The sequence below is a fragment of the Mastigoproctus giganteus genome, chromosome 2 (genome assembly GCF_048544385.1).
Source record: "Mastigoproctus giganteus isolate SK-2022 chromosome 2, ASM4854438v1, whole genome shotgun sequence".
Taxonomy (NCBI): Eukaryota; Metazoa; Arthropoda; class Arachnida; order Uropygi; family Thelyphonidae; genus Mastigoproctus; species Mastigoproctus giganteus.
In genome coordinates, this window is record NC_143576.1 from 144,251,147 (window position 1) to 144,670,032 (window position 418,886).

The 418,886-nt window shown below is 38.2% G+C and overlaps 3 protein-coding genes across 5 annotated transcripts; 2 read left to right on the plus strand and 1 right to left on the minus strand.

The window, feature by feature from the left end:
• Positions 1-19,619: 19,619 nt before the first annotated feature.
• Positions 19,620-324,707, minus strand: nst (phosphoglucomutase 3-like protein nst). 3 transcript variants are annotated; one of them, XM_090368701.1, is made up of 17 exons: positions 324,646-324,707; positions 198,611-198,681; positions 179,081-179,210; positions 160,402-160,497; positions 157,955-158,028; positions 129,578-129,705; positions 125,261-125,413; positions 117,043-117,085; positions 111,165-111,289; positions 98,845-98,958; positions 87,605-87,706; positions 59,325-59,380; positions 52,134-52,197; positions 50,601-50,723; positions 44,542-44,663; positions 28,500-28,551; positions 19,620-19,827 (listed from the first exon to the last, which is right to left on the minus strand). In XM_090368701.1, the coding sequence occupies exons 2-17, from the start codon at positions 198,657-198,659 to the stop codon at positions 19,738-19,740; spliced, it is 1,521 nt and encodes a 506-aa protein (XP_090224827.1). In that variant the 5' UTR covers positions 198,660-198,681; positions 324,646-324,707; the 3' UTR covers positions 19,620-19,737. The 3 variants fall into 3 exon arrangements, 2 of the variants coding, with proteins under 2 accessions (XP_090224827.1, XP_090224826.1); XM_090368700.1 differs by lacking the exon at positions 324,646-324,707 and adding an exon at positions 199,508-199,655; XR_016546677.1 differs by lacking the exon at positions 324,646-324,707 and adding an exon at positions 199,508-199,655 and having other exon boundaries at positions 19,756-19,827; positions 50,601-50,719.
• LOC150089634 (mesotocin-neurophysin MT-like) lies at positions 205,720-248,380 on the plus strand. Its single transcript, XM_090390059.1, has 4 exons — positions 205,720-205,762; positions 221,084-221,211; positions 228,408-228,615; positions 248,241-248,380. The coding sequence occupies exons 1-4, from the start codon at positions 205,720-205,722 to the stop codon at positions 248,378-248,380; spliced, it is 519 nt and encodes a 172-aa protein (XP_090246185.1).
• Positions 319,063-403,745, plus strand: LOC150089635 (ionotropic receptor coreceptor Ir25a-like). The gene is made up of 15 exons (XM_090390060.1): positions 319,063-319,138; positions 324,326-324,469; positions 325,502-325,804; positions 343,352-343,527; positions 346,383-346,436; positions 347,251-347,370; positions 357,030-357,152; positions 361,856-362,050; positions 370,094-370,293; positions 375,856-375,995; positions 379,390-379,639; positions 381,645-381,844; positions 385,608-385,740; positions 397,811-397,938; positions 403,618-403,745. Exons 1-15 carry the CDS (start codon positions 319,063-319,065, stop codon positions 403,743-403,745), a joined length of 2,370 nt encoding a protein of 789 aa, XP_090246186.1.
• The last annotated feature ends 15,141 nt before the right edge of the window (positions 403,746-418,886 follow it).

Sequence of the window (418,886 nt, forward strand, 5' to 3'; positions counted from 1 at the left end):
TTGTTGTTTTGTGAGTGCATTTCAAACTTTCCAATTGTTGTCTGCACCAGAACAGCAACTTTCATCCATTTGTATTTGCCCATATGCCACCTAAATGAAAATTAAATAATCCATAGGATTGTAGGCTTTCAAATTACATATACAGGTCATTATCTGCAATGTGAACCTTAATTGTTTTCGTGTGGGGGAGAGTAATGAGATTGGCCTAAAATCTTTTACAGAACTAACAAGCCATATACCAAAAACTGATCTGACTTTTCCTTTGTGTGATGCCAAACATAGGTTTTAATGTGAAAACTGGAGGGCATACCATATATTTCAGCATTTAAATTTAACTCCTTTTTGCCTTGAAAATTCATGCTTAGTCATATATTTGCCATATACGTAGCTTCCTCCCCTTTGGTCATCTTTCCAGTATTGTTTGTTTGTTGGTTATTTGGTTTTTAGGAGCATTAGCAACGAAGGCCATATTGCTCTGGGAATATGCGGTGGTCATTCCCTTACCTTTCCACATCCTCCATATTTGGTGGTGACAGGCTCGAACCCCGGTCTAATCAAGAAGCGTGTGTGCTATGCACTGCTGCTCCTTCCCACCTGGCTACGGAGGCACCTTCCAGTATTGTGTATTAGCATCATTGTGCAAGGTGAAAATCTGTCTAGTTTTAAAATTTGCATTGTGACATTTTATCGCGCTACACAGTAAATAAAGCAGCATATACAATACTCCCTTACATAACAGTTCACAAAACCAAACCTACAGGTTTGGTTTTGGCATCAAAACCAAACATGGCATCACTTATTGATGTTACAAGCATATATGGTGGGCTCTGATTATGTAACTAAGCCATTCCTTGTTGCCTGTTCAGTACTGAACTGAAAATCAGTTTCTCTAAAATTTAGAGTAAAAATAAACCCAAAAACATAACTACTGATGAGTTCCACAAGTAGTTTATATCTGACAAAGGAGATCAATTCTTTGGTTTTAAAAGGTGAGCAACAATGTAGATATAAATTGTAACTATACTTGTATTAATTCATATCTTTCTAACCCTAAGCAAGTACCTTCAATTCGGGGTTAAAATTTTATACTCAGCCTTAAAATTTTAAATGATTTTTTTTGTGCTTCAAATATCATCCTATACTCTAGAACATATTATTCAGAAAGTAGAAATTCTTAAACCTATTTCCCAACATTAGGTGTTCGATATACTAAATAATTTTGCTTGGCAAACTTGAAATAGATCATCCACCATCGCATCTTGTTTTGATAAGGTGGATCCAAAACTTTGACATGAGTGCAATATTATTTAGTACATATACCAAATGTGCCTATTAGTAAGGTATAAGTTTAAGATTTTCTACTTCTGGAACTCAATAAATCATTTTAATTGCATAAAAAAATGTGGAGTTGAGTGTAAATTTATAATTTTTTTAATAAACTATGTTATCGACCATTTGCAGGAGACTGATATTTTAAAATATTTAAGATGGAAGAGCGTGACAGCCTCCTCATGAAAGAATGAAGGACAGCATTGGTTGCAATTTCAAAGTCTAGAAACAACTTGCTTGTCTTGATAAGACAAGCAAGTTGATAGTGACAAACAGAAATTTCAGAGAAAACATTGAATATATATACAGTATTTATTTGCTGGTGCAGAAAGTCAGTTTCCTTTCATCATTTGGACTTAGAATAGTAATATTAACTACCTGCATGCATTATTATTATTAGCCATATGGTGCAAGGAAGCCTGAGGCTTATGCTGCACCAGCCAAAAAAAATTCCCGAGTTACCACGAGAGAGAAAGTAGAAAGGAATTACCAAGAAAGAGAAGAATCGTGACATCCAGCTCAGGACCCTGGGTGTGCCAAGCCCATACTCACCAGAGTGAGCCCCTGGGGTGAATTTAATGGATTATTACAAATTGGATCCCTTTATATTATTTCCTGATTTTTAAAAAATAAAGTGTCTATATCCTGGTTTAACATTTTTTATTTGCAGACCACATAACAGTATCTGTGATTTTGCTAAATTTCCATTCACCTATTTTATCTTCATAGCATAACTACTTCAGTAAGAAGTGTATCATTACTTTTCACTCTTTTTTTTATTATGTTTTTATAGATAATCTTAGAATGATTTATACTAGAATGATATATAGGAATTTTTCTAGCAGGGAAAAGGAGGTGATTCTCCCTCTGTATAAGGCAATGGTCAGGCCATGCCTTGAGTACTGCATACAGGTCTGGAGGCCTCATTTTAGGAAGGATGTAGATTTACTTGAGCGTGTACAGAGAAGGGCAACAAGATTGGTGAGGGGAATGAAGGGATCCTCTTACCAAGAGAGGCTTAAGTTCTACAAATTGCAGTGGCTGGAGATTAGGCACCTGCGCGGTGATCTGATTGAGGTATATAAGGCCTTGAATGGGTTGAGCACGCTGAATTCTGATGGGATCCTTCCACTTGTTCAGATTACGAACCTAAGGGGGCATAAATTCAAATTAAGAAAGGACAGATGTAGAATAGATGTGCGGAAATTTGCCTTTAGCCATCATCATCATCAGCCATTTTCAATCCACTGCAGGATGAAGGCCTCTCCAGCAACTTTCCAGTTCCTTCTGTTTTGAGCACCGGCCGTCCATTTACTACCCAAAAACTCATGAATTTCATCTATCCATCTCCGCCTTTGTCTTCCAGGTTTTCTTCTAGCTCCTCTTGGGTACCATTCTGTTATTTTCTTAGTCCATCTGTCATCCGATTCTTCATTTTCTTCAATGCATTTTGTACCTCATCAGGAAGAATATCGGGTATGTCGTATGTGTTGCTACTTTGCAATCCACCTTCCCCACTGCTGGTATCATTCCCTCGCTTTTTGTATAATTCTCTATAGTAGTCTTCTGCTATTTGAATTATGCCTTCTCTGCTGTTTATAAGTACACCATTGCTATTCTTCAGTTTCAGTATCATTTGTCTTTCTGTATTACTGCTCATGGCTGCTGATTTAAATCCTTTGTTTTTCTTTAATGCTTGTTCTACTTTCCTTGTGTTAAATCTTCTTATGTCCTCTCTGAGTGTCTTTCTAATGGCTTTGCATAACTCAGTATACTCAATTTTCTCCCTGTCAGTGTTTTTCTTGCTTTTCATTTGTCGTCTTCGGTTCATCATGACAAGTGTTTCTTGACTAATTTTTTCTTCTTTGGATTTCTGTTTCCCTATAGGTTTCTTGAGCTTTATCACTTTCAGAAAGTTGTAATATTCCTCGATATCTTGGTCCTCAACAGTCTGCAGAAGCTCAAACTTGTTCTTAAGTTCCAGTACATACTGCTTTTTCTCCTCCTCTGTTATCTCAGACCTTTGTATTATTTACTCGAGTCAGTTTTTTCCTTTCCTACATCTATATCAAGTGTACATCTTACCATTCTGTGATCACTTCCAACATTTACCTTATTCAGGACGGTAACATCATTCACAATATATCTTCTGTTAGTGAGGATGAAGTCGATTTCATTAGATGTTAATCCATTTGGACTCTTCCACTTTCTGTTCAACCTTTTCTTGAAAAAAGTGTTCATTACTGACAGTCCTTGAGATTCTGCAAATTCCACAAGTCTTTCACCTCTTATTTCTTTCACCAATTCCAAAATTTCCTATAGTTCCTCTTTCTGCGCTGTTTTGCCTTTTTCATTAGCATTGAAGTCCCCCATAATAAGTCCCCACCTTAGCACTGAAGTCCCCCATAATAATAGTGTAGTGGGTTTTCTGCTCATCTAGAAGATTCTCAATTTCGGTGTACATTTCTTCAACCTCTTCATCATCATAGCTTGATGTTGGTGCATAAATCATTATAATCTTTAGCTTGTACCTCTTAGAAATCTTGAGTATTAGTCTTCACACCCTTGGTGATGTACTTTTGAATTCCAAAATGTTGTTTTTAAAATCTTTATGGACCAGAAACCCAACTCCACCTTCACTCCTTTCACTGTTTCCATTGGTATACAGCAGATTTCCACTTGATAAACTTATAAGTGAGCCTTTAGCCAGCGGGTGATTAATTGTTGGAACAAACTTCCATCTGTCGTGGAAGTTGATAGGTTGAATAAATTTAAGGAGGAACTGGACAGGCATTTGGAGGGAATGGTGTGATTTTTTTTTTTTTTTTTTTGTTGGCTGATGCTGCATAAGCTCATACATTTGCTTTCTTGCATCACATGCTACTACTACTACTATACTTTATTATATTTATATACAGTAAAATCCTGTCACAACAAACACAATATCAATCAAATTTTCACTATAACAAAAATATTTCTAGGTCCTGGCCCACTTCCCTTATGCTTTGCAAATCATGTCCAAAGAATTAGTTTTGTTAATAGTAATAGTATACTCCATATAGTGCAAGGAAGCCACAGGGTTTTACAGCACTGAAAAAAAAAATAAATAAAATAAATAAAAAAACAAATTATATGCTTCCCTCCTCACACAGGTAAGAATCCAGTTGACCTTTGAATTTATTCAAACTGTCAGCCTCAACTATCTGCGAAAGCAAGCAACTTGTCCCACTATTGGCATTAGCAGAAGTATATGATGCAAGAAAGCAAGCTTATATAGCATCAGCCAAAAAAAAAATAACTTTCCCATTTCACCCATCCATTCAGTCCAAATGTTTGTCTACTTCTGCCTTGAACTTATTCTGCCTAGTCTCAGAAGCTGCAATTTGCAAAACTTAAGCCTTTCTTCGTAACACCAGCCCTTTGTTCCACTCACCAATCTCGTTGCCCTTCTCTGTACTCGTTCCAGCAGCTCTACATCTTTCCTAAAATGAGGCCTCCAGACCGGTATACAGTACTCGAGGTGTGGCCTGACCATTCCCTTATAAAGGGGACAATCCCTTATCCATGCTAGAAAAATTCCTGTATATCATTAACGAAATACCATGAGCTACTCTTGTAGCCTGTCATCTCCACTGCTCAGAAAACTTTATATCTGACTGCACAATTACCCCCAGGTGCTTTTCATTCTCCACTATCCTGAGTGCAATACCACCCAGTTGATACGTTACTCTGGGGTTACTGCTATCCATATGCAGTACTTTACATTGTCAATGTTAATTCAACGACTATCGAAGTAACTTGCTATCGATGACTTGCTGGCTAAGAAAAAACTTCCTACAATCTAATCCAAACCTCAAGCCTGTAATTTGAATTTATGACCTCCAGTTCTGGAATTCTTATCTAATCCAAATCCAATCCAAACCTCAAGCCTGTAATTTGAATTTATGACCTCCAGTTCTGGAATTCTTAGAACAGTGAGAATCCCCCACCTTCATTCATTTTACTAATCCCTCTCAGAGCCTTATAAACCTCAATCAGGTCACGTCTAAGGTGCCTGGTTGCCAAGCTCTGTAGCCCACATAATTGGAGTCTTTCCTTATATGGTTATCCTTCTGCTGATCTCACCATTTGAGTTGTCCGTCTTTGGACCCTTTCAAGAAACTCGGTCTTTTTTCAGAAGACTTGAATACAGTATTCCAAATTAAGAAATTCAGTACAACAAATTATTTTCAAAGTCCACCTATGCCTAAATTGTATTAGATTATAATAAAAGATAAAATTTATTGGATAATTATGAATATTACTGTAGGCACACATTGCAAATTTAGTTATGGAAGTATTCGTTTGAAATAAAAAAAAAAAAATGGAAGTTTTAAAAGATGCAGCAGAAGAATTCATTATCACACCTTATGTTCTTCACCTTGTTGAATGATTATGCTTATTTTGTTAACTCCCTGCAGCACACATTTTTGATCGCACTGAAGCTGAAAACAAAACTGGCATTAATTTGTGAAAAGTGTAACAAGTTATCTACTGTGCACTGCACTACTGAATGTGTGGTATTTCTTATAATAATATTATGCTCTCAAAACAATACCTAGTTTTCTATACCTCTCATTCCCCACAAATATGAACACTCTGAACAATTTTTTTTACTTTTGTAGAACACATTTCATCGTTTTATGTATTTATTATTGATTTTAAAGTCAATATTTAATATAAAAGATCAGATGCTAATTCTGTTTATTAGAAAAGTGAAGCACAATTTATTTATACAAATGATGATTCTTTTAAAATGATATTAAGTAATATTTGCATACATTATAACAAAATTTTGGCATAACAAAATGATCTGTGCATCCCTGAGAAGTTTACTGTAATAAAAATTTATTACAATGATCTTATGTATGAATGTCGTAATAATTTGATAAATGTTGTTCAGTGGTTCCTAACTACATACGTACAATATTTTTTAAACCTTAGACTGAATTCATACAATGTTTCTTTTTTGTTTTCTACAAATTGCAACTAAACTATAATATATTATTTTATACATACAAGTAATGCACATTTTCTATGTTCATATGTATTATAAATAAATGTTTGAATAAATAAATTCAATGGTCAACTGGAACAGTACCTGCACAAGGTCTGAAACACAATCTCTTTTTTTTTTTTTTTTTTTCTTTCCTTACATTGTGTAGCCCGTTGTACAATCACTCAAAAGTTATCTAGCCCAGTAATAAAGAAATAACAGGAATGGAAATATACAAAATCCACAGTGGGTTTAGGGGTGATGATTGGCTACTTATGATGCAGTACCAAATGAAAAGTATGCAAATAATTATTTTGAGATCATATATTTAGATTTCAGTAAAACTTTTGCCACTCTTCCACACGAAAGACTGCTATACAAATTTGAGCAGTGTGACATTAAGGAATATTACAGATAAAGGAATGCCTGAGTGGCAAAAGACAGATAGTAGTTATAAATGGGCCTTGCTCCTGTTGGACTGGTTATTAGGAGTCCCTTTGAGTTCAGTGCTTGGAACCTTACTGTTTACAAAATTTACTAACAATACTGATGAAGGCATATCAAGCTAACTGTTTAAATTTGCAATGATACAAAGGTTGGCAGGGTTGTTAATGTCAAGAATCAGGGCATATTATTGCAGAAAGACCTAGAAAAATTTGGCAGTTGGGCTGAATTTAAGTTTAACATTGGTAAATGCAAGGTACTGCATATAGACAGCAGTACCACCCTCAAGGGAGTGGAGAATAAAGGAGGCCTAGGGGTAGTTGTACTGTCCAACATGAAGTTCTCTGAGTTGTGTACACAGGCTGCAAGAACAGCTCACAGGGTTCTGTCAATGATATACAGGAACTCTGCCAGCAGGGAAAAAAAAAAAAAAAAGTATCCCACTATATAAGGCTATGGTTAGGCCTCATCTAGTACAGATTATGAGCCTGGAAGCTTCATTTAATATTTCTTGGAACGGGTGCAGAAAAGAACAACCAGCTTAGTCAAAAACATAAAAATATGTTCTTATAACAGAAGACTTTGATCCTGCAAATTGCTGCAGTTGGAAGCTAGGCACTTGCAAGGAAACTTAATTGAAGTGTCTAAGGCTTTAAATAGAGTGAGATAAATTTAATGATGCTGGTAGTCTGACTCTCTCAGAAAACACACACAAGAGGACAAACTTAAATTAAAAACAGAGGATGGTTGTAGGAGGGATGTGTGAAAATTTGATTTCTGCCAGAGTAACTGATTGTTGGAAGAAACTACCATCTGGTGGTGTGGAAGTAGGTAGTTTGAAGAAAAATAAAGAATTAAACATTATTAGAGGGGGGATTGGGGGGGATAGATGAGGCACATAGTGGGTTCCTTTCTTTTTTTTTTTTTGTCAGTTCAAATAATGTCAGTATCATTTGTCAGTACAAATAATAATATATAATAAATTGCCATTTACAGCTTCCTTGTGTTTATAACACTTGAAAACTGAAGCCCACAAAGGTGTTTCTTTAGAGGAAATAATCATTGAGGATCATGATTATTTCCTCTAAATAATCATGATAGGGCAGGTGCTTAACTGCTGGAATCTGCTGTATCTCAGAGCAGCAATTGCTTTATGGGACTTATATACAGGAGCATAGTCATGAAGAATCAAGACACTTTGTGCCAATATTCTATCATCATCTTCTTAAATACCTGAGAACAGTAGCACACATGACATGTAGTTATTACCTGCATTGTTTCTGAAGAGGTGTAAGTATTAATGGTACCCAGTAAGAACTGACATGGCCTTCTGAAATGCTGATGGAAGATGTCAGTACCAACTCCTCAAAAATACTACTTCTCTGGCAATCACAGACACTTTAATATGCCTTTCCTGCATAACCAGGTCTTCAGTTTTCTGGCATTTGTGGAGTTGTCACTTCCATTGGCCATTTTGTTAGTTCTCAAACCCATTTAAAATTACTCACACTAAAATGTTATCAGGTATTCATGTGCAGCACCACCATATACAGCTTTCACACATTGATGAATAAATTTTGGTCCATTCCTTTCTTATGCTAAAAATCTGATGATGGCACAATGCTCCAATTTCATGACACAGGTTTCCTTTAAGGTGTCTACTTCAAATCTCTTCTGTTCTTTCATACTTCATGGTATTAAGCTGGATCTGTCCAATAAGATGCAGACATTTATTAGAGCATAATAAACCAAAGTTATATATACAAATCATACTTGTATCCAAGTTAGATAAATTACTGAATACCCCTCGAAATACTAACTTAAAGTTTGGTTTGGTTTGGTTTGGATTTTTTTATTGGCACATCTATTTCGGCTATAATGCGCCATCTATTAAGGCTATAATGCGCCAAGACCAGATAATATATAAAAATTTAAGCTTTCAGTGACCTAATTAGTTAGGTCACCCTGTCAAGATATATAATAACAAATGAATAAAAGATAAATCAATAAACAAATAATAATAACATGTAAATTTTAAATACACGTAAAAACGTTTATTGATTTTAAATAGCTAAAAACAGCAGACACGTTGTCATTGTCGGATAAAATCTGACTGAGTGTATAGGGCTCAGTCAGATGATTAAAAGCGGTAAAACGGGTATTGCTAAAATCTGGACAGTCAATTAAAATGTGTCTGATTGATAAAATTGTGTAACAAGACTCATACATAGGAGGATCATCAGCCCTCAGCAAATACGAATGTGTCAAATGACTATGGGGGTCCGGGGAAGAACAACTTCCTCCTTACGATTCCTGCACAGACTAGACTAACTTATAGTAGCACTTCATTTGCTCTTGCAATAGATATGCCGAAATACATCCATGATATTGTACGGGAAATAATAAAGGAGTTTGGAAACTTCTATCAAAACCAAAAATTAATTTTTCCATTATACTCCAGAACAGTCCCATAAGGTCTGAGTTTGCAAAGTAGAAATACATAACGATAGTCGAATAAATAAAAAAATGTCGTTTGTAGGGAAGTCTAAATCTTCCGTCTTTATATGAAGGGTAGTAGAGTAGAATTATCAATAAATTCACTTATAAAATGTTAACACAAAAAACTTTTTTCACTTACTATTAAAAAAAAAAACAAATTACAGTTGTGTGGGAAAGCAAATGAGTTTAAAAACCGCCAAAACAACACATAATAATAACGAAAATCAGTCAATACAATATTTAAATAACATAACCCATCTTTACGTTCAGGCAAATATAATTAAAATCATATTTTTCCCTCCCTACTACCACAAGCATAACACTTGTAACTCCCGCCACGATTGCTTATCAGTTTATGAAAAATACTAGCTCCCTCTGCATATAAGGAACTAAACTGCATAAAAATAGCACCGAAATCTGGCGCTAACAGCCCAGGTAACAACGGACAGAGTGAATTTCGGAGAACCTTGGTTTGATTTATTATTATTATTATTATTATTATTAGCCGTAAGGTGCAAGAAAGCCTGAGGCTTATGCTGCACCAGCCAAAAAAAAAAAAAAAAAAAAAAAAATTCCCAAGTCACCCTGAGAGAGGAATCACCAACAAAGAGAAGAATCTCATGATATCCAGCTCAGGATCTTGGGTGTGCTAAGCCCATACTCACCAGACATGAGCCCCAGGGGTTCCCTTCACCGGCCAAAGTTTAGACATACTTCCTCAACAATAAATTATTTTATTAGCTTTTTTTTTTTTTTTTTGGCTGATGCTTTGTAAGCTTACTTTCTTGCATCATTTGCCATTATTAATAATAATACAGGGTGTTCCTTTTGAATGGCCGTCATTTTCAATGTTAGTTAAAATTAATGAGTTGTACTTATGGCAAAATAGTGACACAAGGGCAGCTAAGGCCTAAATTTGTCTTTCGATTTACTTGCCTAAAGGATGATCAGCTGCTTATTGATGTTAATTAGATGCAGTGATTAAGATTGATCTGCCTGAGGAAGATAAACAGTTTTGCAAGAATTCCTGCTTTCCCGAGATGTTGTGTTGGAGTGTCCTGTTGATTTGTAAGGGTCTGTATTATGCAAGACCTCACAGGGACAGTCAATTAAGATTTGACCCACAATGAGCTGGGTTTTACATGAAACATGAGAAACACTTCCACCTATAAACAAATGGACATGGGTATGGAAAGTGTGCCCAATTTCCTCTCGTCTGTTGTGGCTGGACTAACAATCCATCTTTCCGTTTAATCTGACATTCAGCTTTAAGTTACAGGAAGTTTGTTATAATTCTGTTCTATTTATATGTGTGCTCATTCCAGATTGCACGATTTTTTGTTTATCCTCTTAAAACCCATGTAGGGAAATAGAGAAGGAGATTGCGGCCATTTCATTTAGCAGCTTGATTTGCTCTTTCATATCTCCGAATACCAGCGTGTCCTGGTATCCAGCAGAGCGTTATTGCTTTATCCTGTTCTTCACAGCATTAGAGACAACTTTTGAAGTATTTGAGCACTGGATGGGAAGAGGGAACTTCATATCCAATAAACGATAATGAGCTTAGAGACTATATGAATTAAGGATAACCATAAGGAAAGGCTAGTTAAATTGCATATAGCTAAGACGTGGGTACGGTACATTACGGGAGTAGTGAAAAATTGAATCTAAAGGAAGGAAAAACAGCGACTGCACAAATATGGATATGAGATTTTGCACCATTAGTGTGCAAAATTTCCGCCCGTCTATCGTACAACTCTGTTTCAATTTGTGCCCTCTCAGGCGATTATTCTGAGGAAGAGGAACAGTCCCATTAGCATTGAGCATGCTCAAACCATTCAAGAACTTATTGCTTGTTCCTCAGTCAAAGGACAGGGATTGTTCCTCAATCGGATCACCTCGAAGGTGGATAGTTTCCAGACATTGTAATTTTCGAAACTTGAGCTTTCTTCGTAAGAGCAACCCTTTGTTCAATTCACGAATCTTGTTGCTCTTACCTGCACTCGTTCCAACAGTTATACGTCCTTCTTGAAATCAGGCCTCGAGGCCAGTATACAGTATTCAAGGTGTGGCCTGACCATTTCCTTATACAAGGGGATAATCACCTCCTTATCGCTGCTAGATAAATTCCTGTATATCATTGACAAGTCACCATGAGCTACTCTTGCAGAACGTCTGCACGGATCAGAAAACGTCACATCTGAATGGACAATTAGCGCCAGGTCCTTTTCGTTCTCTACATCCAACAGTGTAGTACCACACAGTTGTTACGTTACTCTAGGGTTACTGCTTCCCATAGGCAGTACTTTACATTTGTCAGCAATGTTAAACTTCAGGTGCCACCCCTCAGCCCATCTGCTCAACTTTTCTAGACCCTGTTGCAGTAGTGTACTATCATCAGTGTTATTAGCAACCCTGCCAACCATCTATAGTTTGCAAACTTAGACATTAAGCCTGATATACCATCACCAATATCATTAATAAATACAGAAAACAATAAGGAACCCAACACTGAACCCTGGGGAACTCCACTAATCACATTACTCCACGAAGAGCAGTGTCCATTGATCACCACTCTCTTTTCCCTACTCAACCACCCCTTTGTCCATAGCAGCAATTTGCCTCCAATGCCACATTGCTCCAATTTGTGCAGCAGTGGTCCATGTGAAACATTATCAAAAGCATTTCTAAGTTCCAAATGGACTGAGTGATCAGTTCATTATGACCATCTACCTAATACTTCGTAGGTCCTCCTTTTGCCCGCACAGCAGCTATGCGACATAGAATTGAATCGGAAGCGTTCGGGAGGTATGGTCAACCAATCTGTGTGTAATACAGTCAGCAATGCAGGTATGGAGGTGATTGATGTATCCAGATGCCTGATATACCTTTCCATAGTGTCCCACAAGTGCTCTATGGGATTGATATTGAGGAGTTTGAAGGCCAATCGACGTGCTGGAAGTTAGAACCGTGTTCCTCAAACCATTCCAGCACAACAAGTGCCCAACGGCTCAGCACATTGTCATCTTGGAAGACACCATCGCCATTCGGGAGAAAGTGTAACATATTGGAGTGTACACAGTCAGCAAGCAGTTGACAATGGCGTTGATGACTGATACGTTGTTCCACATGGACCAGGGATCCAAGTTCCTACCAGTGAAACATGCCTCACACCATACAACCACCTCTGCTGGCCTACACTTTTGATAACAGACATGATGGATCAAGAGCCTCATGTTGTTGACGCCAAATCCGTACATGACTATCCAAGGTTTAGAGTAAATAACGTGACTCATCCGACCAGCACACCTTCTTCCAGTCTTCTCACATCCAACTTGCACGCTATTCGCAACAGGCGAGTCTTTTATGTCGATGAACCTTGGTTAGATGATGCCGTAGGGGTCGTCTTCTGATGTAGCCCATACGTGCGAAGCATGGTCATAACAGATAGTGTTCCAGGCTGCCGATGTTGCATTGGGTAGTCCACTCTTCAACAGTGCTGCACCTGTACCCCTGAATGAGTCGTCGGACCTGGCGCTCACCTCTAACATCAACCTTTCACTGACTTTTGCAGTTTTCTGTCGGGTCATTCACCATTACCATTTTGATTCCAGTCCTGGTAAACTTTAACCATGGTGGCTCTCACCCCACCACTTCAGCCATTTGGGAAATCAAGGCACCAACTCGTCAAGTGCCCACAATCTGTCATTTTATCAAAGTCCGATAAATCCTTATTTTTACCAATCACACTCAGAAATTTATTACCTACAGAACCACTGACACCTTATCTGTGCTACGTAGGTCGACTATCTCGGCACTCTTGTACCTCACATAGTCAACATGGCACATTCAGTTTTGAAAGGTGTAGTCATAATTCATTGATTACTCAGTGTATATGATATCAAAATTATTCTTTGTATACAGTTCTTTTGTGACCACATCATAGTATCCAATCAATTTGGTCAGACAAGACTTCCCTTAACAAACCCATGCTGTGTCTGAGCTATAACTGAAGTCTTGTCTAGATGATCCTGCAGTGCTTCTTTAACCAGTGCCTCCATTAATTTCCCTGCAAGAGAAGTTAAACTAACAGGTCTGTAATTACTTGTGTCGCCCTTTGACCCTATTTTGTGAATTGGTGTCTCATTTGCACATCTCTGGTCCATGGATACCTCCACTGAGTCCATGGAAGCTCTGATAATTATGGCTAAGGGTCTGTGTACTTCATTTGCTGGCTCTTTTAATATTACTGGATAGATCCCATCCACTCCAGGTGCCTTTCTTACGTTAACCTTCATCAATTTCTCCTAGACATTGCTGTTATTACAAAATCATCAAGCTCATTGCCAGAGTTTAATACACTTCTAGCCTTCCCCTCACTGAATAACTCGTGTGTGTGTGTGTGTGTGTGTGTGTGGATGCAAAATACCCATTTAATTCTTTAGCTAACTGAGCAGGATCATCAACAGTTGAACCACCAATATCAAGTAGACCAATCTGATTCATTCCCTTCATTCCAGAGTTTACATAAGTAAAGAACTCTTTGCATTCTTTGTCAAAGTCAGCAGCAGATTTCTAGTAATCTGCCGTTGCATGCCTAACTTCCTTTGTGACTTAGTTACAGACCAGCTTATATCTATGATACACTTACGTGTCACCTGTTACTTTATACGTATATCATGCATTTTTTTTCTCTCCCACATGTCTCTTTAGTTCATGTGACATCCATTTAGGCCTAAACCTTGAACAATATTTCTTAGTTGGTATGAAAAGCTTAGTAGCTTCCAAGGTTAATTCTTTGAATGCTTCTCATTTTGAATTTGCAGTTGGTAACAATCAGTTGGTCCCACAATATGGAAGTTAAAAACTGTCTCAGACCACCATTGTCACCTTTACGAAAGCAAAAACTTTCCCTCTAGCTTTAGCAAGGGCACATGATGCAAGAAACCAAGCTAATATAGCATCAACCAAAAAAAAAAACACACACACACACCCTTTTCATTTAACCCATCCAGTCACTCCAAATGTTTGTCTAGCTCTGCCTTGAATCTATTTAAGCTATCCAATGACAGATGTAAGTGTTCCAAAAATCAACCACCCACTGGCTAAAGGCGACCTTCTGAACATCTATCCTACAACTGTCTTTCCTCAATTTGAATTTATGCCCTCTTAGCCATTTATTCTGAGCAAAAGGAAGATGCAAAATATTCATTTAGTTTGTTAGCAACCTGAGCAGGATCATCAACAGTTGAACCAGATCAAGTGGACGAATCTGATTCATCCCCTTCCTTTTAGAGTCTACATAAGTAAAGAACTCTTTGCTGTTTTTGTTTGCATCTTTTGCCAAAGATTTCTCGTAATCTGCCTTTGCCTGCCTAACCTCCTTTGTGACTTGGTTACATATCAGTTTATATCTATCATAGGCTTCCGTGTCACCTGTTAATTTATACGTATCTCATACATTTTTCTTCTCTGCCATGTCTCTTTAGTTTATCTGACATCCATTTAGGCATAAATCTTGAACAATATTTCTTAGTTGGTATAAAAAGACTAGTAGCTTCCAAGATTAATTCTTTGAATGGTTTCCATTTTGAATTTGCTGTTGGTAGCATCATCAGTTGGTCCCACCATATAGAATTTAAATACTGTCTCAGATCTTTGTAGTCACCTTTACGAAAGCAAAAACCCTTCCTTTACCCTTGATGATAGTTACCTCTTTGAGTAAATCCCACTTCAGCACACTGCGTTCACTGCCACTTAGTGGTTCCTCTATCTGCAGATTCTTAATGCATGAAGAATCACTACTGATAACCAGATCGAGAGCCCTGTAATTGCCTCCCGAACATGCTGCTTTAGAAAACAATCATCCAATAAATCCACAAAGCCTTGCTAATGTCTGAGTGAGTGACCAAACCACAAATCCTAGTCAATCTCTGGGAAATTAAAATTCCCCATTATAAGCACTCTGATTTACTGACCCACTCTATTTCTCTGCATAATTGCTCATTATACTCATCAGACCTATAACACACACCTACTCTCATTTTTTTCTTTCCCAGTGCTTATGTCACACCAAACAGACTCAACATTCCATTGTGCACCAACATCAATTGGATGCACTTCCTTAGATTTTGTTTCTTAACTAACAGCATAACCACTCTTCCCTTCCTGTTCTGTGTATCCTTTCTGTACACATTGTACTCCCCAAATTCCAATTCTGCACTGCTTGCGTCTGTGTAACACCACGTCTCTGATATCCCAATAATTCTGCCTTTGATGTCTTGACTAGCAGTCCAAGCTCATAAAATTTATTTATACTCCTAGCATATGTGTACATGCAAGTATACATGCACCTGTTTCTACTCTTAGTTACCCTAACAGCCTATTTTTTTTTTAGCATTAGCAAGGGCACATGATGCAAGAAAGCAAGCTTATATATCAGCCAAAAAAAAAAAAAAAAAAAACCTCCCTCATTTCACACATCCACTTGCTCCAAATGTTTATCAAGTTCTGCCTTGAATCTATTTAAGCTATCAACTTCTACGACAGATGGAAATTTGTTCCAGCAATCAACCACCCACTGGCTAAAGGCAAACTTCTGCACATCTATTCTACAACCATCTTTCCTAAATTTGAATTTATGCCCTCTCAGGCGATTATTCTGAACAAGAGGAAGAATCTCATCAGCATTGAGCATGCTCAAACCATTCAAGGCTTTATACACTTCAATAATAACATTAGTCCACGATGAGCAGTGTTCACTGATTACCACTCTGTCTTCTCCTCCTCAACCACCCCTTTATCCATAGCAGCAATTCGCCTCCAATGCCACATTGCTCCAATTTGTGCAGCAGTCTTCCATGTGCAACAGTATCAAAAGCCTTTCTAAGATCGAAATATATAATATCAAAGTTATTCCCTGCATCCAGTTCTTTTGTGACTGCATCATAGTATCCAATCAAATTGGATACTATGATGGATATCATAGTATTGGATATCTTAACTAATAGCATAACCCCCTCCTCCCTTCCTATCCTGTCTCTCCTTCATTTTCACATTGTGCAATAGCTAGCAGTTTTCCAACCCACCTAACACTGCCTTGATAGCATTAGCAAATATTCTTGCACCCTTTCTATTTAAATATATCCCATTCCTGTAGAAATACTCTCCTGTTAATAAGCACAGACCAGGGTGAGAAAAATTCTATCTTTTGATCCTTGCACAATCTCTGCAGGGCCGAATTGATCGACAAGGCTCTCATCATATATTTCTTCCTATCGTGTCTGGGCAGAATTGCAGACACTTTCAAATTCAACCCTAACTCACGGCTTTTTTTCAACATTGACCTGTACTTAAGTAATTCTGGCAGTCTCCTACTCTTAATATCATTAGTGCCAACATGTACCAGTGTGAAGAAGGCCAACGTATGGCCTTCTTCAGACACTTGGAAATTCTATCCTTAGTTTTGCTGATAGCACACTAAATTCCACCTTCCAATCTGAGAAATGTCACTATTCACCGAGTGTTAACTTCTCAGTTAGTCACCTCTCTAAATTGATCTTCACGTTATTCTATAGTGGGGCAAAGCAAACAGTTAACTTTAATCCTTCTAAAACTCAGCCATATCTTATTTTACAAAAATGAATTACTTGCTCCTATGTTCATGAGTTTTCTAAATAAGATTACATATTTTTAATTGAAAATTATCCCGAGTTTAACCTTTCTTATCAATAAGCATATCACATCATAAATATCGCTTTTTGTGAATTAAAAAAAGTTTCTCTTTTGTTCTTTGCGTAAATTTTCTTCAAAATAGCAAGTGATTCAGTTGACATCTCAAATATGCTCTTCCATGGAATGTTGTTCCCATATCTGGGCTTGTTCCTCCCAAATCTCTCTTAAACTCCTAGTTTCTATCCAAAACAGGACACAGCTCAGTTAATGACTTGTCTCTTACACAGACAGTAATTTTCTGCTGTGCATATTTTCTACAGATATTGGACACTGTTCTTGTGAACTAGCATCTGTAATTTCATCTGTTCCTTCCAAACCAGACCAGTCTGAACACATCTCAATTGGCCAACAGCTATTCATTATTCACCTACGCTACCTTATATAGTAATTAGTACTACTCAATCATGGTAATAAGTATTATAGGTTCTAATACAATTTGTGTTGATAGCTTAAATAAATTCAAGGAAGGACTAGACAAACTTTTGGAGTGAATGGATGGATGACATGGGAGAGGAGCTAAAGTGCTTCCATTAAAAAATGTATCTTACAATAATACACTTTGATCACTGCTTGCCAATGGTTTATTTGAATATTCCGAACATCTAAATGGATGAATACTGCATCTAACATACAAAAATGATTCATAAATTGTACTATGATTACCTGCAAGAGTAACATACAAAAAAAAAAAAAAAACAGCACGTGAATAAGCAATAAGGACATGACTCACACGGGAACTGCTGCAGCAGTTGCAGTCTGAGGCATGACTGAACACATACCATGATATTTTTGTTTTTTTTAATTATAGTTACATAGTAAATTCTTATTACAATGAAATTTTTCTTAAAATTTCATTATGATGAAAATATTTTAAAGGCGCCTCCGTAGCACATGCTTCTCTATTAGACTGGGGTTCAAGCTCGTGACCACCAAATACGGAAGGTCAGGGAATGACCACTGTATATCCCCGGAGCAATATGGCCTTAGTTGCTAATGCTCCAAAAAACAAACAACAACAACTATGTCTAAAATGTAATGGCTTACAAAGAAAGAGAAATTTGATTCAAAAATTATAAACAGAACTGTATGGCTCATATTGTAAATATGCTATCACACCCTTTACTATTATGTTTCCACCCTTCTGCAAAATTATGTTTTTACTTTTATTCCTACAGCATCCATATTTTTGATTGCACTTTGGTTGAAGTTTCTTTTTATTGAGAAAAAAAAGTTAAACAAAACTGGTGTATTAATATGTGAAAATTAACAATACGGTGTATGTACTGTGTTTCTGAATATTCTATATTTCTTAAAAATAAAATATGCTTTCAAAACACTAAAAAAATATTTTTACTTTTGTAGTATATGTATTTTGTCATTTCATTAATTTATTATTAGGTTAACATTGAATTAAAATAAATAAGAACTTACTACCTTATATATCAGAAAAGTGCAGAATTTGTTTATAAAATAAAATAATTTTTTTGAAATTATTTTCAGTGATAATCATTAGAATAAAATTTCAGTAAAAAAAAAACTATTTGTGTACATCCCACCCTGAGAAGGTTGTTATGATGGGATTTTACTGTATATATGAAATATTCATGGAAAAAATTTATGAAATGATGTAGAATTTTTCTATTTTATTTTTTCTTTTAATTAAAAATTAAGGTGTTAAGATTTGGTGTTGTAAATTCCTTGTAAATGTCATGGTATGCAGGAAAATATTTTTCAGGGTTGTCCTGAGCAAGAGAATTTTTTTAATTGTAAATAGCATTTATAATTCGAACAGTTGGTGTTGCCACTACAGATAAATACTGAAAAAATTTAGGTGGATCTCAGTTAAGTTTGCAGAAGCCCCAGAGTCACATATAAGCTAGGGGAGAGGAGCCAAAAGTGCCTCAAAACAAAAAAAACAACAACAAAAAAAAATTTAGGTGTTAAATTTTCCATGCAACATAAACAGGTGCTAGAAATGCATTCATCATTCAAGGAAAGTTTGTTCTTTCCAAATGGATGAGACAAAAACCAGGGGACACATATATAAAATCTCAAATCTCATGAAGCTTACCTATGGGCAGCAGGTTGTCAAACAATAGAATACATTACCTCCCAATGTGGCAAACTTAGACAGTGAGTCCGACTAAGTTTAAAGCACTTGAAGGATTACTTTGTGGGAATGAGAATAGTATGAATAGTCTGTTTTATTTGAATTTTTATTTTATTTATTTTTAGCTGATATAGAAAAAGTTAGCTGACATAGAAAAGGTTTACATTATTCGGTTTTACTAATGCTAAGTTCCTGAGATCCACTTACATTTTTTAGTTTTCTGAAAAAAAAAAAAAAAAAAAAAATTTAATATATGGTAACATCCAGTAAAAAGAAAATTGACAGTTTTATCAAGTTTTATGTCCAAATCTTGGATAAAAAGTGATGAATAAGACAAAAAGCATGGTGAAAAGAATTAAACATTTTATTTACAAGATTTTCATAACAAAAAGTTAATATATTACAGTTAAAACTTAACAATATTTGAATTAAAAACAATTAGAAAGATCTAAAATAAGGAATGTTCAAGTGAGTACATGGCATTAATCCACTACTGCTGCACAAATTTTTAACTGCACACTGTTTAAGACATTGAAAGCAGTGTACCATATATTAAATTACTGCAACATCATAATTAAAAAAAATCTTATTTTGGATGTTCAGGCTTCGGACCTACGCCACCAGCTAATTCAAAAATTTTTAAACTAACCTCATGTGCTAAGGAATCTGCTGCTTTCTGAAATGATAATTACCAGTTATAATATGAAGGAGTTTGTTTTTACTGCCATTCAGTTCATTAACTTATTCAAAGTTTCAAGAAATACAGTGACAAACTATACAAATGTTCAATATACAATACATATTACTATTAAATGAATCCACTTTTTAGTAACTCAATCTAGACAAACAAAAAATTTTTAATTTGCACTGCTATGTTTCTGCAGAGTTGTTTTAATTGCAGGAAAAAATGTTTAGTGTTGCTGACTGAATAACAAATATGCATTAATGTTTTTATATTAAGCTAAGGCAATTTTTAAAGTGATGGCTTTTAGTTCACATGAAAGATAATCAATAACAGAAATTGAATTAAAAATTAAAATCTGAAAACTGAAAGATATCTCCATGTGACAAAAGTCGTAAAACTTTTTTTCTCCATATTAGTCAAATTCAAAAGTATTTGACTTAATAATAGTAAAAGTAATTTAAATTAAAAGTAAAGGAAAGCAAAAAATCAGGCTGCATAGTTTAAAGTTTTGTGAACAAAGATGTCCCCATGTGCAATTTTTCCAATATGGGATGTCTTTTTGTTTTCTACTCTTAATTTTTAGTTTCATTTCACTGAGATGTCTTTCTACACTCATCAATATGATTTGGAAAAATCAGAGCCAGTACAGTGATTTTCAGCTCCAGATAAATTTAAGATTTTGCCAAATTTTGTGGTATTTTTTTTTTTTAATTGTGTTCTAAATTTTAATTCATCATATAGTTTTAATTTTTGATTTAACTATTCAAGTGGAAATATATGTCATTCACTGAAAAAAAACACAGTCCTCAAGTTTTTCTTCACTTACAAATGCAAGGCATTCAGTTTTACAAAATTAGGTTACTAGTCATGAAACTATTGATTTAATTGGCATATATAGGATACTTCTCTCTAAATTTGGCTTTGATGTTCACATAAAATTTTGAATAGAAATATTGTTTGACTATAAAAAACAGTGTAGAATAAGTAGCGACCTGGAGCGAGGGGTGTTGGGGGTTTCAGGGATGGATGGCAGTCATCGTGAAATAGGTGGGTATATGGGATGTGTTAGGGTAACTAGGAATAGGTGCATGAATACCAATGCTAGAAGTATAGTAAATAAATTTGATGAATTTGAAGTGTTGGTCAAGACATCAAAAGTAGATATTGTTGGGATAGCAGAGACGTGGTGTCACCCAGATATAAGGAATGCAGAACTGGAATTTGGGAAGTACAACGTGTACAGAAAGGACAGACAGGATAGGAAGGGAGGAGGTGTTATGCTGTTAATTAAGAAAAATATAAAATCAAAAGAAGTGCACCCAGTTGATATAGATGAACAGTGCACTGTTGAGTCAGTTTGGTGTGACATAAGCACTGCGAAAGCAAAAATAAGAATAGGAGTGTGTTATAGGCCTAATGACTCGAATGAGTACAATGAACAATTTTACAGAGAAATAGAGTAGGCTAGTAAATCAGAATGTCTTATAATGGGGGATTTTAACTTCCCAGATATTGACTGGAACTTGTGGGTTGGTTGGTCACACACTAGTCACACTTTTGTGGATTTATTGGATGATTGTTTTCTGCAGCAGCATGTTCGAGAGGCAACCAGGAGTAATACTCTTGATCTGGTTATCAGCAGTGATCATTCGTGTATTAAGAATTTGCAGATAAAGGAACCACTAGGTGGCAGTGATCACAGTGTACTGATGTAGGATTTACTTAAAGATTTAATTACCATCAGGGGTAAAGGAAAGGGTTTTTGCTTCCGTAAAGGTGAGTACAGTGGTCTCAGACAGTTATTAAATTCTGTACAGTGGGATCAACTGACGATGTTAACAACAGTAAATTCTAAGTGGAAAGCATTCAAGGAATTAATCGTGGATGCTACTAAAAGTTTTATACGTATTAAGAAATATTGTTCACGGTTGAGGCCTAAATGGTTATGTAACAGAGAAGAAAAATGCACAGGATGCATATAAATTATCAAGTGACTCAGAAGCCTATGGCAGATATAAGCTAGTCTGTAATCAGGTCACAAAGGAGGTTAGGCAGGTGAAGGCAGATTATGAGAAATACTTGGCAAAAGATGCTAAGAAAAACAGCAAGGATTTCTTTACTTATAGAAACTCTAAAAGGAAGGGGATGAATCTGATTGGTGCACTTTACATCGATGGTTCGACTGTTGATGATCCTGCTCAGGTACAAACAAACTGAATGAGTATTTTGCATCTACATTCACACATGAGGAATTAAGGTTTGAAAATGGCAGAAGGTTATCAAATTGTAGCAGAGTACTTAATGATTTTGTAATAACTGAGAGCAAAGTGGAGAAGAAATTGTTGAAGTTAAACATAAGAAAAGCACCTGGGGTGGATGGGATCTATCCAGTTATATTAAGGGAGGTGGCAAAGCAACTAAGCAAACCCTTAGCCATAATTATGAGAGAATCCGTGGACTCTCTCATAATTATGGCTAAGGGGAGGCTCCCACGGACTGGAGATGTGCAAATGTATCCCAATTCACAAAAGGGGATTGAAGGGTGACACGAGTAATTACAGACCAGTTAGTTTAACTTCTGTTCCGGGTAAAATAATGGAGTCACTGGTTAAAGATGCATTGCAGGATCATCTAGACAAGACTACAGCAATAATTCAGACACAGCATGGGTTTGTTAAGGGAAAGTCTTGTCTGACAAATTTCATGTGGTTACAAAGGAACTGGATGCAAAAAATAATTTTGATATCATATATTTGGATTTCAGGAAAGCTTTTGACACTGTTGCACATGGAAGACTATTGTACAAATTGGAGCAGAATGGTATTAAGGGTAAGTTGCTACAATGGATAAAAGGATGGTTATATGGGAGAAGACAGAGGGTGGTAATCAATGGGTGCTGCTCTTCGTGGACTAATGTTATTAGTGTTGGGTCCATTGTTGTTTGTATATTTATCAATGATATTGATGAAGGTATATCCCGCTTAGTGTCGAAGTTTGCAGATGATACAAAGGCTTACAGGGTTGTTAATGACAGTAATGGCAGTGTGCTACTGCAACAGGATCTAGATAATTTGGGCAGATGGGCTAAGAAGTGGCAACTGAAGTTTAACCTTGACAAATGCAAAGTACTGCATATGGGTAGAAGTAACCCGAGAGAAAAGTACCAACTGTGTGGTACTACACTTAAGGTGGTAGAAAATGAAAAAGAACTGGGAGTAATTGTGCAGTCAGATATGAAGTTTTCTGAGAAATGCAGACAGGCTGCCAGGGCAGGTCATAGGGTTTTGTCAATGATATATAGGAATTTTGCTAGTAGGGAAAAGGAGGTGATTGTCCCTCTGTATAAGGCAACGGTCAGGCCACGCCTTGAGTACTGCGTACAGGTGAGGGGAATGAAGGGATCCCCTAACCTGTACGCAGTACATCCCCTCACATATGGGTGAGGGGAGTGAAGGGATCCTCTTACCAAGAGAGGCTTAAGTTTTACAAATTGCAGTGGCTGGAGACTAGGCACCTGTGCAGTGATCCAATTGAGGTGTATAAGGCCTTGAATGGGTTGAGCACAGTGAATTCTGATGGGATCCTTCCACTTGTTCAGATTACGAACCTAAGGGGGCATAAATTCAAATTAAGAAAAGACAGAGGCAGAATAGATGTGCAGAAATTTTCCTTTAGCCATCGAATGGTTAATTGCTGGAACAAACTTCCATCTGTCGTAGAAGTTGATAGGTTGAATAAATTTCAGGAGAAACTGGACAGGCATTTGGAGGGAATGGTGTGATTTTTTTTTTTTTTTTGGCTGATGCTGCATAAGCTCATACACTTGCTTTCTTGCATCACATGCCACTACTACTACTACATTCAGATAGAATACATGTCAACAGTGGCTTTGTTACAAAAACACAAACAAAGTGGAGATATACAGTATTATCAGTTTTGTAACAATTTCATGTAATTACCGAAATAAGAAAAATTAGCTATCATTTCGGGTTGCATGAATTTTGAGCTACCCTGTATTATGAATTATGGCAAGGTGAATGAGTGGTTCAGAATCTTAAAAAAAAAAAAAAAAAAAAAAAAAAACACTGCCTTAGCAGCTGTTTTGAGACTTAATGGCCTGTCATCAGATGACGAATGGCCTGAAATGAGTTGGGCCACCTCTTGTACAATCATTGTATAACTTTTTAAAATTAAGCTAAAAGTATTCAATAGTGCAGTAATGGATGTGCATTTGAATAGATTATAGTTCAAGCCTGTGTGCTGCTAAATATAGTAATGATTGTATTAACTGCCAAAATAATTACTTGTAAACTCGTCTGATCAGTGGTGATGCTGGAATACAAATAAGAACATTTTAAATTTCCAAACAAAAAATAATAATAAAATAAAATAATTTTTACAAAATATAAGACGGTCACTACTAATTACAAGTTAAAAGACATTCAGTTCAGAATTAATTGTGGTAACTATTTTGAGGTTATGATGAACATCATGGCGAGATCCAATCTTCCTTACTTTTCAGGGGTACAGCTCTAAAACGGTGTTCACAGGCCGGCTGCTAGTTAGTACACCAGTTCGAACCTATTGGTAACTCTTTAGGAGGCTTCTGGGTCAGCTAGTGTATAATCTTGGTACCTCTACTCTGCCAGATAGTGACTGGAGGGATTCCAAGTAGTGTGTATGCAGGGGGCATTGTCGAGGCCACGTTATGTCAAGGATCTGGGTTTATTCTTACCATGTGTACACCATACTAAAAATTTCATTATTCATACAGCATGCCCCCCCACTTTTTCTTACTATTGAATACACCATGAACTGTCAAACCAATAAAGTAAGCTTATCTGCAAAAAGATCTAAACCTCCCCAAACACTTCCTAGTTCATTTAACAAATATATGTGGTCTCAATTCTAATCTCAACGATTTCCATTTCCACTTGCAGTCTGCCAAACCCCATGTACTTTTTTCTGACAAAATCTCAGTTATCGGTTGATTCAAATACGCTCATCTCAGATGCCCAAATTATTCGCTGTATGATTCCTTTCATCTTAAAGGTGGTACTTGTGCATGTCCATTCCAATATTCCCTGAGAGAGACTTGGCAATTTGGAATCTACTCTTTTCGATCTTCTCTGCCTTAAAATCTCTACCTCACTCTGTCAAATTCATCTGTTGTCTTTACTGTTCTCCTACTCCACTAATCACTTGGAGCACTTTGACTTCCTCTCTTTGCAACTTGACTTTCTCCAGTCCAACTTTCCTAACAGTGAGGTAATTTTCCTTGGTGATTTTAATGTTCACAACTCCAGCTGGCTTCTGTTTTCTAGTCACACCGACCCAGCTGGTTGAGATGCTGAGGCTTTTGCAATTTCTAATGCCTTTGCACAGATGGTTCATTTACCTTTACCTACAAGAATACCGGACAATCCTCACCATACAGCCAAAACGCTTGATCTTTTCCTAACAAACAACTGGTCTAAGTACATGGTTGAAGTGAGTGGTCCTTTAGGCACCTCAGATCACAACTTGGTGATTGTCTCTTCTCCAATGGAGCCTTTATCTCATGGCTATTATCAACGTCGTATTGTTTGGCATTACAAGAATGCAAAATGGGATGACCTGCAAATTTTCTTTTCTTCTTTTCCTTGGTCGGACTACTGTTTCAAAACTTCTGATGTCAACGTTTCCTCTGATTGTGTCAGTGAAATTTTTCTTGTAGGAATGGAATCCTTTATTTCAAACTCCACTATAAAATCTCGTCCTTTATCTAAAACTTTGTTTTCAATAAATGTGCTAAGGCTCTTCAAGAGAAGAATGTAGCATATTGTAATTGGCTTGTTTCCAATTCTTCAGTTTCATTTTCTGCCTACACCAAAGATTGCAACAATTGTAAAGCAGTCATTAATCAGTCTAAACTAGATTTTGAACAGGATAAGAGAAGAAAACTTGCTTCTTGACTTAATGGTAGCCAAGCATTCTTGTCTCTTGCCAAAGCTACTGGCCACAACTTTTGCCCATCTCTGCTCTCACCTCTGTCAAAACCAGATGGTTCTGTTGTTGTGACTTCAGCCAAGGATAAAGCTGACCTGCTAGAATCCCATTTTTCTTCCAACTCATGTATTAAAGATCTTGGTAAAACACCTCAAACCATTCCCAACATGCTCCATTCAATGCCTCCTGTGGTCTTCATCAAAAGGATGTCAGAAGGATTTTGACGAATCTCGATGCTAAGAAAGCTCCAGGTCCTGATGGTATTTCTCCACTTGTTCTCAAAACCTCTGTTCCTGAACTTACTCCTGTTCTTTGCCACCTTTTTTCACTTTCTTATCCCAAAGGTGTTTTTAATTCTGCTTGGAAATTTGCTTATATCCAGCCAGTTCCTAAAAAGGGTGACAAGTCCCTCCCATCCAATTATCGTCACATTGCAATTACTTCTACTCTTTCTAAAGTAATGGAGAAATCAATTAACTGCCAACTCTTAAACTACCCAGAAACCTTCCGTCTGATCAACGATCGCCAGTATGGATTCCACAGTGTCGATCCACTGGTGATATTCTGGCTTATGTTGCCCATTTATGGACAAATTAAATGGAAACGTTTGGTGAAGCAACCAGTTGCTCTTGACATCTCAAAAGGTTTCAATCGTATTTGGCATAAAGGTCTTCTAAACAAGCTTCCATCTTACAGTTTGCGAACTGTTTTTTGTAATTGGTTATCCAGTTTTCTCTCTGATCGCTCACGGAGGGTGATGGTAGATGGCTCTCTGTCTTCTAACTTCTCCACTAATGCTGGTGTGTCCCAAGGTTCAGTTCTTTCCCCTCACTCTTTTCCTCTTTTATATTAATGATCTTCTTCCACTTACTGGAAATCCTATCCATAGTTTTGCCAATGATAGCACATTGCATTCCACTTTCCATTTTGAAAAACCTTTCCCTGCTCAATCAGCTTCAACTTCTCAAATATCCGCCACCAATTCCTTAAATGCTGATCTCCAGTGGAACAAAGACAACTTAGTTGATTTAATCCTTCTAAAACTCAGTCTTGTCTTATATCTTGCAAAAAGGATTCTTCTGCTCCTATGCTTATCTTTTGTGACACTCCGATTTCTAAGCAAAATAATATATCTCTTTTGGGTATTACCCTGACTTCTAATCTCTCTTGGCGCAAGCACATTACAAATATTGCTTCCTCTACATCTAAAAAACTTGGTTTTCTCTTTCGCTCTTGGCGTTACTTTTCTTCCAAACAGCTGTTCACTCTGTACAAATCGCAAATCCGCCCTAACATGGAATATTGTTCCCACATCTGTGGTGGTGTCCCCAAAACCTCTCAGGCTTCTTGATTCCATTCAGAAGAGGGCAGGTAGGTTAATTAATGATTCACCTCTAACAGAGTCTCTCCACTTGCTGCCTCATAGACATACTGTTTTCTACTGCATGCCTTTTCTATAGATATTTCCATGGGCACTGTTCTTTTGAATTGGCTTCTATAATTCCCGCTCTCTCTTTCAAAACAGTCCGAACACATGCTGCCACCAGCCAACATCCATTTACTGTCCAACTTCAAACTCACAGAACCTACTTTTCATCTTCCTCGTTTATTCATTCAACTGCCATTTCCTGGAACAACCTTCCTTTATACGTACTTCCTGAAAATTACAGTCTACAGAAATTCAAGTCCAGTGTCAACAAATATCTTCTTTCGTCTTCTCAACCTCCAACCCAAGCACAGTACTAAGTACTATATGTTCTAATACCTCTTGTGTTTGGGGTATTCATAAAAAAAAAAAAAAACCAATTCTGACATATGCATCTGAAACATGCACTATGAGGAAAAAAGATGAAAGCAGAATTCAGGGGGCAGAAATGAGATTTGTAAGGAGCATAGCGGAAAGACAAGACTCGACAAAATCACGAATGATGTGATTAGGGAGAGAATTCAATTTGAACAACTACAGGACAGGATTGAAAGGTTCTGTTTGAAATGGTTCGGACATGTAAAGAGGATGAACAAGAGGCGTTTGCCAAGAAGGTTTGATTTAAAATTAAGGGACAAAAGACCAAGAATGAGATGACAAGACATGATAAAGACCGATGTCATTAAGACAGGAGAAACTGGAGTGAAATCAATGACGGAGAGAAGTACACGGAGAGGGCATGGTCGTGAGGCTTCATACGTTGACCAGCAGAATTATGAAACGATGACAGATGATGGTCCTGAGCTTTAGACAAACAGCTGTTTTGAGACTAACTAGTCTCTCACCAGATGATGAGGAGCCTCAAATTGTGTGGGGAAGGGGGTGGGAAAGAGAGTAATTTTAGCTTAAATATAAAAGCATCATAACTTTCAAATTACTCTTTAAACTAAAATTCTGCATTGCATTTTTAAATTCCCAAACAAAAAAGTTATCTAAAATATATTTAATGTGTGTGTGTTTGCACATGCATGCATGTGCAAACACACGCATGCACAACCCCTCTGATAAGTGATGATGCTGGAATATAAGTAAGAACATTTATATTCCATGCATGCATATACATGCCTAAATGACACCAAAATACACTAAAAAACAAACAATTTTATAATAATAATATACTTTATTACTATTATTATTGTAATAATGATGAAACTCAACTATTAAAGGTTTTGCTTTTTTTTTTTTTTACCTGAGAATCTGCTTCTGCATATACACGAACAATATCCTCAGTTCCTGAAGGCCTACAATAAAAAAAATAAATTAAAAAAACAATGAGGGTTAATGAATAACTGATAAATTATAATGCCAAGTGGAGAGCAGATCCAAATAATGTTCTCCTTGATGTCATTAATAGCCAATCTGACAGAGAAAGGTAGTTCAGGGATGGGCTTAATCTCTATTTTGATCTTAATCAAAATCTAGAAATGATTGGCCTCTCAGAACTTTTGAGAGTGCCTACATAATATTATCTTCTAATATTTACATATTTTTACCTGTTAGCTAAAAAAATGTCAAACCGTAAAATATTAATAATTCCAACTATCCCATAACTGGTGTGTTGATTTGTTCAGAGTAAAACTACAAAAACCATTTTCTCAATTGCAGACTTAATGATTTAGCATATCACTCATGTTAGGAAACTTTCCCCTTGTAAGTTGGCAAGGGAATGAGTTTATAAGATACAGTTTCAGCAAATAAAAAAACATATGTTCTTTATATACTCTGACATGATAACATAGAGTCAGAGGTGTTTGTAATTAGTTATTTTAGTCATATTGATGACTAGTCATTTGTATCACATGACTGCTAAAAACCACAATCAACTCAAATGTATGTATTATTGCAATCTTGCATTGACCACTTGAAGATAACCATCATTGGCGATTAGGAGCAAATAACAAAAAGCCCATCATGGAGGATGGTTGACTGAGTGTGTGCATATGTATAATGGAAAACTGGTAAATTATATCTTATCAGTAATTCGATATACTATATAAATCTGACATCCTTCAATCTAAAGTGATTGTTACAATTTTAATAAATAATTACTCATATGATTAATTGTATTAATACAACAGCCTTTATAACAAGCTTTTTATTCTTTCTTTTTTTGTTTAGAATGTGATGCTCAGCTCAGGATGGTTTCCAAAGTAACAGATATGCTATAATTGCCCATATTTGCCATAATGACAATGATTGGTCCTTGAGGTTATCACAGACATTCTCTCAGATATGCCAGACAAGCTGTACTTGCTACCTGGGAGTCTAAAATGCTGATGGAACTGATAATCGGGTGACACTCAAGTCAAGTAGACCCAATTTCGGCAAATTCTGGACGGTCTGTGACAGCCAAATCCTCTGCTTGCACTTTCACGATGGTGGGACTATTAGTAATCCTGGGTATAACCTCCATGCACAAGTACATGGTGGGTGACCGCACAGGTATGAACCAACGTAAAGCAGGGGTCGAGGTGTGGCACCCACACCACATGGAGAAATGGCAACCCTCTATGTTACCAGGTGGTACTAGGTGGTAGATGACTCTCATCAACTGGTGAAATACCACCACTTTGCTTATTGGAGGCTTGAAGTGGTGGAACCCATGTTTAGTCTCTAGGGCTAAGTTTGTTTGTTTGTTTGTTATTTGGTTTTTAGGAGTAGGGCTAAGTTCTGGTTACCCCTTCCCCATCTTTTCCATCATGCAATATGACTGATGACTTTTGAGGTTATGATGGACATCTTGGCAAGATCCATTATTTCTTACATTTCGAGGGTACATCTCTAAAACGGTGTTCGCAGGCAGGCCTCTAGTTAGTACACTGGACCGAACCTATTGGTAACTCTCTCTAGGAGGTCTATAATTCTGGTCTCTTGCCAAAGTGGAAGAGTAGAGGTAATCTTGCTACCTCTACTCTTCCAGATAGTGAATGGAGGGAATCTGAGTAGTGTGTGTGTGTGTGGGGGGGGAGCATTGTTGAGGCCACGTTATGTCAAGGATCTGGGTATATTCTTACCATGTGTACGCCATATCCAAAAATTTCTTTACTTCATACAGCATGTCCCATCCACTTTTTCTTACTATTGAATACACCATGAATTGTCAAACTAATAGAGCAAGCTTATCTGCAAAAAGATCTAAACCTCCCAAACACTTCCTAATTCATTTCACAAATATACTTGTTCTCAATTCTAATCTCAATGATGTCCATTTCCACTTGGAGTCTGACAAACCTCATGTACTTTTTCTGACAGAATCTCAGTTATCGGTTGATTCAACTACTGCTCACCTCAGATGCCCAAATTATTCGCTGTATGATTCCTTTCACCTCAAAGGTGGTACTTGTGCATATGTCCGTTCTGATATTCCCTGTCAGAGACTTGTAATTTGGAATCTCCTCTGGCTTAAAATCTTTCTACCTCATTGTGTCAAATTAATCTGTTGTCTCTACCGTTCTCCCAACTCCACTAATCACTTGGAGCTCTTTGACTTCCTCTCTTTACAACTTGACTCTCTCCAGTCCAACTTTCCTAACAGTGAGGTAATATTCCTTGGTGATTTTAATGTTCACAACTCCAGCTGGTTTCCGTTTTCTAGTTACACCGACCCAGCTGGTTGAGATGCTGATGCTTTTGCAATTACTAATGACTTTGCACAGATTGTTCATTTACCTACAAGAATACCGGACAATCCTAATCATACAGCCAACATGCTTGATCTTTTTCTCACAAACAACCCTTCTAAGTACATGGTCGAAGTGAGAGGTCCTTTAGGCACTTCAGATCACAACTTGGTGATTGTCTCTTCTCCAATGGAGCCTTTATCTTATGGCTATTATCAACGTCGTATTGTTTGGCATTACAAGAATGCAAAATGGGATGACCTGCAAGTTTTCTTTTCTTCTTTTCCTTGGTCGGACTACTGTTTCAAAACTTCTGATGTCAAAGTTTGCTGAGATCGTGTCAGTGAAATTATTCTTGCAGGAATGGAATCCTTTATCCCACACTCCACTTTAAAACCTCATCCTTTATCTAAACCTTGGTTTTCTAATAAATTTGCTAAGGCTGTTCAAGAGAAGAATGTTGCATTGCCCTTCTGAGTACACGGTCGAAGTGAGTGGTCCTTTAGGCATCTCAGATCACAACTTGGTGATTGTCTCTTCTCCAATGGAGCCTTTATCTCATGGCTATTCCCAACCTTGTGTTGTTTGGCATTACAAGAATACAAAATGGGATGACCTGCGAGTTTTCTTTTCTTCTTTTCCTTGGTCGGACTACTGTTTAAAAACTTCTGATGTCAAAGTTTGCTGAGATCGTGTCAGTGAAATTATTCTTGCAGAAATGGAATCCTTTATCCCACACTCCACTTTAAAACCTTGTCCTTTATCCAAATCTTGGTTTTCAAATAAATATGATAAGGCTTTTTCAAGAGAAGAATGTTGCATATCATAATTGGCTTGTTTCTAATTCTTCGGCTTTATTTTCTGCCTACACCAAAGCTCAACAATTGTAAAGCAGGTATTAATCAGTCCAAACTAGAGTTTGAACAGGTTAAGAGTAGAAAACTTGATACTTGCCCTATGGTAGCCGAGCATTCTGGTCTCTTGCCAAAGCTATTGGCCGCAACTTTTGCCCATCTCTGCTCCCACCTCTTTCCAAACCAGACGTTTCTTTTGTAACTTCAGCCAAGGATAAAGCTGACCTGCTAGCATCCCATTTTTCTTCCAACTCGTGTATTAATGATCTTGGTAAAACACCCCCCCCCCTCCATTCCCAACACACTCCATTCAATGCCTCCTGTGGCCTACCTTGAAAAGGATTTTGACGAATCTTGATGCTAAGAAAGCTCCAGGTCCTGATATTTCTCCACTTGTTCTCAAAATCTGTGCTCCTGAACTTAGTCCTATTCTTTGCCACCATTTTTCACTTTCTTATTCCAAAGGTGATTTTTCTTTTGTTTGGAAATTTGCTCATATCCAGCCAGTTCCTAAAAAGGGTGACAAGTCTCTCCCATCCAATTATCGTCCCATTTCAATTACTTCTACTCTTTCTAAAGTAATGGAGAAATCCATTAACTGCCAACTCTTAAACTACCCAGAAACTTTCCGTCTGATCAACGATCGCCAGTATGGATTCCATCAGTGTCAATCCACTGGTGATATTCTGGATTATGTTACCCATTTATGGACTAATTCAACGGAAAGGTTCGGTGAAACACAAGTAGTTGCTCTTGACATCTCAAAGGCTTTTGATCATGTTTGCCATAAGGGGCTTCTAAACAAACTTTCATCTTATGGTTTGCCATCTGTTTTTTGTAATTGGTTATCCAGTTTTCTCTCTGATCGCTCACGGAGGGTGATGGTAGATGGCTCTCTGTCTTCTAACTTCTCCACTAATGCCAGTGTCTCCCAAGGTTCAGTTCTTTCCCCCACTCTTTTCCTCTTGCATATTAATGACTTTCTTCCATTGACTGGAAATCGTATCCATAGTTTTGCCAATGATAGCACATTGCATTCCACTTTCCATTTTGAGAAACCTTGCCCTGCTCAATCAGCTTCAACTTCTCGAAAATCTGCTACCAATTCCTTAAATGCGGATCTTCAGGTAATTCTCCAGTGGAGCAAAGACAACTCTCTGTCTTCTAACTTCTCCACTAATGCCAGTGTCTCCCAAGGTTCAGTTCTTTCCCCCACTCTTTTCCTCTTGCATATTAATGACTTTCTTCCATTGACTGGAAATCGTATCCATAGTTTTGCCAATGATAGCACATTGCATTCCACTTTCCATTTTGAGAAACCTTGCCCTGCTCAATCAGCTTCAACTTCTCGAAAATCTGCTACCAATTCCTTAAATGCGGATCTTCAGGTAATTCTCCAGTGGAGCAAAGACAACTTAGTTGATTTTAATCCTTCTAAAACTGAGTCTTGTCTTATATCTCGCAAAAAGGATTCTTCTGCTCCTATGCTTATCTTGTGACACTCCGATTTCTAGGCAAAATGATATATCTCTTTTGCGTATTATCCTGACTTCTAATCTCTCTTGGCACAAGCACATTACAAATATTGCTTCCTTTACATCTAAAAAACTTGGTTTTCTCTTTCGCTCTTGGCATTACTTTTCTTCCAAACAGCTGTTCACTCTGTACAAATCGCAAATCCACCCTACCATGGAATATTGTTCCCACATCTGTGGTGGTGCCCCCAAAACCTCTCAGGCTTCTTGATTCCATTCAGAAGAGGGCAGGTAGGTTAATTAATGATTCATCTCTAACAGAGTCTCTCCACTCGCTGCCTCATAGACATACTGTTTTCTGCTGCATGCCTTTTCTATAGATATTTCAATGGGCACTGTTCTTCTGAATTGGCTTGTATAATTCCCACTCTCTCTTTCAAACCAGTCCGAACACATGCTGCCACCAGCCAACATCCATTTACTGTCCAACTTCAAACTCACAGAACCTACTTTTCATCTTCCTCGTTTATTCATTCAACTGCCATTTCCTGGAACAACCTTCCTTTATACGTACTTCCTGAAAATTACAGTCTACAGAAATTCAAGTCCAATGTCAACAAATATCTTCTTCTTTCGTCTTCTCAACCTCCAGCCCAAGCATGGTACTAAGTACTATAGGTTCTAATACCTCTCGTGTTTGGGGTTTACATAAAAAATAAAATAAAATAAAAAGATTCTTGTTCCCTACCTGCCAAAACACTGTACAATTTTTCTATTATTTTATGATTTGTGCATTTATAACTAGTCGAGCTATACAGTACTGGTTTAAAAAATCTTGTACAAATAAGTCCAAATGCTACTAGATTTATAAAATTCCCCTGTATTATAAGAAGATATCATTTTATAATAATGAGGAAGTATGCAAACTACAACGCATGTGATTTAATTATAATTATATGTTATTTTGGTTATTTTTATTGCTGAAACAATGTTAGCAAGTGAATCTACAATGCTGTAATGCTTTATAGATATGTGGGCAAGGGTGACTGCTGCAGAGATTACAAATATACACACATTCCAACACTGTAAATAGTGACATGAAAAGAATGTGAAGGTTTTAAAATTAAAAAAATAAAATAATAAAGGTTTGTAAAATATTCTAAATAAATAATAAAGGTTTGTAAAATATTCTAAATAAATAATACAGGTTGATAGAATATTCTAACGTTGGCAGAATATTCTATTGAAAAGCCAAATTTAATAAAATCTGATAAATCAAAATGTCAATCAAATTCCATAAAATAATTAATATAACATACAGCATGATCTTCTCACTGCAGAGCTCAGAATTTTGTTAATCTCTTTTATTAATGCATGAAATGACATGAAAATTATCAGCAACACACCTGAGGTTATATCAGTATTAGCTATATAGTGAAAGGAAGCTTTTGCTGCACTGTGCCCTTCACATTTTGCTGCACTTTACCCATTATTAAGCAACAATTTCTTGCTCACTGTTTTTCCCACATAATTATATTTTCTGTCCCCCCCCATTTAGAACAGTAGAATGTCAAGGCAATCTTTTGTTTTGGTTTGTTTTAAAATTTTAATGGCGCATTAGCAGCAGTGGCTATTATGCACCAAGAAAAGCAATCTTTTGTGAAAGTGCTTATAATCCTTAATAAAAATGACAGTTTAAAAGGCTAGTTTAATTATAGATGCTTCCATAACTTTCAAAGAAAGGAAATCATCTACAGTGACAGCCTAATTACTTTAATAAAAGTACAGCATATGAACTGATCCCTCAGCTACTTTTCTGAATTATAGGCAACTTGATACAACTTGCAAACTAAACTTCCATACAATACACTGCAAAGTGTGTCGGTTGGCACTGCAAAACTTGGTAACATTAAAGACCATGCCTTCCAGTGAATAATGAAATGTTATAGCAGCTTACTACAGCATTATGTATAATGATAAACACTTCAGAGAACTGCACAGAACTGTGAAGCACTATATGTTGATTGGTTGGTTGGTTGTTTAAGGATTTTATGGCGCATTAGCATTTAAGGCTATAATGCACCAAGTCAAAAAGGTGTAGAATGTAAAAGTATAATATAATTGTTTATATATTATTGTGAAAGAGTATACAATATAAAAAGTTTATAAAGCATAAAACAATAAAACATTCTAGATAAAATTATATAAATTGATAAGTTGTAAAAACTTAAATATAGCTGACACGTTGTCATTGTCCAATAAAATCTGTCTGAGCATATGACATAAGGCTCAGACAGATAGGTAAAACACAAACGATGATTATTAGAAAAACACGGACATTTGATTAAAATATGACAGACTGTTAAAATGGTGTCACAATTTCTACACATAGGGCGATCGTCTGCCCTCAGCAGATAAAAATGCAAGTGTTAAGTGACAATGTCACTATGCAGAGCAGAGACAGAACTTCCTCTTTACAGTTCCTGCAGAGACTAGACTGCCAATGTTCCATTACAGGCTTTGTCTGGTATAACTTGTTTGCAGCCTGCTCATGCCATGAGTGTTGCCATTGGGAGACCAATTTCTTTCATATTAATTGCCTGTAGGCTGTAAAGGGGACTAACAGGCAAGAGTTAAAGAGTCACTGATTTGGCTGCACTGTCTGCCAAATCATTTCCTAAGATCCCAATGCGGCCGGGTATCGAGCAGAAACGAATATCAAATTTAGAGTGAGAAATAATATCCAGTTTCTGCTGTATCTGGGACAGGACTGGGTGAGGATTGAATCTCATCGATACTAAGGCCTGTAATGAACTGAGAGAATCGGTATATATAATACATTTTTTGTGGTGGATGGTTTCTGTATGATCCAAGGCTAGCTCAACCGCATGCAGCTCTGCAGTGAATACATTGCATTCCTGGGAAATCTGCTCAGATATCGTGGTGTCTGGGAAGACAGCTGCAGATCCCAGACTTCTGACTTCAAGCCATCTGTGTAGACTGGCAAGAGGTCATAGTGTTCAGATCGGTGGGCTGAAAAGTGCTGCAGATAGATAGCAGATGGAGTACTGTCCTTTCTACAGTTGTTAAGAGAGAAGTTACAAGCTGGGACAGGAGCATGCCAGAATGGAGAAGATTGTCCTGGTGATGGGGAAACATTGTCTAATGTGATATCCAGATCTCTGAGCAGCCTTTGGATATAAATACTGAATGGATGATTGGGAGTCTGGAGATTGTTGTATAGATTTTGCTAATGTGGCTTGAAAATGGGTGTCCACGTGGGATGGTCTGGCAGGGATTTCAGTTTCAAAGCATACTGTAGAGACAACTGTTTCCAATGAAGCGATAAAGATGGCTCATTCGCTTCGACATAGAGGCTCCGAACAGGAGATGTTCGAAATGCTCCAGTGGCAATACGAATTGTCTAATGGTGGATGGGATCCAGCCATTGGAGTATGCCAAGTCTAGCAGATGTGTATACTTGGCACCCATAATCTAATTTGGAATGCACAAGTGCATGATAGACACACAATAAAGTGTGTCGGTTGGCACTCCAGCAGTTAGAAGAAATTGCGTGCAGGATATTCAGAGCTTTCATGCACTTCATACGTAGTTGATGGATGTGTTGTAAGAATGTCAAGTTTTCATCAAACACAAGCACAAAATATCTAGTCTCTAATGGAATAGCATTCTATCCACGTCTTAATTCAGGTTCAGGGTGAAGGTAGCACTTGTGGCAAAAATGCACATATATAGTCTTTTCTGAGGAGAACCTGAAGCCATTATTCACTGAACATGAGTTCAGATGATCAATGGCACGTTGCAGTTGTCTCTCAATAATCCTCATGTTGCATGATTGAGAAAATATGCTGAAATCATCAACATAGAGGGCACAGCTTACAGCTGGAAGAAGTTGTTCTACAACGGAATTCACCATAATGGCAAAATGCATAACACTTAAAACTGATCCCTGGGGTACTCCCTCCTCTTGGCAAAAGGGCCAAGAGAGTGTAGATCAGACACTAATTCGTGTCTGATCTACACTCTTTTGGCCCTCTGATCTTTCCCAAGCCAAGATGTCTGATCTTGGCTTAGGAAAGGCAAACATGATTGCCTTATGCCAGGATATTTTATTTTTTTTTTTTTTTGGTTTTTCAGGAGCATTAGCAACTAAGGCCATATTGCTCCGGGATATGCGGTGGTCATTCCCTGACCTTTCCGCATCCTCCGTATTTGGTGGTGACGGGCTCGAACCCCGGTCTAATCAAGAAGCGTGTGCTACGCACTGCTGCTCCTTCCCACCTGGCTACGGAGGCGCCTTACTCCTTATGCCAGGAATCCAGAAACTTCTCTTCTATAAAGATTCGATTGTATAGAGAGAGGAGCTGGTCCACGGATTTTGCTGATAGGTGTTTTATTATATCATAATGGATGAGATCTGGTCCAGCAGCACTTTCCCTGTTAACAGTTACAGCTGTTTTTAATTATTCTGTTTTTTCTGTAGCTGTTTTTAATTATTCATCTTTATAATGGGGCATTTGCCCCATTATAAAGATGAGAATTTTTCGATCTGAAGTTAATTGGCTGCTTTTTCTGTTTTTCTTTCAGCACCAGGAACTCAGGGGAGTACGAAGATGTTGATGAGATAGTTGAAAAGGTTTCCCCAAAAGTATTTGCGATTGCAGATTGATCTGCAATAACACATTCATTATGTTCCAGGAATGATGAAGGGTGCGATGTACATTTCCCCTTCATTTTCCGGATTTTGTCCCACACAGCTTTAGTGCTGGTCGATTGAGTAATAGTGGATGTAAAGTGGATCCATGAATGCCTTTTGGCTCTGACAACAACTATAGCGTGCTTTTGCATGTGCATGTTTGAAGGTTGAGATTGGCCATGGTTGGATATCGTCAAAATATCCCTCAAGTTTTGTTTTGTGCCTTTTTTGCTGCTGTGCATTCAATGTTCCACCAAGATTTCAGAAATAGTGGAAACTGGGTAGATGTTTTCGGAATTGTAGTTGCAACTGCATGGACAATGCTTTCTGTGATGTATGCCACTGCATCATTGATAGGCTCCTGGTTGACTGTACTGATGTCTAAGTCTACCAGATGTTGAAAGGCATTCCAGTCAGCCTGATCTACCTTCCACCGTGGTAACCTAAAAGGCAGCCCGTTAATTAGGCTGGTTATCACAGGGAAGTGATCACTTCCATGGAGGTTCTCCTCTACCTCCCAAGTGAGTGAAGGATGGAGTGAGTGGGAGCATAAAGTGAGATCAAGGGCAGAATATATGGGTAGGCATGTGGAAAAGGTATTAGTTCCCACATTTAAAAGGGAAAGGTCATTGTCAGTGAGCATATGCTCTATGACAAGTCCCCTTCCATTAACATCAGCACTACCCCCACAGGGTATTATGTCCACTGAAATCGCCCAGGAGTAAGACAGCTGCACAATGAGATCAATAAGATCTTTCTGGGAGATGTCAGCTACTGCTTCTATGTTGTGGAGAGTGGAATAGGTTGAAATGGGATGTGGTGCCCAGAGCAACACATCCCTGAACAGGTCCATCCCCAGTTCTGTCCTTTCGAACGATAGTAGTATTATGAAGGGTTTTCATTTGCGTGTAAGCAAAAGCAAACTGGCTCATGCTTTTGCAGGAGGCCTTTGATGTCATCATTGTTTTGCCAGAATCAGTTCCATTGTAGAAATTTAGCCATTATTTTGGCTTGATGGGTCCATCAGGCAGCTTCCAAGGACTTACTTTTGTCAGTCTTGAATTTATCTTTCCTGGGGAAGTATGGATGCTGTCCTGTGTCCATTTCCTCCTCAGCAAAGAGTTCCAGGTCATCTTGTACCTCCTGCTCCTCGACATCCATGTTTTCCTGGGTACAGAGGGTACTTCAATTTTCTTGGTCTTTTCTTTGGCAATTGCTTTTGTTACTTGTGGAGCATTAAGAGGTACTGATATGGGAGTAGCAGCTGATTGATCTTTCTGTGCAGGTTTTTGAGAGGTAATGTGCGATTGGATTGGATGACTTTTTTTTGGAGGAATGGTCATGTCCGTCTGAGTTCCGATGGAACATCTCCCTGCTCTCATCTGGGCATAGGTGGTTGTGTTGATATTTATAGGTTTAACCATTTTCCTTGCCTCCTAATATGATATGTTCAGCTCTGCCTTCAGCTGCTGAATTTCTTTTTCTTCTTTCCACCTCTGGCATGCTCATGAGTAGACTAGATGTTCTCCCTGGCAGTTAATGCAGGTGGGTTTTGTGGCTGAATACGATGTTGTTTCATGGTTCTTTGCACCACATTGAGTGCATGCAAGGACTCCATGGCAGGCCATTTGAGAATGCCCATATTTCTGGCACCTAAAAAAAGTAAAGGATTGGGAACATATGGATGCACTGGACAGTTGATGTAGTAGTAGTGGTGGTATTAGTAGTAGTGGCAGTGGCATGTGATGCAAGAAAGCAAGTGTATGAGCTTATGCAGCATCAGCCAACAAAATGGAAAAAAAAAAAAAAAAAAAAAACACACCATTCCCTCCAAATGCCTGTCCAGTTCCTCCTTAAATTTATTCAATCTATCAACTTCCACGACAGATGGAAGTTTGTTCCAGCAATTAACCACCTGCTGGCTAAAGGCAAATTTCCGCACAATCTATTCTACATCTGTCTTTTCTTAATTTGAATTTATGCCCCCTTAGGTTCGTAATCTGAACAAGTGGAAGGATCCCATCAGAATTCAGCGTGCTCAACCCATTCAAGGCCTTATATACCTCAATCAGATCACCGCACAGGTGCCTAGTCTCCAGCCACTGCAATTTGCAGAACTTAAGCCTCTCTTGGTAAGAGGATCCCTTCATTCCCCTCACCAATCTTGTTGCCCTTCTCTGTACACGTTCAAGTAAATCTACATCCTTCCTAAAATGAGGCCTCCAGACCTGTATGCAGTACTCAAGGCGTGGCCTGACCATTGCCTTATACAAAGGGATAATCACCTCCTTTTCCCTGCTAGCAAAATTCCTATATATCATTGACAAAACCCCATGACCTGCCCTGGTAGCCTGTCTGCATTGCTCAGAAAACTTCATATCTGACTGCACAATTACTCCCAGGTCTTTTTCATTTTCTACCACCTTAAGTGTATTACCACACAGTTAGTACGTTTCTCTGGGGTTACTTCTACCCATATGCAGTACTTTGCATTTGTCAAGGTTGAACTTCAGTTGCCACTTCTTAGCCCATCTGCCCAAATTATCTAGATCCTGTTGCAGTAGCACACTGCCATTACTGTCATTAACAACCCTGCCAACCTTTGTATCATCTGCAAACTTCGACATTAAGCCTGATATACCTTCATCAATATCATTGATAAATATACAAAACAACAGTGGACCTAACACTGAACCCTGTGGGACTCCACTAATAACATTAGTCCAAGAAGAGCAGCACCCATTGATTACCACCCTCTGTCTTCTCCCACTTAACCATCCTTTTATCCATTGTAGCAACTTACCCTTAATACCATTCTGCTCCAATTTGTACAATAGTCTTCCATGCGCAACAGTGTCAAAAGCTTTCCTGAAATCCAAATATATGACAACAAAATTATTTTTTGCATCCAGTTCCTTTGTAACCACATCATAATATCCTATCAAATTTGTCAGACAAGACTTTCCCTTAACAAACCCATGCTGTGTCTGAATTATTGCTGCAGTCTTGTCTAGATGATCCTGCAATGCATCTTTAACCAGCGACTCCATTATTTTACCCGAAACAGAAGTTAAACTAACTGGTCTGTAATTACTCGTGTCACCCTTCGATCCCCCTTTGTGAATTGGGGATACATTTGCACATCTCCAGTCCGTGGGACCCTCCCCTGAGTCCAAGGATGCTCTCATAATTATGGCTAAGGGTTTGCTTAGTTGCTTTGCCACCTCCTTTAATATAACTGGATAGATCACATCCACCACAAGTGCTTTTCTTATGTTTATCTTCAACAATTTCTCCTCCACTTTGCTCTCAGTTATTAAAAAATCATTACGTATCCTGCTACAATTTGATAACCTTCTGCCATTTTCAAACCTTAATAATTCCTCATGTGTGAATGTAGATGCAAAATACTCGTTCAGTTTGTTTGCTATCTGAGCAGGATCGTCAACAGTCGAACCATCGATGTCAAGTGGATCAATCAGATTCATCCCCTTCCTTTTAGAGTTTATATAAGTAAAGAAATCCTTGCTGTTTTTCTTAGCATCTTTTGCCAAGGATTTCTCGTAATCTGCCTTCGCCTGCCTAACCTCCTTTGTCACCTGATTACAGACTAGCTTATATCTGCCATAGGCTTCTGAGTCACTTGATAACTTATATGCATCCCATGCATTTTTCTTCTCTATTACGAGTCTCATTAATTCATTAGATAACCATTTAGGCTTAAACCTTGAACAATATTTCTTAATAGGTATGAAACTTTTAGTAGCTTCCACAATTAATTCCTTGAATGCTTCCCACTTAGAATTTACTGTTGGTAACATTGTCAGTTTATCCCACTGTACAAAATTTAAAAACTGTTGGAGACCACTGTACTCACCTTTACAGAAGCAAAAACCCTTTCCTTTACTCCTGATGGTAATTAAATCTTTAAGTAAATCCCACATCAGTACACTGTGATCGCTGCCACCTAGTGGTTCCTTTATCTGCAAATTCTTAATACACGAATGATCACTGCTGATAACCAGATCAAGAGTATTACTTTCTCTGGTTGCCTCTCGAACATGCTGCTGCAGAAAACAATCATCCAATAAATCCACAAAAGTCTGACTAGTGAGTGACCAACCCACAAGTTCCAGTCAATATCTGGAAAGTTAAAATCCCCCATGTAGCCAGCTTTAATCTTATTAGGAGACATTGGTGAGTTAATAGTCAGGATGATGTTCCTGGTGGGAACAAGTTTCCCAACCCTTCGTGCATTAATTCTCTTAATGGCAATTATACTCCATGTGGTTTCAGTTCATAGCAGATTTCCTCCTCAGTAATCTCGAGAAGGTCCCACTCTGAAATGACATCTCTTGGTGAGTTGAGTGTTTTAAGTGGTGTCACATTTATGAGTATTCCTCCAAATGATGTTGCTCGGAATGTCTATCATTTTTTGTTTCAATTAAGCAGTCTCCAGAACAGAGCCTAAAGGAGAACTAAACCTTTTTGTATAATAAAGGGCAACATTTTCCCAATAGGTTTCTTGCTGGTAGAGTGGATAATTATAAACCTTGGGACAGGCCCTCATGGTAGTTCCGTTCATTGTCTTTTTGCAGCAATAGTGCTCTCTGTCTCTCAGTCTGTATTTCCAGATAGGAACTGCATTGCGGCCCCTGAAGAATTAAGTTTATCAGGATTCATGAATTTTTTGTTTGTCTTGGTACCCAGGCTCCCCACCCACCATGGAACCCAAAGGGAAGCCCACAACGCAGTAAGCAATAAATGTACTCGAGAGTAGGATGTCAAGGCTACCCAGATGCCATATCCGCAATTCTGCCAGCCTGAATCCTGTCCCTCGGACCATGAGGGTAGGGGAATGGCACTGACACAGTTGACCCTTGCAGGTGAATCCACTAGTTGATTGATCCCAGCCAGGCCATCCAGGATCACCCATCTTGTCGAAGCAGGGGCCAAAGTGGTGTGCCAAAGCTGGGCCCCTCAACCACCAGGATCCCCCCTTTCCGAATTTCCACAGGTCACAGTACATGGCAAACAAGCCAGATTCCACTGATGTTAGCCTGAAACCTAGGCTGTGGGTATTGGATCCCAGTGATGCTAATCTGGAGGACTCAGCATCACTGGGAGGGGCCCTCCAGACATGGGCACCTATACGTGGTGCCCACGTCAGGGGGGGCACTATATTTATTTAAGCAAATAGGAACTTAACAAAACAGGCAAACTTATCACTCTAAAAACAGCTTGGTTCATTCTCTACGTATGAAGATAAAACTATTGCTACCAATTGTTAATCAATGGAAACATCATTTATTTACATAGATTCATTGCCACTTAAGTGCTAAGAGGCTAATCAATAAGCATGAACACAAATTGTGAAATTTGTGAAACAAAAACAGCTGAAAATGACTGACCTGTGAAAATAATAAGATGCATCATTTTACTGAAACAAAATGTATATTAAAATAAAGGAATACAGTCAATTCTGGTTATTTGGGACACATCGGGACTAGTGCATTTTGGCCCGATTAAGCGGCTGCCCCAATTATCCGAAGTTTCACATAAACAGTTAAAAATACAATTTATCCCCCCCTTTACAATTAGTTCACTGTACAATCAAATCACATTACGACGAACTCACCACAGTAAAGTACCGTTCACTATATGATGTGTAGTAAGTGCTGGTCATTGTGATCACGTTCGTGAATTGAATTTTAATTCTATTAAACAGCGATTCTAATTAGCGAAAATAGGAGGAATATTATCCACAGTCTATAAAAGTAAAGATGTATTAAGCATAAATTTACTCTTTATTACCTTACTAATTAAAAAATTAAATGATACGTGAAAATCGGAAGAATATACGTGATAATCGGAATAATTAATACGTACTGTAATATGTACATACTAACTAGTTGACATTTCTGTTCACTGGCATTTGTGGGTGGGGGTTAAAATTTAAAACAGTAAAAAGATAAGCAATCAATAACAAAGAACACGGCGCACACAAATTGCAAGTAACACAACACGTGCAAGTGAGAACGGAGTAACAAATTACGAAGCTTTAAAAATAGGAATGAAGAGAAGATTCTGAAAATTATTTTTTTTTGTATGATTGAAGATTCCATGGAAGTGTAAACACATTTTACCATAATAATCCACAGAATTCCAGCTGTCGGTATTACCGCAAATTCAATAAGATCAAGTTTACTGTCCGTTTATGATAGATTGCACTAACAGAAAAGCCCAATAAACAGGTGACTGCTAATTGTTTTATGGTTGTGACCTCCAGAAATCCGACAGAATTACGTGGTACGGTCGGAGACAATCATAGGGTAATTTCCAGTGCCGAGGTCTCCTGCCCCGATTAAACAGCATTTTGTCCCAAATAAGCGAAGTAAACCCTGGCTATTTTCTCGATTGGTTTTTGTTTTTTAAGATTAGCCCCATATAAATGGCTCCCCCGATTAACCGGTGGCCCAAATAACCGGAATCCACTGTATATGGTTGGAAAACTAAACAAATATATTCTTTGTGGAAGATATATATTAAACAGCTAAATACTAACCTAGCAAAAGCTCGTCCATTGTGGTAATTCTTTATGAGATCATCAATACCATCTTGAAGACCAGGTGGATTAACACAAATCCTTTCGGCATTAGTTGTAGTGATAACATTCCTATCTGCAACCTGAAAATTAAGACAATAATTTTACAAGTTAAAATCACTGGAAATATTATAAGCAATTAGTCTGATACTATCTCATTCCATATGTCATTTTTTGTCTAGTGTCTGACTAATATCAGCTGGAATATCCCCCCCCCCCCCGTAGACCTCAGTGATTATTTTTTTTTAATAATGGAACATTTACTACAAAGTAATAATTTAATTTTTATCCTTTTGACAATGCTATCTTAAGCTCCCAGAATAAGCAAGAATTTTGAATGTCTTTCCCAAAGTGAATTAAAACTCATTTAATTAAACTAACTTAATTTTTGTTTTAAAAAAACAAAAAAAATGTGCATTTGTGTCTCGTTTCATGCATTTAATAAAATGCAAGAATTTATTAGATGGCACAGAGCAGACTATATATATGATAATCGTGGTGATGACTATCATCTATATTCATTAGGTTTGGAATCTACAGTGGCATATAGGAATAGAATGATTGGAAATAAATGCATGGAGGCAAAGCGTTCTTATTCCAATATATCAAAGAGTAGGGGGGGGTGGATAACCAAAACTGTGCAAATTACTGGGGAAAAACACTGACATGCCATACTGTGAAAATACAGGAAGGGTCACTGAGCAAAGGTTAAGGGAGGAGGTAAAAATCTCAAGGAACCAGCTTGGATTTATGCCAACCATGGAACCAATATTTTGTATGAAATAACTGATGGAAAAGTACAGAGAGAAAAGAAAGGATTTGTATTTAGTTTTTACTGACTTGGAAAGGGCTATTATAGGTTCAAAGAGATGTTATGGGGAGTAGTATGGAAAAAGTTAGTACCTTGGGGTTATATCAAAATTATTCAAGATTTGTATAAGGGAGTAGTTACTATAGTAAGGAGTGTTTGTGGAGGGACCGATAAATTTTTAGGGAGGGTAGGTTTATGTCAAGGTTTTGCTAATTTTCTCTTTGCGGTGATTTTAGATGAATTGATAGGTAACTTTCAGTGGATATACCATGGCATATGTTTGCTGATGACGATTCAGTACTGATTGATCAATCAAATGTAGGGATGAATGAAAGAATGGACTGAGGATTAGTAGAGCAAAAACAGAACACCTGAAATGCAATTTTGGAGATGAAAATAGATAGGAAGATGTAGTAAGCACAGGAGATAGATGGCATAGCAGGGAAATTTATTTAAATATCTGGGTGATTCAGCAATGCAACAAGGATGGAGATATTGATGAGAACATCACCAATAGAATTTGTGGTAGCTGTTTGAAGTAGATATAGGAAAATGGGGTATTGTGTGACCAAAGAGTTCCAATTAGGCTGAGGAACAAGTTTTATAAATCAATGGAGAGGTTTGTTATATGGGTCAGAGTGCTGGGAATTAAAAAGGAGACAAGAAGAAAGTTGCATGTGGCAGAAATGTGAATGTTAAGATGATTTTTTTTTTTTTTTTTTTTTTTTTTTGATTTGGTAGTTGTTGGCGCATCGGCTTCTGTGGCCATATTGCACCTCCCAAGGTTTTTGCAGTACTTTGATCCAAGCCCGAGGCGGGAATCGAACCTGCGACCTTTGGGTTGCCGGGCAGGTACTTTACCCACTCGGCTAGCCCGGTCGGCTGTGTTAAGATGAATGAGTGGAATTACCAGAAAGGATAAAGTGAAAAATGAATACATTAGAGGAAACCTTAGGGTTCTCCCAACTGGGGATAAAATAAAACAGGGGAGACTGAGATGGTCCAGACACGTAAAGAGAAAGGAGTCAGGATGAACCTATAAATAGGATCCTGGATTTGTGGATTGAGGTTAAGCAAGGGTAGAAACAACCTAAGAGGATATAGATGGAGGTTGTGAAAGGAGGCAAGGAGTCTTGACCTAAGGTAGAAAGGAATGGCATAGAAGGACTCAAAAAAACTGACCCCAAATAGATCAGATTAAGCTATGGAAGAAGATATGTAATTAAAAACAAATAAGAGAAGATGGCAGTTGGTGTACAATATTTAATGTATAAGTTACCGGACATAGGGAAAGGAAGGAAGGAATATAAGGAAAGTGAAAAAAGTTTAAAGATAAGATAATTAAAGAAATTAGATATGTCAATTATTTTTAATTATTTATATTGCAGTGATTTGTAATGATGGAATGTAGTAAATATGTAAGGCTTAATAATGCAGGAAGGAATACAGAAAACCAAGTTACAGTAAAAGAAAGAGAAAAACAGAAGCAGATATCTGCAAAAAATAATCACAGTAGGCAGTAAGAAACCTACTACTTAAAAGTGGCTTATACACTGCTTGACAAAATTAACAGAACAATGTTTTTCATGAATATTTGATTGTGAACAGTGTTGCCAAAAGTGAATATTTGATATAATATGCATCCTGGCATGCAAATTCCAAGTATCCAATAAAAATCAATCTACCACCTTACAGAGCTGCACATTATGCAAATTATTCATGCCTATAAAAACATGGGTTTAAACCACATCACTTTGTACCTGTTTTCTCTGGCTTGCTCAGGTATAGTCAACATCTCCAGTACTCAGGATGGCAAAGCATCATTGTTCAGATGATTCTTTGAGATGGTGGGCTGCCGGACAACTTGGCAGAGGTGGCATGTTGGCTTAATGTGTTATGCAGTGTCATCTTGGCACTATGAAAACAGTTTCAGGAGACAGTAACCATTACAAGAAGAGTTGGCCAAGGTCACCCAAGGGTTATGTCAACCAGAACAGACCACTATCTGGCTCTAACAGAAAGACAGAATCTCATGATGTCCTGTCATCAACTCTTGAGGTTGCTGCTGCCACAGGTGAAAATATTTCCAACCAGTGTTAGGAATGCTCAATTCAAGTGGACTCTACTCAAGGAAGCCAGTGGTTTGTATCCCATTAACCCCAAACTGCTGCAGAGCTTGTTGAAACTGGTACCATGAATGTGTGACTTGAAGCCCTGACAAATGGGGTATAGTTCTGCTCTCTGAGTCCTGTTTTAGCCTGCAAACAGATTCTAGACATTACTTCATCTGGAGACAACAAGGAATACAGTACCATCCCTCCAACATCAGAGACAGGGACAATTACAGTGGAGGTGGTGTTCTTGTGTGGGGAGAAATAATGATCAACAATCCTTACCTTTCTTCATGTTTTTGATAGGTTGGTTGGTTTGGTTTTGTTTTTTATGGTGCATTGGCAGCTGAGGATATAATGCACTGTTTTTGATAGGAGTACTGTAACTGCACAGAGATACCAAGAACAGATCCTCAAACCCTTTGTGTGACTTTTTAGGGGTGTGTTTGGCCCAGATTTTCTTTTCATACACAACGAGACTGCACACAGAGCTTGAGTGGTGGAATCTTGAAACTGAAGATGTCCAACGATTTCCATGGCCAAAATGATCACAAGACTTAAATTCAATTGAACATATGTGGAATGCCCTTTGCACACCAACAGCCAATTTCTCGGTCACTTGGTGAGCTAAGGTCTACGCTGGTGGAAGAATAGGATTTGTTGCCACAGAATCTTATAGATACCCTTATATTGAGCATGGTTCACCACTGTCAGGACTGTTTAGCCGCTGGAGGGGATCATATACCGTACTGATGTCATGTGGCCATATTTTAAAGTGTCTTGTATCAACTTCTGTAATGTGATCTTTTTGGTAATTCTTATACAACCCCTATAAATGTCCCTTATACCTACCTTTTCTTTCTTTTTTAGTTGTTGGTGCATCAGCTTCTATGGCCATATTGCACCTCCCAAAGTTTTTGCATTTTACTGTGATCCAAGCCCGAGGCAGGAATCGAACCCGCGACCTTTGGGTTGCCAGGCAGGCACTTTACCTACCTGGCTAGCCCAGTCGGCTTATACCTACCTGTCTGAAGTTTCTAGCTGTCTCCTCATTTCATTGTTTTTCTATGGTATACCATGATACCAAATTTTGTCTCACTTCATTGCAAGCTGCATGAGTTACACCAAGTTTTATATGTGTTCTGTTAATTTTGCCAAGCAGTGTACTTGAAGTAGCTAAGTCATAATACCGATCTCTAAACTGAGATCCCTGACTATAGATAAAATTTGTTAAGTAGAAAAAGGACGTAATTAATGAAGTTTAGGTATTTCTCAACTAGCGGTGGCCATACTTCCTAGGGTATACAAGAAAAGTGTAGATTGTATGTTAGGTTAAACAAAATTTCAGTCGAAATTTTGCTTCACCTAGAATTAAAAACAAAATTAAGAAATTGTTTTTCTTCAGATAATGATTTAATTGTGCAGTTTGAAACCCAAGTTTGAAAATTTGATGTCATCTAAATAAGCTTAAATTTGTCATTAATTTAATTATAATTTTCCTTGTAATTTTATCAATCATTGTTGTTCATTGTATGAAGGTATGAATACATGAAACTATGAAGGTACAAGGTATGAATAAAAAAAATTATGTTCATACAATTTTTTTGTATATCCAATTTGCACAATTATAAGTAAATGGCAAGATTATTTATTGCCTGTAAGGAAGTTTTTCTGACTTGCCAGTTATAATTAAGTTATGTAAAGTTTAAACAAACTTTGTACACTTAAGTTTGCGAAATATGGATTTGCAACAACTGAGGAAATAATTTGGAACATGACACAGGAACTACTAGCAATTCCAAAGGAAACTTATCAGGAATGTTTCAATATTTTTGGTAGGTGGGTCAAGGAGACTAATTTGAAGGAGATCTGAATAACTTATAAGAGTTATTTCCCAAATTCCTAAAATTTTGGTCACACAGAGAGAGAGAGAGAGAGAGAGAGAGAGAGAGAGAGAGAGAGAGAGAGAGAGAGAGAGAGAGAGAGAGAGAGAGCCTGTTCCTTCCCATTAGACCACCTCAACGATGACTTCATCCATAGCATCTGCCACTACTATGTAGCACACTATCTTTATATAAGGAAAAAGAGCCTAGCACTACACGATTCAGAACATCAGTGTTCCAAAGGAATGGGGCTGCAATGACTACTGAGGGTAGATTAGTTGGGAGGAGTATGTTGAACATGACCCGTTTCATCTGATGTGCCTAATACATCAATGTTTTGTGTGCATCAAGAATGAACCAACCATGGAAGAACTACCAGCCAGGCATACATGCCAGCCATGTGTTGTTGACCAAAATGGTCAGAAGAATCCTTCCTATTAATAAAGTGGAAAAGCCAAGTTTCGCTGACTGAAAACCAGGCTTTCCTGACCAAAAATAACTTACTCTTTATGGTTAGAAACCCTTGTGTAATGCAAGCCATCAAAATATGACAATTTTGATTTCTCATGTTTTGCTATTGTTATTTGTTATTTGGTTTTTTTTAGGAGCATTAGCAACTAAGGCCATATTGCTCCGGGGATATGCGGTGGTCATTCCCTGACCTTTCAGCATCCTCCGTATTTGGTCACGGGTTCGAACCCCGGCTCATGTTTTGCAATGTTAGCAGTGATATGATATCAATTAGTTGTTGCTATCTCACATCTTGCAGTTTCAGACCTGTAGAGTATTTTCAGGTGCTCATCCACAAAGGAGATGGCAAAAACAACTGACTTGGCCACTTGGATAGTGGCACTGCATTACAGCACACCACCAATATATACAATAAGGACTGCAATAAATACACAAAATTACTATGGCATAAGCCAATCTAGGCTTGTGTCAAAGTGATATATGCGTAAGTCTAATAAAGTCCAGTAAAGGAAGCACTTGTGATAAATTATTTTTTGATAGTGCCCTTGCTTAGAAATTCCGACTATAAAATTAGAATCAATATAATAGATATCATATTACCAGTGAAAGATGATAATAATAATAATAAATGGTTTATGAGAAGAATAGTCAAATTATACAATGAGCAATAATATGCTAATGTAATTGACACCTACACAGAATGCATTTAAGTCATGAAAATATTTAAAAAATTGAATTAATTACCTTAACTTTGAGCTGACGATTTGGAAGATCTTTATATAATGCATCCCAATCTTGAATAGTCCAATTTTTAGCATGAAGAATAGTTTCAACAAGTAACAAATCTGAAATAGCATCTCCAACTGTCTAATACAAATGATCAAAAAAAAAAAAATTATAATTGGCTAAGTACTAGTTTTGACAAAGAGACAGAGAGAGAGATTCAGTTAAAAATTCACCATGCAAATTTTACATACCACAGCTGAATTTGTTAAAAATATTTGAAAAATCCTTTGCATACAAGTTCATTTGTTATTATTTTGACTTGGCTACCCAACATTAGAGTGAAATTGCTGTCAAAAATGTCAGAATTGAAAAAAAAAAAAAAAAAAATTTAATTCCAAAAAAACATAAAAATAAAAAAATTTGTAAAACACTCAACTGTTACTTATTTGCTGATTTTTGTTATATTAGTCAATTTTATCAACTTCCAGATCTGAATTCCGGAGAATTTTGGCTTTTGTAAGACAAAAATGGCTGACAGAAACAACATCTTTTCCTTTTTAAAAGCCATTTTTGTTCTACTATCTCTTATAAACCAATTACTTGGTAAAATAGATAAGAGCCACCAGATGGCTTATTGGAAGGTTTCAAGATAATTCATACATAAATGGTTGCATTATTTGAAGCACACTTGAGACAACCCTGAAAAATGTATATATGAGGTGTGGCAACAAAGTTCTCAAAATGTGAAGAAGCTGAACAATAGTTTTATTTTTATTCAAAGTAATCATCACCTGATTGAATGCACTTATGACAGCATTCTAAAAGTTTCTGAAAAACAGTCAGTGAAGGCACCCAAAGATGCTATATGTTCAGTTCAGCAGTTATGTTTTTCTTTATATCCTCAACATCCTGAAACCTCTTTCCTTTGAGGGCAGTTTTCACTTGGGAAAGAGGAAGAAGTCCACTAGTAGTAGATTAAAACTTTGGTCAATCTGTATAACGCCAAACTGTCTTCACAACAAGTGCAGAATGGGCAAGGGCATTTTCACGCAACAAGAACCAGTTGCCTTTCTCTCAAAATTGCAGCCTTGCCAGGAAATGCACTTCAATAGTTTTTGAAGCACTTGTACACAGAATGCAGCTTTGAGTCTCTCCGCTTCAGGTAAAAATTACTTGTGCATTGCACCCTGCTTGTCTAAAAACAATCAGCATCATCTTAATCCTGGACTTCTGTAAACAAAACTTTTTGGGCTTGGTGATGATTTTGAAGTCCACTGGAAGCTTTAATGCTTCGTTTCTGTGCCACACCCAGCACTCATCTACAGTGACAATACAGTGGAGAAAATTAAGACTGTCTTGATAAGTATGGATGAAATCTTTACATGGCGATGAGCACAACCTCATGGATTCATGATACTGTAATCATCATCATTTCCACTTATATGGTAGTACATAATTTCCAACTACCCAACAGTCTAAATCCCACAAATTTTAATACCAACTGAAAAATAAAACTGCATCTTAAAAATTCAAAGTTAATGAAAATAATACCTGATTGATAACATTTATAATACTTCGAAGTTTCTGTAATGCTTGCTTCTTTTCTGAAGAAACACTAAAAAAAAAATTCAGACATTGAATATTATAATAAAAAATAACATGAAAAGTTATATTTTTAATAATTAAAACTGAAATCATTGCTTTCATGAAATTATTTTAGTTTTTTTTATTTATTAAACTTTATTTTAAAAAATAGAAATTCTAGTTTGTGTACAAATACTAGAGCAAACAGAATATTAAAAAGAGCATCAAGAATAACAGGAAAATGACATGAATAGAAGTGAATTAAAAATATAAATAGCAAGCCTATTTGACAATTAGTAGAGTGCAAGCAATATGTACAGGGACAACTCAAACTCACTTGAAGAAATATCTGGACACTGTTGCTAAACCAGAGACTTCCATATAATTTAGATTTTGAAGAATCTGGTAATCACTAAAGAGCCCAAATGGACAGTCCAAGCACTAGAGAGTAACTGTGTGCACATAATTTGGGAGAGATGTGTGCACATAATTTGGGAGAGATGTGTGCACTGCTACTTTTAAACTCTACATGCATCAATATGCTAGTTAATACCAGAGGAAGCATATATAGGAAAAATGAGCAATAACATAAGGGAATGCTATAATAAAATTACATGATTATAAGTAAAACTGAAAAAAAAAAAAAAAAAAATTTTTAATGAAAAACAAGCAAAATGCTTGTTTGTGCTGTTTGGCATTACAAAATGCAAAATTGGATGATCTGTGAGACAGTCTTTTCCCTCAGTGGGATTACTGTTTGAAATCTTCTGTTAACCCCAGGGGTTCACATCTGGTGAGTATGGGCTTGGCACACCCAGGGTCCTGAGCTGGATATCATCATTCTTCTCTTTCTTTCTTTCTTGGTGATTCCTTTCTGCTTCTGTCTCTGACTCTCTCTCTCTCGGGGTAATTCAGAATTTTTTTTTTTTGGCTGGTGCAGCATAAGCCTCAGGCTTCCGTGCACCATATAGCTAATAACAACAATAAAACAATCTCAATGTTTGCTCAGATTGTGTCAAAAATATTGGGAATGAAATTTGTTATTCCACATTCCACCTTAAAACATCATCCTTTATCTAAACCTTAGTTTTCCTATAAATGCACTAAGGCTGTTCAAGATAAGAACGTTGCATATCACAATGTTTGCATCCAAATCTCAAGCTTGATTTTCTGTTTACACTAAAGCTCATGACAATTGTAAAACAGTTATTAATCAATCCAAACTTGATTCTAACCATACTAAGAGTAGAAAACTTGCTTCTTGCCCAAATGGTAGTTCAGCATTCTGGTCTCTTGCCAAAGCTACTGGCTGCAACTTCTGCCTATCAGTATTCCCACCTCAGTTACATGATGATTCTATTGCATCCACAGCTAAAAATAAAGAAATCTTACTGTCATCCTACCCTTCTCCTAACTCTTTTCTTGATAACCTTGAGAAACCTCCTCCTACTATATCCAGAGCACTCCACTCAATGTCTCCTGTGGCCTTCCAACAGATGGATGTTAGAAGAATTCTGAACAATACTGATACAACAAAAGCACCTTTCAGAGCACAATGAACAGATAGAAAATGAGTTTTCTACATTGGATTTTCAAATATTGGCATATTGTTTAAAAGAAACAAGCAAAATGTTTATTCATGCTAGAAGAGAGAAATGTGAACAGACTTTCTGCACAGTAAGGATAACATGCTTAGAATCTCCTAAACAGGCCAGTATTTTCATTAGAAGTTTGCAATTCAAAAGTTTTTTTCTTCAGTTCATCAACTGTCTTCTTTCAAAACTTTTAGATCATTAACTGGATTTGAATATGAACCAATATCACTCACTACTGATTGTTTTACTTTTCAATTTGGTAACTCTGAAAAACGTTTGTATAGCTTTCTTAATTGCTTCTATCCTCTTCAGTAAATAGAAGGTTTCTACTGTTGATTGACAAAAGTTGCCACTATTTCAACTATATTTATAGCCAAAAAATATTGGACACATGCTTTTCTTAAAATCTTTTTTCTTCAGTGGCATGCATCACTTTAAATTGTTTAAATCTATTTTTCTTTTGAGAACTTCTTTTTTGATAGTAGTAAATGTACAGGAAACATTCATTCACTTTCACAGGAAGGCATGCAGCTCCCTTTTCAGTACCCAAATTAAAAATCAAATTAAAAAAAGCAATAAATTAAACAGAGGAGAATTAAGCACCTGGTGTTATCACCAAATGCTCAATTTCCTCTTTTAATACCCTTACCACATCAGTTTTTATAATAACTGGAAAAGCAAGGCACAGGACAAACACATTTACCAACATTAAATGTCAGAAACTTTTTGGAAGCAATCCCACATGCTTTCAGGTTGTTCAGAAGAATAAGATGCCCAGCATTGTATCCTGTAGAGTCACTTCCGGGTACTGATGGTGAGTGCAAATTGCTTTCAATTTAATGATTTATTTATATTTATTTTTTTTTTTTTTGTGAAAGGTCACCACAGTGGGATATAATTTGGAATCACTCTTACTGAGTGATTACTGCCATCTGAAGCAAATGAAAACAACCCATTCTCATTATTTCACTACTGGAAAATATATTTCTAAATAATTGCACAATCATCACAACTCAGAGGAAGATTATGTTCTAGGACAGAGGGAAGCAAATAAACATTCAGCACATATGGCATCATTGTCTTTATACTTATTTGTTTGAAAATGTCCGATTACGTTATGCTTTCTGTCACTTGAAATAGAAAAATGCCAAAATTTGTCAATGTTAAACCTCAAATGCCAATGGGCAGAGAAATGGTAATTGAGATTTAACACTGACAAATGCAAAGTACTGCATAAGGGTAGCAGAAATCCCAGATTAACATACTAACTGTATGATACTACACTCAGGGTAGTACCATACAGTTAGTATGGTACGGTACTAGACTCAGGGTAGTAGAGAATGAAAAGACATGGAGGTAATTGTGCAGTCAGTTAGATATGAAGTTCTCTGGGAAGTGCAGACAGGCTGCCAGGGCAGGTCATGGGGTTTTGTCAATGATATACAGAAATTTTGCTAGCAGAGATAAGGAGGTGATTATCCCTTTGTATAAGGCAATGGTCAGGCTACACCTTGAGTACTACACAGGTCCAGGTGGTCTGGAGGCCTCATTTTAGGATGTAGATCTGCTTGAATGAATAATGAGAAGGGCAATTTCCTCCAGTTATATTAAAGGAGGCAGTAAAGCAAACCCTTAACCATAATTATGAGAGCTTCCTTGGAGTCATGGGAGGTACCCATGGACTGGAGATGTGCAAATGTGACCCCAATCCACAAGAGGATCAGAGGGAGACAGGTAATTACAGACCTGTTAGTTTAACTTCTGTTCAGGGAAATTAATGGAGACACTGGTTAAAGAAGCACTGCAGAATCATCTAGACAAGACTTCAATTATAGCTTGGACACAGCATGGGTTTGTTAATGTCTTTATACTTATACCTTTGTTAAGGGGAAACCTTGTCTGACCAATTGGAGTGGATACTATGATGTGGTCACAAAGGAACTGGATGCAAAGAATAATTTTGATATCGGATCTTAGAACGGCTTTTAATACTGTTACACATGGAAGACTGATGCACAAATTGGAGCAGTGTGGCATTGGAGGCAAATTGCTGCTATGGATAAAGGGATGGTTGAGTGGGAGAAAACAGAGAGTGGTAATCAATGGACTTCTGTATTTATTAATGATATTGATGTTGTTTTCTGTATTTATTAATGATATTGATGATGGTATATCAGGCTTAATGTCCAAGTTTGCAGACGATAAGAAGGTCAGCAGGGTTGTTAATGATACTAATGACAGTACACTGCTGCAACAGGATCTAGAAAAGTTGAGCAGGTGAGTTGCGAGGTGACAACTGAAGTTTAACATTGACAAATGCAAGTACTGCATAGGGGAAGCAGTAACCACAGAGTAACATATCAACTGTGTTGTACTACAATGACAGTGTAGTACGACGGGAAGCAGTAACCCCAGAGTAAAGTATCAACTGTGTCATATTACACTGACAGGGGCAGAGAGTGAAAAGGACCTGGGGGTAATTTGCAGGCAGATATGAAGTTTTCTGAGCAGTGCAGATGGTCTGCAAGAGTAGCTCATGGTGTCTTCTCAATGATATAGAGGAATTTTTCTAGGAGGGATAAGGAGGCAATTATCCCGTTGTATAAGGCAATCATCAGGCCACACCTTGAGTACTGTATACAGGTCTATACCTAATTTTAAGAAGGATGTAGAGCTGTTGGAACAAGTACAGAGAAAGGCAACAAGATTAGTGAATGGAACAAAAGGTTGCTCTTATGAAGAAAGGCTTAAGTTTTGCAAATTACAGTGTCTGGAGACTAGGTACCTGCGAGGTGATCTGATTGATGTGTATAAAGCTTTGAATGGTTTGAGCATGCTCAATGCTGATGGGATTCTTCCTCTTGCTCAGAATAATCGCCTGCATAAACTCAAATTGAGGAAAGATAGTTGTAGGATAGATGTGCAGAAGTTTGCCTTTAGCCAGCAGGTGGTTGATTGCTGGAACAAACTTACATCTATCATTGTAGAAGTTGATAGCTTAAATAGATTCAAGGCAAAACTAGACAAACATCTGGAGTGAGTGGATGGGTGAAATGAGAAGGGTGTGAGCTTTTCTTTTTTTTTTTTTTTTGGCTGATGCTATACAGGGTGTTTCAAAAATGATCAATAATTTAAAGGTGAAAAGTACAAACTAAAATAAGCAAAAAAGTCCCAGTGAACATCGTGCTGCAAATGAACCATTTTTGACATAATGCACATTTTCTGTTAAGATCTGCCACTGACTATGGGAGCACTAGTTAAGCAAATGCTGCGAATCCTTTGCTAATGATAGTTTTATTAAACATAAGATAATACATTTTTAATTTTTGGTTTCAACACCACAGGATTTTACAGATGTTACATGTTACAGGATGTTCTTTCTAACACCCTTTCCTCAACATCAGGTGTTATGCTTCTGGGCCTACCTGTTCGTACTCCACATGCGAAGTGCCATGTTCTCCAAGGCTCAATGTTGATGTACCTGATGAATGTGCACCTGTTGGGCTGACTTCAACAGGGAAATGCTTCTTGGTACAAATGTGCAGCCTCAAGTGCACTGCCGTTGGCTTTACCATACATGAAGTGCATGTCCACATACTCTTTGTTGCTGTAACCTCTTTTCATGTTGACTACCCTTTGAAGAGTATTAACATGACTGCTACATCTCAGAGCATTGAGAGAGGGGAAACGGAGAGAATGAACATAACCTAACCTAAACAAACAAGTCAGTAAAAAAAAAGTAAACTGCAGCCATTATCAACTCATTGCAGGATGGAAGCTTCCTCAACAATTCATGCTGAGGGAAAATGGACCATAATTTGCCATGCTGGTCCAGTGCAGGTTGGCAGATTGATCATATTTAGCAGTCAGGGAGTTGAACTCCAGTCTACTCAAAGAGCGTGTGCTACTACACTCCCGCTCCTGACCACCCGGCTATGGAAGTCAGTGGTAGATCCCAACTCTGTACAGTTCACCTTGTCAGTGGTGGATTCCAACTCTGTACAGTTCACCTTGTCAGTGGTGGATCCCAACTATAAATGCGAAATATCTTGAAAACAATTCACTTAAGTACCCATGTTTACTAGGCTTTTTTTGCATATTGTAGTCTGTACAGTTCACCTTTAAATTATTGACCATCACTTTTGAAACACCCTGTATTGTTGTTTGTTTGGTTTTTAGGAGCATTAACAACGAAGGCCATATTGCTCCGGGAATATGCGGTGGTCATTCCCTGACCTTTCCTCATCTTCCGTATTTGGTGGTGTGGGCTTGAACCCCGGTCTAATCAAGAAGCGTGTGCTATGCACTACTGCTCCTTCCCACCTGGCTACGGAGGTGCCAACACCCTGTATAAGCTTGCTTTCTTGCATCATGTGCCTTTGCTAATGCTAAGGCTAACCTTATTGGTAAAGGGAACAAAGGAGTGCTCTTACCAAGAAAGGGGCGCCTCCGTAGCCAGGTGGGAAGGAGCAGCAGTGCATAACACATGCTTCTTGATTAGACCGGGGTTCGAGCCCGTCACCACCAAATACGGAGGATGCGGAAAGGTCAAGGAATGACCATCGCAGAGCAATATGGCCTTAGTTGCTAATGCTCCTAAAAACCAAATAACAAACAAACAACAAACGGAGGATGCGGAAAGATCAGGGAATGACCACCGCATATTCCCGGAGCAATATGGCCTTAGTTGCTAATGCTCCTTAAAACCAAATAACAACAACAACAACCAAGAAGGGCTTTAATTCAGCAAGCTGCAGCATCTGGAGACTAGGCACCTGCAAAGTGATTTGATTGAAGTGTTTAAAGGTTTGAAATAGTTTGAGCAAGCTCAATGCTGATGGGATCCTTCCTCTTGCTCAGATTACGCATTTGAGGGAGCATAAATTCAAACTGAGGAAAGACAGGGGTTTATTTGTAAACCCCTGGCCTTTTGGCCGTGAAGGGAAAGTACAACACTATTTAATCTTTTATCCAATTAAAATCAAAGGTTGTTGCAATAAAGACTCTCTCTCTCTCTCTCTCTCTCTCTCTCTCTCTCTCTCTCTCTCTCTCTCTCTCTCTCTGTGTGTGTGTGTGTGTGTGTGTGTGTGCGCGCGCGCGCGCGCACGCACATGTGTGTTGTGTGGAAATTGAATTTGTATTTAGGCATCAAGTGATTCAATGCTGGAACAAACTTCCATCTGTCATGGTAGAAGTTGATAGCTTATATAAATTCAAGGAAGAACTAGACAAACCTTTGGAATGAATAGGTAAAATGGGAAGTTATTTATTTATTTTTTTTTGGCTGATGCTGTATAAGTTTACTTTCTTGCATCATATGTTTTTAACTTTTTTTTTTTTTTTTTTTGGTAGTTGTTGGCGCATCGGCTTCTGTGGCCATAATGCACCTCCCAAGGTTTTTGCAGTACTTTGATCCAAGCCCGAGGCGGGATTCGAACCCGCGACCTTTGGGTTGCCAGGCAGGCACTTTACCCACCCGGCTAGCCTGGTCGGCGCATATGTTAACTAATGCTAAGTGTAATAAATAGATCTACTGTTAAATTAATTAATTTAGTTCACTTACTTTACATCAGTCAGAATCCTGGTAACTTTGCCTATTACATCTTCATTAAATACAACCTGAAAAAATCTTTTCTTGTTACATATTACATAATTAGACCATGATTTTCAATTACAAACTGAATTCTAGACAAATTCATTTTATTTTATAAAGGAATGCCATTATAAATTTTCCATGTTTATAGTAAGGAAAATTTGACAATTTAAATTTTCATTAATCAAGAAATGTATTAATTCTAAATTTCCACTAATTATTATTATATATGCTGTAGATATATTTTGTAAATTTTATGTATAGCTATTAGCAGCAAGTCACAGCCAATTCATCAACAAGCCAATTTTTTTATATTATTTGATTAACTTTATATGTATTGGGTTAGTGATAAAAGGCATCATTATTATAACATCTCATATTGTGAAATTCTTCACAAGTTGCTTGGCCTTGCAATTTTAAAATAGAGAAGACTATTGTTACTTATTCAAAGTTTAGTGCCACCAACCTGAAAGCACTGTTTCAGGAATATCTCTTCCCACTTCAGTGGGTTCACCATGAGTGCAGAAGTGGACAAACTAGAAATGAAAAACTGTAATTTTTAAAATGGTATTAAAAAAAAAAAATGACTAGTGCAGCAATGCAACGGGCACAAAGTAGCAGGAGTGATGTGGCTCAGGAGAGAAGCAAAGGGGATGATTCTCCAACGCATCACAGCCTAAAAAAATTTGCAACTTGTGAAATGTTTGCAGATCTTACTGGAACAGGATATAATATAGCCAAGGAGGATGTCTTGGTGTGTGCTAGGTACAGAGAATGTCAAGAAAATAGGCACCAACTCAGCAGTTTAAGGGTCGGGTTTATGCCCTCGAAGGTATTAAAGTGAGTGACCCATCAAGCTCTCACAGCTGCCCAATTCAAAGCCAGAGTTCACTGTTGTGCATCAGGCAATACAGCATGCACTGGTGCAAAAGAAGATAGTTGTTGTAAGCGACTGTATTGTCAGAGAGGGACGGGTAATATATTGTGCAAAAAGGATAGGTGGAATAGGACCAAGGCATGTCTGCCAGGGGTGAAAGTTGATAACATTGTAGAGCAGATAACATCTTTTAAGGGCACAAAGGATGATACTGTTGTACACAGTGGTACTAATGACATTAAGAGTAGGAGATCAGCAGATTTACTAAACAAGTACAGGCTAATGTTGAAAAAAAAAAAAAGTCTTGAGTTAGGGTTAAATTTTCTGTCCAGACACAATAGGGGATAGTATATGATGAGAGCCTTGTTAATCAATTCAGCCATGGAGAGATTGTGCAAGGTTCATGGGACAGAATCTTTCTTAGCGTGGTCTGTACTTGTTAATAGGAGAAATTGTTTCTGCAGGGATGGGATACACTTAAATAGAAAGGGGGCAAGAATATTTGCTGATGCTATAGAGGCAGTATTAGGTGGGTCAGAAAACTGCTAACATAAGGGGGATTCACTGACTAAAAGATTAACAGCAGCTGCAGCAGAGGTGAAAGTGATTCTTGCATTACTTCTATTAGATTGAGCAGAAACCTGAAAGGCATGATGCTGGGGATTTCAGGGACTGGTGGAAGTCATTGTGGAACAAATAAATATATCAGCTGTGTTAGGGTAACTAAGATTAAGAACAGGTGCATGTATACTTCATGAACACCAATGCTAGGTGTATAGTAAATAAATTTGATGAATTTCGATTGCTGGTCAGGACATCAAAGGCGATATTATTGGTATATCAGAGACATGGTGACACAGAGATATAAGCAGCGCAGATTTGGAATATGGGGAGTACAATGACTATAGACAGGATAGGAAGGAAGGAGGAGTTATGCTGTTAGTTAAGATACACATAAAATATTAGGAAGTGCCTCCAGTTAATATAGATGGACATTGCAATGTTCAGTCAGTTTGGTGTAACATAAGCACTGGTAAAGCAAAAAGGAGAGTGGGAGTGTGTTATAGGCCTAATGACACTGATGAGTACAACTAACAATTGTACAGAGAAATAGAGTGGGCCGGTAAATCAGAATGTCTTATAATGGGGATTTTAAATTCCTAGATATTGACTGGAATTTGTGGGTTGATTAGTTGCATACTAGCAAGACTGTCGTGGATTTATTGGATGATTGTTTTCTACAGCAGAATGTTCGAGAGACAACCAAAGGAAGTAATACTCTGGATCTGATTATCAGCAATGATTATTCATGCATTAAGAATTTGCATATAAAGGAACAAGGTGGAAGTGATCACAGTGTAGTGATGTGGGATTTACTTAAAAATATAACTACGATTAGTAGTAAAGGGAAGGATTTTTGTTCTCATAAAGGTGACTACAGTGGTCTCAGATAGGTTTTAAATTCTATAAAGTGGGACCAACTGATGATGTTACCAACAGTAAATTCTAAATGGTAAGCATTCAAGGATTTAATCTTGGAAGCGACTAGGCTTTTCATACCTACTAAGAAATAGTTTTCACGGTTTAGGCCAAAATGACTGTCAGATGAACTAATGGCAAAGAACAAAAATGTATGGGATACACAAATTATCAGGCAACACAGAAGACTATGGCAGATATAAACTAGTCTGTAATCAAGTCACAAAGGAGGTTAGGCAAGCAAAGGATGATTACAAGAAATCTTTGGCAAAGGATGCAAAGAATAACAGAAAGACTTCTTTACTTTGTTGATTGCTGGTACAAACTTCCATAAATTCAAGTACGAACTGGACACTATTTCAGAGTGGATGGTTGTTTGTTTGTTATGTGGTTTTTAGGAGCATTAGCAACTAAGGCCATATTGCTCCGGGGATATGCGGTGATCATTCCCTGACCTTTCCGCATCCTTCGTATTTGGTGGGCACGGGCTCGAACCCAGGTCTAATCAAGTGGATGGTTGTGTGAAATGGGATTTTTTTTTTGGGCTGATGTTGTATAAGCTTGCTTTCTTGCATAACATGCCTCTACTAATGCTAAATGTACAAAACAAAAGATCACTCTTATTTATCAAAATTAAATACAGTAATACCCCGACTTACGCGAACTCGGAGTTACGCGGTTCTTGATTTTTTTGTTTGGCAACGCTGCCGCCCACTATCTTCAAGGTCGTTTTTCATATGTTATTGATATACGGTGCGACGGCGGAGAATGAGAGCGAAAGATGAACAAAATTCAACTTTGCTGCTTTTATGTTTTTTATATCAGTAAAGGGGAAACACATTTTACCATAATAACGTAAAAACCAACACAATTCCAGCTATCGGTATAATCGCAAATGCAATTAGATCGAGTTTACTACCAGTTTATAACAGATTTCACTAGCAGAAACGCAACTGGAAATTGTTTTTATTGTTTTATGGTAGTAACCCCTAGAAATGTGAGGTGTTAATAGTGTATCTCTGCCTTTATGGTGTTGTTTATTCAGTTGCTACATGCGTGCAGCTTTGTTTATGCGTATCAAGCGTGCCTTCTCGTTTTGTTATTGTGCTTTATTCCCTAAAAATGAGTAAAATACTTAATTAAAAGGTGTGAAAAGGAAGCGTCCTGGTGAAGACACCGCAGATTCAGAGAGAAAAAGAAAAGCAATTATCGATAAACAGAGGTGGACTGGATCAAAAATTCTTACCCGGGAAAATTTATAGTGGCCTCATACTATGGTTTATGGCCAAAATCACACTGGCCCACCATAAGCCTTACCGGGGTTTCCCCGGTAAGGCTTATGGCCTCTGTCGATAGAGAAAAAATATGAAATTGTGAAACGCTTTGAGCGAAATGAAAGACCATGTGATATTGCACGTGCTACAGGCCTAAATGAAGCAACGGCGAAAAGCACATGACAATTGCAAACTTGACAGGTTGAAAATTGAAAAGGGCTCAATTGTAAAGGGCTTAAAAATTTTAGAAAACAGACTCCAACGAAGAACGCGTTATAGCTACAAAGCAAGGAATAAAAAAATTATTAGCTTGCTACGAAGAAATTCTGCGTGAAAAAAAACAGGCGCTGTGTCGTCAGACGAATTTGTTAGATTTTATGAAGCCATCGACATCGAAATAACTTTTTTACGTAAGTCATTTGTTTTTTTAATACATATTTTGTATTAATATGTATAAAGAACTTCAATTTTATTAATATTTTTCTTCTAAACTAGTGTTTTTGTTAGTCCTTGGTCCCAATTAAGCAAAATTTATATGTATTTATATGCAAAGTTGTACCCCGACTTACGCGAATTCGACTTACGCGATTTTCGTTGGACCCACCTATCGCGTAACTTCGGGGTATCACTGTACAATACAAAAGCACATGCATGTATACAATAATGGAATGCCACTTGATTCAATGTTCTAAGTGTGGAGTAGCAAACTCTGAAGTGCTCACAAATGGTTCCCGATTGGTTGGATTGATTGATTTGATTTTTATGGCTCACTGGCAGCTTAGGCCATAATCTGCCAAGTCAAAATAGTTCTTGGGAACCTGCCAGCTACACCACTAATGGCTCTTGGGAACTGTCAGGCATCAGTTTAATATGTGCATGTGTATTAAAATAATGCCTGAGACTTCCCAAATAATATATACTTTTTATACATTAATTTTAATTTAATAATTTTAAATATTTTAATATTTAGCATTAGTAGAGGCATACAGTGCAAGAAAGCAAACTTATGCAGCATCAGCCAAAAAAAAAAAACACCCTCCCATTTCACCCCTCCATTTGTTCCAAATGCCTGTCCAGCTCAGATTAAATTTATTTAGGCTATCAACTTCCACATAAAAAGATGTAAGTCTTCCACCAATCAACCACCCACTGGCTAAAGGAAAACTTCTGCACATCTATTCTACAACTGTCTTTCCTCAATTGAATTTATGCCCCCCCTCAGGTTCTTAATCTGAGCAAGAGGAAAAAAATCCCATCAGCAATCAGCTTGCTCAACCCATTCAAGGCCTTATACACCTCAATCAGATCACCTCGCAGGTGCCTACACTCCAGGTGCTGCAATTTGCAGAACTTAAGCCTTTCTTGATAAGAGCACCCCTTTGTTCCCCTCACCAACTTGTTGCCCTTCTTTGTACTCGTTCTAGCAACTCTACATCCTTCCTAAAATGAGGCCTCCAGACCTGTACACAGTACTCTAGGTGTGGACTGACCACTGCCTTGTACAATGGAATAATCACCTCCCTGTCCCTGCTAGCAAAATTCCTATATATCATTGACAAAACTCCATGACCTTCCCTGGCAGCCAGTCTGCACTGCCAAGCAAACTTGCTATTTGACTGCACAATTACCCCCAGATATTTTTCACTTAACACTTCCCTGAGTGTAGTACTACACAGTTGGTACGTTTCTCTTGAGTTATTGCTACCCATATGCAGTACTTTGCATTTGTCAATGTTAAACTTCAGTTGCCACTTCTCAGCCCATTTGCCCAAATTATCTAGATCCAGTTGGAGGAGCATACTGTCTTTACTGTCGTTAACATCCCTGCCAACCTTTGTATCATCTGCATATACCTTCATCAATATCATTGATGAATACACAAAACAACAATAGGCCCAGCACAGACCCATGGGAACTCCACTAATAACATTTGTCCACGAAGAGCAGTGTCTATTGATTACCACTATCTGTCGTCTCCCACTCAACCATCCCTTTATCCATTGTAGCAACTTACTCTTAATGCCATACCTCTCCAATTTGTACAGCAGTCCTCCATGTGCAACAGTATCAAAAGGTTTGCTGAAATCCAAGTATATGATATCAAAATTATTTTTGGCATTCAGCTCCTTTGTGACCACATCATAGTATCCAATCAAATTGGCCAGACAAGACTTCCCTTTGAAAAAACGGATGCTGTGTCTTAACTATTACTGCAGTCTTGTCTAGATGAACCTGCAATGCTTCTTTAACCAGTGACTCCATTATTTCCCCCAGAACACAAGTTAAACTAACAGGTCTATAGTTACTTGTTTCGCCTTTTTGAAACCCCTTTGTGAAATGGTGATACCATTTGCACACTTCCAGTCGATGGAGACATCCCTCGAGTCCAAGGAAGCTCTCATAATTATGGCTAGGGGTTTGCTTACTTCCTTTGCTGCCTCCTGTAATATAACTGGATAGATCCTGTCCACCCCAGGTGTCTTCCTTATGTTTAGCTTCAACAATTTCTCCTCCACTTTGCTCTCAGTTATTAGAAAATGACATAGCTCACTGTTAGAGTTTGATAAACTTCTAGCATTCCCCTCCTTCATTAACTCCTCGTGTGTGAATGTAGATGAAAAATACTCATTCAGTTTATCAGCTACTTGAGCATGATCATCAATAGTCAACCTATCTAAGTGGTACAATTCGATTCATCCCTTTCCTTCTAGAGTTTACATAAGTAAAGAACTCTTTGCTGTTTTTCTCTGCGTCCTTTGCCAAAGATTTCTCATAATCTGTCTTCACCTGCCTAAACTTCTTTGTGACTTAATTACAGACAAGCTTATATCTACCATAGGCTTCTGTGTCACCTGATAATTTATATGCATCCCATACATTTTTCTTCTCTGCCACAAGCCTCATTAATTCATCTGACATCCATTTAGGTCAGAACCTCGAACAGTATTTCTTAGTTGGAATGAAAAGCCTAGTAGCCTCCAAAATTAAGTCCCTGAAGGCTTCCCATTTAGAATTCAATGTTGGTAACATCACCAGTTGATCCCACTGTACAGAATTTAAAAACCATCTGAAAAGCCTGTAATTACCTTTACAAAAGCAAAAGTCCTTCTCTTTAGCCTTGATGGTAGTTAGATCTTTAATTCCCATATCAGTATATTGTGATCACTGTCACTCAGTAGGTCCTTTATCTGAAAATTCTTAATGCATGAATAATCATTGCTGATAATCACATCAAAGGTATTACTCCCTCTGGTTGCCTCTCGAACATGCTGATGTAGAAAACAATCATCCAATAAATCTAAAAATATCTTGCTAGTGTGCGAGTGACCAATCCAAAAATTCCAGTCAATATCTGGAAAGTTAAAATCCCCCATTATAAGATATTCTGATTTACTTGCCCACTCTATTTCTCCACACAATTGCTCATTATACTCATCAGGCCTATAACACACACCTACTCTCATTTTTCCTTTCCCAGTGCTTATGTCACACCAAACAGACTCAACATTCCATTGTGCACCAACATTAATTGGATGCACTTCCTTAGATTTTATGAGTTTCTCAACTAACAGCATAATCCCTCCTCCCTTCCTGTCCTGTCTATCCTTTCTGTACACATTGTACTCCCTAAATTCCAATTCTGCACTACTTATATCTGTGTGACACCACGTCTCTGAAATCCCAACAATATCTGCCTTTGATGTCTAGACTAGCACTTCAAGCTCATCAAATTTATTAACTATACTCCTAGCATTGGTGTACATGCAAGTATACGTGCACCTCTTACACATATTGGTGTACATGCAAGTATACGTGCACCTCTTAGGTACCCTAACACAGCCTATGTATTTATTTGTTTCACTATGACTCCCAACAGTCCTGGAAATCTCCACTGCCTTGCTTTCCATGCTGCTGCTCATTCTAATAGAATGAAGTGCCATGGATGGTCCCAAGCCCGGCTGCGAAAGGAGGAGGGTGGTCATCCTGCCGAAATGACCAGAACTGGGAAACCGGGGAAACTAGGCAAGAAACCGCATGAAATTCGGAACAAGCTCTTACAACAATGTTACCGCATCCGGGGTAGCCGATGCGCCAGCACTGGGGACCCAGGGTACTGGTGTGAAGTGGACCACTGGCCACAGAACAAGCTCTTATAACAATGTTACCGCATCCGGTGTAGCCGATGCGCCAGCACTGGGGACCCAGGGTGCTGGTGTGAAGTGGATCACTGGCCACAGCAATAAGCTTACTACGCCGAAAAGGACAATTAACATTGGCGAATGGAATGTTCGAACGGGGCACCACGTTGGACAAAAGGAAATCATTGCCCAAGAACTACTTAGGTGCAAGATATCAATTGTGGCATTATCTGAATTAAGGCTCACCGGGTCTGGAACGATGATCATCCAACCACCAGCACCTAACGAAGCGGTTATGCTATTCTACTCTGGTGGTGAGAAACGAGAAGCAGGAGTGGGCTTTATGGTCGATGCTCAGGCCACCAGTAGTGTGATCGCTTTCCAACCAATATCGGACCGCCTGGCAGTCCTTACTGTCAAGGGCACCATCAAGACCCATATTATCTCCGCCTATGCGCCAACTGAGACTAGCCTGGACCCGACCAAGAATGACTTCTACAACTAGCTCCAACATATGCTGGATTCAATTCCACAGACAGAAGTGATCATCCTCGCAGGGGACTTTAATGCCCACATTGGCGTGGACAGATCTGGTTGGGAAACAACAATGGGCAAGTTTGGCCATGGGAAGATCAATGACAACGGACTACGTTTGTTGTCCTTTGCCGCATCTAACAACCTGATCATTGGAAACAGCCATTTCCAGCACCCTCAAAAACATCAACTTACATGGCGAAATCCATCTGGCAAGGACTCAGCAATCCTGGACTACATTTTGATCAATGCCAAATTTCGCTCATCACTCATGGACGTTCGTGCCATGAGGGGACCTGATTGTGGATCTGATCACTACCTCATCCAGGCTAAGGCGCATCTCAAATTACGGCATGCAAAAAGATCATCTCGGTCAGCCAAGCTGGACTGGAGGCAGCTAATGAATGCTGCCAATAAACAGGCATATCAGATCGCCCTATCCAACCGCTTCGAGATGCTGGCCGTGCCCGAGGATATAAATGAAGAAGAAAAGCAGATCTCTGATGCCATCCTGGAATGTGCCAAGCCCCTATGTCCACCTGCCCGACGTCGAACGCAACCATGGATATCAGACGAGTGCCTTGACCTCGTGGACAAATGGAAACAGGCAAAGTTGGTCGACTTTGAACGGTACCGGCAGCTAAACCGAGAAGTCCGACAAAGAATGACAGCAGAAAGAGAAGCATACTGGAACCAAGTGGCAGACGATCTTGAAGTGGCGGCATCCAGGAACGAGTACCGCACTCTATACCGCACCCTCAGATGTCTGAGTGGAAAGACCAAATTGACTAGTGACAACATCAAGAATGCTGATGGGACCTTCGTGCGATCACCATCCGAACGCCTGCAACGGTGGAGTGAATTCTTCAAAGCTTTGTATAATCACGACCCACCTCAGGGACCGCCAGCAACAGCACTCTCGATCGACCCCCCTGAGGTCTCCATGGTCGATGTTGAGCCTACAGTAGAAGAAGTGAAAGCAGCCATACAATCCCTGAAGAATGGCAGGGCACCAGGAGTGGACCAAGTCACCACAGAAGCGATCAAAGCCGGGGGAGATGTACTGCTTCGCCGACTACACTCACTCCTCAAAACCATCTGGTGCACTGAACAAATTCCGCTAACATGGAGGAAAGCCATTATCGTACCCACAAGAAAGGTGATAACCGGGACTGCAAGAACTACCGTGGCATCAGCCTCCTTTCCATCATCGGAAAGGTCTTTATGAAGATCATCCAGTCAAGACTGCAAAAACATCGCGAGCAAACCAGTCGAGAAGAACAGGCAGGATTTAGACCCGGGCGAGGATGCTGTGATCAAATCTTTGCCATTCGTCAGCTGATGGAGGAGAGGATCCGGTGTGGACAGCGAACCGTCATTGTTTTCATTGACTTTAAGTCTGCTTTCGACTGTGTCCACCGGCCTGCCTTATGGAAACTACTAGAGGTTGAACATGTACCTCGAAAAGTCATCACACTCCTCCAAACTGCATACAACGGTTTAACCAGCCAGGTGCGCATCCAGAACGATTTATCTGAGGAATTTACCATCCAAACTGGAGTCCGCCAAGGGGATGTAGCCTCCCCGTTGCTTTTCAACATCGTGGTCGACGCCATTATGAGGCAAGCATTCAGAAACAGACAGGGCATACAATATGACAAGGATCACTATGTGACTGACCTGATGTTTGCTGATGATAGTGCTATCCTTGCCGGTAACGACGCTGAAGCCACGGACATCCTCTACGACATTGCCCGCATTGCCCGGCCATACGGTTTGAAGATCAATGCTGGTAAGACAAAGGCCCTGACAACAGATGGGTCGCAAGCCACCATCTATCTCGAAGGCGTCCAGATCGAGCAAGTGCAGGACTTTAAATACCTTGGGTCGCTGGTCCAGGAGAAGAAAGTTGCATCCACCATGGAAATCCACAGCAGAATTGGACAGGCGGCCACTGCGTTCGCCTCGCTCAAATGGTGTCTGTGGAAGAGGACCAACATTTCCACAAAGACTAAAATCCGACTCTTCCGGACTTTGATCCTGCCCATTCTTCTTTACGGATCGGAAACATGGATTTGTCTCAAGTTAGATTTGAACAAACTTGAGGTATTCCAAATGCAATGCCTGCGGCAGATCTTGGGCATCTCTCTTCGCGACCGCATCACTAATGATACCATCCGTGCCAGATGCCAACAGCAACCAACCATTGCCGACCAAATCCAGAAGCGAAGGCTTAGATGGTTTGGCCACGTATGTAGAATGGGCACGAACAGAATACCATCCACACTCCTTTGGAGACAACGACCCACCCAATGGAGCATCCAACGGACCGCGCCTAGGAAAACGTGGGCCAAGCAAGTGGAAAATGACTTGAAGAGCCGACGTCTCGACCTTAACCAGGCTAGGACTGACGCCATGGATCGTAAGGTATGGAAGAACATCACAGAGCAAGTCCGAAACCCTGCGGCACCTACAGCAGCATACTGGTTGCGTGGCCAACCGCCTCCCCCAGCTGCCAGCTAAGGACCAAAGAAGAGAAGAAGAAGAAGAATGAAGTGCAAGAATCACTTTTGCCTCTGCCTGCGGCCCCTGTTAACCTTTTAGTCTGTGTATCCCCCCAAGCTAGCAGTTTTCTGACCCACCTAACACTGCCTCAATAGCATCAGCAAATATTCTTGCACCCTTTCTATTTAAGTGTACCTCATCCCTGTAGAAGCAGTCTCTCCTGTCAACAAGCATAGACCAGGTTGAAAAAAAATTCTGCCCCTTGAGCCTTGCACAATCTCTCCAGGGCCGAATTGATCAACAAGGCTCGCATCATATACTCCCTCCTATCGTGTCTGGGCAGAATTGCAGACACTTTCGCATTCAACCCTAACTCGCGACTACTTTTTTTCAACATTGACCTGTATGTGTTGAGTAAATCTGTAGATCTCTTACTCTTAATGTCATTAGTTCCAACGTGTACAATAATATCACCTTTTGTGCCCTTAAAAGATGATATCTGCTCTACAACGTCACCAACTTTTGCTCCTAGCAGACATACCCTGGTCCTGTTCCAAATATCCTTTTTGCATAATATTTTCCCTGTCTCTCTGACAATAGAGTCACCAACAATAACTAGTTCCTTTGTGACCAATGCATTCTGCTTTGGAGATTGCCTGTTTTGCCTGATGCACAGGAGTCAGCTCTGCTATTGAGCTGGGCAGCTGAGAGCTTGATGGGCCTTCATATTAATTTCTTCAAAAGGCATTTACCCTAGACTTCAAGCTGTCATAGTCACCCATCAGAACAATGAGTTGGCACTTAATTTCTTGACACTCTAGGCATCTAGCACACACAAAGATATCCTCCTTGGCTAGATCATCTCCTGTTTTAGAAAGCTCAACAAACATTTCACATTTTTTGAGACTGACGTGTTGGAGAATTGCCCCCTTTGTTTCTCCCCTGAGTCACAGAATTCTCGCTAGTCTGTGACCTTTGCTTCACAGCTCTAGTCTGGGTCATGATTTCCATTTAAATATAGTTTAATTAACAATGAAATTTAATAAGATTAATACATATTTTTGATTAATCTAGTTTTACATTATACCTTACACTATCAGTTCGAGACATATATACGTTGCGCTATTTCTTATCGATTACAATATGGCGACTAGTTCAACAATATTGCCACCAACACCGGGAGTTGTAACTGCCAAAAATCACTTGTTAAATTCAAAATAAGAAGCTAATGCTACTAAACCTATTTAATATCTTTGTAAAACACAATGTAGTATATTAATTAACGTACTACTTTGAATATAGTAAAACTATACGTTAAAGAATACGGTGAAACTATCTAAGGATAAGTTGCTACAATGGATAAAAGGATGGTTGATTGGGAGAAGACAAAGGGTGGTAATAAACGGGTGCTGCTCTTTGTGGACTAATGTTATTAGTGGAGTGCCACAGGGTTCGTTCGGTGTTGGGTCCACTGTTGTTTTGTATATTTATCAATGATATTGATGAAGGTATATCAGGATTAGTGTAGAAGTTTGCAGATGATACAAAGGTTGGCAGGGTTGTTATTACAGTAATGGCAGTGTGCTACTGCAACAGGATCTAGATAATTTGGGCAGATGGGTTAAGAAGTGGCAACTGAAGTTTAACCTTGACAAATGCAAAGTACTGCATATGGATAGAAGTAACCCCCAGAGAAATGTAAAAACTGTGTAGTACTACACTTAAGGTGGTAAAAAATGAAAGAGACCTGGGAGTAATTGTGCAGTCAGATATGAAGTTTTCTGAGCAATGCAGACAGGCTGCCAGGGCAAGTCATGGGGTTTTGTCAATGATATATACGAATTTTGCTAGCAGGAAAAAGGAGGTGATTGTCCCCTGTATAAGGCAATGGTCAGGCTACACCTTGAGTACTGCATACAGGTGTGGAGGCCTCATTTTAGGAAGGATGCACAGTTGCTTGAGTGTGTACAGAGAAGGGCAACAAGATTGGTGAGGGGAATGAAGGGATCCTCTTACCAAGAGAGGCTTAAGTTCTGCAAATTGCAGTGGCTGGAGACTAGGCACCTGTGCAGTGATCTGATTGAGATGTATAAGGCCTTGAATGGGTTGAGCACGCTGAATTCTGATGGTATTCTTCCACGTTCAGATTACAAACCTAAGGGGGCATAAGAAAAGACAGATGTAGAAAAGATGTACCGAGATTTGCCTTTAGCCAGCAGGTGGTTAATTTCTGGAAAAAACTTCCATTTGTCGTTGTGGAAGTTGATAAGTTAAATAAATTTATGGAGGAACTGGACAGGCATTTGGAGGGAATGGTGTGTTTTTTTTTTTGGCTGATGCTGCATAAGCTCATACACTTGCATCACATGCCACTACTACTACTTATCCCTTTACAGCATCCAAACAAAAATCCACTGACTATTCTCTTCCGTGACCAAAGCGCCCTCTATTTAATATATATTAAATATTTCTCTCTTGTTGAAAAATATGTCATCTCATGATACAACCTGTCATCTCATCACCAACATTTATGAGAAATCATAATTTATGAATTTAATTTAAATTTTATATTAATGTATCTCCTGTAAATATTTCTATTTACCATTATTTTCATGTAAGTTTAACAGTGTTGACTTGTAAAAGTTGACAATACACTCATACCTAAGGGGGGGGGGGGTTCCCACCAGTTTGACATGCCAGCTCTAAACTGACAGAAAAAAGCAAGTTATTTCATTCAAAAATGAAGAATCTGAATTAAAATAAGGAATAGAAAATGCATAAACTTCTCAAAGCTTGTACAACTTTGCAAGAAGGCCACTGAGAAATTTAATGACTTTCTTGATAAAGTCATAATTTCTGTATGTGAGAGGAGAACTGATCTCTTCACACAAAGTGCTAAATAAATGAAAGTTAAGTGCATTTTTATATAAAATTTACTTAATATTTGTGGCTAACATTTTAGCCACAAATATTAATTGCTAAAATGACAAAATATATATATATTTTTTTCAATACACAGAGAGAGAGAGAGAGAGAGAGAGAGAGAGAGAGAGAGAGAGAGAGAGATTGTGTGGTGTGGGGGGGGAGAACTACAAACGGAGATTGGAACTATGGAAAACACAGAAAATTAATAAGAGTACTTATTGCTGAATAACGCATGATTTCAACATCTTCACGGATCAACCATCGAAATCGCAGAAAGACAGCAAGAAGTGAGCCTCTGTTTCTGACATGAAATAGATGCTTACATACAGAGGAGCAAGGGAAATCTGAATTTAGTGGTAATGGAAGTTATGCCTAGATGTAAAGATAAGCATAGGAATAGTGAATGTACATTTCATGGCAGATCCAACAGAGATGGATAACAAAAAGGAAAGTTAAAATCAAGTATAACTCACAGACTCTTACAAGGTATGCAGCCAAAGGAAACTTTCTGAATCCAACAAAGTGAGAAGCCAAAAGAACTATGAAGCCATGTGAATGTATATATAAGCTGTATAGCATAACAACCCATGCATTGAAATTGGGAGATAGTAAATTACAAAAATGTGTGTTGAAACGCTGGAATTAAACACACAAAGTTGTTTGTTTGTTTATTGTTTGGTTTTTAGGAGCATTAGCAACTAAGGGAATATGCGGTGGTTATTCCCTGACCTTTCCACATCCTCCGTATTTGGTGGTGACGGGCTCGAACCCCGGTCTAATCAAGAAGCATGTGTTACGCACTGTTGCTCCTTCCCACCTGGCTACAGAGGCACCTGACACGAAGGACTCACAAGAAATAAAAACATAGAGTAGTAGGAAAGTAAAGAAGAATACGGAGTAAGAGGGAAATAGGTGGAATCAGGCAGTCCAGGGTTGCAAAACCTGTTCCTATAGTTAGGATGCTGAACATAATTCTGGGAGTATACTTCATATATTTATGTCAGTTATGTAGTAATTAGAATTAAAATTAAATTAAAATTCAATTAAAGTTGAAAGATATATACAAAACTAATACTCCTTAGTAGACAAATGGCGAGTACAAGTTTTCTACACTGTAAGACACCAAAGGGGCTGGGAGTATAACATATACAATATGTACAAGCCTGTTAGCAGCTGAAGATCAGCTTGTAATTATATTATGAATATTAACTTGGTGGTTAATAAGTTTATTATGCTTGATGATACGGAGGGCTTTATTGAAGTGGTAATAAAGATAAGCAGGTGGAAACTGGTTGTCCAATAATCTTGTGACAGAAATTTCTAATATTATGAATTATTATTATTACCACTTACTACTTAATATTATGAATTATGAACAGCAATGATTTAATAATTAAAAGTGAAGAGGAGCTTGCAATTGCAGGCTCCTCTTCACTTTTATTTGATTTCAGAGCTGTTGCTCCCTGTGCTTTCAGAACTTCTTTTATCTGCTTACTCATTTTTTAGGCCTGATGTAACCAAGTGATCAGGAGCGGGAGTGCAGTAGCATGTGCTCTTTGAGTGGACCAGTGTTCAAGCCCGTGACTGCTAAATACGATTAACGTTTGTATTGATGATTTATCATAAACTCCACTGACCTGGTGGTCATGCAGGAGTATAAAAAAACAAGAAAAACATGAAATAATTTTTTAATTAATTACTATTTACAATTACTATACCTCGTTGTGAAGGAGCACAATATGAGATACAGATAAAATGATGCCCTTTTACACTACAAACGTAGTTTTTTGCCTTTAAGAGTGATCTATGGTGTGTTCACACCAATATTATATAGATTATTTGTACTCTTAAACCTATGATGCCTTATTGTATTGAGTTTAACTTATACATTATCATGTACACCTTTTAGCATCTCTCATATTGTGTGATTATCTTCACAACTGGATTGTCATGTCTGTAATACCAGGGTACCTGCCCACCCACCGATGAAAGGCCAACAAGACTTGACACGGTGCAGTCTGGGTGGTGGTGGTGGTGGTGCCCACTGAGAATAAGTAACAATAGTCTTCTCTTTTAGTGAAGCATTACTTATTTGAACAGCCTCGGTAGCCGAGTGGTCAGGAGCGGGAGTGCAGTAGCACACGCTCTTTGAGTAGACCTGGGTTCAAGCTCCTGACTGCTGAATACAGTCGATCTGCCAACCCGCACTGGACCAGCATGGCAGATTATGGTCCATTTCCCTCAGCATGAATTGTTGAGGAGGCTTCCATCTTGCAGTGGGTTGACAATGGCTGCACTTTACCTTTTTACTTATTTGAGGTAGTGCAATACATGGCAACTCGTTGTGAAGGAAGAGCACAATATGAGATACAGATAAAATGATGCCCTTTTGCACTACAAGCATAGTTTTTTGCCTTTAAGAGTGATCTATAGTGTGTTCACACCAATATTATATAGATTATTTGTACTCTTAAACCTATGATGCCTTGAGTTTAACTTATAAAATTATTTAACATGATACGTGACCTTTGGCCTCAACTGAATCCAGAGAGCATAAATGTGGGATTACGAACTTGCAATCCATCAAGCTATTCGTGCAGAGTTTCCAGAAGTAAACATTAATGGTTGCTTAGTTCACTTAATTAAAAATCTTAGTTCACTTAATTAAAAATCACTTGGCATCAATCCCATCTTCTAGTACAATACAGATGTTGACTGCATTACATTCAAAAATGATGTCTATTGCACTTGTTTCCCAAGAAGACATTATTCATGCAATTAGCAGTCTAGAAAATTATTTACCAGAAGAGTTTGAACCAATTTTAGAATGGTTTTACCAATACATATATAGGATTTCTCAGAAACGATGGTACAAGACCTGTACCAACATTTCCCTCTAATATTTGGTTGGTGTACTAATGAACATTAAGTGAAAGCAATAGAACGAACAATTTTGCTGAAGCTTGTCATTGCAAACTACAGTTAGCTTTTGGTTGTAGTATTGCTCACCCTACTTTGTGGATTTTTATAGATAAATTAAGGAAAATTCAAATAACTTACAATATAGATTTTGAAAGAATTATTGCCAGCCATGAACGTCCATGGAAACAAACATGCTATGAAGAAGCTGACTGCAGAATTTTAAATAAGATCAATAACTGTAATCGGCAAAATATTATAGACCATCTTCGTGGTATATCCTACAACTATAATATGGATTAAACAAGTAAAGGATTTGTAGTTTTATGGTTTATTTTCCAGGATTGTTAAAAAAAAGTGTGGAAGTTATGTAGTCCTCAAGCAAAGACAAAATATTACAGAATTTTTTAAAAAAATTGTATTGGGCTTATTTTGGAGTGAAACTCTGTGCATTTGAAAGAAACAGTTTCACCACTGTCCTCCTTCCATCCTTGCACATCAACTGAGTTTAATGAAACAGTCTGAAAGCTTTACTCCAGGAAGATCCTCGCTTTAATTACCTTTGTATTAAATTCCCATTGATCACCCAGGAAAAGCAAAAACAAGGTATTTTTGTTAGACCTCAAATTTGCAAACTGATGAGGGAACAAGATTTTGAGGGAAACATGAATAAAAGAGAAAAACAAACATGGATTAGCTTCAGGTCTGTTGTTGAAAACTCAGGGAACAACAAGGATCCAGATACAAGAATACAGTTAAAAATATGATGGCAAACATCAAGAAGCTGGGCTGCAAATGAGTGTCAGGGTACATTTTTTTACACTCCCACACTGACTATATACCAGAAAATCTAGGGAGTGTTAGCATTAGCAAAGGCACATGATGCAAGAAAGCAAGCTTATATGGCATCAGCCAAAAAAAACAAAAAAAAAAAAAAAAAAAAAAAAAACCCTTTATTCCACCCATCCCCTCACTCCAAATGTGTCAAGTTCTGCCTTGAATCTATTTAAGCTATCAACTTCTACAACAACAGATGGAAGTTTGTTCCAGCAATCAATCACCCACTGGCTAAAGGCAAACTTCTGCACATCTATCCTACAACCGTCTTTAATCAATATGAATTTATGCCCTCTCAGGTGATTATTCTGAGCAAGAGGAAGAATCCCATCAGCATTGAGCATGCTCAAACCATTCGAGGCTTTATACACCTCAATCAGATCACCTCGCAGGTGCCTAGTCTCCAGACATTGTAATTTGCAAAACTTGTCTTTCTTCATAAGAGCAACCCTTTATTCTGTTCACTAATCTTGTTGCCCTTCTCTGTACTCGTTCCAACAGCTCTACATCCTTCTTAAAATGAGGCCTCCAGACCTATATATACAGTACTCAAGGTGTGGCCTGACCATTGCCTTATACAAGGGGATAATCACCTCCTTATCCCTGCAGTCAAATTAAAACACCTGGAGTAAAGCTTTCAGACTGTTTCATTAAACTCAGTTTGATGTGCAAGGATGGAAGGAGGACAGTTTTCGGGTCTACCAGTGGTGAAACTTTCTTTCAAATACACCGAGTTTCACTCCAAATGGACTTTTTATCACATTTATCCATATAATGGACTTTTTATCACATTGTCCTTTTTGACAGTGTTTTCAATATGTATTTAAACATAAATGTCTGGTAAAAGGAGCATTTTGTTATAAATTCAATGCACAAATTCTGCCAAAATCAATAAAAATTTGTGAAAACTCAAATTTTCTTTTGTGATTTTTGAAGAAATCTGATGTGTTGAAAACAAATAAGTCATTTTTGAAATTAGCACTATAAGATGATTCAGAAATGCTCTTTTCTGAGAAAATATCGCTGAACTTTTGTTAAAATGCAAAGTACTGTTATCAGAAGGAACAGTTAAGCAAAATGGGTAAAAAGGTTTTTTTTTGCATGATACTGTATAAGTTTCGTTTCTTGCATTATTTTGGCAAAACTAATAGTGAATTAATGATAAGTTAACAATTAAAACACCTACCACACTTATTTCATTAACACAAAATATCAAACTGCATATTCTACATATCAACTATTGTGTAGCACTGCTTCAATGCTACACATGCCGCACTGCTCCAATTTGTACAGCAGTCAAATCAAAAGCTTTTCTGAAATCACATATATGATATCAAAATTATTTTTTGGATCCAGTTTTTTTGGAAACTGGATTGAATACTGCATTATAATATCCAATCCAATTTGATTGGATACTATGATGCAGTAACAAAGTAGTGGGTGCAAAAAATAATTTTAATATCATATACTTAGATTTCAAGAAAGCTTTTGATATTGTTGCACATAAGACTGCTGTACAAATTGGAGCAGTGTGGCATAAAGGGAACATTACTACTATGGATAAAGGGGATAGCTGAGTGGGTAAGACAGAGTGGTAATCAATAAACACTGGTCTCAGTGGATTAATGTTATTAGTGGAGTCCCACAGGGTTTAGTGAGGGTCCTATTGTTGTTTTCTGTATTTATTAATGATATTGATGATGGTATATCAGGCTTAATGTCTAAGTTTGCAGATGATACAAAGGTTGGAAGGTGGTTAATGACAGTAATGAAGGTATGCTGCAACAAGATCTAGAAAAATTAGGCATATTGGCTGAGAAATAGCAACTGAAGCTAAAATTAACAAAGGTAAGGTACTCCCCATATGGAGTACCTTACCTTCTCTGAGTATAAAACATGTTGCACCAAAGTGACTCAACATTGCACTGACTGCTCATGTCAATTGGATGCTATTGTTGTTATTTGGTTTTTAGGAGCATTAGCAACTAAGGTCATATTGCTCCGGGGATATGCGGTGGTCATTCCCTGACCTTTCTGCATCCTCCATATTTGGTGGTCATGGGCTCGAACTCCGGTCTAATCAAAAAGCGTGTGCTATGCACTGCTGCTCCTGCCCACCTGGCTATGGAGGTGCCTCAATTAGATGCACTGCCTTAGATTTTACATACTTCTTAACCAAGTGCAGAGCCCTGCCTGTCCTTTCTGTATACATTGTACTCCCCATCTTCAAATTCTGAGTGACACCACGTCTCTGATATCCCAACAATGTTTGCATTTTATGACTTTACCAACACTTCAAATTCATCAAATTTATTTACTATGCTCTTAGCATTGGCGTACATGTAAATATACATGCACCGCTTGTTATTCTTAGTTACCCTAACACAGCTCGTGATTTTCTTTGTTCAGTGATGACCCACAGCAGATGCTTTCTGGGCTACTGCATGTTCCAATTGTGCAAGGATCACTTTTACTTCTGCTGGGATAGGTGGCACTGACCAAGTAGTGAAAGGCAACATGAATATAGTGCTCCATGAAGTTTGTGATTTTTAGTAGTTCAAACTATCCAAATTGGACGATATATTTTATGTTCCTCAAGCTTTCCAGGTGACGGCGAGTCCACAGACACTTATTTTATCCCGAACTTCTAAGGCATTCAACTGATATGGAAGTTTTCAAATCCCTGTATCACGACGTTTGATCTAGAGGTCTGCACTATCGCAATGCCATATAGGTTCGGCCAATGGTTTAAATAAATTTTTGTGATTGAACTATGTTGCTTGTAATTATTCCTACTAGTCTAAACATTGCTTAGAACATCAGTCCATTATTCCGATTCAAAAATATATATTTTCATGATGATTGCATTTTCCATTCCTGATTTATGGCTGATTGACAATTTGAGTAATTTAATTATGTCACAGAGGCAGCCATTGCTTCCTCCTCTGGTGCTGACAACAAAGGCCTTGTTGTTGTTAGGTCATGCGACCATAAGGCCTTGTTTCGATTGGCTGTAGCCGCAATACTGAAGAGAGCCAGCTTATTCCTGGCACGACTTGAGTACTCATATAATGATTATAATATTTCACATTAAAATATTCTATTGACTTCTGTAACGCTGGTGATCCTTGTTTCTTTCCCAGGGCTGGGTTAGTGCCCCAACAACTTGTGATGGAAAGTACTGAGTCCGTAAAGAGATACCAAGAATTTGCGTTCCCCCCCCCCACATCTCTGACCACAGACTTAGCATGGCTAAGGACCAACTTTTTTTCCTGGACAGTCTATGTTGTTCTTACTGCTGCCATCGTTCTTAGTGCCCCCCCCCCCAGAAATCAGTTCCAAGTCTCTGGGACAACTCTTTCACCTGGGCATCTCCCCCCCCCCCCTCGTGACTGGTGGGAATAGCCCAAAATTTTGCAGAGGAATTGCTTTGTAACTACCGGACCCACGGACTTGTGGTGTAGGTCAAACAGCGACATTTCCAACCTCTACAAGATCAGCAGAAATTAAATCCGATAATCCGAACTCTTCCCATTAATCTGTAAATCATGGGCTCAACAGAAGAACGACAGAAGAGACAGAAATCTTACTAACTGAGACCAGAGCCATACAGACTGCTGACCAGACTGAAGATATGGACGACCTTAAACTAACTTCCATGACAAAGAAAAATAAACAGGTGGTCCCAAAAAGTGATAGGAAAACCAGGAATAACTCCTCAGAGAAGAAGGAACAGGAAGAAGTAACAAACACTCAGGCTGATGTTGCGGTCCCCAAACAGCAGGACTCTTACCCCCCACTGGACTCCATCCTGCCAGATGGCCCAGTTCTCATGCAGGTGCTAACATTAAGATCGCAACTGGAAGCGTTAATGGCAAAGTCCAACAGCAGGATCACGACAGGACTGAGAATTGAGATAATCACTATATGGAATAAAATGGAAATTATTCTGGTCAATTTGGAGGGGGAGGGGACAGCAGGCCATCCCCTCCTCAACTGCCAGGGAAAGATATGGTAGTATTAAATCAACCATGCCACTTACCAACCTTCTGTAACACGATGTGGGAGGCCACAATAGATGTCTCCTTGGCAACAACCAATGTGGCCAGACATGTTGTGGACTGGGCAGTCCAAAACTCCTGGACGACATTAGACCACAGAGTGCTTACCTACCAAATCAACCGGACAAAAGTGTAAAGTGTATTTAGTGTCTAACGGCACCAGGGGTTTCCCCCACCTCCGCGTTGCTTTCATTGTGGGTGTACCAGTTCACTGGGAAGGCCAGAGATTTAAAAGTGTATGGATATTGTACATGTGTAGTGTTGTGTTCTGTTGTTCATCTGGCCGTTTAGCCGCTGGATCCCTACTGAGGCCCAACGTTGCCCACACTTAGCCCCGTGGAGGCAGACCAGGTACACCAGTATTTTTAGATAAGTACTCTGGCAGGTCCTGCCACCTAATTTCCTGAGATTTCAGTGGCTAGGACCTATAAAAAAAAGGGGGGGGGGATAAACGCTTGAATTTAATTAGGCCGAAAATCAACCAGACAGTTAGCAGAACTCCAGTAGTCAAACACATGAACTGTTTTGCAGTTAACAAGGCTGACTGGGAACTCTTTGGGAGGCTGCTGCGCCCAAACTGAGATCCAGAGGGTCACAAAAAACCTGACCCAAATGAGATCCAGAGGGTCACAAAAATTATCACAAACGCTAGCGAAACAGCAATGAAAAGGAAGATTCCAACCCCGGGTGCAGTCCCCTGGTGGACCTGAGAAATTGAAAAACATTAAGTAGGTTGTAAAGGCAAGAAAAGAGTTTCAAAGGGAGAGACATATCTGACTGGAGCCAGAAGTAAGACTGTTAAGGGAAAGATACAATATCGTTAGAAACAGCTACACAGACCTGATATGCAAAAGCAAGTGGAAGGCCTGGGAGCACCTGGTCAACACAGCTGGAAACACCGATCCCAGAATTCTACAAAGTTGTTACTAGCAAACTCCCCAGAAGAGAAATCATAAATGCAACTCTAACCCCACAGGGCACACTAGCCACCACCTTGGAACAGTCTATCAATAACGTACTCAACCAGATCTATCATGAACCAGCTGTCCCAACTTTAACAGAACAGGTGCAGATATGTAGAGAAAATGAAGCATACAAAACACAGCAAATAGAACAGCCCTTCATCATGTAGGAATTGCATACTGCTGCAGCCCTCATAACGAATAGAAAATGTCCCGGCCCAGATCTTATGGAGAGGGAAATTATAAAAAAGGTTATAGACACCACCCCGGAACTGCTCTTTAGATTATACAACACATGCCTAAAAACAGGAACTTACCCAGCTGACTGGAAACTTGCAACCGTGAAGCTCATACCCAAGAATCCTTCAAAGCCTCCAGAACAACTGGACTCTTATCAGCCAATTGCCCTGCTCCCAGTGGCAAGTAAGCTTTTCAAAAGGCTGATAGGTAAAAGAATAACTCGCCACTACGAAACAGCTAGATTAAGCATGCCAACACAATACGGATTCAAGCAAGGAACTTTGACCATCGAAGCCCTTAGTGGCCTTTTGAGTGCGGCAGCGGGGTGTGACAAAAAATATTTCCTTGCCATCTCAGTTGATTTCGCTGGGGCATTCAACGCCATTTGGTGGCCGAGCGTCCTAGCTAGACTGAGAAGGGCAAACATACCTAAGGATTTGTACAAAGTTATGAAATCCTACTTAACCAACAGAGAAATCCAGGTAATAGCACCATATAATAAGTTAACCAGATTGCTCTACAGGGGCTGCCCCAGGGTTCAGCTCTGGGGCTACAGCTCGGATATGATCCTAGACGAATTCCTGGCCCTGGACCTGGGAGAAGTAAACACCCAGGCCTTCGCAGACGATCTAATACTAACAGTCACTGCTGAAAGCCGGGCACAAATGGAAGTCCAAGCAAACCAAGCACTTAAACTCCTTCAAGGCCACTGTTCACCTCTTAAAAACATCAACTACAAAAACTAAATCTATACTGTTGAAAGGTAGCCTAAACTTAAGAAGACCACCACAAATTAAAATCCATAGCCAGACAATCAAACTAGTCGCCGAACTGAAGCATCTAGGTATCATTCTAGACACCAACCTGACCTTCCACCCTCATCTCAAATACTTAAGAGAAAAAATAAGAAGATATGCCAGATTAATAGCCAGAATAACAAGAAAGGATTGGGGACTCAAAAAACGCATGCTACCACTGTACTATAAAGCCTTCTTCGCCCGGGGCGATTACGTATGTTTCCCCTGTGTGGTTCTATAGAGCCACAAAGGTGGTTAACAAAACGATCTTGGACACCATACAATGCTCAATTCACTCATATATTCACTCACCATACAATGCTCAATTCACTCATTCACTCACCATACAATGCTCAATTCACTCATATTCACTCACCATACAATGCTCAATTCACTCATATTCACTCACCATACAATGCTCAATTCACTCATATTCACTCACCATACAATGCTCAATTCACTCATATTCACTCACCATACAATGCTCAATTCACTCATATTCACTCACCATACAATGCTCAATTCACTCATATTCACTCACCATACAATGCTCAATGGTCATCACCCTTGCCTGCCATACTGCTAGTACATATGACCTCCAAGTCCAGGCAGGGTCCTGCCCTTGACCTAGAAGTTACGCTGCAGAATGATGTACCACCTGACCAACACTCTGGGAGAATATACCATCAACGTAGCAGGGAATAGAAGAGAAGAAAGGACCAGACGAGAATCGTGCAGCAGGCATGGCAGGAAAGGTGGTCTGCTTTAACAAAAGGGGAAATTACCAGGACGTTCCTGCCTACAGTTGGATGTGTGTATCCTAGAACCCCTCTGTTGGTTCCACCCAGGTCTATTTGCAACGTTTCTCCTGACGGGCCTTAAACGCCAAGTTAACTTATTTTTGAATAATGGAAGACCCCCCTCTGCACATGTGGAAAGACAGAAACATGGTCCCATATTATATAGTATGAATCAGAGCTGTAATACTCATTATGTACAGCTGCAACCATTATGAGGACCCCGTTCGTTTGTTGACTTATGATGGAACTCACATATCGACCAGCAGGACTGCAGGACCTTCTAGACTCGAGGTAGGAGTTTCTAGCCTTTACAAAGTTTGCGCAAGAGGTGTTTTCTAGGCGGAGGACACATCGCTATTCATCACAATTAAAGCCAGTAACTGAATCAAACAAGTCAACCTAACTGAACAGAAACATTCACACAGAAAGATTGAGCTAACCACACTAAGGACCTTTTGCAACAGGACCAGGACCGGACACGGAACTGACGCAGTCCACTGCTCACCTGTCTCAAGATCCCTCTGTGGCAGAAGACACCAGTCATCACCAAGTCAGACTTGACTCTACACATCTCCTGAACCTGACACCAGTGGCTGTGACCTCTGCAACAAACTTACTGGACATGATTATTGCTGCTTGTTATTGTTATTGTTTGTTATTTGGTTTTTTAGGAGCATTAGCAACTAAGGCCATATTGCTCCGGGAATATGCGGTAGTCATTCCCTAACCTTTCCGCATCCTCCGTATTTGGTGGTGACGGGCTTGAACCCCGGTCTAATCAAGAAGCATGTGCTATGCACTGCTGCTCCTTTCCACCTGGCTATGGAGGCGCCCACTATTGCTGCAGCTTGCTACTAAGGCCATTGGCCTCCCCATACCAGTGCACTCTTGCACAGTACTTTCTTCCTACTTCCTGGGGGGGAATTCAATTGTCTCCTCCCCTCCTCACCACCCCATTTTCTTCCATCTGGTGGGGCATGCCTCACTGACCATCTGGGGTTGCCTTCTCTATTGACCCCACCTCTGTCTTACCCTACCAGTCTTCAGTCTCCCCACCCTCTCTCTAACTTTGCGACCATGTCTAATGAAACCAAAATTTTCCAAACCTACACTCAAAAACTTAAGTCAACCATGCAACAACCCTATAACTATACTGGGTGTACCTGGTCTGCCTCCACGAGGCCAAGTGTGGGCAACGGTGGGTCCCAATGACTAAAAGGCCAGATGAACAATGGTACAAAACATTACACATATACAAGATCCACACACTTTTAAATCTCTGGCCTTTACAGTGTACTGTACCAGATGAACAATGGTACAAAACATTACACATATACAAGATCCACACACTTTTAAATCTCTGGCCTTTACAGTGTACTGTATCACACAACGATGTACAGTCAGTCCTCGTATAGCACGATAGTTGTGTTCCTAGAAACCCTCGTGCAATGCAAAATCATGCAATATAAACAACAGGCCCTATGGGAAAAATAGGGTTAGGTGCCGACCACCCAAGATTGAACACACATTTGTAACCAAAACATTACCAAACACAATAAATAATCGTAATAAAATACTTACTTATTTTATTACAACTTTTACGTAATAAAATATTGCTAATGCTTTTGCTTCTATCGTAAGCAAACTTGTTTTTTGTTTGATTTTCTATCCAAACAGATGACAGCCGTTCCATCTCTTCCAATTCTTTGTGTCTTAATCTAATGGATTTTAATTACACTTTGAGTTGTTCCTGCTATGAAAGTTGTTTTTATTTTCTCTGCATTCTTTGTAATTCTCGGAGTTGCCTCATTTAGGTCTGTAACACGTGCAATATCACACGGTCTTTCATTTTGCTCAAAGCGTTTCACAATTTCATATTTTTTCTCTATCGACAGAGGCGGACTGGCCATAAGCCTTACCGGGGAAACCCCAGTGGGCCGGAGGCCGGTTGGATTTTGGCCATAAACCATAGTATGAGGCCACTATAAATTTTCCCGGGGTAAGAATTTTTGATCCAGTCTGCCTCTGTTTATCGATATTGCTTTTCTTTTTCTCTCTGAACCTGCAGTGTCTTCACCAGGACGCTTCCTTTTCACACCTTTTAAGTATTTTACTAATTTTTAGGGAATAAAGCACAATTACAAAATTACAAGCTGTGCACAGGTAGCAACTGAATAAACAACACCGTAAAGGCAGAGATACACTATTAACACCTCACATTTTACTAAAGCACATTTCTGGGGGGTTACTACCATAAAACAATAAAAACAATTTCCAGTTGCATTTCTGATAGTGGAATCTGTTATAAACTGGTAGTAAACTTGATCTAATTGCATTTGCGATAAACCGATAGCTGGAATTGTGTGGGTTTTTACGTTATTATGGTGAAATGTGTTTCCCCTTCACTGATATAAAAAACATAAATACATTTTCAGAATCTTCTCTTCATTGCTATCATGTTGTGTTAGGTTGGGGTGATTCTGCGTTCGACTGCCATTTCTTGTAAACACAAAGGCGAATCGTGCATAAGCGAATTCGGTTCGTGTTATATAAGATATGGTTCCCCTATTTATAAATCGTGTATGATCGAATTCGTGTAGTGTAAACACGTGTTATACGAGGGCGCCTCCATAGCCAGGTGGGCAGGAGCAGCAGTGCGTAACACATGCTTCTTGATTAGACTGGGGTTCGAGCCCATGAGCCACCAAATATGGAGAATGCGGAAAGGTCAGGGAATTGACCACTGCATATGCCTGGAGCAATATGGCCTTAGTTGCTAATGCTCCTAAAAACCAAATAAAAGAGAAATGTTATACGAAGACTGACTGTATACTACGCAGAGATGGGGGAAACCGCTCATACCATTTGACCCAAAAACACTGTACACTTTCACTTCTGAAAGTGTAAAGTGTTTTTGGGTATCTCTCTAAGCTAGCAGTTTTCCAACCCACCTAACACTGCCTCTATAGTTTCAACAAATATTCTTGCACCCTTCATATTTAAGTGTATCTCATCCTTGTAGAAGCAGTCTCTCCTGTTAACAAGCACAGACCACGCTGAGAAAAATTTAACCCAATAAGCTTGTACAATCTCTCCAGCGTCGAATTGATTGACATAGCTCTCAATTTTAATCTTAACTCATGACTCACTGATCATCAATTTTATTGATGATCAGTGAGCTGCTTGCTGTTAACAAAATAAATAAATAGTAATAATAATAACTCATGATTTGTATATTTATAAAATTAATAACAAAAATGAACTCATCAAAAATCAGTCACTTTAATATGAGCAGTGACTGAACAAAGAGTTTTTCCTTTTCTGTACATCTATCATATTGTCCCTTTATTCTTATAATTAGAAATTCCAATACTTCAGTGAATTACAGTATACTATAATTAGTTGTATGAAAAAAAAAAAGCTTCATTAAAAAAAATATATCTATCTAATTTTAAAATTTGTATTAGTCTAATTTTAATGAAATTTGGAAGGGCATGAAAAAACTCTGAAATAATATATCTAAACTTTCAAAAAAATTTATCTACTGGGAGTACAGTTATTATATGCAGACAGATGGATGAATTGATGCAGCCAAGTGCATTCTGTATTTTTTATTTTTTTTTTTTTATGTGAACCCCAAACACGAGAGGTATTAGAACCTATAGTACTTGGTACCGTGCTTGGGTTAAAAGGGTTGAAGGAGAAGTATGGGGGGAGGGGGATGCCAGAAACTTTGCTCTAGAGACTAAACATGGGTTTCACCACTTCAAGCCTCCAATAAGCAAAGCGGTGGTATTTCACCGGTTGATGAAAGTCATCTACCACTTGTGAATTTTGCAAACATGCTCAAAAACTCTGCAGATAAGCATAGTATAAACAGATAAATAAAATCAAGACTTACTGTTCCATGTCCATTGGCTTCAAAATAGATCCCAATATCAGCTTGCTGGGCCTTATGATGTAAATGTTTTACCCCAGTAGGTACACATGCAACAGGCAAGTGCTACATTTAAAAATAACATAAGGCATTTATCAGATATCAAATAAATGTAGTATTTAGAATGCAATCATCTGACAGTGAAAATTTAAGGAAAGAAAGAAAAAAAAAAAAAAAAAAAAACTTTGCACATCAGCAGGAATTTAGTACTTTTTATATCTGTAATATTATCCCATATTCTGATTATTACATTCACTACATTATAGAATGAATGACCAGAAATTTTATATATAAATATCATGCCTTGAGAATATTCAAATTTATTGCCTCTTATCATATTTCTACAGATAAATTAAAAAACAAATAAGAGGATGACCTCATTAATTTCTTGTAAAATGCTATAATATCAACACTATTATACAAATGAGTTTAGTAAAATTATTTAAATGTATCTTTACACCCAAAGGAAAATTGATGATCAAACATATCTGGTATCAATAGTTAAAGAACTCCAAACCTGACCTGAAAAATACATTAAATCACCAACCAACACTTATGAGTGAAAAAAGATACTAGCATCATCAAACAAAAATGAATACTAATATTATGTAATTACTATACTATCCTGAAGGAGATGAAGATTTTCAGCAAAGATCATGATCACAGGGTAGTACAACACGAATGTATGACAGAATATAAAGGTAAGAGACTAGTTGCTTTCTTGGCAAATTTCAGACATTTCATTCACACACATGAACCAAGAAAACAATTATGCTCCAGGCACTGCAATTTGCAGAAATTAAGCCTTTCTTCGTAAGAGCCCCTCACCTTTGTTCCCCTCACCAATCTTGTTGCCCTTCTTTGTACTCATTCTAGCAACTCTACATCCTTCCTAAAATGAGGCCCCAAGACCTGTACACAGTACTCTAGGTGTGGCCTGACCATTGCCTTGTATAATGGGATAATTCACCTCCCTGTCCCTGCTAGCAAAATTCCTATATATCATTAACAAGACTCCATGATCGCCCTCGCAGACCATCTGCACTGCTCAGCAAACTTCATATTTGACTGCACAATTACCCCCAGGTCTTTTTCACTTTCCACTTCCTTGAGTGTAGTACCACACAGTTGGTACATTTCTCTTCGGTTACTGCTACCCATATGCAGTACTTTGCATTTGTCAATGTTAAACTTCAGTTAGTTGCCACTTATCAGCCCATTTTCCCAACTTATCTAGATCTAGTTGGAGTAGCATAATGTCTTTACTGCCATTAACAACCCTGCCATGAATAATCACTGCCAACATTTGTATCATCTGCAAACTTGGACATTAAACCCGATATATCTTCATCAATATCATTGATAAATATACAAAACAACAATGAGCCAAACACCGAACCCTGGGGAACTCCACTAATAACATTTGTCCACGAAGAGCATCGTCCACTCATTACTACTATCTGTCATCTCCAACTCAACCATCCCTTTATCCATTGTAGCAACTTATCCTTAATGCCATACCTCTACAATCGTACAGCAGTCTTTCATGTGCAACAGTATCAAAAGTTTCCCTGAAATCCAAGTATATGATATCAAAATTATTTTTGGCATTCAGTTCCTTTGTGACCATATCATAGTATCCAATCAAATTGGTCAGACAAGACCTCCCTTTAACAAACCCGTGCTGTGTCTTAACTATTACTGCAGTTTTGTCTAGATGATCCTGCAATGCTTCTTTAACTGGTGATTCCATTATTTTCCCCGGAACACAAGTTAAAATAACAGGTCTGTAGTTACTTGTGTCACCTTTTGAACAATCTTTGTGAATTGGTGATACATTTGCACACCTCCAGTCTATGGGGACCTCCCCTAAGTCCAAAGGAAGCTCTCATAATTATGCTAAGGGTTTGCTTACTTCCTTTGCTGCCTCCTTTAATATAACTGGATAGATCCCATCCACTCTATGTGCTTTCCTTATGTTTAACTTCAACAATTTCTCCTCCACTTTGCTCTCAGTTATTACAAAATCACTTAGCTCACTGTAAGCGTTTGATAAACTTCTGGCACTCCCCTCATTGAATAACTCCTAATGTGTGAATGTAGATGCAAAATACTCATTCAGTTTATCAGCTACCTGAGCATGAGCATCAATAGTCAACCCATCTATGTTAAGTGGTCCAATCTGATTCATCCCTTTCCTTCTAGAGTTTACATAAGTAAAGACCTCTTTGCTGTTTTTCTTTGCATCATTTGCCAAAGATTTCTCGTAATCTGCCTTCCCCTGCCTAACTTCCTTTGTGACTTGATTACAGACTAGTTTATACCTGCCATAGGCTTCTGTGTCACCTGATAATTTATAAGAATCACATACATTTTTCTTCTCTGCCATGAGCCTCATTAATTCATCTGACATACATTTAGGCCCGAACCTTGAACAGTATTTCTCAGTTGGAATGAAAAGCCTAGTAGCTTCCAAGGTGAAGTGCCTGAAGGCTTCCCATTTAGAATTCAATGTTGGTAACATTATCAGTTGATCCCACTGTACAGAGTAAAACTCTCTGAAAACCCTGTAGTCACCTTTACAAAAGCAAAAGCCCTTCCCTTTAGCCTTGATGGTAGTTACATCTTTAAGTAATTCCCATATCAGTACATTGTGATCACTGTCACCCAGTGCGTCCTTTATCTGAAAATTCTTCATGCATGAATAATCAGATCAAGGGTATTACTCCCTCTGGTTGCTTCTCGAACATGCTGCTGTAGAAAAACAATCATCCAATAAATCTAAAAAGGTCTTGCTAGTGTGCGAGTGCCCAATCCACAAGTTCCAGTCAATATCTGGAAAGTTAAAATCCCCCATTATAAGAAATTCTGATTTACTGGCCCACTATTTCGCTGCACAATTGCTCATTATACTCATCAGATTCATTAGGCCTATAACACACACCTACTCTCATTTTTCCTTTCCCAGTGCTTATTTCACACCAAACAGACTCGACACTGCATTGTCCACCAAAATCAATTGGATGCACTTCCTTAGATTTTATGTGTTTCTTAACTAACAGCATAATCCCTCCTGCCTTCCTGTCCTGTCTATCCTTTCTGTACACATTGTACTCCCCAAATTCCAATTCTGCTTATATCTGTGTGACACCACATCTCTGATATCCCAACAATATCTGATTTTGATGTCTTGACTAGCACTTCAAGCTCATTAAATTTATTAACTATACTCCTAGCATTTGTGTACATGTAAGTATACATGCACCTGTTGCTACTCTTGGTTACCCTAACACAGTCCATGTATTTACTTGTTCCACTATGACTGCCAACAGTTCTGGAAATCTCCATTACCTTGCTTTCCTGGCTGTTGCTCATTCTAATCGAAGCATTGCAAGAATCACTTTAGCCTCTGCCTGCGGCCAACGTTAACCTTTTAGTCTACGTATCCCCCCCCCAAAAGCTGGCATTTTACCGACTCACCTAACACTGCCTCGAAAGCATCAGGAAATATTCTTGCATCCTTTCTATTTAAGTGTACCCCATCCCTGTAGAAGCAGTCTCTCCTGTCAACAAGCACAGACCAGTCCAGGCTGAAAAAAATTCTGCCCCTTGAGCCTTGCACAATCTCTCCAGTGCTCAATTCATCGACAAAGCTCTCATTATATACTCCCTCCTATTGCAGACACTTTCACATTCAACCCTAACTCACAGCTTTTTTTCAACATTGACCTGTAGTTGAGTAAATCTGCAGATCTCTTACTCTTAGTGTCATTAGTTCCAACATGTACAACAACATCACCTTTTGTGCCCTTAAAATATGATATCTGCTCTACAACGTCATCACCTTTTGCCCGTGGCAGACATACCCTGGTCCTGTTCCACCTATCCTTCTTGCATAGTATATTCCCCGTCTCCCTGACAATAGAGTCACCAACAATAACTAGTTCCTTTGTGACCAGTACATTCTGCCTTGGAGATTGCCTCTGTTTTGCCTGATGCACAGGAGTGAGCTCAGTCTTTGAACTGGGCAGCTGAGAGCTTGATGGGCCCCTCATTAATTTCTTCAAGGGCATTTACCCTACACCTCAAGCTCTCATAGACGCCCATCAGAACGCTGAGTTGGCATCTAATTTCTTGACACTCTAGACACCTAGCACACACAAAGGCATCCTCCTTGGCTAGATCATGTCCTGTTTTAGAAAGGTTGGCAAACATTTCACATTTCGCACATTTTTTGAGACTGTGATGCATTGGAGAAGCGCCTCCTTCATTTCTCCTCCCGAGTCACAGTACTCTCACTAGTCTGCCACCTGTGCTTCGTGGCTCCAGTCTGGGTCATGATTTCTGTTTAAATGAAATTTAATTAACAATGAATTTTAATAAGATTAATATTATTTTTGATTAATTGATAATACTATAATAAGCTAACAGATTCCTAATACAGTGCTTCCTATTACGCTATCTAGTTTTACTTTATACCTTACGCTATCAGTTTAAGATATATACGTTAAGCATGGTGGATGGTTCCTCCCTATTGGGGACAAATATTTACTTTCCTGTGTTTCTTGCATACAATTAGTGTTTCATTGACATACTTTTTTTTTGCATCTCTAAAAGAAGGGAAGTAACGCAGAAATTGAATATTTACAATAATTACTCTGAGATAAGGCCTGTTGTTTTATAACATTTAATGGTCAAAATTGAGGGAATATACTGTAGAAAGACCACTGTAATTAAACAGTCTATACTTTGGAAATGAGTAGACCAAGTTTTCTCGATACATCCACGAGTCATACCTATTACCTAAATTAAATTCTTGTACATAAATGCTGGTGAACTTATCTTGGATAGCACTTGCTGACTATAGCAGTTCTCTCATTATATCCACACTCATTTTAACCAAGCTTGACTGTATATATATATATATATATATTATGTGGTTATTACGTTTAGATGCATGTATTCTTTTAGATTTGCGTGTTCTTCTGTGCTGCGTTAATGCCATTGTATTTTCGCCATAGGCCAATTGTACATTATACGTGCCAGTATATATTCGTTTAATTGTAGATTGTTACCGATTATTGGTGTTTTTCATATAAGTATTAGTGTTCATACAAATTTGTAATCAAGTTATCCTAGTTTGGTTATCTTCATTCCATATGGCCTATACATTTTGAGTTAAGATAAAAAGTATAATGCTGAATGATAATGATTTTTCATAACATTTTCCTAATGAAAACATTTTATCTGTAGCAAGATAATTATTAAATCTTAATTTCTGAATAAATTTATATAATAATACTAAATCTTAAAGACTGTACAAATTTATATAATAATATAACGTATTGCATTACACCACGTGGCCGTCATCCCCCTACTTTATCGGGGGCTTTGAGTGGATTGACAGCCCTTTTCGACGTAATGCCTCATACTTACTCGTTTCTGTCTATACCTATACCAGTTTTGCTATTTTAGTTTATATTTTCAGATTCATTTTCTTAAAAATTATTATTATTTATTTTCCTAATTTCTTCTATTTTTAGGTTAATTTTCTTAAATTTTTTAATTAATACTTAATTTTTATTTATTTAAATATTACTAGTTTAGTAATAAACTGTATAGAATTCAGAAACTGCCCAAGACACTGCAGTCACCTTTACGAAAACAAAAACCTTTCCCTTTACCCTTCATGGTAGTTACATCTTTAAGTAAATCCCATATCAGTAGACTATGATCACTGTCACCTGGTGGTTCCTTTATTTGCAAATTCCTAATGCATGCATCATCACGGCTGATAATCAAATCAATAGTGTTACCCCCTCTGCTTGCCCCTAGAACATGCTGCTGTAGAAAATAATCCTCCAATAAATCCACAAAAGTCTTGCTAGCATGCGAGTGACCAACTCACAAGTTCCAGTCTGGAAAGTTAAATATCTGAAAAGTTAAAATCCCCATTACAAGACATTCTAATTTACTGGCCCACTCTATTTCTCTGCACAATTGTTCATTGTACTCATCAGATTTATTAGGCCTATAACACACAAACCTACTCTGATTTTTTCTTTCCCAGTGCTTATTTCACACCAGACTCGACACTGCATTGTCCACCAACATCAATTGGATGCACTTCATTATATTATATGTGTTTCTTAACTAACAGCATAACCTCTCCTCCCTTCCTACCCTTTCTGTATACATTGTAGTCCCCAAAATTCCAATTCTGCACTGCTTATATCTGTATGACACCACGCCTCCGATATCCCAACAATATCTGCCTTTGATTCCTTGATCAGCACTTCAGATTCAAATTTATTTACTATACTTCTAGCATTGGTGTACATGCAAGATATATACATGCACCTGTTCTTACTCTGAGTAACCCTAACACAGCCCATGTATTTACTTGTTTCATGATGACTCCCAGCAACTCTTGAATTCCCCAGCAACTTGCTCTTTAGGCTGTTGCTTGTTGCAATAGAAGCAGTGGAAGAATCTCTTTAGCCTCTGCCTGCGGCTACTGTTAATCTTTTAGTCTGTGAATCCCCTCAATCTAGCAGTTTTCTGACCCACCTAACACTGCCTCAATAGCATCAGCAAATATTCTTGCACCCTTTCTATTTAAGTGTATTCCATCCCTGTAGAAGCAGTCTCTCCTGTTAGCAAGCACAGACCATTCTGAAAAAAAATTCTACCCCATAAGTCTTGCACAATCTCTTCAGGGCCGAATTGATTGACACAACTCTCATCATATACTCCCTCCTATCGTGTCTGGACAGAACTGCAGACACTTTCAGATTCAACCCTAGCTTGCGACTTTTTTTCCCACATTGTCCTATACTTGTTAAGGAAATCTGTACTTCTCTTACTGTTAAGGTCATTAGTGCTAATGTGTACAACAACATCACTTTCCTTTTGTGCCCTTAAAAGATGATATCTGCTCTACAATGTCATCAACCTTTGCCCCCTGGCAGATATACCCTGGTCCTGTTCCATCCATCATTTTTGCATAATATATTCCCCATCTTTCTGACAATAGAGTCACCAACAATAACTAGTTCCTGTGTCACCAGTGCATTCTTCCTTGGAGATTGCCTCTGTTTTGCCTGATGCACAGGAGTGAGCTCAGTCATTGAACTGGGCAGCTGAGAGCTTGATGGGCCCCTCATTAATTTCTTCAAGGGCATTTACCCTACACCTCAAGCTCTCATAGACGCCCATCAGAACGCTGAGTTGGCACCTAATTTCTTCACAGTCTCTGCACCTAGCACACACAAAGACATCCTCCTTGGCTAGATCATGTCCTGTTCTAGACAGGTCCGCAAACATTTCGCATTTTGCGTATTTTTTTAGACTGCGATGCGTTTGAGAATCGCCCCCTTCAGTTCTCCCCCAAGCCACAGCACTCTGGCTTATCTGCGAGCATTGGTTTGCTGCTCTAGTCTGCGTCATGATTATGTTTACGTACGCTTTAATTGACAATGAAATTTAATAAGATTAATAAATTTTACAGATTAATTGATAATACTATACTATACTGAGCTAACAGATTTTTAATTCAGTGCTATTTGTTTTGCTATCTAGTTTTACGTTAAACCTTATGCTATCTAGTTCGGGATATACGTATCGTATAACAATGGCAGCAAGTTACGATCGGTAAAGCTACGGACACTTAAGTATTAACTTTCAAAATTGCTTTCTAAATTCAAAATAAACCAAGGAGCTTGACCAGGACTATAAGCTACTTATAGAAAATAATTTAATATAACAATTAAGTCAATAAAATGGCTAAATTTAAACAAAGTAAACTTAAGATTAAAGAATAAAGTCAGGTTTTTTTGACAACTTACTGTACGATCAGACCGGAGATGGTGAAATTAGCTAATTTCATCTCCGGTCTGAAGAGGGATTGGCAGCCAAAACCGTAGGAGCCAAAGCTTATTGCTGTGGCTCCTACGGTTTTGGCTGTTGACCCTCTGATGACATAATTAAAGTCCTAGGACCTACAGAATTAGGTACCATTTTTATTATTTTTAAGTTAATCTTAATTTCATTTAATTTCAGCAGGTAATCTGCTTTTACCTCGCAGGCATTCTCAATTTATTCCATTGTAATTACATTTGACAGGTTAGCAACCCTACTCAATACACTGATCAAATACATTTGTCTATATTTCATTATGGTTGTGGTATTTCTGCTATAACTAGTAGTGTCCTGGATCCATAATCCGATTAAATAAATTAATAACTTTTTTGCTCTTTTTTAGACGTTCAGTTTTATCAATACATCCTATTATTTTTATTTTATTATGTGTGTGTGTGTGTACTCAGGAAAGGATTAAAGAATAAGGTTGTCAGCTCATGCCAGCATCCTAATGTATCCCATCTGTATCCTAATGCTGATTTGAATAAGACAACTGTAGTCTGCAATTTATGTTGATGTCTGAACAATGAGCAAGCTAAGCTATGCCTTTTACACTCGTGTCATTATGTCCATAAATGCACTGCCTAAATTTATGCAATCAGATTATGGTCTACACCAGCAGTTCCCCTACTATGACAGATAAGCCTGCAGATATCTCAAAGATGAAAATAAATTTGATCTTTATTGTAAGGTTTGATTTGATCTTTATTCACGGCACTAAGCCAGGGGCTATAAAATAAAAAATAAAAATTACTCAAGATTAACAGGCAAACATTTGGAAGAGTTTTCAAAAATCAGTGTTACAAATTTAACTGCAGATATTGAATATATTAATACAACAAGTAAAAAACAAGTAAACTTCTCTCATTAACACTTATAAGTGGTAATAATTAATAATAATAGATGCACACTACCCAATTTGTTCACCATTAAGAAAAACTTGAATGGTGTTTTTTTAATAGTAGCAATAATATTATTACTATTGAAAAGTTTATTTAACTCGTTCATGGTTAAGTATAATATATATACAGGCACTCCTGTATAACACAGTACTTCTACAACACAGTTTCACTCTAACATGGTTTGAGAATTGAGGCAATCCTCACACAACATGGTACTTATATAATAAGGTTTTGCTCTAACACGGTTTGAGAATTGCGAGAAATCTTGCATAACATGGTATTTTTGAGTTGGGGAAACCCTGCTATTATGTTAGATGTAATTTTCGAAGTTTCCATTCCTTTTTGTGAATCCCTGCTATTGACTCGCTAGTTGTTATCGCCTTCATGATATTTTTCCAAAGCACATTTCTGGAGGTCACTATCATAAAACAATTAGCAGTTTCCGGTGTATTGGTCTTTTCTGTTAGTGTAATCAATTATAAATGGGTAATAAACTCGATCTACTTGCTTTTGCAATAGTACTGATAGCTGGAATTCTATGTTTCCCCTTCCAAGAAATATTCAATCATATAAAAAACAAACAAATTTTCAGAAATTCATTACTCTATCTCACTTGTGTGTGCCGAGTTCTTTGGTCGAACCAGTATGCGAACTGGTTCCCGAGGCAGTAGGATGGACGAGTATTAAAACGCTGAACTGGCCGACATGCACCTCGCGTATGCAGACTGTAACGGGCACGCTGCTTTGCACTTGTACCAGGAACATATCCCGCACAGGCATGCTCCTCATCATACGATTTTCGCACGTTTGCACAGAAGGTTACGTGAGACTGGTTGTTTCACGAGAGGTACCATGAATCGAGAGGGAACGACGAGGACGCCAGACAATGAGGAGAATGTCCTACGTTTTGCAGAAGGCAATCCGAGTATGAGTATTCGAGCGATAGGCCAACAATTGGGTATTTCCCAATCCACTGTATGGAGGATACTGTTAACAAACCAAATGAGTTCATACCATCTGCAACGTGTCCAATCATTGGAGCCTGCGGATTATCCACTCTGGAGGACTTTTGCTACTTGGTTTCTTCAACAGAAACGGTTCGCAAATGCTGACTTCCAGTGGGATCGCTGTTCATGCGACCTCCCATTCAACATCCTCTACCGCATGACGAAGGCATTTCGGACCCTGCAATGCTATGTGATTCCGATTCGTCTTTGTGCCCCCTACACCTCCTGCAAATTTGTCGCACTGGTAGTGAATCATCCTATATATAAATTAGAATGAGGATTAAAAAATAAAAATAATGCCAGCAGCATGGCAAGACAGAAGAGTGAAAATAGCCAAAATTAAACATAACGATCAAACAAACAGGGAGGGAAGAGAAGGGTAATAAGAGTAAAAATATTGCCGCAGAAACTCTCCAATTTAGAACATCTAAATGCAAAGATAATAAAATAATAATCAATTAAATTTTGAATGCCAATTAAATAGAAATTTAACAGCACCCCCTCTGATGGGCACCAAGTCCAAATTTATGTGAAATATCACCAACAGAGATGTAAACCAACTACAATAAAATAAAACAAAAATAAACCAAAAATAGACTGATCATTACACCCCATCTCAACAGAGGACCACAAGGCATTGGAGCGCTTGTATCTGTCCTATTTTTAATTTTCGCTGCATCAGGACCGCCGCTATTCAAGTCCTCTGGCATTGGCAATTCGATCTGGGGATCGGGTGGCGGAGTGATCTTTCAATCAACTCTCTTTGCAGCGATTTGTCTAGCGATCGAAATGCAGTGATTCCCTGATCATTATTGGCCTTGTGGTCCTCTGTTGAGATGGGGCATAATGTTCAGTCTATTTTTGGTTTAGTTTTGTTTTATTTTATTGTAGTTGGTTTACATCTCTGTTGGTGATATTTCACATAAATTTGGACTTGGTGCCCATTAGAGGGGGGTGCCATTAAATGTCTATTTAATTGGCATTCATAATTTAATTGATTATTATTTTATTATCTTTGCATTTAGATGTTCTAAATTATCTTGGAGAGTTTCTGCTGCAATATTTTTACTCTTGTTACCCTTTTCTTCCCTCCCTGTTGGTTTGATCGTTATATTTAATTTTGACTATTTTTGCTCTTCTTGTCTTTCCATGCTGCTGGCATTGTTTTTATTTTTTATTCCTCATTCTAATTTATTTTTATATTTCAAGCATCATGTAGAGGAATATGATTTTTGCTGCCTCTGATGTTTGATTTACCTTTTTATTATGAAAGATTCAGTTTTCAACTATTTCAAACATTATTAAAATATATGTAAAATTATATCATGTTATCAACTTAATGACAGAAAAATAAAATTAATTAGCTGAATCTTACCAACTTATTAGTTATATAATCTGTTGAGCTTCCATTAGCATATGCTGTCTGAACAATACAGAGGTTTACATCTAAGCCACATTCTTGTACAAGATCCTTCAAATATTTTGCTATCTATAAATAAAAGTCATATTAAACTAAAACACTTTTACTGAGAATGTGAGTAGGTAGCTTGAAAATAAAATTCAAGGCATAGGGTAACAAGCATTTTTTATTCATTTCAACATATTAATATTCTAAAAAAGTGAACTCATTTTGAATACAAATAAAAAAAACCCATACCACTTTCCAATCCAGTAAATAGCAGTGGACTAATCAATTCTAGCATGCATACTGCTAATATGGAATAAAACAACTCAGAATAAGTCTCCACAAGTAGCATACCAATCATAACTACACAATAAAATCAGCTCTATGGTCACATTTCATACATAAAGTCTTAACCTATTAAAGTCAGATGCCTCTAAATATTACTTCTAATCTTTCCCAAATATTTTTGTGGATCATGCACACATGGTTATATGTGTGCATGATCAAACAGCTATAGAGAGAAATAGAATGGACCAGTAAATCAGAATATCTTATAATGGGGGATTTTAACATTCTGTTCATGGCTTCTGTGATTTTTGCTTTAAAGGTATTCCATAATTCAAATGTATTTGTGCTCATTCTGCAATCCACCCAATTAACAGATGAATAAACTGTCAAATTTCCTCTCTTCTGAAATTATAACCCCTGCTTTTACCTACAATTACTGCAGCAACCTTCTTCATCTTCTAACTGACGACTGCGTGATCACTACAATACAATGGTTCTTGTATTTTAAGCCCTGTGATATCATCTAATTCATGAGTAATGACATAGAATATTCTCACCCCTTGTATTATCTCTAACATGCTGGTACAAATAATAATCATCTAATTTATAAAATTTTATTTATTAATTTATTCCTCCCATTTATTCCAATCAACCTGGGGCTGATTGAAGCCACCCATATAAAGATATTAATGTTTTTTTTTTTTTTTTTTTTTTTTATGAAAACCCCAAACACGAGAGGTATTAGAACCTATAGTACTTAGTACCATGCATGGGTTGGAGGTTGAGAAGATGAAAGAAGATATTGATCGACATTAGACTTGAACTTCTTTAGACCGTAATTTTCAGTAAATATGTATGAAGGAAGGGATCCAGAAAACGGCAGCTGAATGAATAAACGAGGAAGATGAAAGGTTGGTTGTGAGTTTGAAGATGGACAGTAAATGGATGTTGGCTGGTGGCGACACAGGCTTGGACTGTTTTGAAAGAGAGAGTGGGAATTATAGAAGCTAATTCAGAAGAACAGTGCCCATGGAAATATTTGAAGAAAAGGCATGCATCAGAAGGAGTACGACTATGAGACAGAGTGGAGAGACTCTGTTAGAGATGAGTCATTAATTAAACAAACTGCCCTCTTCTGAATGGAATCTAGAAACCTAAGAGAGGTTTTGAGAGAACTGCCCCAAATGTGGGAACAATGTTCCATGGTAGGGTGGATTTGTGATTTGTACAGAGTGAACAGCTGTTTGAAAGGAAAGTAATGCAGAGAGCGAAAGAGAAAACCAAGTTATCTAGATGCAGAGGAAGCAATATTGCAATATGCTTGTGCCAAGAGAGAGAGAGAGAGAGAGAGAGAGAGAGAGAGAGAGAGAGAGAGAGAGAGAGAGAGATTAGAAGTCAGGGTAATCCCCAAAAGAGATATATCCTCTTGCCTAGAAATCGCAGTGTCACCAAAGATAAGCATAGGAGCAGAAGAATCATTTTTGAGAGATATAAGACAGGACTGAGTTTTAAAAGGATTGAAATCAACTAAGTTGTCTTTGCCCCACTGGAGAATTACCTGGAGATCGGCATTTAAGGAATTGGTAGCAGATATTTGAGAAGTTGAAGCTGATTGAGCAGGGCAAGGTTTCTCAAACTGGAAACTGGAATGCAATGTGCTATCATCAGAAAAACTATGGATAGGATTTCCAGTCAATGGAAGAAAGTCATTAATATACAAGAGGAAAAGAGTGGAGGAAAGAACTGAACCTTGAGACACCAGCATTAGTGGAGAAGTTAGAAGACAGAGAGCCATTTTTTTTTTTTTTTTTTTTGATTTGGTAGTTGTTGGCGCATCGGCTTCTGTGGCCATATTGCACCTCCCAAGGTTTTTGCAGTACTTTGATCCAAGCCCGAGGCGGGAATCGAACCCGCGACCTTTGGGTTGCTGGGCAGGTACTTTACCCACTCGGCTAGCCCGGTCGGCCACAGAGAGCCATCTACTTTCACTTTCAGTGAGTGGTCAGAGAGAAAACTGGATAGCCAATTACAAAAAACAGTTGGCAAACCATAAGATGGAAGCTTGTTTAGAAGACCTTTATGCCAAACACGATCGAAAGCCTTTGAGATGTCAAGAGCAACTGCTTGTGTTTCGCTGAACTTTTCCATTAAATTTGTCCGTAAATGGATATCATAAGCCAGAATATCACCAGTGGATCGACACTGACAGAATCCATACTGGTCATCATTAATCAGACGTAAGGTTTCTAGATAGTTTAAGAGTTGGCGGTAAATTGATTTCTCCATTACTTTAGAAAGAGCAGACGTAATTGCAATGTTGTTGTTGTTGTTTGTTTGTTTGTTATTTGGTATTTTAGGAGCATTAGCAACTAAGGCCATATTGCTCTGGGGATATGCGGTGATCATTCCCTGATCTTTCTGCATCCTCCGTATTTGTTGGGCACGGGCTCGAACCCCAGTCTAATCAAGAAGTGTGTGCGATGCACTGCTGCTCCTGCCCACCTGGCTATGGAGGCACCTCATAATTGCAATGCTCCGGGTATATGCGATGGTCATTCCCTGACCTTTCCACATCCTCCGTATTTGGTGATCACGGGCTCAAACCCCGGTCTAATCAAGAAGCATGTGCTACGCACTGCTGCTCCTGCCCACCTGGCTACGGAAGCGCTACGGATTGAGTCAGTAAAAATTTACAAAACATTCGAAATTCATACGAACAAATTAAATACAAATCTGAGCAAATTGCCAAGGAAATTTGAAAACAAACAACAACGTAAAACTAAAAGACAGTACAGATGAATTAGCTTCAGATTTGATAATAGAGATCAGTTTTTTTTAAAATCAGTGTTTTTTACTAAGTTTTAGACAAAATTATAATACAAATTAAAATTAGTTTCAAAAGCATGAAGTTAGTAAAAAATTATTTTGCAATACAAGAACCGAAAAAAATAATTAATGTCAAATGCTGATATATTAAGTGAGTGTGAAAATATCATAAAAAAATATTCATCTGTACTCTCTCCCCCACCTGCCGATTCAATATTGTAATTTAATCACACTTATTAAACAAGATTTTTCAGCAGACATACCTATCAGACATTTTTTTTTATTTGTTAATTTGAAAATATAGTGCCCTAGAAAGTGTTTTTCAGAAATTTTTACTTTATTTATGTTATTTTTTACCCTGCCCGTGTCATCTGCCTCTGCCGAAAGATCATTTAGTAAATTACGAATAATAAAAGATTATAAAATAAATGCTATTGGTCAGAGTAGACTGTGCAACCTTGCAGTGTTGGCTATTGAGCATAAATATGCAAGTAAAGTGGATTTAAAAGATCAATGATTTCGCAAATGTTAAAGCACGAAAAGTAACATTTTAGCTTTTTTCATAAATTTATTAGTTACAGTATAATTTTTTATGTTTGTCAAATTGTATTTAATAAGTAATATCATATTGTAATATTAATTTTCACGTTAAAGAAATTGTAAATAAAATACATATTTATGTTATTAAAATGATTTAACATTTTTTAATATTATACCTAATTAAAATTTATTTTAATAAAAATAAGGGGCCCAAAAAACTTAGCTACGCAACTGCTCCAAGTGATTAGTTGAGTTAGGAGAACGGTAGAGACAACAGATGAATTTGACAGAATGAGGTAGAAAGATTTTAAGCCAGAAAAGATCGAAACGAGGAGATTACAAATTACCAAGTCTCTAACAGAGAATATTGGAACTGACATATGCACAAGTACCACCTTTCAGGCAAACGGAACCATACAGCAAATAATTTGGGCAACTGAGATGAGCAGTGTTTGAATCAACCGATAACTGTGATTCTTCAGAAAAAGTACATGGTGTTTGGCAGACTGTAAGTGGAAATGGACATCATTGAGATTAGAACTGAGACCACGCATATTTGTGAAATGAACTAGCAAGTGATTGGGAGGTTTAGATCTTTTCACAGATACGTTTGCTCTATTAGTTTGACAGTTCATGGTGTATTCAATAGTAAGAAAAAGTGGGGGAGGGGACATGCTGTATGAATAATGAAATTTTTGGATACGGCATACACGTGGTAAGAATATACCCAGATCCTTGATATCACGTGGCTGGACAATGCCTCCGCATATACACTGCTCGGACTTCCTCCAGTCACTATCTGGCAGAGTAGAGGCAACAAGATTATACACTAGCTGATCCGGAAGCCTCCTAGAGAGTTACTAATAGGTTCAGTCCAGTGTACTAACTAGCAGCCGGCCTGCGAACACCGTTTTAGAGCTGTACCCTCAAAATGTAAGGAAGTTTGGATCTCGCCATGGTGTTTATCATAACCTCAAAAGACATCAATCATACTGCATGATGGAAGAGTTAACGAGAACTTAGCTCTGGAGACTAAACATGGGTTCCACCACTTCAAGCCTCCAATAAGCAAAGTTGGTGTTGCACTGGTTGATGAGAGTCATCTACCACCTAGTATTGCCTGGTAACACAGAGGGGCAGCATTTCTCTGTGTGGTGTGGACACCACACCTCGACCACTGCTTATGTTGGTTCATACCTGGGTGATCACCCACAGTGTGCATGTGGGGTTATACACAGGATTGCTAACAGTCCCACCGTGACTGTTAGCAATCGTAAAGGTGCAAGCAGAGGATTTGACTGTCACAGACCATCTGGACTTTTATTATTATTAGCCACATGGTGCAAGGAAGCCTGAGGCTTATGCTGTACCAGGCAAAAAAAAAAATTCTGAATTACCCAGAGAGAGAGAGAGAAGTAGAAGGCAATCACCAAGAAAGAGAAGAATGATGATATCCAACACTCAGGACCCTGGGTGTGCCAAGCCCATACTCACCGGATGTGAGCCCCCGGGATTCGCCCAAATTGAGTCCAATTGACTTAAGTGTCACCAGAATATCAGCATTTTAGACTCCCAGGTAGCAAGCACAGCTTGTCTGGCATAACTGAGAGAATGTCTGCAGCAGCCTCAAGGACCATTCCATGCAAATGGAATGGGCTTGCTTGCCCAGTCATTTGCATATAACAATTCTTATATTTTTCACAATCTTCCGGTCTGTAGACCACTCCCACTTTCATTATATCTTTTCTTCCAACTAACTCACACCACACTGATTATATGCTAGCAGACGTAACTTTGGACTCCTTGGACTAAAAGCCCTCCTTGCGATCAGGCTACTTTTGATAAGAAGCACAACACCACCATCGCTTCTATCTTCCCTAAATACATTATAGATATCATAATGGAACTCGTTATCCCATTTCCGGGTGACACCATGTTTCTATTAGCTCTATTATATCCTAGTATTAGTTGTCCTAATCAGGAGTTCAAATTCAGCCATTTTATTAGACCCACTCCTGACATTACTGTAGACACAGTTAAGTATTCTTCTATAGTTTACTACACTGACACACCCTTTAAAGTTATTCAGGCTTATTTCCCTATCTTTCTCATCCTGTTCATTTGAAATGTTGCTGCTCTTGAAACACCTTGCCAACTTCAGCTGTTGTGGCAAGAAACAAGAATTCCTGAATGGAAGCATTACCTATATAATATCAGTGTAGATACACTGATAAAAATCCTTGCAACACTTTTGTTCAAATGAATACCATCTCTACAAAACAGATTCATTCTACCTACAAATGTAGGCCATGCTGATAAAAATTTCCGCCCTAGAGTCTTGCAGATTCCCTCAAGTCTCAAGTTAATCCACAAGGATTTCAGCATATAATCCCTCCTATAGCGTCTGGGCAGAAATGCAAACACATACACATTCTAACCTAATATGAGGCATTTTTTCAGCATGGTCCTATATCTATCCAACAAATGGTCAGTTCCTGTTCGTTTAATTATCATTAGTCTCTGCATAAATAATAATGCTCTCTTTATATCCCCCCTTAAAATCAGAAAATCTGTTGCTAACATTATCAATTGTTGCTCCCAGCAAACACCCTGGTTCACCCATCTTTATTACAAAAAATATTAGCCATTTCCCCAACAACAGAGTTGCCCAATAAAACTATCACCTTCAGCAAGAGTGGTATGCACTTGACTATTCTTATCTGGGACCCAAATATGATATTTGGGTTCCAAGTATCACAAGATACTTGAGTCCCTGATTAGCTCCTAGTTATATTTGTTTCTAGGGCAAGAACTAATTTTTTCAGTGAAGAAAAGCAACAAGAGGCAATAAGAGGAAGGTTATCAGCAGTGATTCTACATGCATTAAGAATCGGCAGGTAAAATATCCATTGGGTGGCAGCGATCACAGTGTTACTAACGTGGAAATTAAAGACAATTACTGTCAAGGGTAAAGGAAAAGGCTTTTGCTTTAGTAAGGGCGACTACAGTAATACAGACAGTTTTTAAATTCTATGCAGTGGGATAACAGCAAATTCTAAATGGGAAGCATTCAGGGAAGTAATCATACAAGCTACTAGGCTTTTCATACCAATGAAGAAATACTGTTCGAGGCTTAGACCTAAATGGATGTTAGATGAACTACTGTGACACGTAGTAGAGAAGAAAAGTGCATGGGATGCATATAAATATAAAAGCCTATGGTAGATATAAATTATTCTGTAATCAAATCACAAAGGAGGTTAGGCAAGTTAAGGCAGATTATGAGAAGTCACTGGCAAAGAATGCAATGTCATCTATGCTTATATTAACAGTAGAAGGAAGGGGGTTGAATCACATTAAGTCACTTTATGTCATTGGGTTAAATGGTGATGACTCTGCTCAACTTGAATAGATATTCTGCATCTACATTCACAGAGGGAGGGAGGGGATGCTAGAAGTTTATCAAACTCCAATGGGAAGTTAAATAATTTTGATATAACTGAAAAGAAGGTGGAAAAGAAATTGTTAAAACTGAACATAAAAAAGGCACCTGGTTTAGCATTAGCAGAGGCATTTGATGCAAGAAAGCAAGCTTATGCAGCATCAGCCAAAAAAAAAAAAAAAAAAAAAAAAAAACCACTTCCACTTCACCCCTCTGTTGGTTCAAAATACCTGTCCAGCTGAGCCTTAAACTTATTTAGGCTATCAACCTCCAAGACAAGGGATGGAAGTCTGTTTCACCAACCAACCACCCGCTGGCTAAAGGCAAATTTCTGCACATCTATCCTACATCTGTCTTTCCTCAATTTGAATTTATGCCCTCTCAGGTGATTATTCTGAGCTAGAGGAAGAATCCCAACAGCATTGAGCATGCTCAAACCATTCAAGGCTTTATACACCTCTATCAGATCACCTCGCTGGTGCCTAGTCTCCAGACACTGTAATTTGCAAAACTTAAGCCTTTCTTCGTAAGAGCACCCCTTTGTTCCATTCACTAATCTTGTTGCCCTTCTCTGTACTTGTTCCAGCAGCTCTACATAATTCTTGAAATGAGGCCTCCAGACCTGTAGACCTCTAGGTGTGGCCTGACCATTGCCTTATACAAGGGAATAATCACCTCCTTATCCCTGCTGGAAAAATTCCTGTATATCATTGACAATACTCCATGAGCTACTCTTGCAGCCCATCTGCACTGCTCAGAAAACTTCATATCTGCCTCCACAACCACCCCCAAGTCCCTTTCATTCTCTACCACTGTCAGTGTAGTACCACAGAGTTGATACGTTGCTCTGGGGTTGCTGTTTCCCATGTGTAGTACTTTACATTTGTCAATGTTAAACTTCATTTGCCACCTCTCAGCCCATCTGCTCAACCTTTCCAGATTCTGTTGCAGCAGCATAGTGTCAGTAGTGTGCTTGACAACCCTGCCAACCTTTGTATCGTCTGCAAACTTGGACATTAAGCTTGATATACCATCATCAATATCATTTATAAATACAGAAAACAATAATGGACCCAACACTGAGCCCTGAGGGACTCCAATAATAATATTAGTCCACGATGAGCAGTGTCCATTGATTACCACTCTCTGTCTTCTCCCCCTCAACCACCCCTTTATCCATAGCAGCAATTTGCCTCCAGTGTCACATTGCTCCAATTTGTGTAGCAGTCTTCCATGTGCAACAGTATCAAAAGCCTTTCTAAGATCCAAGTATATAATATCAAAGCTATTCCCTTCATCCAGTTCTTTTGTGACTGCATCATAGTATCCAATCAAATTGGTCAGGCAAGACTTCCCCTTAACAAAACCATGCTGTGTCCGAGCTATAACTGAAGTCTTGTTTAAATGATCCTGCAGTGCTTCTTTAACCAGTGCCTCCATTAATTTTCCTGGAACAGAAGTTAAGCTCACAGGTCTATAATTACTTGTGTCAGCCTTTGATCCTCCTTTGTGAATTGGGGTCACATTTGCACATTTCCAGTCTATGGGTACCTCCCCTGAGTCCAAGGAAACTCTCATAATTTTGGCTAAGGGTTTGCTTACTTCCTTTGCTGCCTCCTTTAATATAACTGGATAGATCCCATCCACCCCGGGTGCCTTTCTTGTATTTATCTTCAACAATTTCTCCTCCACTTTACTCCCAGTTATTTAAAGATTCTGTAGCTTACTGCTAGAGTTGAATACACCTCTGGCATTCCCCTCGCTGAATAACTCCTCATGTGTGAATGTTGATGCAAATATTCATTTAGTTTGTTAGCTACCTGAGCAGGATCATCAAAAGTTGACCCATCAATATCAAGTGGACCAATCTGATTCATCCCCTTCCTTCTAGAGTTTACATAAGTAAAGAACTCTTTGCTGTTTTTCTTTGCATCCCTTGCCAAGGATTTCTCGTAATCTGCCTTCGCCTGCCTAACCTCCTTTGTAACTTGGTTGCATATCAACTTGTATCTATCATAGGCTTCTGTGTCATGTGTTAATTTGTAAGTATCCCATGCATTTTTCTTCTCTGCCATATGCCTCATTAGTTCATCTGACATCCATTTTGGTCTAAACCTTGAACAATATTTCTTAGTTGGTATGTAAAGCCTAGTAGCTTCCAAGATGAGTTCTTTGAATGCTTCCCATTTTGAATTTGCTGTTGGTAACATCATCAGTTGGTCCCACTGTATAGAATTTAAATACTGTCTCAGTCCATCGTAGTCGCCTTTACGGAAGCAATAACCCTTCCCTTTACCCCTAATGGTAGTTACCTCTGAGTAAATCCAACTTCAGCACACTGTGATCACTGCCACCTAGTGGTTCATTTATCTGCAGATTCTTAATGCATGAAGAATCACTGCTGATAATCAAATCAAGAGTATTACTCCCTCTAGTTGCCTCCCAAACATGCTGATGTAGAAAACAATCATCCAATAAATCCACAAAAGCCCTGCTAGTGTGTGAGTGACCAGCCCCCAAATTCCAGTCAATATCTGGGAAATTAAAATCTCCCATTATAAGACTCTCTGATTTACTGGCCCACTCTATTTCCCTGTACAGTTTCTTATTATACTCATCAGAGTCATTAGGCCTATAGCACAATCCTACTCTCAATTTTGATCTCCCAATGCTTATGTCACACCAAACTGACTCAACACTGCACTGTCCAGCGATGTCGACTGGCTTCACTTCCTTGGTTTTTATGTATTTCTTAACTAATAGCATAACCCCTCCCCGCTTCCTATCCTGTCTATCCTTTCTGTAGATGTTGTACTCCCCAAATTCCAGTTCTGCATCCCTTATATCTGTGTGACACCACGTCTCTGATATCCCAACAATATCTGCCTTTGATGTTTTGAGCAATACCTCAAATTCATCAAATTTGTTTACTAAACTCCTAGCATTGGTGTACACACAAGTATACCTGCACCTGTTTCTATTCTTAGCTACCCTAACACAATCCATGTGTTTACTTGTACCGCAATGGCTCCCAGCAGTCTCTGAAATATCAAGCATCTTGTTTTTCAGGCTTCTGCTCATTCTAATAGAAGCAGTGCAAGAACCTCTTTCACCTCTGCCAGTGGCTACTGTCAATCTATTGGTCTTTGTCTCCCCCCAAGCTAGCAGTTTTCCGACCCACCTAACACTGCCTCGATAGCATCAGCAAATATTCTTGCATGGGATGGATGGGATCTATCCAATTATATCGAGAGAGGTACCAAAGGAGGTAAGCAAACCTTTAGCCATAATTATGAGAGTATCCTTGGATTTAGAGGAGGTCCCTATGGACTGCAAATGTATTCCCAATTTATAAAGGAGGATCAAAGGGTGACATAAGTAATTACAGGCTTGTTAGCTTAACATCTGTTTCAGATAAAATAATGGAGTCACAGATTAAAGAGGTAATGCAGGACCATCTTGACAGGAATGCAATTATACTACAGTCACAGCATGGATTTGTTAATCGGCAGTCTTGTCTAACCAATCTGATAAGTTACTATGATGCAGTGACCAAGGACTGGATAAAAAAAAAATAATTTTGATATCATATACTAGGGTTTCGGGAAGATTGATACTGTTGCACACAAAAGACTGTTGTATAAACTGGAGAAATGTAGCATTAAGGGCAAGTTACTACTATGGATAACGGGATGGTTAAGTGGAAGAAGACCTAGAGTGGTTATCAATGGGCACTGATTTTTGTGGACTAATGTTATCAGTAGAAATGGCAGTTGAAGTTTAACATTGACCAATGCAAGGTACTGAATATGGGTAGTAGTAATTTCAGAGTAACTCATCAACTGTATGGTACTATCCTCAGTATAGTAGAAATTGAAAAAGACATGGGGGTGTGTAGTCAGATATAAAATTCTCTGAGCCATTAAGATATGCTACTAGGACAGCTCATAGTGTTTTGTCAATGATATACAGAAACTTTGCTAGCAGGAATAAGGTGGTGATTATCTTTTTGTACAAGGCAATGGTTAAGCTATAGGCCTCACTTTAAGAAGGATGGAGATCTACTGGAATGGGTACAGTGAAGGGAACCAGATTTGTGAAGGGAATAAAAGGGTACTTTTACCTAGAAATGCTTCAGTTCTGCAAATTTCAGCATCTGGAGATTGCAGCTTCTCCAGAGCATGTGGGGGATCACCTCATCATTCTATGCTCTGGAGACATATCAAACCATCCAATTCCATAATAACAGATGGAAGCCAGTTGAAACAGATCACCTCACCAGATGCTCTGGAGAGCATCTGGTAAGGTGATCTGATTGAGGTGTTTAAGGCCTTGAATGAATTGAGCAAGCTAAATGTGAATGGTATTCTTTCTCTTGCTGAGCCTATACATATATACATATGACAGGGCATAAATTTAAGTTGAGGAAGTTCAGGATAGATGTGCAGAAGGTTGTCTTCAGCCAGCAGGTGGTTGACTGTTTCACCCAGCTTCCATCTGTTATCATGGAAGTGGATGGTTTAAATAAATTCTAGGAAGAACTAGACAAATTCTTGGAGGATATGGTTGGGTTAGGTGTGCAGTGTTTTTTTTTTTTTTTGCTGATATCTGTGTAAACTTGCTTTCTTGCATCATTTGCTCCTACAACTGCTACTATGACTGTTATTACCAGTTTATGCAAAATAGGTAAGTCTACTTCTTTCATTATTACTTATATTCCAACAACTGCTACATTTAAAATTCCCTACTTAAAAATACACTACTTTTTTTCAAGGAAAGCTTCTAACATCATAACATGGCAGTAAATGGAAAAATCTCCATTTGTTTAATGACTCATTTTCAAGGTATACTTCATTATTTTAATTTCTACAATTTCTTCTAAATACAGTAGAATGCACATAGGTGCCAGACATCCTAACAGCTATATCATTTTTCATTCTGAATTATTACTTGTATATTTGTTCTCTGAAATACCTGTTTTTCATGACTTCCATTAAAATTGCAATAAGATTTCACACAATCCTGACTCTCAACTTTCACTCTCAAGAGTACAACATATACTGCTCCTAATTGCCATAAAAAAAAAAAAAAAAAAAAAAAAAAGAAAGAAAACAGTGAAGAATGTACAGTTCAGTTGGACAAACAAAATGTTTCAAGGTAAAAAGACAGAAACTAGATACAATATTATACATACCAGGGTGGCAATTTTGTCTCCATCCAGTATATGAAATTTTTGATGTTCATCAACGTAAAAATATATTAATCTATCTGCATCTCCATCAAATGATGCATAGCGGCAATTTGGAGTCAAAACAATACCTAAAGAATTCATTTGTAATCAGAATTCTTGTGAGAACAGCCAATGAAACAAAATACTTCAAAAAATTGTGCAAAATTTATTTTATAGGTATTAACCAAAACATTAGAAACCTCTGCTATGACATAAACCACATCATCAACCCCCCTCATATTTAGAAGCATATTATAATGCTGCTAAATATGATGGGGTGCTGATAAGTTCTCGGCCCATAATAATAAAAAACAATTATATACATAGTTTATCAACATATTCACCTTTCAAATCCAAACACTTTCTAAAATGATGTTCCAGTATTTGTCAACCTCTCAAACAGAAATCAAAAGACTGCTCCCTAAACCAGGCTTCTGTTGTTCAACATTTCATGTGAATCCAAAACACTTATCAATAGGAGAAGCAGCAGCATGGAAGGAAGTTAAGACATCAAATGTGAATGAAACCTGGAGTAAATTATTTCTAGTTGTAGCCAAAATTACCTTGGCTTGGGAGAGCCAGCATATGAAATACAAAGAAACAGTGGAGATGTGAACAATGCCCTTATGATGCCATCATTTGATGCAAATTTGATACCCCTTAAATGTTTTTTGAGGTAGAGGAAGAGATAGTAGTTTGAGGGTGCAAGATCTAGTGAATATGGCAAATGATGAAGCCAGAAGCCTACTTCAGTCTGGTGCACACAGCACAGCACATGCTGTGCTATGTGTGCCAGAGCATTGTCCTGTACTCCTTGGGTGAGCTTTCCCCTGCATCAGGCCATCAATTTCTCAATTAGTTTTGTCCAAAAGCGATGAATAATGTTTAGTAGTTTTACCCTTTTGCAGGTGGTCAGTAAACAGAATCCCATCCTTGTTGTCCCAAAAGACAGAGGCGATGACCTTCCCAGCAAACATCTTGGTGCAGAACTTCTTCTAATGGTGGGGAGCCACTGTGCCTCCACACTCCAACTATTATTTGTTCTCTGGATCATAACTGAAATCACCATATTTCATCCATGGTCACAATTTGAACTTGCCCAAATTGGTGAAGAATAGTAGTTGAAGACAGGACATGCTGCCACTTTTGATCAGCATTAAGACATTTGGAGATTCAATTGGCAGAAATGCTTTCATATATCCAAGATGTTCCCTGGATATGCTTAAAGTCTCAGCTATCCATTTAGCATGAAATTATTCTATCACGCAGTATCATGGTTTGAATGGCAGCAAAAGTTTGAGGCACTGTTACTGAAATTGGTCTTCCTGTTTGCTCTGCATCCTCAGTGTCAAAAAAAAAAAAAAAAAAAAAAAAAACCCATTTTATATTTAGCAACCCAGCTTTTGATGGTTGAATAGCATGGACACTGTTCTTCTAATATCAACAACATATCAGCATGAATTTCCATTGGTCTTTTGTAGAAACAGGTATTTCATGACCACTCTGCCTTTAGTTTTGCTGTAAGTAACATTTTAGTAACATCATATCGTAAGAAGGGAAAACTTTCTGTTAAAGAATAAAGAAGAGGTGCAGATGAAGGCCTGCAACTAGGTGGAAGGATGAACTTCTGGGCATGGCACTTTGTGATTCTGCTTGTATAGCACACGATCAATGCAGTTGGAGGAATTTGTTGGTGGCCACAACAGCTCCTCAGGGAGCTATGTGACTGGAAGAAGAACATTTTAGGCTGACATCCTTTCTTCAACCTATAAAAAAAAGGATATTAGGGTTTTTGAAGGTAAATGGGCTGTTAACATAAAAAATATATATGCTCTTTTATAATTTGATACCCAACTATTAAAAAAAATAAACTGGAAGTGGGTTGGACCGAGAATTTATTCAGCAACCTTCGTACATCTTTTAGTAAGTCAGAATTTTCTGTTCTAATGTTTTAAGTGGCAAAAAAAGATCATTCTATTGTAAAATACTTCACGCCATTACTGTTGAAATCACAATGCACATGTGTTGTTTGAACAATACAAAACTGATTTCAAAAATGTTTGTTATTCAAATGCAAAAGGATTTATCAATTAAAAAATTCTCTTGGACTAATTGATTAAATTGCAAGAGATGAACAGTGGTCACAATCAGATGTATATGTTTTCTTTCACCTGTTATCTCAAATCTTATGTTTCTTGCAGAAAAATTAAATGGATCACACAATGTGAGAAATTTAAGTTTACTTGCTCTTTTTTTTTTTTTTTTTTTTATATGAAGATTGGTCAGTTTGGAAAAAAAGAATCCTTTCCAAAGAGCTTATTAATTCTGTATTAATATAATCATAATTTGTTTATATGATTGTTAGCTTATGTACCATCTGCATTTTACTAATATCAATGTGAAGGCTTTTTTAATCTTAGTAAATGACCTCTGATCACTGCACAGTTTTATCCTGTAGTTATCAGAGGTGAGTTACTTATATTGAAGCCTTTCAGTTAACATTATTCGGTAGCAGTACAGTAACTACAATCCTCCTATAATCTCAATAATACCATTTACTTATAATTTTTTTTTTTTTTTTTTTTTTTGGGCCACCCAAATAATGAAATTCATCTGCCATGCTGCATATTTTATGTCTGTTAAATTTTTTGGCCAGTGTAGCCAAAAAATAAATAACTAAATAAAAATAATAATTGATAAATAATAAACTAAACTAAAATAAACTACCTATTTGACTCCTTCCTCATATAAGTCTCTATCCAGCTGACTGAATTTCCCCAAGCTCTTGGCCTCAACCACAGAGGTAACTTATTCTAGTAATTAAAAACTTGCTAGTTAAAAGAAAACTTCCGACAATTCGGTCTAAAACTCTTCCCCACATTATTTGAATTTATGCCCCGAGTTTTAGAATCAATCATAATAGTGAAAAAGAGAATAAAACCGCATGGGTATGCATATAAATAACCGGGTGATACAGAAGACAATGGTAGATATAAACTAGTCTGTAATCAAGTACAAAGGAGGTAATTATGAGATAATTTCTCATAATCTGCCTTAGGCATAAACTAGTCTGTAATCAAGTTCAAAGGAGGTAATTATGAGATAATTTCTCATAATCTGAAATTGTGAGAGATTATGAGAAATCTCTGGCAAAGAATGGGAAGAAAAGCAGAAAAGGCGCTCTTTATTTATATTAACAGTAGACGAAAGGGGTTGAATCATATTGGTCCATTTATGTCAATTGTTTAACTGTTGAGGCAGCAAAGGAGGTAAAAGCAAATGTAAGCAAACCTAGTTAACTATTTTGACTGTCAAAATAGTTAACCAGGTTAGTTAAACATGATTTTCCCTTTATAAAACCATTCAGAATTTCATTTATATCTAAATGATCCTGTATTACACTCTTGTTCACTGCCTCCTTGATTTTCCCTATGACTGAATTCAGACTGACAAGACAATAATTACCCACATCACTCTTAGAACTGACTGTGTTGGTGATGTATCAGCACTTCTCCGATCCAAAGGAATCTCTCCTGAGTCCAGTAATGCCCTTATAACTAATCTTAATATTCAACTTATCTGCAACATCAGTTGGGTTGTCTAAGACTTTCCTGCACCCATTAACATGAGGGTCTGATTTGGTTTATTCTGCTTTTCTTGGTATTCACATATAAGAAAAACTACTACTACTACTAGCTCCTTGTACCTGCTTACCCTCTTACCAGTGATTTCTCATAATCTACCTCTGCCAGCCTATCCTTTTCTGTGGTGCTATTATAGATCAGGTTGTAGCTGTAATAAGCTTCAATACTTTTCATTGCTCTGTAAATTTTCCTATGCAATCTTTTTTTGCTATATTTAACTGGGAAGTTCTTTAATCATCCATTCAGAATCCTCCTTGTGCTATTTTCTTAATGATATATTCACACTAAAATCTTCTGACTATAACTTTAAAGGTATACCATAATTCTAAAGCATTCCCACTCTGTGAGCTATTTTCCCACTTGATAGCAACCACGTAGCACTTTAAGCTGTCATAATCTCCTTTCTTGAAATCAAAACCCATTCCTTTGTCTTTAACAACTGTTGCCTCTCTATCCTCATCATCCAACTTAGAACTCTGTGATCAGTCCCTGCCTAATGATTCCTGTACATTCAGCCCTATGATGTCACCTGGTTCACTAGATGTTTAAATGAGAAAAACTTTTTAAAATGAAAACTGCTATTATTAATGGAATACTGAATGAACGTTTGACACTTAAATAAGTAAATAAGATACGCCAAATTATTTTTAACCATAACAAGGTGATTTGCCAAAGAAAGGGGGAGATATGCTTGTATCTTGGATACAAGACTATTTATCTCTCTTCTCAAAAATCTATTCATTACCAAATGGAAAATGGATTCAAAACTAATGATCTTTCTTTAACTTACAGTAAGTAAAGTGGCACAAACTTATATTTAGTTAATTGCACCACTTCACTTAATTAACTTAGAAGTGAAAATTAATAGAATTAATGTTGTTTAGATGTCCTAGATGTCATGTTTGTGATATTTAAATAATGTAAGTTTATGATGAGATACCTAGCTATTCAACTTTAAGTGGGTATGCTTGCTGTACTTATGATAACATCTTGATTCTTCCCATGAATTACTTGCCTCTACCTCAATACACTCATAACAAGATAATGCATAAGATTATGTTAGAGAAGTAAAATGTTATGGTGTAAGTGTAACTGCGAAAGTAATAAATGCAAATACATAAAATCCCAGGTAAACGTACTGTCCTCAATAGAAATATAATAGCTCACATCCATGCTAAAAACAGTTAAAATTCGTTTCACATATACTGAAGAATTGTTTTTAGGTTATTAATTATTATTATTTTTTTCTTGAGGGAAGTGAATATAATCCTATATTACAGAAAATTGGTCTAAAAAAAAACTGTTCTCGCATACGGGTCCCAAAAAATACTATAACAGCTTCTGCTCTTCAAGTGCCTAGACCAGGTATTAAATTATATTAATTAACAAAAATTAATGAATTAATTTTAATTTAACTTTTAATTTTTATAACCTATTTTAAGGAAGACTATACACAAACAATATTATAAAACATCTGAGAATACTTAAGCATAACAAAATATTACATAATCACATAATTTAAGTTCTGACTCTTGTTCTCTCTCTCTCTCTCTCTCTCTCTCTCAGGGTAACTCAGAATTTTTTTGGCTGGTGCAGCAAAAGCCTCGGGCTTCCTTAGCACAATATGGCTAATAATAATAAAAACACATTAAATTAACACTTTTGCTGCTGGTTTTTCTGAAAACCTTATTTTTACCAGAATTGAAAACCACAGGATTGGGTCAATCTGGATTTAAAAGTGCAAAAACATTTCTGGGCTTTCTTCTCACTATGATTGAGAATTAATCAGCATCTGGTAAAGGTTGCCTGATAAAAATATCCAGTTTTTCTTCTGTCAAATTAGAAGAAAAAGTTCTAAAAGTAAGGTGGCTTTCCCTCCAAGTAGGTTAAAATCTGAAGCTGCATATTTGTGTTCAGAAAGCAGTGAACACGTTAAACATATCATGATAAATAAATCACTTTCTGCTCTATTAAAGTGAAGAAAACAAAGGAAAGTATCTACTATCATAGTACTAGTGTGGAGAGAATTTAATCCTTGGTGGATAGCTTTCTTTGATACCCTTTGTTTAGCAGAGCAAAATTAAATCTGCACAAGTTGCATAACTGGTAATAAAATAATAAAATAAAAATATAATTCAATATTAATTTGATAGAATAATGGAGTATTATGTTTTTTACATTATATTTTATTACATTACCTTGTGGTGGCTGCTGCTGTACTTTTACAAAATCTGCTCCACACTGCAAAAAGTTTTGAAAGTATCTCCATTTCATTCAGAAAAACAGAAATTACTAAAACATCAGAAAACAGAAATTACTAAAATAAATAGAATATGATGGTAGTAGAACTACCTTTATTATGAGAGCCAATAAAAAGTTCTGAGACTGATTCAATAACATACAAGCAAAATTACTTACACAAATCTGGAATGTATCCCCTTCAAAGAAGTCTTCTTTCAACTGAGTAGCTTATTCCAGTGATACTATTACTTACTGAAGTAAGTCTAGTACTCTTTTTTTTTTTTTTTAAATGGCCCTTGGTATCTTATTGTGTTTTCAATAATGTCCTCCCTGTTGCAAATTCTCCTAAAACGTGGGCTTTCAGTTTAGAAAACTAAGAAAGAAAAATCATAAGAGGCCAAACAAAGGGCATAGGAAAGATATGGTACCAAAAGAATGTTATTTATCAGATATTTAACTACAGGACAGCAATATAGAGATGCACATGATTATGACAAAGGAGATAGGTGCCACTTGCCTGTTACTGTTGGTGTTTTTTTTCTAATTGAATTATACATGCACTGTAAAACTTCTTGATAAACTGTCTAATTCGCAGATTCACTTTTAGAAAGTACTCATGGTGAATTAAGCCTTCGCAATAAAAAAAAAAAAAAAAACCAACATTACCATATTTACGATCAAACTCAAATAGCCACCTATTGCTATTTGAGTTTGATCAACATGAATAAACAGCCACCTATTGCAGTTTCTGAAAGATATGTTTTTCAGACTCAACCTGAAGCAAAAATGCAAACTCCCCACCAGAAAAGAGAAACTCCTTGACCTGGTCTTCACAAATTTTGACTTAAATATCAACTATACCCCCAATTACTTCCACTCGGATCATCTAGCCTTATTGCTTGAGTTTGATATCAAGACCAAATATATCAGAAATGAAGTCAGGGAATGCTCCTTCAATTTTAGGAGAGCCCCCTGGGACAAAATAAGAAATGAAATCTTAAATGTCAACTGGCAACCATTATTTAGGAGTCAAGACCCAGATATAATTCTGGATATGCTGTACAATAACTTATACCTAATTATCAAAAACTACACACCCATGAGCCATGCAAAGGCAAACACTAATAAATTTCCTATGTGGTTCACAAAAGAAATTATTCAATTACTCAGGAAAAAACAACAAATGTTCATAAATTTCAAAAACACCCAGAGACATGACATTTACACTCAGTTCTCCAATCTAAGAAGGCAAATAAAAAACAGTATCAATTTGGCCTACCAAAATCACTTAGCTAACCTACAAAATGCAATGCTAAACAGGCATGATATGGGTCCATTCTGGAAGCATTGGAAAATGGGTTATAAAAAACAAAAAAAACATGAACAAAATGGAGAACATTCAATCAGATCAATTTGCAAATTTCTACAGTGAATTATATACTGAAAAAGCTGATCACAGCAGTAAGCTTGACAACACCTCTCCCTCATCATATTTCAGTGATACCCTGACACAATTTGAAGTCAATGCAGAGATTTTACTGAATACCATCAACAAATTTAAATTAAGTTATGACACAAAGACTGGCAGTTTCCCCATGGCACTCTGGAAACACTGCTTTGTTGTATTGCAACAACAACTTATACATCTGATCACGGCCATTTTCAATAAGGGATCACTCCCTAGAATATTAAAGGAAACCACAATCACGCCTCTTTTTAAAAAGGGGGCTAAAGACACACCTTCCTCTTATCGACCCATACACAAATCTAATCCCCTAAGCAAGATCATTGAGAACCTGCTTTACTCTCAACTCTGCTCCTTCATGAAAAATAAATTCAGCCACATTCATCATGGCTTCCTAATGGGCAGATCAACTGTGACTAACCTTCTCTCCATTGAACATGACATAAAACTTAGCCCTGACAATAACAATCAGGTAGACATTATATACCTTGATCTACAGAAAGCCTTTGATTCAGTACCACATAAGTTGCTTTGCCTCAAATTAAAGAACACAGGTCTGTTAAGTAATGCCTTATCACTTATGTCTAACTTTCTTGAAAACAGGAAAAGCAGAGTTAATTTTGAAGGAAGATACTCCTCCACTTTCCATATACAAAGGGGAGTCCCTCAGGGTTCTCCTCTGGGGCCACTACTCTTTGCTGTATATATTAATGACATACAGGATTGTATGCAACATGTTGACATCAAAGTGCTCTCCTATGCAGACGACTTGAAAATATACAAAACCATCAAAACAACTCAAGACTGTGAATCACTGGAAATTGGACTAGACACCATCACCCGATGGATCACAAACAATGGTCTAACACTAAACTTAAACAAATGCTGCACCATGTCTGTCACAGACTATCATAAAAAACACAAGATTATTTATCCCTATAAAGCTAATAATCATGAGCTATCGAGAATACATGAGGTCTCAGATTTGGGAGTATGGTTTTCTGAGAAGGGAAACTTCAACACACATGTAAATAAAACTACAGCTAAGGCCTCCAAATCCCTTGGACTGGTTAAAAGAATCTGCTTTGATTTCACTAATGTACAGCTCATAAAAACAGCTTGCATAATGATCATCAACCCAATTCTAGAATATGCCTCTCAAATCTGGAATCCTCACACCAAAATTCTTATAAAACAACTGGAACGTATTCAGAAATCCATAGTCAGATTCCTGGTGTACAAATCTAGGTTGGAATTGAATACAAAATCCTACAATGAATGGTGCATTCACTTTGGGATTGTACCACTCTACCAAAGGAGAGCTGCGGCAGACTGCAAATTCCTAATGCATCTAGTGGCTGGCAAGCTCGATGCCCCCGAGCTGCTCTACCTCATCAACTTCAGCTGTCCTCCAAGAGTCTTGAGAAGACAAAATATGCTGGCACAAGAGCCATTCAGAACTGATCAACTCAGATTCCACTACTTCAACAGAACTGCAAAACTGCTGAACGACTCCAACATTGATATCCTATATGAAAACATTAATATCAAAAAAGAACTACAAAGGTTTTTCAATCAAACTAATAGAGAATAAAAATAAATGATTAATTTAATAACAACAACAATAATAATACCATAAAGATAGGTATACTTAGCCTTAACAAAAAATTAATGTGAACAATCAAGAAAAGAAAACACATAATGCTTAGAAATACTAATTTCTCTGTTACCACAGCTTTGCTAAAATGCAAATGGTTTGTAACGCATGATATGCATTGTATATGTTGTAAATTGTCTTTGTATATTTGAAATTGTATATTGATACCTGACATTGTGTATAGATTGTAAATAGAAGGATTACTATATTTCTACGGTCAAATTCCTCCTCTGTAAGGCTTCGGCTGTTTTGGAGTAATAATAAAAAAAAAAAAAAAAAAAGTACTACTTTTTTCAGGCAGTTTATACTATTGAAACTCTCAGAGTGCTGTGTGGTTTTACAGTATATGTACAATTCAATTAGGCAGCATTTTGCAACAGTTTGGATGCTTTCAAAACAGTTTTTTTAGTTTAATACAAAACTTAAGACATACAAATTGTATTTTAGAATCAGCCATTTTGAACTGTGATGCATAAGAAACAAATGGATGTAGGACATTATCTATCTCTCACAGCCTCCCACAATTCACAAAATTCATGAAACCAGCAAAATTTTAAATAACTGGCATAAAACCAGTCAGGAACTGTTATTTCCTGTTTGTCAGGAATTGTTTTTAATATCTTAAAAAAATTATGGAGAAAGAGGTATAGGCTGGATTGTAGGAAGTTCTTTTAGCCAGCGAGTCATAAATTACTAGAATACATTGCCTCCATGGGTACTTGATGCTGAGAGCTTGCAGAAACTCAAACCTAAGCTGGTTCAGCACCTATGCAAGGAGTGAAACATGTAAGAATGTGTCTTTTTGGCTAGTGCAACAAAACCCTAGAGCTTCTATCCACCATGCATTGCCATAATCTAGTTCCATTATGCAAACATTTTTATTAAAAAAAATGAATAAAAATGAATACACAGCAAATATATATACACACATCAAAACTGACCTGTTAAGCTATTTGACACAGTTACTGATAAGCTAGATGTACGAAACAATTTCAACATAGTTTATTTGGATTTTAGCAAGGCATTTGACTCAGTCCCTCACGAGAGGCCAAGTAATAAGTTGGAATTTTGGGATTAGTGCCTTGGGATTACTGGAAAGATTCTAAAATGGATTGCAGGATGGCTGTAGGGCAGAATAAGAGGGTTGTGATTAATGGGGGGCTTAAAGGGGAACATGTATTCTGTGTGTTATCAGACACTCAGCCTAAAACACTGATGGATCCAATATCTCTCTATTACAGAAGATTTAGGAGAAGTTTGGTTGGCCTACCTCCCTAAAATCCACTCATACACACCTTCTCGATGGTAAGCCCTGTCACGTCACTTAGGTGGCAACGAACGTGTAGAGTGGTTCTCTTCAAGATGCCTGGTCAGCGTGAAGAGGAAAAGACCAAACCCTCCAGCATATGACACCACGACAAAACAAATGGCCCTTAGTCCCCAGCAGCTTTCACTCTCCCTCTTACGGCAGCGAGAGGATCAGAGTGGAAGCAGAGGGTGCTAAGAATCTCTGGGTACAACCAGGCTGCCATGCACGGAAACTGAACTTGGCCTGTTATAACGTAAGATCACTCATCACTGAAGACAGGATATTAGAGCTGGAAAAGGAATTAGAAAATGTGAATTGGAATATCATCGGTTTGGCTGAAACAAGAAGAAATGAATCACTTATAAGTTTATCAAGTGGAAATCTGCTGTACACCAATGGAAACAATGAAAGGAGTGAAGGTGGAGTTGGGTTTCTGGTCCATAAAGATTTTAAAAACAACATTTTGGAATTCAAAAGTACATCACCAAGGGTGTCAAGACTAATACTCAAGATTTTTAAGAGGTACAAGCAAAAGATTATAATGATTTATGCACCAACATCGAGCCACAATGATGAAGAGGTTGAAGAAATGTATACCGAAATTGAGTCTTCTAGATGAGCAGAAAACCCACTACACTATTATTATGGGGGATTTCAATGCTAAGGTTGGAAAAAGACAAAACAGCGCAGAAAGGGGAACTATAGGAAATTCTGGAATTGGTGAAAGAAATGAAAGAGGTGAAAGACTTGCGGAATTTGCAGAATCTCAAGGACTGTCAGTAATGAACACTTTTTTCAAGAAAAGGGTGAACAGAAAGTCGACATGGAAGAGTCCAAATGGATTAACTACTAACGAAATCGACTTCATCCTCACTAACAGAAGATATATTGTGAATGATGTTACCATCCTGAATAAGTTAAATGTTGGAAGTGATCACAGAATGATAAGATGTACACTTGATATAGATGTAGGAAAGGAAAAAACTGACTCGAGTAAATAATACAAAGGTCTTTGAGATAACAGAAGAGGAGAAAAAGCAGTATGTACTGGAACTTAAGAACAAGTTTGAGCTTCTGCAGACTGCTCAGGACCAAGATATCGACAAGGAATATTACAACTTTCTGAAAGTGATAAAGCCCAAGAAACCTATAGGGAAAAAGAAATCCAAAGAAGAAAAAATTAGTCAAGAAACACTTGTCATGATGAACCGAAGATGACAAATGAAAAGCAAGAGAAACACTGACAGGGAGAAAATTGAGTATACTGAGTTATGCAAAGCCATTAGAAAGAGACTCAGAGAGGACATAAGAAGATTTAACACAAGAAAAGTAGAACAAGCATTAAGGGAAAACAAAGGATTTAAATCAGCAGCCATGAGCAGTGATACAGAAAGACAAATGATACTGAAACTGAAGAATAGCGATGGTGTACTTATAAACAGCAGAGAAGGCATAATTCAAATAGCAGAAGACTACTATAGAGAATTATACAAGGAGCAGGGGAATGATGCCAGGAGTGGGGAAGATGGATTGCAAAGTAGCAACACATACGACATACCCGATATTCTTCCTGATGAGGTAGAACATGCATTGAAGAAAATGAAGAATCAGAAAGCCCCGGGGGAAGATGAAGTTACTGTAGAGTTGTTAAAATTGGGAGGAAGAGACATAACACAAAAACTGGCAAGGCTCTTCACAAAGTGCATTAGAAAAGGTGTGATGCCTAAGCAGTGGAATAATGCAATCATAGTTTTGCTGCATAAGAAAGGAGATAAATCAGAAATTGAAAATTATAGACCAATTAGCTTGTTATCCCACATCTACCAGTTGTTCACAAGGGTCATTACTAACAGATTAGAAAGAATACTTGATGAGAATCAACCGAAAGAGCAAGCTGGCTTTAGGACAGGATTCTCAACTATGGATCACCTTCACGTAATATCACAGCTAATGGAGAAAGCAAATGAATATAAAACACCATTATGCCTGGCATTTGTGGATTATGAAAAGGTATTTGATTCCATACAGCATAAGGCAATGTTTCGGGCACTGCAAAGACAAGGCATAGATACCCCATATATTATGATTTTGAAGAAAATATGAGAGTGCTGCCTCCTTTATTAGACTAGACAAAGACAGTAGGAAATTTAAAATTGAGAAAGGAGTTCGACAAGGAGACACAATATCTCCGAAGCTGTTTGCTGCTGCCCTTGAGGAAGCTTTCAGAAGATTAGACTGGTCGCAGAAAGGAGTCAATGTGAACGGAGAGTACCTAAACCATTTACAATTTGCAGATGACATTGTGGTCATAAGCCACGATCCCAAAGAATTAGAGGAAAATCTTAATCAGTTACGCACAGTTAGTAAGGAATTAGGACTAAAGATGAATATGGCTAAAACAAAAGTAATGATGAACAAGTATGCCACAGAAAGGGACATAATGATTGAAGGAGCAGTAATTGAAAAGGTGGAGTCATATACTTATCTGGGACAAGTTATTAGCTGTAATAATGATAAATGGCTGGAAGTCAAGAGAAGAATAAAGTTTGGATGGATAGCATTCAGGAAATATAGTCACATACTGAAGAGCAATATCCCAATTTGTCTGAAACGTAAAATAATGAACCAATGTATACTCCCCACCATGACTTACGGAAGTGAAACTTGGGCACTCACCAAAAGAATGGAAGAGAAGCTGAGAACTACACAGCGAAGAATGGAACGAATCATATTGGGAATCAGACTGTTAGATAAGAAAGAAACACATGGATTAGGCAGCAAACTCAAGTAAAGGACATTCTTATCAAAAGTAAAGAACTAAAATGGTCTTGGGCAGGACACATAGCTCAAAGACACAATGACAGATGGACTAAGAAAATAACAGAATGGTACCCAAGAGGAGCTAGAAGAAAACCTGGAAGACAAAGGCGGAGATGGATAGATGAAATTCATGAGTTTATGGGTAGTAAATGGATGGCCAGTGCTCAAAACAGAAAGAACTGGAAAGTTTCTGGAGAGACCTTCATCCTGCAGTGGATTGAAAATGGCTGATAATGATGATGATTAATGGATATTCTTCAGATTGGTGTAAAGTAGGAAGTGGAGTCCCCCAAAGATTGGTTCTTGGAGTACCATTGTTTCTGAGTTTCATAAACAACATCGATAAAGGGATGAATGGTACAATGTCAAAATTGGCAGACAATTTAAAGATCACGAGAGTCATTAATGATCAGTGACAATCTGCACTCCTTCAAGATGATGGTTGAACAGGCTTCAAGAATGGTCTGAAAAATGGCAGCTATGTTTTAATGCAGCAAAATGCAAGGTCTTACGCTTTGGGAATGGCAACACCACAATAACTTATACACTTGGGTAGGTCGAATTAAAAGTAGAGGAGAAAGGATTTGGGAGTTACGACATGAGCAGATATGAGATTTTTTGAGCAGTGTAAACAGGCGACCAGGAAAGTACAAGTGTCCTATTCATGACTTATAGAATAATATCTTGTAGAGATAGAGGGAGGTAACAGTCTCACTTATAATGCAATTATAAGACTACATTTGGAATACTGTGTCCAAATGTGGAGACCTCATCTGTAAAAAACGAGCTTCTTGAAAGACTCTCCTTTAATGAAGTTGTAATGGCTCTCCTCTAATGGCTTTCCTTTAATGAAGTTGTATTTTTTAAATTAAATATAATTAGCATTAACTTATATGGACTAATTGCATTAGAATATCAACTCACCTCATGGTTTAACTGGCCATACCTTCCATCATTATACAATTTAATATTTAGGGTCTCATTAAGATAGGGTAACAATGATCTGATTTTGAGTGCACCCACACCATTTGCTCCATCTATATTAACTTCAGGTACATATTTATTTGAAGCAGGACTCTGAAAATAAAACCAAAATCATACAAGTTAAAAAAAGCTCATAACTAACTAAAAATATACTATACAATTTTAATTTTGCCACTGACACAGCTATATACAGTTGAATCTCATTAATACAAAGTTCAAGGGACCTAAATTTTCATGTTTTGTAAAAACAATGTTTGTAGTAACAAAGTCCCCCAAAAGTGTAAAATTTTACCCTTTTTTTTTTTTTGGTACATACTATATATCTATGAATAATAATAATATTAAAAATAAATTAATTTAAATTAATAAAATAAAATAATAAAAATAAAATATAATAAAAACAAAAGCCTTCTAACAATACAGTAATAGGAATAACATATTTTTTAAAGATTTTATTTTATTTGTAAGATAAACTAAGAGAAAAGCAATTAACGGAAATGAAAATATTGTACAGTACATATTTTGATTTAAACAATAATTTAGTATCACAGTAAAAAGAATTACAATCTTAATATAAAATGAGACATACAAACCATTAACTTTTTAATAAATTAATCTAATTTAAAGAAATGATCCAATGTTGTTTCACAGTTTTTGTCCTATATGCATTTTTAAATACAGCACAGACATTATCAAATGCAATAGTTGTTTCTTTATCAACATTACTGCAGGCCAACAGATTCTCTATTATGCTCAATGCATTTTTGGTATCTTTCGTCTAAAGACGGCAGTGTGTGTACTTCTTCATTTTTCACTGTCACTGGTAACAAAAACATCATCATTTTGCTTGGTGCTCAGCAGCTCTTCTCTGGCATTGCTGTGGTAGCAACTTCATCATCCACTTTCGCAAGCTCTTCAATTCGCCAACAAAATTCATATGCTTCTTAAAATTCTTCCATTCCTCAATGTTGCTATCACATTCATCTGCTGGATCATGTTATTCGATGATATTCTTTCCAAAGCCACAACAAGATTATGGATATCATCCAAGATATTCCAATTTGGGTGCAAATTGTTCTCTCCTTCTATGTTGCAGATCAAGTACCTTATCAGGCAGGCTCGATATGCTCTCTTGAGGTTATAAATAATGCCATGATCCATGGCTGCATAAAACTGGTGGTATTGGGAAGTGAAAACAATAGTCATATATATGTCAACTTAAGTGTCTCGGCAGAATGTGCTGTATAATAATCTAGAATCATCAAAATGTTCCTTTTTTCTGAAGCAATTCTTCTGTCCACTTTTGATAACCAAGACTGAAAAATTTTGACTGTAAGCCAAGCACTTCTATTGGCCTCGTAATCACAGGGAAGTTGGTTAACTTCTTTAAAACATCTTGGCTTGGAAAACTTACCAATCACAAGTGGGCATAGTTTTGTGCTGCTGTCTGAATTTAGTTTTGCTGTCTGAATTGCAGCATAATAAAATAGTCTTTGTTACTTAATTTTCCACCATGACAAGACTCTCCTTGAAGAGCAAATGTTTTTTTTTGTCAGAAAATTATAAAATAAACCTGTCCTGTCAAGATAAAAATATTCTTTGCCTCATATTTTTCAAGAATGGACCGTACAGAACACAACCAGTCTGTAGCCTCTTTGTCGACTAATCCAGACTCACTGCAAACATTTCACGAAACCAAGTTATTCCTGTTTTTAAGTCTTTGGAGCCAGCCACTGCTGCATTTGAAGTCGTTAATTCCATGTTGCTGGATAATTTGCCTTTTCTTGCAAAATCAAACCTGTTATTGGCAAATTAGGTGTCTGCATTCGCTGGTACCACTCAAAGTTTTGTTTCAAGCTCCTCATGTTTTGGACCATGAATCAGTTTCCTGTTTTTTTTTTTTTTTAATTGCTACTTCAGTGTCACACACTTTTTCAAGTTTTCTTTTTTTTTTTTTTTTTTTTTTGTTTTTCAGTACTCTAGATAAAGTAGGTAAAGGGATGTTGTATTCCTTTGCAGTGTCTGTTTTACTTCGATCATCCTATCACAGCCTCTTGTACAATTTCCAGGCTTAATTCCGTCTGTTTACGTTTTGTCGTCATAACACTGCTAGATAAGATTTAATATAAACAAATTTTAAATTAATTTAAAGACGCATTCCAAAAAAGACACCAGCCCAGATAAAATGATACAAAAAATAGATTACTGTATACTATAGCAAAAGACTCTGAACTGGCATAACAATTGCAACTGACCTTAATCCCATGGAGAGTGGGGGAGTGCATGTAAACAACTTAGAAAAACTGTTTTTATTATTTTTTTAATTTAACAGCTCATCCTTCAGAAATATGGTTTTCAGAGTGCACTTACATTGTAGTACCATAAATTGGTTTGGTTTACACAAAAGTAATTTCTAACAAGTCAGTGCCTTCCTTCAGGAAGTAGGGAACCGGATGGCCAGAGGCAATAATTGGACAGCTGTGCCAAGATTTATATTAAACAAAAAAAAAAAAAAAAAACAATATTTATTTCTCACAGGGTGAAAACAAACTTCATAATAAGTATTAACCGAATTTTGCAATAAACTAATATATTTACATAGAAAAGCTTATCCTTTCACAGGAGAATGGTATGTGCTTCATATAAACTAGTACTTTGTATAAAACAAGTTTGTATTAACAACTGTATGCTATTAGTTAATCATTTCAGATGTAGTTAAATTTTTATTGTTAGTCCATAATTCTCCTCTGCTTTTTTCATCATTACAATGGGTTGGCTCTCATCGTACACTCCTTCCTATCGTGTCTGGGCAGAATTGCAGACACTTTCAAATTTAACCCAAACTCATCTTTTTCTCAACATTTCCCTGTACTTGTTAAGTCAGGAGATTTCCTACTCTTAATGTTATTAGTACCAATGGATACAACAATATCATCTTTTTTACTCATAAAGGATGATATCTGTTCTGAAACATGATCTACTTTTGCCCATGGCAAACAGGAGACACCAGCAAATCTCCAATCTACAAGAAAGTCTCCTTAATCTGAGGATGCTCTGATTATTACAGCTAAAAAGGTTTGGTTACCTAATTTGATAATTCTGTTAATACAAATGGATAGATTCAATCAGCCTCAAGCTTTGTTCACTTTCAGCTGCAGCAATTTGTCTTCCACCTTCCTTTGTTATTATAAAATTATTTAAATTACAAAAAGTATTAGATGGATATCTGCTAATAGATAGAAGTCTATTAATCAGTTATTAAATTTATTTCTTACTTAGTTGTAGCAAATATCTACAAGCTTTAATCAGCTTTTAATCCTAAGAATCCTTCACATCTGTCAAGGTCCCAGCTCAAAACAAAGAGGTTTCAACTTAGAAGCATCAACAGAAACAAAGACATACCAATGAAAGGGAAAACTGAAAGACCTACCTTTCTTCGTGGATGCTCAAGTAACAGTTTATGGTTATGCTTGTGCTCTGGGAAAAAAATTTCAAAAATCAACCACGTTTTTGGTTTTAAAATTTTTTTTTTCAAGAAGAAATAATTTACTAATCATTTTGATTAATAAATTGTATAATTCTTTATGCAATTTAATAACAAAGTGTATATCAGTTTTTAATAAATGTAACTGATATATACACTAAATATATACAAGTACAGCAACAGGATACATGTAGCAGTGGTAAAAGATTTCATTACCAAGACAATCTGCCATATGAAGCTATTAATATGTTCCACATCTTAAAATTTATATACAAATTTGAATTTAAATACAAACGGTTGACATAGCCGAGTCGTCAGGAGTGCGAGTGCAGTAGCACATGCTCTTTGAGTAGACCGTTCAAGCCTGTGACTGCTAAATACAATTAACATTTGTACTGATTGATTTATTGTAAACTCCACTGACCCTGGTGGTCATGCTGGAGTATAAACAAGAACAATTTTTTTTTTTTTTTTTTTTTTTACAGGAATCTTTAATCTTTCAGTACATTTCTGTTTCAAACAATTCATTTGCTTTTTTATTATTTTTGCTTTATTAATTTTTCTATATTAATTTGCTTTAAATTTTATTATTAAAATTTTTGTATTATTTTTGTTGGAATATGGCTGTTCAAGTTCTGTTCATTATATGGCAAATGTCTACCAGCTTTAATTTAACTAATCCTCTTGCATACACAACATACACTGCTGCTTTCCTAATAATATAGTAACAATGAATCAATATTTTATCAGAAAAACATATAATAAATACAAACTTCTGCATGTAGCTGAACAAATGCAGATGCTAATTTCTGGTAGTATCCTTCTTCGGTTGGAATTCCATACTTTCCTGCAGTATTTAAACAACATACCATATAATGTAGTTGGGGAGTAGTGAGAAGTCCTGGACAAAATAAAAAAAATGTATTATTGATGTTAGCTAGGGGAGTGACATTAATAATAGACATTATCAAACATTTTAAACTAAAAGTTAAAGTGCTCTTTGCATTTTATTTAATAACTAGTTTAATGAAAAGATGACATTAATTATTATAATAATTAAGAGAAATATTTAAGGCAGAAAGCCTCAAACTAAGTAAAATTCAAACTATGACATTAGTTAGTGCATTTGCATCATTACAACATAGTTTTCAATTTTTTTGACAAACTGAATTTTGTATATTGGCATCATTATTGTAACATTTTTCATATTGTGAAATTCTTCACAAGTTGCCCTCCATATACTTCAAATAAATAACACTTCTCCATTAGAGAAGTGTTACTTATTTTAAATTAAGTACCATCACTCAGACAGCACTGTTTCAAAGCTATTTGGCTTCTTATCAGTAAGCAGGTAGGTACCCAGAGGTATTAAGGGGTGACAACCCAGTTGTGACTCAAAGTTTTAAATAGCATAAAGCTTAATGACTTATGCAACATGAGAACTTCTCTAATACCTTTAATTTCTGCACACACTCAGATGCACATGCTTGCTCTTTCCACCAGTTTCTTAGGGGTTTACTGTACAGTTCTGAGAGTTCTAACAAATCATTATCATAAAACAATAAGTTATCATCATCTCTTTGCAGGAGGGTCTACAGGGCATAATAACTTATTTGGGAATATAGCATTTGAAATATAAAATAAGTAATTTAGCAGCAGTGAGAATTCTGATTATAACCCCAACTATCCTTATCACTATTTGCTTGAGATTGTTGAAAGTACAGTTCAAGTGGTTTCTGGAGCATGATATTGGAATGGAGAAGAGCCTGCAGAAAAAAGGTAGATAGAAAGAATGCCATATAGTGAATAGCATGTGAGAGGGGAAAACTGGAGAACTTTTGCATCCCTTGTAAAACTAACAGAATTGAAAGAGGAAGACGGCAGTGCAAAAATAAAGGCATTACAACACTTAGTGTGGAAAGGGTGGTTAGAATAATGTTAGAATAAAGGATGGTTAGCATGGAGAGGGTGTAATTAAAACATTATTCTAACCTGGATGAGATGGGAGCATAACTGCATGTCCTTATAGTTAAGGACTCTAGCATTGCAAAGCTTAGTATGGTGAAGGTAGTTACAAAAATTGGTTAGTATGGAGAGAATTTATTCATGCTTGTTGTTGCTACTTATGTGCACTTTAGCCATTGCTGTGTCTTTCAGGCCCAACGTGTCTGATAGCAACATGATCTTGACCCAGAATTAGTGAGCTGCTAAGCTGTTCTGTTATCCCCACCTCTCACCCTTGCATACCATTGAATAACAGCATGTGTAGTAACGTGCTAAGGAAGTAAGTAAGATTAATGACTGAATTTTAATTAAAATTTTAAATTCTCAATTTAACATGGATGACAAAACTGTTGCTGCTGATACTAGCATTTCAAAAGAGGATTTTCCTCCTTTGGGACCTACACAGGACATAATGTCAAGTCAATGCAAAATTAAATACATCCTCTATGGTAAGTCTTGTCAAAATAGATTCTTCTCCTAATAATTCTCAAAATCAAGATGGTTAGCAAACAGATACTGTGGTTTCAATAGCTGATGCTCCCATCAATGCTACAGCTCAGGCTCATAAAATACATAAGAAATTGTTGAATTTTTTACTAATGAAAGCAACAGATTTACTAAAGCAACTAATAATTTTATTTATGAAAAACTTGGTGACTTAGAATTCATTAGTAACAGTCTATTTATATATAGACCAGGCCTGGGCACACTTTTTGGCTGAAGGGCCACATTAGGAATTCAAAAAGAAGGTGGGCTGCACATAAAATACTATTTTTAGATATATATTATTTGTTATCATGAAGAAGAAATATAACATAAAAAAAATTATTCTCTAACAACCAAGAATTTAATGAGATGAATGGAACTGTTTTACATCTTTTAACATTTTTTTAATTTTGGGTGTTAATTTTGTTGTTGAGATTCTTAAAACTGCTTGTAAATGTTTATCGGTGATGCTTGATTAAAGAATTTTTATTTAGATTCACGATGGAAAATGTTTGTTCACATATATGTAAGTTGATCCAAAAATAACCAACATTTTTCGGGAAAAATCTTTAAGTTCGTCGAATTTGTCAGAATTAAGAGTATTGTGAAATTTACAGATTTCCTCACGATGGTGCAATTCCCTTAAATTGGTATCACACTGCAGATCTATAATCTGAAGTTGTAGTTCACTAGATGCACTATAAATTTCTATTGAAAATGGATCGCGCACTATTGCCAAACTTGTCTCAATTTTTTGGAAGTTGCCAAATCTTCGTGAAAAGTTGTCATTCAAAGCATTGATAATTTCACAATATTTTTCAAATTTATTTTCTGGAATCTTCAGCAACTTCATGGTTGGAAAGTGGTCTACCTTGTTAATCAATAAATGTCGAAGGAACAACTGGAGTTTTAATTGAAATCCATTCAAACATTAATTGAAATCCATTGAAATCCATCATGGGCATATAAATTTTTACCTTGTAACACGGTGTCGAAAGTATTTAAGTGTGTCACGATGTCCAGGGTAAATGCAAAATCACAAATCCAGTTATTATCAGTTAATTTGGGAAAGCCCATAATATTTTTCAGTTTTAAAAATAGAATGATGTCATCTTTAAGATCCCATACGCGCCGAAGAACTTTTCCTAAGCCAAGCCATCGAATTTGGCTATGATAAAGAATATCTCTGTACTCTGATTCAATATCTTGAAGAAAATTAACGAACTGTCTGTGTTTCAGGCCCCTCGATCGTATTAAATTTACTAGTTTAATAATACAAGATGTGACATGTTCAACTTTTAACACATTTTTACATAATACTTGTTGATGTATAATACAATGCATTGTAATTAAATTATAATCAGGATAATTTTCACAAATTTTATCCTGAATTTTCTTTAACGCTCCAACATTTTTACCTGTCAAACTTGGTGCTCCGTCAGTTGTTACGCTTACCATTTTGTTCCATTGTAAATTATATCTTGTTAAGCATTTTTCCAACTTTTTCAAATATATCAGCTCCCATTGTTTGGTCTTTAAGAGATTCCGTTGAAAGAAGCTCTTCAATAATTTCAAAATTAGAGGTACATCCACATATGAAAATTAATAACTGTGCAGTATTCTTTTGGTTGCTACTTTCGTCAAGATCTATCGAGTACCATGTTATGGATTCTAATACTGATAATAATTGCTCATTCAAATTTGTATCGATACATTCAATTCTTCTTAATACGGTTCGCCGAGATAAACTTATATTCTGAAATTTGTGTTTAATGTCAGGACATAATTTCACAAGCTTCAGTCATACATTCTTTAATATAGTCTCCATCAGAAAAAGGCTTGTTGCTTTTTGCAATTATATGAAAAATAACAAAACTTGCCTATACAGTAGCTCTTTCTTCCTTAGTTAGCCACATAAACACATTTTGTTATATAGATAAATTTTGAATTAATCCATCAGCAGTTTTCTTTCTTGCTTCCGGAGTTAAATTGGCACGATATTCGGAATGTTTAGTAGTGAAATGTCTTTTAATATTGTACTCTTTCAACACTGAGACACTCTCCTGGCAGATGAGACAAGTAGTCTTGTTATTTATGTTAGCAAAAAAATATTTTGTGTTCCATTCTTCATTGAAGACACGATGCTCTTGTTGAATTTTTCGTCTTTTATTCACTTTTAAAAGGGCATAAATATTATTTTTATCGCTACTGGCACCAAGATGATAACCAAAGATAACGCAAAAAAACTAACTGCGGGATGACCGTCAGAGAAAACAGATTGGAACTGTGGCCAGTTAGCAGTCCTATCCTATTACTCTGACACTGCAGCAAAGCCGTTGTCGTCATCACCAGATGTCTGTTACCGTAGTTTGGCGCAGTTAGTTTATAATCGCAAATTATACCGTTATAAAAGCGCCCGTTAGCTCGCTTTGGTTTGTGCACAATTTCAAATTCTATCTCAATTTGAACAATACAAAGATGATAAAACAATTTACAAGTCGACAAATTCTATAATGTATTACATATACAAATTTATTTTTCAAAAAGGCGTCGCAAAAGGCATAAAATAAACTTTTTTTGAAAATACAACTAAAGCTCGCGGGCCTCACAAAAAATGTGTGGCGGGCTGCATGCAGCCTGTGGGCCATAGTTTGCCCGGGGCCTGTTATAGACAATGAAAAACTTAAAGTTAGAAATGAGGAATTTGCAAAAAGCCATTGGTATTTTTTTGTCTTCGGTTTCACATATCACATCCTAAGCGGATGCCTTAAAGAATTCAAGGGAGAGTGCTGTGCTGCCCCTGTATACAAGTACAAAACTGTCCAACCATTACCAGCACAAAACCTGGATATTGCTACTTTTACAGATTCCACTCAATCAAAATCTAAGTCTAAACCTAACAATATTATGCAAGGCTACAGATTCTAGTACTTGTTCCACCAGTAAAGATGTTTGTGATAATGTAGCTAAGAACTTCTAAACCTAACAATGTTATTCAAGGCTACAGATTCTAGTACTTGAATTCTAGTACTCCACCAGTAAAGATGCTTATGATAACGTAGCCAAGACCTTCCGACAGTCCTTTAAACATGTTAAAATAAAATATATAAAAATGATAACGAACAAAGGTGTTGATGTAGAGACAGCCACCTCAGAATATATTTGTAAGATAACTTTGTTAGCTTTGCTGAGTGATATGGGTATTAAGATGGAACCTCCTAAAATTCTAAAACCAACCATTTTAATTTATGATATAGATAGAAATTTCTCCAAGGACGCTTGAGGATCTTTTTTTATAAAAACTTTAGTGAACAAGATTTTCTTTTGATGACGTCACTAAAGAAGTTACCTTTCATTTTAGTACTTCCTCAAAATCTAGACAAACTGTGAATTGGATTCTAGCCTTTCCTCGAAAAATATATAAACTTGCTATCTCCTTAGAACGCTTATATATTGGTTCGTCTTCTCACAGATGTAGGCATTTCACAGTGGTTACCAGGTGTTTTTCATGTCTTGGTTATGGACACTACTGCCTCCTGTTCTCAGGATATTCCATCTTGCAGTCACTGTGCCCATACTGGACGTCTTCAAGGACTGTCCCAATAAAGATCAGCCCCCTTGTTGCTACAACTGTAAGCATAAAAAGAAGAATCATAAACATTCAGTCTGAGATGTTACTTGTAGTGAATATATACAAGCTTTGGAAAATGTAAGGAATCTTACTCAATATGAATAATACATCCCTAAATTCAAATCATAATTATAGTTCTAACATACAATTCTTCTATTAAAATTTTTCATCTTAATGGTGAAAAAACAATAACTGCTACAGATGAACTCTGGCAAATCTCTTTAAAGAAATCTATTGATATTTTGTTAATTTGGGAGCCCTATTATTTGCGTGGAATGATTATTGGTTTTCTAACAACCAAAAGTCTTATATGCTCCACATCAACATCCTTTTTCTGCTATTGTGCTTTTGAATGATGTTTTCGAGGTTACTTTGATTGGCTATCTAAGTTCCCAAATTGTAACTTGCACATATCTCTGGTCCCTTCAGAAGTATCTATTTCTTTTCAGTTTATTGCCCTCCAAGATAAATTTGGATGGAATTCTTTCTTTTCTTGACCATGCATTCAGAATCTTGTGCCTTGCAAATTTTGTTGTAGCTGGTGATTTTAATGACAAGTCCGGGACTTGGTTCTCTTCTTCTTCCAACGCTTATGGTCATCTTCTTGAAGATTTTATCCTGCAGCACTAACTTAATATTTTCAACAAACCTAATACTTTTTCTTCTTCTTCTATTGGTCAGTCCAATATTAATTTAACACTTCGCTCTTCCTCTATTTTACACAAAATCTGTTTCTGGACAGTTTGTGCTGATTGGACTTCCTCTGATCATTGCACAATTTTCTTTCAGATTCAACCTGTTCCTTCCATTTCTTCCTGGTATTCTTTCACCTCCTTTCATTTTTTTTTTTTTTTTGCAAAATGCTAATTGGCAAAAATTCTCTAATAGTTTGATTAAGTTTTCTGAAAATATGCCTCCAGCTGACTGTGCTACTCTTGTTTACAATACTCTCCTCAAAGCTACTACTCTACTAAAAGGAAATCTAAAAAACACGTTACCATTCCATGGTGGAACAGAGAATTGACAATCTTGTATCATGAAGTTTTCCGTGCCCAAAAAAATTATCAATGACAGACATTCTTAGCCAGCTGATGACATCAACCAATTACACACAATCTGTCTTAGGAAAAAACATCAATAAGTCAAACTCATTGATAAATCCAAATTTGACACCTGGAAGAAATTTGTTCATCATGTAGCAATCAAACTCCCTGGAACATAGTTTAGAAAATTGCTAGAAACAAGCTACATGCACCTATTATCTATAACACTGTTATAAGTAATAACACCAAATCTCTTTCTTGGACAGATACTGTAAATTCAATTCTGGATGCTCTCTTCTTACCTGATGATCCCCTTTTAGATTTGCCCTGTCATAAAGATATTCAATCACTTAATCTTAATCACTTTACTTCCTCGGTTGCTGCTCCTTTTACCCCTGTTGAATTATCTTCTGCCATCACCAGGATTAAACCTAATCAGTGTCCTGGTGAAGATCTAATCGAAGGGGAGTTTTTCATAAAACTTCACTCCTGCTGTCCAAATGTTCTTCTCAATTTTAAATGTCTACAATGGTCTGTTTTCCCAAATTCCTGGAAATCTGCCATCTTAAGAATTCTGTTGAAACCCGGCAAGCCCCTAATCTTTCCCTTGTTATCTAATTCTGGTAAACTTCTAGAATGTTTGATCTCATATAGAATGCTAGCTTCACTTCAGGACACAGTCAGCTATTCTAGTAATCAAAATGGTTTTAGTTCTGGAATTGGTGCTGAAGATGCCCTTGTTACCTTTCTGAATCAAATTAATGAATCATCTTCTAAATACGTTCTGACAATTTTTATCGACTTCGAGGGTGCCTTTGACTCTTTTTGGTAGGAGAGTGCCCTTGAACATCTTACAACTCTGAACTGCCCTGCTAACCTATACAATCTTACTAAGAATTATTTTTCAGCTAGATCTGTTAAGGTTATGTCAAATTTTCACACAGTTTCTTGGAAAGTCTCATGTGGATGTGCACAAGGGTCTATTCTCGGACCCTTGTTTTGGAAGCTTGTTCTCAACCAATGGTTGCTAAAGGTCTTCCTAAATTATTCATCAGTTGCATAAGCAGATGATTGAGTTCTTTTTTATGGAAATTCTCACCATTCATTAGAAGAAAATGTCAATTCTGTTCTTCAAAAACTTTTTTGATTGGTCAACGCTTAAACTCACTATATCTCACGGCAAACTTGTATGATGGTCTACAAAGGCACCCTTTCGCCAACTTGTCCCCTCTCATAAAAATTAATGGTAAATATTTCCCTTTTGTAACTACCACAAAATTCCTTGGATTACCACTTGATAATCGCCTTACCTTTCTTTCCCATCTGAATCATCTGTCTGACAAAGTGAGAAAATTTGTCTTTCAAATTGTTCGCATTTCCCATCAGGACTAGGGTCTGAACCATAAGATTTTGCATGCACTATACAAAGCTGTTGTTTAACCAATTACCATTTATGCTGCTCAGCCTGGTTTAGATGCATTAAATTGATTACAGTTCAGTCCAAGCTGGGTTTGATCCAGCACGGTTTCCTCCTAGTACCAGTTAGGACACGTAGAACTGTCTCTATCTCTGCCCTACAAGTTGTATCTGGTTCATTACCTTTAGGCTTACATTTAACTTAACATGGACCTTCTTACTTCATTCATAAAGGTCTCCCTGCAGAATTCAATGGAATTCAAATTGACTTGTCCTCCAGTCCTAAACAGAGAAACAAATTTTTAAAATTCTTCATGACCGTTGGCAACTTTGCTGGTCTGGTTCCAAAAAGGTTTAATTACAAAATTATTCCAGAAGTTACATTTGTTAATAAAAACACTCTTATTAAATGGTTTTCTCCCAGCATGTTTTCTATCTTTATTTTAACGGGACACGGTTCCTTAAACTTTAAGCTTGCCTATTTCAATCTTTCTGATTCCGAACTTTGTCTTTGCAGTTCTGTCGAGGATTCTACCCACGTTATTTTCTTTTGCCCTATTTAAAACAAATTTTGGTCACAGTTATTGTCTGACACTAGTCCTGTTTCTCCCAGTCAGGAATCTGTCTTCATTTCCTCTTCTACTTTCTTACAGAATTTCTCACACTTAATTATAAACCCATTTTGCATTTATCGATCATTACCTATACTTAACTTTCTTAAATTCATTCATAATTCCCAAATTCTTATTCTTTCAAAACTTCACCAAGCTTCTACCCTAAATTTGTTAAATTCTTAATTTTAAGAATCCAAAAACTTACTTGTTGCTATCAGCTAGGTAGCAAGAATTGCACAAGCTGTAACATTCATCTGAACTGTTTGCTCCATATTGTTTACCATGATATTTGCCATTGCTGATTTGATTTTAATCCCAACTTGAATGCTATAAAACCTAACTGACAACCAATGCTAGGAGTTTGGTAAATAAATTTTATGAATTTGAGGTATTGCTCAAAACATCAAAAGCAGATATTGTTGGGATATCAGAGACATGGTGTCACACAGATATAAGGAATGCAGAACTGGAATTTGGGGAGTACAATGTGTACAGAAAGGATAAACAGGATAGGAAGGGAGGAAGTCTACTTGTGTCAGCCTATGATAGATATAAGTTTATCTGTAACCAAGTTACGAAGGAGGTTAGGCAGGCGAAGGCAGATTACGAGAAATCTTTGGCAAATGATACAAAGAAAAACAGCAAAGAGTTCTTTACTTATGTAAACTCTAGAAGGAAGGGGATGAATCAGATTGGTCCACTTGATATCGATGGTTCAACTGTTTATGATCCTGCTCAGGTAGCTAACAAACTAAATGAATATTTTGCATCGACATTCACACATGTGGAGTTATTCAGAGAGGGGAATGCTAGAGGTGTATTCAACTCTGGCAGTAAGCTAGATAATCTTGCAATAACTCAGAGTAAAGTGGAGGAGAAATTGTTGAAGATAAACACAAGAAGGGCACGAGGGGTGGATGGGATCTATCCAGTTATATTAAAGGAGGCAACCAAGGAAGTAAGCACACCCTTAGCCATAATTATGAGAGCTTCCTTGGACTCAGAGGAGGTACCCATAGACTGGAGATGTGCAAATGCGACCCCAATTCACAAAGGAGGATCAAAGGCTGACAAAAGTAATTATAGACCTGTGAGTTTAACTTCTGTTCCAGGAAAATTAATGGAGGCACTAGTTAAAGAAGCACTGCAGGATCATCTAGACAAGACTTCAATTATAGCTCGGACACAGCATGGTTCTGTTAAGGGAAAGTCTTGCCTGACCAATTTGATTGGATACTATGATGCAGTCACAAAAGAACTGGATGTAGGGAATAAATTTGATATTATATATTTGGATCTTAGAAAGGCTTTTGATACTGTTGCATATGGAAGACTGCTGCACAAATTGGAGCACTGTGGCATTGGAGGCAAATTGCTGCTATGGATAAAGGGGTGGTTGAGGAGGAAAAGACAGAGAGTGGTAATCAATGAACACTGCTCATCGTGGACTAATGTTATTAGTGGAGTCCCTCAGGGTTCAGTATTGGGTCCATTATTGTTTTCTGTATTTATAAATGATATTGATGATGGTATATCAAGCTTAATGTCCAAGTTTGCAGACGATACAAAGGTTGGCAGGGTTGTTAAGGACACTACTGACGCTATGCTGCTGCAACAGGATTTGGAAAGGTTGAGCAGATGGGCTGAGAAGTGGCAAATGAAGTTTAACATTGACAAATGTAAAATACTACATATGAGAAACAGCAACCCCAGAGCAACGTATCAACTCTGTGATACTACACTGACAGTGGTAGAGAATGAAAAGGACCTGGGGGTAATTGTGCAGGCAGATATGAAGTTCTCTGAGCAGTGCAGATGAGCTGCAAGAGTAGCTCGTGGTGTCTTGTCAATGATATACAGGAATTTTTCTAGCAGCGATAAGGAGGTGATTATTCCCTTGTATAAGGCAATGGTCAGGTCACAACTTGAGTACTGTATGCAGGTCTGAAGGCCTCGTGTCAAGAAGGATGTAGAGCTGCTGGAACGAGTACAGAGAAGGGCAACAAGATCAGTGAATGGAACAAAGGGTTACTCTTATGAAGAAAGGCTTAAGTTTTGCAAATTAGTGTCTGGAGACTAGTCACCGACGAGGTGATCTGATAGAGGTGTATAAAGCCTTCAATGGTTTGAACATGCTCAATGCCGATGGGATTCTTCCTCTTGCTCAGAATAATCACCTGAGAGGGCATAAAATCAGACTGAGGAAAGGCAGATGTGCAGAAATTTGCCTTAAGCTAGCGGGTAGTTGGTTGCTGGAACAGACTTCCATTCCTTGTTGTTGAAATTGATAGCCTAAATAAATTTAAGGCTCAGCTGGACAGGTATTTCGAACGAACGGAGGGGTGAAGTGGAAGTGGTTTTTTTTTTTTTTTTGGTTGATGCTACATAAGCTTGCTTTCTTGCATCTTATGCCTCTACTAATGCTAATAACATAATTTATGATATTGATGATGGTATATCAGGCTTAACATCCAAGTTTGCAGACGAAAGGAAGGTTGGCAGGGTTGTTAATGACACTAATGACAGTACACTGCTGCAACAGGATCTAGAAAAGTTGAGTAGATCGGCTGTGAGGTGGCAAATGAAGTTTAACATTGACAAATGAAAAGTAATCTCAGAATAATGTATCAACTCTGTGGTACCACACTGACAGTGGTAGAGAATGAAAAGGACCTGGGGATAATTGTGCAGGCAGATATGAAGTTTTCTGAGCAGTGCAGAGGGTCTGCAAAAGTAGCTCATGGTGTCTTGTCAATGATATACAGGAATTTTTCTAGCAGGAATAAGGAGGTGATTATCCCCTTGTATAAGGCAATGGTCAGACCACACCTTGATTACTATATACAGGTCTGGAGACCTCATTTTAAGAAGGATGTAGAGCTGTTGGAGCGAGTACAGAGAAGGACAACAAGATTAGTGAAGGAACAAAGGGTTGCTCTTATGAAGAAAGGCTTAAGTTTTGCAAATTACAGTGTTTGGAGACTAGGCACCTGTGAGGTGATCTGACTGAGGTGTAAATGGTTTGAGCATGCGCAATGCTGATGGGATTCTTCCTCTTGCTCAGAATAAAATAAACGCCTGAGAGGGCATAAATTCAAATTGAGGAAAGACGGTTGTAGGATAGATGTGCAGAAGTTTGCCTTTAGCCAGCATGTGGTTGATTGTTGGTACAAACTTCCATCTGTCGTTGTAGAAGTTGATAGCTTAAATAGATTCAAGGCAGAACTTGACAAACATTTGGGGTGAGTGGATGGATGAAATAAGGGGTTTTTTGTTTTTTTTTTTTTTTGGCTGATGCTATATAAGCTTGCTTTCTTGCATCATGTGCTTTTGCTAATGCTGATGTCCTTATTTTGTAAAATTTATTGTGTGAACACCTATTCATGTCTTGAATTGATTGAACATTTATTAACTTTAATGGTTAATTGCCCCATTTTTTTCCTGAATATGTAACAATTTCTTTGTATAATTATTTGTATAATTCTGTACATATTTTTATCTCTATAATTTTGTAAATTTTTTGTATAATTTCTTTTGATGCAAACAGTTTGTATAACTATTTATTTAAGATTGTGATTGTGTAATTTTCTGTATAATTCCTTTTCTTGCAAACAGTTGAGTGGTTAACTATTTCAGATTATTTATCTCTAAATAGTTCCCCCATTTTTAAAGAAAATGTAACGCAATAAAATTTTCAATCTGAATCCCCAATTTAACCTGAAATGGTTTCTTTCATGTTTAGTTCTATTTTTCTACCTACAGGCATATCCTCTATCGCCATAGCAAAACATGGTGGAGTTGAACTGACGTTCCAGGTGCCTCCATTCATCGGACATACTTTATAATTATAGTAAAGGAGAGGATAGTTAGAATAATATTTAATTCTAAAAACAGCGGAAAGCTTGAAAAATCTTTGATTAAAAAAAGATTCAAAGATTTTAAGCTTTCCGCTGCCCTACTTCTTTTTCATCTACTTTTCACTGTACAGCATTGTTTCTATCTAACCTTTGCCTGCAGTCTATTTCCCACCCAATACCATACTCCAAAAACCATTTAAACTGTATTTGCAACAATATCAAACAACATATAATGAAAAACAAAGCATCAGGGCTACATTCAAGATCTTCACTTTTCCTAAATTACTTATTTCATATTTCAAATACCAATACAGGTAGCCCTCAATTTACGTTGGGGTTAGATTCCTGGGGGGACAGGCACAAATGGAACCCTTTATATAATGGAGTCAATCAGAAATCATAGGGTTAGGTTCCAGGCACCAAAAATTTTACCTACCACTTTGCATTGATTGTTTTATTTTATTAGCATTCTTCATAGTTATAGTAATAGTCGATGGAGGCATATTCATATGCCATACACACATTAGGGTGGCTTTCATCAGATTCTATCCTCCGAATATTGTACTAGGATTCAATTAATTACTTTTACCAGACATGGCGTCTTTATTCTATTAAATTAAAAACTTTATAACACGATTGGAAAAAACTGCACACAGCTATCGCTATTATTATTATTTAATTTATTAACAGCACAAAAAAATGTTAGCGTAATAAATTTCCAACACGTGTAAATAGCATAAACAACAACCAACTGAATGTTTCACCACATGGACCTTTACTACCCACATCCACGAGTGGTTACTTTGAGGCCGGGAATCTTTCTAGTCTCTGATACGAATGCGCTAATTGGCTCAGATTGTCCTAAATCATGTGAAGAGTGCACGATACATAGCACAGTATGATTCTGATAAATTTTGTCTGATGATTTTAAACTTTCAATTTATAAATAAATTGCAAAAACAAATAAAAATAAATAAAAAATGGCATTGCGGTTAGTGATCGGCACTATTGCGAATCGGCACAAATCGGACCAGTGCAAAACGAGGGCTACCTGTATTTTTGGCTCCCAGCAGTGAAGATCTTGATTATTTAAATGGTATGTCCCCAAATAAGTTATTAAGCTTTGTAATCCACCCCAAAGAAATGAGCTTTATATTATTATTACTATTTGTTTTGCAAATTTTTTTTTTCTGAATCTAGTTAGAATATAGTATGCTAAACTATTTACTAGTTTCAATTTTAGCTAATTCTGATATACAAACAAGAAATAACATAATATTGTAGCACAAAAAAAAAAAAAAAAAGAAAAAACTTTGCCTTGCAATTAGAGATCATTTATAATATTGATGATATTTATAATTTTATTTAAAATCTAAAAAGTGTTTATTTTATATTAATTTAGTGTTGTGCTAATAGTCAAATTTTATTTATAAAAAACTTGTGAAAGCCTGAATATGCTTAATCTATCTCAATGTTAATCACTTAATTTATTATTATTATTAATAGCCATATGGTGCAAGGAAGCCTGAGGCTTATGCTACACAAGCCAAAAAATATTCCCGAGTTACCCTGAGAAAGAGAGAAGTAGAAAGGAATCAGCAAGAAAGAGAAGAATGATGATATCCAGCTCAAAATTTTACTGTTAGCATTCTGATAGATTATTAATCTTTCATAGCATCATTAGCACAACGACAAAAACCACCCCATACTCACCAGATGTGAGCCCCTGGGGTGGTTTTTGTCATTGTGCTAATGATGCTATGAAAGATTAATAATCTATCAGAATGCTAACAGTAAAATTTTAAGCCAATCTTAGAATACTAATGATATACAGTTGCATGTTAGCAGCTTTGTGTTGCCTATATACATACATATTAAAGCAAAAACAAAAATCCAATAAAACAACAAAGACAACATAAGTTGGAAAAATCTGTAATAAAATATAAAAAAATAAAATGCAATTTCAATTATTCATTCATTCATTCTATATGGACAATCTTCCATTATTTTACCAGGGACTTTGGCCTGATATCCAATCAGAATGAATAATAAAGTTTACATATATACTTTCTGTTAACCTTATCCAGTTCCACTATGAAATAACATATTACCTTTAAAGTCAATTTTATGTTGTAGTTTATATATAATCTGCATTAAGTCTACTGAGTAATTATAGTAAATTCAATACATAAATAACACCAGATGGAACAAACTTCCATCTTATGTTTGGGAAATGGATAGTTTGAATAAATTAAAAAAGGATTGGACAAATTATTATGGAAATGTACAGATGAGGTGGATAGAATTTCTCTTTTTTTTTTTTTTGGCTGATGATATATAAGCTTGCTTTCTTGCAACATTTTGCCACAACTGGAACTAATAATAATGATGATCAACTAAATTATTTTAATTATAATCAGCCAAATTATTTTAGTTCAATTACTTTACAGTAAACTTGAGTAAGAAAACAAGGCCCAATATATATACATCGATTTAACCAGTTTAATTCACTACCTGTCCTCTTGATTCACGAAGGAAAAGAGAAATGAGAATGTCTGAACTGGTTACTGAAAGAGCAGTGAACATTACTGCCCTAAAATGAATGTTTAAAAAAATCCAAATTGTTTGCAAGAATGCATTGGAGGCAGAACAAATTACTAATTAAGCTATATATTAACTGAAGTGAAAGTGAACTGAAGTGAAGCAATTATTAAACAAAATAAAGCAAAACTAATAAAAATTAAAATCAAAATAATAAGAGTATATAAGAGTATGAATGTAATTATAATAAGATTCACAAATTATGTAGTATGAATATTATACAGTAAAAATCACTTGTGCACATCCATGATTAGGTTATTTTTTTATTTATTTTTTTTTTTTTTGCCTTTTATAAAAAGGATGCCATCAGCATTTAGTTTACTCATCCCATTTAAGGCTTTAAATTCCTCAATCATGTCCCTCTTCACAGATTGCCTAGTTACCAGACTCTGAAATTCTGAGAACTCGGATTTTCTTGGTAAGAATACTCTTTTGTGTCCCTGAATAATTAAGAAGCACAAAAGGGTATTCTCCTTTCCAACTGAGTGATCCATGAGATAACCACAACCACATTGTCACAGAGGATGTATTTTCAAGATGATGAGTTGATATCATTAGCAAAGGCAGATGATGCAAGAAAGCAAGCTTATGTAGAGATCATTTATAATATTGATGATATTTATAATTTTATTTAAAATCTAAAAAGTGTTTATTTTTTTACCCATCTACTCACTCCAAATGTTTGTCAAGTTCTGCCTTGAATCTATTTAAGCTATCAACTCCTACAACAACAGATGTAAGTTTGTTCCAGCAATCAACCACCTGCTGGCTAAAGGCAAACTTCTGCACATCTATCCTACAACTGCCTTTCCTCAATTTGAGTTTATGCCATCACATGTGATTATTCTAAGCAAGAGGAAGAATCCCATCAGCATTGAGCATGGTCAAACCATTCAAGGCTTTATACACCTCAATCAGATCACTTCGCAGGTGCCTAGTCTCCAGACACTGTAATTGGCAAAACTTAAGCCTTTATTCGTAAGAGCAACCCTTTGTTCCATTCACTAATCTTGTTGCCCTTCTCTGTTCTCATTCCAACAGCTCTACATTCTTCTTAAAATGAGGCCTCCAGACCTGTATATAGTACTCAAGGTGTGGTCTGACCATTGCCTTGTAAAAGGAGATAATCACCTCCTTAGGCGCCTCCGTAGCCAGGTGGGAAGGAGCAGCAGTGTGTAGCACACACTTCTTGATTAGACCGGGGTTCGAGCCCGTCACCACCAAATACGGAAAGGTCAGGGAATGACCATCGCATATCCCAGAGCAATATGGCCTTAGTTGCTAATGCTCCTAAAAACCAAACAACAAACAACAAAACAAACCTCCTTATCCCTGCTAGAAAAATTTCTGTATATCATTGACAAGGCACTATGAGCTATTCTTGCAGACCATCTGCACTGCTCAGAAAACTTCATATCTGCCTGAACAATTACCCCCAGGTCCTTTTCATTCTCTACCACTGTCAGTGTGGTACCACAGAGTTGATACGTTACTCTGGGATTATTGCTTCCCATATGTAGCACTTTATATTTGTCAATGTTAAACTTCATTTGCCACCTCTCAGCCCATCTGCTCAACTTTTCTAGATCCTGTTGCAGCAGGGTACTGTCATTAACAACCATGCCAACCTTCGTATCATCTGCAAACTTGGACATTAAGCCCAATATACCATAATCAATATCATTTATAAATACAGAAAACAACAAACCCTGAGGGACTCCACTAATAACATTAGTCCACGATGAGCAGTGTCCATTGATTACCACTCTGACTTCTCCCACTCAACCATCCCTTTATCCATAGCAGCAATTTGCCTCCAATGCCACACTGCTCCATTTTGTGCAGCAGTCTTCCATGTGCAACAGTATCAAAAGGCTTTCTAAGATCCACATATATGATATCAAAGTTATTCTTTGCATCCAGTTCCTTTGTGACTACATCATAGTATCCAATCAAATTAATCAGACAAGACTTCCCCTTAACAAACCCATGCTGTGTCCGAGCTATAACTGAAGTTTTGTCTAGATGATCCTGCAATGCTTCTTTAACAAGTGCCTCCATTAATTTCCCTGGAACAGAAGTTAAACTAACAGGTCTGTAATTACCTGTGTCACCCTTTGATCCTCCTTTGTGGACTGGGGTCACATCTGCATATCTCCAGTCCATGGGTACCTCCGCTGAGTCCAGGGAAGCTCTTATAATTATGGCTAAGGGTTTATTTACTTCCTTTGCCACCTCCATTAATATAACTGGATAGATTCCATCCACTCCAGGTGCCTTTCTTATGTTTATCTTCAACAATTTCTCCTCCACTTTACTCTCAGTTATTACAAGATTATCTAGCTTACTGCCAGAGTTGAATACACCTCTGGCATTCCCCTCTATGAATAACTCCTCATGTGTGAATGTCGATGCAAAATATTCATTTAGTTTGTTAGCTACCTGAGCAGGATCATAAACAGTTGAACCATCAATATCAAGTATACCAAACTGGTTCATCCCCTTCCTTCTAGAGTTTACATAAATAAAGAACTCTTTGCTGTTTTTCTTTGCATCCTTTGCCAAAGATTTCTCGTAATCTGCTTTCGCCTGCCTAACCTCCTTTGTAACTTGGTTACAGACCAGCTTATATCTATCATAGGCTTCTGTGTCACATGTTAATTTATATGTATCCCATGCATTTTTCTTCTCTGCCATGTGTCTAATTAGTTCATCTGATATTCATTTAGGCCTAAATCTTCAACAATATTTCTTTGTTGGTATGAAAAGCCTAGTAGCTTCCAAAATTAATTCTTTACATGCTTCACATTTTGAATTTGCTGTTGGTAACATCATAAGTTGGTTCCACCATATAGAATTTAAATACTGTTTCAGACCACCGTAGTCACCTTTAAGAAAGCAAAAACCCTTCCCTTTACCCTTGATGGTAGTTACCTCTTTGAGTAAATCCCACTTCAGTGCACTGTGATCACTGCCCCCTAGTGGTTCCTTTATCTGCAGATCTTGATGCATGAAGAATCATTACTGATAATCAGATCAAGAGTATTACTCCCTCTAGTTGCCTCCCAAACATGCTGCTGTAGAAAGCAATCATCCATTAAATCCACAAAAGCCTTGCTAGTGTGTGAGTGACCAACCCGGGAAATTAAAATCCCCCATTATAAGACACTAATTTACTGGCCCACTATTTCTCTGCACAATTTCTCATTATACTCATCAGATTCATTAGGCCTATAACACACACCTACTTTCATTTTTCCTTTTCCAGTGCTTATGTCACACCAAACAGACTCCACATTGCATTGTCCACCAACATCAATTGGATGTACTTCCTCAGATTTTGTGTGTTTCTTAACTAACAGCATAACCCCTCTTCGCTTCCTGTCCTGTCTATCTTTTCTTTACACATTGTACTCCCCAAATTCTAGTTCTGCACTGCTTATGTCTGTGTGACACCATGTCTCTGATATCTCATCATTATCTGCCTTTGATGTCTTGACTAGCACTTCAAGCTCATCGAATTTATTATCTATACTCCTAGCATTGGTATACATGCACCTGTTTCTACTCTTAGTTATAGTAACAATGCCAATGTATTTACTTGTTCCACTACGACTCCCAGCAGTCCTGGAAATTCCCATTGCCTTGCTTTCCAGGCTGCTGCTCAATTGCATTGCAATAGAAGTAGTGCAAGAATCACTTTTAACCTGCCAGCGGCTGCTGTTAATCTATTATTCCATGTATCCCCCCCAATCTAGCAGTTTTCCGACCCACCTAACTCTGCCTCAATATCATCAGCAAATATTCTTGCACCCTTTCTATTTAAGTGTATCCCATCCCTGTAGAAGCAGTCTCTCTTGTTAACAAGCACAGACCAGGCCGAGAAAAATTCCACCCCTTGAGCCTTGCACAATCTCTTCAGGGTTGAACTGATTGAAAAGACTCTCATCATATACTCCCTCCTATCGTGTCTGGGCAAAATTGCAGACGCTTTCAAATTCAACCCTAACTCACGGCTTTTTTTTCCAGCATTGTCTTGTACTTGTTAAGTAATTCTGCCGGTCTCCTACTCTTAATATTATTAGTGCTAACGTGTTACCCTTTGTGCCCTTAAAGGATGATATCTGCCCTACAATGTCATCAACCTTTGCCCCTGGCGGACATACCCCAGTCCTGTTCCATCTATCCTTTTTGCACAATATGTTCCCCATTTCCCTGACAATAGTCACCTACAACAACTAGTTTCTTTGGGACCAGCGCATTCTGCCTTGGGGGTTGCCGCTGTGTTGCGTGACATTCAAGTGCAAGCTCTGGCTTTGATGTGGGCAGCTGAGAGCTTGATGGGTCCCTCAATTTAAATCCTTCGAGGGCATTCACCCTGTCCTTCTAGCTTTCATATAAGCTCACAACAATGCCGAGTTGCCTCATGATTTCTTCACACTCCTTACATTGCGTGCGCGTGCATGCGCACACACACACACACACACACACACACACACACACACATGCACACACATTCCCCTTGGGAATATCATGTCCCGTTCCTGATTGTCCACAAACATCAAACAAGCAGTACATTTCAATATACTGTGATTTAGAGGACAACTGCCCCCCTCAGTTTCCCCCGAGCCACAGCACCTCCACTAGTTTGAGCCTTTTGCTTTGCTGCTCTGAGTCATGATTTCTATTCATGTTCAATAAAATTCCAATACAAAATATAACCCTAAACATATATCCCAATGCATTTATAACACTATATACATGGCGTCTCAAAAATATTGGTACAAACATTTAGGGGAGGTAGATAACACCTAAAGGAATGTGAATCGCAAGGAACCCATAACCGGAAACATCACAGGGAAAGTAGTAACAGAGGCACAAGAAGCAGAAATGACACAAGACAGTAATTAATGGCAAACATTTATTTGACATAATATTAACAATGGAGTATGTGAGATGGATGCATTTCATGTTACAACAGCTGCTCGAAAGTTCCCCATGAGACGCGATGCATGCATGACACCAATGCAGCATGGATTGGCGGACACAGTCGAACACACCTGGAGTTTCTTTGACAGTAGCAGCAGTGCAGACAAATCTCGCCACGAGATCCATTTACGTCTCCACAGGCAATTCATACACGATAGATTTGAGGGCCCCCCACAGAAAGAAATCAAGGCTCGATAAATCAGGTGAGCGTGGGGGCCAGGCAACGGGCCCACCACGGCCAATCCATCGACGCCCAAAATGCCTGTTCAAATGGTCACGAACATATCTTCCATAATGGGCAGGCACCCATCCTGTTGAAACCAAATGTTGCATCTCACATTTGCTGGAACATCATCAAGTAACCTGGTAGAACTTGTTCAAGAAAGATCCGATATTTAGCGGAGTTCATGCGGGATGGTAACAGGTATGGGCCAACTAAGCAGTCACCAACCATACCTGCCCACACATTTATTGCGAAGCGATGTTGTGCTGCATAGGGGCGCACACCGTATGGGTTGTCGTGAGCCCACACACGAGCATTGTGCTGATTGAATAAGCCTCATCTGTGACCAAAAAATAGGCTGGAAAATTCAAGTCTTGAACACTTTCTTGGAGAAATCACTGTGCAAAAGCCAGCCGCACATGCTGGATGATCTTGGAGGAGCAGTAACTGAACCCTTTGAATATGAAAGGGGTGTAAGGAATCGTCATGCCAGACATGCTGTACACCACAACGAGACACTCCTAAGGCAGAGGCAACACCACGTGTGCTGGTAGTAGGATTATTCTGGACGGCATTCAACACACTTTCTTCCATGGCAGGAGTTCACGTTGAATGTGGTCTGCCGGCACTACTCCTGTTACCTCTAAATGACCCATAATCACACAAATTTTGATGCACACGTGCAAACAAATGGTGGTTGGGTACATGTCTGTCTGTCTGGGAAGCGTTCTCTATAATTCGTTGAGCGGCTCGTCCATTGCCCTCTGATAATTCATACACTAATTGCATGTCTGCCAGCTCACAGTTCGTATATCGATGCATGCTCTTCGTGCAGCGACTACTGCTTGAATGAGTAAACCAGAAATTTTCCCTCTCGCGAACTGATGAACAGCGCCGTCTACCGACTTACAGTGACGTTTCCGGTTATGGGTTCCTATGCGATTCACATTCCTTTAGATGTTACCTACCTCCCCTAAACGTTTGTACCAATATTTTTGAGACACCCTGTATATGTATTTCGGTATTGAATATTATCTCCAAGTTATGTTATGACTTTTTATTATCCCCTGTCATATATGTATTAATTTATGATGTTACGTTTGTAATAACTAGGTCTCTATATTTATTTAGTTAAAAAAGTACAATTCAATTGACAATGAAATTTGATAAGATTAACAAATTTTACTGATTAATTGATACTACTATACTTGCTATCTAGTTTTCCGTTAAACCTTACGGACATGTTGTATCTTATAACAATGGCAGCAAGTTACGAACAATACACTTTGAAGTTGGAAGGGCCAGTGTACACATAGGCATGCAAAAGCCTGAAATGTTTGGGTAAGCAGTTTGGAGTATCTGATATTCAAGAAGGTAAGTAAACAATCTGTTCACTAACCTGTTAACAACTGTCATGGCAGTACTGCAGACTAGATCAGTATAACTGGAAAACAGAAACCAGCTGGAGTTGGTTTCTGGCAACATGTGCCAGGAAGCAATCAACTAAAAAAAATTCCCACATCATTTTGCCCTTTCCTCCTAATAATTCTAATAAAAAGCCCTTGCTTGCCTATGCCTAACATCATTAGTAGAGTAACACAAATGAATGCAGCACTAACTTTCACAAGAACAACTGGGTATATAGTTGGAGTTCATCCATTCTCAATAGAGCAAACATACTTCCAGAAAATCTTTTGTATAAGGTCCAGAGTTTTGAATATAAAAATACTACATATGCCATAATTTGTGAGATTGTCTTTTATTGCAAAATAAAAACAAACACTAGCTTGAACAAAACATTTTGATTTCCCAAACATGGTAATATTTCTTACAATAAACTCATGTTCAAACCTTTTTTCCTTTAATCGGAAAATACATTTGAAGCAAAACATAACAACAGAGCTACACAAGAAGGCTAAACTTAACTGTTAAATCTAAATATGCCAAGCCACACCATACTATCACATTCATAATAGCAGATAACAATATCAATACCAGTAAAAAAAATTGCACTACATATACTTTAATTAGCAAACTGAAATCTCAACATATCAGATCACATTACATTTTTCTTAACAGTTGTTTCAGCTTAGTATTTCTGATTTTTTGTTCAAGCTCATTCACCAAAAATACAAGGTAGCTGTACCAGGCAACAACTGTCACACATCAAACATTTAGAGCGACTGACAAAAGACATGAACTTTAGTTGAGAGTGAGAAATATTACAAAAATTCTAGCCATGCATCACACAAAAATGTAAAAACAATTTCACAGCAACAGAATATTGAAATTTTATTGCAAGTCAAGTACTTTTACCTTCTACATTTATATTTACTTCAACAACATGAATTAGCAAAACTATACACAGTAACTTTAGGCCTAAAGTTGTGAATTAAAATGTTATCTAATATAGAATTAATTTCTTTACTAAAAACTGTAAGGGTAAACTGCAGCCATTATCAATTCACTGCAGGATGGAAGCTTACTCAATGATTCATGTTGAGAGAAATGGACCATAATCTGCCACACTGGTCCAGTGAGGGTTGGCAGATCGACTGTATTTAGAAGTCATGGGCTTGAACCCTGGTTTACTCAAAGAGCGTGTACAATTGCACTCCATCTCCTGACCACTCAGCTATGGAGGCCTTCTTTACTAAATGAGCATTAAATGAAATAACTGAAGCAAACTTTCTACAATCACATGTACAGCAATATCACTTACTGTGCCCTTAAAATATAATTTTTCTGCAATATCACAAAATTTCACCCAGCTGGATATACCCTAGTCTTATTTCACTTATTATTATAAAAATATTCCCAGTTTCCTTGTAAATAGTCACCAAGAATAATCACCTACTAGAGGCACAGCACATTGAGCTCATGATGATAATGCTGTGCAGCGAGACACATGAGGGTAGGTTCCAGTGTTCAGGTAGGCAGCTAAGGCTCTTGATTTAATTCCTTTGAGGGCAATAGCCCATTTCTTCAAGCACTCAAATTTGCATATCAAAATGCTAAATTTTCCATTTAATTTCCTCTCTCTCTCTCTTCCCCCCACCACCTGGCACATAGAGACATCTCCTGTGATGTTTCCAGCTATCAAGTATACATACATTCCACAGGCAGTGAGCAGGACACAAAACAACTTGGCAGCTCTCCTATGTCTGCCAACGATGATCCTTACTTTGGCTACCTTTTATTTCAAAAATCAATGGCTCAATTCTTCATTTTTGTGATCTGATCATGAGCAATCAATGTTTACCTATTTGTGAAGTTGCTAGTGGGATATCTCAATCAATTTTAACACGGAATCTGGAAAGTGGCACATTTCAACAAAGTTTTTGCCTTGCATCTTCACTGATGATTAAAAAGAGTGATGAATGCACAGTTCTTGCATGTCAGAATTTTTTCAATGCAATGCTACTAACCCTCACTGTTTCTTCCATCATTACTGTTGATAAATTGTGGGTATGACCATGACTAATTGTGAGTACACTTTAAACAATTGTCCAATTCCCTCAATGGAAGAATGCCATCTCCAATTTCCAGAAAGGAAGACAACCTCAATCAAATACAAGGTTCACGCTTATTTTATTATTTTTTTTTTTTTTGGTTCACGGGGTATTATTCATTATGAACTTGTCCTGCATAGTCAAACAGTGAACCAGGAATATTACAAACAGTTCTATAGTGATTGCACACAATGCTGTTCATGCAGTCTCCACAGAACATCAGAAAAAATTACTGGAAAAGTGGGTCTCAGGAAATTGTTGCTTGCATCATGACAATACTCCTGTGTACTTGACAACTTTCCCTTGAAGAATTTTTTCTGAACCACTCCATTGCTGTGGTCCCTATCCACCATACTCCTCACCATGTTTAGATATCTATAATTCTCCCCCTAATCTTAAAGCCCCTTTCAAATGTCAGAGATTTGTAATAACTGGGAAAATTATTCAGAACTCAAGAACTATTTAAAATTCCAAAAGAAGCCAACAATCACAGATACTTCCAGAAGTGATGGAATTGGTGTGTAACATGTCAACAGAGATTGAAGTGAATAGCTGGAAAGCTGCATCATTTTGCAAATATTAGTTCACTCACAAAACTTTTTAATCATGCCTTGTATATTTCATACTAAAAAAATTAACCCCTATATTCTTTAGTACCTTTCAAGGAAGTTCTAAAGGATGAGTCAATAACAATGAACTCCATAAAGTTTGAATAGCATAAAGCTTAATGAGCGGTACTCACCTTAGATAAATCTGCTACCTTAGGTGAATTAGAGTGGAAATGAAGTATAATTTGAAGCTTAAAGTAGTTTAAAATAAGTTAAAAATGAGATGTTTGTATGAGCACAGAATTAAAATTTGCTCAAGGAAGTAGAAGTGCACAACTTCGTTCCTGGTTGTCATTTGAAGAATTAAATTTAAACTTTAAAAATAATATGAGACCAGTGAAGCCAATAGTCATGAACGAGCGACTTTCGTATTAATGTCTTCAGTTGGCAAAAAGGAAAAAAGGAAAGAAATCGCATGTTTTTAAGGACTTCTATATTCCCCGATGCACTTTATAACATGCGGGAATCTTATGTGCATAAGATTCCAGACTGGGGAGGGGTTAGTAGGTAGTTTCGTATTTACGACGTTAAGTTTGGTATTATGGCGGCACCATTCTATAATCACTTGGCAATCACTTGGGAACCACTTGTTGGAATAAAAAGAAAACTAAACCATGGAAGTTTAGTTTCTTTTGGTGGTTAAGCACTTAACTATGCTATTTAAAAGGTTTAAATTTTCTTTTGATTTTTAGAAAGAGGTGTGCAAGCGAGAGATGCACACATGCACTACTTATTTTATTTAAAAGTTAGTTTTAGGAAATTAATTAAAAGAATGGCAAAAGGAGACAATTATTTACTGAAAAGCAATTTAATTTTTTTATAAAAATTTCACTGTAATATATTTATTTTAAATAGCCATAACATTAACAATCCAATAAAAGTTTCTGTTTAGAAATATTTATACATGGCAACATTATAACAATTAGGACTTCCTAATTCATTTCACAAATATACATGGTCTCAATTCTAATCTCAACGATGTCCATTTCCATTTGCAGTCTGCCAAACCCCATGTACTTTTTCTGACAGAATCTCAGTTATCGGTTGATTCATCTACTGCTCATCTCAGATGCCCAAATTATTCGCTGTATGATTCCTTTCGCCTCAAAGGTGGTACTTGTGCATATGTCCGTTCTGATATTCCCTGTCAGAGACTTGGCAATTTGGAATCTCCTCTCTTTGATCTTCCCTGGCTTAAAATCTCTCTACCTCATTGTGTCAAATTCATCTGTTGTCTCTACCGTTCTCCCAACTCCACTACTCACTTGGAGCTCTTTGACTTCCTCTCTTTGCAACTTGACTTTCTCCAGTCCAACTTTCCTAACAGTGAAGTAATTTTCCTTGGTGATTTTAATGTTCACAACTCCAGCTGGCTTACGTTTCTAGTCACACCGACCCAGCAGGTCAAGATGCTGAGGCTTTTGCAATTACTAATGACCTAGCACAGATTGTTCATTTACCTACAAGAATACCGGACAATCCTAACCATACAGCCAATATGCTTGATCTTTTTCTCACAAACAACCCTTCTAAGTACATGGTCGAAGTGAGAGGTCCTTTAGGCACTTCAGATCACAACTTGGTGATTGTCTCTTCTCCAATGGAACCTTTATCTCATGGCTATTCCCAACCACGTGTTGTTTGGCATTACAAGAATGCAAAATGGGATGACCTGCGAGACTTCTTTTCTTCTTTTCCTTGGTCAGATTACTGTTTCAAAACTTCTGATGTCAACATTTGCTCAGATCGTGTCAGTGAAATTATTCTTGCAGGAATGGAATCCCTTATCCCACACTCCACTTTAAAATCTCGTCCTTTATCTAAACCTTGGTTTTCCAATAAATGTGCTAAGGCTGTCCAAGAGAAGAATGTTGCATATCGTAATTGGCTTGTTTCTAATTCTTCAGTTTCATTATCTACCTACACCAAAGCTCGCAACAGTTGTAAAGCAGTTATTAATCAGTCCAAACTAGAGTTTGAACAGGTTAAGAGTAGAAAACTTGCTTCTTGCCCTAATGGTAGCCGAGCATTCTGGTCTCTTGCCAAAGCTATTGGCCGCAACTTTTGCCCATCTTTGCTCTCACCTCTGTCCAAACTAGATGGTTCTGTTGCCACTTCAGCCAAGGATAAAGCTGACCTGCTTAGCATCCCATTTTTCTTCCAGCTCATGTATTAATGATTTTGGTAAAACACCTCCCACCATTCCCAACACGCTCCATTCAATGCCTCCTGTGGTCTTCCGTCAAAAGGATATCAGAAGGATTTTGATGAATCTTGATGCTAAGAAAGCTCCAGGTCCTGATGGTATTTCTCCACCTGTTCTCAAAACCTGTGCTCCTGAACTTACTCCTATTCTTTGCCGCCTTTTTTCACTTTTTATTCCAAAGGTGTTTTTCCTTCTGCTTGGAAATTTGCTCATATCCAGCCAGTTCCTAAAAAGGGTGACAAATCCCTCCCATCCAATTATCGTTCCAATGCAATTACTTCTACTCTTTCTAAAGTAATGGAGAAATCAATTAACCGCCAACTCTTAAACTACCTAGAAACCTTCCGTCTGATCAACGATCACCAGTATGGATTCCGTCAGTGTCGATCCACTGGAGATATTCTAGCTTATGTTACCCATTTATGGACTACTTCAATGGAAAGGTTCGGTGAAACACAAGTAGTTGCTCTTGACATCTCAAAGGCTTTTGATCGTGTTTGGCATAAAGGTCTTCTAAACAAGCTTCCATCTAATGGTTTGCCAACTGTTTTTAGTAATTGGTTATCCAGTTTTCTCTCTGATTGCTCACTGAGGGTGATGGTAGATGGCTCTCTGTCTTCTAACTTCTCCACTAATGCCGGTGTCCCCCAAGGTTCAGTTCTTTCCCCCCACTCTTTTCCTCTTGTATATCAATGACCTTCTTCCATTGACTGGAAATCCTATCCATAGTTTTGCCGATGATAGCACATTGCATTCAACTTTCCATTTTGAGAAACCTTGTCCTGCTCAATCAGCTTCAACTTCTCGAAAATCTGCTACCAATTCCTTAAATGCTGATCTTCAGGTAATTCTCCAGTGGGGCAAAGACAACTTAGTTGATTTCAACCCTTCTAAAACTCAGTCTTGTCTTATATCTCGCAAAAAGGATTCTTCTGCTCCTATGCTTATCTTTAGTGACACTCCGATTTCTAGGCAAAATGATATATCTCTTTTGGGGATTACCCTGACTTCTAATCTCTCTTGGCACAAGCACATTACAAATATTGCTTCCTCTGCATCTAAAAAACTTGGTTTTCTCTTTTGCTCTCGGCGTTACTTTTCTTCCAAACAGCTGCTCACTCTGTATAAATCGCAAATCCGTCCTGCCATGGAATATTGTTCCCACATCTGGGGTGGTGCCCCCAAAACCTCTCAGGCTTCTTGATTCCATTAAGAAGAGGGCAGTTAGGTTAATTAATGATTCATCTCTAACAGAGTCTCTCCACTCGCTTTCTCATAGACGCACTGTTTCTGCTGCATGCCTCTTCTACAGATACTTCCATGGGCACTGTTCTTCTGAATTGGCTTCTATAATTCCTGCTCTCTCTCTCTTTCAAAACAGTCCGAACACGTGCCGCCACTAGCCAACATCCATTTACTCTCCAACTTTTCATCTTCCTCATTTATTCATTCAACTGCCGTTTTCTGGAACAATCTTCCTTCATACATATTTCCTGAAAATTACAATCTACAGAAGTTCAAGTCCAATGTCAACAAATTTCTTTCGTCTTCTTAACCTCAAACCCAAGCACGGTACTAAGTACTATAGGTTCTAATACCTCTCGTGTTTGGGGTTCACATAAAGAAAAAAAATAAAAAAAAAATAAGCTTCTGTAGGTAGTATGTAAAAGTAATCGTGCACAACTGATGATAAACACTAAATTTAGGTTAAAAAAAAAAAAAAAAAAAAAAAGCTGTCATTACAATTATAATATCTTAAATGTCACATGGCAAAGCATTACATTGTTCAGGGAAAAAAAAAATTAATTTTTTTTTTCTTCTAAACCACACTAACACTGATTTTACAAAATAAATGCATATTATTTAAATACAAATGATATCACATAAATATGAAAATTAACGAGTGCTAAACTAAATAATTAAAGGAACTGTAACAAAAGTAAGGAGGGAAAAAGAATACCATAATCTTTAATTTCACCATCCAAGATTCTGACTCCATGGGAGACTGCTTCAGATAATGATATACTGCTTGCCCTAGAATGATTACATATTACATGATGGAATATTCATTTAGTATATATAACATTTTCAATATCAAAAAATCACTTTTTTAAATTTACGTTTCAATCATTATTACAAAGACTAGTTACTGGTAAAAAAAATTAAAAAAAAAAAAAAAAAAAAAAAGACATTTAATAATGGAAAAATAAAATGAAGTAATTTTAATTTGTAAATGTATGTCTTATCTCAAAAATACTGCAGAATTGAGAACAATACAGATTACTAGAATCATTTGTATATATTCAAGTAACCAAAAAAAAAAAAAAAAATTCCATCAAACTAAGCTGCACTTTTTCTCATTGATGGATACATTCAATTTGTAATAAAATGAGTGAGACAAACTACTATTTAATCCTTTATGGTACAGCTCATTAGATATTTCTCAATCATTTTTTTTTTCCTAATCAGTAAAACTATAAGCACTCTGAAGTGAAATACAGGCAACCCCTGTATAACACGGTACTTCTATAACACGATTGATAAATTGTAGCAATCCTTGCACAACACGGTACTTATATAGCACTGTTTTGCTCTAACACAGTTAGAGAATCGGTAAACCTTACATAACAGGGTATTTTGCAAGTCAAGTTACAAAGAGAGGAAGTCAAAGAGTTCCAAATGACTAGTGGAGCTGGCAGAACGGCAGAGACAACAGATGAATTTGACAGAATGAGGTAGAGAGATTTTAAGCCAGAGCAGATCAAAAAGAGGAGATTCCAAATTACCAAGTCTCTGACAGGGAATATGGGTACGGACATATGCACAAGTATCACCATTAAAGCAAAAGGAATAATACAGTGAATATTTTGGACAACTGGGATGAGCAGTAGTTGAATCAACCGATAACTGAGATTCTGTCAGAAAAAGTACATGGGGTTTAGCAGACTGCAAGTGAAAATGGCCTTTGTTGTGATTAGAATTGAGACCACGTATATTTGTGAAATGAACTAGGAAGTTTTTGGGAGGTTTAGATCTTTTTGCAGATAAGCTTACTCTTTTAGTTTGACAATTCATGGTGTATTCAATAGTAAGAAAAAGTGGGGGAATGGGAGATGCTGTATGAAGTAATGGAATTTTTGGATATGGCGTACACATGGTAAGAATATACCCAGATCCTTGACATAATGTGGCCTTGACAATGCCCCCCCCCCACATACACACTACTCGGACCCCCTCAGAGTTACCAAGAGGTTCGGTTCGGTTGAGTGTACTAACTAGAAGCCGGCCTGCAAACACCATTTTGGAGCTGTACCCTCGAAATGTAAGGAAGATTGAATCTCGCCACGATGTCCATCATAACCTCAAAAGTCATCAGTCATATTGCATGATGGAAGGGATGGGGAAGGGGTAACCAGAACTTAGCCCTAGAGACTAAACATGGGTTCCACCACTTCAAGCCTCCAATAAGCAAAGTGGTGGTATTGCACCTGTTGATGAGAATCATCTACTACCAAATATTGCCTGGTAACACAGAGGGGCGGCATTCCTCCATGTGGTGTGGGCGTCACACCTTGACCCCTGCTTATGTTGGTTCACACCTGGATGGTCACCCACAGTGTGCTTGTATACGGGGGTTATACCCAGGATTACTAACAGTCCCACCATCGTGAAAGTGCAAGCAGAGTATTTGGCTGTCACAGACTGTCGAGACTTCACCAAAATTGGGTTCACTTGACTTGAGTGTCACCAGAATATCAGTTCCATCAGTGTTTTAGACTCTCAGGTAACAAGTATAGCTTGTCTGGAATATCTAAGAGAATGTCTGTGACAACCTCAAGGACCTGAGGTTGTCACCACTTATTATTTAAAAATAACAAATATTTCAAATTAATCTTTCAAAAAAGACAGTTCACAAATGTTAGAAGCCATTAATAATCATTAAATCATGTAGGAGAAATGTGAACAGAGTTTTAAAATTACTTGAACTAGAAACAAACACAATTTTAAGCTTTGTAGTCAGTAGCAGTAGTTGTTAGTTTCCCAAGCTAGCATTACTAGAGTTAAAAGTAGAACAAAAGTGGTAGGGTTGTACCTTCTGGGCGCAATCAAGCTATAACTCTCGGAAAATGATAAATAAAAATTCAAAACCCATAACCAAGTAAAAATTTGTTTATATTTAGGAAAGTCCAGAAAATCAAAGATTTTATGATTTTATCTTCTGCTAACAATGAAAGTGGGCTTGTTATTTTCGAGTTACAGCTTACAGGTGCAGTGCCATGATTGCGGGGTTAAAGAGAAAATTTTTACGCTATCACTAGCAAAAGTCATTCAGTCATACTTAGAGAACATTTTTCATATTTTGACTAATGTGTATATGTGGATACACACAAAAGTAAATGGATTTACCTTGTATCCCGAGCAAGGAATATGTGAGCAGGAGACTTAATATCAATGCATTCTGCTTTAACAATTTCATCAAGCAATGATTCCAGCCTTTCATCTCTGCAATAAAAAATAAAAAATAGAATAAATATTCAAATAATGAGAGAATTAAAGTAGGAAATTACATCTACAGAGGTATGGTATCTTTGAAAAATTTGGAGTGAAAAGTAAACCTAATAATAATGATAAAATGCTGCTAGATTTTTTTTTTTTTTTTTTTAAGTCATGCAAACTTAATTACAAATACAGTATTTCAGCATAAAAATAAACACAAAACTTTGTGAAGAAAGTATAACAGAAACATGAAAAGCATAACTAACTGTATCATTATAGAAAAAGTTCTTAAACAACTAATTAAAGGTTAAGAAGTGGCAGTCATCTTGTTTTGCACAAAAAAGTGTGTTAAAATGAAACAAAAATTGAAACCTTTCTCAAAAGCTAAATGGATTCCTGATGTAAATATGACATTAAATGAAAAATGTCAAAAATTTAAGAAAACTTTAGTAAAAATGGCAAAATAGATACATGGAGATATCTGTTAAAAGAGGAAATTCAGAATGCCATGGTAGACCCAAGAAATGAAAGGCAGTTAGAGAAAAAAAATAAATTATAGGAAGTTATTAGCAAACAAATTTAATAAATCCTTATTAGAATATAAAGAAAAGTGTAATAGAGCTAAGATATGTATGAAAGAAACTAAACAAAAATCCTGTAAAAATAAGAGAAAGACATGGAAAGCAAGTAACAAATAATACTGGAAAGGCAGAAAAATGTTTTCACATTTAGTAAAATCTCAGAATTAGAGGGCAAGGTTGAGGCCAGAACTAAAGTAATCAAAAATGATAATGGCATTAGTTAAAACAAAAGAGAAAGGTATTTCAGAAGTGTGAAGTAAATACTTGTTTATCTGCTCAACAAAAGAACAGAAGTCATTTTACTGAAAACAGTTCCATTTCAATCCCTTCATCTTCTTTAGATGAAGAAATCTAAAGAAGAGTAAAAGGCAGATATCCGGCGGGGTGGGGGGGGGCTTTAGATACAATCTGTATTATTAAGGTAGAAAATGTTGCAAAAATATCAAGTATGGAAAGGTGCAGATGAAACTGGGCCTAAATGCTGAAAGCTGTAGAGAAAATAGTGAGCAATAATTACTTACTTTTAGTAGTAGCAAATGATACAATAAAGCAAGATTACAAAGCATTAGCAAAAAAAAAAAAAAAACACTTTGCACCACCTCCAACATTTCTTTCTAGTTCTTCCTTAAATTTATTCAAACTACCCACCTCCACAACAGATGAAAATGTATTCCAGCAATCAACAATGCTTCATATATATAGTCAGAGCAAGAAGAATTCCACAAGCTTGCTCAATCCATTCAAAGTCATAAGTATCCCAATACTTATTAGTATCCCAAAGGCAGAACCGAAGCCTTTCTTGATAAGACTAATTTCCTTTTGTTCCCTTCACTAATCTCACTGCCCTTCTCTGCACGCATTCCAGCAGGTTTACATCATTCCTAAAATGAGACCTCCAGATCTGTGTGTGCAGTACTCAAAATATGGCCCAAACATTGCTTTCTACAATGGGATAATCACTTCCTCATCCCTGACAGCAAAAGTTCCTGTATATCAATGACAAAACCCCATGAACTGTCCTGGCACCTGTCTGCACTGCTCAGAGAACTTCACATCTGACTTCAAAATTACCCCCAGGTCTTTTTCATTTTCCACTACCCTGAGTGTAGTACCACACAGTTGGTATGTGAATCTGGGATTACTGCTACCCATAAGAGTACAGGCACTCCTCGACTTATGCACTTAATTGTTTTTTTTTTTTTTTTTCTTTCATCCAACTTCGGTCTTGTAGATACAAAATACATGTACAGTACAGTACAGTACAAAGCACTGAGATTACAAACCCCAACAAACTTCAACATATATAGCATTTTATGATTTGTAACCGAGTTAAATGAGGCTGGAAAAACATACAATGAATAATAATATAGAGTACAGTATTTATTCAAAACTAATTTAATTTAAATATGATACGCAATTTAATTTAATCTATGATCAAATCACTTTACGATGGACTCTCCAAAATAAAATACCGTTCGCTATATGATATGTAGTAAGTGCCGGTCATTGTGATCACATTTGCAAACTGAATTTTAATTGTTTTAGACGGTTATTCTAATAAGCGAAAATAGGAGGAATATTATCCACAGGCTATAAAAGTAAAGATATAGAGCACAAATTTACACTTTACTTCCTCCAATTAACAAAATTAAATGATGCATGAAAATCGGAAGAATATTTCCCAAAAGCTAGTAAAGTAAAAAAAAAAAAAAAAAAAAAAAAATTATGCTTATGTACATAGCTTAATTAATAGTGTAACTAATAATATTTCTGTTCACTGACTTTTTTTTGGTCGTAAAATTTAAAACAGTAAGAGTAAGAAAATAGTCAATAAAGAATGCACAAACTGCAACTAACACGATATGCACAAGTGAGATACGGAGTAACAACTTTACGAAGCTCAAAAAATAGGAATGAAGAAAAGATTCTGAAAATTTATTTATGTTTTTTATATGATTGAAGATTTCAGTGAAGAGGAAGCACATTTTCCCATAATAACGTAAAATTCCACAGAATTCCAGCTATCAGTATCATCACAAATGCAATAAGATAGAGTTTACCACCCGTTTATATTAGATTGTGCTAACAGAAAAGCCCAATAAACCGGAAACTGCTAATTGTTTTATGGTAGTGACCTCCAGAAATCTGCTTTAGAAAAATATCACGAAGGCATTCAAAATTTATTCTGAAAACCAAACATAACAAGAGCTTTGTGCTTTCTACATATCTGCAAGTTGTACGTAAGTCATTTGTACGTAAGGAGAGGAGTGCCCGTATCTTGAATTTGTCAATGTTAAACTTCAACTGCCATTTCTGCCTAATAATTGTAGATCTTGTTGCAGTAGCATACCCTGATTACTGTCATTAACCTCTCTGCTAACCTTTGTATCATCTTCAAACTTAGAGATTAAGCCTAATATACCTTCATCAATATCATTAATAAATACAGAAAACAACAATGGGCCCAGCATTGAACCATGGAAGACTCCATGGTTCAATGCTGAGATGCACGAATAATATTAGTCTATAAAGAGCATCATGCATTAATAACAACTCTGTCTTCTACCACTCAACCATCCCTTTACCCACAGCAGTAACTTGTCCTTAATGTCACACTGCTCCAATTTGTACAGCAGTCTTATGTGCAACAGTTTCAAAAGCTTTCTTGAAATCCAGGTTATCTGAAGAACATGTTCCAGAAGATTATATTTACAAATTCAAGCACTATATTATAATAACGGTAATATTTTGATCTGATTAAATGTTAGGACCTAAATGTAGCCTAAACTAATTGCAGCTGGGATATTAATTACAAGTAATGATTACTATTCACAATTTCTGTGCCACAGCAAACAAACTGTAACCTGGGAAAGCTGAGCCATTGTACAGCTCTTTATCATTTGTATGTCATCAAATTAACATCCTTTCAAAGTTTTTTTCAATTTAGGAAATAACAAAAAGTCACATGGAGCTATATCCAATGAATAGAGGGGGGGTGATAGACTTCAGCAAGTGTGTTTGGCTGAAAAGTCTGTAGCGATGCATTTAATGTCACATTATTGTGGTGTAGCATCTAGTCCTCAGAGTACTACTGTTCCAGTATTTTTTTTTTTTTTTTTTTTTTTTTTTTTTACCATATTACGAAAGTCTCAGAACTTTAATGTAAAATTATTTATAACTGTTTGTCCCCCTGGAACATATTGGGATAAACAACACTCACACACAGTCAAAAATGGCTAGTAACACGGCATTTTTTTGCTTCCCAGTTTCAGTAGACTCCCTGTTTTCTTTGAAACAAGAAATACTTGTATATGGTCCACTGTAGAGTCCCTATATACTGTTTTAAGAAAATAAAATACTTGTGGTTTTTCCCAATTTTAAAATATGTAGACTGAACTAAAATTTGTAAACAAAATTAAACAAACACTCTTTGGTGCACTCCAGCATTTTTAAATATGATGAGGTGTGAAACACAGCTTTGTTATTGGCTGACAATTATAGACTGCAAAAGGGAGTGAACGGTACTGCATGAAGGTAAGGATAAGACATGTCTAAACACATTATGCTTTGTCACAGTGCATTCTGTTGTCTCAACCTTGAATTTTTTTTTTTTTAACAGAGCTTGTATCATACCCATTGCCCTTATGTATCAATATTCCAAGTTAATGAATAAAATGCATAACGACATGATGTTGACAATGTTCAAACTTGTGGCTACTCTGTTTTCTGCCAAAACTAGTTTACAGTCAATTCCCTCCTATTGTTAGACAAGGAAATGATGGACATTTCACAGTGGCACTGATTTATTTTGTAAAGCTATTGCTAGGAAACATCCTTGGTATTGCACTACAAAGAAATGGCACTTCTCAAAGGAGAAATAAGTTATTTATCTGTGATGTGACTTTCCCTACTACCCAATTTGATTGTTATTATCATAGCATTCAAATGCAAGATAAGACATCTAAATGGTGCAACTAACACTGAAGTAACTATAGTAATAGCCCACAAAATTAGATACCAATATCACTATGAAAAGAATCTTTTCTGTAGCCTATGGTATAATAAATGTATGCCTCACTACTTATGGCAAAAATCAATACTTAAATAGTGCTGTTTACAGACTTACTAAAGGAAGGTGTATCTTCATTCATCTCAGCCTGAAACAAGCAAAATTCATATTAACTGATGCTGATCAATGCATGTATTGTTTGTTAATAGGTCAATTATTACTGCCTACCTGACCAGAAAATGGTGATGAAATACAGGAGGGGCAATATTACAATTGCTACAAAGAGCAGAATAAAAAAAAAACTGCACATAACTGGCTAATGACAATAAATTATGTTAGGCTTCAATGACTATTAGACTGAACCTTAACCTTCAAGCTGACAACGTGAGTGGCTGGCCAGTGCAAGGCAAAAATTTAATCCACAGTTTATAAAAAATTAAAAATGTATGAACTGGAATCAAATAAAAAAAAAAAAAAAAATATATATATATATATTTGATGTCTGCTTCTCTGTATGCTATTTATTTTATATTTCACATCTTTATTTTATGCACTAATGTAATAAAAAAATACATCAAACATTTAGGATCAGTGATTTAATTTTTTAAAATTAACTCTACAAAGTTAGAGCTTCCCAGTGATAAAACATATCAGCATTAGTAGAGGCATATGATGCAAGAAAGCAAGCTTATACAGCGTCAACCAAAAAACTTCCCATTTTACCCATCCATTCACTCCAAAAGTTTGTCCAGTCCTTCCTTGAATTTATTTAAGCTATCAACTTCCACAACAGATCAAAGTTTGTTCCAGGAATCAATCACTCAATGGCTAAAGGCAAACTTCCTCACATCCACTTTACTACTCTCCTTCCTCAATTTGAATTTATGCTCCCCCCCTTATATATGTAAACAGAGCAAGAGGAACAATCCCACCAGCACTGAGCTTGCTCAAACCATTCAAGGCCTTATATACCTTAATCAGATCACCTCACAGGTGCCTAGTATTTAAACGCTGCAATTTGCAGAACTTAAGCCTTTCTTGGTAAGAGCTTCCCTTCACCAATCTCATTGCCCTTCTCTGTACTCATTCCAGCAGCTCTACATCCTTCCTGAAATGAGATCTCCAGACCTGTATAGAGTACTCAAGGTATGGTCTGACCATTGCCTTATAAAATGGGATAAACACCTCCTTATAGCTGCCAGCAAAATTCCTGAACATCATTGACAAAACCCCATTAGCTGCTCTGGTAATCTGTCTGCACTGCTCAGAAAACTTCATATACAGTTGATTCAACTACTGCTCATCTCAGATGCCCAAATTATTCGCTGTATGATTCCTTTCGCCTCAAAGGTGGTACTTGTGCCTATGTCCGTTCTGATATTCCCTGTCAGAGACTTGGCAATTTGGAATCTCCTCTCTTTGATCTTCTCTGGCTTAAAATCTCTCTACCTCATTGTGTCAAATTCATCTGTTGTCTCTACCATTCTCTCAACTCCACTAATCACTTCGAGCTCTTTGACTTCCTCTCGTTGCAACTTGACTTTCTTCAGTCCAACTTTCCTAACAGTGAGGTAATTTTCCTTGGTGATTTTAATGTTCACAACTCCAGCTGGCTTCCGTTTTCTAGTCACACCGACCCAGCAGGTCGAGATGCTGAGGCTTTTGCAATTACTAATGACCTAGCACAGATTGTTCATTTACCTACAAGAATACCGGACAATCCGAATCATACAGCCAATACGCTTGATCTTTTTCTCACAAACAACCCTTCTAAGTACATGGTCGAAGTGAGAGGTCCTGTAGGCACTTCAGATCACAACTTGGTGATTGTCTCTTCTCCAATGGAACCTTTATCTCGTGGCTATCCCCAACCTCGTGTTGTTTGGCATTACAAGAATGCAAAATGGGATGACCTGCGAGACTTCTTTTCTTCTTTTCCTTGGTCGGATTACTGTTTCAAAACTCCTGATGTCAACGTTTGCTCAGATCGTGTCAGTGAAATTATTCTTGCAGGAATCGAATCCTTTATCCCACACTCCATTTTAAAATCTCGTCCTTTATCTAAACCTTGGTTTTCCAATAAATGTGCTAAGGCTGTTCAAGAGAAGAATGTTGCATATCGTAATTGGCTTGTTTCTAATTCTTGTTTCATTTTCTGCCTACACCAAAGCTCGCAACAATTGTAAAGCAGTTATTAATCAGTCCAAACTAGAGTTTGAACAGGCTAAGAGTAGAAAACTTGCTTCTTGCCCTAATGGTAGCCGAGCATTCTGGTCTCTCGCCAAAGCTATTGGCCGCAACTTTTTCCCATCTCTGCTTCCACCTCTGTCCAAACCAGATGGTTCTGTTGTCACTTCAGCCAAGGATAAAGCTGACCTGCTAGCATCCCATTTTGCTTCCAGCTCATGTATTAATGAACTTGGTAAAACACCTCCCACCATTCCCAACATGGTCCATTCAATGCCTCCTGTGGTCTTCCGTCAAAAGGATATCAGAAGGATTTTGATGAATCTTGATGCTAAAAAGCTCCAGGTCCTGATGGTATTTCTCCACTTGTTCTCAAAATCTGTGCTCCTGAACTTACTCCTATTCTTTGCCGCCTTTTTTCACTTTCTTATTCCAAAGGTGTTTTCCTTCTGCTTGGAAATTTGCTCATATCCAGCCAGTTCCTAAAAAGGGTGACAAATCCCTCCCATCCAATTATCGTCCCATTGCAATTACTTCTACTCTTTCTAAAGTAATGGAGAAATCAATTAACCGCCAACTCTTAAACTACCTAGAAACCTTCCGTCTGATCAACGATCACCAGTATGGATTCCGTCAGTGTCGATCCACTGGTGATATCCTGGCTTATGTTATCCATTTATGGACTACTTCAATGGAAAGGTTCGGTGAAACACAAGTAGTTGCTCTTGACATCTCAAAGGCTTTTGATCGTGTTTGGCATAAAGGTCTTCTAAACAAGCTTCCATCTTATGGTTTGCCAACTGTTTTTAGTAATTGGTTATCCAGTTTTCTCTCTGATCGCTTACTGAGGGTGATGGTAGATGGCTCTCTGTCTTCTAACTTCTCCACTAATGCCGGTGTCCCCCACCCAAGGTTCAGTTCTTTCCCCCCCACTCTTTTCCTCTTGTATATCAATGACCTTCTTCCATTGACTGGAAATCCTATCCATAGTTTTGCCGATGATAGCCCATTGCATTCAACTTTCCATTTTGAGAAATCTTGTCCTGCTCAATCAGCTTCAATTTCTCGAAAATCCGCTACCAATTCCTTAAATGCTGATCTTCAGGTAATTCTCCAGTGGGGCAAAGACAACTTAGTTGACTTCAACCCTTCTAAAACTCAGTCTTGTCTTATATCTCGCAAAAAGGATTCTTCTGCTCCTATGCTTATCTTTAGTGACACTCCAATTTCTAGGCAAAAGGATATATCTCTTTTGGGGATTACCCTGACTTCTAATCTCTCTTGGCACAAGCACATTACAAATATTGCTTCCTCTGCATCTAAAAAACTTTGTTTTCTCTTTCGCTCTCGGCGTTACTTTTCTTCCAAACAGCTGCTCACTCTCTATAAATCGCAAATCCACCCTGCCATGGAATATTGTTCCCACATTTGGGGTGGTGCCCCCAAAACCTCTCTCAGGCTTCTTGATTCCATTCAGAAGAGAGCAGTTAGGTTAATTAATGACTCATCTCTAACAGAGTCTCTCCACTCGCTTTCTCATAGACGCACTGTTTCTGCTGCATGCCTCTTTTACAGATACTTCCATGGGCACTGTTCTTCTGAATTGGCTTCTATAATTCCTGCTCTCTCTTTCAAAACAGTCCGAACACGTGCCGCCACCAGCCAACATCCATTTACTGTCCAACTTCAAACCCACAGAACCAACTTTTCATCTTCCTCATTTATTCATTCAACTGCCGTTTTCTGGAACAACCTTCCTTCATACGTATTTCTGAAAATTACAATCTACAGAAGTTCAAGTCCAATGTCAACAAATATCTTCTTTCGTCTTCTCAACCTCCAACCCAAGCACGGTTCTAAGTACTATAGGTTCTAATACCTCTCGTGTTTGGGGTTCACATAAAAAAAAAAAAAAATTATCTCACTCCACAATTACCCCCAGGTCTTTTTCATTCTCTCCACTGCCCTGAGCATAGTACTGCACAGTTGGTATGTTACTCTGGGGTTACTGCTACCCATATGCAGTACTTTCCGTTTGTCAATTTAAACTTCGCTTGCTACCTCTCAGCCCACCTGCCCAACTTTTCTAGATCCTGCCACAGTAGCATACTGTCATTAACCACAATGCCAACCTTTGTATCATCTGCAAACTTGGACATTAAGCCTGATATACTTCTTCAATAATATTGATAAATACAATCAGTTCTGCTATAATGTAATACATGTGTTTCTAAAAATCTTCGTGTTATGGTATTTCATGCATTAAAAACAATAGGGCTTATGGGAAAAATAAGGATAGGGGCAGAGCTCAAAAAAAAAAAAAAAAAAAAAAAAGTTCAGTCTGGTAGGTAAAACATTCAAATGCAAGATAAGTTTGCATTTGAATGTTTTACCCAATAAAATTGCCAACACAGGTTTAAACATCTTAAATTTCTAATAAATAAATAAATATTACAGTAAACAAAGAATTTTACCTTGACAAGATATGAAGTTTGCTTGATTGATATTTCTGTTCACTGACATTTTCGTTTTCTTTTTTTCTTTTTTTTTGGATTGTAAAATTTAAAACAGTAAAAAAGATAAGCAATCAATAACGATGAACACGGGATGCACAAATTGCATAAGTGAAACAGGTTTACCAAGCTTTAAAAATAGGAATGAAGAGAAGATTCTGAAAATTTATTTGTTTTTATATGATTGGAGATTTCTTGGAAGGGGAAGCATATTTCACCAAAATAACAAAAACTCACACAATTTCAGCTATCGGTATTATCACAAATGCAGTAAGATCAAGTTTACTACTGTTTATTATTAATAGCCATATGGTGCAAGAAAGTCTGAGGCTCATGCTGCACCAGCCAAAAAAAAAAAAGAGCGAGGGAGAGGAATCACCAAAAAAGAGAAAAATGATGATATCCAGCTCAGGACCCTGGGTGTGCCAAGCCCATACTCACCAGATGTGAGCCCCTGGGGTTAATAATTAGACTGCACTAACTGAAAAGCCCAATAAACAGGGAACTGCAAATTGTTTTTACTGTTTTATGATAGTGACTTCCAGAAATGTGTTCCACTGCGCTCACTATCCCGCCTCAAGAAATTTGTGTGAACAGAAAAATGTGAGCTCCTGAAAATGTGAGTCAGCCTACAATATCACCTGTTATCTTGTGAATACAGCAAATGACAACAGTGTGTCTCTAGCCAATACAACTACAGTAAATGAGACATTTGACATTTTTTAAGCCATTTGACATTGTCAACCTTTCCCTATCTCTTCCATCATGCAGTATGATTGATAACTTTTGAGGTTATGATGAATGTCGTGGTGAGATACAATATTCCTTACATTTCGAGGGTACAGCTCTAAAACGGTGTTCGCAGGCCAGCCGCTAGTTAGTACACTGGACCGAACCTATTGGTAACTCTCGAGGAGGCTTCTGGATAAGCTAGTGTATAATCTTGCTACCTCTACTCTGCCAGATAGTGACTGGAGGGAGTCCGAGTACTGTGTATGCAGGGAGCACTGTCAAGGCCACGTTATGTCAAGGATCTGGGTATATTCTTACCACGTGTACGCACATCCAAAAATTTCATTACTTCATACAGCATGTCCCACCCACTTTTTCTTACTATTGAATACACCATGAATTGTGAAACTAATAGAACAAGCTTATCTGCGAAAAGATCTAAACCTCCCAAGCACTTCCTAATTCATTTCACAAATACAGTAAACCCCCGCTATTTGCGGGGGTTACGTTCCTGAGAAATGTCGCGAATACCGAAAACATGAATACCGAGTTATTGCTCCCATAGTAATAAAGGGGTTCCGTTCCAAAGTATGAAATATATAAGGAAAACTAGTCTAATATTTTGTCTATGTATGTATTATATGTACCTTCATAATATGACTATGTACATAGACAGTACACAGTGAAATGCAAGCATATGGCATCGAAATGAAAATAAGAAACAATTTAATATTAAATGTAATATTTATTAGAAATTTCAAACAAATCTTTCAAACCAGCGCATTTGCTAGCTAAAAAATTATCCTGCCAGTGCTATCACCAGTTTCGCTAAAGTGTTGATAAAGGAGTTTTGCCTTTTCGCGAATGATGAGTGAACTTAACAGAATTTTATTTTGCGTTCGGTCTTCTATCCACAGATTTAAAGCTTTTTCCATTTTTTATAATTTAACATCACAAGTTACAGAGCAAATTTTTGAAGCAATTAGCACGTTTTCACGGACACTACGGCGGATTTTTTCTTCTGATTTTTTGATTGATCGTACCGTTGACTCATTGATTTTATAATGTTTTGCCACTGAGGAGACACTTTCGCCATTAGAAATTTTGTCTAATAACTCAATTTTATTCGCTAATGTCATCACCTTCTTTGATATTTCCACATTTCTCTTGTTATTCGTAGCCATATTTTTGTAGGGGTTAGAAAGAACTTGTCCACAATAAAGTCACTTTCTTCCGTTAACACACTCGAAAGAGTCTTTTTTACACTGCAAAACAGTAGATTTATCATTTTTTAAGCATATCAATTTATAAATTGATAAATTTATTCAATTTATAAGCATATAAATTAAAAGCAAACGACGAAACCTTCCATGACAAGCGCATAACATATACTGAACAAGGATTAGCGAGAAACATCCAAGCTCGCGATTTTGTCACCTCTCACCCCCCACCCACTGAGCACTGTTTTGACCGGGAAAGATCATTTTAGCCACGCCCATGTTTTTTTATGGCGGAAAATATTCACGGCGCTTTAAAATTCACATTTTTTTAGGTTTCATTTTATATTAAATCCGTGATTGCGAATACGCGAAACCACGAATAGCGGGGGTTTACTGTATACATGGTCTCGATTCTAATCTCAACGATGTCCATTTCCACTTGCAGTCTGCCAAACCCCATGTACTTTTTCTGACAGAATCTCAGTTATCGGTTGATTCAACTACTGCTCATCTCAGATGTCCAAATTATTCGCTGTATGATTCCTTTCGCCTCAAAGGTGGTACTTGTGCATATGTCCATTCTGATATTCCCTGTCAGAGGCTTGGCAATTTGGAATCTCCTCTCTTTGATCTCCTCTGGCTTAAAATCTTTCCACCTCATTGTGTCAAATTCATCTGTTGTGTCTACCGTTCTCCCAACTCCACTAATATCACTTGGAGCTTTTTGACTTCCTCTCTTTGCAACTTGACTTTCTCCAGTCCAACTTTCCTAACAGTGAGGTAATTTTCCTTGGTGATTTTAATGTTCACAACTCCAGCTGGCTTCCGTTTTCTAGTCACACCGACCCAGCAGGTCGAGATGCTGAGGCTTTTGCAATTACTAATGACCTAGCACAGATTGTTCATTTACCTACAAGAATACCGGACAATCCGAATCATACAGCCAATACGCTACTAATGACCTAGCACAGATTGTTCATTTACCTACAAGAATACCGGACAATCCGAATCATACAACCAATACGCTTGATCTTTTTCTCACAAACAACCCTTCTAAGTACACGGTCGAAGTGAGAGGTCCTTTAGGCACTTCAGATCACAACTTGGTGATTGTCTCTTCTCCAATGGAACCTTTATCTCATGGCTATTCCCAACCTCATGTTGTTTGGCATTATAAGAATGCAAAATGGGATGACCTGCGAGACTTCTTTTCTTCTTTTCCTCATTTTAAGGCCTCATTTTAAGAATGTGAGCTCCTGAAAGAGCTGCTGGAACAAGTACAGAGAATGGCAACAAGATTAGTGAATGGAACAAAGGGTTGCTTTTACGAAGAAAGGCTTAAGTTTTGCAAATTATATTGTCTGGAGAATAGGCATCTGCAAGGCCTTGAATGGTTTGAGAATGCTCAATGCTGATGGGATTCTTCCTCTTGCTCAGAATAATCGCCTGAGAGGGCATAAATTCAAATTGAGGAAAGACAGTTGTAGGATTGATGTGCGGAAGTTTGCCTTTAGCCAGCAGGTGGTTGATTGCTGGAACAAACTTCCATCTGTCGTTGTAGAAGTTGATAGTTTAAACAGATTCAAGGCAGAAGTAGATAAACATTTGGAGCGAGTGAATGGGTGAAATGAGAAGATATATATATACAGGGTGATTCACTACCAGTGCGACAAACTTGCAGAAGGTGTAGGGGGCACAAAGACGAATCGGAATCACATAGTATTGCAGGGTCCGAAATGTCTTCGTCATGCGGTAGAGGACGTTGAACGGGAGGTCACGTCAGCGATCCCGCTGGAAGTCAGCATTTGCGAACCGTTTCTGTTGAAGAAACCAAGTAGCAAAAGTCCTCCGGGGTGGATAATCTGCAGGCTCCAATGATTAGACGCGTTACAGATGGTATGAACTCATTTGGTTTGTTGACAGTATCCTCCATACAGTGGATTGGGAAATACCCAATCGTTGGCCTATCGCTCGAATACTCATACTCGGATTGCCTTCTGCAAAACGTAGGACATTCTCCTCATTGTCTGGCGTCCTCGTCGTTTGCTCTCGATTCATGGTACCTCTCATGAAACAACCAGTCTCACATAACCTTCTGTGCACACGTGCAAAAATCGTATGATGAGGAGCACGCCTGTGCGGGAAACGTTCCTGGTACAAGCGCAGAGCAGTGCACCCATTACATTCCGCAGCTCCGTATGCGAGGTGCATGGTGGCCAGTTCAACGTTTGAATACTCGTCCATCCTACTGCCTCGGGAACCGGTTCGCAAATGCTGACTTGCAGCAGGATTGCTGTTCACGCGACCTCCCGTTCAATGTCCTCTGCCACATGACGAAGGCATTTCGGACCCTGCAATGCTATGTGATTCCAATTCGTCTTTGTGCCCCCTACACCTCCTGCAAGTTTGTCGCACTGGTAGTGAATCACCCTGTATATGTATGTATGTATGTATATATATATATATATATACACACAGGGTGATTGATACCCTGTATGTATTTTTTTTTTTTTTTTTTTTTGGCTGATGCTGTATAAGTTTGCTTTCTTGCATCATATGCCTTTACTAATGCTAATGCTATTTTTATACGTATTTGACTATGTATTTATGCAACATTTTCTTCAACGTTTTTTGTAATGCTGTGTTTGTTCTATTGTTATTAGTGTAATAAATAAATAAATTGTTTTTTTTTTGTTTGAAAAATAATAGAGAAGTAGAATTTTTTAGGCACAAAAACTGATTTTTTTGATGCCTATTATCATCTTGTTCAAGTTAATAAAAATGTGTAATCAATAGACTACAAGAACAATTTTAGAATTTTTATAACTTGCACAAATTATACTGTTGTAATAAAAAAAAAAAAAAAAAAAGTTTAGAACTGCATTTGTACAGAACTACATGTTATAATTGAAGAAAACTGCTCAACATAAGGAAGATTTATCTGGTTATCACATGATAAACCAGACATATCAACGATAACCAACATCTGTTCCAAATTCAGGCATCAGGCAAGTTTCTGTGTTAGGTTCTCACACTGTGTTCTTATCCTTTGTGTTTCTTCTTAATTTATATTGTAATATTTACATTAACTATGAGTATTTACTGAAATATTTTCAGTATATACATTAATCATGTATATACTGAAAATTATAGTCTTGAGGGCTTCTAGTTATCCAAATACTAATAAGAATTATGTTTAGGAATTTCTTTGTAAAGATAACTCCCCTCTATCAATCTGCATATTTAAATTTCATACGGAAAACTTTAAAATAAAAAAATAAAAATAAGAAAACTAGGGAAGCTGAAAAACCATTAAAAATTGCTACCTCTTCTAAAGTGCACACCAGTCAAATGTGTAAAATTTAAAACTAGCAACAACCACACATAAAATCAAGTGAAAGTAACACAAGTAATTTAAAAAACAATGGCAAGCAGAGCACTTATCTTTCTGTTGGGTCTTATCAACACAACACACTTTACTAGGGTGAATTTCAGGATAAGTAGCAATTTTGATGTTTTTTCTGGCTTTCTTAGTTTTCTTCTTTTTATTTTTAAATCTTCTCTATGAAAATTTAGATATGAAGATTTATACAGATGCATTACCTTTAAAAAAAAAAAGTTCATAAAATATTTCTTATTATTATGTTCTAACTATTCTTTCTGAAAATGCAATTCTTATTTCTGTATGAATAGGTATTACTGTATTTAATATATAGTGTATGTATACAATGCTATTAAATGATTTTTTATGTAAACATATTCATATTTTAATTAAAAATGCTTATAAAACATCAATATGAAGAAGTACAGCTGTAAAATTAAAAAAGCCCATTAGGCTTTTTTTTGGAAGACTTATTGAAGGAATGATTTCCAAATATTAACTGTATAACTTGAAGGTTTCTTACAAATTAGAGAAACCATCTCTAATTTGGAAGAAGACTAATTTTTTGATAATGTGGGTTTCATGTTGTTATTGTTATTTGGTTTTTAGGAGCATTAACAACCTAAGGCCATATTGCTCTGGGTATATGCAGTGGTCATTCCCTGACCTTTCTGCATCCTCTATATCTGGTCGTCACAGGCTCAAACCCTGGTCTAATCAAGAGCATATGCTACACACTGCTGTTCCTGCCCACCTGGCTACGGAGGCACCTCTGGGTTTCGTGTAATGATGGGGGGAAGTGATGCTTCTCAGTATGATGATGATTTTATTTTTAAACTGCTTACAGAGACATGGTGCCACCCGGAAATTGGAGATGATGAGTTTAAGTATGGCTTGTATAATGTATTTAGGAAGGATAGGGTAGATAGAAGGGGTGGTGGGGTAATGCTTCTTATCAGAAGCAGCCTGAGTGTGACGATAGCTTTCCCGGATTCAGACATTTCACATGCTAGTATAGAGACTGTATGGTGTGAGATAGTTGGAAACAAAGGTATAATGCGAGTAGGAGTAATCTACAGACCAGGTGATTGTGAAGATTATGACAAAAGCCTCTACATGCAAATGGAATGGGCAAGTAAGCGTCAATGCCTTATTATGGGTGATTTCAATTTGCCTCTAATTGATTGGAGTAAATGGGAAGGAAACTCAACATGGGGAACAAAATTTTTAAATCAACTAGATGACAGTTATTTGTATCAACATGTCAGGGAAAGTACTAGAGAAAAGAATATCCTAGACCTCATCATCACACATGAATCAGATGACATAACAGGGCTGACAGTGGATGAACCAGTAGCAGGAAGTGATCACGGAGTTCTACGATGGATGATGACGACAGAGGTAGCAGAAGTGAAAAGGCAAAGGAATGGGTTTTCATTTCAGAAAAGGAAATTACGATGATTTAAGGTACTACATGGCCTCTATTAACTGGGTAGATATCGTGCAGAAAATGAATACATTTGAACTGTGGTACGCTTTTAAAACATTAATCACAGATGCCTTGAATGCGTATACACCATTAAAAAAAAAAAAAAAAAAAAAAAAAAATACTCCACAAGGAGGGTTCCAAGTTGGATGAATAGTGAAGTTGCCACATTACTTGAGCAGAAAAAGGTGGCATGGAAAGGTTACAGAGCAATAAAAAGTACTGAAGCCTATAACAGCTACAAGGTGATGTGTAATAGAGCCACAGAAAAGGTTTGACAAGCAAAGGCAGTTTATGAGAAATCACTAGCAAACAGAGCAAAGAGGAGGGATAAGGAATTCTTCACATATATAAATGCCAAGAAGAGCAGGACAAACCAGATCGGACCTTTAAGTAAGGGAAAGTGGATAGTATTAAATACACCAGCTGCCGTTGCAGATGAACTCAACAGTTATTTTGCATCGATATTTACAAATGAAAAACCTTTTGTGGCAATGGGAAATTGTGGGAGCGAAGTTAAAAAATATTTAATTAATGATATTGAAATTTCACAAGATTATTTAATGAAAAAATTTTCGAGCCTACAGACCAGTAAGGCAAAGGAATTCAGGGAATATACCCTATAATCTTAAGGGAGGTGGCAAGCGAGTGCATTGAACTACTGAGGCTAATTATGCGAGCATCACTAGACTCTGGGGAGATTCCCTTGGATTGGAAAAGTGCAACTGTATCCCATACATAAGGGTGGCTCTAAAAGTGAAGTTGGAAATTATCGACCTGTCAGTCTGACTTCGGTAGTAGGGAAAATCATGGAGGCAATGATCAAGGGTGGAATTCAGGATCATTTGGATCGAATTGAAATTCTCAAGGATACTCAGCACGGTTTTGTAAAGGGAAAATCATGTTTAACAAATCTGGTTCGCTATTTTGAAAGGGTCACTCATGAGATGGATTTAGGAAATAATTTCGACACTGTTTATTTAGATTTCAGCAAAGCTTTTGACTCAGTCCCACATGAGCGGTTGCTTCATAAGCTGGAATCCTTAGATGAAAATGCTTAGATGGATAGAAGGATGGCTTCAGGGCAGGAGGCAGAGGTTGTGATAAATGGCTATTCCTCAGATTGGGTTGATGTAAGAAGTGGGGTTCCCCAAGGATCAGTATTAGGACCACTGTTGTTTTTAATTTTCATAAACAACATTGATGAAGGGATAGAGGGCAAGATGTCTAAATTTGCAGATTATGTTAAAATTGGTAGAGTAGTTAATGATCACTGTCAAGCTGAGCTTCTTCAGAGAGACCAAGATAGACTTCAGGAATGGTCAGAAAAATGGCAGCTATGCTTTAATCCAACAAAGTGTAAGGTATTACACCTCGGAAACAGTAATCCCAAAATAACTTATTCACTTGGTGGAGTTCAACTAAACCCAGTACTGGAGGAAAGGGACTTTGGTGTTACGATACGGTCAGACATAAAATTCTCTGAGCATCGTAAACAGGTTGCAAGGAAGGCCCATGGTGTCCTATTGATGATCTATCGAACATTTGCAAGTAGAGATAGGGACGTGATAATCCCATTATATAAGGCTTATGTTAGACCACACTTGGAATACTGTGTTCAAGTATGGAGACCACACCTAAAGAAAGACATCGAGCTTCTTGAAAGGGTGCAAAGACGGGTAACTCGCCTGGTGAGATCGGCAAAAGGGCATCCTTATGAAGAAAGACTTCGAATATGTGGGTTGCAGAGTTTGGAAACTAGACACCTTAAAGGAGATTTCATTGAGGTGTTTAAGGCTCTGAGAGGCATCAGTAAAATGAATGAGGACGAAATTTTCAAGATTATAAATGATGCTAGAACTAGGGGACATAAATTCAAGTAACGGGGGGAAATGTTTAGACTGGACTGCAGAAAGTTTTTTTTAGCCAGCAAGTTATAAATTACTGGAATAAATTGCCTTCATAGGTGGTAGAGGCCGACAGTTTGGGGAAATTCAAAGGTCATCTGGATAGTACTTTCGGGTAAGGGAAGCGCAAAGGATGATAGGTTTAATTTCCTTTTTTTTTTATAAATTATTATTATTTATTATTTTATTTTTATCATTGTTTTGTTCAGATCTTTTTTTTTTTTTTTTTTTTTTGGCTGGAGTAGCATAAGCCATAGGCTTTCTTGCACCATGCGGCCATTACTAATACTAAAGGAAGACATACTACCAGTTTACTTGTAATCAATTCTCTTGGCATTCAATTATTTCAAGAGTATTTGAAACTATAATTAAACTGATATTTCTGAACTGAACTGCTGTCTCTCCCCATCCAACCCTCTCCATGTAAGAACTCAATACCACTGTACAAAGAAATTACATTAGTCACTCTCATCTTAATTTTAGTTCTACAGAATGTTATCCCATTCACCTTATGTTACTGTTAACTGAAAACATAAGTACCAGACACCTTTTGCTCTTTACTTTATACTCACTGTACATTAGCTAATTCCGTTGCTAAAAATTCCCATGTGACTTCGAGCATTTCTCCTTTTGGGTCTACAAGTTTGATTCCATTGTCCTCTTCTGGATTATGAGAGGCTGTAATCATCACTCCAATTGTGGCTAAAAAAATGACTATTATTTAACAAAAGTTTTATTCCTAGATTTAAGTACACTGTTGTTAAAATTAAAGTATCCCTATGTAGAGGGCTCTGGAGTGAGTTCTAAGGCTTGTACTGAAGAGAAATTTGGACAACAGGTACAATAAAGAATGTGCTCGCTATTTATTGGAAAAAAAAAAAATATATATAGTTACAAAATTTGTCACTATATGGCGCTGTGGCAATACAAATCACTTGAACAGTGCTACAGTTATTCAATGTGTCTTCCATTTTGGTCAACAACAGTTTCCATTCGAAGAACAGCATTTTCTACAGCAGAACATAACATGTCAACTGGAATAGCCAGCACATGACGTCTAATGCTGTCCTTCAGATCTGCCAGAGTTTGACATCCTTCCTGATACACCTGGTTCTTCAAAAAACTCCACAGCCAGAAGTCACATGGGGTGAGGTCCGGTGATCGGGGTGGCCAAGGTGTCTGGAAACAGTGGCTGATGACCCATTCATCTGTAAAGTGCTGCCTTAGCAATCTGTGGATAAAACGGTGGATGTGGGGTGGCGCACCATCTTGCATGAATATGGTATCCTGAAAGCACCCAGGTTGTTGCAGCTCTGGTATTGTGAAATTTGCCAACGTTTCATAATATCGCTGTCCAGTGACGGAACAGGTTCATGGTCCATTCGGTGTTACTGTTCAAAAAAATATGGCCTAATCATGAATGTGGCCATAAATCCACACCACACTGTCACTTTTGGAGAATGCAATGGAACCTCTTGAATAACTCAAGGGTTTTATGTTGCCCAAATGTGACAGTTGTGCATATTCACTTGTCCATTTAAGCAGAAGTGGGCTTCATCACTCCAAAGAATGTTCCATGGCCAAGTGATATCCACTGTCATTCACACCAGAAACTGAAGTGTGTATGTGAAATGAATATCTGCATCACCATGCTTTAGCTGCTGTAGCATGTGCATCTTGTAAGGATAGTACTGCAACACCTGATGCATTACTAGCCTTCATTGGAATATGGCATGTCCACTTCACGAGAAACAGCTGGCACACTTGCGCTACCACATGGAGATTGACTTGATAAATCCGCAACAGCCATAGCCACATTTTCAACACGAGAGGAGTCCACTCATTTTCGATCTCTACTTGGTTGTACACCAAGATGTCCTGTCGCTTCAAATTTCGTAATCATTTTGCGGACAGCACAAACAGTCATAAGTCCATGCCTTATGCGCTTCTGACGCTGGAATTCTCAGATAGCCACAGCTGCATTGTTGCTGTTCTGATAGTACAGCTTCACTAATAGTGCCTTTTCCTGCAATGTTGTTGGCATTGCTGCTGTAGTGCAGCAATGTCAACAACAGGCAAACATCTACTGTATGATTTTGAAGAGACTGCTTTGCTTTTATACAGTAGAGTAGAGCTGAGTAGTGGTGCTGTGGCAATAACTTATGATTATGCAAATAACTTATGTTATTTGCATAATCATAACTAAGATAGTTATGCCCCATACAGTGACAAATTTGGTAAGTAATTTTTTTTTTCCAATAAATGGCATGCGCACCTGTTGTACCTGTTGTCCAAATTCCTTTATTGTACCTGTTGTCCAAATTCCTTTATTGTACCTGTTGTCCAAATTTCTCTTCAATACGAGCCTTAGAACTCGCTCCAGAGCCCTCTACATAGAGATACTTTAATTTTAACAACCCTATATATATAATTATCACAGCTAGATAATTCTGTCCGCATGAAAAAAAAAAATATATATATACAGTAGAACTTTGATTGTCCGTCAGGGTGTGGGACCGAGACCATGATGGATAATCAAATAGATGGATAATAGAATATGTACATTAAAAACATTACGCACAACAGACCAGGTTAACTAACTGGTTAATTATATTACATAACACATAACCTAATGAAATTTAATTAAAACCTTTATTTTTTTCCGGGTCTTCAAAAAAATTATAGTACAGATATCTACATACATACCTATTTTTAATATTTTGACTTACATTGGTCTAGTAATGTCATTAAAGAAATTTAAAAGAAAATAATATTACATAATTAAATTTCATTTCTAAAAAAGTCAGTCAATTTCTTTTATTTCATTACCCCTCGAGCCTTTTGGGAGGCAATGTTATGAATTTTATGCAAAAGTAACACTTGCGTAGCATCTGTTTCTTCTTGTACCTCGAACCACTCAATGCACTTTGACAACAGTTTCAGCTTCACAGTGACTAATTATGTTTGTTGTTCTGTCAGCAGCACTTTTTATTCTTCTCCAGTTTCAGAATCGTCGAAATTGTCCCCACTCTTTGCACAATTTCAATGTCATCTAAAATTTTGCATCTGACATCCATTTTGTCCATGTCCAGCCAATCATTTACTTCCTCCATCGAAATATTTTTTAAAACCAGGAATATTCGAACATAACTGCAAAATTTCAGTTTCTTTTGGTGTGGTTTCTGTATCAGTTGAATATATTTCTGGTCACAACTTATTCTAGCTTCTTTGTATTGCTTGAACTGGAACATCATTCCAGGCATCAGTGACATTGAATCTTTTATAGTGTAGCTTTTCCAAAACTCTATCACATCTAATTTATTTTCTGCTGAAACAAGTTTTTGAATGAACATTTTGCAATAATGACATTTCATACTCTCAATCACGGCCCCGGTCTACCAGTTGAATGAGAGATGTCTTATTTGTTGGCAGAAAGTGGCATGATATTTTTCTATTATAGCTTTTTAAATCACATATGTGTATGGGATGAGTAGGCGCATTGTCCATTAGTAACATTGAATATTGTGGTAAACCTTTTGATGCCAAATGTGATCTTAAACATGGTACAAATATTTTATGAAAATAATCATAAAATATATCGTAGGACCAGGGTATGTCTGCCAGGAGCAAAGGTTCATGACGTTGTAGAGCGGATATCATCTTTTAAGGGCACAAAAGGTGATATAGTACATGTTGGCACTAATGATATTAAGAGTAGTAGACCGGCGGAATTACTTAACAAGTACAGGTCACTGTTGAAAAAAAGCCGTGAATTAGGGTTGAATTTGAAAGCATCTGCAATTCTGCCCAGACATGATAGGAGGGAGTATATGATGGGAGCCCTGTCGATCAATTCGACCCTGGAAGGATTGTGCAAGGCTCAAGGGGTAGAATTTTTTTCAGCCTGGTCTGTACTTGTTAACAGGAGAGACTGCTTCTACAGGGATGGGATACACTTAAATAGAAAGGGTGCAAGAATGTTTGCTGATGCTATCGAGGCAGTGTTAGGTGGGTCGGAAAACTGCTAGATTGGGGGGAGACAAAGACGAATAGATTAACAGTAGCCACTGGAAGAGGTGAAAGAGATTCTTGCACTGCTTCTATTGGAATGAGCAGAAGCCTGAAAAACAAGATGCAGGATATTTCAGAGACTGCCGGGAGTCATTGCGGTACAAGTAAACACATGGGTTATGTTAGGGTAGCTAAGAATAGAAATAGGTGCATGTATACTTGCGTGTACACCAATGCTAGGAGTTTAGTAAATAAATTTGATGAATTTGAGGTATTGCTCAAAACATCAAAGGCAGATATTGTGGGGATTTCAGAGATGTAGTGTCACACAGATATAAGGAATGCAGAACTGGAATTTCGGGAGTACAGTGTCTACAGAAAGGATAGACAGGGTAGGAAGGGAGGAGGGGTTATGCTATTAGTTAAGAAATACATAAAGTCCAAGGAAGTGAAGCCAGTCGACATTGCTGGACAGTGCAGTGTCGAGTCAGTTTGGTGTGACATAAGCATTGGGAGATTAAAATTGAGAGTAGGAGTGTGCTATAGGCCTAATGACTCTGATGAGTATAATAAGAAACTGTACAGGGAAATAGAGTGGGCCAGTAAATCAGAGAGTCTTATAATGGGGGATTTTAATTTCCCAGATATTGACTGGAATTTGGGGGCTGGTCACTCACACACTAGCAAGGGTTTTGTGGATGTATTGGATGACTGTTTTCTACATCAGCATGTTCGGGAGGCAACTAGAGGAAGTAATACTCTTGATTTGATTATAAGTACTGATTCTTCATGCATTAAGAATCTGCAGGTAAATGAACCACTAGGTGGCAGCAATCACAGTGTGCTGAAGTGGGATTTACTCAAAGAGGTAACTACCATTAGGGGTAAAGGGAAGGGTTATTGCTTTCGTAAAGGCGACTACGATGGACTGAGACAGTATTTAAATTCTATACAGTGGGACCAACTGATGATGTTACCAACAGCAAATTCAAAATGGGAAGCATTCAAAGAACTTATCTTGGAAGCAACACTAGGCTTTACATACCAACTAAGAAATATTGTTCAAATTTTAGGCCTAAGTGGATGTCAGATGAACTTATGAGATATATGGCAGAGAAGAAAAATGCATGAGATACATACAAATTAACAAGTGACACAGAAGCCTATGATAGATACAAGTTGATCTGTAACCAAGTTACAAAGGAGGTTAGGCAGGCGAAGGCAGATTACGAGAAATCTTTGGCAAGGGATGCAAAGAAAAACAGCAAAGAGTTCTTTACTTATGTAAACTCTAGAAGGAAGGGGATGAATCAGATTGGTCCACTTGATATCGATGGGTCAACTGTTGATGATCCTGCTCGGGTAGCTAACAAACTGAATGAATATTTTGCATCGACATTCAAGCATGAGGAGTTATTCAGCGAGGGGAATGCCAAAGGTGTATTCAACTCTGGCAGTAAGCTAGAGAATCTTGTAATAACTGAGAGTAAAGTGGAGGAGAAATTGTTGAAGATAAATACAAGAAAGGCACCTGGGGTGGATGGGATCTATCCAGTTATATTAAAGGAAGCAGCAAAGGAAGTAAGCAAACCCTTAGCCATAATTATGAGAGCTTCCTTGGACTCAGGGGAGTACTTCCCCTGAGTCTGGAGATGTGCAAATGTAACCCCAATTCACAAAGGAGGATCAAAGAGCGACACAAATAATTATAGACCTGTGAGTTTAACTTCTGTTCCCGGAAAATTAATGGAGGCACTGGTTAAAGAAGCACTGCAGGATCATCTAGACAAGACTTCAGTTATAGCTTGGACACAGCATGGTTTTGTTAAGAGGAAGTCTTGCCTGACCAATTTGATTGGATACTATGATGCAGTCACAAAAGAACTGGATGCAGGGAATAACTTTGATATTATATACTTGGATCTTAGAAAGGCTTTTGATACTGTTGCACATGGAAGACTGCTGCACAAATTGGAGCAGTGTGGCATTGGAAGCAAATGCTGCTATGGATAAAGGGGTGGTTGAGGGGGAGAAGACAGAGTGGTAATCAATGGACACTGCTCATCGTGGACTAATGTTATTAGTGGAGTCCCTCAGGGCTCAGTGTTGGGTCCATTATTGTTCTCTGTATTTATAAATGATATTGATGATGGTATATCAAGCTTAATGTCCAAGTTTGCAGACGATACGAAGGTTGGCAGGGTTGTCAAGGACACTACTGACACTATGCTGCTGCAACAGGATCTGGAAAGGTTGAGCAGATGGGCTTCGAGGTGGCAAATGAAGTTTAACATTGACAAATGTAAAGTACTACATATGGGAAACAGCAACCCCAGAGCAACGTATCAACTCTGTGGTACTACACTGACAGTGGTAGAGAATGAAAGGGACCTGGGGGTGATTGTGCAGGCAGATATGAAGTGTTCTGAGCAGTGCAGATGGGCTGCAAGAGTAGCTCATCGTGTATTGTCGATGATATATAGGAATGTTTCTAGCAGAGATAAGGAGGTGATTATTCCCTTGTATAAGGCAATGGTCAGACCACACCTAGAGTACTGTATACAGGTTTGGAGGCCTCATTTCAAGAAGGATGTAGAGATGCTGGAACGAGTACAGAGAAGGGCAACAAGATTAGTGAATGGAACAAAGGGGTGCTCTTACGAAGAAAGGCTTAAGTTTTGCAAATTACAGTGTCTAGAGACTAGGCACCAGCGAGGTGATCTGATAGAGGTGTATAAAGCCTTGAATGGTTTGAGCATGCTCAATGCTGATGGGATTCTTCCTCTTGCTCAGAATAATCACCTAAGAGGGCATAAATTCAAATTGAGAAAAGACAGATGTAGGATAGACATGAGGAAATTTACCTTTAGCCAGCGGGTGGTTGGTTGGTGGAATAGACTTCCATCCTTTGTCGTGGAAGTTGATAGCCTAAATAAGTTTAAGGCTCAGCTGGACAGGTATTTCGAACGAACAGAGGGGTGAAGTGGAAGTGGTTATTTTTTATTTATTTATTTATTTTATTTTATTTTTTTTTTTTTTGGCTGATGCTGCATAAGCTTGCTTTCTTGCATCAAATGCCTCTACTAATGCTAATGCTAAATCTTGGCTCATCCATACATTGCTTTGTGAGGAATATTTAACTAGCAAAGCATTTAAATTAATAATTTTAAATGATCTAGACTTTTTTGGTTTCCTATAACAACTAAAGGCAATGTATGACTACTGCTGGCATTAACATATACCATTTTAGTGATGCAATCTTTTTGCATCTTATATCCTGGTGCCATATGTTTATCATTAAGGCCAGCGTATTTGAAGGTAGTGCCTTCCAATTAAGGCCAGTCTCATCGCAGTTGTATATTTGGTCTTTAACCAAACTTTGATCAGCTTTCCTTCTTTAGTTTTTTACAATAAACCGAAATTGCAGCTGTATTTGCACTTAGCTTCTCACCCTGGATCAACAACCATTGAATATTATTATTGTCATTAGCCGTATGGTGCAAAGAAGCCTTTTGCTGCACTAGCCAAAAAAAAAAAAAAATTTCTAAGTTACCCTGAGTGAGAGAGAGAGAATGATGATATCCAGCTCAGGACCATGGGTCCAAGCCCATACTCACCAGCTGTGACCCCTTGGGGTTAACCATGGCAAAACTTAAATTTATCAAACCATCCAATGCTAACCTTGAATAAAGGACCTAGTTTTTTAATGATTTCAATGGCTTTTTCAATTATTATAGGTCCCGACAATGGAATTTCTTGGCCAAGTTTTTAAACAAACCAGTGAAACATTGCAGTATCCAATTGTTCATTTCTAGCAAGCTTCGTTATTTTGCGACTTTTAACATGACCGTCAGTGGTTTCCATTTTGACACGTGGTTTTTCAATTTTGCCTGCATCGTGCTTTATATCATTTACTGTTGTTCTTCTTGTTCCTGTGGCGCCTCCGTAGCCAGGTGGGAAGGAGCAGCAGTGTGTAGCACACGCTTCTTGATTAGACCGGGGTTCGAGCCTGTCACCACCAAATACGGAAAGGTCAGGGAAATACCATCACATATCATGGAGCAATATGGCCTTAGTTGCTAATGCTCCTGAAAACCAAATAACAATAACAACAACAATCTTCTTATTCCATAAACCGATGCTATAGTTGTAGCATTTTCACCTTTTCTTAGATGATTGATTTCAATTTTTTGTGATAATCCCAACACTCGCTTATGTTTCTCTATCATTTCAATGAGTTTACTAAATAAAGAATTATTTCAAAATAAAAATCGCTTACGTTTCTCGGTCATTTTAATGGGTTTATTAAATAAAAATCACTCGCATTTCTCTGTCATTTCAATGAGTTTACTAAATAAAAATTATTAAAATATGAAAGAAGAGGTTAAAGTACAACTGTATACAGTGAGTGGTAAAAAGACTGAGTGACACAGGGGGCCAATGTCACAATGCATTACGGCATAGTGGAGTAAAGTGACAGTTAACAGACTAACGATAAACAGGGTGATGGACAATCGAAGTTCTACTGATGTGTATAATATATATATATATACACACACATTTTTTTTTTACGACTAAATGCTCAAGACATAATACATTATGGGTTAAAATTAACCATATAATATCGGTGTAATCGATTACCCATAAATTTAACCACATTAGTGTAACAGCATCGTTTGATTTTATGGGCATATAAATTTATGGGTAAATTATGGTGTATTTACACCGATGTTATATACAGTCCATTCTGGTTATTTGGGACACATCGGGACTAGTGCATTTTGGCCCGATTAAGCGGCTGCCCCAATTATTCGAAGTTTCACGTAAATAGTTAAAAATACAATGTACCCCTCCCTTTACAATCGGTTCACTGTACAATCAAATCACGTTACGATGAACTCAACATAGTAAAGTACCGTTCACTATGTGATGTGCAGTAAGTGCCGGATATTGTGATCACGTTTGTGAATTGAATTTTAATTCTATTAAACAGCGATTCTAATTAGCGAAAATAGGAGGAATATTATCCACAGGCTATAAAAGCAGAGATATATTAAGCACAAATGTACCCTTTATTACCTTACCAATTAAAAAATTAAATGATACATGAAAATCGGAAGAATATACGTGATAATCGGAATAATTAATACGTACTGTAATATGTACATACGAACTAGTTGACATTTCTGTTCACTGACATTTGTGGGCGGGCGGGGGGGGGGAGTTAACATTTAAAACAGTAAAAAGATAAGAAATCAATAACAAAGAACACGGCACACACAAATTGCAAGTAACACAATTCACGCAAGTGAGAACGGAGTAACGAGTTACAAAGCTTTAAAAATAGGAATGAAGAGAAGATCTGAAAATTAATTTTTTTATACGATTGAAGATTTCACAGAAGTGTAAAGACATTTCATCATAATAACCCACAGAATTCCAGCTGTCGGTATTATCGCAAATTCAGTAAGATCGAGTTTACTGTCCATTTATGATAGATTTCACTAAAAGAAAAGCCCAATAAACAGGTGACTGCTAATTGTTTTTATTGTTTTATGGTTGTGACCTTCAGAATTTCAACTGAACCACATGGTACCGTCGGAGACAATCGTAGGGTAATCTCCAGTGTTGCGGTCTCCTGCCCCAATTAAACGGCATGCTGTCCCAATTAAGCGAAGTAAACCCTGGCTATTTTCTCAATTAGTTTCTGTTTTTTAAGATTTGCCCCAAATAAACGGCTGCCCCCATTAACCAGTGACCCAAATAACCGGAATCCACTGTGTGTGTATGTACACGTGTACACACACACCGATGAGCCAAAACATTACGACCAGCGAGTCGTTATGCAAATTGAAGCAACTGCGTGTCGGGACACCATACAAAAAACACCTGATACTGAGCTCTGTTAATCAGTGATACTCCTGTTCTTCAGATGGGAAAGGCAGATGGGAAAGACTTAAGCGAGTTTGACAAAATACAAATTGTAATGGCCAGACGACTGGGTCAGAGCATATCAGAAACAGCACGGCTGGTGGGATGCTCATGGTCAGCCATGGTTAGTACCTACCAAAAGTGGTCCGAGGAGGGAAAACCCACAAACTGCTGGTGAGGTGTTGGATGAGGCCGGCTCATCAATGCTCGAGGTGAGCAAAGGCTCTCCAAGATGGTATGTGGCAACAGAAGGGCGACTGCGGTGCAACTTGCCGGTAATTGGCAAGTTGACAGGAGTAATGTGTCACAACACACAGTACATCGAACCGTGCTGAAAATGGGGCTGTGTAGCCGCAGGCTGCTCCGAGTGCCCATGGCAACCACGGTTCACCAATGACAGTACCTACAGTGGGCACGCGAGCATCAAAACTGGACCTTGAGTGATTGGAAGAAGATCGTCTGGTCCGATGAATCACATTTCCTGTTGCACCATGTGGACAGCTGGGTATGTGTGCGTCGTCTACATGGCGGCATCATGCTTTGGGCGATGTACTGCTGGGATACCCTGGGTCCGGTCATCCATGTGCTGGGCACTCTGATGTCTACCACCTACCTAAACTTCATTGCTGACCAGGTATACCCTTTCATGGCAACAGTCATCCCCTCTGGTGGTGCCATCATTCAGCAGGATAATGCACCATGCTACACGACCGGGATTGTTCAAGACCGGTTTGCGGAACACAAGGAAGACTTCCAGTTTTTGCCCTGGCCTTCAAATTCCCTAGATTTCAATCCCATCGAGCATCTGTGTGTTGGAACAGCAACTTCCATCTGCAGTGTCTCAGCCACGGACCTTACTGGATTTAAAGGATCTGCTGGTTACATGTTGGTACCAGATATCACAAGACATTTAGAAATCTTGTACTGTCCATGCCTCGCCAGATATGAGCTATTTTGGCTGCACATGGAGGACCAAAATCATATTAGGTAGGTGGTCATAACGTTTTGGCTCATCGGTGTGTGTGTGTGTGTGTGTGTACGTACGTACACACACACACACACACACACACACACACACACACACACACACACACTCCTATGATGATATGCATGTGCTGTAATAATAAGTGAAGGAGAAATTGTTGAAGTTAAACATAGGAAAGGCACCTGGGGTAGATGGGATCCGTCCAGTTATATTAAAGGAGGCAAACTATTATCCATAATTATGAGAGCATCCTTGCTCTCAGGAGAGGCCCCCCACATACTAGAGACATGCAAATGTATCTCCAATTCACAAAGGGGGATCAAAGGGTGACACGAGTAATTACAGACCTGTTAGTTTAACTTCTGTTTCGGGGAAAATAACGGTTATTCTTTAAACAATGGTTAAAGAAGCATTGCAGGATCATCTAGATAAGACTGAAGTAATAATTCAGATACAGCATGGGTTTGTTAAGAGGAAGTCTTGTCTGACCAATCTGACTGGATACTATGATATGGTCACAAAGGAAACTGGATGCAAAAAATAATTCTCATATCATATAATTGGATTTCATGAAAGCTTTTGATACTGTTACAAATTGGAGCAGTATGGCATTAAGGGCAAGTTGCCACAATTGATAAAAGGATGTTTGAGTGGGAAAAGAAAGAGTGGTAATCAATGGATACTGCTCTACGTGGACTAATGTTATTAGTGGTGTCCCTCAGGGTTCGGTCTTGGGCCCATTGTTGTTTAGTATATTAATCAATGATATTTATGCAGGTACATCAGACTTAATCTTCAAGTTTGCAGATGATACAAAAGTTGGCAGGGTAGCTAATGACAGTAATAACAGTACACTACTGGAACAGGATCTAGAAAAGTTGGGCAGATGGGCTGGGAAGTGGCAACAGAAGATTAACAGAAGGAGGTGATTATCTCTTTGTATAAGGCAATCGTCAGGCCATGCCTTGAGTACTGCATCAGGTCTGAAGGCCTCATTTTAGGAAGGATGTGGAGTTGCTAGAATGAGTACAGAGAAGGGCAACAAGATTGGAGAGGGAAACGAAGGGGTCCTCTTACCAAGAAAGGCTTAAGTTCGGCAACTTGCAGCATCTGGAGATTAAGCACCTGTGGGGTAATCTGACTGAGGTGTATAAGGCCTTAAATGGTTTGAGCAAGCTCAATGCTGATGGGATTCTTCTTCTTGCTCAGATTACAAACATGAGGGGACAAATTCAAATTGAGGGAAGCCAGTTGTAGAATAGAAGTGCAGAAATTTGCCTTTAGCCAGAGGGTAGTTGATTGCTGGAACAAACTGCCATCTGTCGTTGTGGAAGCTGATAGTTCAAATAAATTCAAGGAAGGACTGGACAAATGTTTAGAGAAAATGGATGGGTGAAATGGGAAGTGTTTTTTTTTTTTTTATTTTGGCTGATACTGTATAAGTTTGATTTCTTGCATCATATGCAAGAAATGCTAATGCTAATGCTAATAACAGCTCCAAGCAGCTGACAATACTATACATAGAAAACAATATAAATTTAAAATAGCACCATATCATTTCCTCTTCCAGTAGATATGATGAGTTTTATGACAAATGATACACAACAAAAAAGAAAGTCTAAGGCAAATAATGACTTATTCATTATTTCCCAATAATAGTTATTATTCTTCACACATTTTCATTCCCTCTATTTTTTGATATGTTCAGTTTCACATTTATGCTGTTGATTTTTGAATTCTGTTCAGGAAACTAAGGTTATAAAGTATCAGCATACTGTTTCCATAATTTGTTTCTTTTGCCAATTTACCTATATTGCTGGATGAAATTGAACCAGGGTTTCCTCCCTTTACAAAGTGGCTAAGTGGGCAAAGTATGCCTAGTAGGCAATTGACTACCTTTGTAGTATGAAAAAAAAGCCATAAAATTTCTTCCAGTCTCGATAGAGATCAAATCCTAGGTTTTTAAATCATAATTTAAAAGGACTGCAGTCATTACCCTGTGCACAAGACTCAAAATTGGGAATTATAGTTGGTGTTAAAGTTATCCACTTGTTCTGACCTTTGCAGTCTGGCAATTTTGATTGTTTTCCATAGCTGACTTTAGAACTTAGTCCAACAATATTAGGATTAAAAAAAACATAGGAACTAACTTCACTAAAACTTTAGAGAAGCAAAAATACCTAGCAACAGAAAATAATTCTGAATTTAGCAAAAAAAACCCACAACAATCACTTTCTTAAATGACCCTCACAAATCCTCTTCTTCCCGTCTCTCAAGCCAGGCTGTCAGTAACTGATCACTTTGTAGAGAGAAATTATACATCAAAATAAAATGTGAGTGGTTATAATTATAACATCAAATCACATCATTATTTGCAATTCTTAATCTTGCTGGAAGCAAACAGAGATCAGGTGGCAGACAAACTATTTATTGCACAAGAACAGAGTGGCTAAATGTGCTGGGACTTTCAGTACCATTCAGACAATCTAATGATTGGTTGAATAATTGAAAATTCCACTCATAATAAAAAAAGTGTCATGACAAAAACTAATATAAGGTGTCACATCTAGCAGGTAGGCAAAAAAAAAAAAACTATTTGGAATATTTTATTCTCCGATCATTTTTTTTGGGTGGGGAGACAAGAAATAGTTTAAAATGTGAAATTTTAAAATTTTATTCTTAATTCCAGCATTCTGAATTTAGCAAAAAAACCCCACAACAATCACTTTCTTAAATGACCCTCACAGATCCTCTTCTTCCAGTCTCTCAAGCCAGGCTGTCAGTAACTGATATATTGTATAATAATATCAAAAAATACCATTAGGAATAGTAGTCTTATTATCCAAAAAACTCCTGACAATTATTGTCAAATATCATGGGCTAGCAAAGTAAGCAGAAAAAAAAAAAAAAAAAAAAAACTGAATGCAAAAGTAACATAACAGATGTTTCTTGACAAACATGGTGTAGGAGCTTTTTATATGGCTATATTTTTCAAGAAAAAAAGTTTTTTAAAAATACAGTTTTGCTGTTTTCAATATACAAAATACCCCAGGGTAACAGCTAAAATGTTAATACAAGTTAAACAACTAGTATAGCATCCATTATTCATTTGTATCTGATCAGAAAAAAAAAAACAAAAAAACTGAGACATACACTGAGTGATCACTGAATTATGACTACCCCTATGAAAACTGAATGCAACCCGCTGACCATGTGAGTGCGGAGTTAGTCGACCTACGTAGCATAGTTAAGGTATAATAATAAGTGAAGGAGAAATTATTGAAGTTAAACATAGGAAAGGCACCTGAGGTGGATGGGATCCATCCAGTTATATTAAAGGAGGAGGCAAAGGAAGTAGGAAAACGATTAGCCATAATTATGAGAGCATCCTTGGACTCAGGAGAGGTCCCCCACATACTGGAGATCAGTGGTTCAGTGGGTAGTAAAATTCCGAGCATGATGGGTAAAAGGAAGGATTTATCGGACTCTGATAAAGGACAGATTGTGGGTGCTCAACGAGCTGGTGCCTTGATTTCCCAAACGGCTGAACTGGTGAGGTGTTTGAGAGGCGCAATAGTTAAAGTGTACCAGGACCGGCATCAAAATGGTCAAACAATGTCCCGACGGCAAAACTGCTAAGGTCCAACAGCTCATACAGACAAATAGGCACAGCACTGTTGAACAGTTGACTACCCAATACAACATGGGCCAACCCAGAACAATATCTAGCGTGACCATGCATTGCACGCTCGCATGTATGGGCTATATCAGAAGATGATACCTACTGCATCCTCTCCTAACTGGAGAGGATGCAGTAGGATCCAGGGATCCAAGTTCCTGCCAAGTTTCACTGGCAGGAACTTGGACCCCTGGTGCATGTGGAACAATGTGTCAGTGGTCTCCGCTATCGTCAACTGCTTGCTGACTGTGTACACCCCACTATGTCACACTTTTTCCAAAATATATATTTTTTTTTTCTGAAAACTCCAAACACGAGAGGTATCAGAATTATAGTACTTAGTACTGTGCTTGGGTTGGAGGTTAAGAAGACGAAAGAAGATATTTGTTGATATCAGACTTGAGCTTCTGTGGACTGTAATTTTCACGAAATATGTATGAAGGAAGGCTGTTGAATAAATAAATGAGGAAGATGAAAAGTTGGTTCTGTGAGTTTGAAGCTGAACAGTAAATGGATGTTGGCTGGTGGCGGCACATGTTCGAACTGTTTTGAAAGAGAGAGGAGAATTATAGAAGCCAATTCAGAAAAACAGTGCCTATGGAAGTATCTGTAGAAAAGGCATGCAGCAGAAACAGTACATCTATGAGACAACGAGTGGAGAGACTCTGTTAGAGAGGAGTAATTAATTAACCTAACTGCCCTCTTCTGAATGAAATCTACAAGTCCAACAGAGGTTTTGGGGGCACCGCTCCAGATGTGGAAACAATATTCCATGGTAGGGTGGATTTTCAATTTTTACAGAGTGAACAGCTGTTTGAAAGAAAAGTAACACCAAGAGCAAAAGAGAAAACCAAATTTTTTAGATGCAGAGGAAGCAATATTTGTAATGTGCTTGTGCCAAGAGAGATTAGAAATCAGGGTAATCCCCAAAAGAGATATATTATTTTGCCTAGAAATCAAAGTGTCACCAAGGATAAGCATAGAAGCATAAGAATCCTTTTTGCAAGATATAAGACAAGACTGAGTTTTAGAAGGATTGAAATCAACTAAGTTGTCTTTGCCCCACTGGAGAATTACCTGGAGATCGGCATTTAAGGAACTGGTAGTGAATATTCGAGAAGTTTGAAGCTGATTGAGCAGGGCAACGTTTCTCAAAATGGAATGCAATGTGCTATCATCGGCAAAACTATGGATAGGATTTCCAGTCAATGGAAGAGGGTCATTAATATAAAAGAGGAAAAGAGTGGGGGAAAAGAACTGAACCTTGGGGGACACCAACATTAGTGGAGAAGTTAGAAGACAGAGCCATCTACCATCACTCTCTGTGAGCATTTAGAGAGAAAACTGGATAACCAATTACAAAAAACAGTTGGCAAACCATAAGATGAAAGCTTGTATAGAAGACCTTTATGCTAAACATGATCGAAAGCCTTTGAGATGTCAAAAGCAACTGCTTGTGTTTCACCAAACTTTTCCATTGAATTTGTTCATAAATGGGTAACATAAGCCAGAATATCACCAGTGGATTGACACTGATGGAATCCATATTGGCAATCGTTGATCAGATGGAAGGTTTCTAGGCAGTTTAAGAGTTGGCAGTTAGTTGATTTCTCCATTACTTTAGAAAGAGTAGAAGTAATTGCAATGGGACGATAATTGGGTGGGAGGGATTTGTTGCCCTTTTTAAGAACTGGCTGGATATGAGCAAATTTCCAAGCAGAAGAAAAAACACCTTTGGAATAAGAAAGTGAAAAAAAGCGGCAAAGAACAAGAGTAATTTCAGGAGCACAGGTTTTGAGAACAAGTGGAGAAAACCATCAAGAACTGGAGCTTTCTTAGCATCAAGATTCGTCAAAATCCTTCTAACATCCTTTTGACGGAAGACCACAGGAGGCATTAAATAAACAGTGTTAGGAATGGTGGGAGGTGTTTTACAAGATCATTAATACATGAGTTGGAAGAAAAATGGGATGCTAGCAGGTCAGCTTTATCCTTGGCTGAAGTGACAACAAAACCATCTGGTTTTGAACGAGGTGGGAGCAGCAATGGGCAAAAGTTGTGGCCAATAGCTTTGGCAAGAGACCAGAATGCTCAGCTACCATTAGGGCAAGAAGCAAGGCGATGGTGTCTTCCAAGATGACAATGCGTCGAGCCATCGGGCACTTGTTATGCAGGAATGGTTTGAGGAACACAGTTCTGACTTCCAGCATATCGGTTGGCCTCCAAACTTCCCCAATATCACATAGAGCACTTGTGGGACAATATGGAAAGGCATATCAGGCATCTGGATACACCAATCACCTCCACACCTGCATTGCTGATTGCATTACACACAGCTTGGTTGGCCATACCTCCCGAACGCTTCCAACATCTTATTGAATCAATGCCACTTCAGATAGCTGCTGTACTGAGGGCAAAAGGAGGACCTACGAAGTATTAGGTAGGTGGTCATAATTCAGCGATCACTCAGCGTATGATGAAAATGTGTTGAAATCTTAAAGGTTAGTGCAAAAATTGTGTTATGGAACCATTTAGGTTGTGAAATTAATAACTAAACACATAAATAAATAATAACATGTAATGTGTTTATTATTTACATTCTACATTTTGGTTATCTAAGAATCCAATATCCAGTTGACAAGATATCGATTCAGGGTGTTTGCAAAGTATGTGCAAAAATTTCTGGAATGCATTCTAGGGTTGAAAATAAATAAAAAGTCATATAAACATGTGTTGTATTCTGAATAGTTACAGGACTATGGCTGTTTTAATTTCAAAAAATGATTATGGAGTTTTGAATGGTAAATAATAATATAACTAATAAATAAAAAATAATAACAATAAGCAGACTAGCAAAGCCCAGTATAAATAAATGTTTTACTAAATAAGGAAATAAATAAAATAAGAATAAGTAGACACCTAGTATGAATAAACATTTTACTAAGCATGTGTCTGCTTATTCTTATTTATTTTTATATTATTTTTTACCATTCAAGACTCCATAGCCACTTTTTAAGATTCAAATAGCATAGTTTCATTAACTATTCAGAATTGAACATATTTATCACCATTTGTTTTTTTATCTTGGATGCTATATATGTTCCAGAATTTTCAGCACATACTACTTTTGAAATAATATGCTTAGAATTCAAAACCAGTAGTATATTCATACATGATTAGCATGTAAATATGCTACATGCCACTTGTTGTGCAGGAATGGTTTGAGGAACACAGTTCTTCAGCATATCGATTGGCCTCAACTCCCTCAATATCACGTAGAGCACTTGTGGGACAATATGGAAAGGCATATCAGGCATCTGGATACGGCAATCACCTCCATACCTGCATTGCTGACCGCATTACACAAGCAGTCTTGGTTCGACAGATTTGATTGTTAAAACAAGAAATCATTTAATCAGAGCTGGCCCATCCATAGGCAGTCGCTTAGGATGCAAAGGTCCTAGGGTACATTCCAACAAAATGTAATTTTTTTTAGTGGTTAAAAAAAATAATTATTTAAATTAAATAAGGTTATAATTATTTCTAAATAAAGAAATAACATTATCTAAATATTTTATCAAATATTAAGAATGTATTTTTAAAAAAAAAAAGGTTTGATTTACAACAATCTTCTTTGTAGTTTTATGACATTTGGGGTCACTTTGTTGGTGCATCATTTTGATATTTAATTAAAAGCTTCAAAAAATATTAATAGAAAAGGTAGGGAAGAAGGGATAATATTTTAAGTCAGATCCCTTTTATGTTTTTCACACAGCAACTGGGGCACAAATTTTAAGTTTCACCTAGGGCACATGAAACCTTTAATCAGTTACCTATTTCAAAAACCACAGACATTCTGTATGATAATGAAAAGAATATTTGTTATCACAAATCATTGTGATAACAATGATTTGTTATAGTCTTTGTGATAGCAGATAATAAGAATGATTGTTCAAAAAGTGAAGGAGATAATTTGTTATTTCTTTTTTATTATTATTTATATCTCTGATGCAAACGTGGTAAAGAATTTCTATACTAAAATGTATAAAAATGCTCACATTCTGAAAGAAAACTGATTGGAAGAAACACAAAGAATAAGGTCAATAACAGAACAGATCATAAGAAATTTCAGCACAAGATAATCTGGTCAGATAGATGTGAGAGTTGATAAGAAATGAACTTCATGGAAGCTTAGCTGACATAATAGGTAACTGTCTGCCAATCATTCAGGTAGATCTAGATTCACTGATTTCTATTAACAACTGCAGGAATTTCTAAAGTCCTCTTCAATTCAGGTTGCAGTTAGCTGATGTGAGAGAGAGAGAGAAAGAGAAGGCTTGGCCACCCTACTCTCTCTGCCTGAAAAACTTGGAATAACCTGTGGGTTATTCTAAGTTTTTTTAGCTGATACAACATGTTAATCAACTAGTGAACACACACATAGAAAATAAATAATACAGGTACAAGCAACAAGCTCTGGTGCCCTTAAAATAATTTGATTTTTTGGAACTAAGGTTCCCAGCAAGTAAGTAAGTAACAAAATGAAAGAATGATGCCACCATCAACATTTAAATCTGTTAGAGTACTAATTACCAAATAGGTGAAATAGGTCAAACTAGTTACCAAATGGGTTACACAACAAACTGCACCTGCTGATTGATTAACAAATGTAATTAGGTAATTACATTTGTTTAACAGTAAAGTAATTAAATCATGACTGCACAAACAGCTTTCTATTCGAAATAAAACTACACGATACAAAACAGGTAATTACATAAAAACAAAAAATACCTAGGAATAATTATGCAATCTGACACGAAGTTATCTGAGCAATACAGACAGGCTGTTAGGACAGCTCATGGATGTCTCTCAATGATATACAGGAATTTTGTCAGCAGGAACAAGAAGGGGATCCTGTTGAACAAAGCAATGGCTAGACTGTATCTTGTGTACTCAATACAGGTTAGGAAGCTTCATTTTAGGAAGGATGTGGATCTGTTGAAATGAGTGCAGAGTACAGCAACAAGATTAGTCAGGACACAAGAAAGACTTCTCCTATGCAAATTGTGGTGCTGGAAAATTAGGCACCTGTGAGAAAACCTAACTGAAGCATTTAAAGCTTGGTTTTTTTTTGGTTTGGTTTTATTGGCGCATTAGCATTTAAAGCATTAAATGAATTGAATAAATTAAATGTTAACAGCACCCTTACGCTTTCTCAGACAACATACATAAAGAAAGAAATTTAAACAGAGAAATGATAGCTGCATAATATATGTGCAAAAATTTGCTTTCAGCCAGAGAATAATTGATTTGAAACAAACTTCCATCTGGTGTTGTGGAAATGCATAGTCTGAATAATTTTAAGGAAAGATTAGAGAAATTGTTTAGAGGATGTACAGATAAGGTGTTTTTATTTTTTTCTGATGCTATATAAGCTTACTTTCATGCATCATTTGTCTCTAATAATACTAAAGTAATTAGATCTTGAATTCTTACCTCTTTGGGCTTTTGATCTTAGTACAGCAAGGAGACCCATTCTATACATTACATATGTCAGGTCTGATGCTCTAAAAGTAAAAACAATTATAGATTTATATTATCTTCTAAATTAGAATGTTTTATTTTATTTTTTATTTAATTATTAAATTGTAATCCATATTTTTTAATCAATAAACGTTGCGGAGGAATCAAAACTGAGCTATTTTATAACCTTCTCAAGAAATAAAAGAGAATAATGACAAAAGACAAAATGCTTGCAGTTATTTCCTGCTATCATTCAGTGCCCCCCCCCCCCCAAACTATTTGTAACAGGGCCATGTTAACATGGATGACAGCATCTAACCTCAGGGGCAGAAAATGAATACAATATTGGAGGGATTACGTCTAAGACCTGCTTTCACTAACAGTAAATGAGCACTTGTCAGTTTTGACTTTTGGCATAGGTATTTTGATTACATTTTTATCGTTTTTGGATAATAACTTTGCTAAGTTCTCATTTAACATGATGCATTCTTTCCTGAAAAAAAACTGAAGCAAAAAAAAGTGAAGAAATAAAATACATGATTTTCCTATAATGATAAATTTTTAAATATGTTATGTTTAAAAGTATATACTAACAAACCCATTAAACCCTCAACAGATACGAAGGATTCATTTTCTTTTTTAAACACTCATACTATTTCAGTAAGGAGCTACGCATTTTGTGGAGGGGGTAGTCCACGGCCTCGATCAGTCTTCTATATTATACTACCTCTATGGTCACAACACCAAACATTTTGTGCACCACTGACCTAGATGACTATGGCTACACGCCATATGTTTTGAAAATGTAATAGCCTCTACGACTGGCAATGGGATTCGACAAACGTGTTTTTAAATGTAGATTTAACTTACTTCTCTCGAAATCCGGCTGTACCATACTGAATTTTCTTCGTCGAAAGTTTAGGATATGTTGTAATAGCTAATTTCGCTGCTTTTGAGAAAGACAATGCCATTACGATGACCAACACAGCTGGTCCCAAGTGAAAATCGTGCATAAAATAAGGCCATACTGGTTTTAGAAACTTTTATGTACGATAGCAGCACCATCTATTAGGCAGAATGTGTACTAAAATTGGATTTTCCGTTGACAGCTCCGAAGGACGTAATACTGAAGTATAGGATGACAGCTGTGCTGTGACAGAGTACAGCGTGCCGTCATAAAACTGTAGCCAACAGCAACATGTCCAACGGTCAACGTCTGTGTATAACAGGTGGCACTGCTATTTCCCGATGCACCTTGAGGAAATGAAGAGTACATAAAAACCAAAAGTTTGCTTTTTAATTTTTTTTTTTTTTTTTTTACACCGAGAAAAATGCCTTTGTGCGTAATAGGCTTACAACATACAAACAATGAGAAATATAATATACGAAACTTCTCTGCGCACTATTTTACAAGAAGAACAATACATATTTCATCTTTTATTCTAATGAGTGATACTTCAGTGCCAGCCCACCTATTAGATAGAAATATTCCTATCCCTATCTAATCTGTGTGCCAGTCCTCCCGGATTTCACACAGTTCGTTTGTTCAGAATATATGTCACAGCTCTTGACGGATCTGCATGATTATGGTTCTTTAACAAGTTTTTCAGGATGGAAAATTTGTTTCGAATCTAAGTTTCAGATTCAGCAGGAATCTTCCGAATTACAAGTTACCACTAATCTCGAATTAGGATATTTTTCTTCAAATAATGAAAACACAAAAAAAGATCAGCGATCGAAATGAAAAGCTTTACAAAACGGAAAGGCCCGTTAATAAAATATCTAATTTTCAATAATAATAAGATATGCACACGTATCGGCAATGACACTTTGTATCCGGTCGGTTTTGATCGCTGTTAACGGTTAATCAACCTACAGGTTGATTAACCGTTAAATGGTTAATCGACCAACAGGTTGATTAACCATTAACATACTACCTACAAGAGTTACTGATTGACTAACTTCAGTAGTAAAAAAAAATCATGGAGGCAATGATCAGACTACTCTAACTGTAATAGTATGGAAAATAGTGGCAAGCATGATAGCCATTTCATCAATAGGGAAAATCATGGCAATTAGCAATGATCAAGGGTGGAATTCAGGATCATTTAGAAACAAATTGGATTCTGAAGGATACATTGTATGGTTTTGTAAAGGGAAAATCATGTTTAACAAAGCTGGATAGCTATTTTGACAGGGTCACTCGTGAGCTGGATTTAGTGAATAATTTCGACATTGTTTATTTAGATTTTAGCAAAACATTTCACTCGGTCCCACATGAGCGGTTACCTTATAAGCTGGAACAGGCTGGAATCACAGGGAAAATCCTTAGATGGATAGAGATGGCTTCAGAGCAGGGGGCAGAGGGTTGTGATAAATGGCTATTCCTGAGATTAGGTTAATGTAAGAAGTGCAGTTCCCAAGGATCGGTATTGTGGCCACTGTTGATTTTGATTTTCTTAAACGTCATCGATGAAGGCATAGAGGGCGTAATGTCCAAATTTGCAGATGATGTAAAGATTGGTAGAGTAGTTAATGATCACTGCCAAGCAGAGCTTCTTCAGAGAGACCTAGATAGACTTCAGGGATGGTCACAAAAGTGGCAGTTTTGCTTTAATCCGACAAAGTGCAAGGTATTGTACCTGAGGAACAGTAACCCCAAAATAACTTATAAACTTGTTGGAGTCGAATTAAAGTCAGTAGTGGAAGAAAGGGATCAGGAGTTACGGTACGGTCAGACATGAAATTCTCGGAGCATTGTGGACAGGTTGTATGGAAGGCCCATGGTGTCCTTTCGATGATTTATCGAACATTTTGTAGTAAAGATAAGGACGTCATAATCCCATTATATAAGGCCATTGTTAGCCCACACTTGGAATACTGTGTTCAAGTATGGAGACCGCACCTAAAGAAAGACATTGTGCTACTTGAAAGGGTACAAAGATGGGTAACTTGCCTGGTGAGATCGGCAAAGAGGGCGTCCATATGGGGAAAGACTTCGAGTATGTGGATTGCAAAGCTTGGAAACTAGACACCTTACAGGAGACTTGATTGAAGTGTTTAAGGCTCTGAGAGGCAAAAGTAAAATGAATGAGGATGAAAATTTCACAGTTATAAATGATTCTAGAACTAGGGGCCATAAATTCAAGTTACGATGGGAGATGTTTAGACTGGATTGCAGGAAGTTTTATTTTAGCCAGCAAGATATAAATTACTGGAATAAGTTACCTGCATGGGTCGTTGTGGCTGACAGTTTGGGAAAATTCGAAGGCCAGCTGGACACTCACCTACGGGAGGAGGTTATTTGTTTCCTTTTCTTTTATTATTTTTTTATTATTATTTTGCTCTTTTTTTTCTTTTCTTTTATTTTGGTTGGTGCAACACAAGCCTTAGGCTTCCTTTAACCATGTGGCCATTACTAACACTAAAACTAACTGCAACAAATTATGCTTGTAAGGTGCTCTGCTACGATATCCAAACACTTAAAATAATGAAATAAATTAAATAAAATTGGCAAAGAGAAAATATTCACAAGCAGGCGTCAATACTCACTGTCGGAAACAACAGCACAGAATGTTACCGTGATAGGCTTAATGCGCCTGGAACAATGCAAGGAAACAACAACTCTCATGTACACTGCTCATGATTGATATCATCCCAACTAGAAAGGATGGACAAACATACTTGAAAATTTTCATGCACAACTGTGATGTATAGGGACATAAACAATTAGCACATGAAATTTGTCGGCACAGTAGAACGTCTAATAACTTGTCTGATACCGCCTGGTGTAGGAATTCGAAGGTCCTACAAAAAAAAAAGGTGTCTCTCCGTTAGAAGACAAACAAAATGGGAGCGAATGGTTGTCTAAGAGAGCGCAATGCTTTTAACACGTAAGTCGACGTTATGTACAACTAATGGGCTTGACACGGATTATATCATTGGCTTGCCTGAAGCTGTATGGTAAACATGGCAAATAGGCGATCGTGTGGTCGTGATTGCCCGAATGGTTGGACACTGTTAGCAACAATATATACAGGACGGTACTCAGACAGATTATTAAGGCTCTAGTCGCGTCAGAAGAATCTCAGAACAGGAGGACTGACGGATTCACCAACTAGCGACGGAAAATAGAACTCTCACAGTCTACTAGATCACAATGCCTATGGGGACAATAATAGCATCGTGTTGTCTTTAGTGATGAATCATGTTTCCTTTGGGACCCAGTGCATATGGAGACATGCGGGTTCTCGTGGGTGGTACACAGTTGGTAGAATCGCCATCCTCCCCACACCAGCTGGAAAAGACATGAGTTCGAGTCCCGTCGATGACGTGAGGAATTTTTATGGGCCTTTTTCACAATGTGGCTGAGTTAGTCGGTCTCAGGAGATGATAGCATGGTTTTTCTCCAAGAAACTGATTTTTCGTTCAGCAAACAGAAAATCTACCCCGGTACAAACGCAATTTACAGACAGTATATGCGGAGCAATGTGGTCTTAGTTGATAATGCTCCTAAAACTGTTATAATATGGAGACATGGTGGGGACAGATTCAGCCTGCATAGGGAGTGGGACGCTGGACCACTACTGGAACCCTCTGTTTCTTGGCCTCACAACCACCATATCATACTTCACAAGAGAAATGCAAGAAGCATGGCTCAATGTTCATTAAGATCACATTCGTCACCTTTTCAACTCCCTACCACGACGTTTGATCGCTTGTATCTCTGCCCGTAGAAGTCATCTTGTGCGTAATGTTCTTTTTAGGGACACTTTTTGTCCCGTTTTTCCATGTAATGCTATTTTTCTCGACTAAATATAAGTTGTTAAAATAAATAATACAGTATATAATTTTGTTATGTTAGCATGATAATTAACATTATCATAATAAACAGCAACACTTGTATATTTTACTCTAAACATTGACGAAGTGCAAGTACTTTGTAATAAAGCATCAATGAGAATTTTGTTGCACCAACCAAAAAAAAAAAAAAAAAGAAAAGAAAAAACCAAAACCAAATATTTTGCTTACACAGACACTACTTATAAAAATTGCATCGTAATGTTTTCGTGCTAAAACTAATAACTGCAATTCAAATAAATCTTCTGTTTATACTCCACCGCAGCCAGAGTAATTTACAAGATGAAGATAATCCAAGAACAATACCGTATCTAGTAGTAACATGAGCTAAAACCACGGTAAACTCAAATGTATGCTATTGTACCCGCGTGTCGGCAACTCGGCCACTGCAGTCAAGGCAAATAAAAGCATTTTATAAATTACTGATAAAACAGATCACCCATATTTTTTTCTCCACGTTCAGTAAAGTTCTCATACTTAAATGAGCTTATAAGGAAGCCCGTTCGAAGAAATATACATTAATTAAAAATAATCGCGCCTTAATGACAAAGTTCAATTGACAGTATGCATGACATTTTTGAGTATTAGATATGGATGTACTGTATAAAATCGAACTTAAAATAAGTAAAAAAAAGTAATATTGCAGATACAAAACCCCAAATTCTGAAAAATCCCTAGAAAGTCAAATTCCCCTTCTCATGCTCTTTAACAACTACATCGAATCAACCATCGGGCCAAATGATGGGGAACATGCGTTGTGTCTTATGTACGGTGGCACCTAAACGGTAGTTCAACTCCATCATGGTACATTGTGACGAATACAGAACTCTGTGTGTGTGTGTGTGTGTGTGTGTGTGTGTGTGTGTGTGTGTGTGTGTGTGTGTGTGTGTGTGTGTGTGTGTGTGTGTGTGTGTGTGTGTGTTAGTTCTGACCACTTAGCTACTAGGAGCAGTGATCAATGGGCGGGACGGTTGCTCCCTAGTCCCCGTACAGCCACGAGGAGGCGGGCCACAACAATAAGCGTGCTATCAAAAGAAAGTGACAAGGTAAGAATCCCGCATACACTGGAGGAAATATCAATTCCAATGGATGCCAGCAGATCCCGTACCACTGGAGAAAACCAGAATACACAAGAAAACTGTACCAAATAACCCACGAACATGACCATCATTTAGCCTTGTTCACGAGGGAACTGACAACCAGGAAGACCTACGTCTGAACCAGAGACAACCTGACACAGGACTTGATTCATGTATGACCCTGCGACTGGGATCTGACTCCCATATTGAAAAAGAACACCAAAGAAGATCCGGTTCAGATCGCTTGGACCCGCACGTGCTTACAACTGTCAAATCAATGACTGATGGCGATCAGTACCGGGCTCCCTTGCCTGGTACCTTTACTCCCTTTCCCCTGGGTGGGGAGGAGGAGACAGTCTTGTCTCCTTCCACCTCTGCCAACCCTGATTCTTCTCCTGGTGGGGCTTGGGCCTGCCTCACTGAAAATCCTGGGGTCGTCTACTCTATCGTCCCCATACTTCTCTGTCTTTTCCCCCCAGCCTTCAGTCTCCCCCCTACTCTGCCTAATACGCCAGCGTATAACCCCACACAAACTGCAAAAACTTAACTTCGTCCAAATTAAATCGCATACACCTCAATTGGCTTTTCTAATTCCAGCGCTCACCCCTACCGAGTTTTTTTTTGGCCCTAGCCACTGAAATCTCAGGAAACTAGGTGGCAGGGCCTGCCAGAGTAAAATTTCATTCTGTGTACCTGGTCTGCCTCCACGAGGCCAAGTGTGGACAACGTTGGGCCTCAGTAGGGGTCCAGCAGCTAAACGGCCAGATGAACAACGATACACAACACCACACATATACAAAATCCACACACTTTTAAATCTCTGGCCTTCCCAGTGAACTGGTACACCTACAATGAAAGCAACGCGGAGATGGAAGAAACCCCTGGTGCCGTTAGACATCAATACACTTTACACTTTACCACTGGGAGCCGAAACCAGTGGTACCATCAAAATATTAACAAAAATAAAACAGAGATAAATAAAAAAGTAAATAAACAATTACACAATAAAAGTAATAAATAAAAAGAAATAAACATTCAACCTATCTAGCCTCAGTTTCCATGCTCCTCGAACCAAAACTGAACACATCAAGCTATTTGTATTGGAGCATTATCATCTTGAAACATGGCATCGTTTGGGAAACAATGTTTGCACCATTCGACGAACCTGGCCACCTAGAATATCAAGGTAATCAATGGCAATAATTCACCCATTCAAGGTGATGAAGCTCTAAAGAATTTTAAATATTGTTGGCCAAACTATTGTTGATCCTTCTCCATGTTTGATGGTTGGCACAAGACAGTCAAGATGATGCGCTCCCTTTGGCATTCGCCAAATATAAACTCTCCGTTATGTTGGAAAAAATGTGAATGACGATCCGTCTGAAAATACTACATATTTCCAATCATCAATTGCCCAATTTTTCTGCACCTTATACCATTGCATACCTCTTTTCAAGATTAATTGTAGTAGTACTACTAGTAGTAATAGTACTGTATTGGCAAATGATGCAAGAAAGTAAGCGTGCATACCATCAGACAAAAAAAAAAAAAAAAAAACAGTTCACCCAGCCATACCCTCCAAGAATTTGCCTAGTTCTCCTTGAATTTATTCAACCCATCTACTTCCACAACAATAAATGGAAGTCTGTCCATCTCAAACATCCTTCCTCAACTTCAATTTATGCCCATCATGTGTATATCTCAGCAAGTGGCAGAATACCATTAACATTCAGCTTACGCAATCCATTCAAGACTTTAAACCAGGGCGTGATTTTGATGTTCGTAGGCCCTGGGCACTTTTATTCCAAAATGTGCTAAAAAATGGAGGGGGGGGGGTTAAAATTCTTTTCTATTTTAGCACTTTCACTGCGAATCGTGTCAATTAACGCGACTAAAGTTTCAACTATAATGAATGATAAACCATCTCAACTAACGGAGCGACCATCACTTCGATTCTTCTAGTTTCGGGAACAGTCGCTAGATAGCGTATGCGTACTGAATTGAAGCTCCTAGAGCTGATTGCGCACATGTTTTCTCAGCTCGTTTTTCTTTAGTCACAGTGAAGAGTTTTCTTTTTGTTGTTTTTTTTTTTTTTTTTAATTTTTGCCTTCCTTCGTAGGCCCTAGGCACTGTGCGTAATGGGAAATCCGGCCCTGCTTTAAACACCTCAATCAGATCTCCCCACAGATACCTAGTCTCGAAACACTGGAATTTTCAGAACTGAAACTTTTCTAGGTAAGAACACCCTTTTGTTTCCTTCGCCAATCTAGTTACCCTTTTCTGCACCAGTTTCACCAGATCTACATCCTTCCTAAAGTAAAGGCCTCCAGACCTCTATGCAGTACTCCAGATGCGAGCCGCCGTAGCCTAGTGGTCAGGCGCGCGGGTGCATAAGTACACGTGCTTTGAGTGAACGGGGTTCAAGCCAGTGAATACGGTACTGTTTCTTGTAATCTGTCTATCTTGTGAACTCCTCTGACCAAATGGTCAGAGGAGTTCACAAGGTCGTCCCGGAGTATAAACAGAAAATTTTTTTTATTTAACCACGGCCTTATACAAAGGGATAATCACCTCCTTATTCCTGCTAGAAAAATTTATTTATATCATTGACAGAACCTCATGAGCTGTCCTGGCAGCATGTCTGCACTGTTCAGAGAATTTCACGTCTGACTTCACAATTACCCCAAGGTTTTTTCGTTCTCCACTACCCTGAGTGTAGGAACACACAGTTGATAAGTTACTCTGGGGTTACTGCCACCCATGTGTAGTACCTTGCATTTGCCAATGGGCGCCTCCGTAGCCAGGTGGGCAGGAGCAGCAGTGCGTAGCACACGCTTCTTAATTAGACAGGGGTTCGAGCCCGTGACCACCAAATACGGAGGATGCGGAAAGGTCAGGGAATGACCACCGCATATCCCCGGAGAAATATAGCCTTAATTGCTAATGCTCCTAAAATTCAAATAATAAACAATAACATTTGCCAATGTTCAACTTCTCCTGCCATTTCTCAGTCTATCGACCCAATTTTTCCAAATTTTGGTGTAGTAACTCACCCTGATCACTGTCATTAACCACCTTGCCAACTTTTGTGTCATCGGCAAACTTAGACATTAAGCCTGATATAACTTCATCAATATCATTGATAAATATTGAAAACAATGGACCCAGCACTGAACTCTGGGGAACTCCACCAATAGTATTAGTTCATGAAGAGCAGTGCCCATTGATAACCACTCTGTCTTCTTCCACTTAACCATCCCCTTATCCATATCAGTAACTTGTTCTTAATGCTACATTGCTCCGTTACCATCAGTAACAAGCGGCTCTGCCATAAATTTCAGCTTTATGAAGTTCTCGATGAACTGTTTTGCTAGAAATTGGATTGTTGACTGTTGAGATTCACATTTAAGTTCTATTGTTATTTTTGAGCCAGTAGTTTTGTTTTCGTGCTACAGTCCTTTTTAGAGTCTCGCTGTCTCTTTCATTCAGCTTCGATTTTCTGCCACAATTCTTTCTATCAGATTTTGTTTTTCCATGCTTGGTGAATGCAGACGTCATTTTCAATAATACAGTTTTTGTGTGAATACATTAAATAAATCGGCAATATTACTCACCAGTTCCCCTGATAAACGTGCACCAACAATTCGACCGCTTTGGAATCCAGACAGGTCGGTTATTTTCTTCACATATCGTTTTATATCACCACTAAATAAACATCAACTTTTATCGTCTTTCCTTGAAGAGTACTACCTTCAAGAAACAAAAAAAAAAAAAAAAAAAAAAAATTAATTCATCATCGCATGTTCATAAATATGTCATACAGTCATTACAAAACTGCTACTTTCATATTAGTTGTTTCCATTCTTTTTTTTCATCCTTTGTACCTCCACAACAACTTAAATTATTGACAATTGAAACAGTCAGAGTAAATAGCAAATGGTAACCATCCCGCTACGACTCTAATAATGACCCTAACTAACACAGCAGTAAGTGATTTAGACATCTCCATAAGAGAAGTAAAAAAAAACCTATTATATTACGCCACTCGAATATTTCAATTCATAGTCGTGTTGTGTGTCTTATGTCTGTTAATTGCGTGTGTTCTCTAGCCGATTTTCCTGTTTTGCTAGATAAAAAAAAAAAAAAAATTCATTTTCTAAAAGAAAAATCTTGCTAGCTACATCTGAGACCGACTAACTCGGCCACGGAGCGAAAAAACCCCATTAAATTTCCTCGCATCATCTACGGGGTTCGAACCGGGGCTTTTTCCACCCGGTGTGGGAGAGGATGGTGACGATACCACCCGCGCAGACCTGTGGGGGGGGGAGTTTATTTGTGTGTATATATATATTATTTTATATTATTTTAATTTATTCCCCTATTTAAACAACTCCCTTTTATAATATCTCCCCACTTGCGCATCTGACTATTCAACTTCACAGAAGACTTCAGGTTTTGGGGGGGGGAACTTCTAGATGTATTTTATTCCCTTCGGATGGGCTTGTGTCCAGTACAACAAATAATTATACAACTGTTAAAAAAAAAAAACAAGTTTATTATGCATATTTACAGTTAAATCATAACAAATCTCATTAAGAATAGAATTTCACTGTTTCAACACCAAGGTACTTACAACATATCCAGTCTCTTCCTATCTAACAGGCTCCTTTACAGACTTGACCCCTTTTTTTTTAATCTCACCTTTCTCATTACGCATACACAGGTTAAATAGTTACACTCTTTATATGCTCACCTTATTTCTGCTCCTATTACAACACAATCAAATCATACCTCATAGGTGTCAATAACATTTTTTTATCATTAAAGTTAAACATATCATTGATCATATTACTTTTATGTATCATCATAACTACCAATTTATTCTTTAATTCCCTATTCCTCTTTCTTATATATTTCTTTAACCATTATCAGTTACAGAACTTGATCACCAAAATACAATATTACATTCAAACACACCTTTAAGGGTTGGCAATATACATAAATTTTATCTCCACACATTTAATATTTCTATTTTTACTACAATTCCTTCCGTTAACTTTCTCATCTACATTACTATCCTCCTTATTCCGAATTACTGCCTAAACCAACCATAATTGCCTTAGAGTAGAATTTACTCCTATTTGGTTCACCCATCTAATCTTATCTTTATCATTAAATTCCCCAATTATCGCACTACAGTCCTTTCTCTAGCTTTTAACTTACAGTATTCTCAAATTAACTTTCACTTACTTAATTTCTGTGATCAGGTGTCTTCACAAGGGCCTTCTATCCTATCCTTATCCAGAGCTGCTATCTTCTGCTATCCAGGGGAACATCTTACAGCTTCCAGGGCATCATCATACAGCATTCGCAACTGCTACTCCGCTTTCAGGATCTGCTACTTTTCCTGCCAGGACGGCTACCTTTGCCTTTCAAGACTATATCAGGATATTATCGCCTTCCTCGGTGGACTGGGTGTTCTAAGGGAATCTTCTTCTCTCATTCTCACTGTTTGCAGAACTTCCTTTTACTACCCCTTTCCAGTTCATCTCCTAATTTCTCACTCGCTACATTACTGATAACCCCACTTCGACTTTTTTCGTCGGCTATTTCTTCATCATCTTTCAAGCAACTCTACCCGACTCACCCTTCCACTAGCACCGCTCAAAAAGTTCTCCTCTCTCCTTCTCTTCCTTTTTCCACTCTCCTTTTTTTTGTGTCCATATCCATCCACAATTTTCTCCAGGAGTTTTCCACGCCTTCCCACAGTGTTTTCTTCCAATCACTCTTTCTTTTTCATTTTTCTTTCTTTTCATTTGTTGGAAGGCCTAATTCAGCCTGCCCCGTAGCACTAACACGTGATTCTCTATACCCCTTTCTTTACAACCTGTTGACATCCGTCGGCCGAATACTCCAAAACAACTCTTTCTGTCTCATAACAGCTTGTCTCTATAGCACTCAAAAAAAACCACAAATTGTGACACTGGAGACATAGCGTCTATTTTTAGAAACTAGTGTGTGTTGTTCAGAATACGTTTCCGGTGTGTGACCCCTCATAAACCTTAAGTTGTTTTTGTAGCGCCGGACCCCCTGCTGGGTTTGTCTCCATCAGTTCCCTGTTTTAACGGAAGTAAAGCTAATGGCTCTGTTTTCGTTCCTACTACCTTTTAATTTTTTATACCTTCTACCAGAATAATTCTTATCTCTGAAACTGCATATATTACCCATTTATCCTATTAATGGCAAGAATCAAAGGAAAACTAACTTTCAAAGTCTTAATAAAAAATATTTTATTTTTGTAAGATTTTCAAATCTTACAGACCCATAAGAGAAGTAACTGCCTAAAGAATTCTGCACGCAGCTATAGTATAAATGAAGTAAGTTTCGCCGACAAGGGCAGTCCACACGCCACGCCGCGTTTATCCCGTCATTCCTCAGATTTCTCTCAAACATATCTCGCTGCCAAATGAGACACTTACGACATAGAAACTACCTTCCCTCAGCTAAATTACGGATCTCTGTAGCACGTTCTCTGTCATCTTCCCTTATTTTAAAACTATCCTTCCGTCTCGACTCTATTAACAATGAGACTTCTCTTCCTTCTGACTTTTTCACACACTTTTTTTTTTTTTAGATAAGACACGTCAAAAATAACAGTTACACTCTTCCAGTTGATCTGACACACAGTAACGCGTATCTTCTTTTAGTAACCGCCACCCTATGACTAAGAAAATTGTCACCTTATGATAGCCATTCATATAGTTACGACATTGTCCCACTTAAATCGTGCTCTTTTTTTTTTTTTTGCCAATATCCCTGTATGCGTCGTTCACGGTGGGCTTGCCATTAAACAAGTCGTCCACACCTTAACATGAAAGACTCTGAATCGAAAAAGTAATGTGTTTTGACAATAACTGTCGAAAGGAAACTTTTTTTTTTTTAGATTCAGAGAGACTCAGATCCGAAGAGGTTTAGTGCTATACGTACATAAAATACTCTTTATAAGGAGAATATGAGGACAGGTGCCAGTCGGCTTTTCGACTCGGCCAGACACTTGAAAATAAGACTCCCGGGTCAACCCTAGAACTAACTCTGGATGGCAGAAGCATCGGAAGACCTATCAGCGGTTCCTAGTGGGACTGAAAAATCAATAGGGTAAGCATTGCTCTTCCTATATTATTCATTTGAACTTTGCATTTTTCTAATACAGTACCTTGTTTGCCAAACTTTAACTTTTTATTTTTGGTTAGCCTGATTGCTAACTTTAACTTAAGAGTCACTCTGTGTATTCCTGAAGGTAGAAATAAAAATCTCTTGGTTTAATTGCTTACATAATTTAATTACTTTGGGATATACTGCATTACCTTGAACGGGATATACTGCATTACCTTGAACGGGATATACTGCATTACCTATACTGCATTACCTTTGATATCATGAAACTCCTTATATAAATGGACCAGTTTATGTAACTGTTCATTATTTTTTGAACATTTGATATTATAGAACTATTTGTTTTATGGTCTAGTTTATACTTGCATATAATATCAATTTCTGAATGATTGATATTATAAAATATGTAATTTATTGTGTAAGGACAGATGACTTTTATGGCTGATAGCTACCTTTGCACATAAATGTTGCCTTTGTAGTATTGCCATACAGAGGCAATACTGTACTTTGCCTTCTCAGCAATGTGTACCATTACTTATGTATATATACTAAATCTTTTCTTATAAGTGTTATTAAATGGCCCATAGTTAATAATTTCACTCTCTCACTGCATTCCTACTGCCCTACCCAGACAATTGATTTTGTAGCAACACAAGTTTCACGCGATTTTATCCGAACAGGATAGATCTAGAACCTAGCTTCTGCGGGGAGAATAATAAGTATCGACATTGCATTCAAAACTACCACTAGACAATTAAGATACGGTTTACCTTAACATGATGAAAGATCCGCCCTGTTCCGCAATAACGGACTGAAAGCTGTGTCACCCCTAGACATCACCCATGGCCATTAATGATCCTTCCTATTATCTCAGAATCCCACCTTTCATCCCGCACACACACACAATCTCAACAAGTGCACTAGCTAATATACTGTATTCATATATCATAAGTATCATTAGAATGAGAAATATCACAATTCTATATTTCAATTGTTCAACTATAAGTAAAATTATTAAAATTAATACAAATAGAATAATACAAATATACAGGGTGATTCAGGAGGAACAGTAAATATTGTAGAAGGTTATAGTATCTAATATTCTAAGTAAAACAGTTCATATAAACATGTGTCCAATTCTCAATGGATACGGAGATATAGCTATTTGAAACTGGCGTGCACAGCTCCCTGAATCAGATGTGACCAAGAAGCAGTTATAACCAGACGCTGTTTGGTGTTAGAAGTGTTGTTAATAACATCTTCATGCATGCTGAATATGCCGATATAGTGTTTGTCTACGATTTTTGTGGTGGAAGTGCTACTGCTGCTTGTAGAAAATACCGTCTACGGTTTCCTAACCACAAATACCGGATTCAAGAGCGTTTACACAAAACTGCGTGAGATACAGTTCCCAGCGTTCATATTTCTTCTGAACGTGCAAATGAACAAAATGCAGATGAAATAGAACACATTCTTCAGTCGGTAGATCGTAGGCCTGCTATTGGCACACGAAGAATTTCTACGCCTATCGGTGTTCCACATACAAGAGTATGGTGAACATTACGTGAGCAGGGCTTGTATCCATTTCACATACAACACCTTCAACCAGGAGACGACGCCCGATTAAAATTTTGTCGGTGGATAAATGCTAGTCTGCGGGATAGCACAGTGGTATCATTACCGTCCTCCCCGGTATGGGGAGGACGGTATGAAAAAGGCCCTGGTTCGAATCCCGTCGATGACGGGAAGAACTTTAATGGGCTTTTTTCAGAGCTGAGTTAGTCCGTCTCAGGCATAGATAGCAAGGTCTCTCCCCCCAGAAACTGGGGTTTTTCTTCCAGCAAAACAGACAAATTGACCATAGAACACATGCAATTAACAGACATAAGACACAGCACGGCAAATGAATTTAATTTTTCGGTTGGCCTAAAAAATAATAATAATTTGGTAATTTGGTGGGTAAATGTTAATCGCCGATTAATTCCATTAATACTGTTAAGCGATGAAGCTACTTTCACCCGTGACGGTATCAACACACCTGTAACTCTCATAGCTGGTCGACGAAAATCCACATGCCACTATAGAAACAAATTTTCAACATCGCTTCTCTGTAAATGTGTGATGCGGTATCATCGACAATCAGTTGATGGGGTCTGTAATATAACAGAATCGTCTTACATGGCCCATTTACCTAGAATTTCTGAAAAATGAACTTCCACTACTATTGGAGGATGATCCCTTAGCTACAAGAACTGGTATGTACTTTCATCATGACGGAGCTCCTGCACATTATACCCGTCTGGTTATACAATATCTAAATCGAACTTTCCCTGCCCGATGGATCAGCCGCAGTGGTCCCGTTCATTGGCCACCAAAGTCTCTAGACTTCACTCCGTTAGATTTTTGTTTGTGGGGATGGATGAAAAGCGCAGTATACAAAGAAAAGGTGAATTCAAGAGACGAATTGCTCGCTCGCATGTTGGATACTGCTGCCCTCATAAAGGAACGCCAAGACGACCTCAGAAGAACAACACGTCATATTACCACAAGAGTTGCAAAATTCATTGAAGTTAGCGGTGAGATTTTCGAACATTTATTGTGAACTGTAAAAAAAAATTGTCAGTTATTTGTGTTTTGTATTATTCAAAAAGTCAATAAATAAAAACAATAAGTCATTTATCGTTCTTTAATACCTCTCATAATGACTTTGTCCGCGCAAGTTTCAAACAGTTGTATCTCCGTATCCATTGAGAACTGGACACATGTTTATATGAACTTTTTTACTCAGAATAATCGCTATTATGACGTCCCAAAATATTTACTATTTCTCCTGAATCACCCTGTATATAAAATACAATACAATACATATAATTACAACTACTTGTAATATAATTTTAAAAAATACCACAATAGCGCATTCGGAGAGCGTATTTTTGTAGAATTTTATTGTTTTAATGTTTCAATAAATTAATGAAAATATTAAAAAGTGTGTCTTACTTCGAAATCTAAAGGTGGTGCAAGTGCATCATCTTGCACCATGCTGCCGGCGCCCATGCCTCTACATTCAGCATTCTGCTGAATTCAAATTTTAAATGTAAATTTTTTTCTATCATGTTTTTTTTTTCACTTCATTATTACAAACAACATCTTTATATAAATATGAGCATATTTATATAAATATGATTTCTTCATTCTAATCAAAGAAAACATATTTATATAAATATAAATATGTTTTTTTTTTTATTAGAATGAAGAAATCATACTTGCAAATTAGTAGGACTTGAACTGTACGGAAATTGAAACACTCGGAGTTTTTATTTATTTATTTATTACATTTCGCAAGCTTTGTGAAAAGCGAACATCACTTTATTTCTTTAGACGCAAACGCATAAATGTTTCTGATAAACCTATTTATGCGAAAGAACATTTAGAGGAGCGATTCTGCCCACATGTCAGACCACCGTCAAAACCATATGTTACTGGATGATATATCGAAGGTGAGAAACTGGGATCAGAGATGAAAATGAGGAAACAAGCGATCATCGCTCATAAATTCCTCTGAGAGCAGCCATTGCGCACGCATAAATAGATATAAAAAGAAAGTTCCATTTGTTCACCTTAAGATTACGATCAGTACTTCAGACTCCTCAACGTGCTAAATTGTTTGCAGATTTTATCCCCTTCACTATTTTATCTTCGCATTACCAGGTAGGATATTTCATATAAATTATCTTTCTAAAATGTAAAGATTTTTTTAAACACTGTTGTACATCATTAGCAAAGTTACCTTCTGGAGTCCAGTACGGACACCTTGTAATAACATCTGCGGTATAAAGAAGAAAATAACGGTTTTGTTTTTAGTTTTTTTACATAAATAATATATATTTTAAGTTTTTTTTTTTAAGTAACTACTACTAATTATGAAATTTCAAGTTCTTGCCATGCAATAAGAAATTATTAAATTTCAGAGTGCTTGCCATGCAATAGGAAAAGAAAAAAAAAAAGCTTTTACAACGAAAAGGTGCGTGTCATTTTATTATTAAAATAATAATAGTACTGGAAATGCTGCTTTTAAAATACACCAACGTATTTTTTAGTGCTTCATTATGACAGCACGAATTTGCCCGAAAATGCAGGACTAAAAGTATGCATGATATCACAGAATGCCCAGTTGTCCCAACAGAAAGGAGAATTCCCATTGCATAGTCCGAGGAATTTGTTTCGTTCAACATTTTTTTTTTTTTTGTTTTATTACGTATTGTATTGCAGTATGGTGTGCTCATTTGGTTGATAATTTCATATGATTATCTAGTTGAATAAGAGCAATTAATTCTTCTGAACTACTGTACTTAAAAGTATTTAAAATGATTTATGTATCAACAATAGCTCTTCTTTCTAGTTCCTGTTACATTTTGACGGATTTATAAATTTGAGGTCTCTAAACAGCATTCATAAGTGTCCCAACAGAGAAAAGTCAGGAAGAAATTTTTCAGATAACGACACAAGAAATACTAATTTCAATCTAGTGAAATTGAACATTTACAAGTTTTGAATTTCCAACGATAATGTAATCAATGCTACAAAAGTTTGATCCCGTGAATTACGGGAGAAATAGCTATTTCTCCACGTATAAGTTTGAACTTTTACAACCGTTCGATAAACAGTTGCAAAAATAAGATTATGCGTGCTAGATTTCCCAGTTTCTAGATTCAAAGTCATTTGTGCTGTGTAAAGCAATCTAGAATGATGCTTGATGGGCTGACAGCCTTTATCATTATATGGAGATACAACAAGGATGGCATTTCGTATCTTTTATATTTTTTATGTGTTTTTTTCCATTCTAAGGGATAATATATGAAAGTAGATAATTTAAAAATAGTTTTTCTGTGGTTCTAAGAGTCCAATTATTTTTAGATATAATTCGCTACATGTCAAAGAACAAATCCTCTCTTTAAATGAATATTAATTTTAGCAAATTTAGTGAATATTCTACTAAATTAATTAATAGAAGAGAGTAGTGGGTTATACTTCACTAAAAGGGAGTCGTGGAGCATAATACCACCCACCTCGTAGCCACGAGGCATCCAGCAGAACAGGTTATCTCAGGGTTCCTCACCTGGGCTTCCATTTTCTTTCTTTATTAGTATTAAATATACAATTGTCCCTGTTTTTCTCTAGTTATTAGTATTAAATTTACAATTGTCTCTATATTTCTCTAATTACAGTAAAACCTCAAAAAAAAAAAAAAAAAAAAAAAAAGAAAAGAAAAGAAAACCATAGGAAAAATAAGCTAGCTATTTGCTCGTAGAAAAATCCGAAGGTGCTGTATTTTTGCATTGTGTTCCATTAATAATTTCCAAACACCAATTTCTTTCTGTTTTATACATTTCCTAGACTGTATGCTACTGTCGCTATATGTTTGCAACGTATGAAATCGTTCATTTTTGCTCCATTCAATACTAGTTCACAGTATAGTATTTAATGGTACAGTCGTCTGTATTTAGTTTTTGAGGCGATTCGATTGCTGAAATTACATCGCACTGTTTATACCTCATTTAAAAAAAAAAATTGGAGAATCGCACATCCGTGCATTCGAACTATTTGTCTTAATGCTGGAAGACTATCGTTACTGTGGAGATTTTAGGGATTCACTGTATTATATAATAAAAATAACAAATTACCTGAATGCTAGATTTGCGAAAATAAAACCGACATGTGGTCCCGAGCATGTCGGATTTATGTGTTTGTACTGTATTATTATTATTAATAGTGATCAATATCGACAAATCACAGGATAAACGTAACATAAAAAAATTGCAAAATTTCTCACACATCTTAAAATACCTGATAGGAAGCGTCGCCATTTGGCCTGTCGGAACGAGGATCAGGCCATTTGTTCACTATCAATTAACCTCGAAACCTAAAGCGACTACTCAGATCCCACAAAAGTACTCCCACCGCAGTCCCAGCTGACTTGGCGAGTATAATTGCCTGCCAGAAAGGATGCCAGCACCAGAATCTTCCCACACCAACATACTGGAACAAACTCCGCCCAAGGTTGGTAATACCATCGTCCAACGCGAGAGAACCCGAGGTCGCCTCATCCCTGTCCTGATCTCTCATTATCGAGAGCCTTTACTTGTTCACAGCCGGGAAGCAAGGCTCCCTCCCGTGAGAATAAGCATTACAACCTCTCCTACCATCCGCGTAATATTAATATTATTATTATTATTATTATTATTATTTTAGGGTTGCCCGTAATTAAATACATTAACCCGTATTTGTGTCTGTACATTGCGTATGTTCTATGGTTGATTTGCCTGTTTTGCTGGACGAAAAAACCCCAGTTACTGGGGAGAAAAACCTTGCTATCTACGCCTGAGACCAACTAACTCAGCCACGGAGTGAAAAAAGCCCATTAAGGTTCCTCGCGTCATCGATGGGATTTGAACCCAGGCCTTTTCCACCCGGTGTAGGGAGGACGGTGACGATACCACTGTGCTACCCGCGCAGACTCCATCCGCGTAATGTTCCAGAATATCAGGTCCTTAAGAAATAAACTTAATACACTGGAAGAGATTCTACTCTCAAACTCACTAGACATATTGTGCCTCGCTGAAACGTGGTTAGAGGCGAACCAGACAGATATCAGCTGCTCCATTCCTATAGGCTTTCATGTACTGGCTGCCTCTCGCGATAACCGCAGAGGGGGTGGAGTTGCTATAATTTTCAATACGACAAAGTTCTCTATCGTACACTCTGTCTCAAGTATCTCTCAAGACGTGGAAGCCTTAATGATAACTCTGGAACATCAAGGTACCACTATAGACGTCGCATCCCTGTACCTTCCTCCAACGCCAACTATGATGGCCATTGACGCAGCCACTAACTGGTTAATAAATAATCTCCACCCATCAGCCACTCACATCCTATGTGGGGACTTCAATCTTCCGCCATCTACCCAACACCTCAAAAGTCGTCTCACAGAATCTCTCCAATCAATCCAAATATTCCAAATTAACTATCAGCCAAACGAGAGACCAAAACCTACTGGACATAGTCTATTCCTCGGCAACATGCCAAGTCGAAGAAACCACAGCCGACATGTTTCAATCAGACCACCAACCAATCATATTTACAGCTCTCCTACCCAAAAAATATTTCAATATCCCCAAAACTAAATCTGTGAAAAAGGTCACCGCTCCAAAATTTCTGAATCCAGCACTCTGCATTGAAGCCGCATCCACAGTCCCATGGAACATCTTAGATGGATGTGAACTGAGCCTCGCAATCGATTTAATGACCAAATGGATCAATACCATAGCCCTTCACACCGCTACCAAGACAGTCACCATTACTCCGCGCTCCACAGCATTGTGGACTCCCCAGCTCAGCCAAAGTTTCCACTACAAACAATTACTACACGCCAAGTGGAAAGCTTCCGGCGATGTCCAAGACCGCATTTCATTCTCCAAAGCCAGGGTCGAATTCAACAGAAACAAATCAGCTGCAATTAAAAAGCACCTCGAAAGAACCCTAAAAAGGGGAAAACCATTCTACAGAACAAAGGCTAGTTCTTCCAGCAACATCGACCCAATTGACTGGCTCAACTACGTTGCCAGATTTTCTAATCAACCTCCAGCTCTACCTAATCGGCCACTCCTCAACCGCTCTCATCTCACTGATAGTCTCGCTACGATTGGAATTTCCAAGCAACAACTGATGCTTGGAAACTGATACTCACTCCTCAACCTATACAACAGATGCCTCGAAGTTAATTTCTTTCCACCCCAGTGGAACAGGTACTCTGTCTGGCCCCTTCCTAAGCACCAACAATCGACGCTCCCAAGCCAACATAGGCCCATCGCTTGCGCCTCTCTATTGCTAAAAATTCTGGAGAAAGCATTGCTACCGTCTGTCACCCATCAAATTCTCCGTGACAGTCCTCAGCAATACACTATGGGATATCAGGAAGGTCAACTGTAACTAACCTTGTAACAACCACTCTGCACATCTTAGATGCCTTCGAACAAAGACAGGAATTGTCAGTTATATATCTTGACATCCATTCCGCATTTGATGCCATCTATATACCTAATCTCCTACGTCTCTTAGAAAACTACTTCAATTTTCGCGGCGATATTCTCTGGTTCCTAGAATCTCTCCTATCGAAGAGGACCCTTGTTCTAAAGATCGGAACAAAGACCTTCACGCGTCACATAACTGCTGGTGCACCTCAAGGGGGGGGGGTCCTGTCTGGCATTCTCTTCTCAGCAATCATGGTGCCATTTGTGACCAATATGTGCAATTGGATCACATATGCTGACGATGTCAAGCTCCTTACTAGAATATCGCCATCCAACTCGGCAGCCGAAATCACTCAGCAAATTACTAGCAAACTGCAGGACATGGCTGACTACCTCAATACCTTCAACCTCCAAATCAACCCCCTAAAATCGGCACAAATAAGTTATTCTCTAAAGGGCAACCCAACAACGTTGGAGCCTGTGCTTAACGGCTCCTCAGTTCCAAGTGTTCAAACACACAAAGATCTGGGGGTCGTTTTCGACTCCAAACTATCTTTCAATGATCACATAAACCTCATACAGTCGAGGCTGAATTCACTACGCTGGGTCGCCAAACAACAGCTGCTCCACACCACCGACCCACAACTGGTAAAAAGATACATCGTATCAATCCTTTACTCGACAATACTGTATGCTTCAGAGATATGGGCCTCGGCCGCCGAATCCAACATTAAAAGAATATTCTCTGCCGAATTCTGGCTTCTAAAATAGGCCAACAGCAAACTCCACCTTCCCCCAGCTCTCAGATCAACGCAGTTAGCAGAAGCTCTTCAACTACGCAGGCTCCGGTCCTACATCGGAGAAAAAAGGCTGCTGTTCACCATCAAGATGGCCACCGGTAAAATTACAGAGCCGAACTTCTGGGATCACTGCTCTTGGCGCATTCCTCCCCCTTATCTCCGGTCTTCAGCACAGCTGCTAGCAAACCGTAACCGGCTAGTACTAACCGACAGATTCCTGCCAAAGCAAATGCTGCCCTCACTGCAAGCCATCGACGGGGACCTCCAAGAAGTGGTCAATAATAAAAAATACAGGAAGGGTATCCTCGTCGAACTGAAAATGTAAAACTGTGCTTTGTTGATAATCTGATGTAACTTATGTTTTTCTCATGTATCTTTTGTAAATATGTTTTGTAAACCCCTGGCACCACCATGCCGTGACGGGACTAATTGTATGTCTATCATTGCTGCAATTAAAGATTCTATTCTATTCTGTTCTATTCTATAGTTTATTTTTATCTTTTATAGAAATGGTGATTCATGAAGTGAACAGCGTTATTATTCTAATTGTCATCACACTCGGATCACCTTGTTTAATCAACAATTGTCCACCTGGCGGAAAAAGAAGTTCTCGTATCCTTGAGAAGACAAGAGAAGTATTCATTGTTTTCATTGTTTTTATGAAGCGAAATAGTATACAGCAGTAACTGGGAACGGGAATATTATTATTATTATTGTTGTTGTTAGTCATATGGTGAAGGAAGCCTAAGGCTTTTGCTGCACCATCCAAATTTTTTTTTTTTTACCCTTGGGGGGGAGAGAAAGAGAGAGAGAGAACAAGAGTCAGAAGTAGAAGGGAATCACCAAGAAAGAGAAGAATGATGATATCCAGCTTAGGCCCCTGGATGTGCCAAGCTCATACTCACCAGATGGGCTCGGCACACCCAGGGTCCTGAGCCCATAGGCACAGAGAGAGAGAATTAGTGTAAAACATTTTGCTTTTCACGGTTGAAGTTTTGGATCTTATATACAAGGATAAGATATGAGGAATAGAAAGCCAGTAATAAGTCAAAAAGTGTGTGGGGAGGGAGAGGAATTAAGCAGTTAACTGACCTGAACCAAGGATTTATTTTTCAAAATAATTACTCAAACTATTACAATAGGGCCACTCATTATTTCTAATATGTACCCATATATGTATTTTGTCTTTAAATTGCGTGGGTTCTGTGTTTTTTGCTGGACGAAAAAATCCCATTTTCTGGGGATAAAACGTTGCTATCTACGCCTGAGACCGACTAACTCAGCCACGGATTAAAAAACCTATTAAAGTTCAACGCGTCATTGAGCCTTTTCCACTGGGTGTGGGAAGGATGGTGACGATACCACTGTGCTACCACACAGACTCAAAATAATCTTTAAAAACATTTGTACACTTGTCCATTGCTTTAATAAAAATTCTGCAGGAAATCCGCTGCGCAAAAAGACGTCGGCTGCTGTCTCAACCGCGTATATCATTTTCCACCTCAACATCGTCAACTGAAAATCGCCGATTTCACATTCTAGAGTTTGTCATATCACTACCAATTGCATTGCAGTGGCAGGCTTCAATTCTAGGTCCACATGAAGCCTGTACCACTGCGATGCTATTGGTAAGTCAGCTCAGAAGATGGTAAGTTTTCCACCAACCCGTTGATGAAGTCAATCAAACGATTGCGCATTTGTTATCTAAAGCAGCTTCAGTATATGGTGTGTATGTGTAAATTGCGTGTATTCTGTGGTCGATTTGCCAGTTTGCTGGACTTAAAACATGGTTTATCTCTGGAGTTTCTAGGAAATAAGCCATGCAACTCTCACCTGAGACCGACTAACTCAGCCAAGTTGGGAAAGAAGCCCATAAAAGTTTCTCGCGTCAATAACGGGATTCGAACTCAGACTTTTTCCAACCGGTGTGTGTGGAGGACGGTGAGTGTACTCACTGCGTTGCCCGTAAAGGTAAAATCCCTAGAACGCAAAGTCAGAATACAGGTACGATGGGTACTTCGTCCACAGGTATGTGGAGTCCCACAGGGTTCGGTGTTAGGTCCACTGTTGTTTTGTATATTTATCAATGCTATTGATGAAGGTATATCAGGCTTAATGTCGAAGTTTGCAGATGAATCAAAGGTTGGCAGGGTTGTTAATGACAGTAATGGCAGTGTGCTACTGCAACAGGATCTGGGTAATTTGGGCAGATGGGCTAAGAAGTGGCAACTGAAGTTTAACCTTGACAAATGCAAAGTACTACATATGGGTAGAAGTAACCCCAGAGAAACGTACCAACTGTGTGGTACTACACTTAAGGTGGTAGAAAATGAAAAAGACCTGGGAATAATTGTCCAGGCAGATATGAAGTTTTCTGAGCAATGCAGACAGGCTGCCAGGGCAGGTCATGGGGTTTTGTCAATGATATATAGGAATTTTGCTAGCAGGGAAAAGGAGGTGATTATCCCTCTGTATAAGGCAATGGTCAGGCCACGCCTTGAGTACTGCGTACAGGTCTGGAGGCCTCATTTTAGGAAGGATGTAGATTTACTTGAGCGTGTACAGAGAAGGGCAACAAGATTGGTGAGGGGAATGAAGGGATCCTCTTATCAGGAGAGGCTTAAGTTCTGCAAATTGCAGTGGCTGGAGACTAGGCACCTGCGCGGTGATCTGATTGAGGTATATAAGGCCTTGAATGGGTTGAGCACGCTGAATTCTGATGGGACCCTTCCACTTGTTCAGATTACGAACCTAAGGGGGCATAAATTCAAATTAAGAAAAGACAAATGTAGAATAGATGTGCGGAAATTTGCCTTTAGCCAGCGGGTGGTTAATTGCTGGAACAAACTTCCATCTGTCGTTGTGGAAGTTGATAGTTTGAATAAATTTAAGGAGGAACTGGACAGGTATTTGGAGGGAATGGTGTGATTTTTTTTTTTTTTTTTTTTTGGCTGATGCTGCATAAACTCATACATTTGCTTTCTTACATCACACACTACTACTACTACTACTACTTCTTGATTCCCTCCCCCACCAAATGAATTGCACTTGCTGTATGTGGCTTCATGTTATCATGCAACAATAGCAGTGCTCCACGTCTCAATATTCCAAGCCATTTCCTTCAAATTAAGCCCCTAAATTCTTTCAGAAATGTGCAATATGATGCATCATTCACTGTACCTCCAGGCTTTTGAAAATACGCAAGAAGAACGCCATGACAGTCCCAGAAAACAATCGCTTAGACTAACTGTTAACTGACGTAAATGCAAAAAAATCAGCGCTTTAGACCACCATGGAATGTTTTGCCGCTTACTGCTAAAAAGTCGTAATCGTTCATTTATTAATTATGAAATCACATTTGGTTATGGCATTAGCATTAAAAGAAGCATATGATCAGTGGCGGACTGGGTCTAAAAATAATGGTTGCCAAGAGACAAAGGGGACCCACCCTTTGTGTAAAAGGGGGACCCACCCTTTAATAAAAATGATTTTATTAAAATAGTAATACAACGTAAATTTTAGTTGCATACAGTAATAATATTGGAACTTCTATTATATTTTCCAGCTACTAAAAGGTCATTAACATTTTTAACATATTGTCTAATGTTATTTCAAAGGGGCCCACTTGCCATCGGGAAAGCTGACACCCTGACCAATTGGCCACGGCATATGATGCAAGAAAGCAATCTTTTATACAGCGTCGACCAGAAAAAAAAAATCCAATTTCATCCATCCATTCGCTCCAAAAGTTTGTGCAGTTCTTCCTTGAATTTATTTAAGCTATCAACTGTCATAACGAACGATGGAAGTTGTTCCAGCAATCAACCGCTTACTAAACGCAAATTTCCGCACATATATTCTAAGACTGTCTTTCCTTAATTTGAATTTATGCTCTCTTAGATGCATAATCTAAGCGAGGGGAAGAAGCCCATCAGCACTGAGCTTGCTCAAACCATTCAAGGCCTTGTAAACCTCAATCAGATCACCTAGCAGGTCCCCAGTCTCCAGACGCTGCAGTTTTCAGGACTTAAGCCTTTCTTGGTAAGAGCAACCTTTTGTTTCCCTTACCAATCTCGTTGTCCTTCTCTGTACTCGTTCCAGCAGCTCTACATTCTTCCTAAAATGAGTCCTCCAAACGTGTAGTACTGAAGGTGTGGCCTGACCATTGCTTTATACAAGGGGATAATCACCTCCTTAATCTCTTCTAGCAAAATTCCTGTGTATTATAGACAAAACCCCATGAGCCGCTCTAACAGCCTGTCTGCACTGCTCAGAAAATTTAATATCTTGCTGCACAATTACCGCTAGGTCTTTTTCATTCTCCACTACCCTGAGTGTAGTACCGCACAGTTTGTACGTTACCGGGGTTACTGCTACCCATATGCACTACTTTGCATTTGCCAATGCTAAACTTCAGTTGCCACCTCTCTCTTATATTAACAAAAAATAACTTTCAGTTCACCAAAAAAGCTAAAAGTTCATTTTTATAATAAAAACAAAAATGGAGTCTAACGGATACTGTGCTATCACTTGTATTCCCTTTAGTGGTGCAAACTATTGGCGAAACAACCATACCGCCACCGTGGAGTATCCAAACTCACTCAACTGGATGCAACTAACCTAGGGTTAACAACCGGTTCATTTGATGTTAATTAAAAAAATATATATATTTAAAAAGTTATACAAAAGAACTCACGTGGGACAGTATTTAGGTATTCCTGATCAATTCGGGCATCGTTTGTCAAATATTGGCACTCTGTAATCACATTTTTTTTCCTGATTAACTTCATATCTTACTTTAACAAAATTCAAAGCCATATGGGATATGTTCCTCCTTTGGAAAATCCTAGCCCGTCCCCGAAGATATAATCGCATCTTAAACCAGGTATTAAACCGCGAAAAAAAAAATCATTTAATGAATTAAGGTTATGATAACTTGCAAAATGTTAAACTTCTATAGTTTTGTATTTCACGTGTAACGCATACGCAAGTCTCCAGTCCCTATCTATAAATAGTCAGTTAATAAAATAACTCAATTATAACTTACTCTTCTCGGGACCGACATGACTAACAGTTAGCAGGCAGCAGATCAAAGAGACTTACTACTTTCCTTAGTATTGTAATCACAGAAAACCTTTAAGAGATAACTACATTAATACACTGTTACAGGGCGATCGTTACCTTTGTTAACAGCATTATATTGAGAAACTTCTGCCAGTCCCTTCATAACATCACATATACTTGCTTTTTTTTTTTTTAACATTTTCGATTTATTAATTCCTTTATTCAATATTGGAAGGTTATGGGGATAAAAATAATTACAAAAGCTGCTGGTTTGCAAAAAAATTGGTCATTCTAAAAACGAGTGGCTAGATAAAATACTATACTGTACTCTCATTAAATTAGAATAGTACTTCACATTAACCATGTTATGAAATTTGTAACTGTACTCTCATTAAATTAGAATAGGTACTTTACATTAACCATGTTATGAAATTTGTAACAAATTTATTCTATATTGTAAAATATACAATGATATATTTTACAATATATATTGTAAAACCAGAGAGGGTAATACTCTTGATCTGGTTATCAGCAGTGATCATTCGTGTATTAAGAATTTGCAGATAAAGGAACCACTAGGTGGCCGTGATCACAGTGTACTGATGTGGGATTTATTTACCATCAGGGGTAAAGGAAAGGGTTTTTGCTTCCGTAAAGGTGACTACAGTGGTCTCAGACAGTTTTTAAATTCTGTACAGTGGGATCAACTGATGATGTTACCAACAGCAAATTCTAAGTAGGAAGCATTTAAGGAATTACTTGTGGAAGCAACTAAACGCTTCATACCTATTAAGAAATATTGTTCAATGTTTAGGCCTAAATGGTTGTCAAATGAACTAACGAGACTCGTAGCAGAGAAGAAAAATGCATGGGATGCATATAAATTATCAGGCGACACAGAAGCCTGTGGCAGATATAAGCTAGTCTGTAATCAAGTCACAAAGGAGGTTAGACAGGCGAAGGCAGAGTACGAGAAATCTTTGGCAAAGGATGCTAAGAAACACAGCAAGGATTTCTTTACTTATATAAACTCTAAAAGGAAGGGGACGAATCAGATTGGCCCACTTGATATCGATGGTTCGATTGTTGATGATCCTGCTCAGATAGCAAAACAAACTGAATGAGTATTTTGCATCTACATTCACACATGAGGAGTTATTAAGGATTGAAAATGCCAGAAGGTTATCGAATTGTAGAAGGGTGCTTAATGATTTTGTAATAACTGAGAGCAAAGTGGAGGAGAAATTGTTGAAGTTAAACATAAGAAAGGCACCTGGGGTGGATAGGATCTATCCACTTATATTAAAGGAGGCGGCAAAGGAACTAAGCAAACCCTTAGCCATAATTATGAGAGCATTCTTGGACTCAGGGGAGGTCCCCACGGACTGGAGATGTGCAAATGTATACCCAATTCACAAAGGGGGATCGAACGGTGACACGAGTAATTACAGAGGTTACAAAGGAACTGGATGCAAAAAATAATTTTGATATCATATACTTGGATTTCAGGAAAGCTTTTGACACTGTTGCGCATGGAAGACTACTGTACAAATTGGAGCAGAATGGTATTAAGGGTAAGTTGCTACAATGGATAAAAGGACGGTTGAGTGGGAGAAGACAGAGGGTGGGCGTGGCTCTTCGTGGACTAATGTTATTAGTTGAGTCCCACAAGGTTCGGTGTTGGATCCACTGTTGTGTTGTATATTTATCAATGATATTGATGAAGGTATATCAGGCTTAGTATCGAAGTTTACAGATGATACAAAGCTTGGCAGTGTGCTACTGCAACAGGATCTAGAAAATTTGCGAAGATGGGCTGAGAAGTGGCAACTGAAATTTAACATTGACAAATGCAAAGTACTGTATATGGGTAGAAGTAACCCTAGAGAAACGTACAAACTGTGTGGTACTACACTTAGGCTGGTAGAAAATGAAAAAGACCTGGGAGTAATTTTGCAGTCAGATATGAAGTTTTCTGAACAATGCAGACAGGCTGCAAGAGCAGGTCATGGGGTTTTGTCAGTGATATACAGGAATTTTGCTAGCAGGGAAAACGAGGTGATTGTCCCTCTGTACCAGGCAATGGTCAGGCCACGCCTTGAGTACTGCGTACAGGTATGGAGGTCTCATTTTAGGAAGGATATAGATTTGCTTGAGCTTGTACAGAGAAGGGCAACAAGATTGGTGAGGGGACTGAAGAGATCCTCTTACCAAGAGAGAGACTTAAGTTCTGCAAATTGCAGCGGCTGGAGACTAGGTACCCGCTAGGTGATCTGATTGAGATGTATAAGGCCTTGAATGGGTTGAGCACGTTGAATTCTGATGGGATCCTTCCACTTGTTCCGATTACGGACCTAAGGGGGCATAAATTCAAATTGAAGAAAGACAGATGTAGAAGAGACGTGAGGAAATTTTCCTTTAGCCAGCGGGGGGTTAATTGCTGGAACACACTTCCATCTGTCGTTGTGGAAGTTGATAGGTTAAATAAATTTAAGGGGGAACTGGACAAACATTTAGGGGGAATGGTTGTGTGAATTTTTTTTTTGGTTGATGCTACATCAGCTCATACGCTTGCTTTCTTGCATCACAAGCCACGATTACTATTATTATAAAGTCTTTGGCTAATTTTTAACCTTTAAGGTATTTTGACATAGCAGTTTAGCCCATTGTGTTATATAAGAATGTCGTTCCATCGTGCAAGAGAATATAAAACATGCATTGAAGTAAAACAGTTTCATTAATTGCAATGTGTTTTGTTATTTTGCAGTGTCGACGATGTGGCCCAGGAGGACTTGGTCGCTGTTATGGTCCAGAAATCTGTTGTGGTACTGCTATTGGTTGTCATATACGTAGCCAGGAATCCTTCATGTGTCAGTCTGATGATTTTCGTAGCATTTCCTGTTATAATAAGGGTAAGCCATGTGGGGATGATGACGGAGGTACATGTGCTGCGGATGGTGTCTGCTGTACGACGGGTGAGTCCTTCGAAATATGACAACTATAAGTTGTTTAGGTCAGTGTCTTTATGAGTCGAAGACAACGTATAAATCGTAAGAAAAAAAAAAATCAGCTTTCATTACACAGAATTAACAACGGACTTGGAGGAGTGAAAAATATGAGATTCATTTTACCCTCCGAGATAGAACAGTGGTCCCAATTGCTGTTACTCCACACCGTATAGGAAAGGAATGAGTTCGAATTCTACCAAGATGGAAAGAATTTTATGGGTTTTTTTTTCCCCACCACCGTGGAGGAGTTAGTGGGTCTCCGGCGAGGAATGCACGGTTTTTCTTCCTTGAAACTCCTGTTTTTCATCTAACAAATCAGGCAAGCCGACCATGTGATATTAGCCACATGGTGCAAGGAAGCCCTGGACTTTTGCCGCGCCAGCCAAAATTTAAATAAACTTAACTGCTGTAGCTTAAAAAAAAGAAAAAAAAAAAACCTCGAAATTATTGTCTATGACACAGCTGACAAAAACTAGCACTCTTCTCATTCAGACTGCTATCATATTAGTAAAAATATTTCTCAGAGTTTCTGGGAATAAACATAAATAATAATATAGACACAAAAGTAGAGAAAAAAGATACAGAGTACAGAGTATTTTTGGATCTAACGGCACCAGGGATTTACCCCATCTACGCGTATGTTATTTGTATCGAGGACAGTACGCTGTCAAGGCCAGAGGTTTAAAAGTGTGGGTCATGTGTTGTGTAATATGTTGTGCCCCTTGTTCCTCTGGCTTGTTAGCCGCCAGGCCCCAGATGGGACCTGTCGTTTACGTACTCTGCCACGTGGAGGCCAGCCAGGTGTTCCCTTAATGTTTGCTCTGGCAGGTCCTACCACCTATTTTCCTGAGATTTCAGTGGCTAGGACCTAAAAAAAAAAAAATAATAATAATAAAATAAATAAATAAATAAATAAAATAAAAAATAAATAAAATAATAAAAAAATAAATTTAAAAAAATAATAAATAAATAAAATAAAATAAAATAAATAAATAAAATAAAATATAAATAAAATAATAAAAAAATAAATTTAAAAAAATAATAAATAAATAAAATAAAATAAAATAAATAAATAAAATAAAAAATAAATAAAATAAAAAATAAATAAATTTAAAAAAATAATAAATAAATAAAATAAAATAAAATAAATAAATAAAATAAAAAATAAATAAAATAATAAAAAAATAAATTTAAAAAAATAATAAATAAATAAAATAAAATAAAATAAATAAATAAAAATAAATAAAATAAAATAAAAATAAAATAAATAAATAATTAATATAAAAATTCTTCTTTTCTTTTGGGCACAGATGGTACATTATAAGCTGCTTAGAGGGGCAATAAGGGATAAGCGCTGGAGGTGATAAGATTTCCTAATAGGGCGGGCATGAATTTTGGTGTTTTAAATTTGTACGTGTGGGGCAGGCGCTGTTGTAAGGGGAAAGAGATGGGAGGGGAGCTGGAAGACTGGGGGGGTTGGAAATTGGAAGTAAGGGGTTTATAGGGAAGTTGACCCCTGTTGAAATAGTGGGGCATGCTCATGCCCCACCAGAGGAGAAAGAGGGGTGGCAGGAGGGGGGAAGACAGCAGGCCGTCCCCTCCCCCCTGCTAGGGAAAGAGGAGTAAAAAGCAGGCTAGACAGAACCGGGGCGCTATATGGCTGTATGGCATCATAAGATGCAATCTTCGAGGTCCGAGTCCAAGTTGCAATCTTCGTCTTTGCATTGGTCTGGTGGAGGTCCAAGTCCAGAAGTCAGGTCCAGTTTGTTGCGTTCATGTGTTGTATCTGCTTCAGGTGGTCACTAGTTCAGAGTTTCGCAGTCATCTCAGGTAGTTACGTCTGTGTTTTCATAGGTTAGTAATGATGTAGCAGGGATCTTTGTCTTTCAAAGAGTTTGCGGGCAAAGACAGTGAAAGCCCGGTAATTATCTTCTTCTTGCAATATTATTTCTTCTCGGTTTTTTAGCAAGGAGTTGATGCGTGTATATAGCTGACATCTGAGGTCCTCATAGTTGTCACAGTCATGGATAAGATGTTCCCAGGTTTCCTCCTGACCGCAGTTACAGCTCGGGTTGTCGGAGATTCCCAGCTCGTGGAGTTTCCCTCTGAAGGAGCCGTGTCCTGTAAGAAGGAAGATGATGTGCAAGCCAGGGGAAAACCAGGACGGGAAAATAGGATATACCCTGCTGACATCGGGTATAAATTTTTTGGTGACTTGCCCTTTTATGGTAAGATTCCATCTATTTTGCCATTTGGATTGCAGGTGTTCCGTTAACCTCTTATTTTCTGAGGATTTGCTTTTCTGTGGATCTGTTGTGTAGCCTTGATAAGTTGTGGTTCTTCCTTTCGAATGTTGGTGTAGCAGCCCACAGCGCACAATCTCCAGGTCCAGGGGAAGGAAGCCCGCCAGGACCTGGAGCGCATGGGTGCTCACCGTGCAGCAGGCTCTAGTTGTTGTCAATAGTATGGATCGGTGGATCGACTGCAGCTTTTTCTTGTTGACTGCTGTGTTTGCTTTCTGATACCAGGCGCCTGCAACATAGGCAAGGATAGGAATGAAGAGAGCTTTGTATAGAAGGGAGAGGGCCCCTCTTCTTTAGTCCCCAATCCCTCCTGGTGATTTTGGTTATCAGAGCCGAGAGCCTCCTTGTTTTCGTTCTGAGATAACAGAGATGAGATGTGAAGTTCAAGTTTCGGTCTAGTATTATTCCTAAGTATTTTAGTTCCTGTTTGAGTTTGATGGTCGCTCCATTTATTTTGATTAGTGGAAGTCTACCAGGGTCAAGAGCACCCCTGAGGAGTATTGAGTTTGGTTTTTCGGTTGAGATCGTTAGAAGATTCCTCTTGGCCCAATCCTGTAGCATGTGTGCGGCCTGATTGCCTATGGCCTCCAGTTGAGCCCTGCTGTCTGCTTGAAGCATCATAATCAGATCGTCAGCGTATGCCTGTGTAATGACATTTGGAACATCCAGATTTAAAAACTCATCAAGCATCAGGTTCCACAGGAGAAAAAACATAGTGGCTTCAGCTGCTTATCATGTGGTAGGGACATTGGTCCCTTTCTAACAGGGGCGCTGTTGCCGGATCCATCTTTCCTAACATTCGCCATACCATAAATATACCTTTCATACCTCCTAACGGACACAGCTCTCTCGACTCCAAGCTCTTCGGCCTTGGGATCTCCCAAGCTGACTAATGCCACTGCAGTGGCAGGGGAAGACTGGATCCAGTGCTCTAGGTGCGTTACATAATACACTAGATTTTCGAAATAACGGCATCCTCGGGGATTCAAGGTGCCGCTATTTCGATTTTTCCGTTATGTAGAAAGTTTTATTTTTAATGTATTTAATGCAGAAATAATGAGGCCAAATAAGAAATAGAGAGATTAAAAATGCCATTTTATTAACTGCACATAAAAAAAACATAAACATGTTGACAATCCAATGTTATAGTCTGCCATTAATGCACTACTGCTTAAACCCCGTTCTGTTTTCTTTATTATAATTATCATATACCAAGTTTAGTCTGCGTGGATAGCACAGTGGTATTGTCACTGTCCTCCCCACACTGGGTGGAAAAGGCCCAGGTTCGAATCCCATTGATGGCGCGAGGAACTTTTATGGGCATTTTGCACTCCGTGGCTGAGTTAGTGGTTCTCAGGCGTAGATAGCAAGGTTTTTCCCCAGAAACTCGGGTTTTTCGTCCAGCAAAACAGGCAAATGAAGCAGAGAACACGCAATTTACAGACACAATACACATGGGTATATGAATTAACATTCCGGGTGACCCTAATGTAATACTTTGGATCAGGGGCGGCCGTCCCGTTGTGAAAGGGGAGTGTTAGTTGTCTGACGGCACCAGGGGGTTCCACCATCTCCGCTAATTTTGAAAGGGGTACACTACACCCGGGCGCTAAAGTTCAAGGGGCGCCTGAAAACCTGAAACTTACATTTACATATGAAAAAAATTTTAAAGGGGGGGCGCCACATACCCTAGGAACGCCCCTGCTTTAGATTACATCAAGTTTGTCACTAAGCTTTAATGTTGTTCTTTTCTTTTCTTCTCTATATAAGGTTTATTAACTATAGGAGCCATAGTGAGGGGTTTTTAATTTAAAATAAATGTAAAACAGCGGAATAATCCGTGATATCAGTACAGAATCCACTTTGAAAATGGCGAAAGTAAACAAATACAGTAATCACGTGACTTGCCGCTTTCTTTTTTTCGGCACTGCAAGACATTGTGTATGTATACATCCGATCTCAATGTGCCGTTATTTCGAATGTGCCGTTATTTGGGATACCGTTATTTCGACAGTCTACTGTACTGTAATAAGTTTCTTTATTGACTAAATCGTGTACAAACGTGATTCCGTAAAGATACCCAAAGGAATCTAACAATGCATTGTCTAAATGACTAAATACAGACATATAAAGTACAGCTGCATTACAAAATTAAGCTAAAAATAATAATAATAAAATAAAAAAATAAAATAAAAAAGCAATAATAAAATAAAATAAAAAATAAAAGAGCAATAATAAAATAAAATAAAAAATAAAAAAGCAATAATAAAATAAAATAAAAATGATAATAAAATAAAATTAAAAAAAATAATAAAATAAAATAAAAATAATAAAAAATAAAAATGAATAAATATACAGTAAAATCAAGTCAAAAATATTAGAAAAGAGGATCGATAGGAATTAGAACCCACAAGATTACAAATTGAGCAGCACATAACTTGAAGTCAGAATACTAGGCCCAGCACTTACGCACCTGTCTTTTGCACACAGAGAGATAGGCCAAGATGACATCTCGATATGACTTGTCAATAGACCATAGGTCAATGTCGATGTTGAGCGAGTTGAGAGTGTCCAGAATCATATTTGAGAAGTATCTATTGAAACTCTGTAACATCTATGACGACCTTAGGCTTCCGTTGCTGCTTGGTAAGGGGAATTTTGTACCTTGAATGAAGAAAAGCTTGCGGAAAACATGTTCCAAGTTCACGAGTACAGTATTTTGCTATGAAAACGTTCTCTCGAAGAAAGACCATTCACTTTATGACCGTTCCCTTACGGTAATCAGCGGTACAGTCACTCCTCATTCCTGAGGACTGACTGATCCATTTGATTTTTGTTCCTTGGGCGGTGACTGTGCTTCCCAAGTTCTATAAATTAATTTATCACTGAATTATGACCACCTACCTAACTGCGTGTTGGGCTACCGTTCGCAAATGATAGCCGCTATTCGTATGGGCATTGATTTCACTAGATATCTGAAGAAATCCGTAGGGATATGCAACCATGCTGCCTGCAAGGCTTTCCACATTGTCGGCATAGATGAAGGTAACGTGTCCATACGCCTCACTTCCCGTTCCAAAACATCAAATAGGTGTTCAATTGGTCAGGCGAATTTGGAGGCCAATCAAGATGGGTGATATCTTCATTGTGTTCCTCGAGCCACTCGTAAATAAATCTTTATTTGTCCTACCAATTTTAAAATATAGGTGTACATTGGTAAGTGACAAATTCCCTTCACGGCAGAAAATGCCAGGGGATTGCCAACCAAGTCAGTAGAGTTTACAATAAATCGTCAATACAAATATTTATCGTATTTAGTAGTCACGGGCTTGAACCTCGTACACAGTGTGGGCCCGATGACAAGTGCATTATTGTCTTGGAAGATCTAATTTTTGTTCGGTAGACTTTACCAGTGAAACGTTTGTCCATACGCATTAAGAACTTGCGCAACATTAAAACCCATGTTGCTTGCGCAACATGGGTCCTAGTTCTTTCCAGCAAAACATGCCCTATATTAAGCAACCACCGTCACCAGGCAGGTGGCGATGGTTGCTTAACACGAGTCCGTGAACCCATATTGCTTGGGCCACACACGAAGGCGCATGTCGGCATGTTGATGATGCACCAGGTATATGGACTCATCCGACCAGCACACTCGTTTTCAGTCCTCCAGTGTCTAACTAACGTGTTCTGACACCACAGCATTCGCCGTTGACAATGGCGAAGAGAGGGTGAAGAAAGGGTGTCCCTTGGGTCGTTTGCTGTGGAATCCCATACGTCTGAGTGTGTGGCGCATTGTAAACAGGGATATTGTTAGAAGAACTCTTTATTATATACAAAAGGCACAATGCTGTATATAACTCTCTTCACGGCTACAAGCCAGGGGTTTACATAAAAGAAATTACACAACATAATAAACAAAGATAAAATGACAAAAAACAAAAACAGCATTACGATTCCAAAAAGGTTTGAACACTGGAGTGATGGATCCATGGCAGTGATGGACAGGTCCTCGGGAGCAGGTTCTAATGTCCTGTGACGTGGTCCTGGGAAGGAAGTCGACCGAGTACGTTCTGCCTACATTTCTTATCTATTGCGAACTTGTAGAGGTCGCCGTCCAAGGATTGTATGTCCTGTGGCATTTGCACCGGTAAGAACCGATCAGATAATTTTAACCGGTTTGGAATGGCCTGAAGGATTGGATTGGCCCTAAGGCTTGGAACCGGGATCCTCCATCCGTAGTTAGCCCAGAAATCTGATACTGAAATAATGCCGACCATCATTTTGACGGCAAAGACGAGTCTTCTCTCGTGAATGATGGCAGGAAGACGTCTGACGTTAAGAGCTGCCGCCATCTGGTGCAGAAAAAACCTGCGGCCCTTGGTGCAGGGGAAAGCCGAAATTTCCATATGACGCACTTAAACAGCCAGAATCCCTCCCCCCGCGCGTAAATCCGTCTAAGATGGGTCGTAGCAGTTGAAGTCTAGACTTCGGCGCCATAGCGTATGACTGGATAAACACGTCTTAATATATCTGCACTCAACAGCCTGGTCATGGACGTGCATAAGTTGTTGTTTAATCATCCACCGGAGTCCACAGAACTTTATTTGCAAGTGGTCTATGTGCGGTAGAAAAGAGAGCTTTTGATCAAAAATAACCCCCAGATCTGTATGTTGTTGGACGGCAGAAATCGCGTATCCTCTTAAAATGGGTTGCACTATTGTTGGGTTCCGTTTGAGAGAGCAAGTCAACTGTTTTGACTTCTCAGGATTTATGTGAAGTCCGAAACAGGAGAGGAAGGCCTCAAAGTTCCGGATTTTCTGAAGGATTAAGGCATTGATGTATTCAGCAGTGTCTCCAGGGCTGATGGGAGTAAACAGTTTTATGTCATCAGCAAAGGTGATGATATCAGTTTGGCCCATCACGAACGGCACGAGAACAGCTGAGAACAAGATTCGGGACAAGACCCCCGCCTTGTGGGACTCCAGCTGTAATAGTCCTGGTGTAACGTAGATTACACCAGGACTGAACAATAGAACACCAGGTCGCAAACAATAATGGTCCTGTCTCAAGCATTGTCTGAATAAACAAGAGCACGTCTCCACCAATGAGGTAATACTCACGTAGTAGCCTTGCCAACGCGTGAATGGATATGGAATCAAATGCTGCCTGGACGTCGATATACGTAACGGTGATTTCCGGACGGTGCTCAAATGTCTCGAAGATTTTGCTAGTGGTGGTGACTAGATTTGTAGCGGTGGATCTTGACCGGGTAGCATAGTGGATCTGCGGAAGCTGTTGTGGCATAATTTGGGTGGTTAATGTTCTCAGAGGAGATTTCTCAAAGAGCTTTAATAGGCTTGATGCAGAAGAAATTGGATGGAAGTGACTGGGCTGAGAAACAGAGCGTATTTTCGGCAGCGGTCTTACTAGATAGACATGTCACATAGGAGGGAAGAATTTTTGATTAAGGATCTTGTTAAATAACGACAGGATAGGATCAACAACAAATGTACTGAGGCATTCCAGCATAACCTGAGGAGTTCCGTTGGCACCAGATGCGGCTGCGGGTGCTAAGCTATTTATTTCGTCGATCAGCTGGTATTTAGTGAGGTGAACTGAATTTAAGGTGTCTGCTGAAATTGGATTGGTTGAGAATTCCATTGGTGTAGTGGATTCTGGCTGAGCAGTGAACCTAGTTATGTGGTCGAGCCAACTTCTCAGATTGAGTGAGTCAACAGCATTCTCTGATTGGCTTCTATGGAAGGGCTTCCCCTTATTTATGGTAGCCTCTAGGTGAAATTTTATCGCCTCCCTTTTGTTCCTAATAAAAAGCGCCCTAGCTCGGGAGAAGGCAGTTCTGTCCGAGGGTGAGCCGGAGTTTTCCACTTTTTGTGCAAATTCTGTTTAACGTGAAAGCTTTCAGAGACTTCTGAATTCCACCAGGCCTTTGAATGCTGACCATGATGGTTAGTTTCTTCGTTGCAGCATAGAGAGAAGCAGTGGCTATCCATCTTGTCATAAGGTCAATCCCGAGTTCGAGGTCGCAATTCTCAAGGATATCCCATGGGATTGCTTGAACCGCATAAACGCACTTTTTAGGATTGAAGTATTTGGGCACTGTAATTGTTTTGGTTGTGACTTTCCTTCTAACAGAAGTGATGGGCATTTCTATTTGCACAGAGAGAATGATGGTCTTATGATCAAACTGTATGTTGCTGATAGGGTTTTGATTAGCCACGCAATTTGCTGACACGAACGCGAGGTCTAATGTGCTTTCGCCCCTTGTGGGTGGTGTGCTGACCAGTTTAAGACCTAATATACCTAGACGCTGCCTCAGTCTTCTCTTTAGGTTTCCCTGAGTATTCGGGAGATTGAAATCCCCACACACGACGTGTTTCAGTGATGAATGGAGATGATTAAGCAGCCAATTGAAGAGTTCATCAACTACTTGTGCGTCTGGAACTGGTGGGATACACACTGCGACAATGTCGAGAGAATTGTTCTGGCTGTTGTTTTTAGTGTAAAAAATTGCAACTCCTCCCCTCTCCGGTTTTCTCTAGACGTGCACACCATCTGATATCTTGCAGGCCAAGTAGAGGAAAGTGTTTCTTCATTAAGAAGAAGAAGAAGAAGAAGAAAATCTTTATTGTACAGTAAAGATACAGATACAATAATGTGCCCGCCACAGCCAGGAGGCCAGGGGCTTGACAATGATATGGGGTAATATAAAAATATGTACAGTATAAAAATTTGTACAGTATAAAAGATTACATAACAATTAAAAACTTAGCATTAGCCATTCAATAGATATGAGTATGTACATAGTTGTGAGGCAGACAGTACACCAAGGTATGTACACGTTCATATGTACAAAGCACATATTTAAGCATATTCACACAAGTCAGAATATTTCACAGTGCCAAATTGATGTTCGGTATTGCATTTTCTTGTGAGACAGTTCGTCGATTTGCCTGCGACGTGCCGTTATGCGCCTCATAGGAGATAGCAGATGGAGATATCAGTATGAGTCGACATCAGGGGCCAAACAAAAGGGGAACAAGTTCGGCCAACGAGCGCCTGTAATTGCGATCAGAAGCGAATTTCTGCAGGTCAACTCCGATCATTAGCAGGGCTTGTACTGTAGGAAGTACTTGTCCAGGTAGGAATCTGTCACTGATCTTCAGCCTGTTCCGTTGTAGCTGAAGAAGAGGGGTGGCTCGTAAGGAAGGAAGTGGAACATGCCACTGGCATATATCCCAGAAGTCAGGGGAGTCGATTTTGCCAACCAGCATTTTGACTGTGGTCACAGTTCTCCTCATGCTGATTATTTGAGGCAGCCGCGGGATTTGGAGTTGGTCGGCCATGCTGGTGGTCCTCTGCTGAGGGGGGATCGATGTTTGTGGGTTGCCCACTTCAATATCCAGTATTCACTGGCGAAGATGGGCTTCATGAGAGAAGGTACTGCGGATGCCCATATTTCAGAGGCATACAGAAAGGTAGGATACACAATGGTTTCCAGATATCTGATTGTGGTTCTTGCGTCTGTGTTATGAAGAAGATGTTGACGGGCCATCCAGCGCATTCGGTTGATCTTGCGTAGAACACATTCGATGTGACAGTTGAACCTAAGGTTTGGGTCGAAGGTTACACCGAGATCTTTGTGTTTAGTAACACTTGGAATAACTGCACCCTGCAGTGAGGGTTGTATGGATGTGGGACACTTCTTCAGAGAAAAAACCATAATAACGGATTTTTGGGGGTTCAGTTTGAGACCGAAATGGTTGAGATGGCTAGAGAAAGCTGTGATCTTATTACAGATTTCCGATGTGATCACTCCCCTGTAGGCTGATGGTGGTATTTCCGTTAGGAACTTTATATCGTCGGCGTAGGTAATGACATCATCTCTGTTACACACAAACGGAATAAGGAGGGCGGTAAAAAGTAACCCCGATAAAACGCCACCTTTGCGGCACACCAGCATTGATGGATCGGGTATAGCAGAGCTTACGATGAGTGAGGTATACTGTTCTATTCATGAGGAGCGAGTGCAGAAAAGCGAAAACGTCACCTTTGATCCGAAAGAAATTGGTTAGGAGATTCAGAAGGGCTGAGATGTTGAGGCTATCAAAAGCAGCTTCAATATCGGCATAAACAACCGCCATTTCTGATTTGGCCTCAAATGCATTTAAAATTTCCGTTTGGACTGTCAGAAGGTTGGAGACAGTTGATCTATTAGGGAGAACATAATGGAGTTGTTTTGATGATTGTGGAAGAAGATGGCGTGTTATATGCGGAAGAAGGACTTTTTCCAGTAGCTTTAGGAGCGTGGATGCAGTGGAAATCGGTCTATAGTGCTTCGGCTGGCTTGGTAGTTGAACTTTAGGTAGTGGGGCAAGACTGTATTTGCTCCAGGATGCAGGAAACACTCTATGAGAGAGGATGGAGTTGAACAAGTAGAGCAGAGGATCAAGGATATATGGACTGAGGCACTTTACGATGAAATGCGGGACACTATCAATGCCAGCGGTGCATGACGGACGCAGCGAGTTGATGGCTTGACGAAGCTGCTGTCGATCGATTTGAATGGAAAACAGCTCATCATCTGGACTAGAAATGGGGTAATCATATGGTTGTGTGATGTTATCTTGGAATCTGGCTACATAGTTGATCCATTCAACTGGATTGAAATTGGAATCTGGTTCAGAGTTACGGGTATATGGCACTTTGCCTTTGGATAAGTTCTTGTCAGTATATTCTTTAATGGCTTGCGATTTCAGTCTGTGAAACAGTGCTCTAGCTTTGGAGTACTGAGGTCGGTCATATGCTGTACCAGACTGTTTCCATTGTTTATGGAGGGACTGTTTGCACTTGAAACTGTAATTTAGCTCCGAAGACCACCAAGCATTAGTTCTAGTGGAGATGCTGACCTGTTTAGCTGCTGAGAACATGGTAACAGTGTGCAACCATCTAGTTAATATGTCTAGAGCCAGTTCCGGATCTCCTGATTCGAGAACTTCCCAGGGAATTAATCTTGTTGCATAAAGGCATCTGTTCGGTTGTAGGAAGGTGGGAGAGATGATGATCTTCCTTTTGACGTAGTGGGAGACATTAAAGTTGGGCGTTGGGAGCTGCAATAGGACTACGATGGGTTCATGATCGGATTCAAAGTGAGTTTCGGGTTTAATGTCGACGCTACAGGAACCAGACGATAATATGAGATCCAGGCGATGAAGACCTCTAGTTCGGCCTTCATTTATGATCCTGAGGCCACTAGGTGCAATCTTAGCCATAAGTGACTCATGAAGATGTTGGAGATTTGGTGGTAAGTTAAAATCTCCACAGATGAGGTGGATAGCAGATGTGTGAAGCGTATTTATTAGCCAGGATGCAATATCATTGATTGTCTGAGCATCGGGGGTTGGGGGTGTATATATTGCACCGAGATCTAATAAGCAGGAGTTGATCTTGACCGTTACTATCAATGCTTCCAATAGATTGGATTTGCTGGAGACTACATGTACGAACTCAAATCTACTGGCATTTATGATAACAGCAACGCCCCCACCACAGGCATGAGAGCGGGAGGTGAAGAAAGATTTGTAACCAGCAGCTTGGGCGGAGGCAATTGATTCTTGTTGTGGTTCCAGCCAGGTTTCAGACATGCAGATGACATCGGCCATTTGGGACAGAAGCATCTGCTCAAGTGTCTCGAGCTTATTCCGAATACTACGAACATTTTGATAAAAAATCTTGAGTGTAAGGTGACACGAGACCTTCAGGAGTGCTGATTCGAGGACTTTATTTATTTTCTTTGTTGGCTTTTTAGCACGGTTGGTTATAATAGTTGGTATAAGCTGAGGGTGGGTTTCATTGTAGCTGTGGTATTGCAGAGATTGATCAGAGGTTTTGTCATCGGGGTATGTATAGGGCTCATCATCGTGTGACCCTGATTCCTGGTTTTGGGGATTCTGAGAATAGGAATGTCTATCAAACCGTCACGCTTGGGAGCAGTCTTGGTGGGATAGCGCATTAGCCATGGCTAGACGTGGGGTGATATTGGATTTAGGTTCATAGTATGGCCTGAGTAGTGATCCAGACGGCCAGAGAGCAGTCGCTGATATGGAGCTGAAATTCTGTGCATCGCACTCAACTTTGAACGATGTATGCAGGGGTGTTTTCTTAAGAAGTGTGACGGACACTGTAAAGTTCAAGCCAGGTTTCTGGGAAGCAAACCACGTCCATTGAACTTGACAGCAAGAGCTCCTTAACTTCATTCAGTTTATTCCTCATGGATCGCATATTTTGGAACAGCAGTTGGAACGAAGCTGTTCTCTTTACCGTCACGAGTGATGTAAGCGGTCTGATCCGTCTGTGATGCGTCGCTGGTCTTCGATATATTGAGACCATGACAGGGATCGTAAAATTCGGGGAAAGAGATGACGGAGATTTTGGATAATTTTCAATCTCATTATTTTCAATTATTGGGAGCCCACTTTCCATGGGTATGTTAAGGGCGAAGCATGGATTTACCTAGTTTTTTCTACGGCCATTCCCATGTAGAGCAATTGGGTTGTTACTGGAGAGTAGAGATACATTGTCTGGTCAGAGTCTGGACTGTTGTGGACACATCTCAAGGGCATTTAAGGATATCACTTCTTTTCAACTTCGTGTTTCATAAAATGGCCTGATGATGGTGCCGAGGGGCCATTTGGTGCAGGTTCCAATCATTTCAAACTGACTTTTATCACAATAGATGCAAAAAGAAACATATGATGTGCTTGGAGTGTTCAATCTCTGAATCTTTAAGTCCAACTGAAGTTCCTCAATCAGTACATCTGTGACGAGTTGTGCTGATGTGTCTGGGGCCAAACGCGAGACAAACAAACTGCTGGGGGTGGAGTCTAGGTGATGAACCAACCCATTTGAAAAGCCGAAGCTTCGAAACTAGTGCAGTGCCCGTCCAAGTGGTTTTCTTCCTGTTCAAACTGTTTCGACCAGCCGTCTTGCACTTGGTAGTCTGGATATTTCCCGGTTCGGCACCCAACAACAAGTTGGTCGTAGACCTGGCAGTGGTTCGGTCTTGTTTAGGGCTAACTGACGAGTGACTTCCTGGGTGCAGCTCAAGGGCGTTTGATGTGGCATTTTTATTTATATATTGATCGTAGCTAACTTAGTCGGGTGGAACATGACCACCTTTTGTTTCCTTAGGCAGGTTTAGCTTGAGCACGCTTAGATATGATTTATCTCTTTCACAGTGGTGTTCAATGAAATCTGTTTTTCTATTACGTTCATAGATGGGTGTAGTCATGGGAGGCGTGCTTACGACTGCGTCTTTTGGTCGGTTATCAGCTTTAGCGTCAGAGCTAGTCGTCAAGAAGGATGCACAGTCAACACAACCTTTTTCAAATTGAGAAGGTACGGTGTTCTTGTATTACCCATATTGTATTGTGATGGAACTATTGCACAGTGCCTTGAATGACCTGCCGTTGAGCCTGTACAATGCGTTGCATCATTCGTTCGCCACGAACATCCACCTTGCATAATCCTTTACAGTCCTGTCGGCAGAAGGTGGTTTGACCCGTTCGACACCATTCTTTCTGCTCCTTAACCGCAGTGGGCCGTGAGAAACCAACAAGGCGTGCCGTTTCCACTACGGAAGCACCCGACAAGACGTGCCGTTTCCGATATGGAAGCACCCGACGCACGAGCTCGCACAATAATTCCTTTCTGAAATTCCGCGATATCTTTAATACGTCTCATTACTGCTATTTATCACTTTGACCAGATGCAAATTACCACTGCTCTAGAGTACGAAGCTGTTCGGCTTTTTATACTGCGAGCTATGCGGTATAGTCCATTACAGATGGAGTGGTCGTAATTCAGTGATCACTAAGTGTATGTACAGGGTGTCTCAAAAATATTGGTACAAACGTTTAGGGGAGGTAGGTAACATCTAAAGGAATGTGAATCGCATAGGAACCCATTACCGGAAACTTCACGGGAAAGTAGTAGCAGAGGCAGAAGAAGCAGCAATGACACAAGACAGTAATTAGTGGCAAACATTTATTTGAATTTACATTCACACTGCCCTCTGCTAATCCATACAATGGAGTACGAGATGGATGCATTTCATGATGTTACAACAGATGCTCGAAGGTTCCACCACGAGACTCGATGCATGCGTGACACCGATGCAGCATGGATTGGCGGACACGGTCGAACACACCTGTAGTTTCTTTGACAGTAGTAGCAGCGCAGACGAGTCTCGCCACGAGATCCATTTCCGTCTCCACAGGCGATTCATACACGATAGATTTGAGGGCCCCCCCATAGAAAGAAATCAAGGCTCGATAAATCAGGTGAGCGTGGGGGATAGGCAACGGGTCCACCAAGGCCAATCCATCGACGCCCAAAAAGCCTGTTCAAATGGTCACCAACACACCTTTCATAATGGGCAGGTACCCCGTCATGTTGAAACCAAATATTGCGTCTCACATTTGCTGGAACATCGTCAAGTAACCGTGATAGAACTTGTTCAAGAAAGATCCCATATTTAGCGGAGTTCATGTGGGATGGTAACAGGTATGGGCCGACTAAGCAGTCACCGACCATACCTGCCCACACATTTATTGCGAAGCGATATTGTGTCGCATGGGAGCGCACATTGTGTGGGTTGTCGTGAGTGCACACATGAGCATTGTGCTGATTGAATAAGCTTTCCCGAGTGAAATAAACCTCATCCGTGAACAAAACGTAGGCTGTAAAATTCAAGTCTTGAACACTTTCTTGGAGAAACCACTGCGCAAAAGCCACACGTGCAGGATGATCTTGGGAGAGCAGTAACTGAACCCTTTGGAGATGAAAGGGGTGTAAGGAATCGTCATGCCAGACACGCTGTACACTGCAACGAGACACTCCTAAGGCAGAGGCAACGGCACGTGTGCTGGTAGTAGGATTATTCTGGACGGCATTCAACGCACTTTCTTCCATGGCGGGAGTTTGCGTCGAACGTGGTCTCGCACAAATTTTGATGCACACGCGCAAACAAACGGTGGTGCGGTACATGTCTGTCTGGGAACCGTTCTCCATAAATTCGTTGAGCGGCTCGTCCATTGCCCTCTGATAATCCATACACTAGGTGCATGTCTGCCAGCTCACAGTTCGTATATCGATGATTTCTCTTCGTGCGGCGTGAATGAGTAAACCAGAAATTTTCCCTCTCGCGAAGTGATGAACAGCGCCGTGTACCGACTTACGGTGACGTTTCCGGTTATGGGTTCCTATGCGATTCACATTCCTTTAGATGTTACCTACCTCCCCTAAACGTTTGTACCAATATTTTTGAGACACCCTGTATAATGTAATATAATATGATTGCAAGATGCCGCGATCTAAGGAGTTAACAGGCTTCTGATAGTAGGGTTACACATAAGCAATAGGTCTGTACGTGACATTTCAACACCACTGAAGATCTCTAAGTCGCCGTAGCCTAGTGATCAGGCGCGCGGGTGCATACGTACACGTGCCTTGAGTAACCGGTTCAAACCCGTGACTGCTGAATACGGTGCTGTTTCTTGTATTCTGTCTATCGTGTGAACTCCTCTGACCGTTTGGTCGTCCCGGAGTATAAACAGAAAATTTATTTATTTTTTATTTAAGTCAACGATTGGTGATGTGATCTAAAACGGAGGCGGATTGGTAGCTGAAACTGTTACGAAACCGGAGCCCTCCGAAGCTGACGGAGGTTAAGGGACAGCTCCGCAAATAATTGTCTTCTCGGAACGCAGATCAGTTTTTTCACAGAATATGCAAACCCTCAGACGACTGGGACACATGTTAGAAGCAGTACAGTATACAGGATGCTGCATAATATGGGTTACCACGGTAGTGCAGCCGTGCAAAAGCCCATTAATCATCCCTAATAACGCCAAACGTTGTATATCTTGGTGAAAACCGTTCATTACTGGACTCTAGACCAATGGAAGGTTGTGCTTTGGAGGGACGAGTCACACTACTTGGTTTACCCGTCTGACGGTCGTGCCTGGGTCTGGCGGATGGCCGGAGAAAGCTACCTGCGGACTGTTTCGTCTCGACAATGAAATATGGAGAAAGTGACTGTTTTTCATGGTTTGGCCTGAAACCATTGGTTGTTTAAGACAAAACCATGAATTCTGAGGTCCATCTAGACATCCTGGACAATAATGCGCTAGCTATGTTGTAGCAGCACGTCAGAGAAGATCCATACCTGTATCAGTAGGACAACGCTACGCTCCATGTCATACATGAGCGTCGAAAAGATGGATTGGCCAGCCCAGAGTCCTGACCTCAATCATATGGAGAATCCCTGAGGTGAATTGAATCGTCGGGTACTATGGAGAGACTGTCCAGAAGAGCCGAACTGGTCGCCGCTTTGAAGACCAAATGGTGGACAATATCGGAGGACATTTACAGAAAACTGGTGGAGTGTTCTTCGTGGAACACTCTTCACCAGTGTTTTGGCAACACAACATGAAGACTGCCTGTTTTTTCGGAAAAACTTTACCAGTTTTTCTCTAAATAAAACTTATTTATAGATTTGCAGGTCCGGATATTAATGGTAGGGCAGTGTTGTATTTTAGATATTAAAAAATTGAATGAGAATGTGTTAAGGTAGAAATTAAAATGAAATCATAATAAAATAAGCCATAGCTTTTCTTTAGTTTTTGCTGTTGACTATTTATTACTGGAGTTCGGTTTGGGTAAAGGGTTCAGGTTCCAGTACATCAGTGCATTTGCCTCTTAGGGATAGAAATTGCCAACTGTGGTCGGTATTTATAGCATTGAATTACTACATTTTTTTTATAAAATATAAGGAATATATAAGTATTCCACGCTCTGACCAGCTCAAAGCAGCTACAGCCGAGAGGGGGTGTCCATATGTATTTTTTATAGATTGTTCTAACTGATATGGAATAAAATAAACATAAAAATAAACTAAACTAAAATGAAAATATAAATAATAATATATAAAATAAAATGAAATTGTCATAAATCATAGCAACACATACAATCTTTCCAAACAGACACAGCATGGCCGTGTTTACGGGAGAAAAGCATTTCGATGGATAACACAGTTCAGTTTATGAATCGAACGGTAACCTAATGTATGCTAATTTCAATAAAATTATTTAATATCTTATTTCTATTTAGTTTTTGTGCAACTGAACTGAATATCAGGGGCATCGATATTTTGTCAACGGTGGAAAAAACGGACATATTACTAGTTATTCGACAAGCCAAATACAGTATATATATTGTGTACTAAGGAAAGGAAAGTGGAAAGTAAACTATTACATTAGGGTCACGCTGAAAGTTATTTCATATACTCATGTGTATTGTGTCTGTTGTTGTTATTGGGTTTTTTAGGCGACTAAGGCCGTTGCTCCGTGTTTATTGTCTGGAAATTGCGTGTGTTCTGAGGTCGATTTTCCTGTTTTGCTGGACGAAAAACCCCAGTTTCTGGGGGGGGGGGGAAACCTTGCGATCTATGTTGTGGCCGACTAACTGTGTTGAGACCGACTAACTCAGCGACGAAGTGAAAAGAACCCATAAAAGTTCCTTGCCTCATCAACGGGATTCGAACCCGGGTCTTTTCCACCCAGTGTGGGGAGGACGGTGACGATACTACTGTGCTACCGCGCAGACGAAAGTATAAGAAAGGAAGATGCTGAAAATTAGATGTTGTTCAACAGCCATAATTTTGCATGCTTATTAAATAGGATCTGTTCAAAAATCTCTCTGGGGAAACAGAATTTGTAATCATGCCTCTGTTGTAGAATCATAACAAGATGGGGGGAAAGAACCTGTATATAACATACATAAAGTTCCTGTACATTATTGACAAACTCATGGGGTTTTTATCAATGATATAAGGAATGTTGCTAGTAGGGATAAGGAGTTCATTATCTCTTTGTACAAGGCCTTGATTAGGCTGCATCTTGAGTACTGTATAGACGTCTGGATGCCTCATTTTAAGAAGAATATAGATCTGCTGGAACAGGTACAAAGAAGGACAACGAGATTGGTTAAGGGAACAAAAGGGTGCTCTTACCAAGAAAGGCTTCAGTCTGCAAATTGCAGCATTTGGAGACTAGGCACCTGCGAGGAGATCTGGTTGAATAAACTCAATGTTGATGGCATTCTTCCTCTTGCTGAGAATACACACATGAAAGGGGCATAAATTCAAAGTGAGGAAGGACAGTTGCAGGATGGACGTGAGGAAATATGCCTTCAGCCACCGGGTGGTTAATTATTGGGACAAATTTCCATCGATTGTTGTGGTAGTAGGTAGTTTGAATAAATTCATAGGAGAACTAGACAAATTCCTGAAGTGGAAAAACGAGTGAAACAGATAGTTTTTTTTTTTTTTTTGACTGATGTTTTGTAAGCTTGATTTCTTTTCTTTTTTTCATCATTTTCCTCTATTAATATTAATACTAGCACTGTATTAATATTATATATGAAAGTAAATGTATTCCAGTGTAACAAAACCATATAGTATCAAGGAAGTTTTAAAGAAAGGAAAACTTGTTGCCCTTTACCGCGTGAATATTGTTTTAATTAGTTTATTGGTGGTAAAAGGATAAATTTACTACAACTTTGCCTTAATTATTTTATCCTTTTGTAGTTTTCCCTTATCGTTGTTTTTTTTTTTTTTTTTTTTCTGCTAATGAACTAATTAAACCAATATCCACTTGGTAAGGTGTGATTTGTTTAAACTCAGTAGTACATACACGTAATATTCATCTTTAATTCAACATACGGCATAAATTGTTTTAACATAACAAGAGATATATGACCTAGGAACTATGGACAATATGCTAACATACTCTCAATAATTTATTATGCAAATATTATTAAAATTATATTCACGTAGTAACCAGGCCCTTAATAAAATCCACTTTTGTTTACTGAAGAATATGATATATCAATTTTTAAATTGTTTTAACGTTTCATTAGGTGATGCAAAAGCATCATTTCGTGGGACTTAATTAAGAAATAATATATGTAATAAAAATTAGATGTAATAATTTACACATATTATTGTTTACTTTTATTTAATGAATTCCTGGGTGTACAATTTGGTTTCAGAAATGAGACTAGTAAAGGTTAATTACCATAGATTTAACTTATATGCCCGAATAGTATATTATACTTAAAAGTGTAAACAGAAAAGTATTTCTATTTAAACCTTCAACTGCTAACGGAATCGTATTAATTTGAATTTTTTTTCATTATCTTTTGCAGAAAGTTGTGTAGTAGATGAGATGTGTTCTTATGACAACATCAACTATGAGAATAATCCTTCTAGAATTTATGACTGGCTCCAGAACTCTGTTAGCTCAAATGGCATCTACGACTATCCTAGATTTCGAAGAAGGAAATGAACTTTTATAAATATAAAATTTTTCTGAGGAATCATCTACTACCAAAATATATGGGAAACAATGTCACAGGAACAGATAAGGAGGGGGCAAAATTGGATTCAATGAAGTTACTGAACCATTCAAGCCAAAGATAAAAATATCAGTTGAACTGGTTGCGCTCAGAAAAATTTCAGTAATAAAAAAGTCTTCTAGATGAAATCGAAGTATGAGTTTAGTATGACCTTTTTTGAGACCGAAAAAATATTCCGAGAGTTAGAAAATAGTTTTAAATGAAATTCTGTTTAAAATGAATGGATTAAACAGTGTTCGGAGGTCATTACTTCAGAAATATTTCAGGTTGCACTTCAGAAAATCATGCTGCTCAAATAGAGTGTTTATTTTGTAAATAAAATATCGAGTTTCAGGATTTATTTATATAGAATTAGTGTTAGTATCAGTAACACGATGCAAGGAAACAACGCTTATACAGCACCAGCAAAAAAAAAAAAAAGTTACACACTTCATTTGCCCATCCTGCCAATAATTTTCCCAACCGTCTATAAATGTATTCAATTTATCTACTTCCACAACATTAGGTTGAAGTTCATTTCGACCATCAATTACTCTTTAGATGAATGCAAATTTCCCTTCATCTATTCTGTAAATCAGAGAACTGTAAATCAGACAATAAAGAGTATGTCCCTGTAAGTCATCTGAGAAAGAGCAAAGATGCAACCAGCATTTGGTTTACTTAGTCCTTTTAAAGCCTTAAATTAGGTCAATCAGGTCACTACGCCTAGTTTCCATAGACTGCAGTTTACAGAGACCCAGTCTTTCTTGGTTATAATATCTATTTGTGCATCCAACTAATCTTGTTGCTCTTTTCTGCACCCTTTCCAACAGATCTATCCTTGAAAAAAACGAGCTTTCCAGACCTGTATGCAGTATTCCATCTGGAATACTACATACAGTATGAATACGATTATGGCTAACCATTGCGTTATACAATAACATAATATCCTCTTTGTCCATACTAGAAAAAGTTCCTATATAGCGTTGACAGAATCCCATGGGTTATTCTAGCAGCCTGTATGCACCACTCAGAGAACTTCATTTCGGATTTTACAATTAACTTTAGGTCTTTTTTTTTTCCTTACAACGACCTCGGTCTTGCTACCCAAATAGTGTATTATTCTTGTATTACCGATGCCCATATACTGTACTTTGCATTTATCAATGTTAATTTTTTAGCCCGTCTGCTTAGTTTATCTAGAGTGTCATGATGTAGCATACTGCGATTCATGCCATTAACCACTCTGTCAACTTTTGTGTCATCGGCAAGCTCACCTGTCGATGGCCATTAATATTGAAAGCAGTAAGGGGCCCTTGAGTTGCTCTACTAAGAACATTATTCTACGAAGAAAAGTAGCCGTTAATAACCGCTTTCTTCCTTCTGCCGTTCAACTGCTATTTAGTCTAGGCTGGTAATATTCCACAGTGCTATATGTTCCGATTTGTACAGCAATACTTCATGTGGAACAATGCGAAAAACTTTCCAGAAACTATATGATGTGGAAATTATTTATTGCATCCGGTTCATTTTGACTACGGCATAGTAGTTAATACGATTGGTCAGAAGAAAATTCCTCTTACTAAATCCGTGTTACAATTGCTGTATAACTGCAATCCTATCAAGATGAGCCTGCATAATTTCTTTAACACCAATTGTGAATACACAAGTCATTTGCCCATCTCCAAAAACAATAAACTGTATTTGAATTATAAAAAAATGAACTAGGAATTTTGAATGATTAAAAAAATAAAAAAATAATCATAGATAAATAATGATAAGCAGCTACTATGAATAAAAACTTTGTGTTTGATTATTCTTATGTATTTTTTTAAAAATAATTTTATTATTTTTATTGTATTTTTTATTTATTATTATTTTTTTACTATTCAAAACTCCATAGTCATTTTTTAAAATTCAGTCATAGTTCCATGCCCGTTCAGAATTGGACACACGTTAATATGACCTTTTTGCTTATTTTGGAGACCCTGGAATACATCTTAGAATTTTTTTCACATGCTTTTGAAGCACTCTGTTTAAATAACGGACATTTCATCAACAGGTATTACAAAATGAAAAACGAAATAAATAATAGTTATTAATTAACTTATGAAAAAGAAAGAACAGTAGGAAGCATTTCATGATATACACGTTATCCTTCAGCTTTATGATTGATAAGGTTAAAAGTACTATCTTAACTAAACAAAAAATAATAATAATAATAATACAAATGAAACAAACAAACAAAAAAAGTCTTAAAACCAATAATTGCACCAAGTGGATGCACTAGTACGACAGAGGGCCTCCGCAAGTGGGTAGGCGAGGCAGGCATCGCCTACGGCCGCAGTTCAGAAGGGTGCCAATTTTTTTTTTTTTTTTTTTTTTTGTTTTGACATTACTTTCTGATTGGTTAACTTTTATCAGTATTCAACAATTATGGTGGCAAATTTTATTTCGCCTACTACCGGCACATAGGGTCGCAGGGCTACTGGTACGATAGAAGAGGGCATCATGAGTATGGAGATTGAGCGTATCAAATCAGAGCGATATCAATAAAAATAACGATGAAGCTGTTCGGAAGGACAAGTGCATCACGCAGTTGCTTTTTAAATTGAATAAGTGGTGAAAATAAGTTGGTATACTATATTGGGTTATAAGTCTAGAATAAATAACTTTCAAATGCACTTGCTGTCGTTATTTCCCTCACAACTGCACGGAAGCTTTTTTTTTTTACTTTGTTTCATTGAATCCTGACTCTTTCTATCCTCACTTCTCCAATAATTGCAGCAAACATAAAGTGTACAAAAATACAATTTTGATCTAGGCAGTCGGCGGAGTATACAGGATAACAGGATATTCTACAGTACACCTGACAAATTTTCTAAAAGTTCCGACGCTCTCCTAGAAAGAAGTCACAGGAGAGTTATATGATTATGATCATGTGAAACTGAAGAATTTGTTTTATAATCACTGTACTTAAGATAGTAAAGAAACTTATTGTGTTTTTATCTACATAATTTATTGACTTTGGAAAAGTGTACTCTTTGGAATAATGTTTATGCTGTATTTATACAGGCAGATAACGATTCTGACTTTCAAAAAAAAAAGAAAAGATAAAGTAAGATAAAGGAGTATGTATGTATGTATTTAACTGTCGAAGGATGGCGCCCGGACATACATCCATCTCCACCAATTTAGCATGTAGGCATAATACCATGTTCTCATAAAAGCCCTGCTAGTGTAAGTGTGTGAACACTTACACCGACAGACAGACACTTTATAACACATTACACGTGTGTGCAATGTGTTGCAAAGTGAAACAGGCTACTTTGCCACCAGGTAATAATCCATTGGGCAAATACCACCTGGATTGCACCTAGATCCCTCACCCACTAATAACTGTGCAAGACTGGTGGGTGCCAACAGTCCTGGGCTGCCCACACCCAAGAGCCAGCAAAAAAAAAAAAAAAAAAAACATGCACCAACTAGAAGAATACTCCTTACTAGTAAGTGCAACAATCCCGCCTCATGGTCATTCTGAAAAGCCTGCAAAAAAAAAGTTTTCTTCCCCACAAGACAATGCTTATCCATCCAGAGAAGGAGAGAGAGGGGAAAAAAAATGTCAACCTGCAAAACAGTTGGAATTCCACAAAATTCCTTTCATTAGACAGTCAAATTATTTCCGAACCCCTAATAAAATTAGGTACCAAATTAAATAAGTCTAATCAATTCGATAATTGTAGATTTCTTAACTTCTGTTTTAAACCCCAACTTACTTACTCCCAATTTAAATTAAAATTATCATCCACCCTATTCAAACAATTGCAGATTATAAAAAAAGGTGAGTACCATAATAAACTAAGCTATGCTATCATATTAAGATAATAAGTCGAATCTAAATTCGTCATACAAACTGCATTCATATAAGATATGATCCCATGTTTCCAACCTTCCATAAACACAGTAAAGATCTTCTACTAAATCAAACTGATACAACTTACTTTTTAAGGAACCATGCCCCGTAATCAAATATGAGCATTCCATACTTGGATAAAACCAGCAATGCAATTTGTTATTAAAATTAAATTCCACACTAGGTATAAATAAACAAGTTACTCTACCAGTACTACTGGAATCCCAACGGTACTGCCATAATTTAATTAATTTCACCAAAATTTCTTTTCTGTTTGCTAATTTCAGAAGAAACCTCTTTAGTAATCCCCATAAATGTAATTTGTTTTCCCTTACGTATAAAATAACAAAAAGCGCTATACACGACTGTTAAATCCAAAGGCAATATCACCCCCCGCAATCGCCTGGAGAGCATTAATCGAAACGATCTTACAAACATGTAAAATAATTAACAACATTATTCTTTGTATTGATAATAGCTTTTGTTTAAAATTTACATTGACAGTACGAACGTACCAGATTGATGCAGCATACGCCACAATCGGAATAAAAATAGCTTTATAATATAGATACAAAATGCGTTTACCAAATCCCCAATCTTTTCTGGTAACCCTAACTATAGAGGCAGTGTAATTTTTTATTTTCCTACTTAAATAATTCAAATGTTGCGAAAAGAATAACTTATCATCTAAGATAACCCCTAAATATTTTACCTGGGAAACAAGAGGAATTTGTTTACTGTTTACTAATAGTCGAGGTGGTCTGTTGTAGTCTAATTTTCCTTTTAGTAACATCATGACAGTTTTAGTAGATGAAATTTTTAGTTTGTTTAATGTAGCTCAATCAGTCAAATTCGAAACAATAACCTCTATTCTACTTTTTAAGACTACTCTAGATCTCCCTGTCACGCACAAAACCAAATCATCGGCATAAGCCACCTTATAACAATTAGGGATTGTTCTACTTAACAACTGGTTTAAGACCAGATTCCATAAAATAGGACCCAATACAGATCCCAGTGTACAGCCGCGATCAATAACTCTATTAAATCTTAGATGTTGGGATCTTATAATAATCTGCCTATCCATTAAATAACTTTTAATAATTTGATATAACAAATCGGGACAATTTAATTCTCTTAATGAAAAAAAGAACACTTTGATACCATACAGTATCAAATGCTCCTTCAAAATCTATGAATAATGCTAGCACATATTTCTCACCAAAATCAAATCATGTATAATAATAATAATAATAATAATTTATTTATCCCTATTTTGTGTTACAATTGTTGGGAGTTAACAGCAAGAAGGGAGGGAGAACACATAAGCCAGAGGCTTTTTAGGGGGTGTTCCCTTTGAAAAAGATAACAATAAAAACAGATACATCATGAATCGGACATGTTTCTACATTCCATTACAGAGACTTCGTAAACCAACCACACATGTCGCGTGGTTAACAACAGTACTTATAATTACATTGTGAGTACTTTTACAATAACAAGTATGAAAGAAAAAAATTATGAAATAATTGCGTATAGAGTTACAAGCTTTTTGATAGCTATTCTTTCAACTTGTTTACATAGTTTCCAAGCTGGTATGCATTGTGGAAAGTTCAGTGGAAGGTGATTTATATCAGACATTCCTGGTGATGTGTTCAGTTAGGAGCTTCTTGAACCTGTTTAGTGAAATGGCATTTTTGATATTTTCAGGAAGATTATTCCAGGTTTTTGCGCCTCTGTATTTTATATTTTTTTGACCTATGGCTTTTCTAAAAAGCGGAACCTTCAGGTTCGCTTCGTTTCTTAAATTATATCTTATTCCTTCTTCTTCTATTGTTATAAAAAAGGATCTAAAGAGAGGAGGAAAGTTTGGTGTTTTCAAAGCATTGTAGACAAAAACCGCCTCAGCTTTTTGTATCAGTTGGTAGATGCTTAAGAGTCTCGCTTCCTTATATCTCGAAGTCACCGATGCATTCCAGGGAAGGCCCAAAATTGAACGAACACATCGATTGACGATTGAATTGATTCTCCTAAGGTTATGTTGACTGGTCGTACCCCATGAGATGATTCCATATGTGAAGTGAGGCTGTATTAAGGAAAGGAATACTAGTCTGAGAAGGGAAGGAGGTACCCAGGCAGAGGCTCGGGCGAGTATTCCTGCTAGTGACGAAGTCTTCTTTCGTAAGGTGATCATTTGTTTATCCCAACTCAGCTTGTCATCTAGCCAGATTCCTAGAAACTTGGTATCATTCACCCTTTCCAGTTGTTTTCCTTTGTATGTTATTTCGAAATCAATATTTAATGGTTTATTTTTCGTCCTAAACACCATATATTTGGATTTTTCTGGGTTTAGTATCAGCTGATTCTTTTGAAGCCAACTATGCATTTCAGAGAGCAGGGCAGAGATCTTGCATTGAAGTTGGTTAGGGTCTTTATCAGTGATTAGAATAGAGATGTCATCGGCATACGCTACTAGGTGGGAAGATGGAAGATGAGAGAGAAATTCATTAATGTAAAGAACAAATAGGATAGGTCCGAGAAGTGAGCCTTGAGGTACTCCCCTGGAGAAATAAGAAATGTCTGAAAAGGACTGGTTTGTTTTGACGACAAATGGCCTATCAGTAAGGTAGTCTTCAATGAGAAGGTTAATTTTTCCTCTCAAGCCAAGATTGTTGAGCTTGTTGAGTAGGATATTGTGATTTATGCAGTCAAAAGCTTTTGATAGGTCTAGAAACAGTGCTATTGCATAGTGACCCTTTTCAAGACAGTCCGTGATCCTAGAGCAGAAGTCAACAATTGCCAGGTCAGTTGATCTTTTTGAACGATAAGCATACTGTTGTTGATGGATAAGCTGATTGACTTCCAGGAAGCCCATGAGTCTGCCGTGAAGAATTTTTTCGAATAATTTTGCAAAAACTGAGAGAAGAGCTATTGGACGAAAATTTGTGATAGAGTTACAATTTTTTCCCTTAGGAACAGGAACAATGACTGCTTTTTTGAATTGAGACGGGAATTTACCAGATTGAAAGGAAAGATTGTAAATATACTTCAGTGGTGTTAGAATTGAGTTAAGGACCTTTTTCAGCAGAGCAGGAGATATTTCATCAAAGCCAGGGGCTCCCTTTTCTTTTAGTTGATGTCCTGCTTCTAAAATATCTTGATCTGAGAGCGGAGCGAGGAAAAAAGAGCTCCTCATTGAGTGCTTGACAGATTCACTCGTTGCATTATCTCTAGAGTCAATTTCGTCTTTAAAAAGGTTATTCACACTTGAGATAAAGTGATTACGGAAGGCTGCGGCTTTTTCGTGGTCATCCGAAATGAGTACCTCGTTCTCAACTACATCTCCAACGTAGCTCTGTGATTTCGTTTTCCTTCCAGGTAGTAGCTTGTCCAAGACTGTCCACTTTTCCTTGCTTGTAATGACGCCTTTAAGTTGGGAACTATAATAATTCCTTTTCTCCGACCTAATAGTGTCGGTGACTTTGTTTCTGTACGTTGTGTATTTGTTTTTATCCGCCTCCTTTCCTGTTTCTCTAGCAATTCTTGCAAGTTTGTCCCTTTTCTTTAGCATGTTACAAATTTTGTTTGACATAAATGGGCATAATTTCCGTCTTGGCCTAGTGGTCTTTTTAATCCCTGGGATCCTGATGTATGACGCGCATTTTTCGTAACTATTTAGGATATGCTCAAAGAAGACGTTCGTCGCAATTTCAGGATCATCTGTGCTAATCACCCCATCCCACGAAGACTGCTGGAGATCATAACAGAGCTGATTGAGAGAGCCTGGAGTCACAGATCTGTAATTGTGCATGATCTCTTCCACAATTTCTTCATTTTCAATTACCATTAAGATGTATAGCATCCTCTGTTGAACTATTTCTCTTAAAACCATACTGATATTTAAAATTAAGATAAAGGAGTTAATTTCCTTCACTCTTTCAGTAAAAATTTGTGTCATTGCTTTCAACGGTAGCAAGCAAAGCCTGGACTATTGAAAGACCATTTCGCCATTCGTTTAGATCAGTGATCAAAAACGTCCGCACACTGAAAGCACCTTGAACCAGAAATGCGAGTAAACTTAGTTACTGTCAGTACATATTCGCATGATTTCTTTTAATATTAAATATTGATTCAAACTTTCATAATGCTTCCCGTTTTGATAAATATAAAAGTGAAACACTGCTTTTTTTGCGTTTAATTCTTTATGATGAAAGAATAATGACATAGAAGTCAACTTCTATTACATTTTCTTGAATAAAATGAAAATAATAAACATTTGGTATTGCTATCTTTATCAAATACTTATGTCATAGAAAAAGATAAAATAATAGATGCTAGGGGGCTTCGCTCCCTGCTCGCTGCGCTCGCTTCTTTTGATAAAATAAAACACTTACAGAAGCTTTCGACTCGGTGTGTCTCTTCCTTAGCTATGAACACATAAATACGTTACTATATCTATATAATATCTGTGTAGATACACCATAGACAACTCTTAAAGAAAAACTACGATTGTAGTGTAAAAAGCATCATTTCATCTGTATCTCATATTGTGCTTATCCTTCACAACGAGTTACCATGTATTGCACTACCTCGAATAAGTAACGCTTCACTAATAGAGAAGACTATTGTTATTTATTCTCGGTGGGCGCCACCACCCAGACGGACCGTTTCAAAGCTAGTTGGCTTTTCATCGGTGGGTGTCTTTCACACTACCATCGTAGTTTTTCTTTAAGAGTTGTCTAAGGTGTATCTACACCGATATTATATAGATATAGAATCTTAAACTCTTAAAATATTATGCCTTGTTGCATTTACTTATTTAAATAAATATGTTACATATGGAAATCAAGAATGGTACCGCGTGGTCATGTTAGATAAACATAGCGCGTGACCACGCTTAAACAGAAGCTTCTGTTACTTAATTTTGTATTTGTTACGTATTATCACGTAACCCGCATCTCTCTTCCCCCATTGGCTGAATAAATATTATTAGGAGGAAATTTTTTTTTAATACTGTATATAGAAAGATACAGATTGGTTCCATCAATTTAAACTTGTCACACTATCAGAAAGACATCTACAGATATCTACAAAATATTGACAGAACTTCGATAGCACCAAAGCTTCTATCTTTATTAACTGCAATTGTCCTGTCCAACCTTAAAGGCACCAGAAATCATTCAAAATTTGTGTTTTTATTACACAAATAGGTTATTATATTACACAAAAGTCTGACGTAGCAGGGGGGTTAGGAGTGAAAGGGCAGAAACACATTCTCTTTGAGTGCACTGTGGTTCAAGCCCGTAATTGCTAAATATGATTAACAATTGTATTCATGATTTATTGTAAACTCTTCTGATTTGGTAGTCGTGCCGGAGCATAAACAAGAATATTTATTTATTTTCATTGTCACTTCAATGAAAGTGATATTCACCCATTTTGTCCAAATGAAGTTTTCAAGAAAAAAGAAATATATCTTTAGACCAAAAAAAGTATCTAGTCCGATTTTTTATAGGTTTTATTTATAAAATCTATAGTTTTTATGAGATATTTGCGCGATGTGGCTCTATTAGTCGCCTCAGGCGACAATCCCACTCGAGTTTTCCGTCCAGCAAACAGGTAAATCAACCACAGAACACAGAAATTTGCAGACATAATGTAAATAGTATGAATCAGAACTGTACTACTCAATATGTTCTACGTTGATATTAGTAATAATAATCACAACTGTACTACTCAATATGTTCTACGTTGATATTAGTAATAATATTAACGTAGAACATATTGAGTAGTACAGTTCTGATTCATACTATTTACATCATGTCTGCAAATTTCTGTGTTCTGTGGTTGATTTACCTGTTTGCTGGACGGAAAACTAGAGTGGGATTGTCGCCTGAGGCAACTAATAGAGCCACATCGCGCAAATATCTCATAAAAACTATAGATTTTATAAATAAAACCTATAAAAAATCGGACTAGATACTTTTTTGGTCTAAAGATATATTTCTGACTTTTTTCTTGAAAACTTCATTTGGACAAAATGGATGAATATCACTTTCATTGAAGTGACAATGAAAATAAATAAATATTCTTGTTTATGCTCCGGCACGACTACCAAATCAGAAGAGTTTACAATAAATCATGAATACAATTGTTAATCATATTTAGCAATTACGGGCTTGAACCACAGTGCACTCAAAGAGAATGTGTTTCTGCCCTTTCACTCCTAACCCCCCTGCTACGTCAGACTTTTGTGTAATATAATAACCTATTTGTGTAATAAAAACACAAATTTTGAATGATTTCTGGTGCCTTTAAGGTTGGACAGGACAATTGAGTAGTACAGCTCTGATAAGTGCGTAGAACACTTATCAGAGCTGTACTACTCAAGTGTTCTACGCACTATATTGAGATAAACTCCTCTTATTATTTTACTAAGACATAATGTAAATAGGGTGCAATATGGTTTAGGTCGCTGATGCTCCTAAAACCCTACAACAGTACTAATTATAAGAAGTATTTTCTTACACTCATGAGCATAACATTATAACCACCTACTTAATACCGTGTTGGGTGGCCTTTCGCCGTGATAACCGCTTTAACCCGGCGTGGCATCGACTACACGAGACCGCAGAAGGTCTTCTCAGGTATCCTAGACCAGCTGGACAGGAGGACGTTCGGCAACGAGCGAGGCACTGGCGTGGATTGACGAATGCTGCGTTCTACCGCATCCTACAAATTTTTGATGGAATTGATGTCAGGGAAATTTTGCGGCCAGGGGAGCAAACGAAATGCTTGAATATGATCCTCGAACCATTCCTGCACAAGGCATTGTCTCTTGACATAGTCCAGTGCCATCTGGTTACACGGTCACCATGTAAGGCAATATTTGGTCTGAAACAATGCGGAGATAGTATCTAGCGGTGATGGATCAATAGGGATGAAAGGACCCAGTGATGTCCGTGATAACTTCCTCCAAATGATGATATCACCGCCTCCGGCCTCTTTTCGTATAATCGTGTAGTCTGGTTGTAGATGTTCACTTGCTCGCCTCGGAATATGCACCCTTCGGTCGGCATGTTGGAGCTGGAATCTTGCTTCATCAAACCAGGCGACTCTTTTTCAGTCGTCCAATATACTACCGTGCCCATTGCAAGCGGAAGTGTCGATGAAGGTCGGTCAACATAGGCACATTAATAGGTCGTCTATTCCATAGGTCTATCAGCAAGATCATCCGCTGCATGGTGTGCTCGGAAATGTTTGTGCCCCCTGATTGTAGTCTGCCGTTAACCGAAAGATCGTGATCCTCTGTTGTCCCTAATAGCACGTGCCAACCGCGGTTCACCTCGACTGTCAACCAGTGGCGGTCCCCCCCCCGTCTCGGCACGGTTGGTAATTGTGTTGCTGAGATGTTGGCCCCCGCCTCCATGGCGCCACAAATCATTCCCCATTCAAACTCCGTCAATTTTCCCATTTCATAGGCTTCGTCCTGACGAAGGCACTACCCATGCCGTCTACAGAAATCAACATAGAGACTGACAAGAAACGCTACCAGATGAAACATAAAATAGAAATTCGCGGGACACCAAACTTGACCTAGTGGAACGCTGACTACAGACGTTAGGACAGTGATTACCCCATGAGTGACACTGAAAACAGAGAAGAGACTAAAAGCAGCACGCTGATCACTGGAAGAGACACCAGGACGGGGATTTCCCCCATGAGTGACACCGAAAACTGAGAGGAGACTAAAGCAGCATAACTACCAACAGACTGACGGTGACCTGAAGAGGGTACCCTAAAACCCTTCACCTTTTATTCCTACATCCTTGATAGGGGAGGGGACGACTTTCGTTCCCTCCCCTCCTCTCCACCCCACATCTTCTACTCTGGTGGGGCATCGGCATGCCTCACTGCAAACTAGAGCTACCTACCCTATTGGCCCCATATTTTTATCTCTCACCCCCAGTCTTCTGCCTTCCCCTACCTCTATCTTTACGCTAGCAAAAGCTCCACACAACAAAAATTTAATGTGCCAAATATCCTTTACGCCCATAATTCGGCATAACAACCTTAGCGATCATACCCCCACGCCAACGCATATGTGTATGTGTATGTATATATGTGCATACTGCATATTATTATTATTATTAAAATCAGTTTATTTCCCAAGAAACCTTGGGTCACGCCGGGACGGCTGTGCCAGAAGGGTGTGAATATTTACAGACTAAGGTGCGGGGAACACATGTACAATAAACAAGAGTACATCGTGCTCGACCCGAGACATTTACAGGATAAATATACAAAATATACAATAATATACAAAAAATACAGTAGTACACAAAATATACAGTATAATTGCATGAAGACAAAAAGTCTTTGTCAAATACAAATAGGCAAGTTAAAAAAAAATAAATAAAAAATAAACAGTCAGTCATGTCCAGGAGCAGGTGAGTATCATAGATTCATTATCTGGTAGCAGTTCTTGAGGATTTCCTTCCTGTAGGCTTGTCTTCACAGAACCTATCAGGGTGGATTCTAAATTTATTGAAGATCCGAAGACAATTGGCTGGAAACATATTCCTCAGGGAATCAATGCTTGACAAAGTAAGACGCAGAGGAAGATAGGAGTCTGGGTGCTCCCCTCTTTCCCTTCTCGGGGCAAAGATTAATGTGGATACCGATGGAGCATCAATTCGCCCCGTTATAAGCCGTGAAAGTATGAGGACATTTTTTGTCATGATGATATGTCTCCAGGGAGTGGTGCCCAGATTTGCTTGTAGGATCGATCTGGAGATAGTTAGGGGGTGGCCTACCACACTGTTCATCCATCTAAGCAACCAGTACTCTAAACTGAGATACTTGTGAAGGTATGAGGCAGGGGCAGATGACCAAATTTCTGATGCATAGAGAGGGATTGGCGTAATACACCTCAGGATGTGGCGAACAAGCAGCGTTGGCTGATGCACACCAACGAGCTCCTGGCGCACTGCCCAAAGAGCCGCGTACGTCTTCTGCCTCATCCTGACAAAGTGGGGCTGAACGGTGAGCCCAAGGTCAGTATGAGAGGTCACTTTTTGCACCGGCTCCCCACTAACATGGTATAATTTTTTACTCTCTTCTTGGTTATCGTCCGTTGCGCTGATTTGGAAGGGCTCAGGTGCAGCCCAATTGTGGCAAGATAATTTTCCAAGTTCAATATCTAGAACTTGGAAAATTATTAGAATTTTCCAAGTTCTAGAAGCTTGTTGGTTGATATCATGAATCTGATGATTATGGTCTGGGCTCACGTAGAATTTCAGATCGTCGGCGTAAGAGACAAAGTTAGGATTCTGAGCTAGGAAAGGCTCCAAACTGCTGCAAACAGGATAGCTGACAGTACGCTTCCTTGCAGGATGCCTCTTGAGACAGGTGAATAGGGGAAACCCTGGAGCCCGCCAAAAAAATATAATAAAATACTTTGAATACTTTGCCTCTTGAGACATCAATAGTTACCTGAAAGTCATTGTGGGTCACAGACAGGTGTCTAGGAAGTAAAATAGACTTCAAAATTTGAAGTAAGGTTTCTGCCAGGCCGAAGTAGTGTTTCAGAATGGTAAACAGAGCTGGGGTCATAAGCCGATTTAATGTCGAGGAATATGATACCAATCTGTGATTTGGTGTTAAGGGTGCGCTGAATTCTGAAGAGGGTATCAAGAAGATTGGTGGTTGTCGATCTCCTGTGAAGAACGGTATGCAGGTACTTGGGCCTGTGTGCAAAGCAATGCTGGGCAATTGTTTTTCAAAAATTTTGAGTAAAGAACAACTGATGGAGATTGGTCGCAGGTCTTTAGGAGATTTGGGTTTCTTGATCTTTGGAATTGGCTTAACATGGTAACTTCTCCAATTGAAGGAACTATACCAGATTGCAGGATTTGTCTGAAAAGGTGAAGGAGAATTTCGACTATATATGGGCTGCAAATTTTGATAATAAAGAGTGGGAAACCATCTGGACCCACATTAGCTTTGTTGGGTAGTTTATTAATGATATCAATTAGGGTCTCTCTAGTTATTTCTATTTCAGTCAAGCATGCCCTAGGTAACCAGTCCTTCTGGGAGAGAGAGGAATCAGAGTCAGGAAAATCTTCTTGCTGTAAGCTGAACTGTGTCCATTCCTGGACAAGCTTTTGGTCAATGGCTAGATGATGATGATGCAAAAGGATCCTTCTACCACTCTTCAACCTATCGAGAACAGCTTGGTTAAGGACCTGCCTTTTCTTTTTCAAGAAGCATGCTCTTTCTTTCTTAAAGATGGAAAGGTCTGAGGGAAGTTGGGATTTCTGCCATTTCTGGTAGGCCTTCTGCTTCTTGATGAAAGCCGTCTTAGTTTCCTTATTAAAACCTCGATTCGATCTGTTACCAATCCTGGTGATTCTGGCTGCACCACGTAGTGCAATTAACTTCAGTTGTTCAGACAAGAGCATAATGGCATCCTCCAACGGCTCAGAATAGAGACGCCCCCAGTCAAACCCATCAAGCATTGGAGAATGATCTCTGGCTTCAGATATTTAGTAGAGAAGGCTATCCTAGGCGATTTGGGGAACCCGTCAGTACTCGTCAGGGAACCCAAGGGAATTGCTCTGTAAGGATAGTTTACATGCAATTGGCGAGTGATCATATTTCAATCGAAAGTTGCTAGATAGGAGTTTGATGTCTTGCAAGTTGTGAAAGATTAGGTCCTGCGCTTGATACGTTCTAGTTGGTTGCGTCATTAACCATGTAAGGTTAAAGGCCCGAAGAGTGGCCTCAAGGCCCTCAAGGGCATCCACATGCCTGGGAAGTGGCAAGTTAAAATCGCCTGCTACAACAGTTGGAAATTTTGGCACTACTAACCACGTGAGCAGCTCAGCTCTAGAGTCTTCATTGTGGTCTGGAGGAATGTAAACCAGGCAGTGTTGAATTTGATGAAGAGAACTCCTCAGCGTCGTGCAGACTGCCTCAAAGTTATTTGACTGGCTCACTCGTGTCCTTATTGGCTGGAATCGATCGTTGAACAGAATTTCAACACCTCTGCCCCGGCCGCTAATCCTGTGATTCCCTGTGTTTGTAAAGAATGTTAAAAGGGGTAAGGTCAAGCTGTCTATCCGCCGTAAACCATGTTTCTGTAAGGCAGATGACATCAAACTCATTAAGTAGGAGTGTCTGGAGACAATGAAGCTTGTTTTTTAGGCTGCGTACATTCTACATAAAACAAAGAATCTCTCCTTCATGTGAACCTGGTAGCACATCATCCTTTTGTAGTTATGGTTGTTTATATCGACTGGATGCGCTGTAAGCGATCGATCTGCTCCTCTCTTGGAACGGCTTTATGAGGGTGCCTACCGGCCAGCAACTAGAATCCAAGACGATATGCTTTGCATTCGCAAGGCAGGAGATGATAAAGGAAGAATAGGTCGGATGTCTACTTTTGATAGCCTTTGCGTCTAAGTTGATCCCATACGCTTGGGCAAAGAGTGTCCTGATACTTTCCGCTTTTGTTGCTGGTCCCAGTCTGGAAACAAAAATTCTCTCTTGGACCTGGACACTGAAATATTATATATCTCCTCAAGTCTCCTCGACAGAGGAACCAAGGTAGGTTCAGAAGGAACCAACCTATTAGGCTCCTGGGATGGAATTCTGTTACCCTTTGTTTTCACAGTCAAAACACTTTGGACGCGAGCCATTTGTGGATTATGCCTGGGAAACTGCGCATGAGAGTTAAATTGATCAGAGAGACAGAAGGCATCCGCTTGAGCATAGATCCACTCCTCCCTATTTTGACGTGGGGTTTCTTTTCATCTCCATCATATTGTAACAGTGATGAGTCTGGCTCAGAACCTGGCCACCAGGCTTCTCCTGACGTCTTCTGCAAGATTGGTGCAGATTAGATTCACCAGGAATCATACACTTGTCCTGGATAAAAAGGCTGTCAGCCTCGAATGTCGGACCGCGCTGATGGATACTGGTGTGAGGGGGATGAGTACCCAAAGGATTCAACATTACGGCCGGGCTACGATCTGTTAAGTTGTTCTGTCTGCAATAAGAGGCGAACTGTGCAGATTTGTGAGATCCGTTGTTCCTCGCTGGACATGCCCAATTTGAGTTGGGGGTCATGGAAGTGCATCATCTGCTTCCTGTAAGTGCTCCCGAGGTTCCTGAAGGTCCATCACAGACGTCTGACTAGGGGGAAAACAGCCTTCACTTATAAAGATTTTGAGATCCCTGAACTGTTCATTCAGTACGAGCACTTGGTCGATAATTTCCGTATTTTGGGCTCTAAGTTTTCTATTTTCATCATTGAGGCAGGCAAGAGAGTCAGTTATTAGGGACAGAACCTCCCCGAAAGTGATCTTGAAACTTTCAGGGAGGGCATTGAGTATAGACGTGTTGTCACTTAAAGCGCTTTTAATTGACAAACTATCAAAGGGGCTATTAACCTGCAAGCCCTTCGCGGAGGCGGCAGGAGCGGTACCAAACTCCTAACTTAATGGTTTTTTTTTTTGTTTTTATAGGTCCTAGCTGCCGAAATCTCATGAAAGTAAGTGGTAGGATCTGCCAGAATAAAACTGAGTCTATTGGGGGGTTCCTGGTCTGTCTCCATGGGGCGTAAGTGGGGCAACGTTGGGCCTCAGCAGGGGTCTAGCGGCTAAATGACCAGATGAACAACGGTACACGACACTACGCATGAAAACTCCTGCACACTTTTAAATCTCTGGCATTTCCCAGCGAACTGGTACATCCGCAATAAAAGCAACGCGGAGATGGGGGGGGAGAGGAACCCCTGGTGCCGTATGACAATAACACACTTTAAACTTTACCCATGCCGTCACCATATAGGCTACACAGTCTGTGGGACGAGTGCACTTGTGAAGTGAGAGGGGTGAGCATAATATTTTGGCTCATGAGGATATATTCTTTTAGGAATTTTTTTAAATTAACATAGTGTGTATTATTGTGCCTCATAATATACAGGAAAATATTTGTCATTTGGTTTTATTTGTTGGTACCTATGAACCCCTTTTTTAAATTTGGCTCATTATTTGGTTTATAGAATTACTTTGGACTGCATACTATTGGTCTGTACATTGTTGTTTGGTGGTTAATAATTTATAGTATATTAGAACACCATAGTCACACAGATTATTTAGATAATTTAAAACGTTTGTTTCTTCTATTTGATATCTATACCAAAGCATCGTTACTAATGAAACGTTATCAATGTTGTTGGAAGACGTGCCGTTCTTCGAGGTCTTTGGTTTCAACATTACTTTGTACTTGCACACCAAAACTGAATTTAAAGTTTTAAGTATATTTAGTATAATATATTCATTTCATTTTCAAAAGTTAATTTTCTGTATATTGTGCTAATTTTTGTAATTTTCGTTTAAATTTTAATGGGAGACGTTTTTTATGAAAATTCATTAGTGCTTATTTCATTTTTTTTATTATTTAAATCTTTACTGAAACAATTGTGACTTCAACTGGAAAAGGTATGCACAATATGCTACAGGATGTCATAACTGAAGGGGCAATTGTCATTAACTTAATTTACCTGTGAGTTACGGCCTTTTTCCTTCTATACGCAGTTACACATATGCAGAACTTTCTCTAACTAATGGTGGATGCTTTTCTGTGTGCTAGATGTAAGGAGTGCGATGACTCTAAATTACAACTCAGTGTATTGTTAGACGAGATCGAGTCTCTGAGAACACGACGTGATACCCTAAGGAAAAATTGAACTGGGGGATCGACGGAGACCCAAGTGTCTGATTCTATACCGAGCAAAGCTTTCTTGAGGCCAGTCCGAAGACTGAATCTTTCAGTGAGGAACGCTCTGGTTCCATAGGCGGTAACCTTACTGATGGGTTCAATTGTAAAAGAAACTGAAAATATATTCAGCAATAAAGACTGGTGGAACATGAAGAGTATTTCAACCAGTTGAGAAAATTGACGATGTGATGGCCAAGTATCAGCAGTTTTTACTTTTAGTGAAAACTGATACTTGGCCATAAATCTCTGTATATGTCTGCACAAGAAATTGAGGAATACAAAATATTTATTACTTCATTTGTATCAAATAGTAAGACAATTATTGTTGAATAGTTTCCTCTGTAAAATGCGGAGAATTGTAAAGAAAAATCTTCAACAAATAATAAAAGGTCGCTCGACTGTAATGAATGCTTTTCTTTTATAAAGATGTATTGACAGATATTTATTTAAAGTATACCCAGTATAAAATAAAATAAAATAAAATATTTCCAGAAGCTTTCGGAACTCGTGTCCCTTTCTCAACTGACAGAATTTTTGAATACATTACAAGCAAAGTGTGGCACGTTACTCATTCGTCATTGTTGTAGCACGGACGTGTGCTGCCTTGCGCCAGTGATCATCCATCAATAAAACGGTTGTCTCCAGGATTGGATGTATACGCATGCCTTTCTGGCGATTTAATGCCTTAGGGTTGTTCATTATGTTTAGTGACTCTAGCCATAGGCGGTGGCGAAAGTGTCGCGCGTGGTCCACTATCTCAAAGTCGCGCTTGGGGTCAAGATCGTGGTTGGTAGCCCAAAAATGTTCTGCAAGCGCGGACTGGTCAGTTTCGGCAAGCCGGATTGCTCTGTCGTGTTCCGTGAGGCGATCCTGGAGACGTCTCGATGTCTCACCTACGTAGCAACTGTTACAGGCCCTACAGGTGATACGGTACACTACATTGCTGCGTAAGACAGGTGTGACAGGGGTCTTCACACTTGAGACAAGTGAACGTAGGTTCCTACCTGGTAATTGTACACATTTTATGTTGTAACTTCTCAGGATCTTCGAGATACGTCCTGACACTCCTGGATAGTACGGAATGTAGGCGGATGATATGCCGACTTGCTTCGGAGGTCTTGGGTTGGAAGTAAGTTCTTGTGCCTGTAACAAGCATCTGTTTAGTACATGGGATGGATAACCGCATCTGGTTAAGTCCGCCTTCACACGGGAGATCTCGTTACGTCTAATTGTGTCGGTGCTGGAATGGCTCCAGGCCCTGGAGAACAGGGTGCGGGCAGTGCTATTGAGATGGCTTGGAGCGTGGCCGGACCCGTAGTTGGTGAATTGACCGCACCACATGGGTTTGCGGTATACTGAGGTCTCTAGATGTGGGCCTACGCGATGCACTAGCACGTCCAGAAACGGGAGCGAACCGTCCACCTCTGATTCTACGGTAAACTTGATGAAATTGGATAGAGAGTTGAGGTATTCTAGTAGTACCGTTTCAGAACCACGTGGTATTATGGTAAAAATATCGTCGACATATCTACACCACGTTGTAATAGGTGTAGGTGGGTTCTGGTGTATCTGCTTCTCCAGATCTTCCATGGCGATGTTAGCTACTACGGAACTGACAGGGGCACCCATAGCAGTGCCATGTACTTGTTTGTAGAGTGAGTCTTCACAGGTGAAGATGCTGCTAGAGAGGCATAGGTTGAGGGCGGTACAGATGTCATCAGTGGATAGTGACGTCCTGGATTGGAGGCTTAAGTCGCTCTCAAGGAGCCTTCTGGCGCAGTGCACGGCCTGTTGGACGGGAATCGAGGTGAATGAAGAAACCACGTCAAATGATGCCATGACAGAGTTATCAGGGATTGAAATGTCCTTAATGGTGTTAATGAATTCACTGCTGTTTTTAACGGTGTGAGATGTATTACCTATAAGAGGCGAGAGGAGGCTCGCGATGTGTTTGGACAGTTCATACGTTGGGGAACTGCAGCAAGACACTATAGGTCTGAGAGGAATACCCGGTTTATGGATCTTTGGTAATCCGTAGAATTGTGGTAGTTGGCAGCCAGTAGCACGCAGAAGATGGTGAGTCGCGGTCGGGATCTTCTTATCTTTAAGCCATGCGTGGACAAGTTTATTAACATTTGCTTCCAGACGTTTCAAGACTTTAACGGGAGGATCAGGTAGAGGTTCATATACGTTAGGATCGAGTAATAGGGCCAAGGCTTTCTCTCGGTAGGCTGATCGGTCCAGCACAACAGTCCGGCGCCCTTTATCCGCAGGAAGTACAACGATGGAGTTGTCTTTTCTTATAGATGACAGGGCGGCACGTTGGCGGTGGTTGAGGTTTGAGCACGTTTTTCGAGTGTTGCGGAGGACTGCGGCAGTCTTGAATCGGATCTCGTTGGCAGTTTCTTCGGGAAGGTTGGTAATACTGGCTTCTATGCCCATAGCGAGCTGTGTGATGGGAGGTTTCGATGGTATAACGGCGAATTTCATACTCCAACAGGCCGTGCACTGCGCCAGAAGGCTCCTTGAGAGCGACTTAAGCCTCCAATCCAGGACGTCACTATCCACTGATGACATCTGTACCGCCCTCAACCTATGCCTCTCTAGCAGCATCTTCACCTGTGAAGACTCACTCTACAAACAAGTACATGGCACTGCTATGGGTGCCCCTGTCAGTTCCGTAGTAGCTAACATCGCCATGGAAGATCTGGAGAAGCAGATACACCAGAACCCACCTACACCTATTACAACGTGGTGTAGATATGTCGACGATATTTTTACCATAATACCACGTGGTTCTGAAACGGTACTACTAGAATACCTCAACTCTCTATCCAATTTCATCAAGTTTACCGTAGAATCAGAGGTGGACGGTTCGCTCCCGTTTCTGGACGTGCTAGTGCATCGCGTAGGCCCACATCTAGAGACCTCAGTATACCGCAAACCCATGTGGTGCGGTCAATTCACCAACTACGGGTCCGGCCACGCTCCAAGCCATCTCAATAGCACTGCCCGCACCCTGTTCTCCAGGGCCTGGAGCCATTCCAGCACCGACACAATTAGACGTAACGAGATCTCCCGTGTGAAGGCGGACTTAACCAGATGCGGTTATCCATCCCATGTACTAAACAGATGCTTGTTACAGGCACAAGAACTTACTTCCAACCCAAGACCTCCGAAGCAAGTCGGCATATCATCCGCCTACATTCCGTACTATCCAGGAGTGTCAGGACGTATCTCGAAGATCCTGAGAAGTTACAACATAAAATGTGTACAATTACCAGGTAGGAACCTACGTTCACTTGTCTCAAGTGTGAAGACCCCTTTCACACCTGTCTTACGCAGCAATGTAGTGTACCGTATCACCTGTAGGGCCTGTAACAGTTGCTACGTAGGTGAGACATCGAGACGTCTCCAGGATCGCCTCACGGAACACGACAGAGCAATCCGGCTTGCCGAAACTGACCAGTCCGCGCTTGCAGAACATTTTCGGGCTACCAACCACGATCTTGACCCCAAGCGCGACTTTGAGATAGTGGACCACGCGCGACACTTTCGCCACCGCCTATGGCTAGAGTCACTAAACATAATGAACAACCCTAAGGCATTAAATCGCCAGAAAGGCATGCGTATACATCCAATCCTGGAGACAACCGTTTTATTGATGGATGATCACTGGCGCAAGGCAGCACACGTCCGTGCTACAACAATGACGAATGAGTAACGTGCCACACTTTGCTTGTAATGTATTCAAAAATTCTGTCAGTTGAGAAAGGGACACGAGTTCCGAAAGCTTCTGGAAATATTTTATTTTATTTTATTTTATACTGGGTATACTTTAAATAAATATCTGTTAAACTATGGACCCCAGTACTCCAGGCCCATTTATCACTAAGATGTATTGACTGTTCAGATTTGTGTAGTAACTTTTTCGCATCGGCCTTTAAAATATTTTTTCTTCTGCCACTCACCTGTTCTTTCTAGTGATGTCCTTCTTACTGTATCCTCCGGGTGGTCACTTAAAACGCCTTCCACAGTGTGGAAGGTCAAGTGTAGGTTATATAGGTATTTAAAGGTATTTAAAGAATATTCTAAAATGGAACTTGTTATAGAAAAGTCACTTGCAATATTTGAATGGTTCCGACTCCTCGTTTCTCCCTTTTTCCATCAAGTTAAGATCATAGCGCTCTCCGCACTATGATCTTAATTTGATGCGAAGAAAGCTAAGATCATTGTAACAGAATTAAAATGATGCGCTATAATTTGACGTTGGCCCAGGATTAAGGGTACTAAAGGGTACGCCCTTTAGTACCCTTAATTACATTCAGATCAGTTCGCATATTGCAAATTATTTCTTCTTTTTCATGCCTGAATTACGTATTTAGATGCAGCTTCTTGCCTTTTATATTAGGAATGGCACACACACACATATACACAGTGTTATGATGAGTCGTAGAAGCAAAAACTGCAAGATAATGACGCACACCGAAACTTGTGGCTTTCTTTTTTGTTTGTTTTGTTACTGTATCGATTAAGTGCTACTGACGTTATGTTATTGGAAAGCGCGTAGTTTGTCAGCATGGTCATCTGTATCTACAACAGCAAAAGGGCACCTGGCTGACAACGCATAAGTTGTTAAAGAGCATTTCCCAACAAGACACTTGTTTCTAATGGACAGAGCAATATAGAATGAGGAACTAGCGGATGATCTGCGTAAGTAATCTAGTTTGATAATGCTGTAGTTATATTGGTATTGGTTTTAGCTCATGTTAAAAGAGAGCTTTAATGGGCACTCGTTTTTTTAATCAGGCATGGTAGATATCGTCCCATGATAAATTTCGGGTTTTATATGTCCATATTTGCTTTCTAAAATTTAGTTAATGGTGGATATTTATTACATTATAATCATTGTCGCAGAATGCGGGACCTCAGACATAAAGTGGTCAGTGCTTTTTTTTTGTCCTGCTTTGCATATTAATTAAATCACTTATATTTCCTTACGTTGGAATGTTATTCGTTTAGATACTATTTCTTTTCTATGATAAAAGCCGTCATAAAAGCTTTTTTTTTTCTCTATGATAAAATCGATCGAGGATATGAAAGAGTAAAATCAATGCAAATGAACTTCTAAAGGAAATAAAAATAAACACTTTTCATAAAAATACGGAAAGTTTATAAAAATCTATTATTGCATTAACGTGGTCAATGCTACGATTTTAGGCTAAAATTTGAATAACTGTTCTCTTTGTCCTCTCCTTAATTAAATTTCTCCAAAGTCTGATTTTATTAATATTCAACTAATGCAAAAAAATTAGTTGCATTTTTTGCATTTTTTGTTCTTTAAAATTAAATAGTGTTAGTGTTCATCAGGGTAAATGATGTACGAAAGCCAATTTGAAAAAAAAAACCACTTTTGACTAGCATTTTTTGTTCTTTAAAATACTAGAACACAACAGTGTGTACACGGGGCATTTAAGCAGTAGGGAGCCAACCTTTTACTGCAGCATGTAAAATATTATGTTGGAAATGCGTCGCGTGCCACCAGGGGGGGGGGATTGAAACCACATAAATAATTCAGTTTCTTAAGTAGTTATGACATAATTACACTAAACTTCAGGCCTACTTCTTCCACCATCCACAAACTTAACTTGCTAGCTCACTTTCATAATAGCCTAAAGAACGTTTAAGATTCCAGTTCCAGAAATTATTTCAATCTAACAGCCATACAGATAATCAAAAACACAGTCGACGAGCTGTCGCGGGGAGCATAGTGGTTATAATCACCGTCCTCCCCAACTAGTTGGAAGAGACCTGAGTTTGAAATATGTCAATGACATGAAGAATTTTTATGGGCTTTTTTCACAACGTGCTGAGTTAGTCAGTCTCTGGAAGGGTTGTATTTTTTTTCGCCCGGAAACCCAGGTTTTTCATCCAAGAAACCAACCGGAGAATACAGCAATTACAGGCACAATATAAATAAATTTAAATTTTCCGTTTATACTCCGGGACAACCAAATGATCAGAGGAGTTCACAAGATAGACAGAATACCTGTCTATTCTGTGTCCATATTTGCTTTCTAAAACAGCACCGGATTCAGCAGTCACGGGCTTGAACCCCGGTTGCTCAAGGCACGTGTACTTATGCACCCGCGCGCCTAACCACTAGGCTACGGCAGCACTACCATAATGACGCCTCATAGCTTAATTTATTTTGGCGCTTATTAATTAACCTTCGGAAAGATAAATCCATCCATATATCAAGAACAGACAAAAGAAAACGCTACAGTCATCATCGATATCAAATATTATATAGAAAAAATCCACGTGGACATCTGTTGTGTCTTATGTAAGGCGGCCCCTAAATGTTAGTTAAATTCCGCCATGGTTCTATGCGATGATATACAAAATTCTGTACAATCGCCAGAAATTAGGGCAGTGCTCTGTTTGCGTTGTTTGTGTTTTTGTGTTATTTAGTTGTTTCTGGTCACTTAGCTGCCAGGAAGCAACGATCACCAGGAAGGCCTGTTTGCAACGATCACCACGCCATGAGGAGGCGGATTCTAGCACACACAATAGTTAGAAGCCAGGTCCAGCTTAAGCGGTAAGCCAACGTGGCTCACGGTAAGAGCGCCGAAGTTTCGAAAGAGAAAAATATCTTTCTCAATCAAGAAGAAAAGTGGACAGTTTAAAAATAAAAAAGGAATTCAATGCGGGCAATTAGGATCTGAATTTTTGGCTGTTCAAAGAAAATATTAAAACAAGTTTAGCTGCTGCCTAATTGTTTGGTATCGCATTTTGATCCAAATAAACATCACAAGAAAAATCCTCTAAGAGGTAAATCTGAATACGTCACAAGCTGTCTTCCAGCTCTCAGAATCAATCGAATATCATAAAAATTTCAGAACAGATGGTAAAAAACTGTCATATCAGAGCCACCCGAGAATTACCTCATCTACTTGTGTGTATTATGTCTGTAAATTGTGTATCCTTTTCAATACAGTCCTTCAATAACCTCGCTTGACATCGATTAATTCAACCACGAAGTGAAAAAAGCCCATAAAAGTTCCTTGCATCATTGACGAGATTCTTTTCTAGCCGGTGTGGGAAAGAACGGCAATTATAACTAAAGTGCTACCAGTGAAGACAGAACTTTTTTTTTTATTTATTGTATAAGGAGGTCCCGGCCAACTTTTGGAAACCCCACTGTGCATTTATACTATCATACAGATAAAACCCTAGAAAGAAAAGGATATAGTTTAAGTGATATCTATGTCCAGGTGACGAATACAATTCTTAGAGATAAGGTGTCACTGATATCACATTCTAGAGTTTGCAATTATTAACATACAATACAGTCCATTATTAACCTTCAATACAGTCCTTTATTATCCTCCAATACTGAGAAGAATTTAAACTCAGTATTGGAGTTAATTTCTTGTGACGACTATGTCTATTTTAGAAAAAAATAAAAAAAATTTCAGACTATAATATTATAATTTCTTATATATGCCCGTATATGTATTATGTTTGTAAATTGCGTGTATTCTCTGGTCGATTTGCCTGCTTTTCTGGACGAAAACTCCCCAGTTTTTGGGGTAAAAACCTTGCTGTCTACGCCAATTAACTCAGCCACGAATTGAAAAAAAGCCCATTAAAGTTCGTCGCGTCATCGACGGGATTCGAACCCGCACCTTTCCCACCGAGTGTGGGGAGGACGGTGACGATACCACCGTGCTACACGCGCAGGCTATTTCAGAACATATGATAAATTTAATGCCATAGCCGGTGCAAATTTAATGCCACTAGCCGGTTATAATATAGATTTAGCAAAAAAAATTGTCAGTTGGAAATTGGACCTGAATTTGAGCTAACAGGGATTCGCTCACAAAAAAATAACGTTTGATAATGAACACCAAGAAGTTGGAACAATACAGAAGAAACATTTTAGGATCTAATTTTTGGACATTTTTAGTCAGTGTGGTCCAGTAATCGAAAAACAGGTTTGAGTTTATCGTAAAGAACAACTCAAAATATTTAGGATTGGTCGTAACGATCAGTTGTAATATAGATTTAGAAATTCTGTGAACAGATGGTAGTCAGAAAATCATCTCCATCATCGATTTATACGAAGGATTAAAAGATTTGCGAATGCAGATCGGTGAGAAATTTGGTGAAAATAACTGCCTTTTTCGAAGGCATTTTTCTCACCAAAAATCTCTCATTTCATGTGTTCAAACGATCTGACAGCTTCATCGGCAAATCGTTTCGTGGCGTCGAGAATTCTTATAACGCTGCCAGTATCTGTGGCCAATGCTGAAGGAAGTTTTTTCAAATAGGTTAATCAAAACCTACCTCCATTTCCCGATGGCACAACATCAGTTGAATAGATTGGAAAGCCTGTCAATTGAAAAAGCTGTCTCCAAGGGTTAGACCTGAAAGAAATGATCCAGAGATTTTCAGTTGTTTAAGGGAGAGAAACGTTACGCTTTGAAGCAGAAAATTTTATGAGTATGTTATAATTAATATTACTTATTAAATTAATAAATTATCTTTTTTATTTTAAGATTTTAATAGAATGAATTGAATGAAATAAACAAAAAAATTATATATTAGTTTTGAACTAAAAACATTTTATTCATTTTATATGAATGTAATGGGAGGTCGGGCGCCAACGCATAGTTGGTTCAGGGCACAGCAATCCTTTGAGTCAGTTCTGTTACCAGCGAAACAAAAACTAAAATCGTTATTGGATGAAAAGTTTATTGACAAAGAGCTAATTTCACATGCATTTTGTCTCTAAACTTTTTGTCCAATAATGAATTTAGTTTAGTTTTCTGAGTTGTTCATTCCGAACAACTCAGAAACCTTCATAACTGTCTGCCAACATAAAGGTACACAATTCCCGTTTTCCAGCTGGACCAATTATTAGTAGTAGGTACCACCCTGGACAAAAGATAGCCCAATGACTGGCTAAGGTTCTCTCTCAAATAGTTCCTCAAAATCCTTTAACCTTAAAAAGCAGTCAGTACAGCATCCAAATAGGTTAAATCAAACTGATATCTTTGCTTTTGACTTTATGTTTACTATCACACATCTAGATGGAGCAAAAATCAGTTTGCAGCAATCTCTGGATAGCCATATTTACATGGGAATTTTCAACTTGTACCAGTTTCAGCCTGTACCAGTTTTTTGGAACTTAGATCCCATATATATGGCGCCTCCGTAGCCAGGTGAGAAGCAGCAGCAGTGCTTCTTGATTAGACCGGGGTTCGAGCCCGTCACCACCAAATACGGAGGATGTGGAAAGGTCAGGGAATGACCACCGCATATCCCGGAGCAATATGGCCTTAGTTGCTAATGCGATACGGTCAGACATGAAATTCTCTGAGCATTGTAAACAGGTTTCAAGGAAGGCCCATGGTGTCCTATCGATGATCTATCGAACTTTTGCAAGTAGAGATAGGGACGTGATAATCCCATTATATAAGGCTTATGTTAGACCACACTTGGAATACTGTGTTCAGGTATGGAGACTGCGCCTAAAGAAAGACATCGAGCTTCTTGAAAGGGTGCAAAGAAGGGTAACTCGCCTGGTGAGATCGGCAAAAGGGCGAATATGTGGGTTGCAGAGTTTGGAAACTAGACATCTTAGAAGAGATTTGATTGAGGTGTTTAAGGCTCTGAGAGGCATCAGTAAAATGAATGAGGACAAAATTTTCAAGATTATAAATGATGCCAGAACTAGGGGACATAAATTCAAGTTACTGGGGGAAATGTTTAGATTGGACTGCAGGAAGTTTTATTTTAGCCAGCGAGTTATAAATTATTGGAATAAGTTGCCTTCATGGGTGGTAGAAGCCGACAGTTTGGGGAAATTCAAAGGTCATCTGGATAGTACTTTCGGGTAAGGGAAGCGCATAGGGTGATAGGTTTAATTTCCTTTTTATTTTATTTTATTTATTTTTTTTGTTTTTATCATTGTTTTGTTCGGATTTTTTTTTTTTTTTTTTTTTGGCTGGTGCAGCATAAGCCATAGGCTTTCTTGCACCATGCGGCCGTTACTAATACTAATACTAATGCTCCTAAAAACCAAATAACTAACTAACCCATATATATATATATCGAATACAGCGCGGCAAGCTTACATCTCTTTCAATGAGACCTATTCCCAAGTTTCAGGACTAAATCAGAAGTGATTTATATTACATTTAGTGAAATTAATTAGGTTACTTAATTAGACTAAGGCGCATTTAGGGCTAGAGCCTCAAGCTGCGAACAAATTTAGACTATGTATATAAAGTGCTTAGCATCATAATACACAGCCATTTCTGAATAAACAGAAAATTTTTAAGGTGGCATCGTTTTAGGTTATATCTCATATTGTGAATGCCTTCACAACGAGTTGCCATGATATTGCACTACTTCGAATAAGTAACGCTTCACCTAAGGAGAAGACTAGTGTTACTTATTCTCAGATAGGTACCACCACCCAGACAGCACTGTTTCAGGGCTATTTATGTATGTATGTGAATATCTACTCGAATATCCACTTGTCCCTATTAGACTTAGAAAAGCAAAAAAGGTAGAGGGAAAGTTATAGTAGGAGTGGAAGAGGAAAAGAAACAGTGTAGAAGAATGAAAGGGACAGTAACTCCTTCAACTCACCCCACTCAAAAACTCATAAACTCCTCGAATAGGCAACGCGTCCCCAGTGGAGAAGGCTGTTGTTACCTATTCTTGGAAACTCCGGACATCATCAAGCTCCCCCCAGCAGCACTGTTTCAGGGCTATTTGATGTATGTATGTGAATATCTACTCGAATATCCACTTGTCCCTATTAGACTTAGAAAAGCAAAAAAGGTAGAGGGAAAGTTATAGTAGGAGTGGAAGAGGAAAAGAAACAGTGTAGAAGAATGAAAGGGACAGTAACTCCTTCAACTCACACCACTCAAAAACTCATAAACTCCTCGAATAGGCAACGCTTCCCCAGTGGAGAAGGCTGTCGTTACCTATTCTCGGAAACTCCGGACATCATCAAGCTCCCCCTAGCAGCACTGTTTCAGGGCTATTTATGTATGTAATGTGAATATCTACTCGAATATCCACTTGTCCCTATTAGACTTAGAAAAGCAAAAAAGGTAGAGGGAAAGTTATAGGAGGAATGGAAGAGGAAAAGAAACAGTGTAGAAGAATGAAAGGGACAGTAACTCCTTCAACTCACACCACTCAAAAACTCATAAACTCCTCGAATAGGCAACGCTTCCCCAGTGGAGAAGGCTGTTGTTACCTATTCTTGGAAACTCCGGACATCATCAAGCTCCCCCCAGCAGCACTGTTTCAGGGCTATTTGATGTATGTATGTGAATATCTACTCGAATATCCACTTGTCCCTATTAGACTTAGAAAAGCAAAAAAGGTAGAGGCAAAGTTATAGTAGGAGTGGAAGAGGAAAAGAAACAGTGTAGAAGAATGAAAGGGACAGTAACTCCTTCAACTCACACCACTCAAAAACTCATAAACTCCTCGAATAGGCAACGCTTCCCCAGTGGAGAAGGCTGTTGTTACCTATTCTTGGAAACTCCGGACATCATCAAGCTCCCCCTAACAGCACTGTTTCAGGGCTATTTGGCCCTTCGTCAGTGAGTGGGTAGGTACCCAAGTGATGCAATGATGGCAAAAACAGTTATGAAGTATAACTCCACAATATGAGAGATGCCTGATGGTGTATGATGTATTTAGACTAAGGCGCATTTAGGGCTAGAGCCTCAAGCTGCGAACAAATTTAGACTATGTATATAAAGTGCTTAGCATCATAATACACAGCCATTTCTGAATAAACAGAAAATTTTTAAGGTGGCATCGTTTTAGGTTATATCTCATATTGTGAATGCCTTCACAACGAGTTGCCATGATATTGCACTACTTCGAATAAGTAACGCTTCACCTAAGGAGAAGACTAGTGTTACTTATTCTCAGATAGGTACCACCACCCAGACAGCACTGTTTCAGGGCTATTTGGCCCTTCGTCAGTGAGTGGGTAGGTACCCAAGTGATGCAATGATGGCAAAAACATAGTCTAAATTTGTTCGCAGCTTGAGGCTCTAGCCCTAAATGCGCCTTAGTCTAAATACATCATACACCATCAGGCATCTCTCATATTGTGGAGTTATACTTCATAACTGTTTTTGCCATCATTGCATCACTTGGGTACCTACCCACTCACTGACGAAGGGCCAAATAGCCCTGAAACAGTGCTGCTGGGGGGAGCTTGATGATGTCCGGAGTTTCCGAGAATAGGTAACAACAGCCTTCTCCACTGGGGAAGCGTTGCCTATTCGAGGAGTTTATGAGTTTTTGAGTGGTGTGAGTTGAAGGAGTTACTGTCCCTTTCATTCTTCTACACTGTTTCTTTTCCTCTTCCACTCCTACTATAACTTTCCCTCTACCTTTTTTGCTTTTCTAAGTCTAATAGGGACAAGTGGATATTCGAGTAGATATTCACATACATACATCAAATAGCCCTGAAACAGTGCTGTCTGGGTGGTGGTACCTATCTGAGAATAAGTAACACTAGTCTTCTCCTTAGGTGAAGCGTTACTTATTCGAAGTAGTGCAATATCATGGCAACTCGTTGTGAAGGCATTCACAATATGAGATATAACCTAAAACGATGCCACCTTAAAAATTTTCTGTTTATTCAGAAATGGCTGTGTATTATGATGCTAAGCACTTTATATACATAGTTACTTAATTAGTCAATTAAGTTAATTAATTAATTTATTAGGCTAATAAACTAGTTAATTAAGCTAATTAATTAGTTTATTAGGCTAATAAACTAACTTTGCATTATTAACATGGTATAAGGATGTTTCGTTACATAATTAATCTAAAAATTAAACTAAAAGAACAAAAATATCTAGAAATTTAAAAAATAAAAACTATATAAAAATAATAAATATGTATAATGTTGTATTGATTCGATTTTAAAATATATCAGAGCTTTTCACAAATGTTTTGAAAAGCTAAGTGAACAACAAGGGGTGCTACCATTGTTTTAGACAATTATAACGAGGCATCTATTATGATGAAATATGAAATAAGTTGATCCTTTTCTCTCTCTCCTTCAATTTCTCAGACACTGTGCAATTTCTGGTCGCGAGAGGTTATGACGTTAGTAAATTGTGCGTTCACAGTCGGTTTATAGATTTTACAGGATGAAAAATCTTAATGAATTTTCGGGGAAATCCTTCTCCTTGTTAAATCCAACTAACTACTCCAAGAAATTACTTCAATCTACAGCAGAATTTGAACTCAGATATTTTAATTATACTGCAAAAAAAAAAAAAAAAAAAAAAAAGAAAGAAAGAAAGAAAAAGATACATTAGAGATACTATACGTATAAACTTTATAATGCTTTATTGTATATTGTCATAGGCTATTCCAAAAGCACTAAATAAGCGTTCATTACCTGTTTTTGTGGAATGAATTCGATTATCTGACCTTATGTGGTCACTAACTTTTTTTTTTATTTGTATGAACTATATATACTACTTCAAATAGCTAAAGCTGTTGTTGTTGTTGTTGTTGTTGTTGTTGGTTTGGGGTTTAATGACACAAGGGATACTGAGGCCAAATTGTGTCTATTCATAGTTTATTTGCATGACCATACTCTTGTAGTTGTAAAATTATACACTCCTGTATATACCAATACATTGAAAGTAGATTTAAAGTTCTTCAATATTTGCCTCGTTTCCTAGGATATGATATGTGATACGTTAAGCCGGGAAATTGATTGAAAGGTTTTTGACCCGATGGTTGAATATAAGGGACAATCAAGCAAAAAGTGACGGACCATAAGCTGACACCTTTTTTGTCGGATGCCTGAGAGCTACAGCTTTGGTTCGTCTTTTATCTAGTAAAGTTTGCTGTTAGTATTCCTTTTCTTTCATATCAGCACGAAAATACTGTCTGCCCTTCCTTGATCACAAATAAATAAAAGAAAAAAAAATTAAAATTATTAAATAACCTTCAATTTTACAAAATTCTGGACTAAGGGTCAGCATTTCCCAAACATCTATCGTTTTTTTTTTTTTTTTTTTTTATGAGAACCCCAAACACGAGAGGTATTATAACCTATAGTACTTAGTACCGTGCTTGGGTTGGAGGTTGAGAAGACGAAAGAAGATATTTGTTGATATTGGACTTGAACTTCTGTAGATTGTACTTTTCAGGAAATACGTATGAAGGAAAGTTGTTCCAGAAAACGGCAGTTGAATGAATAAATGAGGAAGATGAAAAGTTGGTTCTGTGGGTTTCAAGTTGGACAGTAAATGGATGTTGGCTGGTGGCGGCACGTGTTCGGACTGTTTTGAAAGAGAGAGCGGGAATTATAGAAGCCAATTCAGAAGAACAGGGCCCATGGAAGTATCTGTAGAAGAGGCATGCAGCAGAAACAGTGCGTCTATGAGAACGCGAGTGGAGAGACTCTGTTAGAGCTGAATCATTAATTAACCTAACTGCCCGCTTCTGAATGGAATCAAGAAGCCTGAGAGAGGTTTTGGGGGCACCACCCCAGATGTGGGAACAATATTCCATGGCAGGGCGGATTTGCGATTTATACAGAGTGAGCAGCTGTTTGGAAGAAAAGTAACGCCGAGAGCGAAAGAGGAAACCAAGTTTTTTAGATGCAGAGGAAGCAATATTTGTAATGTGCTTGTGCCAAGAGAGATTAGAAGTCAGGGTAATCCCCAAAAGAGATATATCATTTTGCCTAGAAATCGGAGTGGCACTAAAGATAAGCATAGGAGCAGAAGAATCCTTTTTGCTAGATATAAGACAAGACTGAGTTTTAGAAGGGTTGAAATCAACTAAGTTGTCTTTGCCCCACTGGAGAATTACCTGAAGATCGGCATTTAATTAATTGGCAGCAGATTTCCGGGAACTTGAAGCTGATTGAGCTGGACAAGGTTACTCAAAATGGAAAGTTGAATGCAATGTGCTATCATCGGCAAAACTATGGATAGGATTTCCAGTCAATGGAAGAAGGTCATTGATATACAAGAGGAAAAGAGTGGGGGAAAGAACTGAACCTTGGGGGACACCGGCATTAGTGGAGAAGTTAGAAGACAGAGAGCCATCTACCATCACCCTCAGTGAGCGATAAGAGAGAAAACTGGATAACCAATTACTAAAAACAGTTGGCAAACCATAAGATGGAAGCTTGTTTAGAAGACCTTTATGCCAAACACGATCAAAAGCCTTTGAGATGTCAAGAGCAACTACTTGTGTTTCACCGAACCTTTCCATTGAATTAGTCCATAAATGGGTAACATAAGCCAGAATATCACCAGTGGATCGACACTGACGGAATCCATACTGGCGATCGTTGATCAGACGGAAGGTTTCTAGGTAGTTTAAGAGTTGGCGGTTAATTGATTTCTCCATTACTTTAGAAAGAGTAGAAGTAATTGCAATGGGACGGTAATTGGATGGGAGGGATTTGTCACCCTTTTTAGGAACTGGCTGGATATGAGCAAATTTCCAAGCAGTAGGAAAAACACCTTCGGAATAAGAAAGTGAAAAAAGGCGGCAAAGAATAGGAGTAAGTTCAGGAGCACAGGTTTTGAGAACAAGTGGAGAAATACCATCAAGACCTGGAGCTTTCTTAGCATCAAGATTCATCAAAATCCTTCTGATATCCTTTTGACGGAAGACCACAGGAGGCATTGAATGGAGCGTGTTAGGAATGGTGGGAGGTGTTTTACCAAGATCATTAATACATGAGCTCGAAGAAAAATGGGATGCTAGCAGGTCAGCTTTATCCTTGGCTGAAGTGACAACAGAACCATCTTGTTTGGACAGAGATGGGCAAAAGTTACGGCCAATAGCTTTGCCAAGAGACCAGAATGCTCGGCTACCATTAGGGCAAGAAGCAAGTTTTCTACTCTTAGCCTGTTCAAACTCTAGTTTGGACTGATTAATAACTGCTTTACAATTGTTGCGAGCTTTGGTGTAGGCAGAAAATGAAACTGAAGAATTAGAAACAAGCCAATTACGATATGCAACGTTCTTCTCTTGGACAGCCTTAGCACATTTATTGGAAAACCAAGGTTTAGATAAAGGACGAGATTTTAAAGTGGAGTGTGGGATAAAGGATTCCATTCCTGCAAGAATAATTTCACTGACACGATCTGAGCAAACGTTGACATCAGAAGTTTTGAAACAGTAATCAGACCAAGGAAAAGAAGAAAAGAAGTCTCGCAGGTCATCCCATTTTGCATTCTTGTAATGCCAAACAATACGAGGTTGGGAATAGCCATGAGATAAAGGTTCCATTGGAGAAGAGACAATCACCAAGTTATGATCTGAAGTGCCTAAAGGACCTCTCACTTCAACCTTGTACTTAGAAGGGTTGTTTGTGAGAAAAAGATCAAGCGTATTGGCTGTATGATTAGGATTGTCCGGTATTCTTGTAGGTACATGAACAATCTGTGCTAGGTCATTAGAAATTGCAAAAGACTCAGCATCTCGACCTGCTGGGTCGGTGTGACTAGAAAACGGAAGCCAGCTGGAGTTGTGAACGTTAAAATCACCAAGGAAAATTACCTCACTGTTAGGAAAGTTGGACTAGAGAAAGTCAAGTTGCAAAGAGAGGAAGTCAAAGAGCACCAAGTGATTGGTGGAGTTGGGAGAACGGTAGGGACAACAGATGAATTTTACACAATGGGGTAGAGAGATTTTAAGCCGGAGAAAATCAAAGAGAGGAGATTCCAAATTGCCAAGTCTCTGACAGGGAATATCAGAACGGACATATGCACAAGTACCACCTTTGAGGCGAAAGGAATCATACAGCAAATAATTTGGATATCTGAGATGAGCAGTAGTTGAATCAACTGATAACTGGGATTCAGTCAGAAAAAGTACATGGGGTTTGGAAGACTGCAAGTGGAAATGGACATCGTTGAGATTAGAATTGAGACCACGTATATTTGTGAAATGAATTAGGAAGTCCTTGGGAGGTTTAGATCTTTTCGCAGATAAGCTTGCTCTATTATTTTGACAATTCATGGTGTATTCAATAGTAAGAAAAAGTGGGTGGGACATGCTATATGAAGTAATGAAATTTTTGGATATGGCGTACATGTGGTAAGAATATACCCAGATCCTTGACATAACGTGGCCTCGACAATGCTCCCCGCATCCACACTACTCGGACTCCCTCCAGTCACTATCTGGCAGAGTAGAGGTAGCAAGATTATACACTAGCTGATCCGGAAGCTTCCTAGAGAGTTACCAATAGGTTCAGTCCGGTGTACTAACTAGCGGCCGGCCTGCGAACACCGTTTTAGAGCTGTACCCTCGAAATGTAAGGAATATTGGATCTCGCCACGACATTCATCATAACCTCAAAAATCATCAATCATACTGCATGATGGAAGAGATAGGGAAGGGTTGGCCGGAACTTAGCTCTAGAGACTAAACATGGGTTCCACCACTTCAAGCCTCCAATAAGCAAAGTGGTGGTATTTCACCGGTTGATGAGAGTCATCTACCACCTAGTACTGCCTGGTAACATAGAGGGGCGGCGTTCCTCCATGTGGTGTGGGCGCCACACCTCGACCCCTGCTTAAGTTGGTTCACACCTGGGTGGTCACCCACCATGTACTTGTGCATGAAGGTTATACCCAGGATTACTAACAGTCCCACCATCGTGAAGGTGCAAGCAGAGGATTTGGCTGTCATAGACCGTCCGGACTTCGCCGAAATTGGGTCCACTTTGACTTGAGTGTCACCCGAATATCAGTTCCATCAGCGTTTTAGACTCCCAGGTAGCAAGAACAGCTTGTCTGGCATATCTGAGAGGATGTCTGTGACAACCTCAAGGACCTCAATGCTATTCTGAACCCTGTTTACTCAGGGTTCAGAATAGCATTAGCATTGGCATTAGTAGAGGCATATGATGCAAGAAAACAAGCTTATATAGCATCAGCCAGGAAAAAAAAAAAAAAAACCTTCCCATTTCACCTATTCATTCAAAGGCTTGTCTAGTTCTTCTTTGAATTTATATAAGCTAACTTCCACAATGAGAAATGGAAGCTTGTTCCGACAATCAACCATCTGCTGGGTTTTTTTTTTTTTTTTTTATGTGAACCCCAAACACGAGAGGTATTAGAACCTATAGTACTTAGTACCATGCTTGGGTTGGAGGTTGAGAAGACGAAAGAAGATATTTGTTGACATTGGACTTGAACTTCTGTAGATTGTGATTTTCAGAAAATACGTATGAAGGAAGATTCTTCCAGAAAACGGCAGCTGAATGAATAAACGAGGAAGATGAAAAGTTGGTTCTGTGGGTTTGAAGTTGGACAGTAAATGGATGTTGGCTGGTGGCGGCACGTGTTCGGACTGTTTTGAAAAAGGGAGCGGGAATTATAAAAGCCAATTCAGAAGAACAGTGCCCATGGAAGTATCTGTAGAAAAGGAATGCAGCAGAAACAGTACGTCTATGAGAAAGCGCGTGGAGAGACTCTGTTAGAGATGAATCATTAATTAACCTAACTGCCCTCTTCTGAATGGAATCAAGAAGCCTGAGAGAGGTTTTGGGGGCACGACCCCAGATGCGGGAACAATATTCCATGGTTGGGCGGATTTGTGTTTTATACAGAGTGAGCAGTTGTTTGGAAGAAAAGTAACGCCGAGAGCGAAAGAGTAAACCAAGTTTTTTAGATGCAGAGGAATTTGTAATATGCTTGCGCCAAGAGAGATTAGAAGTCAGGTTAATCCCCAAAAGAGATATATCATTTTGCCTAGAAATCGGAGTGGCACTAAAGATAAGCATAGGAGCAGAAGAATCCTTTTTGCGAGATATAAGACAAGACCAGTTTTAGAAGGGTTGAAATCAACTAAGTTGTCTTTGCCCCACTGGAGAATTACCTGAAGATCAGCATTTAAAGAATTGGTAGCAGATTTTCGAGAAGTTGAAGCTGATTGAGCAGGACAAGGTTTCTCAAAATGGAAAGTGGAATGCAATGTACTATCATTGGCAAAACTATGGATAGGATTTCCAGTCAATGGAAGAAGGTCATTAATATACAAGAGGAAAAGAGTGGGGGAAAGAACTGAACCTTGGGGGACACCGGCATTAGTGGAGAAGTTAGAAGACAGAGAGCCATCTACCATCACCCTCAGTGAGCGATCAGAGAGAAAACTGGATAACCAATTACTAAAAGCAGTTGGCAAACCATAAGATGAAAGCTTGTTTAGAAGACCTTTATGCCAAACACGATCAAAAGCCTTTGAGATGTCAAGAGCAACTACTTGTGTTTCGCCGAACCTTTCCATTGAATTAGTCCATAAATGGGTAACATAAGCCAGAATATCACCAGTGGATCTACACTGACGGAATCCATACTGGCGATCGTCGATCAGACGGAAGGTTTCTAGGTAGTTTAAGAGTTGGCGGTTAATTGATTTCTCCATTACTTTAGAAAGAGTAGAAGTAATTGCAATGGGACGGTAATTGGATGGGAGGGATTTGTCACCCTTTTTAGGAACTGGTCGGATATGAGCAAATTTCCAAGCAGAAGGAAAAACACCTTTGGAATAAAAAAGTGAAAAAAGGCGGCAAAGAATAGGAGTAAGTTCAGGAGCACAGGTTTTGAGAACAAGTGGAGAAATACCATCAGGACCTGGAGCTTTCTTAGCATCAAGATTCATCAAAATTCTTCTGATATCCTTTTGACGGAAGACCACAGGAGGCATTGATTGGAGCGTGTTGGGAATGGTGGGAGGTGTTTTACCAAGATCATTAATACATGAGCTCGAAGAAAAATGTGATGCTAGCAGGTCAGCTTTATCCTTGGCTGAAGTGACAACAGAACCATCTTGTTTGGACAGAGATGGGCAAAAGTTACGGCCAATAGCTTTGCCAAGAGACCAGAATGCTCGGCTACCATTAGGGCAAGAAGCACGTTTTCTACTCTTAGCCTGATCAAACTCTAGTTTGGACTGATTAATAACTGCTTTACAATTGTTGCGAGCTTTGGTGTAGGCAGAAAATGAAACTGAAGAATTAGAAACAAGCCAATTACGATATGCAACATTCTTCTCTTGGACAGCCTCAGCACATTTATTGGAAAACCAAGGTTTAGATAAAGGACGAGATTTTAAAGTGGAGTGTGGGATAAAGGATTCCATTCCTGCAAGAATAATTTCACTGACACGATCTGAACAAACGTTGACATCAGAAGTTTTGAAACAGTAATCCGACCAAGGAAAAGAAGAAAATAAATCTCGCAGGTCATCCCATTTTGCATTCTTGTAATGCCACACAACACGAGGCTGGGAATAGCCATGAGATAAAGGTTCCATTGGAGAAGAGACAATCACCAAGTTGTGATCTGAAGTGCTAAAGGACCTCACACTTCGACCGTGTACTTAGAAGGGTTGTTTGTAAGAAAAAGATCAAGCATATTGGCTGTATGATTAGAATTGTCCGGTATTCTTGTAGGTAAATGAACAATATGTGCTAGGTCATTAGTAATTGCAGAAGCCATAGCATCTCAATCTGCTGGGTCGGTGTGACTAGAAAACGGAAGCCAGCTGGAATTGTGAACATTAAAATCACCAAGGAAAATTACCTCACTGTTAGGAAAGTTGGACTGGAGAAAGTCAAGTTGCAACGAGAGGAAGTCAAAGAGCTCCAAGTGATTGGTGGAGCTGGGAGAACTGTAGAGACAATAGATGAATTTGACACAATGAGGTAGATAGATTTTAGCCAGAGAAGATCAAAGAGAGGAGATTCCAAATTGCTAAATTCTCTGACAGGGAATATCAGAACGGACATATGCACAAATACCACCTTTGAGGCGGAAGGAATCATACAGAGAATAATTTGGGAATCTGAGATGAGCAGTAGTTGAATCAACCGATAACTGAGATTCTGTCAGAAAAAGTACATGGGGTTTGGCAGACTGAAAGTGAAAATGGACATCGTTCAGATTAGAATTGAGACCACGTATGTTTGAGAAATGAATTAGGAAGTCCTTGGGAGGTTTAGATCTTTTCGCAGATAAGCTTGCTCTATTAGTTTGACAATTCATGGTGTATTCAATAGTAAGAAAAAATGGGTGGGACATGCTGTATGAAGTAATGAAATTTTTGATATGGCTTACATGTGGTAAGAATATACCCAGATCCTTGACATAACGTGGCCTCGACAATGCTCCCCCCATACACACTACTCGGACTCCCTCCAGTCACTATCTGGCAGAGTAGAGGTAGCAAGATTATACACTAGTTGATCCGGAAGCCTCCTAGACAGTTACCAATAGGTTCGGTCCGGTGTACTAACTAGCGGCCGGCCTGCGAACACTGTTTTAGAGCTGTACTCTCGAAATGTAAGGAATATTGGATCTCGCCACGGCGTTCATCATAACCTCAAAAGTCATCAATCATACTGAATGATGGAAGAGATAGGGAAGGGTTGACCGGAACTTAACTCTAGAGACTAAACATGGGTTCCACCACTTCAAGCCTCCAATAAGCAAAGTGGTGGTATTTCGCCGGTTGATGAGAGTCATTTACCACCTAGTACTGCCTGGTAACATAGAGGGGCGGCGTTCCTCCATGTGGTGTGGGCGCCACACCTCGACCCCTGCTTACGTTGGTTCACACCTGGGTGGTCACCCACCATGTACTTGTGCATGGAGGTTATACCCAGGATTACTAACAGTCCCACCATCGTGAAGGTGCAAGCAGAGGATCTGGCTGTCATAGACCGTCCGGACTTCGCCGAAATTGGGTCCACTTGACTTGAGTTTCACCCGAATATCAGTTCCATCAGCGTTTTAGACTCCCAGGTAGCAAGTACAGATTGTCTGGCATATCTCAGAGAATGTCTGTGCCAACCTCAAGGCTAAGGGCAAATTTCCACAACTGTCAGCAGCCGTCTTTCCTCAGTTTGAATTTATGTCCCCTCACGTTCGTAATATGAGAAAGAGGAAGAAGAATCCCATCAGCATTGAGCTTGCTCGAATGGATGACATCTCACCGAAATGCTGTTCCAGTTCATCCCAAGCATCGGTATTATCAAGTGTACGCGTTAATTTCCTTATGTTCTTTTATCCTGAAGAGTGTTCTTTTTGGTAAAATCTCCCATTTAGAGCTCTGCTTTTACTCTCCTCCTAAATTACAACTTTGGATTCAGTATAATTGTTTTTTTTAATGGCAACCAATATTAGAATAAGGTATACAAAAGATAGCAGAGCGCTAAAAATTATGAAAATAAGAATTATTTTCTTGCATAATTTATCAATATTAATTTCCGTGATTCTCAGGAATATGCAGAAAACAATCCGTATTATAGTATCACAAGGTGACACTATAAAACGGAAGGCTTATTCATGTGTGCCTTGATAGCTTATTCTATTCCACACGCAAATGTTAAAAAAAAAAAAAAAAAAAAAGACAGTTAACATTTTTATTTGATATGTCGTCAACGATGTCATACTGTTATCGTGCAGTTGATTTATTCGTTAATGTAATTCCACAATGTTTCTTTTTATTGCTTTCTATGTGCATTAACTGCTGAACAGAGTTTGGGATGGGCGCACCGGAACGCCTGTCCTGTTCCATCACACGAATCGGTAATGTCATGTACATACTTGATTATTAAAATATTTTATTAACGATCGTTCCGTTTCCATTCAGTTTCAATTTCGCTTCTCCTGTAAAAAATTAATTGACAATCTGGTTTTTTATTTGAGATGTCGCTGCTTAAATATTGGCTTATCACGCAGACGAACTTGGAATATTACTTTGCTGCAATTAGGGTTCGTAGTTAATGCAGGGAAAGTAGTTGCGACATCAAGAAATGCTCCGGTAATTGGATTTTTTTTATCCTAATATCTTTTCAAAATAAATATATTTCTAATATACGAGTATTTATGCTGCTCAACTAAAATTTAAAACAAAAGCTGACTTCGTCCAATTATGTTTAACGGAAGCAAAAGCGGTGATATTTGAAATGAAGCTAGTTATGTGCTATGTGAATTTCTTAGACTACGTGAGAAAATAGGTAATGGAAAACTTCGAAAACCTAAAGAGACATTATTCTCGTTTGAAATTTTTGATGTATATAGTGTGTTAAACGTGCTTGATTGGGTAGGATAGAACTTCAGGGAAGTAAAGAAAAACAAAAGTGAATATTTCAGAAATCATTTATTTAAAAAAAATATATATATATATATTTCACTCTCGCGAGAAAAGTGACACAAGTCAGCTATAATTTTCCAGGAAACACTTTTTAAGAATATAATATTATAACTACGATCTACATTCGAAACAAATTAATTTCATCATTCGTTATTATTTATTTATATTTATTTATATTTATAAATATAAATATGTATATATATAAATATGCCGTCATTAAAAATTGTGTAAATATATACAGTAATTAATAATTTGTGTATGTATATCGAATTACTGATTTTTAAATAGTTTATATGATTTGCATAATGTATATACAAAATTATTAATGTGTAAAAATATATTAAATATAAAATGCGTTTACTGTATAATATTTCGGGACGAGACTACGAGTTCAGAATATCGGGACGAGACTACGTGTTCTGAATATGTAACCCACTGACTGTAGTACCTCGAACCAGTGGTGGATTCAGGTTAGAGGTACCGGGGCACGTGCCCCCCCCCCCCGTGGTTTTTCGGAGAATATTCACCAATCGTTTAAATTCCCTTTAGCTACAAAAAAAAATTCTTTTTTTTCATTGTTAACATAAAATTTTATCTATTTTTGTATTGTGGCTCAACTATTTTCAACTGACTACAGCTGGCAACACTGATGCTGAAGTGATCGCCATTCTAGTTTGAGGCGTCACTCAGTTTGGTCGTGTGTAATGGTTACACACGACCAAAGTAATTCAGACTTTAGCTGTGTGCCTGTGTCCACCAGTCACATTATGTTTGAGTGCCATATTTGTTTTGTTCTGTGTATTATTTTGTGCCTTGTTTGTGCAAGGCACAGAATGGTTTCCCCCTGTCACAAAATGGTTTCCCCCTGTCACAAAATGGTGCTCCCCCGTTACAAATGGCGCTGCTGTCGTTTTTTTTTTTTTTTTTCTGGATCCACCACTGCCTCGAACCCTGCTATGTAATTAGCACCCGCCTGGCACTTAGCTTTCCCGGGGTGATTCCATTTGTGGAATAAACTAATAATAATAATAATGAATTTTAATATCAAAATCATAGAATATCTAATATTACAGAATAATAGTTTGGAATGTGATGTGATTTTACTGAGCTCAAAAGAGCCTATTTCTTTCATTTTTTTTGAGGAAGTTTTGCATAAGCTGGTAGTGTTTTTTTTTTTTTGTAATTTTTCGTAGCTTTGTTATTGTTTGCAAGGAACTCTCTTTGCAAACAATATTTTTAAATTTTGAATTTGAATAAGACGTTTTATTTTTCAAAAGAGTTTGAATGGATCTTATTATTTTATTCTCATAATTTTATTATTACCTATTTTGTCTTTCATAAAATTTGAGTAAGCATTGCAATACCGATCACACAGGTTCCTTGAGATCCAAGAGATATCCGTATCCCCCATTTCTGTGATTTTATGATGTGTTCTTGTTTTCTTTATGATATGTATTGTGAAAGGCATACACAAGCAGATTGATACGGTTTTCAGTGATTTCTTCACTGATTTTAGGGGAAAAAATCAGAATAGAAGAAAAATAAAAAAGAGGAAAAGTGTAAAATTGAGCGCTGATTCAAGTGAAATGTGTCATTTTTCTTGTCTTCTGCATTTTTCATAGAGTTAAAACGACGCTATTTACGAGTACAAGTCTTGTATTTGCTCAATTTGCTTGCTGAACGATAAGTTGAATTACCGGTTTATCCGGGACAAAACTGGCTGGCACCTGGCAACCGCATTAGACACTGATTCGTTATGAGCACCAAATGGAGTCAGAGCAAAGCTTCAGAATATTGAATTTAGAATTAATTTTTATAAATATCACTATTCATATTATATAAACAAATTACTATAAAAGCTAGAGATGGTTCTATATTATTATATTATTTTTTGGAAATATTATTTTATGTGAAAGGGGCGGTACTTGGTTAGTTATTAACTGTGATTTAAAGGAAATTAAAAAAACACTGTTATACCAAGTGATAGTTTTAACTATTTATTGAAGTGAATCACATCAATATACACTTCATACATACTTTGGCAATGTTTCGAGGACCAACGAAACTGTGTCATCAGGTTATAGGGCAGGGGTCAGCAATCTGCGGATCTTTAACTTTTAGCCCACATGTACGACAAGCGACGTATTTCCGCGAGCAAATATTTTCGAACATGAACTATATTAAAAATAAATCAAGAAACCGTCTGATTAATGCGTGTCTCTCAGCATGTTTAAAGATGAAAATTACGGCATTACTCGCCTGATGTTGAGAGACTCGCTCAAGAAATTCAGCAGCAAAAGTCACATTAATTCGTACCTAATTGGATGTTTGTTACGTTTATTCAGTATTAATAAATATTTCAAAATATATATTTTTAATAGAACACCTTCCCTCAATTCCATTTCTGAAAAACTTCTCCCCCCCCATCCCAGTTTCAGCTGAGGTGCGGCTCTTTGGATTCTTTTTTTTTTTTTTTTTTTTTAATTAAATCAAAAATGGCTGTTTACTCAAAGGTTGCCGACCCCTGCTATAGGGGAAGTTAAAACATGAAAGAAATCAAATTAGCAATTGTAGGAACAGGATTGCATTGAAGTTGCATTAAAGAATTTAAATACAATATTGGCATTAAGTTAAGATAAAATTACTTTAAATTAAATTATTTTCAAAATTACAAAGAATATTTTACAAGAAATTGTCAACAAGAAATATCGAGATTTGAATTTAAATTTGCAAAACACAAGGCACAAAAATATATAAAAAATTAATTTAAAAACAATTTTTTTTAATTTCCTTTAAATCATTATTATTATTATTTTATTTCATAACTTAATTATAAAGGTGAGCAAGTGTGAGTGCCTTGTTTTGGGAGGTTTGAATCTGTCTCTTGATTGAAGAAATTGGGTGGGAGGGGGGACTCACCATAAGGGACAAAATTTTAAAGAAACTAGATGACCTATCTATATCAACATGTCAGCGAAATACTGGGGCCAAGCCAGGCCGGATTTATCGAGCCAAATACGGCCTTGCTTAACCATGGTACTTTCCACATCTTTCCAAATTATTTTAGGAGCGTTTTCCTTCTTTATCCCCCCCCCCCCACACATCCTTTTTTCGTTTCTTGCTGTAGTCATATACTGTGTAATTTCTATTCACCACTTACTTGCTTTGCCCTACGACTGGCATATTCTTATTTTATATTCAAATTATATATATATTTGAATAACGTTTAAAATAATTGGAAACTGAATCTTTCATGATAAAAATAAAATAAAAAGGTACAGCAAACATCACAGGCAGCAAAAAGCATATTCCTCCACATGATGCCTGAAATATAACATACTGCTGGCAGTATGGCAAGACAAGAGCGAAAATAGTCGAAATTAAACTTAAGAATCAAACCAAACAGGGAGGGAAGAGAGGAATAACAAGAGTAAAAATATTGCAGCAGAAAATCTCTAAAATAATTTAGAACATCTAAATATAAGAATAATAAATAATAATTCATTAAATTTTGAAAGCCAATTAAAATAGAAATTTAACGGCGCCCCCTCTAACGGGCACCAGGTCCAAATTTATGTGAAATATCACCAACAGAGATCTAGACCACTACAGTAAAATAAAACAAAAATAAACTAAAAATAGACTGACCATTACGCCCCAATGGTCAGGGAATCGCTGCATTTCGATCGCTAGACAAATGCCGCAAAGGCGAGTCGATCGAAAGATCAGTCCGCCACTCGATCCCCAGATCGAACCGCTAATGAAGAGATTTTCTGCTGCAATATTTTTACTGTTGTTACTCCTCTCTTCCCTCCCTGTTTGGTTTGATTCTTAAGTTTAATTTCGACTATTTTCGCTCTTGTCTTGCCATACTTCTGGCATTATTTTATTTTATTTTTTATTTTTAACTCTCATTCTAATTTATTCGTATGGTTATATATATATATATATATATATATATATATATATATATATATATATATATATATATATATATATATATATATATATCTTGGACCAACTGGATAAATAACATGCCAGAGTTCGACAACGGAACGAGGCACTGACGTGGACCGGAGAATGTTGCGTTCCACTGCATCCCACAAATATTCGTGGGATTGATGTCAGAGGAATTTGGCAGCCACGGGACCACACGAAATACTTGAACATGATTCTTGTAACAATGTGGGTGTGCCCACATTGTGCAGGAAAATTTAAGTTTAGCGTTGAGTGACCCATGTCCAGTGACGATATAATTTGTGAAAAAGACCTCGGGTGAACCATTTCCCTGTAGACTTATTTAGAAAAGTAACATTTGGTATGAACTGCCTTGGTATCAGCCTCTTTGTGCTGTCTGTCCATCTACCTTGCCATTTGCAAACAAAAAGCTGTAAACATTGTGCGTTCTCTGACTTTGGGTCGACTGAAGTATTTATGGTGTAGTATATCAAATTCGATTGGTGTTTTATTTCTGATATGGTAACAGAGACCGCTCTAAATTAGATAGAGCTCCAGAGAGATGGAACAAGAAATTACCTGAAGAGTAGGAGTGGATAATCTTCTGCAGGCACGGTTTAAAACTAGCAGAAACGTCTTTGTAATGATCCTAGTTTCCTTTGAAAGATTAATAGCTTCGCTCTCGAAAACCAAGCAGCTGCCGCGTACGATACAGTTAGAAGAATAACTGTCATGTACAGGATATCCATGGTCCAATGATTCAGAGCCCACTCTTCCCTAGATGTTCTCATGAGTTTTTATAAAAAAAAAAAAAAAGGGACTTAATCATTTCGGTTAGGCATGTTATGTGTGGATAGAATGTTAGACGATTGTCTAAAGTTAAGTCAAGAAAAAAAATTAGGATACCATTGGAAATGACGTATTATTGACCCTGGGTGAGGGGGGTCTTGTGGAAGAGAGAGAACTTTTGAATATCATCATTCTGGTTTCGCCTTTGAGATTTTAATTTATTATCTTCGGTCCAACTTATGAACTGCTTGCATAACAAAGTTTGTATTTCTTTACAATTGGGCACGAGAGTTTTCACAGAAGATCAATGCTAGATCGTCAGCATACACTAACGAGCAGTAATTATCGAACTCCTTTTGTAGCAACTGATCAAGCATTAAATTACTTGTAACTGTGACGATTTTGTCAGTCAGCTAACTCCTAGTCATATTCAAGTGCTGCAAAGAGCAGTTAGCAAGCCTAAGCTGCTCGAGGACGCTTTCCCCAAAGTGAGTCAAAGCGCCTTCGAAGTCAACAATTGTATGTCCCTCTTCGGACGATTCTACAAAAATCTACGCTGACCCCTGAATAGCCACAATGCTTGTGGTTTGCTGAAATGTTGGCTTCACGCCTTTATAGCGCCGCAAATCATTCTGTTAAACTCCGTCAGGTTATTTCCTTTCCCCGCTGCACGGGCTTCATACTGGCGAACTGGCCGGCACTAACCATGCCATCACTATATATGCTGCTCCGGTTGGTAATGTCAGTCTTAGGTGCTGTGGGATGCTTCCACTCGCGAAGACAGGGGTAGTCATAATGTTTTGGCTCGTAAATGCATATCAAAATATAATAATCAAATCAACAAGTCATGTGCTCCTAGGGAAGGTTGACATGCCTCTTTGGTGCAAACGTGAGAGAAATTCACTTTGCAGGGAAGACAGAATTTATATCCGCCATAGATTTAATATTGTATTTTCTTAGCTTAATTATCACAAATTTTACACTGATACTCACTTTCTAACTTTAGTTATTGGGTTTCACACTTTCTGCAACAAGAAATGGTAAAATAACTTTTGTTTTGAAATAAATTTTAAAAAATGTTCTATGCGGAAATTGTGTTAAGCTTTCTGATACTCAATCTGCAGTTTCCTTGTTTTAGGCTGAAAATAATCATGTGGGGAAATGGCTCTTCGATGTTTATATTTCTGAACGTCTTCGTGATGGTAGGATCAATAAATGTGCATTTAGGTAAGTAACCATATGAACTTACTCTGTATATATCGACAAATATTTTACAAAGCTGAAGAATCTGATTATTAGAAATATAACAATAATGAAAAGTAAAGGCATGCTGTAATTAAACCGCCTGAACTACAGGCGGTTTAATTACAATAACATTGCAAGTAGCATAGCACCTTACAAGTTTAATCCTGTTACGGTTCATATCACAATTTTCAATTGTTCTAAAAAGTGTTACTAATAATTGCTAATCTTCAGCTGATTATTGTTATTTAATCTGCTTTCTACCTGTATTTTCTGACACACACCATTTGTGTGTGAGAAATTTGTTGTGCCTTTAATTTATTAAACATTAAAAGCACACCATTTGTTGTGCTTTTAATGTTTGCAGTAATCTCTGTTGGCTTCACGGAGGAACAATTTCCCAGCTACGGTATTAATGCCCTGAAAACTGATCCAGAGGGACTCTGTGGAGACAAAAGTTATTACAATCAAATCCTAATGGAAACGTAGTCCGCTTCAGAGTTTCAACTGTTTGTTTCTGTCAACTTTATTGCATGTTAGAAGAAACATAGCAACAGTACCCATTACAGCGAGAATATCCGGGGCCAGGGGTTAAATTTTGTGTATTAATTTGCGATAAATGTCTTCGTTATTGTCTTGTGATTGTATATTAAATTTAATACTGTTTTTCACAACTTCTCCCTGTACTCGAAAAATCTATATACCAAGTTTTGTGCCTGTATTTTATGCCCTTTTTGCGCGTAGCCCACTTACTGGTATGCTGTTTTGGAGCGGAGTCACTCTTTACCTAAAAGATATTATTATTAGTAGTAGTTGTATAGTGGCATATGATGCAAAAAAGCAAGCTTATATAGCATCTGCCAAAAAAAAAAAAAAAAAAAAAAAAAAACCCATCCCATATCACCTGTCCATCCCCTACAATAATTTGTCTAGTTCTTGAATTCATTCAAACTGCTCACTTCCACAGAAACGGCGCTAGCGTTTATGGCCCTGAGGCAAAACCTTGTCAAGGCGCCCAGTTCATATCGTATCTTAACCCTTTTGTAGTCCTAATAAAATGGCGATTACCTTTAAATCACCACATACTGTATCTCCCACTCATACTTTTGATAGTGTACACCTAAGAGGATGTTCTCCATGTTTGCGTATGTTTATTTTTCTGTGGACCGCATACACAAGAGGTATTGAAGACAGTATATTTTCATTGTGTAATAACATAGCCTTAAGGCTCAGAAGCGTCTATAAATAGTCGCAATTCTTCGGAACGTGCCTCACGTTCATTGCTGCCATTAGACCATCAACATCCCTACAAACAGTGAGTTCACATTCTGTTTAATAGAATTGATCATAATCTTTATTTCGAGTACAAAATGTTGTAATTTTCACAGAATGATCTAGAACAGGGGTGTCAAACACGCGGCAAACACCGCATGTGGCCCACAATACTCCCGAGTTCGGCTCGAATCAGATTAAAATTTAATTGGGAAATATTCAACAAAATAATAAAAATACAATAAAACACGGATAATATTTCATTTTAAAACTAAAAATCATAAAATTCTCTTTTGACCTTGGTTTGCGCATGCCTTTAAGTATGCAGGGCAGCACTACCCCCTCCCCCTTCCGACTGATGTTCCCCTCACAGCATGTTATCTTTTATTCTTACTTGCCAAGAAATTTTGTTGAAATGCGCATTTGCTGCGAGAAGCTTAGCTATGTTTGGTAGTACATACCTTTGAGAGCAGTTATTTTCACTCCTGAAGACAATTGAAACTTCCATAGGGCGAGATTAATAAGTGGGCACTTATCATCCATATTGAAAACTGCATTATCACAAAAGCTTATACCCGATATTGATAAAATAGTTTCTCGCAAAAGATGCCAAGTTTCTAGCAAACAATATTAAATTAGTTTTGAATCTTTTTGTTGTTATATGTTTTGTTGTGATTTTGAATCTATTCGATACTAAAACATAAAATTACTGTATATGTTTCTTTTTATCTATAGTTCCTATCTGATTTGTACGCATGTACACTGTACAGTGGCGTATCCAGATTTCATCGTAAGGGGAGGACATGGCAACCAGGCTTTTGATTTTGTTTTTAGAACGCCTCCTGCGTTCTTTTTCTTTAATTTAAAATTTTTGATTAAGGAGGAGCATATACCCCCTCTGCCCACTCCTGAATACGCCCCTGCGCATGTATGTGTTAATTAATAAATACCGGTATAGATACATATAAATATTGAAACCAATGCGTTTTCTAGTCAAGTCAATATGCGGCCCGCACTGAACCTCATATAAGGTTTAGGGGGTTCCTATTTGAGCTTGACACCTATGATCTAGCACAGTGGTTTTCAACCTTTTTTTAATAACGGCACCCCTAAATAATTTATTTTATTTTGCGGCACCCCTACTCAATTTTCTGCTTGTTAGGTCCGATTCTCTCTCTGTATATATATATAATATTAAAAAAATATATGTTATATGATATTTATTACAATAATATAATTATAAAAATTACATTTCATAATACAAATTATATATGTACAGTATATAATTTTATTCTTTATATAGAGGTACTAAGTAAACATCAATTATAGATCACCACAAAATTAAAAAGATACTGTACACCTTTTTATAATGAAATAAACGTATAAATTAAAAAATAATAATAAGTTTAAGTAATTTAAACCCAAATTACGTGGCACCCGTGGAATGTTGTTACGGCACCACTGTTGAAAACCACTGAATTCTAGCAGAGTCCACTGTTGCAGCCTTTGAGGCCAAAAGCTCTGCCTTATTCTTCGGCAGTTCGAGATGCCTAATGAGTTCATTAAGCTCACTTTCTGTGACCTTATGTGGTTTAGAAGGATAAAGGTTTGGACAAAATGGTGGATCCCTTGACGTAGACAACTGCTGTACTTCGTGTATATCAAGTTGGTGTACATCAACTTGATATACACGAAGTCAGTGTCTTCATCTACGTCAGAGTGTACAGAAAATGGTCAGGTGATTCAGGAATAGGTGGTACTGTACTTTCACCGCGAGGCACGGGACGAATTGCAGAAGTATATTTGGGTACGTCAGCGTCTACTTTTTCTTCATTTTCATCCCTTTTCTGATAGGAGGCACCATACAGAAATAACAGTCTATGACATGATTTGGTGGCTCCCTCCATATCATGGGCACTGCGAAAGGCATAAAACGCCCCTTTCGATTCACCCACGCGTTGAGTCTTGATGATCAGGTAGTGCAGAATATGTGTGGAGCCCAGTTCTTGTCCTGGTCGCCTACTTTACCCAAAGTACAAGAAGTAGGCATTTTTTATGGCTCCAGTTAAGGGACGCTTTCTTGAAGCTAACGTGACTTATTCACATATGTAACAGAAGTCATGCGGACTATTCACACAATTACGGGCCATATTAATCTTACACGACACATCACTGTAGCGCAAAAAGTAGGAATCTCACAGAGAACAATCGTTAACTGAGAACCCATTACCTAGCCGTATTCGAGGATTATTGCAACAGAGTTGACGACGCATTTGAGGCGACATCTTATCACGTGATATAGAACGAGGAGACAGTTGCCGATCACTTGATAAGATCGTTTTGGAACTGAAACTGCGGTGTTGCATGTGTTTTCCCGTAAGCCGTAGTTGATAATATAGAGTAACTCGCTAATGTGAAACCCCAACTGTAATTCGAAAACAAGAGCCAATCGACAAATTTTAATGTGATTTTAGTGTTCAGCAGCATGAAATTAGTCAAGATCGGGTATTTTCCTTTTCGTAGCATTTTACGTGTTGGTCAGTGTAAGTGTAATTCATGATGTATAATAAAAATTCGCGAACCGAGACACTGCACATCCGCCATGTTAGTTAATTCCTTCAATCACGCATGGCAATAAACATGATATCCAGTGATTCAAATACTCTTCCCGGTGGAAGATCGCCAATATGGCTGCCTTACGTGTCGGACGTGCTGTTCATCGCTCCCCGAATTTGTTTTGAAATATCTATTTAAAATGTGATTTATTTCAGGAAAAGTACATCCAATGAAAATATTACGGCAAAGGAACATCTTAGTGAAAAACTTTTATTTCTGTGAGTTTTTGGTTGGCTAGAAGCATTTTATCTGTATTTGTTGTCAGACGGCATGGTCACCATGCGGCTGACATCAGGAATATAAAGAGACGACCGATATAACGCGGTTGCCACGTCTCTACCTGGTAAATTGGCTGGGGAGGTACTACAAACCTAGTAACTTCGGACAGGAATCCTGTTCCAACAATTTTCATCGTTCATATCCAAAAACAATGAAAATTGTGATTCCCCCCCCCCCTTCCAGTTTGTTATGCTGCCATTCCCACTCTGAGTTTGGTGTTTGGGTGCGATTAAGCTTGCATGGTCCCTGTCAGATAAGTCTTATTGGAGGTTTCGCATGTATATCTACTCACTGATGGATGTGGGGGCCAGGTCCTGATCTATGCCGAATACAACAATTGATGGGCCTTTATCTCTAGGTAGATCAGCAGGAAGTCCGAGCGTAGGAATCTTGGCGTTGTTCATATCAGGTTGGCATCGCCTTTTGATTCAATCTCGATTATTACCCCAGTCTTTCGTATTTTCCTGATGGCTCCAATTTTGGCTGTTTTGAATTCTTGTGTTAGGGAGTCGATAACCTTCTTCTTCTTGACTCTTTGCATGTTTTAAGCGTGTCAGTGGTGGTCGGTTTAAGAATCGCAACACAAGATGTGGCGTGGGAAGCAGTGTCCTCCTAGGTGCAGAATTGGTATTGGTGGTGGCTGATTTGAATTCTTGTGTTAGGAAGTCGATAACCTTCTTCTTGACCTCTTTGCTTGTTTTAAGCGTGTCAGCGGTGGTCGGTTTAAGAATCACAACACAAGATGCGGCGTGGGAAGCAGTGTCCTCCTAGGTGCAGAATTGGTATTTGTGGAGGTGGTTGTAGTAGTCTTTGTTGTCATAGGTTGATTCCTCAGCCCGTCAGAATATGTCGGGGCGCGTTGTGGCATTTGTCTTGTCCCGCATTCCTTGTAGGCCTGCAGCCTAGTGACAGCTCTTTCGCTTTCTAGGTAAGTATCATGCAGGATTGTCTCCATCTTGTGGAAAATGGCAACAATCTGTGATCTCAGCATCTTGTGGAAAATGGCAACAATCTGTGATCTCAGCATCTTGTGGAAAATGGTAACAGTCTGTGATCTCAGGCCAAAGGATACCCTGTTGGAATTTTCCTTAATTATGTTTTCTAGGGCCGTTTTTTTTGGAAGAGAGTTTTCTTATAAACGGAGCCCTCGGGTAAGGTATGGTCCAGGGGTGGTTCTTGCTGTTCGTCGTCATTTGTTTCTGCGATGCAGTAGCTTCTGGCTGTTACCTTGATTTAGTTTGGGATCGTGTTTCCCGTTCTGAATCACTTACTTTCGATTTTTCTGCTGGTTGGGGGAGGGCCCTGATCGGGCGTCCTCCATCTCTTCTGGTTGGTCAATTATGATGGGGTTGTCATTTCGGCTTTCAGTTAGGGGATCCTTGCGTTTTTCTAATTTTCCCTCCATTTCTGTTAATTCCGGATAACCGAGACTATCCGGTTTATCGGGTGTGCAGTATTGAGATCAGGTCGATTTTGATGAATGTTGGCGTTTGATGCTCACCACAAGTTTGTGCGTGTATTTGAAGGCACACAATAAGCTCGGAAGTTTTGGAGTGTTCCCCACAGCACTTTTGGGGGGGACACCTATTTAGAAAAGTCCCTAGAAAGACGAGACTACTTTCTTAGGGGGTTTCCGGCATCGGCAAACACAATGATGATATCATATTTGTTGTTGGTTACACCAGAAGGATAGCTGCTTAGATCAGCCTGGCCAGCGAGGCATGGAGGGTGATAATAAAACAAGAAAGGATTTCTTTAAAATGGAGCTCCCATCGCTTCAGGGAACACATTGCGGTGTCAAAGTGCTTCCGGTGTTGCCGATTCGGCCCACCACTCACACGTGTGTCCAGCAGGAGCCAACTTGCGGACACTGTGCTGAGAAGGGGCACAGTTATGCAAACTGTCCAAATAAACAAAGCGACGCAGCCTGTGCAAACTGCAAGTGGCAAAAAAACTCACACACACACACACACACACACACACACACACACACACACACACACACACACACACACACACACACACACACACAACGAATGTCCGGTATAAATAAAAGCAAGAAGCCCCCAACAATTAAGAATTCGCCTATGGGGAAAACAGCTGTATTAAATTCCTCCAATTTAATGCACAACGAGCCATCACTGTAGCGTGAAGAAGAAAAATCTAGACATTCTCCTGCTGCAGGAACCTTATACCTGTGCAGGCGCTGTCCGAGGTTAACCACTCAGCTAAAAAATTGTCCAAATGGATGCAGCAACCCCATGGGACAAACCACAAGAGACCGCTATAGACCCAGCTACCCTGGAAGGAACCGTCCTGGAGCAGTCCCTTGCTTTGCGAACTGCCGTGGAGAGCCTCTTTAAGGAGCCAACTAACAGGATTACCGCTGTTCTCCGCACAGAGGTCCTCTCCATATGGATGAAAACGGAGACCATCCTGGTACAGACCCGGCTCAAGAAGGAAATTGCCACAGCAAAATTGGAGGTCCTCCAAAACAGTGGGGCAAACCACATGCCACATCGGGCTCCCACTTCCTCACAGGCTCTGAGGAACAACATCAACGCTACAAGTGGAAACCGTCCTGCAGGTCATGCTGGAATAGCCCCCAAGAAAACCCTGATCACCAAATCACACCTAGTAATACTGAAACCAACGCAAACGAAGCCCACAAAACGAGTGAGGAAGTGAAACAAACAGTAATTGAAAAGCTTAAGGATGACTTCAAACACACGAAGATTAGATTGTCAGAAAGATAAGAAACGTTGGAGTTATAATTCAGACTGACACAGGAGGATCTACGGGGAATACTACAAAATCCTAATATACACTACTTAGGCTTCATTGCTGAACCGCCTAAAGAAAAAGGGCCAAGCAGACTAATATTAGACATCGATAAAGACGTGACCGACCCCTGAAGAACTTATGCAGGAGATCTATACCAAAAACTGCCGTCAGCTACCCACCGGCGAAGAGCCACGACAAAAGCTATAGGTAGTAGATGACTTTCATCAACCGGTGAAATACCACCACTTTGCTTATTGGAGGCTTGAAGTGGTGAAACCCATGTTTTGTCTCTAGAGCAAAGTTTCCGGCATCCCCCTCCCCCCATACTTCTCCTTTAACCCATGCACGGTACTAAGTACTATAGGTTTTGATATCTTTCGTGTTTGGGGTTTTCATAAAAAAAAAAAAAAAAAAAAACATATCATACCGAGGTATAAAACAAAGTCCAGAATGGAAATTCTGCTAACTGGATCATTGAACTGTCTCCAGCTGTCCCAGCTTGGAGAATCCTGAGCCAACAGTCCAGAATCTGTGTAAACTAGGGCGGCCACCGCTTCAGAGAGCATGTGGCTGTTCCCAAATGCTTTCATTGTTGTCGCTTTGGCCACACGACTCACACCTGCAAGCAATCGCAACACACTTGTAGCCATTGTGCCAACACTGGGAATGAATATAACAATTACCCTAAAAAAGCGGAAATCCCAGTTTGTGCAAACTGCAAATGCCCGGTCTACATTAAAGCAAAGTGTGCAACAATTGAGAACCAATTATGGAGAGTAATAACAACTACTACAACGTATCAAAGGTGAAGATAGTGTAAGAACTATTCTTACTATATTTTTAGCAGTTTATAAATACCAAATTTTGATAAATATCTAAGTTAGAAACAGACAAGCACTCAACAGATTTGCTTGTGCTGTGTACTTTTCAATAGTGAGAGATTAGCGTAACAGCAGGAGGGGCGCTGACCAGACTGTGATACAATGGATAGGCCAGTTTGACGCAGTTCGTGTGTACAGAAAAAAGGGCTGTGGCCAACTGACGGTAACAGGAGACAAAAGAACGCCCACACCCCTAGAATGGTTTCGGACTCCATCCAAAGGGAAGACCCAGATCAGAGCGCTCACCGTGTTCGAGCTGTAAACAAAGTACAAACAGGCCGACATGGGAAGCACTCAATGATTTCACAGGCGGCATCTCGTAAGGAAGCGTGACGGAAGAGGTAAAGTGAAATGGTCATCCCAAGGATAGTTCTTGAGATTGCTTAGCGCCCGGATGTTCTCAACACAAAGAAGGGAGCTCGACCTACCAGACGCGGGTCGGGACGACGTGAAAAAAAAATTGAGCAAATGAAATTAAATATGTAAAGATGAAGAGGGAGAGAAAACTATGATTGGACGAAAAATAAGCGAGAGTTGGAAACAAAAAGCTGATGCAGGAGCCAGAGCGAGAGCCAGAGCCCGAAAGTCAGAGTCCCGAAGCCTGGAAGGAAGGGATCCGGAGAAAATTCCGGGGAGAGGCGTGAGAGTGGCGGAAAGATATATTTTTGGGAGTGCGGGAAACGCATACAGAAAGTTCCGAAAAAATGATAGTATAGTGGGAAAAATAATAGCAAAAAAGGCGGAAGGGTCAGAGTAAGGTAGGTCGTTCGAGTTATCCACGGAGGGCTAAAAGCAACAGTCCTGGAGAAAGATCCTGTGCGCGATAGGAACGTCTGAGGTCGAGCCGGGAGCACATCTAGCGAGTTTGCGGTGGCCAAGTCCAGCGAGGAAATAGCGGAAGAAGCAAAGAAGGAAAACTCATCCAGGTGGTAGAAAAGGAAAGCAAGTAAGTTTATGTAGAATATTTATTAACAGAAACGGTGTTATAAATAAATAAACGAAAGAAAAAGTAATGGACAGGACAGTCAGTAAAGAACTGAAACCAGATGAACACTATATTGTAAGTGATAGAAATTAGAGTCAATAACTAGGGAGAAAGAGAGATAGAAAGTGTGTAAGTGGTACTCATCTGTGATTAGAAGTATCTGAAAAATAAGGATAGTTGTTAAACCTGAAAAAGGTCAAGTTCATGGAATGTATAACTAGTAATAACAGTGTATAATATTTATTCTGTAGAACATTCATCTCTAGAGTATATAGGATGAAGGTGAAACTTAATGGAATTACCCCTTGTATATTAAAAATTAGTGGATTGTAAGAAATTGGATATTGTGAATTATATAGTGTGTGTGTAAATATCTTGTATAAACAAGTAAATAAATCTAGTTTGTTTTATCATGAGCTTTATGTGTGATATTGACACCAAGCATTAACTGTAAGTCACGGGATCTAGCACGGGGAGCTAATAACACAAATAAGAGAAAATTAGTATTTCCTCCAACTTGGATCTTCTGATACAAAAGCCTTAATGACAAAGGTGTGAGTAAGAAAGGGTGCCAATTAACTGCGCAGCGGATAGCTTGTGGGTCTTGGAAGGGAAGAGAGGAAACCCCCCTTTGCTTCAAGAAAGGTTAGAAAAAAATAAATTTCTTAAGCATCGGCCTAATGAAGGTTCCAAGTAGGGATAGAGATTTGTAAGGATAATAAATCATAGAGTTTGATAAAAAAAATATATAAAAATCATTCTTTCCCCCCCCCCTCCCACAATAGCACAACACAATGCGCAACGCTCCAAGGCGATCGTAGCACAGCTAGTTAAGAAAACTAAACAAGAGAAGTTAGACCTACTTCTTCTACAAGAGCCCTACACACATAAATTTCAAGTTAGAGGGTACCACTACAGTTTAAAATTGTCCAAGTGGATGGTGAAACTCCGTGGGCTGCCATCGCTGTTTGTAATCCTGATCTCGTTGTAACTAAGATAACAGCTTATGCACGACCTGGACAGTCTGCGTCCATATAACATCGTCCCTAGGGGAATTTTACGAAGTGTCCATCTACGCCCGACCAGGAGAAGACACTCCCTACAATACAATATCTTCAGTGTCTGCAGCAACAACTACCAAACCCCAAACTTATATTAGGCCTTGATGCAAACTGCAGATCACCTGCCTGGCACAGTGAGACACCGGAACGGAGAGGAACAAACAAAGGCCAGCGCCTAGAGGAGTACATATCAAGCAGCTCGATTCTAAACAGACCAACCCAGCCCCACACCTTCTCGAGCACTATGTGCGAAGCGAATATCGACCTAACCCTTGCAAGTCATTCCATAGCAGGACACCTCTCTCCTTGGGAAGTACAACAACACTGGACCACTTCAGATCACAGAGTGTTAACTTACAACCTCAACAGATCACTTCAAACGCAACATATCACCCGACTTCTATTACCAAGATACACGATAACAAAAGCGGATTGGAAACATTTTAAGTAGCTGCTGACGGAGAAAGTTGAAAAATTCGACCCCAATGAATTCAGCCTAGACCGGCATCAAACAAATTATGATATTAAGGTCACCTGTAAATGATTACATCTACCCATATATTTATTTTGTCTGTAAATTGTGTTCTCTGGTCGATTTGCCTGTGTTGCTGGACGAAAAACCCCAGATTCTTGGGGGGAAAAACCTTGCTATCTACGCATGACACAGACTAACTCAGCCACGGAGTGAAAAAAAACCATTAAAGTTCCTCGCGTCATCGACGGGATTCGAACCCGGGCCTTTTCTACCCGGTGTTGGGAGGACGGCATCAGCGACAGGTAACAAAACTAATCACAGAAGCGGCAGATATAAAGTGTAATGTGTGTTTAGGGTCGAACGGCGCCAGGGATTACCCCCATCTCCGCGTAGTTTACATTGTGGTGTGATACAGTTCACTGTAAAGGCCAGAGATTTAAAAGTATATGGATCTTGAGGTGTGTGATGTCGTGTACCACACACCTCAAGATCCATATACTTTAGCGGCAGATATAGCCATTAGGAAGATGCCTTCCCTCAAAGCCGTTCCTTGGTGGGCGCCAGAGCTCACAGATCTCCGGAAAAGGGTAAACACTGCCTTCAAGGCATTTCAGAGGGCATGTAGATCCTGGCCACAGGCAGAGGTCAATGAAATATGTCAACAGTACCGTGAGGTTAGAAATGAGTGCACAGCTAAAATAAAGAAAAGAAAGAAAGCCTCATGGGAAAATCTAGTAAAAAGAGAAGGAAACGCAGACCCCTGGGGAGTGGTGTATCGGGTCACCACAAACAAACTCCCCACAGGGGAAGTCGTAACAGCAACCGAGATATAGCTCAGGGAACCTATACCAGATGTTAGAAACCTCTATAGACAATATCTGGGACTATATCTTCCTTCTTGCAACTGAGCTTCAAACCCAGGAACAAAGAAAGCTGTGAAGACAATAACTCATACACAACCACAGCTGTTGAACTTCCTTCTCACCAATGGAGCTCAGCATAGAGGCAGCGAAGATGAAAAAAAAAGACCGCTGGTATAGATCAAATCGAGCCCGAGATGCTCAAGATGGCGGTAGAAACTATACCGAACACAATATTGGAGTTCCTCAACGGATGTCTCTCGGTGGGCCACTTCTGCGCCTTGTGTAAAACGGCATGAATAAACCTTATCTGAAAAAAATCCGATGAAACCATAGGGAATGCCAGGGTCGTATAGGCCAATCGCCTTAGTGTCAATCTTCAGCAAGCTCTTCGAGCGCCTTCTCTACCAGAGAATCGAGAACCACTTCCAAGAATCAAAACTCATGTCACCTACTCAATAAGGCTTTAGGAAGGAGCGCTCAGCTGTAGAGGCTCTGGAAAATATTATTGAAACAGCGAAAAACTGCAACACAAAATACTTCCTTCTAATATCGATTGACTTCGCAGGAGCCTTTGATTCTCTCTCTGGTGGCCTGCTGTTCTGGCCAGGCTCCGGAAGGCTCATATCACAGGAAACTTATATCGATGCCTCAAATTCTATTTTGAAAACAGGCGAATCACTGTTACCACTCCATACGCCTCTGTTTCTTGGCCAGTCCACAGGGGCTGCCCTCAGGGATCTGTCTTGGGGATGCTCTTGTGGAATCTGGTCCTTGACGAGTTCCTTAATATGGATATTCCAAATGTCTGCGGATGATCTGGTTGATTCTGCAGGCGGACAGCCGGGATGACTGGAGACCATAGCAAACCGCGCCACTAGTAACCTGAAAAAATGAGTTAGCACAAATCTCCTTACTATCGCTTCATATTTTTTTTTTTTTTTTTTTTTTATGTGAACCCCAAGCACGAGAGGTATTAGAACCTATAGTACTTAGTACCGTGCTTGGGTTGGAGGTTGAGAAGACAAAAGAAGATATTTGTTGACACTGGACTTGAACTTCTGTAGATTGTAATTTTCAGAAAATATGTATGAAGGAAGGTTGTTCCAGAAAACGGCAGTTGAATGAATAAATGAGGAAGATGAAAAGTTGGTTCTGTGGGTTTCAAGTTGGACAGTAAATGGAGTTTTGGCTGGTGGCGGCACGTGTTTGCACTGTTTTGAAGAGAGAGCGGGAATTATAGAAGCCAATTCAGAAGAACACTGCTCATGGAAGTATCTGTAGAAGAGGCATGCAGCAGAAACAGTGCGTCTATGAGACAGCGAGTGGAGAGACTCTGTTAGAGATGAATCATTAATTAACCTAACTGCCCTCTTCTGAATGGAATCAAGAAGCCTGAGAGAGGTTTTGGGGGCACCACCCCAGATGTGGGAACAATATTCCATGGCAGGGCGGATTTGCGATTTATACAGAGTGAGCAGCTGTTTGGAAGAAAAGTAACGCCGAGAGCGAAAGAGAAAACCAAGTTTTTTAGATGCAGAGGAAGCAATATTTGTAATGTGCTTGTGCCAAGAGAGATTAGAAGTCAGGGTAATCCCCAAAAGAGATATATCCTTTTGCCTAGAAATTGGAGTGTCACTAAAGATAAGCATAGGAGCAGAAGAATCCTTTTTGCGAGATATAAGACAAGATTGAGTTTTAGAAGGGTTGAAATCAACTAAGCTGTCTTTGCTCCACTGGAAAATTATCTGAAGATCGGCATTTAAAGAATTGGTAGCAGATTTTCGAGAAGTTGAAGCTGATTGAGCAGGACAAGGTTTCTCAAAATGGAAAGTTGAATGCATTGTGCTATCATCGGCAAAACTATGGATAGGATTTCCAGTCAATGGAAGAAGGTCATTGATATACAAGATTAAAAGAGTGGGGGAAAGAAGTGAACCTTGGGGACACCAGCATTAGTGGAGAAGTTAGAGGACAGAGAGCCATCTACCATCACCCTCAGTGAGCGATCAGAGAGAAAACTGGATAACCAATTACTAAAAACAGTTGGCAAACCATAAGATGGAAGCTTGTTTAGAAGACCTTTATGACAAACACGATCAAAAGCCTTTGAGATGTCAAGAGCAACTACTTGTGTTTCACAGAACCTTTCCATTGAATTAGTCCATAAATGGGTAACATAAGCCAGAATGTCACCAGTGGATCGACACTGACTGAATCCATACTGGTGATCGTTGATCAGATGGAAGGTTTCTAGGTAGTTTAAGAGTTGGCGGTTAATTGATTTCTCCATTACTTTAGAAAGAATAGAAGCAATTGCAATGGGGCGATAATTGGATGGGAGGGATTTGTCACCCTTTTTAGGAACTGGCTGGATATGAGTAAATTTCCAAGCAGAAGGAAAAACACCTTCGGAATAAGAAAGTGAAAAAAGGCGGCAAAAAATAGGAGTAAGTTCAGGAGCACAGGTTTTGAGAACAAGTGGAGAAATACCATCAGGACCTGGAGCTTTCTTAGCATCAGATTCATCAAAATCCTTCTGATATCCTTTTGACGGAAGACCACAGGAGGCATTGAATGGAGCGTGTTGGGAATGGTTGGGGGTGTTTTTCCAAGATCATTAATACATGAGCTGGAAGAAGAAGAATGGGATGCTAGCAGGTCAGCTTTATCCTTGGCTAAAGTGACAACAGAACCATCTGGTTTGGACAGAGCTGGGAGTAGAGATGGGCAAAAGTTGCGGCCAATATCTTTGGCAAGAGACCAGAATGCTCGGCTACCATTAGGGCAAGAGGCAAGTTTTCTACTCTTAGCCTGTTCAAACTCTAGTTTGGACTGATTAATAACTACTTTCCAATTGTTGCGTGCTTTGGTGTAGGCAGAAAATGAAACTGAAGAATTAGAAATAAGCCAATTACGATATGCAACATTCTTCTCTTGAACAGCCTTAGCACATTTATTGGAAAACCAAGGTTTAGATAAAGGACGAGATTTTAAAGTGGAGTGTGGGATAAAGGATTCCATTCCTGCAAGAATAATTTCACCGACACGATCTGAGCAAACGTTGACATCAGAACTTTTGAAACAGTAATCCGACCAAGGAAAAGAAGAAAAGAAGTCTCGCAGGTCATCCTATTTTGCATTCATGTAATGCCAAACAACACGAGGTTGGGAATAGCCATGAGATGAAGGTTCCATTGGAGAAGAGACAATCACCAAGTTGTGATCTGAAGTGCCTAAAGGCCCTCTCACTTCGACCGTGCACTTAGAAGGGTTGTTTGTGAAAAAAAGATCAAGCGTATTGGCTGTATGATTAGGATTGTCCAGTATTCTTTTAGGTAAATGAACAATCTGTGCTAGGTCATTAGTAATTGCGAAAGCTTCAGCATCTCGACCTGCTGGGTCGGTGTGACTAGAAAACGGAAGCCAGCTGGAGTTGTGAACATTAAAATCACCAAGGAAAATTACCTCACTGTTAGGAAAGTTGGACTGGAGAAAGTCAAGTTGCAACGAGAGGAAGTCAAAGAGCTCCAAGTGATTAGTGGAGTTGGGAGAACGGTAGAGACAACAGATGAATTTGACACATTGAGGTAGAGAGATTTTAAGCCGGAGAAAATCAAAGAGAGGAGATTCCAAATTGCCAAGTCTCTGACAGGGAATATCAGAACGGACATATGCACAAGTACCACCTTTGAGGCGAAAGGAATCATACAGAGAATAATTTGGGAATCTGAGATGAGCAGTAGTTGAATCAACCGATAACTGAGATTCTGTCAGAAAAAGTACATGGGGTTTGACAGACTGCAAGTCGAAATGGACATCGTTGAGATTAGAATTGAGACCACGTATATTTGAGAAATGAATTAGGAAGTCCTTGGGAGGTTTAGATCTTTTCGCAGATAAGCTTGCTCTATTAGTTTCACAATTCATGGTGTATTCAATAGTAAGAAAAAGTGGGTGGGACATGCTGTATGAAGTAATGAAATTTTTGGATATGGCGTACATGTGGTAAGAATATACCCAGATCCTTGACATAACGTGGCCTCGACAATGCTCCCCGCATACACACTACTCGGACTCCCTCCAGTCACTATCTGGCAGAGTAGAGGTAGCAGGATTATACACTAACTGATCCGGAAACCTCCTAGAGAGTTACCAATAGGTTCCGTCCGGTGTACTAACTAGCGGCCGGCCTAGTTAGTACAAACAAGTTCAATATTTCTCAAAAGATTTCTCGACCCTAGAAGACCTCTGCAGATTAAGATAAACGGGAAAACCATAAAGTTGCTAACAGAAATAAAATAACTGGGAGTGATACTTGACAGAAACCATAGCTTCAAGCCACATCTCTGCTACCTGAGAACAAAAATAAGAGGATATGTGAGCTTTCTGGCCAGAGTCACTAGAAAAGACTGGGGCCTGAATAAGAGGGCCCTTGAAGTCCTCTGTAAGGCATTCTTTATCCCAGCACTAGCCTATGCAGCTTGGGCCTAATACACAAAAGCTAGCACAGCTCTCAACAAGAAAAAACTGGAAATGACCCACCGATCGATATTATTCATAACGACAAGAGCTTGCTGCACTGTGAGCACCCACGCGCTCCAGGTCCTGGCGGGATACTTTCCCTTGGACTTGGAGATTGCGAGCTGGGGGTTGCTGTACCAACATTCCAAAGGATAGTCTCCCATATACGATTCACCACAGACAAAGAAAACTCCAAAACCGTGGAGAACATACAGATTGTACAAAACGCGAAATTACTATGGCAAAATTCCTGGAACCCGATGGGCCTACCCGCGGTACGGTAAGGTAACGTTGGGTCCCATTAGGGGCACAGCAGCTAACAGGCCAGATGAACAGGGCACAACATGCTACATACCACACGACCCATATACTTTTAAATCTCTGGCTTGTCTGATACAGTGTACATATGCGGATACAGGAGAAGTCACAGGTGCCGTTAGACTGAAATATACCTATACCTATATACACCAATGAGCCAAACCATTATGACCACCTACCTAATATGATGTTTGTCCTTCACGTGCAGCCCAAACAGCTCGTTACTGGCGAAGCATGGACGCTACAAGATTTCTAAATGTATCTTGTGGTATCTGGTACCAACACACAACCAGCATATCCATTAACTCCTGTAAGGTCCATGGTGGAGACGCCGCAGATTGGAGCTGCTCTTCCAACACAAACCACAGATTCTCGATGAGATTGATTGTCTGGGGAATTTGGAGGAGGGCAATACCTGGATGCCTTCCACATGTCCCGCTAACCAATCTCGAACAATCCAGGCAGTGTGGCATGGTGCATTATCCTGCTGAAATACGGCACCGCCAGAGGGGAAGACTATTGCCATGAAAGGGTGTACCTAGTCAGCAATAATGTTTAGGTAGGTGGTAGACATCAGAGTGCCCAGCACATGGATGATTAGACTGAGGGTATCTGAGCAGAACATCGCCCAAAGCATGACACCGCCACTGCCACCAGCTTGTTTTCGTTCCATGGTGCAGCATGGTGCCATCACGTCCCCAGGTAAACGAGGCACAAGTACCCGGCCGTCCACATGGTGCAACACGAATGCCGACCAGGCTAGCCGGGTGGGTAAAGTGCCTGCCTGGCAACCCAAAGGTCGCGGGTTCAATTCCCGCCTCGGGCTTGGATCAAAGTACTGCAAAAATCTTGGAGGTGCATTATGGCCACAGAAGCCTATGCGCCAACAACTACCAAGAGGGGGAAAAAAAAAAGCAACACGAAACGTGATTCCTTGGACCAAACGACCTTCTTCCAATCACACAAGGTCCAGTTTCGGTGCTCGCGTGCCCATCGTCGGTGCTGTCGCCTGTGAACCATGGTTAGCATGGGCACTTGGAGTGGCCTGCGGTTACGCAGCCCGATTTTCAGCAGGGTTCGATGTACTGTGCGTTGTGACACATTACTCCCATCACCAGCATTCCAATTACCAGCTCGTTGCGCCACAATGGCCCTTCTGTTGCCATGTATCATCCGGGAGAGCCTTCGCTCACCTCGAGCATCGATGAGCCGTGGTCAACCAACACTTCGCCTGTGGTTCGTGGATTTCCCCTCCTCGGACCACTTTCGGTAGGTACTAACCACGGCTGACCGTGAGCATTCTACCAGCCGTGCCGTTTCAGATATGCTCTGACCATATGCACGTGTAGCACAGTGGTATCGTCACTGTCCTCCACACAGCGGGTGGAAAAGGCCCGGGTTCGAATCCCGTCGATGACCCGAGGAACTTTAATGGGCTTTTTTTAACTCTGTGGCTGAGTTAGTCGGTCTCAGGTGTAGATAGCAATGTTTTTTCCCCCAGAAACTTGGATTTTTCGTCCAGCAAAACAGACAAATCGACCATAGAAACACGCAATTAACAGACATGACAGCACGGTAGTTGAATTTAATTATTGGGGTGGCCTAAATATAACAGTAAATATGCTCTACCCAGTCGTCTGGCCATTAAAAGTTGGCCTTTGTCAAACTCGCTGAAGTCCGCTGCCTTTCCCATCTGAAGAAAAAGAATAACACTGTTTAACGGAGCTCAGTATCAGGTGTTTTTTTTTATACTGTGTTCCGACCCGCGCACGCGTCGTAGTTCACTTGCAGTTGCTTCGATTTGCATAACAACTCGCTAGTCATAACGTTTTGGCTCAACGGTGTATATCTAAACATCATTGCTGACCAGGTTCACCCTTTCATGGCAACGGTCTTCCCCTTTGGCGGTGCCGTCTTTCAGCAGGATAATGCGCCATGCCACGCCGCCTGGATTGTTCGAGACTGGTTCGCGGAACCTGAGTAAGACTTCCGGGTATTGCCCTGTCCTCAAAATTCCTACGACATAAATCCTATCGAGCATCTGTGGTTTGTGTTTTAACAGCAACTCCGATCTGTGGCATCTCAACCACGGGCCTTACAGAAGGCCCGTGGTTAAAGGAGCTGCTGGTTACGTGTTGGTACCAGATATCATATGACACATTTAGAAATCTTGTAGGGTTCATGCCTCGCCAGGTATGAGCTGTTTTGGCTGCATGAGAAGGACCAACATCATATTAGGCAGGTAGTCATAATGTTTTGGCTCATTGCTGTATGCTTACACACCTAAAAAAAATATATAGATTGTATATGCTTGAAGGTGGCTATGAAAAAGATGTCAGCATGATGGGTCCCAATGTTGTTGATAATACACTGGTGTGCACAACTTAAGCATCAACACTATTTCTAAAGGTTACAACCACAAAATCTTTACTTAAGATACTCTTTACTGTTGAGAGTAGATTCAGTCAGCAGCGATTCTGGACGTCAGCTAATCTGGCGAGAGGTTGGCATACGGTATCGCCTTGCAAACATCACTGCAAGGGATCGATATGGCGGTCGAGGTGTTCTCATCTGGGGAGACGTTATTCTGTATGGACGTACAGAACTCCAGATACTGGAAGGCGGTACTGTAACTGGTGCACGCTACTGTACTGAAGTAATCCTTCCCCATAACCCCATGGAGATGCGGACCTTCCCATGATGAAGAGAACCACAGCCATTGATAACAGACTAACAACGGACCTGACCAGTGTTCATAGCTGAGGACAAATCTGGATACTAAAGGCTACCATGACAGAGAAGACCGACGAAGATAGAGAAACTCCAAGTTGCTGCCTTGATGGAGCCATATTGGCTCAAGGCTCTGCACTCTCTTGTGCAGTGCAATTCTTTTACTCCCACACCCGGCAGGGAAGGGAGATGACAGCTTGCTGTCTCCTCTCTTCCCTGCCACACCATTCCTTCCCTCTGGTGGGGCATGGGCATGCCTCACTGAATAATTGGAGGTCACCTACCCTATCGACCCTCTTCTTCCTATTTCACCCTCCAGCCTTCACTCCCCCCTCTCACCACTTTCTCTTGCACAGTGTATAGCCCTACACGTCCAAATTTAAAATACACCAAAAAAAAATTTCGCCCAACCTTTTAGGCACTTCAGAAACAGGCCTTCAGCGTCAAACCCCAAATTAGCACTTTAATGTAAGTGAACTAAAATCAACCGCGGTCGTTCCAATTTTATTTTAGGTCCTAGCCACTAAAATCCCAGGAAAGTAAGTGGCAGGACCTGCCAGAGTACAATTGACTCAATGGTAACACCCGGTTAGCCTCCACGTGGCGAGGTATGGGCAACGTCGGGTCCCATTAGGGGGCTGGCGGCCAATAAGCCGGATAAACAATGGGCACAACATATAACACTACTCATGACCCACCTTCTAAAGCTCTGGCTTTGACAGGGTACTGTCACCGATACATAGAACATTCGCGGAGATGGGAGAAATCCCAGGAGCCGCTAGACCCCGAATATACCTCATACCTCATACCCCCATGTGCGTCTATTCCTAGGTGCCATTGGCTCCGAGTGCGTATTTATGGATGATAACGTTACACCCCATCGCACTGCAGATGTTGATATGCTTTTCGAAAGTGAGGACATTGTTCGTATGGATTGGCTTGCCCGTTTCATCGATCTAAATCCCATCGAACACATAGGGGACGCTCTGGAGAGACACCTAGCAGCACGTTCAATCCCACCAGAAAATGTTCACCAGCTGAAGATGGCGCTGACAGAGGAATGGACGATGTTACCGCAATAACTTATCAACATCTTTCCAAGTATGGACAGGCGGTGCAAAGCATTCATCGACATTAAGGGTCAAAACCCCTATTTAGGTTTTGTTAATGATATACAGGAATTTTGCTAGCAGGGAAAAGGAGGTGCTTATCCCTCTGTATAAGGCAATGGTCAGGCCACGCCTTGAGTACTGCGTACAGGTCTGGAGGCCTCATTTTAGGAAGGATGTTGATTTACTTCAGCGTGTACAGAGAAGAGCAACAAGATTGGTGAGGAGAATGAAGGGATCCTCTTACCAAGAGAGGCTTAAGTTCTGCAAATTGCAGTGGCTGGAGACTAGGCACCTGCGTGGTGATCTGATTGAGGTGTATAAGGCCTTGAATGGGTTGAGCACGCTGAATTCTGATATGGGATCTTTCCACTTGTTCAGATTACGAACCTAAGGGGGCATAAATTCAAATTAAGAAAGGACAGATGTAGAATAGATGTGCGGAAATTTGCCTTTAGCCAGCGGGTGGATAATTGCTGGAACAAACTTCCATCTTTCGTTGTGGAAGTTGATACGTTGAATAAATTTAAGGAGGAACTGGACAGGCATTTGGAGGGAATGGTGTGATTTTTTTTTTTTTTTTTTTGGCTGACGCTGCATAAGCTCATACACTTGCTTTCTTGCATCACATGCCACTACTACTACATCATTGCAAACATGGCGGCGTCAGCAAAACATACGGGGTGATTCGACAGTCTATTATTCACACATCGAGACACCGATTAGAAATGAATTTTGATATTGAATTTTGTATCATGGTGAATATTTTTTTTCAGTTTACTATTTGTAACATAGAATTTTTATTCTAATGATAACACTTCATTTGTATATTTTATTTTTAGGGAGTGAATCAAGGTCCGCCACGGCGGAAATTTGAAAAAAATATTAAAGGCCCGCCTTAGCAAATAATTAAAATAATATAAAATGTTTAATATGTATGAACACGGCTGGCTTTTAATATCTTTTAAGTATCTGCGGTGGACCTTAAGTCACTTCCTTTCACTTATCAAAAATCAGTGTTACAAGCACTAGTAGAATAATGCAGTGTAGCCATATTGAATTAAATAAGTGTTGAAAACCTTCGTGGTGAATTTTCCTATAAAAATAATTGCAACTAAAAATAACCGCGGACACGCCCCAGAAAATACTTTGTGACACCCCTAGGGGGTTGCGACCGACAGGTTGGGAACCCGGGATATAACAGATTAATGAAGAATGACGAATAAATAAAACTACCAAAAATAGAAAAAGGGGGAAAAAATAGAAAATCAAAAAACCCTTGAGTCCAATCTCGTCAGAGAGCCACTGGATAACAATATTTGAAAAATATTGCATTTCGAAAGCAGTGCAAATCATTGCAGCGGAAAGCGACTAATGGATTGATTGCTTTGGTGGGCTGACATTTGTTTGTCAGGCTCTTAATCTTGGCTACATTTTCTATTTTATTTAAATGTTCTAAATTTTGGATACACTTTCATTCCACAGTACTTCTTTCCTCTGGCTACATCATATCGAAATTCCAACGCGTGACAAATTCCTACAGCACGATATCCACTGATGAGTTGCTTCACTTAGCTATCTTTAGATTACTGCAAAGCGGTTCTTTGTGCCGTGGACGACAGCTGTGCGATGCGGTTCCTTGTACTGCAGGCACGAGCTTTGGCAGCTGGTAGACAATCACTAATGATTCAAGAGGGGATAGTACGAATACGCTGCGCAGTAGCACAGTGGCATTGTGACCGTCCTCACCACACAGGGTGGAAAACTCCCGGGGATTCGAATCCCGTCGATGACGCGAGGTACTTTTATGGGTTTTTTCACTCCATGGCTGAGTTAATTTAGTCTCAGGCGTAGTTAGCAAGTTTAGCCCCTCCCCCCCCTCCCGGAAACTCGGGCTTTTCGTCCAGCAAAACAGGCAAATCAACCAAAGAACTCACGCAATTCACGAACATAATATACTTGGGTCGCTGAACTAACGTTCCAGGTGACTCTAGTGTGACATTTACTTTATTTTAGAACGAATACGCCAGTTCATCTCTAGTTAGCCCACATTTCGTCACTGGGTGATCTTTCAAGTCAGAATATTCGAGAAGGACAGGTGCTTCACTGAGTGGTCTTTCAATTCCGAGTACCCGACGAGGCCATTGGAAACGTCAACTTTTTCGTCTAACTAAGCATATTTCAACGATTATGAAGAACACAGATCTGTTGCAAGTGAGCTTGCAACAGATCTGTGTTCATCTTTTGACTGCAATTTACTGATGAGAATACTTCCACGGTGAATGAATTATAATCTCGAATTCTGCTTTCCTAATTATATTTCATTTATTGAAAAGACTTTTTCCCAGACTGGACATTACATTGAGATTGTATGAACCAACTGCAATTTCTCACTAGGTACATTTCGTGGCAGGAACTTCAAATTCACTGTAAGATGTAAAATCTTACAAATATGTTATTTTATAGAAAAGTGATATTAGTTTAAAGTAAAACTTATAATAAAGCAATATGGGGGAGCGGAACATTACAAGTCAAGAATATTACTAAGATCACTGGCAAGGATTAAATTAGACAATGTCTATACAAGGGGAGCGGTAGGCTGAAAAGCTATTAGCAACCTGGGTAAACTCGACTCCCAGCTCACACAGGCAAACCAGAACAATAGAAACCAGTAGCAACGGCTATTAGTAGAAGGTGTCAACTCTGGTAAACAATAGCGCGGTGGATCATGTGCTGTCGGGACATTTCTTTAATCGGTGACACCTGGACGAGAGACAGGGTAGTGAAAACGGAACAAATGCTGGGAATTAGATTTAAGTCTGTCTGGCTGGCAGTGATGGCAAGTTTTATAGACCGTGGGAAATTAGTCTGCTACAGTATAACTATAAGCGACTGACTTCAAAGGTACAGACAGCCTGAGAAAGTTTACAAATTTCTTAAAATAAGAAGTTGGATAGAGCACTAAATAGACAGCGTGCTAAAGATTAAAATTAGCGAATAAGAACAGAGAGAAAGTTGATAAAATGAGTAAGATTGGTTAAACTGAAAACTAGGGTGGATTTGACATATGTATGCGGTACAGAAAAGGAGATGAACAAAAAGTGAGTGAACAGGGGAAGATAGACACAGATCCCCGAGTTGAGTTATGTGGGTGTTTATGGAAATGAGTTAAGAGGGAGACGAAGTTGAGATTCTTGTCTGTGCTTGGGAAAATGAGATAGTGGACAGAACCAAAGTTGAGATCTTGTGGGTGTTTAGGAAAATGGGTTAGTGGGATTCTAAGTTGAGTTTTTGTTGGTGCTAGGGAAAATGAAATAGTCAGCGGACACAGCATTCGAGATTTTCGTCGAGATAAGTAAAATGAGTTAGTAACATGGACAGTTGAGGGTTCTGTTGTAGTAGGAAATATGTGTCAGTTAACAGTTGAGTGTTTGGCGTGGTGGGAAAAAAGAAGGGTAGCGCCCTGGGAAGTTTTCTTCTTAAAAAAGTTCTTAATAGGTGGAGCGGAAAAACGAGGGTAGCACCCTATGAATCCAACTGAAAGACTAATAACAAATAGAGATAAGCCATAATAAAGTGGAGTGGAGAAGGAGTTAGAGTGAGATGCCCTATGAGTTTTCCTTGTGATAGGCTTTAATAAAGTGGAGAGAAAGGGAGCAAAATCCGCAGAATCAGTAGCTCGAGAGAAAGGAGCGAAAATGTGAAATTAGTAGCTCGATGAGAAGGAAGGAAGCAGCGAATGGATGGTAGCCCGAATAAGGTGGAGAAAGAACGCCAGTCCCATGCAGCCAAGAGTTCCTAAAAAAATTATCTGTAGCAAATTCAGGTGAAAGCAGATGAAGGAGATCCTCAGAGAGCCAAATGGAAAGTTTGAAACCGCCCCAGAAAGTAAAGGAAAGAAAAAAGATAATAGTAAGTACTGTAAGTTAACAAGGACTGTTAGTGAAACAGTATAGTGATTAATTAATGAAAAAAGGATAGCACTAGAAGTAAATTGATAGATAAATTATCTCTTAAGTAAATTATATATCTACTAGCAGAGTTTAATTAATTAAAAAAAAAAAGGTTATTGTAAAATGCAAGAGAAACGAAAGATAAGTAATAGTTTAAATTGTTGTTCAAATGATTATAATGTGTTAGAAGGATAATAAAGTTTATATGAGAAGTTTTGACTATGTTTTAAGGATAGATAATTGAATATAGTGAGAATCTTTGAATGTTCTAAGGAGAGATAATTGAATATAGTGTTTGTATTGATGAAGAATTGTTGGTCCAACTGAAAGACTGATAACAAATAGAGACTTTAGGAAAGTTAAGATTGGTCTTCAGTGTATTATAACAGAATGGCGAGAACACAGAGTATAATGATGAAAATAGCATATTGATTGTTAATATAAGAATAATATATGCAAGGTATCCTTAACCTTGTATGCATATTACATGTTTTTTTATTCAATTGTATATTTTGTTGTATATACATATGTAAATAAACTTTGTTGTTTATTAATTTGTGAGTTTGTTATTCTTGAACACTCAGCCTTTCCGAAGGGAATTATATACAATTGAGAAGTTCCCACGAATCTGGAATTCTCCTAGGAAGTTAAGTCAGATGCGTAAGTGGGGGAAATAAGAATAAAGTGGACAAACACATAATAGGGAACAAAACGAAATAAGAATAAGAAACAAAGAATAATAAATAATAATAAAATATTTATTAAAAAAAAAATAAATAATAAAATAGTTCCCTCCATCGTCATTTCATTCCACCCCCCACATCACATAATATGAACTGCAGGGCTTCAATGCCTTATAATGGAGCTGGTACACGAATGCAGAACACTGTTTACAATATTGTAATTATAATTACAATATTGTAAACAGTGGCGGAGATGCCAGGAAAGCTGGCTAAGACCACCTAGTACAATAAATATATATAAAAGTACTTCTTTTCTATTTTTTTTTTTTTTTTTTTTTTTACTTCTGCCTTGGTTTAAACACTTTCTTTGTCTAACTTGATACTTCGCTTTTCTCTTCGCTTTTATATTCTGCTTACCTCCTATTTTACTTTACATGGATTATTATAATACAGGCTACACGTTAGGTTTGTTTACGGTTTTTTTAAGTTTTTTTTTTTTTTTTTTCTGATAAGACATTGATCCCCCATATGTAAAGTTACATCTACTAGTTGCCTATGTGGTGCTCATGAATAAAATATGATTCTCTAAAAGAAATATAAAGAGAAGTAGATGACTCTCATCATTCGGTGCAACACCATCGCTTTGCTTATTGGAGGCTTGAAGTGTTTAGTCTTCACAACAAAGCTCCAGAAACCCCAATCTCTACGCATCATGCAGTATGAGTGACTTGTTTTGGGATTATAATGGGTATCGTGACGACATCCAGTATTCCTTACATTTCGTGGGTGCAGCTTTAAAGCGGCGTTCTTTGGCAGACTGGTCGCTAGATAGTCCACGGGACCGAATCTATTGATAACTCTCTAGAAGGCATCCGAATAATCTAGTGTATAATCTTGCTGCTTCTACTCTGCCAGCTTTTGACTGGAGAGGAGCCCGAGTAGTGTGTATGCAGGGAGGCCATGTTATGTCAAAGAGCGGTATATTCTTGCTGTGTACAGCATATCAAAAAATTTCATTCATTCATACACCTTCCTCCAGTTTTACCTACCAAATGCATCATGAATAGTCAACTAACAGAACAAACTTATCTTCGAAAAGATCCAAAGTTTCCATAACTTCTTTATTCTTTTCACAAATATACGAATACATGATCCCAGTTTCACCTACAATCTGCTAAGCCCCACTTACTTTTTTCTGACAGAGTCTCAATTATCGGTTGCCTCAGCCATTATTCATCTCAGCCGCCCTGACTATTTGCTGTATGATTCCGTCAAAGGTGATACTTGTGCGTATGTCCGTTCTGATATTCCTAGTCAGAGACTTCCTAACTTGGAGTTTCTCTTTTTGCTTTCCTCTGGCTTAAAATATCTCTACTTCATTCTGTCAAATTCATTTTTTTCCACTATCGTTCTCCCAACTTCAGAAATCACTCAAACTCTTTAACTTCCTTCCTTTGAAACTCGATATTCTTCAGTCTGTTTCCTAACAATGGGATAATTTTCCTTGATTTTAACATTCACATTTCCGTTGACTTTAGTTTTGTAGTTGCATAGACCCAGATGGTAAAGAAACGGAGGCATTTGCGATTACTGATAGCCTCACACAGCTTGTTTACCTACCATAGTACCAAGCAATCCTAACCACAAGCCCTACAAACTTGATCCTTTGCTCACCAACAACTCTTCAAAGTACAAAGTCAATGCCAGTGGTCCTCTAGGCACTTCAGATCACAACTTGGTGTTGGTCTATTCTCTGATGCAGCTCCTCTCTCTTTCTCTCATGGCCATTTTCAACCTCATGTTGTTTGACAGGAATATGAAATGGGAAGATCTGCTTGATTTCGCTCCCTCTTTTCCTTGGATGGATTGCTGTTTAAAATCTTCCGATCTCAATGTTTGCTCTATTTATCAAATGAAATCATTTTTGTAGGGATGAAATTCTTTATTCCACATTCCACTCTAAAATTTTGTCCCTTGTCTAAACCTTGGTTTTCCAATACTAAGGCTGCTCACGGTAAGAATGCACCATATCGCAATCAGCTTGTATCCAGCTTCATTTTCTCCCTACACAAAAGCTTGCAACAGTTTTAGTGTTAATCAGTCAAAACTTGATTTTTAACAAGCTAAGAGTAAAAAACTTGTCTTAAAAAATTAATTACGTAAAAAACTTGCTTCTTGTCCATGTGGTATTGGAGCGTTTTGATACTTGTGCATATGTCCGCAACTGTTGACCGCAACTTCTCTCCATCAATACTCCCACCTCTGTTAAAACACAATGGTTCTATTACATCCTCAGCTGAAGACAAGGCTGACATACTATCATCTTATTTTTTTTTCTAACTCTTGTATCGACGATCTTGGTAAACCAGCTACTGTCATACCCAATATGCCCCACCCAGTGTGCCTCCCGTGGTCTTCTGAAAGAAGGAATTTAGAAGAATTCTCAACAATTTTAAAGCCAAGAAAGCTCCAAGAAAAAGGACCAGTTCAATATCTTGTGGGGCAACCCAAAATTTGAAGTTTCTACACCTTAGTTTTAGGGAAATAAAAGAAAGCCTCAAATTAAATACTGAAAACCATATATGCTTGAGATTTATTGTAAAATATACCTGCTGGTATATTTTATAATATTATTTATAATATACCCGATGATTCATAAGTACTGTACTTTATCACTCTCATGGTAGTTTGTTGTTTCAGAATTTTGCTTTGAGTCGAAAAAATTGATGACTTTTATTTTCCTATTTTTCTTTTTTTAAATTTTCTGGAAGTTGTGTAAAAATAAGTTTAAATAAAAAAAATTACAGTTTATAGTGTTCTGTATTTATAATTATCACCATTACAACGGTAACATACTTATGAAATAACTACATAGATTATTATTATTTTTTTTTTCATTCTGCGAGTCTTTATAACCAATATAGTTTCAGCAAGACGTTACGTGGTTGTTTTCCATTAAGCTATTATTATATTAAAACCACTCTTATACCACGTGAAAATTAACAATATAATTTATTAGACTGTTCGCCTACATTAATATGACGTTTCGGGTATCTTACCGATACTCGGAACGTTGGGGGAGCTGTTGGGGGAACAGAAAAATAGAAAGAGAAAAAGCTGTTGGGGGAAATAGAAAAATAGAAACCCAACACTTGGTCTGATGATGGGTATCGGTAAGATACCCAAAACGTCATATTAATGTTTAGTAATGTAGGCGAATAACATAATAAACTATATTGTCAATTTTCACGTGGTATAAGAGTGGTTTTTATATAATAATATACCTTAATGTCTTTAGAACGTTAGAAATTTACTGGCATGATTCACTAAACACCTCATGTACGTTAACGTTACCACGCATGGAAGAAGGCGTAATGAAAGCTCGAACCGCAAACGTGCAACTCCTTTTCATATGTGACCACAATACCACAGCTAGTGTATAGTTTTGTGGGCGGTAGCTGCTGATCTAACAAGTATGCCAAATAATTCCTAGTGTTCCTATTGTTAAAATTTTCCTATTATAAAAGGTAATGTCAAAAAGAAATGTGCCACATAGATTTTATTTCCAGGTTACAAGTTTGACATTTAGAAATACCTCCTATTTCTTCTCCCTATTTTTTTTTTAAACCCACCTTTCTTAACAACAGGAGGAACTGCAGCAATCAAATATTCTAATCGCCATTAATAATCTGTTTCTCGAAGGAGAACTTTTTTGGCGTCAACACATCTTCCAGAATTTCTGTGGGTAAATTTGCAGGTGTTGCATATCTCCAAAGAAACGTACAGACACTCGCACAGTTTCATTTCTCCGAGGAAATATAGTATTGATTTCCCGAACTGTCCATTGTAACAAGGCCTTCTCGTCTTTCTATGAGCACAACGTGTCATTATGAAACAAAATCGATGTGTTATACTAAACAATGCAAGATTTTTATGGGGTGTTTTTGGCACCTTTCTTATTGATGAATTATTTTAGTAATATGTGCTGCCTTCCATGATTCATCTGTCGATCACCTTAATGAATAGAGAGAAAGAAAGAAAGATCATCTTTTTAGTAAAAAGATATGGCGTCTACACTTGTCCGTGGATAACCTTACTGGAAAAGGATAGAATTAAAAATAAAAATAAAAAAAAAAGTAATGAAATTTCTCAACTGTAATGAATTTTAGCAAAATTCAATAATTTTTTAAATGTAATCGAATTATTTATGATATGGTGTCTGTGTTTTAAGAAATAGTGACACCACGAAAAACCAAAGAAAAGTAATACTTATAATAGCATAAGTATTACTTTTTTCGGATTGGTGGCAAATAACACATTATCTTATTAGGCCTCGTAAGAGGATCTTAAATATCACAGAGATTTCTTTTAGAAATTTGTAGTTTTATTTCTTATGGTATTTTGTCTAGCTTGCACTATATGACGTCAAAATCAAATAATAAATAAGAAAAATTTTCCCTCAGTTTTTATATTGGACATCGAAAATGATTTGGCCCATTTAATTTCTGCTAAAGTTCTACAAAACTACCTGGCTCTGGTTTTAAATAGTGATCATCGTCCCATAATTACAACGATCGCTTTGGACAGTAGCATTACAGAAGACAGTCGTAAGTATCACTTTCAGTCTTCGGATAATATCGATTATTTTAATATTCTGCGAAATGGGAAACGATTGCCAGTTTAAAATTTATTATTATTGGAAAGACAATTGTAAAACGTTAAAAGTAATATGCTTGAATTATCATATCTTTTCTAATAAATGTTAATAAATATTTTTACTTACCTTTAAAATTACACACCATCATACTGGTCATAAAGCACCTCATATACATTCCTGTTTTGCCTATGGAAGGAATGTTAATTTGTAAGTGATTTTAATTAAAATAGTCTAAAAATCAGTAAAATCAAAAATTGCAATGTTTACAATATTTACAGTAATTTTATGGATTTAAAATTATTGGCGTTATGCAAATATTTAAAATTTTTATCAGACCATAGTTGCTGTGATTCATTAATATGCCTGTTAACATTGATTCTTTTAGTGTTTAAAGAATATTAAAATACAGTAGACTTTCAGAATAACGTCACCTTTGGGAATTCAAGATGTCGTTATTTCGATTTTCCCGTTAACTAGAAAGTTTTATTTTAAATATATTTAATGAAAAAATAATGAGGCTAAAAAAGAAATAGAGGGATTAAAAATGTTATTTTACTAACTGCACATAAAAACATAAACATGTTGACGATCCGATATTATATTCTGCTATTAATACACTTCTACTTATGCCCGTTCTATTTTCCATTTTTATATCAAGTTTTCCATTGAGCTTAATGACTTCAACAAAAGCTTCATTAAGCTAAGCATTAAAGCTTAATGACAAAGCTTTATTCTTAAATCTTCTTTTCTTCTCTTAGGTTAACTTTAGGAGCCATAGTGAGGGGTTTTTGATTTAAAATAAACATAAAACAGCGATATCAGTACAGAGTTCACTTTCCAAATGGCGAATTTAAACAAATACAATAATCACGTGACTTGCCGTTTTCTTTTTTTTCGGCACCGATCTCAATGTGCCGTTATTTCGAAGTCTACTGTACTCGGATTATTTGTGATCTCAGGAGTACGTTTTTGTTTTTTTCAGTTTGCAGTAAACTTTTTGGTGCTAGCTCCGTCCCACCCCATGTAATCATTGATGCAACTTCAAAGCCAGAAGAGAAACAATCCCAGGTTGTTAAAAACCTTTCAAGAATTCTAGGCATACCTACTGTCACTTGTACCTGTGGCAACTCACAGCAACTTCTCCAGTGGCAGAACCTTAATCATCAGGAAAGAAATTATTTGATTTATATAGCTCCTCCAGGAGAAATAATCAGTGAAATTATTAGAGATGCGGCGAACCTTTTCGATTTAAGGACTGCTGCAGTTCTCCATGACCAAACGTTCGGTAATTCATTGATACTCTATAAGTTGCAGATGTTTTTTTTTTTTTCATGTGTATTTTGTATACGCCTATTTCATTTGATTATTTGGACTGCAGATTTTACTGCAGACTAAATTTTTTGAAATATTCACATTGATTTCTTACACTGACCTAATTATTACTATATTGTTATTAGAAAGGAGCTCCAAAATTAATATAAGATTGCTGAGAAACTGTAATGTTTTACTTCTATGCTAGAAACTGCGGTAGATCTGATTATTCATTAACGATATTTTATTAGATAAATTAGATTGATTGTCTCTTGAGCGATTGCTCATGTGGAGTGGTTTAGTTGATTAGATAGTTTCATGTAAAAGTACGGTAATTAGCGCACTTATGTTATTTACTTCTTCTTCAAGAGGAGTGTTTCCATTTACTGTGAGTTTCCTCAGCCTACAAGTTATTATTTGGTAGGAATTTTTTCCCGCCACAATATGCGGTTCAATATGTCTTGGTTAGTTAAACCTCGAGCTGTCATGCACTCCGTGTTCCATCCATCCATCCATATCCTCCTAGCAGCCTTCCTGGTAGCTAAGCGGCCAGATACAACTCAACAACACACACACACACACACACACACACACACTACGCAACATAGCACTACAATCATTTCTGGCCATTGTAGTTTTGTATATCATCACAGAGAACCATGGCGAAGTTCAACTAACGTTTGGGGGCCGCCTTACACAACACACACCTCCTTCTTCCTGGAGGTATACATTCCAAGACAGTCTTAGGGTATTTGGTTTCTTGCATCCATTTTAGGTGTCCATACCATGTTAAACGCTTTTCTTCAATAGTAGCAATAATATTCTTTTTTACTTCCATTTTCTCTCTTATGTCTTCATTCCCGTTTCTGTCTATTCTAGAAGTTCCTGCTAAGCTTCTCCAAAAATCCGTTTCTGTGGAGAGCAATTTGTTTTCCCCTCGCTTATTCAAAGTTCAGGTTTTCGCTCCATACAATGAAAGACTTTGTACAATCGTTTGAAATATAATTATATTATTTATGGTTTGCGTATTTTACTGTGTTCATTATTTTAATACCACAACTGTGGTATTAAAATAATGAAGATAGTATGAATCAGAGTTGTACTACTCAATATGTTCTACGTTGATAATAATATTAGTAAAATAATAAGAGGAGTTTACCTCAATATAGTGCGTAGAACACTTCCGTATGATACCCTCCAGAAATTAAAACGGAAAAAACGAAAAAATCGACAACTTACCGGTACATTAGAGTAAAATATAAATAATTAAATAATCAATTTAACACAATTCAAATCAATTTAAAACAATTAAAAATCAAATTAACGCAATTAAAAGAATCTAACGAAAATATTGAAAACGATTTTCCTTCCTGAAGCTGACAACGCTTCATTCAATTTTCATTCCTGTGATCACGACATACGGTCGAAAAGCGTTGTCAGCTTCAGGAAGGAAAATCGTTTTCAATATTTTCGTTAGATTCTTTTAATTGCGTTAATTTGATTTTTAATTGTTTTAAATTGATTTGAATTGTGTTAAATTGATTATTTAATTATTTATATTTTACTCTAATGTACCGGTAAGTTGTCGATTTTTTCGTTTTTTCCGTTTTTAATTTCTGGAGGGTATCATACGGAAGTGTTCTACGCACTATATTGAGGTAAACTCCTCTTATTATTTTACTAATAAAATAATGAAGGTATGAACAGCATAGGCAAGGATGGTGCTTCAGACGCTATGTACCGAGTGCAAATTTACAAAATAATTTTGCAAGATAAAATAGTTCGATTATTCTAAGCGTGTTGAGTGCAACAAATATATGCGTTGAATAGCAAATGGTACTGTAGGTAGATTGCAGAAATATGGGGAAGTTGGTTATAATGAACCCCTACATTCAAAATATTTAAAAAATGATATTCCAAAATATTCAGATTGATATTCAAAGTATTCAAAAAGTGTCGGATTTTTCAATCGCGGATTTATAAAGTTTTATTGCAGGAGTCGGCAAACTTTTTCTGTAAAGGGCCAGATAGTAAATATTTTAGGCTTTGCGGGCCAAGAGGCAAAATCGAATAGGTACTTATATAATAAGAGAAAAAACAAATTTCCACAATTTTTTTATTGACGAAAAACAAAATACAGGGTATGTAAAACTTATGTTAACACATATAGAAAAAACATTTATTCTAACCAACATTTATCAACGTTCTTTCTTCTAGCGTTAACTTATCTGCCATTATATCTGAAAAAAAAATAAAAAATAATAATAATATTATTAATAATAGATAAATAAATAAAATTCAAATGTTCATTCCATATAAGTGTTAACATAATTTTGACATACCCTGTATAATTATAATAATTGAATAAATTTTTTTTGGAATACAGATCTATTAATGAGAAGAAAGAATGGAATTCTTTTTCATTTAAATTTTCTAATTTTTCTGACGGATTTTTCCTGTGAGTTGGAAATATTGTGATGAGTGCTTAGTTTGGTAATGTCGACGTATATTGTATTCTTTTACACTGCTATAGTGTCATTTCCTAATAAACACAATGCTTTGCCATTTAATTCGATAACAAAATAATCCACATTCCACGGAGCATTAAAAGTGCGACGTTCAAAGTCCACTTTTTTCTTTTCGTGTTTTGACATAATGGATAGGCGCTGGTAATAAATAACAATAAAATGTCGCGGTACGGCGACACGCTGTCAAGTTATCACTGTGTCACTGCGGTAGTGCGCCGAGCAGCAGTGCGAAGGGATGAGAGCGCCACATACGGCCTCAGTCACAACTACTGAACTTTTCCGTTGTAGCGCGAAAGCAGCCATAGACAATAGGTAAACGAGCAGGCCAATAAAACTTTATTTATGGACACTGAAATTTGAATTTCATAAAATTTTCACGTTGTCCCGTCTTCTTCTTTTAAATTTTTTTTCAACCATTTAAAAATGTGATATTTAATATTTGTATTTAAATTGTATTTGTATTTCAACCATTTAATATTTGTATTCATGTGCCGTAATCTCTCTATACATTAAAAAGGTTTCCTCCTAATGATATTTATTTGAGCTAATAGGAGAAGAGGGCGAGACAATTACCTCACTACAAATGCAATTAATTATTGATAACTGCTTCCATAGCCAGGTGGGAAGGAGCAGCAGTGCGTAGTACACGCTTCTTGATTAGACCGGGGTTCGAGCCCCTCACCACCAGATGCGGAAAGGTCGGGGAATGACCACCGCATATTCCCGGAGCAATATGGCCTTAGTTGCTAATGCTTCTAAAAACCAAATAACAGCCACCATAACGTTCACCACCTCGAGCACGTGCATCATTTGATGTTCCATTGTAACTTTTTTGTACATTAATGAATATTGTATATTTGTAAAATAGTTTAGTATTTTATAAATATTTTAAATATTTGTATTGTTTGTATATACATTTCGGTTAAGTATTTTAAACCGTCTGTTTCGGATACAACAATATTCCTCATGCATTATGGAACTCGAATGCACGCGTTCCTTGAGTGACCGATGTTCAAGCCCGTGACTACTAAATACGATAAATATTTGTATTGACGATTTATTGTAAACTCTACTGACTTGGTTGTCGTACCGGAGTATAAACAGAAAATTTATTTTATTTATTATGGTAATCTTCATCAGTCAAACTGACAGTTAAGAGTGTGGAACATGAGGGCATGTACTGCCAGTAAGGTATATGAAACTGCGTGGTTAATCAGCATTAGCAAGTGCACATGGCGCAAGAAAGCAAGCTTATATAGCATCAGCCAAAAAAAAAAATTTTAAAAAAACACACGCACCCTTCTCATTTCACCCATCCATTCACTCTAAATGGGAGGGGACGTTTTTTGTTCCCTCTCCTCCACCCCCAAATTTCTACTCTGGTGGGGCATGGGCATGCCCCACTGAAAACTGGGGCTATCTACTCTATTGGCCCCATATTTCTGTCTTTTCCTTCCAGTCTTCGGTCTCCCTCCCCTCCCCTCTCTACCTTCATCATAGCGAAAGCCCCACACGTCAAAAACTTAGCATGATAAAATTACCTTACGCCCTAAACTCGGCCTAGCAAACCAAAGCGATATTACCCCTACGGTAGCGAAGATTTTTCACTTATTCAAATTTTTTCTTTCTTTATTTATTTATTTTATTTTTATATATTTTTATTTTTTATTTATTTTTTTATTTGTTTTTATTTTTATTTTATTTATTTGTTTTTATTATTTTTTATTATATTTTATTTTATTATTATTATTTTATTTATTTATTATTATTTTTTAATTTTTTATTTATTTTTTTTATTTATTTTTTTATTTTTTATTTATTTTTTTTTAAGGTCCCAGCCGCTGAAATCCCAGGAAATTAAGCGGCTGGACCTGTCAGAGTGAATCTACAGCTACTGGGTTCCTGGTCTGCCTCCACGGGGCGTAAGTGGGACAACGTTGGGCCTCAATACGGGTCCAATGGCTAAATGACCAGATGAACAACGGTACAGAACACAACACATGAACAATTCCCACACACTTTTAAATCTCTGGCATTTCCCAGTGAACTGGTTCACCACAATGAAAGCAACGCGGAGATGGGGGAAACCCCTGGTGCCGTAAGACAACAACACACACTTACACTTACACTTACACTACACTCTAAATGTTTGTCTAGTTCTGCCTTGAATCTGTTTAAGCTATCAACTTCTACAACGACAGATGGAAGTTTGTTCCAGCAATCAACCACCCGCTGCCTAAAGGCAAACTTCCGAACATCTATACTACAACTGTCTTCCCCCAATTTGAATTTATGCCCTCTCAGGCGATTATTCTGAGCAAGAGCAAGAATCCCATCAGCACTGAACATGCTCAAACCATTCAAGGCTTTATACACCTCATCAGATCACCTCGCAGGTGCCTAGTCTCCAGACACTGTAATTTGCAAAACTGAAGCCTTTCTCCGTAAGAGCAACCTTTGTTCCATTCACTATTCTTGTTGATTCACTATTGTTGCCCTTCTCTGTATTCTTTCCAACAGCTTTAGATCCTTCTTAAAATGAGGCCTCCAGACCTGTATACAGTACTCAAGGTGTGCCCTGACCATTGCCTTATACAAGGGGATAATCACCTGCTTATCCCTGCTATAAACATTCCTGTATATCATTGGCAAGACACCATGAGCTACTCTTCAGACTGTTTGCAGTACTCAGAAAACTTCACATCCCTGCACAATTACCCCCGGGTTCTTTTCACTCTCTACCACTGTCAGCGTAGTACCACAGAGTTGATACGTTGCTCTGGGGTTGCTGTTTCCCATATATAGTACTTTACATTTGTCAACGTTAAACTTCATTTGCCACCTCTCAGCCCATCTGCTCAACATTTCCAGATCCTGTTGATAGCAGCATAGTGTCAGTAGTGTCCTTAACAATCCTGCAAACTTTTGTATCGTCTGCAGACTTGGACATTAAGCTTGATATACCATCGTCAATATTATTTATAAATACAGAAAACAATAATGGACCCAACACTGAACCCTGAGGGACTTCACTGATAACGTTAGTCCACGATGAGCAGTGTCCATTGAATACCACTCTCTGTCTTCTCCCCCTCAACCACCCCTTTATCCACAGCAGCAATTTGCCTCCAATGCCACACTGCTCCAATTTGTGCAGCAGTCTTCCATGTGCAACAGTATCAAAAGCCTTTCTAAGATCCAAGTATATAATATCAAAGTTATTCCCTGCATCCAGTTCTTTTGTGACTGCATCATAGTATCCAATCAAATTGGTCAGGCAAGACTTCCCCTTTACAAAACCATGCTGTGTCCTAGCTATAACCGAAGTCTTGTCTAGATGATCCTGCAGTGCTTCTTTAACCAGTGCCTCCATTAATTTTCCTGGAATAGAAGTTAAACTCACAGGTCTATAATTACTTGTGTCAGCCTTTGATCCTCCTTTGTGAATTGCGGTCACATTTGCACATCTCCTGTCTAGATACCTCCCCTGAGTCCAAGGAAGCTCTCATAATTATGACTAAGGGTTTGCTTGCTTCCTTTGCTGCCTCCTGTAATATAACTGGATAGATCCCATCCACCCCAGGTGCCTTTCTTGTGTTTATCTTCAACAATTTCTCCTCCACTTTACTCTCTGTTATTACAAGATTATCTAGCTTACTGACAGAGTTGAATACACCTCTGGAATTCCCCTCGCTGAATAATCCTCATGTGTGAATGTCGATGCAAAATATTTATTTAGTTTGTTAGCTACCTGAGCAGAATCATCAACAGTTGAGCCATCGATATCAAGTGGACCAATCTGATTCATCCACTTCCTTCTAGAGTTTACATAAGTAAAGAACTCTGCTGTTTTTCTTTGCATCCTTTGCCAAATATTTCTCGTAATATGCCTTTGCCTGCCTAACCTACTCTGTCACATGGTTACAGACCAGCTTAGATCTATCATAGGCTTCTGTGTCACCTGTAAATTTATATGTATCCCATGCATTTTTCTTCTCTACAACAAGTCTAATTAGTTCATCTGACATCCATCTTGAACAATATTTCTTAGTTGGTATGAAAAGCCTAGTAGCTTCGAAGATTATTTCTTTGAATGCCTCCCATTTAGAATTTGCTGTTGGTAACATCATCAGTTGGTCCCACTGTATAGAATTTAAATACTGTTTCAGACCACCTTAGTCATCTTTACGAAAGAAAAACCCCGAAACCCATCTTTACGAAAGAGAAAGGAGCAGCAGTGCGTAGAACACGCTTCTTGATTAGACCGGAGTTCGAGCCCATGACCACCACATACGGAGGATGCGGAAAGGTCAGGGAATGACCATCGCATATCCCCGGAGCAATATGGCCTTTGTTGCTAATGCTCCTAAAAACCAAATAACAACATAACAACAAACACATTATTTATAACTTCAAACTTATTCAGTATCTCAGAACGTACACAGTTCTTGAATGGCGAAGTGCTGTGCATTCGAGCATGTACCAATGAAGCAGTCGCCTGGTTGGTCCCTTAAAAGTTTCGTTCTGGACGGAAAATAGATGTATGCTGCTATGCAGTATGTACTCAGATTTAAGGATGCATGCAGGCTTGAATTGCCCTCTGAAAACACGCCATTTGGCAAAAATTAATTTTCACCCCGCCCTCTGTTCTCATCCTGATGCGACATCTAGGGGCGCCATTTCGAAGCTAGTCTGGGGTGTCGAAAACACTTGACACGGAACTGATATTGTCTGTCAGTGGCGCCCCCTATGGGGGGCGCCCCCTCTGATACCAACGCCCTTGGCACCTGCCCCATTGCCAAGGCGTTTCTAAGCCACTGTCTGTAGGTCACGCCTGTCAAGAGTACTGATGGGATAGTCACACTTCGCAAGATCTGCCTGGACCTTAGCAATCTCGGTGCACCTCTCATCTACAGAAATAGAGTGGGACAGGCACGGGTTAACAAGGTCCACGCAGTGCCAAGAAGATGGCTGCGCGCGTGTGCTGGTCGAAAGTTAGTAAATTGGGCAGCACATATTGGTTTACTGTAGACAGTTGTCTTCGAACTTGTGCCCTCGCGTCGGACAAGGGTGTCTAAGTATGGTAAGGTATTGTCTAATTCTAGTTCAATAGTCAATTTTATGAAAGGCAACAGAGAATTGAGGTGGTATAAGAGCTGGTCGGCCGAATCTCTGGGGATTCCACAAGCACATCATCCACGTAACGACACCAAAAGATGATGGGATCTGGAACATTCGTAATGCACGACCCTCTTATTCTTCCATTGCCATGACCGAACTAACTGGGGAACCCATGGCTGTACAGTGCAACTGTTGGTAAATGGAGTCGTTGAACAGAATTGCGCCACCTGTTAAGCATAGTCTGAGAGTGGTGGAGATATCATCTGGCGTTAGTTCAGTACTGCTGCCAAGGGTCTGGTCATTATCCAAGAGTTCCTTTGCACATGTGATGGCAAGTTCCACTGGGAGGGAGGTGAAAAGCGACACTACATCAAATGATGCCATGATTTGATCTTCTGATATGGATAGGGATCGGATCCGTTCTATAAATTCACTACAGTTGGAGACGGTGTTTGTGGTCTTGCCTCCTAGGGGAGAGCGGAGCTCCGAGACAAACTTCACCAACTCATAACTCGGGATCCAAACAGGAGACAATGGGTCTCCTGTTGTGCAGGTAAGGAACAGCAACTGAAGCCCGCATTTACGCAGTTGGATATTCTGGGAAGATTATTTCCAACAAACACTCTAAAGTTGTTTAATAACCTAAAAATCAACCCTGAAAAAAAAAAAAAACTCTGCACAAGCAAAACATACAGAAAAGAAGTTCTCGAAAACTGCTACCTGCAGATACAGTTGTAATAAAAAATAAATAGCACTAAGAACCTCCATACAATAGCTGACAGGAATCCTGACTTCATCTGGAAACACTCCCCTGGATATGCCTTATCTACTCCACTTTACTCTCACAGAAGAAACAGACTGCTGAAAACAGCAAAAATGAACTTTTATGCTTTTATTCTGTATTAATTGTCTTATCTACTCCACTCTACTCCCACAGAAGAAACAGACTGCTGAAAACAGTAAAAATTAACTTTTATGCTTTTATTCTACATTAAATTGTATTCTAATATAATATAAATATAAATATCCGCGCTAATATAAATATGGTGACGTTATGCTTTAAACGCAGCAGTATAAAATTTTACTCGTTTATTTATTCTCTTAAGCAGATTACAAGTTATTAATGTATCGTATAATTCTGATAATAAGTATTACATGCATTGTATAATTTAGTAACGAGTGTTACATATAATGTAAAATTGTATATAATATTATTCTCTGTTGCATAACAAGATACGTATCTACACCCCCTAGTCAATGACTGTAACCGGGTGTCTCCTAGGAGAAATAAAGATGATAATAATAACGTTTGTCATTCATCAAAATGGTTGCTTCAACAATAGGGTGGACACGACATCCACTGCTTCTGTTGACTGAGGTATTAGAGCATGTGATGTTCAACGACTCCAACCAGGCGCGTCGGCGGTAGTGGCGGGACCTATCTACAATCAAGACATCGCAGTGCAGATCAATGTCGTGGCGGGTTGACAGATGTGTTCGGCAATGGCCTAGTGTTCTATATCCGCTAAGGGGATGGCTCTTTCGTGTTTCCGAAAGATGTTTGCTGAGCCCTCTCTCAGTTTCCCTGATGTAGCAGCTAGTGCAGTCACGGCAAGAGATGCGGTAGACTAGACCACTTTGTAGTAAGGTGGGAACCGGTGTTTTCACTCTAGAGATGAAGGATCGCAACTTTCAGCCTGGGAGTTGTACGCACTTTATCCCATGTGATTTTAGGAGCCTAGAAACCTGTTGTGATAGGTTTCGGTAGTATGGGTTAAGGCGCTCGCGGTTGAGTCATTACCTTGGATGTTGCTGTTTGCCGCTACGTAGTCCTGTGTCTGTAGGTCACACCTGTTAAGACTACTGGTGGGATAGCCACACCTCGCAAGATCACCTTGACCGTAGCAATCTTGGTGCGCCTCTCATCTACTGAACTAGAGTGGGTCCAGGGACGGGGTTAACAAGGTCCACGCAGTGCCAAGAAGATAGCTGCGTGCGTGTGCTGACAGAAAGTTGGTAAATTGGTCAGCACACATTGGTTTACAGTAGTCAGTTGTCTTCAAGCGCATGCCCTCGCGTCGTACAAGGGTGTCTAAGAATGGTAGGGTATTGTCCGATGGTGAATTTCATGAAAGGCGAAAGAGAATTGAGGTGGCTAAGAGCTGGTCACCCGAATCTATGGGGATAACCACAATCATCCATGTCGCGACACTAAAAGGTGATGGGATTTGAAACATTCGTAAATACACGACCCTCTAATTCTTCCATCGCGATATTTGCCGTGACTGAACTAACTGGGAAATCCATGGCTGTACCACGCACCTGTTCGTAAATGGAGTCGTTGAACGTAATTGTGCCACCTGTTAAGCACAGTCTGAGTGTGGTGGAGATATCGTCTGGCGTTAGTTCGGTCCTCCTGCCAAGGGTCTGGTCGTTATCCAATAGTTCCTATACACATGTGATGGCAGGTTCCACTGGAATGGAGGTGAAAAGTGACACTACATCAAATGATGACATGATTTGATCTTCTGAGATGGATACGGTTCAGATCCATTCTATAAATTCACTACATTTGGAGACGGTGTTTGTGGTCTTGCCTACTAGGGGAGAGAGGAGCTTCGAGACAAACTTCCCCAACTCATAACTCGGGATCCACAACAGGAGACAATGGGTCTTAACGGTATACCTTCTTTGTGAACTTTCGGTAGTCTGTAGAATTGCAGAATATGGCAGCCAGAAGCACGGAGGCGACTACGTGTGAATTTTGTTATTTTCTTCTGTTTCAACCAACTGTTGACGAGGATGTTTACTTTTGCCTCCCATCGTTCCAAGGCTTTGATGGGAGGAATGATTAAAGGTTGATAAACAGAAGTGTCCCGCAGGAACAACAGGACAAAGGACGTGGAACAGTCGTATTGATTCGCACAGATTACAAGCAGAAAGCTCCATTGCTCATGTAGGACACTTCTGTTGACCAACCCCTCAACCGTTCCTCCCATCAAAGTCTTGGAACGATGGGAGTCGAAAGTAAACATCCTCGTCAACAGCTGGTTTAAACAGAATCCACACGTAGTCGCTTCCCGCTGCCATATTCCGCAATTCTACGGCTTAGCGAAAGTTCACAAAGAAGGTATACATTTAAGACCCATTGTCTCCTGTTGTGGTTTGCCGAGTTATGAGTTGGTGAAGTTTGTCTCGGGGCTCCTCTCTCTCTCCTAGTAGGCAAAAGACCACCAACACCATCTCCAACTGTAGTGAATTTATAGAACGGATCCGAACCCTATCCATATCAGAAGATCAAATCATGGCATCATTTGATGTAGTGTCGCTTTTCACCTCCATCCCAGTGGAACTTGCCATCACATGTACAAAGGAACTCTTGGATAATGACCAGACCCTTGGCAGCAGTACCGAACTAACGCCAGATGATATCTCCACCGCCGACCGGGCTAGCCGAGTGGGTAAAGTACCTGCCCGGCAACCCAAAGGTCGCGGGTTCGATTCCCGCCTCGGGCTTGGATCAAAGTACTGCAAAAAAACCTTGGGAGGCGCAATATGGCCACAGAAGCCGATGCGCCAACAACTACCAAATCAAAAAAAAAAAAAAAAAAAAAAAAAAGATATCTCCACCACCCTCAGACTATGCTTAACAGGTGGCGCAATTACGTTCAACGACTCCATTTACGAACAGGTGCGTGGTACAGCCATGGATTTCCCAGTTAGTTCAGTCACGGCAAATATCGCGATGGAAGAATTAGAGGGTCGTGTATTTACGAATGTTTCAAATCCCATCACCTTTTAGTGTCGCGACATGGATGATTGTGGTTATCCCCATAGATTCGGGTGACCAGCTCTTAGCCACCTCAATTCTCTTTTGCCTTTCATGAAATTCACCATCGGACAATACCCTACCATACTTAGACACCCTTGTACGACGCGAGGGCATGCGCTTGAAGACAACTGACTACTGTAAACCAATGTGTGCTGACCAATTTACCAACTTTCTGTCAGCACACGCACGCAGCTATCTTCTTGGCACTGCGTGGACCTTGTTAACCCCGTCCCTGGACCCACTCTAGTTCAGTAGATGAGAGGCGCACCAAGATTGCTAAGGTCAAGGCGGATCTTGCGAGGTGTGGCTATCCCACCAGTAGTCTTAACAGGTGTGACATACAGACACAGGACCACGTAGCGGCAAACTGTAACATCCAAGGTAATGACTCAACCGCGAGCGCCTTAACCCATACTACCGAAACCTATCACAACAGGTTTCTAGGCTCCTAAAATCACATGGGATAAAGTGCGTACAACTCCCAGGCTGAAAGTTGCGATCCTTCATCTCTAGAGTGAAAACACTGGTTTCCACCTTACTACAAAGTGGTCTAGTCTACTGCATCTCTTGCCGTGACTGCACTAGCTGCTACATCGGGGAAACTGGGAGAGGGCTCAGCAAACATCTTTCGGAAACACGAAAGAGCCATCCCCTTAGCGGATGAAGAACACTAGGCCATTGCCGAACACATCTGTCAACCCGCCACGACATTGATCTGCACTGCGATGTCTTGATTGTAGATAGGTCCCGCCACTACCGCCGACGCGCCTGGTTGGAGCCGTTGAACATCACATGCTCTAATACCTCAGTCAACAGAAGCAGTGGATGTCGTGTCCACCCTATTGTTGAAGCAACCATTTTGATGAAGGACAAACGTTATTATTATCATCATCTTTATTTCTCCCAGGAGACACCCGGTTACAGTCATTGACTAGGGGGTGTAGATACGTATCTTGTTATGCAACAGAGAATAATATTATATACAATTTTACATTATATGTAACACTCGTTACTAAATTATACAATGCATGTAATACTTATTATCAGAATTATACGATACATTAATAACTTGTAATCTGCTTAAGACAATAAATAAACGAGTAAAATTTTATACTGCTGCGTTTAAAGCATAACATCACCATATTTATATTAGCACGGATATTTATATTTATATTATATTAGAATACAATTTAATGCAGAATAAAAGCATAAAAGTTCATTTTTGCTGTTTTCAGCAGTCTGTTTCTTCTGTGGGAGTAAAGTGGAGTAGATAGGGCATATCCAGGGGAGTGTTTCCAGATGAAGTCGGGATTCCTGTCAGCTATTGTACGGAGGTTCTTAGTGCTATTTATTTTTTATTACATCTCTATCTGCAGGTAGCAATTTTCGAGAACTTCTTTTCTGTATGTTTTGCTTGTGCAGAGTTTTTTTTTTTTTTTTTTTTTTTTCAGGGTTGATTTTTAGGTTATTAAACAACTTTAGAGTGTTTGTTGGAAATAATCTTCCCAGAATATCCAACTGCATAAATGCGGGCTTCAGTTTCTGTTCCTTACCTGCAACTCGCAACGTTGGCAACGTCACAGCCACAGGCTTCAACATCAAACAATTAACCACGCAGTTTCATATACATGACTGGCAGTACACGCCTTTATGTTCCACACTCTTAACTGTCAGTTTGACTGATGAAGGTTACCATAATAACCGAAAGCTTTTATACCGTATGTATTTAATATATGTTTTACAATTAGTATTAAAACTGTCATTATTTATTCTGTCTTCAGTTTCGCTCTGTGTCACACAATAATCCACAATGGACACAGGACAGGACAGGTAAATGATTACATAGGTCATTTCCCGATTAGATATTGATCATAGTGATCATAGTGATTTTTGCTTGGCGGCATCAGGGTCTCCCCCAACTCAGCGTTTTTACTCTGTGTAGAATACAATACTCTGCATAAGACAAGAGTGTGTGTTTTGTGAAGTATTAGTGTGAGTTGTATTGTTCCTTTGGCCACTTAGCCTGGGGGCCTGTGGAGGGCCATTAGTAGTAGTAGTAGTGGCATGTGATGCAAGAAAGCAAGTGTATGAGCTTATGCAGCATCAGCCAAAAAAAAAAAAAAAAAAAATTCACACCATTCCCTCCAAATGCCTGTCCAGTTCGTCCTTAAATTTATTCAACCTATCGACTTCCACAACGACAGATGGAAGTTTGTTCCAGCAATTAACCACCCGCTGGCTAAAGGCAAATTTCCGCACATCTATTCTACATCTGTCTTTTCTTAATTTGAATTTATGCCTCCTTAGGTTCGTAATCTGAACAAGTGGAAGGATCCCATCAGAATTCAGCGTGCTCAACCCATTCAAGGCCTTATATACCTCAATCAGATCACCGCGCAGGTGCCTAGTCTCCAGCCACTGCAATTTGCAGAACTTAAGCCTCTCTTGGTAAGAGGATCCCTTCAATCCCCTCACCAATCTTGTTGCCCTTCTCTGTACACGCTCAAGCAAATCTACATCCTTCCTAAAATGAGGCCTCCAGACCTGTACGCAGTACTCAAGGCGTGGCCTGACCATTGCCTTATACAGAGGGACAATCACCTCCTTCTCCCTGCTAGCAAAATTAATATATATCATTGACAAAACCCCATGACCTGCCCTGGCAGCCTGTCTGCATTGCTCAGAAAACTTCATATCTGGCTACACAATTACTCCCAGGTCCTTTTCATTTTCTACCACCTTAAGTGTAGTACCACACAGTTGGTACATTTCTCTGGGGTTACTTCTACCCACATGCAGTACTTTGCATTTGTCAAGGTTAAACTTCAGTTGCCACTTCTTAGCCCATCTGCCCAAATTATCTAGATCTTGTTGCAGTAGCACACTGCCATTACTGTCATTAACAACCCTGCCGACCTCTGTATCATCTGCAAACTTCGACATTAAGCCTGATATATACCTTCATCAATATCATTGATAAATATACAAAACAACAGTGGACCTACCTAACACCGAACCTTGTGGGACACCACTAAAAACATTAGTCCACGAAGAGCACCCATTGATTACCACCCTCTGTCTTCTCCCACTTAACCATCCTTTTATCCATTGTAGCAACTTACCCTTAATACCATTCTGCTCAAATTTGTACAATAGTCTTCCATGCGCAACAGTGTCAAAAGCTTTTCTGAAATCCAAATATATGATATCAAAATTATTTTTTGCATCCAGTTCCTTTGTAACCACATGAAATTTGTCAGAGAAGACTTTCTCTTAACAAACCCATGCTGTCTGAATTATTGCTGCAGTCTTGTCTAGATGATCCTGCAATGCATCTTTAACCAGTGACTCCATTATTTTACCCGGAACAGAAGTTAAACTAACTGGTCTGTAATTACTCGTGTCACCCTTCGATCCCCCTTTGTGAATTGGGGATACATTTGCACATCTCCAGTCCGTGGGAACCTCCCCTGAGTCCAAGGATGCTCTCAAAATTATGGCTAAGGGTTTGCTTAGTTGCTTTGCCGCCTCCTTTAATATAACTGGATAGATCCCATCCACCCCAGGTGCTTTTCTTATGTTTAACTTCAACAATTTCTCCTCCACTTTGCTTTCAGTTAAAGTATTAGTTGGGTTGTATTGTTCCTTTGGCCACTTAGCCTGGGGGCCTGTGGAGAGCCATTAACATCCCCAGTTTCCGTCATCGCCCCAGGAAGACGAACCAGGGCACATTAGGAGAAGAAAGCTCTGGCGGGGATAACCCTGGGGTAGCCTAGGCATCCAAGGAGATCTCCCCCCCCCAAAAAAAAGTAAAAAAAAATTATTGGAAAGGAGATAATAGGGAGATAGGAAGAAGGTGGGATAAAAGTGGTAGAGAACAGAGGGGGGAAATAGTTGAGGCACCGGCCTGATTTGAAAGGGGAGACAGTAAGGGAACCCCTGGCACAGGATGCCCATTCTGGTCAGAGGGTGGGAGTTGAAAGTGGGTGGTAGGTGAGCCACCAGGGGGAGTAGGGACCACACAGTGTGGGGGAAGGAGACTCAAACACCCAGGTGGTAGGACAAAAAGAACATAGGGAAAGAGATCCCTATGATGGAGCATGCTTTTTTGCTGATCTGTCCCACACTGGCCTGGGGGTTACCTAAATTGCCAGTGCCAACATTGCACACCATGACAGCTAGGAAAAGCTACAGCATGGTGCCAGCTTCGATAACCATGAGGCCTCTGAGGGTCTGCATAACCATCAGTCTGTCCGGTCAAGATGCTAAGATTAGAACATGCACTTATTAATAACTCTCATTCACTGAACATTTAAACGATTTTACTTTTTGTAGTTTTTTCTTACACACTTTTATTTTCTTTTATATATTAGATTAGATATCGATCAGTGCGTTTCGACAGGTGTTTTACGTAGAAAAATTTGCTTACTGCGTCATAACTCTACATATTACGTAGAAAAGCGTGCGCGGGGGTTGGCGAGCAAAGCGAGCAGGGGCCAGAGCCCCCTAGTAGATTATTAAATTTATAACTTCAGTACATATGTTTTTGTGTTAACATTAATATTCTATGGCATATTAACAGGAATATTCTAATAGGCCGCCTTAGCCTAGTGGTCAGGCGCGCGTGCATAAGTACACGTGCCTTGAGTGACCGGGGTTCAAGCCCGTGACTGCTGAATACGGTGCTGTTTCTTGTATTCTGTGTATCTTGTAAAAACTCCTCTGACCGTTTGGTCGTCCCGGAGTATAAACAGAAAATTTATTTATGTATATATAAATATAATATGGTTAATTGTTTTTTAAGGTACTGTATACGAATATGTGATCTGTATTTTTATGTAACCCTTCTGGTCCCTTGCCGTCCAGGGTGTGTACGGCTGAACATCTTTCTAAATATTCACGTAGTAATTAGCGGATATTTTATTAATTCTCTTTTTTTTTATTATTATTATTTTTGCACTCGAGGATAACACACTGGTTATGATTATCGTTCTCTCACCAGGTAGAAAAAGCGTGAGTTCAAAGCCTGTCAAAGACGCGAGGAATTTTTTTTTTTTTTTTTTCCCACAACGTGGCTCAGTTAGTCGGTCTCAGGTGAGGGTTGCATAGTTTTTCCATCTGGAAACTCGAGATTTTCCTCCAGCAAAGAGCAAACCGACCAAAGGATACAGGCAGTTACAGACAATATTCTTATGCCTCATAGCTTTAATTGCTTTTCCACTTAACCGAACGTAATCTAACCTAAACATTTATTTATAGCGAATGCACTCAATGGACAGATTTCAGCAGTGATTTATCCTGATATATTGGTTATTTAGAAATTAGCTTATCAATAAGAAAGGAGAAATCATATTGAAGTTATATTAGCTTTCAGATTATTTTATGGATTATCACACACTATAGGCTTAGCCAGTAGCGTAGCTACCCTTTTTCGGGCCCGGAGGCAAAGAACATGTTCGGGCCCCTACTTAATTAATGAAAATTGCGAAAACAGGAGACAGCCAAAGACGCCGGGCTCCTAAAGGGCTCGGGCCCGGAGGCAATTGCCTTGCCTGCCTATATGGCAGCTACGCCACTGAGCTTAGCTTAATTCTGTCACTAAATTGAACTACAAAAGGACACATTATGCGCTCAGAGGCTTTTTTATTATTTTAAGACTAAATTATTTGACGTACTGCGCATCAATTTTATAAGGTTCGTTGCTGCAATTCGTAACTATAATTTCTATAACTTTGAAATTAATTTATTAGAGCATCTGTATTTTATTATTATTTTTTTTCAAATAATTGTACGGTAAGTACCTTGTACTCTGCTTATTCAAGTTCTGTAACTTTGCTTTATTAAACTTGTTATATGATAATAAATACTTGATGTAAAATAATTAAATACATGTCGTATATTAATTGGGCAAAAATAAGCACTAGTGTTTATTTTTTCTTATATCTTAAATGCTCATACCTTACCATTTAATATCTCTAATGCTTAGATTTTCTAATGTTATTCTTTTTATTTTATTTTATTATTTTTTTTTTGTAACCAGTATTCAGTCACAAATACAGCAATCTCCTGGAAAATCTTCCTGTTCGACATATCATCTTGCAGACGGATGGCAGTGTGAAAGATGTAATCATAAAGACAGAGAACATCAAAAATGCCGATATCTCCACCATATTTATTGCTGGTAGTACAGAGACAATAAGAGCATCTATAATTGCAGTAGGTACATTCGGGATTACTATTATGGAAAAGTAGGCCTAAAAGGGGAATGGTCGTGAAATTCAATGTATACAAGACTTGTTCTTATAGCTAATTATTATTTTTTTTTTAATTTCAAATTTCTCTAAGTCTGAATATCCAGAAATCGGTTATATTTTTTCTCAATTCTCCCTATAGCTGTTCTGTTTATCTAGGGACTATAATTAGTCTAATTTTTCTGTACTAATTACATTTAATAATGTAATTAGTACAGGAAAATAAGTTGTAGTGTTTATTTATTCTTATATCTTAAATACTGATACCTTGCATTTTAATATCTGGAATGTTTCGATTTTATAATGTTATTTTTTATTTTATTTATTTATTATTATTTTTTTATAACCAGTTTTATTTTATTTTATTTTATTTTTTTATCACAAATTTTAGTCACAAATACAACAGTCCCCTAGAAAATTTTCCCACATGTCATCTTGCACGGATGGCAGTGAGAAAGTCATAAAGACAGAGATCATCAAAAACGCTGATATCTCCATCATATTCAATGCCGGTAGTACAGAGCCAATACTGAATCCTGTACTAATTACATTATTAAATGTAATTAGTACAGGAAAATGCATTTCAGAATGAAGACCGTTTAAGATTCCCCTAATCAAATGATCACTGAGTGGTAAACGGATTTATGGTTCACAGACGATAAGCTTTAAGAAGAGAATTTCCGTGAAGAGGTGAAACATTCAGTTCTGCAAAACACAATGGTTGATACGAGGGTGTAAAAAAAAAATAATAAAAAAAAAAAGGCCCATACCTTTTACAGACAGACTGCTTGATCGTGTAGGAAAATATGGTCTATACAGATGGTTGGATATATCAACTATTTTTCAACATAATTGCCCAATTTATTTAGGCACTTGTCTTAACGTACAATGGAACTTTCTATATCATTGCGGTAGAAAGTTGCATCTTGTTGCCAAAGTCACGTTTTCAGTGCCTGTTGAACGTCCTCATTGGAATGACGTCGCTGACTTCGTATAGATGTTTTTTTAACTGGCAGAACAGATGGAACTCGAAGGCATAAGGTTCAAATTGCATGGTTAGGACCTTCTTCCCCCCCCCCCAAGTTTTCAGAGGAGATCCTGAGTTTGGGGCACCTCATGCGGACGCGTGGTTTCATGGAACAGTATGGCAACCATGAATGCAGACCTCGTTGTTTATTGTGTTGTATTCGAAGACAGCAGTTTCAATCCATTGAGGACGTTTAACAAGTAGTGGACTTATGACTTTGGTAGCAGAATGAAACTTTCTATATAGTGAAGAAAATCCGATTGTATGTTATGACAAGCGCCTAAATAAATTTGGTGATGATGTGGAAAAGCAGGTTATATGCTCAGCCACCTGTACATGGCGTGTTGTGTATGATACAACAAAGCAGCTTGTTTGTAAAAGAGCTGAACCTTTTTTATACACTTTTGTGTATTCAAGGACAAAAGCTTCATAATTTCCAAAAATACCAAAACATATCCAAACACTATCACTGTGAACATCAAATAAAATTGCTGTTATAACATTCCTAATTCCGAATTTGCTTCCACATCTTGAGTGATTCCCCCTAACTTCTCTTATACTCTATCCAAAAACGGTGGTAATTAGTCAGGTTAACTAACAATCTATCACTAACAAACTCACTTCACTTCTTATCGTATTGATAATCAGTTTCTGCTGTATGCTTTTTCGTGAATTAACATCTGTAATGCCACCTCTTTCTTCCGAACCAGTCCAAATGTGAACTTCAACTAGTTAACATCCATTCACAGTTCAACTCCGAGCTCAGCGAGCTAACTTTTCCTTTTTCTCATTTATCCATTCTACTTTGGGTCTTTGGAACAACCTTCTTTCGCTTTCGTAGGCATTTCTTGAAAACTACAATATACAGAAGTTGAACATCACAGAACATCTCTGGGATTGCGTCTGTCGACAGATCCAGCGTAAGATCTGCTGAACGCAATTCTAGCGATATGGTACAATATACTTCCTGCAATGTTCGGAGCCTTTATAGACTCCATGCCTCGCCATGGACTTATAAAGTGGCAGTGATACTAGCGGCAAGAGGAGGACATAACCACTACTAGGTAGATGACCATAATGTTTTGCCTGCCCAGTGTACACTGAAAGGACAGAATTTATGGGATACCTGGTTCCTGGGCAACGTGACGCTGACACCCCTCTCGCTAGTGGAAGAACCCACCGCTTGGCAAGTATATAGGTACACTGCATCATTGCATCACGTAGATCAACTGGCACACGTTGAGACCTCTGGTGTCATCTAGACTCATCTCTGAACAGTTCAGGTTACGTGTCCATCCTTGTAGACCATCTGCATCCCTTCATGGTCATCGTGCACCCACAGGGCAATAGACTCTTCAGCAGGACAGTGCACCTCCCCACAGAGCTGTGGTAACAAGAACATGGTTCGAAGAGCATTCCGCAGATTTTACCACCGTGGAATGTTTCCCCGTTCACCGGACATGAACCCTGTGGAGCATCTTTGGGATGCTGTGGAAAGGTTCGTTCGAGCTTTGGATTCTCCACCCAGGAATGCGACAGAATTATGGACAGCAGTGCAGTAAGCATGAATGGAAATATCTGTGGAAGGCTCTCGTGAACTAGTGGACTCAATGGCTGGACGCGTGACTGCCCTTATCCGGGCGAAAGGTGGGCCTACCCTTTACTAGGTACGTATTCCATGATTTCCGTTCACTCAGTGTATAATTAACTGCAACTCGACCCTGTCAATGTGATAGACTGGTGCTTCATTTTATTTATTTATTATTTATTTTTATTTATTTATTTTTTTGCAGGCTCAACTAAATGGGATGAACGGTAAAGATTACATGTGGTTCTTTTTCACAAAGGTAAAATATACAAAACTTTCTTATTCTGAAAGTAAATGTTCCTTTGAACTATCTTTATATATGAACATTGTAGATCTTTGAATCTCTTTATACATGTACTGTATCTGTAAATGAAAAGGGTGGTGCAGTACTCCATTTTAATGTAACACGTATTTGGTAGTACAAAAACTCTGGGTGTATACTCTCGGTTGTCTTATTATTGTTCCCTCATCGGTGGGCGGGTTGGCCCCCAAAGTGTACGAGTAGTGTGTCTATCCGCACAGATCAGGGAACAATAATTTCAGAAACGATACTCTGTGAGTGGTGGCACTCAGAATTGAGAATGAATAATAGGCAATGGTCTCTCCTACTGGGAAGCGTTATTTATTTGAACGTGCATGACTAGGAAACTCATCGTGAAGGTTTCCACAATATGAGATGATATAATGATGATGCCGTGTTTGTAAATTTTGTTTACGTTCCTTGAGTTTAAATAATACACATAAATTCAGTTCCTTGAATTTACTGAGTTTTAAAATTATGCTTCTGCTCTGCCGAATACGTGTTTAAATTCTCGCAGTACGAGGCTTTAAGGCCATAAACCCAACACGCAGATCAGTGTTTTATTGCTGTCGTTCCACCCAGTGACGACATTAAGACAGGCGAATCTGTTTTATTTTGTTTAATAATTTTTTTTTTCAGATTATTTGGAAAATAATTTTAAAACAAAAATTACTTGTTTATGATTTTTTTTTATCACAATAGTTTTGTTACTATGAAGTTTTTTATTTTTTATTTTTTTATTAACAAGTTTACTTGTGATGTTTTTATTTAGGATTGTGAAGACTCAGACGTTTATTCTGGCAACCTAACCTTTCTGTACGCTAAACCAAAACCTTTAGAATTAAAAAGGTTCCGAAAAGCCAGTGGAATGATAAATACTCATGGATTAGAGGTAATATGTAATTTTATTTTCCCTTAAGGCATATATATTTATATATTTATGTCTTAACATGTTTAAAATGCTGATGCCAGATAATTCCAAATTCATCAACTAAATTGGTTACTTTCCTCCTAAGATAACCTGTTTATGTTGACATTCTTGTTTAGACAATCCACTCGTTGTTACATAAAATATTCAAAGAGTTCCTGGATTATTTTCGAAATTGAATATTTCTTACTTTTAAGCACATCATTTGTAGCACATCATAAGCACATTTTAAGCACATCATTTGAAGCACATAAGCACATAAAAAAAAAAATTGTTGCAAATCTTGAGCAGCAACCTTTTTTCCAGGGATTATGAAGTTGTTGGACACAACCAGAGAGCCATTAGCGATTATTTCACCAGGGAAAAGAGGGAAATGGCAGCAAGATGGACACTCTAATATTGACTCTGGCGCCGTATAGCCATGGTCTTATTTCACATTTACTGAGGTACCCTTCAACCAAAATAAACTTGGGTGTAAGTGCATTGTCATAAAAAAATTTCAGGTCTCTCGAACCCATTTTTACAGGATTTATTTTGTTCTTATCAGAGGATACGGTATACTTTTTTTTATTGATGAAATGCTTACATTGTTACACTGTAACAGCGGTTCCCAACCTTTTTTGACTCGCGAACCCCTTTTAACACAATATTTTTAATGCGAACCACTAAGCCTATATTCTCTGAAATCGTATAATATTTCTGAATTTTTATTATAAAACATTTCCAGTACTAAGTTTTTATAAGCGATATTGCATAATAATAAAAATTATTATTAAGTATTATTTATACTTTGTAAAGCAGTTATTAATTAGTCCAAACTAGATTTCGAACAAGCTAAGGGTAGAAAACTTGCTTCTTGTCTAAATGGTAGCCGAGCATTCCGGTCTCTTGTCAAAGATATTGACCGCAATTTTTGTCCATCTCTGTCAAAACCAGATGGTTCTGTTGCCACATCAGCCAAAGATAAAGCTGACCTGCTAGCATCCTATTTTTCTTCCAACGCATGTTTTGATGATCTTGGTGAATCACCTCAAACCGTTCCCAGTACACTCCATTCATTTCCTCCTGTGGTTTTCTGTTAAAAGGATATCAGAAGGATTTTGATGAATCCGATGCTAAGAAAGCTCCAAATTCTGATGGTATTTCTAAACTTGTTCTCAAAACCTGTGCTCCTGCCTGACCTTATTCCTATTTTGTGTCGTCTTGTTTCACTTTTGGTTTTTCTTCTGCTTGGAAATTTGCTCATATCCAGCCAGTTCCTAAAAAGGATCACAAATACCTTCAATCCAATTATTGTCCCATTGTGATTACTTCTACTCTTTCCAAAGTAATGGAGAAATAAATTAACCGCCAACTCTTAAACTATCCAGTACGGATTCCGCTAGTGTCTTTCCACTGGTGATACTCTAGCTCATGTTGTCTATCTATGGACAAATTCAATGGAAAAGTTTGGTGAAACTCAAGCCATTGCTCTTGACATTTGAAAGGTTTGGTGAAACTCAAGCCATTGCTCTTGACATTTGAAAGGTCGTGTTTGGCATAAAGGTCTTCTAAATAAGCTTCCATCCTATGTCTTCTAACGTCTCCGCTAATGCTGGTTTTCTCCCAGGTTCAGTTCTTTCTGCACACTTTTCCTCTTGTATATTAATGACCTTCCATTGACCGGAAATGCTATCCATAGTTTTGCTGATGATAGCACATTGCTTTACACCAGTTTGAGAAACCTTACCCTGCTTAAACAGCTTTAACTTCTCGAGTATTCACTGCCAAATCGTTAAATGTTGATCTCCATGTAATTCTCCAGTGGGGCAAAGATAACTTAATTTCAATCCTTCTAAAACTCAGTCATGTCTTATATCTCGCAAAAAGGATTGTTCTGCTCCTATGCTTATCTTCGATGACGCTCCGATTTCTAGGCAAGATCATGGGGATTACACTGACTTCTAATCTCTCTTGGCATAAAGCACATTACAAATATTGCTTCTTATGCATCTAAAAAAATGGGTGTTCTCTTTCGCTCTCGGCTTTACTTTTCTACCAAACAGTTGTTGACTCTGTAGAAATCGCAAATCTGGCCTACCATGGAATATTGTTCCCACATCTGGGGCGGTGCCCCCAAAACCTCTCTCAGGCTTCTAGATTCCATTCAAAAAAGGGCAGTTAGGTTAATTAATGTCTCTTATGTAACAGTCTCTCCACTCTCCGTCTCATAGACTTTCTTTTCCTGTTGCATGCATTTTCTATAGATACTTCCATGGACACTGTTCTTCTGAATTGGCTTCTATAATTCCCGCTCTCTCTTTCAAAGCAGTCCGAACACGTACTGCAACAAGTCAACATCATTTTACTGTCCAAGTTCAATTCCACAGAACCAACTTTTTTTCTTCCTCATTTATACATTCAGCTTCTGTTTTCTGGAACGACCTTCATACGTATTTCCTGAAAATTACAATATACAGAAATTCAAGTCTAACGTCAACAAGTACACTGGTGTGCAAAACTTAAGGACCAACACTATTTCTAAAGGTTAAAATCACAAAATCTTTACTTAAGGTACTCTTTACTGATGAGAGTAGATTCAGTCTCAGCAGCGATTCTGGACGTCAGCTAATCTGGCAAGAGGTTGGCACACGATATCACCCACAAACATCACTGAAAGGGATCGATATGGCGGTTGAGGTGTTCTCGTCTGGGGAGGCGTTATCTTGGATGGACGTACACAACTCTAGATACTGGAAGGTGGTACTGTAGCCGGTTCACGCTACTGTACTGAGGTAATCCTTCCCCATGTGCGTCTGTTCCGAGGTGCCATTGTCCGAGTTCGTGTTTATGGATGATAACGCCACACTCCATCGCACTGCAGCTAGCTGTTAATATGCTTTTGGAAAGTGAGGACATTTTTCGTATGGATTGGCCTGCCCGTTTCATCGATCTAAATCCCATCGAACACATATGGGATGCTCTGGGGAGCCGCCTAATGGCATGTCCACACCCACAATAAAATGTTCAACAGCTGAAGATGGCGCTGACACAGAGGAATGCTGACATCAACAACATTGTTCTAAGTTTGGACAGGCTGTGCAAAGCCTGCATCGACATTAGAGGTGGCCATATCTCCTACTGAGGACCACCTCTTCCCTTTGTTCCATCTTTGTCAGTGATGCATCTGTATTATGGCAGCCAGTGATATGTTGCCATTTTTGAATAAAGTCCCTCTGTACCGTTTTGTTTCCGTTTTTATGTCAGTGTTGTTTCCTTCATCATTTCTGTACCTCACGAGGTTCCTTTGGTATGATTTTCCCATATCCAGGCCAATCGAATAGGATTGGCCTGGATATGAGATATGTCAAGTACATTACCCATGCATAAATAACTTTTTCATACTCTTAGACCTTTAGTCAAGAAACAGTTTTAAATTAAACCATGCGCACTATCAAGCATCTCTCATATTGTGGAGTCATACTTCATAACCGTAGCCTAGTGGTCAGGCGCGCGGGTGCATAAGTACACGTGCCTTGAGTGACCGGGGTTCAAGCCCGTGACTGTTGAATACGGTGCTGTTCTTGTATTCTATCTATCTTGTGAACTTCTCTGACCGTTTGGTCGTCCTGGAGTATAAACAGAAAATTTATTTATTTATAACTGGGTTGTCACTATTGCAACAACGGTACCCGCCCACTCAACAATGAGTAAGTCAACAAGCTTCGAAACGGTCTCGTCTCGGTGGTGGTGGTATCCGCCGAGAATAAGCAACATTAGTCGTCTCCGCTGGTGAAGCGTTACTTCTTCAAAGCAGTGCAATACTTCGGCAACTCGTTATGAAGGTATTCACAATATGAGATATAATCAAATGATGGATGTATACTACCTGGGTAGCAGAAACGATGGAAGTGCAGCACCCATGCATAAACAACCTTTTCATACTCTTGGACATTTAGTCAAGAAATCGTTTTAAATATTTATTTAACATGAAATACTGTAAGGTAGTAATTATAAGGAATTGTGGGATATGTGGTTTCTCTCTTTGGCAATTCTTTACTTTTTATTTAAGGCGACCTTAGCCCCAGAAGCTTATGCGCCATTAAACCTCTATAACACACACACACACACACACACACACACACACACACACACACACACACACACACACACACACACACACACACACACACACACACACTTTTTATTTAATTTTATTCTACTTTATTGTTTATTATTAGTTATATTTTGTAGTTTACAATAATATACCTATGTAAATCTAAGGAGACGCCATTACAGAATTTTTAGTGCGAACCCCCTGGAACACTTTCGCGAACCGGTTGGGAACGGCTGCACTGTAACAATGTAAGCATTTCAGAAGGGAACTTTTTTTGTAAATTGCACACAGTCTGCCGTTGGTGTGCTGTTCGGTGGCCTCCATTTTAACTTAAAATGAGGGAAAATCATAATGTCACGTGTCACCTACACATTAAAATTTACTGTGACCCACATACTTTTCACCGTTTGCATACTACTTCTAGTTGATACGTATGCAAATAAATACGGTCCCGGACAGTAGACAGATTACAGCGTCGCTGCTCTTCCACGCTGCGTAGAAAATTTTCGTCATTGTTCAAAGCTGAGAACATAAGTAGTTTACATATATGATATTAATTCCTCATGGCCTTAGTTACCTCGGTGCATATTCAATATATATCCGAACCGAGATAAGCATATTGAACATGAGTTTTACGTTTACTCATCTCTGAGAGATTTGCTATCAGGTAGCCTAATTCTGAAAATTTTCTCAATGAACCTTGTATATAAGCGTTGTTGAACATCTGATAAAATAATTTGTTTGTCGCTTCAAATTTTCTTTAATATTTCAGTTAGATGCCTTTTTTTACTTCGATGTGATTGGCTTGGTGGCGAAAGCGATCCAGAATAGGACCTGGATAAAGAACCTGGTCTATCCTTCTTGTAAACATTCTGCATCCAACACATACAGAGTGAAGAGAAATAATGTTACTCTTTATTTAGACTTGCATCAGGTGAGAAAAACTGTATCGTTTTCATAACTATTGTTCTTCTCGTTACTTTTCTATATCTATATTCATAATAAAAAGGTCTGACATTTAGACAATATAACCAATTCAGGATTTAAACTTTTTACTTTGAAAATAATTAGTTCATTTTGTATTTTCTGTGTTGATAACCGTTATGTACGAAAGCGAAATTCAACAGAGAACTCCGAAATGATTCAAATTTCAAGCTAAGAATTTGCCTAGTTCAGGTAATCCATTCCTTGGTACCGAAGTGTAATATAGAATTCTTTCTTTGTTATTCCCTGAATGATTGAACGTTATGCAGAATTTCGTAGAACCTTTTTACTCACAAGGAGGATCTAAATTTCGAAATGTTTGTTAAAAACACACTGACTAAATTTCAAAGGTTGTTACAATACGAGCTTATAAATTTACTATTTCCATTTCCATTTAGACAATTTTCTCCCCAAAATATTGATAATATAACTAAAGAATAAAGGGAATAATTTCGCAAGAAATAAGAATTGAATTTAAATTTCATAAGGACACTGATTATCGAAAAGAATGAAAACCCGTCGGCGAAACACAAAAAGCAGATCCAAAGTTGTATTAATCTCATATAACCTATAAAATTAAGTGTTTCTACCACCTGCACATTTTCATTCCTTAATTTTTTAATTAAATTAACAAAACTGAAAAAAAATAATAATAAAAAATAAACATTTGATCAGAGAAATGCTTCAAATCACAAAATTTCAATAAAATAATAACCAAGTACAGGAAAAGGCATTTTTAATTTTTTTCATTAGAGAAAGGAGCCTGACGTATATTTTATTCATATATATATGAATAAAATATATGTTATTTTTAAAATCAGAATGGCAGAGTTGTGGACATTATGTATTGGAATAAAAAAAAAAAGTGAAAATTATTTTCGTCGTGCGGACCTGCAGATCAGTGTATTTACTCGGTGCAGAATTCGTTTTCTCCCAGGTCTCTCAGATCTATTTTCTTAGAACAGCAGCGTCTCATTTATTTATCTTTGGATAGGCTGTTACATTTTAAAGATGGTATTTGTGCATAATGTCATATTCTTTGTTTTATTTGAATTAATTGTTCTATTTGCATATTTATTTGCTTGTTGCGATGCTGCTACTAATTTTTATGTATAGTTGGAGCTAAAGAGTTTTGCGTCCAGTCACCATGTTTAAAATTTTACTGCACAAATTTTGTATGGAGATAATATACGACTGCAATGAGAATGAAGGTCATGAAAAATATCATACTTTTCTGTCACGTTCTTCCAGTGCAAATATGTCTGGCGAGATAGACAGAGTCATTATTATTATAGACGTTCCTAATGTTTTGCCAGCGCGCATTTATTTTTTGTATTCCCATAGAAAATTATTTTATTCCGCCAATACAATAATAGCGAACTTGCCAAATAACAATATGCTGTGCATAACTATTATCAGAAGACAATGTACGAATGTTGAAGCCTTGTTTGCATGTGACGATAACCTAAGTTCAAAATTGATCCTGAGCGGGCGATCGTCTCTGCCACCATAAGAACTGGTGCATTGAGACGCTTTTAAATAATTAATTGATAGTTATTGGCTGCAGTTGCTGGAACTTTCTTTCAAATAATAGTGAATATTCTGTTTTATAATAAACCACAAACAACTGTTCTCAAGATAGACTTTGTTACAGACAGACACAACAGATGAAAAGGGATCGTGAAAATTAAAGACCTAGTTTTAAAAAATTATGTTTACATTTCATTTCTTGCGGTTCATAGCTACAAGATTAACTTAATAACTAAGCAAATTGCATATATTCGTGATGGCAGTAATTCGTGTTTGCTATTGCAGTCTGTTAAGGGCTATGTAAATAGATCTGCCTAAACGAAAGAACTATAACGGAAAGTTTGATAACACAACTAGCAGTAGAAGTGCTCTTTTCTACTGTCTGCATTTTATTAGCCATGTGACCTTCATATACAGAATTAAGATGCATATCTCTAAGTGTCGAGACGGGATGTGGGGGAAAAAGAAAGCAAATGGCACTGATCGAGAGCTGGGGAAGTATATTGCACTGCTTTAACCCCATGTGGTCATTCCGGAGTACAAACAGAAAATTTCTTTATTAAAATTCAATATACTGTATATATATAAGACTGAAATAATATTGAAAGATGTAGCCTTCAGTTTGTACTTTTCTGCTAAACAAATACTAAAACCGTGAAATGCATAGCCTATGATTTTTTACCCTCAATACCAGAGAGGATAAATGTCCTTAAGTACTGTTTTGTCTTTTCATACTAAGCGTAATGAAAGGTTTCTTTAAAATTTTCTTCATACGTGTATGTAAGTTTCAGGTTTTCAGGCGCCCCTTGAACGTTGCACCCGGGCATCCTTGGGACTGCCCGCCCCTGACCGTTCGAGATGTACTATTGATATATGTTGTATAATTTATCCTGTCCAATTTGCGTTTGCACTTGAAGCTTCATCACGCTCAATATGAGTTACCTTATCAACAATATTGAAGGAAATCGTTCTTTAGTTTAATGTAGTGCCTCAATCATGCCTTACAACTCTTACAATAATAAGTAATCCGACTTAATATGCTAAACTGAAATGTTAGTTGTATAGCTGTGCGTGATTTCACCTATCCCAGTTGTTGAGACGCATAGAGATCTGGGAGTAACATTTGATACTAAACTTACGTTCATGTCGCATATTGACCTGTTGTAAAGAAAATGAACTACTTACGGTGGGCAACAAAACGGCATCTCTTGCACGTGAAACAGATTGCAACAACCGCACGATATTTAAGAACCGCAGTGTATTCGGCCATTTTGTATGGCGCCGAATTGTGGGCTTCAGCCACCCCTACCCACATTAGGGAATATATGCGAGTGAATTCTGGCTGCTGAAGTATGCAAGCCATAAGCACCATCTCCCTCAACAGTTAAGGACCACGCAGCGTTCTGAACAGCTTAAACTGCAGCGTTTAGCATTAGCATTAGCATTAGTAGAGGCATTTGATGCAAGAAAGCAAGCTTATGCAGCATCAGCCAAAAAAAAACCCCACTTCCACTTCACCCCTCTGTTCGTTCAAAATACCTGTCCAGCTGAGCCTTAAACTTATTTAGGCTATCAACCTCCACCACAAGGGATGGCAGTCTGTTCCACCAACCAACCACCCGCTGGCTAAACGCAAATTTCCGCACGTCTATCCTACATCTGTCTTTCCTCAATTTGAATTTATGCCCTCTCAGGTGATTTTTCTGAGCTAGAGGAAGAATCCCATCAGCATTGAGCATGCTTAAACCATTCAAGGCTTTATACACCTCTATCAGATCACCTCGCTGGTGCCTAGTCTCCAGACACTGTAATTTGCAAAACTTAAGCCTTTCTTCGTAAGAGCACCCCTTTGTTCCATTCACTAATCTTGTTGCCCTTTTCTGTACTCGTTCCAGCAGCTCTACATCCTTCTTGAAATGAGGCCTCCAGACCTGTATACAGTACTCTAGGTGTGGCCTGACCATTGCCTTATACAATGGAATAATCACCTCCTTATCCCTGCTGGAAAAATTCCTGTATATCATTGACAATACTCCATGAGCTACTCTTGCAGCCCGTCTGCACTGCTCAGAGAACTTCATATCTGCCTGCACAATCACCCCCAAGTCCCTTTCATTCTCTACCACTGTCAATGTAGTACCACAGAGTTGATACGTTGCTCTGGGGTTGCTGTTTCCCATGTGTAGTACTTTACATTTGTCAATGTTAAACTTCATTTGTCACCTCTCAGCCCATCTGCTCAACCTTTCCAGACATCATTGTTTACCAGACATCATTGCCTGGAAACGATTAATAACCACAATCAAAATGATGACTGACACGATATCATTATCATGCTTCTGGCAGCTTTGTGAGTGGCACATCCCGCCATCTGCATTAAGATGCACCAAATCCTTGAGAATGAAGACCAACAGACTGACGATGGCCGACAGTTTTATACCCGCCAGTGCATTAGAATCAATTCAGTGCCTAACGCATATCGGAATTGGCCTACTAAGGCTCATAGAAGACCCGAAATATAGGAAACAAACCGCAGTGTGGTTCGCTGAGGCTACTGTTGCCTAGTAGTTGTGTGAATTTCTGTCAAGAACTGTGTGTATGTGTACGCAATTGAATAGTGTATATCTCGCACAAGTTGATTCAGTGGATGTGATGTTAAGATGAACTTTTGTATTTAATTGCCAGGACTCTAGACAGAAATGTAGTGATGAGTAATGCAATTTATATTTCATCTTTTCGTGTATATTTTAGCCATTCTTGTATTTTTCATTTTATGGTAATCCCCTGGCATTTTCTGCGTGAAGGGAATTTGTCACTTACCGATGTATACCTATATATTTTATATTTGGTAGGACAAATAAAGATTTATTTATTTATTTTAATTCTATAATGAAGCACCAAATAAATAATAACACAGCCCACTGCTGTTCTGCTCAATACTTTACTTTGTAAAAGTACATGAAAAGTCTTGATTTCACAAGTGTCCTTCTCTAACAATACGTTTCTCCAACAGAGCAACTTCGCTGGAGTATTCGGACAGTTTAGGATACGAAAATACCAACACAGTTATCAAGAAATAGCTCTTTCTATAGTCAGAGTTAATCAAAAAGATAAAGATACAACACAAAAGGAACAGGTATGTCAATCTTATTTTTATTCTGTAGAGTAAAAAATAAATAAACGGATACTGGGAAAGATATGTTAACTGATAATACAAATTTTAAAGCAAGATTTAACGATCGTATAAGCGTATAAAGCTGTAAATTAAAAGACATTTATTTGAATTCAAACTGAAATTTTTAATTCAACTGTAACTTTAAGCCTTGGAAAACTTTTTTTTTTATAGGAAGTCAATTATTCTGTATATGTTATAGCAGTGAAAGGGTTAGCTTTTTCAAGGATAGACAAATTATTCTCTTATGCAACCAGAAGAACACAAGAATTTCGTTTAGGTGGCTAATCAGGTTAGGTCGCGAATCGGGTAATTCCATATCCCCCAAAAAGTAAACAATCGGCTACAGCACTTAGCACTTTCTGTAGACTTCATGGGGACTTCTGAATGATATACATGTACTGATTTCTCATATAGCACTCGATTTCGTCTCCATGCATTTAATTATTAATGCAGCTGATCGGAAGCATGAGCTTGTTCAAATATGCTTTCAAGAGAATTGAACTGAGGATATTGAAACTACATGAGAAGGCATGCATCATATGATTGGTGTTACTTTCTGTAAGAATTCCCACATAAAAAAAAAAAAAAAAAAACATGGGAAGTAATGCGTAAAAATATGCAAATAAATACGTTACAAGAAAATATTACGACTGTTTATTTTTGTATTTTACAAGCAATAGTACAGAAAACAGTGTATTTATTTTATATTAAAGTAAAAACTAATTAAAATTTATTAAAGTAAACCGAATTTCAAATTTATTAAAAATGAATTCAAATTTATTAAAGTAAAACGAATTCAAATTTATTAATGTAAAACGAATTCAAATTAAGTTATTCAATATGGAATCTTAATTTGAAATGATAATATGCTGCTTTTTTCTAGATATCTTCTTGGACATACGGTCTACCGAGAGGAAAGTTCAATAACACCGTTAAGGACTTCTGGAAGAATATGACAGCTGTTCCTCTCTACAAAATATCAGTGGTGTTGGTACGAAAAATTTATGGATCGATAATTGGTAAAATAAACCTTAAGTGCAACATTTCCTCTAGATTTACGTATCAAATTTGCCTCATATATGAGGTAAACTGTGGCTAATGACTCGAATGAGTACAATGAACAATTGTACAGAGAAATAGAGTGGGCTAGTAAATCGGAATGTCTTATAATGGGGGATTTTAACTTCCCAGATATTGACTGGAACTTGTGTGTTGGTTACTCGCACACTAGTCAGACTTTTGTGAATTTATTGGATGATTGTTTTCTGCAGCAGCAGCAGCAGCATGTTCGAGAGGCAACCAGAGAAAGTAATACTCTTGATCTGGTTATCAGCAGTGATCATCTGGTTATCTGGTTATCAGCATTCGTGTATTAAGAATTTGCAGATAAAGGAACCACTAGGTGGCAGTGATCACAGTGTACTGATGTGGGATTTACTTAAAGATTTAATTACCATCAGGGGTAAAGGAAAGGGTTTTTGCTTCCGCAAAGGTGAGTACGGTGGTCTCAGACAGTTTTTAAATTTTGTGCAGTGGGATCAACTGACGATGTTACCAACAGTAAATTCTAAGTGGGAAGCATTCAAGGAATTAATCGTGGAAGCTACTAAAAGTTTCATACCTATTAAGAAATATTGTTCAAGGCTTAGGCCAAAATGCTTATCAAATGAACTAATGAGACTCGTGACAGAGAAGAAAAATGCATGGGATGCATATAAATTATCAAGCGACTCAGAAGCCTATGGCAGATATAAGCTAGTCTGTAATCAGGTCAAAAAAGAGGTTAGGCGAAGGCAGATTACGAGAAATCCTTGGCAAAAGATGCTAAGAAAAACAGCAAGGATTTCTTTACTTATATAAACTCTAAAAGGAAGGGGATGAATCTGATTGGTCCACTTGACATCGATGGTTCGACTGTTGATGATCCTGCTCAGATAACAAACAAACTGAATGAGTATTTTGCATCTACATTCACGCATGAGGAATTATTAAAGTTTGAAAATGGCAGAAGGTTATCAAATTATAGCAGGATACGTAATGAGAGCAAAGTGGAGGAGAAATTGTTGAAGTTAAACATAAGAAAAGCACTTGTGGTGGATGGGATCTATTCAGTTATATTAAAGGAGGCGGCAAAGCAACTAATCAAACCCTTAGCCATAATTATGAGAGCATCCTTGGACTCAGGGGAGGTTCCCACGGACTGGAGATGTGCAAATGTATCCCCAATTCACAAAGGGGGATCGAAGGGTGACACGAGTAATTACAGACCAGTTAGTTTAACTTCTGTTCCGGGTAAAATAATGGAGTTATTGGTTAAAGATGCATTGCAGGATCATCTAGACAAGACTGCAGCAATAATTCAGACACAGCATGGGTTTGTTAAGGGAAAAGTCTTGTATGACTAATTTGATTGGTTATTATGATGTGGTTACAAAGGAACTGGATGCAAAAAATTTTGATATCATATATTCGGTATCATTTTGATATCATATATTTGGATTTTAAGAAAGCTTTTGACACTGTTGCGCATGGAAGACTATTGTACAAATTGGAGCAGAATTATTAAGGGTAAGTTGCTACAACGGATAAAAGGATGGTTAAGTGGGAGAAGACAGAGGGTGGTAATCAATGGTTGCTGCTCTTCGTAGACTAATGTTATTAGTGGAGTCCCACAGGGTTCGGTGTTAGGTCCATTGTTGTTTTGTATATTTATCAATGATATTGATGAAGGTATATCAGGCTTAATGTCGAAGTTTGCAGATGATACAAAGGTTGGCAGGGGTGTTAATGACAGTAATGGCAGTGTGCTACTGCAACAGGATCTAGAATTTCTAGATAATTTGGGCAGATGGGCTAAGAAGTGGCAACTGAAGTTTAACCTTGACAAATGCAAAGTACTGCATGTGGGTAGAAGTAACCCCAGAGAAATGTACCAACTGTGTGGTACTACACTTAAGGTGGTAGAAAATGAAAAAGACCTGGGAGTATTTGTGCAGTCAGATATGAAGTTTTCTGAGCAATGCAGACAGGCTGCCAGGGCAGGTCATGGGGTTTTGTCAATGATATATATTAATTTTGCTAGCAGGGAGAAGGAGGTGATTGTCCCTCTGTATAAGGCAATGGTCAGGCCACACCTTGAGTACTGCGTACAGGTCTGGAGGCCTCATTTTAGGAAGGATGTAGATTTACTTGAGCGTGTACAGAGAAGGGCAACAAGATTGGTGAGGGGAATGAAGGGATCCTCTTACCAAGAGAGGCTTAAGTTCTGCAAATTGCAGTGGCTGGAGACTAGACACCTGCGCAGTGATCAGATTGAGGTGTATAAGGCCTTGAATGGGTTGAGCACGCTGAATTCTGATGGGATCCTTCCACTTGTTCAGGTTACGAACCTAAGGGGGCATAAATTAAAATTAAGAAAGGACAGATGTAGAATAGATGTGCGGAAATTTGCCTTTAGCCAGCGGGTGGTTAATTGCTGGAACAAACTTCCATCTGTCGTTGTGGAAGTTGATAGGTTGAATAAATTTAAGGACGAACTGGATAGGCATTTGGAGGGATTGGTGTGATTTTTTTTTTTTTTTTTTTTTTGGCTGATGTTGCATAAGCTCATACACTTGCTTTCTTGCATCACATGCCACTACTATTACTACTACTATAAAAGCAAATTAGAATAGCAGTATAGTATTTATCAGTAATCACAAGTCCTTTTAAATGACGTCTAATTCGCTTCACTGAGTCTATTTAGCCTCACAGAACTCTTTTTTGAAGCCAAACTTCTTTAGGCGCGCCCGAGGCAGTTTCCACATGGGAGTTACTTGGGTCCGTTGATTGACAAAAATCGCCACGAAAATGTGACACAAAATGACTTACGCCGTGCGTAGCAGCGACGCAACAGTACCCCTATAGCGCGGCCACGGTGTAACTCGCCCGCGTGTACGTTTTAAATCGCTATATAAATAAATAAATTTTCTGTTTATACTCCGGGAGTCAGAGGAGTTTACAAAATACACAGAATACAAGAAACATCACCGTATTCAGCAGTCACGGGCTTGAACCCCGGTCACTCAAGGCACGTGTACTTATGCACCCGCGTGCCTGACCACTAGGCTACGGTATATCTCAGTTTCCAGCAGTCCGATTTTAAAAATTTAAAAACCAAAATATTACTTTCGTCATTTTTTATGGTAGTTCTCTACCGTATTTCATAAAAAAATTCGATGGAAAATAATTTATAATTGAACATGCCAAAGACTAATAGTAAGTGTTGTAAGACGCACGCCGCACAGAGCACGTATACGTGCAATTCGGTGAATTTCTATACATTAAAATATATAGAAATTAACCGAAACCACCTCCATTGAGTACAAAGGAGAGATCAATAAAAATTTTATAACAAACTTGTAAAACAATTGTAAAATATTAAACCACTGTAACATTGAAATAATAAACCTTTCAAAAGATTCTAAAGTTTCACTTAATTGCCGCTATGCGTACTTGGCGAACACAATTTAATTTTTTTTTATTAGAATATTTTAGTGTGAATAACAAATAGTATTATAAGACAAGACATCTAGGAAGGTGTTCGCTTTGACAATTAGAAGTATTTAAAATGCGTTTAACTCCTGAAATGTCTCAACTCTTTCTTTTTTTTTTCAACTTCACAGCAAGCTCCATTCGTGATGCAACGAACAACGACAAGCAATAGTACTGAGTTTTACGGGTTCTGCATCGACTTGATTGAGGAGATGAAACGCATACTGGGATTCGAATACAGCATCCACGAAACAAAAGATGGAACCTATGGAGCACAGAATGCGAAGGGGGAGTGGACTGGAATGGTTAGAGATCTTATAAATAAGGTCAGTGACATTCATGTCAGGATATATATATATAAAGAACAATCTAAGATGGGTGGAAATATAGTTGCCGAAGATATTCTTAATGTTTGAATGTGTTCATATCTGTTTCTTTGGATGCATGCAGTCACACAATCATATAGACCAGTGGTTTTCAACCTTTTTTTTTTAATAATGGTACCCCTAAATAATTTATTTTATTTTGCCGCACCCCTACTCAATTTTCTGCCTGTTAGATCCGATTCTCTCTCTGTATATATATATATATATAATATTAAAAAATATATGTTATATGATATTTATTACAATAATATAATTATAAAAATTACATTTCATAATACAAATTATATATGTACAGTATATAATTTTATTCTTTATATAGCGGTACTAAGTAAACATCAATTATAGATCACCACAAAATTAAAAAGATACTGTACACCTTTTTATTATGAAATAAACATATAAATTTAAAAAATAATAATAAGTTTAAGTAATTTAAACCCAAATTACGTGGCACCCGTAGAATGTTGTTGCGGCACCCCTGTTGAAAACCATTGATATAGACTATGACTGTACAAGAATTTTTCTCCATTGCAAACACTATCAGACTAGTACTAATTTCTGAACATGTTCATAACAATTAGAATTACCATATTAGAGAAGCTCTCTAAAATAACAGAACGACACGTCACGTGTTGCAATGTTTCTTATGTACAAACAGATTTAAATGAAAAATTGACAGAATGTTTTTATTCTTAACAACACAAACAAATAAAAACTAAAAAAAAAAAAAAAAAAAAAAAAAAAGCAAACTATGTCGCATATTATCAGAAAATCTAATAGTTTGGTGCTATCGGCAACTTAACCTAAATAATATCATAGAATATCACAGATTATTATTATCATAATTTACATGCTCCTATGAGGGAACATTAGCGTGTCAGACTGAATTCGTAGAAATAGCCTTTTTTTGGCTGATTATTTTACAAACTATTGCTATTACCAGTCTTTATCACTTGCCTTTTAAGCTTACTTTCTAAAAATGGAAAGCCAACTGTGAAGTCTGTATGTGCCTGTGGACATGTGTATATGTAAAGGGCGGCTCCTAGAACGTTTGTTCAACTCCGCCTCGTATCTCTGTGAAGAACAGTAGCACTACAAATGGGCCAAATATGTGTGTGACGTCGGTTTGTGTGTATTATGTGTGTGTTTTGTTGTTCTGTTCTGGCCGCTTGGCTACCCAGAAGAATCAGTCACCTGGACAGATGATTCTGGGTACTCGTCCACACCACGGGAAGGTGGGCCAGTCCATGTAAAGCACGTACTGTCTCAAGAGAGACTCTGACCCACCTAATGTTGTCAGAAGGTAGGCCAGGATCCTCTGGGGGCCCATTCCAGAGGGAAAAAAAAAAAAAAATGATCACCCGTGGTGCTGGATTTGGAACCAAAATTATTAAGATAAAACATTTATATAAATAAATAATAAAATAAATAAATAAATAAAAATAAATAAATAAATAAAAATAAATAAATAAATAAATAAAATTAAAAAAAAAAAAAAAGAAGCACTTAATTTTGTCTGCAGGCCGAGGAAAATTTCATTTCTTGAGGATTTGAGTTTATGTCTTATTAAAGGAGATCTAACCAGCTATGTATCAGCAGGACCGTTGTGCTACATCCTGTTGAGATCTGTCGACACTGAACGCCTTCGAAGAAATACGCCTTGAGCGAAAGTCTGAAGAATCTGAAATGACTCCGAGCTTTGAAGCAGAGACGACTCCTGTCCTGATTGAAAATTAGTAAGTGCTTGAAGAGGAAGTCTGAGTTCGTCATACAGGGAGCAATGAAACAAGATGTGATCCCAGCTCTCTGGCGATCCACACAAACAGAGGTCTGTTTGTGATAAATTGAACCTAAGAAGACTGGTTCATCGATCCATGTCCTGTCAACAGATACGACGTGAATATGTCCATGCAGAACCACAATCGAACACGTTTATCAAGGAGAAATGAAACTTGTGGTATACATTTTCTCGTTGTTGCACCAACGGAAGCTGTATCCCATCGAGACTACCAAATGTTTACTAACTCGTTCCACAGTCTCCTTCTTTCTCTTTTAGCGTCATCTTGAAGGTTGATGGTTATTCCAAGAAATTCGGTCTCAATCTGCCTTTTCAGTCTGTATAAAAAGCCTCTATAAGTAACTTGCAAGTCTAAAGGTAATGTTCCGGCTAGTACTTGCAGAGCTTGCGTCGAGACTGTCCTACATGCCTTAACTAAACACCGCAAAATGGTTCTCTGCAATGAGGCGAGTTTTGTAATGAAGTGTTTGAGCCGTGCCCTGTGAAACCATGCACCGGCAGCATACGTGATTAGAGGGAGGAAAACTGCATTGTAATAAATCCTTAAAGTTTTTCTGGAGAGCCCCCATTCAACACGGGACACCCTAACAATTGCACCAGTAAATCTACGTATTTTAGATGATAAGTTTGCCAAATGAGGAATAAAATTGAGACTGGAATCAATTACCACTCCTAGAACCTTGTACTCTTTAACTATGGGGAGACGAATGTTGTTGATCTTGACCAACGGAGGACGAGTGATATCCAACTTTGATCCAAGAATCATCATCTTTGTTTTTGACAAGCTGATTTTAAGCTTATTGGCCACAGTCCAATCGTAGAGATCCCGGAGAACAAAATTTGCGGTATTTTCAAGATCGGCCCTAGAGTTACCATTTACCAAGATGGTGAGATCGTCTGCATACGCTATTATTTTGACGTTACCGAAAGATCGGGAGAGCCACTGCTTCAGCACCATGTTCCATGTAAAAGGACCCAATATAGAGCCTTGTGGGCACCCTCTAGATACTGATCTTGATACTTGGCTATGTTTAGCCTTGACTATTATGGTTCTATTGGCAAAGTAATTGCGGATTAAAAGGTAAAGGTGGTTGGAGCACCTAGCCGATCGCAGACGCTCCAGGACGCTCTCCCACCAAAGGGAGTCGAAGGCACCCTCGAAGTCGATGAAAACGGCCAGGGTATATTTATGTACCGAGTTTTGAACTGAAGAGACAAAGTCCACAAAAGCATCCTCGCAGGAACGTCCGGGACAGAACCCATATTGACTTCTTGAAAGCAGATCCTGTTCTACCAGTAGGGTATTCAATCTAATGGCCATTAGTCGCTCTAGCAATTTACCCAAGTTAGCCAGCAGAGCGATCGGCCTGTACGATCTGGCCGCTCCAGGAGGCTTATCCGGCTTTCTGATCAACTTAACTAGAGCGACCTTCCAAATTTCCGGGAAAGTTTCTTCCTGAAGGCATCTGTTGAATAAGTTTAGAAGAACGTAAGGTTTTAATTTCAAGACTCTGATGATAAAAATGTTTTCTATAAGATCTAGTCCTGGGCACTTCTGAACATTAACTTTATGGGAGACAGCCTGCAGTTCATCCAACGTAAAAGGTTCGGTGGTTGTTGAGGACACATAAAATTCATTGTCTGATCGGATTTTAGAATGAATAGGTAAGTCTGAGGTAGGATCATCCAACGGAAAAAGAGCATCTAAGATTGCATTTGTAGAATCATGCCAGTTCAGTGTTTCCACGAAGTCTGCCACAATTGAGCCAAATATGTTAGAACTAGAGGTTTTTCCTCTTACAATCTTGTATAGAAGACCACAAGGGTTAGCATTTCCAGAGGTGTGAACGAAATTCATCCACGTTTCACGCTTTCGAGAAGCAATGGCCTTCACGTAGCTTTTCCTCAATGAAGAATACTGCTGGTAAAAACGATTAACGTCGGCTTGGGGCCAGTCTCTATGCCTTTGGTAGTACCTACGGGCTCGATGAACTTCCCTTCTTAACTGCGATAACTCCTGCGTCCATCATGAGCACGTCTTCTGGTTAACCCTCTTTTTCCTAGAAGACTTATATGACGCTTTTATTATAGCATTTTGAATATAGTTCACTTGATGAGAAATAGGTGAAGTTTCAAAAGAAGCAAGTTTCTGTTCGTCAAGGTCCAGAAGAATGGAAGAGTCAAAAGCATTCCAGTCAATGTTTCTGATGGAAAATCTTATTAATTCTGTCTGTGAGAAAGTGTGTGAAGATGGAACGGTGGAATCAGGGGAAAGCATATAATAGATGACTCTATGGTCACTGGTGCACCAGTCCGTATACACGGTCCAGTCAGTAAGCCGCAAATCGAAGTGAGAGTTTGTCATCGTTATATCTATATTAGATTCTCCTGCATAACTTGAGAAAGTATGAGGGTGATTAGGCTTGTTGTGAATTGAAACACAATGATTAATTAAGTCTGTATGTGCCTGTATGTGTGTCTCCAAATGCCGACCGGGCTAGCCGGGTGGGTAAAGTGCCTACCTGGCAACCCAAAGGTTGCGGGTTCGAATCCTGCCTCGGGCTTGGATCAGAGTACTAGAAAAATCTTGGGAGGTGCCTTATGGCCATAGAAGCTGATGCACCAACAACTAACTAAAACAAAAAAAAAAAAAAAAAAAGTCTCCAAATGACTTACGTTCACGTTTTGATCCAACTCAAATTTTCAGTACACATAAAAGATGAGAAGGATATCCTGGTAAGAATATTTGAATGGTGGACTCATGTTTCAAGATGGTCGCCATAAATAAAAAAAGTAGTCTCCGGCTGTGCTTATATATCTGTTCGCTATCTTGAAACAGAATGATCGCCATTCGAGTTCTAAACACCACGCATTTGGAAACCGGGTTTATAGTCCGATCTAAACCAAATTTGTAGTTCAGGTTTGCAGTTGTGAGGGGTAAGGAGGAGGATCCTAAGGAGCTACGTGGGTAGAGAACGTTCACTCAAAATTTGCCCGAAATTTGTAAGAAATTTTAGGAGAATAAGAATATTCTCCTAAAATTTTCCGAACTGAGAATATTTTCTAGGATTATTCTACAGAATTGTTCATCGTTAGCTTTAGAGTATCCTAATGGGCATATTCAATTCAAAAATATATGTCATTTAGGATCGCGTAAACACTCTGTCCGATACCATCGAAAATCCAAGAACACCCTAGTGGAGGTATTGTTATTTCGACCTATAGTCTTCAAACATGTTCCGTTATTTGCTAAATTTAATCAACTTTTCTTCTTCCCCATTTATTCCTTCAACTTCTGTTTTCTGGAACAACTTCCCTTCTCACGTATTTCCTGAAAATTACAATGTATAGAAATTCAAGTCTAATGTAAACAAGTGTTTTCTTTCATGTTATCAACCTTCAATCCACGCACGGTACTAAATACTATAGGTTCTAATACTTTTCGTGTTTGGGGTCCTCATAAAAAAAAGAAAGAAAGAAAGAAATGGAATGTAGGCGCAGGCATGGGGCACCTTCAGAATTTTTCTTTGGTGGAAGAGGGACGCTGAGGACAAGAGGTCCTGCTGCTTTAACTTACAGTAAATTATTCAGCTTTTTTTTTTAAACAGAAAATTATTTTTCTGAATAATTTTCTGTAAGTTAAAGCAGCAGGACCTCTTGTCCTCAGCGTCCTCCTCCACCAAAGAAAAATTCTGGAGGTGCCCCATGCCTGCGCCTACATTCTATTTCTTTTTTTTTTTTGATTGGGTATCTTTAGGAGTGGCTAAGAGACCCGATCAAAACTAAAATCCTCAAAGCCACCTCCACTGGATGCGCCCTTGTCCGCTCTAGCAGTTATACTTAGAACTTGTTGTTTCTTCCGTGTTTAGTAAATTCCTTAGACAAAATATTAGACTTTATAAAACATGATGTGATTTATACTGGCTATACATTAGCAACATCCCTTTTTATAGGAATGGGATGGTTTGTGACACTGATGAAGGCTCAAAGTCGCAAAGCTGATGTAAGATTGCAGTTCACACACGTGGATCATTTTTTGAGTCTCTGAGAGGAAGAATGAGTCAGCCACGAGATCTTTCCGAATTTGAACGTAGAGGGATTGTGGGGAAAGACGCGTCAGTATCTCGACAACAGAGAGGTATATTATTGTCCATAAATAGATGTTGTTGTTATTTGGTTTTTTAGGAGCATTAGCAACTAAGGCCATATTGCCCCGGGGATTTGCGGCGGTCATTCCCTGACCTTTCCGCATCCTCCGTATTTGGTGGTTACAGGCTCGAACCCCGGTCTAATCAAGAAGCGTGTGCTACGCACTGCCGCTCCTGCCCACCTGACTACGGAGGCGCCTCCATAAATAGAATTTGTAGGACCATCTCCAGTGTTGCTCTTCAATTTCTTGCCAGCACTGTCCCTCTTGATTTGTTTGTCGTCTTCCGTGGTCTTTGCTACCGCATTATAAAACAGTGCCAACCAAAATTCTTAAACTAAATTTGTCTTCAAATCCCAAGGTGGAAAAAAAGATGTTTTAATGAAATAGTTAACTTTTGGCAGAAAAGATGTGACGCTACTCCTTTGGGTGCTATAACAAGAAAAATTTTTCCTGATATGATGTTTTTAATTGACAAAAAGAACAGATACTAGTTTTCCTTTGGTCTTGAAAGTTCCTTCCTAATCACGGGTCATGAATTCTCAAACGAAAAAAAAAAATTTTCTCGGATTACACAATTCGGACTTGTGCTTCTGTGGCTCCCAGGAAAATTGTTATCACCTGCTCAATGACTGTGCCAACTATAACGACTTCCTAGTCATGAGGATGTTCTGCTTCAGAACTTTCAGAATCTCCGTTTTCCTCTGGACTTTGTTTCTGGTGTTTTTTTGCTCGATGGAAACTGGTGGACCCAACTGTACATGCTCTTCCCAATGTTAATAATTTAAATAGCTGTTAATGCTATGTATATAGTCACACTGTGCCGTTGGGTATATATTTTTTAAAGCTAAAGATTTTAGCTGTTTCTTTTCTTCCTAAATTCGAATAAATTCTTCGAGGAAGTTTTTCTTTTTCTTTTTTTTTAAGGCGATTAAAAAACAAAACAAAACAAAACCATATTTCATTTATTAATTTTTCTCTCCTGGATAGGACCACCAGGATCTTTCATTTTCCAACCACAGGTATGGAACTCCTATGGTAGGATTGCCTCAATCTCGAGACAGTCAGTGATGATAGTACAGTTCACCCACCTTCCGTGGTTAAGGACGCCAATTGATCAGAACAACATAGCAACACAACACGCAAAAAGTACACAAACGTAACACTACTCACATACCTAGTCTTTTCTACAGATTTCTGTACCTGCACAGTAACACGAAGCGCAGAACCTCCGTTCTAGGTGCCGCCCTTTCACAAATACATTTAATACACACATATATACAGTACATGTGTTTCTATCATAGCCAGCCAAATACACGCTCTTCATGATGATAGTGTATCCAGACACCCTCGGCATCTATCAACAAGACAACGCGCCATGCCACAAGGCCCGGCAGTTTGCTAACCGTTTTCAGGAACATAACAATGAATTCTCCTTTCTCACATGGATATTTGATAGGCGGGCGTTGCTAATGCAACTCAGTGTATTTGTTAAACGAGTGACTGAAATGCAGTATATGAACTGCAAACTTCTCTTGTTTTCTTAAGCAATATTTTTCTTAGTCTGCGCGGTAGTACGGTGGTATCGTCACCGTCCTACCCACACCGGGTGGAAAAGGCCCGGGTTCGAATCCCGTCAATAAAGCCAGGAACTTTTATGGGCTTTTTTCACTCCGTGGCTGAGTTGGTCAGTCTCAGATGTAGATAGCAAGGCTTTCCCCCAGAAAAACGGGGTTTTTCGTCCAGAAAGCCAGGAAAATTGACCTGTGAACACACGCAGTTTACAGATACAATACACATGGTTAGTTGAATTATCATTATAGGTGACCCTAATATAATAATATAATATATTTTTTAAAAAAATGTTAACTACCAGAATGCTGTTATTTAATGTTTTCTGTTCTTATGGACTATTTTTATTTAATATATTTTTTAAAAGAAACGGAGTAACTGTTGTAATATCTAACTGAATAATCTAATATGCCATTATCTTCTATTTTTTTATATATATATATATATATCTTGAACGTAACTGAAGAAGGCAGACATAGCCCTTGGTCCGCTATCATTTACTGCAGAAAGAAAAACAGTAGTAGATTTTACTGTGCCCTTCTATGATCTTGTGGGAATCACCATTTTGATGAAGAAGCCTGAAATGCCGTCTTCATTGTTCAAATTCGTTACTGTTTTAGAAGGTAAAGTGTGGGGATGTATTCTTGCAGCTTATCTTTTTACCAGGTAATGGCTATTTGGTGTTAAAATGTATGAATTAATTAAATTTGTTTATTTCATATATTAGAACTTTAAAAATAAGGATAGAATGTGAGCGATCAATGACAATAATGCCACAGAAAGACAATCTCAACGTGGGATCAGAAGAAGCACTTCTTCCAAATGAAGGAAAGAAAGAAATCTCAAAAGCAACATCTTCTTGTATTCCACTGCTCCCTGTGAACAGATCTACTGTGACCAATCTCCTCACCACAAGACTGAATATTCTCACAGCTTTTGAATCTAACACTGACTTTTGAATCTAACACTGACTTTTGAATCTAACACGGCCTCCAAGCAGCAATCTTAGAAGAATGCCATCAATTCTCACATCAAAGGAGTTGCGCTTCAGTTCTTGAAATCTCTCCTAGAAAATAGGACTCTCCGCTTGAGGGTGAATTTGCGGAATAATAATTGTCGGGTGAACACAAGCGTACCCCAAGGGGAGTATTAACATTTATTGTTTACGGCTCTGTTACAACACCCATTCACTAGAAACAGGAATAACATACTAGTTTATGAAAATCTTTACTCCAATCAAAACATCTGACAGATACATGGTTGGCTGTTCTCAATTCTGCACTGCTACTAATTAATCAACTCAGAATCGACTGTCACAAGTTTGTTTCTAGCAAATCCTGCAGAAAAGAGATAGCCAACCTGATTAAAAATTGCTGAAGGCTCATCACGCCATTGCCAGAGAAGTGTCTCCTTAATAGTGTGTCCAAATAGGACTGCGTGCCAAACTTTTCCAGTTTGCAATCAATTTATTCTGTATAGCTTCTGTAAATTTTGTTAATGCCTACCCTTAGGCATAAGGCCGTGATGAACTTGCCTGTATTTTTGGCAATAATTGATTTATTCCTATAAACCTTGTTTGTACCTGAATAGTGGCTGTTGCACTGGGCTGTGCACAACTGCTCTGGTAATCACTGTAGACCTTCGCAGGCTTTCTTCTAGAATTAGTGATATAAGGTTGATCGCAACCATCAGGATGCTATCTGGCATCTAATATATATGGAAAACTTCCTTTTGGAGTGTCTCTGAATGAACATTGTGATCGTCTCTATGTTTTTGCTCAGTTTGTTCAAGACTCTTACGGATAGATTCATCGCCTACCAACAACTTAATACTGATAAATGCAAATTTCCTGAGGTTTTCAACTGACAAGACTTATCGTCAAGGTGTCCTCTAAAAATTGAATACAGAAATATTACAGTAAAATGCCTAGTGATAAAGATTTAAACCTTTTGTTTCATAGAAGATATGATTTACATTAAAATTTAATATATTAAAAATTAAAATATATTTTAAATTGTGGCTTTGCTAGATATGTACTGATTATAAACGAACACCTTATGTATGTATGTGTGGGTGTTCAAATGTTCCTCATGCAGCCAGGAACTCAGCTTCTCCACGAGAGCTACAGTTTGTAAAGATTAATTAATTGGTTTTGATTTGTTAAACTCCTGGCATGTTGTCAGGGTTTATTGTATACTTTGTAGCTTCCTTTCCCCATAAGTATGCAATAAAGAAAATTAATTTGACCCATAAACTAAGTAAGGGAATCCCCGGTAGGCGAATCATTCAAGAGTGTTGGCATGGATGGATAAAAGTGCACATTGTTGAATTCGGCTCATGACACCGCCTTTTAATTAGTAAGGATCAGGGTAAGATGTTGGGACAGTATTAATAGGGTGGGGTAACAAATTCACCTTAACGTGGTCCAGTATGAATATAATTTTAATAATTTCCCCAATCACTATTATTCTAAGCATTTTACAAAAAAAGTAATAATACATGAATAAAATAATAATGTCAATTAACTCTTGATTTTGAGGAGTCCTTATGTGCTGTAATGTAATAACTAGATCGTATGTATGGCTTAGCTTAATTTTCAGCACTCACCTCATAGTAATTCGCTTAGCTGGTGGAGAGTGTTACCACATACATAGTGGTTATAGGATTCTAATAACTTACAGGGATTATGGGTTTTATAGCCCATAACTTAGTTTTAAACCCATAATCGCTGTAAGTTATTAGAATCCTATAACCACTATGTACAAATGTGGTAAAACTCTCCACCAGCTAAACGGATTACTATGAGGTGACTGCTGAAAATTAAGCTAAGCTATACATACGATCTAATGTCAATTAAATAAAAACAAAATTTATAATTTTAGTTCATTAACGTGATGTATACCCATAAACTATAGTTAGTCTGCCAAAAGATTAACAGGTTGTTTGTTCCCTGCGAAAGTATAATGGTTTTGACACAAGTTTGGAAACGTCTGGGATAGAATCCGTCGGAACTGGAGGTATTCTTAAAAGCCTCTTCAGTTGGGTACATTGTTAGCCGGTCTTAGGCGGAGGGAGTTATTCTGGATTTTTAAACATGCACAACATGAAAATTATTGGCAGGTGAATACATAAAGTACAGACATAACGGACTGAAGCAGTGTGGTCTAAGATGTTGGTGCTCTGTAAAACTAATAACAACAACAATAGCAACAAACAAACAAACAACTAGTTTTTTTTTGGTCTAAAGTTAAATCCTGAGAAATCAAAATACATCATCTTCTCTCCAAATTCCAGCACCACCCTGTTAAATTTCTGTTTAGCCAGCATATTCTTCGTCCATATCAAATAGCCAGATTATTCCCAGGAGGAATACTGGACGGACAAAGAACTTAATCTTAAAAGATCTCATTCGGTACCAGCATTACAATGCGTCGAAGATATTTTGGATACGACATTCCACCTTTTCCAAACACGTGACAGACAAGTTAGAAAATATCTATTTTATTCTTTCAGTTCTATTTTTGGTTAAAAATCTAGTTTCTCGCTCTACATCACACAAAATGTTCAGAAGAAGCTATGGGGCCTCAATTAGTTCCAAAAGGATCTGTTGGCAGCGTTGGAAAGATTCCAACACTGCCAACAGATCTATTAATTCTTCATTCCAACGTTCTTTGCTTTTATTCTCTTACCTGTCTCCATATATTCTGTTCCAAACATGGAAAAACCATTTTATTTTATGCAGTAATGATATGTATTCCGTGTGAAATAAACTTGTAGCTGGGTAGTCATGCACGAGCTTACAGAAATACATGTGATTTGAGTGAGTGTCGTTCACGTTGTTGTTATTGTTGTTATTTGGTTTTTAGGCATTAGCAACTAAGGCCATATTGCTCCGGGGATATGCGGTGGTCATTCCCTGACCTTTCCGCATTCTCCGTATTTGGTGGTCACGGGCTGGAAACCCGGTCTAATCAAGAAGCGTGTGCTACGCACTGCTGCTCCTGCTCACCTGGCTATGGAGGCGCCTGTCGTTCACGTCTGCATGACTACTAAATATGGTGCTGTTTCTTGTATTTCTCTCTCTCTCTCTCTCTCTCTCTCTCTCTCTCTCTCTCTCTCTCTCTCCATCTTGTGAATTTCCCTGACCGTACGGTCGCACCGCAGTATCAACAGAAAATTTATTTATGTTTTCTACAGTGCCGTATTTTAAGCTTACTAACTACACTGCTCGACAAAATTAACATTATAATTAGCAAAATTAACTGCTGGACAAAATGTTTTTCATGAATATTTTATTGTGAACAGTGTTGCCGAAGGCGAATATTTGATATGATAGGCGTCCTGGCATGTGAATTCTACGTATCCTCTACCATCTTACAAAGCCGTACATTATGCAAATCATTCATTCCTATAAAAACCCGGGTTGCAAAACGTCATTCCTGCTTTCCGGCTTGCTTGGTGGAACAGTCACATCACCAGTACTCTGAACGTCAAGTAATCGCCGTTTACTAAACTATTACATTAGAGTCACTCGGAAAGTTAATTTATATACCCGTGTGTATCTGTAAATTGCGTGTATTCTCTGGTCGATTTGCCTATTTTGCTGGACGAAAAACCCCAGTTTCTGGGGGGGGGGGAACCTTGCTATCTACTCCTGAGACCGAATAAAAAAAAAAAGCCCATAAAAGTTACTCGCTCATTGACGGGATCCGAACCCAGGCCTTTTCCGCCCGGTGTAGGAGAACGGTGACGATACCATTGTGCTAACGCGCATACTGATTGTCGTTTAGATGATTCTTTGAAATGACGGGCCGTTGGACGGCTTGAAACCGGGCAGTCGCAGTGTCGTCTGGACACTATGGAACCTGCTTTCTCCACACTGGGTGGAAAGGCCCGGGTTCGAATCCTGTCATTGACGCGAGGAACTTTTATGGGCCTTTTTTTTCAGTCCGTTGCTAAATTAGTCAGTCTCAAGCGTAAATAGCAAAGTTTCCTCACCAGTTTTTCCTGGGAGGTGGCAATTTACAAACACAATACAGGTAGTTGAAAATAATTTTCTAGGTGACTCTAATATAATAGTATACTTTTTTTTATTTTTTTTATGGAAACTGTTTCAGGAGACAGAAACCATTACAAGAAGAGCTGGCCACGGCCGCTCGAAGGGTACGTCAACAAGGATACAGTTCTGTTCTCTGACAGTTCTGTTCTCTGATGAGTCCTGTTGAGACGAGGAATGCGGTACCGTCCCTCCAACATCAGAGAAAGGGATACTTACGGTGGAGGCGGTGTTCTCGTGTGGGACGGAATAATGATCAACGGCCGCATCCCTCTTCAAGTTTTTGATTGAGGTACCGAGAACAGATCCTCGGACCCTATGTGCGACTTTTTAGGGGTACGGTTGGCCCAGATTTTCTTTTCATGCACGACAACTCCACTGCACATAGAGTTTAAGTGGCGGAGGAATATCTTTAAACTGAAGATATCCAACAATTGCCATGGCCAGCACGATCACAGACTTAAATCCAATCGAACATGTTTGGGACGCTCTTGGGCGTCGCATTACATGCGGACAGCCAACTCCTCGGTTACTTGGTGAGCTAAGGTCTGCACTGGTGGAAGGATGAGATTGCCATTGAATCTATAGACACCCTTATATCAAGCATGGTTCACCGTTTCAGGCTTGTTTAGCTATTGGAGGAAATAATACATCGTACTGATGTCATGTGATCATAATTTTCGAGCATCTTGCTTAGACGTCTGTAATGTGATCTTTTTCGTAATTCTTATATAATGCCTATAAATGTTCCTTATACTGTCCGAAGTTTCTGGCTGTCTCCTCATTTCATCAATATTCTGTAGTACACTACCATATCAAATTTTGTCCGGCTTCATCGCAAGCTGCATGAGTTACAACACATTTTCTACGTGTTCTCTTAATTTTTAGAGCAATGTAGATGGCTTTCATCATAACCATCAGATCGATGATAACCTAAATATTATTGAGACTAAGATAGTCCACTTCTACTTTTAAATAAATCTCTTTTAATTTAGATTTAGAGAAAAAATTTGTGTTTCATAATACTGTAGTTACTGAGAGCAAAATGCGCAGTCCATTATTGAATATTTTTAGTAAAAGGTTATTTTTTTAAACTTGTTTTCTTAATCTCCTAAAATCATAACTTTTAATTTTATCGTCGTAAATCCTTATTCCATCTTCATTTATTTCAGCTTTCTTCTATATGCATTTGATCGACTCAGTCCATACAGTTACCATAACAACAAGAAAAATATCACCGATGATGTAGAAAAACGAGAATTTAACATGAAAGAATGCCTTTGGTTCTGCATGACATCGTTGACTCCACAAGGTAAGCTGCTAGATTTTATATTCCCTACGTATAACTCATTCCGTTTCAGTAATTCATAAAAAATTTATGCTAATGATTTTCACTAACAGTGTAGTGGGTTGTTTTAGAAACAACCCAATAGTATAAGATCTATATATAATGCAGATCGGACCCTGCATTATACGAAGGACTTTTGAAAAGTTCGTGGCCTGTAAAAATTCCTGTACTTAATGTATAACGCTTCAAGTAGTAACCCACTAAGTTTCACGCAGTTTGAATAACGTCTTTTTAAATTAATTGTACTAAAGTTAACAGAGTTGTGTGAATGAGGAAAGACGGACAAAATCTATCACCGTGCAGTCGTCGAATATTTGGGGGAAATGGGACTAACGCCAAAGGCATTAGGATATGGTTACAAAACTTGGAAAGGAGGCTCTTCCCTATCCCATGGTTAAGAAGACGGTAGATATAAATCGTCTGCTACATCGATGGAAAGGAGGCTCTTCCCTATCCCATGGTTAAGAAGACGGTAGATATAAATCGTCTGCTACAGCGATGGGAGAAATATCGACCTCGGTGGTGATTACGTTAAATAGAGAGAGGGGGGGGGACACGCAAACTTTCTATAGATTGTTTTCATTTGTAGCTTGTACCACTGGTAAGATGTAGATATCACAAATTAAAATAGAAATATTTGTTTCGCTAAAATAAATCCAGGAAGGGCAATGGAAAGTGAGAATTAGCATTAATGCCCGTGTATTAAGTTAAAGATAGTAAGTATTAAGATTGAATATTTAGTTTTAATGTAAATAAGGTTAAAGTTTGAAGAAACACTGGATTTAGGAATGGACAGTTTTAGAAGTGTGAATTAAAATAGCGGCTAAAGGTAAACAAATAATTTCGAATACAAGAGAACAAACAGTGATAGCAGGACTAGGCAGAGGGTGCCATTTGAGAATGGGCGTGAAAGGGTTGCTGAGGGCAGAACAATAGGACCGTAAAATGGGATTACGAAGTGTCTCTTTTGATCAAAGCCACCCTTAGAAAGTAAACAGGAAATTAGTGTACGTCCAGTGTTCGCATCAAAAAGAAACGGCGTCAGGGTGACTGATATTTGGGTAGTTGGCTATATTTAGCAGAGAAAGTGTGAAAACGAAAATGAGTGTTTTGGAGGTTTTGAGTGTTTTCCACACGGCAGTATGAAAGGGCCATACTGCCGTGTGGAAAAAAAATAATAATAAAAATAAGAAATTTCTAGAGAAGGGTTGATTTGTGTACTAGGGAGACAGCTGGGGTGAGTTGTTTTAGCAAATAGGAAGGAATGAAAAATTAAACAGTATGGAGGTTGGTTGGAGGGAAAGAGTGAAGTTCCAAACTTGAGGGAAAGAGTAAAGTTCGGGGGGGGGGTAATTTGAGATAGTGTCCATTCTGTATCTGACTTCTCTGTGGTAAAAAAAAGTCGTGAGTTGCGGGTTGAAGTAGAAGTAGATTTTTCGGTGGTCAGAGTTCACATCTCGTGGTAGCAAGATAAAGAAAGAAAAACGTGAGAGAAAGAAAGCCTGGTCCGGCATCGAAGGGCAGTGTTAAAGTTTAAGGTTAAGGTAAACGTGCAAGAAAGAAAGCCTGGTCCGGCATCGGAGGGCAGTGAAGGCGGTAGTTAAGTTAAAAGATAAGTGAGCCAAGAAGAGAAAGAAAGCCTGGTCCAGCATCAAAAGGCAGTGTGCCCAAGAAATGGAAGAAAGCCAATCTGCTACGAAGGAAGCCTGAACGCAAGGAAATTGGAAGTAGCGGTCATTCCGGGACGTACCGTAAGTCTGTTCCTGTTTTTTTTTTTTTTTTTTTCTTGAATCCTGAACTCAAGGATTCATAACCTAGCTCTGTAAGGAATTGAGTGATAGTCCTTTTAAAAAAGGAACATTCCTGTTGTATTAGGCAAGTTAGTAAGGTTGAGATAATTGTTATGAATGTTAATGATTATGAAATAACGTAAGGGTGGTACAGAGGTAATAAAAAATAAAGTAATAGTATAAAGGAATGAGTAAAGAAATTATATTTATAGGGGTAGTATTGTAAGGATATGTTAACCTATATCATTAAATTAGGCCAGGTGCCAACACAAGGTAATATACCAGATGAGGTGTAAAGAGAAAGAAATTTTATTTATAGAGAAACCTCGAGAGTAAAGAGGGATGACTAAGATGATAACTAGAGGTAACATTAAGGTAGAATGAGGGATTTATAGTGAACGTTACTGATGTAAGAGGTAATAAATTTCAGGTAATAAGTTACAGTTGTAATAAATTTCATGGGTTAAAAGCTAAGAGATCTAACAAAGTAACAAGAGTTGAAATGAGTTTATTGATGATATTAATAAAAATTGGTAATGGCAGAGAATGATTGAGTAATCATCGAGGGTTCATATTAAGTAAAATACAACTGATTCAAACTGATGTTATTAATTTGTAAATTGAGAATAGTTGACGAGAGAGAGAGAGAGAGATAGTGTAGTGTACTGTAGTATGGTTCAATATATATGGAAATTGGTATGCTTGTATGTAATTATTTGTTTATTTTATGTGGATGCTGTATATAATGTAGTAGTAGTAGTAGCAGTAGCATGTGATGCAAGAAAGCAAGTGTATGAGCTTATGCAGCATCAGCCAAAAAAAAAAAAAAAAAAAAAATCACACCATTCCCTCCAAATGCCTGTCCAGTTCCTCCTTAAATTTATTCAACCTATCAACTTCCACAACGACAGATGGAAGTTTGTTCCAGCAATTAACCACCCGCTGGCTAAAGGCAAATTTCCGCACATCTAATCTACATCTGTCTTTTCTTAATTTGAATTTATGCCCCATTAGGTTCGTAATCTGAACAAGTGGCAGGATCTCATCAGAATTCAGCGTGCTCAACCCATTCAAGGCCTGTTCATTAAAGGTTGTAAATTTTTTTGTAAATAAATGTGTGTCTTTAATTTTCTGCTAACACCCGCTTTACACACGCTACAATCGAGAGTTTTCTGTGAATGACAGTCAGATTTCCGTTTGTGGGGGAGTAGGGTGGAAGAGAATTGCAGTTAATAACATTTTAATATAATTCCCCCCCCCCAACACACACTCATACAGGAAACCCCTGTATGATGTGTGTGTGGGGGGGAAACATACAGGAAACCCCTGAAATATTCCTTCTATATTAAGTCTCATTTCTAACAAAAGGACCCTAAAAAAGCATTACTCTTGATCATCAGAATAACCCGAAGTACTCGTATTTTAAGATGATGAGGTGGTTTCATATTTATTAATATCGAGTCACACTATGTCCATAGTACATTACTGGGACGCGATATGAAAATAAGAACAGCATGTGGTATTTTATAATTAATGCGTATAAAAGTAAAAATTTGTTTTGTTAATAGGTGGAGGAGAAGCCCCTAGGAATCTCTCGGGCCGTCTCGTAGCAGCCAGCTGGTGGCTGTTTGGTTTCATCATTATAGCTTCATATACAGCCAATCTGGCAGCTTTCCTCACCGTTTCCAGACTCGATGCCCCCATCACATCTCTCACTGATCTAGCAAATCAGCATGGAATAAAGTATGCCCCTTTGAAGAACAGTGCGTCTATGACTTATTTTGAAAGAATGGCCAATATTGAACAGCTCTTTTATGAGTAAGTTTTATAACAATAACTTAGTATCATTTCGTTGGGGGGAGAAATAAAATTGTGTTTAAGTTTCATTTACTTATACATGTATATTCAAATTATTGGTAGTGCGAATATATACCCATTCCAGCGATGTATGTTTACGAATATTAATTTTGAAATCATCGGTTTCGAAATTAATATTACACCGAATTTTTACACAAGATAAACAAAAGTTAGAAAAGTGCGCTGGCTTTATAATTGGTCAGCCTGTTTAAATGTTTATTTAGTTTAAGACCAGTAGTTCAGTCCATCCTAATGGCTTTTGCTTTACTGTGGTCCATTCATACTTCGGTTTTTGATGTGTTTTCTAACATTTCGACTTATCAAAGGTCAATTAGTTGTGATTGAATGTTTAGATAAAGAGCCCTTGTCTTTCTGTATACAGTGAAATTGTCTGTGTTGATTGCTATTCTCCACTGACGGTAGTCCTTCTAAGGGTGTGTGGAGGGGTGGAGAGGGTTCTTAAGTTAAATAATTTTGTTAAACTTCTTCCGCTAGATATCCTAGAGACTCTACAGGTGGGGGAATGTATATAGAACGTATACCGAATTCAACTAAACACAATTCTGTAGCGCGTCTGACAATTACTTATTGTTTCAGGCAAGCATACAGCATTACTTTGACAATGTCTTGATATCCATACAAAAAACACAGTAGGAAACGATTTTAAAAAATGTCTCATTCCTGTTATGAAAAATTAAAAATTCAAGTACAGAGCATTCCCAAATGGAAGCACGTCACGTAAGTCCCTTTGCTGCCAAGGGGGACGATTGCGTAAACGAGAGATCTTAAATAGAGGTTCCTTTGAAACTAAACGATTTGCCAAACATATTTTCGATATACAGTATTCAGTATCTAAAATATGTTTAATATGGAATATATTTTTTATATACATGTATTTAATTTCTTTTGTATAAAATTGAATTCTGCCATTTCCAGAGTTGCCGAAGTTAAAGATCTAGGAGTTACTTTTATCGCTGGATGTGGGTTTGATAAACATGTTAGGAATATATTAAACCAAGCGAAAAATCAAATTGGCTTCATTAAACGGCGGGCGTACAGATTTCAAGATCTTCAGTTCTCTGTGCTCCTATTTAAAACAACTGTACTCCCTATACTGGAGTTTGCTTCTCCTATATGGAACCTATAGGATTTGCTTCTCTTATATGGAACCAACTATGCATACTTGATACAGCAAATAGAATCGCTGCAGATGAAATTCATCCAGTATCTTTCAAGACGTAATCCCATGTTTTACCACCAAATCTTCTACCCGAATCTCTGTTGCTACTTCAAGCTCCAATCTTTGGAAACTCGGCGAACTATTCTCGATCTAAAACTGTCGTACCATATCTTCGCTAGTTCAACCTACCTGCCGGATCTTCTATGCCACCTTGATCTTCACGCTCCAGTGTGGCTACCAGACAGAAGACTACATTCCACATCGTTAACTCTAGATTAGAGATATCCAGGAACTCCTTCTTCATAAGAACATTGGCACTCGTGAACAAGTTTCATCTGGATATGGCTGTGAACAGGAAAGAGTTTCACAGAACTATTTGCAGTAGGTTAGTATTCGTATTAGTATTATTAGCCATGTGGTGCAAGGAAGCCTGAGGCTTATGCTGGTTGATGGCTGACGGATGAGTTCTGGATTAAAGATGTCCTCATTAATTCGTGTGTATGTGATGATGTCTCCTGCAGCTACCTGCTCTCTGTGATTTTCTTCATGGCACTGGACTTGATGTCATGAATACCTTTTTTATTTCCTTGAATTGGACTTTTCCGTTTGAATGAACTTTCACTGTATAAAGTATGTTATTCTACTGTTTATTTTTATGTTTTGTACAACCTTTGTTCTGTTATCTTTTTTCTGCTCTGTTATACACTTTAACTGGACGCATGCCTCTTGTGTATATTATATGTTTAAAAAATAAAATAAATATAAGTATTATCTTATTCTTTGTAGAATGTGGAAAAACATGTCTCTGGATTCTTCACTTAATATCACAGAAAGAGCGAAAATGGCAGTGTGGGATTATCCAATTAGTGAGAAGTTTACAAGAATCTGGTGGTCTGTGCAGAAGTCGCAGATGCCGAAAACATTTGAAGAAGGTGTTCAAAGGGTTCGAGAATCTAAAAATCCTCGAGAAGGGTTTGCTTTTATAGGTGAGTATTTATAGCAAGCAAAGCGCTCTTTTATATAGCTAATGTACCCAGCTTCATCACGATTGTTTGCGTTTTTTTGTTCGATTGCTATAATTTTAAATTAAAAAAAGAGAAGGAACGTTCTTTTAATAAGATACTAAAATACTAAATATCAATATTACTAAGATTTTTAGCAATTCTAAAAGATCTGTAGGGGCAAATGCCATTATTTCTACACGAAAAGCTCCCGTAAACAAATGTGGAGGTCAGAAATATCCTCACGTGCCCATCGGCTAACGACAACCGAGACTTCCTCCAGCCATAGACGGGAGCGAACCCTGACACGTGGCGAAACCAACGAACTATCACAGAGTACGCAATAATCTTTAGTTGGATATCAGATTAAACCAACTTTAACACATTACCAACTAAAAGAACAATTAAGTGAAACAAGCTAAAACTAAAAGCACTCTCTGGAAAAGTGGAGCGGGCATGGGCATCCGCAGAGAGGGGCAAACGGGGCACTTGCCCCCCCCCCCCCTGGAATCGAGTAAAAAATTACACAAATTATAATCATAAAAGTGATTATATGTAACCTTACACCGTCGACCATGGGACGCTTTGTCTGCCTTAAAATTTAATTACGGGTTGGCCGGTTTTGGCCCTCGGCGGGGTAACCATAGAACACGTGTTTCATCTATTGCAGCAATAAAACATGTGTTCCTGTTTTTGGTTTATCTTTCTCTGATTTGTGAAAAAAATGCTCATTACTGTTGTGAACAGCAACCAGTTCGTTTGCCCTCTGTGTCTAGTGAGTCACTGAGTGAAGTGTGAATTGTAAATTTATAGTGAAACAAATTTAAAAAGAAAAATACATTTTTAAAAGGTAAGTGTATGTAATTTAATATTATTTTACTTGTTAGTTTTATGACTTTTTGAAATTTTAAACTGAAATAATTTAATTTAGGGTTTTGGGATTAATTAATTAGTTGATTTTTAATTAAATATGCCGGTAAACTTTTTTATATACGAAATTGTGCTAAAAACTGTATTAATTCCGAATACTTTTTTTTTTCCAAGAATTAAAGATCATTAAAATCGATGTAAAATGAAAATAATGTATTTATAGTTTTATTCTAAAAAAATATTTTCTTATTTGTGTTTCCCCTCTTTCAGAATGGATATAAGGAATTATTTTACTTCCCAAGAAAAAAATGCAAAAAGACGTAAAACAGAAATTGAGCAGGAAAAATGTATGCCTTCGGATACACAAGTTAATCCGATTCCTGGAACATCGATTCAAAATGACTGTCCAGTCAATTTCATCAAATAATTTATTAGAATATGATATTAGTTCTTACGTTGGAGTTTCTGCTATAACACCAATTTTAAAATTTGAAATCCTTTCTAATACTTATGTTCCCAACAAGGACTATGATTTCAAAAAAGATTCTTCTGGAAAGAGACAGTTTAGATTTGCTTGGATAGAGGAATACTCACCATGGTTGTGTTATTCAAAACTACAAAAAGGTGCGTTTTGCAAATATTGCGTTTTGTTTGTACCAAAAGTACATCGGGGCTGTCAAGGCGCATTTATAAAAACTCCATTTATAAAATATATAAAGATTTTAACAAAGCCGCCAGAAATCACGTCATCTCAATGGCACAAAGAAGTTGCCATTGATGCACAGATTTTTATAACAATCCACAAACATCCAGAAAAAGATATAATTTGTCAAATTATATCAATACAAAAAACTATAGAGTCCAATAGAATTAAATTAGGTTCTATTTTGTGCCACACATGATTTGCCGTTACGTGGAAAAAGGAGTGATTCTGGAAATTTACATGATTTATTTCAATTTCGGATCGAATCGGGAGACTTAATTTTAAAAGATCATTTGATAAAAGCTCCTGCAAATGCCCGGTACACTTCTGTAAGAACTGAACATCAACTAATAGAACTTTGTGAAATGGAAATACGAGAAAGCATTGTATCTGCTGCAAATAAATCTATCGGATTTTCAATCATAGCTGACGAAACCGCAGATATTGCTGGGATAGAGCAGCTTTCACTTGGCATTAGGTTTGTTGACGAAAATAAAAATATAAGGGAAGAATTTTTGGGATTTACAACACTCTATGATATGGATGCGAAAAGTATTAGTTTTGCCATTTTAAATAAATGTACTGAATATAGTTTGGACATGAACAAATTAAGTGGACAAGGATACGATGGTTGTGCAAGTATGGCAGGAAAGGAAGCTGGTGTTCAAGCCCAAATAAAAAATATATATCCAAAAGCCACTTACGTACATTGTGTTTTTCACCGATTAAACCTAGTTGTGAATGACCTATAATTCCTATTGTTTGGCTAACCAGAAGTTCGCCAGACAATAGGAATTATAAAATCTATAGTAAATTTTTTTAGAGAAAGTCCAAAACGAAGAGCCATCGTGCCAATAATGGCACTTACTTTCGGGACTTCGAAATATCAAAGTATATCAGTTTTTTCAAAGAATTCAACTCATTTTCAATAAATTAGAAGAAATTTCTATGAAAGGAGAGGATGAACACACCAAGAAGCGCATCGCTTAGTAACATCATATAGTACTTCAATATTTATTATTTGTTTAAATATAATATCAAAATATTCTGCTATTCTCGAACCAAACATTACAAGCCACAGATGTAGATTTAATAGCAGCTCACCAACATATTGAGGACTTACTTAAAATATTTGCATTTCATAGGGAAAAATCTGAAGAAAAATTTTCACTAGATATGGCCGAAAAATTAACAATGAAAATAGAAATACCTAGACGATGTTCCATACAGAAACATAGATGCAATTATCCTGGAATCACACCTGAAGACTATTATCGGCAATCAATATTTATCCCATACTTAGATTCTTTAATTTTATCCTTAAAATCAAGATTTTCCTCCGATAACGAAATAGCATTTTCAGTATTTCAGTTTCATCCCAAGAATATTCTAAAAATAGATAAAATAAATTTCCAAAACAACGTCAAAAGAGTAAGCGAAAAATACAATTTACAACATTTAGAGGCAACAACGTGGTATGAAAAATGGACAAATTTTCCTTCGACTGATATTCCCCAAACTTTACCAGAAGTTTTGGAACGTTGCGACTACAGTATTTCCCTTCTATTAATTCGGCAATAACTATTGGTATGACATTACCTGTTACGACCTGTACCATTGAAAGAAGTTTCAGCACTTTGAGCCGTGTGAAAACATGGTTAAGGTGTCCACTATCTCAGAAACTCGCTTATCAGGTTTATGTATGATTAGTGTGCACAGGAAGAAACTAGAAGAGGAAGCGGTAAAGAAGAAATTTATTGAAAATGTCATCAATAGGTTTGCAAGCGATAGACGGAGAATTTCAATAATCACGATACGTGATTATTGAAATTATTATTATTTATATATATATTAATTCTTGTTTCCTTTATATTGTAAATTTATATACATTATGTATGTGTTTTTGTATTGATGCAATACTGTATTCTATAATCTACTTGAGAAAAAAAAATTAATTAATTAAATAAAAATTTATTGATGTAATTATGTCTCCAAGCTTTGCCCCCCCCCCTGGAAAATTTTCTGTGGACGCCCCTGGGAGCGGGGGATAGTTACTGACACACTTTGAAACTAAATACTAAAACCCAAACATTACAAGCATATATATATATATATATAAACATATATATATATATATATAAATATATATATATTTATTATTTATTTTCATTTCAGGAGACTCTACGTATATTGAATATGCAGTAATGACTAACTGCGACTTGATGACTGTGGGCAAGGAGTTCAGTCGTAAGCCATTAGCCGTTGCCGTTCAGAAGAAGTCGCCAATTGGGGAACAGCTTTCAAGAGCGTGAGTAGCGTTATTATTTAAATTTATTTTTAATTTAACAAATCTTTATTTGCTGGTTTGTTACAATACAAAACACACAGAACATACAGAACAAGAAAATTTTCATCATCAATCAGGCTTGGGCTAGTGGTCTCGCGTAAAAGATGATTTGATTATATTGAGCAGCCAGTTGTGTCCTTTGAATAATAATTTTATTTTATTCTGTATTATTTTTTTATTATTATTGATCATTCTTTTTATTATTTTCCCCCAAATTCGTAGAGCTGAATTCTAGCTCTTCACATCTAGGTAACGGGCATGCCAGCAACGTGAGTCAGTAAACAAGAGGAGGTACATAGAATAATAACACTATCATCAGTATATTAACGATATAATATACAATATTTGACTGTAGAGAGAACATTTGTACAAAGGATGAAATATTATTATACATTGTAAATAATAGCACGAGTATGAAAGGAAAGTTTTGGGGGAAAATCATAATAAATACTAATAACAAAATAAAATAAACAATTTACATAAGTAATATAATGTAAAATAAAAGAGTTATCCAAAGCATCAGCGGATATAACAGGATTCATTAAACTTAGAAAAGATAGTATGATTGGAGCAAATGCTGCATCTTTCTTCGATAATTAGCGTCACTGGCAAATCTCTTGAGGTCTGCATCCGGTTGTTTGACAACATTAAGCATCTAGTTTGAAATGAATCTGTCCATAATATTGAGCTTCCTGTTATTGAACAGAGGGTGGAGATCACCCCCAGGCCCCGAAGAGGTACTCTCTATTAGCATAAATCCCATTCATTTGCAGTGGAAATATTCCGTCATTATCTTGACAGTTGCATTCAGTCTGATTTCCTTGATTTCAGTCGTGAGTTTCGGAACCGAGGCCAAGACTTTTGTCCCCAGTTTCACATTGACTGAGTATTTTTGCACTGTCACCCTCAGCATTCATAATTTATTGTCAAACAATCATTTGAAAGCTGTTGATCCCAGGATTTCGGCACCATATAGAATTAGATCATACTAATTTGATTGTAAACGGATCTCTGACATGTATCAGATACTGTTTAGCCTGCCATCTGTACCATAGCAACTTTAAACGAAGCAGCACAGGCGACTATTGAATCTTAGCTGAAAAATCATAGTTTCCAATGTCAGTGTAATGTCTTGGGGTTTGCCTACACTTGGTTACGTTTTATCTTAAAAATCAGGGTTGTTGATCTTCCTGGGTTTATATACATTCCAAACTAGTAAGGTATTTTAATCAAGCTCCTTTATACAAATAATAATAAAGTTAAACTTGAAGTAGGCTATACTGAAGTCTAAATACTAGATATCGAATGAGTAAGGATACCAGTTTAAATAAATTTAATCCACTGTAATATGCTATATTTCGTTGGCTGGCTGTTGTAGGGTTTTAGGCGCATCAACAACTTATACTGCGTCGTATATAATATGCCTGTAAATTGCGTGTTCTGTGGTCGGTTTGCTGAAAAAAAAAAAAAAACCTCTAGTTTCTCGGGAGAAAAAATTATGATACCCTCGTTGAGATCGAGTAACTCAGCCACAGTCAGGTTCTGAAAAATGCCCATAAAAATTCCTCACGTGATTGATGGTATTCGAACTCAGGTCATCTCCATTCGGTGTGATTATGCCAACTGTGCTGCCCACGAGGGCTTATATTTCGCAACAGACCTACAAAAGCCTCCGGTTACACATCCGACTTCCAAAAGCTAAACCAGTTAGGTTCAAGTCAATTTCAAACTCTTTAATGTTCGGATATTTGAAATGTTATAGTAAATTGGAAATAATTCGCAACTTGGACTTTGGAAAAAACGGACAGCTTTCGCTAAAGCAGGATTTTCTTCCTTACGTTAACCCGTTACATAACTGCCTATGTCTGATGGTATTTACCATTAGTTAAAATATATTCCCAGCAAATTTCACTCACAGTTCGGCAAGTTTATGGAAGACGATAGGATCAAAATTCTGGTTACATGACACTCTCTACACATGTAAATACTGTAAAGGCGCAAACTTGAAGAAGCTGTCAAGATTTTGCTGGGTGGTTTTCTGATAATGCTGCTGATTCTTCATATGATTTTTTAGTTTTTTTCTGTATGATTATCTCAGGTCATCTCCATTCGGTGTGATTATACCAACTGTGCTGCCCACGAGGGCTCATATTTTATATAATAAAATAAGTGTTTTTTATATAAGTGTTTTTAGGCCATCCCCCTTGTAAGTTTGTGTGTCCCAGTTTGCTGAAGTTATGGTGAGTCTGGGGATAGCCTTCTTTCGTCCGTCAACGAAGGATTAGCGCTATGCTTTTCAAAAAACATTTTCGTATTTTTTGTGATATTTTTGCCTTTTATTAACATTGAAAAATGGACGCCAGTTATCATTGTTTCTTCGTTGACGGTCTATTTTTTGCTGCTGTGGCCTTTGACCCCCAGTACAGGGGTGTCCAGGGTCTTGGACACTATTCCGGAACTTCTGGGTGGCTGTTGGAGGCTTGGGGACTTTGTTGATGTACTTTATTGTAGCCTATTGCCAGCCGTATAGAAGAAATGAAACTATTAAGCTTTTACCTACAATATTAGTTTTAATATGTACTTGGTAGCCAAATACGGAGGGTGCGGAAAGGTCAGGGAATGACCACCGCATATCCCAGGAGCAATATGGCCTTAGTTGCTAATGCTCCTAAAAACCAAATAAACAACAACAACAACAACTTGGTAGCCATGTCTTCTTCCCCAAAGTGACATCCAATCGGTTGCTTTGGCGGGAAAATTTTATTTTATTATCGGTTTCTACTTCGAGGGTAAATTTGAGTCTTTCATGTGTTGTGTTAAAGGTGTTCAGTAAAGTATTGATGGTGGTTCTGTTGCCTATTAAGAGGACGTCATCTGCATATCTCATGTATAGTTTAATTCCTGGGGGAAAGGGTTGGAGAATTTTTTCTTCGATAGATGGGAGGTAGATCTCGGATAAAGGGGCAGAGATACCGTGGCCCATGGGAAGGCCGAAAATTTGTTCGTAGATGTTATTTTGGAATTTAAATTGTTTGGCGTCAAGTAACAGTGATGTGAGTTCTAAAATGTCATTAATGTTTAAGTCGGTACGTTTTGTTAATGTGTCGTCTTTGATTAATAGTTCTTTAAGGGCCAGTAGCATGGATTCGATGTGCACGTTTCTGTATAGGGAGACGACGTCGAAGGACGCGAGAATATCGTTTCGTAACATAAAATATTCTTTAAAAACAGAAATTAACACTTGAATAAATATACTAGAGGTATAGGCAAATTCATGCCACAGCATGTTCAATGTGTCATCCACGTTTATCAAAATAATGTGTTTTCGGAGTGTGAATTTGTGAAGAACTTTCTCCAATGTCTCCTCTAACACAGAAAAAAATGCCTCTTCAATCGCTTTCTTCAACGTGGTAATCATTCGCGGATTCTTCTGAAACACTTTGCCTTTAGGATAACCTCACTTATAGAAATCACATGGGTTAAATCAGGTGCATCGGAGGCCAAGCCAGTTGCTATACACCTCAGGGTAGCGGTTAGAAATCATCCTGTTGTCAAAAATTTGATTCAGGAACTGTAGGAAGAGAAGTGGATGTTTGGCTGCCAATAATCAAATCTCCAAACATTTTTCTACAAAGTAATAATGTTGGTGTGAAAATGTTGAAGCATACGAAAACACAAACAAAAAAAGTATGATGAATAAAAAATCACCCTATACAGCCTTTTTTTTTTTTTAAATTAAGGCAAATTTATTTAGAGTCTTGCGTTGTATTGGCTAAAAAATTCCCACCGTGCCAGATGTAATGATTATTTCCGCTTCTGTACTGTTATTATAGATTGTAACAAGCCAGCTGCCTCTATTTGCCTTCTTTCGTTTTGTACCACTATAAAATTTAAAGGGGTACGCGAAATATTCTGTTAGAATAAAATATTTAACTCATCATGCAATTCTGTACAAACATAGATGGTCTACTGATTACAGTACTTGTATTATCTTGTTTTGTTTTTAGGGAAAACAAATAATCATTCTGTGTCAACAGATATTGCTGATATATATATATATATATATAAATGAATCTGATACCAAGGAGTACCTGACAAATTACATTGTTTCTTCATTACAGCTTGACACTTCTTCCTTAGAACCCAGTGGCGCCTCCGTAGCCAGGTGGGAAGGAGCAGCAGTGTGCAGCACACGCTTCTTGATTAGACCGGGGTTCGAGCCCGTCACCACCAAATACGGAGGATGCGGAAAGGTCAGGGACTGACCACCGCATATCCCGGAGCAATATGGCCTTAGTTGCTAATGCTCCTAAAAACCAAACAACAACAACAACAACAACAACCTTAGAACCTGAAAGTCATTTAAAAAAATTATGCATAGATTTTACAGCGAATTTCATAAAGATAGCAGAGTTTCAGTGGTACAAGGAAAAAGTTTCAGAAAAAACATGGAGAGTGCATAAAGAATTCAATTTGCCTCAATCAATAATGTAATTTCTTAAATGCCAGTACAAAATCTTCTGTTGGCTGTCCGAAGAAAACATTTGTTAATAGTATTAATAAAAGTAAAAGGCGAAAAAAGCAGCAATGAGGATCAATTGAAGTTCATGACTGATTTTGTCAGCTAATTAAGCTCTAAAATATCTGGCCAAAATGATGCTGCGAAATTGTCACTATGACGACACCAATACCTGCTTCTAAAATTAGTCACTTTCAGTTTCAGCACTTTGAATTCTGTTCATAAGTACACAGAAGATGGAGCTTCGGTACCTATTCACGGATGCAAAACTGTCAAAGCATCATATGACTTCAATTGCAAGCAAAAGCAAAATATTTGAGTAGAAATTAAAGAGTAGAAATTAAAGCGTGCTGCCATCTCAGCAGAAGTTGATACAGATATAAAATTGAAAAGCCTTACTTGACCTTAGTAAGACGCATTTCTTCCACTTTGGAATCATCATCAGTTAGCGAGAAACTCTATTAAGCAAATGGGGTTATGATGGATGTTCAGGATATAAGGAGTAAAAACAATACTGTAGCGTCGGAAAAGAGTACAATGGCAGTAATATGGTTTTTAACTTCACTCGTTCCCTTTCTACTTTATGTGGAATATAAGAATAATTTTTTGACAAATTCATGACTACCTTCTACAAAATGCTGCTGCTCAATTCACTTCCAACTGAAAAGAGAATCAAGAGTAATCTGATACTAAAGGATCTGTTGCCCAAGTAGCATTGTTGTTGTTGAGAAAGGAGGCGGATGCCCCCGAAAGCTACAATCATTGTTTTATCGCTTTTAATTTTCGTATTTTATTGTATTTTAACATTTTCGTAATAAATTTTATTTTATTTTATAGTAAATCAGTTTTGTAAATATTATTTTACAGTATCCACTGTATCGCTTGGTACATTTTATTATATTTATATTTTTACAGTATTAAACTATTTTAATCAAAATGGTTGGTGTATTTATTTAAATTTGATAAGAATCAAGAGTAGTATTAGTAGTAGTAATAGCAAAAGTAGTGGCATATGATGCAAGAAATGAAGCTTATAAAGCATCAGCAAAAAGGGAAAAATACCTCCCACATCACCTATCTCCTCCAACAATTTGTCTAGTTCTTCCTTGAATTTATTGGAACTTCTCACTTCCACAAAACACGAGTTGTTCTAACAATCAAGCACACGCTGGTTGAAGGCAAACTTCCGCACATCTATCCTGCGACCATTTTCCGCAATTTGAATTTATGCCCCTTCATTGTGTATTCCGAGCAAGAATGCCATAAGCATTGAGCTTGCTCAATCCATTCAAAGCCTTAAACACCTCAATCATATCAACTCGCAGGTGCCTAGTTTCCAGAAGATGAAATTTACAGAACTGAGGCCTGTTTTGGTAAGAGCACCCTTTCGTTCCCTTCACTAATCTAGTTGCCCTTCTCTGCACTTGTTCCAGCAGTCTACATCCTAAAATGATACCTGTATGCAGTACTCAAGATGTAGGCTAACAATTGCATTATACTATGCGATAACTGCTTCATTGTCCCTGCTAGCAAAGTTCCTGTATATAATAGATAAAACCCCATGAGCAGTCCTTACAGGCTGCCTACACTGCCTAAAAACTTCATATCTGCCTGCACAATTACACCCAGGTCTCTTTAATTTTCCACTGTCCTGAGTGCAGTAGCACAGAGATGGTATGTTAATCTGGGATTACTGCTACCCAGTGCTTTTTTGTAAAAAAATAAGTGCCGGTACTCATTCTTTGCTATCAAGAAAAATTCCGTGCCGGCATGGGTGGCACGCAGTGGGTGTCAGCTATGCCAGCTGCTTCCGTCTGTTAAGGATCACGTGACACTGGGCGGAGTCAGCACCCGTCAATCACGGGCGTATCGCTAGCATTTGGTACTCATTATCCGATACTGAATCTCGACCATTAATTTTATTAACACACATTTTATTAAGCATAAATTTATTATACAAGTATATTAAAAATAAGTCAAAGGTGAGTCTTATTTAATAAATAAAAAATAATAAGTAAAATGTAAAAATACGGTAAGTACCAAGTAAAAAAATAAGTAAAAATAATTTCATAATGAAGTTTTGTTCGAGATTCAGAAACGGGTACCCCTTCCAGACTGCTAGCGATACGGCCGTGATTGACGGGTGCTGATCTCCTTAATAGATGGAAGCAGCTGGCATGGCTGACACCGACTGCGTGCCAAGCGTGTCACCCGTGCTGGCACGCTGTAAAAAAGGTGCCGGTACGCCGTACTGTTGCGTACCGTCACAAAAAAAGCCCTGCTGCTACCCATATGCAGTACTTTGCATTTATATTGCAGTAGGATTTTAGGAGCAACAGCGACTAAAGCCATATTGCTCCGTGTATATTGTCTGTAAATTGCTTGTGTTCTGAGGTTGATTTTCTGTTTGCTGGATGAAAAATGACGTTTCTGGGATGAAAAAAATTATGCTATCTTTGCCTGAGACCGACAAACTTAGCCACGTTGTGAAAAAGACCCATAAAAATTCTTCCCATCATCTGTGAGACTCGAATTCAGATCTTTTCCACAGGGTGTGGGGAGGACAGCATTCCTACCAACTGTGCTACTCACAAGGGCTAATTTGCATGTCAATGTTAAACTTTAGTTGACATTTCTCAGCCCATCTGACTAACTTTTCTAGATCTTGTTGCAGTAGCATACTGTCATTAACCACCCTGCCAACCTTGTATCACCTGCAAACTTGGACTTTAAGTCTGATATGCCTTCATCAATATCATTGATAAATATTCAAAACAACAATGGGCCGAACAGTGGGAGACTCCACAAATAACATTAGTCCATGAAGAGCAGTGTACATTGACTACACTCTCTGTCTTCTCCCACTCACCATCCCTTTATCCATAGCAGCAACTTGCCCTCAATGCCACACTGCTCCAATTTGTACAGCAATCTTTTATGTGCAACAGTATCAAATGTTTTCCTGAAGTCCAAGTATATGATATCAAAATTATTTTTTGCATCCAGTTCCTACATAATATCCAATTAGGTTGGTCAGTGATCGTCCCTTAATAAATCCATGCTGTGACTGCCGTTTAATTGCCATCCTGTCTACATGGTTCTGTATCTCTTCTTTAACCAGAGACTCCTTATTTTCCCTGGAACAGAAGTTAAGCTTACCAGTCTGTCACCTGTGAATTCATTTTGAATTACTCATGTCACCTGTGAATTCATTTTGAGGCCCCTTTTGTGAATTGGGGATACATTTGCATATCTAAACGCCATAGGTACTTCTGAATCCACTGATGCTCTCAAAATTATGGCTAAGGGTTTTCTTACTACCTCTGCTGCCTCCTTTAATAGAATTGAATGGATCCCATCCACCAGGCGCCACTTCTATGTTAAGCTTCAACAATTTCTGCCACTTCCACTCTTCTTAGTTTTTATAAAATCATTTAGCTCTCTGTTAGATGTTGAACTTTTGCATTCTCCTTCCTAAAGAACTCCTCATGCTTGAATGTAGATGGAAAATATCTAATCAGTTTGTCAGCAACCTGAGCAGGATCATCAACAATTAAACCATTAACATAAAGTGGATCAATGTGATTCCACCCCTCTCTTCTAGTGTTAATATACATAGGGAAGTCTCTGCCGCTTTTCTAGGCATTCTTTACCAGATTTCTTGTAATCTATCTTAACTTGCCGAATCCCCTTTGTGACTTGATTACAAACTAGTTTATAACTACCATAGGCTTCTCTGTATCACCTGATAATTTATATGCACCCATTGCATTTTTCTTGTCGCCACAAGCTCATCAGTTCATCTGACATCCATTTATTGCTTCCCTGAATGATTCACATTTAGAATTTGCTGTTGGTAACCTCGTCAGTCAGTCCCACTGTATAGTTGTTAAAAATTGTTTAAGACTACTGAGGTCACACTTACGAGAGCAAAAGCTCTTCCCTTCACCTTTGATAGTAGTGGTGTCTTTAAGTAAATCTCACATCAGCACACTGTGATCATTGCCACCCAGACGGTCTTTTTTTACCTGCAGGTTCTAAATGCAACAATCGCTGCTGATAAGCAGATCAAGGGTATTGCTTCCTTTTGTTGACTTCAACATGCTGCCATAGAAAACAGCAATAAATCCATGAAAGTCATGCTTGTGTGTGAGTGACAAACCCACAGGCTCCAATCAATATCTGGGAAGTTAAAATCACCCATTATGAGACATTCTGATTTCCTGGCCCACTCGGTTTCTCTCTATAGTTGTTACCTTCATCACATCTTATAACCTGCCCATCACAGTCCCATAAACTACTAAAAATGAGAGTAGTCTCATTTTTATTTTCCTAGTGCTTATGTCACACTAAACTGACTTGACATTGCACTGGCTACCCATGTCAACTGAATAACTTAGATTATGCTTCTTAACTAAGAGCAGCATAATTCCTGCTTGCCGATGCTACCAGAACTTGATGTACATACTGGTAGCATCGGCAAGCAGGAGTCTGTCAGCAGCATGGTCTGATGATGGGTATCGGTAAGATGCCTGAAACCTTAAATGTATAGTGGTTTCAGCTATAAGCTTAATAAATTATATTATTACTTTCACGCGGTATAAGAGCGGCTATTAAATAAAGTAATTAATTTTCATAAGGGCATAACCCTACACCGTCTCCTGTGCCACTTTTCTGCCACTTCCACTCTTCTTAGTTTTTATAAAATCATTTAGCTCTCCGTTAGATGTTGAACTTTTGCATTCTCCTTCCTATGTCTGAGTGATCATTGTATGTCTGAGTGATACCCTTCTCTGATATCCCCACAATATCAGCATTTGATGACTTAATCAGTACTTCAAATTCATCAAATTTATTTACTAAGCTTCTAGAATTAGTTTACATGCAGCTATTCTTACTTTCAGTTACCGAACACAGCCTAATGTATGTACTTGTTTCATGAGGACTCACAGCAGGGCTTGAAATCCCCACCACCTTGCTTTCCAGGCTGCTGCATTTTCTAATAAATTCGGTGCAAGAATCACTTTCGCCTCTGCCTGCAGCTCTAGTTAATAGATTAACTCGAGTTGCAGGCAGAGATTAATGATTTAAATGACAAAGTCACATCTTGTGGTGAAGAAATTGACAGTGAATTAGTTGATGAATACATATGACCACTGATATCCAAATTCCGCAATAAATATTAAAAATTTAAAATGGATTTGTGATGGTGATGAGAAATGTCTCCTGGCTCTTAAACATCAAGACAAAAGTAACAGAGGAAGACTGAGTGAGATTCCTACAACTACAGTAATGATTATGAATAGGATTCTTAATCATCAAGGTCATAAAGCATTTAGATTTTAATTAAAAATCATAAATATGTATTGGATAGAGTTATTATGATTTGTAAACATGAATTTTAAATAAAGGAATGGCCAATTCTATATTCATTCTAGACCACTGCGCAGTTTTCGGTGAAAATCAGATAGTGCTGAGAATTCACCAAAAATTTCATTACCCATCATTGCTCTACCTTCTGACAATCTTCTAGGAAGCCAAATATGACTAAGGGTACGCACACAAGTATGGTTACTACGAGAGGAGAAATAGGAAAAGACTATGCAAAATTATAACGATTTATATTGCTGCTTATGAGAAACAATGAAAACGGTGAATTCTACTCTGTCTCCTTTAAAAGAATTAGCATTAAAAATATTATATGGGTATAATCAAATGCACATGCAGTTGCAAAAGAAAAAAAAATACCTCCGAATGCTTCCGACATCTTGTTGAATCAATGCTATGTCAGATAGCTGCTGTACTGAGGGCAAAAGGAGGATCTATGAAGTATTAGGTAGGTGGTCATAATTCAGTGATCACTCAGTGTATATCTTCATTTTGAAGGTATTAAAATGTTCTTGTTTATACTCCAGCACGACCACTAGGTCAGTGGAGTTTACAATAAATCAATCAATACAAATGCTAATCGTATTTAGCAGTCACGGGATTGAACCCCGGTCCATTCAAAGAATGTGTGCTACCTCACCCGCGCTCCTGACCACGGCTACATCACAATATCAAAATTTTTTAGCACAGCTACATCAAAAGCTAATTATCAATAGCTATTCATCTCTCAAATCTTCCAAATGTTAATGGCACATTCTACTGAATGAGAAACTCTGATCAGATGCATGTTGCTATGCTAGATTAGAAATGAGCGATGTTGTTATAGGGTGTGTTCACAGAAACGACGGTTCCAAAGAAAACCAAACAGGAAGCCATGTCTGGATGCTGACACAGCCTCTGAAGCTAATTACTAATAAGCCAATGTTCTCTACAATTAAGTCGAGATTCAAATTTGAAATTTATTTTGGGCCTGGGAAATTTCTTAGACCTCTTCAATCGGGGCTGTAGCCAACGAACCTTGGATGAAAGGAATTCCTGGTGTTTTGCATGTGTAAAATGCAAATCGACCCATGAGTGAACATGCACTTGTGCAGATATAAAATTAAAATCCATATAGCCCACAGAAGACAACAGGAAATGATACACCACGACTGAGTAGTAGGTGCACCAAGAACAAGGAAGCAGTCCTTCAGACATAATTTTGACTTTCCAGCTGTGCCAAGTCTTAGAATTTTATTTTCATAGACAGCAATAATGGCCTAGGTAGCTGATACGATTTAAGCCATAATTGTGCAATATATAGCATGTCTGTAATTTGTGTGTATTCTGTGGACGATTTGCTATTTGCTGAACAAAAAATCCGAGTTTCCGGAAGATAAAAAAAAAAAACCATGCTATCTTTGCCTGAGACCGACTATGCCATCATGAGAAAAAGGCCCATGAAAATTCCTTGCGTCATCGGCGGTATACTAACTCATCTTTTCTACCAACTGTTGCCTACAAGATTGCTCTTGTAGAAGAGCATGATTTATTTTTGCATGACTTTTATCATTTCGTGTAAACAGTATGTGAACTCTGAGTTTTTTGAACATTAACGGTAATCATACTTTCTATTAAATGTCAGCTTATGTAGTACTGGTTAGTTTGGTGGGGAGACAGCAAGACTCTGGGGAAAATAGTCTTAACAGACTGGGTGCCCTTTTTTCATAGGGGTCCGGAATTGGAGTCTGAGCCCGATTTATGATGTCCTGGTCAGGGAGCAGCTGGCCTGCCTGCTCCCTCATCCTGTCACTCCTGAAATTCTCCCTTCAGTTTTGTCATAATCTTATGATTGTTTCTAAAAGATAAAGGCATATTTCTCTTCAACTGAATGTAGTTTGAGTGCCATAATATTCTTTTACAACACATTAGATATAGTTCCATCAAGTACATATTTTTCTTTATATCCCAAATTTTCTGGTGATGACTAAACTTTTGGATACAGTGTATTTCTATATAAAAATATTGATAAAAAGCCCGTTGATAATAAACCGGAATGACAAAACTCATTGTGCTGCATTAAATGCTATGAAATGTAAAAACATTACTCATTTTATAAATATAAGAAATTGTTTCTTATTTCAGAATTATCAAGATGGAGAATGAACGAACTCTTGAAATCTTAAGAGAAAAATGGTGGAAATATAATCCTGATCGCATTGACTGCTCTAGAGGTCAAAACCAAAGTGATGGAATAGGAATTGATAACATAGGTAAAACAGAAAATGAAAAATAACAAAATAGCTAAATACAGTGCTTGACAAAATTAACAAAACAAAATATTTTTCATGACTATTTTATTGTGAACATTGCGAATATTTGATGTAATAGGAATCCTGGCATGCAAATTCCGAGTATCCAATAGAAATCGAGCAACCAACTTACAGAGCTGCACGTTATGCAAATTATTCATGCCTATAAAAGCATGGGTTGAGACCATATCACTTCCTTCTCATTTTTGGCTTGCTCAGTGGGAGAGCCACATCTCCAGTATTCACGATGGCAAGTTGTTGTTGTCATCTAGATGTGTCTTTGAGATGGCCGCCTCTGCCTGTAACTGCCTGACTGGAAGCTGGACAATTGCACGTGGCATGTTGACTTAATGTGTCACATAGTGTCATCTCAGCACTATGGAAGCAATTTCAGATGACCTATTAAAAGAAGAGCTGGCCAAGGTTGCCCAAGGGCTCCAGCAACCAGAACAGACTGTTATCTGGCTCTAATGGTAAGATGGAACCCTAAATATCCTGTCATCAACTGTCTTGAGGTTCCTGCAACCACAGGTGAAAACATTTCCAACTGGACTGTGTTAAGAATACTTAATTCAAGTAGACTCTAGACAAGGAAGCCAGTGGTGTGTATCCGATTAATCCCAACCACCACAATGAGCTCTTTGAAACTGGTGCCATGAAATGTGACTTGGAGCCCTAAAAAGCAGGCTAAAATCTGTTCTCTGATGAGTCCTGTTTTAGCCTGGATTCTAGACATTATTTCATCTGGAGATGAGGAATGTGGTCCAACATCATCCCTCCATCAGAGAAAGGACTGATTGATTGATTTGGTTTTTAATGGTGCATTGGCAGCTAAGGCAATAATGTGCCAAAACATATCAGGAAGAATAGCAAATCTACAGAGAAAGGGACACTGACAGTGAAGGTGTTAGTTCTTGTGCAAGGCGGAATAATGATTAATGGCCACACTCTTCTTCATGTTTTTGATAGGGATACCATAACTACTTAGAGGTACCAAGAACATATCCTCAAATGCAATGTGCAACTTTTTAGGGGTGCAGCCCAGATTTTCTTTTCATGCATGACAACACCACTGCACATAGAGCTCAAGTGGTGGAGGAATAGCTTTAATCTGAAGATATCCAACGAGTGCCATGGCCAGCACGATCACCATACTTAAATCTGATCGAATGTGTGGGATGCACTTGGGCATTGCATTTCACGCTGACAGCCAACTCCTTGGTCACATGGTGAGCTAAGGTCTGCACTTGTGGAAGAATGAGATTTGTTGCCACAGAATCTTAGACACCATTATATCAAGCATGGTTCACTGCTGCCAGGTCTGTTAAGCAACGGAGGGGAGCATACGCTGTACTGATGCCATGTAACCATATTTTCGAGCATCTTGTATCAACCTTCTGTAATGTGACCTCTTTGGTAATTCTTATACAACCCCTATAAATGTCCCTTATAAATGTCCTTTAAGGACATTTTCCAAAGTTTATTGCTGTATCCTCATTTTTTGTTCTATGGTACACCAGCATACCAAATTTTGTCCCGCTTTGTTGCAAGCTGCACAAGTTATGGCACATTTTCTACATCTTCTGTTAACTTTGTCGAGCAGTGTAGTCAGGGGCATTCCTAGGGTATGTGGCGCCCGGGTGCCAATTGCAATTTGGCACCCTTATAAAATTTTCTTCATGTGTGTATGTAAGTTTCAGGTTTTCAGGTGCCCTTTGAACATTGCTGCCTGGGTGCAGTGCATCCCTTGCACCCTTGGGATTGCCTGCCCCTGAGTGTAGTAATGCATTGCATGTTATTGAAACTGGCTCATTTGGAAGTGGGCTGATCTTTTTAAAAATTTGCATGAATGTTTCAGGTACAGATTTGTAAACAACTTGTTTTCCAGAGCTGTTATCCCGATTGGCTTTATTTGTGGAAATAGGGCTGCGTTGTGAGTGGCAGTGATGTTCAATAGTGGCAAGTGGTTTAAAAAGGTGAAGTATATGCTCTTAGTATATACTTTACTTTTTTAAGATGTTACGTACACCTTGAGTGTGTGAGAGGGACTGATTATTGCATTTTTTGAAGATGGGTGGTGAACACAGCAACTCGCTGTTCAGGTGTAATGCTGCAAGAAGTCTAAGATGTTAGTAAGGTATTACAAGGTCACATACCTGCCATCCAAGTTTAGCATGTGTCATGCTTGTGAGTGGCACATGGTTAAAATCAGCATTCTCCCACACTGAGTGTGAGTCTCGTTGATGGCACTAGGAATTTTTATGGGTTTTTTTTCAAAATGTAGCTGCACTAGTCAGGCTTACATGAGGATTGCATGGTGTCTCCCAGAAGAGTTTTTGTCCAGCAAACTGACTAAATAATACACACAATTAAAGATGCAGTGTATCCTGACATTTTGTAGCCATAGTTGCACTGGCGCTTAACACACACATCAAACCATCAGCCAGAATTAAAAAGAATTCTGCACAGTTTATACATCTGGATAAGAGGATGGCACGACTTCTATCATTGAGTACCACTTAAGAAATATGCTACAGTGCTACGAAAGATTCAATTGGTATGATGAATTGCATTGTATGGCCTTCAATGATGGGAGCAAGAGATAGTTACATTCTCACCTAGAAACATGTTAGGGGCAACTAATTGTCACTCTTGCATTTGGAAGCCTCATCTTATGCCAATGTCAGGAGATATTTTTTCAATGAAAGATTGGCACATTGATGAAACCTGATGTTTTACGGATTCTATATGTATGGTCAGCTCATTAATTAATCAGTTGGTTACGTGCACATATGGAACTTCAATAATGAAATAAGTTATAAAAATTTTTTTTGATTGATAGTTGATTTTTGACAAACAGTTTTCAATAATCAATTATTATTTATATGATTTTGTTTCCAGGTATCTATTCGTCTACTGTCAAGATTTTTCTTCCACAGATATGGATATTACCTGTACAGTTCAAAAAAATGCACTGAAAATTCATTAGACATTTTAAACTTAAGCAACTTCAGAGAAAGAAAACTGCAAATTAGTCAAGCTATTGGAAGGTAGCAGTTTTTGGATTCAGTGCAGTCCAATATTTCAGAGTTAAAATATTATGTGCAACAGTTTTACCTGCAAGTCTTCTTGTGGCAGTTCCATTCAAGGATAAAACCAGATGTTATTTCACAGTAATAAAAATATTTATTTGCAGTTAGGGACAGAAAAATTCAAACTGAAGGATAAAACTGCTCATGTATAGCACACTAATACACCGATGAGCCAAAACATTATGACCAGCGAGTTGTTATGCAAATTGAAGAAACTGCAGGTGAACTATGGTGCATGTGTGGGTTGGGACATGGTATAAAAAAAACACAATACTGAGCTCTGTTAATCATTGTTACTCTTGTTCTTCAGATGGCAGCGGAGGACTTAAGTGAGCTTGACAAAGGCCAAATTGTAATGGCCAGGCGACTGGTTCAGAGCATATCCAAAACGGCACGGCTAGTGGAATGCTTACGGTCAGCCATGGTTAGTACCTACCAAAAGTGGTCCAAGGAGGGGAAACCCAAGAACTGCCGGCGAGGTGTTGGATGACCATGGCTCATCGATGCTTGAAGTGAGTGAAGGCTGTCCTGGATGGTATGTGGCAACAGAAGGGTGACTGTGGCACAACTCGCCGGTAATTGGAATGCTGGTGATGGGAGTAATGTGTCACAACACAGTACATCAAACCCTGCTGAAAATGGGGCTGCATAGCCGCAGGCCGCTCCGAGTGCCCATGCTAGCCATGGTTCATTGGTGACAGCACCTACAATGGGCACGCAAACATTGAACCTGGACCTTGAGTGATTGGAAGAAGGTCATCTGGTGCAATGAATCACATTTCCTGTTGCACCATGCGGACGGCTGGGTACGTGTGTGCAGTTTACCTGGGGAAGTGATGGTGCCTGGATGCACTGTGGAATGAAAACAAGCCAGTGGCAGCTGTGTCATGCTTTGGGCAACGTTCTGCTGGATACCTTGGGTCGTCATCCATGTGCCGGGCACTCTGACATCTACCACCTACCTAAACATTATTGCTGACCAGGTACTTCCTTTCACGGCAACTTTCTCCCCCTCTGGCAGTGCTGTCTTTCAGCAGGATAACATGCCATGCCACACCACCTGGATTGTTCGAGACTGGTTCGCAGAACATGAGGAAGACTTCCAGGTATTGCCATGGCCTCCAAATTCCTCAGACATCAATCCCATCGAGCATCTGTGGTTTGTGTTGGAACAGCAACTCTGATCTGCGGCATCTTAACCACGGACCTTACAGGAGTTAAAGGTTCTGCTTGGTACATGTTGATACCAGATACCACAAGACACATTCAGAAATCTTGTAGCATCCATGCCTCGCTGGGTGCAAGCTGTTTTGGCTGCATGTGGAAGACCAACATCATATTATGTAGGTGGTCACAATGTTTTGGCTTATCGGTGTATGTATATTGCATATTTAAAAATACACCGATCAACTAAATCTTAAATAACTGCTGCTGCTTCTCTGTTCAGAGAATATATGAGGGGAGTTTGAAAATTTTGTGGCCTGAGTATGAAAGGGAGTAATGGTAGTGTTAATTTCTGTACTTAATGTATATTTCAAACAGTAACTCACCAAATTTCATGCAGCTCCAATAACATCTTTTTTTAATTAGAGGTACTGAAGTCAACAAAGTTGTGTGAATGAAGATAGATGGACAAAATTAGGCACTACGCAGTCATCCAATATTTAGGAAAAAAGGAGTTAACACCAATGGCAATTCATGAGGATATGGTTTTAACACTGAGGGAGGATGCCCCCTTCCGATTCCATGGTTAAGAAGTGGGTGGACAGCAGAATTTAAATGGAGGGAAGAAGAGTCTGAAAGATGACCCATTCTGTGGAAAACCTGCAATGTCCATCACTGCAGAAGTTAACAGTGTGCATGATCTAGTGATGAGTGGGCAACTACTGACAGTTTGGTATATGGATCCATCGCTTTCAGCCAGAGACAAAGGAGCAGTCCAAACAGTGGAAACGTAGCTCTTCTCCCCCTCTAAAGAAAGCCAAGCCAAGTTTTCTGCTAGTAAGGTTATGGCATGTTTTTTGGGATGCTGATGGAGTGTTGCTAGTGGATGTAGCATTAGAAAATCCAGACATTCACAGAGGCATATTATGCTGACTTTGTGAAGCATTTGCATAGAAACATCAAAGACAAATGCTGAGGAAATCTCAGCAAAGTAGTCTTGTTACACCAGGACAATGCACCTGCTCAAAAGCCTGTCATTGCTATGGCTGTGCTGCATGAGTGCAGCTTTGAAATCTTGTACCATTCCACATATTCACAATATCTAGCAACATCAGACCACCTATTTCCTAATTTGAAAAAAAAATACCTGCTGGTATCTATTGCTGGATACCCAAGAAAAAAATCTTTTTGAAATTGGGAATCAACATATTGCAGCATTGGTGGCAAAAGTGTATTGATTCCAAAGGGACTATGTTGAAAAGTAACATAGTACCAGTCCTCAAATAAACCCTTCATACTTGGTACAAACTTTTCAAACACCACTTGTAAATGGAAATACAGGATAATACTTCTTGTTTTCAGTTTATTTTTTCTCTGATTATAGGTGGAATTTTTATTGTCATCTTGGGTGGCGTAATCTTGTCATGCATTACTTTAACCATTGAATGGTGGTATTACAGAGGAAAGGCAAAGAGGACCAAGGTACGAGCAATAAAAAGAACTAGGAAGTAAAATATTGAGGAGACAAGGAGTCAAAAGAAAAGTGCTTCTGTATGTATATGTATATTTTTTCTATTTTTAACATTAAAATTATTAATTTAACACTTAATAATTCAGGGCTAAAGCCTCAGATTGCAGGAAAATTTACAGACATATATGTTAGTGCAAATGCATAGTCTATATGCAGTAAATTAACCAAAGCTATTATAGTGGCGTCATTTCATTACATCTCATATTGGAATACCTTCATGAGTTGCCTATCCAGTTATTCTTTGAATAAGTAATGCATCCCCAATAGAGAAGATCTGTTATTTATTCTCAGAGGTGTTTACTAGTTTAATGTGCAATTATTCAGTTTTTCTCACAGTCTGAGAAAAGTTTTACCCTGAATTTTTAAGTAAGTAAGTACCATTAACCTACTAAGTACCATTCAGCATCTCTCACATTGTGGAATCATTTTCATAACCTGGTTGTCAACCATCGGGTACCTACCAACCCATCCACTGACGAAGGAGCAAATAGCCCCGAAACAGCCATTTTGGTGGTATCCACTTAGACTGAGAAAAAATAATAATAGTTTTCTATAGCAGGGAAGTGTTACTTATTTGAGGTATAAATAAGTAATTAATGGGCGAGTGTGAGTAAAATGGATGTGGCTCCTTTCCTTTCTTTGGTCTTCTACTATCCTTCTTTCTGCTAACCCTTAAGCTTTTCTCCAACTTTTAGGCACCTGTAGGTTCAAGAACATTACAACCTGACATATATACCCTGAAACAGCATCTGGTTGGTGGTATCCAATGAGAATAAATAACAATAGTCTTTTCTATTTGGAAAGATTACTTATTTGAAGTATAACTGAATAGGCAACTTGTGAAGGCATTCACAAGTTGCCTATTGCATATACACATGATGTATTTATACTAACTTATATATCAAGGAACATCGAAATTGTAATGCTCTTTGATGTGTAATTATTCAACTTGTTCTAATGTGTCAGTTTAGTTATTGCAATTGTTAAGGTGGTCACTGTTCTTGTACACAGTATTTTGAAATAAGTTGTTGATTAGGTGTTTTGAATTTAAAATGTTATATGGGCATGCATTCAATTCTCAAGTATTATAAAACTGAGCATTTCAAGTTGAGTTCCCCTTCTAGTTGAACCACCCAAAATAGGTTCATTTAATCAGTTATAACCTTTCCCCAGCAGTTGATCAAGTTGTAGTGTTCGTAACACAGCTGTGTTTAGTTGATTGCAAAAGTACTGTAATTTGTGATTAACTGTAAACATAATGTTCATAAATGAAGAATACTGGACAGTCATTCTATTTATGGATTCTGCAGCACAGAATGTCAACTGTAGTTTCTTAACACAAATTTAAACAATCAAGTGACCAGGTAGGATTATAACAGTTCCTACAATTTTGTGCCCTTTTGCATTTTAACAGTTGCAATTGTTTAAGAAATATTCATGTTTCTACATTCTATATTTGTGTATCATAGTTAGTGCTGAGCTTTCTAAGTTTACAAATGATTTACTACTGAATAAGTTTCGGAAAATGTTACAGCCAACCCCCCCACCTCATCCGGGTTGGTTGTAACACACACATGGAAGGTGATAACATTGCAGATGATCAATGGAATTGAGATCCAATGACTGGACCAGATGCCTGAAGTGTCTTTACATATCATAGTGGATGGTTGCACTGTTATCTTGAAAATATCTCAAAGGGATAAACATCAATATTACCAGGTGTACCTGATCCACAACACATTCATATATGCTCCTTACACTGTGCTCTTCAATGGGATCAGGGGTCATTACATGAAAATATATCCCACACCATTACATCACCCCCAGCAACCTGTACTGTTGGTATAGAACAGGACTGTTCCACTACCACATGCAATTTAGTCCACATATATACTCTGCCATGTTCTTAAAAGCATAAATCAGAACTCACATTGTACCACATGACTTGCTTCCAGTCCTGTGTCCATCCTTTGCATTTATGGCATCAGTACAGCCATATCTTCCAGGATCAATGGCTTCCATATTTTCCTCCCACAGTGCATTGTTTTTAGAGTTCTTCACTTAATGTAGGTACTGATGTATTGCAGCGTTTTTGCATTAAATGCAGAGGTTAATTGTTCTGTCATTTGGTTGATTATACTTGGTACATTCCAGGTATCAAGTATCATATTCTGTCATCTTACATTTTTGGCTGCAGTTGTCAATTGCATCTGCTCATAGATATTTTCCATTTGTTAAGATGAAAATACTAGTTGGCTCACACACCTTTATAGTGCTTTCCTGAGCACATATCACACAACACCTTCAGCTTGCATTTTGTTATTTTACATATTTACACAGCTGAAACCTCCATAGTCCTAATAAAGTGTTCATATGTTCAGACAGTGTGCACTTGTATTAATTTTTATGCACAAATAAGGAGACTTTGTATAATGAATACTTATTAAGAAAAGTCAACTTAAGTTTTTTTTTTTTTTTTTGGTTTATTATTTGTTGTAAAACTGTAGACATAATAGGCCTATAGCTTTCCAGGTATGTAGTTAGTTGCAACATGTTCCAATTATATGATCTTGTTCTGTTAGAGCAAGACTCATTCCAGCTAGTCACACTAAAATACATGAGTTATTGCTAGATGACCTATGACAAATGGGGCAAAAGTCATTTAAAGGCAAGGAAATACTTATTTAAAATATTTTATTCACAGAGGAAACTGAGGGCAAAAGAACAAGTTCACTGAAAACAAAACAAAAAAAATAAAAAATACATGAGCAACAAGCAGCTGCTAATTTTTTTTTATACTATCCTATCAAGCATCCTCTTTGAGGAAGAAACAAAGCATGCATTATGGATACTATAGCAAATGGCTTACTTTGGCTATCTCTAGAAGCAGATTTTATTTAGCCTATTACAGCTAAACCATTACTTCCATAATTGGTTTTCTCTCCCCTATTCAGTAGAGTTCAGCAGTGTCTGTACTGCTGAACTCTACTGAAAATGTGGTTTCCATGCATCAGTAGAAAAAGCGAGGATTTTTGTATCAAAGAGATGTCACCACTGATAAGAACGGATAGCAACATAATTTGCATCCAGGCATGTCCATCACATTACTTTTTGGAATTTAATTTTATTGGATTATGAATGAAGGTCACTGTTGACAATCTTATATTTTATCAACTTGATTCCTGTGAATGTCAAGAATGGATTTCAGATAGCAATTTGATAGTGCCGACCACAGTAGCAAGGCATGAAGTGGTACTGGGATGATACATCTTGAAATGTATAGCTTGGCTGAAACAGAGTTCCTAGTTCTCATCAGCTTTTATTTAGCAGCTCAGTGTAGTGTTGTATTGTTTTATTCTTCATGTGTCTTTATATAAAGGCAAGTCCAGCATCCCACACTAATTCCAGATCTGAATTTTACCACCTTTTATGTTCTTGTTTCTGGAACAAGGACTTTAATATCATGTACTGATGCAATAAATACAATACCAGCCAGTAAATCTCACAGTTTTAGTTCCATATGCACCAACATCAACATCCACAGACGAAGATATGGACGTTTATTGTGAAAATCTCCAGTCAGCTCTTGATCTGGTCACAAAAAATTGTTTTGATACTCATGGGTGATTTTAATGCAAAAGTAGGCAAGACAGTTTCTTTTAGTCCAGAATGTCATAGGTTTGGTCTTGGCACTAGAAATGAGTGGGGTGAAAGTTTAATTGAATTTTGTCATCTGAAACACCTGCTTTCAGCAGCACCCAAGAAGGCTCTACACATGGAAATATCAGATTGATTATATCCTTATGCAGCAAAGGTGGTGTAAGCCAGCAAAATTCCAGTGTAATCACAGCAAAAACACTTCCTGGAGCAGATTGTGGCAGTGATCATCAGCTACTCCACATCGTTTTCAAGCTGAAGCTGAAAAAGATCATGAATAAGGTTTTCCCCTAGAAGATTGGATGTAGAAAATATTCCAAACGATTATATGCTTGAAGCAAGCAATCGTTTTCAAGCTCTATTAGAACTAGATGACGATATGCTGATTGAGGAAATGTGGGAAAATACAAAAAGCATTATTAAGGATTCAGCAAATAGACACATTAGAGAAAGGGCAAAGATCAGGAAGCCTTGGATTACAGAAGCCACTTTTGAACTTATTGAACAGAGAAGAACTGCAAAAGCCCAGGGTGTACAAGTAAACGAAGAGTATCAGAAACTAAGCAAAGTCATCAAGCGCTGTTTAAGCCAGGACAAACAGGATTGTATCAATCTAAAGTGCAAAGAAATCGAATACCACGACAAACGAAACAACACTAAAAAGATGTATGATGTAATTAAGTCCTTAAGACCAAAGTTCCGACCAAAACTTGTAATGTAATTAAGGACTACAAAGGGGAAATTTTAACAGAGAACACAATCAAAGGAAAGTGGAAATAAAACTGTGAGCAGCTCTTCCGAGCACCTGCTGGCACTAATGATCGGCCACCTTTTCACGAGTGTGATCATGAACCAGTTCCACTGAAGGAAGAAGTCGAAAAAGCCATTAGAGAACTAACGTGTGGCAAGTTACCTAGAATTGATGAAATCCCAGCAGAACTGATTAAAGCTACAGGTGTGAAGGGGGCAGAGTTTTTTTCATAAAATGATTGTAAAAATTTGGGAAACGGGACGGTTGCCATCAGATTGGAAGAAATCAATTTTCATCCCTTTACAAAAAAAAAAAAAAAAAAAAAGAGATCTGAAAATTTGCTCAAATTACAGGACTATTAGCCTAATTTTTCACACTAGCAAGATTCTTTTGAAAATCATATTAAACAGAATCTCAAGAAAACTTGAAGAAATTCCAGAAGAGCAAGCAGGTTTCAGAAGGGGTAGAGGAACCAGAGATCAGATCTAAAGTCTACGACTGTTTATTGAAAAATGCAATGTTCAGTTGTTTTGTGTTTTATAGATTATGCAAAAGCATTTGATTGTGTTCAACATGAGAAACTATGGGAAATGACTATTATGGGTTTCCCAATCCACATAATTCATTTGATTAAGCTACTGTACCAGGAACAGGAAGGAACTGTAAGAACGAACATGAGAAACACGGACTTTTTCACAATAGGTAAAGGTGTCAGGAAGGGCTGTATTTTGTCATCTCACTTTTTTAATCTTTATGCCGAAGATATCATGCGTGAAGCTTTGGAAGATTTAGAGACTGACATCAAAATTGGAGGACTGAAGATAAACAACCTCCGTTATGCAGATGATACTGTGCTAATCTGTAATTCTAAGGATTATCATAAAGAAATTCTGAGGAGAGTATGTGAAGCAAGTAAGTAAAAAGGATTGTTTCTGAATGTGTGTAAAACTAAAATTATGGTGATTAGTGATAATCTCGGTTCCAGTAAAGTGAAGGTTAATGGGCAAGATATCGAAGTTGTTGACGAATTTGATTACTTAGGGTCAAGAATAAATAAAAATAGTGACTGCTCAAATGATGTAAAGAGACGACAGGCAATTGCTAAAATGTTGGTTGCTCATCTGATAAAATTATGGAGAGATCATGATCTGCCTCTAAAGATGAAACTGAGAATCATTGATTCGTTAATTTTTCCAGTTGCCACTTATGGATGTGAAGGATGGAATCTGAAAAGAGTTGATAGGAAGAAAATTGAGGCATTTGAAATGTGGTGTTATGGGAGAATACTTACTTGAATTGAAGAACAAATGAGTGGGTATTGAATAAAATTGGCAGGCCTAAAATTCTTCTTCATAGCATCAACAAAAGAAAACTCAAGTTTTTTGGTCATATAGTAAGGGAAAACTTTCTGTTGAAAAATATAATGGAAGGAAAAACTGAGGGGAAGAGGTGCAGAGGAAGACCTGCAACTAGGTGGAAGGTTTGTTATTTGTTATTTGTTTTTTTTTTTTTTTAAAGCATTAGCAACTAATATCATATTGCTCTGGGATATGCGATGGTCATTCCCTGACCTTTCTGCATCCTCCATATTTGGTGGTGACGGGCTCGAACCCCGGTCTAATCCAGAAGTGGGTGCTATGCACTGCTGCTCCTGCCCACCTGGCTACGGAGGTGCTAGGTGGAAGGATGGGATCAGTGAACTTCTGGGCATGACACTTTGCAATGCTGCTTGTATAGCACACAATCAATGCAATTAGAGGAATTTGTTGGTGGACACAACAGCTCCTCAGGGAGCTATGTGACTGGAAGAAGACTGATGCAATGTCTAACAAGACTATGCTTAATTGTTATGCAGCTTACTGTGTGAATTAATGACGACATTCAAAGGTTTGTAATTGTTAATTGACCTGTTAAGATAGTATAACAATCTTCTTAACAGATCAGTTAACAATTACAAACCTATTAGACATCATCCTTAATTCACACAGTAAGCTGAATAACAATTAAGCATAGTCTTGTTATGCCATTTAAGATGGCATGTAACTCTGTTTAGAAAGAACTGCCAATTCAGGAAGAGAACTTATATTTTTGGATTCATCTTGGAGACTGGTTGAACAAAACCAGTGCACCAAATCTGAAGAACTTGTTTAGAGGCTTTCCTGAAGTATCTAATAGCATCAATTACAAAGAACTGAAACTTCTCTCTCTCTCTCTCTCACAAACACATACCAAATTTATGTAGATGTCTATATAAATTCTGTGTGGCTTTATTAGGAAGTTTATTTATTACAACTATGAGGCTTTCCTTTGTGATAGCTATTTCACTTAAATGGGTTGTGATGTTTTCATACTGAGCTTCTTATGTTACAATTTTTCAGGCTTCTTGGAGGCATTAGCTGATTTTTCTTGTTTTCTTAAGTGTCCTGCTGATTTACATTTAGTAGAGTGCCAAAATGCATTTCACCCAATCCAGGAAAGTTTACCACTCCATACTTTGTTTAGCTATGAATGACAGTCCTAGCTTTTAGCACGTTCATTGCTTTCTAAACACAAATTTGTAGCTTCAGATTTTAATCCACCTGGAGGAAAGCCACTCTACTTTTAGAACTTTTTTCTTCCAATCTGACAGAAGAAAAACTGGATATTTTTGTCAAGCAACTTTAATCAGAGGCTGATTAATTCAGTCATTCTGAACAAGCCCAAAAATATTTCTGCACTTTCCAATCCAGCTTGACTCAATCCTGGGTTGAAACTGTCACTGGTAAAGCCAGCAGAAAAAGTGTTAAGCTACCCTAATAGGGTTTTATATAATGTGAAAAAAAAAAAAAAAACCAATTGTGTGCCGAGCAGGCAAGCAGAAGTTAAGTGACACTTCTTTTGAAAAGTTTATTTATTTAAATGTTACAGTAGTTTAATATTTTACAAGTTTATTACAAAGTTTTTACAGCTCTCTCCTTTGTACTCAATGGAGGTGGTTTTGGTGGTTACATCGCATGTATATGTGCTCTTTATGCCTTACAACACTCATTAGTTTTTGGCATGTTGAATTATAAATTTTTTCTAGGATTTCAGAGTAAAAATATACCTATAGAGCCATAGGGCCAAGTATTTAGGTAACCTAAGTTGGACTTCATTGTTATACCCTATAATTAAACACAAATTACTGATAAAAGAATATACTGAATGGAATGATGACAAGGGCTAGCTCCATTCGATACATCCTATCAGTAATAGGCTAAGGCTATCTATTTCTGTTTGCCACTTGTAAGTTTGTCTAGGTTCAAATATCCTAAAATTATAAATTCCAATACTCTAATATTATAGATAGCAGTGAATCAAAAATAATGAAAGTGAGTGCCAACTAATAATTTTTATTAGTGAAAACTATTTATGTAGTGAAAAGAAATGGCTTTTGCCAAATTAAGGTGAACAGGAGGAAGAATAAGGATAGCAGTAGACCTCAATTTCCCTCAAATTGCTCTAATAGATTTTTCGGTATAAAAATTTTAGAGGCAGAAAGCAAAAGCAAAGAAAAAGCATATTATATAGATACTCCGGATTTACCGGGAGTGTAACTGTCCGTCACGGGCAGTTACGCTCCCGGGTTAAAATAAAATAAATTACATATATAAAAAATATATACCAAAGGTTCGCTTCAGTCTGCAAGCTGTTTTCTATTAGCTGACCACATCAACGATTCATATGCGTATAAGTGTAAATGTGCACTAGTGGTGGGACTGAACGTGCTCTGTTACGGAAGCGACTTGTATACATACTAATTGCATCGAAAATAAGTAATGTTCTATAAACACATGATTCTGTCAGTATATTTTTCGGAAAATAAACATGTATTACTCCTGCGGACCCTCTGGAACTGGTATATGGACCCCCAGGGGTCCACAGACCCCAGTTTGGGAAATGTTGTGGCAGAGAATGATGAAAGAAATATTCCGATTTTTAAAGTTTTAAAATCGGACTGCAAGAAGCTGAGATATGGCAATTTAAAATGTAAATGTGACACATATGTGAGTTATACTGTGGCTGCATTGTAGGGGTACCAATTGTATCATGCATTTCTGCTACATATGGTGCCCTGTTGCTCATGCCTAGTATGGAGTGGTAAAATGGTGGTGGTGGGGGCTATGAATCATTTTTTGTCGCATTTTTATGGAGATTTTTGTCAATCCATGAATGCAAGTTACTCCCATGTGAAAACTGCCTAGGGCATGCCTAAAGAAGTTTTACTTAAAAAAAAAAAAGTACATTCTCTCCTATAAGAGATGTGTTGGAAGACAAGTCCTAAAATCTGTCATTTTTTTGTTTTTGAAGAAACTTTCAAGTGTGGACTGAATCAATTGTTTTCTCTCTTTGGAAATATGAATTCATTTGTTGCTCCCTCTAAGGCCACTTGAACTTGTCATTGAAGTTATAGTGGCTTTTATTGATTTTTGTTTATAGCTCTTCTCCCAGCTGTATTCTGTGAAATGTTTTAATTATTTTATGTTTAATTTACTGAAAAAATCTTGTTGTTCTGTTCTTCATCCTTTGTCACTTAGTGTGGCATTCACTTAGAACTGGTTTGTACAGTGGGATGTGATCAGAGGCAAATCTAAAATAATTATCTATCAATTTGCCTGTTATAACATGCCTAAGCTCTATTCCTTTGGGTGTTGGGAAGCTATTTTAGACCAATTGCTTTTAGGGTATTACCAAACTCATTTTAGTATGTGTTTGTGTATACACTACTTGTCACTGAAATGCCAATAAGAATGGACAAATTTACCTGATAGTTTGTATGCAGAAGTTTGACATGGGAAGTAAGTGGAGTACAGAAATACACATGTAAGTTGACTGTGGTTTGACTCCACACGACTGCTAAATAGAATATTATTGTAATCTCTATCTTGTAACTCCTCTCACCATATATGTCCATCCTGGAACATAAGCAGAAAAATTTATTTATATATGGATGTGATTGATATAGGAATCTGAAAGTGCTATCAAAATGTATGTAAATTTTAGCAGGCAAACAAAACACTGAGCTCAGCAAATAACCATTTAAGAGTGTGCAATGCCTTTAACATATGTAAGGAAATCTTATGTACAAGTATAGCTAACAAACTTTGAGAGGAGGGGGTAGAGTGAGATCACTGGATTTTCTTAAGTTGAATGGTCAGTATGGCAAATCACTGATTGTGTAGGACATTGACTGCTGAGCAGTTGGATGCTGCCATTATAAAAAACATGATAAACAATAAACAGCATGCTGCATTTCAAATCACAAATACAATTGATCATATGCACTGGTTCAAAAGTGATAAGTGGGATTGTCCCATCATCCTGGCATGTTTTAAGTGTATTTGAATCCTTGCCAAGGGAGATCCTCAGCTCTATTCAAAATTACAGCAATGAAAAGAAATCTAGAATTTAGATGAAGCAAATTCTGAAACTAACATTGAGATATCCACTATGGCTCACATCATCTACATCTGTGTGAAGCACACTCCATAAATATTATCAATCTCTACAATATGTGACATGGTTCAGGCTTTACAAGATAACTTTGGCAATAACTATAATTTTGCTAGTGGGTTCTTTAGTAACATGCAATGAATCCTCCACTCTTCAATGGACAGCTGTTGCCAAAGATGAAGTCTTGTTAACAAGAGTGAAATGTTCAATATCCATAATAGAGCAGAATTCACATCCCCTATTATTAATGCTTCAAAATCAATAGATAAATAATAATCATCTCATTGATTCAAATTTCATTCCTAAAGGCAGTATTTATATCACAATGAAACAGTATTTAAACCATGATTCTAGTAATGGAGACACACAAGGAAGTAGAATGCATTATCCATATGGTGCAAGAAAGACTAGGCTTTTGCTGCATTAGCAAAACACACGCGCGCGCTATTAATGCTTCACAATGAGTGATGTGTGGAATAATGAATTATCACATCTCCTTAAGAGCTTGTAGTATTTGTATTGTGATGCCAGCAATGGAGACAAAGCTTTTGCCTTTTGATGCATCAGCAAGGAGGGAAAAACCCTTCTCATTTCACACACAGGACTAATGCAGCAGAAATTCATAGGTCAGTTTAAAAACATTACGCTGACCTATGAATTTCTCCAACCAGTCAACCTCAACTATCCACAGAGGCAACTTACTCCAATAATTAAAAACTTGCTGGCCAAAAGAAAAAAAAATCCTACAATACAATAAAACCTCTTTCCACATAATCTGAATTTATGGCACCTAGTTCTAGTATCATTTATAACTGTAAACATTTCGTTTTCATTCATTTTATACCTCATCAAAAAGTTTTTTTTTTTCTCAGAGCTTTACAGACCCAAATCAGATCTGCTCTGGTTATTAAGTTCTATAGCCCAGTGTTTCCTGGCCTTATTTCAAATATGGACCACAAAATATATTAAACTATATGTGCAAGTATAATAGTAACTGTTACTAATATGCTTGTAACAACCTAACGTACTACATGTGTAAAATATTAACTATACGTGTAAGTATACAGGGTGTCTCAAAAATATTGGTACAAATGTTTAGGGGAAGTAGGTAACATCTAAAGGAATGTGAATCACATAGGAACCCATAACCGGAAACGTCACCATAAGTTGGTAGACGGCGCTGTTCATCAGTTTGCGAGAGGGAAAATTTCTGGTTTACTCATTCAAGCAGTAGTCGCCGCACGAAGAGCATGCATCGATAAAGGAACTGTGAGCTGGCAGACATGCACCTAGTGTATGGATTAGCAGAGGGCAATGGACAAGCCACTCAATGAATTTATGGAGAATGCTTCCCAGAAAGACATGTACCAGACCACCATTTGTTTGTGCGTGTGCATCAAAATTTGTGCGATTATGGGTCATTTAGAGGTAACAGGAGTAATGCGGGCAGACCACGTTCGACGCGACCTCCCGCCATGGAAGAAAGTGTGTTGAATGCCGCCCAGAATAATCCTACTACAGCACACGTGCCGTTGCCTCTGCCTTAGGAGTGTCTCATTGCAGTGTACAGCGTGTCTTGCATGACGATTCCTTACATCCCTTTCATCTCCAAAGGGTTCAGTTACTGCTCCCCCAAGATCCTGCACGTGTGAATTTTGTGCAGTGGTTTCTCCAAGAAAGTGTTCAACAAGACTTGAATTTTCCAGCCTATGTTTTGTTCACGGATGAGGCTTATTCAATCAGCACCATGCTCATGTCTGGGCTCACAACCCACACGGTGTGCGCCCACATGCGGCACAACATCGCTTTGCAATAAACGTGTGGGCAGGTATGGTTGGTGACTGCTTAGTCGGCCCATACCTGTTACCATCCCGCATGAACTCCGCTAAATATCGGATCTTTCTTGAACAAGTTCTACCAGGTTACTTGACGATGTTCCAGCAAATGTGAGATGCAACATTTGGTTTTAACATGATGGGGCACCTGCCCATTATGGAAGGTGTGTTCATGACCATTTTAACAGGCATTTTGGGGGTTGGGGATTGGCCGTGGTGGACCCGTTGCCTGGCTCCCACCTGATTTATTGAGCCTTGATTTCTTTCTGTGGGGGCCCTCAGATCTATCATGTATGAATCGCCTGTGGAGATGGAAATGGATCTCGTGGCAAGACTCTTCTGCGCTGCTGCTACTGTCAAAGAAACTCCAGGTGTGTTCGGCTGTGTCCGCCAATCCATGCTGCATCGGTGTCATGCATGCATCGTGTCTCATGGTGGAACCTTCGAGCATCTGTTGTAACATCATGAAATGCATCCATCTCGTACTCCATTGTTAATATTATGTCAAATAAATGTTTGCCACTAATTACTGTCTTGTGTCATTTCTGCTTCTCATACCTCTGCTACTACTTTTCCGTGACGTTTCTGGTTATGGGTTCCTATGCGATTCATATTCCTTTAGATGTTACCCACCTCCCCTAAACGTTTGTACCAATATTTTTGAGACATCCTGTATAACCCATAACCCATGAAAATGTGACTTGACAGTAAAACACACAGCTTTTTAGAGATAGAGGTATGCAGACCACATACTTTTCATGGTGATTCTGAAAAAAACCACATCACTGGATGTTGCATTTTTGTTGGGAAAATTTCAAATATTACTGGGGTATTCCAAACACCCAAAGTGACTACTCAAGGTTTAACTGTCACATAATAATATAAACACAAACAGTTACACGTCTTACAGGTTAGGAAACACCGCTGTAGCTGATATATTCAGCCTATTCTCATATGGTTTATCTTGCTAGGTACATTTTCCTTCTTTGGCCCTATTAAAATCTGATGTCTTTATTTTAGGTATGGCCTCCATACCTGGACCCAATATTCCAAATTTGTTTTACAGTTGCTAAATAGAGTGGGATTATGACCCAGATTAGCCTTCCTATTTTTACAAGCTTGTTGTTTTTTTGTTTATTTGGTTTTTAGGAGCATTAGCAACTAAGGCCATATTGCTCCGGGATATGCGGTGGTCATTCCCTGACCTTTCCGCATCCTCCGTATTTGGTGGTGTTTTTTACAAGCAAATGTTCAATAAATTATTGACAGCACACCACAGGCCCTCCCCTAACTACCTATCTACACAACTTGGAGAACTTTGTCTGCCTATATTATAATCTCCAAATCTCTTTCTTCCTCTATTCTTTTTAATTCAACCCTGTAAGGTGATCAAGTGATTTTGGATTACTATTCTCCAAGTGTAAGGCCTTGTATTTTGGCACACCAAAATCACTCCCACTTTTCTGACAATTCCTGAAGCCTATCCAAGTTGACTTGAAGGTGCACTGCTTTGGTACAACTGAATACTATTTCTGCCTATATGCCCCTCCCCATATTGTATTCTTAGCCATTGCCTCCATGACTTTCCCTCTGCTACTAAAGTTAGACTGACCAGTCTGTAGTAAACCACTTCACCCTTAGATTCACCTTTATGTATTGGCAATTCTCCAAATGAAAGCAGTTACGTCATAATCCAATTATGCCCTCATAATTAATTTTAATGGTCAATGCACTCTTTCTCAATCCCTCCCTCAAAATTCCTACGAACTCCAGAAGCCTTACTTGCCTTTAGACGAAAAGTTTTTACAGTAAACAATGATTTCGGTATCATTAATTTCTCTAATGTTGCAAAGACTATGACTTTACATTTTGTAGAAACAGATGCATTCTACAGTTGACTTTTAAATGTAATCAACATATTATGTACTTTTATTCAATGTGTATAAGAGAGTACCATTTGTATATTTTGTAAACTCCTCTGCTTGGCATTCCAGGGTATGCTATCTATGTATGTATTCATGTTTTTTGAAATGGCAATAAAGGAATATATATATATATATATATATTAAAAAACAGAACTGAATTAACAGCAATGATGAGAATTTAATAACCTTTTCCTCATTTTGAATAAGAAACATTTGAATGATGCTACTCTTATATTATTTTACTCCTACCTAAATGCTTTTCATGGTGATTCTGAAAAAAATCACATCACTGAATTTTGCATTTTTGTTGGGAAAATATCAAATATTATTGGGATATTCCAAACACCCAAAGTGACTACTCAAGGTTTAACTGTCACATAATATGCACACAAACAGTTACACGTCTTACAGTATCATATGGGTACAGTAACTGATGCCATCTTCAGTTAGATGGAAATTCATGGTCTACCCAAAATGTATAACATTCAACTACGGCTATTAATGTGCAATGAGTGCTTGAGAAGCAAATCTAAAATAAGATCCCTTGGAAAAATGCCTGACATCATGATTTTTGATACACTCTCTATGGTTACAAACTGTTCAGAAACTTCAAGAAATGCCATTGTTGTTGTCGAGACCGAGGTTATTGCACCTCTTCAAGAAATATTTCAGTTTACAAAACCATTGTGGGGCGGGGGTGAATTTCATTTTTGCACCCAAGGCTGAGATGACAGCACCGTGTTGGTAAATTATGCACGTTCTGTAACCAGTCTGCTTGTTTTTTTTTTTTTTTTTGTGTGTGTGTGTGTGAACACTTGAATTTCTGGTGGGAGCACTTACCTGAGATCTAAAAAAGCCACAGTGAAATATGCCCATAAAAATTCCTCCTGTCTGGACAAGATTTGAAACTGGGCCTTTCCACAGGTGTGGAAGCACATAAAGATGGGATAACTGTGCACAGAAATGCCATGTATATTATATGATGGTTGTATATATATTATTAAACAAAACTGAATCATAGTGATGATGATGACAATTTAATAACTTTTTTAACAATATACAAGGATAAGTTTTTATTTTTTTTTAAATAATGAATTATAAATGATACAAATGAATGATGAACTAAAAAGAATACGTGAATTCAAGTAAAAACCTTTGTTTACACAGTGAAGCAGTGATAAATTTGTACATTCTAATTAAATAAACCTAGTAAAATAATGTGATTACTGCTTAAAAAATTCTTCCTTGGAATGCTAGCCAAGCAAGGCTGCTATAATATATGTTAACATCAGGAAAAGGAAGTATACAGAAGCTGTAAAAAAGAGCATGCTAGTAAATCTGTTTTCCTCATTACTAATACTCACTTCTCATCATATGCTTATATCATTTTCTCTAGTTCCAGTAGAGAAAACAATGAGTTTTTGCATCTACATGTTGGCAAATGCAAATCAAAGGTGATTATTATTACTTCATTTACCCATT

Excerpts from the sequence above, each read along its gene's own strand:
- nst (XM_090368700.1), bottom strand. The coding sequence starts at position 199,650 with ATGCACGATTTTCACTTGGGACCAGCTGTGTTGGTCATCGTAATGGCA. Across the intron at positions 160,498-179,080 it reads ACGGAATTAGCTAATGTACA|AGATGAAAGGCTGGAATCAT; the intron begins GTGAGTATAAAG and ends TTTTTATTGCAG. Across the intron at positions 19,828-28,499 it reads ATGCAGAAGCAGATTCTCAG|AAAGCAGCAGATTCCTTAGC; the intron begins GTAAAAAAAAAA and ends TTATCATTTCAG.
- LOC150089634 (XM_090390059.1), top strand. The coding sequence starts at position 205,720 with ATGTTTGCACCATTCGACGAACCTGGCCACCTAGAATATCAAG. Across the intron at positions 205,763-221,083 it reads TGGCCACCTAGAATATCAAG|AAATGGTGATTCATGAAGTG; the intron begins GTAATCAATGGC and ends TATCTTTTATAG. Across the intron at positions 228,616-248,240 it reads TGGTGTCTGCTGTACGACGG|AAAGTTGTGTAGTAGATGAG; the intron begins GTGAGTCCTTCG and ends TATCTTTTGCAG.
- LOC150089635 (XM_090390060.1), top strand. The coding sequence starts at position 319,063 with ATGAAGGAGATCCTCAGAGAGCCAAATGGAAAGTTTGAAACCGCCCCA. Across the intron at positions 375,996-379,389 it reads GACATCGTTGACTCCACAAG|GTGGAGGAGAAGCCCCTAGG; the intron begins GTAAGCTGCTAG and ends TTTTGTTAATAG. Across the intron at positions 379,640-381,644 it reads ATTGAACAGCTCTTTTATGA|AATGTGGAAAAACATGTCTC; the intron begins GTAAGTTTTATA and ends TATTCTTTGTAG.